Raw genomic sequence first — 576,716 nt, forward strand, 5'->3', positions numbered from 1 at the left:
TATGATGTTAGCTCGATGTTTTGCTCGTTAGTTGATGCAGTCTCTTCCTAGTCTCAATGGTCTTTACATTTCGGTATGATTTTGCAGTGGCTGGTACCGGTTGTGCCTTTCCATGTTTAGCGCTTCCTTCAAGAGCTCTTTTAGGGCAGGCCTGGTGGTGACAAAATCTCTCAGCATTTGCTTGTCTGTAAAGTATTTTATTTCTCCTTCACTTATGAAGCTTAGTTTGGCAGGATATGAAATTCTAGGTTGAAAATTCTTTTCTTTAAGAATGTTGAATATTGGCCCCCACTCTCTTCTGGCTTGTAGGGTTTCTGCCGAGAGATCCGCTGTTAGTCTGATGGGCTTCCCTTTGATGGTAACCCGTCCTTTCTCTCTGGCTGCCCTTAACATTTTTTCCTTCATTTCAACTTTGGTGAATCTGACAATTATGTGTCTTGGAGTTGCTCTTCTCGAAGAGTATCTTTGTGGCGTTCTCTGTATTTCCTGAATCTGAATGTTGGCCTGCCTTGCTAGATTGGGGAAGTTCTCCTGGATAATATCCTGCAGAGTGTTTTCCAACTTGTTTCCATTCTCCCCATCACTTTCAGGTACACCAATCAGACGTAGATTTGGTCTTTTCACATAGTCCCACATTTCTTGGAGGCTTTGCTCGTTTCTTTTTATTCTTTTTTCTCTAAACTTCCCTTCTCGCTTCATTTCATTCATTTCATCTTCCAGGGCTGATACCCTTTCTTCCATTTGATCGCATCGGCTCCTGAGGCTTCTGCATTCTTCACGTAGTTCTCGAGCCTTGGTTTTCAGCTCCATCAGCTCCTTTAAGCACTTCTCTGTATTGGTTATTCTAGTTATACATTCTTCTAAATTTTTTTCAAAGTTTTCAACTTCTTTGCCTTTGGATTGAATATCCTCCCGTAGCTCGGAGTAATTTGATCGTCTGAAGCCTTCTTCTCTCAGCTCGTCAAAGTCATTCTCCGTCCAGCTTTGTTCCATTGCTGGTGAGGAACTGCGTTCCTTTGGAGGAGGAGAGGTACTCTGGTTTTTAGAGTTTCCAGTTTTTCTGCTCTGTTTTTTCCCCATCTTTGTGGTTTTATCTACTTTTGGTCTTTGATGATGGTGATGTACAGATGGGTTTTTGGTGTGGATGTCCTTTCTGTTAGTTTTCCTTCTAACAGACAGAACCCTCAGCTGCAGGTCTGTTGGAGTACCTGGCCGGCCGTGTGAGGTGTCAGTCTGCCCCTGCTGGGGGGTGCCTCCCAGTTAGGCTGCTCGGGGGTCAGGGGTCAGGGACCCACTTGAGGAGGCAGTCAGCCCGTTCTCAGATCTCCAGCTGCGTGCTGGGAGAACCACTGCTCTCCTCACAGCTGTCAGACAGGGACATTTAAGTCTGCAGAGGTTACTGCTGTCTTTTTGTTTGTCTGTGCCCTGCCCCCAGAGGTGGAGCCTACAGAGGCAGGCAGGCAGGCCTCCTTGAGCTGTGGTGGGCTCCACCCAGTTCAAGCTTCCAGGCTGCTTTGTTTACCTAAGCGAGCCTGGGCAATGGCGGGCGCCCCTCCCCCAGCCTCGCTGCCGACTTGCTGCTTGATCTCAGACTGCTGTGCTAGCAATCAGCGAGACTCCGTGGGCGTAGGACCCTCTGAGCCAGGTGCGGGCTATACTCTCCTGGGGCACCGTTTCCTAAGCCCGTCGGAAAAGCACAGTATTCGGGTGGGAGTGGCCCGATTTTCCAGGTGCCGTCTGTCACCTCTGGAAGGGGAACTCCCTGACCCCTTGCGCTTCCCGAGTGAGGCAATGCCTCGCCCCTGCTTCGGCTGGCGCACGGTGCGCTCACCCACTGACCTGCGCCCACTGTCTGGCACTCCCTAGTGAGATGAACATGGTACCTCAGATGGAAATGCAGAAATCACCCGTCTTCTGCGTGGCTCGCGCTGGGAGCTGTAGACCGGAGCTGTTCCTATTCGGCCATCTTGGCTCCTCCCCCCCTGAAATGAGTCTTAAGGGGCTAAAATAAAGGTGGCACCAGGCATCAGGGTTATGTTCCTTCTGGAGGCTCTAGGGGAGAACACTTGGTTTTCTAAAAGCCACCTTCATTCTTTGTCTCATGGCCCGTTCTCCCATTTTCAAGGCACATTTCTCTAGTCTCTCCTGTCATCGCATCTCCTCTGACTTGGACCCTCCTGTCTCCCTCTTACGAGAATCCTTGTGATGACGTTGGGTCCGCCCAGACCATCAGAGCCTCTTTCCATCTCAGGATCCTTGGCTTCATCACACCTGCAGAGTCTCTTTTGCCATGTTAGGGAACATATCCCAGGTTTGGGGGTTGGAATGTGGCCATCTTCAGGGGTCATTCTTCTGCCTCCCGCATAATGACAGTGCCTACCTCAGGGGACATTTGTGAAGCTGAACTGCAAAACCATAGTATTCACAGGACAGAAGAAGAGTATTCCATGATGGAAAAGCTGCAGGTGGGGCTGGGAGAAGGCTGAAAATGCAGCCCCCACATCTATTCCCAGAGGTACTTCATTCATAGCTGCACACCTGGGACCACACTCAGGAATAACAGAAGTAATCCATCCATTTGTGTGGCGCTTTACTGCTTCATCAACAACATCACATTATTGTGTTTCATCTGCATAACCAGCTTGTTCTGGAGGAGTATATTCTTTGGCTTTAAACATGAGGATGCTGAAGCTCACAGAAGCCCAGAGACCTGCTTGAGGCCCATAGCTGGTGGGATCTGAGCAGAGATTTGAACCCCCATCTCCTGACTGCCAGGGATCGGGGGCTTTCCCACAGACCCCCGTAGACTCAGAGATGACTTGTCTGCAGCAGGGAGGTGTTCTTCAACTAAGCGTTGGTGAGGCTGAGATTTAGCTTTGCTTTCAGGCCAGTGCACAGGGCTGGGTGCAGAGCCTTCCTTGGGAATCCAGGAAACGGATGGGAAGCTCTATGGGGCCCAGGGTATCTTTGGAGGCTGGGTTGTACAGGGATGGGGATTCCAACTTTAGATCTAAGAACTTTTCCTTTTTCAGAGGAAAAGAAAGTCCCACATTTCTCACTTAGATGTCTCATCAAAGATACACCCACTGGGCCCTGACAGTGAGAACTGATTTAGAAACCTCAGATGGGATCTCAAGGCAGGGTCCTCAACAGGGCTGGCCTCCAGACTTTCAGAATCTCATAGCAACTAGCATGTAGGTGGCACCTACTATGTGCCAGGCTCTGTTCTCAGAAATTTACGTGGAACAGCTTGTTGAATCCTCACAGCAGCCTTGGGAGGAAGGCACCAACTTACAGATGCGGAAATTGAAGCCCCAATTCCAATCCCTGGAATTGGGATTCTAGCCTGGATGGAGTTCACGCTATTAACCACCATGATACTGCCTGTCTGTGACAAGACGGGAGGGTGGACCCTAGACCTGAGGTCTCAGGTGTACTAGTTGCTGGACCCCCTGCTTCCCTCCAAGGTGATGGGGGTGGAGAGGTAGGAGACAGGACCACCCCAGCTCACATGTTCCTTGCCTTGGTTGGCCCCATCTTGCACTTTTGCTCCCACAAGGCAATGGGGGTCATAGGAGGCTGGGCCAGCATTGGGCTGAGCTGCTACTCCCTCTGGCACGCATGACAGTGGGGTGAAGCCAGGGAGGGTGGGGTGAACCACGCAGCCATTTTACTCAGACATGTCTGGGTACAAATCCCAGCTCTGTGAGACCACTTGGCATGCAGTATCTCATTCAACCTTCACAGCAGCCCTGCAAAGATGTCATGGTCCCCTCTATGGACGAAGACACTGAGGTCCAGACAGGCAGAGTAACTTTTCCTAAGGTCACTCAGCTTATATGTCGAAGAGTGAGGCCTGGACCCCAGGGTGTGTGACATGAAGCCAGAGCTACTTCATGGCACTGGGCTCTTACCAGTGACCTGGGTGTCTTGCCGGGCACATGGTGGCCACTCAGCCCTCGGGCCCTTCCCTTTCCTTTGGCTCAACCTTCCTTTGGGAGAGGATTTTGCCTCCTCGGAGTCTTTCCTACCAGGAGTCACAGGCCTTCTGTTATAAGTTAAAGGAGGTCTGAAGATGGGACGAGAGGGAGAACGACCCCGTGACCTCCCCTCCACTGTTCTGCAGCCCAGCCTGGGGGCCTCCCCATCCCCATCAGCATCTTTGCCAGCTTCCAATGAATTCAGAGCACTCTGCAGCGGGGGATCTAAATTTAGACCCTGTGCTCTGTTAACTCGGTGAATAATGCTAATTAGCATAACAATTCTTCCTGCAATTAAGTTGGGGAGGGGGATGAGGTGGTGGTACTTGGTCCAAGACGAAATTACACAGGGAGGCTTCCTATTGCTGGTTTTCAGAGGCCTCACTTGAGGTGTCTACTTGGTTTAGCTCTCTTCTTGGATGGCTGGATCCAGAAAGTGCCTATTTGGAATGGAGGGAGTGCCTGTCTCTAACCTTATTGTGATATGTTATTGGTGCATGTATTAAAGTGCAGCTCCAAGCCCTGCATGGGAATAAATCAGGTTTTGTAAGCAAGCTGTCACCTGCTCTGAAAGGTGTGAAAAAATTATGAACTGCATTGTCCTGGAAACCACAAAATAGCACTTCCTCCCTGAAGTAAACACAAAAGTTTGGGATATGAAGTTGAAATGAAGTTATATTCGGAATTTAGATATATTTGTTTAGGGAGATTTGCCAATTCTATTGTTTGACCCAGCAATGTGAAGTTACTTCCCTGTGCCGTTTGGATAACCCTTCAAGCCAGAAGCCATCAGTTTGGGCCCTAAGATGCCACCTGTGGCTTTTAGCCTTCCCTGCGGCAGGTCAGGAAGTCTGACATCTCCACTGGATGGGGTGTGATGGGGCGGCCATAATGCCGTGGGCTGGGGAAGGTGGAGGTGTGAAAGGGGCCCAGAGAAAGGCTGCCCTAGGCTCCCCTCCATTACCTCTGATGACCCTCAGGTCATTAACAGACAGCTCCTGCGCTCTGAGGCTCCTCTCCCGGGTTTTCTTGAATACTTTCATGGCACACATCTTTCAGGCTCTACCTCCATTCAGGCCACTCCTTTCGGGGCATTCTTTCTGAGTCGTACAGAACAGAGAGGGACTCTCTCCTCCATTTATCTGGTCATAATACCTCTATTGATGCAGCCTAACTAGGTCACTTTTCTGTAAGTGGCCATATAACTCTGTTAGCTCATGTGGAGCTTCTGGGCAGCCAAAATGGTAATGAGTGATTGAGTTCGTTTATTCATTTATTCCCTATCTATCTGTGTTAGGCATTATGCTAGTCTCTGGGGATGTGTGTGAGAGATGAGTCAAATGTAGTCTCAGCCCCAGGGAAGGCACAGTCTACCTGGCGAGAGAGAGGGAGAATGGGAATAGGATCCAGTATGAGAGGCACTAGGATGAAAGCATGTATAAAAGGGGAGTCTCGGAAAGGCTTCACCTAGGAGGGAAGAGATCATCTGGTCCTTGAAGGATGTATAGGAGTTTGTCAACTTGTGTTCACAAGAACTTCTGCCAATTCAGTTCCCTTCATCTTTTGTGCTTGAGTCTCTGGCATTTGAAAGTAGGGAAAGGATGTTAGATTTATGTTAGATATAATCTCTAAACTTGGTGCTGGCCTGTCAGTGGTGAGCCTGAGATATGCCATTCAAATAAATGAGCTCCCTTTTCTTGTCTTGAGTCATTCACAGAATTGATCCAGGTGCTTTACTGTGTTCTCACTTGTGTCACTCAAGAACATGGTACAGAGGAGAGGGTCAAACTCTGAGACTCTGTAGCAAGTTATTTCAGCAGCTGAGTTGCACAGGCTGACTTCTATGCCCCATCCTGGTGCCCACATGACCTCCTATCTGTCCTCTCACCAGGGACTACCAGAGCCCCCCTTTGCCTGCTGTCCTGACCCACTGTCCCCCAAGATGCATATTTATCTAGCTGGCCCCTGTGCTCAGGGACTCAACAATGCCATGTGTTACTCTGTCTAGGCCCTCCACCCAGTGCCTGGTTGACGCAAATCCCCTAGAGGCAGGTATCATTCTTTCCATTTTTCAGCAAAGGAAACAAACTGAAGTTCAACCATTAGCCCAGGGTTCCACAGTTGGGAAGTGGGAGAGCTGAGATTTGGTACCACAGACCCCGAGGATGGAGATTTCATGTTACCTAATCAGTTCCATGGCTTTAATTGCTGGACATCAAGCGGGGACTCGTGTCCTGACAGGTGGTCTGAGCCATATCCTCGTGTGTGGCCCGATGGGTGGTCTGACCTGTGTTCTGACCCACATGGCCTGCCAAGAAGCCTGGTGCCTGGCCTGCCATTAGGTTGACACTCTGTCTGACCTGCTTGCCACACGGCCTAACATGTGGATAAATGGACACAGTGGCTAAAGTTCTGCCCACCCCAGGAGCCATGAGCTGTCTGGTCATCTCTCCTTCCTGGAACTAAAGCCTAGGCTGAGGCAGGCAGGCTGAGAGGCAAGACCATGTCCCTCCTTGTGAGACGAGGCCCATCAAGGCCCACCAGGCAGATGGGATGGTGCTATGGGCACACACACACACACCACACACACACACATATGCGCACACACACGGCGAGGGCTGGCATCCTCCGCAAGCACTCTCCTGGTCCCTCCATCGCTGTGTGGAGCAAGCTGCCGGCTCTCTGTGATGATGGATGTGCCTCCTTGTGTTGCCCAGCTCTGCCTCCCCCAACATTCTGCGCGCAGGACTCGCTGAGTAAACGACTCCGCCTGGCTGCCTGGGGAGAGTGGTTGATGGAGGGGTCGGGGGAGGGACGGAGGAGCAGAGCCATTTGTCTGGAGCACCAGAAGGGGAGTTGGCCACTTACGGCTGTGATGGATGGCGATTTGGCTCTGCCATCTGTTGGAGCTGGCAGGCTGCTTAGCACAGCACTGCACACCTGGCTGGGGCATCCCTGTGGAGTGGGACCCGCCCATGTGGGGGCCAAGGGACCCGTCTCCCAACACACTAGGGCAGGAGGCTGGCAGGGAGGTGAAGGAAAGATTGTACATACGCCCCAAAGACAGTCTGGTGGGCCTCTCACCTGTTTTCCTTACTCATCAGCCCAGGACCTCTGTGAAGGGATGCTGGGACATGCCTGGGCATTGCTGAGCCAGGAAGAGCCCATTACAACTTAGCCACCCAACTTTTTTGGCAAAGAATATGTGCAAAGCCCTTGGCACAATATCTGGCACACTCGTGCTCAATAAAAGCAAAGCAAGTTGGACCATACTTCTCTGTCATCCTGGCTGGCTCCTGGGGGCGTGGGGGCATGAAGACGCTCTCAAGGTCACCTAGCTGCTTGGGTGGGGGCCGGGAGGGAGTGACACTTTCTTAGGTGTTTTGGCCCTGCTAGCCACACCTTCATCTGTGCTGTGCCCACCCTCCCTGTACGATCCTAGAATGTCAGCATTGCAAGGATCCCTGAGAGCCACATACTCAGAACTGTCTAATTCACAGATGAACATTGAGGTCCAGAGAGGAGAGAGGCCAAGCTCAATGGCTTGCAGCACTCTGTCCTTCTTCCCAAACCCTCTCTTCCCTCCCCAGAGGGGTCTCTCTTGGGCTTGGGACTGCACCAGGCCCTACCCTAGTACTTGGGCTTAAATGGATGCCCCCTCATCAGGGCTCTGCTGCTCTATCCCATAACTTCATCTCTTGGGCTTACCCCGTCCTCTTTTGCATGCTCTTCTGCATGGGTCCTAGTCTCTTTCTGGGAGCTTCCTCAGTGTCCAGGTCACAAAGCCCAAACTTCATGCTCTGGGGCCTCCTTCTCCAGGACAAATTTTCTCCAGGGAGGCACCTTGGGGCCTATGGCATCAGCTGCTCTCAACTGTTCCAAGATGTGCTGATTTCCACATCAGCCCCTCTGCCTCAGCTTGCAGTCAAGTTTAGATTGGGCCAAAGAAAAACACAAAGTGGGGCATCATCCACACACCTGAATCTGCAGCTGCAAAGCCATAGCTGATCTGGGTAGGGGAGCTTATCCATTTTAAAGTGGAGTTGGGGGTGCTCCGACGAGAAGAAACAGCGTGAGTAAAGGCCCGGAGGAAAGTCAGCTAAAATCACAACGAATTCTGTTTGGCTGAAATAGAAATTGCAAAGAAGCATCACGATTTTTCCCTGCTGTCATGGTATTTTGTTATTTTGGAGAGGGAAAATGTGGGCATACGTTACTGTAATAGGGAGTAAAGTTCCCATAATTCACAGGGAATTAAGAAGAGGTGATGGTATAGCTGCAATCTGGCAGGGCTTCTTGGAGGAGGTGACATTTTAACTTCCAAATCTTGCTGGAACTCCTTTTTCCATCCTATGACTCCAGGGGAATGAGACAAAAGGAGGAGAAGTGCCATCAGGGCTCTGGCAGGAAACAGATGGTCTTCCGTGTTAGGATAATTGGAGAACGGCTTGGTAATGGGACCATTTATAAAGGTGTGGGCAGGGGATGGGAACCACATAGCATGCAGCATCCTGGGGCTGGTGACAGCTGAGCTGAAGCTGAGCCTGACATCCCTAGGCCTAAAGGGATAAGGAAAGGGAGCAGTTGCCAGGTCTGGATGAGAGTTTAGGGTAGCCCACTGAAGGTGCTGAACTTCAGTGAAAGGACTCAGTCAGCATGAGGCCACCCCACAGGGAGGGGGTGATACATACATGACCTCACACTCCACCCTCCCGCTGAGTTCATCCGGGGGCTCCCTGTAGTCAAACTCAAGGGAACCAGAGGTCACGGGAATTCTCGGAGGTGCCTCATGGGAGTGACTCAGCCTCTCAGGGAAGAGGGCAGGGGAGGAGGAGTGGAGCTGGATCTGCAGGATAAAGCGAACAGTCCTAGCACCCCCTCCCCAAGATGGCCCAGAACATTTTCTGGGCCCCAGAGGGCGTGAACACAGGAAGGTAAACCCTGCTGGCTGAACCCACAGTGTGCTGAGCCGGTGGGGGTGCGTTCTAGACTGATCACATCTTCACATTCTCAGGACAACCTTGGGAGAGGTGCTATTGTTTCCACTTGGCAGCTGAAGAATTGAGGCTCAGAGAGGTGAAGTGATATGGCCAAGGCCACACAGCAAGGAGACGGCAGAGTGGGGACTGCATGGCTGGGGGTCTGTCTGACTCTAAAGACAGTGTGTATTTTTCTGGCACTATTAACACGCCATGGGGGACCCAGCTCCTAGCAGGTACGTGGAGCTGCCTGTGGAGAGGTTGGTGCAGCGGGTGGCATTGGCTGCGGGAGGTGAGTGTTGAAATGCCAAACCTACTTCTAGATGTGACAGCTGCTCTTTGTTTGCCAGGCAGCTGTGGGCTGTAGCTTTCTGTGAGCTGGGGAAGACTGGCTCCCCGAAAAAAGCAGGAGCATAATTTGGCTCCTCTTAATTGATTTACAAATGTACTGAAGAATTGTGGTAATTCCTTTAAATTTTACTCCCATTCAAATTTTGGAGGTAAACATAATGAGAAAGGAAAGTCAGCTCCATGTAATGCAGCAAGAAAAAGGTCTAGCATTTTATTTTATTTTTACCCTGGGCATAAGGAAAGCAAACTCACTATGAATACCTCATTATTTGAATTTCAAATATTTCTCTCGAGTTGAACACAAAAGGAAACTTAAAAAAATATTAACACTCACTCACACATACATACCCTGAACCATTTCTGCTTTTGAATATGTGACTCAGAATGTCCTAGTTTAGGTTGTAATAGCACAATTGCAAGAATCAATCAGCCTTAGATAGATGTGTTTACTCAGAAGTGCTTAGAAAGGAGACCAGTCAAAAGAACATTAATATCTTAAAACATTGAAATTATCTTTACCAAAGAACATTAGCTATGAGCATTAATATTTGGGAATTCTTTTTTGCTTGCAAAGCGTCTACATTCAGCTGAGCCCTGAGGTCAGGTTGTGGAGGAAAGTGAGTAGGTAGTTACTCAGATAAAAGCAAAGCATGCTGGAAAGAGCTCAAGAACTGAAGTCCTTCATTTATTCACTCACTTATTCACACAGCAGTTATTAAGCAATAAAGAGTATGGGCTTTGCAGTCAACAGACATAGGTGAAAGTCTCTGCTCTATCATTTTTATTAATTGTGCCACCTGAGCGAGTTATTTAACTGCTCAGAGCATCTGCTTTTACATCTGTAAAATGGGATTGATTATAGTGTAGTACTATCAAGCGTTGAGGCAAAGAATGACGTTTAAATGAACTCAGCCCAGTACTAGTACAAGGTAAAGTCCTCAACCAATGATACTGATTTCATGACCTTTTCCATTGAGTGTTCCTATGTCCCAGACATTGCCAAGTATGCGGACAAAGAGGTAAACCAAACGGACATGCTACCTCTCTTCACTGAGCCTACAATCAAGGAGGGGGACTGGGGCAATTACAATGTCATGTTGCACCAAAGATGAGGTTTGGATGCTGGTTGAACTCACTTCTTAGCTGTGTGACCTGAGCAAGTCACTTCACCATGCTCATTCTGATTCCTCATCTGGGAAATGGTGATGAAACTTTCTGCCTTTCAGGGAGGTTGTGAAAACCAAGGAGATAAAGCACAAGAAAAACTTTTGGAAAGGCTGAAGAGTCTTGTTATCGCACTGTGAGATAATTGCAAGGGAGGGTTTTGTTCTGGTGTGTTTAGCCCTTCCAGGTTTAGAACCCTGGTAGAATCAGGAATGAACACTAAAAGGTTCTGCTACGGCTTGAATGTTTGTGCCCTCCAAAACTCATGTTGAGACAATCTCCAATGTGGCAGCATACAGAGGTGAAGGCTTTAAGAGGTGATTGGATCATAAGGACTCTGCCCTCATGAGTGGATTAATCTATTTATGGATTCACTGGTTATCTTGGGTGTGGGACTGGTGGCTTTACAGGAAGAGGAAGAGAGACCTGCACTAGCACCCTCAGTCCCCTGTTCATGTGATGTCCTGTGCCCCCTTAGGACTGCAGAGAGTTCCCACCAGTAGGAAGGGCCTCACCAGATGCAGTCCCTCGATCTTGGACTTCTCAGCCTCCATAACTATAAGAAATAAATTCCTTTTCTTTATAAATTACTCAGTTTTGGATTATAAGCAACAGAAAACGAACTAAGACAAGTTTTTCTCCTTCTGGATCAGGTTTCCCAGGATTCTCTGGCTATGATTGAATGGCCTTTGTGGCCCATCCACGTAGGAGTGTGTACATTATCCTGAGGACAATGCGAGGGCCAGTGCAGGGTGTCAAGTGGGAAAGCAATAACATCAGTACTGAGTTTTGGGCAAATTTTGACTGTGTATGAGCCTGGACCAGAGGAGTGAGCCTGGAGGCAGAGGACCCAGATACGACTGACAGGGACTCCCTCCTTGACCAAACTTTAGTGAGGCTCCTTTAAGCCTTCTTCTCAATTAGGCTTCATCCTTAACCTGCAGAACCTAGTTTTAGCAAGAATCCCACCAAGCCATGTTAGCAAGAATCCCTCCCGGGTCCTTGCTCTGAACCAAGTTCCTCTTAGTAATTTCCTATTCATTCACTCTCTCACCCTCCCCTTTAGCTATAAATCCCCAGTTGCCCCTACTGTGTTTGGAGATGAGTTCAATCCTGCATGAAGTGTCTCTCCCCCAGTGCAGTAGCCCAAATAAAATCTGTGTTGCCATTAAAAAAAAAAAAAAAAAAAACATGTCTGGTGCAATTTTACCTTGACATGGGGAAATTGCCAAGCATAAGCCAATGAGGACTAGAAGGATGGGAAAGAGAGGACATGCTTTGAAGGTAGAGACAAATGGTTGATTCTGGGGTGCAGAGAGCAGGGAGTGGAGGAGCCATCCCAGGCTTCCAGGTGGAGCAACAGAGATGTGGGAGAATCCAGGAGGGACTGTGGCTTTCGAGAAGAGGACACCAAATTTGATTTGGGACTATTGGACTCAGCCCAGTTTGCCTTTGATGCAATCCCTTTGGTGTTTTCCTTCCCAATGCCACCCCTTCGGGCTTCCCCATCCCATTCTCAAGACAACAACTGAGTTCCCTGTGGCCCTGCTGTTTCTTGGCAGTTCCCCTTCCCCTTATCAAAACTGACGTTACTCATTCCTTGAAGAATCTGCTTTCCCTGGTGTCAGGTGCCTCATTTAAACAGCAAATCTGGGCTAAGGGATGCCTTTGCTCCTCCACTCTGCAGATATATTTGCATTTTAATGAGGACATTTCAGAGGTAACCCCTTTACCCCAAAGACAAGGAAATCAGGTTTCAGAGGCCACAGACTAATGGTGAAGGAGAGCTTTTGAGAGTGCAAAGAATATGGGCTCTGGAATCAGACAAAGTTGAGTTCAAATCCAGCCTCAGAGGAGTCTTTACTTGTAGCTTGGCTGCTTCTAAGAGGGAACTGTTACCTCCTTTTAGGAGCTAACCTGATATAACTTGAGCATGCTTGATCCTTCAGTTTCCTCACCATTTGAGGCCTCAGTTTCATCATGTGTTGGGGGATGATCGTGCCTCCCTCACGAGCAGGTGCACAGAGCTTCGCATCCCAGTGAGTGCTCCCTCATTCCCACCCTCCAGCACAAACACTCTGGTGCTTTCCTTTGTGAGTTTGAAGTCTCCCCGCCCCCACTCCCACCTTCCTCTCCCTTGACCTTTGTGTGTGCTGGGTGTGTGGTCTGAATCCCCAGTGCAGGAGAATTCCAGCTGGAAAGGTTGTTGTTTCTAAAAATGGGTGGAGAGGCCCACCCTTGTTGCATCATGAGCCAGGAGCAGCGGAAGCCAGGCCTCGCAGAAGGCGGCCCTATAATTAATCCCCCAGCATTCTCGCCACCATTGTCTCTTCCCTGTTGAGATCAGCCAATTAGCAGTTCCACACTCCTCTGCGTGGCAGCCACTTGTTAGCGAAGACAAAGGCAGCATTGATTCCAATTTGTCCTGCATTTGGCTGTCTCTGAAGTTAAAGATTGCATTTGGGTAGCGGTGCTGGGGAAGAAACACAGGGGCAATGTAGAAAGAGCTCCTAAAATTAGTTGAAATAATTTTAGCTCTATTGTGAATGGCTAAACCAAATATAAACAGAAGAGAGAAGAAAAATCTTCGTAATGTTAATTACCATAAGCATTAAGTACCCCAAAATGAGGCTTACAATTTGTTCGGTGACACTCCGATAATTAAATCATTTTCTCCCATTGAGGCTCCTGGCAAGTTTGTGAGGAGCCTGGCTCTTCCTAAGTGGTTTTCTCTGGCCCCAAGGGATCCTCAAAATTCTACACCCCAGGTTTCTGAGTCCACAGTTTCTTTCCAGTCCGGGTGAGCTGTGCTATGTTACTGTTCACTTGAGTGATTGCCTGGGTTTTGTGCCAGCCTGAGATACTCGGGGAGGAGCTAGGTTGAAGTCTGGGCTGAAGTGGACAGGAAGATTGCCCACTGCCCATCCATCTGTTCGTCTGTCCATCCGTATTCATGTACTTTTGCATTGATGCATTCACCGTGTATCTTCTGAACACTTCTTTTGTGCAAGGCATTGAGGGTACAGAGATAAATAAGATACAGTTCTTGCCCTCAAAGAATCTAGCCCAGGGGTGAGGCAGTGTATGTATAAAGAATTACTTATAATACAATGTCAAAATGGCTTATGATGGAGGTATAAGCAAAGTGCTTTGAGAGCAATAAAACACCTAGGGAGTCAGGGAACACATTTCCGAGGAGGTGACATTAGAATCAAGACTAAAAAGGAGCAGGAAATTGGGAGGAGGGACAACCCCACCAAAGAGGACCAAGCAGAGACATAGGCACAGCATTTCCAAGAGCCCTGGCAGGCTTGGGTGAGGGTGAGAAGGCCAATTTAGGGGAAGCCAAGGGTGAATAGAAGGAATGACTGAAGAGGCAGAACACTCAAATGTATTTATTAAGCACTTACTATGTACCTGCACTGTGCCCAGTGTCTTATCCAAGCTACCTGATTTGATCCTCACTCTACCTCCACCCTGAGATGATTATCCCCACCTTGTGCAGATAGGGATTCTGGGGCCCAGAAACTTGACATAGCTGGGAAATCATGGCTGATGACTCAGAGCTGCTCTTAGTCATGATGCAATTTTGCAAGGCTGTGGGCCAGACTGGAGAGAGCTTAGATGCTGGGATGAGGAGCTGGGCTTGATCCTACAGTCAGTGTGGATGTATATCCAGGGGAAGGCCCTGACCTTGAGTGACTCGCCTGATCTAGTTAAGAAGACTTCATCTTCTGTGGGGATGGGAAGGTGGGTTTTGTTGCCTGTTCACTCCTCCTCTTGGCTCTAGGGTGTCTTGTGTGCCATGCACTTGCCCTTTATATCCATAGCCCCAACAAAGGCATTGATACTGCCAGGGTGATATTGTCAGGGTGAGGGGCATGTATTGTTATTGTACACTTAGCTATGTGTCCCTCACACATATAGGAGCCCTTTCTCTATGCGATCTCTTCTTGCAAAATGTCTGTTATTGTCCTATTAATACCGAGAAGCACAAGTCTCAGATGTGGTGTGCAGCTTGCTCAAGGTCATCTGGCCAGTGTGTCGTGGTCCCGGACTTCTATTTGGCTCTAAGGCAAAAGTGACACACTCTTCCAATATTATCTTTTCTCCACTGTAAAACCTACCTATCCTATGTCCTTAGGGAGATGACATGGTTTGTAAAAGAGTTGTTTTAATGATTCTTCCCAATTTCTCCTGTCTCTATAGGATGTGGGGCCTGAAAATGAAAGAAGAATGATCTCAAAGGGGCCTGATTGGGACTGAGCCAAGTGGGGAATGGTCAGTTACTGCTTCCCAAGTGGCACCATTCTTGTTCCAGCACCCACTCCATTTACTTTGTTCCTTCGCAAGACCAAACCTTCTCAAAAGACTGTCTTTGGTTGCTGACTCCAATTCTTCACCTTCCATCGTCTTTTTAATGCGCTCCACCCAAACTTTGTTCTCAATCACTCCGGGTCATCATTTTCATCCGTCTCATTCATGACCTCCGTGTTCATCCCTCACTCTCATGTTACCCCTTTTGGGAGCCTCTGCTGTGCAGAACCCTTTCTTCCCTGGCTTCCACGATTTTATGCTCATCTGCCTTTTCCCTCCCTTCTGCCGCTCTGGTCACTTCTTTTGGTCTGGATCTTTTTCTCCTGCAGAATTCTCAATGCCATGATTCTCCCCATAGTTTACTGTATTCCAGAGACCAGCTTTTCCCTGTTCTTCTCTTACAGTGGATTTCTTTTTTTTAAAACCACAATTCACAGTAAGAAATGCATTTTACATTCTACCTAGTTAACTACCCCTATATGCAACTCAAATAAAAGTGTCACAAAATAATATTAATCTTTACTGGACACAATGTACCTTGTTCTGTTCTATTTTATTTCATTTTTTAAAAATGCTGTTCTTACCTGTGGACCCTTCCTCCATAGACCCCAGCACCAGGCCTGTACCCATGGACCCCAGCTCCAGGCTGGTGCCTGTGGCCCTAAGCACCAGGCCAGCCTCATGGATACAGGCCCCAGGCACACCCAATGCTAGGCCAGTCCCTGCAGCCCTATAATCCAGGAGCCCCAGGGTCCAAGCGTACTGCAGTAGACTATGATGTTGAACTGGTCCCTATGCATCCAGCCTCCAGTCCTGCCAAAGTGTTAGGCTGGCCACTGTGGTCCCGAGCTCTAGGACAGGCCCTGAAGACACATCCTCAAGGCAAGACCCTGCAGGCCAGGAGCCAGGCTAGCATCCATGGATCCAGACTCCAGGCCTTCTTTAGCTCCAGGCCAGATACAGGCCCCAGGCTGGTCCCCAAGGCCCTAGGTTCCAGTGAACCCAGGGTCCAGGCCTGCTATTTTGGACTCAGGGTCCAGAGCTGTTTCAGTCCCCATGGACCCAGATTCTAGGCCAGTCCCACTCTAAGCCTGCTCCAGCACCCTGCTGGGCCCGGCAGACTCAAGTTTAAAGCCTATTCCAATGGACCTGCACACCAGGCCTATCCTGGTGTCAGGTCAGCCCCCAAAGATCCAGTTTGCAGGTCCTCCTTAGTGGATCCTGGAGCCAGACTGTCCTCTGTGGATCCAGGCTCCAGGTCAGCTTCTGAGGATCCAGGTTCTTGGCCCGTGCACTTGCTGACTCAGGTACCAGGCCAGTCTTCTCAAGGGCTCCAGCAGCAAACCTGCCTGCAGACACTACCAGACAGCCAACCTAAAATCTCTGGACCAGTAGACCAGTGAAGGGCTTTCCCTACCAAACCCAGTCTATAAAGACTGTCATAGGTACCCGCTTTTCAAATGCACAGAAACCAATACATGACCACAAGGATTACAAATAATCCAAGAAATATGACACCGTCAAAGAAATAAAATAAGAGACCATAAAGAAATGAAAAGTTATGAGCTCCCTGACAAAGAATTCAAAATAATCGTCCTAATGAAGCTTAGTCAGCTCAAGAGAACATAGATAGACAACTAAGCGAAATCAGGAAAACAATACATGAACAAAATTAGAAATTTAAGAAAGGTATAGAAGTTATAAAAAAGAACTGAACAACTATATGAAAAAGAAATCAAGAAAACAATTCCATTTATAATAGCTACAAAAGTAAATACAATACTTAGGAATAAGTTTAACCAAGGAAGTGAAAAATCTGTACATTGAAAACTATAAAACATAGATGAAAGAAATTAAGGAAGGTACAAATAAATGAAAAGATATCCCATGTTCGTGGATTGGAAGAATTAATATTGTTAAAATGTCCATACTATTCAAAGTGATCTACAGATTCAATGCAATCCCCATCAAAATCCAGTGACATTTTTCACAGAAATAGAAAAAATCCTGAAATTTATATAAAACCACAAAGACACTGAATAGCTAAAACAATTGTGAGAAAAAAGAACAAAACTGGAGGTATCACACTACCTAGTTTCAAATTACACTACAAAGTTATAGTAATTCAAACAGCATAGTATTGGCATAAAAATGAACATATAGACCAATGGAACAGAGTAAATAGCCCAGAAATAAATTCATTCATTTAGTCAGTTGATCTTCAACAAAAGTGCCAGGAACACATGATGGGAAAACGACAGTTTCTTCAATAAATGGTGTTGGGAAAACTAGATAACCAAATGCAGAAGAATGAATTGGACTTTTATCTCACATCATACACAAAAACCAACTCAAATGGATTAAGGACTTAAATATAAGACCTAAAAGGTAAAACTACTAGAAGAAAACATAGAGAAAAAGCTTTATGACATTGGTCTGGGCAATTATTATTATTATTATTTGACCCTAAAAGCACAGGCAACAAAAGCAAACATAGACAAACGGGATTGCATCAAAATAAAATCCTTATGTGCAGCAAAGGAAACAATCAGTAGAGTGAAGATACAACCTAAGGAATGACAGACTATATACGCAAATCATATATCTGATATACATGTATCCAGATATATATCTTATAACAAAATATATAAGGAAATTATACAACTCAATAGCAAAAAAAAAACCTAATTTAAAAATGGGCAAAAGACTTAAATAGATATTTCTCAAAAGAAGACATGCAAATGGCCAACAGGTAATATGAAAAAATATCAACATTGCTAATCATCATGGAAATGCAAATCAAAATCACAATAAATATCACCTCACACATGTTATAATGACTATTACAAAAAAGACAATAATAAGTGTTGGAGAGTATGTAGAGAAAAGGGAACCCTTGCACAATGTTGGTGGGAATGTAAATTAGTACAGCCATTATGGAAAACAGTATGGAGGTTCCTAAAAAATTAAAAAAATAGAACTACAGCAATCCCACTTCTGGGTATCTACCCAAAGGAAATGGAATGAGTATATCAAAGAGATATCTGCATTTCCATGTTCACTGCAGCATTATTCACAGTAGCCAAGATATAAAAATAACCTAAATGTCCATCAATGAGTGAATGGATTAAAAATGTGGCGTGTGCATGCATGTGCATACACACAGACACAACACAACTCAGTTTTACAAAAGAAGGAAATTCTGTCATTTGTGACAACATGGCTGAACCTGGAAGAATATGCTGTTAAATAAGCCAGGCACAGAAAGACAAATACTGCATGATCTCACTTATATGTCAAAGCTAAAAATGTCAATCTCATAGAAGCAGACAGTACACTGGTGGTTGCCAGGGGCTGGGGTTGGGGGATGGAGAGATATTGGTCAAAGAGTGCAAAGTTTCAGTTGGACAGGATAAAATAAGTTCTGGAGATCTGTTGTATAGCATGGTGACTGATATAGTTTGGCTGTGTCCCCACCCAAATCTCATCTTGAATTGTACTCCCACAATTCCCACGTGTTGTGGCAAGGGCCCTGTGGGAGATCATTTGAATCATGGGGGCGGTTCCCCCATACTGTCCTCGTGGTAGTGAATAAGTCTCATGAGATCTGATGGTTTTATCAGGTGTTTCGCTTTTGCATCTTCCTCATTTTCTCTTGCCGCAGCCACATAAGAAGTGCCTTTTGCCTCCTGCCATGATTCTGAGGCCTCTCCAGCCATATGGAACTGTAAGTCCAATTAAACCCAACCTCTTTTGCTTCCCAGTCTCGGGTATGTCTTTATCAGCAGCGTGAAAATGGACTAATACAGTGACTATAGTTAATGTATTGTATACTTGAAAATCGCTAAGGGAGTAGATCTTGAATGTCCTCATCACAAAAAATAAGCATATAGGGTGATGGATATGTTAACTTGCTTGATGTAATAATTTAACATGTTTATATGCATCAAAAACATCATATTGTATACCACAAATGTATACAATTTTTGTCCATTGAAAACACTTTTAAAAAAGAAAAAACCTAACATCCTTAAAAAATGCTGATCTTGACCCATTACATCAATTTTGCAAACCACCAGTGGGCTTTGGACCATTATTTGAAAAACACTGTTCTAATGTGTCAAATTACTTCCCACTGAGGGGCCTTTGCACTTGCTGTTCCTATTACATGGAATTTTCTTTCTCTAGGGAGTCTCATAGTTTTTTCCTTTTTTCTTTCATGTTTCAGTTCAGACATCTTTTCCTCAAAAGGTACTTCCTTGACTACCCTGTCTAAAATAACTCTATTAGTCCATCTTTCTCTCTCCCTTTACCCTGCTCGTCTTCTTTGCACCTTTTATTATTTGAAATTATATTGTTTATTGTTATATGTTTATTATCTATCTCTAAAGGAGATAATTTATCTAATTTGTTCATGGATGTGGCCTCAGTGCCCAGAATAGGCCTGGCAAACAGTGGGTACTTAATAAATGAGTGACAGCTTCATTTGGGTAGCTGTTGGCCATACTAGCTCTTTCAGCAGTTGGATCAGGGCGTTGATTCACATCCATGGAACACCCAGGTCTTCTGCTGTTAATCAATCTGCCTGTTTGTATATATATCTTTTTCCTTTTAGTCTCATTCAACATAAGATTTTTAGTGACCTGCAAAAATACTTAAAATTCAGAATTATAGAACATTAGCTTGAGAGATGAAGTTCAAAGACAAAAAGAGGTGGATAAATAATAAAGCCAGCATGTGTCAGTCAGGCTGGTTCTAGCTGTAAGTGTTAAACAATTAGCTCATTTATTATCTTTTATTGTCTTACGTAACAGGATGTCTTAGTCTGTTTTCTGTTGCTATAACTGAATACCTGAAACTGGGTAATTTATAAACAAAAGAAGTTTATTTTGGTTTATGGTTCTGGCAGCTGGAAATTCGAAGACTGGGCAGTGGCATCTGGTGAGGGTCTTGCTAGTGGGCAGAGTCCCAAGGTGACCCAGGGCATCACATAGCAAAGGGGTTCACAAAAGAGCTAACCAGGCTTTTATAACAGACCCATTCTCAAGATCCCTTCTGTGACAACCCATTCATAATAACTCCCATGATAACTCATTACTCCATTAACCAATTAGTGCATTAAAGCACACCAACTCCAGGGGGATGGCTCAGGAACCCAGGTTTCTTCTATCTCTGCTCTGTCATTTTTTTCTTTATCCTCAGGCTGGCAGCATTTCTAGGGATCATATGCCAGCATCATGATGCCTAAAGGAAGGAAAAAGACCACCTTTTCTCAGGAAAAAGAAACTTCCCAGATGCCCCAAGCAGACTTTCCTTCACTAATTCTTATTGGCCAGGAATGGGCCCCTTTTCCACTCCCAAACCTAATATGGACAAGGGGAATGGACTTCCCATGGCTGGCTTAGATTAATCATGGGGGCTGAAATGAATAATGGAGCATCTACTATAATGCCTGTGACACCTGGGGCAAAGTGACTTATATACCGTGAAATACCCAGAAATACAGAGACCACGTGGTCTAGTAGAGTTGCTAGAGGTGGGCTGCAAATTTAGCTCTGAGTTTCCCATAATCCAAAGCAAAAAAGGGAAACCAAATGTTAAAAATGTACAGTGCTCATCCATTTTTAAATAAATCAATTGTTTAGGATCATCCCAGCATATTCTGATACTGAGATCTGAAAATTTCTCCCATTGGTCTTCATCAGTAAGACACTGTGGCGCACGGCTTCCATGCCATACCTCCATGTTCAGTGTAGTAGCAGGTATCATACAGCTGTTTCTTATAATGTCCCAATGCAAGCCAAAGAGAAAATCCCAAAGCCCTAGCACCAATGCACAATTTAAAAAGTGGTTTGGCACTTTGGGAGGCCGAGGCAGGCAGATTACGAAGTTAGGAGATGGAGACCATCCTAGCCAACATGGTGAAACCCTGTCTCTACTAAAAATACAAAAATTAGTGGGGTGTGGTGGTGTGCGCCTGTAATCCCAGCTATTCAGGAGGCTGAGGCAGGATAATCGCTTGAACCAGGGAGTTGGAGGTTGCAGTAAGCTGAGATCATGCCACTGCATTCCAGCCTGGTGACAGAGCAAGACTCCATTTCAAAAAAAAAAAAAAAAAAAAAAAAGGTGATTTGGGGTAAGAGAAGGAGATGATGGGAGAGGGGGCTGGAACAAACAGTGCAAGTTCCATACTGGCTTTCTGATAAACTGCACTGAATTTTATCCAAGAGGAGAATTTAGACTATCTAAAAGAATGGATGGATTATTCATCCTTCAGGCAGCCCATCATGAATATCATTTCTTTCAGTAAAGTTTTTGATAAAGAAGGGCAGCAGAGAGTTTGAGGTTGTGTTTTCTGGAAAGAACCTGCTGCGCAGATTTTCTCAAATATTCATATATTTTGACAGTTGGCAGAGTAGATGAGACATTTTTTAAATAAAAATTGAGGCTCTCAACCAGAACATGTACCTGAATGGATGTCACAGTTGTGGGTGCTGTTACACTCAGCTTCTCCATGCTCATGAAATTGATATTTTAAACCCATATTCAAGGCTTTATACCTATCAAGGGTGACCATGTTCCAGACATTTCATTTTTAGTTGTGCCCTTTTTATTCTTAAATGTGACCCATTTTGTAAATAAATTATATGGCCACTCTGTACTCATCTCAACTGGAGTTCATCTTTTTGGCCATCCAACCCAGCAGAACCTTGAAATCTTGAGTCTGTTGCAAAATGCATTTGCTCTTCCACCCACAAACTGATCATATACTGTGTCATCCCTGTCTTATTTCAAGGGCCACATTTGAGAAGTTGGATAAGGATGTATAGAACATAGGCTGTTGGTGTGTGTGTCTATGAGTGCATGGGCACTGTCAGTGTGAAGTTGAGGGCATGTGCAAATTGTGTGTGTGTGTGAAGGTGAATATCTTAGCATTTATGTGTCCCAGTTGTGTGGGTCTATGTGTTTGATGGCATGGCATTCACGTTTGAGTATTTGTGCGAATCCTGCCTTTTTAGATAATCTGCAATTTTCCAAGGCCAAGTGATGTTAGAATAGCTAGCAAACTGAGGTTCAAAGGGGCTACACAACCTAGTGAGCAATTTGCAGCATCACTGTCATTTTAGAATGACAAGGCATCCTCAGAGAACTGTATTTCAACTTCCTCTCTGTACACATAGGGAAATCAAGGGCCAGAAAGTTTAAGTGTGTACTCAAGGTTACACAGTGGGTTAAGCAATGGAAATAAACCCCTTTGAATCCATCTCTTTAGTTTTCGACACTTATCTGGCATAACTCAAATGAAACTTGATTAATACACCCTGAATTTCAAAACTTAGGACAAAACTCTCCCTATCCTCGTATGTTGACAGTTTGTGCCCAAACTCTTGTAGACCGTTTGGGTGTGAGCACCGATCTTCTTTAATTCCCCATTCTTCTTCATCTCACCTCCCCCATGTGTCTTTTTGATTTTAGCTGAAGGGGGGAAGTTCGACTAGGACTTGTCACAGCTCCTACTTGGTTAGAAGTTTCCAGGCCTGATCCTTGGTATCCCCTAGGGTCCCCTCACTTACTGAAGGAAAGCAGAACAAAGCCCAGCTAGGTAGCAGTGTAAATGGCTAACTGGCTGTGGGCACCCTCTCCTAACCTGACAGTCTTTCCCCAAGCCCCAGATTCCCTGCTGGGCAGCTACTGTGCCTTTGAAGCTAGAGCCTGTGTTACTGCTCATTTGAAAAATGACAAATCTTAAAGCAATAAAATTTACACTTCGTCCTGGCTACTCTAGCTATGGCTTCCACAACCTTCCAGCTTGCTTGCAAGTCACCTTTTTAAGGGGAGCTTCCATTTTCTCCAAGCTCAGTGGAACATTGCCTCTAAAACACATTTGCAAGGAATATATTGTGGGTTGGAAGGAAATGCAAAGCAATACTCTACTAAATAACCTTCAGGTCAAAGAGGTAATCACAATGGAAATAAGAAAATATTTTGAACTGAACAAAAATGAGAATAGGAACACATTAAAAACTTGTGGGATGCAGCTAAAACAGTCCTCAGCCCTAGCGTTCTTAACCTCAGGTAAGAATCCAGAGATCTTGTGAACTTGGCTGGGAAAAAGATACAAATCTGTTTTAAGTAACCTGGAGCAGAAATTTAGCATTTCCTTCAATTAGAAATATAAGTAGCAGACCACAATTTTATTAGTGGTATGGGTTACTTTGTTGCCAATAGATGACACATATATTGAATTGACACTGCCCATCAATTTCAAGATTGAGGCAATTTATTTTCTCTGCCTTGGTCTCACAATGTGCACTCAGGCTTGCATACATACAGGGGCAGAAATGACAACAGTTTATGTTTTTTTATTGCTTTATGAGCTATGTCAGCATAAGCTCCAAGGAAAGATGCCCATAATTTTGCCAAAGAGATGGCATGGGCAAGATTTTCAGGTTACCACTACAAGGAAACATCTGTTGGTGTATCTTGTGAAGAGGCCAATTCACCAGACATATACAGCAGTCTGAAAAGGTCTCAGATACACTATCCGAATTATTTATTTTTCTAAAAACCTTTTAAAATATTGAAATATAGATTTGCAGGATGTTGCAAAGATAAAAGAGAGAGGTCTAGGGGACCCTTCACCCAGTTTTTCCCATTGGTTGCATCTTATGTAACTATGGTACAATATCAAAACCAGGATATAGCCGTCGATCTATTAATATATACAATTTTATGTATTTACTTTATCACACGTGTAGCTCTGTGTAACCACCACCACCATCAAGATACATAACCATCACTACAAAGGTCTCCTTCATGCTACCCCTTTATGATTACTCCCCTCAACCCTGCCCATGACCCTTCCTAACCTCTGGCAACCACTGATCCATTCTCTGTCTTTATAATTTTGTTTTTGCAAGAATACCATACAAGTGGAATCATCTGTTCTGAGACTTTTGAGATTAGCGTCTTTTTTCATGCAGATAGTGTCCTTGAGATCCACCCAAGTTGTAGTGTGTATTAATATTTAGTTCCTTTTTATTGCTGCATGGGATTTCAAGGTATGAATGTACTAACTTGACCATTCACTGATTGCAGAACATTTCAGTTGTTTCTAATTTTTGACTATGAACAATTGTGTACATGTTTTTGTGTGGATATGCTTCATTTCTCTGGGATAAATGCCCAGTAGTATGAATGCTGAATTGTATGGTTTAAATGTACGTTTAGTTTTTAAAGAATCTTCCAAACCATTTTCCAGAGTACTATACCATCTTACATCCCCATCAGCAATGTATGACAAGTCAGATTTATCTGCATCTTCAGCATTTGGCATTGTCACTCTTTTAATTTTAACTATTAGATGTGTAGTGATATTTCCTTCTGGTTTAATTTGCATTCCCCAATGGCTTGTGATGTTGAAGTTTCATGTGCTTATTTGTTACCTTATGGTCTCTTGGGTGAAATGTCTCCTCATATATTTTTTTAAAATCTATTTTCTGCTTGGCTTGTTTGTTTGTGATACTGTTGAGTTTTTTAAACATTATGGTAAACGACACATTACATAAAATTTACCATCTTAATCAGTTTTAGGTGTATAATTCATTAGTGTTAAGTATATTCACATTGTTGTGCAACCAATCTCCAGAATTTTTTTATCTTGCAAAACAGAAACTCCATACCCATTAAACCAGGGTTTCCCAACCCCTAGGCCATGGACCAGTACCAGTCTGTGGCCTATCAAGAACTGGGGCTGCACAGCAGGAGGTGAGCAGCGGGCAAGCAAGGATTACCGCCAGAGTTCTGCCTCCTGTCAGATCAGGGGCAGCATTAGATTCTCATAGGAGTGTGAACCTTATTGCGAACTGTGCATGTGAGGGATCTAGGTTATGTGCTCCTTAAATTATGAGAATCTAATTTCTGATGATCTGAGGTGCAACAGTTTCATGGCAAAACCATGCCCCTGCCCAGGTCCTTGGAAAAATTGTCTTCCATGAAACTGGTCCCTGGTGCCAAAAATGTTGGGGACTGCTGCATTAAACAACCATTACCCATTTTTCCCTACACTTGTCCCTGATAACCACCACTCTACTATTTGTTTCTATGAATTTGACTACTCTAGATACTTCATATAAGTAGAATCATACAGTATTTTTCTTTTTGTGACTGGATTATTTCACTTAGCATAATGTCCTTAAGGTTCATCCATGTTGTGGTATGTGGTATGTGTCAGAATTTCCTTCTTTTTTAAGGCTGAAGAATATTCCACTGTGTGGGTATTATACATACTGAGTGTGTATAATATGTTTTGTTTATCCATTCATCCATTGATGAACACTTGGGTTCCTTCCACCTCTTGGCTATTTTGAATAATGTTGCCATAACATGCATGGGTTTACAAATATTTGTTCAAGATTCTGCTTTCAGTTTTTTCTGGGATATATAACCAGAAGTAGAATTTCTGCATCATCTGATAATTCTATTTTTATTTTTTTGATGCAATGTATGTTTGCTCCATACTGTTTTCCATACAGGCTGCACCACATTACCACCACTAATAATATATAAGGGCTCCAAATTCTCTACATCCTTGACAACACTTATTTTATGTTTTTTGTTTGTCTGTTGGTTGGTTGGTTGGTTGGTTTGTTTAAATAGTAGCTATCCTAATGAGTATGAGGTGATACACTGTTGAGTTTTGAGAGTTTTGAAATATGTCCTAGATACTAGTCCTTTATCAGGTAGTTTGAAAATATTTTCTCTCAGTCTGTAGCTTGCCTTTTTATCCTGTAAATATGGTCATTTTCAGAGAAAATTTTATATTTTTGATAAAGTTCAATTTATTACATTTTTCCTGTATAGATTGTGCTTTTGGTATCATATTAAATTTGATGAGTTCTTCATCAAGCCCTAGGTCCAGAACATTTTCTCCTGTTTTCCTCTAAAAGTGTTTATAGTTTTATGTTTTACATTTAAGTCTAGGATATATTTGAGTCAATTTTTATACGCTAGGTTTAGGTCAAGTTTCCTTTTTTAAGCCTATGAATATCCTATTACTCCAACATCATTTGTTGAAAATAATATTGTATTTATTTATTTAGCCTGTTAATATGGTGAATTACGTTGATTGATTTGCAAATATTGAATCAGTCCAACATCCTGAAATAAATTCCATTTGATTGTGATATATGATTCCTTTTATATATTGCATCACATATTTTGCAGTTTTTTTGTTTGGTGCATATACGTTCAGAATTCCTATGTCTTCTTGGTGGATTGATCCTTTTATTATTATATAATGTCTATTCCCATTTTTGGTAATTTTCTTTGTTCTGATTGTGTTTTATCTGATATTTGTATAGCCATTCCTTTCCTTTGATTAATGTTTGCATGATATCTCTTTTTCCATCTTTTCACTTTCAACTTGCTTATATTGTTATTGTTGAAGTGAGTTCCTCATAGACATTACATAGTCGGGTCACTAAAAAAAGTCATTTTGCCAATCTCCATCCATTTTGCCAATCTCCATCTCTTACTTGGTGTATTTAGATCACTTACATTTAATGTAATTATTAATATGTTAGGACTAAAGTCTGCCATTTTAGTTTTGTGTTCTTTTTGTTTTGTTTTCTTTTTCTTACCTTTCTGTAGTTTACTTTAACATTTTTAATAATTCATTTTTTTTTTTTAGATGGAGTCTCGCTCTGTTGCCAGGCTGGAGTGCAGTCGCATGATCTCGGCTCACTGCAACCTCCACCTCCTGGGTTTGAGCGATTCTCCTGCCTTAGCCTCCCGAGTAGCTGGGACTACAGGCACGGGCCACCATGCCTAGCTAATTTTTGTATTTTTAGTAGAGATGGGGTTTCACCATGTTGGCCACAGTCTTGATCTCCTGGCTTTGTGATCTGCCCACCTCAGCCTCCCAAAATGCCAGGATTACAGGTGTGAGCCACCACGCCCGGTCAAGAATTCATTTTGAATTATTGTAGTATTTTGAGTATATCTCCTTGTGTAGGTTTTTAAAAAAGTGGTTGTTCTAGGTATTACATTATACATACATAACATCATAATCTATTGGTACCAACATTTGTCAATTTGAGTGGTAAGAAACCTTATCTCCCTTCATATTCCTGTATCTTCCACAGTTTATAATTTGTAATATAATTGTCTTAAATATTTCCTGTACATACAGTGAGAACCACAAGAGAGAGGGTTATAATTCTTCCTTCAACCACCAAACATAATTTAGAAAACTCAAGAGGAGAAAGTCTATTTGGTTTGCCCATATTTTTACTCTTTTCATTGTTCTTTCTGCTTTCCTGATATCCCAAGATTCCTTATTGCACAATTTCCTTTCTACATTTCCTTATTATTCTATCTTCAAGTTTAAGTTCATTTAACAATTTTTTTAGGGTAGGCCAATTGGCTGTCGATTGGCTACAATTTGTCTTAGTTTTTAAAATCTGAGAATATCTTGATTTCCTCTTTCTTTCTTTCTTTTTTTTTTTTTTTTGTGACAGGGTCTGGCTCTGTGGCTCAGGCTGGAGTGCAGTGGTGTGATCTCGGTTCACTGTAATCTCTGCCTCCTGGGCTTAAGCCATCCTCCCATCTCAGCCTCCTGAGCAGCTGGGACTACAGGTATATGCCACTACACCTGGCTAATTTTTGTAATTTTTGTAGAGACAAAGTTTGGCCATGTTTCCCAGGCTGGTCTCAAACTTTTGAGCTCAAGTGATCTGCCCACCGCAGCCTACAAAAGTGTTGGGATTACAGGCGTGAGCCACTGTGCCCGGCCTCCTCTTTATTCCTGATGAATGTTTTTGGTGGATATAGATTTCTTGTTTGACAGCTGTTTTCTTTCAGCACTTGAAAAATATTGTGCCACTTTCTTCTGGCATTCATGGTTTCTGATGAGAAATCACTATCATTTGAATTGTTTTACTCCTGCAGGTAAGGTATCTCTCTGCTTAAAGTATTTTCTTTGTCTTCAGTTTATGGAATTTGGACTATAATTTGTTTTGGTGTGGGTTTCTTTGAGTTTATCCCATTTGGGATTCACTGGGTTTCTTAAATTCATAATTTTGTGTCTTTTGCAAAATTCAAGATATTTTCAGCCATTACTTGTTTGAATACTTTTTCAGCCCATCCTCTTTTTCCTCTCCTTCTATGACTCTGATGGCATGAATGTTAGATCTTTTATTAAAATTCCACACTCTCCTGAGATCCTGTTCATTTTTTTTCCAGTCAATTTTCTCTCTGGTGTTTAGATCTAGTTATTTTCTATTGTTCAGCAAGTTCACTGGCTCTTTTATCTGTGTTCTCCTTTTTCTATTGATATAGTCCTTTGAGTTTTAAATTTTTGGTTATCATATTTTTCAGTTTTAAAATTTCCATTTAGTTCTCCTTCACATCTTCTATTTTGTCAATTTTTTGGCAGAATTTGTTTCAAATGTGTTCATAATTGTTTGACAAAGCATTTTTATGATGGTTGCTTTAAAATCCTTGTCAGGTAATTCTAACATCTAATGTCATCTCAGTGCTGGCAGCTGTTGATGTTTTTTTCTCATTCAAGTTGAAATTTCCCTGGTTCTTGGTATGGTGAGTGATTTTAGACTGAAACCTGGACATTTTAGGTATACTGTTATAAGACTCTGTATTTTCTTTTCCTTTTATTTATTTTTTTTTCTTTTTTCTGAGGCAGAGTCTCACTCTGTCACCCAGGCTGGAGTGCAATGGCACAATCTTGGCTCACTGCAACTTCTGCCTCCTGGGTTTAAGTGATTCTCCTGCCTCAGCCTCCTGAGTAGCTGGGAGTACAGGTGCCTTCCACCATGCCTGGCTAATTTTGGTATTTTTAGTAGAGATGGGGTTTCACCATGCTGTCCAGGCTGGTCTCAAACTCGTGACCTCAAGTCAAGTGGTCCATCCACCTTGGCCTCCCAAGTGCTGGGGTTACAGGTGTGAGCCACCACACCCAGCCTGTATCTTATTTCAGTCAACTGTTTTAATAAGCTTCTTCTGGCATTGTTCTGGTGGAGAAAAGAGAATGGCGTATCATTCCTGTAAGGTGGGAATGAAAGTCCAGTTTCCCATCAGTCTCAGCAAACTATCACAAGGACAAAAAACCAAACACTGCATGTTGTCACTCATAGGTGGGAATTGAACAATGAGAACACTTGGACACAGGAAGGGGAACATCACACACTGGGGCCTGTTGTGGGGTGGGGTGAGGGGGGAGGGATAGCATTAGGAGATATACCCAATGTAAATGACGAGTTAATGGGTGCTGCACACCAACATGGCACATGTATACATATGTAACAAACAGGCACGTTGTGCACATGTACCCTAGAACTTAAAGTATAATAAAAAATACATACATAAATAAAATTTAAAAAAAAAGAAAGTCCAGTTTCCTTATTCAGCCGTAATTGACATTGTAGTGGGGCAAGAACTGCTTGTTACTGCTCTGTTGGAGTAGGAGTTCGGGTTCTACACTAGGCCTCTACTGATACCATCTGAGCGGGAAGAGGGAGAAATACTTTGTTTCCAGATGGCCTCCACTAACCTAACAAGGGTAATGATAGTGGAGTGGCCTCATTAACTGGGTGGTGGTGAAAATCCTGACTCTCCACTAGGCCTCCTCTGATATCACTTAAGTGGGAAGGGGGAGGAGCACCTTGATACCACTGGGCAGGGATGGACGTCCAGGCTTCCCATGTTATCTCTACTGACACCACACAGAGAAGTCTCATTAACAGTTGGCAGAGATAGAAGTCCCAGATCTCTACTTGGCCTTTTCTGACACCACACTAGTGGAGGATAGGACACCTCATTACAGTCTGGTGAAAATGGAAGTCTAGGCTCCCCACACAGTCTTAGTGCTGGTAGGGGTGGAAGTGGGACCACAGTTTTTCTGTGATATGCGACTGGAATACAGAGAAGTTATTTTCTAGAGTTTTCTGTTTTGCTAAGCTGCTCCTTTGTCTAGAGGGAGCAGGCTTTGACTTAGAGATTTTTTTTTTTCTCTCTACGTTCATCGACATTTCCAGGTTGTTGGCTTCTCCAGCACACAGTGGGACATATGAGGCAAAGAGAAAATTCAAAGAGCTCCCTGCTGAGTCATTCCTTGGGTCCTGAAGTCTCCAGCCAGTTTGTCTTCTTCTCACCACCTTTCAGAGACTTATGTTTGTTTTATAAATAATTTTCAGGGTTTGTAGCTATACTTAGCAGGAAGACTAGTGTAAAGCACACCTACTCTATCTTTCTGGAAGCAGAAGTCCAGTCTTATGTACTAAGACAATGGAAGAAAGAACAACAACAACAAAATCAAGCTTTTTGTAGATGTTGGAGCACTTTGATTATTTTGTCTGAAGGCAATGTCAGCAAATTGAAGAGTCAGTTTGCCTGAACTCTTGGGCATCACCATAATTAATATCAGGCCTTGGTGTGGTTATTAATAATATATCTCAACTGTTTTATTTTACAGATTTTGATTGAGTGTATTCAACCTTGAAAGAAGAAACTTGCTAAATAAGCTGGTTTTGTGAGTCACTTCATCGTTAAGGTGAACAACAAATTTATTCAGCTCATTGATGTTTTTACACTTAGTTTTGATGTCTCAAAACCACTGGCTAACATCTCTCCTTGCAAAACCAGTGTATGTTAGTGAGATAGAACCAGCTTTTCAAGGCACTTTCCATAGGATAACAATTCAAAACACATCTTATTACAAAATTTACCCACTTTAGTTCCCTATTGAAAACACTAACAAAATCAGGAGGCAGACACTTTCAGGTGAAGCATTCTAGGGTAAGTGAGGCAATGATTCCAGCTATATCCAGTGTGTGCCCGAGGCCAGCTACTGCCATTCCTGCAGTTGTGCCTGTCAGAATTCTAGCTCCATCTGCTCACTTTCTCCAATTGATACCATGGTTTTCCCTGGAACTCATATTATCTCGTTGAAATTTCCTTAACCACTTATTTTACTATCAAGAAATTTGCATTTAATGTCTTATAGGCATCATCATTATAAACATAGTAAACATAGATCCATAAAATGCCCTCCACATCAACATCTGTTCAGTCACATGACTGTAAGGTAAAGAATCCACTTAACCTAGGTCTCCCAACTGGTTGCTCAAATATGCTTTTCAAACACATTAAAATGCATTATTTTATAGTTGAGTCTGGAAGAGCAACTTTTCTAGCATGGCTGCTTCTTTTTGCTCCAAAACATTCTGCCATATCTACACCCTGGTTCCTCAACTTCTCTCTCCCGACTTGGAAGGGCTTTTCTTTCCAAGGTGATTTTTTGAAAAATTGTGATAAAATATACATAACATAAAATTTATCATTTTGACCATTCTGAAGTGTACGGTTTAGTGGCATTAAGTACATTCACATTGTTATGGAACTATCACCACCATCCCTCTCCAAAACTGTTTCATCTTTGCTAACTGAAACTTTATGCTCATTAAACAATAATTCTCCATTCCTCCCTCCCCTCCAGCCACTGGCAACTACCACTCTACTTTCTGTTTCTCTGAATTTGACTGCTGTGGGTATTGCCTATAAGTGAAATTATACAGTATTTGTACTTTTGTGACTGGCTTACATAACTTAGCATAATGCCCTCAAAGTTTATTGATGTTATAGAATGTGTCAAAATGTCCTTATTTTTAAATTGAAGTTCCTTATTAAAATTTTAAAACATTTTAAATTGTTTTTAATTGAAAAATAATTTTGTGTGTTTATTGGGTTACAATGTGATTTTTATTTTTTTGGAGACTGAATATCAAGGTTTCACTATGTTGCCCAGGCTAGTAATGAATTCCTGGGCTCAAATGATCCTCTCATCTTAGCCTCCTGAGTAGCTGGGATTAAAGTGGGCACCACCATGCCTGCCTACAATGTGATGTTTTGATCTATGTATACATTATAGAGCGATCCAATCAAGCTAATTAACATATCCATCGCCTTATCAACATTTCTTTTTGTGCGGAGAACATTAGAAATCTATTATTTTTTGCAATTTTGAAATATATGATACATTTATTAACTGTGATCACTATGCAGTACAATAGATTACTAAAATTTATTCCTGTCTAACTGAAACTTTGTACCATTTGATCAACATCTTTCCTTTTCCCATCCCTTCCACCCGCCGACAGCCTCTGGTAACAACCTTTTAACTCTCTGCTTTTATAAGATCAACTTTTTAAGATTCCACCAACAGGTGAAACCATACAATATTTTTCTTCTTTGCCTGGCTTATTTCACTTAGCATAATGTCCTGCAGGTCCATTCATGTTGTCATGAATGACACAATTTTCTTCTTTTTAAAGGCTGTGTAGTATTCCATTGTGTATATATATACACCACATATTCTTTATCCATTTATCTGTTTATGGACCCTTAAGTTGCTTCCCTAGCTTGGTTATCTTGAATAATGCTGAAATAAACATGAGAGTGCAGACATCTCTTCAACATACTGATTTCAATTTCTTTGGACATATAACCAGAAGTTGGATTACTGGATCATATGGTAATTCTATTTTTAGTTTTTTAAGGAACCTCCATACCACTTCCCCAAGTTGCTGTACTAATTTACATTCCCACCAATAGTGTGCAAGTGTTCTCTTTTCTCCATATTCTCTCCAAAACTTGTTGTCACTCATCTTTTTCATAATTGCCATTCTAACAGATGTAAGGTGACATCTCATTGTAGTTTTTTTTTCTCTTTTTAAATTTTATTTTATTATTATTATACTTTAAGTTTTAGTGTACATGTGCACAATGTGCAGGTTAGTTACATATGTATACATGTGCCATGCTGGTGTGCTGCACCCATTAACTCATCCATTTAGCATTAGGTATATCTCCTAATGCTATCCCTCCCCCACCCCCCACCCCACAACAGTCCCCAGAGTGTGATGTTCCCCTTCCTGTGTCCATGTGTTCTCACTGTTCAATTCCCACCTATGAGTGAGAACATGTGGTGTTTGGTTTCTTGTCCTTGCGATAGTTTACTGAGAATGATAATTTCCAGTTTCATCCATGTCCCTACAGAGGACATGAACTCATCATTTTTTATGGCTGCATAGTATTCCATGGTGTATATGTGCCACATTTTCTTAATCCAGTCTATCGTTGTTGGACATTTGGGTTGGTTCCAAGTCTTTGCTATTGTGAATAGTGCCGCAATAAACATACGTGTGCATGTGTCTTTATAGCAGCGTGATTTATAATCCTTTGGGTACATACCCAGTAATGGGATGGCTGGGTCAAATGGTATTTCTAGCTCTAGATCCCTGAGGAATCACCACACTGACTTCCACAATGGTTGAACTAGTTTACAGTCCCACCAACAGTGTAAAAGTGTTCCTATTTCTCCACATCCTCTCCAGCACCTGTTGTTTCCTGACTTTTCAATGATTGCCATTCTAACTGGTGTGAGATGGTATCTCATTGTGGTTTTGATTTGCATTTCTCTGATGGCCAGTGATGGTGAGCATTTTTTCATGTGTTTTTTGGCTGCATAAATGTCTTCTTTTGAGAAGTGTCTGTTTATGCCCTTCACCCACTTTTTGATGGGGTTTTTTGTTTTTTTCTTGTAAATTTGTTTGAGTTCACTGTAGATTCTGGATATTAGCCCTTTGTCAGATGAGTAGGTTGCAAAAATTTTCTCCCATTCTGTAGGTTGCCTGTTCACTCTGATGGTAGTTTCTTTTGCTGTGCAGAAACTCTTTAGTTTAATTAGATCCCATTTGTCAATTTTGGCTTTTGTTGCCATTGCTTTTGGTGTTTTAGACATGAAGTCCTTGCCCATGCCTATGTCCTGAATGGTAATGCCTAGGTTTGCTTCTAGGGTTTTTATGGTTTTAGGTCTAATGTTTAAGTCTTTAATCCATCTTGAATTAATTTTTGTATAAGGTGTAAGGAAGGGATCCAGTTTCAGCTTTCTACATATGGCTAGCCAGTTTTCCCAGCACCATTTATTAAATAGGGAATCCTTTCCCCATTGCTTGTTTTTCTCAGGTTTGTCAAAGATCAGATAGTTGTAGATATGCGACCTTATTTCTGAGGGCTCTGTTCTGTTCCATTGATCTATATCTCTGTTTTGGTACCAGTAGCATGCTGTTTTGGTGACTGTAGCCTTGTAGTATAGTTTGAAGTCAGGTAGCGTGATGTCTCCAGCTTTGTTCTTTTGGCTTAGGATTGACTTGGCGATGCGGGCTCTTTTTTGGTTCCATATGAACTTTAAAGTAGTTTTTTCCAGTTCTGTGAAGAAAGTCATTGGTAGCTTGATGAGGATGGCATTATATCTATAAATTACCTTGGGCAGTATGGCCATTTTCACGATATTGATTCTTCCTACCTATGCGTGTGGAATGTTCTTCCATTTGTTTGTATCCTCTTTTATTTCATTGAGCAGTGGTTTGTAGTTCTCCTTGAAGAGGTCCTTCACGTCTCTTGTAAGTTGGATTCCTAGGTATTTTATTCTCTTTGAAGCAATTGTGAATGGGAGTTCACTCATGATTTGGCTCTCTGTTTGTCTGTTATTGGTGTATAAGAATGCTTGTGATTTTTGTACATTGATTTTGTATCCTGAGACTTTACTGAAGTTGCTTATCAGCTTAAGGAGATTTTGGGCTGAGACAATGGGGTTTTCTAGATATACAATCATGTCATCTGCAAACAGGGACAATTTGACTTCCTCTTTTCCTAATTGAATACTCTTTATTTCCTTCTCCTGCCTAATTGCCCTGGCCAGAACTTCCAACACTATGTTGAATAGGAGTGGTGAGAGAGGGCATCCCTGTCTTGTGCCAGTTTTCAAAGGGAATGCTTCCAGTTTTTGCCCATTCAGTATGATATTGGCTGTGGGGTTGTCATAGATAGCTCTTATTATTTTGAGATATGTCCCATCAATACCCAATTTATTGAGAGTTTTTAGCATGAAGGTTGTTGAATTTTGTCAAAGGCCTTTTCTGCATCTATTGAGATAATCATGTGGTTTTTGTCTTTGGTTCTGTTTATATGCTGGATTACATTTATTGATTTTCATATATTGAACCACCCTTGCATCCCAGGGATGAAGCCCACTTGATCATGGTGGATAAGCTTTTTGATGTGCTGCTGAATTTGGTTTGCCAGTATTTTATTGAGGATTTTTGCATCAATGTTCATCAAGGAGATTGGTCTAAAATTCTCTTTTTTGGTTGTGTCTCTGCCCGGCTTTGGTATCAGGATGATGCTGGCCTTATAAAATGAGTTAGGGAGTATTCCCTCTTTTTCTATTGATTGGAATAGTTTCAGAAGGAATGGTACCAATTCCTCCTTGTACCTTTGGTAGAATTCGGCTGTGAATCCATCTGGTCCTGGACACTTTTTGGTTGGTAAGCTATTGATTATTGCCACAATTTCAGAGCCTGTTATTGGTCTATTCAGAGATTCAACTTCTTCCTGGTTTAGTCTTGGGAGGATGTATGTGTTGAGGAATTTATCCATTTCTTTCAGATTTTCTAGTTTATTTGCGTAGAGGTGTTTGTAGTATTCTCTGATTGTAGTTTGTATTTCTGTGGAATTGGTGGTGATATCCCCTTTATCATTTTTCATTGCATCTATTTGATTCTTCTCTCTTTTCTTCTTTATTAGTCTTGCTAGAGGTCTATCGATTTTGTTGATCCTTTCAAAAAACCAGCTCCTGTATTCATTAATTTTTTTGAAGGGTTTTTTGTGTCTCTATTTCCTTCAGTTCTGCTCTGATTTTAGTTATTTCTTGCCTTCTGCTAGCTTTTGAATGTGTTTGCTCTTGCTTTTCTAGTTCTTTTAATTGTGATGTTAGGGTGTCAATTTTGGATCTTTCCTGCTTTCTCTTGTGGGCATTTAGTGTTACAAATTTCCCTCTACACACTGCTTTGAATGTGTCGCAGAGATGCTGGTATGATGTGTCTTTGTTCTCATTGGTTTCAAAGAACATCTTTATTTCTGCCTTCATTTCATTATGTATCCAGTAGTCATTCAGGAGCAGCTTGTTCAGTTTCCATGTAGTTGAGCGGTTTTGAGTGAGTTTCTTAATCCTGAGTTCTAGTTTGATTGCACTGTGGTCTGAGAGACAGTTTGTTACAATTTCTGTTCTTTTACATTTGCTGAGGAGAGCTTTACTTCCAACTATGTGGTCAGTTTTGGAATAGGTGTGGTGTGGTGCTGAGAAGAATGTATATTCTGTTGATTTGGAGAGTTCTGTAGATGTCTATTAGGTCCGCTTGGTGCAGAGCTGCATTCAATTCCTGGGTATCCTTGTTAACTTTCTGTCTTGTTGATCTGTCTAATGTTGACAGTGGGGTGTTAAAGTCTCCCATTATTATTGTGTGGGAGTCTAAGTCTCTTTGTAGGTCACTCAGGACTTGCTTTATGAATCTGGGTGCTCCTGTATTGGGTGCATATATATTTAGGATAGTTAGCTCTTCTTGTTGAATTGATCCCTTTACCATTATGTAATGGCCTTCTTTGTCTCTTTTGATCTTTGTTGGTTTAAAGTCTGTTTTATCAGAGACTAGGATTGCAACCTCTGCCTTTTTTTGTTTTCCATTTGCTTGGTAGATCTTCCTCCATCCTTTTATTTTGAGCCTATGTGTGTCTCTGCATGTGAGATGGGTTTCCTGGATACAGCACACTGATGGGTCTTGAATCTTTATCCAATTTGCCAGTCTTTGGCTTTTAGTTGGAGCATTTAGTCCATTTACACTTAAAGTTAATATTGTTATGTGTGAATTTGATTCTGTCACTGTGATGTTAGCTGGTCATTTTGCTCGTTAGTTGATGCAGTTTCTTCCTAGCCTCGATGGTCTTTACAATTTGGCATGATTTTGTAGTGGCTGGTACCGGTTGTTCCTTTCCATGTTTAGTGCTTCCTTCAGGAGCTCTTTTAGGGCAGGCCTGGTGGTGACAAAATCTCTCAGCATTTGCTTGTCTGTAAAGGATTTTATTTCTCCTGCACTTATGAAGCTTAGTTTGGCTGGATATGAAATTCTGGGTTGAAAATTGTTTTCTTTAAGAATGTTGAATATTGGCCCCACTCTCTTCTGGCTTGTAGAGTTTCTGCCAAGAGATCCGCTGTTAGTCTGATGGGCTTCCCTTTGTGGGTAACCCGACCTTTCTCTCTGGCTGCCCTTAACATTTTTTCCTTCACTTCAACTTTGGTGAATCTGACAATTATGTATCTTGGAGTTGCTCTTCTCAAGGAGTATCTTTGTGGCGTTCTCTGTATTTCCTGAATCTGAATGTTGGCCTGCCTTGCTAGATTGGGGAAGTTCTGCTGGATAATATCCTGCAGAGTGTTTTCCAACTTGGTTCCATTCTCCCCATCACTTTCAGGTACACCAATCAGACGTAGATTTGGTCTTTTCACATAGTCCCATATTTCTTGGAGGCTTTGCTCATTTCTTTTTATTCTTTTTTCTCTAAACTTCCCTTCTCGCTTCATTTCATTCATTTCATCTTCCATCACGATACCCTTTCTTCCAGTTGATCGCATTGGCTCCTGAGGCTTCTGCATTCTTCACGTAGTTCTTGAGCCTTGGCTTTCAGCTCCATCAGCTCCTTTAAGCACTTCTCTGTATTGGTTATTCTAGTTATACATTTGTCTAAATTTTTTTCAAAGTTTTTAACTTCTTTGCCTTTGGTTTGAATTTCCTCCTGTAGCTCGGATTAGTTTGATCATCTGAAGCCTTCTTCTCTCAACTCGTCAAAGTCATTCTCCATCCAGCTTTGTTCCGTTGCTGGTGAGGAACTGCGTTCCCTTGGAGGAGGAGAGGTGCTCTGCTTTTTAGAGTTTCCAATTTTTCTGCTCTGTTTTTTCCCCATCTTTGTGGTTTTATCTACTTTTGGTCTTTGATGATGGTAATGTACAGATGGATTTTTGGTGTGGATGTCCTTTCTGTTTGTTAGTTTTCCTTCTAACAGACAGGACTCTCAGCTGCAGATCTGTTGGAGTTTGCTAGAGGTCCAATCCAGACCCTGTTTGCCTGGGTATCAGCAGCGGTGGCTGCAGAACAGCGGATTTTCGTGAACCACAAATGCTGCTGTCTGATCGTTCCTCTGGAAGTTTTGTCTCAGAGGAGTACCCGGCCGTGTGAGGTGTCAGTCTGCCCCTACTGGGGGGTGCCTCCCAGTTAGGCTGCTCAGGGGTCGGGGGTCAGGGACCCACTTGAGGAGGCAGTCTGCCCATTCTCAGATCTCCAGCTGTGTGCTGGGAGAACCACTGCTCTCTTCAAAGCTGTCAGACAGGGACATTTAAGTCTGCAGAGGTTACTGCTGTCTTTTTGTTTGTCTGTGCCCTGCCCCCAGAGGTGGAGCCTACAGAGGCAGGCAGGCCTCCTTGAACTGTGGTGGGGTCCATCCAGTTCGAGCTTCCTGGCTGCTTTGTTTACCTAAGCGAGCCTGGGCAATGGTGGGCACCCCTCCCCCAGCCTCACTGCCGCCTTGCAGTTTGATCTCAGACTGCTGTGCTAGCAATCAGCGAGACTGCATGGGTTCAGTACCCTCCAAGCCAGGTGCAGGATATAATCTCCTGGTGTGCCGTTTTTTAAGCCCGTCGGAAAAGCGCAGTATTAGGGAGGGAGTGACCCGATTTTCCAGGTGCCGTCTGTCACCCCTTTCTTTGACTAGGAAAGGGAACTCCCTGACCCCTTGTGCTCCCCGAGTGAGGCAATGCCTCGCCCTGCTTCGGCTTGCACACGGTGCCCTGTACCCACTGTCCTGCGCCCACTGTCTGGAACTCCCTAGTGAGATGAACCTGGTATCTCAGATGGAAATGCAGAAATTACCCATCTTCTGCGTCGCTCACACTGGGAGCTGTAGACCAGAGCTGTTCCTATTCGGCCATCTTGGCTGCCAGATCTCATTGTAGTTTTAATTTTCATTTCTGTGATGTTTAGAGATGTTGGTATTTTTCATATGTCTCTTGGCCATTCATATGTCTTCTTTTGAGAAGTGTCTGTTCCTATACTTTGCCCATTTTAAAATCAGGTTATTTGTTTTCTTACTATGGAGTTGTTTGAATTTCTTATATATTTTGGATATTAGCCACTTATAAGATGTGTGGTTTGCAAATATTTTCTCCCAATTCGTGGGTTGTCTCTCCACTCTGTGAATTGCTTCCCTTGCTGTGCAGAAGCTTTTTAGTTTGATGCAATCCCATTTGTCTATTTTTGCTTTTGTTGCCTGTGCTTTTGGAATCCTGTCCAAGACATCATTGCCCAGACAAATGTCATGAAGTTTTTCCGCTATGTTTTCTTTTAGTAGTCTTACAGTTTCAGGTCTTACTTTTAAGTCTTTAATCCATTTTTTTTTTTGAGATGGAGTCTTGCTCTGTTGCCCATGCTGTAGTGCAGTGGCATGATCTCAGCTCACTGCAACCTCTGCCTCCAGGGTTTAAACGATTCTCCTGCCTCAGCCTCTCCAGTAGCTGGGATTACAGGCAACTGCCACCATGCCCAGCTAATTTTAGTATAATTCATTTTGAATTGATTCTTGTATAAAGGGTGAGATATGAGTTCATTTTCATTCTTCTGCATGTGTATATTCAGTTTTTCCAGCACCATTTATTGAAGATACTGTCCTTTCTCCAATTTTGTTCTTGGCACCTTTGTCAAAAGCCAATTGACTGAAAATACTTGGGACTACTTCTGTGCTTTCTATCCTGTTTAATTGGTCAATGTGTCAGTTTTTATTATTTTTAAATTATGCTGTTTTGATTACAATAGCTTTTTAATATATTTTGAAATTAGGGAGTGTGATGCCTCCAGCTTTGTTCTTTTTGCTCAATATTGCTTTGGTTATTCATGGTCTTTTCTGGTTCCATACAAATTTAAGATTATTTTTTCTATTTCTGTAAAAAATGACATTGAAATTTTGATATAAATTGTATTGAAACTGTAGATCATTTGGAGCAGTATGGATGTTTTAACAATATTAATTGCTCCAATCCATGGATATAGGTATCTTTCCATTTATGTGTGTCTTCTTTAATTTCTGTCGATTATTATTATTATTTAAAAAAATTTTTTAGAGGCAGAGTCTTATTCTGTCACCCTGGCTGGAGTGCAGTGGTAAGATCATAGCTCACTGCAGCCTTGACCTCCTGGGCTCAAGTGATCCTCCCACCTCAGCCTCTCAAGTAGCTAGGACTACAGGCATGCACCACCATATCCAGCTAATTTTAAAAATGTAAAGATGAGGTCTCACTTTGTTGCCCAGGCTGGTCTCAAACTCCTGGCCTCAAGAGATCCTCCCATCTTGGTCTCCTAAAGAGCTGTGATTACAGGCATGAGCCATCACACCTGGGCTTTTCATCAGGTTTTAGGTGTTTTTTTTTTTTTAAATAGTTTTCAGCATGCAGGTCTTTTAACTCCTTGGTTAAATTTACTCCTAAGTATTTTATTTTTTTGATGCTATTATGTGTGAGACTGTTTTCTTAATTTTTTTGAATAGTTCCTTGACAGTGTATAGAAATTCTATGAATTTTTGTGTATTGATTTTGTAACCTGCAACTTGATTGAATTTGTTTATCAATTCTAACAGATTTTTGGTGAAGTCTTCAGGATTTTCTATATATAAGAGATCATGTCATCAGCAAACAGATAATTTCATTTTTTTCCTTTCCTATATAGATGCATTTTATTTATTTTTCTTGCCTTATTGTTTTGGCTAGGACTTCCAGCACTATGTTAAATAGAATAGTGAGAGTAAGCATTCTTGTCTTCCTCCTTATCTTAGAGGAACAGCTTTCAACTTTTCACAGTTGAGTATGATGTTAGCTGTGGGCTTGTCATATATGACCTTTATTATGTTGAGGTACATTCCTTGTATATCTGTTTTTTTTTTCTTTTTTAGAGTTTTTAACATGAACAGATGTTAATTTTGTCAAATGCTTTCTTGCATCTCTTGAGATAATCATGTAGTTTTTGTCCTTCATTTGTTAATATGGTGTATTATATTTATTGATTTACATATATAGAACCATCCTTTCATTCCTGAGATAAATCACTTGATCATGGTGAATAATTTGTTTTATTATTGAATTTGGTTTGCTAGTATTTTGTTGAGGACTTTTGCATCTGTGTTCATCAGGGATATTGGCCTGTACTTTTCTTTTCTTATAGTGTCCTTGTCTGGCTTTGATATCAGGGCAATACTGACCCTATAAAATGAGCTTGGCAGTATTCCCACCTCTTTAATTTTTTGGGAAGAGTTTGAGAATAATTGATATTACTTCTCCTTTAAATATTTGGCAGAATTTATCAGTGAAGCCATCAGGTTCCGGGCTTTGCTTTGATAAAAGACTTTTACTAGTCAATCTTTCTCGATTGGTCTGTTCGGATTTCCTATTTCTTCTTGATTTAGCCTTGGTAGGTTGCATGCTTCTAGGAATTACTCCATTTCTTTTAGGTTATACAATTTTTTAGGTTTAGTTGTTCATAGTAGTTTTTTATGATCTTTTGTATTTCTGTGGTATCTGCTGTAATTTTCCCTCTTTCATATCTGATTTTATTTGTATGTCTTCTCTTTTTTATTTAGTCTAGCTAAACATTTGTCAGTTTTGTTTATCTCTTAAGAAAACTACTTGGTTTTATTGATTTTTAAAATATTTCTTTTCTAGTCTCTACTTTGTCATTTCTAGTTTGATCTTTGTTATCTTCTTCCTTCTGCTATGTTTGGGCTTACCTTGTCCTTCTTGTTCTTCCTCTTGTATTACACCTTGAGGTGTAATATTATGCTGTTTATTTGAGATCTTTATTCTTTTTTGATACAGGCATTTTTTTTTGCTATAAACTTTCCTCTAAAGACTGCTTTTGCTGCATCCCGTAAGTTTTGATAAGTTATGTTTTCATTTTTGTTTGTCTTGAAATATTTTAAATTTTCCTTTTAATTTCTTCTTTGACTCATTGTTTGCTCAGGAGAATGTTGTTTAATTTTCACATATTGGTGATTTTTCCAAGATTCCTCCTATTATTGATATCTAATTTCATGACACTGTTTTCCAAAAGGATACTTAGTATGATTTCAATCTTTTAAAATTTGTTAAGACTTGTTTTGTAGCCTAACATATGATCTATCCTGGAGAATGTTCTGTGTGAACTTGAAAAGAATGTGTGTTCTGTTGTTATTAGCTAGATTTTTCTATAAATATCTATTAGATCCATTTGGTCTAAAGTGTTCAAGTCCAATGTTTCCATGTTGATTTTCTGCTAGATGATCCATCCAATGTTGAAGTGAAGTATTGCAGTCTCCTACTATTAATTGCATTGCAGTCTATCTGTCCCTTCAGATTTATTATTTGCTTTACATATTTAGGTGACCCAATGTTCGTTGCATATATATTTACAATTGTTATATCTTCTTAATAAATTTGCCCCTTCATTATAATAGAATAAACTTCTCTGTCTCTTTTAGAGTTTTGACTTCAAGTCTTTTTTTTTTTTTTCTGGTATAAGTATAGCTACTCCCACTCGCTTTTTTTTCTTTCTGTTTGCAGGACATCTTTTTGCACCCCTTAACTTTCAGTCGACATGTGTTCTTAGTGGTGAGATCCATCTCTTGTAGGCAGCACACCGTTGGGTCTTTTTTCTTTTTTAAAATCCATTTAGCCACTTGTTATCTTTTGATTAAAGAATTTTACCCACTTACATTTAAATTAGTTATAAATAGGCAAGGACTTACTATTGACATTTTGTTAATTGTTTTCTGGTTACTCTGTAGATTGGTTGTTTTTATCTTCCTCTATTACTGTCTTCCTTTATGGTTTGATGATTTTCTGTAGTGGTATGCTTTGAATTCTTTCTTTTTATTTTTTTGTATATCTACTAAGGATTTTTTATTTGTACTTACCATGAGGCTTACATAAAATATTTTATACTGATAACAACTTAATTTTGGTCACTTGTACAAATTCTACACTTTTACTCTCCCATCCAATTTGTTTTTGTTGACATGTCTTTTATCTTTTGTAATTTGTTTTCCTTAACAAAGTATTGTAGCTACAGTTGTTTTTAATAGTTTTGCCTTTAACCTTCATACTAAAGATATAATTGATTTTCACACCACCGCTGCAATATAAGAATGTTCTGAATTTGACTGTATGCTTATATTTACTAGTGAGTTTTATATTTTCATGTTGCCACTTAACAATCTCCCTGCAGCTTGAAGGACTACTTTTAACATTTCTTGTAAGGCAGGTGTAGTGGTGATAAATTTCCTCAGGTTTTGTTTGTCTTAGAAAGTTTTTATCATCCCTTCATTTGGAAGAACAGAATTGCTGTTACAGTATTTTTGGCTGGCAGATTTTAATTTTTTTCCAGCTTAAAAATATATAATTTCATTTTCTTGTTGCCTGCAAGGGTTTCTTTTGAAAAATTTGCTAATAGTCTTATGAAAGGTTTTCTTGTATTTAACAAGTTGCTTATCCATGGCAGTTTTCAATATTTTCTCTTTGTTTTTAACTTTTGACAATTTGATTTTAATATGTCTTGGGGTTGATCTCTTTGGATTTGTTCTGCTAGGTATCTATTGAGCCTCCTGGGTGTACAAATGTCTCTTGGAGACCCTTCTTTCAACCCTTATGTGTATATTCCCAGAAGTAGAATTGCTAGATCACAAGGTAATTCTATTTTTTTTTTTTTTTTGGAGAAACTGCCATGCTATTTTCCATAGCAGATATACCAGAAATATGAAACATTTAATGAATTTTTGGGTTATCCTTGAGCAGGAGCCATGCTTATCTTCTCTATGGTTTTTCAATTTTAGTATATGTGCTGCCAAAGCAAGCACCCAAGGTGATTTTAAACCAACATTAAAGGAGGCTTTAGACACTTCTTTACAGATTTATTTAGGTATAATTTACAAATAAAAATTTTATATATTTGAAGTGTACAACTTGATGTTTTAGTATATGTATACATTGTGAAATGACCACCACAATCAAGTTAATTAACATGCATCACCTCACCTACTTACCATTTTCATTTCTTTCTTTCTCTCTTTTTCATTTCTATTTTTCTTTCTTTTCCTTCCTTCCTTCTTTCCTTTTTTTCTTTCTCTCTAATTTCTGTTTTCCCTTTCTTTCTCTCTGTTTTTTTCTTCTTTTTTGTGAGTGCACTTAAGATCTACCATTTTAGCAATTTCAAATATATCATGTAGACATTGTAGACATTCCCTGACTTATGATTGTTTAACTTATAATTTTTCAAGTTTATGATGGTGCAGAAACAATATGCATTCCAATATAAATCATGCTTTGGATTCTGAATTTTGATCTTTTCCTGGGCTAGCAAAATGTGCTATGATATTCTCTTGTGATGCTGGGTAGTGACAGCAAGCTGCACCTCCCAGCCAACCACCCAATAACAAGGGGAAACAACCAATACACTACAGTGTACTTTTGCCAGCATTTTTGAATATTATGTTTTGTATCAAATTAGGTCTACAAAACACTCATTTTTGACATACAATATTTTAAACTTATGATGGGTTTATTGAGACATAACCCCATCATAAGTTGAGAAGCATTTTTACACTTTTTTTTAACTTTAGTCACAATGTTGTACATTAGATCTCCAGAACTTATTTATCTTGCATAACTGAAACTTTGTACTCATTGACCAACATCTTCCCATTTCTCTGTTCCTCAGGCCCTGGCAACCACCATTCTACTCTCTGCTTCTATGAGTTTGACTATTTTAGATTCAGTACATGAGAGATCATGTATTATTTGTCTTTCTGTGACTGGCTTATTTCACCTAGTGTAATGTCGTTTGGGTTTATCCTTGTTGTAAATAGCAGGATTTCCTTATTTTTATACACCACATTTTATTTATCCATTCATTTGTTGAGGAACATTTAGGTTATTTTAATATCTTGGCTATTGTGGATAATGCTACAGTGAACACGGGAGTGCAGATACCTCTTTGAGATACTTACTCCATTTCCTTTGGATATATATATCCAGGAATGTGATTGCTGGATCATATTTAATTTTTAAAGAAAACTCCATACTGTTTTCCATAATGGCTGTACCAATTTACATTCTTACCAAGAGTGTGCAAGGATTACCTCTTCTCTATATCCTTGTCAAAGCCTATCTTTTGTCTTTGATAATAGCCGTTCTAACAAGTGAAGTGATATCTGATTGTGGTTTTGATTTGCATTTACATGATGAGTAGTGATGTTTAGCATCTTTTCATATATCTATTAATCATTTTTATATCTTCTTTTGAGAAATATCTATTTAGGTCCTTTGCCCATTTTCAAATTGGGTTGTTTGCTTTTTTGCTCTTGAGTTGTATGGGTTCCTTATAACCCTTTATCAGACACATGGTTTGCAAATATTGTCTCCCATTCATAGGTCGTGTCTTCTCTCTATTGTTCCCTTTGTTGTGCAGATGTATTTAGTTTGATGCAATCCCACTTGTCAAGTTTTGCTTTTATTGCCTGTGCTTTTGGAGTGAAATCCAAAAAATCATTGCTCAGAACAACGTCAGTAAGCATTTTCTCTATGTTTTCTTTCAGTAGTTTTATAGTTTCAGGTCTTACACATAAGTCTTTAATCCATTTCAAGTTGATTTATTTATTTTTGGCACGTGGTATGAGATAAGGTCCAATTTTATTCTTCTGCACATGTATATCCAATTTTCCCAACCCCATTTATTTGAGATACTTTTTTATTGTGTCATTGGCACTCTGTAAATGCATGGATTTATTTCTGGGCTTTCTATTCTATTTCATATTGGTCTATGTTTGTTTATATTCCAGTACTATATTGTTTTTATTACTGTTGCTTTGTAATATATTTTGCAATTAGGGAGTGTGATGTTCCAGCTTTGTTCTTCTTGCTCTAAATATTGCTGTGACTATTTAGACTATTTTGTGGTTCCACGTGAATTTTAGGATTTTTCCCCATTTCTGTGAAGAATGCCATTGCAATTTTGATAAGGATTGCATTGAATCTATAGGTCACTTTGGGTAGCATGGATATTTAACAATGCTAATCTTTCTAATCCATGAATATGGGCTGTCTTTCTATTTATCTGTGTGCTTAAAATTTTTTCATAATTAATGTTTTATAATTTTCAGTGTACAAGTCTTTCACCTCTTTTTTTAAATTTTATTTTTCCATAAGTTATTGGGGTACAGGTGGTATGTGGTTACATGAGTAAGTTCTTTAGTGGAGATTTGTGAGAAGTGCACCCATCACCTGAGCAGTATACACTGCACCATATTTGTTGGCTTTTATCCCTTGCCCCCTCCCACTCTTCCCCCCCAAGTCCCCAAAGTCCATTGTATAATTCTTATCCCTTTGCATCCTCATAGCTTAGCTCCCACGTATCAGTGAGAACATATGATGTTTGGTTTTCCATTCCTGAGTTACTTCACTTAGAATAATAGTCTCTAATCTAATCCAGGTCATTGCAAGTGCTGTTAATTCATTCCTTGTATGGCTTCATAGTATTCCATCATACATATATATATATGCCATAGTATTCCATCATATACATATATATGTATATATATACATATATATGTATATGTATATATATACATATATGCCAGAATTTCTTTAACCACTCTTTGATTGATGGGCATTTGGGTTGGTTCCACAATTTTGCTATTGTGAATTGTGCTGCTATAAACATGTGTGTGCAAGTATCTTTTTTGAACAATGACTTCTTGCTTAAGTTTATTTCTAAGTATTTTATTTTTTTGATGCTGTTGTAAATGAGATTATTTTCTTAATTTCCTCTTTAGGTAGTTTATTGTTAGTTTGTAGAAACACCACCAATTTTCATATGTTGAATTTGTATCCTGCAACTTTATTGAATTTATTAGGCCTAACAGTTTTTTCATTGAGTCTTTAGGATTTTCTACATATCTAATCATATCCTTTGTGAACAGAAACAATTTTACTTCTCCCTTTCTGGTTTAGATGCCTTGTGTTTACTTTTCTCCTCCTAATGCTCTGGCTAGGACTTATAGTACTATGTTGAATAGTAGTGGTGAGATGGCATCCTTGCATTATACTAGACATTAGAGGAAAATCTTTCAGTTTCCTCCCATTGACTATGATGTTAGCTGTGGGCTTGTCATGTTTGGCCTTTATTATGTTGAGGTACATTCATTATATTGTTGAAAGTTTTTTTGTTTGTTTTGTGATAGAATCTCACCTTGTCATCAAGGCTGGAGTGCAGTGGCACAGTTGTAGCTCACTGCAGCCTTGAACTCCTGGGCTCAAATGATCCTCCTGCCTCAACCTCCTGAGTAGCTAAGGCTATAGGCGTGCACCACCACGCCTGGCCAATTTTTAATTTTTTTTTTTTTGTGGAGACAAAGTCTTGTGGTATTTCCCAGGCTGCTCTTCAGCTCCTGGCTTCAAATGATCCTCCCACCTTGGCCTCCTAAAGTGCTGGGATTACAGGCATAAGCCACTGCACCTGTCTGAGTTTTTCTTTTAAATCAGAAATGAATATTGAATTTTGTCAAATGTTTTTCTGATCTATTGAGGTAGTCATATGTTTTGTCCTTTATTCCATTAATATGGTATTATCACATTTATAGATTTGCATATGTTGAACCATCCTTGCATCCTTGGGATAAATCCCACTTGGTCATGGGCTATAATCCTTTTAATGTGCTATTGAATATGGTTTGCTAGTATTTTATTGAAGATTTTTGCATCTATAATAATCAATTAGGAATATTGGCCTGTAATTTTCTTTTCTTGTGGTGTCTTGTGGTGTCTGTCTGGATTTGGTATTGGGTAATGTTGGTTTCATAAAATGAGTAAGGAAGTCTTCCTTTATTTATTTATTTATTTGAGAAGAGTTTAAGAAGGAATGGTATAATATTTGATAGAATTCAGCAGTGAAGCCATCTGGTCTTTGGCTTTTCTTTGTTGCCAAGCTTTTGGTTACTTATTTATTTATTTATTTATTTATCTATTTATTTTTCTCTTTTTATATATTTGTTTATTTTATAGTCATGGAAGGAGCATTTCTTGAACAAAAGTAGTTATTCATTATGATAAAAGGGGCAATATTATTCTAAAAAGAACTGTGTTGGCAATATTGAGGCAGCGTGAAACAATATTGGAATTATTTAAAATATTAAAAAATACAAAGGAGATGATATTCAAGAAACTCTAACGTCACAAAATTGGGTAAGGAATTAAAGGAAGATTGCCTGGAACTTGATAAATTAAATTAAAAAGTTGTTATTTATGTTGTTCCTTTTTCCTACTATAATTTCACTGGTTACTTATTTAATCTCTTAACTTGTTATTAATCTTTTCAGGCTTTCTATTTCCTGTTGATTCAGTGTTGGCAGGTTGTATATTTCTAGGAATTTATCTACTTCTAGGTTATCCAATTTGTTGGTGCATACATGTTCATAATAGTCCCTTATGATTTTTTAAAAATTTCTGAAGTATTCATTGTAATGTCTCTTCTTTCATTTCTGAGTTTATTTGAGCCTTCTTTCTTTTTTTCTTATTCTGTCTAGCTAAGGGCTTGCCAATTCTGTCTAGGTTTTCAATAAACCAAATCTTAGTTTTGAGAATTTGTTTCTATTGTTTTTCTATTCTCGATTTGATTTATTTCTGCTCTAATCTTTATTATTTCCTTCCTTATGCTAACTTTGGACTTAATTTATTCTTGTTTTTCTAGTTCCCCGATGTTTAAATTTAGGTTGTTTGTTTGAGATCCTTATATTTTTTAATGTAGGCAATTTATCTATTATATAGAACCAAAGGTGTGTATCCAGTTCGTGGCAATTTTATCACATGTATTGATTCATATAACCACAATTGTAATCATGATGCAGACCTGTTCCATCAACACAAAGATTACTTGTGCTACCCTTTTAAAGTCACACCCACCTTCCTGCCTACACCTTTTCCCCTCTCTAACCCCTGGCATCCACAAATATGTTCTTCACCTATATAATTTTGTTACTTTTAGAATTTTGTACAAATAGAATCATACAGTACGTGACCTTTGGGGATTTTTTTTTTCCACTCAGCATAATTTTTTGAGAACCATCCAGGTTGTTGTGTGTATTGACAGTTTTAACCATTCACAGATTGTAGGACATTTTGGTTGTGTCCAGTTTCTGGCTATTACAAATAATCCTGCTATGAAAAACCAGGTACAAGTTTTTGTGTGGACATAAGTTTCATTTATCTGAGATAAATGCCTAGGAATGTGATTGCTGCTATCAACGGTCAGTAAATGCTTAATGTTTTAAGAAGTTGATAAACTATTTTTCAGAGTGGCTGTGCCATTTGCTTTCCTACCAGTAATGTAAGAGAAATCCAGTTTCAGTGCTGAATTTGGTTGTTGGTATTGATACCATTTTTTTGGCATTGTCTCTATTGGTTTTTCATATTATTACTATTTTATAATTTAACTCCCCTAATAGATTGTATATTAGGTTTAAAATATCCCTTCAAGAATGATAGTTTCACACAGCTATTGCTCCAGGTTTTTCTGAAATGGAGATGCTAGTTTAGGCTCAGTTGTAGTCCACAACAATAAAACTTGTATTTTAAATAAGCTTTTGGCCATCCTGCCCTTCTGCCAATTGCTGCTACATTGTGGTAGTATCTTCATTCTCAAATCTTTGTGGGAAACTTCAGTGACTAGGATAAGGATATGACGCCCTTGATACTTTAGAGTTCTGAGTTTTGATCATTATGTGGGTGGCATTTTCCTACTAATTTCAAATTTTACTTCAGATTTCCTATTTTAACTACTGATCCATGGTCCTATTTGAACATGCAATTTAAAAATGATTGCATTATGAAATGATATAAGAATAATGAAACTCAGACCACAAGATGCCAGGAATCCATTGTGGCCAGATGTTGAAATAAGTGTATTTCCACATTTTGTAAATAAAATACGTAATGAAGTGCATTTTTGTTAGGATTTTGAATGATTTGTACAAAAAACTTTTTTTGTGTCAAAAGTTAAAAGAAAAGATGATACATTTACTTTGAAAAATCTAGGTCTGCATTTTTGTGTGACCTCTGTGGAAATTCCACCCTACCCCGTTTTTAGTCTGGTGGCCTGGCCTAGCTGTGTGGGCAGCAATATCACTGTCATTTGTGCTTTCTGCAGTCTTGGCACGTTCTCTGATCATTGGCTCTAATCCTAGTTCTAACTATACTGTTAATACAACTGAGCTCCGGGAAACACGAAAGTACTTGTTTTTTCAATCACTGTCTGCATATAGAAAAGGTTTTAGAAAACTCCAGTTAAAATAATGGATTGACCATGCACATTTTTTTCTTCTCATTTAAAAATGACTAATAAAATTTGAAAAATGAATAAAATAGTCATGAACTCACAAGGACAAAACAAAAATGGGAGAGGGGGCATCAGTGGATGAGAAATTTCAATAAATCTTCAGAAGACACAAATTGATGGAAGAAGGGCAACTGATCCATCATGACACAAAAGGCCCCTGTATTCAGTATGTGCAGAGTAGGATGTGGATGAGAAGTGAGCTGATCCATCCCCACAGGACTTTAGAAAGACCTAGGAGGCAGAGATACTGGTTACTGAGCAGGCTTTGGGTGATGGGTAGAGCTACAAACTGGTGGATTTGTTGGAAGACTCTGTAGTGGAAGAGTTGAACCCCTCTCCAAACCCTATTTCCCAGTTCTGTGTACTCAATGCCAGAAGACAGACATCCTTCTTATATGATCCTCTAACCCCAAGAAGGAAACTGAAAGTTTATTCTCTGTACAAGTTCAGCCCAAGAAGTTTGGAAATGAGATTGGGCATGGAGATGGAGACAATAAATCTACAGATGAAATAATTATACCAGGGGTGTCCAGTCTTTTGGCTTCCCTGGGCCACATTGGAAGAAAAAGAATTGTCTTGGGCCACACATAAAATATACTAACACTAACAATAGCTGATGAGCTAAAAAAATTGCAAAAAAATCTCATAATGTTTTAAGAAAGTTTATGAATGTGTATTGGGGTGCATTTAAAGCCATCCTGGGATGCATGCAGTCTGCAGGTTGCAGGTTGGACACGCTTGAGTTGTACTGTCAGCCTCCCTTCCCTCTGCTTTCCCCACCCTTAACAAAGTAGAAAGACAGAATGTTTTTCTCTGCAGAAACTGAGTTACCCCAGAAAAAGACCTCCACACAATGATTTATTTTATTCTATTTTTCGTTAAAAATACTTATATATATTTATGGGGTACAATGTGATGTTTTAATACATGTATACTTTGTGGAATGATCATATCAAGCTAACCAACACATCCATCACCTAAAATAGTTATCATTTCTTTTTGGTAAAAGCATTCAAAGTCCACTCTTTTAGTTATATGAACTATGTGGTACATAATTATGAACTATAGTCACCATGATGTGCAATAGAGCATCAGAACCTACTCCCCCTCTCAAACTGGAACTTCGTACCCTTTGACCAATATCTCCTCTTTACCTGCCCACCACCTCTTTCTTCTAGGCCCTGGCAACCACCATGCTACTCTTTTCTTCTATGAGTTCAATTTCTTCAGATTCCACATATAACTGAGATCATGCAGTATTTGTCTTTCTGTGCCTGGCTGGCTTATTTCATTTAGCATAATGTCCTCTAGGTTCATCCTTGTTGTCACAAATGACAGAATTTCCTGCTTTTTAAAGGTTGAATAATATTTCATAGTGTATGCATACCACATTTTGAAAATGTATTCATCCATTGATGAGCACTTTAGTTGTTTCCGTGTCTTGGCTATTGCTGCAATGAATACAGGAGTGCAGATATCTTTTCAACATACTGATTTCATTCCCTTTGGGTGTATAACCAGAAGTGAGATTGTTGGATTTTCTTACTCCACTTGTGTTGCTATAAAGGAGTACCTAGGCTGAGTAATTTATAAAGAAAAGAGATTTATTTGGCTTACAGTTTTGCAGGTTGTACACAAAGCATGGCTCCAGCACCTGCTTCTGACAGGGCCTCAGGAAGCCTCCATTCATGGTAGAAGGCAAAGAGGAGCCAGTGTGTGCAGATCACATGGTGAGAGAGAATGAAAGAGAGAGGGGAAAGTGGGAGGCTCTTTTTAAGAACCAGCTCTTTAAGGCCGGGCGTGGTAGCTCACACCTGTAATCCCGGCACTTTGGGAGGCCAAGGTAGGAGGCTCACTTAAGCCCAGGAGTTTCAAGATCCTCTTGGACAACATAGTGAGACCTCATCTCTACTAAAAATAAAAAATTAGGTAGGCATGGTGGCACACACCTGTGGTCCCAGCTACTCAGGAGGCTGAGGTAAGAGGATCACTTGAGGCTGGGAAGCAGATGTTGCCACTGCACTGCAGCCTGGGCAACAAAGCAAGACCACAAGAACCAGCTCTTGGGGCCTCTTGTGGGAACTAAGAGAGTGAGAACTTTCTTGTTACCAGTAAGAGGGCACCAAACCATTCATGAAGGATCCACCCCCAAGACTCAAACATCCCCCATTAGGCCTTACCTCCAACATTGGGGATCAAATTTTAGCATGAGGTTTGGAGGGTCCAATATCTATACTATAGCATGGATCACATGGTAATTCTATTTTTAGCTTTTTGAGGAACCCCCCCATACTTTTTCCCAAAATTGCTGTACTAATTTACAACACCACTAACAGTGTACAAGTGTTCTCTTTTCTCCACATCCTTGCCAATACTTGTTATCATTCATCTTTATGATAATAGTCATTCTAACAGGTGTGAGTTGCTATCTCATTGTGATTTTAATTTGCATTTCCCTGAGGATTAGAGATGTTGGGCATTTTTTTCATTTACTTGTTGGCCATTTGTATGTCTTCTTTTGAGAAATGTCTGTTTAGGTACTTTGCCCATTTTAAAAATTGGGTTATTTGTTTTTTGTTGTTGTTGTTGTTGTTGAGTAATTTTAGTTCCTTGCACATTTTGGATATGAGCCCCTTATCCAACGTATGATTTATAAATATTTTCTTCCAGTTAGTGGTTGTCTCTTCACTATGTTAATTGTTTCTTTTGCTATGCAGAAGCTTCTTCATTTGATGCAATCCCATTTGTCTGTTTTTGCTTTTGTTTCCTGTGCTTTTTGGGTCACATTCACAAAGTCATTGCCCAGGCCAGTGTCATGGAGCTTTCTTTCTATGTCTTCTTATGTTTAAGTTTTTAATCCATTTTGAATTGATTCTTGTGTAAAGATGAGATATGAGTCCATTTTCATTCCTCTGCATGCGGATATTCAGTTTTCCCAACACCATTTATTGAAGACTGTCCTTTCCCTATTGTGTGTTCTTGACACCTTTGTCAAAAATCAGTTGATTGAGGACAGGTGCGGTGGCTCATGCCTGTAATCCTAGCACTTTGGGAGGTCAAGGTGAGAGGATCGCTTGAGCTCAGGAGTTCGAAACCAGCCTGGGCAACATAGTGGGACCTCATCTCTATTTAAAGAAAAACGATCAATTGATTGTAGAAGTGTGGGTTTATTTCTGGGCTCTCTGTCCTATTCCATTGATAGATTTGTCTGTTTTTATGCCAGCACCATGCTGTTTGATTACTATAGCTTTGTAATATATTTCGAAATCCTGTAGTCACTCACTGATATTTTGTGCATCCACCAATGAGATGGCTGTCATCATTCCTTACCACCCTAACATAAGTCCAGCTTACATGAACCTTGCCCAGGCCTCTGAGTTTTCGGCTATTTCTTAGATGCAGGCAGATGGTCAAAAGTCACAAGACAATTGATAAAAGTCTTTGATAAAAGAAAATGAAAAAAAAAACCAAAAACCCACAGAGATAATATAGGGAAAAGAAAAAACTTCCAAAATAACTACCACCTCAATTCTAATAAATATTCTCAGAGGACTGTAATAAAGTATTGCATCTATAAAACAAGAACAAGATACCACAATGAGCTTGTGGAAATAAAAATAATAGCTAAATTTTAAAAATGGAAGACAAAATCAAGGAAATATAAGGCAGAAAAAAAGATAAAGAGTTGAAAAATATAAGAATGATGAGGAGAGACATGAAGAATAAAGCCTAGAAATTCCACATCTGGATAATAAGATTCCAGACAGAAGATAATAAAGAAAGAAGAAAAAAAAAGAAAGAAGACTGGAAACATAGGGACAGAAACAGATGAAATAATCTAAGAACATTTTTTTTTTCCAAAATGAAGAACACCAACCAGGCTATGTATTGAAAGGCCCATAGTGGACACATCCCAGTGAGAATTAAAAAATGCCACATTGAGGTATATCATAGAGAGGATTTAAAGCCAAGAACTAGGTCCCTAAAAGCTCCCAAAGAGCAAAATAATGCAAAAGATGTCACATATAAAAGAATATAATTAGAAAGACACCAGACTTCTCAGTAGCAACACTGAATACCAGAAAGCAATTGAACAATAGCATCAAAAATCTTACAGAATATAATTCTCAACTGGGAATTTTACACCCTGCCAGGCTAACAGTCAAGTGTGAGGTCAAAGTTAAGACATCTTCATTCATTCATAGACAATTTGGCACTTTTTCATAGGAAGCTTTGAGAAAACGTTCCAGTAAATCCTGAGTAATCTAAAAAATAAGTCATGGGATCCAGGAATAGGTGGATTTAACTCAGGAGAGTGGTGAAGAGAAGGCTCAGGCTGACAGCTCAGAGGCCACTAGTGGAGCATGAAGAAGGAGGTTGGAGATGAGTATGGGGAAACAATTAAGGATATGCATATGGAAAATTTTGCAAGTAAAAATAATGATTAGTTTTTTAAGACCATCAGAATGCTGCACATGAAAGGAATTGTAATCATACACCAATTAACTCCACAATGAAATAATAAATAATTTGTTGTGTATCATATTGTTATAAACCCTTATGTTGGTAAGGAATATTTTCCTTGCAAGTAACTAAAAACTCAAAGTGGCTTAAACCATAAAGGAAATTACAGTATTTCTGTTGCATACTTGACAGAAGGCAGTTTAGCCTACAGAAGAGGTGTGATTCAGGGGCTCTCTGAAATCTTTTAATTTCTCCTCTTGGCCTTCTGCAGTATCTATTTAAAGTAAGACTGGCTTTCCCCAGGGTTGCAAGGTGGTTTCCAGCACTTAGGGACCTTAATTTTCCTCATTCATGTCCATCAGGGAAAGAATATTTCTCCAGTTCTGCAGAAAAACAAGGAAATGCATGCTCTCACTTTCCTCCAGCAGACCCGTCATTGGTTGATGTTGGGTAACCTGCCTTTTCTTGAACCAGTCACTATAGCTTGAGGGATGGGGTTCAGCCAATCAGAACCCACCCTTGTGGATGGAGACGGGGTCAGCTCTTCAAGAAAGTTTCCACTGACTAGGGAAATGGGTGGGTTTCCATTCCAAATGGGAATCAAGGTACAGTTCCAAGAGGAAAGAAAATGGATGTTAGGTGGCTACCAGTCAATGTCTATTTTACAGCATAAATTATTTAACAAAAAATAGTAGTGAAATTGCTGTAAGAGGGAATGCAGATTGGGAGAATGAAAGAGCCAAACCCATATCCATCATAATTCAAAATAAATAGAGAAGGTCAAATGCATGGATCAATAAACAGCAGTTTAAGCATATTATTTGGAAACATAGAGCTAACTAGTAGAAAAGTTATAAAGAATGATAAATAATTACCTCAGGGGAAGGGAGGCTGGGGGATGGGTGGGTTGGGGGACATGATGATTTCTCATGAGAAGTTTTTTATATGATTATATTTTAAAACTGTTCATGAATTACTTTGATGAAAACTTCAAAAGTAAACTTCAGTCTTTCATAAAAAAGGAAACATGAAATTAGATGAAAAGGAAAAGCAGAAGGCTGATGACTTTTCCTTGTGACAAAGTTGTGTAAAAAAGTCCAAAATGGCACACACTCTGCCCCCAGGCCATTGTTTTAATTAAATCCACATGCCATGAATATGTGGTATTCTGTGGCTTCATGTACACTCTAGCACACAGCTCCATTCCCCTGGCGAGTAGGAAAATGTGTCCCAGTTTGAGAAGCATAGATTAAGACACATCCGGGCAAGGAGCTTGAAATATTTTCAAAAGAGAAAACTCAAAACATTTCCCAGAGACACCAAAGCCAAGGCTTCCTGTGAACAAAACACAATGCAATGATACAAAGATGAGTTTCAGAAGTTGCTGGCTTTGGGGTGCTGTCAAGAGGTCTGCCCTGGCTCTCCTCTTTCCACATGAGCTAAACCATACTGATTGTCTTTCCTTTTGTCACAGTCTCACTGCCAATGTTGTTGCTCCTTTTCTCTCCTTGGACCACAAATGCTGCCTCCAGCAGCACTCAAAGGCTTTTCCTCTAGTTTACCTATCCAACCTGATGCAAAACTCCCCATTCCTCCAGGCATCCTGTACCTCGCAGGGAATTACTGCGCACGAAGGCATTTTTGGGGCACAGGGCAAAAACATAGGATGTCCCCCTTGGGGAAACAGGTACAAAAGGACAGACCATAAAGAGAATGTGGCTTAGGCACCGCAGGTCCTTCTCAGCTTCTGGGCCTGGAGATAACTTCCAAATCATAAAGGCAGACCTTAATGTTGATGGCTAGAAGTGGCAGGAGAAGGAGCTGTTTTCAAAACTGATGACTTCCTGTTTCTCCAAGCGGGGAGATTTGTATCTTACTTATGGGAAAATTATATCTTAAGACAAATAGTTTAATGAGACTTTGGTTTAACAACTGTAAGCCAAAAACGTTCTTTTCTGAAATGGAATTTGCAGGGCAGTGAAGAATGAAACCTCTCTTCATCGTGATGTTAACAGTGTGTCTCCACTTTGGGCTGAATTAGCTGTTTGCAGTTCATGGGAAGCAGAGACTGGAACTTTTTCTCTGTTGCTGGACCCCACAGAAGACTGGGATGGGGAGGAGGATCTACACTCATGTTGGGAAGATAGAGACAAAGCAATTCTATGTGCACAGTGTCAGGCTGGAGCCCAGAGAGAGAGAGAGAGAGAGACGGAGAGATAGAGAGAGTGAGAGAGAGAGCCAGCACTCCACACTGCAATCCTGGTCTGTTCCCCATGCACCTTCAGTAAAATTGTGCTAAATGTTACAACCTGGTTTTCACTGTTCTCTGGAGGAATTTAGGATGGGACTTTTAAGAGAGCACAAATAATCCAGAGAAATGCAACACAGGGATGAAGGTATAGGTTGTCCAAAAGCCAGGCAGCTCCTTGATGTTGAAGTGATGATCAGGGCTGCTTTGTGAGACACAGAAGCGTTCCTTGGGGGATTTCCAGAGATCTCAGGGGGAGACAAACCTGATAAACAGCCAGGCTTTCTTTCAGGTAAGCCGTCTGGGGACTTGGACTATCACTATCTAGCTTCTAAGGAGAAGGTTGATTTTGGAAGGCTGTAGAACCCGGGGTCATGGGGAGATATTTTAGGGCAGTGAGTAAAGTTCTAGTGCTAATTCTATTGTTTCAGCCATTTATTACTGTAGTTTTGGTGTTTCTTCAAACTCTTATCAGAGAAACATAGCCAATGAAGGATCTCAACCAAAACAAATGCCCGCTAACTGAAATCCACATTGCACTAGGACACATTCACTCAGACAGTTCAAACTGGACAATTCCCATGAGCTCATGCCTCATTCCTAATATTTCAGCTGAAATCCCACACCTGTTAGAGCTTCCAATTCCTCATTCATGTTACATTCACTAACTTCCATCTTAAATTACTACAAACAATTTTCATGAATTCCTGAGGAAATCTTGGAGTCCTTTTTTAAGAAAAAAAAATACAGAAACAGGAAACACAGGGAATTATAGACTAGCAATCCTTTCTTATTTCTAACCTCCATCCTAAATTACTACAAGCAATTCTCATAAATTCCTGGGGAAATCTCGGAGTTCTTTTTTAAGGAAAACAAAAAACAAACAGAAAACAGAGAATTGTAGACTAGCAGCCCTTCCTTATTTCTCCATAAATTTTGCTTCAGTTGGAATATCAGATTCTTTGCATGAGCCACACGTTCAATGCCTACATTGGAACTTTGCATTCTGTGTTGACAGCACACCCCTATCACAGCACATTGGGTAAAATATTTAGTTACTGATAACAATTTAAATCCTACAGAAATAACCAAACTCACACAAAAATTTTGACTCAAATTATTACCATAAAACAAGAAAATCCCTAAACAAAGGATTATGCCCAATTAGAATTATATTCATGGAGCCTCAAATTTGTGTTCCCATTTTCACTTATTGAAACCCTCAGTTTTCAGCCATTAGCTGACAAACAGAGTGCTGGCCCCAAAGTGGGCTAAGTTTTCAGGGAAGTGGTCCCAGCCACCTGGAGTGCTCCCAGCCAGGAGCCCTCTCCTGGAGGCTTCTGAGCAGCTGCTCTGAGCTCTCCAGGAAGCAGTTCCTCTCCATGGGCTGGGAGCCCCTTGCAGATGGTGTTTTCTCTTTCCCTCTCTTGGTTAGAGCAGTGAGTTTCCCAGAGGTTACCAGCTCTCTAGCAGCTGTCCTTTGGAACTTGGTCTCCGTTTTTTCTCTCTGGCCCTCCAGGCCACAAACTCCCAGCTCTTCCCTGTGGCCCCCAAATGTATAAATCCTTTGTCCAGGTGTTTGGTGAGAAGCGAGAGGTGAGAGAGTACAATGCTTGAGCAGTGCCTTTGGTGTTACAGAGCTTGACGTCAGATCCTAACTCAAGTGCTTACCCTCTGTGTGGGCTTGTACAAGTGATTCCAACTGGGATCTGAAATATGGGGGTAATACAGCCCTAGCTCATGGGGTTGTTGTGACGATTAATGAGACGATGCATGTGCAGTACTTGGCACAGTGCCTGGCACGTGGTAGACATCCAATAAATGGCAGCTATTAATATCCCTTTCTACTTGAAAGTAAGGAAAAGATAAATTGCTTATTTGAGTCTAAAATAGAAAGTCAGTACTTTTTTTTTTTTTTTTTTTTTTTTACAGAGTCTCGCTCTGTCGCCCAGGCTGGAGGGCAGTGGCACAATTTCAGCTCACTGTAACCTCTGCCTCCCAGGTTCAAAGTGATCCCCCTGCCTCAGCCTCCCTAGTAGCTTAAATTACAGGCACATGCCACCATGCCCAGCTAATTTTAGTAGAGACTGGGTTTCGCTATGTTGGCCAGGCTAGTCTTGAACTCCTGACCTCAATGGATCTGCTTGCCTCGGCCTCTCAAAGTGCTGGGATTACAGGCATGAGCCACCACACCCAGCCAGAAAGTTGGGACTTTCATATAAAAGTCAATTCATAGCAGCAATTGTTAGACCAAGGCCCTCATAGTTCTTATTTTTTGGTTTGTCCTAGAGCAGCAACAGAATAAATAAACAAGGCTGAATTGTTTAAGAACATATCAACTCCTAGTTAGTCAATGATAACTAAGGTATTCTTTGAAGTAGGACTGAAGGGCAAAGTAGACATTTGTCTGGCAGGTGAGGGACCAGTCAGGATGGCAAATGTATGGCTGGTGTCCTGTCACTCCCTCCACCTCCACCCCAACTGCCTCTCCCCTGCCTGTGGTAGATATTATTTCTCAATCTGAGCATCTCATCTTGTTGAGCCTGGATTCTGCTTTATGATAGTTTTTCTTTCCTTTTTGTTTTTCTGTACTAAAGTGTTTGAAAACAAATTTCAGATATTGTGTACTGACACTCTAGCAGCATATATCTCTAAAAAATATGGATGTTTTCTTACACAACGACAGTGATATTATCACACCTAACAAAATTAACAATAAATCCTTTCTATTTTCTAATAACCCAGTCCCTAATCAAATTTCCCTGACTGTCTCAAAATATTTAAGTTATGTTCAACACAGCTGTGGAGACCCTCTACCCATGGTCAGAGGTTTAAGCAGGAGAAATGATGTTTTCAGACGTATGAGTCAGAAGCGTCTGCGGGCTGTCTTTTGGGGAATGGAATAAAAGCGTGTCTCCTACCTCAGCATGACTTGGTAATTTCAAGGGCTTTTTCTTAGATAGGGCATCCATTGTCTACCTTCCTTTCTCAGAGTTCTAGTCCCCTGAATCTTTGTCCTTCCTGGAAGCAAAGGGACCCTCCTGCAAACAGGACTCTGGAACTCAGGGTCATAGGGATGTGACCTGGGATGTTTCCTGGGATGACCCCAGCAATAGGGCCCTGTCCTGCCCTGCACAGCAGTGAGTGGGTGGGTGATATAAGTAGAGTGGTTAAGGGGGCCCTCAGACCCCAGGGAGATGCTAATCCTCCTACCCTGGAGAACTGGTCATGGGAGCTAGACCTCTCCCAGGCTGGCCCAGGTCATCTGTCCCCTCTCCCCCCGGGGAGTAGGCACCCAGTGTGCTTTGGAATCAATTGTCAATGTGCCTCCGGGAACTGGCATAGATTTTCCATTTCCTGTGCATGTCTACAAGGAAATTGGAAGCTCAATTTCAGGATGCCTGGGCCTGCACAAAGGCAGTGATGATGGCTATTGTCTGGAAAATGGCTCATTGTGGAGATGGGGTTGGGGGTGGGGGTAGCAAATTAAGGTAAGAGCCTTTGATCAATGACTGTGCATTCCTTTCTCAGGCAGCTGAGACTGTGCTCTGGCAGACAAAAGTCTGATTTAGTGCAGGACACACTGAAGTCTAGAGAGAGGAGGTTGTCCTTACAGGAAGCAGAAGAGGATTTTGACCGAGATCTCATGGTCCTCAGAGGGTTCTGCTGCTCAGCTACTGGGCTTGATAGAGAGGTCAGGAGCTCAGGTGGCAGGGAAGAAATAGGGCTAGGGCAGCCTAGCAAGGGGTTTCAGGAGTTATTAGGAAATTTTGGGATGGCAAAAGAGACCCGAGGGTTTGTATTTTTGACCTCATGCTCTTTATGACATTGCCTTAGCTCTTCTAGGGAAAGTAGAAAATGTATCCCTCCCTCCTTTCTTCCATTCCTTTCTATTCTTCCCTCATTCATTCGTTTATTTGCTCCTTTATCCAATGACCAACTACAAGGGCACTCCGACATGTCAGCCACTGTATCCAAGGCTTAGGATAAGATGATGAAAAACACAGACATGGTTTCTTTCATGCGTGTCCATGTGAAGAGACCACCAAACAGGCTCTGTGAGAGCAGCATGGCTGTTTATTTCACCTGGGTGCAGGCGGGCTGAGTCCGAAAAGAAAGTCAGCAAAGGGCGATAAGGGTGGGGCCGTTTTGCAGGATTTGGGTAGGTAAAGGAAAATTACAGTCAAAGGGGGTTTGTTCTCTGGCGGGCAGGAGTGGGGGTCGCAAGGTACTCAGTGGGGGAGATTTTTGAGCCAGGATGAGCCAGGAAAAGGACTTTCACAAGGTAATGTCATCACTTAAGGCAAGGACCAGCCATTTACACTTCTTTTGTGGTGGAACGTCATCAGTTAAGGTGGGGCAGGGCATATTCACTTCTTTTGTGATTCTTCAGTTGCTTCAGACCATGTAGGCATATACGAGCAAGTCACAGGGGATGCGATGGCTTGGCTTGGGCTCAGAGGCCTGACATTCCTGCTTTCTTATATTAATAAGAAAAATAAAACAAAATAGTGTTGAAGTGTTGGGGCAGTGAAAATTTTTGGGGGGTGGTATGGAGAGAGAATGGGCGATGTTTCTCAGGGCTGCTTCAAGCGGGATTAGGGGCGGCGTGGGAACCTAAAGTGGGAGAGATTAAACTGAAGGAAGATTTTGTGGTAAGGGGTGATATTGTAGGGTTGTTAGAAGAAACATTTTTTGTACAGAATGATTGGTGGTGGCCTGGATATGGTTTTGGATGAATTGAGAAACTAAATGGAATAACAGAAGGAGAAAAACAGGTATAAAAGGTCTAAGAATTGGGATGACTCAGGATATCTGATTAGAGAGTGCCTAAGGAGATTCAGCATAGTCCTGCCAGCAAAGATTATTTATTTACTTCAAGAGTTAAGAGTGGCAGTTTGGGGATAGCATGAGGAGATATCAGCTGTGATGGCTTGGAAAAACAGTGTAAACCAGCAGTGTAAACAAGAGCAGGGCATGTATGAGTAGTTGAGAATGGTGAATAGGAGTATGACTAGGCAGAAGATAGTAGGGATGACCAGTTTTTTTGGGGCACAGTCTAAGTTGGGCTGGTGTCTGGAATGAGACTGGGGTGTAATAAAAAGGAGCATCTATACAGGAGCTTAAATGGGCTGTACCTTGTAGCATTCTGAGGACAGGTCTGACTTCTGAGAAGGGAAAGTGGTAAAAGTATTGTCCAGTCCTTTTTAAGTTGGTGGCTGAGCTTGGTGAGGTGTGTTTTTAATAAACCATTAGTCTGTCACTGAACACTAAGAGCCTGAAAAAATGCTTGGCTGATTTGACTAATAAAGGCTGGTCTGTTATCAGACTGTATAGAGGTGGGAAGGCTAAACTGAGGAATTATGTCTGACAGAAGGGAAGAAATGACTGCGTGGCCTTCTCAGACCCTGTAGGAAAGGCCTCTACTTATCTAGTGAAAGTGTCTACTTAGACTAAGAGGTATTTTAGTTTCCTGACTTGGGGCATGTTGAGTAAAGCTAATTTGCCAGTCCTGGGTGGGGGCAAATCTTCAAGCTTGATGTGTAGGGAAGGGAGGGAGCCTGAATAATCCTTGAGGAGTAGTAGAATAGCAGATGGAACACTGAGAAGTTATTTCCTTGAGGATAGATTTCCATGATGGAAAGGAAGTGAGAGGTTCTGAGAGGTGGGCTAGTGGCTTGTACTATAGGATAGCCTGCCTTTGCTGGTGTGTGGCGATTAGGCCTGGTGGAACTTCCATCAATAAATCAAGCGTGATCAGGGTGAGGAACAGGAAAGAAGGAAATATGGGGAAATGGGGTGAATATCAGATGGATCAGAGAGATACAGTCATGGGGGTCAGGTGTGGTATCAGGAATAATGTGAGAGGCCAGACTGAAGTCCGGGCCAGGAACAATGGTAATTGTGGGACTTAATAAAGTGAGTACAGCTGAAGGAGCCGGGGAGCACAAAGTATATGCATCAGGTATGAGGAAGAAAATAGATTTTGGAAGTTATGAGAAATGTAGAGAGCGAGTTGAGCATAATTTGTGATTTTTAGGGCCTCTAAAAGTATTAAAGCAGCGGCAGCCACTGCACGCAGACATGAGGGCTAGGCTAAAACAGTAAGGTCAAGTTGTTTGCACAGAAAGGCTACAGGGTGCGGTCCTGGCTCTTGTGTAAGAATTCTGACCACACTAACTATGCCTAGGAAGGAAAGGAGTTGTTTTGTAAGGGATTGAGGTTTGGGAGATTAATCAGACACGATCAGCAGGGAAAGCACGTGTGTTTTTATGAGAATTATGCTGAGATAGGTAACAGATGAGGATGAAATTTGGGCTTGACTGAAGTAATGGGGGCTGTCTGTGAAGCCTTGCGGCAATACAGCCTAGGTAATTTGCTGAGCTTGATGGGTGTCAGGGTCAGTCCAAGTGAAAGCGAAGAGAGGCTGGGATTAAGGGTGCAAAGGAATAGTAAAGAAAGCATGTTTGAGATCTAGAACAGAATAATGGGTTGCAGAGGCAGGTATTGAGGATAGGAGAGTATATGGGTTTGGCACCACGGGGTGGATAGGCAAAACAATTTGGTTGATAAGGCGCAGATCCTGAACTAACTTGTAAGGCTTGTCTGGTTTTAGGACAGGTAAAATGGGGGAATTGTAAGGAGAGTTTATAGGCTTTAAAAGGCCATGCTGTAGCAGGCGAGTGATAACAGGCTTTAATCTTTTTAAAGCGTGCTGCGGGATGGGATATTGACGTTGAGTGGGGTAAGGGTGATTAGGTTTTAATGAGATGGTAAGGGGTGCACGATCGGTCGCCAAGGAGGGAGTAGAGGTATCTTATACTTGTGGGTTAAGGTGGGGGGATACAAGAGGAGGATGCAAAGGAGGCTTTGGATTGGGAAGAAGGGTGGCAATGAGATATAGCTGTAGTCCAGGAATAGTCAGGGAAGCAGATAATTTAGTTAAAGTGTCTCAGCCTAATAAGGGAACTGGGCAGGTGGGTATAACTAAAAAGGAGTGCTTAAAAGGGTATTCTCCAAATTGGCACCAGAGTTGGGGAGTTTTAAGAGGTTTAGAAGCCTGGCCGTCAATACCTACAGCAGTTATGGAGGCAAGGGAAACAGGCCCTTGAAAAGAAGGTAATGTGGAGTGGGTAGCCTCCATATTGACTAAGAAGGGGACAGACTTACCCTCCACTGTGAGAGTTACCTGAAGCTCGGCATCCGTGATGGTCTAGGGGGCTTCCAAGGTGATTGGGCAGCATCAGTCTTCAGCTGCTAAGCCGAGAAGATCTGGGAAGGAGTCAGAGAGCCTTGGGCCAGAGTTCCAGGGGCTCTGGAAGTGGCTACCAGGTGAGTTGAACAGTCTGATTTTCCATGGGGTCCCACACAGATGGGACACAGCTTAGGAGGAATCCCGGGCTGCAGGCATTCCTTGGTTCAGTGGCCAGATTTTTGGCACTTGCAGCAATCTCCTGGGAGGAGGTTCTGGAGGAATGCCTGGCCACTGCAGTTCAGGCATTTGGAATTTCTTGTGTGCTGGAGATGTGGCTGGGGCTTGTCTCACAGTGGAGGCAAGGAATTGCCACTCAGAAATACATTGCTACTTGGCTGCTTCTACTGTATTATTGTACACCTTGAAGGCAAGGTTAACTAAGTCCTGTTGTGGGGTTTGAGGGCCAGATTCTAATTTTTGGAGTTTTATTTAATGTCGGGAGCAGATTGGGTAATAAAATGTATATTGAGAATAAGATGGCCTTTTGACCTTTTAGGGTCTAGGGCTGTAAAGCGTCTCAGGATTGCTGCCGAATGAGCCATGAACTGGGCTGGGTTTTTATATTTGATGAAAAAGAGCCTAAACACTTCTGATTTGGGATAAAGAAAAAGGAGCATTAACCTTGACTATGCCTTTGGCTCCAGCCACCTTTTTAAGAGTAAATTGCTGGGCAGGTGGGGGAGGGCTAGTCACGGAACGAAACTGTAAGCCGGACCAGGTGTGAGGAGGGGAGGTGATAAAAGGATTATAGGGTGGAGGAGCGGAGGCTGAGGAAGAATTGGGACTTAGCTCGGCCTGGCGAGGAGCAGCCTGGGGAGGAAGGGAGAGGTCAGATGGGTCTGTAGAAAAGGAAGATTAGAAAGACTCAGCGACTCTTGGGGTTGGGACTGAGGGGACAGGCGGGAGGGAAAGAAGGAAGATTTGGGATGAGTTGCACTGGGCACAGAGACTAGGAAGGGACTGATGTGTAAAACAATGCCTGGACGTCAGGCACCTCAGACCGTTTGCCTATTTTATGACAAGAATTATTTAGATCTTGCAGGATGGAAAAATTCAAAGTGCCATTTTCTGGCTATTTGGAACTACTGTCGAGTTTGTATTGGGGTCAAGCGGCATTGCAGAAGAAAATAAGGCATTTAGGTTTTAGGTCAGGTGTGGGTTGAAGAGGTTTTAAGTTTTTGAGAACACAGGCCAAGGCAGTAGAAGGAGGAATGGAGGGTGGAAGGTTGCCCATAGTGAAGGAAGCGAGCCTAGAGAAGAGAGTAGAGAAACGGAGGGAAGGGGTTTGGGGGTTCTTACCTTCCAGAAAAGTGGGAAAAGGGGTTGGGGTACAGAGATAAGAGGTTGGGGTGCAGAAATAAGGGATGGGGCACAGAAATTAGGGGTCGGGGCATGGAAATAAGGGGTCGGGGCATGGAAATAAGGGGTCAGGGCATGGAAATAAGGGATTGGGGTGCAGAGATAAGAGGTCGGGGCATGGAAATAAGGGATTAGGGTGCAGAGATATAAGAGGTTGGGGTATTGCCCCTCTAGAAAAGTGGGACTTGCTGCTAAGAGTGAAGGAGAAGCGGTTGAGGGATACTTGCCCCTCCCCCAGAAAAGCAGGACTTGCCACTAAGGGTGAAGGAGAAGGGGTTGAGGGGTACTTGCCCCCTCCCAGAAAAGCAGAGAAGGGGTAGAGACAAGGAGAGAAGGGGTTGGGGTACTTGCCCTGTCCCCAGAAAAGCAGAGAAGGGGTAGAGACAAGGAGAGAAGGGGTTGGGGTACTTGCCCTGTCCCCAGAAAAGCAGAGAAGGGATAGAGACAAGGAGAGAAGGGGTTGGGGTACTTGCCCCTTCCCCAGAAAAGCAGGACTTGCCACTAAGGGTGAAGGACCAAGGCAGGCGTCCCTGCGTGGTCTGACACCTTTGAAACGTGGGTGAATAATCAGAGAGGCGTCCCTGCAATGATTCAACACCAAGGGAAGGCTGCCTTCCCAGTCCGTGACCGGCGCCGGAGTTTTGGGTCCACAGATAAAACGTGTCTCCTTTGTCTCTCCCAGAAAATGAAAGGAATTGAAATTAAGAGAAGGGAGAGATTGAAGAGCGGAAAGGAGAAAGCTGTTGAGGGACAGTGAGAGAGGTTGGAGAAGAGAGTAAGAAGAAGCCGCTTACCTGATTTAAAATTGGTGAGATGTTCCTTGGGCTGGTCGGTCTGAGGACCTGAGGTCATAGGTGGATCTTTCTCATGGAGCAAAGAACAGGAGGACAGGGGATGGATCTCCCAAGGGAGGTCCCCTGATCCGAGTCATGGCACCAAATTTCATGTGCGTCCATGTGAAGAGACCACCAAACAGGCTTTGTGTGAGCAACATGGCTGTTTATTTCACCTGGGTGCAGGCAGGCTGAGTCTGAAAAGAGAGTCAGTGAAGGGAGATAAGGGTGGGGCTGTTTTATAGGATTTGTGTAGGTAAAGGAAAATTACAATCAAAGGGGGTTTGTTCTCTGGTGGGCAGGAGTGGGGGTTGCAAGGTGCTCAGTGGGGGTGCTTTTTGAGCCAGGATGAGTCAGGAAAAGGACTTTCACAAGCTAATGTCATCACTTAAGGCAAGGACCGGCCATTTACACTTCTTTTGTGGTGGAATGTCATCAGTTAAGGTGGGGCAGGGCATATTCACTTCTTTTGTGATTCTTCAGTTGCTTCAGGCCATGTGGGCATATACGAGCAAGTCACAGGGGATGCGATGGCTTGGCTTGGGCTCAGAGGCCTGACAGTTTCTGCCCTCATGGGATTTATAGACCCAGGGTGAGACAGACACTAAATCATGAACACATGGATAGATGCAATGATTACAAACTGTAGTTAACTATTATGAAGAAAACAAAAATGCTGAAACAGGAAATTAGATAATCTATTCTTTGCTCCCTCCCACATGTTATCTACCAGCCTATGGAGGGGGTTGAGCACTGTCTGGCACCCTGCCCTGCTTATCTCTCACCTGTGACTATTCGCTCTGTCCTGACCCAGCTGCCAGCTCTCCCTGGTATCAGGCAGGAGTCATTTGAGAGCTCTGGCCCAACCCTCTGAGACTGTGTCAAGATGGTGGCTGATTAGGCCTTGACCTTAAGCCCTAGACCTATTCCTGAGACAGAGAGCCTGTCTTTTTTTTTTTTTTAAACTTCTACAAATATATACTTTATTTTTTATTAAGATATAAATTACATGAAGTGAAGCACACAGGTCTTCTGTCAGTTTTTCTTCATCATTTTGAAACTCTGTTATTAGATACATCCACATTTAGGATTGTTCTGTCTTCTTGCTTAATTGACTCTTTTCTCATATGAAATGTCCCTTCTTGTTTTCTTTTATTATATGTTAAGTTTTAGGGTACATGTGCACAACGTGCAGGTTAGTTACATATGTATACATGTGCCATGTTGGTGTGCTGCACCTATTAACTCATCATTTAACATTAGGTATATCTCCAGTGCTATCCCTCCCCCCTCCCCCCACCCCACAACAGGCCCCAGTGTGTGATGTTCCCCTTCCTGTGTCCATGTGTTCTCATTGTTCAATTCCCACCTATGAGTGAGAACATGCGGTGTTTGGTTTTTTTGTTCTTGTGATAGTTTGCTGAGAATGATGGTTTCCAGCTTCATCCATGTCCCTACAAAGGACATGAACTCATCATTTTTTATGGCTGCATAGTATTCCATGGTATATATGTGCCACATTTTCTTAATCCAGTCTATCATTGTTGGACATTTGGGTTGGTTCCAAGTCTTTGCTATTGTGAATAGGGCCGCAATAAACATACGTGTGCATGTGTCTTTATAGCAGCATGATTTATAATCCTTTGGATATATACCCAGTAATGGGATGGCTGGGTCAAATGGTATTTCTAGCTCTAGATCCCTGAGGAATCGCCACACTGACTTCCACAATGGTTGAACTAGTTTACAGTCCTACCAACAGTGTAAAAGTGTTCCTATTTCTCCACATCCTCTCCAGCACCTGTTGTTTCCTGACTTTTTAATGATTGCCATTCTAATCATTAAAATGTGAGATAGTATCTCATTATGGTTTTGATTTGCATTGCTCTGATTGCCAGTGATGATGAGCATTTTTTCGTGTGTCTTTTGGCTGCATAAATGTTTTCTTTTGAGAAGTGTCTGTTCATATCCTTCGCCCACTTTTTGATGGGGTTATTTGCTTTTTTCCTGTAAATTCGTTTGAGTTCATTGTAGATTCTGGATATCAGCCCTTTGTCAGATGAGTAGATTGCAAAAATTTTCTCCCTTCTTATCTCTAGTAATAGTTCTTGTGTTGAATCTACTTTGTCTTTCACCACATATCTTCTATTTATCCTTTTACTTTTAACCTCTCTGTATTTTTACATTTAAAGTGGGTATCTTATAAATAGGATAAAATTGAGTGTTATTTCTTTAAGAGATCAATTTTTGCCTTTTAATTGGAGTGTTTAGTCCACTTACATTTAATGTAATTATTGATTTTGTTGGGTTGAAATGTACCATTTTGCAATTTGATATCTATTTTTCCCCTTTTATTTATTTTTCTTTTCTTCTTTTCTGCCTTCTTTAAATTCATGGGAATTTCTAACATTATATTTTTTATCTCATCTACTAGCATTTTATGTACATCTCTTTTTAGATGGTTACTCTAGGAATTGCAATATGCACTCTTAAATTAACAAAGCCTACCTTGAATTAATATTATTCCACTTTACATACAATGTAATAATCTTACAACAGTATACTTCCATTTCCTCCCTCCTTTGCTCTATTTTTGACATTTATTTTATTTTTACATATGTTAACTCCCACAGTGCAATGCTATTATTTTTGCTCTAAACAGTCATTTTTCTTTTAAATAAATTAAAAATTAAGGAAAAAGTATTTTACATTTACTCATATATACTACCATTTTTGGTGTTGTTTATTCCTTGATGAGGATCTTATCTTCCATCTGGTACCATTCTTCTTTAGCTTGGTGATGAATTCTCTCAGCTTTTATTTATTTCAAAATTTCTCTATTTCACCTTCATTTTTGAATGATTTCTGAATACCGACTTAGGGTGATGGGTTGTTTTTCTTTTAGCACTTTAAGGTCTCCATTGCCTTCTGGCTTGCATTGTATTTAGTGGTAAATCAGTGATCATTCTTATCCTTTTATTTTAATTCCCCTACCTATATGCATCTTTTTTTGGTCATTTTGGGATTTTCTCTTTGTTTTCCAAAAATTTTATTATTATGTGTTTTGGTGATGGTGGTAAAGGCAGAGGTGTGTGTGTGTGTGTGTGTGTGTATTTGTGTTTATATTGCTTGGGATTTGCTAAGCTTCTGGATTTGTGGGTTGACATTGTCATCACATTTGAAACATTTTAAGTCTTTTAGAAAATCAATAGACTTTACTTTTTAGGGAAGTTATAGGTTCACAGCAAAATTTAGTAGAAAGTACAGACTTCTGATATACCCCTTTACCTCTCACACATATAGCCTCCTCCACCATCAACATCCCACATCAGTGTGGTACATGTATTATAACCACTGAACTAACATCAACACATTATTATCAACCAAAGTCCATAGTTTACAATAGAGTTCACTCTTGTTGTTATACATTCTATGGATTTTGACAACTGTGTAGTGACATGTGCCCATCATTCCGGCATCATACAAAATTATTTTCCTGCTCAAAACATCTTCTGTGTTCCACATTAATTCCTCTTTCTTTTTCCCTTGAATTCCTGGCAACCACTGGTCTTTTAACTGTCTTCATATTTTATCTTCTCTAGAATGTCATATAATTGAAATCATATACAATTTTCAGGTTGTTTTCTTTTACTTAGCAATATGCCTTTAAGGTTCCCCCATGTCTTCTCAGGGCTTAATAGCTCATTTCCTTTTAGTGATGAATAATATCCTATTGTATGGATGGTGCCACAGTATGTTTATTTATTCATTTATTAAAGGACATCTCACTTGCTTCCAAGTTTTGGCAATTATAAATGAAATTGCTATAAACATTCCTGTGCAGGTTTTTGAGTGGAAATAAATTTTCAACTCATTTGGGTAAATACTAAGGGGAGTGATTGCTGGATTGTATAGTAAGGGTATATTTAGTTTTATAAAAGAACGAAAGAAACTGCCAAACTGTCTTCCAAAGTGACTGCACCATTTGCATACCCACCAATAATAGATGAGGCATTCCTGTTGTTTGCATTTGGTGTTGTCAGTGTTTTAAATTTTGGCCATTCTAATAGGTGTGTAGTGGTATCTCATTTTTTTCATTCATAATTCCCTAATGATGTATGATATTGAGCATTTTTTCATATGCTTTTTTTTCATATGCTTATTTGCCATCTTTCATTTATGAAAGCCCATCTTTCATATGGTTGTTTTCCATCTGTATTAAGTATCTGTTCATATACTTGGTTCACTTTAAATTGGGTTGCTTATTTTCGGAATTGTTGAGTTTCAAGAATTCTTTGTATATTTTGAATAAGAGTCCCATATCAGATATGTCTTTTGCAACTATTTTTTCCAGTCTGTGGCTTGTCTTTTCATTCTCTTGACTATCATTATTTCTTTCAAATTTTTTTCTGCCCCAATCTCTCTCCTTTTTTGTTTGAGCTCTAATTTTATTTATGTTACAATCCTTGGTATTGTCCCACAGGTCACTGATATTCTGTTCCTTTTTCTCCGTGTACTTTAGCTTTCATGGTTTCATGGGTTGTTTTCAAATTCATTGCTCTTTTCTTTTTAGTTTCCAATCTATTGTTAAGCTCATCTAGTTAATTTTTCATTCCAAGTATTGCATTTTTCAGTTCTATAATTTTTACTTGATTCTTTTCATAGTTTCCATTTTTCTGTTGAGGTTCCCCTTTGTTTCACTCATTTCATACATATTCTCCTTTACATCCTTAAACTTTATTTATAATAGATGTTTTAAAGTTTTGTACTGCTAATTCCAGCACACACATCACCTCTAGGTAAATTTTTCTCCTGGTTATAGGTTATATTTTCCTGCTTTGCATTTTTGGCATTTTAAAAATTGTATGCTAGACAATGTGAATGTTGTGTTATGGAGATATTAATTTTTATTGTCCTCTTTGAAAGAGTATTGTGTTTTTGTTGCGGTAAGCAGTTAATTTGCTGGTGAGTCAGCTTGACTGTGTCATGAATTAATTTTAGGCTTTCTTAGGGTGAGTGTAGAGTAGTCCCTAATGCATAGCCTTCTTGGAGTCTACCAAATGCCAAGGGCATTCAGCAAGATCTCCACTCTGGCTGGTCATAACTCTACTATCTCCCAGCACTGTGTGATCTCTAACAAAGTAGTTTGGCTTGCTGCAGGCTAGGAGCTGTTTTCTGCCAGGCAGCACAGTCTCACCCTGTCCATGCATGGCTTACTATCAGGGCAAATACTATATATATTCCTGGTGCTCCTTCTCTATGCATCTTTCAACTGTCCTGCAACCTGCTTCACAAATTCCAGCTGCCTCACACTTCAGTCTCTGATTCCTTCAAGCAGTAAGACCTCTTTTCTCTCTTTCCAAATCTGTGCTCCAGGTTTGGAAAGGGCCCACTGGCAGGAAGCTGGGGTGAATGTCAAACTCACCTGCTGTGTTTCCCTTTCTCAAGGATCACAGCCAGTTAGGAATTAGAATCTTGCGGACCTACGAGCCAGAATAAACCATGAAATCTTGTTGCAGCTCCACCTCCCTTTTCCATCCACCCTGCTGCCCTTGGCTGTCCTGTGGCCATTCTCCTGGGGGGTGGGGAGGTAGGAGAGGAGCAGCGGCTCAATAGGGGAGCCCAGAGAAGGCAGTCAGGGCATTGCCTGATACATTTTGTTTATAACTCCCTGGGGGAGCCCCAAAGAGGGAGGCAGCTGTGTCCTATTGAGCTTGTTGAAGAGGCAGGGAGGGAGGGGCTGCTGGGGAGTGCAATTAGCCGACGGTTTGAGACTGATGAAGTGGATAATGAGAGGTGCTAGGAGAGATTTTTGTGCTAAAAAGAAAAAAAGAGGGAGAGAGACTTTGCACATTAATGTGCTCAGGCCTGACTCATCAGCAACCTACTCCCTGCTGAGAGGCCAGGGATTGGAGGGCACCTCCTTCCCAGGCAGCCTCCTTGGGGATTGTCATCACCATCCTCACCATCACTAACATTCACCAAGCTCACGTGGGCCAAGCCCTATGCTAACCATGTTTTTGTACTTTCCCTCATTCAGTCCCTAAAACAACTCTATAAAATCAGTTTTATTATCACCCATTTTACAGCTGAACAAACTGAGGTGCAAGATGATGGAACATTCCTCTGTTACATTGTTAGTAGGTTGTGGAGCTGAGTTTCTTGCCATGGTTGGACACCAGAGCCTAAGAGATGCAGTCTCAGTCTTGGTCTCATGATGCAGGTTTATTTGGCTTTGGTGATTGTCCTTAAAAATATAGGAGCCTGGCCAATATGGTGAAACCCTGTCTCTACTAAAAATACAAAAATTAGCTGGGCGTGGTGGTGGGTGTCTGTAATCCCAGCTACTTGGGAGGTTGAGACAGGAGAATCGCTTGAACCAGGGAGGTGGAGGTTGCAGTGGGCTGAGATCGCACCACTGCACTCCAGCCTGGGTGACAGAGCAAGACTCTTTCAAAAAAAAAAAAAAAAAAAGGGAACAATGCATCTCCCAGAACCTACCCTGTGAGAGGCTCTGTGCTAAACTCTGAACCAGGCATGTTACATTTCTTCATTTTAGCTTTGCTTTGTTTTTCAATCATTCCAGATAATATGTATTGGGGAAAGTACTGCTATTTAACTATTTTACCCCCATTTAACATATGAAGATACAGTTTTAGAGCAATAAAATAGCTTGTCCAAAGAACCACAACTTACCAGTTGTGGAACAGTGTTAGAATTTATTAAACTTCTATACATTTGCCAAGCTCATGTGGGCTAATATATATTGTTATATATATGCCAGGACTTATTCTAGGTACTCAAGATTTAGCAGTAAATAAAACAGATAAGATCCCTGCCCTGGTGGAGCTTACATTCTAGTGGAGAGCCAATGAGCAATAAACAAACAGACTGAGGGAGGTGAATAATAGAGGAAAATAATGCAGCGGACTGGGAAGGCAGAGGGTGATGTGGAGGTTGGAATTTTGCATAAACTGGCAGGAAGGGCTCACTGAGAATGACTTCTGAGCGAAATTGTGAAGGGGCCGAGGGATCCAGCTCACAGATATCTTGTGGAAGGGCATCTAAGGAGAAGGGAACAGCTAGTACAAGCATCCAGAGGCACGGAGTTGCCGGGCTGTGCAACTCATGGACAGCATTCATGAAGGCAGCAAGGAGAGGGTTTATCCTGGGGGTTTGCGGCAAGGTGGGAGGCGGGCACTGTGTGGGCAGGGGGTGATGTGGCTGAGCAGAGTGATGGAGGGGAGAAGAGAGGCCTTGAGTCAGAGGGTAACTGCAGCCTGAGTGTGCGAGGCCTTTCTGGTCATTATGTGGATGTGGGCTTTAGGCTAGTGAAAATGAGGAATTGGAGGGTTTTGAGCCAAGAAGCTGCCTGTTAAGTGGACCTCTCTGGCTGAGTAGGACAGCAGGGCCAAGGTGGGCAGACCAGTTGGTGCAAGAGATAATGGTGGTCTTCGGCCCAGTCGGTAGCAGCAGAAGTGGGGAGAATTGATAAGATACTATTTATATTTTGAAAGAAAAGCCAACAGTGTTTACTAGTGGATTGGATATTGAGTGTGAGAAAAATAAGTGAGGGATGGCTTAAGTTTTCTTTCTGAGCATCTGGGGGCCTGGGGCTGTATTTTACTAACGTGAGGAACAGGCTTTGGGGGGAAGATGAGGACTGTGCCATACTGGAGATGCTAGGGCCGTCTGTGAGAAGTCACAGTGGAGAAGTGGAGCAGACTGGGGGTCAGGCAAGAGGCATGGGTGTGTCCAGGTCCCCAGCTCTTTCTATTGCAGGGGAGAAGCACCCTTTTTCAGACACAAAGTCTTCCCTGATTTGAACACAGAAGAGGTCCGAGAGATGATTCCCAGACAGGTGCACTCAGCCACCTTAACAACCTCCAACTGGCTTCTGAGTTTTGCCTTCCCCTTGGGTTCTGCCACTCTGATGCCACCTGCCCCATGGCTGAAGTGATCTTACTTTTTTTTTTTTTTAATCCCTAAATTGTCCCACTAGCTCGCTCTCTTACTCCAGGTGAGACTGCCTGATATGGTGCAAAGAACTTGCCAAAACCACATAAGTGAAGAAGAAATACTACTTACCTACTGTGTGACTTTGGGCTGGCGGTTACCTCTCTGGGCTTCTTTCCTCCATCTGTTGAGTGGAGACTGTAGAAGTACCCACCTTAGAGTTCATCTGTAAGCCTTAAATGAGGCCATGCCCATCATGGCAGCCGCAGGTGGAAGTCATTCTCTCACTGCTACACCAGAGCCCAGCCCTGTGATGCATAACAGTCCCCTCCTCTTCTCCTGGGCTCCCACTGCTGGGAGTTCCTCCCCCTTTCTCTCCACACTTCCACATCTTAAGTGCCAAATTTGAGGTCCCCTAAGAAGTTTCCTCATGTCTCCCCCATTCTCACTAATTAACATCTCCATGGTACCCTGGCCATTTCCTGGAAAGGAAAGAAGGGATTTTGGCACTGGACAGGCCTGAATTCCTAGCTTGACTCTGCCTCTGCCTCTTGGTGATTTTAGAAGAGTCACTGGATCACTTAAAGCCTCAGTTTCCTCATTTGTAGAATAGAACCAGAATTAAATAAGATGATGCAAGAAAAGCCTTTAGCACAATGGACTCAAATCAATGTTATAAGCACTTCAGCACAGATCCCACAACTTGGCTGCAAATTGTGGGATCTGTGTCCACCTGAAGTTTATTTAGACCAGAGGCCAGCAAACTTCTTCTGTAGAGAGCCAGAGAGTAAACATTTCAGGCTGTGCAGGCTAGAAGGTCTCTGTTGCAGCTATTCAGCTCTGCCATTGTGCAAAATCAGCTATAGACAATACACAAATGGGAGAGGCTATGTTCCAATAAAACCTCATTTAATAAAACAGGTGATGGGCTTGTTTTTATCCTTCAGCCATAGTTTTCCAACCCCTAATCTAGGCCAATCTTTTCACTTAACAAAAAGAGGAGAAAGAATCTCAGAGCTAGCAGGCTACCTACCTCAGGCGCTTGAGCCGCCTACTGAGAGGGGGCAGGCAGGAAGGAAGCCCAGTTCTGAGGACTCTGTGCTGAATTCTTCTCTTCTTGTTCCAAGTGGGTTAACGTTCTTTCCTTCATTGATTTGTCAGTTGCACACATGCTAGTTACTCATTAAATATTAATTTTATTGGTTTAATATCACAATACATCTTTGATCCCATCTTGGAAGCTTCTGGATTTGTTCTTTGGAAAGAGCTCTGAAATAAGAGGCAAAGAAGGGATCATGAGCTGGCCCAAAGTCCCTGGTGAGTCAGGAGTTCCCAGTTCCCAGTCCTGGAGGATATTGTCAGCATGACTAGGACAGTCTTACAGCACCAGCCACTAGTGTGGCCACGCTCTGCAGCCATGAAATTCTTCCTTTGGTTTCTCCAAGAAAAGAATCCTCTAAAAAGAATCTCATCTATTAATGTGATTATTAATCTGGAAAAAAAAGCCCACTTCTCAGTAAAATGAATCTATGACAAGACAGATGTAATAAACCTGGTTAGGATTTATGATGTGCCCAGGCAGCGTTTTGCAAAAGATAATGTTCCCCTGTAATGTTGATTTGCTGGATCAGAACCATGTAATTTATTCTATCAATGTACATAAGAAATATTATCTGTGTGGGGAATGACTGATGGCCTCATGAAAGCTGGCAGGGAAACAAATAAAACAATTTGGGCCTTAAAAATATAATCACCTAATGATCACATCCCCCTGTTGGTGACGTGGAGTGCAGGGCTGGGAGCTGTGGCTGTTGTGAATTTGTCACCCAGAAAAGGAGCCATTTACCCTTGAGCCTGGCACCAGAGGGCAGCAGGGAGCCCCAAGAGTCTCTTATGAAGGTGCAAGTTCTTCCCTCTGGGCCTTTTCTCAGGCTGTTCCCTCCTCCTGGATGTTCTTCCAGGCCTGGCTCACAGGTCTCTCCTCCACGGCAAGCTTCTGTGTCTGCAGCTTTCCAAGCCCAAACTATGGCGACAGCAGGGTTTTTGCCTCCTGAGGACATTTGCAGCCACTCTCTGGCTCCTTTTTATGCCACTTGGTACTTGCTCCCATGGATTCAGTGATTGATGTAATTTTCTCTTTGAGACTAGACCTCATCTTGTTTCAGCATCTTCTGTAGAAAGGATCATTTCATGCGTGCACCTGAGTGTTCTCTGAGTGAATGAATTCTCAGAGGCGTAGCTACTATCTGTTGAGCTTGTCAAATGTGGCATGCACTGTGCTAGGTGCTTTACAACATGGTCACGTGAATACAACCACCCCAAAAGGCACCACTGTTGTTTGCTTTTACGTAGTAGAAACTGAGGCTCCCACTTGAACTGCCGTCCAAGGTTATCTACGCGGCAAGTGGAGGAGCCAGGATCCAAATCTTGCCTGCAAAGGCCATTGTGATTCCATATTGCACAAGCCCTCTGTGCCAGTCACCCTCCCATGCTGACTGCCCCCCTCCTGAGACCCTTCTTCCCTTGGTTTCCATGCAGCAACCTCTCCTGTTTTCCCTCTCACTTCTCTTACCACCCCTTCTAATTCTTTCCAAAACCTTCTTTCTTAAATGTTGGTGTCCATCAGCTCTGTGCTCAGCCTTTCTTCCTCTCTCAGCAGCACTTCTTATTCCCCGCTTTGGCTTTCACATGGAGGTTTTGACTCCCAGCTCTCTCCCTGTGTCCCAAGTCCCTCCAGGAACATTCCCAAGGCACTTCAGAACTGAGTTCACCATTGCTGCGCCCACCCCTAGCTGCTCCCACCCCTAGCTGCTCCCCACATCCACTCCTTCTGTGTTCCTATTCTCAGAGGCTGGCACCTCTCCCATCCACCCACCTAAATGACCTGACAGCCACCTTGATTAGCTCGCCTACCCTGCCCTCAAGGGCAGACATGTCACCAATAGCCTCTTGTTAGCCACTTCTGGAGCATTTCATCTGCCACCTACAACTGTGCCCATTCTAGTCCAGGCCACTCTTATCCACCAGATCTTTGAGCCTCAGCAGAGACATCACCTCCCTAAGGAAGCTTTCTGTAAACTTTCCAGACAAGCCTTAGCACTCTCCAGCCTGCTCCCATTGGACCTTAGTGTGCTTGTCATTCTCCAAGGTAATGATGTGCCTTTAGACCTTTCCCCTCTAGATTGTGAGCTTTCTGAGGGCAGGGGACCTGGTCTGATGGACTTAGGAACCCTGTGTGCCACATAAGGCTGGGCCTGGTACACAGGAAATGCTCAGAGACTCTCTGCTGAGTGAGTGAGTCAGGGAGTGACACAGGCTGGGGGAAGCCTAGCCAGAGCCCTGCCCCAGAGTGTGCTGAAGAGATAAGAAAGACCTCAGGCAGATGCACCTCTGGTCACTGAGCATGGCCCAGAATCCTTGGGAAGGGCAGAAAGCCAAGATAGCTAGAGGGAATACCTTGGACATGCCCTGGGGCACTGGTTGAAGAGTCCATGGGCAGGGCCATCAAAGGGTATGGAAAGTACACAAGAGGGAGTATGTCTGAGCCAAGGCCAGCATGGAGGCCAGATCACAAGGACATGAGGCTGGCTCTGGCCTTGACAACATGAGGAGAGGCCAAAGTACAGGCTGGGGACCAGGCAAAGCCTCTCATCAGGACAAGGCCAGGGCTGGGAAGTGACAGGGCTAGCAGAGACAGGGCAGGGGAGCCTATATGTCAAACATACGCAGGCCCAAGGTCCTGTAGAGAATCTTATCTCTGGAAGTGCAGCATGAGGCTTAGACACACAGCTTAAGGTAAGCCACCATGGCTGGGACATTGAACCTTGAGTCTGAGGAAGGTGATTGTATCATTCAATGCCTGGCAAGAAACAGAATACCCACCAGATGATTCAAATGAAGAAAGGTAAATGGAGGGACTGCTTATAGAGGTGTAGGCAGAATAACGGGAATCAACAAATGATCACCCAGAGAGTCACAGCAGCAGAGAGCTGCTAGTCCTCTGAGGATCAAAGAGAAAAAGGGCCCAGTAAGAGCTGGAGCCAGGAAGGAGGTCTGGGGAGAGCTGTTAGCCACAGAGGGGTATAGCTACTGCCAGAAACATGGTGCCAAAGCAAGAAGGGGGCGGAGAAGAAATGACCCAACCTCTCCTTCTGCCCTGCTGGTGACTCCCATTGGCTGAACCCAGCAGTGAGGTCAAATTCCCGGGTCATGGAGCAGATTAGAAAAGGAAACAGAGTTGGTCTGGGGGGAAGTGAGGATGAACTGGCATGGTGACTCATTGTTAAGTCTCCCAGCTGATATGCTAAGGCTGAATCCGGAATCTCACTGCAGAATTGACCTGTCTGCTAGCTGGTCTACAGGCAGGGCCATGAGGGAATCTAGCTTCGGGATTTGGGGAGGCAGAGGCAGAAAGAATGTGAGCAGCTCTGCATGAAAATGGAGGCCTCCCTAGTTGGTCCTTTGTTCTTATCATGTGCGAACCTTGAGCCAGGTTTAAACATGGGGTCTAGACTGTGCTAAGGCTGAGACCATGACTGTAGGACTTAGTTTCCCTAAGGGTAGAGTGACAACATTAGATCAAAGCAACAATTCTCAAATGGTGTTCCAAGGAGCTCTAGAGCTTGGTGGAGATGCCTCAGGGGTTAGTAGGTATATGGAGGAGGAGGCCAAGAGAGTTGGGGAGGGGGCCTAATAAATGCTAATCAGGCCAGCTAGTTAATGAAAAAAGCCTTTCTTGCACTTGGCTTCGAGATAGCAGCTCAAATGAGTTGGACTTGGAGCATTTCAGCCTGGATGTGGGTGCTGCCAGAGAAGGAGGGATGGTAACTGCCAATGCTTTTGGCAGTCCTAGGGTCTGGTCCATGGTCCAAGAGGCAAGATATTGGAAGGCAGTTAGGGTGGGTCCCAGGCATGTCCTGAGAGATGCTATGGACCAAACTGGGGAGCCAGAGGGAGAGAGAAGATAAAATCCAAGCATCATTCAATGGGGAGAGAAGATCAAAACACGTCTGACCAAGTGAATGTCTTTGGGGATCTTCTGGATGATTCCCAAGTCTGCTTGTCAGATATGATTGTTTCTTCAGATACAGAGGGAAAAACCTTCCAGGTGGGTAGACGAGGAAAAGTTCTGATGAAATTCTTTGATGCGTAGAAATACTACTCTCAGAGGGCCCCCCTGCCAGCCAGTCCCCAGCCTCCCAGGCCCCTTGGCACACACCCTGGTCCAGAATAAGGCCCTGTTTAGATTTCCCACTAATGGCTAGAATCTTCTGGTCTCTACTTGTTTGTGCTAGAGTCCTGAGAAGCCCAACTCAGCAATTGTGGCTTCTGCCAGCCTGTCTCTGGCCTCCCTCTCTTGAGTTCTTCCTTCTGCCTTATTCTGTAATCTCTCCCAAGGCTGACACCTTCCCTGGGATTCTGCCCTGAGGGATACTGGCCCCAGTTTATAAGATCTCATCTCTGGCCCCAGGTGTTAGGCCCTCCCCATACCCTACCTAAGTCTGCTCCACCTACCAGGACTCATCTAGTTCTTAGCACAGGCTCCCGGTCACAGTCGCAAAGGGATCTGATCTGCTCTTGCTGCAATGTGCATGGAAAGAAAGTTGCAAGAAAATGTCATCAACACTTTTATAAAACAAGGTAGTTTAATCTGAATACATGTAGCTTACAGTCATAACAAATGGCTAACATTTATTGAACAATTCCAAAGTTCCAATTCCACTGTGCTAAGTTCTTCACACACATGATTTCAATTAAGCCACACCGCAGCTCTCTGATAGTGTGCTTTTGTTATCCTCAATATATACAGATGAAGAAACTGAGGCTCACAGAAGAAATGCCTTCCCCAAGCTCCCACAGCTAAGAAGAGATGGAGCCTGTGTGTGTAACAACTCCACTCACCATCATTTTGGGGTTGGGAAGAGAAATGAAGTCTTCTACAAACCTCTGAAAGGGCCATTCTCAGCCACAAATTGAGGAAACAGCACAAAAATACAGACAAACAACACAAAAAGGCTGAACAATAAGCACCATCTCCAAGAAGCAGAGCAATTAGGGGAGAAAATGAAATAGCTTTCCTGTCTCTAAAATAATAGGCTTCTATTAATTCTAAAATATTTTGACTTTGTTGTTTATGATAAGAAATCCAAGTTTGATTCCTTCTGCTTGAATCATCTCTCCTCACTTTATTGTGTAGTCGGCCTTTTCCCATCCTTCAGGTCTCAGTTTTTATATCACCTCCTCAGAGAAGCCTTCTGTGACCGTACAAACATAAATTGGCCCTGTGATTTTCTGCTGGACCCCTCACCTATTTCTTCACAGCGCTGATCTGCTCAGCACCATTTGCAATTGTGTGTATGTGCACGTATGCTGTGTGTGCATGTGAGCTTTTTCTTCTGTCCCCTCACCCCTAGACTATAAGCTTGGTGAGGCTAGAGACCACCTCCTATGCATTCATCCCTCTAGAACCCACACCCAGCCTAAGGCATATCAGATGCCCACCCAGTAAGCTGGTGTATAAAAGACAAATGAATAAATGTGGTGTACTTTTATTTATCATCCTGCAGAAATCCATTTTTATATTCTCTGATCTTATTTAATAACATATCACTTAAGAACAATTTGATATCCGTTGCAGTATGTAGACTGGGAAATCATGTAAATGTGGTTTTTACTTTCTGGCTATCAGCGATGCTTTTGTATTGTTGGAAGGAAGAGAAACAGGATAACAGAAACAGCATGCATGGGCAGTTGTGAAATCTGGGTATGAGCCTTGGCTTTGCTGCTTACCAGCTGTGTGAGCTTGGGCATGACCTTTTCCCTCTCTGGTCCTGAGTTTTCTCAGCTATAAAATGAGCTTAGACCAGGGACTCTCTGGGGCTCTTTCAGCTGTAAGAGCTGAGACTCTGAGAATTATATAAACTGAACTTGTATGTGGTTAAAACGATTGGATTTGGGGTATCAAAGCCTGTTTTGAGCTGCACTAGAACTAGAATGGCATTTTGTTGAGATGCAGTCCTGCCCTAAAGTCCGGACGACTTCTCATGTCACCTGTGTTGTTGCAGAACCTCCCCATTATCCATGTGTGCTGCTGGGAGTGCTGGTGGAAGGCAGAGCTACACCTTTTCCTCTCTTATAGGCCTGTTCTTTGTCTTTCTCATCCTGAGAAGCTCTGGAAACTGAAGCCTGGTAAGAAAGAAGCTGCAAAAAGAAAAAAAAAACAAACACCTTTTTTATCTCCCACTTCTATCTTCTCATCCTCAGACCATAAAGCATCCAATCACTACTCAGCGACTGGGCTGGAATGAAAGTCAGAGGAGATGTGACTGAGTTCCAGGCGCTGCAGCCTGAACAGCCAGGAGGAGCCCAGGGGGTCACAGGGTCTGCCAGGGCCAGTGTCGCAGTGCGTATTAATCGGTGTTTAAGTGCGTTCATCAGCGCGGAGCGGCTGCCGCCACTGCTGAGCTCAGCCCGGGCCCAAGGAGCTGGGAGCTGGGTTAATAACACCTTATTTAGCAGAAAATTCCACTCCACTGGAGCATGTTTCAGAAGGAGTTTGATTTGAATGAGGATTGATGTCAATCCTGCAAGGCAAAAGCGCCTGAAGCTGCTGCCGCAGCCATGGCTATAAAACAGGCCATTTGTGGTGCCCGCAGGAAGGCATGGAGAGTGCAGGAGCACCCATGTCTCTATACCCCACACCCCCGTGGGATGGGCAATCCTGAGGGGACTGGCTAGTGGGAGCCCTGGTGCCCTGAACATTCTTGGGCATCTTTTAGCTTTGGACCCAATAGACCAGGGCTTAAATGGGCCCCACATATTTATTCAACAGACCAGGGCTCAAATTTGGAACTGCCAGTTCTCAAATGTGTGATCTCAGGCAACTTGTGTAACCTCTCAAAGTCTTGGTTAACTCTTCTCCACAGTAGAGATATTAAAACCTGCCTTGGAGAGTTGATGTGAGGCTTAAGGGAGCTTGTGTACAGTGGGTTACAGAACAACCATAATTTCTGGCATGGAGGTGGCCCTAAATCAGTTTGAAATCCCATTTCACTTCTGTCCCAGGTCAAGGCGAGGATGTGTGGGGTGGGAAAAGGAGTGTGGGTTAGAAAAGGTTCTTACACCTCCCCCACATGGGGTGCCATTTGAGTGTGACTTGTCTCCAAGATTTTTGCCCTGCCTGTGGTTTATTTGGACAGCTTGGACTGAAAATCTAGTGAAAAATCAGACCCTGTCTGCCTTCAACTTCTGTCTATCTTTTACCCAAAAGTGTGGCTGGCAGGCCCTAATGGCTCCTGGTCCAGGGGAGGCCTCAGAGTTCCAGATTAGAGATAATATGGTCAGGTTGGTTCATCTCCACAGATCTGTCTGGTAACAGCAATAAGGAATGAAATCTCTTTTTCTTTAGTTTCTTTCTTTTCCTTCTGCTGGTGCTGTGACTCTCCATTCCCATTTGGCAGCCCCTGTGTATGCAGTGTGCACTGGGAGGAAGAGATGGAGATGGGAAGCAGGAGGCCTGCATCCTAACCTTTCCTATACCTGTCTCACCATGACTAAGTACTCCCCATGCTGGCCTCAGGAACACTGCCAGGGACCTGAAGCTTTGGTTTCGAACAGCTGTAATGTTCCTAGATATTAAGTCTGAGCAGAAGAAGCTCTGAGTCACTGTCCTCACAGCTCTGGCAGGAGACATGGTTCCCTCTTCAAGGAGGAGTCAAGAGCCACAGCCACATGTTTTCCAGTTGCAGAGGATGAGGCAGTGAGAATGGGTGCACCCAGCACTATTGTGTCTCCACTGAAGGGCTTTGCGAGTGCCTCGGAACAGGGCCTAAAGCAGCTTTCATGTTTATTTTTAAATCTTTTTGGGCTCGCTGTTCTTGGCGATGCTGATTTTAATTCTTCTCTTTCTCCAGCCCTTTCAGACGAGAGCTGGTTGACAAGGCATAGGCACGATTGTGTTTGCCCAAGTGCAGATAATATCAGATGTGGCAGATCCGCTGAGCCCCAGCTTCCAAAGAGAAATAGAACATAATAAACAGGTACCAGAGGGAGGATAAATAGGGAGGATTAAATCTGAACAAAGGCGGGAACATCTGGGACATACAAAAGCTTGTTTGGAGAATTGCTTGGGAGAGAAAGGAATGAAGAAGAAAGCAGACCACTTCACCCCGCACCCGGCTCTGCTTCTGGGCTCTAGCAGGCACACAGTGAACACAGGGCAGCCTCTGGAGAGGGGTGGACGAGGCTGGAGCAGAGTGGAGTCTGTGTTTCTGGAGGATCCCAAAAGGCAAAGCTCTGGTTGCCCCCCTAGCTGTCCCTGAGGCAGAGGCCAGGGAACACACAGGCCCTCATCCCCTTGTGTCAGCCCTTGTTGTCCCTCCCTTAGCCTACTTTACCCTCCATTGAGGTCCTGAATCTCCTCTCTCATAAAGTCATCTTTGGCTTCCCTGAGATAAGCAGGCAACCTCTGCTCTTCCTTGCATTGTGTCTGGGCTCTTTCCCTCTGGACCAGCTTGTATGATGGAGCGTGGGCCTTATTTCAGCGACTGGTTGAAGTGCTTAAGTGGTTGGGGGAAAGAATTTAGTTTTCAAAAGTGCCTTAGATGAGTCTCCTGCACAATCCTCTTTTCTGAAGCCCTGGTGACCACCACTTCTCCCCAGCATGGTTCTCTTAACTGTCTTCTTGCCTCTTGCCTCATCCTTCTACTCTGTTCTCAATGCTGTGACTGGACCAATCCTAACAAAAAGGGCCCCAGTTAAAATCCTGCATGGAAGGGAAGCACTTCCAGAATGGCAGAGGAACAATCTTCAACAATCTACTCCTGCGTGAAAGCAATGAGAACACTGGAAACACTGTCGGAATCAACATTTTTAGAACTCTGGAAATTAATCAAAGGCTCACAACAATCAAAAGAGTGTTTATTCAAGAAAAATGGCTTGGTTTCATCAAGTGCAGTGAGCTTTGTGGCATTTAAACTTGTCTTATTCTCATGCCTCTGTCCCTAGCGCTGTGTTAGCCTTGAAAACCAGCAGCCTCACAATCACAACAGCTGTGGAAACCAGTAGCCCAACAATCATGGGATGGGGAAGAACAGGTTTAGAGCCTCAAACAAAAGTTTTATTTCAAGAGAAATGTAACTATTTGATCTGTCTGGCAGTTCCCTGGAAAAACCCCATCACAGGCCTTGCCTTCATTTGACCTAACTAGAAGCTTGTTTAGTGAGACACTCTGTCTGCAGATCATTTGTTCAAAACAATCACAGGCAATTATTTAATATCACACAGTTAACTGTGTTGAGGATACCTGCTGGGGTGAACAAGAGGCTGGCCAAAAAACTTAAATCTGGTGAATGAGTATTGAAGGGAGCTTTGAAGTGCTCTGAAATATTCCTGTGAATCTAGAAGGCCCATATGTGTAGGGCTGTACACATGCTCAAGAAAGACCTGAGAATGCCCTAATCTCTCACCTCTGACCCTGGAACTCTGCACAAGCAGGAGATGAGGGCTTGGGCAGCATCATTAATTTTCAGAGCCCTGAAGGTGTGTCTTAACCACACATGGATCCCCCCTCAGCAAAGGATGGGAGGCTTATTGGTACTGGTTGAAGTTATTTAAGGAAATCTCTGTTCAATCATTAGATAATCACTAAGGTAACTGAGCAGAGACCTCAATGGCTGCACATAAAAAGGAATACAGACTTTACAGAATTAGATCAGAAAAATCACTAAATAAAGAGCAATAACAACAACAAATCCAGAGGAGGGGGGAAATCTGATTTTCAGAGTTGCCACAATATATTATTTAAAATGTTTAGTTTCCAACCAAAAATTATGAAACATGTAAAGAAACAGGAAAATATGGCTCATACATAAAGGAAAAAAGTAGTCATAAGAAACTACACCAAGTTTCTTAAGAGGAAGCTGAGATGTTGGGCTTACTAGAAAGACTTCAGATTAACTATGACAAATGTTTTTAGAACTGAAAGAAAGGACATCCAAATAATTAAATTAAAGTATAACAGCAATGTCTCACTAAATAGAGACTATCACTGAAGAGATAAATATTTTATATATATATATGAACCAAATAGAAAATATGGAGTTTTAAAGTATGATAACTGAAGTGAAAATTTTGCTAGATAATCTCAACAGCAGGTTTGAACTGGCAGAAAAAGGACTAGCAAACTTGAAAATAAGTCAATTGAGGTTACCCAGTCTGAGAAACAGAAAAAAAGGAAAAATTGAGCAGAGCCTCAGAGACCAATTGGATGTCATGAAGCATACTAAGATATGCATAATGGAAGTCTGAGAAAGACAGAAGAGAGAGAAAGATGCAAAAAGAATATTTGAAGAAATAATGGCCTAAAATGTCCTAAATTTGATGAAAAACTTTACATATTCAAGAAGCTCAATAAATTTCATGTAGAATAAAGTCAAAGAGATCCACACTTAAATGTTTCATAGTCAAATGGTCAAAAGCCGAAGACAAAAAGATAATCCTAAAATCAACAAGAGGAAAATTACTCATCACATACAAGAGATCCTCAAAAAGATTAAGAGCTGACACTTCATCAGAAACCAGGGAAGCCAGAGGCTGTGTAATGACATATCCAAGATGCTGAAAGAAAAAGAAGGTTAACCAAAACACTCCAGCTCATCATCACTGATCATTAGAGAAATGCAAATCAAAACCACAATGAGATACTATCTCCTGCCAGTTAGAATGGTGATTAAAAAGGCCGGAAACAACAGATGCTGGCAATGATGTGGAGAAATAGGAACACTTTTACACTGTTGGTGGGAATGTAAATTAATTCAACCATTGTGGAAGACAGTGTGGCAATTCCTCAAGGATCTAGAACCAGAAATACCATCTGACTCAGCAATCCCATTACTGGGTATATACTCAAAGGATTATAAATCATTCTGCTATAAAGACACATGCACATGTATGTTTATTTCAGCACTATTTACAATAGCAAAGACTTGGAACCAACCCAAATGCCCATCTGGATAAAGAAACTGTGGCACACATACACCATGGAATACTATGCAGTCATAAAAAAGAATGAGTTCATGTCCTTTGCAGCCCATAGATGAAACTGGAAACCATCATCCTCAACGAACTAACACAGGAACAGAAAACCAAACACTGCATCTTCTCACTCATAAGTGGGAGTTGAATAATGAGAACACATGGACAAAGGGAAGGGAACATCACACGCTGGGACCTGGCAGGGGGTGGGCAAAAAAGGGGACGGAGAGCATTAGGACAAATACCTAATGCACGTGGGGATTAGAACCTAGATGACGGGTTGATAGGTGCAGCAAACCACCATGACACATATATATCTATGTAACAAACCTGCACGTTCAGCACATGTATCCCAGAAGTTAAAGTTAAAAAACAAAAATAAAAGCCTCAAAAACAAAGGAGGTATTAACACATTTTCAGATAAACAAAAACCAAGAATTTGTTGGTAACAGGTTTGCCCTACAAAAGATGGAGTCTTTTGCCCTACGAAAGATGGGAGTCTCTCAAGTTTAAATGAAAGGACAAAGCAGTCATTTGAATCCACACAAAGAAATAAAAAGCACAAGTCACAGTAACATAGGTAAATATAAAAAAATAGTATAAGTACATTTTTGTTTGTAATGATTTTCTTTTCCTATTTCACTTAAAACACAATTGCATAAAGCAATAATTACAAAATTGTGTTGAGGAGCTGATAATGTATAAAGACCTAATTTGTATAAAAATCAACAAAGGAGGAGGAAACAAAGATATATTAGAACAAAGTTTTTTGCATATTATTGAAATTATGTTGGCATTATCCAAACTAAATTAAGAAATTAATTATAACTCCCAGAGAAACCACTAAGACAAGAACTAAAAAACAAACCATGGTAATGAAACAACAGAGAATTAAAATAATACACTAGAAAGTATCTAGCATATACAAATGAAGGCAGTAATGGAAGGGTAGAGGAAGAACAACAACAACAATAACAACAATAAAAACCCATGCCATATAGAAAACAAATACCAAATATCAGATATAATTTCTACCTTATCAGCAATTACATTAAATGTGAATGAACTAAACATTCCAATCAAAAGGCTGAGATTGGCAAAATAGAAAAAAACCCATAATCCAACTATATGCTATCTACAAGAGGCACACATTAGATTCAAAGACACAAATAGAGTAAAAGTAAAAGGATAAAGAAAAATATACTGTGCAAAGAGTAAACAAATAAGAGCTGGAGAGGCTACACTAATCAGACAAGTAGACTTTAAGATTAAAAACTGTCACTAGAGACAAAGAACATTTTATAATGATGAAAAATCTATTGGAAATGCATAGCAATTAAATATATACATTCACTTAGCAAGGCCCCAACATCTATGAAGCAAAAGCTGATAGAACTGAGAGAGACATAGAATATCCAATAATAATAGTTGAAGACTTCTACTCCAGTTTCAATAATGAATGGAACAACAAGGTTGAAGATCAACAAGGAAATAGAAGACTTGAACAACATTATAAAGCAGACATTATGCAGAATATTTCACCTAATAATGCGGAATACACATTTTTCTCAAGTGCACATAAAACATTCTCCAGGATAGACCATGTTAGACCATAAGACAAGCCTCAATAAATCTAAAAGAACTAAAATTATGCAAAGTATGCTCTTTGACTGCTATGGAATAAAATTAGAAATCAATAACAGAAGAAAAAGTGAGAAATTCACAAATATGTGCAAATTAAACAGTACATTCCTAAATAAAAAATGGATGAAAAGAAAAAAATCACGAGGTAATTAGAAAATACTCTGAGATAAATGAAAATGAAAATGTAAACACAATATACCAAAATGTATGGGACACAGCAAAAGCAGTACTGAGAGAACTTTATAGCTATCAGCACCTATGTTAAATAAAAAGGCAGATCTCAAATCAATGACCTACACTTCCACCTTACAAAACTAGTAAAAGAAGAGAAAAGTAAACCAAAATCAAGCATAAGGTAGAAAATAATAAAGATTAGAGTAGAAATAAATAAAATAGAGAATAAAAAAAGAGAAATTTAATGAAAACCAAAAGTCAGTTTTTGTTTTGTTTTGTTTTGTTTTTGAGATGGAGTCTCGCTCTATCACCCAGGCTGGAGTGCAGTGGCATGATCTCAGCTCACTGCAAGCTCCGCCTCCTGGGTTCATGCCATTCTCCTGCCTCAGCCTTCCGAGTAGCTGGAAGTACAGGCGTCTGCCACCATGCCAGGCTAATTTTTTGTATTTTTAGTAGAGACGGGGTTTCACCGTGTTAGCCAGGATGGTCTGGATCTCCTGACCTTGTGATCTGCCTGACTCGGCCTCCCAAAGTGCTGGGATTACAGGCGTGAGCCACTGCACCCGGCCAAAAGTCAGTTTTTTAAAATATCAACAAATTGACAAATCCTTTAGGAATACTGTCCAAGAAAAAGAGAGAAGACTCAAACTATTAAAATCAGCAATGAAAGAGGTGACATCACTACAGATCTTATAGAAATAAAAAGGATTATCTGCTAATACTATGAATAACTGTATGCCAACAAATTAGGTAATATAGATGAAAGGAACAAATTCCTAGACAGATGTAAACTACTGAAACTGGCTCAAGAAGAAATATAGAAATCTGAATATATCCATTACAAGAGATTGAATTAATAAAAACCAAAACAACAACAATAAAAGATTTCCAACAAAGAAAAGCCCAGGCACAGATGTCTTTACTGGTGAATTCTACCCAACATGTAAAGAATTTATACCAATTTTTCATGACTCCTTCAAAGAAATAGAAGAGGAAGAAACGCTTCTCAGTGAATTCTACAAGCCCAGTATTACCTTAATACCAAAACCAGATAAAAATAACAAGAAAATAAATCTATAGTCCTTATTAATATAGACACAAAATTCTCAACAAAATACTGGTGAAATGAATCAAGGAAATATAAAAATAATTGTACGCCATTACCAAGTAGAATTTATTCCAGGAATGTAAAGTTCTTTTAACATCTGTAGAAACAACTAATATGATATACCATACTAATAGAAAAAGGAACAAAATCTACATGATAATTTCAATAGATGCAGAAAAAGTATTTGACAAAATCCAACTCCCTCTCAAGATAAAAGCACTCAATAAAATAAAAATAGAAGGTATTTTCCTCAGCTTAATAAAACTCATCTATGAAAAAACCCACAGCTAATACACTGGTGAAAGACTGATTGCTTTTCCTCAAAGATTAGGAGCAAGACAAATATATTCAGTCTCACTACTTATATTTGACATTGTAATGGAGTTTCTAGTCAGGGCAATTGGGCAAGTAAGGGAAATAAAAGACACCCAGACTAGAAAGGAAGAAGTAAAATTATGTCTATTTGCAGATGACATGATCTTATGTATAGTAAATACTAAAGAATACACACAAACACACATACATGCACACACACACAAACTATTAGAACAAGTCCAGTATGGTTGCAGAATATAAGATTAATATACAGAAGTAAATTATATTTCTATATAGTATCAATAAAAAATCCAAACATGAAATTAAGAAAACTATTCTATTTACAATAGCATAAATCATATAAAATTATCAGGAATACATTTAACAGGAGTGCAAGACTTGTATAACCAAAAATACAGTTGAAAAATATTGTTGAAAAAGTTAAAGAAGACCTAGATAAATGGAAAGACATTTCATATTCATGATCAGAAGCTTTGTTAAGCTGGAAATACTCCCTAAATTGATCCACAGATTAAATGCAATCCCTGTTAGAATCCAAGCTGACTTCTTTGTAGAAATTCACAAGCTAATTCTAAAGTTCATATGAAATGTAAAGGGACTCAGAATGACCAAAATAATCTTGAAAGGCAATAACAAAGTATGAGTACTCTTACTTCTTGGTATCAAAACTTACTACAAAAAAAAAAAAAAAAAACACCCGGTAATCAAGACAGTACAGGGCTGGCATAAGGATAGACATGTATATCAATGGAATGGAATTGAGTTGATACATAAACCCATACATCTATGGTCAATTGATTATTAACAAGGTTGCCAAGACAATTCAATGAAGGAAAGAACAGTCTTCAACAAATGGTGCTGGACACTGGATAGCCACTTGCCAAAAGAAAGAAGTAGAACCCTACCTCACATCATATACAAAAATCAGCTAAAAATGGATCAAAGACCTAAACATAGGAACTAAAACTATAACACTTCTAGAAGAAAATGCAGGAGAAATCTTTATAACCTTGGATTGGACAATGGATTCTTAGATTTGACGCTAAAACACAAGTGACAAAACAAACAAAAAATAGATAAACTGGACTTCATCAAAATTAAAACTTTCATGCTTCAAACAACACCATCAAGAAAGTGAAAAGACAAACCCACAAAATGGGATAAAATATATGCAAATTATATATCTGATAAGGGTATTGTTTTCAGGATATATAAAGAACTCTTACAACTCAATAATAAAAGAAAAGTAACTCAATTTTTAAAATGGGCAAATAATTTGAACAGAAATTTCTCCAAAGAAGATACACAATTGTCCAATAAGCACAGGAAAAGATGCTTAATATCATCAGTCATTAGAGAAATGCAAATTAAAACCACTATGAGATACCACTTTACATACACTGGAATAGCTAAAATAAAAGACACACAATAACAAAGATTGACAGGTACATGCAGAAATTGTAACCCTGATACATTGCTAATCAAATTGTAAAATGGTACAGCCACTTTTGAATAATTTGGTAGTTCCTCAAAAAGTTAAACATAGAGTTAACTATAATATAATAGAACATTTCCACTCCTAGATATATATCCAAGAGAAATGAAGACATATCTTCACCTAAATGCTTGTACATAAGTGTTCATGGCAGCGTTATTCATGATAGCCAAAAAGTGGAAACAACACCAATGACCATCAACTGATCAATGGATAAATAAAATGTGGTATATCAATACAATGGAATATTACGTGACTATAAAAAGGAGTGAAGTACACACTACGACATGGATGAACCTTGAAAACATTATGCTAAGGGAAAGAAGCCAGTCACAAAAGATCACACATTGTATGACTGCATTTATATGAAACGTCATGCATAGGCAAATCCACTGAGAAAGAAAGTGCATTAGTGGTTGCCAGGGACTGTCAAACAAGGGGGAATGAGGAATGACTGCTAATTAGTATGCGATTTATTTTGGAAGTGATGATGAAATGTTCTAAAATTAGATAGGCTACACAACTCTGTGGCTATACTGAAGAATCACTGAATGTTATACTTTAAAAGGGTACATTTTATGGTGTGTGGACCACAGCTCAATAAAAATGTTATTTGAAAAGACTTCATGGCTTCCCCATTGCTCTCAGGATGAATTTTCACCTCCTGTAGGATGAGACTCCTGCTGATCCCTCCAGGCTCATCTTTTGTTCCCCCAACACCCAAGCATTCAGTGCTCCAGCCTCATGACAGATCCCTCAACATGCTCCCAAGTCCTTATCTCTGCACCTTCAAGCTTGCTGTATATACAATGTAGAGGGTATGACCAAGGGCTTGGGAGTCACATCCTAGCATCGCGGACTACTGCTTCCAGCATAATGCTGCCTCTTTGCCCTAAAAATGGCCAGTCCAATACTGACTCCACCTCTGAACACTGAAGGATGCTCTATAAAATTCAATGACCTCTTACATTAGATGGCTCCATGGCCCACCTTTCCCACAGGCTTTCCTGGAGATTCCAGTTTTTCTAGTTACTGGGAACTTAATCTAGTAGACACAGAAACTGCTCTCCTAGTTGGTGGTAGGCTCTCAAGTTGAAAAGCCAGGTGAGATCAGGGGTAGGGGCACTGGACTACACCAGATATTGGGTGAGCATATGGAAGCAGCTGACCAGGAGAAAGGGAGAACATGCAAGAATGTCAGTGAGAGAGAGAGAAAAGAGTCTACACAGCCCTGGGGGATAAACAGAGAAGGCCCAGGTTCAGCTGCACTTCTGAGCTTTTGTTCTGTGAGATGCCTGTATCTTTTTCGTAATGTGCCCTCTTTATGTGAGCTAACTTGAATGGTTTTCTGTTTCTTGCAAATCAAGCATGTCACCCTCCTTTAATGCCGAAAATGTCCCTTTCTGCCCTTTAAGACCCCAATAGGTCTCTTCCATCCAGGTGTGTATTTAGCCTTTCCTGCCTGGACCAATGACAGGTTCTGTGGCTTGGTCCCAGCATGCAGCAATGCACATCCTGTTATTATTCATTACACTTTCTCTTTGAGCTTATAAGATCTGGGGTTGGACAGACAATTTTTAAGTTTCAGCTTTTCTGCTGGAGAACTCTCCTAGATGACAGTCTGAAGCTTTAAATCCTGTATGTCCCACAATGAACTTCTCATCTTTCTCTTACAGATTTCTCTAAACCAGCCGCCTGCTATCATGCTGTACTTTGGGGTTGTCACCACTGGCCTGACAATACCCAGGCAAGAAGAGTCAGCCTGACTCTGTTCTGTCACTCAGCTCCTAGTAGCTCATCCACAGGTCTCTCCTGCCTGGCTGCCTCTTCACTGGACTCCCTGCCTCCAGCCTCTCTCTTCTTCCTATTTCTCTGCATACATTTGCTGTATGATGCTCCCCAAAATACTGCCATGACATCAGCTAAGACAACTAACACGTGTCACATATCTACTGCAGATTTGTATACTGTGCCAAGAACTTTAAATTTTAATTTATTCTACAATTAATCTCAAGAGGGAGCTTTTAGTTTCTCCATTTTATAAATGAGAAATTTGAAGCACAAAGAGGTTCAGCAACTTTCCACTCTATGCCTAACTCCATACAACAAGTCGTGATTTAAAGTCAGGTCTGTCTGACTCTTGCTCTTTCAAGTAAACTGGATTGGGTCAGGTTATTCCCCCATTCAGAGACCTTCCGCATGACTATTTCCCAGAGACAAAGTCCAAAGTCTTTTTTTTTTTTTTTTTGACATTCAAGGCCCTCCATGAGCTGGCCCCAACCTGGACCTCCAAGTGTATTAGTCTGTTCTCACACTGCTAATAAAGACACACACAAGACTGGTAATTGACAAAGGAAAGACGTTTAATTGACTCACAGTTCAACATGGCTGGGGAGGCCTCAGGAAATTTACAATCGTGGCAGAAGGCGAAAGGGAAGCAAGGCACCTTCTTCACAAGATGGCAGGAAGGAGAAGTGCAAGCAGGGGAAATGCCAGATGCTTATAAAACCATCAGATCTCTTGAGACTCACTTATTATCACAAGACTAGCATGGGGGAAACTGCCCTCATGATTCAATTTGATTCAATTACCTCCACCTGGTCCCTCTCTTGAGATGTGGGGATTATGGGGATTGCAATTCAAGATGAGATTTGGGTGGGGACACAGAGCCAAGCCATATCACCAAGTAAACTGACCAGCTGAACGTTCTTATAGTCATCTTTTTATTTGTTCCTCTGAATTTTCATTTGGATTGTTCACCTCACATGGAAAAGTCCTTCTTCTTCTAGGAGGAACATGTAATCCTCTGATGTATTGTCATTGTGGGCTTTCCCTGAAAACACAGAGAATAGCCTCCCTTTTGCTCTGCAATAGAAGGGTTTTAGCAAATTCAGTATGTGCTGCTTGGGTAGGAGGAGCAGAAAATAAGAAAAGGAGAGAAAACAGGACATATGAGCCCCAAAATTATTATTGAGAATTATTAAGGTGTCTCTATAATTGATGATCTAAACCAAAATAAGTTTGAGAGTAAAAAGGGTGCTATTCATCATTATATGGAACAACAGACAAAATCTGAGACTCTCCTAAGACACCAGGATGGATGGCTGCCTTGGTAATTACCCCATTATGAATCTCATCTCCCCAAGACAGGAGTCAGAACTCACTGTCCCAGCCTCCCTTGCAGCTACTGGTAGGCATGTGACCTGGGCTCCTCCAATCAGCTGCATCTATGAGAGCCTTCCAGTCAGAAGAGAACACCTTGAGGCAGAAGGCTCTGTGTGGATGCTGAGCTGTTGGCAAAGGGGTGGAGGGTGGTAGAGAGCCATCAAGCTTTTGGAGGCAGCAGTGATGTCCTGGGAAGGGTATTCCATGCTCCAGGCCCACAAAGCAGTATCTCTCACCTGCAATAGTGACTAAAGTCAAGACTCTCTGCTGGCTATTTCATTTCTACTGAACTAGGTATTGTATTTGCTCTGTTATTACCTTGCTGCCCTGACAATCCTACAATCTACACAGCAGCCAAAGCGATCTTTTGAAAAGAATGCAAAATCAAATCAGATCATGTCACTCTCTTGCTTAAAGCCGGCCGATTCACCGTCCCTGCAAACCATGATACTCAGAATCAAATGCAGATTCCTTGCTATGGCTTAAATATTCTCTGCTTCTCTAACCTCATCTCCTATGGTGCTGCAGCTACATTTGTTCCTACTTCAGTCTTTGTACCTGGCTGTTCCCTCTGCCTGGTTTGCTCTTCTTCCCTCTTGTTATTTAGAGCTCAGCTTAAATGTCAACTCAAAGGTATCTTCCCTGACCATTGAAACTAAAATGCCCCTCACCCACACATGTGTCATTCCATTGTACCACTCTGATTAATGTCTTTATAACACTGATCAACATCTGAAAGTATTTTGCTTAATTACTTATTTACTCATTTTTTTCTCCTTTTTCCCCACTAGAATATAAATTTGAGGAGGACATGGACCTTTTCTATCTTGCCTACCCTCATATCCCAGTAACAAGTGCCTAGCAGAGTACCTGACACATCATGGATGCTCAAAAAATATTTCTTGACTGACTGGATGAATAAATGAGAGAATCATCATCAGGATTGCTGCTGGTGAACCCCTCCTCTTGCAGCTACCTGCCTTTGAATTTGCCCTCAGACTTCCCAGCTAGTTTCTTCTTTAGCCTTTCTGACCCATCGTTCCTTCCATAGAGTTCAAGGCAACCTTGCTCCTCCTGTGAACCAAAAGAAAGTGCCAGCAGCTGTTGGTGACAAAGCTCTTCTTTTCTAGGCAATAAAGCCCCATCTAGTTGTAGCAGTTTTCTCTGGAATGGTAAGTCCCTGAGATCTGGGAGTTAATTGTTACTGTGGCAGAGCCCAGGCCACCCTGACTGATAGAAGACCTTTTGGGAGATTCTCCTTTCCCTGGATGAGGTTGTACCCTGTTTATGACGGATAAACAACTCAAAACCAGTAGCATAGAATGTTAGTGCCAGAGGGGAACTGAGAGACTAACAGGTTTTCCTTTTGCAAATGAGGAAACTGAGGCAGAGAGCAGGGAGGGAAATTGATTAAGGCCTTTGGCTTATTGGTTCATTCCTTTGATCGCTGTGATGGATGTTTCCCTGTCTTTTTAACCCCCCTGGCTTGTGTACCCTGTTCCAAGGAATTTTCCAACTCATGACTCTCCAACTTATGATGGGAAACAGAGCCCACCTCCCACTCAAGAAAAAAACAATGCTTGCAGCAGTATTCACAATAGCAAAGACATGGAATCAACCCAAATGCCCATCAGTGATAGGCTGGATAAAGAAAATGTGGTACTTATACACCATGGAATAATATGCAGTCATAAAAAGGAGGAATGGGATCATGTCCTTTACAGGGACATGGATGAAGCTGGAAGCCATTATCCTCAGCAAACTAATGCAGGAACAGAAAACCAAACATCACACGTTCTCACTTATAAGTCGGAGCTGAGCAATGAGAACACATGGACACAGGGAGGAGACCAACACACTCTGGGGTCTGTTGGGGGACAGGGAGAAAGCATCAGGAAAAATAGCTAATGCATGCTATGCTTATTACCTAGGTGATGGGTTGATAGGTGCAGCAAACCACCATGGCACACGTTTACCTATGTAACAAACCTGTGTATATTGTACATGTACCCCAGAACTTAAAATAAAAAAAAAAGGCAATGCTGAGTACTCCCTTTCCAAGGCTCCCTTGCAGCTAGGATGTGGGTGTGTGAGCAGGAGGGTGTGCAAGGCTGGCAGCTCTCCCTAACAGTCAGGGTTTGAGTTTGGGGGTGGGGCAGCACTGCTGTGGGAGGGTCAAGGGTCAGTGCTTGGTGATGGTGGTGGTCTCAGCCGCAGGGGCTTGCAGCTAGCTGGGAATGGTAGTGGTGTCCTCCCCAAATAAGTCTGGCTGTGTGGCTTAGGCCACTGTTCTGCTGTGGGGTCCTGGTGCCCTAGAACTTGCTCTGATTCAGTGTGCTGTTCAGTAACCCTCTAAGAAATTGCTTTTTCCCTTGAACCAGGCATGGCTAGTTTCTCTTGCTTGCAACTAAGAATCCTGACTGATTTGTTTCTTCATTCACTTATGCAGCATATTCTTTTAAAACACCGACAGTGTGTCAAGCACTATGTTAAGTGCTAGAGAAACAATGGTGAGCAGGACAGATGAGTGCAGCCCTCATGAAGCTCACATTGGAGATTGTTAGATGATTGGACAGGAAAAGCACATTAAATTGTAACACACACTCCACTAGGAAACACCCACAGTGACATGGGAGCATTTTAGCAACCTGACCTCATCTAGGGGTGATGACAATAGAATACTTCCTGGAGGAGGTGACATTTAGGCTGAAGGAGGAGAAAGGTTTTCTGGGCAAAGAGGGAGGAAAAAGACAGCTTTAGGCTGAGGGAATGACATTGAAGAGGGCCAGAGGCAGGAGAGAGAACATGACCTTCAGAGGAACAAGCAGAAGTTGTGGCTGGAGCAGAGCTTTCAAGAGAACAGTGATACATGACAAGGTGGGAGAAGTGGCCTAGGCCTGATGGTGCAGGATCTTGTCCCCCATCTTACAGCATTTGGAAATGTTCTTAGGGGCACAGGAGCCACTGAAGGTTTTCAAACAGGTTTGTGACAAAGCTGGGAGTGGGACCCAGTATCCTTCCTCCTAGTCAGTTATTTTCCCTGCATCACCTGCCTTCAACTCTTCTGCAAAATGGAGTCTCAGGTCTGCAAGACCCAGCGAAAGCAATCCAGCAAAAAATTGGTGAGTCACACACATAGCTCTTCACAATAGTCTCAGAGGAAATGCAATTTCTCTGCCTCTTTTTCCCAGTGACCCTAAGACTGCTTGTGCCTTTGCAATCCAAGGGGACTCTGCCTGTGCTGAGGGTGTGGTGACATCTGAGGGATGAGGTGGCTTAGCTTGGAGGGAGGGAGACTGAGGGGCACTGTGGCTGCCTCTGAAGGATTGTCTAGGCAGTGACTGGGAGCTGCCATCCTCCCTGCCCACTCAGGGACCCAGAGAACAAGGTGGGTGGGGCCCTGCAGAGGACATGGGGGCGGGTGGGGCCCTGCGGAGGACATGCGGGCAGGTGAAATATCCCCAGCCTTGGGCCAGAGACTCACCAGGACCTCTTTCACAGAGCTGGGGGATGCTGGGGGAGTGGGGGCCTGAGAAAAGTGGGCCCTGAAGGGGCAATCGCGCCACCGAAGACCTTGAATCTTCATGCTGTGTGGCAAGTTTGAACTTAGTTCTGGGAATATCAGTGTAAAACAAAGGCTTTGGAGTCAATCTACCCTATGTTCAAATTCCAGCACAGCTACGACTTACTGTGTGACTTTGGGCAAATCATGTAGCCCCTCTTTTCTTCACTTTCCTCATCTATAAAATGGGTATAATAATAATAACACCCACTTCAAAGGGTTGTGGTGCAGTTTAAATGAAATCTGTCCATGAAGTACTTAGCTTTTTGCTGTTGTGACCTAGAGGGTGAGGCAAGGCAGCAAGAGTCCAGGGACCCAGGTGTCTAGCCCTCCAGAGTTCAAGGCAGGGAGCATCAGTATCTTGGCTGTGGTCAAGCCCAGTCCATGTGCAACCAGCACTTGGCCCTGTGGGTACCAGGACTCAGATGTCCCCTCTGCCAGAGGAAAGGGGACAGAAAAGGGATGGGTAGGTACCAGAGCCAAAGTTGGGAAGGGCAGAATTTGGGGCAGGCAGCCTCCTGGTCTAATTATAGACACTGAAGTAGAGACTGAGCAAGCATTGCGGTAGGTGCGGAGGACTGAACCGCATGCTAGGCCTGGGCTGACGAACCACAGCCAGTCATTTCTTCATTCCTTCATTCACTCAGAACCAGTGGATTCAGCCCGTGCTCTGTACCAGTGTCTGGGCCGGGCATTGGAGGGATGGCAGTGAGAGACATGGCTCTTGCCCTTGTGTAACTTCCAGTCCAGCAGAGAAGACAGACTTACAGAGTCATTCCAATGACACTCAATGACAGGTGTGTCAAGGGAAGTAAAAGGTGCTGCAGACCACACGACAGGGGACCCGATAGGATGAGAGGTAAGGGAAGGCTTCCTGGAGGAAGCAATGTATTAGCTGAGTGTTGAAGGAGGAGTAGAGTTTACCAAGGTGGGAAGGGAGGAATGAAGGGAGGAGGGAAGGGAGGAGAGTGCTCCAGGTAGAGAGCATGGCATGGGGGAAGACGTGGTCAGAGAGAACACACTTCTGTGGAAAAAGAATATGAGTTCAGTGGGTCCAGAGCTAGACATAAGGGGATAAAGCTTGAGGTGGCTGGAGATGAATGCTAGGCTGGGCCCTGGAAGGTGCCTGGAGGAACTTGGACTTCACTTGCCGGCAATGGGGAGTTGTCAGGAACTTACTTTAAATAGCAGGTGAGCAGCACCGATGGGACGGATTCCCCAGCATTGTGCAGTGAGGAACCAGAACAACTGGACATGGTGGTCCTAAGTGACCCAATGGGGCAGAGGCTCAGAGTGTCCCTCCTGCCTGGGACAGGATGTGCTCAGGGCATGGGAGTGGCTGGAAGGGCAGTGAAAAATCTCCTTGGACCCTCACAGAGGAGGGTCTGAGGGAGCCAAACAAGACAGAGGATGGTCCTCAGGGGCCCTTTTGAAAAGATCTGGAAGGTCCCTCTCCTTGAGACCATCACTGCTGGGTTGGGGGTGGGGCAGAAGCCAGGAGAGGGGAGGCTGTGAGTCCCCTGTCTGCCTGGTGATGTGGCCTGGGGAGGAAGGGGAAGGTAGCTGCTCTGAGTGGGACATCAGCCCCGCTTGCACAGAGCCCCTTGTCAGCCGTACAGTGGTGCCAGTGGAAGTTACTATGACGTCCCAGGTGATTGACTTCTGGGATCAAGACATTTCTCAGTTTGAAACCCAGTTTAAAAAAAATCAATGTTTCGTATTCAGTGGTGTTTGGTTAAAAAAAGAAAAATAGCTGCAGCTTGTGCTTTAACGGCAGAAAAGACGGAGCCCCATCAATTATGATGGGGAAAACAACAGTGTCTTGTTGCGGTTTTGTTCCTTCTACTCCAAAAATATTAAGTCATTTAGCCCTACAAGCCATCCACTTGGCAAGTGGCAATGTCTTCATTTGAAAAGCAGGGTCCCTGGAGCCTTAAGGGGTAGTGTGATTTCTCCCAAACCAGGACTGCCGGGGAGCCCGGGAGTCTCACTGCTGGGGATCTGCCGATTGCTTGACCCGTGAGCCCCTCTGAGGGAACTCTGCAGCATCCTACAAGGCCTGCCCTCATGCCCCTCATCTGAGAGGCCTCCCAGGCTATTTGACCCCAGACCCTGAGAGGCACCCCCCTCTGTGTCCCACAGCATTGAGTGCCAACTTCAAGCAGAGCCCTTATGAAATGGCAAGTTCCTCTGTTTCTTCAAGCTCAGCCTGGGTTCATCCATGGCTCACATCTGCATTTTCAGCCCCAGCCGCACATTGGAATCACGTGAGCTGTTTAAAGCTGCAATACTCAGAGCATACCCCAGGCCAATTAAATCAGAATATCTGAGGCCAACACCCCCGTATCAGTGTTTTTTAAAAAGCTTTTCAGGTGAGTCCAATATGTAGTAAGGTCAAGAACCACACAACAATGTGGAAAGCTCTCAAAGGGCCTGTTCTGAGTCAAGTTCCCTCGTTTTATATGCTCCAGTTGTTCCTTCTCCCAAACCCTGTTTGCCCTGTTAAAGTTGAAAATGTGATATGAGAGTCAATGGCGAGAAGTGACTATTCTGGATGGGTCTCAATAGGGGCCACACTTCAACAGGGATACCGGGGTTCAGCCCTGCAGGTCCATATACTCAAGATGCCTGCAGAGAATGAGATGTAGGAAACTGACTCAAACTGACTAGACTCACAGAAGCCTGATGTACAAGCCAATTGCCACCTATTTCAGGTGAGACTGTTTATTTCTACGACCAAATTTAATTTCACCATTTGGAGAAAATTCTTTCTTGGGGAAAAAAAAATCCCTGAAAAACAAAAACAAATTTCTATGTGTTTTCTTATCTTTATATTTCCCATATATGTACATTTTTTAAAGTGCAGTGAAACCATTCTCATGATTTATTCATTCTTGTGATTTATTCAATCTTAAGTGATCTTCTGTGTAACTGTATCATATTCATAATCATCTTGCAAAAAGACCCATCAAGGAATGATGCCACAGTTTACTGAGCCGTTTCCTTTTGTTAAACTTCCAGCTATTTTATGATTTTCACTATTTTAAATCGTGTAACATCGTCATCCACATCACCATTTCCACATTAAGCACTCCTTTCTTAGGCCGATCCCCCGAGGTGGGATGCCTGAGTCACAGATGTGAGCATCTCTGGGACAGCTCAGCCTCTCAATCCTCCACCATTGTGCTGTGCGTGGGATCTATTTGACTAGATCAATAATTTCCTAATGCTCCAGAAGGTGTAAATGGAACAAGGGAAGTTCCACGGTCCAAGTTGGATTAAACAACATTAAACCACATTTTTTAAAAAGCAGGACTGAGGTGAAAATAAAAGTCGAGTCAAACGATGTAAAGGTAGAAACTCCTTTTACATCAGGACCTCTGTGAGCCTTTATTAAGCTGGGAGGGCTTCAGCACTGGGAGGGTTTCAGCACACCACATTTACAAAGCTAACTTGACCTTAGATGCTTTGCTAATAGAGCCTCTTATGGGGCCAGTTTTCCAGGGAAGGCATTTTGGGAGAAGCTGGACTAGGAGATCTTGAAGATTTCTTTACGCTCTGAGGTTCCGAGGTTTTCGATCTAAGTAACAAAGCCAGCTGCTGCTGCCGCTTTGAAACTCCAGGGCTCATTCTTCCAGTTCATTTCCTCTGACATTGGCCTATGCCAGGCCTTCGTTTTCTCACTTGAATGACTCCAGCAACCTTCCACCAGGCCTCCTGCCTGCCACCTCTTCCCCACTGCTCCACATTCTGCAGCCTGTCAGACCCACTTCTTCAAACTCTGGTGCTGTCACTCTCTGCTCCCGGGATCGTGTCCCACCTCCTCCTCCAGCCTTCCTCAATGTGCCTGCTCTGACCAAGTCTGCCTTGTTCCCATGACACACTCAATCAACACATGAGCCTGTGTGCTGCAGCAGGACCTCTATGCAAAGGGGACCTGGGTTTTGGCTACCCAGAGAAATCCTTGAGGTAAGCAGAGGGCAGTGAGTTGGCATTGGGAAACAGGATGGGAGAAGTGCAAAGTCCTCACCTCCATGTCTTCTTCAATTGAATAAAATCAAGAGGTGCACCATGTTGGCCAGGATGGTCTTGATCTCCTGACCTCGTGATCCACCCGCCTAAAATACAAAAATTAGCTGGGTGTGGTGGTGCGTGCCTGTAATCCCAGCTACTGGGGAGGCTGAAGCAGGAGAATCTCTTGAACCAGGGAGTTGGAGGTTGAAGTGAGCCGAGATGGTGCCACTGCACTCCAGCCTGGAGGCAGAGCGAGACTCCATCTCAAAAAAAATAAATAAAAAATAAAAAATCAAGAGGTGCAGATGCTGCCTCTAGTGGAGAGACCAATGCCTTGAGCCCAGGCTCCCTTGTCTCCATGGCAACAAATGATGGAATTGCCAGCCAGGGGTCTGGGGTCTACACCCCTCTTCTCCCAGAAACTTGAGTGCCTGAGGGCTTCTAGGGCCTGACTGGCATTTATGCCTCCCTCCTTCCCCTATCTCCCTGTTCTCTCTCTCTTTCTTTCTACATGTATCCACTTATGTAATTATCGAGCCTCTTTGAGTGTGGTTCTCAGACTTGAAGATCAGAAAATGGTGTAGGCCTTATATCCAAATTTCAGCTCAGCATTTATCAGGGGCTGTCATCACACATGTAAGGCACAGCAGTAATCATGAAGTCTGTTTATTGCATCCCTACCATGGCCCAAGCCCCTTTCGTATACATTGTTTCATTTACTCATAAATCATGAAATGTCAGAGCTGGAAGGGGCATCAAGGACGATTACTCCATTTAGCGATCAACTTTTTTTTTCTACGTGAAAATTTTCTGCAGAAGCTCTACATACAAGCAGATAGAATTGGTGCTAGTTTGGTTGAAGTGGGGCTGGCTCAACTGCTTTAGCCTCACCCCTTGTTTCGTGAGAAATGAGGTTCAGAGAAGGGAGGTCACTTCTAAACTCACAGTGAGTTAAGGGTGCCTGGACTTGGCCCTGCAACTCCTGGCCCACAGTGCTGTGCATTTGGTGCTTTTCCACCCTGACTGGGGATGTGTGCTAACGTGGATGGAGCTCTGGCAGCCTCTGACTGGCTGCAGAGGAAGAGGCCATGCCTTCTGTTTACACTGTGGCCCAGTCATATGCAAGATGGAGAGATTCCCATTGAGCAGGTGGTGTGGGGAGCCCCTGCAGATGCCATTGGGTGTGATTGGATATGTGGGCACCAGATGCCCTCACAGGACAGGCTCTTGTACTATTGAGAGCCACACAATCTAAGGCTATAGCACCTCTGAACATTTCTAGCACCTCTGGAGGCAAACAAGCATTCCTCATTTCCCTAGCATAAGCAGGCTTGCTTTATGTAAGAACAGGAAGTAGCAGCTCTATTTTCTGGAAGTGGCTGATCCTGGAGGACCTGCAGACTATTGGGAAATCCAGGTTTGCCAGCACCCAACCCTGGGGGAAGCCTGCACAGCAGGAGCCTCCCTTGCCTGTCTGAGCCAACACACTCACCAGGTCTCCTGCAGAAAAACATCAGCTGGCCATGCATGTTGAGAGCAGAGTGCCTGGAAGTGTCAGAGTAGGAGGGAGGTGGATCCTTTGCTCATCTTGAGGCAACAGCTTTCTTCTCAGGCTCTTCCAAAGGGTGCCCATGCCATGTATGTGGGAGCAGGGAGGGCGGCCAGACCTGATTCTGCTACAAGGCTGACACCTGTTTGCATTAAATAAGATTTGACTTGGCTATAGAGATGGGATGATTGTGGCTGAAAGGGTGGAGAGGTGATGACGACAGTGCTGGAGATGTGAGGAGAAGCATTCCTTAGTCACTCCAAAAGCATTACTAGACAAGCTTCTGTGTGCCAGACACTGCAAGGACTAGGAAAAAAGATAGACATAGACACCCCCTCAAGGGGCTTCCTTGAAGATGTCCCTGGCCCCCAGGTCAGGTCAAGACCAGTGTTATTTGCTTCCTGGGGCCCCTGTGGTTTTCTTTCATAGCACTTGTCATAGTGTGCAATAGGTGTTTCTGTGATTATTTGATTTCTGCCTGTGTCTACCTCTAAACTATATGCTTTGCCCACTCTGTATACTTAGGCCAAGGACAGAGTCCAGTAGGTACTCATAAAATATTTACCAGATGAATAAAAAAGAGTCACTTTTGGCAATCTCAGTAGACTTCCTTCAAAGTCCAAGAATTTACCCTTCAGCACAGGAAGGGTTCTATGCCAACAGATTAGGCACTGTACATGGCAGATCAGTGGCAAGGAAGTGAAGACATTTTTGGCTTAGTCTTAAAGGAAATAAAATGCTTGAATGTTGCTGGGTGGGGTGGGCCAGGCTGGCATTGATGGCAGAGTGGAGTGGGAGGTAAACAGGATGGGAGGAGAAGGCTCTGGGCTTTATTCTAATGGAATCCCCAGCTTATCTTCTGTCCCCAGTTAGAGCCTCAGTGAGTGGATCAGGGCAGGAATAGGATGTGCCCATGTCAGGAAATCATGGAAAGCCACCCTGCTCATTTGGACTCGAAGGGACAGTTGGAGAGACTGAGGTCTTAACCCAGCAGATCATGCCCATTGGTGTCCAGATTCCGGGGGGTGAGTGGGTATAGAGTTGGCACCAATAGGCAGCATCATAACCACCACAGCAGGGAGCAAGAACTCCTCCCATGCATGGAGGAGAGGCTAGAGGCCAGATGCCTTCAGTGTCCCCTGCTGTGCCTGGCTCCAGAACCTTCCTCCTCAGGCAGCTCCATGGGCTGGGGAACCTCTCACCACTGGAACCTGCAGAGAAGACCACTGTGAGGATGGGTGGAGGAGTTCTCCTCAGGTGGTTCTTGGCAGCGACTTCCTAACCCCGGCAGCTCAAGGAAGCATTGAGACAGACACTTTGAGAGGAAGTGTGACACCTGGATATTGCACAATGTGATGGAACCAGCCAAGTGGTAAATGTAGCTTTTAAATAGGTTTTGTATTCCCCATTAACTGCCCTGATGTTGATTAGCCCTGACAGCCAAGGAGAAGGGGCTGGTCAGCAACTTTCCCCTGACAAGGCCTCCCTGCTCCCCAGGGTGATGAGAGCTCAGACTATAGTTCAGTCGTGTTCTGAAGCTGCATGGAGGGGAGTGGGTTGTGGTGGGGTGCCTCGAGGACGGCCAGCTCCCTGGAAGGGCTCTGGTGGGTGGCCTCAGCCCTAGGCTTCCATTCTGTCTCCACTCCATGCTCTACCCCCTCCATCCCAAGTAGAGTTGCCCATGGCGGCTTGGAGGTAGGTCAGATGAAGATCTCCCTTACCATGAAGGTATGGACAAGGGGCCACACTAATGAAGGATTGCTCCATCTGCAGGTCCCCTGAGAACAGAATTACCCACTGGAGTTGGAAACACTCGGATGGTCAACTGGTTCTGATCTGCTTATCAGCCTTCTCTAGATGCATCTTCAAACTGAACATGTAGGCTTACATAGGTCTTGCAGTCAGATGGACATGGATCAGAATCCAAGGTCTAGTATTATTAGCTGAATGAACCTGGGCTCAGCCCAGATCAAGCAAGAGTCAAAGAGAATGCATGGAGATTGTCTAAGAGCCCAGGTGGTCCTCTCATCAGGATGCCAGAAGGAAGGATAATGACTGAAACCATGGAAGATTCTAGAAATTTGGTAATTCTCGGCTTATCTACCCTCATGGAGCAGCATAAAAGATGACCATAAAGGGACCTGTGGGCTTGTCCTTGGGGAGAAAGAGGCAGGAGGAGCTGGGGATATTGAATCCTGACTGTTAGCTATGATCAGTGTTCATAGGAGTGCTGGTAGCTCCAGAAGATGGAGGCAGCAGGATGTGCCCTTGGGCTTTCAGGAAGGAAGAACAAGCCCAGAGAAAGTTGTCTGGGACAGAGAAGTGACTCCAGGGTTTTAAGCCTCAAGGTGTTGAGTCCAGAGGAATGGGGATGAGGTGTTTCTCTGCCTCCTACTCTCATCATACCTCATTGAAGAAGACTTCTGGCAGCTGATCTCCTATTTATATTGCCCATCTCAGGCCCTGGGTCCAAAGTTTTTGCCAAAGGAGAAACATCCCCTTTGTGTGCCTTCCTTCCTCTGGGTAAAATGCTTTTGTTCAGCTCTGGGCTTGAGGAGGCAAAGTTGTAAAGTCACAGTTTGTAATCAGTAGCTCCACCTGCCTTTTGCATCTCTCTCTGTAGGTTGCCTGATTTAGCCTCACCCTTACCCCTCTGTTCTGGCAGTGTCCACTTTCCCTGGCCCCCTCCCCAAGACAAAACCTCTGAGAAGTCATTCAACACACTCAAGTTACACTGTTGAGTGGTTTTAGCTCTCTTCTGTCTGACTCCAAAGCTCATGCTCTTTCAATCACCCCATGTGGTTTTCACATAAAAATTCTCATCACAGCACAAATCTCTGAAATAAAAAAACTGGAAATAACCTAAATGTTCAACAATTAGGGGGTTGTTTAGTAAATCACGATGTATCCATTTGTTAGAACATTATACAGACATTAAAAGTGAGCATTACAGAGACTGTATAGCAACTTGGGGAAAGGTTTATGATAAGACACTAAGTGAAAATACAATGAAAATACTACAATTGCTTTGATTGCAATGATGGAAAATATGTCAGTGTGTCAACAAGGGCTGAAAGATAATACGCAGAGGTGAAAAATAGCTGTGTTTTGGGTGATGTTTTTTCTTTCCTTCTAAAATGATGTGCTTCTTTTAAATTCTTCTTGTGTAGTCGTTTTCCTTCCTGTGAGATAATTTTTCAGGGTTGGTGTAGAACACACAAGAATATATGGTGAGACAAGGTCAAAATCAGAAATTTCCACAATGGGGACCCCCAAGTCTAGTGATGCTGACTCCTTCATGTTAAGGGGCTCCAGCTCAGACATAGAACCTCCATATTGTGGTTAAGAGCATAGGTTTTGTAGTCAGATGGACATGGATCAGAATCCAAGGTCTAGTATTAGTAGCTGTGTGAACCTGGGCTCAGTACAGAGCAAGCACTCCTGTGCAATCAACACAACCAGATACAGGAGATAAACTTCTCAATACATTTTGAATAGAGAATGTCCTACAATCCCCTTCCTCCCCTTCCTCCATAATTCATCAGCAGTATTGGGTGTTTCGATTCTCCAACTCTCTAGTAAAGCAAGGCTTCAATGATTTTATTTTTTGGCGAGGGGGTTGCGGGTGAGGGTTGGTGGGGCGTGTGTTGTCTGTCACTGTCCATGGTTCTGAACCGGCACTACAAACAAGTATATGGTTGTTTCTCTGGGAAATTGCAGGGCTGGCATATCCTCTGCCCCACCCTATTTTTCCATAGAAGTACATTTATGCTAACCACTTCAATGTGGTCTTCATCAGTGTGAGGTTAAAAAACTTTGGATTCTTGGAGCTTGGCAGGAAAGGGAATTAGAAAAAATCGCAAGTTGTGGGGGCAGAAGTGGTAGATGATATGTCAGCTCTTACTGAGTTATGACCCTGATTAATGGCTGCAAGACATATCATATGTTGGGTAGAAAGTTTTGAGTCATGACAGCCTTTGTGAGCATTGAAACTAGGAGAGAAAAACTATAAGACCAACAGTTGGTACTGGTACTACTTCTTTATTCTGCAGTTGTCACAGAGTCTTGGTGTATTTTATAAAGTGTAAAAAAGTGGCTTTGATGATCTGTTCCATAGACTATCTCCAAAATGACAGCAACCAGCAAAGACAACTTCAATAGGAAGTAATCTGTGACCACTCTCTGTCTCTGTCATCTCCTTTCTCTATTTATCTCTGTCTTTCTCTGTGCTCATGTAGTCTCTCTGCCCCTCCTCTCTCCTCTTCTTCCCATCCCTCCCCGCTCTCCCTTCAATCTACTTTTGCTTGTAAGAAAAACACTATGTAATTTTCTTTAAAAATTAATTCTACCCTACAAAATATGTCTAAAATATTCAAGAGGGGAAAAAGTTTCTTTATTAGAACTGTTTCTTCCAGCATAATCGAGTTAATGAGTACCTCCTTATAATTTAATGCAAAGTAATTTTCACACTGGTGGTAAGCTTCAAAGATAGGTGAATAGATAATTAATAGCATGATTCCCCCTGGTAACCAAGGTAAACTTCAGTCCTGATTGGGCAAAAACAGTCAAGAAGAGGGTGGAATTAACTGCAAACAGCCACATTTGTCACCAGTGCTCTTTGGAGCAACAAGAAGAGAAAAAAAGGCAATAATGAGTGTTGAAAGAGGATGGGATGGGTTGTGAACCTAAAGTTAGTTGCAGAAGGTTTTTCTGTTCATTTGTTTGTTTGACTGTGAAATTTGGTCTGAACTGAGCTGGAAAAGCTAGAAGGCAGGAGGGACATCCAATTTTAATAAAATCAATGGCAAGCAAAAATCATTTTCAATGTGTTTGAAGAGAGAGTCTGCTCAATTCATGGGCTGCTGGAGCAAGCCATCACATGGAGGTGAGTCTACTCCTGCTCATTAGCCGTGAAAGCCAGAGACCAAGACAAGAGCAAACCCAAACCAGGAAGGCTGCTGACATAGGATATAGTCAAAGAAATCTGCAACCTAGTCAGTCTTTAAAGCCTGTGGACACTTTCTACTTAATGCCATTTTAATTTCTCCATTTTCTCCATTCCCATTACCTTCATCCAAACCTTTATCATGTCTCACCTGAACTATTACAATATCTGCCTATCTTGTTTCCACATTGGCCAGAAGTGCTCTACCTACCACCCAAATCTAGTCATGCCGTTCCCTGCTTAAATCTCTTCAAAGGGATAGGAATACTTATCATAACATAAGGATACATGATACAAACTCTCTGCTATTGAATACAAGGCCCTTCATGGTCTCACTCTGCTTCCCCTCACCAGCCAGCCACATCGCTCCCCTCTTCCCTCCCTTACCCCACTGGGCATCCTATTATTAGATTTTCTGAACAACCTGCCATTCCACTAATTTGTCATGCTCTCCCCCTTTTCTAGGTCAATCGTTTGCCTGGAAAGTCTCTTTTCCTCTCCAATCCTCTTCTGACTGACACATCCCCTTCCAGATCCTGGCAAGGCACTATCCCTGCCTTCCCTGACCACTGTCAACATCAAAGTCTTGGCCAATCACTCTTTTTTTTTTTTTTTTTTTTTTTTGAGATGGAGTCTCACTCTTTTGCCCAGGCTGGAGTGCAGTGGTGTGATCTCGGCTCACAGCAAGCTCCGCCTCTTGGGTTCACGCCATTCCCCTGCCTCACCTCCAGAGTAGCTGGGACTACAGGCACCCGCCACCGTGCCTGGCTAATTTTTTGTATTTTTTTGCAGAGACTGGGTTTCACCGTGTTAGCCAGGATGGTCTCGATCTCTTGACCTCATGATCCACCCGCCTCGGCCTCCCAAAGTGCTGGGATTACAGGCATGAGCCACTGCGCCTGGCCAATAACTCTTACTATATATTTCCCAAATACTCAACACACATCTCTATTTTAGTGCCTGTTACCTTGCTTGACAATGGTTTACTCCCCTATCTCTCTGTCTTTGCCATAGGCTCCTAGAGGACAGAGACTGTGTCTTGGTTCTTGTGGCACCCAAGCTCTTAGCATGGGGCCCGGCACATGATAGGCACTCAGTAAATGTTTGTTAATAAATAAATGAAATGAGATTGCTAAGTAAAAATTAATTATAGACAAGGTTGAAAGTAAGAAGGGAATAGACCTACCCCTAGACAATGCATTTATATAAGTCTTTCTTCAAATAGAATTTTCTCCTAATTTTAATATGCAACTGGGGAGTTAATGTCATCATTATTTGTGAAATTTCATACTTTCAATAGGAGAAAAATAGCACATGTGCACAAACAGCAGCTATAAGTGAAACATGAATGGTGATAACATGAAGTGCTTTGGGAGAACAGAGAGATGGGGTGAGATATTGCTATTGTGCATGATGGTAGGGAGGCATGAGGCCTCATGTAGCAGTTAGGAATTATCTGCCCTGACTTTCTGCCTTTATCTCACATGGTGCCCATCCTGCACCATGACTGGTGGCTAAAACACTGAGTTTCTGGAGACACAGCCCTGGCCATAAAGGTAGAAAAGGATCTTATTTTGTCCACTACTGTTCACACTCTTTGTTTGCCCCAGTGCCTAGTTTCCGACCATGACAGTTTGGGCTTTTCTTCCTGGCTCCATACTAGCCTGGAAGAGACACTCTGTGCTTGTTTTCTTGGAATCTTCTAGGATTTAGGTTTACCAAGCTCTCCCTACTGGATGTTTTATGGGACCCCTGAGATCCTACATGTGCATCAAATTGGCTCTCTGAAGCAGGGAATAGGGAAGAAAGTGGGCCTTAAAGGACAGTGGGAACTGAATAGGCAGAAGTGGAGGATGGGGCATAAACCATTTAAGGAGTGGGGCAGGATGAGTAACACGTGAGTGGGAGATCGCAGCAGAGTCCTTGGCAAGGAGGGCAGGGCTGGGAGCAGGAGAAGATGCCTGGGTGGATGCCCATGCCGAAGACATTGGATGGGGGAAGTAGGAGTCAGCACACAAGAGAGGGAAGCTACAGGAGAACCTGAAAGAACATCATAATGGGGGTCAAACAAGAAACCAAACCAAGGCCAACCCAACTGAGGGTCAGAGCCCAAGAAGGGGTTACAGACAGACTTCAAACCAAGTTCTTCCTGCAGGTTCAGAGCTTGGTGCATGGCAGGGTCATGGACCAGGGGCCATAATATGCAAATCTCCATAGGTTATTTTAGGGCTCTGACAGGGACAATGAAGAGACAAACACCGAGGGATGAGTGGTTGCCCACAGGTTGGGTTGTTGTTCCGGGAGTCCTGAGACTGCCTCTACAGGTGCATAGACAAACCTGCATGCACACTCAAGTCTTCTGGACCTGAGTCTAACATCTGAAAACAGAGTGGGAGGGCAGTGGCTACGATGCTAAATGCTAAATAGCTTGAGCTGGAAAAAGCTATTGGCTTGGGCAATCTGGAAGACAATGAATAAAAGAGTAATGAGCCATGTTATGGAGGTCAGAAGAAAAGAACCATACTCCCTTGGCAAGTGTGGCTGTGGAGGAAGACAAGAACTAGGACATAGTGAGAGAGATAAGCTGAGGTTTTATACTGTTATTTTAATAGATATAGTTTGTTTGTAAAAAGGCTACTTAGGATAGATGATGTGTGTCTATTTCTGGCCATATACTCCCAAGAAAGGAGCCAGGCCTTCCCAGGATCTCAGCCCACATCGTGCAGCGCAATGCCAGCAGGATGAAGGGACTTCCTGGGACTATCATCTGGAAACTGGGCCCTTGGATCTGCAGGAGTCTTCAAAGACAGCAGGGTCTCTCTTTGTATCCTTTGAACTATTGTCAACATCTCCCAAAACTTAACAGAAATGTGATTTGGTTGTGCAAGGGCTGACGACTCAATGGCAGATTTCTTTGCTTTTGGCTGGAAGTACAGCAACTCAGTGTGGCAACATGAGCTATCTCCCGCTGATCTGAAGCTCTGATTGCCAGTTATAGATGTCTTTGATGAATAAAAAATGGGAAAGTGAATTAATTATTACTTATGAAATGCAGACTGTTTGGTAGACAAATATCTTTCAAACCTTGAGGCCCATCAGGGAGGATAATGAAAGTAACCCTTGGCAATGAGAGGGTTGAAGTTCATGGATCTAGGGGAGGCCTGGAAAACCCAACTCCATAATCAGTGGTAACAACAGTCTCTTTGTTTCTCTGTCCTACTGTTTCCCTGTCTCCATGCTTGTCTGTCTGTCTGTCTCTCTCTCTCTCTGGGTTTCTTCCAGTCTTTCTGCCTTCCTGACTCAGGTCTCTAGCTTTCTCTGCTTGTGCCTTTCTCATTTTGTTCCCATCTTTGGCCTCTGTGATTCTAGGCAGGTCTCTTTCTTTGGTTTTTGTCTCCTCTCTAACTCTGTCTAGGTTTCTCAGGATTCCTGACTATTGGCATCTCTCATGGCCCCATATCTTCTGGTTTCCCTGGTGTCATTTCTCCTATGGCTTCTCTCTCTCTCTCTCTCTCTCTCTCTCTGTCTCTTCTCTCTTCTTGGCCTGCTAGTGGTTCCTGTGACATTTCCTGCCTCTTTTCTGCCATCAAAGCCTCCCTGGTTCAGTGTCTTGCTGTCTAAAGGTGTCATCATGGTGTCTGGGGAGATTCTTATGAGTGGGGTATCTTCCCTCCTGCCGCTTACTTCACTAGGCAGGAAGCTGCATGAAGCAGAGGCGTTGTCTTGCTCACTTCTGTCTCCTCAGTGCCTAGAACAGTGCCTGCCACATAGAGGGGCGGGATAAAGCCCTGCTAACTGTCAGGTTCCATGTCTCTCGGGGCCTCTGCTCTTGTTTTTATTTGCCTGCTAGGTCTCCATGACTCTCAAGCCTCTCTTGTGGCCTCTGTCTCTGTCTTGTCTGTTCTGGCCTTTTTGTCTGTCTCTTATGGTATCTCCTTCTGCCTGACTCTTGACTGTGTCTCTGTCTCATTGGCATCTCCCTCGTGGTCTCCATGTCTCTTCTGCCTCAGCAGCATGGACAGGCCAGAGCCAGGGCAGAAACCAGGCCACTCCTGCCAGGCCTCGTGGCATGCACAGCATCCTGCTGGGCCTCTCTCCAGGATCTTCTAATGGAAACAACTAAAGGAGAAGACGTGTTTGCTTGGAAGCAAACAGCATCGCCCTCCAGGCAGCAAAGGCTGCCTCCAAGTTGATTCGGCCCCTTTTCTCTGGCCCAGTTGCTTTGACCAGTCAAGGGCTTTGAAGAGCCTCTCGGGGCAGTAATTGCAGTGGACTCATCCCTGGCTGCACGGAGGTGTGGGGGCCACTTTCTCAGCAGGTTCTCACCCTGAGTGCCCTGGATCACAGACAGATGGAGCTGCTCCTGGAACTAGCAGCCGTCTCTCCTGACTGATGACTGCCTTGGCTTCAGTTAAGCATATTGCAGGGGTCCAAGCCCGGAGGAGGGTCAGCCCTGGAGGAATAAAATTGTTGGGTCTGAGTGTCTATGCCGTCAAGGCTAAGAGTGCAAGATTTAGACTCACAAAAACTGGGTTAAAGTCCTAATCCAACCACTGACTTTATGCCTCAGTTTTCACATCCGTAAAGTGGGAATAGTAGCCTTTATCTTGTAGGGTGGATAGTGGATTCAATGTGATAATATATGAAAAGCACAATGTCCGAACTATGGAACACTCAGTAAATGGCAGCTATTGGAAATGGAAGGCAATGGGTATACACAGGAGCTCTTCTGCTGAAGAAGGAAGGCATGGGTGCTAACTCTGTGACATCTGTTGAGTATTTTGAGCAGCAATGCATCTAGAGTTAAAGGGTTCCAGAAGAGACAAGAGCTCCGTTTGGCCATCTGGTCCAGCCCCTTGCCTTCAGTAGATGACTTTGCAAACCACCCAGGGCAGATGGTGGGTGTTCTCTTCTGGAAGTTCTCCAGGGGCAGACACCCCCAGCTCCCCTCCCTCACTCGTTTCTAGCTTTTCTTCCTTCACAGTCAAGATGGGCTCCCTTATGTTCCATCTCAAAGCTTCTTGTCTTCACACAGGCCTGTTGGCTACAGCACATGCTTCACAGGCCGGGAGAAGAGCCCCTGTGGGTCAGCCTTTAAGGGAGGCCATGCAAAGTGTATGTTCCCCAGGCTGCAGCTGCAATTTCTGAGGGGAGCCTTCACAGCCTCCCATTTCAGCAAATTGCAGGAAGTCAAAGATGACACGTAGTCTGCAGTACAGTGCAGAGCAAATACTCACTTGAAAATATCTCTGCCTTTTCCAATTTCCTGGAAATTGACAAGTGTTTCCAGGACTCAGCCTTTGCAGCCAGGCCTGGCTGGGCCCTATCTTTCTCTCCACGACCCCTGCTAAACCTGTGAAGTCCCCACCTCCACCCTCTGAGCCAGCTTACACGGTGGTTCTTCACCACCCCTGGGTCCACTTCTCTTGCCTCTTTGCTGTGGTCCTATGCATCTTGGCACCTGCAGATGCTGGCAGAATGGGAAGAGGGGTTTGGGTGTGACTTGCTTCCCCTCTTTGCTCCAGATGACTCACCACCTGCCTTAGCTTTTCTCTTCCCATCGTTACATAATCCTGACTCCAGGATTAAAAATACTCCACTGAATACCCCGTCCATCTGTCATATTCTCTCTCTCTCTCTTCATATATATATGTATATATGATCTTATTTTAAAAATACTCTGGAAAGAGCACTTCTATCGTTCATTTACATCATATTAGAAATGGATTTCCAAGTCAGCACTGGCTTCCTCCAGAATAGCAGTCCTGGAGGAGCGAGATCTCCCCAAACCTCCAGGATTGCAGTCTGTTTGTGCCTTCACTCCCTAATAGGTTTGCCTTATTTAAAGGACCCATCTTCAGAGCTGCCAAGGACTTTCTCAGAGCAGCTCCTTGGTCCCTCCGACAGCCTGGGCTGGCATTTATTCTGGGGGCTGGGTGTGGGGAGGTCCTCACCAGCCTGGGAGTAAGAGGAGGTGGTGAACTGGGTCCTCTGGCCTAATTCAGGGCCCCGAGTCTAATCTCCAGGATGGGGACCCCTGAGTTCTGCTCTGCCCCCACCTCTCATGACTCTGCCTACCTTGTCTCCATGTATTAGGAATCATCCCTCGATTGATGGAGGGAAAGTGAAAGGGCTTATATCTGTTTTCCTTTTTGTGATACAACCTGAGTGACACCGAGAGCTAGAAGTGACCAACACCCAAGATCCAGCCTCACTCATTCATACACTCCCTCATTCATACACTCTCTCATTCATTCTACACATACTTGTTGGGGGTTTACTGTGTGCTTGGTGTATCAGACAGAGAGTGCCTTCCAAGAGGGTGCAGCTGAGGTAGGGAAGAAAGATCATGTAGACCAGATAATTTAGAGTCATGGGACATGGGTTCGAGTCCAGTCTCTGCCAGATGCCAGTTACGTGTTAGTCATCGGAGCTCAGAACCTCAGTGGTCTCATCTGTGCAATGGGCACTCCTGGAGCTGGTACAGCACTAGTGGGAGTGAAAGTGCAGTGACACTGGGCAGAAATGTATCATTTGGTGTGTAAATGCTTTCAAAGCCTGAGTTTGCTGTTGAAAAAAAGGAAATCAGCATATCAAAGAGATATCTGCACCTTCATGTTTATTGCAGCACTATTCACAATAGCCAAGATATGGAATCAACCCAAGTGCCCAACAACAGATGGGTGGGTAAAGAAAGTGTGGTACATATACACAATGGAATATTATTCAGCCATAAAAAAGAAGGAAATCCTTCCATATGCAGCAACATGGGTGGAACTGGAGGACATTATGTTAGATAAGATAAGCTAGGAACAGAAAGTTAAACACTGCATGTTCTCACTCATATGCGGAAGCTAAAAGAAAGTTGATCTCATAGAAGTAAAAAGCAGAACAGAGGTTATTGGAGGCTGGGAAGAGGAGTGGGGAGGAAGGATAGGGAGAGATTTTTTCAAGGACACAAAATTACAGCTAGGCGGTAGAGTAAGTTCTAGTGCTCTATAGCACTGTAGGATGACTATAGTTAACAATAACGTATAGTTTCCAATAGCTAGAAGGAGGATATGGAATGTTCCCAACACAAAGAGATAATACATGTTTGAGATAATGAATATGCTAATTACCCTGATCTGATTACTATACATTGTGTGTATCAAAATATCACTATGTACCCCATAAGTACAATTGTTATGCATCAGTTAGAAAAATAAATTTAAAAAGTTGGAAAAAAAAAATGCCTGTGGAAGCTGCCTCCCTCATGATCCCTGCCTCCAGCCTCGACTCTTCTTCTATCCACCTTTTGCAGAAATCACCAGAGTGTTCGATTCAGAGCTTAGACTGATCTCTCTCCACTGGCCACAGCATCCATTTTAAACTTCTCCAAACAATGCCTGAGGCCTTCCTTCCCTGCACCTTCTCCCACCAGTCCAGCTGGACCAAAGGCCTGGCTGAATAGACAGTGCCTTTTGACTCTGTGTGCCCAGGGTCCAGTGACATTCACTCTCTGGGTCTCAGTTTCCACATCTGTAAAATGAGATAAGCGACAACATATACTCAAAGGGTACAAATGAGTGAATTCATGAAAACACTTAGAGCAACACCCAGCACACAAGGGACAGTCAGCTGGGTTTGTTATTAGTCGAGCTGTGCAGTTTGCCCTCGGTGCCTTTGACAATGCTGCTTTCCATGCCTGGAACTCTGTTCCCACTCCCTCTCCCTCCTCCCAGCAAACTCCCATTCCCTTCAACATGCTTTCTAAAAGGTAACTCCTGCGTGAAACTTGCCCCTGTTCTTGGTCTTTTGCGGCGGACATTCTGGCTTCTGATTCCCAGGGCTGTCCCCTTCTCCAGGCCCCGCTTCCTCTAGAATGTGTGCACGCCTCAGGCTCTCAGCATCTTGTCCTCCATAGCTACTCACTGAGCCCTTGTCGGGTACCAGGCACCACCCCTCCTCCCACACCTTCTCAATACTCTAGTGCTTACTAAGGTAGAGTCTGTGAGCCAATAGTCATGTACTTTTTGGCAAGCCTGAGTTGAGCTGTGTTTTCTTCACTTCTAATGCACACCACTGGGTTCTGTGAGCACCTGCTATGGACTAGGTGATGGATCCCAATTATCCCAAGAGAGATCATGCCCATTGCACGGGTGAGGAAAGTGAAGGCAGAGTGAACTGATTAGTCTCCTGCTCCCCACCCCTCCAAGGAGCTGACATTGGCTTACGTTGGCTTCAGAATAAGGTATGGGCCTCCTGCCTGCCTGATCCTGGCCTCCCATCCTTTGTGTGCCCAGACTTGCCTCCTACATCCCTGTCCCAAACTGGAAGGCTGGCAGGACCTCTGTTCAGCTCAATAGCCTGGGCCGGGCAGGTAGGAGAGGGCTGGCCTGGCCCCTGTCACTTCCTCTTGAACTAAGCCACACATCTGTCTCTCCAATAATGTGCCCCACAGTAGGACCTAGCAGGCAGGTAAATCTGAGGAGGTCACTGAGCACGGGCACTCCTGTTGTACTGATGTGACCTGAACGCACCCCAGCTGCCATGCAGGGCTGGCCTCAGCTCAGCAGAGAGATCTGGCAGGAAAGCAGAAGGAGGGGAGGAAAATTGCTTTTTTGCTGCCCCAACTACAAATTGCCTCCAGGCTGCTATAAAATCAATAAAATATCAGTGCCTGTGAGCAGGAGCCGGGCCTTGTGCCCCTGGGAAACACCCCGGCTCTGGTTTTGGGGACTGTTCTGTGATTGTCATTCTGTTGGATGGAACGGCTTTTAGGACAGTTTGGCAGTGGAAGGCGTCCAACATGCCCACTCCCCAGTGCATGAGCTTGCTGCCTTTTCTTCTCCTTCCAGCGGCCTCCCTCCTCCTCTCCCTCCTCCTGTCCTCTCTGCTACCAAAGTCATCAGAAGGCCTGTTTGAAGCTTAGCCTTGTTTATGCCATTTATCCTGGGGTGGAACGATCATTGCTGATGGTCCAATGTGCTCACAGATGCACACTTACAAACTCACCACTCAAACATGCAGGGGCACACACACACACTCCCCTGTGCACACACAGTGACACTCACACAAGGAGGCGGCCCGCCTTCTGCTCACCTTCTGGAACTCACAGTTTCTCTCACACCCTTGCTCACACAGACCACTCCCAACCTACCATGGAGTTTCAGACTCTCTCTCTCTCTCTCTGCTGGAGATGAAAGGGATTTGGCAGCAACATCTCTTTGTCTCTGACTTTTCCTCCATCGGCCTCTCTGGCTTGCTCCCTGTTGCTCGCAGCATCTGCACACACAGACACACAGAACATGAGGGCTGACACCGCACTCCCTCTCTCTCACAGATGCATGAGCCTCAGCTGCAGGGTTCTAACTTGCAGGGTGGGCTGGAGTGTTAGGGGTGGGGTGGGGCAGTGAGGGATTCCAGGAGGTGGTCCAAACCAGAAGCCTGGCAGAGTGCCTTGGTGTTAGGACATCTAACAACACACATATAGAAAAAAGAACTAAAATGGAAACAACAGCTTCCACATACAGTGGAGACACAGTGTGGTTCTGAGCATAGACTCTCAAGCAGCCTCCCTTGGTTTGGATATGTGGCTCTGCCTCTTATCAGCCATGTAGCTTTGGGCAAGTTATGTAACCTCCTGTGCCTGGTTTCACTGTCTATGAAATGGGAGAATATCTGCACCCATCTCATAGGATGGTTATGAATTAAACAAGTTACCAAATGTAAAATGCTTAGAATACTAGATGTGTTCCCTACCGTGATGGTACTATGTGCCAGACACTGGGATAAGCACTATATATGTATCAACCAATTTAATGTTCCCATTGACCCTGTAAACAGTGATTTCCCATAGAAATGACCTGCTGGAGGCCACGTGGTTAATCAGAGTGGGGCTGGAGTTGGAATTTAAGTCATTGATTCATAAGCTGCAAATTATATTGCTCCCCCATCCATGACAGCGCTCCTTTCCAGAGGCAGAGTCTGGGGTAAGGGGACAGGACAGCCACAGAAGCCTGGTAGGAGCTAAGACCCCTCCAGGAATCAAGGTGGGAATCATAGGCAGATGTAAGGCTGGGAACCAAGGCGGATGCCCAACAGCATTGACTGTCCAATAGCAGAGTAGAAAGAAGGCTTGGGTCACCTGGGGTGGGGGCAATGGAAGGGCTCTGGTCCAGTGATGGCCAATGGGGATGGGATAGGAGGATTCTAGGTCAGTGATGGTGAAGGCCCCTGGGGCCAGCTGTGGGCTGCCAGGCTGGGTCAGGATGGCATGGAGAGAGACTTGAGGCTGCCCACAGAAGTCCCAGGCATGGCATAGTCCTGCTACTCCTTCTTCTGGGGACAAGGTTGGGACCTGGGTGGGCATGAACCTGCAGGGGCAGAATGAAACACTCGCACAGCCAGATGAGGGACAAGGGACCCAGATGCACACTGGTATTTCCTGAGCCTATACAAATGTAATCCCACTGAATGCCCACCAGAACCCACCTGGTGGAAAATCTCATTTCTGTTTACAGAAGCAGAAACTGAGGCTTTGGGGCCAGGCAAGGTGGCTCAGGCCTGTAATCACAGCACTTTGGGAGGCCGAGGTGGTTGGATCACCTGAGGTCAGGAGTTCGAGACAAGCCTGACCAACATGGTGAGACCCTGTCTCTACTAAAAACACAAAAATTATCTGGGCGTGGTGGCTCACACCTGTAGTCCCAGCTACTTGGGGGGCTGAGGCACGAGAATTGCTTGAAACCGGGAGACAGAGGTTGTAGTGAGCCAAGATCGCGCCACTGCGTTCCAGCCTAGGCGACAGGGCGAAAGTTCGTCTCAAAAAGAGACAGAGAGAGAGAAAGAGAGAGAGAGAGAGAAAGAAAGAGGAAAGAAAGAAGGAAGGAAGGAAAGAAGGGAGGGAGGGAGGGAGGAAGGAAAGAAGGAAGGAAAGAAGGAAGGAAGGAAGGAAGTGGGGAAGGAAGGAAGGGGGGAAGGAAGGAAGGCACTGAGGCTTTGGGAGTTTATGTTTGACTACAAGTGCCCAATGGCTATACTTGGGTTCCTAGAACCTTCACCTAGGGCAGGACTGGGGGCAAGACTTGATAGCAGGTGGGTGTGGGGCAGCAATGGCTGAGAAGTTTCCAAGTAGGAGAAACAGGCACAGGGTAGGCAGCAGGCGCAGCAGTTCATAAGTGGAGGTCGAGAAGTCACAAAGTCCACTTTTGGCACAGCACACCCTTGTCCCGTGATGTGGAATTTGAAATGTGGGGCTGAAATAGAATAAAGGCTCATTTGTGTTTGGCAAATGAGCACACATTTCCTCTCCTGGGATGTGCACATTTTTTCTTTTGTTCTCTTTCAACAGTGGGCACTGAACCCATCCCTTCCCCAAGTTGCAGGAAAAGCCAAGTTCCACGGGGCATGGGAGGGGGAAGGAAGTGGGTGAGGGAGAGGCAGGAGGGCTGTGTGTCACCTGTTTCAGCTGCTGGGCATAGAATGTAAGTTTGGGTGGATTAACATTTGTGCTAATTAGCATTTTTTCCAATTAACATTTTTGCATGGAAAAGTAGGACTTACAGGGTGGCAGTGCTCCATGCTAGCCAGGGAGGGAAGTGGATCTCTTGGGTCTTCGGCTCTGCATAAGCAAGTGGTGGGAATGGGGGCTGCTGGGATGCAAGGGTGGTGCTAGTGTCCAGGGTGATGAGGTCTGGGCAGAAGATATGACACTGGGGGATCTGTGATGCTGGCAGAATGATCCCTACAGAGCCATGCTGCATAGATGTCCTCTAACTGTACAGGAAAGGGACTGTTTGTCAGTTCTGTATATGTGGCACATTGGGGACCTGATAAATGCCAAGTACTGTACTAGGTGCTTCAACCCCTGTCCTGTGGGACTCGCAGACTAGGAGGGGAGAGAGCTCACAGTACCAATAACCTATAATTTCCATCAAGCAGAAAGATGGGAACCGTGGCAGCATTGGGCGGGTGTATAGCTCCACACCCAGGGTTCAGGCTGTAAGTTCCATGGGGACAGGATCGAAACCACGCCCTTCTTGCTCCCACTGGACCCTAGCACCTATCATAATGCTTTGCACATTGTAAAGGTTAGTAAATATGTATTGAATTAATGAAGGAATGAATGAGTAGCATTAAACTGAGACCTAAAATACGAGGAGCTAGCCAGGTAAGGGGAATAGAAACAGTGCTCCAGGCAGAGGAAACTGGGTGTGCAAAGGCTGGGAGGCTGGGAACAGAACATTAGTTCAAAGAACTCAGTGTTATTTTGGCATCTTAGAGAAGTGGATGTGGGTGTGGGGTGGGACAGGAGGGGAGGAGGAGCAGGAGGCTCCAGAGGTAGACAAGGGTTGGGTGATGATGGGTCTTGTGACCTTGTTCAGGCAATGAGAAACGAGAGAAGTGTGAGGGATGCACTTGAGTCCCCCTGATGTGGGAGTGGATTGTAGTGGGGCAGCCTGAGGACAGGGAGACTCCTCACGGTGGTGGAGGGGCTGTGGCAGTACCCGAGAAGGGAGAGAATGGTGGTCTGCCTGGGGTGGGGGCAGGGGGATGGAGAGAAAGAATGAAAGAGATGGGAGGTAGACTGGATGTGGGGATGAGAGAGGAGGTCGAGTCATGGGGACTCCACGTTTCTGATCTGGACCATTGGACAGAATGTGGTGTCTTTTCCTGAAACAGAAAAATGAAAGCAAAGTGAGAGGTGAGGAGGAGGCATGTGGAGTATGTTTGCTGAGTGAATCAGACACAAATTTATCTGGACCGAGGATCCGACAAAGATGTGGCTGTACTCTGGTCTCCTCACAGCCCCTCTCCCCAGTTTCTTCTTCATCTGCCAGAGGGATCTCTCTAAAGCACAGATCTGACCATGTCATCCCTTGTCAAAACCCATCAGTGACTCCCTAGTGTTTCTACCATGAAATCTAAAACCTTCACCATGGTCTCTAAGATCTTGCATGATGTGGCCAAGCTCCCCACTCAAGCCCTCATCTTAGGCCGTTTCCCCGTGCTTAGTACATGGCAGCCACGTGGGCCTGATTCCATTGCCCCTTACCCCAACCCCCTCCCTGCCTCAGAGCCCTAGCAGGTGCTGTTCCCTCTGCTTTTCCTGCTTCCCCTTCCCCCTTCCTTACCTGGCCAACTCAAGCTTATTCTTTAGGTCTTGACTTTAAAGTCACATCATTAGGGAAGCCTTCCTTCACTCCCAGACCAGGTTAGGTCCCTCCAGTAGAGCTCCATGTCCTTCCTCTCCTCCTCAATCTTGAAAATTGTGGTTAACCCAGTATTTGCAGAACTTCACATCCCTGCACCCCCCAACCCCCACCACAGACTCCAGCTCCAGAGGGCAGCAACTGCATCTGTTTTATTCACCCCTGTAGCTTCAGGGCCTCATGCAGGGCCTGGCACCTAGTAAGTGCTCAACGAGTATTGGTTCATGAATGAATGTAACATGAAGCATATTTTGGATTATTTGTATCACAATGACTGTTTAGCAACAGCTAATTTCCAACATTAGTGAAGTCACCTGAGACCAAAATAGCAGAAGCATTCCACTTTAAATATAACCCTCTTTGGAGATGACTCCCGAGCCTGCGCCCCCAGCTGAGAATCCTTCCCAACTTCTAATCCGTATCTTCCACTGGCCCCTGGACATCTGTGCCTGGATGTCTGTGTTGAAAAATGCAGCAAAACACTTTTCTGGCTTTCATATTTTGTCTTTCAAGCCCAAACCTGGGCTGAGCCTGGTCTCCTTGGGTCCCCTGACCCCTCCCAGGAATGGCAAATTAGTGACCTTGCACCAACAGATCCTCCTTCCAGTCTATTCCATGGACTCTCATTTGGAAGGCGGGATGCTCTGCGGAAGACGCAGATATGCCAAGGGGCAGGGAGTATCCACGAGCCCTATGGACTCCTTGTGGAATTCGTTGGCGTTCCATGAAAGGGTTTGAGGTCTGGGCCATCAGGCCAAAGCAGGGGAATGTGCAGAGGCTGCAGCTGAGGGGACAAATGGGTCAGCGGTCAGAGGCAGACACCGAGCAGAAATGCGAAGGCATGGGCTGAGAGTACATTCATTTATTTCTTTATTATTTATGATCCTGCCTTCATCCAAGAGAGATGGGAGGTCACTTCCCACAAAAACACTAATAAAAGTCCACAGGGAGATTCAAGTAGATAGTAGGGAGATCAGCAACGGGAGAGATGAAGGGGGAGAAGATGGCATTGGGCATAGAAGTGACATCTCTTGTTTGAACTGTGCCTTGTGGTTGGCCAGGCTCAGTTATGACAACCGTGGCCTCATTTGATCCCTGTCGGCTCCTCTTTCTACAGATGGCCAGAAAGCCACAGTCAGTTGCTCAAAGCCACGCTGCTGGCCAGTGGCAGGGAGTGGTAACTGTAGCCCGTGGAGTGGCAGGGGGTGGTAACTGTAGCCCGCGGAGTGGCGAGGGGTGGTAACTGTAGCCCGTGGAGTGGCGGGGGGTGGGAACTGTAGCCCGTGGAGTGGCGGGGGGTGGGAACTGTAGCCCGTGGAGTGGCGGGGGGTGGGAACTGTAGCCCGTGGAGTGGCGGGGGGTGGGAACTGTAGCCCGTGGAGTGGCGGGGGTGGTAATTGTAGCCCGTGGAGCAGGGTAGGATGGGGCTTTCCCAGGAGTGCCCTCTCCTCTCCACTTTGTTGATATTCCCCCAACCCCAAGCCCTGGCTGCAGGCCCTTAACCCTACCTTTGTCTTGCAGAAATATCCTGCGTCTTTGTCCACCCCAAACACCCCATACAGTAGGACCAGATTCATCTCTCCCGAGCATAGGACTGTGACCCCACAGGCTGGTTCAGAAACCCGCAATAGCTCTCTACCACTGGCAGAAGAACACACACTCCCTACACCAGCACACAAGGCTCTCTCTGCTCAGGCCTGACCTGGAGGAACAGCTCAGGTCCTGTTCCTCTTCCTTTTCCAACAGATAGCAGCCACAGTGGGATCTCACCCCATTGCAAATCCATGCTGTACTTACTCACCTCTTGTACCTTTTCACTTGGACAGGAAATATAGCAAAGTGATCAGGCACATGGAACCTGCAGCCAGACTCCCTGGGTTCAAGTTCCAGCTTGCTACTTTAGCCGTGCAGCCTTGGACAAATTCCTTCCCCTTGCTACTCCTTGGCTTCCTCATCTGTCAAATGGCCTGCCTTGTAGCTGCCTCTCTCATAGGATAGTGGTGAGGATTAAATGAGGAGGTAACATATGGGAAGAGCCTAGGGCAGTGCCTGGCCCCAGTAAGTTCTGTATGTGTGAACTTTTCTTGTTCCTCACTCCACATTCCAGGTTTGGGAGCCTGCAACTGCCACCCCACACAACAAACATTGAACATTCCAGTCGGGACCTCCTCCTGCTTCCGTGGCCTCCTCTGCTTGCAGCAATGGTTCCAGCTGCGTCCTTCCCACAGTCTGAGTGTTCTTTTGAGTCACAGGACATGGCCTTTGATCACGAGGGCATTTCTCTTTCTTTCTGAGAATGTCTTGGATCCCTAGAAAGATGCTGAACTCCTAGGGCAGGGACTCTCTTATCTCTCTCTGAGAGAGGCATAGCAGGTGCTTTGTAAACACTTATTATTTTTATGTTTTGTATCATTTGCCCCTTCTGCCCTGGTAAATCACTCTGCTCCTCTTAAAAGGGAGACTCTCCAGCCTGCGGGTTGAGACATCAGACAATCTTTTAAAGGCACTGTCATATATACACTTGTATGAGCCAGATGCTACCGTAGAGGAAGGTGAAAGCCGAATGACAGCAGGCTGCCAGCAAGGAGTCAGATGGCAGGAGAGCAGGCTCCCAAACCCAAAGCTGGGGTAGGTCATCTCAGCCAAAGGTGAGAGTGGACATGGGAATGGCAGTCTGGAAGCCGGACCCAGAGGAAGGCGCAGACCCATGGCTGGGGAAGGAGGACGTGAGGTGGCTATCTTTTATTGTTCCCATCTTTTTTCTTGCTTCTCTCATACTGGGCATCCCAGTCTCTTAAAGATCTCTCTCCCTCTGTCTTGCATCAAGTAGACCTCAATTGCAGTCCCAGGCCTGCCATTCACTAGTTGCTGACCTTGGAAAAGCATCTAACATCTCCAGCGTCACCTGTAGAGGGACTAAGATGCGCTTTTCATGTTATTCTGGTGGAAAATATGATATAAAGCATGGGTTCCTGAACCTATCCGGGCAGGGAAATATCCCAGGGATCACCTCTGAAGGCAGGTGCTCGGCCGCACTTAGTCCAACAAAACCAAATTTCCATGGCAAGGAGCTCAAGAATCTGTAGTTAAAAAAAAAACAACAAACAAATCCACAGGTATTCTAATGCCACTGGCCCAAAGACAATGTTTGAAAACCACTGGGCACGGTGGCTCACACCTGTAATCCCAGCACTTTGGGAGGCTGAGGCTGGAGGATTACTTGAGCCCAGGAGTTTGAGACCAGCCTGGGTAATGTGATGAAACCCCATCTCTACAAAAAATACAAAAATTAGCCGGGTATGGTGGCACGTGCTTGTAGTACCAGCTACTTGGGAGGCTGAGGTGGGAGGATCACTTGAGCCTGGGCAGTTCAAGGCTGCAGTGAGCGAAGATCATGCCACTGCACTCCAGCCTGGATGACAGAGGGACACCCTGAAAAAAAGAAAAGAAAATCACTTAGGAAATATGTCAGAGTAAGCTCTTAACCAAGGTTGATATCATTTTTTCTTTCCTTTTTTCCTTCCTCTTAACTCATTAATTAATAGACAGGGTCACCATGCTTAATTAATGAAAAGTTCCCAATTATTTAATGGTTTGGAAGAATTACTGTATGGCTGCCATTAAGGGCACCTGCTCCACTGGGGCAGGAGAACAGTGACACCTGGAAAGGCCCTCCAAAGACTCTTCTCCACACAAGGGGTGAGCATCCAGGTGTCTGGGGGTTTAGGAAACAAGAGCATCTTGAAACAATGTTTTCCTCTTTTCAGGAATTTAAGCCTTCTTGCCACAATTTGTTTTGACATTATGTATTTGTTCAACAAACTCATTCATTCTACAAGCACCGAGCATCCCTTATGCACCAGGCTGAGTGAGGCACTGGGGACTCAGAGATTACAAACCAGACAACACACACTCAGTCCTGGCCTCACAGTCTAGCGGGGAGGCAGAACCCTGTGAAGGATTCATTGAAGTGAAAGTACATGATCCTTCTGGAACAGGGGAGAAGCCAGGCCTGGTGGGATTCCAGAGGAGGGGAGTTTAGACTGGGCCTGGAGCCCCTTTGTAAAGTCTCACAGAGAGGGTGATGTTTGAGTAGACGCATAGCACAGTGGTGGCAAGCAGGACCACTGGAGCCAGGGTGACTGGCTTCAAATCCCAGCATCTCCATTCACTGGCTGTGCATCATAAAGCAAGTCTCTCAACCTCTCTGTTCCTGCATTTCCTCCTCTGTAAAATAGCGATAAAATTGTCATGATTATTAGATGAACTTACATATATAAAACACTTAGAGCAGTGTCTAGAACATAGAAAAAAATTTAAAGCATATACGTATATATATAAAGTATATATATTAAAAAGCATATATGTATGTATACATACACATATATGCTATTATTATTTTTATTTTGAGAAGGCATGAAAGCCTGCCACGCAGGGAAAAGAAAGGCATTCTGGGCAGTAGAAAATCAGGTGGAAAGGGACTGAGGTGGGAAAGAACAAGAGGCGGTGAGTTCGGTGTGACTGATGGCAGGCTACATCCAGGGACAAGGACAAAGGCGTCTTCATGGACGGTACTAAAAGGTTTTCCCTCCTAGTTCTTGTCCATGTTGTCACTTACTGTGAGCCACTTGAGCACAAATTAACCTGATGTGATAGCGATCTGAATGCAAATCGCTCCATTTGGTAAGACTGTGGTCACTTACTGACCACTAACCTGAGTCTCTCCATTAGCTCCCACCACAGTGAAGCACCCCCCACCCCCAGCCCCCAGAAGGACTTTATATTGGACAGAGCTTTTTCACACCATCATCTCATCTAAGCCAGTCAAGTAGGCTCTAGGTCAGCCCGCCTGGTGTGAATCCCAGTGGGAAGTGGGCGTTTGCTCTGCTTTTGGCTGTATAGACCTTCTGGCCACCCTCCTATCTTTGGACGTCTTCCAGGCCCATGTGTTCTGTGTCCTCAGGGAGAACCCAGAACTCTCACGGTCCCAGCCACCTTTGCAGCCCAATTGTCGGAGATGACCTAGGTTTCACCAGGCAGGCTCACTTATTGGGACTGTCTCTAGGAGTGGGAAAATTGGGAAAGAAGGTTGCCTTGGAATGTGTTTTGCTTTTGAATGGGACAGTCAAGCCTGCTGGCTCTGGTGGGTGGCAAGTCTACAAGGTGGAATTCCTAAGGGAGAAGTGGCATCAGGGCTGGAGCCAAGAGCAGTGGCACAAAAGACCAGCTCCCAGTGGAGAGGTGGCTTCTTCACCAGGCCCACTCTGTGCTATGGTTTTGGAAGCTCAGAATCAAGCTGGGTCCCCTGACCACTCATCAGTCTCTCAATGACTTTTTTTTTTCCGCTTAAACATCTATAGTCAGCTTCTGTTGATTGTAACTAAAGGCCCTCTTGAAATGAAGCTCTGCCACTTACCAGCTGTGTGTCCTTGGGCAAGTTACTCAACCCTCCTGTGCCTCAGACCTCTCCTTTTTAAATGAGACAATAACATTAACTACCTTATAGGCTTGTTATAAAGATTCAATGAGACACTTCACACATTCCCTAGCACTTATATTAAGCCGCAAGAAATATTAGGTATTTTCACTAAATCTGAGAAGAATAAGGAAAATACTCTTAGCTAAAGAGGCACAGAGAAGTGAAGTGACTTACTTGAAAGCCGTAAAGTGAGCAAGAGGAAGGTCTTTGGCCTCCAAATCCCAGATTCTTTCCACTCTCCTGCAGCTGCCTCGTCATGTGCATATATGTGTGTGTGCATGCACGTCCTTTATTGCATAAAGCCACTGTATTATGTGTGCTGTCAGATATTCTATTAAAAAGCAAAGTGGAAAAAACAGTGAGCAGCAGTCTTCCACTGCCTGTGCTTCTACTGATTACAAAATTAAATTAAGCTTTGTGGCTTGCTGCTGCTGTTTGATGGTGAATACAATGAATTGCTCTTTGCCTCCCTGCAAGAAGTCCCAGAGAACAGTGCTGGGGAGCTCAGCCCAAGACAGTATTTCTTCCTCCCAATGCCCGGGGGGCAGAGCCTTCCTCTCTCCAGAAATGTTAAGCCCCTGAATCGGGCTGCCTTTTTATTAGGTTAATAAAACACCAGGCCCATCAAGTCTCAGGATCGTAAAGGTCAGTGAGTCACGTATGAGTGCAGGGGAGAAGTAGTGGGGCAGCGGCCTGCTCCCTAGAGTCTGTGGGAGGGAAGAAGCTCTCCCTCCAGGCCAGCACTGACTCTGGGATTAAGACCAAAGATGCATTCAGGGTGGTGAGAGCAAGATGGACAGGAATCCCCATATGCCCCTCTGACCTCATAGGCGTCAGCCACGCAGGGTTCCCAGGGAAGGGTCAGGACAGGAGACAGCTGAGGGAAGTCAGAGCTGGCAGGAGAATAGGTCCTGCATCTGAAAGGCAGTAAGCAGGCAGGCAGATGAGCAGGAGAGTTAAACCAGAGCATCAGCAATCAGAGAGAATTTGGTGTTACAGAGCATGGTGGATAGGGGCAGGGTCTTGGAGTCACTGAGTTTTAGGTTCAAAGCCTATCTCAGCATCTGCTTTTGCCCTCCTTTGATTTGTTCTTGCTGATTTGGTTACTCATGGCTATGTAACAAACCACCTCAAAACACAGTGGTTTAAAACAACAGTAGTTTTTCTCTCAAGAGTCTGTGGGTTGACTGGGCTCAGTTGGTTCTTCTGCTCCATGTAGTGTTGACTGGGCTGGAGTCATCTGATGCTACTAGCTGGCCACTGGTGCTGGCTGGAAGTTGGAAACTCAGTTGGAGCTGTTGCCAGGACAGCCTCAGTTCTCTACATGCTTCTCCATGTAGCTTTGGCCTTCTTGCAGCTGGGCAGCCGGGTGTCAATGGGAGGCATTCCAAACTTTGGGCACTATGGTCCAAAGTGGTGAACGTGGAAGCTGCAGATCTCTGAAGGTCAAGTTGTGAAAATTGCACAGCATCACCTCTGCAGCATTGTATTGGTCAAAACAGATCAAGAGAGATTCCAGGGGAAAGGAACTAGATTCTGCATATTGATAGGGGGATCAGCCAAATACTATTCTCCATCTTTAATTGCTTCCCCCTCCCCAGCCCACATAATGATCTCCTTAGCATGTAGATAGGATCGTGTCACTGTGCTCTTCTCCCTCATTGGCTTCCCTTTGCCCTTGTGCTAAATTCCAACTCCTTTGCCCCAGTGGCCTCCAGGGCTCTGACCCCTGCCTGACTCTCTAGACCTCATCGCATGCTACTCACCACTTTGTTTGCTGTACCCCAGGCCCACTGGCCTCCCTGCAGTTACTCCGTCATGCCAAACTCTCCCCACCTCAGAGCCTTTGCATTTTCTGTTCACTGTACCTGGAGTGGCCACTTCATGCTTGAATAGCTCTTTCTCATTCTTCAGGTGTCAGAAATGATACCATGTGACCTCCTTTTTCATTTAGTTATTCAGCAAATATTTACTGTGTGCCTTCTATGTGCTAAGCACCAATCCATGTCCCATTAAAAGCAGACCTCTTATTGTTCTACTTTAGCATCCTCCCTCATTTTTGCTTTAATTAAAGCATGCCGTGATCTTGTTTTATTTATTTTCCTGTTCAGTGTCTATATTCCCCACCAGAATGAAGGCAAAATCTGTGGGGCTCACCATGGTTTCCCTAAGCACAGAGTGCAACACAGAAGATGTGCTTGACATGTGAGGGTTGAATGAGTGAATGCCTCTTATCTAGTCTTGTGACCCTGGCCAGGTGACTTGACCTCTCTCAGCCTCATTTCTCCATTTATAATGTGGAGTCCTAGAGTCTGTACCTCATAGGACTATTGTGAGGATGAAGATAAGAGAATGCAAATAAAATATCATTTGGCATATAGCAAGTCCTCAACAAAACGTTCCCGAATACTGTTACAATTATCATGACTATTTTATTAAAGCAAGATTTGGTGTCTGTTGTGGGAAATGCTAGACTGTGTGTTCCATGAGAGTGGGAAACCATGCTAGTTGCTTCTCAGACATGTCTTAACCACCTAACAGTGTGTGGTGCTCAGTTAATATTTATTAAACAAATGAATACCGAATGGTCTGTGTTGGCTCTATCTTCGGTCCTACAGCATGAAGTACTTCTGGCCAACGTCTTACATCATTCCCTCACATTGGTTAATGTCTAAAGTAGTTCAAACTGTAGAAAAGTCCTCCAGCAGACAGATGCTGTCTCTCCTGTGTGGTTGTCAGGTTGCTATGTGGCTTAGTCAATGCATCATTGAACCTTCAGAAGGAGGGGTTGGGAAGGGGCTTTGTGTGTTTTATCTTGTTCACAGTTGTCAGAAAAAGGACAATAATCATCATTTACAGGGTGCTTACTGTGTGCCAAGCACTGTCACTGCTTTTTTTTTTAATTTTATTTTTAGATGGGGTCTCAGTCTGCCCTCCAGGCTGGAGGGCAGTGGCACAATCTTGGCTCACTGCAGCCTTGAACTCCTGGGCTCAAGCAATCTTCCTGCCTCAGCCTCCTGAGGAGCTGGGACTACAGGCATGAGTCACTGTGCCCAGCCTTGTCACTGTTTTGTGTATATCATTTAATTAGGCCCATAAGCTATTGTCCTGATTGAGGCTCAGAGAGGTTAAGTTACTTGCCCGAGGTCCAACAGTTAGGATCTGCTCAATCATCTCTTCTGCTATATTATACCACATTCCTAGTCCCTGGTCTGGACCTCCTGAAACACTCCCACAGTCTCTGTAAACACCTCTGTCATCACCCTTTGCCTGTTGCCATAGGGTAGGGTCAGCTTGTGGGCCTATAATCTGTGTAATCACACTCAGAGTCCCACACTCAGAAGGTCCCCATGCATGGTTTAATGCTCTGCTCTCACCATCATGAAATTCTGAAATATTTTTGAATAAGGGACCCCACAGTTTCATTTTGCACTGTGCCAACTCTTCCTCCATGAGGACTGGTCCTCTGGGTGAAATGGCCCAGGCAGGTACTCCTGGCCAGAGTACCTGCCCGCCTCCCCAGGCCCACCTGGTTTGCTGCTGGTCCTCGGAGGTGACAGAGATGTTTGCCCACCCAGAGAGAAGGAGATGCTGAACCTGAAAACCCTCATACATTCCTCTGACCTGGCCCAGCCAGAGGCTTGCTCTCCTCCTTAGCTGGTATGCCAGTCTCGGGCTCTAAGACTGCTACCTCCTCCTCCACGGCGTGTGTAAATGTTAAGGGCTGCAGAGGGCAAACACATTCAGGAAGCCTGGGCTGCCTTTCCATTTACCTTCTCCTCCGGTCAGAGATCAGCGAGCCTAGGAGACTAGATGCAAATCTCAGCCACACCAAGGAGGGATGCCTGGGTGCCCCAGAGGCTTTGGCAGCAGGGAGGAGGATCAGGAGACAGACTTCATCCTTTTGGAAGCAGAAGGGAACCCTGCTAGGGCTGAATCTGTGAGAGGATGAGGTTTGGGGCAAGCTCTTCAATCCAGGGACCCTTTACCAAATTCTACAGAGCACCTACAAATGAGGTGTCCTTTTACTGGGGGCCATGACAATTTCTCCCATATGCACAGGGCTTATGCTTTCACTTGGGTGAACTCAGCTGGGCTTCACCAGCATCCTTCAGGGTTGTCACATTCCCCTGGACAGAGGGAGAAACTGAGGCTCCAAGGGTTGGAAGTGGCTCCTTCTTCAATGCTCTTTGTACCTTACCATGGGCATCCATCCATGGATGACAATACGGCTGACAATAGCACTGGGGAGAAAGAATTTAGATAAATGCCTGATAATTGATGATTTGGGTTAATCAAGTGGCCTGACTCAGTACCAACCTGTGCTTTTAGGGCATAAATATTCTGGAATGCTCCTCTAGAGTTGGGGAGGCTGTTGAGGGGGCTGGAGGAGAGAACATAATGGATGGGTAAGTGCCTGGTGGACTGTAAGTGCTTTACGCATAGGAGGATGTGTTATTCTTGAGAACAGCCAGTTCCCAGCAAACAACATTTCAAAGGTCAGTGTGCAAGGCAAGTCTTTCTTTCTGAATCTTCACCTCCTGTGCCCTCCCCGAGTGTCTCCCTCTGTCCACCTCTGGGTGTGTATCTTTTTCACGTTTGGTGCCTTCCTCTCCAGCAGCATCTTTTGGTCTTTCCTCCTATCTTTTCTACCTGTCTCTCTCGTCTCTTCTTGGGTTCTGCCTCTTCCCTGGCTGTCTCGGATCAGTCCCGTCTGCTTCTCTGTCTGTCTGCCCTCAGGCCCCTCACAATCCTTCCCCTCATTTTCCCTGCCAGGTGCTGTTTCCAAGGCCACACATCAGTGTTTCCCATCCCTGAGTGATTTATACACCTGGCTCAGCCCAGGCAGTGCTGAGTGGAGCCTGTGCTGTTTTGGGAGCTGGTTCCTGCAAGGCGAGCTCCACCCTTCATCCCCAGGCAACAATCTCTGGGCATGTCCAGTTGTTTCTATTTTCTTCTGCTGGTTTGGGCCCCACTCTGGTGCCACCTGCACCCCTGCCCCGTGGTCTTCCTGTACTCACAGACAGGTCCCTGAGCAGGCTCTGATCTGCCCCTCTCCCTCTTGTCCCTTCTTCCCCTGGTCTGTCTCTCCAGGCCTCTGATGCCACTCCTGGCTCTGCCTCCACATGACTCTCTTTTAACTAAGTTTCTCTCTCTCCCCCGTCCCTCTCCCTCTCTTGTATGCCACTGTCTCTCTCTAGCTGTGCCTCTATCTCAGTCTGTGCCTCTTTGTATTTGTTTCTGTCCCTCACCCATTTAGCATACAGCATTTCAGTGATGCCAGAGGCTGCAAGCTGGTGAATGTGGAAGCTGCAGATCTCTGAGGATCCAGTTGTGAAAATTACACAGCATCACCTCTGCTGCATTCCATTGGTCAAAATAGATCAAGAGTCAGATTCCATGGGAAAGGAAATAGATTCTGCCTATTGATGGGAGGAGCAGCTAAAAAGTGGTGTCCATCTTTAATTTAACAACCCTCCAGCCTGTTCCCCAAGCCAGATTACCCTCAGACATCTGGGGCCTGACCTGGGACCCTGGGCCACAGTGTCTCCACGCTGGCCTCCCCTTGTCTTTCATGTCACGTTGAGGAAGTTTCCTGAACTCCTAGTGACACTGTTGTCAGGGCCTGACTTACCAGGAGAGCATGAATAATTAAAAGCTGTATCTGAGGCTTGTTCCGATTTAAGCTGTATTAGTGTTGCCAACTGTCCTGACCCATTTAATATTCATGCCATTCTTGGCTCTTTTAAAAAGAGGGAAGTTTGCTACCTGATTTAAATTGCACCTGTCAGTTTCGATTAAAGATCGGGTTGACCACAGTTGCAGGGAAATTAAATGAACATTCTCTTAAGCAATATCATAGAATTTAATGTAGCAATTAATATCTATTGCAATGTGCTGCCGTCACAAGCTGCTTGAAATGTAATGTAAGGCTCATGGGGGATAAGGCCGGCAGCAGCGCCTCAGAGTCTTGAGTCTTCAGAAATGGGTCCCTAAACGGGCCTGGTATTTAACTGACTTCTTTCTCCAACAGGAGAAGAAAACACGGATAACAACTGTTGTTCCTTAAGGCTTGGGGTAGATCATGCAGCCTTTCATCCAGTTCACATTTGGGGAAACTGAGGCATGGGGCATCAGAGACTTGTTCAAGGCCAGTTTTGGTTTATTATAGAAGTGGAGCATGAAACAGTGGGAGGACCAGCCCCACAGGGTCAGGAATACCCAGGTGACGGTGCAGACACTGCAGTGGAGGAAGACACGGGGAGATGGTCTGAGCTCTCTTCAGGTAATAGTGCTGGGAGTGTCTCTGAGGACCTGCCGGAGTGGAGGTCATTTAGGGTGAAGAAGTGGCAAATAGGTTTCAAGGTGTGGGCTGACACTGATGGATTAATAGCAACCATCCTGGAGAAGGGCCTCAGTGGGTGCCCTGATCAGATAGCTGGGTCTGCCATGGGTGAGGAGAGGGAAGTGGTATGTGAACGTGTTCCCCGCCTGCTGGAGGCAGAGGGCCACATAGAACAGGCATGTAACTATAAGCCCTGGTTTCCTTATCTGGAAGACAGGATAATAACCTACTCCTGAGAGGGTTAGTGTGAGAACTAAACAGGCACATCAAGGCAAACTATGGACTCACAAAAGGCTGTGGTGCCCAAGGGCTAGGAACGGAGGCTCAAGAGTAGAGCAGGTTGGCTTTGAGTCCTGTGTGGAGGTGTGTCCTCAGGCAAAGTAACCTCTCTGACTCAATTTCCTCATCTGCAAAATGTAGATAATAATTGTAACTTACCTAATAGATTTTCATGGAGGTTAAATATGTTAATACATGCAGCATGTTCAGAACAGGACCTGGTCCAAAAAATTCTATGAATATTTGCCATTTCTAATGTGGTGGTAAGAACTCAACACAAACAGGGTGGGAACTGGTTGTTACTATCATATGAAATTGCTTGTCTAATGCTATATAAGAATAAGGCAAGCTGGGCGTGGACACTCACCCCTGTAATCCCAGCACTTTGGGAGGCCAAGGCGGGCGGATCACCTGAGGTCAGAGTTCAAGACCAGCCTGGACAACATAGCGAAACCCCATCTCTACTAAAAGTACAAAAATTAGCTGGGCGTGGTGGCTGGTGCCTTTAGTCCCAGCTACTTGGGAGGCTGAGACAGGAGAATCACCTGAACCCAGGAGGCGCAGGCTGCAGTGAGCTGAGATGGCACCACTGCACCCCAGCCTGGCCAACATAGTGAGACTCCATCTCAAAAAAAATCAAAAAAAGAATAAGAAATTCATTTATTTTATTCTGTTCATTTAATCTGATTTATATAAAAGCTATATATATATAGTATATATATAAATAATACATATATTATGAAGACAACAAAACAAACACCAATGTTTCCACCCCAACTGATATGGTTTGGATTTGTGTCCCCACCCAAATCTCATGTCGAATTGGAGGAGGAGCCTGGCAGGAGGTGATTGAATCATGGGGGCAGATTTCCCCCTTGTTGTTCTCATGATAGTGAGTGAATTCTCATGAGATCAATGGTTTAAAAGTGTGTGGTGGCTGGGTGCGGTGGCTCACACCTGTAATCCCAGCACTTTGGGAGGCTGAGGTGGACAGATCACTTGAAGTCAAGAGTTCGAGACAAGCCTGGCCAACATAATGAAACCCCATCTCTACTAAAGATAGAAAAATTAGCTGGTCATGGTGGTGAATGCCTGTAATCCCAGCTACTTGGGAGGCTGAGGCAGGATAATTGCTTGAACCCAAGAGGCACAGGTTGCAGTGAGCTGAGATGGTGCCACTGCATTCCAGCCTGGGTGACAGAGTGAGACTCCATCTCAAAGGAAAAAAGAAAGAAAAAGAAAAAGTGTGTGGCACTTCCTGCTTTGCTCTCTCTCCCTCTCCCTCCTGTTCCATCATGGTAGGTCAAGCTTCCTTCCCCTTGGTCTTCCACCATGATTGTAAGTTTCCTGAGGTCTCCCAGTCAGCTTCCTGTTAAGCCTGCAGAACTGTGAGTCAAATAAACCTCTTTTCTTTGTAAATTATCCAGTCTCAGGTAGCTCTTTACAGCAGTGTGAAAACGGACTAATACATCAACCTAAAAGCCAGAACACTCTGAAGCCACTGAAACTCTGGGGTGCTCCTCTCTAACTGGGCCCCCCTGTTCCCTGCCACAGGTGACTCTCTGAATTTTAGATTTATCATGCCCTTGTTTTCTTTAAAAACGTAGAGTCAGTGGCTTCTTGTAAACCAAAAAGAAAGTGTATGTATTTAGCAACTTTTCCATCAACTTTGTTTCTAAGATTCCTGCAGGATATTCATATGGCTGTAAGTGTAGTAGTCCACAGACTGGCTCTGATCCACCCTGCTCACCCAGTTTGGGGTTTTATGATCACCACTGCTGTGAAGATTTCTGCTGGTGTCTCCAGGTGCTCATGGCAAGCATTTCTCTAAGGTGAGTGCTTAAGAGGGAATCACTGGGTAGCAGGGTATGACAGCCTTACTTTTTATGAGTTTACCAGGTCCCTGGATGTAGTCTGCAAATCACAAGGAAATCACACCAGGTCAGTCCTGGTCCTGCCAGAGCTCAAGGATAGGGAGTGGACATACTGACCTCTCAAGGCTCCAGGGCTGTGGGATTCTGCAGAACTGACACCAACCTTGTGTCTTCTGCTCGTCTACTCCCACTTTTCACACCCAAAACCTACATGGAGCTCCCCAGGACATAAGGTTCCTGGGGGATGAACAAGGTGAGCCCTGGGCTTCTGCTGAGCTAGCAGGGTCCCCTCCACCAAGGGCTAGGGGCTGCATCTACTCTTCCCACCTCTTGGCACCAGAGCGGGGAAAGCAGTGTTGGAGGAGAAATGGAAGGATTATGGATACCTTCAGTGAGGTCAACATAAGTAAACTCTACAGCTCAACTTCCACATCTGTTAAATGAGAGACTGTCTGCCTCAGATTGTTGTGAGAATTCAAGTGAGTTAAGCACAGTGCTTAGAAGAATGCCTGCCATGTAGGAAGCACCCAAGAAATGTTAACGATATTATCACACACACAAATACACAAACACAACATCTATTCACCAGGATACACACACGTACACATACACAGTAATGGCTTCCATTCACTTAGCTTATTTAATCTTTACAAGAATCCTGTGATGAAGGGATTCCCATTCCCATTTTATAGCTATGGAAATTGAGGCCACACAGTTAGTACTTGACTGTTCAAACTGAGGCCTTTCTAACCTGAAAATGCAGACTCTTAATCTCCATGCTGTCCATCTCCTCTGCCTCTCCCACCACAAACATCACACATGTCACACAGTCCATTCGGTGTTTTATTGAACGTCCTATATGTAGGCTGAGGCTTGGGGCTGTCAAAAAATATGTATCTCATGCAACCATCACAACTGTGAAAGGTGGCTATTATTTGATCCTTATTTGACAGGCAAAGAAACTGCAGTTTGGAGAGATGAAGTGGCTTGCTCCAATTTTCCCACTCAGTATGTGGCAGAGCTGTGACTCAAATCCATGGGCCCTGGAGCCCATGGTCAGCAGACTTGGGGAGCAGGTAGCCTTATGCCTTAGGTGGAGGCCAGGTGAGACTCAGTCTATACAGCAGGTGCAGGTATGTGCATCCCTCCCTGCTGAGCCCCATGCTGAAGATGCATGGTAAGGAGATACCTGGGCACTGTGTGAAATCTCTAGGGGTGGCCTCATGGGCATTCCCTAATTCATTATGTTGGCCCGTGTCTGAGGAATGGCTGGGGAGGCAGAAGGGGTGGTCTTTAAGGTGTAAAGAGAATGGGTCCAGAAGCCCAGCATTGTCTCGATGCTTCCAGCATTGTCTTGGGAAGAAGGTGCCCTATTTGGTCTGCACAGGACATCACCCCAGAATGAGTGTGCAGTGATGGTTGGTGGAGAGAAGAGGGTCTCAGACCACCATGGCTCATGCTCATATCCTTTAAGATCTCCTTTATCAACTTTCTGGATCTAATTCTAGACCCCCAAGTTGGCTTCAGATGGGAATTCCATTTCTTTCCATTTACATGTGTCCATGGGAAAAGATAGCACTGGCCAGCTGACCCCAGGTTCTGCTCTGCTTGACAATTCTATTTTTCATCATAAAGTGATAAATTGGCTTCTATGAGGGTGGCTGAGCAACAAGTGGTTCTGAAACTTCAGGGAGGATAAGAATGACTAGGCTACTTGCTAAAATTTTAAATTCCTGGGCCCTCCCAGCATGGATGCTTCCAGGTCCTCTGAAGTGGAGCCAAGAATATGCAGGTCTAACAGGCTTCTTGGGTGTTTCTAATGCTGGTGATCCCAGTCCACATTGGAGAAACACACACATAGTTGTGTTAATGTGCTGTAGTCAGGCTAGGCTGGGCTCTGCCACATTAATAAATATACTCTGACATCTTGGTAGCTTAACACAACAAAGGTTACTTTTCGCTCACATCCCAGTCTGATGTGGTTTGGGTAGTAACCCTTGGAGCGTTCCTCTTTGGTGACTCAGGGATTCAGCCTCCTTTCATCTTGCCTAGCGGATATCCTCAGTACATGACCTCCAAGGTCATTGATGAAGGAGAAGAAAAGGCATGGATAATCACTCTCCCAGGCGGGTTTTATGATCTGGCTTAGAAGTGATATCTACCAATTCTGCTCACACCCAATGGGCAGAACCCATTCACATGGCCACAACTTAATTGTGAGGAAGGCTGGGAAAAGTAGTCTTCTTGTGTGCCCAGGAAGAAGAAAATAAAATGGGACTTGGTGAACATACAGCATTGTCTCTGTCACAGAGTTGGATCCATTCTGGGTGCATTAACAATACGAAGTTTCTGTACCTGTGAGGCAAAGAACAAGCGGCTGGGCTGTGTCTGCCTCCGGGAGGCTCTGCCAGCCTCTCTCTTATGTTTCTCAGCCCACTTTAGAAGAAGTTCCATCTCTTCTTGGTTGGCTACAATTCACAGCACAGTCACCACTTGCCCATCCTGTCCATGTGGGATTGACATACCTATAGGATTTATCTTTGATTGAGTGCAATATTGGTTGAAGGGGATGTTTTAGAAATCACATTTGGGATCAGTGAGATCAGTTTTTCTAATTTACTAGTGATGTCTGCCAAGGGATGGGAGGGGCTGGTAATGGCATGAGTGCCCCACATTTGTCATTCTTGTCATGCCATTGTTAAAACCAAGTCTGATTCTACATAGCCCATCCCCACTTCTGCAAGTCCAAGTCTATCCTGCTGGGGAAAGAGTTAAGAATGTGTTTTGAATGACTTCTGGCACATGTTAAAAGAACCATAGATATTAGTTGTTATCTTAGTTCTCTCCCAATATTTGTTGGCTTTTCTGAACTCAAGGTAGTATAGCTGTATCCTCTCATGATAAGGATTTCACAGGTTAAATCTTGTAGATGTGGGCTGTCAACACAGAGTAGAACAGCACTGTTACCTCCCTCTTTCTATACACTCTGACTGTATTAATACAGCCAAAGACTCTATTTGTTTTTAGTGACACATCATCCTAGTGATACATGTTGGTCAATTGTCTAAACCCTGCAAATCTGTCTCACGTAATTACAACCAAACTCTGTGTCTCAGCCTCTCTGCCTTTGTTCAGATTTTCTTTACTCGAGATTAGGACTTTGCATTTACCCCTGCAAGTTCCTGCATGTGTTTCATCTTGTTCAATCCACCTTCTAGATTGTCAAGGTCCCCTTTTTTGCCATGAATATTCTTTTGTCTACTCTTAAATTGACTTTTCATAGCCAATGTGAAGCCTGGGTTGGCTCACAAAGAAACTTAGGCTGTAAGAATAATAATCTTCCTCCTGTATCCAGCACTTGCTATATGTCAGTAGTATGTTCTTTACATACATGATCTCATTTGAACTTTATAATACCATGAGGTACATATTATAATCACCATTTTACAGGAGGAGAAGTCAACCTCAGTCCCAAGGTCTCACAGAAAATGATAGGGCTGGGATTTGAACCAAGGTCTATTGGATACCAAGAGTTAATGCTCCTGGCCACTGTATCACAATGCCAGAATGGAAGGAAGACCACAGCAGAACCTAGTGCAATACTTGGAGTTGTTCTTGCAGACAGAACCTTCTCCAGCTAGTTTAAATAGAAAGGGGTTTATTATAGGGATCAGGTAGCTCATAGAAATGCTAGGAGGATCAGGAAATAATGACAGGAGAAATATTCTGCAAACACTAGAGCTTTTCTAGAGAAACCCCATGGCCACCACCTCCCATTGCTCAGCACCTAAGACCTGGGGATTGACTGTAGCCCTAGTGGGAGCTTCTCTAGGAGACCCCACTGCTACCACTGCCTGTGGCTCACTTCTGCCTTCTACGTCTCATCTGGTCTGTCTACTTGGAGAAACCTAGATCACACATGCAAACCTACTTATCAGAAGGTGTCAGAGAAATGCAGCTCTAGCTCTCTAGTCTCTACTGTATAGGAAGATACGTTGGAAGGATGAGAGCATAGAACTTACCATACTTGGGAAGCTCTGGAAATTTCAGGAAAATCCTGGCATTCTGTCTTCTAAATGAGCCCTTATTCAGTTCACATGTCACTTCTCTTTTTTTTTTTTTTGCTTGAGACAGGGTCTCACTCTATTTCCCAGGTTGGAGAGCAGTGGCACAATCTCGGCTCACTGCAACCTCTGCCTTCCAGGTTCAAGTGATTCTCCTGCTTCAGCCTCCTGAGTAGCTGGGACTACAGGCACACACCACCATGCCCGGCTAATTTGTATTTGTAGTAGAGACAGGGTTTCACCATGTTGGCCAGGCTGGTCTCGAACTCCTTACCTCAGGTGATCCACCAGACTCAGCCCCCCAAAGTGCTGGGATTACGCGAGTGAGCCACCATCCCAGTCCACATGTCACTACTTCTTTTTTTTTTTTTTGAGACAGAGTCTTGCTCTGTCGCCCAGGCTGGAGTGCAGTGACGCAATCTTGGCTCACTGCAAGCTCCGCCTCCTGGGTTCACAGGTCACTTCTTTAGTGACGCCTGCTCTGATCCCTCAGGCTGACTTGCCATGTCCCTCTATGCCCTTTAGAATCCTTTACACCCCCATCTGATGAAAATGACTGCACTGTATTCTATTATGTGCCTCTGTGCCCCACTAGCCTGAGCCTTCCTCAAGGTCTGAACCACGTACCTGAGGTGCCCATCTCCTGATCTAGCAGACAGTAGGTGCCAACAGACCTGTGCTGAAAGCATGGATGATTATGTGAGTGTTGTGGAAGACTCTGTACTGCCCTAGCTATTTTAAGAAGTGTGTGTCCTGCAGGGAAGAGTGTGAAATGCTGCCGCTCTAGGCATGAGGCCAATGCTGAGATTTGGCCGGTATTACCAGGAATGTATGCATTCCTTACTGTACCCAGCATATTATCCCACTCCATGGGAACCCTGGAGCAAAGTAGAGAACACAGAGATCAACCTGCCTCACCGAATCTTAGAACAATCTGTTGACCTCATGATACACAAGAGGACCATGGGTTTAGGCAGCATGGCATCCCAGGACCAGCCCACAGAAGTGAACTTCATAAAAAGTGGGATGGTCCAGATCCCTTCAATATTTGTGGTTGCCAGCGAAGTCAGTCTCCTCTGAGGGCCATGACTATCTGCATCCCATGGTAGAGAGATTATCCTAGGGAGCTGCTGAGGCTTGCCTCCAGGAGTCTTGCTGAGGAGTCTTATCTTCTTCCTGTGGGTCTTTGCTATGCACTGGTATATGTCCAGGTTCTTAGTTTCAAGTGTCAGAAACCCAGCTTCAAGAAAGTAGCCCCAAAGGGAAATTTATTAGAAGACTCATGTGAGTGTTGAAGAGGGATAGCCTGGTCTGGGGGAAAAGTGGAACCAGGTTCTGTCTCTCTCTCCCTCTTATCTCTATCTTTATCTTTCTTATCCTCTACCTCTCTTGTTCCATTTTGCTCATTTATGTGTTCACAATATCCCCTCTGACCAACTTCTTCTGTTGTCAAGAAATGTCCACTGGCATTTTCTTTGCATTATACTCCACAGTTTAACCTCCAAAGAGGGCCAGCCCCTCTTCTCTTAGTTCTGGGTCCAAAACTCTCAAGGAATGCCTTTGTCTGTCTCTGCACAGGTCTCTGGTTCATGATTTGTCTACATCTGAACAGGTCAATGTAGCCATAGGGTAGGTTTTATGACTGGCAGCCCCATCAAAACCACAATCATTGTTGGAGAGTGGAGAGGAGTTATATCAAAGAAGGGGCAGCTGCTTGCAGAATACAGGTGGCATGCTGGGCAGACAAAATATTAAATGCAGCCTATCTAATCAGCACTTGATAAGGTCCCACATGGGTCAGGCACTCCCAGCCTTCTGGCACCAAGCATGCTGCTTGAAACCACAGTGTCCTCCATAGTGCCCTGCACTAGCCCATGAAAGGCAAAGCAAATGCCAAGATGGCCCTTCATAGCCAGTAGTGGGAAGGTCAATAATTCCTATTCTGACACAACTTAACCATAAAAAGATGATAAAGCAAGACAACTGACTAAGTTTTATCACGTGTTCAATTGATAGTGCCTGGCTGGAGCTCTGGATTGAGGCAATCTACATGCAGCCTGGGCAATAAAGAATGCCCTGATCAACTAGCAATGCCTGCCATAGGCAGAGGATGGGGGATGCTGGAGTGTGCCACCTCTGCCCTAAAACCCTCTATAACAAGAGGGAGTGTAGGGTGGAGCTCCGAAAGCTGACTAGAGTGGAGAAGCATGTTGGAGTGTTCATTGCTAACTATTGTCCTCCCAGGCCAGTCTCTGGGTGTACAGTTGGCCTCAGTCCCCTTCAAGCATTCATTTTTTTCAGCCTCCCTTATGCTCTCAGTGGCTGTTTCCCAGGCAGAGCCGCAGCTTTGGATCTGTACATGGATCTGGAGGCTCCTCAATATTTAAAGTCAGCAATCATATCCCGACTGCATTGCCATGGGGACCTCCTGTCCCGTAAGAGATACTGAGAACATTTGGCTAATCACGCAGGCTCAGGCTCTAAGGACATGCTTAGCAGATGATTGTCCCTCCTGCTGCCCTAATTCATCCTAATGGCCAAGTATAGAGGGGCTAACAACAATAAAACGGGAGCTCTTGTCAGGCCAGCAGAAGCTCAGATGACACTTGCTCTGAGTGTTCGAGAATAATTGCAGTTGTTTGTAGTAGCACCTTGTCGGCAGCGCAGCTGCTAAAACAGAAATCCTGATTCCAGGCTCCCCTCTTAATCAGTTAAAAATAGTCCTGAGTCTTTGATTAGATTATTTCAGGAAAGTAAGAGGCCAGACACTGAGTGGAGCTGGCACCATGGCCTTGGTCATTCAGTTTCCCAAGCATTGATTGCAGCTGTTGTGTGCTGGGCCCTAAGCCCACATAGACAAGATACAGAACACTGGCCAGAGTGGAGAATACAGGTGGCATGCTGGTCTCTGCCACGTCCTGTTCTCTGTGGGCTCAGGGCTCAATCACTGGCCACTTGTGACCAATGCCAGGAGAAAGGAAGACAAGAAGTCTGTCCCAAATGCACCAAATGACCTAATTGTCTCCTGAGCCAATGAGTTGTCAAAGTGGTTTTAAGGTTCTGTTAGAGATTTGCCCTTGACCTTCAGGGTCAAGTTCAGTCTGGTCTTTCAAGCTGTCCACAATGTTTCTGTTGCTAGAGGCTTATCCACTGGGGCTGAATGCCCTCAGGGTATGTGGTGTTGTTTAAAACCACCATCCAGCCTTGTCAAGAAAGAGTGCCATGATTGATTGGTGATGTCTGCTGTAGGCCGAGTATGAAGGGTTGGTAAATGTGCCATCCACTGGGCTCCGTATCTTCACTTGTTTGCCTCCTCCTGCTGATAGCTTCGGGGTCCCCATAATCAGGGGGTCTCTAACTTTTTGCTGTTCTAGGTGGAGGAAAAAACTGACATCTTCTTGGGCTCCATAGGACAGTCCATTCAGGAGAACCTGTTGGATTTCAGCCCCCTCTCCCCTCTCCCACCTCTTATCTCTCTATGTTTCTCTATCTCACTCCAGCCCAGCCCAGTCCCTTTCCAACCACAAATGGCCCCAGAGTAACAGGCTCTTCCTTCCACAGGCTGAGACCTCTTGGTGGGCAGACCACAGAAGCTGCCCTCCCCAACCTGTAGCACCTGGCTTTCAAAGCTCTTCTCTGGGGCAGAGAGCATGAGGGGAGTCATGATGTCATATTTGAAGCATCTTACAGAAAGCCTGGTCCAAGAGGTGGGAAGGCCCATCAGGAGATTTCCAAGTCCTGTGTACCATGGCTATGGAGTCAAATTCATCTACCTGTGTGAACCTGGTGTTACCATGCACTAGTTGTAGAGCCTCATAATTATGGGCCTGAGCTCTCTGTCATTGGAAGTTTGCAAGAAGCTCTCGCAAATGCTTTCTTGGGGCGTTCTCTTCAGGCATAGAGCCAAGTGACCTTATTGCCTTGTGTGTATGAGGGGCATAATCACATTGGCCTCACAAGTTTGTGTGTGAATTAAATGAACTATGCTCTGTGCACATTAGGTCCCTTTGGTCTTTGCAGTAGCTGGTGGCCTCCTCTGGCCATACAGTCCCCACCATGGTGCTAAGTGGTCACCTCAGCTTGTCAGGATTCTCCAGGGCTCTTCTGGTTCTCACACTTGCAGAGCTTTTGCTGAACTGGCAGCGGGGCTTCTCCCAACCTCATCTCCTGCAGTCGGGAACTCAGGCCTGGCTCTGGCTCCTTTCTGACTCTGCCTTCTCTCTTGCTCATCACTTGCTTCCCACCTCCAGGCCTTCACCCACTGTTTTGCTTCCTCCCAGTCAATCTCCAGCCCACTCCCAATTTGCATTTACAATCAACTTCATCTCCATAGAACACCTATCTGATGGCTCCTGGATAATGGGAACAGGTGCATGCTACCACACAGGCCTCCAGAAAGGAGCTTTGCACTTCCCTCTTTCCCAGCCTGGGTGTACTCACTTTCTTTAAGGTAAAGTTCAATTAGCTTGTTGATATTTATGTTAAAATGACCTGGGAGGTGGAGGGGACCAGAAGCTTTATGTGAACCAAAGGAGGGATGTGGCTGTGAGATTGTATCAATAGAGGTCTGGTGTCTAGAATGAGGGGAGGAGATGGCCTTCTCTGGTCCTGCCCTCACCTGGGGTTTTGATGCCATATTCTGGGGCATGTTGAGAAGAGGAGGATGAGGCTCAGCACGGCAAAGGCTATTGCATAGATCCTGGGAGAGAAACACTATCACAGCCCCATTTTACAGATGGAGAGATAGAGACTTAGGAAGCATTGTGTGCCATGTCCAAGATCACTTATGTAGTAAATGGCTGAGACAGGATTGAACCCAGACAGTCTGACCCTGAATGGATTGGTTGGGGAGAGAGCTGGACAGGGTTGGGCACTTAAGGCCCTTAGTGATTCATTTCTGGAAAACCCTAACAGGAGAAGTGCTGAGAAGGACTCTAGAGGCCCCAGGCTGCTAGTGGAGCACTCTCTGGGCCATTTGGGGTCCTGGGCAGATGTAGGAGGTTTATAAATAAAGAAATGGCCTCAGCAAAGAGCAGAATGGCAGATGTCTCAGTAGAAGGACCTAGATTCAAATCCTCTCTCTCATTTCCCAGATGGGTGGCCTTGAGCAAGTAACTTCTCTGAGCCTCAGGGCCATCCTTTGTAAAGTGTGGGTGATGTTAGAACCAACTTGCGGCCATCATGAGCTTTAAATGAGCTACCGGGTGCAGAGCAGATGGCACACAGCCTAGCTCCCTAAACAAGTTGCTCTTGCTGAAGTTGGAGGTTTGTCCCCACATTGTCCCATCCCACTGTTGCAAGCGGGAGCCGGAGTCAGGGAGGGAGGAAGAGACCCGACTTGACAGCGGCTTCTCCTCTTCCATCATGCAGGCACCTGAAGACACGGGAAGCCTTTCTGCCTTCCTCCGAGATGTGTGACAAGTGTAATCACACAGTTTGGCAGTAACACCAAAGAGTCTCTGGGTACAAGATCTGTCGCTGGCTGTGAGCAGGCCTGGCTGCAGGCACTGCCGCCAGAAGACACCTGCAGAATTCTTGTGATTCTCAGCCACTTCCTCCACCACTGCCACTCATTCACTTGCCAGAGCTGGGACTAGCCAAAGCCTGTGGGGAGGGCTGGATAGGGGGACAGGGCTGGCTGGGCACTCTTTGCCCTAAGGGCCTATTTCTGGACAACAGGAAAAGTGATGAGTGGCCTGGGCTGCTAGTGGAGCACTCTATGTGCCCTCTAGGGTGCTGGGCAGGTTTGGGAGAGTCCGACAGCTCAGGGCAGAAGCACCTGTCTCCTTTCTTCTTACCCCCAGTAAGTCAGGACAGATGCAGTGAGGTTCAGCCCACAGGCTGCCCCCGAGGGAAAAATAACCTCAGGGAGAAATCACCTCCAGCCCCTCTTCCCCACTCCTCATGGTCAGCTGATTACCTTGCTTTTTATTTCCCTGAGAAAACAGAAGCAATCAGAAGTGAACTTCCCAAACTCCCGCCCCCACCTCTATAGACCTCCTTGCATCTGTGCCCACTCGGTGGTGGTTGTCCTCTCTCTGGTGACAGTGGAGGAAGCACCCCAGCTCCTGTGCAAGGCTGGCCAGCACTTGCCAATTTCATCCCCTTGAACCTCCTCAAGGACAGCACCCTGGAGATGTCCTCTGCTTTGTCACCTTCTCCCATCATGGCTGGATTATTTCCATGATAAACGCAATGCTTAATAATATATCTAATCTTAAAAGAACCCTCTCTTGGATCTCACTTGCCCTGACAGCTCCATGCCCATTTCTCTGCTTCCCTCTGAAGGAAAACTCCCAGAGAGAGTAGTCATTGCTGGTCTCCGTGACCTCTCCTCCCATTCTCTCTTGAGCACATTGCCGTCAGGCTTCAAGCCCTGACTCCACCAGCATGCCTCCTCTGCCCCCACAATGTCAAATCCAATGGTCAGTCCTCCACCCTCAGTAGCAGCAAGTGGCAGGTGGCTGTGCCTTCCTCCTTGAAGCTCCTGCTCCACTTGGTTTCATCCTCTGATTGTTCCTCAGTCCCCTTTGCACGTCCCTACTATCTCCCAACCCCTGAGCATCAAAGGGACCCGAGGTTCAGGCTTCAGACAGCTACCCATCTATACCCAGCCCCAATGTGACTTCTTCCAGTCTGTTCAGTCTATCTTTCCTCCTCTCCAGTGGCTTCCCAATATCACTCAGAATTAAATCCTAAGTGCCCGCCATGGCCCACAGACCACATGTGATCAAGCCCCTTTGATCTCATCTCTAAACACAAATCATTGTTAGATGAACACACAGGTGTGCAACAGGAGGCAGCTGTACTCAGGACCAAGCCAGGATTGTCTCCCTCCCTTCCTCCCCAAGCCTATAGCTGTCCTACCTCTGTACTCTCTACCCACAAAGAACTTCTTAGCTTCCTTCCATTGTCCTCCTTGGGATCCACTTGACAATAGCCAGTCCGAGGCCCCCCCCCAGCCTGGGGCCTGCTGGCCTCCCTAGCTACTTGGCTACTCTTTTTTTCTATCTTTCAATGGCAGCCATGGGGAACCGCTTATCGTTTCTTGAGCAAGTCAGGCTTTTTCATCTTCCTACACCTTGCACATGTAGGTCTCTCTGGAGCTTCCTTTCTACCCTTCGCCCTGCATACACAAACTTATTCTTCCTTTGAAACTCAACACAGCTGTCATCTCCTTTAGGGATACTTCCCTGCTGCACCAGATTAGGGAGTGACCCAGCCAAGCTGCTGCCCGGGACACCTCCTTATAAAAAGCTTTACATCTTTCACTGGAAATGTATAGACATGGAGGAAATTTTGTTTAGCAGAACTCCCTCAGGTCCTGGAAGGAATCCTTTGAGAAACAGCTGGAAGTATATGTGTGTGTTTGTTGGCAGGGAATAAGACCCTCAAGGGAAAAGGAGAATGGGAAGTTCTGTTTTAGACTTTTGCTTTGGGAGAGAAGATGCAAATGTGAGGGCAGAGCTGAGTTGCTTAGGACCTAGAGAACAGGCTGAGACTCTCACCAAAACGGATAGACCATATTGGTTTGAATAGGCAACAGGGAATGAGTCTTCCAAAAGGCTCCTGGGCTTCTGTTTGGCTCTGCTTGCCTGATCGCTCCAGTCTGGGTTAGAAGCCTCCAATTCTCCATGAACTTAGCATTTTCTATCTTGGCAAGTACTGCCCTACACTGAGAACTTCTTTTCTTTTTTTATAGATGGAGTTTCACTCTTGTCGCCCAGGCTGGAGTGCAATGGCAGGATCTCAGCTCACTGCAACCTCTGCCTTCCAGGTTCAAGTGATTCTCCTGCCTCAGCCTCCCGAGTACCTGGGACTAAAGATATGCACCACTACACTTGGCTAATTTTGTATTTTTAGTAGAGACAGGGGTTCGCCATGTTGGCCAGGCTGGTCTCGAACTGCTGACCTTGAGTTATTCACCCACTTTGGCCTCCCAAACTGCTAGGATTACAGGCATGAGCCACCATGCCCAGCCTACACTGAGAACTTCTGTTCACACATCTGTCTCCCCCTAGACTGTGGCCCCTTGGAGGGTAGGGTCTGCATCTTATCTATGTTTATGACCCTAGCTATTAGCATAGAACACTGGCTTGCTGTGGGAGCTTAACAAATGCTTGTGGATTGGGTGGCTGGATTTTTTCATTTTTCCTCTTCATCCAGATATTTTGATCTCACATGTACACAGGCTGCTTTCTTCCCATGCCTGTGACTTGAGTGCTGGAATTTCTTCTACTTTCTTCTTCTTCTTTGTTTTTCTTTCTTCTTCTTCTTTCTCTTTCCTCCTCCTCCTCTTCCTTCTTCTTCTTCTCCTCCTAATCCTCTCTTTTTCTTTCTCTTCTCCTTTCTCTTCTCTTTCTCTCCTCCTCCTCCTTCTCCTTCTCTCCTCCTCCTCCTTCTTCTCCCCTCTTCCTCCTTCTTGTCTTTCTCTCCTCCTCCTTCTTCTCATCCTCCTCCTCCTGCTTCTCCTTCTTCTTTTCTTCTCCTTCCTTTCCTTCTCCTCCTAATCCTCTCCTTTTCTTTCTGTTCTTCTTTCTCTTCTCCTTTTCTCCTCTCCTCCTCCTCTTCCTCTTCTTCTTCCTCCTCTTCCTCCTCCTCCTCCTCTTCCTCCTCCTCCTCCTCTTCCTCCTCGTCTTCCTCCTCCTCCTCCTCTTCCTCCTCCTCCTCTTCCTCTTCCTCCTTCTCTTCCTCCTCCTCCTCCTCTTCCTCCTCCTCCTCCTGCTCCTCTTCCTCTTCCTTCTCTTCCTCCTCCTCTTCCTCCTCCTCCTCCTGCTCCTCTTCCTCTTCCTTCTCTTCCTCCTCCTCTTCCTCCTCCTCCTCCTGCTCCTCTTCCTCTTCCTCCTCCTTCTCTTCCTCCTCCTTCTCCTCTTCCTCCTCCTCCTCTTCCTCCTCCTCCTCTTCCTCCTCCTTGTCTTCCTCCTCCTCCTCATCTTCCTCCTCCTCCTTCTCCTCCTCCTCCTTCTTCTTCTTCTCCTCCTCCTTCTTTTCTTCCTCTTCTTTTCTTCTCCTCCTCCTTCTCCTGCTCCTTCTCCTCCTGCTGTTCCTTCTTGTTCTTACTGTGAAGGCTTTTTTTATTGTTTTAATTTGGTATTGATCTATCATCACTGTACTGGAATTCTTTCTTACCTGTATGTGTCTCCAGCTTGCAGGTACATGGATTAGATCATGCCTGTGTCACAGGATGTTCAGGGGACCTGGGAGGATGCACTGAGCTCAGGTTCAATAAACACAGGGTCCTCCTCACTGATCTTGAGATGGTTATTTTTCTTCTCAGATTTATCTTCCCATGACAAAGAAGTTGGAGTAGAGGATCTCAGAAGTCCTCCTCACTCTGAGAGAAGCTATGGGACTCATAGAGAGCTCCTGGGATTTGGAGTCAAAAGAGCCAACTCATCCTCTGCCACCCTTAGTTAAACCATCTCTGAAATGTGGACAGTAGTGAGGATTTAACCAACAGCGGATGTGAACATGCTTGGGAAGCCACAGAAGCCATGTCCATGGAAGGGTCTTTACACACCATCGCCACTCGTGACATCTAGCAGCCACCACCCGTCTTGTAATCTAACCCTGATCCATGCCCCTAAAGACCTTGGGGATCTTCACTCATACTCATTCTTCCCTCTCTATCCTCATTCATTAATTTATTCATTTATTACTTGTATTGAATGCATACTATGTGTCAAGCCCTGGGGCACAAAATTGAACAAAGCTAGCTACTACAGCTCTAGCCCTTAGGAGCTAGTCATCTAAAGTGGTAGGAATAGCACTTACCATTCATTGTGGCTTCTATGCCAGGCACTGAGTTAGGGCCTGTCATAGCAGTGATCTCATTTCATCCTCACAAAACTCCTGTAGAGTAGGCACTCTTGCAGTTTCCATTTTGTAGATGTGTAAACTGAGCCACAGAGAAGCTAGGAATGGTGGAGATATGATTGGAATCCAGGTCGTTTGGTTTAAGAGCCGGGGCACCACCCTCACTCCCACCTCCAACCCAGTGAGCTATACCCCTTTACTGAGCCCTTGTTCATAGCAAGCCACCAATGTCCAAGACACATATGACATCTGCCCAGAGCCCATGTCACGCCACTTCACAGGGAGGCTGAGGCAAGTTTTCTGTGAGGAAGGCCCAGCTCAGTCCAGGGACAGACATGGCAGTGGGCGCTTCTGTGGGGCCAGCCTCACTGAGGCTCGGACACCTGCTCACCTAGATGAATTGTCCACGGTGCGGAGGGAGAGGACCCAGCGCCCGTGCCCTTCAGATGCCCCCAGAGCTGGAGCAGCTCCACCCTGCCCCACCCACGCCACTTCTGCAGTTCCTTTTGTTCTTGCTCCCAAGTCACAAGGTGACAGCCTGTTCCTCCTTTCTGAAGGAGCTGTGATCTGAATCAACCCTGGAGCCCTCTGTCAGAGCTGCTCAGAGGAGGCTCCAGAAAATCCTGCCACTCTGGGGCCAGAGGCTGCTGGACGTGAAGTCTATTAAAGAATTTTGGGGCAAATATCTCACATTCACCTCTCTGCTGGCAGCAAGAGAGAGTCTCCTGGAAATGAAGGCGGGATAAGAAAGGGCTTAATTCTCACTGTTGTCTCCTATAAGCCCTTATCCACGTGGGTAACCTGGTGTTTGTGTTTGGAAATGTGTGTGTGCAGGAGAGCGCGTGTGCACATGCAGGTATATGCATGTGTGTATATGGGGGCTATTTGGATGCATGTACAATAGGTGCTCTGTATCTGTGGGTTCCACATTCTTGAATTCAGCCAAGGATCAAAAATATTTTTTAAAAAATAACAATGCAACAATAAAAAATAATACAAATTTTAAAAACAATCCAGTATAACAACTATTTACATTGGATTAAGTATTGTAAGTAATCTAGGTTATACAAAAACACTACCCCATTCTATATAAGGGACTTAAGCATCATCAGATTTTGGTACCTGGGGGGATCCTGGAACCTGTCCCTCCTGGGTAACAAAGGATTCCTCTCTACATGTCTCTGTGTGCATGTGTCTCTCTGGGTGTGTATTGGTTAACTCTTGCTGTGTAACAGACCACACCATTTATTATTGCCACACATCTGTGCGTTGGCTGGGCTGGGCTGATCTAGGCTGGGCTTTGCTGGAGCATCTCTGCTTCACGTGTCTCATCTTCCTGCTGGGACCAAGGGCTAGCCCAGGCATATTCTTTTCATAGTATTGACATAAAGGCGAGAGGTCTCTTAAGGCCTAGCCTTGGAACTGCCACTCCATCATATCTGCCTTATTCTATTGGCTAAAGCAAGTCACATGACCAAACACAAAGTCAAGGGGCAGGGAAATGTATTCTGCCCCCTCAGTGGAAATATAGGCAGAGGTGGTGAATTGGGGTCAATATTGTGTTCTACCAAATTGTGCATGCATATATGTTTGTGTATGCCCATGTGTGCTTGCATATGTGCATGAGAGTATATGTGTGCATAGATGGCCTTCCACATATATGCAAATGTATGCACAGCTGTGTATATGCATGATCATGTCAAGCTGTAAATGTACCTGTGTTTCTGTGTGTGTCTGCTTAGGAGCATTCCTCAGACACACACGTGCAGTGCCCAGCCAGGCCATGCCAGAGGAGTGAATGGGCTGATCCTGTGAAGTGGATATATCACCAAACCTCACAAAGATACCTGTGGGACTGCCAATGAGTTTCTTGCCATCTGCATGTGCTGAGGTAGATCTTGCTCCATTAGTGGCCCTGAGAAAATTCGCTGGTCAGTTGTCTTGTAGTCTATTATTACCCAGATGTCTGTGTGTTCCAAACGATTGTTTTTAAATTGCTTCATTAGTCTGCCTCAGCAGACCCAATCCTGCTACACTTGACTGGCTCAGATTCTTTAGGACAGAGCTGGTGGGAGCTGAGCTGGCGGCTCACTTGCTGATATACCTGCTGGTGCAGAAGGAGGTGCCCCCAGAGAGAGACAAGGAGGAGATGCCCCCACCCACCCCGCAGAAGAGGCAGCATTGTGGAGCAGGAAAGACAAGGACTTCGGAATTAGAGAGAGCTAGTTTCAACTCCAGAACCTGCCATTTACAGTCTGCATGACTTCGTATTAGTTCCTGGGGCCTCAATTTTCCTCCTGCAAAATGGGGTAAGTTTCCCGATATTACGGGTGGTTGTGAGGATGGAAGGAGATGATGTAGTATGTGGGGCATCCAGCATGGCCCACCTAGCCAGTGACCAGAGTGTGGGTGTTCCCTTCCCTCTTGCCACAAAGGGCCTCTGATCTCTCTGCAGAAGCCGGGCCTCACAGTCAGACCTGACCAGCTGAGTGGGTGGCACCAGTGGCCCCCAGGGGTCCACTTAGATAAGTCATTGATGTTCCAAGAGGAACCTGGAGACCCACATCTAACCGACCCTCCCCTACCCAAGAACAACCCTGCAGGCAAAGCTCAGGACACAGAACCTAGGGTCATGCTGCCTGGGCTCAAATCCCTGCTCTTCGCTCACAGTGGTGTGACCTTGACCTAACTTTCTCTCTCTAAGTGTGCACTTCCCAAAGCAGAGATGATAACAGTACCCAACTCACAGGATACATTTTCTGCATAATTGAAGCTCTTCCCTTCAACCCCAAAACTCCATCTTACTCTCTGGGATGGAAATCATCCCAGATGTCTTACTCACATCTCTGCCTCCCTCACTAGAGGATCTCGAAGATAATGCTTCTCTTCCTGCCTTGGAAGCATGAGCGTTCGCACCCGCTATACGGTGCAGAAAGACAGTTCTGTGCTTCTGCCTTGTGGCGTTTCCCCTTCTCATGAGCTGTCACTCTGCCGCCATCAGAGTATTATGGGGGTGCTCCTGCACTCTGCTCCTAAGCCACTACTGGATAGAGAAGGAGTCCGCAAACATTTTCTGCAAAATGCCATGTGTGTTTGTGTATATGCAAGCACATATGCAATATTAGACTTGAAGTCCGATATTTTAGACTTCGAGGGCCACATATAGTCTCTACCACATACTCTTTTCTGTTTGTTTGTTTTGACCCTTTAAAAACATAAGGACCATTCCTAGCCCCACAGCCACAGGAAAACAGGCTGTGCGCTGAACATGGCTATGGGATTTAGTTTGCCAGCCCCTGGAGAAGTGCACTAGTTAAAAATGCATGTTAACTTACATTTATGGAGGTTGTGAGTGACACAGGTGCTTCCAGGCAGTGTTCCTGCCTACCAGGGACGGGCTGTGTTCCCCAGGCTTCTGCACCTCTGGCCTTTGCATTCCTGTGGTGTGCTTGCCACCAACCAGGAGATGCACTCAACACCAAGTGTGGAGTGGGTGGAGGACAGCTCAGAGCCTCCACCTAATTTATCTTACTTAGTTCTTAAACAACCTCATGGGAAATTCTCATGCCCATTTTCTACAGAGCTGACATTGCAACCTGAGTCACCTGACTCCAAAGCCTTGGCCCCAGGGCAGGCCCCTGCACGTGTCTTCGGAGGAGATCAGAGGAAGGATTAGGGGAGAGAGGCAGGAGGGAAGAGAGAGGCAGAGAAGGCAACAAGACACTCCTTCAGCCCATGTCCTGTATTATAACATTGACTAAATAGCATAGTGAAGTTTTTTTCTGGAAAAGTGTTGTGTTTCTTTAAAGTATAATATAGGTTTATTATTATAAAAATTCAGTCACAGAAATAAACCAAGAAGAAAATAAGAAATCAACCCCAAATCCTACCCCCTAGAAACAACCCTGGTTCTATTGTGGTGAACACTCTCCAGACATCCCTGTCTGAATGTAAACACATATGTACATGGTTTTGAGTGAACAGGAGGAGACTCCACATGCTGTTGTGTAAATGATTTTTTCTCCCGACAATATGTTGCGGACATTTTTCCATGTCAATAAATACGGATTGACAGCTTCATGTTAAATAGCTGCATAATATTCTATTGCATGTACAAATGGGACTTTTAAATGCAAAACAGGCCTCCGTGCTTCCTGGCTCCCCAGGTGGGTGGGTGTGGGGCTGTACCCAGAGGGAAGCTCTGGTGCCAGTGCCGGTGCCGCAGCCATTACGGCTGCCAGGGCCAGGGTCTCGGGCTTAGCCCACGAGAGACCAAGTCACTCCAGGTAGGTTCCGGCAGCCTTAGACTCCAGGCAGCAGCCTCGAGATGGGCTGTGGAAGAGGATGGGTGGCCCCACCCCCTCCATTCTGCAGCCATCCTATGGACTCTCCCGGGGTTTCTTTCTGAGGTGTCCTCACAAGGCATGGCAGACTCCCTGGTGGGCCCTGACACCTCCGGGCAGGGCCTGGGCCATTTGCCCACTGCAGGAAGTGGCCTCTGGTTCTGCTGTCTCCCTTTTCTGGGTCCTATTCTGCATCTCTTGAGCTTCTGATCTTGATTTATGGAATGAAGCTCCTTTGGACCCATTGTTTCTCCATTTGCCCTGCCATGCTCAGCAGAGCCCAACCTCAAACATGTCCCCACCATTCTGTCTCCTTCCAACCCAAACTCCACCTCCTCAAGGGTCCGCAGCCTGAGAAGCCCTGGCCAGTGTTGAGGGTCCAGCCCCAGCAGCCCTCTCACGTCACCCCAGGGTGGGTTGATAATGCTTCCTTCCGTGTTTTCAGGCCTTGTACCTCCCTTGGTTTTCCTCCCACCTCACAGGTTACACTTTGGTCTCCCAGCCTGGGTTCCTTCTCCTTTCTCCTAATGCTGCTGTCCTGAGCATGCAAGGCTCTCTACCAACCACATTCTATCTGTTTTCCCTGGCGGGGGGGGTGTCCTCTATGCCCAGTGTATTAGTCAGGTTTCTGTTGCAATAACGCTGCATGACAACCATCCCAAAACCTAAACATTCTACAACCACAAATATTTATTTCATATTCAAGAGTCTGCAGATTGGCTGTGACTTGGCTGGTCTTGATTGGCCTCAAATGGACTAGGCTGGCCTCCAGGCTCCAGGTGAGGCTTCAGTGCACTCCATTCACTGCAAGCCCCAGGGCAGTCTGGGCTCATGGGGAGGGCGGACCCTCAACAGAAGAGAGTGAGCAGGCAATGCCTCCTGGAGGTTTCTTTCAGAACTGCAATGCTGTTACTTCCATCCATTTGCCACTCATTACAGCAAGTTACACGGCCCTGCCCAAAGGTCAACAAAGGGGAGGAGAGCAGGGATATAAACTCCACCTACTCCAGAGGAAGATTTAGCAATAGGTACATGGTGCAAGTCAAGGATGCATAACAAGGATATAAAATTCTACCCCAGGGAGGGCGTGCAGAGTTAGGAATGACAGCCCAGTAGGCATGCTGTGATGATGCACCTGAGACCTCTCTGCCGAGGGTCGCTCCTATAATACATCTTCTGACAGAACTGTCCTCCAATATGTCCCACAGGCACCTTGAAACCACCCACCCTACCTGGTACTCACCTCATGCCCCTCACCACCCCGTTAGCCAATTCCACCAAATCTGTGTCCTGGCTTCCCAACCTGGGTCCTTGGTGCCCTGAGCTCAGCATCCCTGTTGAGAGCCACTGTCTGCTGCTGCTGTCTTGGCCTCTGCCCTGTGACCGATGGGCCCTTCCCGCACACAGCCAGCCTCCCAGCCACACCAGTTGGGAAGCACAGACCTCCTGGCTCTGCTATGTTTGCTCTCAGGCCTGTCACATTGTCACACCTTCTTCCTACCTTTCCTTGGCCTCCCCCTGAATGACTTTCATTCCCTCTCAGACTTGAGTGTCGTGTGTTTCAGGAGGCTCTCCTGGACTCCCCTGGCTGAGGTAGGCCTCCATGTCTCAGCTCCCATAGCCACTGTTTACCTGTGTGAGCTAGTCTGCCTCCCGAGCCAGGGTCTGGATGCCTATGGGGTAGGGGCAGTGTTGAGACCTGCTCTGTGTCCTCCACACAGAGATAGGGTCAGGCATGCTGTCAGAGCTCAGGCAGTATTTGCACAGGGACTGGCTGCCCTCCTGATGCGTTGGGCTCTTCCTTGGCCCTTGGCCACCCCCTCTGTCCTCAGCACATTTTTGGAGAAAAGAGTTGCCCCTGTGATATGGAAATTGGGCACACTTTCCCATATCTGTGGTGTCACCCCTCTCCTGAAGGGTCCCTGACATGCCCCCAGGGACCACAGCCACCATCACATCCTAGACTTTGAGATTGGAGCAGGAGTATAGGGGACCCCTGCCTAACTTTGCACAGTTAATAAGGGACAGACCCAAGACTTGAACCCAGCTCTCTGCCATCAAAGCCGATGTGCTCACACAAGCCCTGCATCACACTGATTTGTGTGGCATAGCAGGAGGCATCCTCCTCCACCCTCTCCTGTAAAGTCTGTGATGCCGTCTGGCTGGCTTTGGTCACGGGAAGTCTGGCTCCCTTACCTTTCTGCCTCTTGCTCTACCCCAAATATGAGGTGGGCTCCCTTTTATGCAGAGGCTACAACAATCCAAAATGATGAATCAGAAAAATGAAAAGGATGATTCCTTGGGAAAATACGGTTAGTGATTAAAAGCAACTCACTACTTTTGTGATCCGGGACAGGTTGTTGAAATGCCTATGATGCTGTTTCCTCACCTGTAAACTGGGAATTGTAGTCCCTAAATCATAGAGCTGTTGTGAGGATTAAATGAGATAGTGGAAACAAACCCCGAATACATGATCTGGCATAGAGCAAGTGCTCAGTCAATGTCAGTTACCCTGCCCCAAACCATTTCCTCCTCTTCCTCTTCTCTCTGGAGACTTTTCCCCAACACCGACTGAGATAAATAAGGGGCGCGCAGAGAGCCTCTCTATGCAGAGACAGGGTCCCCCGAGGAATGGCTGAGGGTCCTGGGGGTCAGACAGAAGAAAAGAAGACTGTGGTGTGGGGAGGGCACGATCTTGGCTTTCCCATCCCTGCAGAGTCATGCCGGAGCACAGGGAGCTAATGAGCTGGGGAGGGATACAGGGTGCAGGACAGAATCCATCAATGGGGGAAGTTGCTGGAAATGCCTGTGTTGGGTCAATAAGGGGAGAAGTTTCCAGTAGGAGAGCTGTATGGGCTGCCTTGAGAGGTAATAAGCTCTCCATCACTGCAGGGCAGTGAGCATAGGTGAGGATGGCCCGACAGACAATTTCCAGGTCAGAGTCTGTGGGAACAGGGATCGGCCTGTGGATGCTCTTGCAGGCTCCATGGGAGGCAGAGGGTACATGGGGCAAAGGTGCTGCTTCTCACCTGTTCCCTGGGGGCGGGTGGGGCCCAGCTGCTGCCTCTGTGATTTGCATTCAGCCTTCGTCTGTGACAAACTCTGCATGCAGCAGCCTGCTTCCAGAGATGTGCTATTTTAAGTGCTTCCCCTCCGCCCCTAAGGGTGCCATGTGTTTATCTTGCTTTCGAGTTAAAAACGAAAATCGATTTCACTCTTACCTTAGGAAGGTTTCAGGGTGGAGGCTGTGGGGTGGTTTCATTTCATTAAAATGAAAGTGGGAGTGGGGGCAGTAAGAGCTTCAGATTCCCACCCACCTTTGCTAGTTGTGAATAAACAGTAGCCTGCATCCCTCCTCCTTTAGCCTAGACTATGGGGGTTCCAGGAGGTCTGGAGTTTGCCAGGAATGGGCACCTGAACTGTGGGTTGCAACACTCATCCCAGAGAGTGGGACAGAGAGAGAGGAACTAAGCTCATCCTTGGTGTGCATGCATGTGTGTGAGCGTGTGTGTGTGTCTGTGTGCGGAGCTAGTCCACGGACTCTGCACTTCTCAGTAGTCTGGTCAACACTGGATTTCTTGACTACTTGAGCCAATCCAGGCTCTGAGCACTGGACACAATCCTCTTGGGTGTATGTGGGTTCCAGCCTAGGTACCCAGTCTGGGCTGGGAGATTTTGGGCTCAGCTGAGCTAGACAGTCTGGCTGTCTTCCTTGCCCTCTCCTTTTATAGGCCTCCTTGGTGGTCTGCGTTTTTGCCCTCCACCTTCCCAGAAGCCAACAGGGAATCCCAGACCCAGGCTAAGTAGCTACTCAGGCTGCCTCTTTCTCTGAGATCTGGGCCCAGGAGGCTGGGTTGCTCCACAGAGAGGCTGAGGCAGCCAAGCAGGGCTTTTGCCTACAGGACAGGAGGTGCCTGACCAAAGGAGGTCAGCTGGAGGCCTCTCCTTCCTGTCTCTGGATTGTTCAGTGAGAAGGACATTTGGGGTTGAAGATTCAGAGCAGAGAGCTCCTTGGGGAAGTTCTGGAGATGGAAGATTGGAGATGGAGCTACAACCTCCCTTTACAGCCATCCTTCCCCAGAGGCCATCAGCCCTGGGGCTTCAGTGAAAGCAGGCAGCGCTGCTGCGGGGAGACCCCGGGTTTCACTGGCTGTACTTCTTTCCCATACGTCTACTTATATAACTGACATTTATTGAGGATCTTTCATTTCCAAGCTATTTTAACATTTTCTTAGGCCCATGTATTTACCTTCCAGTTCAAGGATACCTTGCATACACTGGGCTGATGGACCAGGCGAGGTTCCTGTCCTCAAGGAGCTTATGATCTAAAGAGAACCAGACATAGAACAAACTAGGTAGTGGAGGTGCTCTGATGCAGATTCAACCAAAATGCTGTGGGAGTGAATGTGTTGGGACAATTGGTTCTGATGGAGATCTACAGGAAAAAGGCTCACGGAAGGAGTGAGGTTGGAACTCCCCCTAGAAGGATGAGCAGGGTTTTAAAAGGTGCCAAATCTGGTGAGGAGTAACCCAGCCCACAGGGATGGCCTTGACAGATGTTCAGTGACATGATGTGTGTGCCGTACTGGGGGACAGACAGTGGGCTGCAGTATGGCAGGTGGGTGGGAGATGATGCTGGGAGTGTGCACTGGGACATGGTGCCCCGAGGCCACCGTGCTTTCAGCACCTGCTAGAGACTTCACAACTCTCCATTTATCCCCATGGCTATATTTTGAGGTCAGCATGATCATCCTCAATATGCAAATGAGGAAACTGAGTTTCAAAAAGTACAAATGATTTGCTCAAGGTCAGTCCATCAGTGGCAGAGTCAGGATTCAAACTTGACTTTATCTGATCCCAGAGTTCATGCAGCCAGGAACTACCAACTTAGGTATTTGGAGTTTATGATGGAAGCAATGGGGTGGAGACTGGGGGTCTCAAAGGTTTTTGAAGAGAGGAATGAAAGGGTCTCAGCTATTGACTTAAGAAGCTCATTTTGTAAGTGTGGTGGAGGATGGATTGGACTGGGAGGAGGAGACAGGCTCCAGGGATGTCCATAGGCTAACAAAACAGCGCAGGCTGCAGAGAGGGAGTGATGGCTGTGGGAATGAAGGGAATGGGAAGGAGGTAAGATGCGGGGTTCCCATCTGACAGTGAGAGGTGACAGCGTGCTGGCAGTCCTCACAGCCCTCGCTCGCTCTCAGCGCCTCCTCTGCCTGGGCTCCCACTTTGGCGGCACTTGAGGAGCCCTTCAGCCCACCGCTGACTGTGGGAGCCCGTTTCTGGGCTGACCAAGGCCGGAGCCCACTCCCTCAGCTTGCAGGGAGGTGTGGAGGGAGAGGCGCCAGCGGGAACCGGGGCTGCGTGCGGCGCTTGCGGGCCAGCTGGAGTTCCGGGTGGGCGTGGGCTTGGCGGGCCCGCACTTGGAGCAGCCGGCCGGCCCTGCCGGCCCCGGGCAATGAGGGACTTAGCACCCGGGCCAGCGGCTGCGAAGGGTGTGCTGGGTCCCCCAGCAGTGCCAGCCCACCAGCGCTGCGCTCGATTTCTCGCCAGGCCTTAGCTGCCTTCCCGTGGGGCAGGCCTCGGGACTGCAGCCCCCCATGCCTGAGCCTTCCCCCGCCTCCGTGGGCTCCTGTGCAGCCCGAGCCTCCCCGAGGAGTGCCGGCCCCCGCTCCACGGTGCCCAGTCCAATCGACCACCAAGGGCTGAGGAGTGCGAGCGCATGGCGTGGGACTGGCAGGCAGCTCCACCTGCAGCCCCGGTGTGGGATCCACTGGGTGAAGCCAGCTGGGCTCCTGAGTCTGGTGGGGATGTGGAGAACCTTTATGTCTAGCTCAGGGATTGTATATACACCAATCGGCACTCTGTATCTAGCTCAAGGTTTGTAAACACACCAATCAGCACCCTGTGTCTAGCTCAGAGTTTGTGAGTGCACCAGTTGACACTCTGTATCTAGCTACTCTGGTGGGGCCTTGCAGAACCTTTATGTCGATACTCTGTATCTAACTAATCTGGTGGGGACGTGGAGAACCTTTGTGTCTAGCTCGGGGATTGTAAACGCACCAATCAGCGCCCTGTCAAAACAGACCACTTGGCTCTACCAATCAGCAGGACGTGGGTGGGGCCAGATAAGACAATACAAGCAGGCTGCCCGAGCCAGCAGTGGCAACCCGCTCGGGTCCCCTTCCACATTGTGCAAGCTTTGTTCTTTTGCTCTTTGCAATAAATCTTGCTGCTGCTCACTCTTTGGGTCCACACTGCTTTTATGAGCTGTGACATTCACCGCGAAGGTCTGCAGCTTCACTCCTGAAGCCAGCGAGACCACGAGTCCACCGGGAGGAACGAACAACTCCAGAAGCGCTGCCTTAAGAGCTGTAACACTCACCGCGAAGGTCTGCAGCTTCGTTCCTGAGCCAGCGAGACCACGAACCCACCAGAAGGAAGAAACTCCGAACACATCTGAACATCAGAAGGATCAGATTCCAGACACGCCGCCTTTAAGAACTGTAACACTCACCGCGAGGGTCCGCGGCTTCATTCTTGAAGTCCGTGAGGCCAAGAACCCACCAATTCCAGACACATTAGATGGGAGCAGTGGGGCCTTTAGAGCTGGCACTGGGCAGGGTTCTCACCACCATCACAAGATCCTGTGGGTTGGGAGGTGCCCATTAGGTTCATGTGGTCCACACCCCTGCCCTGACCGCAGATGCTTGAACCCTTTTAAAAAACTATGTGGGCTTTGGGAATTCAGTGAATGACTCAACCAGGATTCAAGAATATCTTGGCTTCTGATTGCGCTCCTTCATCGAAGGGGGTGTGCACTCCCTTCTGGTTTTCAGATGCCTCCATCTGTTAGACATGTCTCCTCTCAATTAAATGAAACTTGCCCCTCCGCAGCCTCCAGCCATTGGTCCAATTATGTCTCTTGGGACAAGACAGAAGGATCTGATGCAAATTTCATATTCCCGATCACCAGACACTTGATGATAATTCTCATGTCCTCACAAACTCTTCTCATCTCCAGGCTCTATAGTAACGATGGTAATAATATGAACACTTATTGTACTTTTCATGTTTCAGACACTGTGCTGAGAGCTTTACATGTGCTGTCTCAGGAGCTGGATCATGAGTAACTTTGAAATATTTTCATTAGGCATTCCATTGTAATCCCAAAAGCAAGAGGGCTTATTGCCAAATTTTAAGTAGGAGAGGGAATACTTTAGGAAGTCTAGTCAGGTGGCCAGTGTGAAGGGTGCCCTGGCAGGAGAGAGAATGAGTTGGGCGGGGGGCGGGGGGCGGGCTGTTGAAATAATCCAGGTGAGAAATGACTAAGACCTGGACATCAGTGATGGTAAAGGGTATGGCGAACAAGGGACAACTGGAAGACTTTCGAAGGTAAAATCAACAGAAACTGGGGAGTAGCTGGATGTAGGAGGTGAAGGAGAAAGGAGAAGCAGGTATCTTCAGATTTTTATCCTAGGCTAAATTCTATGAGACAAAAAATCTGAGAAGAGTATCTGTATCATTTGGGAGATGATGGGAGGGAGGGATTAGAAGGAGAGATTATATTTAGCTTTAAAACATATGGAGTTGCAAATATCAGTGGCATGCTATTTATTCACTTGTTCGTTTGTTCATTTATTCATTTAAGAAGGCTTTATTGAGAATCAACTGTGTACCAGGCACTCTACTAGGTGCTGGGGTTAGGAAGACAACCACATTCCTCCTGATAAGTGTGAAAATTAGTATTACAAATATCCTTCAGTAGACTAATGGATAAAAAAACTACAGCATATCCATATCATGGAATATTATTCAGCACTAAAAGGAAATGAGCTATCGAGCATAAAAGACATGGAGGAAACTTAAATGTATATTACTAAGTGAAAGAAGCCAATCTGAAAAGGATACACCCTGCATGATTCCAACTATATGATGCTCTGGAAAAGGCAACATAGTGAAAAGATTAGTGGTTGCCAGGAATTAGGAGGAAAGGAGGGATGAATAGGCAGACACAGAGGATTTTTAGGGCAGTGAAACTACTCTGTATGACACTCTAATGGTGGGTACACATCAATATAAATTTGTCAAAACCCATAGAATCACCAAGAGCAATTCCTAATGTAAACCTAATGGACTTTGGGTGATAATGATGTGTCACCAATTTATAGATTACAACAAATGTAGTTCCCTGGTGGGGGATGTTGATAATGAGGAAGGCTGTGTGTGTGTGGGAGCCAAGGGTATGTGGAAATTATCTTAACTTTCTGCTCAGTTTAGCAGTCAACCTAAAATTGCTCTAAAAAAAGTCTAATAAAAATTAATGTTATAAGATGCCAAGATTGAAATCTGTACAGGGAATAGAATGCCGAAGGCAGCAGAGTGGTCAGGAAGGGTTTCACCATGATGGGGACCCTAGACTTGTGATGGAGATTAAATGGAGATATTGGATCTACCACTCTGTAGCTCAGGACAGGGTTCTACGTGGGCAATAATTATTTGGAATTCACCAGGTTGTCAGTGCACGCGTGGCAGCCAAGGGAATCCAGGGAAGTGTGTATGGAGTTCAGAAGAAAAGAGACTTGGAGGTGGCACCTACAACGCTCAATGCCTAAGGGGAGGGAAGACCTCAGAGGAAGTGAGAAGGCAAGGTCTGAAAGGCAGGAGGAAAGTGAGAAAAGAGAGACACTGAAAGAAAGGAGAATGCTGGAAAATAGAAACCGCAGCTCATTCTTTATGAGAGCGGCACTGGAGAATCTGGAAACAAGGGAAATCAATAAGCTTCTGAGAGTCCATCTGAATCAGTGGATCAGAGCAGAGAGATGCTAGGTCATCGAAAGATGAAAAATAGCTTTGGGGCTAGGACTATTGGACTGTAGCCTATTTTGTATGTCTAGGAAATATAAAATAAGAATGTGTTGGTCAAAGGGGAGTTGGTCACAGGAGAAGGAAGTGAGAGTCCCGGATAAAAGATGGTCAGTGCCCCTCCCAGGGCTATCCAGAAGTGAGAAAACCTTAGCCTGCGAGACAAAGCTTCAGAAAATTCTGTCCCCATGACAGATACAGAGGGCGCTAGCCATAAATCTTTGGAGTTTCAGGTCCCGATGGCCAGACCATCTCAAGGGCAAGGTGGATGGAAGTGACAGGATGAGGCAGCTCTAGTCCCTTTGTTCAGCCAGCCTCCTTTGTTCTGAGTGTTCACCAAGCAGCCTCCTGGAACCCATGTAGATGTGCTCCTAAGATGCAGGTCTTGGGCCTGGCCTTCCCCACGGAAGACTAAGAAATTGCTCATCAAATCCCCCATATGCCCTTTTTTCTTCTCACCTGACCTCATATTTCATTGGCAAGATGAAACTTCCTCATCTTTTCCCAACCAAGCCTACTGGTATCTGGTTACATGGATGAGTGCCTAACAGGTCCAAACCCTTTACACATGCCCTGGACTCCACCCTAGCTAGGTTTCTCAAGGACTTTCCTCCTTCCAGCCCCTCTTCCCCTCTGCTAGAACTTCCTCATCTGCGGATGCATGTGCTCTGGAATAACCCGTCTCCATTGATTAGACATCTTCCTGCAGATATCGTCTAACTTCCCTGCTATGCACAACAAGACATTTTAAATTAAGTAACAGTCTACAGTCACTACAATCACCTCTACGGCTCGGCTTCTCCCCTTGACCTTCTCTACTCAGGTTTCTGTTCCCACTGCTCCCCGCAAACCGCTCATATCAGGATTTCCCTCAATCTCCATCTTGCCAAATCTAATGGTTGCTTCTCATTGGCACTCAATCTGATGACTCCTCCCTCTTCCTGATTAACAGTCCCTCTCTTAGCTTCTGGGTCACTCTCTGTCCTTGATTCCCTCCTGCTTCATGGCCTCTCTTCTGTGTCTTTTGTAGACATCTCATCTTTGGTTGGAGAACTGAGAGGTCCCCAAACTGTGTCTTTAGCCTTGACCTTCTACTGAGCCCCAGACTCACCTGGTGCACTGCAGAGGTGACAGAGCCCCGTGGCTGTCTATTGGCCTCTTAGCACATGGTCAAAACCAAGCTCTTAATTACCTCACAAAAACCTGTTTTTCCCCACCTGAGCTACTTCATCTCAAGAAATGTCACCACCATCCAGCCAGACACCCTTAGTCATCTTGGATTCTTCTCATGTTCTCCTCTTCCACAACCAGGCCAGCTCTGAGTTCCATGAGTTCTACCTAGGGATTCTATTCTGGCTGCTCAGTTCTCTGGGTTTCTACAGCTACCTCCTACAGGGGATGCTGTGATGTGCCCAGACACTCCATCTTCAGCTGCTGCATCCTTCTCCAGGAATTCCCCTCAGCTGAAGAGAACCCCCTTGCCTGAGGCTGTGCCCCCTCCCTAGGTCTACACTCTAGACACACTGGCTGGTTGATTCTGAGCTCTGAAAGCCTGGCCCTCTTGCCTCTGTTCAGGACAGCTCTGAGGGACTCTTCCAGCTCTGGAGCTTCCCTTGGGGTGGTTGACCGCTCTGTTGCAACTTCATGCCAGTTTAATTTTTCTCTCCACGCATTGTTTTGTCCCCCCACCCAACTCCTACCCCACAGGTGTTATTCCTGAGTACACTCTCCACCAAATTACCTGCATGCAAATCACTGAATTCCAAAGTCTGTGTCCTGGGAAACCCGACCTAAATCCCTAGTCAAAGCCACCCTGATTTCTCCCTTGCACCACACAATTGTCATCCACCTAGTCTCTCTGCTTTTGCCCCTGCAAAATAATCTATTCTTCATGAAGCTACCAATGTGATCTTTGTAAAACAAAGATCAGTTCAATGACTTTCCTGCTTTAAACCTATAATGTTTCACTGTTACCCTTGGAATAAAACCCAAACTCCCCTCTGCAGTTGACAGGGCCCTGAGTGATCTGGCCCGGCTGATGTCTCTGATCTCATCTTCTACCCTTCGCTTGCTTGCTCAATTCTACTGCAGCCACAGTGACCTTCTTTCTGTTCTTTGGACACCCCAGAATTTTTCCCACTTGACAGCCCTTGTATTTGCTGTATCCCAGTCTAGGATGCTGTTCCCCCAGATCTTCCCATGGCTGGTTTCTTATTTTCATTCAGACCTCAGCTTGAATGCCTCCCCTCTAGAAAAGCCTATTCCAACCACTCAGTCTAAGGTAGCTCCTCTATGTTGCATTGTCTGTCACTTCACTCTGTCTTACTGCCATCATCATACTTACCACTCTCTGAAATCTTTTTGCTTAATTGTTGACTTATTTTAATCTCTCCCTGTGCCTAATGTGTGATCTCCCTTGAGGACAGGGACTGTGCCTATACTATTGAGTGCTTTAATGCTGCAGCTGCAGTATCCAGAAAATGTGCAAGGGTGTGAATGGATGAATGAATGAATGAATGAATGCTACCAGGAGTCAGCCTAGCAGGGTCTGATCACTCTTGGGTCTTCCTGAAAGGCTTAGATTCAGTGGATATCTCCTTTGGACAAAGCTCTAAAGCTCTTCAGTCACCGACACCAAAGGCCACAGAGAAGTCAAATACAGGAGGGACCCAAAACATCCATCAGATTTAGTAACCAGGAGATGATTGGTGACCTTCAGGAGCATCAAAGGACTGAAGGAGACAGAGGAAGTAAATTGCAGCAAAATAGGAGTGAATGGAAGAGCAAGAAATAAATACAGAAAACACTCAGAAGAAATTTGTCAGGGGTGAAAAGTGAAGAAGGTTTGCTTGTTTCTGTCAATTTGTTTTTTAGATGAGCTTTGCTTGGTTATAATCCAAGGGAATGGGCTGATGTGCTACCACCATTAAAACCGACCAACAGTCATAGACTACTGGCTGTGCCAGCTTCTTTTCTAAGTCCTTTATGTGTGCATTTATTTTCCATTGCTGTGTACTGTTACCACAAATTTAGCAGCATGAAACAATACACATTTATTGTCTCAAAGTTTCTGTGGGTTCTAACATGGATTGCTGGGCCCTCTGCTTAGGGCCTTACAGGGTACATTGGAGGTATTGGATCTCCATTTTACAATCAAGGCATTAGCTGGGCTGCATTCTCATCTGGAGGCTTGAAGAGGGAAGAATCCTCTTCTAAGCTCACTCAGATTGTTGGAAGAACTCATGTCTTTTTGGTTGTAGCACTGAGGATCTTGGCTTCTTGAGGGCTATTGGCCAGGGATTCCCTTGGGCCCTAGAGGCTACCTACAGTTCCCGGAAGCTGCTTGCAGTTGCACAGGCCACCAGCAGTCCCTGGAGGATGCCACAGTTCCTTGCCATGTGCACTTCTCCAACAGGGTCATTTCCTTCATCAAGCCAGCACGGAGAGGCTCTATCTCTAGTCTGCTGAGATAGAGTCTTACATAATGTAGCATAATAATGGGAGGGGCATCCCATTACTTTTGACATATTCGTTTAGTTAGAAGCAAGACACATGTCTCACCCACACTCAAAGGGCCTGAACAGCCAGAGGCAGGGATCATGGGGCCAACTTAGACTCTGTCCCTAACATGTATTACTCATTTAATCCTCACAAAAACACATTGAGGTATGTCTTAATATTACCCTCATTTTTATGGAGGAAAATGCTGGTATGAGAGAGAGAAGGAATGACTGATGGAACAAGACCTCCAGGGCAACAGGAAAAGAGAGAATTCAGAGCCCAGATGAAGAATTCTCCTCTAATTTGAGGAGAGCTATCTTAGTTATTGACACTGGGGAGAAAGGAGGGGAGGAGAGAGATTAGCCTCCAAGACTGAGGTAATATGCTAGGTATCTACCCATATGTCCACATAAAAACACATGTCCACATAAAGACTTATACATTAATGCTCACAGCAATATTATTCATAATAGCCAAAAAGTGGAAACAACCCACAGGTCCATCAGCTGGTGAATAGATAAACAAAATGTGTTCTATCCATACAATGGAATACTATGCCACAATAAAAAGGAGTCCACTACTGATACATACTACAACATGGATGAATTGCAAAAACATTAGGCTGAACTAAAGAAGTCAGATGCAAAGCACTGCATACTGCATGATTCCATTGATCTGAAATGTCCAGAAAAGGTAAACCTATAGAGACAGAAAGCAGATTAGTGGTTGACCAGGGCTGGGGGTGCAGTTGCAGAGTGACCACACATGGGCCTAAGATTTTTTTTTTTTAGGTGGTGGAAATGTTCAGAGATTAAATGTGATGATGGTTGCACAACTCTGTCAATGCACTAAAAATCATTGAATTGTACACTTCAAATGAGTAAATTTTATGGTATGTAACTTATGGTATGTAAAAAACTGCTTAGAAAAATTTTGAGGCAATGAGTTGATAGAGTGCCTCCTACTCCCCACAAATTGGCCTTTTTCTCTCCAGCAGAGGTGAGATCCTATGCTCAGAGTAAGTCATGTGGTAGCAGAGGGAAGGGGCTAGCCAACAAGGGTCGAGGCCTGAAAAGGTCAGTAGGGGGACTTCAGACCAAGTTGATGTGTGGAAGGTCATTGCTAGAAGGGCTGCAGGCCCAACCCACAATGAACACCATGACCCACCTGCAATATTATATTGTCTAGTCCCACTCCCCTCAGAAACCCAAGTGCCTAGACAAAAAAAAAAACAAAAACAAAAAACAGTTGGATTAAACCAGACTTGACATTTTTCTGGGTGAAATGGAAAAAGGAGACAAGGAGGTTGAGGGTGTTGCAAGAATGGGGTCAATGTGATGGCAGTGGCAACTCAACGAATGCAGAAGGGAGCAATGCTGAGTGCTGGAAAGGAGCCTATGGACTGAACCCCCGGAGGAGAGTCCAGAGAGAAGAGGTCTGCAGGAGGTCTAGGCCAGGCATGGTGGGGGCAAGGGTCTGGAAGGACAGGCAGAGGGAGATGTTGCATATGCTGGTTCCTTTACCCTTTGTGTCCTTCTGGAAGCATGGTGCTGAGGCCTGAGCATCCTATCCCACTGTGCCGTGGCCTGAGCCACAGAACAGATGGTCACTTCTTTTGGGATAAGTGTTCTGCTGAAGCAGCCACATTAGAATAGCCTGTTTGGCAGCTTGGGCAGCAGTTAAGAACAGGGCCTTGCAGCCAGCGATCCTGCTTCCATCACTCCACTTTCAGTGTGGACCTTGGAAAAGTCGCTTCATTAATCTCAGCATTTGTGTGTTTGTTTACAAACTAGGGATAACAATAGTATGGACCTCTTAGGACTGTTGTGAGGATCCAGTGGAACATTGCTATAAGCCCTGAGTGTGGTGCCTGGCCTGAAGAATGTTCTCCCGTGTGTCAGCTGATACTGAGCTCACTGTTAACTCACAACTCTAGAGCTATGCAGCAGGGTAGCTGAAGGCCCGTAGGTGGGTTTGGGACCCAAGGGCAAATTGCACATATATACTTATGACATTTTATCCTGCATTCTCAGCCTCTTGGTCCAGCCTGAGGATGTCTGTTTGATTCCAAAGACTCCACAGTCTCCTGCGGCTGGGTACTGTGTACCTGTCGGTAAGCAGATGCCTTTTGCCCATCCTGAAGTCACTGGCAGAAATACCAGCTCCTGGCCACCCAGAGCTCCTCACACTGCAGAGAGTGGCTGCCCGCTGCCTGTGGCTGGGGCCCTCGGATCATTCATCCAAGGAACGAAAATACAAAAAAAAATACAATCCCGTTGGTCTTCAAACACTTGGCTGGAGGCAGAGGGAACCCACCCTCTTCTATTCTGAGCCTTTCCTGGGGCTCAGAACCTTCTCTCCTCAGGCACCAGGGCCCCTGGGAGGCTAAGGCGATGTACCCCCAGCCTCCCCCGTGGGGAGCCTTCGATTCATGCTCTGAGTTCCACAGGAGGGAGGATCGATGCTTTCTGTGTCTCCCGGAGACAGCCCCGCACATTCCTGCAGAACTATTGACAGCTTCGCCTCTCTTTCTATCTTCCATACTTCATTTGTGAAAAGAACTGTAATTACCCTCGAGGAGTCATTGGAGAAAAAGTGTACAAATTGAAAAGGACTGGAAATGGGCACCTCTGGCTGCGGAGAAAACACTTTCAATATCGAACCGTTCTCTCCCGGGCCTGTGCATTCCCATTTGCCTGGCCCTTAGCATTTCTGCCGCAAACTGTGGCAGCCTTTGTGCCCACCCTGACAATGGGCGTTTGACATGGAGGGCAGCGAGATTAATGAGGGACCAGAGTTTTCCATTTCTTCCTCCAACAGCTAACTACTTTCTTTTCAACTCCTCCTGCTAAATAGCCTGGACAATGAATAAAGCTTCGGTTGTACTTGGTTTTTCCTCTCTTTTCTTCTTTGCTTCCCACACAGTTGGTTGTTGATGCTGCCTTAACCTAACCGGCCAGTGGCCTTGTTAACTGGTCCGGAGACATAGATCTTGCCAAGTGTGGAGAGTTCTGGGATTTGGGGAAGAAAAGGTCCCTGTTACTGGGGAGTTATCTGAGGACAAGATGCTGAAAGCTTTGCCCCAGACCCTCAAAGGTGACCATGGACCAGAGCCAAGCTCTGAGCTTCCTGCCCAGCTTCCTTATCCGATGGTGCCTTTCAGCCTTGAGGTCTCTCTGTTATGGGGACTATGTTAGGTTCCTGGGGCTGCTGTAACAAATGACCACAATCCTGGTGGTTTCAGCAACAGAAATGTATTCTTTCCCAGTTCCGGAGAGCAGAACTCCAAGATCAAGGTGTCAGCAGGGTGTGCTCCTTCTGGAGGTGCTGAGGGAGAGTCTGTTCCCCTCCCCTCTCCTGGCCCCTGGCTGCTTCCGGCAGTCCTTGGCGCTCCTTGGCTTGTAGCTGCATTGCTCTAATCCTGCTTCCATCCCCACTTTCCCTCCCCCTCTTTGTGTCTCTGTCTTCCCCTTTTCTGCCTCTTATAAGAACACCCATTGTTAGGTTTGTCCCCTGCCCCCCAATTTAGGCTGATGATCTCATCTCGAGATCATTACCTTAATTACATCTGCAAAGACTCTTATTCCAAATAAAGTCACATTCTGAGGTTCTTTCTGGGTAGACGTATCTTCTGGAGACACAATTCAAACCAGTACAAGACTCAGCAGAACTTTTGTACCATCCGGAACTCAGAGCTTGGGCTACTTCCAGTTCCCATTCTCTGCCCAGTTTTAGGGACCAAAGACCATTCTCCTGTGCCCACAGCAGCTTCGTTACGTGGAGAGTGAGGGTAGCCATGGGGCAGGTGGGGAAGGAAGCCTCCCGTGAGCTTGGAGAATGAGTGTGAGCATAAGTCATGACACAATGGACTGAGGTTACCACTCATCTACTCCCTGGCTGTTGGCGCTGCGTAGATAGAACCCTCAGATACCAGCCAGGGCTTGGGGAAGTTGCTCAGGTCCCCTTTGCCCTCCGTCTCCTCTTCATCTGGCCTGCTGGGCTCTGTACTGTCCATTCGGGCACACGGAATTCTATCCAGGCCTTGGCCCGTGTCACCATTTCTGACATTGGACCTCTAGTCTCCCACACACTCTGCTGAGCTCCTTCCTGAGCTCTGGCTTCTTCTGTCTCGGATGACAATCATAGCATTGAGACTGCGTATTTGCAGGGTTTATTCTGTGGCAGGCACTGTTCTAGATACTCGGTATGAAAGAATCCATTTAATCTTCACAACAGCCCCTGGAGGTGGGTTCTATTAGTACCATGTCTATTTTATAGATGAGGAAACTGAGGCACAGAAATGTTCAGTAATTTTCTTAGAGCAGGGTTTCTCAGCCTCATCCCTATTGACATTTTGGTCTGATAATTCTTTCTGAAGGGGGACTGTTCTGTGCACGGAAGAAGGCTAAGCAGCATCCCGGGCCTCCACTCGCTGGATGCCAGTAGTGAGTGGAGCTCTTTGCAACCCTCTCTTTTGACAACCAAAAATGTCTCCAGGTATTTCCAATTGTCCCTGGGGGGCAAAGTCACCCCCTTTTGAGAGCCACTGGCCTAAGGTCATACAGTAGTGAGTGGCACAGCCAAGATTGGAGCCCAGGAAGTCCACACTTGTCTGCTTCCTTTTATGTGGTGCCTCCTCTGGGCTTGAACCTGTGCCGGCACTGGAGTTCAAAGTGAGAGCTAACACTTTAGCCTTTAGACCCCAGGAGTCTCGTGTCCACCTGGCTTTTCACTTAACCATCAAGCCAGGCCACCTGGGCCACAGGAGGAGGGGTGCACACTTTCTTGGACAGGACAGGGCGCCTCCAACCCTGCAGTTCCTTTCTAGGAACAGGAGAAACCAGTGGCTCTAAAATGGGGGTGATTTTGCCCCCCAGGGGACACTTGGCAGTACCTGGAGACATGTTTGGTTGTCACAGCTGAGGGTTGCAAAGGGCTCCACCCACTACTGGCATCCAGTGAGTGAGGCCAGGGAGGCTGCTTAGCATCTCACCATGCACAGAAAAGATGCAAAGCCCCAGCTCCCAGGCTAGGCATTGGGACCTGATGACCATGGCTCCATGTGCAATTTCCCTGGATTCACAAGCCAACCCCAGGACGTTCCCTCGTCTCCTCACCTCCTGATCTCAGGATGGGGGAAGGGGAATTGCCCCCATAACCCTCTCCCAGGGAAAGTGAAAGGACTCCAGGCTGTCTCCTTCAGAACACGAGACTTCCATTTGTGCTCACTGGGTGGAGGAGGGGATGGTCTCTCAAGCCTCTCCGACTCTGGCTTTTGCTGATTCTAGAAATGGAGAGGGTTTTTGGTGTCTATGGAGAATAAATAGTCATTAAAATGCCGAATTAATTGCCCTTAGTGGTCATGGCTTACTGCCTCTGGCTCTCGTCCATCCCTTCTTCAACAAAGAAGAAAGGAAGGTATTAAACTAGTGGAGCCAGAGAGCGTTATTCATGTCTCTCTCTCTCTTTCTCCCCCTCTCTCTCTTTCACACACACACACACACACACGTGTGTGTGCAGCGATTGTGAAAAGCTCTGCATTTCTCTAACGACAGCTCTTCTCTGCCTGATTCCATAATGAACGAGAAGGGACCTGATCATGTCATTCTCGTGGGAAAGATATCTGCTCTTTCTAAACATACAGTGTCTCCGAGGTGCTAGCTGCTTTTCATCGTCTGCTATAATCGGTCGTTTTTTATTGGCACATAAAAGGGCTTCCTGTAAAACATACTAAAGCTTCCAATTCTGAATGAAAAGCACTTGAAGTAAAATCTCTTCATGAACAGGAGCCACAATCCAGGTGGGGTTGATGGCCCTGTCACTGTACAGAAGAGACAGAGCATCCTCGTGCATAGTCCGGCACTACCCTTTCAAGGAGCCAGGGCTGAGCAAAGCATCTTGGGGAGGGACACAGCCTGGCCAGAACATCCAGTAATCTGGGTCTTTGCTCTGACACCTACAACTGAGCCACCCACAGATGTGCTCGGATACAACGAGGGGGATTCGAAGCCCCAGGCAAACATGTTACATGGATCCCAGATGCCTATTTTATTAGAAGAGTCAGAAAAAAAATGTTATCTTCACGTGCAAACAAACATGGCAATATTAGGGAGTAGAATACAACATATATATGCATTTTTAAGATTAAAACACAGGATTTCAGAGAAACTGCCTGGCTTTGCAAAATGCTGTCTTCTAGTAGGGTTTCTTTAACAGAAAAGTTTGAGTTTCATCGATGTTTGAGTCCAAGCTATAGTTCCTTAGCATGGTATTCAGACTCCTTTATGATCTGGCTCCATTGCTGGGGTGAGAAAGTCACCTGCCTAGAACATAAGCTCCCCAAGTGCAGGGACTGAGGGTGTCGAGCATACCACTGTACCCCTCACACCCAGTCCCTCCAGGGGCTGTGAAGCAGGCATTTAATAAATATCAATGAAATAAATGGAAGGAATGACAATGTGCAAGCCCCAGAGTTCCCATGAACATATGTGCTCCAGCCATCAGCTGCTTCCCTACCTAGAATGCCCTTTACATCTTCCTCATCTTAGGAAACTTCAGTTCACCCTTTAACCCAAGAGCCAGTGACATCTCCTCTCTGGAGCCTCTCTAACTTCTCCAACACAATTAATCACACCCTCCTCATGCCTCTACCACAATCTGATTACTCCTCAGTAAGGATGTAATTTGCTGTCTAGATGTCTGTCTCCTGCATTAGGTAAGAACATCTCTGAAGCAGGGGGGACCAGGTCGATGTATCTTTGCATCATTGGCACCTAGCACTTGATAGTTGATCAATACCTTCAGTTATAGATGTGAAATCAAGATGGTAGGCTTGAGACAAAGTGAGCAAGTAAGAGGGTGAGAAAAGTTTAACTACTGGAGATTCTGGCCTCAATTCATTGGTGGTGCAGGGCCTGATGATCCAGTGGGGCCTGGGAACTCAGACCTGATGTGGGAATCATTAACCCAGAGCCAGAGGAGGCCAGGGGCAGCTGCCTGAGACCCCTGCTGCTCTTTCAACTCCAGCCTTCTCAGCAAGAAAGTGCTAGTCAAACTTTTGGTTAAAGGGCACCTCCTAGAAGAAAGCAGAGCTCAAAGTCAGGCAGGCTTTTTTATTTTGAAACCCCACCTTTTAATCTTAAAAATGTACGTGTATTTTTTATTCTATCCCCTAATTTTGCCACTCTCTAATTTTGTCTTACCCCCATTTGTACATGAAGATAATGATTTTTTTTTTCTGGATCTTCTAATAAAATAGGCATCTGGAGCCACATGTCTCATCCAGGCATAAGGCACCATCTCTGGTTTCTGGCCTTACTCCCTGTCAGTCCACAGGCTCCGAGAACCTACTCCCTACGGATCCTTCCTGATCATTTTGGGCCCCAGGCGCCAGCTTCATCCTCCTCTGGATGATGGTTGCGGAGCCTGGGAAACAGACTGCAAGAATGGAGAAGCAGGCCTATGAGCTTTGCAAAGGGCAGACTTTGTGACTTGCTTGTCTCTGTGTCCCTGACCCTGTGTGAGGCCCGCCAGGGATCACAGGTGCAATAATTAAAAGAGTATATATGGCTTGGGGCAGGTGGAGGGGGGCAGTTGAGCAACTATGTTGGAAGCATCATTACCCTGACAAAGAGGGCAGGAGGAGGCTGCTGTCTTGGTCTAATTCCTCTACTTGCAACAGAGACCAACCCAGGTTTCCTTAGGAAAGACCGGAATTTATCCCAGCCATGCATGTGGCCTGGACCCGGAAGCATTTCAGGGCCCCAGAGCTGCTGGAGTTAGCTTTTTCCTGTGCTTGGCATGGTCTGGGTCCCCTTTTCTCTGAGCTTCTGCGCTGTCCTCTTCCCTTTACCAGCCAGCTTCTTCACACCCTACTCTGTATCTTACAACTCAAAGTGTGGTCCCTGGACCAGCAGCAGAAGCTGCCGCAGTAACTGGGTTCCACCTCAGACCTATTTATTTTAATGAGATCGCAGGGTGATTCAGATGCACATTCAAGTCTGAGAAGCGCTGCTTGGAACCATCTCTGCTCTTCAAGCCTCAGCTTGTATGTGGCTTTTATGTGCCGTGGTTCTCTGCTTTGTGGCATCCTTTCACCTCCAGCAATGCTGCCAGCAGACTTGATCTTTCAGCGTTCCTTGTTCAGCTCCTGAGAGAGGAGTCTGATTGGCCTAGCTCATGTTTTGACCCCAGGTCATAGGTCAGAGGCTGTAAGTATTGGCTACTCGAGGATCAGCAGTGTCCAAGAGAGTCACACAGCACACAAAGTGGCCTCCCAGGCAGGGAGAGCTGGGGAAGGCTGTTGCCCTCAGAAGCAGTGTGGGCACCAGGCACCAGGGTGGCACAGGCAGTTCTTGAAACTTAATTCTTGTTCCCTGTGGTCTCACACCTTCCCCTCTCGTTTTGGCCCTGCTCAGACAGGCACAATAAACATGCCGAGACTACTCCCTGTCCATCCTCACCACTCCCAATAATAGAGCTAGCTCATAGAGACCCTTCACAGTTTATGGGGCATTTTAACACACTGCATCTCTTCCTGTCCTGACCGTCTGCGAGGTAGGTGGGGTAGGCCCTGTTGTTTCCAGGTAAGAGAACTGAGTCTCAGAGGGGAACACCGGATCCCACAGGGAGCAGAAGCAGCACCCGAACTGTGGCCTGGAGCTCCTGACTCCAAGACCAGTGCCCCTGCCTCTCCCCATGCTGCCTCTGAAGGTTGCTACCCTTGCTGACAACCCTATAGGGTCACCAGCCCCAGCTCACGAGACAGTGTCATGGTTAGAGCTCTGAGACAAGAGAGGAGGTGTTATGGAGGCACCATGGGTCAGTTGCATCAGTTGGCTTAGGGCTGCAGGAGCTGGATGTAGCTTCCACTTAGTACCTGTGTGAACATGGGCTATTAAAATCATGCTAGCTCACGTTTACCAAGTGTCTGCCATGTGCCAAGCACTCTTCTAAGAGCTGTGCAGTGTGTTAGTTTATTTGATCCTGGTGAGAGCCTTATGAGCTAGTTACTATTATTATGCCCGTTTGGAGAGACACAGAGAGGTTAAGCGACTTGCCCAAGGTCACATAGCCGGGAAGTAGAGGAATCCAGGATCTGAACTCAGGCAATCAGGCTGCAGAATGCAGCTGCCTTTGAAGCTTCTTGGTACCTACTTTTCTTTAGACCAGTGCTCTCCAAGAGTGGTCTCCAGACCAGAAGCCTCATGATTACTGGGGAACTGGTTAGAAATGCCCATTCTCAGACCCTACGTTCTGCATCAGAAACTCTGGAGCTGGGATGCAGCAATCTGTGACTTAGAAAACCCTCCAGGTGATTCTGATTTGGGCTGAAGTTCGAACCACTGCTCTAGAGGCTCAGGTTGAAATCATGTTTGTAAAACTCTTAGCAGCATTCAAATATTGTTAGCTATTATCATGACCAGCTTTATTTGATAAGAGTGAAAACACTGTTGTGTTGAATATAAAAAACACCTGCCTCCTTGGTAAAGTGCCATATAAAGCAACTTAAACTGGCCAGAAAGAAAAAAAGTATTCAAGTAAAGACTCAGAGGAGAGATATTGACAAAACCATCCGGGCACACCTGATGCTTGTCCACCTAACACCTGGCACCTGGTCCTGCCAAAATGAATGCAGCCACCCAAAAGGGAAGAGTCCATTTTATCATTTGAAGGATGCGGTTGCCTCCTCCATGAGCCCAGCATAGTTCGGTTAGTACGTCAGCCAGCTGATTCACTGCCTGGCTTCAGAGCTACACCCAACTGCAAGATGCTCCCGTGATGACTGTCCACGTGGCCTCCTTGCCTAAGAAGAAGGATGCCCCAGCCCCTGCCTCCGTGCGCTTGCTCAGGTATCACAAAGATGCTTCCCCTCAGGCATGACCTATCCCCCTTGTCACTGCATGTCACCATCAGTGGGGACATGCCTTCCCTTCCTTGGGCTGGGTGTGTAATTGGCCTGGCATTACCCAGCAGTCCCTGGGGAATTGCTTCTGTCAGGAGCGTAACAGGCTTATCTCTTTAGCCTGAGTTATGTCACCATGTGCTCAATGTAAATCTGACTGCCTTCCCGACACGCTGGGCCTGGATGGATTTGTGAATAATTTCACCACCACAATTATTTTACAATTTTGAATCTTCGCTGGCAACTTAATGCATAGTTTGCAGTGAGAAGCTGCATAAATCAGGACTCCAGACAAAGGCTCTCTAACCAGGCCTGGGCTCCCAGTCACGCCTGAGAGAGGCTGGTGAGCCCCTTACACAGGGGATGAGGAGCTGGGCTTCCATCCCCCAGCTTGTCCAGGTTGCGCCCCAGCTTGGAGTGCCTTTGCCCAGGGCCCCGTGCAGTGTTCTTCAGGGTAGCTTTTTATTATCTTTGTGGTTTTAGTTGATTTCCACCTTTATAAGTGGGGACAGGGGATGACGGTAGTTATACTGCCTCTCCTCCATCTTCTAGAGTTACTCTCCATAATCTCTCCACCCTCCAGCACATCCACAAGTGTTAATTAAGTAGAATCCCAGGACATTAGAGCTGGCAAAGCCCTTAGAGATCATCGTTTCTGGAGTTATTCGAAGTCTGTTCCCAGGGGTGCCTCAGGGGCTGCCTTGGGGGCAGTAAATGGGTGGGAGAGAGGATCATGTGTTAATCAGAGCAGCTCCCTTTTTATTTATTTCACACATTGGGCTTCTGTTTAAATAAAAGGGTTGAGCCACTGAAAAACTTCTGAAAATGTCTGGTCTAACCTGACTCTTTTGTTTCACAGAACGGGATCTTGAGACTCAGAAAAAAGTTGCATTGTTAAGTAATTTTGCTGTAAAGCACACGTTAGAAACTCAGGCTCTGGAATTGGTCCCCAAACCTGGCTTCTTTTATTCACCAGCTTGTGTGACCTGGAGCTGAGTCTACTTAACCCCTCTGAGCCTCAGTTTCCCCATCTGTTAAATGGGACTAATAATAGATTTGTTCTGCAGATTGATCAAGGAGATGTGTAAAGTTCTCAGCCCAGCATCTGGCACATACTTACTCAATGAATCAATAAGCAGTAGCTAATACTATTAATTTGGGTCTGCTAAACCCCAAGCCACAAGAACGCACATCACAAACCATTTTGCAGTAGAAAGTCTGTCTGCAAGGGAAGAAGAAGCCAGTGTGGACAGATCACCTGATACCTTCCAGGCTCATGTCATTTCATCTTCATAAAAAGCATGTGTGTGCAGGGGGTGTGGATCTTCTGATCTGCGTTTTGCAGGGAAGGAGCTGCAGCTCCAGGCAGCAGAATGCCCCAGGCAGCCTCCCTGATGTGGTTCCACCTCTCTTAGATTGGATGCTGGCTGGGCAGGGGGTTGGGGGTCTAGAGTCATTTCAGCCAGAAGGATTTCGCTGATATTCAGGCTGCGCTATTAACAGTTCTTTAAACCAGGTTAGCTGTTTTTCCCCAAGTATGTCTCATTAGCAGACTTTATTTAGTCCTTATATTGCCTTTGACCGTGTTTGCTTTTAGAGCATTCTATTCCTGCAGGCTGTTGTTCTATTAGCCACTCCTTTTCCTAGTTTTGTTTTATTTTTACACTCTCTCCACTTTTGTAGGTAAAGAGACTTACAGGGGCCTCATGTTTGTGAGGGTGAGATAATACATGGGAGAGGGGATGGCGAAGCTCTCAGCAAGTTTTTAGGCAGTAGGCAAATGGAGTTGTTCTTTCTCTGTTCATATGGGGGAGAGATTGGGCAGTCATTCATTTATTCATTCATTTATTCTCATTTAACTGATATTCACCAAGCACCTCCAGGCACTGAGGACACAATGGTGAACAAGACGGGCCCCTGATCTCTGCCCTTATGGAGCTCAGAGTCCAGCTGGGAGGGCAGCCAGATAAGTCAGCTGCAGGCAGCCTGGCTGCTGGTGCCACGATAAGTAAAGTCCTTGTTGTCGCTCATGTGACTGCTTTGCTGAGGCCCCATCCCAGAGCCCAGCTCAGGACATGGCCTGGAGGAGGTCCTTGTGACGTTTGCTGAATGAGTGAGTAGTTATGAGCAAATAACAGTGCCCGACCCAAGTGGGGACATAGCTCATTTTTTACATGCCCCGTCCGTTCTCAAGGGCCCACAACTGGAGTCTGCTTGGCCCTGCAGTCACCCCTAGGATGATTTCCACAGTCGGGGTGCCCACAGCTGCCACTGTCCCCACTTCGTGGCTGGTTTGCAGGTGCTGCCCTTTGGGGAATTTGCTCTGTTCGCCTTTGGGACAGGGTCCTGTTTCCAGGCCATTCTAGAAATTCCCCAGTTTTTCTTTCTTGGATTCCATCCAGGACCTAAGACACCCCAGCTGAGGCAGGGATGAGCTGAAGAAATAAAAGTCCTGTCATTTTTAATACATGCAGTTGCGCACATGCACATACATGTACAGGTTCTTACTACACACACACCTACACACAGACATGTGCACACAGATAGAGAGATAGGCATGGGCATCCAGACAGACATGTTTGGCTAACTCAGAGGTAAGTGCTAAACCCACACACATGCACACACATGCAGAAAGTCATAAATACTAGTGGAAAACTGACTATATAGCAGACACTGTGCAAGGCACAGAGGACAGCAGCATTACAAAGAGATGCGGTCCCTAAGTCATGGAGCTTACTGTCTGTGGGGCGGGGGGAGGTGGGGAGAGAAAGAATAGACAACACATACACAAAAGATAGACTAACAAATGGAAATAAGTGCATGAAGAAAAATAACAGGACACTATGAGAAAAGTAGCAGGGAATATGCACTTGGATGAGGAATACAGTTGGATGAGGAGGTAGATAGCAGGGGAGAGAGGGTTTCAGGCATGGGGAATGCACGCACGTGCAGAGGCCTTGAGGAAGAAAAGAGCTTGATACATTCAAGGAATCAAAAGATGGAAGTTAATGTCATAGGAACACAGACCGCACATTCTACATACAGTGAAGCCTGCACACAGACAAGCATGCATGCCAAGCACATAGACTACATATGCGTAGGCAGAGGCATATAGTGCACTGAGGCATATAGGCCTGTGTGGACAAGCACATGCATGCAGTACACAGAGCAATGTGCATGAATGTAGACTTAGCAAAGACAAATACAAATGAACAGGAGAGTGCACCAAAGGGCACCTGGCACTTACACTTAGCTGCACAGATGGGCATTTACATACACACACACACACACATTCCTGTAAGCACACAGACACAAGATGTGTCTATAGCATGCACCATTTCTACACAGATCTGTCCACATACACCCTCTGCACACAGTATGCTCATCCATAGTATACGTATCCATGTACACATGGTGTGTGCAAGGAGACAGCATGTGCTCCCGGCTTCAGAAAACTCAGTGATTCTGAGCCCGGGATCATTAAAGTCAATGGCCATTAAGTAGCTAATCCCTCATTCAATTCTCTGAACATTTTGGGCCATAATCCGTGGCCTCCTCCATTTCTACACAGCTTTCAAAGGATTCTGGAGGGTGAGGACAAGGGAAGGGAGATTGGGGTCTTAGAGTCCCTGATGCTGTTAAGCCTTTTCCCGGCAGTGGCTTCTCCTCCCCTGGGCTGTGGGCAACTGTTGATCTCACGATGCAGAGGGGGCTTTGCTCCGTAATCCATTTTTCTCTGCCTTTCTTTGGAGATTAGACAAGTGCCCCGCTGGCCATCAAAGCCAGCTAAAGCTCTCCAGGGCCTGGAGCCTCTCTGTTTCCAGTCAGGGAAGGATTCTTGAGGGTCTGGACAGCCACCTCTACTGCTGGATGAAAAACGCAGGGGCTAGGGACCCTGCTCTCTAGGGCCATGGGGCCCAGCCAAAGGAGCCAAGATAATCAAACAAGGCCTGTTTGGGAGTGATGTGAGTTAAGTGTTGGTTGAGCCACCCAGACAGAGTTGCTTAATGTTTCTGAGCCTCTGTTTTGCCATCTGTAAAAGGGGCATAAAGATACCTCAGCCCCCACCTCCCCAGGCAGTTTGGAGGCCCTTAGACGCCCCTGTGTGACCTGAGCCTTCTTATTTCCCTCCTTAATCTCATTGTCAGCCTCACCACCTCCCTGCCCCTCCTGCACTACAGGCCGGTCATACTGCACAATGTCAAGTTCTGCAAATGCACCCTGCTCTTCCTTGCTGCTGCACCTTTGCAAGGCTGTTTTCTCTCCTGGGAATGCCCTCCCATCACTCGCTTGCTGAGCAAATTCCTTCTGAGGTATGAGGACCCACCTGAGGTGTGGCCCCTGCCCTGGAACCTGCCATGATCCACCCAAGCAGCATTAGGTGTTTCTTCCCCTGTGATCCCACAGCTCCTTGCTCCTGCCCCTGGCCAGATGGTTTCCCCTACCTTGTAAGTTACCTCATTCCCCTGACCCATTTGGAACTCTGTGAGGACAGGGACACGTCCTGGCCATCCTCACATCCCCAGCTGTTCAGCGAGAGCTTGTCAGATGCTGAATGGGAATGACAAAGCACAATAAAAATGTAAGGCCATGATATTTTTTAAAGACAACCTATTTTAAAAGCCAGATGCAGAATTCTTCTTGGGAGAAAAACTGCCTTTGTCAAGGTAAGTGCCATGGATCTCTCTGGTGAGTAAAGGTGAAGTCCATTGTAGCCCTCCCCACCTCAGGGCATGGCCAGAATAAGTTGGAAAGCAAAAGTAAAAAAGGAGAAAAGAGAGGTGAATTGCTCTGCAAAATCAAACTGAAGAATGTGCACTATCAGGGGCAGCTAGGAGAGGAAAGCCAGTACCCTGGAGTAAGGAGAGATAACGCATGGGCAAGAAAGGACCTAGCAATACAGTGGGACCCTGGGGCTCTGAGGAGGAGTACCCACAGGACTTTAAAGCGCAGATTTGCACTCTGTGCCCTGTGCTGGGCAAGACGTCATGCTTCCCACTCCCACACGCCAATAAAGTTGGCAAAGCACAAATTCTTTGGGTTGATGATGTTTAAAGGAAACAACAACAAAAGCTACAGTGCTCACTGCCAGAGGGAGAGGCAAACAATCTGGAAAATAAATGCGATGTGGAACCGGAGCTCAGCAGGAAGTGAGAGGGGAGGTGACTGCAAAAACCCAAGTCTCCATGTATTGGTAGGAATCCAGGAGCAGACCCCAGACCTCCATAGTAAATGGATGGACTTAAGTCCGGCCACCAGCCTGGGGGCCATGGGGAGTCTGGGCAGCCGTGAGGCCTACTGGGGGAATAATCAGAATCCCTGGTCTGAAGCAGCCCTGAGGCCTGGAGTATGGGAGTGAGGTGGGAGCGGTGAGCAGGGAGATTTCCTGAGGGTGAAGGGGCTTGGAGTCCCCGTCAAAGATATGGAGGGTTTGGAGGGTTTGGAGGGCCTCTAGAGTGCCCAGAGACCTGGAGGAAAGATAGGCCAAGGTGAGGCTAAAACCAGTGGGGCTTCTCAGGGAACAAGAGGGACTTGGGTCATCCTTGGCAAATCCCAAGGAAAGAGCAGCTGCCAGGGACCAGTCCACACCTGTCCCCTGGCCAAAGTGGGCTGAGACTCCGTTGAGGCAGTTCTAACCCCTGCAGGGGCCACTGCTACAGCCCATCTGCCCCTGCCCCCCTCCTGACTCCTGGGGGCCCACACAGTGAGTAGGAGGCTCAAAACATGCCCATCACGCGTGCCCCTGGGGAGGCTGAGCCGAGTTCACTCTACTCACAGCCTTTCTGCAAGTCTATTAAATTAGATTGAGCAATTACGCTTGGCTTAGAGGCGGAGTGATGGAGCGAGAGGAAGGCATGTCAGGGAAGGGAGATGCAAATGCATCGAGTCACACGCGCTGGTCCTTACTTACTCACCTGACTGCCTGACAAAAAAGCCTGGCTCAACCACTGATCATCCTGCCTCCCCGAGGGCTGAGCTGGGTAGACTGAATATGATCTGGAGTCTATGGTCCCAGGGCAACTCAGGAGGAGCTGGGAGAGGACGTTTTGACAAAGGAGAGTAAGAAAACATGAGCAAGCAACCAAGGGAGACAGCTGGCGGATTTGAGGCTGGTTGATCTGAGAGAAAGGGGCGAGGAGTGGACATAACATATGGAGCAGCTTAGGAGAAACTCCTTAGGGACTGCATTCCCAGGAAAGGGGGGGAAAAGCATAGTGTTCATTCATTCGTTCAACAAATTTATTGGGCACCTGCTAGGCACCAATTCTTGGCATTTGCGGGAGTTCAGAAGAACAATTAAGTTGGAATTTAAATGCCTGGACAAAGAGAGGAGCCCTGAATCTGAATAGTGAACGTGGAGCCCCAAGTTCAAGTACTCTTATTTCCTCTTGATCAAGAGAACTTTGGAGAAAGCACGCTTGATTTGACAGGGAGGTGGGGACAGGGAGAGAAGCCAAAGGTGGAAGTAGGAAATGAACTTGGAGATGTCTGGCAGCCTGACTAATGAGCCTTCGGTGCCAACCAAGCAGAAGCGCCCATGCCCGTGGCTGGCGCCAGCTACCTCTGCAGACAGTGATGGAGGCCTTTTGTGTTCTGACCAGCTGAGCGGCAGTGTGCTGAAGATGGTACAGAGAAGTGGCCTGGAGGGAAGAAAGAGGACAGAGTGGGGCTTAAGACTCACCTTGGGTGGTGGCAGCAAATGAAGTCAGGGCGTGCATGCATTTGGGGGGCTTTGTGCAGCATCCAGGAGGAGCATCAGCCTGGTGGGAGACTTGGGGTAGGGGAACGACTTGGCGACTGCTGCCAGCTGTGCTACTCCAGAACATTTGGAAAGCGTCACAACCAGCAGCCAGAGGGAAAGGTGGGGGCCCAGGACAGGCCAGAGGCACTCACTCCCCTGGCCTGGATGCGGCTCCTGGTGTCCCTCCCTCCATGGCAGCCCTGGTCAGGAGGGGTCAAGAGCAGGTGAGTATGAGGGTTGAAGAGGCCGAGGAAGGCCTGGCAGAGTGGGGGAAGAAATGTGGGAAAAAACAGGACAAAAGTAATCTTTCCCCACATGAAGCCTTTGAGAAGGCCTGTGGGTGAGGTGCCTTTCTCTCCCTCTGTCTTGAATGGGCTTTGGCCCATTTTCATGAAAATATTGGTTTGGGTTGAGGAAGGTGTGACAGTGGCCTGGGGAGAATGACTATTATGGCTCCAAGAAAGGAGAAGAGGAGGAGAAAAAAGAGAGGCCTCCCCATAGAGCCAGAGGTGGAAAGGGCTTCTCTAGGCAGCCTGCTCTAGGGTTGTGGGACCCTGGGCCCATTCTGGGTCAAGGATTCCAAGCTGAGCTTGGCAGTTCTTGCTTAGATATTAGAAAAACTAACTTGGATGCTCCACCCCCTAGCCAGTGTCAGGACTGTGAAGGTGGAAAGAATTGTGGAGAGTTTGGGGAAAGACCACAATGTCTTCCCACTTATGCCCATTGAATTGGTAAGAATACAGAAATCTAAGACACCGCATGTGGAAGAGGATGTGGATGGGCACAACTTGGAACGCAGCTAGATGTACAAATTGGCCCAACTATCATGATACCCAATTTGACCTTGTCTTGTAAAGTTGAACAAGTCAAAAACTCTATGCCCTAGCAATTCCACTCCTAGGTATATATGCACAGAAACCCTTGCACCTGTGCCCCAGGAGGAACATACATGAAGGCTCACAGCAGCAGTGTTCATAAAAATAAACATAAAAACACTGAAGCCTGGAAACAACCCACAAGTCCAATGCTGGAAGAGTGGCTAAATAAACTGGTAAAATTCACACAATAGAACAATATAGAGCAATGAAAAATGAATGAGCTGCAGTGACACACAATAACTTGGATAAATTCTAGTAACATAATGTAGACTGAAAAAGCAAGTCTCAGGAAACTACACAGTATTTGATGCCTTGTTTATAAAGATCAAAAAGAAGCCCAGCTAAAAGATAATTGTTTAGGCATGGATGTATGTGTTTGTATGTCAAAGCAAAGGGAGGAAGGGATGAAGGTGGGGAAGGAGGGAGGGAGGAAGGAAAGAAGGGAATGAGGGAGGAAGGAAAGAAGGGAATGAGAGAGGAAGGGAGAAAAGAAGGAAGAAAGGAAGAAGAAAGAAAATGAGAACCACAAACTCAGTGTAGTAATTATATGTAGGGGAGGATGGGATAATAAGAGCTCCGTGCCCCTTCCTGACCTCCCTTGCTATACTTTCTGCCCATGATGGGGAGGGAGATATTTTCTGTTAAAGATCTACTGGCTCAGAAATCATGGAATTGCCCCCACCCTGCCCTTTCTGGTCACCATCCTGGCCAGACCAACAGCTCCTCCTGTTCATTCATCCATTCATTCAAACGTATGTACTGAGGCCCTACTACATGCCAGGCACTGTCCTAGACACTGAAGACACAGCTCCTCCATGAACAAAAGGAGCAGATGTCCTTGCCCCCGTGGAGCTTACATTCTTGGTGGGGCAGAGGGAGGCCAGGGAGATGGGCAATAAACCAGATAAATATGAAAAATACCCAGTGTGCCCAGTGTGGTAGGAAGGTGGGGACAAGCGTTACGGAGAAAAGGGAGGAGGGCGAATATTGGGGTCATGGTAAGGAGGGGCTGCCATGTTAAACAGGGAGGCTGACATTGAGTAAAGACCTGGAGGAAGGGACAGTAAACTATGAGAACATGGGAAGAGCATTTGGGGTGGAGGAAACAACCACTGCAACAGCCGGAGTGTGGAGTGCCTGGTGGGTTCTAAGAACAGCAAGGTATGCCTGGGTGGGGGCACTGGGAGAGGAGGAGGAGGCCATGTCCGAGGGGCACTGGTGAGGGTTTTGGCTTTGGCTCTGAGTGAGACAGGAGTCACTGTAGGGTTTTGGGCAGAAGGCTGACCTCATTTGGTGTCCCAGGATCTCTCCGGCTGCTGCACAAACAGGGGCTGGGAAGAAGGCTAAGGTGCCACCTCAGAGGGAATCGATGGCAGCCTAGACTGGGCTGGGGTGGTGGAGGTAGTGAGAAGTGGTCAGATTCTGGGTGCATTCAGTGCTAGAGCCGACAGGGCTGCTGGCAGATTAGATGTGGGGTGGGTGTGAGGGAAGAAGGATGATGCCAAGGTTTTTCTGGAGAACCTGGAAGATAGTGTTGTCATACACCGACATGGCAGAGTTGGGTGGCACAGGTCTGGGAAGAGTGAGAGTTCTGTTCTGGCTGCCTTAGGTTGCTGTCCAGGCAGATGGCCAGTGGGCAGTTAAAGGGACGAGTTGGGAGTCAGCAGAGAGCCCTGGACTGGAGACAGAAAGCAGAGTTGCCTCTGACTGTGGTTTCCTTGACTGGTCATGTCCCACCAGGCCAGCAGGAGGGCAGGGATGATTTCCCCAGTATCTCAATTTCTCAAAGCCTGCTACAGGGCCTGACCCACAGGCAGCCTTGAATAAACAAATGAATGAATGAATGAATGAACAAATGAAAGAATACACAAAGAACAAGAGCATGTCAGCGCAATTGATCTGGTACAAGATGCCTATGTGTGACCAAAGAGGAGAATCTAAAGAAACGTGTCAATAACTCCAGGTCCATTTTCAGAGGGGCCTTCTAGAGACAGCAACCCCATCCTGTTGCTGCCTACCCCAGGCAGCCAGCTATCCTGGTGGAAATTGACTGAGGGGGTATCCAGGAACGGAGGCAAGGGCAGCGTTCTGGGCATTCAGGGCACTGGTGCTGTCACTGCTCTCCCCTGCACCTGCTCGCCAGGCTCAGGGAGGGGAGTAGGAGGTCTGCAGAACCCTGGCTTCTGGGCAGAGGCAGAGCCACATTCCCCAGAGGCCTCCTGGAGCCTCTCTGCCTTCTCTTTCAGGTGGTTTGATCTAGCCTAGTGGTTTTCAAACATTCCTTTTTAAGAAAAAAAAAAAAAGTCATGGAGCCCCATGACAAAATCTCCCATGGAGTGAGGATGGGGGGAATCCCCAGAGTGCTGCACCCATGAGGACGTCCCTGTGCTGGGTCAGGGACCGGCTGCACTCAGCAACACAGGTTCCCAGGCCCCAGTCCAGAGCCTCCAAGGCAGTGGGTCTTGTTTGCCTAGTGGGTAAGTCCTTGACCTCTGGTTTCTAATCTTGTTTCCTAACATCTGCGATTTGGAACAAAGCCTCACCCTCTCTGCCTCAGTTTCTCTCCTGTAAAAATGAGGTTCCTAGGGTATCTTGTTTGTCGATGAGAATTTGGCAAGACAATGTGTTAAAGCCATGCTTCTTCTCTATTATGATTGTCAAGACTCCTCCAGGTGCTTTTGAAGCAGAGCCAGGTTTGGGGACAGGTAGTTGGGAGGTCACTACCACCCTGAGGATACCATTGTTGCAGGATCCCAATCAGCTCTTCCACCACACTGTCTGTGCTCAAGCACCTTCCACACAGCTGCAACTGCCTGCCTCTCTCATCACCCTTCTCTCTTTCCCTCCCTCCTGCCTCTCACCTGCCTCCTCTCAGCCTCCCCATCCCCCAGGCCCTAGAGAGAGAGGGATGCAGCCATTCTGCACAGCATCACCTGTGAGACTAGCAGGTGCGATGGGGACAATGGATCCACATGACTCCCCTCCCTTCCGGCAGCCTCTCAGAAATTGGGGGCAGCTCTGAAGACACTGTTTTTGGCCCAGGCACCATCAGCCCAAACAAAGGCATTTTCTGTGGCTGCTGGGAAGGAGACAATTGTTTCCATTCTGCAAACATTTGCTGCCAACACCAGTGTTTTCTCTTGGAAGCCAACGTTTGGTTGAGAAGACAATGCCAAGCTAAATATTTTCTCTGCATAAAAATCCCTTCAATTTTTTAATCATTTGGCAACACCTCCTTCCTCCTCCCCTCGCCCTTCTGCTCCTCTCCTCCCTGTCACTCTCTGTCGCTGGCTGGGTCTCTGCAACACCCAACATCTGGGCAAGAGGGAAAGTTTTGTTGGGCCACACAGATGTTTCCAAACCTACAGATGGTGGGCTTTGTGCAGGCGCACATCTGGTTGATGTGTTAACCTTGTGTTCTTAGATGTTTTATCTGGATATTTTAATGGATGCAGATATAGCCTTTTCTAGTCTCCACCCTTTTTTTGGTCCATTCTAGATATCTACACTAAACGCTGGTTAAGAGAAGCCAACTAGTTGCAGTGAACTGAGATCGCGCCACTGCACTCCAGCCTGGTGACAGAGCGAGACTCTGTCTCAAAAAAAAGAGAGAGAGAGAAGCCAACCAGTAACAAAGGCCCTGAGGCTGCCAACCAGGGCCAGGAGGTAATCATAGTTCTCCATCACTCTGTGGCTGGTGGCTGAAGCATATTTATGTTCCCTCTTGCTTCCTGAGTCCCCACAAGGAGGAAGTCACCTATCTCACTCCCTGTGCCAAGGTCTAAAGGTACTCAGAATTTCTGACCCCCAAATTCCCTGGCTCTAGGGAGATGTCTCCTTCCTGACAGCACTGCAGCTTGGGGGCTGGACCACTCTCTCCCGCCTCCACGGTGCTGCCTGTCCTTCTGAAGCTGCCTTCCCAGCATCCCACCGGGGGAGGTGGGGCAGGCCTCCTCCCCAGCCACTTTGGATGCTCATTCATACCTGGAAAGAGCTTGTTTTTCCAAACCCTCAACTGAATTTCATTCTGAAATCTCACTCCCTGGGGAAGAAGAATTTCCACCTCACAACCCAGAGTGTGAAGCATATCTGGTCAGGACTTACAGAATGAACGGATAAACGGTTACGTACATCATTGAATGAATGGGTGGAGGGATTAGTGAGTATGTGAAGAAGTGAATGAGTGACCAAATGTATGAGAGATCAATAAATGAACTCATCCCTGTGCCTGTGCCCAAGGACACAGCATGTGCAGTGACACTGGAGGTGAGAGGGAGGAAGGTGAAATGATGTGAAACAAGTCTCCATGGAGCACCTTGCTGGCACAGGGCAATTGTGTTTCTTCCTCCTCAGTGATAAAAGCCTTGCCACTGCAGAAAGAGTGTCAGTTTGGAGATGAGAGCTGGCTATCTGGGTTTGATTCCTGACTTTGTCACTTCTTGGCTTGTGATCTTGAGCAAGTTGCTTCACTCCTCTGAGCCTCAATTTTCTCATCTGTAAAATGAGGTATGCCTACCTTGTAAGTCTGTTTGGAGAATTTAAGGATTTGGGCATCCGGCACTTGCTAAGTATTAGCTCTTTTCTCCCTAAAGGAGGGTGAAGTTTTTAGGTCAATAAGCTTTGGGGAGAGATGAGAGTGGTTGAACATTGCCTGGCAGCACTGTGGTGAAAACTACCTTTGGGCAAAGGCCACCTTTGAGCGAAGGACACCTTTGGGTGAAGGCCTTCTTTAGGTGAAGGCCACCTTTGGGTGAAGGCCATCTTTGGGCGAAGGCCACCTTTGGGCAAAGGCCACCTTTGTGCTCCTAGGGAACATCTAGGGAGCACGTGGGTGTGAGGATCTCTGCAGGAATGCAGATATACCCAGAGGGCCATCAGACATCTGTCCTTCCCATGCCCCCTAGCTCCTGGTGAGTGTTTGACATCACATGAACCAGGCTAGGGTGGGTGGATCTAGAAAAAAATCCTTCTTTATATAAAGGAGGATGCTTCCTAAAAAGAATCACTACTTGAATACCTGCCAAAGGCACCCCAGAGAAAGTATTTCATGGGGTTCAGGCATATTAACCATGGTGACCTATCAATCACTGTGAACCAGAGATCAGGCAATGATGCAGGGCCAGGACAATGATGATGAGCCACCTCCTGGCTGTGGCCTTGGCCATGTAATTTAACCTGTGTGCCTCTGTTTCCTCATCTGGGTAATAGCGATGATTGCATCCCCCTCAATGCTTGGAATAGTGCCTGACACATAGTGAGCAATACACAAATGTTAGCTATTACAGTAGATTGGATTTTTGTCCCCAACTCTTCACCCCCTCATCTTGCAAGAGGATTTTACCACCTCTCCCCATCGACTTTGAGCTTGTCCATGTAACTTGCTTTGATCAATGGAATATAGGTGGCTGGGACAGTGTCCTAGTTCCTGGAAGAGGCTTTTAAGAGCATCTTCTGCTTGTGTGCTTCCTCCAGCCTCCACCAAGAGAATGGAGAATGGTGTATCTTAGATAATCATTATTTCTTCAGCCTAGGACCCGGAGCAAAAAGACATGTGAAATCCAGCCAAGTGCAGGCAAGCTGCAGCCCTTATATAATGAGAGCAAGAAAGAAATGTTTGTTGTTATAAGCGACAAGATATTGGCATTGTTCTCACTGTAGCAATAGCTGATGAATACAGCTATTATTACTGTTACTTCTCCATCTTATAGATGAGGAAACTGAGGCTCCTTGAGGTTAAGTTACTTGTTCATGGCTACACAGTAATTAACTGGTGGAGATGGGATTCGAACTCAGATTCATTCATTCATTCATTTATTCATTCAGCAATTACTTAGTGAGTACCTACCCTGTGGCAGCCACTGGAAAGGCAGAGAAAGCCCCTGCTCTCATGCAGCTTATAACTGCATGGAGAGAAACAAAGAAATACAAGCCAACCAGTAAACAGGTGAAAAAAATTCCAGACAGTCATAAATGATTTAAAGGATATAAAACAGGGCAATGTGATCATGACTGGGGAAGTGGGGAGGGACAGTTTAGAAAGGATAGCCAGAGAAGACCCCTGCCCACCACGCAGGAAGTGACATGGTAGACAGAGGAAACAGCAAGGGTAAAGGCCTGGAGGCTACAACAAACATGGCATGTTTCAGGAGCAGAGAGAGCCCAGGGTGGCAGGAGGGAAATGAGAGGCAGAGTGGAAGATGAGGGTACAGACAAAGATGAAGTAACATATGGCTTTGTCATCTATGCTGTGGTAAGGAGTTTGCAATTTATTCTAAGTACAGGGAGGGTTTTAAGCAGAGGAGAAATGCGAATGTATTTGGGTTGATATGTTTAAATTATCATGATTTTGTATGGGGAATGATTGCAGGAGGCCTGCTAGGAGACCAGTGCAGTAGTGCAGGAGGGAGATGGTGGCTAGGCCCCAGGGTGATCAGGGTGGAAACAAGCAAAATAAACTGTCTCGAGATATACTTTAGTGGCAGAGGCTGTATGTTCATGGAAGTTTGGAGGTGGAGATGAGATAAAGAGATGACTCAAGGAAGGATGACCTTTATGTGACCTTGGGTGAGGATGGTGTCATATACTGAGCTGGGGAAAGCTGGAGTCAGGATGATCTGGGCGAGTGGAGAAAAGCAAGAGTTCTGCCTTGGATAGGCTTGCCTTGAGAGGCCTGCATCAAGGGGTGCTGTGAGCAGGCAATGGGCTGCACTAGTCCAAGTTCAGTGGAGAGATGAGGGCTGGAGGGGTAAAAGGGGCATCCTTGGCACATAAGTATGATTTCAAGGGACAGAAAGCAGTCACCTGGGCACTCTGGCATTTGGAAGTCAGTTGGAGTTATAGGATCTAATAAAACTACCAGAGGAAGAGGAGCCAGCGAGGTACCGCTGTCCAGTTTCAGAGGTGAAGTCCATGGTGAAAGAAGCTCTGTGACCCTTGAAGTCTGAGACTTTGCTGTCTGCTACGGTCATCACCTGCCAAGCGCTTGAAATGTGGCCGCTCCACATTGAGATGCACGACAATTACAAAACACACACCAGATGCCAACGACTTTGTATGAAAAACGGAATGTAACAGCTCATTCACCCATCAAATACATTGATTACATGTTGGAATAATAATATTTCAAATATATTGGGTTAAATAAAATATAGGGATAAAATCAATTTTACCTGTTTCTTTCATTTCTTTTACTACTAAAAATGTCAGAAATGTAGAACATTTAAAATTACCATGAGGTTGGCATTTGATGCTTGCATCATTGTATTTTTACTGGGCAGCCCTACCTTGGAAGGACCACAGTAGGGTGTCACCCCACACAATGATGTAGTTGCAGAAGCACTGTCCAGACTTGTCCCCAAGAGTCTCGCTTTCCTGTCCTCTAGGGTCCCTGGGCTTTCCCTACCAAGAGTAGGTGTCAAATTTCTCAGTAAAGATTCTACTGACGACTTCTCATGGGAGTTGAACAATAAGAACACATGGACACAGGGAGGGGAACATCATACACTGGGGCCTGTCACGGGGGTTGAGGGAAAGTGGAGAGGGAGCTTTAGGACACATACCTAATGCATGCGGGGCTTAAAACCTAGATGACGGGTTGATAGGTGCAGCAAACCACCATGGCACATGTATACCTATGCAACAAACCTGCATGTATCCTAGAACTTAAAGTTAAAAAAAAAAAAAGACTTTGCTGACGACTTCTCACTCCAGCCCATACGGACCTGTTTTCGCCTAGAAAAATCACATGCAGCTTTCGTGAGAAAAAAAAAAAAAAAATACACACAACACAAAACTAAAGAAAGGAGCAAGATTTCCCTGATGCACTGCCAAGTGACTGTTCTATTTCCCACAACTCCCTGTAGTTTCTTCAAACACAAAGACGTTTGCCACATGGTCAACGAAATCATTTGGGGAAGTGTCAGAAGACCATACGTGGGGCGGAGGAGTTTGGCAGCCAATGAGATTTTCCCATTTCCCACAATGGTCTCTGGCCAGGGCCTACATTCGGAGTGTTCATCTATCTCTCCTGCTCAGAGCTCCCCTGTAAATCCACCACCCCATCAAACCTCAAACTCACAAGGATTGCCATTTAGGGTCTGTGTGGGCCCTGGGGGCACCTTGGGGCTCTGAGCAATGATCATCTCTGCCTTCAGGGAGGAAACCTGAACACAGTAGGGTCAGGCCTTTTTTGGGATAGTGTCATTGTCCTCTGCCTGCTCCCAGCCCAGACTGGGAATGTCACCCTGTCCTGGGGCCATGAAACAGGACGGACCCTCAGTCCAGCAAGACAGGGACCTTAGAGATACAGAAAGAGGAAGAGCCCAAAGAGACCACATGAAGAATTGGTGAGATGGAGAGAACAAAGAACTCAGAGCAAGAAGAAGACCGCTGGGACAGTGGGGAGTGGGAGGCAGGCCTGAAGAACTCAGAGGAAGGGAGAGATGAAAGGAAGTGCATTCATTCAGTCGTTCATCCATTCATTCGTGAAAGCATTACTGAGTACCTTCTATTTGTGGACACTGAACTAGGAGCAAAGATGCCTAGTGAGTGAAATAGGCCAGGTTTCTCCCCTCAGGGGCTTGCAGGCCTATTAGGAAGATATTAAACAAATAAACACGTGGATCGATTTAAAATGAAAACTGACAAGTTCTCTGAAGAATAGGACATGAGGCTACAACATCACCAACAGAAGCATTCCCTTGAACCTGAGAAACCAGAAAATGTTTCCCTGAGGAAATGATATTTGAGCTGAGATCTGAATCTCAGTTAATTGCACAAAAGGGATATTGGGTATGACAGGCACAGGAAACACACGTGCAAAGACCCTGTGGCCAGCATGGTCTGCATTTGAGGGATGGAAGGCACTATGACCAGAGCAGCTGCCAAGATCTGTATCACAGGACCACAGACAGTGGGACTGTGATGGACAGGGTTTGGAGCGCTTGAGGCTTCTTAAAGATCTCAAACTTTGAATTTGCCTTTAAAACTTTTTTTTTCCATTTCGAAGTTTAGGGGTTGTTTTTTAAATGCTGCTTATGTCTGAAGAAATCTGAAAACAAGAAGTTGGGGAGTTTCAGAGGCAATTAGTATACATGTAATAGTTATTGTTGTTTTTTTTCTTAATTATAAAGTAACATAATACTCAACCTGGGAACTTGTCAAACACAGAAAAAGACAAATTCTAAAATGGACCTAAACCCACTCTCCACCCATTCTCACTGTTAAGAGTATTGATGTAGCATCTGTAAGGTTTTGAGCTTATATTATAATATATACCAGCCATTGGACTGGAGCTTTTCATATGTGGTCGTCTTTTGTTCTCATAGCAACCCCATAAGGTGGTACTGTTATTATTCCCATTGTACAGGTTAGGAAAGTGAAGCTTTGAGATTCACTGGGCCTTTCTCTAGACTCGTCTTCTACCACGCTTTTTCTAGCTGTTTCTGCTCCAGTCACACTGCTGCTCCCCATTCCTCTAATCCAGTCTACTCCTGGCCACAAGGCCTTTGTACACACTGTTTCCTCTGCTTGTCATACAGTTTGTTCAATGTCATTTGAACGAGGTGAGAAGTAGCTGGGCTGGAGTCCAGATCCAAATCTGTCTGACCCTGAGCCCGCACAGATCACTACATTCTGCTTCCTCTGTGGGTCATATCCTCATCGTTCTCCTTTCTGTGCATACGTATGCATATATATTTATATTTGTACTCATACTGACGGCATTACCCAGACTGTTTTGCAGCCTGTCCTTTTCACTTTGCAACAGATCATGTAACATTTTCTCAAATCAACATCTATTCTTCTACAACACTATTTTTAATGTCTGCATAGTATTCTGCAGTTCAGACTGGTGATCTGCAAACATTAGCTCACGTGGGAACTCGTTGGAAATGCAAATTTGCAAGCCACACCCCAGACCTACTGCATTAGAAACTGTGGATGGAGGCCAGGAATCTGTATTCTAACAAGCCCTCTGGGTGATTCTAATACAAGTTGAAGAATGGGTCCTTTAGATGTTCTGTATCCTTCTTAACTCATCTCCTATCATTGGCACATTTAAATCATTTCCAGGTTGACCATCAAAAAACAAGGCAATTTGGGAGGCCGAGGTGGGCAGATCATCTGAGGTCAAGAGTTTGAGACCAGCCTGGTCAACATGGTGAAACCCTGTCTCTACTAAAAATACAAAAATTAGCCGGGCATGCGCCTGTAATCCCAGTTAATAGGGAGGCTGAAGCAGGAGAATCGCTCAAACCCAGGAGGTAGAGGTTGCAGTGAGCCAAGATCCCACCACTGTACTCCAGCCTGGGCAACAGAGCAAGACTCCGTCTCAAAAAACAAAACAAAACCAAAAAACAAAAAAACAAGGCAAAACAAGCATCCTCATATCTGTGAAGATCAAGAAAGTGGTTTTAAAATAAAGCAGGTGTCAAAATCCAAGCCTACATAAACAAAAAAATACATTAATAAATGTCATATTTGAAAAGAAAACTAAAGAAACACAGAAGAGATTTTAGTTCAGATCTCAGGAAATGTTCTATTTTTTTTCCTGGCAGGACCACCTGGCAGGAGGAATGTCACCTGGAGCCCTTCGTGTCACCTGGGGGGATAGTTCGCTTCTGCGGGCAGCCTAGGAGTTGCCCTGCTGCCGTGCTCCTGAGCACTGTCCACGAACTCCAGGCCTTCTCTAGTAGCTTCCAGGCTTTTGGGTATAATGGCTGAGATGTTTGTTAAAGAGACAGCTGCTGTCTGGGCCCACCCAGCAGGGGGAGGGCAGAAGCGCTCGGTAGCTGTGGAGATGGAGCTGGAGGGCAAGCTGCCTCCTCACCTCTCAGCTGGCGATTTCATTAAGCGAGGGCCTGCCAAGAGGGCTCTGCCCCACTCCTCACTGCTGCCCTGCCAGGCTGCCTCTGCCCTCATTAGCTTGAGGCTGAGTCCAGACTTCTGAAATAAACTCCAGGCCCTTCCCTGGGGTCTTGGAAGACACTGTCCATCTGATGGTGAGTGGAGATCTGTCAACAGGGCATTTTGCTGCCTGTTCCAGAGCCCAGACTACCACTGATGGCTTCCAGTTCTCATTTCCCATCCAGGGAGCGAGCCTGCCTGTTGGCAGAAAGTTTCCTGGAATCAAATGGGCCTGAGATATGGCTTAACCAAAAACTAAGAAAAGCAGTGTTAATGTTCTGGGGTGTGTCTGTTTCCTTGCCTGTAAAATGGGAGTAATAATCCCTTTCTGGTGATTATTACAGAACATGGAACAGAACATGGGCTGCAAATGGTAAGGGTAACGTATGAGATGGCTTTTTTTATGTCATTGCTGTGCTTTTTTGCACAGGTCTTTGGGGATATACTGATCTGGGTTCAAATCACAGCTTTTCTGCTTACTGACCGTGTGACCGTGGATGCATTATTTCTCCTTTCTGAGCTTGTATTTCCCCATCAGTAAAGCAGCAGTAATGACACCTGCTTTGCCAAGCAAACGTGAGGACCACATGGGCTACCGGGGAAGAGAGCAGCCAGCAGGGTGTTCAGAGCACAGTAGGCTACCCAGCAGGTGTTTGTTGGCTGGATCTCAATCCTTCCTGAGTTGGAGACTTCTCCTGCTGTGCAGGAGGCGGTACCATGTAGCAGTTTACCTTTCAACATCTGATACCTGCAAATGTGGATCTTGGCTTCACACAGGGACCTTGAACACATTACTTCACCTCTCTCTGCCTCTGTTTCCTCATCCACACAATGGGAGAAAAAATAATACCTACTTTATAGGGCTCTTGTGAGAATAAGATAAAATCATGTTATTAAAATGTGAAGGCTGGGCATGGTTGCCTGTAATACCAGCACTTTGGGAGACTGAGGCAGGAGGACTGATTGAGGTTGGGAGTTTGAGACCAGCCTGGGCAACAAAGCAGACCCTTTCTCTACAAAAAGTAGAAAAAAAATTAGCCAGGCATGGCAGTGTGCACCTGTGGTCCCAGCTACTCAGGAGGCTGAGGCAGAAGGATCCCTTGGGCCCAGTAGTTCCAGGCAGCAGTGACTTACCATCATGTCATTGCACTTCAGCCTGGGCGATAGAGCAAGACCTTGTCTCAAAAAAAAAAAGTAATTGTTATTAGGTGTCATTATTACCATTTTTTCAGATGTGACAAAGGCTGAGTGTTCGTATCATCAAACATCGAAAATGTGGCAATGTCTGGAGAGTTGACTGATCTTTAGCTTTGATTGGGCATTCAGTTGACAGATATTTATTGAGTGCCAATCATGTGACTGGCTGTTTACTGGCCTTCCAGTCCTTTGAATTTGGGGTTTGTGGAGGATTTTATGCACAGCAGAGAGGCCTCATACCAGGGACATAGGAGGGCAGAGGGGTCATGGTGAGGGTCAGAGGAGGTGGGCCACCCTTGCCACCTTCCAGTGAGGAAGCCACTTACTCAGCTTGTGTAGCTGTATCTCAGGACAATAGCCATCTTTGACAGCCGTTCTCCCACAACCTCCAGAAAAGCAAGACCTTGAGAAATTTCAGGTTAAAAAGCAGCTCTCAAATTCCACTGTAGGTTATTCAAAGGAGAAAAAGAATAAAAATCAATGCCAACTCAGTCTCTGGTTCTGAGGAGCAGTCGCAGCTTGTTTGTAACCCGAAGGGATCAATAAGAGATACTTCTTCTGGTCCATTTTTTAAGCTCGATACCATGGATGCAATTTGGTTGACAATTATGAACAATCAGTTATCTTGTACGGTGTTGCTCCAGCCGCCGGCTGCCCAATCAGAGTAATCATGAGCTATTACTGAGGGGGTGGTGTTGTGGAGGGGCTGGTTCCTACCCGCTCACCAATGATCACTCAGAAGGAAACAGAATTTACCGATCAATTTAGTCATTGGGATGGAGAAGTTATGAATACTCTGACACAGAATCCTGGCTTCTTGGGTTTTCAGACCCATTAGCCAGGGCATAGATTCCTATTGATGAAAGCATCCATCTCCCTGGCTTGGGCAGTTTCAAGGGGCCAAGAGTCTAGATTAGGACTTGCTAGAGTTCAGAATTTCAAGTGCTCATTGCTTCCCTCAAGAATGCAGAGGGACAACTGTCTTCATGACACCAACATCTGAACTGAGTGGATAAAAAGCTTCAGGGCACTCCTGGGTGTTAAATGCCCCAGAGACAGACCTGAGCTTGGGCCTGGCAATTCCCTTGTGGGGAACCTTCCTCCAAGATGCTTAGCATCTTGCCCACTTTGCCCAGAACCCACAGGGCCAGCCCTGTATGGCATGGCTGAGCACCAGAGACCTCAACCTCTTTTGGATTGTGGGCATCTTTGAAAAACTGGTGAAGGCTCTGCATCCTATCTAAAAAAGTACCCAGATACCCAAAAATATGCATTAATTTTAGTAGGGGCCTATGAAAACTAGGATAAGAATGTCAAGGCCAGGGTTTGGGAATCAGATAAATCTTAATCCCCATCTAGGCTCCACCATTTGCATGCCATGTGATTCTGGGTAAGTAACCTTAGCTCTCAGAGCCTCAGTTTCCTCCCTGTGCTGGGAATGGTAATAGTATCTACTTAACAGCATCACAAGATAATCCATGAGAAACACTAATCCATGTGTGCAGCATGTAGTAAGTGATTAATAAACATTAACTGGTATCATTATGAACACGAATAATAATTAATTGGAAATAGCTAAAGTCATAGAGGTGATCTCTCTATGCTGCATCTATAAAATCGGACATACTAGGACCCACCACTTTTGGGATGCTTTTTAGGAAGTTTTATTTAAAAGGATTTGTGTGACACATTTGGCTCAGACCTGGACACATTTATTCAGACCTGTAGGTGCTCAATTCAGACCTGTAGTAGCTCTTTGTTATGATTATGTATGTTATGATTATGATTGTTAATATTTGTCACTAATGAATGTTACCCGTTGTGTCCTGGGCACCTTCCATCTTCCCAGGACTGGGCTGTGGCTAAGGGTGAGCCAGTGACCCAGATAATGGTGCTTATAACAGACTGTGGCAGGGTGGTGGGGGGTGGGGAGGCAAAACACAATTGCATGATGCAAGATCTGTCATGGACATGCTGTATGACCTTGGCTAAGCCTCCTTCCCTCTCTGAGTAGCACTTCCCCTGAACATACAACTGGAGGTTGAACTCGACGATCTCCAGCGGTCTAGACTCTAGTTGACTCAACCTATCTAATGAACTGCTGAGGAAATTTCCTGTAGCTGACACTGGGTCTTGCCAGGTGTGGCTTGATGGAGAGGGTGGACCAGGAGGAAGAAACAGCACAGGCAAAGGCAGAGTGTCCTCCTCTGCCTCCTCCTTTCCCTTGGAAATGTAGGGCTCATTGTCTGTAAGGACTTCCTGGAACCTCCTGGCCACTGGGGATCATCCCTTCCATTGCTGCTCATTGGCCCTGCTGGGCCACCCAAGTGTTGTCTTCAGTTCAAATCCCCGATATCACTCCCAGAGAACTGGGTGACCTTTCTTTAGAGCACACTTCTCACTGTTTGTTCTTACCCATTTAGTTATATGACTCTTTGATTCAAGTCTAACTTCCTCACCAGACTGCATGCTCCATGAGGCCAGGGGCCATAGAACTGGCTTAATTCACCCTTGCATTTCCAGCTCCTTCCCAAGTGCCTCCCCACATATTAGGTACTTGATATATACTTATTGAATGGATGAATGGACAAAAGAATGGATGGATGGATGGATGGATGGATGGATAGGTTAAGAGGAGAGTAAAAAACTTTCTGTAGAGCCAGCCCCTTATAGGTGTGAGTTCAATGGAAGGCGGAAGGGGATGGAGCCCTATGTATCCAGAGGTCAGTGTTCTGAGGGTGTCTGGGAGGCATCACATATCTGAACCAAAATCCAGGTCTCCTTCCAGCTCGTAGCATTGCCACTAGCAACAGGATGGAGCCATGGAGTCCTGGATATGCCCCTATCCTTTTCTGAGTCTTTGCAACCCTGCCCCAACACTTCTTCCCACTGAATAGCAATCTCATGCTCTTGTCTTCCTCACCCCAAACCATCCTGCATTCAGGAAATGATCTGACTCATTCAGGAGTCCCTGAGACTTAACTGGATTCCATTCTTGGGGTTATTTACATTTTAATGACTAGGGCTTTAAAAATTAAGTCCAAGGGGTGAGGCAGAGATGTTGAGACAGCAAGCCCTTGTGTGGAGGCTCTTCCTGGTGTTCAGAGAGAAGGTCTCTGGGTGTCAAGGGCTCGGGCCCTGCTGGTTGATGTCCTCTGGGCAGGTTTGTAGGTCATGCGCCTTTTCTTCCCAATCCCCATCCCCTGAAAATGTTCTTTATTTCCAGAATCAGGCTGGGATCTCTGTTTTGGATATCATGGAGCCTTTCAGAACCCAGCTGCAGGCTCTCCTTAATCCTTCATCTCCTCCCTGCCCCAGACTTAGGTTCCTCTACCTGCCCAAGCCACCCAACCTGATTGGGAGCCCGTGATTCATTATCTCCCAAAGATGTGGCTCCTGCACAGGGAAGCAGAGGTGGGACTGGAACAGCCAAGCTGCTACAAAGCCAGAACCAGGTTTGTAGGCAGCCCCCAGCCACTCCCTGTAACTAGGCAGAAGCTGATGGGGAGGAGGAAGGGAGCGAGAGCAGGCAGGCAGCACCGGAAAAACAGCCCGGTGAAGTGCCTGCAAATCCTCCTTTTAAACCATCTCCCAGAAGGCCCATATGACGATTAGCAGCCCCAGAGAGAGCCCTGGGTAGGGAGGTGGTGGAGGTAGATGGGTTAAAAGGGAAGGGGCCTTTTCCCAGCCTCCCCAGGGTGGAGAATTGGTCTCCCAGTGAAAAGCAGGCCCACTTTAGCCTAAGTGACTGGTCTGTGCAGCACATTCATCTGGTATACATGAGTCTGGCATTAACTCTAATGGTAAGGCTCCGCAGGTTCTGGCCTGGATACTCAGCATGGCCTTGCTGCTCCCTTCCTGGGCCACTATGTGATTTCCCATTAGTGAAATGAACACACAGAATGCAGAAGGACAGTAGCCTGGCCTGCTGGGTGGGGCACACACACATGCACACACGACTGCACATGCCCACAGAGGCAGGCACATTGGGCTGGGTTCCGACCCAATGCCTGGGTGAGGGTGGCAGGAAAAGCACCTCCAAACCCAGCTAAAGACCCTCAGGGAGTTGTTTGGGGGCTGCTACACCACAAGGCGCTAGAGAGTTACAGAGGAAGATCACTGACCCAAAGTTAGGAGACCTGGGATCAAGTCCCAGCAAACAGCTAAGATTTGCTGGGTATCATTGTACCCCTGATGCTGTCCCATGTACGTAAGCTGCCTTATCCCCTCAAATCCTCACCACAAACACTCAAGTGGGTATTATTATCCCATTCCATAGAACAGGAAATGGAGATCAGGTAACTTCTTGACATTGTACAACAAAAGGGCAAAGCCAGGATTGAAACCAGGTCTGTCAGATTCCAGCCCAAACACAAGCCAGCACTGTCACTCTGCTACTTACGAAACCCATGGCCTTCTCAGGGCCTCAGTTTCTTCATCTGCAAAATGGAAGCTTACACCTCTTCTTCCTCAGGCATAAAATTATTGTGAGGATGGCAGGTTAGAGCTGTAGAGGCAGACAGACAAATAGATCTACTCCCTGAGAGTTTTAAGCCTCTTTGTCCATGTTAAATTCTAGGCTCGAGATGCAGACTGAAAAAGCAGAAAGCATTATAGATATTCTTACCATGAAAATCCTACTCTAATAACTTGAGACATTTTCTCTTCCTTGTGAAAAAGAGTGCAACTGACACATTGTGGGAGAAACACCCCTAGCCAGATTTGGCAATGTCTGGGAAGACTCAAGGTGGTGAATTTCTGAGAACTCATTGCCTTGAGGGCAGAGGGGAGAGTCAACAATAGGGTACCTAAGATATCTGACCCTTCTGCCGGGCTCCGGCCCACCCAGAAAGCAAGGGAAGCAGTCCAACTCCTTCTTGCATCTAACCACCCTTTGTCTTGTTGACTCTTTCTCAGGTCAGTTCTCCCAGGGACTAGGCTAAAGGACATTTACTTCATTTGTACCTGAGTCAGAGATCATTGAGAAAACATGAACAGGTTTTCTGAGTAGAGGACCAGGTAGCCAGAAGGCTGATCTTCCTATGTCTCAAGGGCCTGGGTACTTCAGGGTGAAGCCACCAGGTGCAGGCTGGCCTGGGAAGACTGAGGCAGCAGAATGCCCACTCCAAATCACAACTCTCTCCTCCCCTATCCTAGCCATGAACAAAGCTGCAGCCTCCTCTATAGGGGCTGGGGAGGGGTGCCCAGCTTGCCAGTCTGTCATTTCCATACTGAAATGTCCCAGCTACAGGCACATGGAGATGTGTGCATTCCAAGTGAGAAAAGGGCATGAAGATGGTCTGCTGATCATTTATCCTAGAACTGGAGGAGGCCACAGGAGAGAGGAAGGCACGGCACTGGAGGGGAGCTGGTCAGGTTGCTGAAGATGAGCTTGCTGGAAGCCACCATGAGGGGAAGCTTCACACTCCCTTTTGTCTGCTCAGCCCCCAGGGGCAGAGCAGCCAAGCTCCTTCTCTCACTTGCCCTGCAAGTCTTTCTTACCATGTTTTGTGAGAGATTCTGCCCCAAGCACCCATGGGTGTGTGTGTATGCACATACTGCATATACACATATGTATGTATGTGTATTTGTGTATGTGTGCATATGCATACACAAATGTGAGCATGTTGATGTGTGTGACATGTATGTGTGCATGCACATGAGTGTTTAACACACACATAGGCCCACATGCTTGTATGTTGTGTGTGTATTCCTAACCTACCCTCCTACAAACTCCTTTTCCTCCCTAGGTAACTGGGCTTCCAGAGTCTATTCTTGGCTTCTTTTCTACTGGGTCTACACTTTATAGAAGATCTCATTTTTGACCATTGCTTCCTTCCTTCTCCATGAAGATAAAACTGCCAAATCTATTTGGCCAATCTCTGCCCTCTTTTCCGAGCTCTCAAGCCTTACTTCCAATGGATGATCTACATACATCTCAAGCCCTGTGGTCCCATTGTCCCTTATCACCCTCTTCCCTAAACCAGTGTTTCCTCCAGACCTAAGTATTCCTGGGATTGCATTCATCACCATCGCAGCCTCCTTCATCTCTCACCTCTTGTCTGTTGGAGGCCTGTGGCTCCTCCCTGTGAAATATTCCCTTTTCTGTTTTCACCGCCGTCATCCTGGGCCAGGCACAAACTTGTTTTTTCAAAGTTTTATCAGCACAAACTTGTTCTACTCAATAGGCCCCAGCTCATCTTCCAGCCTCCAGGCCCTCTGGTCCCAATCCACGCAGTTCAGGGAAAGTGGAGCCATTTATAAAAGCACAATCTGGATCTCACTTCCCATTCCAAACCTTTTGCTGGGTTCCTGTGGCCTTTGAAGCCAGCTACACCTGGACCCAAATCTCCCCTCTAGCACTTGCTACCTGTGGTAACCTGGCCATGTTATGGGGCTTCTCAGAGCCACACCACGGTTTTCACAGAGTTATTATGAAAGCCAAGCAACACAACATGTGAAAGTACTGCAGAGTGTCTTTTATGTAATATGTATGTTACATTAATATGTTTTGATATATTTTGTAAATATGCATATGTATTATATAAAATATATATTTTCTTAATTTCACTTCTTTGGGAGAGAAAGAGTGATGTGTGCGTGTATTACAAATATGTTGGATAATGAGTATTGTTACAAATATATTGGATAATGAGTATTGTATATGACTGCATGCACAGAAATACTTTTATTTATCTATCTCATATTCTGTCTTTTTTTTTTTTTTTTTTGGATGGAATCTCACTCTGTCACCCAGGCTGGAGTGCAGTGGCTCAATCTCAGCTCACTGCAAGCTCCGCCTCCCTGGTTTATGCCATTCTCCTTGCTCAGCCTCCCGAGTAGCTGGGACTACAGGCACCCACCACCACGCCCAGCTAATTTTTTTGTATTTTTAGTAGAGACGGGGTTTCACCATGTTAGCCAGGATGGGCTAGATCTCCTGACCTCGTGATCCGCCTGCCTTGGCCTCCCAAAGTGCTGGGATTACAGATCTATCTTATATTCATTTTTTTATTGATTCAGCAAGCATCTGTTGACACCTATTATGTGCTATGCATTGGCTCAAATATATGGAAAGATACGAGTTCTAGACTTTACGAATTTGGCACTATATATGAACTTCCTCTCAAATCATAAGCCCTGAGAAAAATCCAGGTTTATCCATCAAGTCCTAACTCCCTATCTCAGTCAGGGTTCGTGGGGGTGCCATGGTGTTTTCATGGAGGCCTGGCTGGAGTTATTTGCCTTGGAAATCACCAGGCTCCACAAGGAATCCTTTTGCAGCATGGAAATCCTGTCCCCTGCCCTGTTTTTGCACTGCAGAGCATGAGGCCCCGTCAGTGCAGATGGTGGGCCTAGGCAGAGGGGCAGAGGTGGGGCGAGAGCCCTGCACACAGAACCTGGAAAAGTCATGCTTGCATTTGAGCGGGGGGGAGGTGGAGGTCGACAAGGCTCCGTCAAACTGAAGTCTTTCCAATTTGCTTTCAGGAAGGAGCGCCATTAACGTGAGCGTTCGGGGAAAAAAACAAAAACACTAATCACCATCCGAAATGTACATGCTATTTCCCATCTGGTGTGTGGAATTGGATCGTCTCGGGAGTCTCAGGAAAATGCAGCAGATGGGCTGGGTTTGGAGCTCGTCTCCCCACAGGCAGTGGGGAGAAGAGGAAGCGACTTGGCACGGGAAGCCAGCGTGTGTAAGAGATGGGGGGACCCGCCGGGTCCCCATCAACTGGGTCCTGGAGGAACCCTCCCCACCCTTAGATGCCTGATGCAGCCAGAGCAGCTGTGTTGGCTGCCCCTGTGGCTTCTGGTCCATTACGGGAAACAGCAGCTCATGCTCTCAGTTTGCAGAAGCTCTACCCAGGCAGCATCAGTGCCAGGGAAAGATTTGAGGGGATCAAACACTTGCCGAGTAGCTGTGCTACTCAGGCCAGTCACTCACCGTGGGTCATTGACAGTGCCTCCCAGAGTCATCAAGAGGCTCAAATGAGGTCAATGGGAAGCGCCTAGCACTGTGTCTGCATGGGTTATTATCTGGTTTGGATGCCCACAAGAAGGGACTTGGAAGTGCTCCATAGGGGATGGATGTTGGGGAGAAGACCTTGCCCTCAAGCTTATGGCCTGTTGGGCTGAAGAAGAGGTGCCCAGGGTTCCCCAGTTGCACCACTGCAAAGGGGCTTCTGTGTTACAGACAGTTCATCCTGTGACCTTTGCCTGGAGTCAGAAAGGAGAGGGGTGCCTGCTCAGCAGGGAGGAGGCTGGAACCGCTCGTGGCTGGTGCAAAGAGAGAAACTGGGGGGAAAACAAGAGGGAAAACAGGGCCCCTGGAGAAAAGAACCATGAGGAAGGATGCTCTCAGAATTCTCCACGCTCAGGGTCCCTTCTAGAGAGGAGATGGCCCCCTGCCCCTCCTCCTTCTGACCCCCCACGGATGACTGCTGTCCTATCAGATGGCAGAATGCCACCAATGCCTTTGTTCTCTGCTGTAACTTTCAGTCCCCCTCCCTGGAGCACCCCCTCCCCAAAACATCTAATTAAAGAGAGGAAAGTAATTAAGGAAGGGCATATAACATTCCCAGTTAACACTGAACTTAATAACACCCCCAACCCCTCCCCCGAGTTTCGATCCATAAATATGGCATGCAGAACAACTCACTGCAACACCAAATTGTTTATTGCTTGCTAAGCTGGAAAGCACTTGAATTAACCTCCTGCATAAGTGGAGTTAGGAAAGATCCAGGCGTCTTTAAGTGGAAAGAGGACATGAGCCAGACAGAGTCCTTGTCAGGGAACCTGGAGGATGGGGCCTCCTCGTTCACTCCCTCACTCACACACCCATTCATAGGAGCATTTACTGAGTGCCCACTCTGTAATAGACCATGTGGTAGTGCTTGGGAAATAGAGGAGAATAAACCAATATTGCCTCTGCAGTTGGAGACACGTTGTCCTTTGCAGTTTTAAAAATGGCAGCTGTGGCCCCGTGAAGGGAGGGCCTGCTATACTTGACAGAAGACCGGGCTGGAGACTGAAAATAGATGGCAGGACCCTCCCACCCTACCCCACCTTTCTGGCTGGACCATTGCAATTTAACAAGCCTATGATGTATTTCAGGCACTGTGAGGTTTATAGAGACAAGGCAAACACTGCCCCTGACCCAGAGAAGCTCATAGACTGGGAAGACAGACTGGAATACAGCACTAATTACAGCCTTCAGAGACCCACTTCTTAACTGAGATGTGTGCAAAGTCCAGGGAAAACACAGGGACTGGAACAGTTAACTCTGAGAAAGTTGTAGAAAGGATCACAAAAGAACTGACATTGAAGTTGGATTTTGAAGCATAAGCAGAAATTCCCAGTGGAGAAAAGGGTGCAGGAAGATCTAGGTGTAATACCTAGAGAGACTGTATAAACGTGCAAAGGCATGAAAGTAGATGGGCTGTTTGGGTTGAAGTGGAAATGGATGGGAGAGGTGGAGAGGGTAGGGAAGTCACAGGTCAGGTAACATTAGAGAAGAAATAATGAGCTAGGCACGGTAACTCAGGCCTGTAATCCCAGCACTTTGGGAGGCAGAGGCAGGTGGATCACTTGAGGTCAGGAGTTTAAGACTGGCCTGGCCAACATGGCGAAACCCCATCTCTACTAAAAATACAAAAATTAGCCAGGCGTGGTGGTGCACGCCTGTAATCCCAGCTACTTGGGAGGCTGAGGCAGGAGAATTGCTTGAACCCAGGAGGCAGAGGTTGCCGTGAGCCGAGATCGTGCCACTGCACTCCAGCCTGGGTGACAGAGTGAGACTCCATCTCAAAAAAAAAAAAAAAAAAGAGAGAGAGAGAGAGAGAGAAGAGATCATGGTCAGCCCACATAGTGTGCTATGGCCTAGAGGGTGAGAGAATGGGAGCCTGGCTGCTTGGATGCTAAACCTGGTTCCACCACTTACTAGCTGTCTCTCCATTTCCTCATCAGCAAAGTAGCAATAATAACAATAGCAATAATAACAGTGCCTACCTCAAAGGGCAGTTGTGTGGATTAAAAGAATTAATACATGTGAAGTGCCTAGAATGCTGCCTAGCATGTAGCAAGCCTTCATTTGTGTTTTTTCTCTCCTTCAATGCTGGGAGGGGCTTATAGGAGAGATTCCCCTTCCGTGTCCCCCAAGTCCCCAAGTGCCTCTGCTTATGATTTACTTCTTATGGCTATCCCACCCTGAGACACTTGTCCAGGAGCCATTAGAGGGTTTTGAGCAGAAGAACAGCCCCCGCTTCCTTTGCATTTTGCATTTTGGAAAGGTCCCTCCAACAGTGGCTGAGATACAGCGTTTTGTACTATTATAACAGAATACCGGAACCTTGGTAATTTATGAAGAGCAGAGATTTCTTTCTTTCGCTTCTGGAGGCTGGGAAATTCAGGATTGAGGGGCCCACCATATCTGGCAAGGGCCTTCATGCCACGTCATCCCACAGAGGAAGAAGGAAGAGCAGGAGAGTGCAGAGCGCAAGAGAGAGCGGAATTTGCTTTTACAGCAGCCCACTGTCACGATAACAAGCCCATTCCCAAGATAGTGACAAGGATCCATTCCTAATCACCTCCTTAGGTGCCACCTCATTCACCTTTATATTTTCATTTAAAAATTAAAATTTTCTAAAACTGGATGGCTGTGATGGGTGCATAAGTCTGCAAATTTACTTAAAAATCAGTAAATTGTACAGTTTAAATGGATGAAATTTATGGTATGTAAATGATACTGCAATAACGCCTTCTTTAAAAAAGTCCCCCAGGTGATCCTAGTGAGACAACTCAGCCTTGGAGGTGGAGTGGGGCTGGAGAGGGGAACTCAGAGCCTGACTTCAGGGCTGGTGGTGCTGTGAGGAAAGGACAGAGACAGTAAATCCTGCAGGAGCTTGTTCAGTGCTTGCCTGGACTTGAGGCTGCTACCCTGGGCTTAAACTCCTCTCTCATCTTGATCAAGGAAGCCACTGGATTTTGTTGAGGGCTCTCCCTCATCTGGGCTCCCACAGTGCCCATGTCTGCCTGCCAGTACAATGCTTGTCCCAATATGTGGAATGCTCTGTTTCCAGGCCTGGCTCTTCTGGTGTCCCGCAAGCTCCTCAAAAGCGAGGACACAGAGCTGGGCAGAGTAAGTGGCCCCTGAGCACATGCTGGGTACTCTGGGAATGCACCATCCCTGGCTTACTGGGTAGTATGTGGATGATGCTTCAGGACCTAGGTGGGGCCTCAAGGATCTGGCTCTGCAAATGTCCTCTCAAGAGCATATGCTAAACTTGGCCTTCAACTCTTGGTTGCTTGAGCAGCTATTCTTGGCAAGATATTTCATCTTTTCCTCCTCCTCCTCTTCCTCTTCCATCCACCATCAGCCTTCATTTGTGCTTTTTCTTTCTTCAAGGCTGGGAGCTGCTTATAGAGCTCTTTTCCTTGTCCCCCAAGTCCCCAACTTTGTCCCTTCTGCTCTTCTCTAGGTCATTATAACTCCTACCCATCTTCCTCCAACTTCAGTCTGGGTCGAAAGCTCCTACTTTGGGTATGACCTTTAGTTTGTCCTTTGTCCCCTGTGTGGGTTCTCAAGTTCTCATCCATCCCCTCAAACCCTATACATATTCCCTTTATCTTTCTCTGAGTCTCCATGATCTCTACCCGCATCCCCTCTCTTCCTGCCTGTGCCCCTCAGCATCTCCCATTTGTCCCCTTGGATTTCAACTATGACCCTACAGCCCTCCTGTGCCATCTCGGCCCCTCCTAATCCCCCTGTGACAGTGGGTCGCCAGGAATGCTTGAAAAAAAATCATAAAGACATGGTTGAGGGAAGCAGCTGGGTAGAGTTTTGGGACTAACTTGAAATGTGATTGGTGTAAGAGTGTTCCTTTGCATTATCTAGAAAATTGTCTCTATGTTTCACTCAATGGTATGTGTGCTGTGTGGACACAGGACCAGCCCCAAACTTCCCACCACAGGCTGTGGAATTCTAGTCCATACCCCTGCCTTTACGTCCTGGCTTCTGGCCACAGAGCATAAATTAGCAAGATAATGACCACCTAACTGGGGACTCCCTGGAGCATGTCCTGCCCAGTGGGCTCTCTGGAGTGGGGGTGGGGGTATGCCCAGAAGAAGAGTCCTGTAAAAAGCCATCAGTGGCCCCATCCCAGCTGCTCCTTCATGCTCCTCTCTTCCCTGGGGCAGTGAGGCCACCATCAATGGCCCAAGTGCCCTGACCTGAAGCATAGGGAGCCTCCTGTCCTTTTGGCAGGGAGTGTCCCTGGGCTATGTTGGATTTCCTCCTATCCCTGAAGACTGGCTAATCAGATGCTTATTCTCCATCCCCATCGCCTGGTTCCCGTCTGTCCTGAGTCTCTGAGCTTCTCTGAGTGTCCCGGTGCTTGGAAGAGACGTGTGTGTAAGCTTGAGAGCAAAGGGACTTGGCTGGCTGAGTGAATAGAATGAAATGAAGCCAACTCAGAGAAAGGAGGCTGTGGCCATTGGCACCTGTCCCCGGTTCGTTTACTCAACCCAACCAAACTGAGGTAGAAGGCTGGAGCCTGGGATTAACTGATTGGCAGAACTGGGATCCCTGCCGCACAGTCCCCCTGCTGCCTCAGAGATAACACAGAGCTGGGGCTGGTTCCTACAGCTAAGCCTCTTCCATCCCCTGCCCAGGCTCCAGCCCAAGCCTCTCCCGACTGCCTGCCTCCACAGCTGCATTCCTTCTGGCCCCTGGGAGACACAGCAACACTCAGCACCCAGGCCTCGGAGCTGCCTCTTGAGTCCTCGGGGTCCCAGCCCCCTACCGCCTGCCCCGAGGCTTACGAAGGGTCCCAGTTCTGGGTAGCTCTGGGAGGGGAGTGTCCTTCTTTTTAAATGGATCCTCCTGAGTTGTTCCCTCAGGTCAGATACTGGGCAGGTTCTCTGGGGATGGGTAGATCTTGGACAGAGATGCAGGGAGAAGCAGGGAATATCACCAAGGTCAGGACCAAGAGGAAGCCAAGGTGGGTAGGGGTGAGGGCTTGCTAGGGAGGAGGGATCCTGGAGAAATGTCAAAATCTGACAGCAGGTTTGGGGTGCAAGCCATAGGATTTCCTTCCCTCCAGGCAGCCAGCCAGCCTGCCGGATGAACACAAAGACCCTCGACTCAGCAACCCCACAGCTTCTGCAGACCCGCTCCATGTGGTCGGGGATGGGGGAGAGTAGAGGAGCAGCCTGACGTGTGTCAGTCTTTCTGCGCTTTCTCTACCCCACTCACATGCAACCTGGTGAACCTGGAAGCCAGGGATCCATCTGAGTGTGTGTGTGTGTGTGTGTGTGTGTGTGCGCGCGTGCATGCGCAAACACACTGTTCTTCCTGCTGGAGGCTTGGAGAGAGTTCCCCCAAGGCTCTACTCAGGAGTCTGACACTTCCAAGCAGCAGAGACAGTTGATCGCTAAGTGTGACATGCCCTTACAATGTGCCAGGCACAGTTCTAAGCACATCACATGTATTACCTCATTTAATCCTCACAACAGCCCTGCAGGGCAGATACTATTATTATTCCTATTTTATAGACAGGAAATAGAGGCACAGAAAATTAGGTAAATTGCCCAGGGATGCTCAGCTGGTAAGAGGCACAGCTGATTTGAAGCCAGGCTGTCTGGCTGTGAGTTCATGCTTTCCCAAGTCATGAGTGGATGTTGGTAGTTGTGTGTGTGTGTGTGTGTGTGTGTGTGTGTGTGTGTGTGTGTGTGTGCGCGTGCGCGCAGTAGTATGGGCATGTACCTGTACTGGTGTGCTTGTGTGTGTACAGGCACAGCACCAGGGACAGGTATTCATTCATGCCCGGTTTCCTTCAATGAAACCTAATGGAATTTCCTCCTCTTCTTTCCCCCAAGGAGCCTGTAGCTCTCCCCTGCCTAGGCTGCCTTTGCCTCTAATCAGTTCATGAAGCTGGTGCTCAGCCTGTCTGCCCTGTTGCCAGGAGGAAGAACAGCAACAAAGCAAGGCACATCTGGACACAGAAGTGCTTAGGTGTGGGGTGGGCTTGAGTCCTAGCACCTGCTGCAGCCAGCATTCTAACCACCCCCAGCCCCATTACGGGCTAAACACCAAGTACTTCCTCCAACATTTGGTGGTTGCTGGAAAATCTTATCTCCCTGGAGCAAGGCAGGACAGAGGCTGTATCATTAGGGATCTGCTGTCCCTCAAGGTTGGGATTAGAAATGTCCTGACTAAGGCCCATGTCTGGCATCACAGGGAGGGAGGAACCCAGTGCCCACTCCCCTCTGGACCTGGGGCAGGGAGGCAGCATCTCTTCCCATTGCCTCTGTCTCCATCTCCCCCTGGCTCCTCCTCCCGAGTGTCCGGGACACGTGCTCATCTCCACTTCAAGCCTGGCTGTCTGGCGCCTTGCCTGTCTTGCAGGCAGAGAAGCTCCATACCTGTGTGCCAGAGAGGCACAGGTGTGCCAGTGCCGCTCACACAGTGTACCACCTACTGGAATCTTGGCCGAGGGCGGACTTGGGATGGGATCCACAGGAGAGACAGTCTGTGGCATAATTAAGAGTGAGCAAAACACAAAACAAAACAATGTTTTTTTTCCTCTCTTTTCTGCCACTTGCCCTAATTATTTTCCCACTTTAAAATTCTACATCAACTTTAATTAAGCTGGCCTCGGGCAGGGAAGTCTGGCAAACTTGGAGAAGTTCACTTGTTTATTTTCTTATCACTGAGTGATTGGATTTTCAAGGATCACTCTGTGTGTGTGTCTCTCTCTGCCTCTCTAAGGAGGGATGATGGCAGCCTCCTGCCCATGAGGGGACAGGTGCAGCCAAGAACTGGCTCACCACAGCCTCTGAGGGAGGCACTTCTCTACAAAAATCTATTGTTGGCTAATTCATGCTCTAGTTTTGTCTCCCCTCCTCCCACTGATTCCTGCAAGGTCAGGGATCCAGGGCAGCAATTGTTAAGCAGTGGAGAGAGTGCTGGACTGGGAGTTCAGTCACTTGGGTCAGAAGCTGTTTGCCACTTACTTTTTGGGCAGGAGTCATTCATCTAGTCATTCATTCATCCACTTTTTAATTCATTTGCTCATTCTTTCATGTTACCTCATTTATTCATTCTCACATTCGTTCATGTATTTGTTCTCTCCCCCATCATCTGAACAATAATACGGGCCTACTTCTGCCCTCCCCAGCAACATTTGACTCCTCTGAGCCCATTTCTTCCCTCCTGCATCCCCGGGTTGTTCCAAAGACAACAAGAGATGATGTAAGTGGAAGCCAGGATGGCTCTTGGCTCAGTGAGGTGGCACCGTGGGACACCTCGGATGTTATGCCCATCACCAGATGTGGAATCTGGGTCTTTCTGGGCCTTGGTCCCTGCTAGTAGGACAAATGCCCAGACCGTCTCCAGGGTCAGGGATGTTGGCAGAATCTTGAAGTTTGCTGAATTTCATCATAAAGTGGAGGATATGAGAGTGGGGCTCTGAAGAAGCCAGGACACCTGGTGGCTGGCGGGAGCAGCAGTGTCTGAGACTCAGACCCCAAAGTGACTGAGGACAGGAAGAGCAGGCAGATGTCTTTGCTGGGTGTGGTGAGGAGGCAGTGCATGAGGGACAGAGTGACTGAGCAAGTGAATGGATGAGTGTGTGAGTAAATGAGTGAGTGGGTGACCAAGCAGAGGACTGTAAGTAAATGAATGAATGAACAACTGGGTGACTGAAGAAAGAATAGATGGCTAAGTCAATGAATGAATGGATGAGTGACTAATAAGTAAGCAGATGAATGTAAGTAAGAAAATGCATGAGGGGGCAAGTGAGCAAATAATTAAGCAAAATTAATGGATGAATAAGTGAATGAGTGGGTCATTGAGGGACTGGAAGAATTAATCAGAGAATGACTGATTGAATGGTGAGTAGATGAATGGGTAAGGGACTGAGTAAATGAACAAGTGAGTGATTGAGTGGATGAAAATAAATGGATGATCCTATAAACAAATGAATGAGTGAATGGATGTGATGGAATGAATGAGTACATGAACAAATTAATTAGGAAATGGATGAATGAGCGAGGGAGTGAGCAAGCAACTTTGGTCCCCACCCATGGTGCTGAAGAAAGGGAGCCTGTTGCCAGAACCTGGGAGGCCAGGAGGTGCTGGTTCCCTGTGCATAATTCTCCCCACCGTGTTCCTCACGTGGCAGCAGAACCCACTCTGCTCCAGCCCATCAGCTTCTGTTCCATTATGTATAGATACAAATGGGGTTGCTGTGCATCCTTTCTTCCTCCACCAGAACCACACCTGAACTATTGAAACGCAGATGTCAGTAAAATAACATATCTCCGGTGGCTTGTCTACCTGTATCCCTCACTGCTGAGAAATAACTCACAGCAGTGGGTTAAGCTGACAATAAACACAGGAATTGACTTCAGTGGGAATGAGCTTGCCTGACTGTCGACAAAAATCTAAGGTGACGCAACCTTCGCTGGGCTTATTGCTTGCTTGGGTGGCAGCCTGGCTGTGCTGTTCCCTTGGGACTGGGATGAGGGACAAAAGCCCTAGGGTGATGAAAGTGTCCCTGTCCCTCAGCCAAAAGGCAGGTCGTGGTGTCCTGCAAAGGGCTGAGGCATGGCTTCTGTGGGGAGCACGCACTTTGCCATTGAGAGAACACTGCAATAGAGTAGGCCACGGGGAAGGCCTCTTCTCTTCCCTCCCTGCTCAGGCAGTTGGCAAAGATCAGGCAAGGGCTGGCGGTTGCCTTCCTCTCATCACGGCCCCATGCTGGGGTGAGATGGGGCAAGGAAGCCCCTCCCCCATTCTCACCAAGGCACCCCAGATGCAGGCTTGTAGAGCAGCCTGGCCTCATGGTAGGACATTTAAGGGAGTGGCTGAAGCCCCAGGGCTTCAGCGTCCAGCCACCACCAGCAGCCTGCCTACTGGGTAGCAGGAAGGGAGCTGAAGGTAGGCAGGCCTCGGCAGAGGGCACTCAAGTCCTAGGAATCTGCACTCAGCCACTGCACACGTCTACTCCATGGTTTCCCAGGGAAGCAGAGATCATGCATCTCGGTAACTCGAGCCCAGGGCATCATCACTCACTGCAATTGTGGGGGGATTGAGAGCCAGCGTGGATCAATCTAAACAAAACACGCGCGCAGGGGACTCCTCCAAAGAGCACGATCGGCCACCACTGGGTGCCCCGTCCCTCACCTGAAGTAGCTGGGTGGGTGGGGAGGAGGCCAGGGAGGGGGCTGGGAGTCTCGGGTTTCTTCCTGGAAATCCTACCCTCACCCCCCACCTGTGAGCCCGTGGGAGACATGAATCTCGCTGGCAGGAACTCGGGCCAGCTCAGCCGTTTTCAGGGATGTTAATGAAATGCGGGAGCACTTGTCCTTTCAGACAGCGGCCCCTTTTATTTGGGAATGAAAAGCTGCATTAGTCTGAATGAGGTTTGGAGGCCTCATAAATCCGGCACTGGCTGCCTCGTGGGGGAGCAGGGAGCCTAGGCCTGGCTGGTGGGTAGACTTGTTTACCAACAATGCGAAAAGCCAGGATTGGCGGCTCCCAATGCCCGGAGGAGTTGCGGCTGGAGATAGTGCCAGCCCTGGTGCCTGCTGGTGGCGGGGCAGCCTGGAGAGGCATGTCATGCCACCGGCAGAGAGGGCTGCAGGTCTCTCTTCATGAGTTAGGGATGACTGGGCTCCCCGATATGCCCTGATAGAGAGTCTGAGTATTCTGCTCTTAGCCTTCCACCGCAGGCAGCAGCCCCAGTGGGGCTCCGCAGGAGTGATGAGAATTGGCCCCTACAGCTTGTCCCCTACTCAGCCCAGATGGTAGAGGACAGGGTTAATTCTATGAGCTCAGGAGTCGGTTGAGCCTATAAGTGAACCTTGACATCTCACCCAAAGTGCCTGGCAAATGGTGATGCCCAATATGTTTTAGAAGAAAGTAGGAAGGAAGGGAGGGAAGGAGGGAGGGGAGGGGAGGAAGGGACGGAGGGAGAGAGGGAAGGAGGAAGGGAGGGAAGGAGGGAGGGAAGGAGGGAGAGAGGGAGGGAGAGAGGGAGGCAAGGGGACTGGAGCGAAGAAAGAAAGTTCACATACCAGCGGTGTGACTTTGGACCTCTTACTTAACCCCTCTGAGGCTCAGTCTTCATCTGTAAAATGGATGTTATTTTAAACAAAGATCCTATCGCAGTGGGTGTGGAGAGGAAGAGGTGAAGTGATGCGTGTAAGGTAGTGAGTATATTGTCTGGAACATAACAACATGTAATAAACACTAGGGGTCATCATGGGGATCGTTGCTGCTGTTTCTGTTCTTGCAATGCATCCCACCCTCCCCTAGACCCGGGAGGGTACACGCTGCTGTTAGTTTTGGGGAAACCTCTGTGTTACAAAATGGCTCGCAGCCAGGTCAAGAAAAAGGCCCAGTCCCAGGCTGGGGATGGCAGCTTCCCTCTGGCCCCAGGGTTCCAGCTGCCTTCCAAGTCCAGTGACTGGGCCCCACAGCCTCTGCAGCTGGGAGGCTCTTTCCCACCGCAGCCCTACGTGGCAGCAGAAAAAAGCCTCGATCCGCAGCGCGCTGGGTAACTCCCGCCCACTCTGGAATGCAGGAGGAGCAGGCCCAGCCTGTGCTGCTTCCCTGGGGCGCCGAGGGGGCTCGCAGGTGACAGAGCCACACTCTCACCTTCTGGGGGCCTCAGCATCCCTCTCTGCCTTCCTCCCTTCGCATTTCTAGCACCACTTTCATGCTAGCTTTTTTGGAGGCTGCTGCTTCTCCTCCTGCTCCCCTCCCCTTATCCCTCCCTTCCACTGGCCTTGGATCTGCTCCCTCCTGGGAGCCCCACCTCTACCTTTCTGCTTCTTCTGATTCTCTGCCAAGCCACTTGCAGGCTGCCTGCAGGACAACCCAGGCAGAATTAGCATCCAGGCACTCCCCTTGCCTGTCCCCAAACCAGCCTTGGGCAATGCCGTTTTAGCCTTGCGTCCTTTGCCTCAAGTTCAGGTCCCTTTCCGTTTGTCTATCAGCGCACCGGAATTTTCTTCCTTAGAGAACAGCTAGGCCTTTTGGTTCCTTGGGGCAACCAAACCAGTTGCGGAAGCTGATAGGCAGGCGATGGGGAGGGGTGTGCGCCCCCAAGGAAGGGGCTCCCCCAGCTATATCCCGGAGGCCGCGCCCTCTGCTGCCCTCTCCTGTGCTTCCTCCTTACTGGTGCCCACTGCAGCCCTTACTTTTTATCAAGAGGTGGCAGCTGCTGCTTCCCCAGCTTTGGTCTGCGTGTCCTTCCCTCCGATCCCTCGGGCAACATTTTCCAGTGGCTGCTTGGGAAACCAGCCGCTCCTGCTCCAGGGCGAGGGAGGCCCAACTTTGGCAGAGACAGACACTCAGTAACCTCCGTATGTTTGCTGGATTTTCGAGGATGTCCTCAGGACGGGCGCACCCCTCTGTGTTCTTTTGTGAGGAGCCCAGGGAGTCTCTCCTCCTCCCACAGCCACAGTGGCCTCCACCTCAGGTGGGAGGGCGTCCCTTCCTAATTGGCAGGATTGGCCACACTGCGATATTCACATCCCCACACAATGCCACGGGCCCCTGCACCCAGACGGGGCCTGGGGGCGGGGGGGGGGGGAAGAGGGAAATTAACAGGCGGGTGAGAGCTCGGCTCATAGTATATTTGTAAGAAAATTAAAGATTTGCTCTTCAGATGTTGGGGGCCATGCTCTTACCAGACAGCTGGCAAATGGGAAAGATTGGAAATGATAGAATAGATCGAATTATTTAAATGAGAAAAATAAATTCACACACAGCCTAGCCGCTGCCCGGTGACAGATCCGTTTATTTATCTACTGTATCGGCACCGCTTTGTCTCTGTCAAAAAGGTCATTAAACTCGCCTAACTGCGTAATTCGCAGCCTCCTGCTCCAGCCTCGCTCCACAGCCCTTCCCTTCCCTCGACACCCAGCGCCACTTGAAAAAAAAATTATTATTGCTAATAAACAATGTTGTTTTTCTTTTTAACCCCTTTAGCTTGCTCCCCCACGGATCCTACTCCAACCCACGACAAATTACAGTTTCTCTTTATTCTTTCTCAGGAGAATGAGGGAGGGGGCACCAGCCCCTCCTGCACAGTTACGGGAGAGGGCTGAGAGGGAGCGGGCCCGGCGCACACGCCCCCCTACATCTAACGCGTGAGCGGTCTTCCTCCTCCGCAGCCCCAGGACCTGTACGCGGTCAAGTCCAGCTTCCCACAGCAGGGGGTCTGACTTGGGCTCTCCCACCTCTACCAACTCCCGCAGCTCCCCTGGCCCAGCGTAGACAATTCTCTTTGAATTCTGCCTCTCCGAACCCCCAGCCCCAACTCTGCTGCCAGGAGGAATGGGGTTGGGGAGGGAAGCCGGTTCCCGGGTCAGTCTCCCGCCACCAAGGCCGTCCAGCCAGCGCCCGCCGCGTGGGAGCCGCGAGGCCAGACTCCGCAGACGGCGGGCTCCCGGTCTCGCTGCTCCCGGCGGGCGCGTCTCCTCTAGCTGGTACGGCCGCTGGGCTGCCGCCGTCTCCCAGCTCGCGGTGCCAGCTCTCGCGCTCCACGCCTGGCTCCCGGGCTCCGTGCCCTCGCAGTAGAAGGGACTGGGGCCTGCGGGGCGGGTGGGGACGTCTGGGAAGCGAGGAGAGTCCTCGTTCTCCGGGCGTCCCCCTACACTCGGGCCAGGGTCCCCTTCCCCGCCCCCCGCGCAGGTGTGAGCGCGCGAGTGTGCGCCTCGGCGGGTGTGAGTGTGAAGTGTGTGTGCGCGGGGGAGTGCGCGGAGGGAGCGCGGGCGGCGGGCGGCGCGGGAGGCGGGAGGCAGGGCGCAGGGGAGGGGGCTGGGAGGGAGAGTGTGCGCGCGTGCAACTCCACTCCGGGGCTTTGTGCGAGCCCGGGCGATAGCATCGGCGGCGGCTGGAGGAGGAGCGGCCGGAGACGCGTGCAGCCCGCCCGCCAGCGCCCGGCAGCCGGGGCAGGTGGGAGCCCGCGCGGGAGCCGAGCCGACGCGAGTCGGAGCCGGAGCCGAGTCCAAGCAGAGCCCGGGCGGAGCCCAGGAGCCTCGCTCCCGGGCAGCCCGTGGGCGGCAGCCAGGCGGGGCGGGCGCCGGCTGGGCGGCCCCCCAGTAAGATGTGCGCGGCGCCGCGGGGCGCCCCCCACTCGCAGCGGCGCTCCGGAGCCGGGCGGCTGGGCCAGGCGGCGCCTTCGGGGCTGCTGCGCGCCCGCGCCTAGAGCTGCCGCCCCAGGGAGCCCGCCACGGCCGCGCCCCGGGCACGCTCGGCGGCGCCCAACGATGACCGCTCCCTGGCGGCGCCTCCGGAGTCTGGTTTGGGAATACTGGGCCGGGCTCCTCGTGTGCGCCTTCTGGATCCCGGACTCGCGCGGGATGCCCCACGTCATCCGGATCGGTAAGCGCTCCCTGGATCCGGGGGTCTCCGTGCGCCCGGGCGGGGGCGGGAATGGGGGGGCCTCCGAACGCGTTCCGGAGAGATTTTCCTAACCTCTCTCCGAGCTGCTGAGCTGATCGGTGACCACCAGGAGCTCGTCCCTGTGAGGACAAAGTTCCAGAGTCGGGGTCACGGGCCTTACTTATTGGGGAGGAGGCCGCCGGGCCGCAGTGGGCGAGGGGCCCTTGGCGCGCTCCTGGGAGGTCAGACCTGGCAGAGTGTGGCGAAGGTTTCCAGTGCGATCCCGAGTCGCGGGCGCATTTCGCGGTGACTGCCAGCATGAACCGCAGCCGACCGAGTTCTGCGATCGGGCTTCTCCGCAGAGTGGGGACCCTGGGGAAGGCGCCAACTTATCTTCTCTGCCCACCTCACTCCCCGCGGGCCTCTCGTCCCCACCTCTGGCATAGCTCGAGCGGCCGCAGCGAGGTCGCAGGGCACAGATTCGCATGACGAGGGCAGCCGGTCTTCTCTCCTGGTGGTCGCCCTTGGCCTCGGTGGTACCGGTTCAGCCCCGTGCCGTGGGGCGGGGGTGGGGGGGAGCAGGCCCCCGCTGCCCGCTGCAACTGGTCCCTCGGGGCCAAGGCCTCTCTCCCTGCCGGGGCAGCGCAGGTAGAGGGAAGGGACGATGGAGGCCGCCCAGCGCGGCCCGGGCAGGCAGCCCAGGGACGCCAGCGGTTTTTAAAGTTAGCCCAAATTCCTCCGCAGCTGGCGGCGGCTGGCGGGGCTGCGCGCGGCTTTCCAAGGCTCCGGCTTCTCCGCGTCTGTTCTCGCCCGAGACTCTTACTCCGGGCTTTAACTTTGTTGTGGCCGCCCAAGGCACCCTGCAGGCCTGAGCGCCGCGCGTGTCCCGGGCCGACGACCGGCAGGGCTGGGCCTGGCCAGGCTAAGACGGAGCCTCCATCACCGCGGGCCCTGCGCCCGCCGCCTGGCCGGACACCTGGGCCGCCTGGGTTCACTCGGCGCCAGCACCAGCGCCTGGCACCTGGCGAGCCGGACTCCGCCGAGCTAGAGCCACCTTCCTTCTCTACAGCTCTTCTTCAGGGCGGACCTTGGGCTGCCAGCGGCGTGAAAAAGGTGCCGGAACCGGTGTCGGGCTTGGTTTCCGTACTTGAGATTTTCCTAGGAGGCTGTCAGAAACCCAGCGGGTAGGTCTCCTCCTGGGTGGCCGCCTGGGAGCCGGACCCTCTTGAACACCATCTGGATGGGGCAGAGCACAGTCCTCAGCTCTGCCCACGCTGAGATCTTTCGGTCCATGCCCAGGACCCTGGCAGGCAAACACCAGCACCGAAGGCAGAGGAGGCCAGGCACGGGAGGGGACTCTGGGGACAGCCCTTATGGTCAGGCTTAACCCTTTCCAGCCCAGCCTGGTTGCTCCTGACAACCGAAATGTCTTCTATCTCTGTGCCTTTGCCTGCCCCAAGCCCAGCTTGGCACCATTCCAGGGGCAGGAAGCCCCCCCTCCCCCCCAGCAATGGACCAGCACTTCCTTTATTCCCTGTCTCCTCCCCTCTGCTTTTTTGGGGGCCTGCGTCGTAGGGTGTCCTTGGGGAAAAAGGTGGGGGGACTGAGAGGGTGCTATTTGCCCATCGCACGGATTGCAGTTCCCTCTTCCTTGGTTCTTCCTCCACAGGGGTGGGATGGGTGTGCTCCCAGCCCAGCCTCAGGGATAGAAGTCTTTGGCGGCCCAGAAAGACAGGCTACCTTAAGGGCAGCCTCAGAGGGATAAGCTGGGAAGGCGCAGGATGGTGTATCCTTACTGTGAAATTGAATGGGTTAGGGAGTTCCTCCCAGCCCTTAGGAAAAGCATCCCCAAGTCTGCCCGCCCTTTCTTGGGTTCAGCGTGTAATAATGCAATTAAAGGATGGCAGAGCCCTCCTCTCTTCTAATCTTCTTCGTATTAAGCCCCAGAATTAATTAGCGTGTCAGCCCAGGTCATTTATATCCAAGAGCCCTGCCCCATTTGATTCTCAGCCCATGGACTGGGGTGTTGTGCCTGCGCCAAACGTGACCGCCAGAGCTGTGCCAGTTTGGGTGGAGGATGGGAGGTCTCTGAGGCTTCTGGGCTTCTCTGGAGCCTCCTGGGGAACTGAGTTTCTGTTCTTCTGAGCCCCTGCTTGAACCCCAGCTGGAGCCAGGGAGCTACAGTGGCCATGGACAGAAAGAGCGAGCGAGAGAGAGAGAATCTCATGCTAAAATCCAAGCACACAACCTTGGCTGGGCCCGGTGCCATCTCCCTTTTCCCATCTCCTCCATCCCTGGGCTCTCAGGGTTCTGGCTGGGGCTATAAGAATTGAGGCCCTCTGGAGTGTGCTAGGTGCTTCTGGTTCTCAAGACTGGCACCTGAGCCAGCTGAGCTTGGAGCTGAATGCTTCTCCAGCGGCCAGGCATCGCGAGCACCAGCCCGGAGAGGGCTTTCTTGCAGGTGCGAGAGGGGCTCTCTGGGCTGAGGAGCATCGTACCCGCCCCCTCTCTTTGTGCCTCTTTTGGGGGCTGAAATTTCCTCTTAGACAAGGAGATGGATAGCTCAGCAGTGTGACAGAGTGTTCAAACAATCCGTCTTGAATAGATGAATTGCATTGCTCTGCCTTTTTGTAATTGTGTCTATCAGGAGAGGTCAAGGCATTGATTGCTTGGATGGTTTGCAAGTAACAAAAGAGAGTGACGGAGAGAGCAAGGGAGATAGAATAATTGGATTGTAGTCTGTGGGAAAAAATGATCATTGATTATTTTATGTGAATATGTGGAAGATGTATTCTGTGTATGATTATCAAATGTTGTTCATTGAAGGTTTTCAAGGCATATTGTTTGGCATTTTATTATTATCATTGTTATTATTGTTTGGATGAATCCCAGTCTTAACTTATGGAGGGCAGTTTAATGCATAGATTCTCTCAGCCAAACGGGCTTCAGTGACCTCCCGTGGGGACCTGAATTTCCAGGTTGCCTGACCCCAAAGCTGTAGTGGAGGGGTTGCTGGACTTGGAGCCAGGAAGTCTGGGTGTTCTGCTGCATCTGCCACCAGTTTGTTGGGCCATTTTCATCAAATCACACCTCTCCCTGGCACCCCAGGCCTCAGTTTCTCCATCTGTAAACTGTTTGGTTGGCCTTAATGGTTGGTATGTTCTGTGGTTTCAAAGTTCCCTTTAGTGCAGGCTGGCGGGCACTGTTATGCCATTGTAGGTTTCATGGTTAGTTCTCCCCTCATGTTATGGGCATATATAAGATTGAGGGCCAGCCTGGAATTTGAAAAGGGAATTAGACAGTGGTGGCAGTAGCTAGGGAAGCCTGGCCAGCTCTTCTGTGTGTTGAGGAGCTCAAGTGGATGGTGGCGATCTCCAGCCAGCCAGTGGGGAGGTTTGAAGCCAAATGACTGCAGAGACATAAAGTAGGTGTGTGTGTGTCAGGGGGTGGGCGGAGAAAAAGAAGGTTGGCCCAGCTCTGGACTCTGAGCATCTACAAATAGAGCAGAACTGAGCTGCAAGGTCCTGAGTTTCCTGACTGTACAGGGGCCCAGCAGGCAACAGCAGCCAATCCCTGGGGAGAGACGCCCCCTCCCTCAGAGTTCCCAAACTGGCCTCATCTGTAACTCCTATGACTGGTTCACCCAAATTATCCTAAACATTCATCTCTTGAGTTTGGGAGCCGCTGTGTGTAAAACAATGAGAAATTTCTTGCAGTGACTGGTGATACGCTGAAACATCGCTGCCTTGTAGGAGCAGACAGCAGCTGAATGAAGATCAATAGGGTTTTCCCCCCTGGAAGTAAATAGCTTCAGACAAGACCTGGGAGTGGCCCGCAGGGCCTTAGAGAGCATTAACTTGAAGAATTTCTACCTCCACTTTTCAGCCCAGTTGCTGCTGTCAGCCCCAGCTTTCCTCCTTCTCAACTAGAGTTTAATTTTTTTCCTGATGCCTGCCTTGCACTGCGCTAAACAGTCTTTTGACGTCAGAATGACCTAGGGTCTTTAGAGGTGGTTTATGCAAGGTGAGCCAGGCACCCCGGCCTCACTAGGCTCTTCCAAGGTCACCTGCATCCTCCTGTAGCCGGCAGGATGGCTGATCTCAGAAGTCCAGCTCATGTGCTATTTTGAAAGGGCTTTGCGGGGTAGCTCTTTATCCCCAACCCCTCCAGAAATGCAAGCTGCCTAGTGGCTTTTAGGATCCTTTGTGGGGCCTGTAAGCCTTCCTGAATCCCCACGTTCCCACAGGCTGTCTGTGCCTGCCCCAGGAAACAGTCTCCTCCATGGGGGAGGAAGCACAGATGCCCCCGTGAGCTGTGGAACTACCCCTCCTCTTGAGAGAAGTATAAGGCCATATGCAGGACAGACTGCAGGCCTGCTTGGTGAAGGGAGTTCTTTTAGCAGGAGACCTGTTTGATCTCAGTGACTGGGACTGTGTTTCTGGTCTGCTGAGGTGGCGCCTCCTCTACTTGCCACAGCAGCTGCCCCTGTCTCTTCCTCGCAGCTGCAGCCTGGCTTGCCTTGCTTGCTCGGGACCTTCCAGAGGGAACTGAAAAAGCGGATGCTTCACTCCACTGGGCAGCACGGAGAGGAACTGGGGGGCTCTGCACACCCCGCCTGGCAACAGAGAGGACCAGTGTTGCAGGAGCAGGGCCCTCGTTGAGGCTAGCACCCAGCAGGCACTCGCTTGTCCTCCAGAGGCCAGTGTGGTAGGGCTGCAGCTCTGGGAAGACAGATGCACTAAGGGCCTGCCTGGTATGGAAATGGAGCTGATGCGGATGGGGCTGGCGCCTTGGCTGTGGGCTTGATTCCTGGAGTCGCTCTTCTCCCAGGTGCTGATTCTCCAGCAGCAGCACCAGAGGGCAGTGTGCCTGTGCTGAGAAGGCCACCGCAGTGTCTTCTGCCTGGGGCCCCACCTGGGTCTGGAGCAAAATCAAAATAATGAAACAACAATGACAACAACCATACGATGGCTCCAATTTATTGTGCAATTATTAGCCACTAAGCACTGTGCCAAATGCTTTTCAAACAATGACTCATAGTGTGGGTAAATAGTAAGTGCTCAATAAATGGAGCCATAGGGCTTTTCTCTTCATCTTAGGTAGCCTTCACAACCTACAGGCATTATCCCATTTTACAGGTGAGGGAACTAAGCTTGGTGGTGTCACTTGCCCAAGATCACACAGCCAGTGAACAGTAGAAGTGGGATAAGAAGTATGGTGTGCCTGCCTCTAGATCCCATGCTTTTAGCTGGTTGTGCCATCTGGAGATGGCAATAAACAGTTTTTAAAGGGGCTGAATGTGGCGCCCCTACCCCCACTCCCCGTTCTGGTTGCTGAGTGAGGTCTCACTGGCTGGGCTGTGTTGGTCCTGCTCTGGGAGGATGGCCATCTGGGCTCTACCACGCTGAATTCCACCAGTGCTAGTTTTCAGTGTCAGACTGGCCTTGCTGATGAGCTGTGTGGCAGATTTGCCTCCTCCAGGGCACAGGTGTGGATGGTCTTTCCCAGCCTTCCTACCAACACATATCCTTCCACGTACTACATCCCACATTGTCCTGGCTTCTGGACTCTGCTTGAGGCTCTAATCTAAGCCCTAAATAATGGATGGATTCACCCTTGAGTGAGGCCAGTTCACCTACAGGGATCCCACTGTTCTGGGTTCTCTAGTCTACATGTCCCCATTGGAACCACCAGGCTGTCCTCAAAGACATTGTCAAACCCTTGAGAAAACCCAAGGGCCTCGTGTCTGTGTCTCTTTCACTTCCATCCTCCTCACCCAGTGACCTGGAAAGAGAAGGTGGTTGGAGAATTAGCTGTCTTTGTTATTCCTTCCTTCCCTCACTTCCCTTTTTCCTTCCTCAGTCCTATTCCTTCTTGCCAACATCCCTTCAAGGCTAATAGGCTTTTATGGTCGTTTTATTTTTAAGCAAGAGTCACATCCTGACCTTCTAAATTGGGCCTGCTGCTTCTGGGTCCTGGAATATGTGTTGCTGTGTCACAGACACCATGGGTTGGGCATGGGGACCTGGATGCAAGAGTCTTCCTAATCCACCATTCTGTCTACAAGAGCAAAGGCAAACCCAGACTTACTCTTCGCTGTCTGCGGTATTCCTTCTGCCAGGGGGCCAGGGGAGCCTGGGATAATGGTGGCTGCCAGGGACTGAGGTGTTCTGGAAGTGAGGGGAAGCTGCACTGCCCAAAGTCACTACAAAGGTGACAGATTTGAGACAGGCATGGTCAGAAGGGTTATGTTACTTTCCAGGGCCTCCATTTCCCCATCTGTAAAATGGGGATGATACTGCCCATTGGGTTAAATATGTGTGATGTCTTTTCAAAAAAGCTTACATGCTGTCCACAGTTGAGTGTTTCTTTTTGCCCTTGGAGGAGTCTGTGCACAGGGCTGGGTGTAGGGTGATGCTAGGGAGACCTCCAGGGAGCCGACTCTAAGGAGGCCCTCAAATGAGGACCCTTTGCTTGCATGACTGACCATGAGAGGGGGCGCCTCCTTAACTCCTGGCCCTGGCCCAGCATCTGAATTTGCTTCTGGAGTATGCTTTTCCTCCCACTTATCTTTGTGCTCCAGAGACAAATCCTAATTGAGTATGATTTGGAGAGATGAGACCAAATTGAGGGCCAGGGGAGTGGGTTTGAGGACAACAGGTTGTTCAGATTTTCTTTTGTTTCTCATAGCCACGTTTCATAACAGCCATGCCCCTAGAGCCGTCTGCCCTTCCTTCCTTTGTTTTATTTCCTTTGGAAATCACCTCCAGGATCCACACTGCCTCTCCCTAGTCACAGCTCAGCTGCCCAGGTCCTTCTCCTTGCTTCCTTTGACCTTTATGCCTTGTTTACTAATAGTATTGACCTTGGCCATGGTTTTCTGGGGGTGAGTCGGTGTCTAGGCTTTCTCTAATGCATGTGCATCGTGCCTCCCCCACTAGACAAGGAGCTACCCAAGGGTGTCTCAGGCCATCTCTCCCCCATCACTTCCAAGAAGCAGAATGATTTTTTTTGGAGTCAATAATATATTTCATTGATTCTAAGATGGGATTTTTTTTTCACGTTTTCATATCTCTGACATCAGCTCGTGTCTCACATGTCATGTCTAAGTTTACTTGCAGAATTTTTTCTTTCTTGGCACTCCAAGAAAGAATGGCATGTCTTGGGTCTGATGAAATGTGGTGGATCTATTTTTGAACGTGAGTCCAATGTGTACTTGCTGTGTGACCTTGGGGAAGTCACCGCACCTCTGAGCTTCCATTTCCTCATCTATAAAATAGAAGTATTAACGTTAGGTTGAACCATGTGCAGCTATTGTTGACCTACAAAAATCTTGTGGTTGACCCTTACAGTATTGTCTGCATAGGGTTGTTGTGAGGATTAAAGGAGATAAAGTATGTAAAGCTCTTTGCATAGTGCCTGATGCTTAATAAATTTTAGGAGAAAAAAGAGGGTTCCCCAAGGGTGGGGCTACATCTCCACCGACTCTGAGCTCTGAGGCTGTCTGCATCTCATGTGCCCTTGGCTTTGTGCTAACCCCTAGTGCCCCATACTCCATGCAGCCTCGTATGTGGCATAAGCCCATTGCTCACATACCCATGGGCCCTGCACTGGAGTTGGTGGGCCTAGCAGTCTGTACCAATTATTCACTGTGCTAGGGAGCAACAGAGGTACCCTTTCTTGGGTGCTCATAATGTCAGCTCCCAGACACCGCCTGGCCCATTATTTATGGGGTGCTTATTCTTCCCTGATTTTGCAGCATTTTGATTAAAATGCATTTTGCATATGTTCAGAGCTGGGAAGACCCTGGTTATGGGATGTTCTTAAGGGGCTGGTCCAGAGAGTCTTGATCAGCCCTTCTCAGATGGGGAGTACAATCACCTCCTGGGCAGGCCACTGGAGACTAGAGAGGGTCTGAGGCTAGAGGCCCTAGGGGATAGACACTTTAGCTCTCCTAGAAGACAGCAGGTAATGAGGACAGAGGCAAAAGGCAGGGAGGAGAGAGTCCCCATGGTGATCATCCAGATCGGAGATAATGAAATGGAGTGAGATCCTGGGGGAGTGGTGGTTTCAACTCCAAATTCTTTGGTGCCATGCTGAATGGTAGTTAAGGATAGCAGAGGGGGGAAAAACAGCAAGAAGGAACTAAGATTCTGGTTTGTATTAAGAGGGTTCCAATCCATAGGAGACAATTAAGTCTTGCGCTATTAAAGGGACTGATGCAGACAGGCTGCCGATAGAAGGGGGTTTAGAGAGTTCTCAGAACAACTGCAGGGATGAGCTCTTTAAATATGGGAATGAGGGAGACTTCTGCAAAGCCTTTCTGCATCTGCTTTGCAGAACTGAAATATGCTATTCCAAAAAGCTGCCCAATTGGGCGGAAAAGCAGGAGCGGGGAGCCAAGGACTTTCCAGGGCTCCAGGCATCACATTTCCTGTCTATGGTGAAGAATCAAATAATCTAGGCTGAAAAGAACCCCGGGGGTCATTCTAGGCCTCTGGTTCTCAAATATTAGCATGTGCCAGAATCACTCAAAGCATTCGTTAAGATGCAGATTGCTGGGCCCCATCCGCAGAGCTTCTGATTCTGTGGGTGTGGGGTGAGGCCTGAGTGCTTGCCTTTTTAACAGTTTCCCCGATCATGATGATGCCGCTCATCTGGGAGCCACCCTTTGAGAACTGCTGTTCTAGGTCAGTGGAGGACCCCACTACATACAGGTGGATAGCCAGTCTCTGATTGAATGCCGCCTGTAATGGGAAGCTCACCAATTTTAGGCCCCACCCATTCTTTACTGCAGATGTTTTGCCCATGCTAATCTTTGTTGCAGATTTTCCTCTAAAAAGCTAACATGTGTCTCCCTGCAGTTCTAGGAGGGCAATATAACTGGGGTCTGAGTGTGGGTTTGAAATTCCTCTGTCTGAGTTTCAACTCTTGATCCCTTCCCTCCTGGCTGTGTGACTTTGGGTAAGTCACTTACTTTCTCTAAGTCTAGATTTCCTTACCTGTAAAATGAGGATAATAGCAGCTTTCACCTCATGAGATTATTGTGAGAATTATCATGCCTGGCAAAAACGAAGCTCTCAATGCATTTAGCTTTCAATCTAATCTTGAGGATAAGCTCATAGATTCCAAGATCTAACAGCCTGAGATTGAAGGCTGCCTCCCTCACTTCCCACCTGTGTAATCTTGAGCAAACTCTTTTTTTTTTTTTTGAGATGGAGTCTTGCTCTGTTGCCCAGGCTGGAGTGCAGTGGCACAATCTCGCCTCACTGCAACGTCCACCTCCCGGGTTCAAGCAATTCTCCTGCCTCAGCCTCCTGAGGAGCTGGCACTACAGGCGCCCGCCACCACGCCTGGCTAATTGTTCTATTTTTAGTAGAGATGGGGTTTCACCATATTGGCCAGGCTGGTCGAACTCCTGACCTTGTGATCTTCCCGCTTCAGCCTCCCAAGAGCAAAGTATTTAATATCTCAAAATAATAATAATAATAATAATAATAATAATAATAATAATAATAGTTGTACCTGCCTCACGGGGTTTTTGTAAGGATTGAATGAGTTAATGCATATGAAGTGCTTAGAACACAGCCATGGTAAGCACTCAATAAATGTTATCTATTACTCCTACTATTATGATCACCGTGCCCACTGACTCTGGCTTGAATTTTTTCCCTGTCCTACACTAGAGCTCTTCAGAAACACAAAGGCATTTATTTCTTCAGACTAAAGAGGCTTAATTCCTCCAGCATTGTGTCAAGAGATGACCACAGTGCTACTTATTTATTGAAACCAGTAAGATCATCACCTCCTCAGATCTCAGCTTTGGTGTCTAGTTATACAACCCCAGATTGTTTCAGGCTTTTTAGCAACCATTTCACTCTGTTGATTTATCCTAAGCTGGTGTTCTCATGAGATCATGAGGTCTTTTCCACAAGTATTGCTGCTGATCTATAACTTTTCTCATCCTCCCTTTAGTAGTTGATCTTTTGAGCCTAAAGGCAGAACTTATCATTTATCTCCCGGTAAGTTCTATCATTGAACCTTAAGGCAGTTATTCTTACTCATTGTTTCTGGACCACCAGAGCCTATTACCATGTCTCCATCCTTGGAAAGCAGGTATGGATTACACCCTCTTCTAACCCCTGCTTCCCTACTGGGGTCTGTGGTAGAGAGGTTAAGTGGTTATTAGCCTATAGCATGGTTGGGGTTGGGAATCACTGTTCTGAATAGTGAAGCTTTTGGGGATTCCCATTCTGATGTCTCGCATGCTTCATGCCATCTGAGCCTGGGATAAACATATCCTCCCTCCCTTCAGCCAGGTCTGCCATAAACACATTAAGCAGGAAATGAGCAATGTCAGAGTCTGATGGCTTTATTCAAATTGTCTTGGATCCACTGTCCTACACTTTAAAGAGCTTCAGAATTCCACTGGCTTCCTTATGCCCTCAGGCCCTTTATGATCTGCCATGGTTGGCATCTCTGGACTCATGGACTGTCCCTCCTTGCTTCACTCTCTCTGATCCACTGCATTGAACATCTAAGTCCCCAGAAGGCACTGTGCTTTCCCCCACACTCTGGGACTCTGCACTGCATTTCCTTTTTTCTTTTTTCTTTCCTTTTTCTTTTCTTTTCTTTTTTTTTTTTTTTTTTTTTTTTTTTGAGACAGAGTCTCACTCTGTTGCTTAGGCTGGAGTGCAGTGGCATGATCTTAGCTCACCACAACCTCTGCCTCCTGGGTTCAAGCGATTCTCCTGCCTCAGCCTCCCAAGTAGCTGGAACTACAGGTGCATGCCACTACGCCTGGCTAATTTTTGTATTTTTAGTAGAGATGGGGTTTCACCATGTTGGCCAGGCTGGTCTCGAACTCCTGACCTCGTGATCCACCCACCATGGCCTCCCAAAGTGCTGGGATTACAGGCATGAGCCACTGCGCCCAACCTGCACTCTATTTCTTTCTGGCCAACTTCTACTCATACTAAGATTTCAATGAACATGTCTTTTCCTCCAGGAAGCATTTCTCAACCTCCATCCCCTTCTGAGTCCCACAGCACCCTCTACTTTTCCTGTTGTAGCACTTGCTGTATTATAATTCTTAGTTACTTTAGAGATAAGTGCTGTACCGGCATGGGCCATAGCCAGGTTGTTCACCATTTTATCCAGTGCTTCTAGCGCAGTGCGGGACTCCTAGTAGATAATTAATAAATATTTGTTGAATAAATGAATGCAATGGTGAATATGGTCATTTGAATATAAGTCCACCTAACTGCCCTGGCATGCAGCTCAGCACTTTTTCTATTTTGTCAGTGAGGATATTATGAAGGATGTCGTTAGATTCTTCCATGAAGTCAAGGTGCTCATGCTGTCTATGGTGGTCTTCTGACACACCAGTTCTGCAACTTTTTCTGTGCCAGGACCTCTTAGATTTAGTCTTTTGGGCAGAGCTGGAATATTTGTGGGAGTGAGCCCTTCTTTCTCAAGCCTAGGATTGGACTTTACATTCATTGTCTTGTTCCTATCATGATGAATTTCTTGAGAGAGACAAACAGTCTTCTTAAAGAAGAGACTGGAGGAGAGATCACAGTCCTCCTGCCTTTTCTGACCTCACCCCTCTCTCCTACCCACTTGCCCGTCAGCAACTCGGCTGCTCTTTCTGGGAGCTGAACCAAGGAAGAGAACCTCTGCTGTGCTGTCGTTAATAGGCTGAGCACTCAGGACAGCTGTCAGGCAGAACTGTGGCTGGGCCATTGCTCTGCTGCCCATCATAGGTCAGGTCTCTCCTTTTTCTGTCTTTACCACATCACTGGCTCCTGCAAGGATGTGTAGACAACTGGTCAACATGACAGCTTGGTGTAAAGCAGAGGTGTTGACAGTTAACCTGGAGATTCAGGCTGTACAGACAGTCAACGGAGGCCATTTAGCCCTGGGAATATATGCATCCTCCACACCAGGTTCTAGGGAAAGTGAGTGTGTGCACATGTTTTTGTGTCCTTGCAGGAGATGACCATATGGAATTTTGCTTCTCTAGCACAGACTTCTCAAATTGGGGCTCAACAGTCTTTCTTTTATCCCAAGCCTGATGTGTGAGTAGTGACTTTCCTTTGTATCAGTGGGGAAACTGAGGACTTAAAGGCTGGTCCCAATTCCTGACTGACTGGGCTGATCTGTCTACTGTACCAATGTGACTGAGAGTGAGGATGGGACAGGTTTGCAATGGAGCCCTGAGCTTCCCCTCCTGAACACAACAGAACTGAGCTCTCCCCTGAGGCCAGGCCCCCCCTTTTCTTGCTTCCCTCCCTGGGGAAACATGACACATCATGAGCAGAAAGAGCCTGTTGCCTACATGACCATTCTTCCTGCCCAGTTTAATAGAGGTGACAGCCGTCTATTTTACTTGTCTCGTAACATTGAATCAGTAAATAAAATATGGGTGAACTCTCAGGTTTAGCTGAATTATGGCTGGTCCATGGGGACTGTGGGCTGGGGGAGAGTTGAGCAAAGAAATTGAATCCTTGTCTTCTTGCAAGAGAAGCAGAGCCTTGCATCTTCCTTCTGGATCCAGGAAATCTTTCAGCACTTGAGGAAGCCAGGCCAGCAAGGTAATCTTGTTTGGTGGTCTCCGAGCCCATGGAAGAACCAGAACACAAATGGAGGCACCCCAAATGCTAGGGCTACAGGAGCACTACCTGTCCCCATTTTTTTTCTCTCACGGGTTGGGATGCTAAAGACAGAAAAGAGAAAATGACTTGTGCCATGTCCCTTGATGAGCCATGGGAAAAAAACGGACAAATGTATGGGTCCTCTGACCCTCATCCTATTAAGAAAACCTGATCTACGCTCCTATTCTCTCTCTCTGACACACACACACACACACACACACACACACACTTGCAAATTTGAAGTTTTACATTTGCAGTCTTAAGAGAGCAAAAGAGCCTAGACTTTTCCAATGTGGAAAAACCAACCTGTGAAACACTTTTCCACACTGTGAGAGAAATACAAATTGGATTCATATGTGTTTAGAAAAAGTCATAAATAACAGATGCACCGTGTGGTTCAGCAAGAGCCAGGGAGATTGAGGGTCACCCTAACCTCTGTGTTTAGCACCACGGAGAGCAGCCAGGGCCGGGGGTAGCGGGTGGTGCCATCTGTATGCTGGCTCTTCTAGTATGGGTGGTGTGGTTATTGTAAGGTCTTGCTAAACAGGCATTCTTTTTTTCAAATGCTATTCCTTTAGAACTCTGGTAAGCTAGTAAGAACTGTTATTTGTGGTTGTTCAAATAGAATAACGCATGGTAAAAGAAAATCAAGGTAATAGATGGAATTTTCTCCTTTTTTTTTTTCCTTTCCACATAAATTGTTCTTAAACCTTTGGTGCCTTGTACGGCTTGTCTGCTAGGGAGCAGCAGCAGATGACAAAACGAGTGAGCATTCCATTGTCAAATGTCACACCTGATACCAAGCATCTTGGCTCAGCTTGTCAGCCTCATCTTTCACATCACATTTTGTAAGTAGGATTGTGTTCTGTATTTTTATCCTGCTAAATGTGATTTCCTAACAGTATTTTGTGTGTTATTATTTCCTGAGTTGTGGAGACCTGCATACCTATAATAGAGCCATATTTTCTGCTAGTAAATAAAATTATTCCTCATTCAGGTGATGGGAATTAAATGTGTCACAGCTTGGTGGCATTCCCCAAACAACCCCAGAGGTTCCAGGTGCTCTACCACCTGGATGTGTCTGGGAAGGCTTGTGGTGGGGGTGGGCATTGACAAAGCCTCTCCCAGACAGAAAAGTCGTGCCAGGAGTGACCTCAGTGTTTCTCAGAGAAATGGTGCACTTTTATCCATCACTGGGGTATGGAGAGTTGGCTGGGAAAACCTGGACTAGAGCTCAAAGGACCAGAGAAGGTGAAGAGTGTTAGAATGATAGAGTCAGAGGAATTGTTTCACTTGCCTCTGAGGAATTTGCCTCTGAACAAGAAGTGAGGTTTAGGCAAATGAACCCCAAGGAATTAAGAGGTAAGATGGCATCTTGGACATCACACAGCAAATAGAAAAATCCAGGATGGTCAGGGAGGAAGTGAGCTATGGTAGCAACAAAGTGAGGGCTACTTCAGGGGCTCCGGCTGAAGATATCTCAGTATGAGGGGATTTGGGGCTTTTTGATGCTCCTGCTTGGATTCGCAGAATCAGAAAAATCTGCTTTGGAAATTGTGGTTATTTTTATGCTGTTTGTAATTTTGTGTTTATTTCCTGTCTTTTTCACATGGGTTCTGGGCTGACTCATTGATTCACCAAACATTTATGGAGCACCCACTCTGAGTACTGCAGAGTACATAGGGTCAGGGGGTTTGCGGGGGCTCCAGGATGTGGGGGCAATGAAACAGCACTCCTGGGCTTGTGATATTTGAATGTCCTCATGGTAGGTCCAATTAGGTGACCTTTAGAAATAGCCGTGGTTCCTTGAACATTTTGGTATGTACAGTTTAGACCAGAGCCTTGCACTTGGATCTTCCTCATTCCCCGGAGTCCTGGGGAGGAGTAATGAGGCTCAGAGAGATGAAGAGACAAACTGAAAGTCGCACAGTTGAGTTGGCAGGGAGGCTGCATCTCCATTTCACCCTTCACTCCTGCCCTCCTTCTTGACCTTGCCCCTTCTAAATCCGTTCATCACTTACGTTGTTCTGAGAGTGTTCTTTCACCCCTGAGCTGTCACATTTATCCCCCTCCAGGGTTCACTTTGGCCAGTTCCCTGTCTTTTAGCAGAACTGAACCTTAACTTTTCTAGATGGATGGATGCATATGTAAGTAGGGGGGTGAAAGGTAAAGGAAGGGGTTAGTACCCAATTTGTAAGTCTCCAAGGGACACAGTCTGTCTCCTCTGGTAAGGAAATTCTTCTTTCTGGCTAACCCAGATCATTCCTGATGCAGTGTAAATCCATCTCGTCCGTGGATTTTCCTGGACATGGCTGTTCTTGGAGGGTGGGAGGGAACATCTAGCTTGGAAGTCAGTCGCTTCAGGGGCTTTTCTTTCTGGGGTTGCAGCAAAGAGGCTCTCAGGCAATTAAATTGAAATGGCTGTACTTTTGCTCATGGGGGCCTGGGTAGATTTATAATATTTTCTTTTTTAAAAAATTGGAGTTTTTTTTTCCATGGAGACAATGATTTGTGGAATAATCAATTTCTTTATCTACCTAATACATTGGAGTGATCCATCAATGCAGGCATCAATCTCCCCCTGGGGCTGTGTGAGGGCAGACAGCCTTTGAGCCTGACTCATCTGGCAAAAGGTGGCTTTTTCTACGAGTGACTTTGCTCCCCGATCCTGGATCTGAGGCCTGCGGTTAAGGAGGGTCAGGGGCTCTTCAGCAAAAATATTAATGCTTTCTCCTTATTAGTCTCTGCTCTGCCAGAGAGAAATAAGGTGCAGTAAGCTCTGTCCCCATTGTACAGTTTATAGAGACAAAGGACCAGAAAGAGTGCTCAGAGACCAGAATTGGGAGGCATGCAGGTGGGAGTGGCCATCTCTAAATCTCTAAGGGTTGCGGTGTATGAGAAGGAGCAGATCTGGTGTTACAGGTCCCAGTAGAATCGGGGCCAGTGAGTGATGGTCCAAGAAGGCAGATTTTGATTCAATACCAGCTATCCATATTCAGTGCTTTTTAAAGATTCAGTAAGATGCCTTGGGGCCTAGTGGGCTTCCTATTATGGGTCAGATTCTGGTGTTACCGAGCCAGGCCTGTTTTGCCCACCGTGCAGTATGCCAATCACTGAGACGATGAGTTTTGCAGCAGAGAAAGGGTTTATTCATGTGGCAGCCAAGCGAGGAGACAGGAAAACAGGTTTCAAATCCACCTTTCCAAAGGTGAGGTTTAGGGTTGTTTATGGGATAGAGGAGCAGAGTGGTCTGAGGCATGGGGAAAGGTGATTGGGGGTAAGGAGAAGTGAGGCAATCAGTTTCTGCACAAGCGTAGTCAAGCTTCATGGCCCTTCATAGGACGAAGTCTGAAAAAAATGGCAGCATCAGCATGACCTGAGGGTGGAGCTCTTGGCCTGTGACGTCAAAAGAGGACTCAATACACATCCATCATTTGTGTAGGTCCAGTTGAAGGGTCAGTGGTCTCACTCAGTTTGAACTGGACAGGAGCAGACTCTAAATTTCTGAAAAACAACTTAGGCAACTGTTAGCATTGTGATCCATACGTCAGAGGTGTTATCTCTAGTGAGGTTGGAGAGAGTCTTTTTTGAAAAACAGCTAAAAGCAAGCAAAGCTGGCTAAGGTTTGACAAGCCTATTCAGGTTTGCCCTCGGCTTCTCAAGCACAGATTGGCCAGGGGTATTATCAAGGGGCCCTGGATTCCTTTCACTGTGAAATTCTAGGCATGCCCAACTGTGTGGCAAGAGATGCCATAAAAATCCAGGTTTTCCAGCTCCCTGAAAAGGCCAGTGCCTGCTCCTGGCTATGCAAACTCCAGGAAGGTCAAGCCCGGTAGTGGTTGTGAAGAATACTCTTAAGCTTCTTTTGTATGGTTTTTAGAAATCTTTTTAAAGAAAACAGCTCAACACCTTTTTTTCTTCTTCTTCTTTTTTTTTTTTTTTAAGAGACGGGGTCTCCCTATGTTGCCCAGGCTGGTCTCAAACTCCTGGGCTCAAGTTATCCTCCTGCCTCGGCCTCCCAGAGTGCTGGAATTACAGGTGTGAGCCACCACGCCCAGCCTAGCTCAACATCTTTCTTTTTTTCCTTTTTTTTTTTTTTTGAGACAAAGTCTCACTCTGTGTCCCAAGCTGGAATGCAGTGGTGCAATCTCGGCTCACTGCAACCCCTACCTCTAGGTTCAAGCGGTCCTCCCCCCTCAGCTCTCCCAAGTAGCTGGGACTACAGGTGTGTGCCATCATACCCAGCTAATTTTTGTACTTTTATTAGAGACAGGCTTTCACCATGTTGGCTAGGTTGGTCTTAAACTCCTGACCTCAGGTGATCCACCCGCCTCGGTCTTCCAAAGTGCTGGGATTACAGGCTTGAGCCACCGCACCCGGCCCTCAACATCTTTTGATGTCTCACTCTTCTGAAGACTAACGTCTTTGCTTGGAATTCAAGAAATTCTCTTTCTAAACTCTATTTCTGGGTTATGACCCCTTCCACGCCCTCATGATTTTAATTTTAATTGGTTTTTTAAGTTGAATCAGCCAACATTCAAAAATTGGGACATTTCATATGAAATTTTGAGTTTCCAGCTTCTCTTCCCACATTCACATATGCCTCAGTCCCCACCCCTCCTTATGGTCATTTCCTGTTCCAGGGCCAGTCACTGTCCTGCTGCTGCTGTTTTTCTTTCAATAAAGTTAAGAAGGAAAAGTAAAATGTTTTTATTTTCAGGAGTAAACAAAAGACAGACTAGGAGGGCCAATTTTTTCAAATTTGTTTCTGTCACCAGCCCTGTTTCACTCTAGGTTTCTGTTGGCCCTGCAGGCATTGAGCCACTGACCTACCACATGGGCAAAGAGCATCTCAGAGGCAGGGATCTTGTCCCATTCCTGTTTATTGTGACGATAACAGCAATTGTTTATTGAGCCCTTTTCTGAGCTCATTTAACCCTAAGGTGAGTCTAATTATTCCCACTTTCCAGATAAGGAATCTGAGCCTTAATGAGGTGAAGGTACCCAGTGGAGTGAGTAAGTGATGGGTGTCACTAAGACTTGAACTCCTGTCTGCCTGACTCCATTGTAATCCCCTGTGTATTCCTAGCAGCTGTCCCTAGCAATGCCCACAATTGGCAATTAATAAGTGCCAGACAAGTCAACTTGAATTCCAGAGTCACAGATGGGATGGGGCCAGGTGGGAAACTTCCAACCTTAAGGTGGACAGTGCCACATTTAGGATGCTCCTGATTCTTCCTTCCTTCCTTTGGTGCCTGGCTGGACACAAGCTGCTGCTGTGTGTCTCTTGGGTGGCGTTACCTAGAGTTCAGTTAATATGTGCTGGGCAGGAAATCTGCTGTGAGTCCCTTTTGCATTACCATGTCTTTGAGGTGCGTGGACATGGTGCAGGCGCCAGAGCTTGGCAGGAGCATTTTAACAATCTCTGTCCTTGTTCGCTCCCTATAGTCCTTGCAGTGGCCGCAGGCCCATCTCTCCAACACATACCCAGCAACTAATTGGGCCTGGATAACAAACCACACAGACAAAAACCCCTTCGCATTCCCCTCCTGGACTGCAATGTGGGAGGCTTTGCAAAGCTGCCACCTTCTGCTGGGGCGGGAGTTGGAGGACAATGGGGAGAGGCTGACCTGCTCACCCTAGACAGGAACAGGGTGCTTGGCACCCTCTCCCTGGCTAGGCTATGGACCTGGGGGCCCCTGTGGCAAGAGTGTGGGCTCTTTGGTGTCAAGAGTCCCCTGTGGACATTGTCAGGAGGTGGCTACAGAAGGGAGATTTAGTAATGAACAAAGCACTGGCTCCCCAGCCCAGAACAGTGTCTGCAAATCCCACCTTGCTGAAATCCTGAGATTTTATTATTCCGCCAGCCCTTTGGAGCCAGGTGGCAATGGGAAGCTTCAGATTAATTTGGGAGATATTTTCTTTGCGGAACCTCCCGGCTTTCTAGGCAAGTGGATTAAGTTCTGGATAAAATAAGGGCTCTTACTTTCTTGACATTTGGGGCTGGCTTTGCTTTCCCGCCTGCTGGGGTTTACTTTGGGTGTGTGAGTTATCCCCACATGCTCCCTTTGCTGTCTGCCCCTTGGGGTCTCTGCTTTAGCACATGGTCTCCAGGGAGATGTGGCTTTTCCTTTCTCTCCTACCCAAGGCGGACAGAAATATCTTTCCCCGTTGCACCAACCAGATAGAATCTGGGCAGAAGTTTCCTAGGCTTCAGAATCTCTTGATGCAGAGATGGGACCAAGATATTCTGACCCTGCTATTTTAACCCCTGAATGAACCAATGTAGGTGAATTCTTATTGAGAGATGAAGCATGAGTCAGAAAGTGAAAGCCAGTGATTGAGACAGAGATACAGAGAGAGAGAGAGAGAGAGACAAAAATAGAGACAGAGAGAGAGAAGAGAAGAGATGAGAAAAGAAAAGAAAAGAAAAGAAAAGAAAAGAGGCTAAATGGCTAAATGTGTTCTGTTACTGGGATGACCAAGTTCTCAAATGCCCAGTGGAGTCAAAGCATCCTCACAGTCAAAATGGCAGGTGTGAATGTCCTAGGAACCCAATTGGGATAACTGTTCTCTAATCCCAACCTGTGTTTCTGGCCTCTGCTTATCTCTAGCTTCCCGGCAGAGGCCACTGGGTGTGGTTTATCTTCTATTGGATAAGTACCGTAAAATGCTTAAGATTGTGCCTGCCTGGCACAGAGTGGGGCTCAACAGGTTACCTGTTGGAGTTTTCCTGGAGAAACCAGATGGGGCACACGTGGTAAGACCTGATTACTCCATTCAGGTATGAAAAGATGTCCAAGAATCTGCCAGAAAAGGAACTCTATAGATGGAATACATCTGTCTTTGCTGGCTCTCAGAAGCTGGTCTGCGGTTCACCTTGCCTGGCTTCTTTCCCCCTCCCTATCCCTCCCTTCCTCCTTTCTTTCCTCCTCCCTTCTTTCTTTCCTTCAATAAATGTTGGTTGAGCACCTACTATGTGCCAGGCACATTCCTAGGTGCTGGATATAGATTGATGATCAAAGAGGTGAGATTTCCATCTTCATGGGAACTCATCTACTCTACTTAGGGCAACAACAATTAACAAATAATGCGTAGTTCTGAATTACAGCCAGTGTTATGCATGGAAACAACTGGAAGGCCATGCTATGGTTTGGGAGTAGGAAGGGCCTCTCTGGAGAGGTGGCATTTAGGCTGAGGCCTGAATAATGAGAGAAGCCTGCCTTGTGAAGAATGCAGGAGCACTCCAGGCAGAGGGAACAGAGTGTATGAGGCCTTGAGGTGGGAAGAGCTTGGCAAGGTCAAAGAACAGAAAGAAGGCCCATGTGGCTAGGGCTTGGGGTGCAAGGCACTGGGGCAAGGCATTTGATGAGGTTGGGCATGTGATGAGGTGGATTTCCAAAGCCCTGCTCCAACTTTGTCTTGGGGCTCTCCCCAGCTGGCCCAGGTTCTGGTCTGAGGCACAGGCCAGCCTCACACTGTAGACCCTTGATATCTTTGGCCCTTTCAGGCTTCAGGGTTCAGCCTCATTCTCCCTCCTCTGCATCCTTCCCTGGAGCCGCTCTTGGTGAGTGACACCCCTTCCAGCTAGGGACCTCACCAAAGCCTGGTCCAAACATGAGCTTGATACGGCAATGGAGCATCCAGCATTGCACGGCTGAGAAGCAGAGCTCTCGGCAGTTGAGGGGCCTTCTCTACCAGGGTCTTTTGGCCAGTCCTCAATCCAGGTGAGGGAACTGTAGAGCCCTAAGGGAGCCTACTTATTCTGAAGACAAGTGGGAAGTTTAGTGGCAAAGGTTCTGGCTGGCTCCTTCCATGAAGTGCATGCCAGAGGAGTAGCCCAGGCATCTGAAGGAAGGGCACACACACACTCATCCAAGCATCCAGATGTTTGGAGGACAAGATGCCAGGCCGTCCGGCTCAATCCACTGCTGAATCATTTAGCACATATTTGTGTCTGGGGCTGATATGGTTTGGCTGTGTCTCCACCCAGATCTCATCTTGTAGCTCCCATAATTCCTGCATGTTGTGGGAGGGAACCAATGGGAGATCATTGAATCATGAGAGCACTTTCCCCCATACTGTTCTCGTGGTAGTAAATAAGTCTCACAAGATCTGATGGTTTTATAAGGGGTTTCCTCTTTTGCTTGGCTCTCATTCTCTCTTGCCTGTCACCATGTAAGACGTGCCTTTTACCTTCTGCCATGATTGTGAGGCCTCCCCAGCCATGTGGAACTGTGTGTCCATTAAACCTCTTTTTCTTTATAAATTACCCAGTCTCGGGTATGTGTTTATCAGCAGTGTGAAAACAGACTAGTACAGGGGCCAGGCAAGGTGCTTTGGGGTACCCCAGGAAGAGAAACCACCGTCTGCAGTAGTGGAATTCTCTTTGACTTGCCAAGTGTGTTCACATGAGTGTCTTGTTTGATCCTCCCAACAGTGAGCAGGGTAGGCAGAGCAGGACTGAGGAGCCCCAGTTTGCACGTGAAGAAACTGAGGGTCAGCAAGGTCATATCACTTATTCCAGGTCAAACTAGTAAAAGCTGCATTAGGAAAGTCTTGAAGTCACGTCTGGAGGTGGATCATTCCTTTAGCGTTTAGTTGCTCTGTGACCTTGGGAACACAGTACCAACCTCGTTTTCTCATCTGAAAACACAGAGAAATGTGGTGTCAAAACGCTTAGCTCAGGGCCTGGTAAACAGTAGGTGCTTATTAAATGTAAAACTCCCTTCCGCTCTGGCCTTCTGACTCTGGGCCAGCATGTTTCTTAACACGTCACCCTCTTCCTGGCCTCGTGGTTTGCAATTGTGACCTTGCACAGGAAACGTCTTGATATTTGCTGCCAGGTAGACAAAACATCTGGAAGACTGGCCCATCGTTTTTCCTCTTCAGCCAAATGTTTTGGTGTCATGAAGATAAAGCCACAGAGACGTAGCTGCCAGGGCCCAGTTCCCAGAGGGCCATAAAATACAGCGATCCTGCCTGGCCCTGCTCGTCGCAATCCAGCAAAGTGCTTCTCGCATCCAACACATGGTTATTTTTTACAAAATTGCTGAACTAGCCATGTTAGCTGTATTGATCAATAAATTACTTCGATGAAAACTCAATAGGCAATGGCCCCCTGGCACTCGTTCCCACACAAAGGAAGGGCTTTTATACTTTTTCCATTTCAAAAACCTTGGTGCCATTTCCCGTCCCATTTTTCTCCTCTGTGTATCACTCCCAGGGGTTGCTGCCTCGGCCAACACCTGCCCAGACAGGACTTGGAGATTTCTGGGGCCATAGACAGAGATTATTCTGGCCCAAGGCATGGCGGGGGGGTGGTGGTGCATGGAAGGTGGAGTTAATCCATCTGCCCACGTCCCCCCAAAAAGATTTGCTTTCCAGGGCACTCTGGATGCCCTGGCATCATTGTTGCTTGGCGTCCTCCTTGGGCCTGCAAGACCCATCATTCGTAGCCCTGCTGGGAGAAATGCGTCTCTGCACGGAAGAGCTAGGAGTCATAACAGGCCCATGGTCTTCCCCGAAATTCACTCATTTGTTCACTCATGTTACATTTTTTGAGCCCTTCTACTGTGCTGGGAGTTTACCATGTGTATATAATCTTAATGGATCCTTACCAAAGGGCAAATATTTGAAGTTAACTTTTACCCCCTTAGACTTAACACCAGCCTCCATTGCATGCTAATAAAAGGCAGGAGTTGGGCTGAGCATACTTGCTTCGGATGAAGCCACTGCCCACCTTTGAATCCTGACTCCTGACTTCAGGCGAGTTCTTAACCTCTCTGTGCTTGAGTTTCTCCACCTGTAAAATGACTAGAAAAGCGTTTACCCCATAGGGTTGTGGAAGAGATGAATTGAGTGACTGTGGGAAGCACTGTATGCTGGCTTATGTTAGCTGCCTTTCGCTGCTGAGGACAAAATTAACTAATAGTGTGAAGTGTTCAGAGCAGTGTCTGCTACATAGAGCTCAGGGCATGTAAGCTAGTATCATCATTGTCTCATTTCACTGTCACAACAATGCTACAAGACAAGAACTGTTAGTCTCCCCATTTTACAGATGAGAAAACTGAGACTTCTTGAGGTCTAGCATCTTACGCAGGATTTCAGAGCAGAGATTTAAACATGGCCACCCTGACTCCAGCTCGGAGAATTTTTCCATAGTGCTGGACTTCCTGGTGCAATCATAGTGCTCTGGAGTTGGAAAGCACATGGAAGACACTTGGACTGACCGGACAAAAGTGGTACAGGTGAGAAAACTGACACCTGCGATGGCACAGTGACTCGCTGGAGCGCACACAGACGGGAAGGTCGGGTGACTCCTGGGTGCTTTCTACAAACATTACAGCCGGACACTGCACACTGGAGACTGCTGGGGTAATCCTGGCTCTGTCTGTTGCCTTGTGTAGTTATGAATAGCACCCCCTTCACTCCAGGAACATCTTTAACCTCATTGTAGCACAGCTGTTACCAGAATAGGTTCACGAATCAAACTCACTGGGTTTGAATCCCAGCTCCACCACTTCCTGACTGTGCCTCGGTTTCCCCAGGATTGTAGAAAGGATCTTGTGGGATAAGAGGCCTGGTGAACAGAAAGCACTCAGTAGACATTACCCCTTATTTATTTTTCTCAAGAATAAATGTAAAAAGTAAAAAGAGTAAGTGTCCATTTCTATGGCTCTTAACATATTTACAACTCATTCTGACCCTCAGGCAACTCTGGGAGATTGAAGCCTTGAGTTTGTCTTTCTTAATTTGCAGCTGAGCAAAGAGTGGCCCGGCTTGGGTGACATGTCCAAGGTCACACAGCTGGCTAGAAGAGAGGCACAACTCAAATTCACATCTGCGGATCTTTTTCTCCTGCACTAGTTGCCCTCCTGTTCGAAGCCCTGTGCTCTAAAGGAAACCCAGCCACCCCCAAAGACGTCGGTAAATACAGCAGAGCTGGCCTCTCTGAAGACTCTGCTCCTCCCTCTTTCTAGGTGTGTATGTTGGTGCCGAGGCCTCCCCTACTCAGCTGGCCCAGTACTTGCCTCCTCTTCTCCCATTAACAGGGCATAGGCCACCCCCTCCAAGCTCCCTCCAACAGTCCCCACCCCTGCTTCCTCCCACAGCATCCTCAGGACTGTGGCTGTCAGCCAGGGGCCATTTTTCCTCATTACCACAATTGCCCAAGTCCCTACTTCAGTCCAACCCAGCCCAGCCCCATTTGCATACCATTAGCTATGATGCCATGCATTATGGATTCATATTTAATTTTAGTACTTTTTGGAGGCAACTCTAGCCTAATTAAAATCTCCTTCTCCAAGAGTCTGACATTTCCCTGAACTCTGGTAACATGGGCTCCCCACAAATGGACCACACACACACATACACACAACCCCTCCAGCCATAGAAACACACTGCCATTTCAGCCCCAGTGCTGTGGATTCTTTTTTTAAATGAAAAGGGAGAAAATGAAGAAGTATTTTTCCTCCAAGGCGATTTATATGCAGACTTCGCTTCGGCGAGCCCCCTGGGGGTTGAGCCTGGAGAGGCTGCCAGAGCCTAGCTCCACAGAGAATCTGGGGCTGGGGGTATGAGGGGGCCCAGGCTCTGGCCTGGCCTTGACCTGCCCCTCCTCTTTCAGTCACTGAGCTTGCCCAGGCCTCAGTTTCCTCTTCCTCTTGAGATCATCAGAAGAGAAAAATCACAAGTCCTACATCATACCATAATCCTCGCCTTGTTCCCACTCATTCTGAAATTAAGTCCTTGGAAATTTTCTTCCTTAATCAAGTCAAATAAAGTAGCTTAACATTTCCTGAGTGCTCACCATCTGTCAAGCATTTCACATGCACTAACTAGTTAATTCTCATGACAACAGTTCGAGGTTGATATTATTATTATTATTACTATTATTACATCTCCATTTGACAGATGAGAAAATTGAGGCTCAGAGGGGTAAGTAGCTTTCTCAAGGTCACACAGCAAGTAAATGGTGGAGATTGGATTTGACTGCGGACAGTCTGGCTTCAGAGTCCATGGTCTTAACGATATCACAGCTGCCTCTTCCTTTTTAGCAAGAAAAGAATCAGGGAGATGGGCTGGAATTATTCCATTGTTGTAATTCTATGATAATGACTTAATTCTCTCCTGACTCAGGGCAAGGTATTGGCTACCATTCATCTCCCTGACATTTCTCAGAAATCAGTATGTCAGAATTTTCTGACCTCGCTGTCCTGGAGGTGGTGGAGCTCAGACCAAACCAGGCAAGCAGGGCCATCCCTGTCTGGGAGCAGGGGCGGTGAGCGCATGGAACTCTCCAGGGAGACAGGACACTGGCCTGGCACTGCCCAGGCCCTCCCTGTGACCTGCCCACCCTCCTGTGTCCCCGTCTCTTCATGTGGAACAGCCAGGAAGATGTGGCAAAGTAGATTGCTTTGTCTGGGCCAATGTCAGGGAGGGAAAATGTGGTATTTATTTTTTCTCCATCATTTAATTATGAAAAATTTTGAACACACAGTAAAGTTGAAAGACTTTTACAGTGAATGCCCCTGTGCCCACATGGTGTTTGTTCGCTCACCATCTGCTCCTTGTGAAGGCACTGTCCTGGGCGATTTCTTTATGCAATCATTTCAGTCCTCACACAAACCCAATGGAAGGAGGCTTCTTGCTCCCATTTTATAGATGAGGATGCTGAGGCTCAGCAGATGAAGAAATTTGCCCAGGGGAACCCCACTCAGTAAGGGTAGAGCCAGCCTTTGCACCCAGAGCCCTCTGAGCCCCAAGTCTGGCTCTTCCTTTCTACCCCAGCCTCTGCTTTTCCTGCGAGACCCCATAAGTCCACTTGGCAGTGGCAGGCAAAGCCTCTCACCCAGGCCCCTCCGGGTGCTGGGAGGGGACATATGTGGTGCTCAGAGAAGAAGAAGTGGAGGTGAGACACAAGGTGTTTCTCTCGGGGGTTTGTGCTGGGCACATTCACCTTTGCAGCAATGACTGTACTCCTGGGGCTTCTGGGAATGCAGGACTCAGGGCATTGAAGAGCGCTCGAGCCCTCAGCACAGGCGGTGGCTTCTGGGCTCATGATGCTCCCTGCATTAGGGCCCCCACTTCCACCTCCCACTGCTGCTGCTTGGTTTTCCACAGTGAAGGCTGTGTCCCATCACTGCCCTCCTCGTAACCCTTCTATGGCTTCCACTGTGCCCAGCCGTCCTCAGACAAGTCACTTCACTGCTTTCACGGGATCACCATTCTTCAGCCATGGAGTGAAGAAGTCATTATTGAACCAGTTGTATGTGGCTGATAGTGCTGGGAAAACGCCTCAAAAGTGCCTAGCCCAAGGCCTGGCGCATAGTAGGCACATAGTGCGAGAGCGTTTGTGTGTCCTCATCTGGAACTTCCCAAGGAGCTTGGTACCCCTATCCCCAGCCAGGCCCGGTGGCTCCCGAATGCCACCGTGCATCAGTTCTCCTGAGCTTTGTTCATTTCGTCCTCTGTCTCTGGAGGGCCCTTCCCAACACCCATCAAGATCAGATCCCACCTCCTCTAGCAGTTTTTCTAAGATGCTCCCAGAAGGAATGGACTCTTCCCTCTTCTCCCACTCCCCAGCACCTGAACTCAGTGTTAGAAGAAAAGAGTCAGGTGCCAGCCATCTTGTTTGACTCCCAGCTCTGTTACTTACTGGCTACCTGACCTTGGGTAAGTTACTTTTCTTCTCTGTGCCTCAGTTTCCTCACCTGCAAAATGGGCGTGATAACAGCACCAACCTCATTGGGAGACCTAAATGAGTTAGGATGTGGGGAGCATCTGCTCAGTGCCTGCATGTAGTGGTACCCTATGCCGTGTTCCCTTTCTTTTGTCTAGGCTACAGCCTCTGCTAGCTGTGCCCCCTAGGAGTGGCCTCAGGAAGGCAGGGATGTGGGCCTGTCCTCTTTGACTACCTGCCTCCATTCCCATCTAAGAGCCTTGCACAGCAGAGGGAAGACGGCTGCTGGACTCGGGCCATGGAGCAGCATCTGGGTCATAGGAAGTGAGTCTGGTGAGAGGCAGACCTGAGTTCCAGTCCTGGTTGCACCACTAGCTTGCTCCCTGGCCTTTGGAAATTTCCTTAACCCCTCCCAGGCCTCAATTTTCTCACCTGTGAAGTGAAGACAATAATCGTACCCCGCTCCTAAGGTGCTGAGCACAGCCAAGCTCCAGCCCCTCCAGGATCCATCCCATAGCTGCCAACAGTTCATTGTAGGCTGGTCTTGATTGCCCCACCTCCCTCACTCCGCCGCACCCGCAGGTGACTCAGAACAGAGCTCCTGCTCTGATGTCTAGCCCACGTGCCTGGTTTGCATGGAGATTGCCCTTTGTCCAGAGGGATTTACATTTTTAAAGAGTAAGTTCACCTGAGTCCTGTGGGGCATTGACTCAAACCTCCCGTTAGCTGCCTCCTCCTCTCATGCTGAGGCTTTTGCAGAAAATCATTTAATGTTTTCTCTGTGTTTAAAGAAAGCTCCAAGGGCCCATCAGGCTCAGCCTGGCCGGCATGACTTTGAAACAAAGTGCAGTCCCCAGTGGAACATGGCAACCTCTGTTCTTTAGTAAAATCAGGAGAGCATTTCTGCACGTGGCCTGCCTGGCTATATTTAGGCCTTGCCAGGCCTTTGAATTCCTCCCTCGTTGCGTTATTAAGGTCACTGTGGGTGCCGGAGGGCTAAGGCCTGGAGGGCAGGAGGAGAAGCCCTGCCCCAGTCAACACCGCTGGAGTCTGCCCTCCAAGGTCTGGGATTCATACATGGCTCTGAAAATTGTGCATTTAGCAGGAGACCCCAGGGAGCCACAGTCCCCAAGGATGCAGACAGCCTTCAAAGGGAGGAGGCTTCCCAGCACCAGGCCTCCTTGAGTCAGTATCATCTCACTCCCACAGACTCAAATGCACCCCCTTCTCCCGGTGGCTACAGCAGCCTCCTTAACTCCGGGCCTTATCCCCTTTCATGCTAGCGATTCTGGCAGTCTCCAGTATGTCTCTGCAGGTCGCCTCACCCTCCCTGAGAAACCCTCAAGGGCTCCCCACTGCCTATAAGATGAAGTCCAGCCTTCTCAGCATTCAAGGCCTTCCACAATCTGGCCCCCATCTACCTCTGTGTCCCCAGAAGCAGCCCTAAATCCCCTTGAGAGTTAACTCCACGGGGACAGAGGATTTTGTCAGCTTTATTTATTCCAGGTTGCCCAGTGCCTTGAAGAGTAACTAGAACATTGTAGGTGCTCAATTAATATTTGCTGAGCAAATGAATGACTGAACAAGTGAACAAACGATGCCATGATCTGCAGTTTCCCCACTGTCACGTCTTTGCTCTGACAGCCACTTGAAGCCAGGCCAGACTTCCTGTCTTCTTTGTGCACCATCGTTCTGCCCTTTAAGGCTTGGCCCACTTCCCCCTGGCTGGCCCAGCCCCTGGTGATCCCTCCTGCTAACTCTAGCACTGTTGTTAGGGACCCAGTGCCTTCGTTGTTCTCTGACTTTCTGGGGATTGTGTCCGCTTTTGGACTTGGCTACACACCCCTTGAGATCTAGGACATGAGCATGCCTTAACCTCCTTGGCCTCCCAGCACCGCCCAGCATTCCTCTGTGGCTTTCAGTGGATGTGATGGGAAACATGGGACTGGAGCTGCCCAGGAGGCCAGAGTCAGCCCTAGTGGGCTGCAAGGTGGGGACAGAGATGCAGCCACAGGTAAGGCATGGGGCCTGGTCCTTTCAGGACAGATTATGATGTCCAAAGAGGCTGGCATCTGGCATCAGGTGGGGACCCAGGCAAGCAGGGCCATCAGGGAGGCAAAGCATGGGGCACACAATGGCCAGAAAGTAACAGAGCCCAGAGTGGGAGTCGCAGGAGTGGGTTAAGTTCAGAGGCAAGGCAGCAGGTGATAATAGAATTGAGGGTTCTCTCATTAGAGAAACTGTCTTTAGAGGGAAGAAGCTGTTAGATAGGTGTCTGAGACAGGCGCTTAAGCCCAGGAAACAAGGGAGGAACCCTGCATCACACCCAGGGGTTCTAGATAGGGCTCCAGCTGGCCAACTGGGGCCGTTGACGGTGCTGACTTCCTGCAGTGCTGGGCCTGCGGGTGGGAACACAGCGGTCTTAAGTGTGGGAAGAGGGATGAGGAAGCTCAAGTTATACATAACAGGTGTATTTTCAGTGTGGGCTGCAGGCACTGCAGTTAATCGCTGTCCCCATTGTTGTCACCCTGCCTAAGTCACACATGTGCCATCTCTTCCATTGGAAAGCTTTTGAGGACACACATACGCAAACACACAGAGTTCAGCTATGACCATAGCGTGCCGGGCATGAAGCTTGGGGAGGGACCTGATGTCCCTCCCTGCCATGGTCCCCGTAAGACCTGCTGTGAAGACTTAAAGCCTGTTGATTCAAGAGCACAAATGAAAACCAAGTGAGTGGTGATTCCATTTGGGCAAGGGGCAGGAAAGTGGGGGCTGGGAGTCTCCTGATCAGACCCCAGACCCCCCACTGCCCTCCACAACCCAAAGCTCAATTTCTCCCTGGTTCTTCTGGGGTCACTTAGCTCTCAGAGGGAACAATTGCAGTAACAATTCCCTACCTCTTTGTGTGATTCTTTATCCTTTTCAAAGCCCTTTTGTGCACAGTTTTCCATTTGATACACCCTCCTGTGAGATAGGCTGGTATTATTATCTCTGCTTTATAGATAAGGACATTGAGGCTCAGAGAAGGTGCTGTGGCTTGTCCGAGCCCCCTCGGAGGGTGGGCTCTGGAGCAAGGATTAGATCGAACCAGAAGCATGTGACTTCCTGCCCTGTTGCATTTTCTTCTGCCCTCTGATGTCTGGGGTTTTTTTTTAGAGGGTGGCTTCCTTTGTCTACGAGGCCCTGATGTTTTCTGGGGTCCGTGTGTCTAAGAGGGGTGCCAAGGCAGAGATTGGGCCGAGTGCTGCCTCGAGTATTTCATCTTCCTCCCCACTCCCTCAAGTTCGTTTTGGGGCTCCTAACAGGTGGCAGGCACCATTCCCAGCCCCCTCCCTCCTCTCCCTTCTTTCTGCAGAGGGACAGCATCCAGCAGAAGAGTGTGGGAGCTGGGGAGCTCGTGGGGTGACGAGGGGGACACAGGAGGTGGGAGATGGCCCCTTCAGCCCAGCAGGGTGGCAGGTTATGGAGCTGGACTCAGACTTTGTAAATATGGAGACAGCAGAGAGGAAGGACAGCCTGGCTCTCTAGTACTCACCCAAGGGGCTGTCTTGGGGACCAAAGGAAAAGTTGCAGGAAAAGTTAAGGAGAGGTCAAGATAAGTTTGGGGAGAGACATGGGTTTGTAGCCAGTGCTCAGAAAAGCCAGAAGCTGACTTAAGGGTACAGATGAAAACAAAGTGAGTGGCAGTGCCATCTGGGCCAGGGGCAAGAAGGAGAGGCTGGGAGCTACTTGGCCAGACAGACCCCCACCACCTCCAGATCCAGAAGCTCAGACATCTTCACTTTTTGAGGCTGATACCATGGAGGTTGAAGAAAAACATGCATGTCCAAGGCCAGCTGAGCTGAAATATGGGATTGACCTGGGAGGGCATTGATAATGTTTCATAGTTGTGTCTGAAAGTACAATTTGGGCCATTGGCTGGGCTTAAATTTTAATGAATGAAATAGTAACTATTCCATTTCATTTCACCAAAGTAATTTAAAGTTGTTTACAGGAGTTACATTTAATATGATAGCTCACTTTTCATTCAAATAATTCAATACTAGGAAAAATATAAACTAGAAAGTTTATATTTCTTAGGAGCAAAACTAAAATGCTAGAGTTAAGTCATGATGTCCAATAGTTGCTATAATCGGGCCAAACATTTGACTCTACGCTCCCTGGTGGCCAAAGGGAAAAGGGAAGCTCTATCTTTCCTATGGGGAAAAAGTCACCCTAGTACCTCTGGGACAAAAAAAAAAAAAAAAAAAACACAGCTTTTATTAACCCTTTATTTTAAAATATGTTTTCTTATCTGGAGCTTTATGTGAAAGGCTGTAAGAAATGCAACGTTGGCCATGCAGTGGCTCACACCTGTAATCCTAGCACTTTGGGAGGCCAAGGTGGGTGGATCACTTGAGGCCAGGAGTTTGAGACCAGCCTGGGCAACATGGCAAAATCTCATCTCTACTAAAAATACCAACATTAGCTGGGCATGGTGGCACACACTTACTTGAACCCAGGAGGCAGAGGCTGCAGTGAGCCAAGATCGTGTCCCTGCACTCCAGCCTGAGTGACAGAGTAAGTCTCTGTCTCAAAATCTCAAAAAAAAAAAAAAAAAGAAAGAAAGAAAATAAATGCAACATCTGTCTAACCAGTGGCTAGTGGATTTCATAGACCATGTCTGGTACTGTCTATTTCTCCATGTCACCTGAAGACATGATGACGAAACACAGTTTAGGGAGTGAAACTACGCAAGGAGCTGAGGGATGCAGTTCAAGTGCACAGCTTGATCCAAGGATAAATCCTAGACTATCTGGAGAAAGCGGTGGCTGGCCTGCTTCTCAACCCACTCTCCGAAATGCCGTTTTTCTCTCCATTGCACCTTTACTTCATGTTGGGCAGTAGGTGGTTAAGGCAGCCATCCCCAGCAAGGTCTGACTCAGCTGGTTGTTGGGTTGGAGGAAACTCTCGTTTAATTTAGAGCAGCCATCACCAGGCTTCTTTGACTATGTGCCCAACCAGTGACAAGGTTTAGTATGCCCCCAGTAAATGTAATTTTTTCTTTATGTTATATGCAACTAGTTTAATCTACTATGTATTTTGTAAATCATACCCCAAAATAAGTAATTGAAAGGGATGAGATTCAAATCAACATTGGTAGAAGCTAGTATTTTCTTTCTCTTCTGCAGGGGATTGTCTTTCACAGTCCTGAGGCTGGGTACACTCCCCTTTGGATACTTGTTGCTCTCTGAGAGCATTTTTCTGGCTTTAGGAACATCCTGCTGGAAGGGGCAGAGTTGGTGCCTCATCCAATGATAGATGGACTTAGTGTATCACAACCCCAGCTTCCTCTCTCCCTAGTTGTGAGGTCTCTGAGGCAGTTCCACATTGTCTCCTAGAGGTCCCCAGTGGTAAGACTGAGCTCCGGTCGCCCACAGTGGTAATTTGCTTGACAACACACCTGTTATGCACAGCCATCCTTCACCTGTCTCACTTCCTTCTCCCCTACCTGTGTATCCTGAGATCACCTCCCAAATAAACTACTTCCACTCCAATCTTTATCTCAGGTTTTCCTCTGGGAAAATCCAGACTAAGAGTTTTCTTTTGAGGAAATTGAGGAACCTCTCAAGGATCTGGTTTTCTCACTTTGGTAAGGAGAAGGATCCACGTTTTTTTTCTTTAAGACAATAACTCAGTCTATTCCCACAAATGAGCAAATGGCCAGGTCTCTGCTTGGTGTGATGATTCTAGCCTGGAAGGTTTCCTTACCAGACATTCCAGGCCCCCACCATGAGCAGGGAGAAATTCCATCATGCACCTGGGGAAGGCCAGGACTGGTACAGTGTGGTTTCCTGCCAGGGGAATTGTCTGCAGAACATCCTGCAAGTAACTAAGTTAAGTTCCCTGATGTATGGAGTTATTGAATATAAACTTGTTAAATTTGAGAGGACAACTGCCAAATACAATTGATTTTTGCTTTAGAACAATTGATCTCAGACTATTCTTTCTGACAATAGGCAGATGAAGGACCACTTGTCTATCACAGCCATTCCTGCTTTGTGACAATGAAAAGAAGCCATTGGCTCATGGGAGCTCGTCTTTCTGAGTGCTATGGACAGTGAGGATGGGGACATGGAGCACACATTTGCAGCATCTAAAAGCATTTGATTCTTTAAGTTCTGAATGAAAATTGCTGGTTGATAATCCCAGGAATCTCTCTGGACAGTTATTGACGGGAACTGAAGCAGGGACTGCTTAAATCTTATACCTTTTACATCCTAACCTCTGTAGCCAGGTACCACTGGCCACCTTCCTGGCAGAGGATTAAGTGGAATCAGGTGCCCAGTGCAATGCTTCGGTATTTGCCAGTGGATATTTGTTGAATGTGGATCTCGGAGATGAAAGACTCCCTTGGGCTTTCTGACCCGAGAAAGGAATTTGGATCTGTGCTGCTGTTTTCAAAGCTCACCTTTTCTCCCACTGTGATTTCCAGTCCCTCTGAATGCCCTTTCTGATGGGATGCTTACTGCCTAAGGGAAAGGAGACTGAATTTGGATTCAGACAGCCATGGAGTTGAAGCTTGGTTCTGCACCCTGCCAGCTGTGTGACTTTTAACAAGTCACTGCAACTCCCTGGACCTCAGTTTCTTTTTCTGTAAAATAGAGTTTATTGCCTTGTAAAATTGTTGTAGGCATTGAGTGATATAATTGTCCACATAAAGTGCTCAGCCTGGTGCCTAGCACGTGGCTGTGTGACCTTGGGCAAGTTATTTTACCTCTCTGAACTTCATTTTCCCCACCTGTCAAATTGGGTTAATAGTACTTACCACATAGAATTGTTATTAAGACTGAATTAATTGGAGGATATGCATGAAACATTTTTCACAGGACATGGCACATAGTAAATGCTCAATAAAAGTAGCCATTATTACTGTAATTATTATTCACTCATGTATGTGATGAAAGTAATAAAAATAACACCTGTCTTGTCAACCTTAACTGTAGGAGGGCTGAAATGAGACAGTGGATTTCTGAAGGTCATCCATTCAACACCTATTTCTTGAGTGCTTCCTGTGAACCAGTACTTTCTAGGCACTAGGGAGGGAACAGAAAGCAAAAGAGTAAAACTCCTTGGCCTCAGAGAGCCTGCATCCTATGGGGACATTCACCAGAAGCATGATAATTAAAGTAAAATGTAGAATGTGCTCAGTAATATTAAGTTCTCTTTTTTTTTTTCTGAGATAGAGTCTCGCTCTGTCGCCCAGGCTGGAGTGCAATGGTGTGATCTCGGCTCACTACAACCTCTGCCTCCTGGGTTCAAGCGATTCTCCTGCCTCAGCCTCCCAAGTAGCTGGGATTACAGGTGCCCGCCACCATGCCCAGCTAATTTAGTAAGTTCTAACGGGACAAAGTAAGTAGGGATAAGAAATAGAAGGTGGGGTCAGGATTGCCAGGGCCTCATTGAGAAGACTGTTTAAGCAAAGACCTGAAACAGCTGGGACGTGTCACCCCCACAAGGGGCACTGTGATTGGTGCCTGCCCTGCAGGTGCTTTCTGTAGGAGTGGGCTCAGTGTTCCCTGAGAGGCCCTGTGTTAGACCCAAGATAGATCAATGCTTCCAGGGGAGGGGGCTGAAGGCTCTGGTCTGAGGTGGGGCAGATTAAAATGGTCATTACCTTAAGGCCCCTTTCCAGCTGCCTCAGGCCTCTGTGGGTGGTGAGTAGGGGAGATGGAATTAGGACCTCAGGGTCCTTTCCAGAAAGGACCTTTTCAGAAGGCAAGCGGAAAGGTCGGATGCTGTGTCCTGTGCTGTCTACCTGCCCTAGTGCTCACCTGGCTCCCCAACCTGGCTCCTGACTTGCAGTTCACTTCGTTTTGAGAAAGCAGCGTCTTCTCTCGGACAGGGATTCTCTGCTCCTCTACCTGCCCCTGCAGCTTCCTCTCCCACCTCGGTGAACCTGGGCCCCTTTCCCAGACCATGCCCCTCAGGCCCCCAACTCTGTGCTCCTGAACATCCCTCCCTGATTCCTGGGGTTCCCTCCATGTGCAACTGACTCACCCCACCCTCTACTTTATGTACTTGAGCTCCAACCTTGGGCGCTTGAACCTTCCACTCTACTCCATGCCCCATCTGTTCCCCTGAGCCACCCTCCCAGGTCTGTTCATGGTGGGGGGGGCCCATCCCTGCTCCTTCCCTCCCCACCCCCAACACACACGCACACACGCACACTCACACACACACACACTTCCAAAGTTCTGCAGAGTAGGGCAGGGCAGAGGTTAGAGAGGCTGTTATGGAAGCTGCAAACCCTGCTAGATGGACATTCAATTACCGTGGCAGGAGCCTCAGAAGCCCCTTGGGCTTTAGCCATTGGAGGGGCCCTTCAGTGGTTCTGGGGACCTGGAGGCTTGCTATGCTCCTCCTTACTGCCTCAAACTGAAATTCAAATTGTCATTGGAGAGGGTCTCCCTTTGACACTATGGGGCCCTGGGAAGAGCAATAGAGTGAAGTAAAGGGGGCTTCTCTGAGCATTTGTAGAAGTTCCCCTTCTATAAAATGGAGATGATAACCCCATGGCACAAACCCATCGGGAGGCTCAGGTGAGATGATGCGCTGAACGCAGTGCTTGGCACATGGTGGGGAATCCAATCAGTGACGGCCACATGAAGAAGACGCTGCTGTCACATGCATGTCAATCACCCATTCATGCATGAACCTCTCCAGCAGACATTCATTAAGCATCCTCTGTGTCTATACCCTTGGCTGATGCTAGAGACACAGAGTCAACTAGACATGGGGCTGGCTCTTGTGGAGTCCACAGTCTTATTGGAGAGGCAACGCTAAGTTACAAGCCCTGTGGTCAGGCCCTAACAGACATGAGACAGGGTGTTGGGGAGTCCAGCAGTAGAACACAGTCAGGGAAGATTCCCATTTTAACCTGATGGGAAGAGCCACTGATGTTGGAGTGCTAGGCCTCTTCACTAGTAGAAGCCAGCTGCATTTTAGCCAGGGCTTTCTGTCCCCAAATATGGATCAGGTTAATGGCTACCTATTTTGCTGGTGTCCCAGTGTCTTCCAGTCAGGGACTTGGACTAGAGGCCCAACTTTGGCCCCTATAAGATGAGCCTGGACAACACTGCCCCCTCCCATTCATTCATTCATTCAGTCAGTCAGTCAGCTATGCCTACTGCTATGTGCCAGGCGTTGTTCTATACTCTGAAGTCACAGCAGGAAACAAAGCAGACCCTGGACACTGGATTAATAGGGCTTAAATTCTAGTTGAGGGAGAGATAGAGATGGCCAGGAAAATGGGCCTGGTCACCTCTAGCTCTCCCTAGGCCTGGTATGGCCACTCCTGGCTCTTCCTAGACTGGGTTGGTCAGCTCCAACCCTCCCAGGCTGGATCTGGTCACCCTTGGTCCTTTCCAGGATGTGGGCTAGGCTTGACCACCCTGGGCACCACTCAGTTTTAAGCCTGGTGATTCCTGGTCCCTCTTAGGACCCAGACTGGGCCTGACCACCATGGCGCTCCTCAGACTGAGTGTGGTCACCCCTGGCCCCTACCAAGGTGGGCCTGGCTACCCTCAGTTTCCCCAGAAGCTGGCAACAGCTTTGGACTAAGTCCCTCTGCCTGGGGGCACCTACACCGCTCCAGATGTGGTTGCAACCTAACCCACCTGGGTCTATCTTTCTAGACCTCACGTGCCCCCCTGCCCAGTGCCATGGAGTGTAGGGGGGGCCAGCTCCCTCTCTCTGTGTTTGTCATTGAGCTCTGGAATTATATTTCTTGATTTAACAACTGCGAGTGTTTGCTGCAGCTTTACTGCCTTAAAAATGTTTTCTAATAATCCTCAGGTGTTTCTCTTGCATACAATAGCCTGGCTTGTTACAGCCCAGTTAAATCCTGATTTGAGACGCCTAATTAAAACTCTGAACAGAACGCGCCATAAACCTTGCTCCTTGCCAGCCTCACGCCCAAAGTGCCTGCCCCTACCCTCTGCCTCCTGCTTCCAGGGCCTGCCGCTGACATTTGTCTACTTTTGGTTGGGTGGAGGCCCAATCTCTAAGTCCTTGGAGGTAGAGCTCAGTGACCTAGAGATAGAGGAATGGGCTCCCTGAACCCTTGGGGTCCCAATTCCCTACATGGAATTGGCTTCTTCTGGCTGTCCCTAGAACCAGCCTTCTCAGCCTCAGCACTCTTGGCATTTGGGGCCAGGTATAATTCTTTGTTGTGGGAGCTATCCTGTGCATTGTAGAATGCTTAGCAGCATCCCTGGCCAGTAGCACCCTCCCCCACAACTGTGACAACCAAAAATGTCTTCCTTCATGGCCAAATATCCTCTGGGGGATGAAATCACCCCTAATTGATAGCCACTGTCCTACAGGGAGGTGCCAGCCCAACACCCTTGGATATGCGGAGCTGGGGAGAGCTGGACAGCCTCTGGAAGCTCATTCTTATCCCCCCACACTTGACCAAGTTCCAGCAGAATGAGAGCTACAGACAGAGACACCGCTGTTCCCCACCAGGAATGAGGAAAGCGCCCGGTGGGGAAGCTGACAGGTAGAGGCCACAGAAACACATGTCTGTGTGAAGATCCAACTTTTTTCTCACATCTTTTTGGTCTTCACCTCTTCTCCCACCTCCTTCTCAGCTTAGGATGACATGAAGTCAAGTCTCTTTGAGTAGCCCTGTCCTCTGGGTAGGACCTGCAGGTCAGCTGCCCCGCGTGTCTTGGCTTGTCCGGGTTTTGGCAGTGAGAATCCAGGTCTTGGGAATGCCATTTGTCCTGAACAGAGTGGGTCAACAGGGAAGGCCTGTCCATTGCTCAGTTCACCAAGTGGTCCCAGAGGGAGTAAGAGTCTTAGAATGAGCTGCTACCCATAAGCCTTGTGTTCAGTGTGCATCATCTCATTTCAGCCTCCAGCCCGGTGGATTAGGCGTGATTAGCTAGGTATGATTTTATGGGTGAAGAAGTCAAGGCTTAGAGAGACTTGCCTGTGGCAACACAGGCCATCTCTTCCCACTTGTTGTCAGAAGCCTTTTTCCATAAGATCCTGGAAGCGGGGCCTTGGACACTTTGGATCTGGTCCATGAAGGTGTTCTCTCTGACCTTGGCCTGACCATGGAAGAAGTGGATGGTGCTGACCACAGGCTAACACAGAGGCAGGTGATGGAGGATCTTGGGCCACCAGACATTAGCTACAAGTATCCTCAGCCCAGCACAGAGCCTCTGATCAATTCTTGACTCACCTGATCACAGCCCAGCTCCCAGCACAAAGAGAATGTGACCAAAAGAGCTACCTAGGATCTAATTCTGGCCAAGAAGGCGGCTGGTGAAGCGGCATGATGAGAACTTGGGAGGAAGTGCCTTGCCAGCTCTGTTTGTGAGGTCCGGGGAGGATGCAGCCTGAACTTTTGAAGCTCAGAGGACACGGGAGCGGGGTTCCATGGCCTGAGACAGGGATCTCAGAGAACTGGGAAAACTGCAGGCCCCTATGTGATTCCTGGAAGACATCATTCCCCAGGAGTTTCGAATGCTGAGACATTGAACCAATATACAGAACAGGCTTAGAGAAATAGCCAGAAGTAATCATAATGGCTGTTACCTAGTACTTTTCACGTGGAGGCCATGTTTGTGGGCCCTGGCCATCCCGTGGATGAGCCCCCAGGCTTAGTCAATCATTTGAAGCTGAGAGCAGGGGTCTCAAAATGCAAAACAAAGGTGCCCAAGGGCTGCTCCTTTGACAGATGTGGTGGACTGACCATGATCAATCCGTGGTGACTGAACATGATCACCATGAACAATAATGATGATGATTATTATTGATGGGGTGGCAGGTATACGTCTGCTTATTAAATTCATGTGTAGTGTCAAATTGTGGGAAATTGCAATTACATCGGATGACAGCAGCAACATTTGCAAGGATCTAGATGGCTCTGTAGGTTTCATGAAACCACTCCCTCCCTCTGGTGGGCATCTGTGAAGCTCCAGGCTTCCGCAGCTTGCTCTCAGGCCCGTTGCTCTGCAAAGGTCACCGGCAGCGTCTGTCCGTCTCATGTGTGAGCTCTCTTTGGTCTGCTGTTTGTGAAGGTCTCTCACCAGGCTGAATGAAATTGAGCAAGGAGAACTGTCACAGAGAGAAAGGTGTGATTCCCAATGCGGGTTCAGAATCTAACCTGAGTCAAAAAAGGAACACGTACCCTGGAAGTATGTGTTAAAAAATTTAGAGTTCTTTCATTTTTATTACTGTTATTTTTTTGCCAGGAAGTTTAGAATGATGCCCAGTGTGGTGTGACAGCTGAAAAGAATCACTCTCCAAAAATTCTGGGTGGCATTATTAAAAATAAAGGTGCTACAATAGAGGAGGAGATAGTACCACATTGCTCTGCATGGGATAGGCCACAGCCAAGAGTATTGCATTAAGTTCTTGGTACCAACTCACAAAAGGAGAGTTCTGAAGGTAACAGCTGACATTTATGGAGAATCACTGTGTGTAAGATACTGCTCTATCAGAGTTCCACAGATGAACTTGCTTATCCTCACAACAACCCTATGAGATTGATGCCATTTCATAGGTAATAAAACTGAAGAACAGGGAGGTTAAGTAACTTGCTTAAGGTTACTCAGCTTAAATAACTTGAAACTTGGACATTTGTAAATTGTTTGATAAATGGGAATAAGAAAATTTAATGGTTAAATGGTTGAAGGCAGAGCCCATATTACCTAACAGGCAGTGTGTGAAGATCTTTAGAAGTGTTTCCTGGTTTAACGCAATTGTGTGAGGTAGGGGTTATTATCCCCATTTGACAGATGGGGATACCAAGGCTCAGAGAGGTGAGGTAATGTATTTTAGGTTACTGAACTGAGAATGGAAAAGGGGGTAACCGTGATCTATGTTGACCCCACAGCTGGACCATGTGTGGAATCCTCAGAGAGGTCATTGTAGCAGCCCGTTGGGCCAGCACTGTTCATGCATGGGCTGGGCCACCTAGACAGATGGAGTCTTTTGGTCTGGATGGTGAAGTGTGGTTGTGGTGGGCTCCTGGCAGGGTATGTATTAGGACTATGCTTGCGATCCTCCCCTGGGGAGGAAGGGAGGGGAAGCAGGATTAGGCTGAGATAAATTGAGCTGCAGTGCAGTCATAAAAAAGGCCTCTGTCAGCCCCAGTGGGGCTCTGCAGCTGTATGGCCCTGCAGAGGTGAGTTCTACTGGGGTAAGAGGGCCAGGTCTGTAGCCCCTGTGTTGGTCAGTTATTCTATATGGGCCACCCCTGGAAGGAGGCATGACCTTGGGCAAGTTTTCTTTAGCCGAGGCAATCCTAAAAGCAGGTGCTGGCTGAGGGCACTCCTGGCTCTAGGGGACTAACCCAGGAGCACATCACAGTGCCCACCACACCCCCTCTCTGCCTCACACTTGTCACCTGCATATACCTTGCCAGCCTCACATCACTTCACCTTGAGGATGCATATTAATGTCCATCAGAGCTCCTGTTAACAAGTCTTTTGGATGTTGTGTTTTATCCTCCCAAATGCCCTATGCACTGAGTATTATTAATGTCCTGCTTGATTGAAAATGGGCACAAGTGCTCAGAGAGTTGAGAGATTGGTTCAAGGATGCACATCCAGGCGGGGTGGGGTGGCGTGTGCCTGTAGTCCCAGCAACTCAGGAGGCTGAGGCGGAGAATCACTTGAGCCCAGTTCTAAGCTGCAATAAGCTGTTATAGCACCACTGCACTCCAGCCTGGGTGACAGAACAGTACTGCATATCTAAATAAAAATAAAAAAGTATGTACATCCAACAAGAGGCAAAGTAGAGACTCTCAGGCCCAGCTTCCTGACTCCAGCTGGAGTGCTTCTTGCATCAGGTCCCAGCGCTCTCCCATGCTACCTATTCACATGGCACCCTAGATTTGCCATGTGTGGTCACCTCTCTGGCTCTTCTTCCATGGCTGATCCATTGAACATGCCCCTCCCATTGCCCCCTTTACCCCCACCCTAAGACTTCATCTGCCATGTTGGCACTGATGTTTCTAAAACTTCCATTTTCTCCTGGTTATCCAACCCAGATGTCCAAGGGACACCTTGGAGTCCCCACATCCAGCACTGACTTCCCATCCCATCTCAGGGCTGCAGGGCAGTAAAGTGACAAGAGTTCAGGCCCTGGGATCAGACTGTCCAGTTCCATTCCTGGTTCAGTAGCCTCTTTGTGCTTCGGCTTTCCCATCTGTAAAATGTGGGTAATGATGGTGTACTCACCTCACAGATTTGTGAGGACCTGCTGAGCTGATGCATGAAAGCCACTTAGGATGCTCAGTCAGCACTCCATAAATGTGACCTATTCTGATTCTTGCTCATGACGATGTTTATAAGTACCGCCCTCCCCTGAGCCTAGGTAGGAGCACTCAACAGGTGTCCCCTCACCCTTTACATCCATCAGCCATCATGTCTCCTCCTCTTCACCTCCCCACATCTTAGCCGCGCATCCCTCCTTGCCTTCCCCATTAACAACATCTCAGCTGTGGCTGGCCCCATCTTTCACTGGACTCAGTATTTTTTAGGAAGCCCACCCCATCCAGCCTCTGTCATTCAACCACCAGAATTTGACTTTGTAACGTGAACATTTCATTACGGCCCTCTTCTGCTTCCAGTCCTGCCATGCCTCCCTATTGCCCTCAGGCTGTCTGATTTCCCAAGGTGGGCATCTATGACTCCACCATCCCACCCACACCCCCCTCTCCAGCCTCTCCCTGCCTGCAGGCCCCCAGGGTCTTGCCTCACTACACTCCTGGTTTTTCCCTTGCACATCCTACCTCAGGACCTCTCTCATCTGGGCACTTTTGTCTTTGAAGTCAACCTCCATTGCTTTCCCAAACTTGGGAAGGGCGGAAGATGGCATCGTGTTCATCTATACGCCCAGGGTCCAAATCCTTAGAGATATGAGTAAATTTGAGCACAAGGAGAAGCAGACAATGGAAGGGTGTCAGCTCCACTGGAGACCAGGAGTTGGGCTTTCTCCTGGGGACCACCCCCCAGGTCCTCTTTTACTGCCAGGCTTGGCCTGCCCAGATTCCCAGGCCCCTTCCCAGCCCCATGTACTGCTGGGAACAGCTGAGGGCTGGCCACACCAGCTCTCCCCAGGACACTGCCCCAAGCCAAGTCTTGTCCATCAGTCACAGCCTCTTGGGACATGCCAGGATACAGAGCACTTCTGTGCAGAAGCAGTCACTAGTCCTGGGCCCTCTTCACCACCTGGCTGAGAACCTTTGCTGTTACAATCACTCTTTGTTCCCTGGACCTTGGCCGAACCCTCAGCAGATGCCAGGGAAAGCAAATGACCTGAAACAGGGCTACAGCCCTCAGGGATCTTGGAGTTCAACTGGGAAATGTCAGGTTCCTGGGAAGAGCTCCCTTTGGAGTCAGCGAGACATGGGTTGGCATTCCAGCCTCTCCCTGGCTGGTGGTGTGGCCAGTGATGGGCACGTTGCTTTTCACACCCGAGCCTGATTTCATCTGTAAAATGAAGGTTGTAGACAGGAAGTTCATCCAGCAGCCTCCCGTGGAGGTGACCCTCTGGAACAGCTGGGGTGCTAGGGAGGCTGAACTGAGGCTTGAGCCCAGCCTCTGCTGTTGGCCTACTCTGTGGTTGAGGCTGCTTACTGCCTCACTCTGGGCCTGTGAAATGCAGAAGTTAAGGAAGATGGTGTCTGTGGCCCCTTTAGGGTCATACCTGTGATCATCTAGGACTCCTGTGAAAGGAAGTCCAGAAAAGGGAAGAAGAAAGAGCAAAGGGAACTGCATTTGTGATGCACCTATGATATACCTACACCGTTCTAGATGCCTCATGCACACGAGCCTGTTGAATCCTGGGTGAGCTGCGGGTTACTTTTCCTGGTTTACAGATGAGAAGACAGGCTCAGAGAGGTGAAGTGATTTGCCTGAGGTCACACAGCAAGGAAGTGGTGATACAGACTCTAGGGCTCATGTGCTTTCCTTAGGCACCTCAGGGTAATCAATTTATACCCTCTGCCCCCTGCCAAGGAAGGAGCAGTTGGGGGGAAGGGAGGATGGACAGGTGGGGTGGGGCCCTGAAGCCAGTCTCCAGACCCACACTGACTGTGGAGGTAAAAGTATTGCCTCTTTCCAGGAGGCTCATGGCCCCAGCAAGGTCGAGACTTGAGTCTGCAGCAAAGCCAGTTGCCTTCTCATCTGACCCCAGCTGTCCTATCTCCAGGGGCCACCCTTTCCACTCCCTGGAACTCTGGCTGCCAACCCCCAGGGCCCTGGGCTCAGTAATTTGCAGCTGCCCAGTGGCTCTAGACTTCAGACCAGCCCCTTGTGATTGCATCCATAGTCACCCTCCCATCCCTTTATCTCAAGCTCCTATAAATGCCTTCATTTGTCATCAGAGATGGAATAAGTTTTATTTTTCTCCTTTGCAAGTTGGGTCCCAGCCCAGGCAGCTCCCTGGAATTTAAATATTATAAACAGCAAATTAATGAGAGCTTGTCTGGGGTGGAGCCCTTTAGGAGCCCAAATGCTTCTCCAGAACTTCTTGCCAGTCCTCCAGCAGCCTCAGAGACTGCCTGAAGCCAGCTCCTCCTGGGAGTTCTCCCAGCCCCAGGGAACATTGCTGGCCCTGGTGCAAGGGTACTGGCCCTTCCAAGTTGGGAAGAGAAGCAGGATCTTGTGATGGGAGACCCAGATGGTGGCCTAGGAGTGGCAGACATGTCTATGCAGGGAGAGCCTAGCTCAGCGGATACAGCAGGATGGTGTCAGGACAGGTGGTGCCCAGTCGGGTGGATGGGGCATCGTGACTGTCAAAGCTGGCTCATGTTTCAGAAACAGGATCCTAAGCCTAAGGGAGGCACTGGGAGGGCTGGGCAGGGGCTCAGGGCTCAACCAGGCAGGTCTGGGTTTCTGGAAGGCTGTGGTCAGGACGGCCTGCTTCAGGGGCATGAAGCAGGAGGTCCTTGTCCAGTGCAGTGTTGAAGGGTCCACTCGGAAGCTACACCGCCCGACTTGATCTCTGCTGCCCTATCTTATGCAAGGTACCTTAGCCTCCCTGTGCTTCCATTCTCCCATCCGAATCAAGTGTAAAAATAATAGTATTTGCTTCATAGGATTTTAATGAGCCTCAAAAGGAGTAATGTCCGGGAGGGGCTTAGCATGGTGCCTGGGATGAAGTGATTGCTCAGTAAAAGTGGGGTATGGTTATCACTGTGTTGTGGGTATAGGATGGGAGAGGCTATGGGTTAGGGCTACTTCGGGCTGAGATTGTGGTTGGGACAAGCTCTGGTCCCCGCAGGAGATGCAGGAAGAAGACCCCATGGACCCAGCTTTTCTGAGCCAGTCTGGGACCTGGCCTGTGTCCACTCTGCCACGGGAGAGACTGGGCAGGGAAGTGGTGGGGGCCCAGCCTTAGTCCCCCAGGAGGATCCCAGAGATCCAAGCATGTGATTCAGAGGAGCCATTTTGCTGACAGCTCCCTCTGCCATGCCAGACTCCAAGCAATTAACCAGCCAGGCCCCCGGGAGGAGCGCTTGGCGGCAATCAGGGTAACCTTGACCTCCTTTGCACACTGCTGCAGCCGCCTCCTAACTCTCATCTCCAAGATGCTCGTGTGTTGTTGAAGGGCAACTCCTCCCCAGCACAGACAGAACTCCTCCTCCTCCTCCTCCTCCTCTGCCAGCTGGAGCTGTGCAGGCGAGGGCTCCTGGGCCTGGCCACAAGCGCTGGCACTCGGGTCTCCCACTCAAAACAACTGACCTCATTTGGCCTTTACACGCTGGAATATTTCTCATGACCCCAGCCACCTTTCTTGGAGATGCACAACCTCTTCAGTTGTGTGCTTGTGTGTGTATGCGGAGAGAGGATGCGTGTACTTGGTTGCAGGACCATGGAGCATGTGTACGGGAATGTGAGGGGGGAGTGAGGGTGTGTCTGTGGGGAGTGGAGTAGGGCATGAGCCTGTGTTTGTGCAGGGAGGGGGTGTGTCTGAGCATCACGTGAGTGTGAGGCTGGGGAGGTGGTGGGTTGAAGGGTGTGTAGGGCTTCAGTTTTAGGATGTAGTGACAGTCCTTTCCCCGCCGCCCCCTCTCCACCAGCTCGGGCCTGTACGTTTCAAATACTTCATTGTCAGCCCTGCTAAAGCCTTTATTTATAAAGCGCGGGTGTTTCATTCAGCTTAACTGAAAAGGCCTTTAAATCACCGCAGCTGGGAAGGGCTAATTGCAGTTAGAGTTGTCAAGGACTCTCTTGTCTGCTTTTGCCATCTGTGACATAGTGAATGCAAAGATCATTTTAAACATAGGCAGTTAATGTAGAGAATAATTTGAGAGCTTTAGATATTTATGGTAAATTATTTAACTTTATAGTTGAGTTTTATTGCCTCATTATTCTATGTGTGAAGAATCTTGGCGTTTTCTGTGACTCGGCACTTTGTGGAGTTTCACTTTGCAACACTCAGGAGTAAAGTTATTCTTCACTTACAGGAACTCTGGGCACATCCCAAGTCCTCCCACAGAAAGGGCTCTCAGGTCGCTGCCCATCTGGCCGCGGCCATGGTTGCTTCTTGCCCTGCCAGCAGGGCCTCTGGGCGGGCTTGGGTGCTCTCAACACCTGCAGGTGCTTCTTCCTGCTGCCCCAGAGGTGGGAGGGCAAGTGCTGGCTGCAGCATTGCTCCTGCCCCACTGGGTCAGCAAACCCTGGAGCCGGAGCCGGGACTCTGGAAGGATGGGCCCAGGCTCAGGTTTTCTTTTCTTTTCTTCTTTGAGACAGAGTCTGGCTCTGTGGCCCAGGCTGGGATGCAGTGGTATGACCTCGGCTCACTGCAACCTCCGCCTCCTGAGTTCAAGCTATTCTCAGGTCTCAGCTTCTGGAGTAGCTGGGATCCCAGGCACGTGCCACCACACCCAGCTGATTTTTGTGTTTATAGTAGAAACAGGGTTTCACCATGTTGGCCAGGCTGGTCTTGAACTCCCGACCTCAAGTGATCCACCCACCTCGGCCTCCCAAAGTGCTGGGATTACAGGCATGAGCCACCATACTCGGCCTCAGGCTCAGGTTTTCGTTTGCATGAAAGCTCTTGGCTCCTCTGACCTGGTGCCTTTTCGTGCCCTGCCTGAGTTCTATTAAAGCAGGCGCTTGCCATCTGGATGACATTTATCTGCTTGGGTAGTCCCTGATCATTGTGCAAAGTTGGGTCTTCCTAGGTACAGTACTTAGATTTCTTTTGAGTGTCTGGAACTTAAGACTTGCCTCATCTCAGAAGACAGCCCATCTGTCACTGTCGTGCCCTTCCTGCTATTGTCAGCGGAGGTCCTGGCCTGGGCTGTACCCATATACCCATGCACCCGCCATTCCAGTCATGCCAGCAGGATTTTGCTGCAAGCACCCAAGAGTCCATGGAGACATTCTCCAGGCCAGGGAAGCTGGGGTGCTGAAGCCTTAGGAGCAGCCTTGGTGAATAATGGATGGGGATTGGAGGATGAATACCCCGGCTTCTTTGCTCCTCTGGCGGGATCATCCTGGAAGGTAGTCTATATGTCTCCCAGCACCTCCCCATGGGATTGAGCCGAAGTTGCCCTTGGTGATTATCTGCTCAGCAACACTCCCCTTCTTGGCTCCATTCCCTTCCCTGCCTCACCTCCCCTCTCTTCACCAGTGTTTCCTAGGAGCAAGTCCCAAATAAAGCACTTGAACTCAGATCCTTGCCTCAGGGTCTGCTGCTAGGGGGAGCTCTGCTGAGCAGACGTGGAATCAAAGCTCAGTGCTGCCCACCTGATGGACATGGAGCTGTGACCTTAACTCTGCCTCCCCAACCCACTGGCTTGACTTTGGACATGGTGTGTCCATTGCTTTGGGCTCTGCTTCTGATAATTCAACCTTGATCAGAATTTCTGTGAGTGGGCAGAGGAGTGCCCAGCCAGCCAGGGCTGCAGCATAGTCACCTAAATGGATGTGCTAGGATTTCTAAGGGAAGGTTGTATCCTTGGGAGGGGTGGGTGACTATTTTTTTCTGTGAGGCTGCAATTCCTAGACCGAGATCTAAAATGACTGCATTCGTTTTGAGCTCAGTGGCTGGGGAGAATTTAGTTTGACCCCAAAGTTATTAATTGTGGAGCTAAAACTGTCACAAGACACCTCTAAGGTAAGTCAGAATGTGTTCTCCCCCACATCTCTGGCTGGAAGACTGCCACTTATTCTTTAAGACTCAGCTTAAATGTCACCTCCTCTGCCAGGCCTTCCTCAGCTCCTCTAGGCTTTGGCAGATGTGCTTCAGCAGCTCCCTGTTCAGGGCTTGGTAACTGCACTTATCACGCTGCCTTGTCACTTCTCTTCCTTCACATCTTCTCTCTGGTCAGGCTGGGAGCTCCTTGAGGGTAGGGATTGTTTCTATTCATCTCTTTGTCCCTAGAACCCGGGGCTTGGCATAGACAGAGCTCAGGGAACATGACCTTAATTAATGGATGGATGGATGGATGGATGGATGGATGGATGGATGGATGGATGGATGAATGAATGGATGGGTGGGCTGATGGATGGATGGATGGACAGAGAGATGGGGACAGGATGGATGGGTGGATGGATGGGTGGACTGACGGATGGATGGATGGATGGATGGACAGAGAGATGAGGACAGGATGGATGGATGGATGGATTGATGGATGGACAAACGGATGGATGGATGGATGGACAGACAGATGGATGAACAGACTGATGTATGGGTGGACTGGTGGGGTGAGTGGGTGGATGGATGCATTGGTTAGATGTTGAGGAATCATGGCATTCTGTGTTGAAGCCAGGCCTTAGAACTAAGACTCATCAGCTTTCTACAGTGGCTGTCTTCTTGGGCATCCAGCTCCTTAGGATTCCCTCTGGAAGCTCAGAGAGGAGGAGATAGTGAGTCTGGGTCCCTGGGGTAGGGTGAGGGCTCCTCTAGGCTGAAGGGTGGGGTCCCTTCTTCTTGGGCTGAGTGAGGAATAGCTGGGGGGAGCTGTGCTCCAGGGAGACTTCGTCTCTACCTTCTCCTGGAGCGGGCATGTCTCTCCACCATCCCTGCCTCTACACTCCTTACAAGGACACCACAGTGAGGAGGAAGGGGAGGGAACTCAGCCGGAAGGGGCCACACTCACCCTTCATTGCTGGGTCCTACTCTGTGGGAGATCGGACAGAGAAGGGCCCCAAGTGTGATGTGCACAGCAGGGAGACGGGGAGCCCACACACAACTTTGTGGCAGGAGTTCTGGGGAGTGGCAGGAAGCATGAGTGCCTTTGAGGTCAAATGACAGCAGCTTAGGGCACGGCCTCTGAAGAGTTGCCCTCTGCCATTCAGCAGTCACTGTTGTGTAGGAGGAAGGTTGGGATCCCTGGGCCTTTCCTCTGCCCCTCAATGCCCCAGCAGGAAAGATCATCCCACTGCCACACCTGAGACCCATCCAAGGCACCTTGGGGATGGACCAGTGCCCACACCTTTTGCCCAGCAGGACAAGGACCTGAGGCAGGTATGCAGGTGGGCATGAACCTACACTGCCTGCTCTTGCAGCCCCCACTCCAGAGATCAAGGAAAGCTCCATGAAGATCATGCTGTGAGGCCCGTGTCCCCGAATGATGGCAGCTCTGGGAGGTAATTTGACACAAGAGGGCTTGGGGCTGGTAGGGAGGGTGCTCCAAGTACAGGGAAAGACCAGGCTTTTAGCACTTTGGACAGCTTTGTTAGGGACACCCAAGACCACCCTGCTCTGCTTTGGAGCCAGAGGAGGGAGCAAGGCAGGGTCAAAGTAGCACCCCCAGCCCCATCTCGGTCTCTTCCTGGAGAGCTCTAACGAGAAAGGGTCTGCAACCACCACCTAAGAACCTGTGTTTTTTCCTCTCCCATCCCCTCTTCTTTGGCCCCTCTGGCCTGCCCCAGAACTGAGAGCCCTCCCCCGCATGCCTGGACTCCCATCGTAGGGATGATCCTGTTTTAGGGTGCTCTGAATGCCAATGCCCAGAATCATCTTTCTGTTCCTGCCCCGATTTCACGGAGCCCTTGACCACTGTGCTGGTCCCTACCCAGGCTTCAAGCCACATCCCAGCCTGAGCTGGGACCTTTCTCCCTGCTGTCCAGCCTGGCCCCGCCACCCCCTCAGCTGCCCACCGTGCATGTGCCAGGCTCTGCCTGAGACACCCCTGAGGCCTGGAATGTCCTGGCTAACTTTCAACCTTGCTGTCATTCACTGCGGCCCTTCTGGCCTGGGCTTTGCACCTCACAGCCCACGTGGTCAGATGATCCCAGCGTGGGGGCACCCCTTCAGCCATGCAGGCGAAGCGCCATGAAAGAGGGGATTGGAACAGTTTCCGACAGGAATTTACCACCTTCTTTCTTCTCTCCCAAGGATTTGTAGCCACCGTGCACTCTTCCATCCACGCCCCACTCCTCCCTGCTAGACCCAGAAGGCATTTAATACCCCAAAGGCACCTCACTGTCTACACTAACTCAGGGTTCATGGTGCCCAGAGCTCATAAGTTCTGGAGTTTGGGTAAGCACGAAGGAGCCATTTGCGGATTTGGAGGATCTCTGGCTGCCTAAGATGGTCACTTTCTGGGGCCAGGTGCCCTGAGTGACAGCTTTCCTCTTTACACTAGCCCTGTCTCCCATTGGAGCTCCCGACTCAGGCCTCTGTCCTCACCAGTGTGGGATGAGGGATGTGAATGTGGTAGGAGATAGTGTGCATGTGTGAGGATGGGTAGCTTTGAGTATGGTGTGAGCATTAGATTGGAGCAAGTGTGCACGTGTGTGGGTGTGAGTGTGCCTGGGTGTGATGTCATGAGAGAGAGTGAATGTGTGTGCAAACATGTGAGCATGTTAGAGCATGAGCATGTGTGTGGCCCATGAGTGGTGGTGTGTGGGTGCCAAGGCTGAGTGGGACATTGCAGGCATGCAAGGTTTGGATCCCAAGGCTCTTTGCCTGTGTGCACGAGTGTGGAAGAACATGCTGTTGCAGTCTAGTCTGTCTTATGAACGCCCTCACTAGTTCACTCTTTGGATTCTTATTGAGTGCTGCTGTGTGTCAAAGTCACCCCGCTGGGTACTATAGGCAGGATCCCCACCCCCATGGGTGGGCAGCAGTGGGGGAGACAGAGATTAGAACAGGCCTCAGTGCCCGGAACACTGACAGGCACCTCGTGGATGCCCAATAAGCATTTGTAGAAAGAATGAGTGAAAATCTAAAATTTCATAAATATATTATTAACTGTGATAATTCACATCAAGGAAAATCCTAGAGGCACTCCAAGACCATGTAACAGGGGAACTTAATTTAAACTGGGGGGTCAAGGAGGGCCTGTTTTGAAGGTTTCCTCCCATGAGCATCGTGGGATAGAGTAGTGGTCAAGAGCATGGGTTCAAGGCCTAGCTCTGCTGCTACTTATTGGCTGCGTGACCTTGAGCAAATGCCTTGACCTCTCTGTGCCTCCATATCTGTGAAATGAGAATGATGATGGCCCCTACCTCCTAGGGTTGCAGTGAGGAATAAAGACATGGAGAGCACCTAGGACAGTCCCTGGCACACAGGAAGCTCTCATGAGTGTTCCCTGGAGTTATCACCCCTCCTACACCTGATGCCAGACGGGGTATGCATGCATGTGGGAGTGTGCCGTTGTGCAGTGTGTACCTGCAGGTATGTGAGTAGAACATGTGTGTGGGAGTGTGTGCATGGGGCAGAGTAGATGTAGCCCTACATCCCAGAGTGTGTGTGTGAATGCTTTCATACGTGTTACAATGTGAGTATCCCCTGTTTGTGGGAAGGGTGTGTTTGTGTGTGCACCGTGCCCCAGAGAGGCAGAGATTCCAACAGCACAGGCAGTCCTTGGTGTCCGTGTCGGGGAGACTCCGCATGCTGCTCGGGTGTGCACATGCATAGCTGCACACTGATGTGTGGTGTGAGGATTGTAGGGAATGTGCGATTGTGTGGCTGTGCGAGAGAGCCCATGTGTGTGCAATAAGAAGAGGGCTGGAGCCAGAGCCGCTGCTGCAGCAGGTGGGCTGGGCTCGGCCAGGGCTCGCTCGAGACAGCCGGGTTTTAATTGTCCGTGGAGATGATCGGGCTCTGGGGAGTTGTCAGTGGCCCTCTGAGAGCTGGAGTCGGCTCCTTGCCCTACTTGTTGGCCAACAGCCTTCAGCCAGCCTGGCAGCCGCTCCCCCTCCTTCCCCCACCACCCCCACTTCCTGCTCACTTCCCTCCCTCTCCCGGCCTCAGCTCTGTTCCTGACCCCTCCACTTTCCTGCCTGCTTAAAGACCCGGGTCGCTGGGCTGCCCCTTCCACCCTTCTTTCCTGACCAGTGAGTTGACTGGAAAGGCCAGTGACTTGACCATCCCTTAGAAGGCTTGGCCTGGCTGAGGGCGGGGACTTTCCCCTTCCCTGCAGACCCATGGGATTTTTCCCTTAAGTAAGTCACCTAAGGTGCTTCTTCTCCAGCTTGAATCCACGAATTGTTCATATGCACATCTATTCTTTTGGCCCTGGACTCTGTGTTCCTAACCGGCCTCCTAGTGATGGTGCAGATGCTGCAGTCCATATGCCATACATTAAGTAGCAAGGACTCGAGGCTTTCAGCTGCTGGCAGAGTGGCCTTCTCCAAGGACTCGTGTCCTCCCAGCTCCTCTGGATGGTGCGCCAAGCAGGGCCGCCTCCTCCAGAAGCTGTGGGAGTAGTAGCCTCATGTGAGACCCTGCCCCTGAGGACCACAGCCACAGCACCTTTGGCTGCCAGCCCGGGGCCCTGACCATCAGAGTCCTGTCCCAGGTATTCACCTTTCACCAGCACCATGCACTCACTCCTCCCTCCCACCCAGTTTAGCTGTAACAAATTGGCACATTCCTGAGAGTTTATAGGAGACATGCCACGTGGGACGTCCTAACCTGTCCTGGCTGAGTAGGCTGAACTGTGGCAGCAAGAGTGGGATTCAGGAGCTGGAGGGAGTAGGGAGGAACTGGGAGCAGCGCTGGGTGCCTGGGGAGGACTCAGTTCCACCTGCAGCACCTCCTCCACGCTCCCGCTCCCCGTTTGCTTATTAGCTCATGTTCCTTTGCACACGTGCTCTGAGACGCGCACATGACTCCTCTGCAGCTCAGCTGGGGCGCTGCTCCTTGGCATTGCCTTCTGCCTTTATTGGGTTATAGTGACTCCTTTGACCAAGCTCCAGGCTGTCCAATCTGCGATGCCCAGAACAGTGCCTGGTACACAGTAGGTGCTCAAAAACATTAACAGCAGGAATGCTGTAGGCAGCCTATATAGCCTCCTGGGACGGATACACAAGAGTAATAAAGAGACGCATGACTCAGCCCCCTCCCCCGACCCTGGCCCTCCTGGAGGAACGTCTAGGCTGGATTCTAGGTGAAGTGGAACAGACTGCAATCAGACAGGCCTGGCTGCATTCCCTAGTTTGGTCACTTACAGGCTATGTGCTGTAGATAAATTCTTCTCTCCAGGACTCAGTTTTCTCAACTGTGAAATGGGAACAAGGATCTCCATCTTATTGTGTGGCTGTGAGGAGTCTCAAAGCATCCACTGAATAGAGCTCTCATGGTGGCAGTTTCCCTTTACCTGTTCCTCCATCATCCCTGACCTTGGCTGGCTGGCTGGCTCACTGCCCCCTCTCTCTGGTCAGCAGGCAGGCAACTAAAGGGGCATGGTGATGGGTGACCCACTCACCTTCCCAGAGGCCCAGCCCAGCCCTGTGGCAATGGCGGGTGGGCACTGCAGACCCCTCTGTTCACCTGCCCTCCAGCCACTTGCTTCCATGGAGAAACCCCAGATAACCCGAGCTGACCAAGACAACTCAGGGTAGCAGAGAAGGCATTAGCCCTGGAACAAGACTGCCTGGGTTTAAATCCCAGTGTCTCCGTGTAATGAGTGTGAGACACTTAACACTTCCCTGAGCCTCAGTTTCTCCATCTGTTTAATGTTTTGTAAGGATAAAATAAAATAACCCACGTAAAACAGTGCTGGTATACATCCAGCAATCAGTATGTTTCAGCTATGGTCATCGTTTTTTGAGGATATAGTCATCCACTCATTGTTTCTTGGCCAAGCTGATGGGACAGGAAGGGGGCAAAGGGATGGACAGATACTGGGAGCTTTAGTTTCCTCATCTATAAATAAAAGGGCAAGGCAGTTCTCTCACAGTTTCCAGGCTGGGATTTTGTGATGGTCCATCTGCCGAGTGGACATATTCCATCAGGGTCCTCGGGAAGGGATTCTCTGCCACTGTGGAGCCTAAACTTACCCTTCTTATTCGTTGCTTTGGTTATGCTCTGTTCCCCATGTGTGGGACTGGGTAGGGAAGAAGATACCGACTGAGGGAAGCCAGACCTTGCAGGACCCTGGGGATGGGCAGAGCTGACTGCCCAGGCCTGCAACATCCCAGGTGCCTGTTAGTCACACCTGTCAATCTGGGTGCGGGGGTGGGTCCCTGAGTCCAGGTGGGAAGGGTTCAGGGGTGAGGAAATCCAGGCATCCAGAGTCCAAACCACACAAACTGGATCCCAGTAGCCAAGGAGGCAAGTGGCACCACAAAAGGAGGAGGGAGACTGTCCCAAGCAGAGGAAGGAGCAAAGAGAAGACCTGTGTGAGAAGCAGCATGGCACCTTCATGCTGCAGGGGGCTGGGTGCCCACGTGGAACACGGTGTGCAGGGCAGGGACAGAGCATGGGAAGTGGGGCTGGAGGGCTGGGCAGAGGCTGGATCACATGGCGCTCTGTAGACTTTGGGAGGATTTAAGTTTGATCTTAAGAGCAATGAGAAGTATCTGAAGGCATTAAGCAGGGTTATGGCCTGATCAGCTTTGTATTTTTAAAATATCCCTCTGATTACTGTGTAGAGAACAAGTTGGGGGTTCATGGTTTGGTTCTGCTGGTTCCACTCAATAAAGTCAGATTCTCAGAGGGAGCTTTACTAGGAAAAGACACAGGGGAACACGGAGATCCAGACACTCGGGAATACGTGAGCGTGTGGTGTTGTGGTCAGGTTTATTGAGTTGCCACTCAAGAGGGCATCCTCTCAAGATGCATGTGGATTGCAGCTATACCTGGAGAGCCTTCTGAAATCCAGGGGACTCTGGGGAGCATTCTCTCTCTCTTCTCTTGCCGACCCCTCCTTACCCTCATCTCAGGGGCAGTGTGGTTTCAACCCTGTGAAACTTGAGCCAACCTTGTTCTCCCTCCATCCACATCCTCTGCAATGTGTGGCTTCTGTGCCCCACAGCCCATCATGACCTCTCTGGCCTGACTCCACCTCATGGCCTTTCAACTGCAGCTCCTGCCACCACTGACCAGCAAGGCTTTTCTGTGTTTCTTAGTTGAGATTCCCAAGAGAAGAACTCTGGATCAACTCTTCTTTATGAGCCAGGTCATAGGTTGTTTGTCTTTGAGTCAAGTGCCTCTCCCTTCATCCAATCATCTGTGTCTAAGGAGCATGTGATACAAAACCTGATCTCCAGGGAAGCAAAGGCTATGAATAGGGCAGTTCCCTTGGAAAGGGTGCAGATAGGGCAGGCACAGTATGAGCTCATTCCAAATCGAGAGCATTCCTGCACCTGAGCTTCAAGCCCCGAGCCTTCTAGATCTGACTGCTCAATTGGTTGTGTCAAGAGACCAAAACCAGCCTTTGAGTTATGGATGGACCAGAACTGGACACCAATCCCCAGCCACAGGTAAGATCTGGCCTGTTGGTTCACTGGCACATGTCATTGGTCCAAACAAGGAGTGTGAATGGTTCCTTGCAGGCCAATCCTTCAGGTAGAGTGTGTGTCATAGCGAGGGCTGGTGGATCTGAAGCCCTCTTCTAATGCAATGACTGCTCTATTAAATTGGAGGTGGATACCATACCTAGGGGGGCAATTCAGTTTATAGAAGTCACCATAATCAGTAGCAACCCTGATCTACTTAGCAAGCTGTACTGCTCCAACATTGTAAGGTAGCAACTGAGCATGGTCAAGGCCAGCCTACCTTGGTCTTCCAATATGTATAATTCAGACAGCTCTCCAGTAGTAGATTGATGGTAAATGGCTGCAGTTCTTCATTCCTCCATGTATCAGTGATCTATACAACATGACGACCATCTCCTATCAAGAGGTGGAGTTTGTTTCCCTACCCCTCAAATCTAGCTGGCTGTGTGACTTACTTTGGCCAATAGAATGTGACAGGAGGGACATCGTGCCAGTTCTAAGCCTAGACCTCTGCAAAGGCTCCTTGCATGCTTTTACTCTCTCTCAGAATCCTGCTACTGTCATATGGACTAGCCTGGTGTGCCTGTTAGATGATGAGAGATGAGTGGCCAAGTAACCCTCCTTGCCCCAGTTGATAGCCAGCCAACTGTCAGTCATGAAACGAGGCCATCCTAGACCAGTTAACCCCCACAGACCACAGATACAGTAGTGAGCCCACCCTAGGTCTGCCTAGCTTGCCCAGATCTGTAGATTCATCTAGTTGATCCATAGACTCCTGAGCAATAGCAAATGCTTATTGCTTTAAGCCACTGAATTTTGTGAAGATTTGTTATGCAGCAGTAGCTAACTGATACACCTCCCTGCGGGGAGACCTTTAAGGATGTGTTGATGTTTGCTTTCTAGCTGAGTCCATAAACCTGTGGAGGTCTGCTCCTCGAAGGCAAGACTCAAAATATGGTTGGACTCAAGTTGCAGTGATGGCTCAGTATATTGATAGATGCTCCGTAATCTGGGTGCGGTGCGTGCCAGGCAGCTGCACTTCCTGCCACTTACAGAGAATTTGCTGTAATGCATTGTGATGCATTAGCATAATAATTGCTAAGCATTCGCAAATGAATAGCTCACTGACTGATGGATTTTGTACAGAATCTGTGAAGGTTACATCGAGGGTGAAAACATTTCACTGTGTCAATGAACATACTTAATTTTTCTGGAAGTGCTATTTAAATTGCGTTGTGCTATGACATTAGCATAACAAAGACATAATGCATTCGTTTATGCTGTAGTAGGGAACACTGCCATAATCAGCGGACACAGTGTAGGGGGGGTGATGTGCAGAGAGCAGCCCCGTTGGGTCCCTGTGGCTGTGCAGGGGAGGTCTTGCCCTGCAGGGCCTGCCCCCAGAGTTGGCTCCACATGGAGTTCTAGGGCCTCTGGCAGTGGGTGGACTCTGTTTATTGGCTTGTTTCCTTTTCACTGATTTTCTCTTCTCAATGCTCTGGCCACTGAGTCCTGCTAATGGGTGGGTGGGTCTTGGCTGACAGAAGAGAAACCCTCAGGAGAATTAGGAAGCATTCAAATCTGTCAGGATTCACCCACCCTCTTCAGCAAGGCAGGGCAGCCTCCCCAGAATCAACCAGCTGGCCCCAGAAAACTGTTGCCTTGGGTCCTCAGTCTCTCCAGCCCCCTCCCCTAAGACCACCTTCAGAGCTGTCACAGGAAGCATCGCAGGGGAATGGCTTTATTCTCTTAATTTTCTACATTTTTTGCACATCTGGCTCTGCAAAGGGGAAGACAGAGCCTGTTAATTGAGCATCTACTGCCTGCCAGGCTCAAGCTGCTGCTTTTACATATACCAGCTCTGCTTCTCAGCCGGCTGTGCACACAATGGTAAGGGTGCTCTCATATTAGAATTTCATGGTCCAGCTCTGGGTTTCTTTTATCCAGAACTTCTCAGAACCTTTAGTATAATAGTGCATCTTATACATCTCCAAGAGGGAGTTATGAGTCTCAAATCTTTAAGACAATGGGACCTGGTTTGGGAGAGGCAGGCATGATTTCATTTGTTACCCTATAAGGATTCAATGAAGTAAGGATTACTAACCCATTTCAGAGCTAAAGAAATGGAGGATTCTCAAGGAAGTAATTTGCACCAAGCTGCCAAATGGTCCATGCTGGATTTGAATCCACATCTACCTGACTCCAACACCAGAGGGATGTTGTGGACTGGCTTCCTGCGGGAAGGGGAGGGGACTGACAGCCAGCCTCTGGAGGGAGAGACTGAGCGGGACTGCCCATGATTGCTGCTGGTCACACCCGCTTGGACTCTTAGATTATGATTGGCTGTTCTGTGCCAGATGCTGGGTCAGGACAGAGAAATGAGGGACTCTCATCTGTCCTGTGTCCAGAAGCCTTTTTGGCAGAGGGATGTGTTTCAGAAGTGTGGGTGACTGGGGAGGGAATCGATCAGCCCACCCTAACCCCTGAAGTGGGGCTCATAAGGGAGGTCACCTGAGAGTTCTGGTGCTTTGGGACTGTGCTGGTATAGAATTGAAGGGGCTATAACTCAGATGATGACTCAGAGCCCCAGGAAGGATGGAGAGATCCAAGAACCATGGGGAGGGGGTCAAGATCAGCACCGATGATCCCTTCAACCAATAGCATACCTTGAGATGCAGTCGATTTCATGCCTCCTGGGTCCCAATCCTCAATCTGGGCAGTTGTGAAGCTGGATAGTGGCTGAGATCACTGGGTAGACCTTGTCCACCTTGGCATTCTTGTCTGCTGAGGTCCATGGCCCATGGGGATGGGGACAATTTGAGTGGGACCCTGCCCAACTGGCTTTTTCCCCAGAGCCAGGAGCATCTTACTGCTTAAGAGGTCACAAAGGTTTTTTAGACCTGATGAAAATGATAAACCCTTTTCCCCTGGAAAAAAAATGCACATTCATATAATAAGTTGCATAGAATGTAAGAAGTCATAGATGCCCTGAAGACCATCCCCAGGTAGGACCTCCTGTCTTGGGGGGAGAGTAGCTGAGATTTAAAACTCTGGCAAAAGGGAAGGAGTCCAGAGCCTCCCCCGTCACTGTCCTGTTGGCTTACAAGGATTCACTCAAATGCCTGAGGTTGGCATTCAAGGGCCCATCTCACATCCAGCTTCCTCTCTGACTACCCCACTATGCACACCCTTCCATGTGTCCCGTCCCCTGCTGTAGCCAAGCAGGAGAACCCAGTGCTTCCAGAACACATCACAGGTCTTCCTACTTTGGGTTGCTCCTTGGGATGCTCTTCTGCTTCTTTTGCTTCTTTGCTGTTAAAGCAAATCCTGTTCACTTTTGGAGACTCCCCTTTTTCAGGAGGCCTTCCTGCTCAGATAGAATTTCACGTCATTCAATTTAGCACTTGTTTATTAACACCTCCCACCTGCTACATGCTGGGATACAGAAAGGAATGGGGCAGACGGCTTACTGCTGTCATGCGACCTCTCATGTGACCTACAGGCCAGTGGGGAAACAGACAAGGAAATAAGAATTTGCAGCTGTAATGAGCGGCACCAAAAGGAGAAAGTGGAGGGTGCCTCAGGAGCACGCAGCAGTGGGGATATCATCTCCTTTAGGGCAGGGCTTCCCAAAACCGATCGTTTAAATTCCACCTTCACAGTTTTTGCCCTATCAGCATACCAATCTCCATGATCATTTACTTCTCACTGTTTTGCTTTTTAAAAGCTTTAGGCTGGGCACAGTGGCTCATGCCTGTAATCTTGGCACTTTGGGAGGCCAAGGCAGGAGATCACGAGGTCAGGAGATGGAGACCATCCTGGCTAATACAGTGAAACCCTGTCTCTACTAAAAATACAAAAAATCAGCCGGGCATGGTGGCATGCGCCCGTAGTCTCAGCTACTCAAGAAGCTGAGGCAGGAGAATCACTTAAGCCCAGGAGGTGGAGGCTGCAGTGAGCTGAGATCGTGCCGCTGCACTCACTCGAGCCTGGGTGACAGAGCAAGACTCCCTCTCAAAAAAAAAAAAAAAAAAAACAACCAACTTTAGATAAGCTCATTGATTTTTTAGCCTTGTCCTGGGTGATGTTATCTGTGAAAGCCTGAGACCCAATGTGCTATTTACGTATATTTAAAGTTTTTTAAAATGTTTTATTATGATACCTATATAGAACATAAAAATTACCATTTTAACAGTTTTAAGTATCTGATTCCGTAACATTAAGTAGATTCACAATCTTGTACAACTATCACGACTGTCCATTTCCAGAACTGTTTTATCATCTCAAACAGAAACTCTGTACCCATTAAACAGTAGTTCCCCATTACCCCTCCTCCCAGCCCCGGTAACCTCTGTCTCTATAATGTGCCTATTCTAGGTACCTCATATAGGTGGAATAAACACAATATTTGTCTTTTCGTGTCTTGCCTATTTCACTTAGCATGCCTTAGGGGTTAATCGATGTTGTAGCATGTATCAGAATGGCATTCTTTTTTTTTTTTTTTTTTTTTTTTTTTTTTTTTTTTGAGGTAGAGTCTCGCTCTGTCACCCAGGCCGGAGAGCAGTGGAGCGATCTTAGCTCACTGCAAGCTCCACCTCCTGGGTCCACACCATTCTCTGGCCTCAGCCTCCCGATTGGCTCCAACTGCGGGCGCCCACCACCACGCCCGGCTAATTTTTTTTGTATTTTTAGTAGAGATGGGGTTTCACCGTGTTAGCCAGGATAGTCTCGATCTCCTGAGCTCGTGATCCACCTGCCTCAGCCTCCCAAAATGCTGGGATTACAGGTGTGAGCCACCACTCCCGGCTGGCATTCCTTTTTAAGGCTGAATAATAATTCATTCGCATTTATACCACATTGTTTACCCATTCATCAGGGATGGACCTTTGGGTTGTTTCCACCTTTGGGCTATTATCTGTGCTGTTCATATTTTAATATATGCATATGTTAAACATATATATGTTAACATATTTTAACACATAGGTACATAACTAATAAAGGATTAAGTTGGTGCAAAAGTAATTGCGGTTTCTGTCATTGAAAGTAATGGCCAAAAATGCAATGACTTTTGCACCAACCTAATAAAAAGAGTTTTCTGTGATCACCTGCCCTGAAAGCACAGCCTACAATAAGGACGTGAGGGCAGGTAGTTTACTTGGGAGGAAGCAGGAGTGCAGGTGTGGAGAAACTGAGGCAGGGAAGGGATAAAAGCCAATGAAATGCTGAGCTGGCTGCTGCTCAGTATTTCCTGGGTTTGCTGGAGCCTCAATCCCATGAAGGCCTGAAGAACCGAGCAAAACACACCACAGAGTCATCTCACTGGAGGACAGAGAAGCTGGGCACATGTCTGTAATTTCCAACACCCATTACGTTACTTCCCCCTCACACTTCCTGGTTTCTCATGAGGGGCTGAGTGACCTTCCCAAAATTCAGGTGAGACAAGGGCAGGGTACTGTCCACGACAGCTCTTCTGAAATCAGGTGAGCTGAGAGGACGTGGCACGCAGCATCATAAATGTCTCCTATGTCATCTGAAATCATTTTCATGCCTCATTTCATGCTTTGAGAGAGTTTTTCCCTAGAGAAGTGATGTCTAGGCCCAGCGCGATGGCTCATGCCTATAATCTCAGCACTTTGGGAGGCCAAGGTAGATGGATCACCTGAGGTCAGGAGTTCAAGACCAGCCTGACCAATACGGTGAAACCCCATCTCTATTAAAAATACAAAAAAAAAAAAAAAAAATTAGCCAGGCGCGGTGGCGCATGCCTGTAGTCCCAGACACTAGGGAGGCTGAGACAGGAGAATTGCTTGAACGGGAGGTGGAGGTTGCAGTGAGCCAAGATTGTGCCACTGCACTCCAGCCTGGGCGACAGAGCGAGATTCTGTCTCAAAAAAAAAAAAAAAAAAGGAAAAAGAAGTGACGTCTAAGCTGACACTCAAAGGAGTAGGTAGCCAGGCAAAGAGTGTGGGAAGGGTGTTTTTCGTGGAAGAAACAGCTCAAGGAAAGGCCTGGTGTGCAGACATAGCAAGCACTTTCCCAGGCCAGAGAAGTCCAGCGCTGCTAACGCAGGGAGGAGGGGTGGAGTGATGGTTCTAAGGAGGCAGGCAGGGAAGAGGCTTTGCAGGGCCCTGGTGGCCTCTGTATGCTATCCTAAGGGCTGGGGGTAGCTTTGGAAGTATCTGAACAAGGGAGGGATAGGTGCATGAAGGGCTGCCTGGAGATTTGCTCTTCTTCTGTTGTCCTGGGGCAGATACCAGATTGGCATGGGTCACTAATACCTGACTTCCTTCCCAAGGGACTACAGTGGGAACTTCTCAGGTCTTTGTACTTTCAAGGCCAGTGGGCACCTGATACATGCCCAGAACTGATGGTGATGATGATGGAGACCCTGGGCCCCCATGTGCTTTCCGTGAGTGTCAACAAATCCTCCTCTGGACACAGATGTTCCGCCTCATCCTTTGGCCCCTAGTCTAGTAGAGAGAAAAGGGTCACATGGAACTGGGCCGACTTCTGCTCCCAGCTTGCTGAGGGACATTGGGCGAGTCACTTTTCCTCTCTGAGCCTCAGTTTTCTAGTCTGTTAAATGAGAATAATGCCTGTCTTGCATGGTTGTTGGGCAGATTCCATGAGAAAACAGCAAAGCGATTGGACCCTTGAAAGTGCTCAAGACATGGGGATTTTCTTTCCTAGCGCTCTACACTCATTTTGACTCCCTGAATGTAACCTGGCTCAGCCTACCTGAGGGAAAGGGGAATAAGAGTGGCAATGGGAAGTCCTGGAGGTTGTGGGAGCCCTTGTTAGGATAAGACCCACCTCCCGTTTCTCAAGACCCTGCTCCTACCCCTTCCACTCTCTCTGTGGTGTAATTCAGGGACAAGATCATATTACATCATTGTATTTCCTCATCCAGGAGCTGGCTGGGGTGCCGCGAGCCTGTTACTTTGCTTCCAAGATGCTGGAGTCAGTACGGAAGGCCTGGTCCATTCCATCAGGATCTGTCCACTTTCAGCCCTTGCTGACTCTTTGGACCTAGGCAGAGTGGGGTCCTTAGGGGCTCCAAGGAGGTTCCAGACCACTGAAGTTCTGCAGGAAATTCCCAGGCCTCCCAGGCCCTGTGGATTCTCCTTCAGAAATAACAGCCTCGTTGGGATGCGGAGCACGTGGCGGAGCCCATGCCAAAGATGGATCAGGAGCCTCCGCGTGTGGCCTGGCTGGGATGATTACTGCCTCTAAGTAAATTGCCAGTGCCTCCTCAAGCCCCCTCCTGCCTGGCTCCATGATTCATTTCCGTTCAGAGAAGTTTAATAATTAGCAAAGGGGATTTCTAACAACAGATGGTGCCAGGCCCTGGGGAGTGGTTCTGCCACAGAAGCACTTCGCAGAGAGGTAAGCTGGAGAAGTTTCCCCATTCCCTCCAAAAGGGTGTCTCCAGGCCTCTGTGACTATGGGCGGGCCTGTTTGTATAATGTGGCTGCAAGAAGAGCAGAAGAAAAGGAGGGTGTCAGGTCGGGGAATGTGGATGCTGATGACTGTGCTGGAGAGGAGATGGCAGGCAGCAGTCTCCTTCACTCTGTTATCCACCTAGAAGTCTTTGAGCATTGAGGATCAGAGCTGCCGAAGGCCACCCAGAAGCCTCCCTGGGATTGGGGCAAGGTTCTAGGAGCTGCCAAGAACTTCTAAGAGGCTTCTCATATCCAAGTATAACCTTTCCCCGCTGTCCCTCTCTGGAAGTGGAGCAATTTGCACATCTCTCATCCTTCTTAAGGCACAGAGGGGAGGACTTAGACTCTGGATTCTCTTGATTTTAGAGGCCCAACTCTAAGTGTGTTAAGTAAAAAGGGAATTAGCAGGCCCTTAGAACTGGGCAGTCTAGGGGTAGACTGGTTTAGATGTGGCTAGACCTGGGTGATCAAGCCATGCCATCCCTTGACTTTGCTTCTGGGAGGCCTAGCTGCAGCCTCATTCAATTCTATGGCAAAGGCAGCCTTCCATTTGTATGGGAAGGATGTTTCCCCTCTAAGCTCTTGAATAAAGCCCTCCCAGTTGGCCTGGACTTGGACATGTGGCTATCCTGGAGTCAGAAGGATGATGAGGCTGATTTGCCATTTTAGCCACTTGCCCATCTCTATGTCTTGGAGAAGGTGCTCTATGACTGACAGCCCTACCAGAACCAGGTGGTGAAGGAGGTTCTCCAAGGGAAGGGCCACAGAAGAGCCAGACTAAGCATGTCCTGGAGGTCCAGAGGCAAGTGGTCAGCCAAGGTCCCACAGCAGCAGAGCCAGAGAGAGGCCAATTTTGCTTTGCCTGGCTGGTGGTGTCTCACAGCTTTGCATGGCTCCCCAACAAGGGTTTGTTATGAGCACATCATCACCTAGTCAGTTCCTACTGGACTGGCCCAGTGGTCCAGGACTGTCTTGGAATAAAATATAGGGTCATTCTTCTTGTGGTAGTGAAAGGCTATTGGGGGAACAAAGTCATGAAGAAACAATTACAAAACCAAGAGGAATATAAGAGACATTGCAGGGCAATCTGTGGAATCAAAGCATAATTGATTTCCCAGTGAGCATGGCAGACCCATGATCAGCAATGAAGAGGAACAAGTAATCTATGTACAATGGAGTGGGCTGGGGAAGAGGAACCCTAGAGAAGTGTTTGGAGCCAGTTCTCCACGACAAGCTGGATCTGGGGAGACTTATTCCAATCAGAGAAAATGGCATAGTGGTAGGATTCACTGACCTGTCCAACCATTCATCCACCCATCCATCCTTTTATTCATTCATAAAATATTTACTGAGTACAATTTTTGTGCCAGGAATTGAGCTTCCAATGGTGGGCAAAAGAGTAGAGGATGTGAGGTGAATGGTGTGTAGAATGACCCAGCTAGATTAGAGGATTGGAATGACAGAAAGGCTAGAAATGTCATTTGAGTCAGTGTATGTGGACCTCTGATATCAGACTCCGGTGTTTAAGGAATTTCCTGAGGGCAATGAGGCCTGATATGGTACGGTGGCCCCACTCATCGCCTGTGGAAGACATACGGATGACCTCCTAGTTCACATTAAGGGAGTTTCAGGAGCAGAGAGACCCATTCCAACTCCTATCAGAGAGTGGTCTTTTCACAAATTGCAGAAACTGTGTAGTTGGTTGATAAAATGTTCCCAGTCAATTCTGCCTCTATATGTGTTTATTAAACCTTTGGTGCCTGCTAACACAGGTCTCCAGAAAGCAGAAGCAGCTGACGTGATGAATGACTGTTCAGTTTTTGGATATCACACCTGGCATCAAACATCCTTACCCTACCTGTCAACCTTGCCCTTCACACTGCCATTGGAGATAACACTGATGTTATATATTTTTTCCCCTGCCAAATTTTTTAACAGTATTTAATATTGCCATTTTTCATATGGTCATAGTTTTGATTAGCTGAATTGTTCTTAGCTCACATGATAGAGTTCTGTCCATTCACATCCTCATGGGGTTTCATGGAAAGCTCTGTGATTTCTGGGTGTGTCGTGCCCAGCTGGATTTGAGAAGATGTGTGTTACAGCCTGAAGCCAGGACCCAAGACTTCATTGAACTCTGTGAGTTCCGTGTCTTCCGCTGGTGAATTTCACTTATCCTGTTGCTTATGCCAGTGTCCTCTCTACAATGAAGCCCTTTCAAATACCGTCAGAAAATAGTGACTCTTTCCTCATCGTGCACACCCAGGGTACTTTATGCAGGTCTCTACTCCAATACTTATTCCATCATTAGGATTTTCATTCTGCACCTCCAGGGCCTAGCAACAGGCTTGGCACATGGTTAGTGCCAACAAATGTTGAATGAATGGATAAATAAATCTATCTGTCAATGATTATGTGTGTGTTGGGAGGCGGTTAATCTGTCAAGATCAAACTTGCTTCCAAAAACCAAACAAAACCAAAACCCAAATCTAACTCTGCTCCCAGGTGGCAGATTTGAACATGGGCCCCGTCTCCTTATTAACCATTCACTGTTCTCACAGGATGGAGAGAGGATGACCAGACACAGCCCCTTGCTGGTTTCTGAGGGGCAGGTGTGACCTCCCTGAGCTGTTTAGGTCTATTTCTCCCCCTGGCTGTCTTGACTGGCTTCTGCCATTGGTGGGGCCCTGCTCAGCCCCTGTTGACACTCTTGGCATGGTAACCTTCAGGTTTTGACTTGGGGGATGAGCTGGAGGATGCTGGTTTGGTTTTCTGGAAGGGTTGCTTTGTCTTGGGAGCCAGTGTAATTTGGGGGAAGAGAGGGTGGCATATGGTATCGATTTCATTAATCTGGCTTCTTCGTGGGGAGTAGAGAGAGTAGGGAGTGGGCACTTTGACAAGGCCCCCAAATTAGTTCGCCTCCCTTGGGAGAGGGTTGGAAAGGCTGCCTGCCTTGGCTTTGTCTCTGGATGAGTCATTCTGTTTGCTCAAATTGTCGATTGTCAAACAACAGTAGAGAGTGCTTCCCAGGTGGGGGTGTCAGTGCTGTCCTGACAGGCACATCTGCTCCTGAGACACCCACTGCTGGGGAAATGGGGGCCACATTGCTACCCAGTTGCCAGCCTGAATGTCATGGCAAAGACCACAGAAAGTCCTGGCCTTGCCCCACATGGAGCTGTAGCAGGTGGGGCCAGCAGCTGTGGAGGCTCCAGACTGTAAAGAGGGGTAGCTACTGTGACCATGTTCCTGTGCTGGTGACCAGTGGGCTGACTAGGTGCATGTGAGAGAGGCGGAGGAGCTACTAGCAAGGGGCCTTTGAAAGGGCAGGTGGAGGTATCTTCAGAGCTGCCCAAAGCTTGTTTGGAAAGAGGTTAAAACGTTCCCTGATCTTGGGGGAGTATCAACACCTGTGGGTAGGACACTCAGTCAACCCCCTTAACAATGTGCTTCTGACCTGCCTTATTATAGGAATGTGTGTCACTCCCAATGGCCACCAGTTATCCTGCCCTGCGGGGTAGTGGTAGTGATGGTGGAAGGAGATGGTAGTAGGAGAGGCAAAGACAGGAAGGGTGGAGACAAAAATAAATCTATGGAGGGAGCATGAACAGAGGGAAACAAAGCAGACACACACACACACACACACACACACACACACACACACAGAGGGAGAGGGAGAGAGTGAAAGAGAGAGAGAAGAGCAGGTGAAACTGAGGAAGTGAATAATAGTGCTCCCATCGCTCATGGTTAAAGCTTCCAGGGATGTTGCTACCTGCGAGAGATGGGGGTAGCTGGGGCAGGGTTGGGGCAGGGAGTCTGCCACCATCACAGAACCCTAGTGCTCTGCCAGCTCAGTTTCTCAGTAGGACAGAGGGCCTAGTGGAAAACACACCAGAGGGCCTGGCACTGAATCTAGGCCTCTGTTCCCAGGTACCTGGGGCCAGGTCCTTCAGGACAGGCTCACTGGGCAAAGTATAAGTCATTATTATCCCATTATTACTATCATTTATTGAGTGCTTACTATTTATCATAGATCTGTTATCTCAATTGTCAAAACAGGTTGTGCTTTTGCTATTATTAGCCCCATGTTATAGATGGAAAAACAGAGCCTTAGAGAGTTTAAGTAACCTGTCTATAGGTGGTAAAGTTTGGCTTCTGACTCAGTGTGTCTGGCACCCAAGTGCATTATCTTAACCCTCTGCCCTTCACCTCTTGTCGTTTACCTTCTAGGAGCATTGCCGATGGGCCCCACCCTTTGTCCACACCACTCTGTGTCTGTCAAGCTGGATTTCCTACCTGGTTTTCCATCTTACTTCCTCTTTACCTCCTACCTGTCACCTACCTCCTCCTTTCCAGACCATAGGCTGTGGTTCTGCTTCCTGGTGTCAGTGTTTCCATAGAGACACAGATGACCCATAAGTCTCTGCTCCCTCATTTCCCATGCTCCCTCAGGGCCATGAGATATATGCTGTAGAGTGATCCCTGAGCAGAAGGTAGTCAGGCCCTGCTGGGCATGGAGGTTGGAGCAGAAATCCAGGACAAGGCAGAGAAAAGCATCAGAGTGAGAAGCACTTCAGAGATTTGTGGGTCCCAGTAGAAAGGGCACAGGTGCACATACCCCCTGGTCTCAGCTTTCAGTGAAGAAGGGAGGACCAGGAGCTGGGGAAGAGAAGTGAAGACCAGAAAGGCTCTTGCACTCTATCACAGCACTGATGAAGCTATATTGTCATTGTCTAGTGGTTAAAAGGGAAGGCCCTAGAGTCAGGATGTCTGACTTCAAATTTTAGCCCCTCCTCTTGCTAACTGTGTGATTAGCTGATACTATCATCTACTGCATGGAGTGTCTTAGAAGATTAAGTGAGATGTTGTCTCTAAAGGGGCCCAACACAAGACCTGATACTTAGTAATAATTCAACAAATATTCATGATTGTTAACATTAACTTAATTGTCCTTCTCACCTATTAAGAGGGCAAGGGTTCCATACATTTTTTTTTCAACCATTGTTTCCCTCAAAACAAGCACATTGTCTGGCAAATAGTGGGTCTTATTATATACTTGGTGAATAAATGAATGAGGGGCTCACCATGCCTGGATCTATTATTATTTTCTTCTCAGGATCTAAGCCTGAAGATCAGAATCCGTATGAATGTGAGAATGCCAAGGTGTTGAGGGGGGGTGGTCTGTACCCTGGAAGAGGATTCTGATGAGAAGGATCTTGGAAATAAGCTATGATTAAATCCATCAAGGATTCAGTGGTATTCAGAGTGATCTCTGGGTGTCCAGAGACACCCGGCTTCTTGAGGAAGAAAAGAGGGCTCTTACATGGATCCACAAAGATTAGGATCTGCCTTCTCAGTCCAGCCTTTTCAAGCTAGAAATTTTTCTCACCTTCACTCCCCTGCTAACTTCAACTGTGGGAAGTCAAAAGACCATGGTCATCCTCAGCCTTAGCCAAGCAGAGCCTTGCTGGAGCTGTCCCTGGTGCTGACCTCCCAGCCATCTCTGTCCTGGTGAAGAGGCTCTGATCCAGACCCACCCAGTCCAAGCTTGACGGCTCTGATGAACGTCCGAGGCCCCTGTTGGCTTGGCAAACTCTTTAGCTGCAGTCCAGGCCAAACCATGGCCTTTCTGTCTAACACTTTCCTGATAGCCTGTCTGGTCCCATGTCCAGCTTGAGACATCACAAATCTGCCACAAGCTGCCCCAGCTGATGCAGAACTGGGCCTGTGGAGAAGTGATTGGGGTGAGCCCTCAGGACAACAGATAAGGTGCACATCAGTGCACAGATGGCTGGACCTGCACCCTTGGCTGGCACCCTTTCCTGGCTAGCATGTCCTATACCCCTCCCTCTTGGGACCATGGGGCATATTTCTCTTCTGGAGCAAAACAGGTGTCATGGGTGGGGCTAAGAAGTGCCGTCTCAGCACCATGCTTCCTTGGCTAATATAGCACTGTGCTGGCTTATCCCTCAAAGGCAGATTAATCATTTCCGCCCCAAGTCACCATCCAGGCCAGATTTATTGTGGCAGGAGCATGGGAGCCCCCAACTTTATGGTCTTGTAAATTACGGAGCTGCTTGTGCAAGAGGCAAGCTGGGCTGTAAATCATGTGTAATTGCTTGTAAATTGGGAAACAAATAGTATTTTTGCTTAAATTACCCTCTTTGCAAATGTTTCTAAGGGAATTGAGGTTCCACAGCGAACCTTTAACCTCCCTGGGAACAAAATTCCCATTGGGACTCAATCTAAACTATCTCAGAATCTTTCAGAGCCACATCTCAGCAAGTCTGGAGGCCTGTGGGTCAAATGGAGAAGAAATGACTGCAGTTGTCGTAAATTCCCCTTTTAGGTTGGCTTAAATCACATTCCCCTGGGACCTTTCTCCCCCCATTTCTAGTTAACCCCAAGAGTCTCATCTATCCCCTGGCTATAGCAAGCCCTCTCCAAGGCTCTGGGAAAACAAGTCCATGTGAGCTCCAGAGAATCCAATTTCATTCCTTTTTCTCCCCCACGCAAAGGCAGTGACTCACTGTTCGCTGGCAAGTGTGGCCTCTGTGTTAAGATGTTATTTGCTTGCTTATTCTCATCTTTTCCCATTTCAGTGAAATTACATTTATAATCTTTTTTGCCTGCCTTGGTCAACTTGGAAGAGTCATTAAATTTTCTGATAGACAGCCTGGTAAACTTTAATTGAATCACGAATCACCGTCTTCTGGAAAGTTCAGCCCGCGAGGACCTTGGGGACCATATAATTCAACTCCTTCATTTGACAGGCGAGGAAATAGAAGTCTAGGATGGTTAAGTGACTCGCCCAAGGTCATACTCTGAGTGAGGACAGCTCTGGGATCAGATTTGAGCCTGCTTTTTCAGGTACCGCACACCTTCCACTCCATGGCACTGGGCCCCTTGGATTTAGCTGTTACTCAGGCAGCACTGCTGTGTGATAAACCTTAACAGGATCAACAAACATTTGTCTTATAATTGGGGGAATTAATAGCATTTCAAAACCTTTCCTAGGAAACTGACTCAGCTAATGGGCTTGGGCTGTGATGGTGGCAGCTGGCAGCTATGGGGGTCTTCCTATGTGCTCTCTCCCCCACAGGATGTTTGTCAGATGCCTTGGAGATTCCTCTTTTCAATGTAGCACTTGAGGTTTGAGTTTGATGCTATTAGTGATGGCTGCGCTGGTCATATCATGTGGGGTATCTTGGCAGGGGTGTGGGTAGTGGAAAGGACATGAATGGTCTTGAAATCAGGCACTGTTACTCACTGTGGGCACGGTCTTAGGCAAGTCACTTCACTGAGCCTCCATTTTCTTATCTATCCAATGGGCATCAGGAGCTGACCCTTTCAGCGTAACTGAAAACTATAAAAGATGAACATGAGAAAGTATCCAAGTCAGAGCCCCACATACAGGGAGCCCCGGTCCATGCTGATTATATCATAAGGGCAGTGATGTGGGGATCCGGTTTCCAGTGGCCGGACTTGTTTATGGATGCTGCATGTGTGAGGAGGGGAGAGGGGTCACTGTGTGGAGGCCACCCCTGAGTCATGGAGCCTCGTGGTCTGATTTCCTCCCCTCGGAGAGTTTGCCAGCTGCAGTAGATGAAGCTCCCAGGCTGGGGCTCAGGGGCCCCCTCTACAGGGAGGTCACCTGAGCTCTGAGAAATCCTGAACGCTCAGCTGGTGCCTATCTCCGGGCAAGACCTGGAGGAGGACTCCGGTGCTGTCCAGAGGAGTACAGCAGCCCGACACAGTTGGTCCATCTGTGCCAGACCTCGCCCAGCTGTGTAAGCAGCCTGGTGTCCTCATACTAATGAGTGACTCTTCTTGCCCAGGCCAGGCCCACAGCTTCTTAGCACCTCCTGCCTCTGCATGCATTTGTCCATGGGGTCTTCATGACCACGGTGGTACACAGAATCCCCAGCCGGCCTCCCAGGCCTTTGCCTGTCCTTAGGAGAAGGCTCTGGCTTTAAACCCTGTCTCTTCATCCTCACCAGCTACTTCTTTGTCCCTGGGGGTGATGGACAAATGGATACAATCTGAGGCTCAGGTCACCAGAGACTCAGTTCCGTGCATTGCCTGCTTTGGGAGGCCCTTGTCCATACAGCCATTCAATGCAGAGGTGCCTCTGAGGTCACAGCAACCTGGAAAGAATTCAGGAGGCTGCTGGGGGTTGAGGGGGACATCTCACTGGGGATTATTTCCTAAAGGAAGCTGGGCCTTCAGAGGTGGGGAACTCTCACAGAGAGGCCAGCACGCTCTCACTCCTCTTTATAGATCACAAGGAATAGAAGTTAAAAGCAGGGGTTCAAATCCCAGTTCCACCACTTCCCAGCTGTGCAACTTTGGGCGAGATCTTGAACCTCTCTGAGCCTCAGATGTTCAAAGGGAGCGAGTAATGGCGTGCGGCTCAGAGTGGTTGTGAGGACTCAGTGAGATAATGCATAGAAGGAGCTCAGCAAGTGTGTGCCACACAGAAGGCGTTCCTCTCCATCGCAGTTATTAATGCAACTCCCAAGCCTCCTCCCAGGCACGCAGGAAACCATTGGGAAGCATTGGTGTGACTCTCACGTTCTGCCTGGCGTCTCGAGTGTCCTGGTCTCAGGAGGCTGAGTGGGGGGTTTGTTTATTCCCAGAGCTGTTTTCTCTATTGCCTGCCACCGCCGCTTTCCTCCCCCAGACATACTTATGGAGCCAAGTGGGCAGGAGGCAAGGGAGAGAGTCCTGCCAGCCTGATGGAGTGGAAGACCAAGGATTAGCTCCTGTGGACAGGCAGATGGGAAGAGGACACTGGGCATGCAGCCGACCCCTCCCCTGGGCTCCCTGCCTCGGTCCCTGACCTCGGGGTTGGCTAATGTCTCTCCTTCCTTCTCCTCCCACTTCCAAGTTCCTCTCTCCTCCTGGAATAGAAGCTCTCTGACTCTGTCTCCCTTCACCCTTTCTGTCCTTTGCATTGCCCCTGGCCACCTCTACCCACCCCAGGTCATCTCTCTCCTCATCATTTTTATTTAGATGTCCATCTAGATTTTTCTCTTTTCTTCCTTCCTTCTTTTGTTTTTTGTTTGTTTGTTTGTTTGTTTGTTTTTTGAGAGGGAGTCTCGCTCTGTTGCCCAGGCTGGAGTGCAGTGGCACGATCTCGGCTCACTGCAACCTCCGCCTCCCAGGTTCAAGCTATCCTCCTGCCTCAGCCTCCCTCCTTCCTTCATTTTTCATCCCTTTGTATTGGTCTTTATCCACCTGGCTTGGTCCCTCTCTTTGCCTCTCCATATCTCCTTCTCCCTCTGACTTTTTGTTCACTTCTGTTCTCTCTCTCTCTCTCTTCCTCTCCCTCTCTCTCACTTTCCTCCACCACTAACCACTTCAGCCACCATCTGCTTGCTTGCCTCAGGCCCCACTGCACACAAACCCAGGGCCCTGGCTTAGCAGTCTCCAGGTCTTCTGGGTTTCTTGGCCCTCAGTCCCTTTTCTGTCTCTTTCCCCTGAATCTAGACGCATCCCTTTAGTTCTTTCTTGAAAAGCGGCGTGGGACTGAGATTAACCCCTGGGGCATGCATGTACCTAGGGGAGACCGGAGAGAGCCCTAGGGACCTGAGGCTAGGATCTTCCATCTGTGGCTTGTTTCTGGGAATGGACCGAACCTGCATTCAGTGAGAATGTATTAAGCCTGTTGTGTGCCCAGGACTGTGACAGAGATAAGAGGAATGGGGAGTGCCTCTTTGCAAGGATCTTTCCATCTAGTAGAAGAGGAGAAGCTGATACATGTGAACCTGTTCAGAAGCAGGTACTGGGTGGCCAGGGGGCAGAAGCCATGCCTCGTGATATCTGGAATTATCTGTGCAGGGCTGGTGCTCCTCCCCACCTGGCCAGCAATTGCCCCTCACTCAGTCCTTCTGTGAGCCTACCTTCCTTTTGAATTTTTCTATGTCTTCCCACCAGCATGTCTGGATCAGGGGTCCTTCATCTGCATCCCCAGAGCACCCTGGACTCTGGCTCTCAGACTGGTTCTCACCACGTATGGAATCATCTGGCTGGGTTTCTCTGTCCCCTTCCACCAGGCTGTGAGCTCGAGAGCAAGGGTGGTCAGTTGTCCTGATTACTGCTGAGTCCCCCGCACCTAGGACAGTGCCATTGCAGAGCAGGGGCACTCACGTTCTGGGCTCTTGATAAGGGGGGCTGGAGAACAAAGAGATGTGACTTGAATGAAAAAAGGACAACCTTCATTCAAGGGTCTTTGCATCCTTCGGCAAAATGATTTCATCGAACACATCCCAGCTCTGCCATCTAGAGACATTCAGGTCGGAGCCAGCAGGACTTTGGAGATCACTTTGTTGAGCCCTCCCGTCTCACAGATGGGCCCTGAAGCCCACAGCAAGCCTGGCCTGTCAGAGGGAAGGGGCTCCCCCAGGGCTGTGCCTGGGGCCCGGTGGGCATCTGTGCTTTCTTATAGGCTGTGGCCTCCTGAGAGCCACCCCTCTCAGTGCCTGCTGCTTTCTTTGTCTCTGCCCGTGGCTGTCTCTCTTTCTACCACTGTCCTCGTCCTCTCTCTTCTGTTTTTTTTTCCTCTGATGGGATAATTATGCCTATCAGCCTGTCAGAACAAAGATAATTTGTGGTGGGCTATTTCAGACTTTGGAATTCAGGCCAAGGCCCCTTTCCTGCTTGCCTCCGTATGCCCCTTCACCCCCAGCCTGGGCCTGAGCCAGGCAGGATTGTGGAGGGAGGGATGGTGGGTGCTTGAGGGCAGGCGGCTGAGTGAGGATGTGGGTGTGTGCACAGGTGGGCAAGTGTGTGCACACAATGTGTTGCATGGAGCCTACCTCCATGTGCAGGGGAGAAGAGGCATCACTGAATGTCTGCAGAAACCAGCGAAACAGGGACAGGATAACAAGAGAGCTGCTGTCCCTGGGATATGAGAGTTGAGGACATGTCGTCTCCGTGTATATGGCTTTAGCAGTGGAATGACCACTGACCCACCCCAAAGCTGTTTTGGTGGTGACCTATGTGTTGTGCTTCCCTGATAAATCCCAAATCAACACTCTTTCCTCTCTGAGGGATTGCGCTTTGTCCCCCACCCCATCTCCCCAGCTTGTCCGAGGCTAGAAGGAACCTTGAGATACTTACTCCCTCAGCCTGGTTGGTCATCGCAAGGTGGGAGAAGGAGGGATGCTGGTATACCAGGCAACAGAGCTGACCAAATAGGCCCAGAGGGGCAGTTCTGTGTCCATGGGGTGAATGGAGCAGCCTCTAAGGAGCCAGGCTTAGCAGCGGAAGTCTGGGAGGTGCCGATTGGACTGGCCTTGAGGCTGGGTACAGGGCTGTGCTCTGCTCCTCTGTTTCTCAGAGACTCTGAAGTGGGCCAGAAGAGCATGGGCCCAGCCCAGGAGTGGACCCCATGCCTAGAGACGGTTGCTAAGCCATCCCAGGTCCCTTCACAGACCTCACTCTGTTCCCAGTGTCCCCTGCCTTCTCCAGGGGCTCCCAGTACCCTACTGGCCTCTAACTTCCATTCACCCAGTGATGTTTATTAAGCATGTACAGGTGCCAAGCACTGCGTTAAATACCAGAGCTGCAATTGCAGACCACACAGGCTTACAGGGCACACAAGCTCATGGGGCAAACAGGTTCACGGGTCACACAGGCTCACGGGGCACGGAGTCAGGGGGCACACAGACTCACGGGTCACAGGCTTATGGGGCACACAGGCTCATGGGTCACAGAGGCTCGGGGGCACAGACTCACAGGGCACACAGGCTCACAGGGCACACAGGCTCAAGGGGCACAGGCTCACAGGGCACAGACTCACAGAGCATACAGGCTCATGGGGCACAGAGTCATGGGGCATACAGCTCACGGGGCACACAGGCTCACAGGGCACACAGACTCGCGGGGCACACAGACCCATGGGGCACACAGACTCACAGGGCACACAGGCTCAAGGGGCACAGAGTCATGGGGTACACAGGCTCACAGGGCACACAGGCTCATGGGACACACAGACTCACAGGGCACAGACTCACAGAGCACACAGGCTCACGGGGCACAGAGTCACAGGGCACACAGACTCACAGGGCATACAGGCTTATGGGACACATAGGCTCACAGGGCACAGAGTCACAGGGCACACAGGCTCATGGAGCACACAGTCATGGGACACCCAGGCTCACAGGGCACACAGGCTCACAGGGCACACAGGCTCACAGGGCACAGAGTCAGGGGCCACACAGGCTCATGGGGCACAGAGTCATGGGGCACACAGACTCACAGGGCACACAGGCTCACGGGACACACAGGCTCACAGGGCACACACAGTCATGGGGCACAGAGGCTCACAGGGCACAGGCTCACAGGGCACAGACTTACGGGACACAGAGTCATGGGGCACACAGGTTCACAGGGCACACAGGCTCACGGAGCACAGAGTCACAGAGCACAGACTCACAGGGCACACAGGCTCACGGGGCACACAGGCTTATGGGGCACAGACTTACAGAGCACAGACTCACAGAGCACACAGACTCAGGGGGCACAGACTCACAGGGCACACAGACTCGGGGCACAGACTCACAGGGCACACAGGCTCACAGGGCACAGATTCAAAGAGCACACAAGCTCACGGGGCACAGACTCACAGGGCACAGAGTCATGGGACACACAGGCTTACGGGACACATAGGTTCATTGGGCACAGAGTCACGGGGCACAGACTCACAGGACACACATGCTCACGGGACACACAGGCTCATGGGGCACAGAGTCACGGGGCACAGACTCACAGAGCACACAGGCTCACGGAGCACACAGACTCATGGGGCACAGAGACATGGGGCACACAGGCTTATGGGGCACAGAGTCATGGGGCACACAGGCTCACGGGACACACAGGCTCATGGGCCACAGAGTCACGGGGCACAGACTCACAGATCACAGATGCTCATGGGGCACAGGCTTACGGGGCACAGTCACAGGGCACACAGGCTCATGGGGCACAGAGACTCACAGGGCACAGACTCATGGAGCACACAGGCTCACGGGGCACAGACTAACAGGGCACACAGGCTCATGGGGCACAGAGTCACGGGGCACACAGGCTCACGGGGCATAGACTCACAGGGCACACAGGCTCACGGGGCACAGAGTCATGGGGCACATGGCTCACGGGACACACAGGCTCACAGGGCACACAGGCTGACGGGGCACAGACTCACGGAGCACACAGGCTCATGGGGCACAGACTCACGGGCACACAGACTTAAGGGGCACAGACTCACAGGCACACAGACTCAAGGGGCACAGAGTCATGGGGCACACAGGCTCACAGGGCACAGAGTCACAGAGCACACAGGCTCATGGGGCACACAGGCTCACGGGGCACAGATTCACAGAGCACACAGGCTCATGGGGCACACAGGCTCATGGGGCACAGATTCACAGAGCACACAGGCTCACAGGGCACAGACTCACGGGGCATAGGCTCACTGGGTACACAGGCTCACGGGGCACAGAGTCATGAGGCACACGGGCTTGTGGGGCACACAGGCTCATGGGGCACACAGACTCACAGAACAGGTAGGCTCACAGAGCACAGAAGCTCATGGAAGCTTCTCAGGATCACACTCCCACCTGCTGTGGAAAGTTCCCTGCAGTAAACACATGTCCCTGTCTCTCTATTGATAAGAGCACAGGCCCCCAATCAGCCAATCTGATGAGGGTTCAGGACTCAGCCCAGCCTTATTCTAGAGCCTGTTTGTCAGAGCCTCCGTTTCCATAGCTGTGTGGCATCTGCCGAAGCCTCCTGCTCTGTGGCCTGCTCTAGCAGAGGGGGTCTTGCTTCTGGTCTGCCTTGGGTGCTGGGCATCGCCCAGAGTGATGCGGGTGGAGACAGCGTGCTTTACTCACAGGACAGTGAATGAATGCATGGGTAAGTGAACGAACAATGAATGACTGCTCTCTCTAAAAGAGAGGACGCAAAGCTTTTTAAAAAATGTTTTATTTCAGAAAAATTTTCAAATTTTCAAAATATGCCAAAGTCGAGACAATAGAGCAGTAAGTACCATGTGTTCACATGGTCAATTGTTGGCCCGGGGCCGGTCTGGCTTCATACTTCCCCACCGACTTTGTCTCATTTCACCTGAAATGTTTCCTGTGCACCTCGGGGGCCTTTGTTCTGTGCTCCCCTCACCTTCCCAAGGATGCTGGGCTCAGGGTCCGCCTCTCTCAGTTCTTTGGAAGCCTTGCAAGGATTCAGCTTGGCCATGGCATGTGATGGTCGAGAGTGGTGTGGGGTGGACGTGGCCCTGGGCAGCTGTTTTCCTGGGAGCTGGGAAGCCTGTCTGCCCACACATCAGCGTGAGAGGAGCTAGCGGGTTTCTCCCTCTCCGGTGTGCATGTGGAATGCTGCCGTCTGGGTAAATTGTGGCAGTTTCACAATGAGGCTTTGAGTCATTTAAATGGCTGCTGGTGAGATGCTGCCCTGACTCATTTCATCTTCCTAAGTAACTTTCTCTTCTGGGCTTCTGCCTATACAGCACCTTGGCCCAGTCCCCAGCCAAGGCGGCCACCCCTTCCTACCAATCACGCTGCCTGCTTCCCACCCTCAGCCCTGTCTTCCAAGGGCCTCTTCCCCTCTCTGCTTCTCTGGCTCAGCCATTTGCTGGCTTAGTCTGAGAAGGGGAGAGGATGATGTTGAAAAGGGCGGGGAGCAGAGTTCTAGGGCCTGCCGTCCCCCAGGCCGAGCACCCCATGGCTCAGGACTCCTCCCCAACTGAGCCACTGAAGACCCCACAGGCCCCGCTCTGGCTGTTGATGGAGCCTGGAGGCCTGCAGGAGGAGGTATCACCAAGACCCTTGTCTTCCTCACCATCACCTACCAGTTCTGAGGATCTGGTCTGATGCCGAGCCTTTGTTAAGAAGGCCTTGGCCGCAGGCCATGGCTGGCCAGCCAAAACACCAGACCCTGGCCCTGGTGGCCGGGGGGGATCCTTACTGACAGGGATGAGGTTGTGAGTCAGAAAGGCCGCAGACACTCTGGATGTGTGCGTGAGCACTTGTGTGAATGTGTGCAAGTGTGTCTGGTCCTGAACGCCTTGGTGCGCTGGATGTGTCTTTGTCTACACAGCATGTGCCAGGGTGTGTCTGAGCCTTCTGTTGTTGTATTCACATGTGTGCGTGCTTGAGGTAGCCTGTTCAGTATGCTTGGCTGCAGCTGTCCAGATATGCTTGTGTGTGAATGTATGTGCATGTGCCCTGTGTTTGTATGGAGCAGAGCAGCCTGTGTGTGCATGCGTGTTCTCTGGGGGCGGGGGTATGTCTGTGTGTGCTGTGTCTGTGGTTCTGGGTTTGAGTGATGTGCGGGGCCTCCCAGAGAGGGCCCGTGACTCAGTGCCTGTGTTCTGCTGTATGTTGGGTGCTGTGAGTATGCTCATGCCTGTCAGCCTCTGTGTATCCATCCACGTGTTTGTGTGCACGTGTGCGCTGCTCGGGGTGTGGACGGGGAAGCACAGTTGGGGTGGTGTTTGGTCAGGCCCAGCCCCTGTACCCCACTGCCCCACACCTGCCCCTTCCTGTCCTGCTGGCAGGGTTGATGACAGCCATACCAGGCCCTACCCTTAGCCAGGTGGGCTGTCACTTATTTAGGGCTGCTATTTCAGGAGGAGAAGCAGCTGGCTGACGGGCTGCTCATCTGAGCCTCAGCAAATCAGTGAGCTCAGGACCCACTATGGGGTGGCCCCTCACTGCTGAAGGCTGCTTGGGGTTGGAGGCCCATGTGGCTGAGGCCTCTGTCTACCACCCTGACACCACTTGTAGCACCACAATCCAATGTAGAGCTGGCTTGGGCTTCCTGCCTGTTCTCAAAGGAATAGGCCCTTACCCAGGGCTCCTATGGACCTGTGTGTGTGTGTTCGTGTGTGTGAACATGCATGTGCACAGGTGGGTACACATAGGCATGTGTCCCTGGGTCCACACCTGCAGGCACTTGCCCACTAGGCACTTATACTTGTGTGAGGAAGGGCACCTTTCTGTGGCCTGAACTCGTGTGTCTGTAGCTGGTTTTTTTCTGTGATTTGTCTATGCATGTGTGTGTCCTTGTGCATGTGCAGGTGTGTACACATGTGCTTCTCTGCGTGTGTGTGGACCTGTGTATGCATATGTATGTGCGTGCACACTCTTTCCCCAGCATCCTTACAGTAATCAGGGGAACCTCAGGGACCTGTCCTTTGCAACACAGACGTGTGCTACCTGTGCTCCTGCCGCTGGCCTCAGCCCCCGTCCCCACCCCCAGAGTCCTGGAGACCCACACATGCCACGCAATGCTGCCCTGCCCAGAACCCTGGAGTGGCTCCCCACATGCTTTCTGATGGCCTTCAGGGTCAGGGGCCTGCTCCAGGCCACTCTCACTGCTCCTGCAGGTGACCTTTCTGGCTGCTCTGATTGGCATGTGGCTTCCTCTACTGAAAGGCATTCCGTGACTCTTCACTGAGCAAGTCCTCTGGTGCTGAGGCTGTGTGCTGGGCTCCAGGAGAGGCAGCAGGGGTAATCACGGGCCAGCATTCCAAGACATCTTAGGCTAGTGCAGTGGCAAGATCCTAGAGCTCAGATGTAAGGTATGCTAGAGAGAGATGAGCTTGGTGAGGGGCAAGAGCTTCCCAACAGGAATGCCCTCCTCCATCTCACCCTGAGAAGCACTCTTGTCTTTGAGAGTCCCTGGCACAGCCCCTCATCTGGTTCCCCAGCGGAAAGGATGCCCTTCGTCCCCCTTGACCCCTTGCACCTAGTAGATCCCTTTCCTCTTAGGACTAACGGTTTCCCGTCATCAGAGCTTGGCTCAGCCGGCACAGAGGAAGCAGGCCAAGGGAAGTCTGACTGCAGGGGCAGTACCCTGGGGAGACAGGGGCTGGGGGTCCTCTGCCCTCTAATTGTTCTTTCCCGGCAGCTTCCCTCAATCAAGCCATTGATTTGAGGGCCCCCTCTGTGCTTCCCCTCCAGGGGAGCTTCTTCAGGGCCAGGCTTTGATTGCTGCAGAGCCAGTGAAGCCTGTGTGAGCATCCCCTCTGAGCATCTCTCACCACCTGCCCTGCATCTTTGCTTGGACATCTCGAAGGCACTCAGCCCCAGCTGGCACCTTCGGGTGCCACTTCCATGAGCTGGAAACCTGTGGGGTCCCTACCGACTCCTTCCTAGCCACCTTTCCTTTCCCCTGCCTGGTCCATGGCCCCATTGTGCAGATTCACCACCTAAGCATACCCAAGCCCTCTTCTCTCTGCCAGCAGCCTGCCCTAGGCCATTGTCATCACCACCTAAGCTCTTCTCCTTACATATGCCCTAGCCCTCACCCTTCAATCTGTTCCACATGTGAGATCTACAAGTTTGATCATGGCACTCTCCCGCTTAAAGCCGTCGATAGCTCACCATTGCTCTTAGGATAAGACTCCTGCCTTTCACTTGGCACACTACCCCTCTATCCTGCAGGTCTCAGCTCGACAGCATATCCACAGGGAGGCCCCCTTGGACCTCACTCCCTTTGCCCTCTACCTGTGCCAGGCCAGGTCCTCTTGCCATCTGTTCTGCTCAAGCTGGGAACCCTCCGCACTTGCCAGAGCCCAAGGGCAGCTCCTCCTGACTAAGTGCTATGAGACAGGGGCAGGGGGAGGGGCAAGGACAGGGCTGTCCACACGTTGTCCTCAGTGTTAGCAGTGAAGTGTTGTGTCTGCACAGACATGGAGCCCAACAGACGTGTGCTGAATGAATGCATGAGTAAAGGGCACTTGGGCACAGTCTCTTCCTCCTCCTCCCACTCCTCCTCACCCAAGTAGTCCTGGGTCAGCCTGCAGAGCCTTCAGAGGACACAACGTGGACACCCTGATGGTGATGCTAATTCTCCCTGTCAGCTGCCTTGTACAGTGTTGCACGTGCTGTTCCCTCTACCTGGAGCATTTCTCTCAGGCACATCACTGGTTCCCTCTCCTCCAGATTTGACTTCAAGAGTTCTCACCTTGAAGAACCCTTCCCTGAACACCATGTATAAATTAGACCCCCCAACACCCAGTATTCCCTATCATCTCCTTTTGGCTTTTCCTTCCTGGCACTTATCACAATGGAATAGTCATTCATTCATTCATTCATTCATTCATTCATTCATATGCTTTCTCATTATCTGTTTGCCCCACCAAACTCTAAGCTCCCTGGAGGCAAGTTCCTCCCCACTGTTGACCCGGCACCCATCACAGCCTGCTGGCACACAGTGGGTGTTCATTACGTGTGTAAACGAAGGATTGCATTATGTAACTTATTTTCCAACCCTGTCAGGGATCCACTTTAGAGATGAGAAAACTGAGGACCAGAGAAGTGAAGAAACTCACCAGTGGTCACAAAACTGATGAGAGAGGTGGTGTGGAGGTTCACATCCAGATTTGACTGATCCTATTTACTCTCATTCATTCATTCATTCATTCAGCACCTGCTCTGTGCAGGGGCCCTGTGCTGGCAACAGAGGCACAGAGATGGGATCATCACAGCTGCTGCCTGGACAACAGCTCGGTCCAGAGGGGAGGGGACTGCAGACAGTGGTCAGGAGGAGGCCCTAATGGACATCGTGGGCCCTGAGGAGACACCATGGAGGAAGGGCTCTTTGAGTAGAGTTTTGAGGGTTGAGTAGGCTCTTGTGGCTGAGTGGTATGTATTGTACAGCAGAAAGAGCACTAGACAGGGAGTCAGGAGGCCTGTGTCCTAGTCATCCCCACTCCCTGTCACTTTGGGAAAATCACATTCCCTTGCTGACCCTGTTTCTGCATCTGCAAAGCCGGGCGGTCTCTGCACTGACAGTCTGTGGGTTGAGGTGGCTGACTGACAGGAACATTCATTTCCCTTCAATGCTCCTCCCCACAAGACAGAACCCACCTGGCAGAGGCCCTGGCTGTTTGGCAGAGTGGGCAGAGCATGGGGCAGCTGCCTTCTACCTGCCCTGCCTCCTGTGATCCTCCCGCCCCTCCGCCCTCCACCCTCCTGCTCTCTGATTCTTCCCTGTTCCCCCCTATTTCTGCCCCTCCTCTCCCTCCTCTTCCTCTTCTTCAGCCCCTTTCATCCTCTTCTCCTCCTTCTCCCTCCCCCTTTTATTCCTCCTCTTCCTCACCTTCTCTTCTTTCTCCCCCATTATTTTCCTCCTGCCCTGCCCAAGGGGGAGAGCACAAAGGGTAGTCAAAGTTAATTTAGGCTCAAGTACCTGGTCACCTAGAAACAAGGCCAGTCCCCCAACGCAGGGCCTCAGCCGTGGCCTCATTAATCTGCATGCGACCAGCATTGCCAGTTCGACTTAAGTAGGACAGAAGCCATGCTGCCAAGGAGAGGGGGCCTTGGGTTCTGGCCACTTGGTCCCCCAGCAGTCATGTGGCCACCCCCAAGTGTGCAGTGGGAAGAAGACAAAGGAGAAGGAAGGAGAAACAAAAGACCACAGGGCATCTGCTGTCCCTTCTTCCACATGTCCTTGCTTTCGGCCCAAGGACCCTTAAGTATTTGCTGTCCCTTGCTGGTATTGTCCTTGATCGTGATCACTTCACCCTGAGTCCGGGTTTCTGTTGGTCCTTCCCTTCAAGGGTGCTGCCAGACTTGGAGTCACTAGTCTCAGTCTCTGCTCACATGTCCTGACCCTCAGAGGACTCTAGTGTCCAGCCCCCTGCTGTGAGCTTCTGCAGCAGGTGACACGGAACAGCTTGGCCTCCTGGCCCAGCCAGCTCCTCTACAAAGCCAGAAAGACAAAGGTCATTTGCATGCTCCAGACCTTCTCCTTTCCTGGGCCCTGCTCTGGGAAAATTTCCCTTTGGGTCTGAGCACATTTGTTCCACCCTACCTCTGCTAATATTTAGAAAAACCTCGGGCCCCAGTCTGCAGCAGAGGCTGCATCATGCCCCACCCCAAACCCTCCTGCTCCACTCCAGACCCTCCACTCCCCATTGCTGTAACTTCAGAGGCTTCTGTCATCCCAGGGGAGTGAGTGTAGAATTGGTAGGGTGACAGCATGTGATCACTCACAAGATCAGCTCCCGCGCAAATCATGAACCTCCAAAGCCACAGTTCTGCTCAGCTGCACAGAAAACATCAAGTTCTCATCAAGACAGTTTCTAAGAATAAACAAACAGATAAATCGCATGTAGCCTCTTGCCTTTACCAAAGCAAGTTGTGCAGCAGGATATGGGTACCAATTGGGCCACAGTCTCTGTGCCTCTGCTGTGTCACCCCACCATCTGCACAGCCAAAGTCTGGCTTAGCCAAGCCCAGAGCAGGTTGTCCAAAGGCCATTCCAGCTTCATCTTCCTGAAATCTGATTTGTCTGGGAGTGTGGAAAGATGGGCTTAAACATTGGCCACAACCTAACTGCCAATCTGTTAGGATTTGTCAAATAAATTATGGAGCATCCACATTTTATTGGAAAAATATTATTTTATAAATGGAGAAAAGCCTGGAAAGACCTCTACCAAAATACTAAAGGTGCTTTTTCTGGATGGTGCATTTATAAATGTTCTTAACTTCTTTATGTTATTCAATGGACATGCATTTTGTGGCAGGAATGATTATATTTAAAAATCTGAGTTTGAATGCCAATTTGATCGTTTCTCAGCTGTGCTATCTTTGGCAAGCCACTTCTTTTCCAGAGTTCCAATTTCTACACTTCTAGGACTGGGGTAATAAAGTCATTTTCATAGCATTGTTCTGAGAAAGAAAATGAGATCATGTGTATGTGTATTGTGTGTGTGTTGTGTATGTGTGTGCCCTGAAGCTAGATCTGGCACACTTTTAGAGCAACTCCAGTATGATGGCCACACACAGACACTCTAGAGCCAGGTGGCCTGGATTCAAATCCTGGCTCTGATGCTTACCAGCTGTGTGATTTTGGGAAGGTTGCTTGACCACTCTGTGCCTCTGTTTCTTCTCTCTAAAGTGGGGTTGTGATATGAATTAAAGGAATTAGGGCCAGGCGTGGTGGCTCATGCCTGTAATCCCAGCAATTTGGGAGGCCGAGGTGGGCAGATCACCTGAGGTCAGGAGTTCGAAACCAGCCTGGCCAACATGGTGACCCCCTGTCTCTACTAAATATACAAAAAATATTAGCCGGACATGGTGGTGCGCACCTGTAATCCCAGCTACTCAGAAGGCTGAGACAGGAGAATCGCCTGAACCCTGGGAGGCGGAGGTTGCAGTGAGCCCAGGTTGCACTACTGCACTCCAGCCTGGGGCAACAAGGCGAGACTCAAAAAAAAAAAAAAAAAAAAGGGAAAGAAAGAGAGAGGCGAGACTCAAAAAAAAAAAAAAAGGGAAAGAAAGAAAGAGAGAGAGGAGAGAGAGAGAAAGAGAAAAAAAGAAAAGAAAGACATGCAAAGTACACAATAAGAGCGCAATAAACATGGTATTATTGCTCTTAATACTTTATTATTGAGTACATGTTCTTTTGCTTTCTTTCCAGGCTGTTGGAATTGAAAGCCCTCTGTGAGCTGTGGGTCTGCCTTCTTGGGGAGAGCCCTGTCCACACTTGGCTGTTCCAGAGTTGAAAGAGACGGAGTGAGGGCCCTCTAGTAGCTTCAGTAGGGGGACTGGAGGCCACCATGAAAACTAGGGTTCAGTGTAGAGATAGGATCAGAGATCAGAATAGAGTTTAAGGTCAAGGTTCAATCTGGATTCAAGATCAAGATGAAGTTGAGAAAGGAACCACGTCTGTGTCTGAGGCCAGGGCCCAAGTTTGTCTCTTGCTTTCTCGTGGAGCCAGGCAGGTCCTGGGGCCTGTTCCACAGTGCAGGGCTGGGCTTTCCCTAGGTCCCACCTTCACCCTGGGGCCTGTTTCAGCCTCCCCATAGGCTGCGTGCTGCCCTTCTTCCCAGGCAGTCTGAGCCACCCAGCAGTGCCCTTGACCCCTGCTCAGGGAGTCCCCAGGAGCTGCGCCGGGTGCCCTGGTCCCTGAGCGTCTTCTAGCTTGAGGAGCAGCCAGCTCAGACCTGGCAGGAGGGGGCACCCTCCACAGCACCTGTGCCAAACCTTAGCTGTATTTTTAGAATAGCTCCTACCTGTCCACCTGGCGGGCAGTGGGCTAGAGGGCTGGAGACAAGGAGGCCAGGCGCTCCTTCCCCCAGGCATTGACAAGCTGTTGGAAGGCCCAACTGAGCTGACCTAAGTTCCTGCACTGGGCCTTGCTGGTGAGGAGCCGGCATGGGGCTGTGTGCACAGACGGCCCTACATGCACTTGTAATTTGCCAGAAGAAGTAGTTATTATTAATCTCCCCTGTGCTCTCTTTCTTCCCCTTCCTCTCCCTTTTTCTGATTTTCCCGGGTTGATTGTGAGGTGCATGGAGGCAGGGGTTGCCTCTTTCTTTGATGCTCAGTGCCTTGTTCAGGACCTAGCACACAGTAGGTGCACTGTCAGCAGGAAGCCAGGCACATAGGTTCCCCCTCCATCTTAGAAGCTCATCCAAACAAGATCTATACACAGTAGGGCTTCAGCCAACTCAGATCAGCACACAGGAGGTGCTTTCTCAGCATGGAGCCTGGCATATAGTAGGCCTCTCCCAGTACAGGATCTGGCACGCAGTAGAAATTCCTCCAGCATTGGCACATAGCAGGGCCTCAGCCTTCCTAGAGTGTGCTTCAGAACAGGCAAGTTTCAGAAAATGTCTCCTGGGTCAAGTTTTCCTTCTCTCTTCACTGTGCTCAAGAAATATGTACTGAGTACCTAGTGCTGCCCCAGTTTGATACCAGGTGTTGCATGGGGGAGCAGAGTAAGGGAGACACAAGCCTTTTATTCTTATTTAAACAACCGACAGCCAAGTGATGAAATACCAGCCGTTTACAAATAACCTATGACTGAGGCAGGGGTAGGGAGTGAGGCTGCCTGGAGGAGGTGGTCCTGGAGATGAGTCAAGTTTCTCAAGTCAGCAAAAGTGCAAAGTCAAGTGTAGAGAGTGAGGGTGACCCATGGGGATGGCCATGAACCACCGCTGATCACTGCAGCAAAGTATCGTACTGTGGAGGGGGCGGGGTATCATTCTCTCATTCAACAAGTATCAGGAGCTGTGAGGGGCTGGCATGGCTCTAAGCTGTGATGCTACAGCTCTGGATAAAACTATCCTGCTTCATGGGGGGGGGGCAGGAGGATAGAAAATAGCAGCATATTAGATGTCAGCTGCTGATAGTGCTTTGAAGAAAAATAAAGGAGGGGAAGGGTGAGGAGCTCACTGGAGGGGGTGAGCTCTTTCCACATGTTCTCTGATAAGATGACATGTAAGCTGAAATCTGACTCCAGGAAGGGAGAGGGCATGGTCACGGGGAGAGGAGAACCTGACAGGCAGAGGGAAGGGAGGGCAGGAAGGTGGGGGCCAATTGCCAAGAGCTTTGAATTCCAGGGCAAAGAATTTGGATTGGATTTTGTAGCAGTGGCCAGGCTCTGAAGGCTTTTGAGCAGAGGAGGGACGGGATGAGAGCTGCAGGAAGGAGAAGATGGCAGAATTGTGGGCAGCTGACAGCAGCGTGGAGGGGTGGCAGTGGCCCAGGTGGGAGATGCCGGGACTGGGTGCAGGTAGTGATGAGGGCAGGGCAAGAGGAGGGGCAGATGCCAGGGCTGTGTGAAGGTGGCATTTTATGGTGTGAGGTTGAAGGAGGATGAAACAAAGGCATGTGAGGGTGAGTTGGGTACCACGATCGGAAATGCAAACACCAGGCCCAGGAGTGGGCCAGGAGCAGATGGTCCATCCCTTCTGAAGCTGTTGTTTTCCTCCTGCTTGTCCGTCTCCTCCCCTTGAGCCTCCTCTCTCCCTTCCCCCATGTCCTCTTTTCCCTTCTCCTCCTCTAGCGCCTCCCGCTACAATCTTAGAAACTCCATGGTCCAAATCCCAAGTATCTGGGCTTCTCCTCTGCTTTCATCTCACATATTTTTGTTTCTTTCTCCTTCTCTGTCCTTTCTTACCCCTTCTGAGCCAGTGATCCGTAGAGGGTATAATACAAATCAAATTGTCCAGGTCTTCCTGGGGTACCTGACAGCCTGTTGGGGCAGGGACAGTGTCTGGGTAGTTGGATGCCCTGGTTTTTGTGTCTCACGGAATAAGGTTTGCATCTCAACCCTGCCGTGTATGAGCAGCACCGTGATGGGTGAGTTATTGGATGCACCTGCGCCTCCGATCCCTCATCTGTGAAATGAGAAGGTGCATGGGCTAGCACGGGGCCTGGCACAACATAAGGGTTGTGTGGGTGGCGGCTGCCGCTATGATTATTACTGTTTGTGGTATTGCTACTTATTCGCCAAATGTGAGGCTATCCACCCAGATAGATCCTTCCCATGCCAGAGCCACCTTCAGAGGGGAGTGTGTCTTCCAGGATCAGGCTAGACTACCCAAGTCCTTCCTGATAATGGGCGTGCCCGAGTGTCCATAGCCCCACTCCAGAAGGGCTGTCCAGCAGCCCCTCAGAGCATCCTTCCTGCAGCCTGAAGCAGCCACTGGATGCTCAGTGTCCCTGTGGAAGGTCCAGTGGTCACTTGCAGACTCCTGCTGGAGCCAGGACCCCCTGGGTTGCCCAAAGGCCAGGACCCCAGTCTGCACTGCAGGACCTGTGTTCACATAGACCAAGGGCCAGTGTCCCAGGTGTCCCATCTGCTCTGTCCCGGTGCAGTCCTGCCTCCAGCCCCAGGCTCCAGGTGTCAGGGCTTGCCCAGGAGGCTCTGGATACCCATCCCTCTCCTGTCCCTGGCCTGGGCCTCAACTTTAATGGAGAAACTTCAGGCACCTGGCTTTGCACTGATCACAGGCCTGGCCCCTATCCTGGCTGCATATCCTCGGGCTGCCTCTTGCAGTTCTGCCTTCCCTCTCACTTTCTGTCAGTCATTCTCATGGGTGTCCCCTGACTCTTCACCTTGGACAGAGATTTCGTGGGGGGCCAGGAGTTTGTCATCCTAGGGAAATCAGGATGCTCCAGAAGGTAGATTCCCCCTTGGAGCGCAACAGGGCTTCATCTGCAGGGATCCATGGGAATGAAAGACCCTTCCCTGTCCAGCATGGGTGGTAGGAAGAGCAGAACATCCAGAGTCCACATTCATCAGCTGTGTGACCTTGGGCAAGTCACGTAATCTCTCTGAGCTTCTGTTTCCTCAACTCTGAAGTAAGACTAGCAATTCCATCCTCTCAGGGACAGTGTGCTGATCGTATGAAATTACACACACCAAAAGAAACTTTGAAGCCTCCAGGTGCTGGAGAATATTGGTTACCTTTTCCTACCTGAGTCAGGAGGCTCAGATTGTGCCCCTAAATTGAGAGACACTCTGAACTATCTGTATTCTCTTGTACATCTCCGGTGTCTTCCCATCTGTTGCAGGAAGGATCAGTCTAAATGATGTTGCAGGATCAGTCTAAATGATGTCTCAAGTCTCTGCCAGGTCTGAAAGCCTATGATTGACACTTGGGTTTTTCCATTCCCTGGCAGAAACCCAGAGGCCTGAGAGCCCATCCTTGACCAGGCAGAGGCCCCAGGCCTGGTCTTTGAGACTGGCTCAGGCCCCGTCTAGCTGCCCAGTCCCATTTCACTCCCCACAACCTCCACTTCACTGCTTCTTCTACCCTAAACTGGTGCTTTGTCCAGAAACTAATTGCTGTGGCTCCACTGCTTATCTGGAGACAATACAAGTCGATTGAAACTGCCGCATCAGGAGAAATATGTTCCACTTAGATCATTAAATTAGCTCGATGCCGGCCTTTGATGAGGCCTGCTTGAGAAAGGCATCCGCCCTTGTGCTCCAGTGATCATTGGCCACTGTGGGCCATTTGCTTAATGAACAGTGTGGCCGATGGCCAGGGGGTGGAGCCAGCTGGGCACACCTGCTGCCCACAGGCCAGCATGGCTGGGGCAGCCTCTCTAGGTCTCGCCTTGCTACCACCAGGCTCGGCAGCCAGCCCTTCTGAGAGGGCACCAGGGTCAGCTCAGCCACTGCTAGAGACCATAATATAAAGATGGCACCAGCCACTGTTCGCTAGACTCTTCTTGTGTCCTCTGCCAGGCGTGGACTGAGAGCTCTGCAGACATTACCTCGCTGAAAATACCAGCAGCCTTGAGATGTCAAGGTGGTTGTTCTCCCATTTTAAAGATGAGGAAATTGACATAGACCGACATCTCTCTGACCCCAAAGCACAAACCCCTAACCACCACACTCAGTGGCCTTGGGAGATCACAGGGAAGGGGGTGCGGTGGAGGACTGAGGTGCAATATGAGGGGAGACTCTGCAAGAAATGGAAAACTCCAGCAACCCCTACCCCAAGTGTCCAAGGCCCCATTTCTCTTCCCTTCTGATCTGGCTCTGGCCTCTCTTGTGGCTTTAGTCCTCCAGAGAACTGAGAACACTCTCTTCCCTCTCCTCCTCCCTTCTCTTTTCTTCTTCCCTCCCCTCTTCTCTGGTATCTTGCAACTCTCAATTTCCTGCTTCCTCTCAAATTCCAACACTTGGGGGACTGCAGAGATGAGTGGGAAGCCTGCAGCCCCTTCGGCCTGAGGGGATGTCCGTCCCTGTGCCATCTCTGATATTTATCTCCAGGGCACAACGTTCTTCAACTAAGTTCAGCCCACTTTCCCAAGGCTTGCTCTGCTAGTAAAAAAACACCTTCTGCTATTTCTTTACTAGCAGAGGAAGCCCTGGGAAAGTTGTTCTCCTCTCTCCTGTCCTCCCTCCACCCCTTTTTCATTTCCCCTCTTCCTCTTGGGGAATAGGATTTATAAGACAGGTTGCAGCTTTTTGAAGAACACTCAGTTTGAGCTGTACGTAGGTGGAAGGCTGAGTGACAGCTTCAGGTTTCCTCAGATGCCCTGTGTGAGATGCCATGTCCTGAGCTGGTCAAGAGCTTGGTAAGAAGCTACCAAGGGCCAGGGGTATCTTTCTGCCAAGCTAAAGTCCCTGTCTGGAATGAAGCTCTCACCCACATGGAGATACATGGCAGGTACCTGCAGGACCAGGAAAAACAGGGTGAGGCCAATGCTTGCAGCAGACCAGCTCATGGTTGGGCAGCACGGGGCAGAGATGGGTCTCCCTGGCTTTCCAGGGCTTCTCCCTAAAGAGTAAGCTGGGAGAGCAAGCACATGTGCCTTGCCCATCCTAGAGCCCAGTGACTGCTCTGCCCACAGGATAAGAGTAGACCATAAATTAATGAATGAGTGGTAGCTGACTATCATTAATTCTGCTACTATTCGTTCATTTTCTTTTATTTATTTGTTCATTTATTGTCTACTCTTGTCAGGAGTTTTCTGGTTCAGATCTTAACATATAATTATCTCCAGGTCCAGGACTAGGGAGAGACTAATGAGATGCCTCAGGCACAAAATTTAAGGAGACATTGTTCTCAGGGTCATGCTAGTGCCTGATTAGCTCAGCTCCTGAAAATAACCTTCCTAGTCGGTATTGTAATTTCCATTGTGTAGAGGTGGAAATGGAGTCAGAGGAAGGCTACTTTACATCCTCTAGTCACCTGGCTGGTAATATTTGTTCCCATATCTATGTAGCTTCAATGCCTTCCTTCTTTCCTTGGTCTCAGTTTCTCTGCCTTGCTTGACCTCTCAACCAGGGCCCTGGGATAGGGGAGGGAGGATGAGTTGCAGCCACATGCTTCTTTTCATGTTTTATGCGCCGCCCCAGCCCCCCCACCCCCAACAACCACCCTCATCTCCTGCACCCTGCGCAGAGGCTACCAGGTGTCTAGGTCTAGTCCAGTCTCCTCTGTTTAGATGAGTGTGACCATGGGCAAGTTACTTAAACTCCTCATGCCTCAGTGTCCTTAGCTCTAAAAAGGGACACCATAGTCATCCCTATGTCATGGGGTGCAGGAGGGATGCTGGTGAGTGGGAATGTGTAGTGGGTACAGCACTTAGAACAGCACCTGCCACATAGCTTCATGTAGTTGTTATTGTTTTTCATAGCCTTGTAATCTGAAGGTGGGGGGAGGCTGCAATGAGCCCCAAACCCTCAGTCCACTGAGCTGCTCTATCAGGAGAGTGGTCCTCTGCTTCCCCAGGGTTAGCAGTTCCCTGGGCTGCCAGCTTCACCTCAGTTCTCCTGGGATGGTTAGTGCCCGGGAGCCACTGGGAGGTGGAACCATGGGGGCAGGGTTTGGCTCCTGACTTCCTAGTTCCCCTCCAGATACAAGCAAGGCATGGGGGTGGGTTTTGGCCCCTGACTTCCCAGTTCTCCTCCAGCTGCAGGCAAGGGTTGGGGATGGGGTTTGGCCCTTGACTTCCCAGTTCCCCTCCAGTCAAGGGATGAGGTGGAGTTTGACCTCCACCTGCGGTCAAGGGATGGAGGTGGGGTTTGGCCCTTGACTTCCCAGTTCCCCTCCAGCTGCAGGCAAGGGAACAGCCTCCCTGGCTCCTTCCAGCTTGAGCTCTCCTGGAATTCACAGGAGGTTTGGAGAGAGAGAATTCACACTTCAATGAAAATGTGTTTCAAGCAATTAGCAGGTCTTTACCAGAGGAGCCTTTGAAGTCCAAGCCCAGACCCATCTCTATGAAGGGTTTCCCCAGAACTGACAGGCTGGCAGACGCTGCCATCAGCTCAGCCCTTTCCTAAATGCCAGGGGCTCCTGGCTCTGGACTGGCACCACAGGACTCATGTGAGTCCCCTCACAGTGGCAGCACCAGCACCCTTGCCAGCACAGAGACCTGCTCGACGGAGAATTCAATGTGTGCTGCTGCAACTGCAGGTAGTGCCGTGGAGTTGGGCTTCCAGTGGGGTTCTGTGTCAAGTCCATGGGATTTTCCTGTCCTCCAGGTCTCCCAACCCCAGGCTGGCAAGCGGAAGCCTGGACTGAACTTGGAGCTCCTGCATCCTCGAAGAGTGCTTGGCCCTGTAGATTATTATTCATTGAATAAACAGATGAATTCCTCTAACGATGGTGCCGTGGCCTGGAGTTAGCCTCTATTCCTGCATCTGCAAGTTGGAAACAGGCAGGGTGAGGGAGGGATAAGCTACCTAGTCTCCAGGATTCTGAGCTTGAACTCGCTTTCCTTGGAAGGGCTCATATTGCAGTGGAATGAAGATTAGGTCATAATTCTGCTCCCCTTTAAAAGCTGCATGATCTTGAGCAAATCAATGGATGCATCTCAGTTTCTCCATCTGTGAAATGGGTAAAATAAGCTTGATTTTGCAGGGCAGTTGTGAAGATAAAACGAGGTAATGCCTAGAAAGTGCCCAGCACAGCAGGTGCTTGTGGTCTATTGAATACAAGCCACGCCTCTTACTGTGTCTTTTCTGACTGCCTCTCACAGAGTCAAAGTAGACCATAGCCATGGTGGGAGGGGCCCCTTTATACAGCACCGCCCCCCCCACCGCACTGAAGATGGAGAGAAAGAGAGCCAGCCAGCATGGGAGCCAAAGGCAGCTGTCGCCACTCTCCTGTCCCGTGAAGCCACCCCTAGCCCAGGCCTCTGGGCTTCTGTTTGATTCCCTTTCCCTGACATTCCATCAATCATCATAATTGCTTCTCCCGAAAAATGAATTTGTAGTTGATTTCTTCAAAAGAGGGAATCAGCCAACAGGTAAAAAGGTTGTTTTATTTAATTTGCATGAAGAGGCTCCCTGCTGCTGCCCAGCTGTGTGTCTGGCGCTTGGAGTGAGTGTGCACAGGTAGATGCAGGCTATGTCCTGGCTCAGGGATCATCTTGCCAGGCTGCCTGGATTTTTGGTCCCAGAGACTGGGTCATGAGAGTCCATCCTGATCTGAACTCATTCTATCATGGGGAGACCTGCACCTGCACCATACTTGTCATTTTTGGGATAGAGAAGGGCTTCTAGCCCAGGAGACTGAGACCCAAGAAGCCACTTATGGGGGCAGAAACTCAGGAGGTCAGGGGGTCTAATAGGCCAGGTGCCCAATACACATGGCAAACATCATCACATTTTCTTGGGAAGGGAGGTGGACATTTAAAATGCATGTGTGTTTGGGTCAGATTGGGAACCACAGGCTCCTCTCTGAGATATATTTCCCTGAAGAATGTTGTGTGTCCACTCCAAGTCAGCAATCAGTGGTGCTCCCTTGTGCTGGGGATGTGGCTGGTTATCTCCAGGAGCTTCTAGTGCCATGAGTGTGAGCTCTGTTTTCAGGAGAAATCCTTTGCAAGGGGCGAAGATTAACTAGCAAGGCAGAGCCACAGCTTGGGGTATCAGAAGTGGGATCAGCCAGGGAGAAGCATGTAAGGGGATACCTTCTCCTCTACCAGGCCCCTCAGATGCTGGGCAGTGCCCGGGGAGGCAGGCCCCAAGGTTTTCGGAGGCACAATGCAGGAAGACTCCTAGTGTTATGCAATATCTCAAGAATATACCAAACACTTCATTCTGGCATCAAGATGCTCCAGAGACCCAAGTCCCCCATGAATATTTACCACCCAAACCTGGGGTAAAGTGGGTAAATGAAAGTGGGTTGTATTAGTAATTACTTCTAAGAACAGGTATCAACTAGGACTGTCCCTAAGACAGCAAGACATATGATTACTCTGATCATGTATCAGATGCAATAGAGACAAAGGCAGATAGAATATCCTTCCAGAAGTTGCCCAAAAGAGCATTGGACCTCTCTGGATAGAGCCATAGGGCCTCTCTGGGGCTACCAGGGCCACAGGATGGAGGTGGAGACACAGTTGGGTTGTACCAGTTGGGGGCTGGGCTTCTTCTGCTCAGGCAAGTCCTGTCCCATCTCTGGGTCTCCATTTCCTCTCCATGAGATGCCAAGTGTCACAGTATCTTGTATAATTATTACATTCTGTAATTGCCTCGCTCCTTTATTTGTTTACTTGCTTATTGCTTGTGTTCCCACCTGTCATGGAAGTCCCTGAGGACAGAGGAACTGTGTTGTCTTATTCACAGCTATGTACCCAGCTCCGAGAATAGTGCCTAGGACCAGTAGATCCTTGATAAATGGGATGTGAATTTGAGGGGTCACCGAGGGACCTCATTTGCAGACACTTTTCAGATATGATAGAGATGACTGTGTCAGGAGGGCCCAGGGACAACGGTAGCGGTAGTGGACCAGGCCTCATCTGGCAGCCCTTCCTAAACAAGGGCCTGCCTCTGATTCACATGGAATCCTTCTACCCACATTCTCTGAGAAATTGCAACACTCAGACTTGGGCACACTATCTTGGTTACAATTATTAAGGGAGGTTTGGAGTGGGGTTTGGAGGGGCTTCCACAACTTAAAACTTTATGAAGGTGACAACAGGATTATTGACAATGATTAAATACTGTTTGTAATTTTCTACCAGTTAAATCAAAAAGCATTATCCTTGTAATACACATTTCTGCTTTTTCTTCCTTAGGGGCTGATGACAGCCCTGGCCTCACATGCTGTGTTGTGCCATCTCATTTGCTCTTCTTCCCAAATGATCCCTCCTAGGAGGCTCCCATCTGCCTTCTGCATGCAGTTCTAGTCCCACCTCTTCTAAGCGGGGATTGCTGGTGCCAGCTTGTGTCAACATAGCTCTCCTTACTATTTGCAGAAGGGGTTGGTTCTTTGCTTGCGAGTATGCAAAGCCAAGTCCAGGGTCTTTCTCTGTTGCTTTGTTTGAGAGAGTTTCTTCCTCCAGCACCCTTGCAGCACCCTGCAGGAGAAAGGCTGCTGTTCTGACTGTGGGATGTTGCTACTCCCCTTGGGGGCTGCACCTCTCTGCCCCGCTCCCTCTGGGGGCACATGATCAGCTTTTCTTGTTTCACTTCCATGTGTCGTGTGGTGGAAGGATATTAGGCTTTGATTGCCAGTAATAGAAGCCTCGTATCAAGTAGCTGATGTGTCAGTAGTGGTATTTACTGACTCATACAGCCAAATGCGGGAAGGGCAGTGTTGGCTTAGCCTTAGGGACAGCCAGAGCCAAGGACTCAAAGAGACGAGACTCAAAACTCTCTCTCTCTCTTTCCATCTTGTGCTGGCTCATTTGTCCCCTGCTTTTCCCTGTGAATCATCTTCAGTCTCTCAAGTTGGCTTCCCCACAAGGCCAGAATCATAGCCTCTGGGAGCTCCAGGCTTTCATTTGTTGTAGTTTTATGTCAAGAGAGAAAATGTCTTCTCCCTCCCCTCTCTTGTTTGAAAGGACTCCATTGGCTAAGCTTGGGTCAGCTGTCAACCCCCCAACAGTCACTGTGGTCAGGGAGTTGGGCTCAGGTACGAGAAGAGCAGCTCCCATTCAGAACACAGGTTGAGAGTGGGAGGACGAGAGTCACTGTCCTAAAAGAGGTGGGGCTGGGGGGTGACACAAACACTGCTGCTGGGGGATGGTTTGAGCTGGGAAAAGTCACTCCGGGTTGTGACTGACATAAGTGGGGGCTTTTCATCTCCTGGCCTTTCAGCAGGGAGATCTTTTAGAGTCAGTCCAGGCTGAAAACACATTTCTCCAATGAACAACAGAGATGCAGCATCACGGCATTTCTGACTGACACTACTGGTTCCGTCCCCGGCAGTAGCAGGTCAAGGTTTTACTGTTTAATCATTGCAAATCCCTGCTATGTGGTCATTCAACTCTGGGCTTCAGAGGTGCTGGATTTCGCTGAAAGCACCCTCATGCTTTTTATGGGAATGTACCTCCATTGCCTGACCTGGAATGGGTCCTGCCTCCTCCCTCCTCTCTCTCCGCCTGGTCTGGGTTGGAGTCACCTGCAGTGGACCCAGGGTATGGTGCCATCATTTTCTACTTCAGGGAGGCCATCCACCACTTCCTGCCCCTGCCCTTCAGACTCAGCACTTGCCCTTGATCTCCATGCTGACTTTACTGCAGGTGCAGATTGAACTGAAATTGCGTATGTCTTTCTCTCTTACCAGTGCATGACTGCCTGAAGGGCATGGACTAGGTCTTATGCATGGGTCTGTTTCTAACACAGGACACAGGGCTGGACACCTAGTATATCTTTAAGGGAATGCTTATTGATTAACCAAAAGAATGTATAAAGGCTTGGCATGTACACTAGCAGATTAGGTTAGCAGAAGGCTGGGCTGTCCAGCAGAGACCACTCCATGCAGTTTGGCCATTATTTATGTGAGAGCCCTCCAGGTTGACTACATAAGGGTAGTTTCCTCCAACTGGCTTAATTCATGGATGTAGTGGTCCCTGTACTATTATGAATTGATGGGAAACTTGATTATTCATTATAAACCTGAAGCAATCGCAATTGGAATGGCTGTTTCCAAAGAGTTTGTTTATTTTCTTTTTTTTCTTTTGAGTCTTACTTATTTCCTCAACTAGATTGTCAATTCCACAAGGGCAGGAACTAAACCTTAGTCACCTCTGCTCCACCACTGTACCTCCCTCCCTGTAATCATTTAGGCATGTGAGGCACGGGACTTTATCCCTGGGGTTGTTTCTCTCCACCGAAATTTCTGTTTCACTGAATCACAATAAACTCAGGTTGAAAATCTGTGATGTCTTAGATAGTCATCCTGTAATGAGAAATAGCTCACAGGCTGATTATAGCTTCCATCATCAAATTTTAGACCGCAGAACTGAGTCCAGTTCCATCCTTGCATGCAGAGTACAGCAAGAGATTGCCTTCTCCCTTCTCAACTTTCCCACTTCCATGAACGCAATGGCTATCCTTAGCCATCTAGGAAGCCGATTCACACCGGGCTTGTTGTTCACTCGAGGGGTTGGCACCATGCTATGTCTCCCCATCCCACTCTGTGCTCCAAGGATAGGACTTCCGTTTACTCCAAGGACAGCTCATCTTTTCGGAGTTAGCCCATTGTTCCTGCTCGCCGAGGGTCTTCCGTCCTGCTCCACAGTGCCATCCTTCTGGTTGTGTCACACACTACAATTTGAAGGACCCTGTCTTCTGAATCTTCAGCTAAGCCAACATGAAATCTGGTAGAGAGGACAGCCCGATATCCTCCACTGCGTGTCCATTGACCACCCGGGTGTGATCATTCACTCTGTGGGTGGCAGGGATCCTACCCCCTGCACCTGTTCTTGTATCCAGCTACCAATTCTTCATCTTTTCTACAATAACATCATGAGATAGTTAAATGCTCTTATAAAATCCCAGATCTACTGAATTTACCTCACCTTCTCATCCCAATATTCTGTCAGAAAAAAAAAAAATGAGGTTAAAGTCTGACATTCCATTTGTTTGCACATTCACTTAACAGCCCCTAGCATGCCAGGCTCACTTGGCAGAGGACAGAATAGACAAAGTCCCTGACCTCATGAAGCTTACATCCCTGTGGGAGGAGAAGAAAGTAAACAAGTACGAAACAAGTACGTGTGTGAGTGCTGGATGGTGTTAACTGCTCTAATAAAGCCAGGGAGTAAATAAAGCTGGAGAATGGGAATGGGGTGGGTTAGAGGCAGGATGGACAGGGCTATTTTCTGTAGCAAGATCAGGACAGCATTCATCAGCCGAGGTGCCCTTTCAGCAAATATCTAGCCTCTGTTGAACTCATGCTGGCTCTATCTCATCACTCCTTGCTTTCCTAAGATCTTGCAAACTATAACCTTTGAAGAATTGAACCTGAGAATTTTCTTTGATTATCATCAAATGCTTTGGGATTTCTAGACTCCATCTTTGGAAAACTGTGCCATCTTCTGTTTTCCATCCCTTCCTAGTGACTCTTCCATCTCATGAAACCCATTGGTAAGCCCCCTTGCCATCCCCTGATTTGCCCTGGGTTGGGATTCCTCCAGGATGGGGGGATGATTCTAGCTTGGACCAGCAAAGCATATTTTTGTATTTTCCTCACCCATCTCAGGCTTCAGTTTCCTCCCATCAAGGCTCACTTTATTCTTCAGTCTAAGGATGATGCTGTTTGACAAAGAAGGGGTGGGAAGTTCCTCTTTGCGTTATTTATCTCCCCCTGTGGCCAAAATAGCCCCATTCCCTGTTTCTGGGATTTGTTTGTAGTTTTCTGTTTTCCCTGAGACTCGAGTATCTAGGACAGCATGTTTAGGAAGGGGAGACAAGAAAAGTGTATGGCAACAGCATCTTCTTTTCAAATTTTCAGAAAGCAATCTGAGGGAGTCAGGGCGGCGAGTCTTCAAGCGCACCATCAATTTGTGATTAATTGGTTTAGAATCCATTAACCACATTTTCCTGCCTGCCTCTGCCTGTCTCTGGAACGGTGCTTGAGTTTTCCGATTCTTTGAGTTGCCAAACTAATAATTCACCTACTTTATTTCCTGACTTGCAGTTAGTTTGTTTTAGTCTAAATAATGCATATTCAGCTTCATTAGCATATATTTGGATCATTTCCGACTTGAATGTATTCAATCCCATCAATTTACCATTAGTGAGATCATTCAGGAGGGAAGTTTCCATATCTTTAATGCTTGTGTCAGTCATTCTCATCTTTGCTGGGTGTGGGGGCAGGGTGGGGAGAAGAGATGGGGGAGGGGAGGAGAAGGGAAGGCTGTTTTCCCCAGATACAGAGCCGTCATAGGACCCCAGTTATCCTAGATTCAGAGGACTCCCTGCCTGAATAGGACAATCGTAATCCAAATGTGGTGGAGAATTCTGGATGCTAATGCATGTATTTGGATATTAAGAAGGCCAGGCAATGTGTTCACAGTCTATGGTGACCTTCTACCTGGGTATATGGGCACCCAGGATTGCATATCCAGGGACCCAGATGTTTAAATTGAAATTAAAAAATGAGTTGCCTTAGAGAACCATGATATGCATTTATTCTGCCAATATTTATTGAGCCCCTACTATGTGTCAGGCACCATGCTGGGTGCTGGGTGTACAGTGGTGAATAAAACATTCATGAGGCCATGTGAGTGTAATGAAACTTACAAATGGTAGGGGCAACAGTTGCTGAACAAATATACCTAAGTGCGTGTAACAGAATAGAGTTATTAACTACTCTCCTACTCCTTTTACATCCTTTGATTGGCTGGTGGGCAATGGGGAGGAAGGGATTGGAAGAACTAAGAAAGAGCTAAATTACTCCAAATACGACAGGGAAATGGAAATCAAGGCCTGGAAGGAAAGGTGCCAGATATGGAGAAGAAAAGTAGATGTAGGTGCCAGAGAGGGGAGCCAGGAGGGAGGCTAAAGAGATGAAAGAAGAGAAGAGAACTGGCAGTTGCCTTTGGGTTGGAACTTCGGGGAAAGAGATGTCAAAGAGATATTTAGCATGATCTTGCTGGGTGACGTATGCTGAACTCCCCTGCTCCATCTTCCCACATTAAATGTGTTTCCATTGTGTCTGGCAGGTGTGTGCACCTTAGTACAGGGATAAGTGAGGCCCCAGCAACGTGGCACTGGGAGAGATCTGTCTGCTTTGCAGTTTTCACATCTAATTACTATTTGTAATAAGAGCCATGAAGGAAAATACTGAGGACTAGGAGGTCGGGAAAGGCTTATCTGAAGATGTGACATTTGAGTTGAGACCTGAGAGATAAGAGTCAGCTGAGAAGAGTGGATGAGAGAGCATCCCACCAGAGGGGACAGCCTTGTGGACCCCTGAGCTGGTGAAGAGTTCTTTGTTTAAGGAAATGAAACAAGATCACCATGACTAGGGCAGAAAGAACTGTGGGTTTAGCATCAGGAAGAAGATGAGATTCAGAAAAGTGCCTGGTGACCAGGAAGAGAGAGCAATGTCATGGGAGTCTGCACGCAGGAGAGTAGGCAGGCAGAAAGGTCTGGGCATCTGTTTGGGCTGCATGCCATCCAGAGGGAGGGAGGCCCAGGAGATCGGGTCAGCTGTACGGACTGGATACAGACTCTCACCCAGAAAATCCAGGGTGAAAGAGCCTTGTGTCCTTACCACCCTGTGCCATCCAATGCTACCAAGACCTCAGGGAAGACTTGTCCCACCTACTCACTCACCCTCAGACAGAAGAGACACTGGAAGAGAGAGTAGAGGGCAGCCCCTGGTGACCTTACTGCTCAGGCCCTGGCCTCTAAGACACAGTATCCCTGCCCACTTAAGTGTGGTCCAGTGGTCTCTGACCATGCAAATTCACAATTCCTTATCCCACAGTGGGGCATAAAGATGAGGTGGTGGAGGGCGAGATGCTCAAGTGGAAGTTCTCCTTCCTCTGGGGAAAAGCAGAAGGTCGAAGAGAGGGCAGTGAGGTTCCTGCCATACACCCAGGACTTACCTGGTCTACCCAGCTGAAGAAACAGAGAAGGGACATGACCTCCGTCACACAGCAGCATCTGACTTTCAGCCCTGTGTGCCTTCTGTCATACCTTGCTGCTGTCCTTGAACTTGGAAGTAATGTTGGAAAAAAGTATGTAAGACACATGAATGGCTTCCGCTGCCTCAAGCTAACCAAACCAACTAGAGATAGTGTACCTTTGATTATGATCTAGTCACTCAGTTGTCAGTGAGTGGATTAACAGGCTGGCAGGTAAACCATAGGAAAACAAATAATTCTAAGGAAAGTAATAGGAAAAGCAGATGTGGTGGTGGAGGGGGGAATCAAATTGATTACCAATCAGAGCTAACATCTTTATTTTAAAAGATGCCAACTGTTTGAAACTACATAGTTACCATTAGGTCCACTTTGTATCTCTGGCAGCATGAAAACATCCCTCCCCATCAGCAGTCAGTTCAGGCAGCACATGGAGTGGTGAGCACCTTGATGAAAACACCTTCACGAGTGACTCTGCTGTAATGCATGTGAACTGAGGTTTGACACCTTGAGCAAAGTGAATTCACTTGGCAGAGAGAAGGGGAATGGTAGAGGTGGGGAATGGTAGGGGTTGGAGGCACAGAATCAAGGCTCTGAAGCTGCTGGGCTTAGTCACCTGGCCCGTGCAGGCTGCCAGACTGTTTAGAAAGCAGAGAGTTCAGCTTGCTCATTGACAAGCCGCGTTAGTGTAGGCTTTGTTCTCTATTCACAAAAAAAAAGATAGCTCAGATAGAAACAGACAATGTAACAGACTGCAGAATGAATGGTAAATGTGGTTCTACATATTGGGCAATTGTAACAGAATCAGTTCACATTAAATCTGTTATTCGGCATGTTTTGGTTATTAGCGTTAGCAGTGATTTGGGGTTCTCCATGACCTCTTCCCCCCTCCTTTATTCCAGTACGTGCATTTGAAATAGATTTACGTGCCAGGCCCTGGGCTGGAGATACTACAGCAAGCAAACAGACGCAGTACCTGGCCTCAGGGTGTTTCCAGGGGTGAACTCACTGTAGATACACTTGTGACAGCAACCAGGTGTAACTGCCTCTCTATCCTCTTCAAAAATGTACAGAATGAAAGAAGAAGAAAATCAGATTCATTTAGGAGGTAGAGTGGACAGATTCCAAGTGGCAGTTTGGAAAATAATAGCAATCTTATTTTAGCCAAGAAGCTTCTTAATAGAAGATGTGCCACTGGCTGTAAAAGTGGTCATCTTGGCTGTGGAATCTTCATTGGAAATGGAAGGCCCTGGGAGTGTTGCCTCTGTGGTCTCTGACTTCTGAACCCAGAAGGGGAAGGATGCAGAACTCCCAGTGTCCCTGGTAGCAATGAACAAAGAAAAGAAGGATGACCTTGGAAGTGCTCGGTGTTTCCTACACCTCCTACTCTAGTACAAGAGGGGACTGTGGCACATCCAAGTCCCACGGGGCCAGAGCAGACTATGGCTGTTGCATGCTTGGGAGGGGCATTCACCAGGTTTCTACCGATTGGGCACTAACCAAAACCAAGGGCCAGCTTTCTACACCTGGAAGCTCTACAGCATGATAAGAATTAAAACAAGCATCGGATGAAGTCATGTGACAACTAAGATCAGTCAAATTGGAGTTACGATCAATCAGCAGGAAATTGTCAACATCGGAATTCACAGCCTTGCCCTAGAGAAGGAAGGAGGAACAAGCCGAGAGGCAGCAGATCTGTGGGATGTTGCCCCTCAAGGAAGCCACAACAATAGAACAAGTTTACCCAGGAAGGGGAGAGGGTAATGAATCCAGGCCGTCACAGCGAGCTTCAGGTCAGACAGGGGGCAGGACAAGATAAGGAGGACGGAATGGCTTGGCTAAAGAGTTGATGCAGAGCTGGGTCCTCTGGAAGATCCAGCCAGGATCAGAAAGGAGAAAAATGTGATGGACAGTTTCCTCTGGAGAAACAGAGGCTGACAAGAGAGGGGTCACAAAGTCAGCCCCAGCCAGGCAGCTGGGGAGCAGACAGAACTCCTCGCCAGATGCCAGAGACACAGCATTGAGACCCAGACAGAAGGGGCTGCACAAGCCGCTCTGTGGGAGTGGGTTGGAGAAGCTCTCATCTGGTCCTGATGCCAAATTAGGAAGATGGACTCTCCTCCAGATGTCTCCACTCTCAGGCATATGGCAAAGAAAAACACTCTTCTACTTAGGCGAGAACAATCATTTATTGAATGCCAGCATTGTGCTGGGCGCTCAATACAGACTGGGGAAATAAAAGAGTCATTGTCCATATCCTCATGAAACTTGCAGTCTTTTAGGGGATATAAACAACAAACAAGTAAATAAATACATGTATAATTACAAAATGTGTTAAGGATGAGGAGGGAAACAAACAGGATTCACAATGAAGAATAAATAACAAAGTGAGGAAACCTCAGAAAAGGTGATCAGAGAAGGCTCTTTGAGGAGGCAGGGTTTAGGCTGAGACCTGTGGAGTGATGAGGACCCGTTTGTGCCTCTCTCCAGGGGAGGCTGGGCTGAGAGGGAGCTGATGTCAGCAGGAAGGGCAGGCAGATGTTTCTACTTCTATTCAGTCATGTTCCTTATTGAATTTCCCTGTTTATCCTGCTTTTATTAAGAGTCATCTCAGGTCTCCCATAATAGTTTGACAAATTTACTTTACAGAGAAAGAACTTGCTGGTATGAAGACTTGTGATAAATACTTTCTAGTTCCAACTGACTGAGTGAAGGGGAGACTCTGCTGAGCTTGACTCCATCAGCCACTGCAATGGTGACCAGAAAGGCAGGCCCTGCACCTAGGACATAGTCCCTGAGACTATGCTGTGCACCTCCAAGCTATGCCAGAGATATAGAGTCAGCAGGTATCTCAGGAGCATACACTCAGCTTTCCTACCTAAAAGGGTAGCTAGTTCCACTGCCTGTTTCGTTGGCTGAGCTCATGCTGGCAGAGAAGGGTAGGTCTGAAGATACAGGTTTTGAAGGAGACAACTCCTTGTTCCTATTGTTCCCTTGGATAGTGGTGACAAAGTCACTCAGGGAAATGGTACTATTCCAAATGGGGCTATAAGGAGCCCATTCCGTAATATTTCCCCCATACCCCACTCCAAAGGCACCACTCACACCATCCCTGGCCTGGAGTCCACCCACTTTGGCCCATTGTGGTCAGGCCTGTGGACAGTTCAAGGCTTTGGGTAGGGATGTGATGCCCTATGTGGAATTTCAGGCTAGTAGACTTACATTCATGTCTCATCAGGCATGTGTGATGGACCAGAGCACAAGAATTAAGGCATGGTGATGCTGGACAATTCCTTTGCCTGTATTGGCCTTCATTTTCTCATCTATAAAATTAGAGTTTGGGCTGGGTGGTTTCCAGCTCTGACACTTAGGATTTATGATTCCACAAGGTCAAGGGATTGAAGAGGTCAAGAGAGGCAGCTGATGAGAACAGAATATAAAGTCCAAATCACCACTGGGGAAATATGGTGGCTGAGGTCATTCAACATGAAGTTTGTGTGCACCTGCAGGTCTGAAGAGGGTGCACACACCTATCACCAAGTTCCAGAAGCTTAAACCAGAAGGCCAATCTCAAAAGCCAGCCTCCAAGAAGGCCCACATTGATCCTTCCCCCTGGTATTCGTGTCCTTATAATTCCTCTTCCACATGGTATTAGGGTCATCCTGTGTGACCAAGAAAATATGGTGGGACTGACAGGCTGTGACTCCTAATGCCAGGTCATAAAATACATTGCCACCTCCACCTTGCTCTCCTGGATCACTCATTCTCGGGAAGCATGTCATGAAGACACTTAAACAACTCTATGGACCGTCAGGAATGGAGGCCTCCTGCCAGCAGCGAGCGCCACTGTGCCAGCCACATGAGTTATCCATCCTGGAAGTGGATGCTCCAGCTCCAGCCAAGCTTTCAAAAGCCTGCAGCCTAGGCTGACATCTTGATTGCAGCTCCTGCAAGACCTTAAGCCAGAACCATCCAACGAAGTTGCTTCTGAATTTCTGATTTTATAAAGAAACTGTGTGAGATAATATTTATTGTTGTTTTAGGTCACCAAGTTTTGGAACAATTTGTTACACAACAATAAATAGCTAATACACCATCCCTGAAATTCCAAAGGCAGGGACTCGAATATAGTGCTTCCCAAACTTTATTTGCTGGGTCTCTGGCCCCAGGAGATATTCACTGAGGAAAAAAACTTGAAAATCCCTGAAATAAAGAAAGCTATTTAGTTTTGTTTAACCCAGGGTTTCTCAAACCCACATGATGATGGACACCCTTTGTGCCTAACATTTCCAGGAATTCATGTCCTATGGAATGTGGTTTGGGAATTACTGTTCTAGGATAAATAGCACATTTGATTTTTACCAATGTACTATAATCTTATGTGCTTGTTAACCCCAGGATCTATTGGGGTTGAAAATATATCTAAAATATATCTAAATTTATTCATGCATCCATCAGTACCTTCACCCATTTATTCTACAGTGTTCACAGATGCCTCTCTGCTGGAGTATAGATTCACTCCTATACTCCTGGTGCTCACAATGAGCACCTTCGAAGATGGAGATAGAGTCTCCATCTTCAAAGGCTCAAAGCTGAATGGGGTTTAGCAGAGTGGTTAGAGTGTGGCCCTGGATGTTGTAATGCCTGACTCTGAAGCCCAGCTTCATCCCTTATAAGGTAGGTGACCTTGGGCAAGTTTCTTCACCGCTCTATGACTCAGTTTCCCCATCTGTAAATTGAAACTAAGAATAATTGTACCTATCCCATAGGAAAGATTTTATGATTCCACAAGGTCAAGGGATTGAAGTAACAGAGGTAAAGTGCTAATTATGTGCCTGGAACATAATAAATGTTCAATAAACATGAGTCATTCTCATTATGTGTATTACCCATTCTTTAGGGTTCAGCACAGGTGCTATCTCCTCCAGGACATGTTCCTTGACACCTGTACCCCAAGGCTGACTAAGGTGCCCCTAGTTCTCCTTCCTTGAGAACATCCTGATCTTACCTCCATCTGAGCATTTTCCTACTGCATAATTGGGGACAAAGAGGGGCCTAATATGACTAAAGCAGAGAATACAAAAGAATGAGGATGAAGAAGTTTGGGGGGATTTTTTTTTCTTTTGCCACGCTGAAGTCTAGACTGGATTCTTGGATTGTGGGAAACCAGGGAGGGTTGCAAGGAAAGGTGTGGCCATTTGGCCCTTTATTGCCAGGCCTGGCTCAGCCTACTGTTGGAATGACATACCATTAAGCTGAAGCTACATGCGTGCAAGCAGAATGCTGTTCTAAACCCTGTGTTGGCAGACAGTGGTTTTGCATGGCAGGGAATAACTCCAAAGCTAAGGACATCATAATTTCCACCCCCACCCCAAACCCTTGCCACTGCCACTTTGATTCAGACATCTGGTATACCAGGTCATACCATCCTTTGTTCACCTGGGCAGCCACGATGAAAGGTGAAAGTGGTAATATGGCGTCCTCAGGCCTGGAAATCTGGGGTGGAGGTAGCTGTGGGCTAAAGCACAGCTGTAGGAGTTCCTTTTCTTGCTACAGCTACCTCGCACACTCAGAGAGATTTTGCAGAATAGAGCTGGTAAATTTAATTCAGTGTCTACCTCTCCAGGCCCTGCCTCCAGTCACCTCTTCCCTTCCTCACCCCATTTCCAAGTTAGTGGCTACCTCAAAGGAGCCTCAGAGATGATCCAAGGGCCTTCCCAGCTCTCCAGAGGCAGTTCCCAGCCAGCAGGCCTGGCTCAGAGTCTTCCTAACCTCCCTCCCAGCCCACTCTCTTTGAGCAGGACAAGTGGTCACGTGACAGCAGCTCCAGGGAGGGCCAGTCAAGGCCTGGTACCCCCCACCTCTGCTCTCCTTCCCTCTCATACACAATTCCGGAGGCGGAATTCTAGACAATCTCTTTTTCTTCTTAAATCTGTGAAATCAGGAACCACAGGGCAAGCCAGGGCTCCGGGTCTCCAATTATCTCTCTCCCCCTGCCTCTCAGGGAGCCTCACACTCTCCCACTCAGCTCCAAGCAGTCAACAGCCTCTCGGAACCTGTTGAAATCTATTACCGACCTTTGGTCTCCTCCACCACAAAGGAGCTTTCTGCAGCATGGAGATGGATTAAACAGAAATGAATTGGCCAACAGAGGCTTTTCGACCCTTTCGTTCTTGCCTCCCTTTTCCCTCTTTTTTCCCTCTATCTTACTTTTATATTTTTTTCTAGAAAGCCAGCTGGGCAGAGCCAAGATAAGGCGACATGGAGTGTGGCCTGAATGAACGGAGGTCACAAACACCTGAACGAAATTCACTTTGTTCGTTTTGCAAACTAGGACACTGGCAGTTCCTCGACACGGGGCCTGTTAGTGCTAAATTCATCACATCCGGCAAAAAAGAAAATAAAACAAAATGAAAAGCCCATAAAGTCGAACAGTTAAATATTTAGGGCTCGTGATGAACAGCATGTCATAATATATGTTGAATTGCATTTGCTATTCAATGCATCTTTTCCACTTAAGGCCCCAGTTTCTGGAGGTAGATGGAGAAAACGAGAAGAATTAGGTTGCATCAAAAATGAAACGTGGGCTTTAATTTAACCTCAGAAGACAAATCTCGCTGTCTCCACACCCTGGGCTGCATGGCTGTTAGAGCTCTTGAACGAGGGTCTCTGTCTCCCCTGGAGCCTCCCTCTTAGTGTTCACACTTAGCTCCATGTGTAATTAAGCAGATGCTCTTTGACGCTCAATTTAAATTATCAAATGTCAGGACATGACAGTTTATTTGTGTATGTTTTCCTTGCTTAGCAATTCAGGCAGTACCTGGGGAAGGGAGATGTGTCTGTTCAGCTTTAGAAAGGAGCTTCACCTTGTAGCTCTATGATGTCTGAAATTCTAGTATTAGAGGGTCACTTCTTTGGCATGTTACTTCTTTTCATGCAAATTCCCCAGGAGAACTCTACAGACTCAATTACTTACCTGATCAGAGGTTGAGCTAATAATATCTTTTCTTGAGATCAAAAAGTGGGAGTGATTATAAGAACGTGGGTTGCCTAAGAGGCAGGATGTTTCTGGTCCTGCTGCTGGAGACAATAGCAGATTCCTTTTCAACAGTCCTGGGAGATCCTGCTTAAAAAGTGGGGAGTAGGGCCGGGCATGGTGGCTCATGCCTGTAATCCCAGCACTTTGGGAGGCCAAGGCGGACAGATCACAAGGTCAGGAGTTCAAGACCAGCCTGGCCAATACGGTGAAAGCCCATCTCTACTAAAAACACAAAAATTAGCCAGGCATAGTGGTGTGTGCCTGTAGTCCCAGCTACTTAGGAGGCTGAGGCAGAAGAATCGCTTGAACCTGGGAGGCAGAGGTGGCAGTGAGCCAAGATCATGCTGTTGCACTCCAGCCTGGGTGACAGGGCGAGATTCTGTCTCAAAAAAACAACAAAAAAAGTGGGGCGTAGAGGCAGGGGAGATGAAGGGAGAGGAAAGGAGGGAGGAACCTCAAGTACATGCATTGTTCGTGAACTGTGAAGTTCACCTGAAGCCTTGGACTTCACCTCGCCAATTGCCTTTCCCCTGTCTGCCCTTCCATCTGCTTTGTGGTGCTAACCACTGCTCAGGGAGCTCCTAACTTTTTGTCAGGACCACAAACAGTGAGGGCAGAGGGCAAAGGGTAGGGCCAAGCCTTCCTAAAGTAGAAGCAGGGCCCTAGAAATTCTTGGGACTGGCCTGAGGAATCACTGTAATCTCAGGTATCATAAGAAAATGGTCCTGATGACCACTGGCCAAGGACTACCAAAATCATCATGCAGTGACCTTGGGAGTTAGTGAACAATGACCTTGAAAATTAGTGAGGCGTTGATCTAGAGCATCAACCTTGGAAATCAGTGAGTAGAAATCTGGTGAATTAGTGAGTGATGACTTTCAGGGAAGAGCACTCAGGCTTGGGGCCTACAGGTCAGGCCCAGGTCCCCAAGTGGACCAGGCCAGTGGGGACCAAGATAATTGGTAATGTTCAAGGTTCCTTAGCCACACTCCCACTACACCAGCACTGAGCACCCTTGCCTCCCCGAGGTGTAGGGACCCAGACATTCCAAATGGCCTTTTGCTGCCCAGAGCTCTGGAGAAATCTGGACCTCAGAGCTGAGCTTTCTTTTTCTGTTGCCAGGCTCTTGCGCCATGCTCGGCCTGTGGCAGTGGCCACTCTGGCTGCACTACCAGCAGAGCCCCAGGCTCTGGGAGGGCCACACTGCAAGGCCAGCCCACAGCCAAGTTCTTGGTTTCAGCAGGCTTGTCTGTTTCTACACAACATCTGGGGCTTACCGCCACCATCTGGACTTGCTCCTGATCAAAGCTCACTCTCTCCTGGGGGCTGCCAATGCTGTTATCGACATCAACCAGGCAGCCTGACCAGAAGCTGGGCAGCTTTCAGGGGAAAGGCTCCGAGGGCATGAACCGGCTCACTGGGGCAGTGTGTCTAGGCCCCTGGGGGCTGGGACAGAGTACTTCTGCCAAGAGGGATGTGCATGGAGTACGCTGTTGTGGGTTTGGTTGTGCAATGTGTGTGTGCCATGTGTGTGTCTGCACATGTGTGTATTCTGGTGTGTTTCTGTGAATATTCGCATGTGTGAGTTCAAGTTTCCCTCTGTGTGCTAGCATGTCCATGTTTGTGCGTGTGTATCTAAGTGTACTGCCTTTGGGTGGGTAAATGTATGTCAGGGTAGTGAATGGTAAGAGCTCTAGCTGTGGAAGCTTCCTGCTGGAGTTTCATTTGTTGTCATCTGAATAATGGGTGCATGACACTGCCTACCATTTTGGGTTGTCAGGAGCATTAGATTTAATAATGCATATTCACCATTTGTAAATACTGCCTTTCACATAGTAGACGCCTGATACATATCACATGATTCCATTATCTTGAGAGTGTGGGTTTTCATGTGCATGTCTGTGTGTGTCTGGGTCTCTGTGGGTGTTGAGAGTAAGTCTGTGCAGATGTTTGTATCCACGTGTTCGCATGCTGTGCCCCCTGCGAGTAGGTGTGTGCACGTGTGCTCAAGAGCCAGGCGTTTGCTAAATATTTGCTTTGCTGGGCCCTGGGGAGCACAGTTGGCAGAGCTGCCAGCACTGCCGTGCAGTGTTTCTGACAGCTTGAGCACGGCCTCTGGAAGTGTGAACTTTCCCAGGGTAAACAGCTAATGATACTGCAAGGCCAGCGCTGACCCCTTCACGGCCCTCCTCACAGGCTGGGAGGCATTGGGAGGCTCTGGCTGTGCCTCCCTCCTACTCCCCCAACAGGGTACCCAGCAGCAACAGCGACTGTGTGTGTGATAGGGGCTCAGCACCCAACCCACTCTCCCTCCCCTCCCCACAGCCAGCCTGCAAGCAGCGGAGAAAAACAACTTCTCTTAGCTAATCTCTCCCTACCTTCAGCCATCAGCACCTTGGAGAGCTCCCAATGCATCACTGGGGAGGCTGGGCGGAGGATGCCAAAATTGCACAGTACCAGCCCTTGCTTTCGTCCAGTTGCACCCGATGAAGCCATGACTGGGGTTGTGGGACTCCAGCCACTCCAGGGCTCTGCATCAAGGGAAACCCTAGTGGAAATGCGATTACCTGGTTAATTTATGCAAAACTTCAGTCTTGCTTGAATTGGGTCATAGCCTCTGGGAGTTCTGAAACCCTGGCACAAAACCGATTTTGTGGATTAAAAAACTGGCCCTTGATCCTCTGCCCTGGCAGTGCCCTCCCTGCCCCTTAGCCCCACCGCTGTCTCTGAAATGTGTCTGACATCCTCCTGCCCTTGCACAACAGGACTTCACTTTCTATGCAGCTGTGTGTACACATGTGTGCACTCATGTGTAGAGCTCTGGGATGTATGTGTCTTGGTGCAGGCTTGCTTGTATGTGTGGGCCCTTGAATGCAGATGTGTGCGTGTGTGGGTCAGCCAGTGCATGTGTGTGTGCATGCATGTGTTTACAGCCAACTAGATAGACACATAGGAGAGTGCCTTTGGGGCTTGAGTTAGAACAGGCGTTTTCCAAAATCCATGCAATGGAGATGATCTCTGGATACACCCCCGATGGGGCTCAGCTTCTCACTAGGTTATGGGATGAGGAAAAGGACAGGGTAAACACTAAAATTTATCCTAGAAGCCTATGATGTGAGACAAGGAGTTGGGAGAGAGCACTGAAGAGTGTTTCATTCACCTCTCCAATTTACTAGTGAGGAAACTGAGACCCTGCCAGGAAGTCAGCTTGCATAAAGTCTGCAAGGATAGAGCTAGGGCCAGCATTCCATGATCCTCATTCCCATGCAATGGTGTCCACCTCACCCACCCACCCCATTTGTGGCCTGCTGCTTCTGCCTTAAGCCCACCCTGCAAAATTTGCCTCCAGCAAATTAGGGGTCAAAATGCCAGATTTCTAGGGTCTCCAGTCAGACCTGGGGATGCCCCCTTGGGTCTCTCTTCCCTGCCCTTTCCCTGTTCCAATCAGTAGAGGTCCCTTTAACAGATGGATTATGCCTCCCACCGCCCCCCCACCCCCTGCTGCTGCCTCTGAAGAGAGCAAACCTTTCCAGACAGCCTCTGTCTGTGTTTCATTACAAAGACACAGCCATATTCCATTAATTCCTCATTTGCTGTGGGCAAAGCGCTGATACGTGCATTTTTACCTGGGGTGGTTTTAATCAGTTAATTTAACCAGAAACATTAATAATGTATTTCTTTGCCACTCTACTGCCCATCTGTTGAACAACTTACCTGTTGGAGAGCAGTGTCACCTCCTGTGACTCAGAGCCCTCGGCTTCCCAGGAACAAGATGAGATTCTGCATATTTAATGGCTTTGCAGACCAAGGATGAGCACTGGGGATGCCGCTGGCTGGCCTGGTGTGGGCTCCCAGGCTGCAACCCTGCAGTACAGCCTTCCTTTACCCTGGGCTCCAGACAAGGGCCATCTCCTGCCTTTGCCTTTGATCATTGCTTTTATTGTTGGATTCTGGGTTGCAGGAGAGGCTGGATCCCTGCTTAGGGGTTTAGGGAGTGGAGGGAGCTGTGAGAGAAGGGAGCCTCAGCAGACACATCTGAGCCCTGAGCAAGCAGCTGCACCTCCCAGAACCTGTTTCCTCACCCTCCTTTTGGATATTTTGAGGATTCAGGGAGAAAGTCTATGTGAAGTCCAAGCACAGGCATAGAGTGGATACTTAACATAGGAAGGTTTTCTTCCTTGATAAATAAGCTCATGGCCCCCTGTCTTGGGGATCAATCCCAGTGTTTCCTGGTGAACACCTGGATCACCTTGGGGGAGTGAAGGGTGATATTCTGCATATGTAACCACCAGTCCTGAGGGGAAGGGTGCAGCCAGTAAAGCTCCCTGTATGGCCAGGCATTAACCATTTAGATGCTGGCTCATGGGGACTTCAGGGAGGGGGTTCCCCAGGGAGGGAGTTGAAGCAGCTGAGGCAGCAGCAGAACTTCTAGGAGCTTGGGGATGCTGCTTAAGGGGGCGGGTGGTACCTGCCACAGGGCAGAACCCACCACCGCCTGACCTCCCGTACATTGTGGCTTTCCTGGGTTTATCATTGTTCTCCTCCTTCCTCAGGAACCACGAGGCACCCAGAGCTCAGAGTAGCCTCTCGCACTGCTGAGCCTGAACCTCTGGGACTGATGTCCAACCACTCAGCTCTGTGTCCCGTTTTCCCATAGCTCTGGAGGTCACTGGTGCAAAGCCACTGTGCCCCCTCCTAGTGGCATGACAGGAACTGGATCCCAGTGTGCACTCTGCCCAACACCCACCTCTCAGCCTGGTGCTGTGGTCATAGGGGCCTACCCCTCTGTGGGGCCCTGGTGAGCAGCATAAAACAAATGCCTTTCTGAGGGCTCCCAGCATTCCTGTCTGGGAGAACATTTAGAGCTCACTCCTGGGGAAAGGAGAGGGGTGGGAGGGAAGGAGCCACTGGACCCCAGGTGACCTGAGAGATTTGTCCTACAATAGGAGCAGGGCAGGTGAGACACCCTCAGGACAAAGCAGGGCCAGGTCCTCAGTGGAAACTCCTTCTCCTGCCTTGGTCTGCTTTGATTTCGTAAAATCTAAGACACATCGACAGTAATATACATAATTTTATGTACTTCCCTAAGAAAGAAAAAAAATGCCACCAATTAAACTATGACACGGTGCTTTCTTATCATCTACTGCAAGACCCATCTCAATTTCAGGGATGTTAAAATCTGAAAAAAAAAAAGTGTGATTTGAAATCAATGAAATATGGTAATAAAAATAGCACTAGCTGCCATTTATCAAGAGCTCTTTACGCAACCCGCTATCTGCTGAGGGCTGTGTGTGCAGCATCTCACCCGATCCTCATGGAACCCTGTGAATCGAGATATCGTTCAGAGAGGTTAAGCAGTGTTAAAGGTCATGCAGACCATCATAATCATCCTTCAGTAGTATTTGAGTACAAGATCATCCCCCAGATCTGTAGTAAGGACATGAAGTAAGGCACATGGAGCTTGTATGTCTGAGGTCAAATGCGGCTGGTAGGTGGTAGAGGAGCTGGGATCTAAACCACTGCAGAGCCTATTTGTCATCAGCTATTTGACACCATCCTGTCATCAGCTAGCAGGGCCAGAGCTGTGCTTCAAACCCCGTTTCATCTAACTCCAAGCCGTGTTCCTAACCACTAGGCTTTATTGCCTCTTTTTAAAAGCAAAGGACAGCAGAGGAGGTGATTTCTGCATCCGTGTCCACCCACAGGACTTGCCCTCTCTCTGGCCCTCCCAGAGCTCTGGAGGCTGCCCCGCCATGCCCACTCTCCACCTCCAGATGGGCACTTGCTTTCCATGCTGGCTTCCTGGCAGAGGGTGATTCCCACCTCTCCCGCGTCCTCCAGAATCCTAACAGCCAGTATGCATGGAGGGGGAGGGCAGCAGGCGTGCAGGGATGAGGCAGAAACTGAGAGTGAGAGCTGCTGCCGAAAACTCACAAATTGGTCCCAGAGAGAAATGGAGCCTCTTTTTGCCCATCAGCTCACTCCCCCAACCATTACCAGGAAAGCAGCATGAGGGCCTTGGCTGGAGTGAAACTCAGGTGTGGGTGTGGGGAATGGCACTGGGGCCTCCACAGCTCCCTTCTGGAGGGACACGGAGGCCTTGGAGGCCAGCCTGGGCTCATCCTCCTCAGAGAACAGGGCTGGAGCACAAGAGCTGGTACATGGGGGAGGTGACCAACAGTAACCGCAGGGGACTTCAGGTGGACATGAGAGGCCAGAGCCCATGGGATATGGGGCATGGGGGGCAGGTGTTGAACAGACAGACCCAGGGCTTGGTGGGAGGTGCAAAATCCACCCCAAACAGCAGATGGTGGCTTCTGGGGGGTCCCGGGATGGTAAATTCTGGATCAGGCTTTACCCTGGGCCTCAGGCAGAGAGCAGCAGGGAGGGAGGATCTGGAGCAGGTAAGGCACATCCAGGCCCTAGGCCAAAGGATTCATGTGCATCAGCCTCTAACCTGTCCAGCAGCCCTGGGAGGCAAAATTCTCATTTCACAGATGGAAAAACTGACAGGCAGAGGGGGTGAGTAACAGCTAGTTAGTTTCTGAGCTGGCACATGAACTGCACCACTATAGTCTGGCTCCAGGTCACTAGACTCTGGTCCCTCTAGAGAAACTGAGGCATTAGATAAGTGAGCCAGACAGGGCAAGATGAGCTCACAGAACCAAGGCCGACCAGCTTCAGGACAGACCAGTTTCAGGGGTCAGTCTGCTACAGCTCCTTAATTCCATGCCATTTCTTCTCAGCCGTGGTCCTTGGCCCTTGGCAGAGCTGAGGTGGGACATACACTTTGCTTTTGGCAACCGGGAGCCATACTGCATCCAGTGAGCATCCACAGCTGCAGCTTGCATGTATCTGCTGATGGCAGGGATGGAGCTGGCTCTCCAGGCAGGAGGAGCTTCTTCCTCTTCCCCCACACCATGCACCTCTCTCCTGAAGATGAGGATATGCACCCGCCATGGGTAGGGCCCAGGGACCATGGGCACTGAGCTCTCCTACAAAACTCTCCAGTCCTCCACTGCAGGGCTCGCTGGCAGAGCCAGCACTGTGGGAGACACAGTGGAGATGCCATCACCATGTGTCCGCTAACAGCCGGGCCTAACAGTGCTGGAGATGGGAGCAGCAGTTCCTCGAGGCAGCATTTCTGTTCTGAGACAGAGAGTGAGAAAAACTGATACCTGGGAGGAGATGGCTGGTAGGGTGTGACTTAGCCAGGCATGACCATGCCTGATGCCTGCCTGTTGCCAAAACCAGTAGGCTCGTTCCTGCTGCTCCAGCTGCTCCCTCTGCATGTCAGGTGTTTTTACTCTTCGTCTGCTCACTCTTTAAAGCCCAGCCCAAATATCACTTCCTCTGAGAGGCCTTCTGGGATTCTTCCAGGCCATTTTCTTCCCCTTGAACACTGCATTTATCACAATAGAGCACTTATCACCCTGATTGTTGGTTATTTCTCCATTTGACGCTTTCCCTCTTCAGCTTGTGAACAAACCAAGCAAGGACTGGCCCTTACCCATTTTTCTACCCCAGCACTGAGAAGGCGCCAGTGGACATTGGCTGCATTGAACCTCCCTTGGGAGAGCCATAGAAACAGTCTCCTCTACGGGCTCCTCATCATCTCACCCTTCATAGATCTCTTCATAGCTTTTATCAAAGCAAGATTGGTGCCCTAAAGGCAGGGAGCATGTTTGCTTAGTTCAGCTCTGTATCTCCAGTGCCTGGAACAGTCCTTGGCCTGTCATTGGTGTTCGATGAATAGTAATTGAATGAATGAATGAGTGAATGAATGAATGAATGAGAGAAGGGCTGCTCAGAGAGGTCAGAGGGCTGCTCACCCAGGGCCAAGAATGTGGGGTTTATTCCCACTGGCTCAGTTTCCAGGCACTGTGCAAGACTAGGCAGCACATCCCTTGAAGGTCACACAATCTAAGTGGGAGACAGACGTGGAAACAGGGCAAATGCTGAACGAAAGATGAAACCAACCGGCATTGTCAGGGGGGAGGACACAGCTGGACACACCTGGCTGCAAGGTGTGAACCATAGGGAGGTTAAGACTCTGTCTGAACCTCAGTTTCTTCATCTGTCATACAGTGGGAATCTAATATTAATATTTAGGGGTGTGTCAGAGATTAAACAAGATGACGCACATAAAGCATTTGGCACACTACCTGATGCATGAGAAGAGATCAGATACTTTGTTGCCATTAATAATAAATGTAATGTCATGAGCAAAGACATGCGCAAAGATGTGGCAGTTTATTGGCTTGCTGAGGGGCTGTCTGATACAGCGAAAATGCACACTGCATAAGAAGGTTAAAGGGACATAGGGCAGAAAGGTAGGTGGGGTCCTGATATGAAAAAGGAGAATAATATCAGAATCTACCTGCTAGGGTTGCTGTGAGGATTAAATGAGATAATGAGGGGAAAGGCTTGGAACATAGGTTCTATAGGTGTTAGTGATACTTCTTGTTTTTATGACTTCAGAGCTGCTTTGGGTTCCCCTGCTAACTAATACCAGAAGGTTACACAGAAAGTCCTCTCTTTGCATTGTTCAAAATGCAGGGTTTAGAGGAGTACAGTGTCTTTAAACCTATATTTTTAAAATTCAAGCTACTTCTTTTCTCCATGGCTGCTGACAGCCCATGCAAATTTTGAGATTGCAGCTTTGCTCCAGTTCTGCAAATGCAGCTGCTGGCCTCCCGTTATAAACCTCCTTGGAGTTTCTGAGTGGCTGTGACTGGGGGTGGGGGTACGAGTCCTTCTGGCTTTTGACAAGAGCAGCTCAGCTTTCTGCTCTGGATGCTCCTATAAGGAATCTCCCCCCACTGCTTAAAAGGCCTGAATGACATTTTCCTGTGGTGTCCTCTTCAACTTCCCTGTATTAGTCCATTTTCAAGCTGCTGATAAAAACATACCTGAGACTGGGCAATTTGCAAAAGAAAGAGGTTTAATGGACTTACACTTCCATGTGGCTGGAAGGCTTCACAATCTTGGCAGAAGTTGAAAGGCACATCTCACGTGGTGGCAGACAGGAGAAGAGAGCTTGTGCAGGGAAACCCCTCCTTATTAAAACCATCAGGTCTCATGAGACTTATTCACTATCATGAGAACAGCACAAGAAAGACCTGCCCCATGATTCAATTACCTCCCAGTGGGTCCCTCCCACAACACGTGGGAATTCAAGATGAGATTTGGATGGGGACATGGCCAAACCATATCATGCCACCCCTGGCCCCTCCCAAATCTCATGTCCTCACATTTCAAAACCAATGCCTTCCCAACAGTCCCCCAAAGTCTTAACTGATTTCAGCATTAGCTCAAAAGTCCACAGTTCAAAGTCCCATCTGAGACAAGGCAAGTCCCTTCCACCTATGAGCCAGTAAAATTAAGAACAAGTTAGTTACTTCCTAGATAAAATGGTGTTACAGGCATTGGATAAATACAGCCATTTCAAATCGGAGAAATTGGCCAAAAAAAGGGGGCTACAGGCCCCATGCAAGTCTGAAATCCAGGAGGGCACTCAAATCCTAAAGCTCCAAAATGATCTCCTTTGACTCCATGTCTCACTGGACAGATCACACTGATGCAAGAGGTGAGTTCCCATCGTCGTTGGCAGCTCCACCCCTGAGGCTTTGCAGGGAATAGTCCCTATCTTGGCTGCTTTCATGGGCCAGCATTGAGTGTCTGTGGTTTTTCCAGATGCACAGTGCAGGCTGTCAGTGGATCTACCATTCTGGGGTCTGGAGGATGGTGGCCCTCTTCTCACAGCTCCACTAGGTGGTGCCCCAATAGACACTCTGCATTGGGGCTCCAACTCCACATTTCCCTTCTGCACTGCCCTAGCAGAGGTTCTCCATAAGGGCCCCACCCCTGCAGCAAACTTTTATCTGGGCATCCAGGTGTTTCCGTACATCCTCTGAAATCTAGGCAGAGGTTCCCAAACCTCAATTCTTGACTTTTGTGCACCTGCAGGCTCAACACCACATGGAAGCTGCTGAGGCTTGGGGCTTCCACCCTTTGAAGCAACAGCTCGAGGTGTAACTTGTCTCCTTTTAGCCACTGCTGGAGTGGCTGGGACACAGGACACCAAGTCCCTAGACTGCACACAGCACTGGAACCCTGAGCCCGGCCCACAAAACCATTTTTCTCCTAGGTCTCCATGTCTGTGATGTGAGGGGCTGCCATGAAGACCTCTGATATTCCCTGGAGACATTTTCCCCATTGTCTTGGGGATTAACATTAGGCTCCTCATTACTTATGCAAATTTCTGCAGCTGGCTTGAAATTCTCCTCAGAAAATGAGTTTTTCTTTTCCATCACATTGTCAGGCTGCAAATTTTCCAAACTTTTATGCTCTGTTTCCTTTTTAAAACTCAGTGCCTTTAACAGCACCCAAGTCACCTTTTGAATGCTTTGCTGCTTAGAAATTTTTTCCACCAGATACCCTAAATCATCTCTCTCAAGTTTAAAGTTCCACAAATCTGTAGGGCAGGGGCAAAATGCCGCCAGTCTCTTTGCTAACACATAGCATGAGTCACCTTTGCTCCAGTTTCCAACAAGTTCCTCATATCCATCTGAGACCACGTCAGCCTGAATTTCATTGACCATATAATTATCAGCACTTTGGTCAAAGCCATTCAACAAGTCTCTAGGGAGTTCCAAACTTTCCCACATTTTCCTGTCTTCTTCTGAGCCCTCCAAATTTTTCCAACCTCTGCCTGTTACCCAGTTCCAAAGTCACTTCCACATTTTCAGGTATCTTTTCAGCAATGCACCACTCCCAGTACCAATTTACTGTATTAGCCCATTTTTATGTTGCTGATAAAGACATACCCAAGACTGGGCAATTTACAGAAGAAAGATATTTAATGCACTTACAGTTCCATGTGGCTGGGAGGCCTCACAATCATGATGGAAAGTGAAAGGCATGTCTCACATGGTGGCAAACAAGAGAAGAGAGCTTGTTCAGGGAAACTCCCCTTTATTAAAACCATCAGATCTCGTGAGACTTATTCACTATCATTAGAACAGCATGGGAAAGAACTGCCCCCATGATTCAATTACCTCCCACCAGGTCCCTCCCACAACACATGGAGATTCAAGATGAGATTTGGGTGGGGACATATCCAAACCATATCCCTCCCCTAGGCAGCAGCTTTGGTTAAAAACCACTTTCCACTTGTTCCCTCCCTGGAGTTTTGCTGTTTAGCCATTTCATGCTTGTTTATACTTGTATGTTTGTGCATATTTATTTATATTTGAGAAATGTTTATTGAATGCCAATTATGTGCCAGGCCTTGTTCTAGGCACTGGAGAGAAAGAAATGAACAAGCTGATAAGATCTGCAGGCCCAAGGAACTTCTAAGTGCTGAGGGTGGGGAGCAGAGGTGGACTGTACACTAGACAGCAAATAGATATTTAAGGTCATTTCAGCTGCATGAAGAACTTTGAGAAAGCAAGCAAGGTGTCACAGTGGCAGAGGTCTCCCCTACTGTTTATCTGCTGTATGCCAGTACTTGACACATGGTGGGTGCTCCTTGAGTGTTTGTTGAGTGAAGGAAGGGCTGAATGGAGGAACATCTTTTTCTGGGGTGTTGATAAAGGACAAGGTCGCTCAGAATTCCTTTGCACGAACTTATGAAGATCCAAGCAGCCTCATGTGCTAATGATCATAATTAAGTCAGAATCCCTTATTTGAACCAACTACCTCAGGGAGAGGCACAAAGCACCAGGCTGATGAATTGGTTCCCCAGGCTTCCCTCCTGTTGTGCCCTGCCCAGGTGAGATGTGTGCTCACACCTGCCCAGGTGCATACACATGCACGAATGAGAGTCTAGTGGAGTAATCACACCTCCAAGGCTGTGTTAAAACAACCAGTCACTGATGCCTCAGAATCAATCTTTAAAAAGCAAAATCCATCATTTGGTGGGGCCCGTTGGGCTGAATAGATCAAATACTTTCACTGTTGCACTTTCTTATTCTTCTTGTGTGTCTCTAGTGCACAGGGCTGGGGAGCCCGGTGTGTGGGGCTGACTGAGATGTGGAGGATCTAGCCCTGGACCTCAAATAGCTCATACCTCAGAAGCAGGATAAACAACTTTTGCCCAGGTCATTGTAACACAGTGATTCCCAGAAGCGTGTTTCCAGTAAGATGCTCTGCCAGAAAAGGTTTTCCTAGTTGTCAAGTAAGTTTGGGAAATGTTGCTACCCACCTCTCAGAGGCTGTCTGTGCATGTGAGCAGAGCAAATGCCCAGAGAAGTCCTGCAGAAAAGAAACTGGCTCAACCTTGCTCAACTTCTAGTTTACTTAACTTAAATAAGACTTTAGCTTCTCTGCACATTGACTGCAGTTTTCCAGGGTCACTGAAATAGCAATGACACAATTTTCCTTCCAGTCAAGCCAGAGGTGTCCATTCTCCATTCTACCCCAGGCAGGATAGTAAGTGGAATCAAAAGCTGAGCTGAGGGGAGAAGAGGAAGCAAGAGGACACATCTTCCCAAGCGGGAGGGAGAAAGGATTCAGCCCCATTCTACTATTGCTAGATGAGAAAGCTGAGGCTCCCATACCTGCCCCGGCACCATGGGGCTGCAATGTAGGACCTCCCTGGTAGACAGGGAGCTAGGGACAGGGACCAGAGCTGTGCCAAGAACAGAGCTGAGCTGTGCCTTTAATTCCAGGTGGCCAGTGAAAAGTCAGGAGCTGAGACCCCAGAGGAGGTCAGAATATGTGAGCAGGAGTAGCTTTGGCAGCATTTGTGTTTGTTTTGGGAGAATTGTGGGGATTTGGGAGAGGAAGGTAGAACCTGCAGGATGGGTGGGCTGAAGGCAAGTGACTTCAGTGGATTCTGGCCGATGGTGGACGGCACTGATATTTTCAGCATCTTAGAGTCGTGCCTCTGGGAGAGGTTTGCCTGGGAGAGCTCCTCCCAGAAGGTCAAAGGCCCTGCCATGACTGGGGGCCGGGCTGTGGGGCGTGGTGTTGCTGCCTGATGAAAATGATGTGTGCTTTGTGTGTTTGCTCCACCAGGCCCCTTTCTGTCACTCCAGCAGTATTGTTAGAGAAGAAACAAAACAAAATCGAGAGTGGAAGTTGATTCTATAGTTAGTGCAATTTCTTCACTGTTCATTCAGGATCTCCAGAGATCAATTAGCTTGCTTTTAAGCTAAAAGACATCTGAATAAGTGTTTAACCTGCATAGCAATTGATATTTAAAACAGACGAGGATGGAAGTAATAACGCAGAACAGGGGGCTCTGTTCTCCTCCACTAATTTTCCCAGTCTTGCTCCCCTGACCGTCGCCTCTGCCCACTCTCATTTCTGGAGTGACCTTACATTGGGCCTTCTGGCGTTCTCAGGGCAGGTCTGTGGGTGGGCAGGCTGGCACAGAGGGGCTGCTGGTGGCAGGGTTCTCTCCCTGATCCTGGCATTGCTATGCAGCAGGTGCCCGGGTTTGGAGATGAGCCCTAGTTAGGATGGTGGTGGGACATGCCCCCATCCAGGGAGAGCCAGGCCCTCTCTGTGCAGCTGCCTACTCATGCCAGGCACATGGCCCCTATCCATTCTTGTAAGGGACAGGGTGTCTACTGAGGTCCCTCAGCCTCCGTCTCCCTATCTACTAATAGCGGATCCCTGCTGGAGCTGGGGTAGCGGAGGGCTTGAGAACAGCAGGAGCTAGTGTCCTCCTGGCTGTGCATAATCATTACAGATGGTCTGAGAGCTATTTGTGTGTTCTTTGATTTGTCACGTAAATATCAAAGTCCTGAACTCAAATTAGCTTCTTAAAACAAGCAGCATATGTGTTTTAAGCACACATACATATACATTTATTTAACAAACATGTTGACATCCTATCTGTGCTAGATAGTGTGTCAGGCACTGGGGGAGGGAAGGAGATGCCAGGATGACAAAGGTGTGTCCTCACCCTCTAGATGACCTCAGCCTAATGGAGAGGGGGGAGAGTGGGGCCCAGGACTCAGCACAGCACAACGCAGCCCCCTACCATGTGTGAGGATACGGAGGAGGACGCATAGGGAGCTCAGGAAAGCTCTTAGTCAAGGACCCCCAAATGCAGGCCCTGCGAGGAGGGCTGGGGTGTGAGTAGTTTATCTGGGAGGCGGCTCCAGGGATCAGGACCACGAAGGAGCAGGGAAGCAAGACCGGGAAGCAGGGGAGACAAGCAAGGGTGTGCAGGCAGGTGGGTTACACTGTGGGCAGCGGAGGTGGGAGGAGGGGGTTCTGTTCTGCTGGGGCCTATTGAGAAACTGCATAGAATGTGCCTCCCAACGGTGCCTGTGAGGGGCGAGGAAGCTGTGCGTTTATCCACCAGCTCCCAGGCCTCCCTAGCCTGTCCCATGTGCTGGCCAAACCCGCGCCTTTGCCAGAGAATATTAGAGATCGTGGAAGCTGAGGGCATGCAGAGGAAGTGTCTGCAGTGACCTCTGGGGTTGGGATCAGGGGACGAGGATCATGTCTGTTGCACAAGGCTCAGAAGAGAAAAGCGTGACCCAGCATTGGAAGGACGAAACCCAGAGAAAGAAGGAAAAGCGAGACGCAGAGGAAGGCATGCATGAAGGGAGTGGTGAGAAACAGCATGCGGCGAGGACACCCTGCCTGGAAGAGTGGACACTGAAGAGAGGCTGGGCTGGATGGGGAAGGGCCCCAAACACCAGGCTGAGGGACTTGGCCTTTCTGCTGCCAGTGGGTGTGCATGAAGAGGGGGCTGTGGAATTGCTCTGCTGACTGACCACGGAGGTGGGACAGCCCACCAGTGTCTGGCGGAGGCCCGCATGGTGGCTCTAGATCTCCATTCCTTTGTCCCCTCCAGCAAGGACAGGCACTGCTCACAGGGCCCCCCACAGCCCCCCACTCAGCCCTCTGCCCACGGCCCTGACTCCTGCTCCTCCTGCCTGATGACAGCCCATCCCTCATCAGGGTCTCTGGGCAGCACAAGAGCCTCCAGCCACCCTCCCAACACGGTCGATTCTGCAATATTTGACTTGCATGTCCCTGAGTTGTACAGACAAAGCTCCTTATAGCACTAGATCAATTAAAACAACTGCCACCAGGCCCCGGAACTCAATCAGGAGCCCCCCCGGGACCCCAGAGAAGAGCACATCCTCTGCTCAGATCTGCCTCTTCTCTGGATGCCTGCCCACAGCTCCGTTGAAGGCCCTCCAGCCTTCCTGTCACCTCATAATTTCTTATTCTTATCAAAGGCGTACAATGTGCTTTAGGTGATTTATGCCATTTAAGCCTCAGAATATCCCTATGTTGTAAACCCTATTAATATCCCTGTTTCAGATGATGAAACAGAGACACAGAGCAGTAAAGGGACTTGCCCAAGGTCACACAGCTGGGAAGTGGTGCCGTCTGGCTGCAGAGCCCACATGCTTAGCTGAACCTCATCCTCATTCAAACACTGGGGTCATGTTAGATGCACCCTCTCCCAGACCCCTATCTCCCTCCCTCAGCTTATTATTGACCAATCCTAGAAAAGCCAACCACGCAGCTCCCCTCCGGCCACCCCCTCCCTCCCTCTCTCCCCAGTGGGTCTGTACAGGTCCTCCTTACCATGATAACCTATCTAAGGCCAGTGCCCCTGCTGGTTGCTGTGTTCCTTCCACAGCTCAGCTCTGAGCAGGTCAGATGCTGCCTCCCCCATGAAGACGTCCACAAGATGCCCTCTCCTCTGAGTCTCCCCAGTGTTTAGTCCGTGGTTATCACATGGAGCGTTCTCACCTTGACAGCATTTTGAGTTATGCCCCTCCACTCACCTCCTGTTCTGAGCTAGAAGCTCCTGAAGGACGGGGCTGAATCTCTCACTGACTCACCTAGTGCCCAGCATAGTGCCTTGTTCCAGATTGTAGCCAATTACCTGCTTATGGAATGAATGAGTTAATGAGTATATGAATGAATGAAGAACTGAATGAACAAGAAGGGGGACACACATCCCTCGTCTCCCTTGCCTCTCCCAGGACATGAGAAAGCCCATCCTTGGACCGTTTCACTGGGTGCTGCTCCGCCTCTGTAAACCACGTGCTGTGTCCAGCAGGGGAAGCAACTGACTTGTCCCTGCCCCCGCCCCCTCAACACTGCTGGTGAGAGAGGGCACAGAGGTGCCTGAGAAGCAGGTTCAGAGACACCACCAGGGCCCCCAAAGGTCTGGCTAAGGCGCAACAGAGAGCAGAGCCTAAATCTTCCAGCCCACGGCTGCACTGAACTGCGGGGGCCCTGGCAGGAAGCAAAGAGAACCCTGATCAGAACAGACAAGGAGGCGGGCCCTGAGAAGAGGCTGTTAGCAACAATCTTGCTGATCCACGTCTCAATTAATCTCCACAACACCTTGGAAACTTCAGAAAAAGTACAAAGCAGTCTAGAAAAGAAAGAGTGGGCTCAGGCCCCTGAGGACAAATGGAGCCTGGGCCTGGTGCTGGGAGCGTGAATGTCTTCTGGGACTCTTCATAGTGGCTCGAGTCCTGCCTGAGTCTCCCAGGCTCACTGCACTCTGGGCCAGGCCGGCTGGGCTGCTTGGCTAAATTTAAGAGCACACAGTTATCGAAGAGAAAGGAAATCCTCAACGGATTCCAGAGGACACCTAAACAGTCATGAGGTCAGACGGCCAAGCTTAAGCAAGAAGCTTGACTCCTCTGCTCCTATCTGCCCAGCACTTGTGCCTGGGGAGTCTCTAGGATCATCTTGCCCAGACAGAGTCTGGGGGCTGGGGCAGTGGGCCGCCTCCAGGACCCTTGTCCTTGACGGTGAAGTGTGGCAGGACCATGGTGACAATGCTTCCCCCTGGTTTTGGAGGTCACATTCAGCTTGACACAGGCCACCATAGCATCCTCACCTGGGAGGCAGAGGAATTCCACCATTGGGCACATTTCTAGAGGTATAAAAAGCAATTTTAAAAATATAGGCACTAATGCTTAGGGTATTCAGTATGTTTCCTGAAACATATAACAACATATCACAGTAGAAGGAGCAAGAAAGAAGTTGGTTGCAGATGACACAGCCAGTTCTACCCCTCCTCTCCAACCCTGGCTCTCAGTTAGGGGTTAGATTTGAGCAGTGGTTTTCTTGCCACACTCAGAGCCCAGGAAGCTACAGAGCCTTCTCAGAAGCTATGGCATCAAGTTCTGAAAGCCCAGTGATGCAAATGGGTTTGGGCAGGGCCATGCCGATAAAAAAGAAAAAAAGGCCAGGAGCGGTGGCTCACGCCTGTAATCCTAGCACTTTGGGAGGCCAAGGCAGGCGAATCACTTGAGGTCAAGAGTTCGAAACCAGCCTGGTCAAAGTGGTGAAACCCCGTCTCTACCAAAAATACAAAAAAATTAGCCAGGCATGGTGGCATGCACCTGTAGTCCCAGCTATTCGGGAGGCTGAGGCAGGAGAATTGCTTGAACCCAGGAGGTGGAGGTTGCAGTGAACCGAGATTGTGCCACTGCACTGCAGCCTGGGTGACACAGCAAGACTCCATCTCAGGAAGGAAAAAAAAAAAAGCCCTGATTTGTAGCATCTGCTTATTTCTGTGGTGTAAATACTCTCACTATGGCCGATTTCAGGCTGCCAATGGTTTAATAACTGGTTTTCAGAATTCCTGAAAATTTAACAATTGGCTCCTGAAAGCTGGTACCAGCTGGCTCCAGCACACCACTGGCTTTGGTTGCAAAGAGAATTTGCCACTTCGTAGTTTTAACAACATCCTTAACTTCCCTGGACTTCCATTTTCTCCTGTGTAAATTGAGGCAATGTTACTTCCTCTCTAATGGGGTTGTAGAGGTTCTCATGAGTGTTAAATGTAGTGAATGGAAGGCATGCAGCATCATCCCTGGAACACAGTCAGTTGTTATTTGTTTTACCCATTGGGCTTCCACACAAGGTTTTGTTTGAAGAAAATATTCCAGTTGCACCCTGTTCCACCCCTGCTCAGGTCTTCTGGGACTCATCTTACACACCCCTCCCTACACACACGCATGCACACACACACACACGCACACACCCTATCCCATTTCTTAGCGGCCTTAGTGTCTCTGCTCCATTTTATTAAAGCAGAAAGCAGTGACAATTATTTTCATAATAAACTGGCTCTTCAAATTAATGCCAATTATACTATGCAATCATGATTACGATTATGCATTAATCAACGGTGCCAACCTACTTATTAGCCTCTTTAAATAACGATCATGAGATATGTATGGGAAGGCAGAGAATGGAGAGGAGCCAGTGGAAAGGGGGGCAGCCTCCAGTGGGGCAGGGAACTCTCTCCAGAAGCTGAGACCCAAAGCAGCCCTTCTTGCATGGGCGGAGCTTGGATCAGAACCCAGGACAATCAGATGCCTGAGCTCCCAAAGCTGCAGGCTCTCTAGAAGGGAGAGGGAGCAGGAGGACCCAGGAGGGAGAAGGTAGTGGAGAACCTTGGCCATTTAGCCGTTAATGAGGTCCAGCGTCCCCTTCCCTCTCTCCAACAACACTAAAGTAAGTGCAGTTGACACTGCCCCCTAGTAATGTCACCCCTGTCTTAGGTCAGGTCCCCTAGAAGCAGAGCCTGAGGCAGGGATTTGGATGCATGGGGTTTATAGAGGGGAAGAGTGCTCTTCAGGAAAACCCTGTAGGGGAATGAATAAGGCAGGGTTGGGAAGGGGACAGAGTTGGGCAGAGATGTGCCTCTGCCAAGATCTAGCCTTTGCCTGATGCAAGGTGGGGAGTGTGGGGAGGGGCTCCAAAGAATATGTCATACTGCAGATTGTCCCTACCCTGAGGCAAGAGACCGCCCGGCCTTTTGAGCCCCATTATTAGTCAGTTATTGATAGCAGGCTGCTTCCAGGGGCCCAGATGAGTGACCCATCCTCCTGGGCAAAGGGGCCTCTCTCACTGAGAACAATTCCCTAGAGAAAGGGATAGCCTGTGAGTGGAACCAAAATTCAAATCGAGGTCTGCCTGTGCCTAGAACCCACTCTCTGAACCTCTGTGGTGCCCCTCAATATTTGCTGCCTGGATGTCCCAAGACATTCAGCCTTTGCAGCCACCTTGCCCTTACATGCTCATTAGAACACCTCCCACCCTTGTACTGAGTTTGGGGGTGTAGGGTTAGCCTCTCACCCACCATGTCTCTGAGGATGCTCTAGGGCTTCCTGTTTCTCCTGATGACCTCATGCTCCAGTGTCTTCTGCTGAGTCTTCTGTCTCCTCTCATCTTGCCTCTTGTGCCTCTTGTCCTTTCTCTGCCCCAATTCACTCTGTTTTGGACCATGCCCATCTTCTGTCACTTTCCTCCAAACAGCAGGAGCTGGTGTCAGTTTTCTGTGGCTGACTTTTCTAACGATGGGGCTCCTGGAAGGAAGGGAGGCTCAACTTAAAACCCAGCATCGGACATCACTGTATGAAAAATGCATGGCCCCTTCCTGCAGTGGTGAATTTCTTACTTGACTCGCCCACCTTTGGGCCTGGGTTCTGTCCTTTGGGTTCCACTTCATCTCTGTTCCCTTTCTCTTAAGCCTTCCTCCTTCTCTCACATCTTCTCCACTCAAAACTCCAGCATCCTGTCTTTGTTTCTTTTGCATCATGATTTGGTTCTGTCATAGTGTTAATTCTTTACCCAGGCCCTGAGGTGCTTTTCCTAAGGAAACACTCACTCACCTCTGAAATAAACGCTGCCCACCCCCATAACAAGTACAGACTACAGCCCAATAGCCAAATCCAGCCACCCACCACCTGTTTTTTGAATTCATTTTATGTTTTTATTGATACATAATAGATGTACAGAGTTTTGGGGTACATATGATAATGTAATACATTCATATAATTTGTAAAGATCAAGTCAGCATACTTAGGATATTCATCATCTTACGTAGTTATCTTTTCTTTATGCTGAAAACCTTCAAATTATTCTCCTCTAGCTATTTTGAAATAAACAATAGGTTATTGTAAACTTACATTAATAGTCACCCCACTGATCTGTCAAACACTAGGTCTTATTTCTTCTACCAAGCTATATATTTGTACCCATGAAACATCTCTTCATTCTGTATTTTTGCAAATAAAGTTTTATTGAAACACAACTGTGCCTACTGTGACACATTGTCTGTAGCTGCCAGCGTGCTACAGTGGCAGAAGTGAGTCCTTGCAACAACAACCATCTGGTCCACAGAGCTAAAAATATTTATCATCTAAAACATTTACCCTCTGATCCTTTGCAGACAAAGTTTGTCAACCCTGCCCTAGAAAATGTGGAAGCTCACAATTCACTTTGTTTTTCTAAATGGTATGGTAGCATTTATTTGCTGTTTTCTAAATAGTATAGTAGCATTCATTGTTTCTCTCTTTCTTTGATAGCTACTGTGTATTAAGTCCTCGCCATGTGCCATGCAGTAGCTCCATTGTTTTATGTCTTCCTCACAATAATCAGCCCTCTGAGATGTGTACCCCATTTTGCAGGTGGAGAAACTGAGTCTCAGAGAGACTGAGTAACTTCCTCCAGTGGATAGAGCTAGGTTTGGGACTGAAGCATGGCTGTCACTGAAACCTGAATTGGGAACCTCCCCGATATTGCACCTGAGTGGAGCGCCACACATGTGCTAGTTGTCTGTTCTTCTCGGCTGCCCTGAGAGGTTGAGTACTCCTTGAAAGCAGGAGCCTGGTGCTGACTTCTTTTGGTATCCCAGGGCCCAGTGACAGGGTGGCACAGGGCAGAGATTAGTGGGTATTAATGGAGCTGTTTTATATAGGATAAGACTGAGGCTCCATCCCTTGGGCTTAGGTCTTAATGGCTGAGACATGTTACCATCCTTGTTGAGATGATGGCCCCTCTCTTTCCCCTCCTCCCCACCTGCCAAGGTCTGAGAGGCCAGGAAGAGGGTGTGAAGCCCTATGGAGATGGCTTTGTCCCCTGACTTTTTATCCCCATTTGGGATAGGTAGAGGTATCTTTCTTCAGATCTGTAATAACCAGACCTCTTTCCAGGCTTTTTTTGTTTTTTGTGTGTTTGTTTTCACATTTGGAAGTAATAATACATACTTGTTGCAAATAATTTTGGAAAAATCAAGAAAACACAAAGAACAAGATAAAAATTATCCATAAACTTCTATCCAGAGATATTCACTGGTAACATTTTGGTACAAATCCTTCCAGTCTTTCTTCTGTAAATATGCTTTTTGTTTGATAAATAATTATCATACTGTAATATTATTTTGTAGCATTGGGGAGCAGGGAGAGGATGAAAATTTTCTCTGCCATTAAGTATTCTGTAAGAACATTTCGCTAAAGCTTTGTTTTTTTTTTCTTATTGCCAAAGCTCTATCTCAATGCAGAGGGCTTGGAAAACAAAAAAAAAAGCACCAAGCAAAAGCAATCCATTATCTTTTTACTTTCTAGAAAGAACCTCTGTTAACATTTTAGTGTGTGTCCTTCTGGTGTGTCCTTTTTTATTTTATTTGGAATTGCATTAAATTTATAAATTAATTTGAGGAGAAATGACATCTTTACAATATTGAGCCACCCCTTCCAAGGAGTAAGTTATGTCTCTCCGTTTATTCAAGTCTTCTTTTATGTCCTCTAGTAAAGTTTTGTAGTTTTCTTGATATAGGAATTGCACATTTATGGTAAGGTATTTTATTTTTTTGTTGTTGCTTTTGTGAGTAGGGTCTCTTTTTTTCCCCTATAATTCCTTGCTGTTTATTGCTGCTATGTGGGGAGGCTATATGTTTTTCTATATTTGTATGATGGCCTCTTGATGAGCTCTCTGTTTGCTTTCTGCTAGGTTTTCCCCTGATTCTCTTGTGTTTTTAAGAGAACCATAATAATCATCTGCAAGTAGTATTAATTGTGTCTCTTTTCTGATTGCAACATCATGATTTGTTATTTTCGTCTTATTCATATCATGATTTTAAGGAATATTTTATTACGGAGAATGTCTGCCATACACACATAGAGTAGCATGTGCCCCTCATCTGGCCCCAGCAAAACCCATGGCCTCTTCTGCCCCATCTGTACTCACTTTGCATCATGTGAGTAAAATTCTTCCCACGTTTTGAATCCAATTTCAGTCACTGTACCGTATCATCCTATGCTTTGATTGATAATGCCTACAAGTTGTTCTGCCATATGGGTGGGTTTTAATATATTGAGTAATCTCTTGCTTTTGGACATTAAGCTGTTTCTATTTTTTTCAATATTATGTAAAAAAACCTTATCCATAACTGTGTTTATATATCTCCAACTTTCTCTAAATTTATATTCCTAGAAATGGAATTACTGGGTCATATGGTATTTTGATCATTTATTTCCCTTTAAACACATACACACAATCACGATGGCTTTTCTGATGAGAAATGTAACACATGTTCACTGCAGAACTTTTTAAAAATACAGAAAAACACAAAGAAGGAAATTAAATTTACCCATGAGCCTACCACTCAGAGAAAACCACCCTTAACTTTTGGTACGAATTCTTCTTGTCTTGTTTTATGCACGTGCTCGGCATGTCGATGCACACCTGTGTGGATGCACATGCATACACACTTAAGTGTTACAAACTGTAAGCATGCTGGAGTACTCTGGAAGGGACACAGTTATGTGTTCACGTGTTAAAACGTTACGCTTTTTTCTTTTTAATAGATTTTATTTTTTGGAGCAGTTTTACGTTCACAGCAAAAACTGAGTGGAAGGCGCAGAGATTTCCCATATACCCCCTGCCCACACACATGCATAGCCTCCTCCATTATCAACATCTGCCACCAGAGAGGTACATTTGTTACAATGAATGGACTTATACTGACACACCATCATCATCCAAAGTCCATAGTTTACATTAAGGTTCACTCTTGGTGGTGTACATTCTGTGGGTTTCGACTAATGTATAATGACATGTATTCACCATAATAGTATCATACAGAATCATTTGACTACCCTAAAAATCCTCTGTGTTTTTACCAATGCATCTCTCCCTCCTCCACCTGCTGGAAGCCACTGCTTTTTTCACTACCTCCATAGTTATGCCTTTTCCAGAATGTCAGTAGTTGAAATCATATAGTCTGTAGCCTTTTCACATTGGCTTCATTCGCTTAGTGATAGGCACTTAAGTTTTATCCTTATCTTTTCATGGCTTGATAGCTCATTTCTTTTACGTGCTGAGTAATATTCCATTGTCTGGATGTAGCCAGTTTGTGTATCCACTCACCTACTGAAGGATATCTTGGTTTCCCCCATGTTTGGGCAATCATGAATAAAGCTGCTGTACACATCCGTGTGCAGGCTTTTGTGTGGACATATTTTCAACTCCTTTGTGTAAATATGAAGGAGTGCCATTGCTGGCTTGCGTGGTAAGAGTATGCTTAATTTCATAAGCAATTGAAAAACTTGTCTTTCAAAGTGGCTGTACCATTTTGCATTCTCACCAGCAATGAATGAGGGCTCCTGTTGCCCTGCATCCTTGCCAGCCTTTGGTGTTGCTAGTGTTCTGAATTTTGGCCATTCTAACAGATGTGTAGTGGTATCTTGTTGTTGTTTTAATTTACATTTCCCCAATGACATATAATATGGAGTATCTTCATATGCTTATTTTCCGTCTGTATATCTTCTGTTAAGGTCTTTGGCCCACTTTTTAATAAGGTTGTTTGTTTTCTTATTGTTGAATTTTAAAAGTGGTTTGCATATGTTGGATAATAGTCCATCATCAGGCCGGGCGTGTGGCTCACGGTAATCCCAGCACTTTGGGAGGCCGAGGCAGACAGATCACTTGAGGTCAGGAGTTCAAGACCAGCCTGGCCAAGATGGTGAAACCCTGTCTCTACTAAAAATACAAAAATTAGCCGGATGTGGTGGTGGACGCCTGTAATCCCAGCTACTCAGGAGGCTGAGAGAGGAGAATCACTCGAACCCAGGAGGCAAGGGTTGCAGTGAGCCGAGGTTGTACCACTGCACACCAGCCTGGGCAACAGAGCAAGACCCTGTTTCAAAAAAAAAAAAAAAAGTAGTCCATCATCAGATATGTCCCAGTCAGTGGCTTCGTTTTTCATTCTCTTTACTGTGTCTTGTGCAGAGCAGAAAAGTTTAATTTTAATGTAGTCCAGCTTATCAATTATTTCTTTCATGGATCATGCCTTTGGTATTATATCTAAAAAGCCATTGCCAAACCCAAGTTTGGCAATTTATAGTTTTGCATTGTACATTTAGGTCTCTGATACATTTTGAGTTCATTTTTGTGAAGGGTGTAAGGTCTGTGTCTAGATGCTTTTTTGCATGTGGATGTCCAGTTGTTCCAGCCCTTTTGTTGAAAAGTCTATCTTTTCTCCACTGTATTGCCTTTGCTCCCTTGTCAAAGATCAGTCGACTTTATTTATGTGGGTCTGTATCTGAATTCTCCATTCTGTTCCAATGATCTATTTGTCTGTCTATATGCCAACGTCACGCTGTCTTGATTACTATAGCTTTATAGCAAGTCTTGAAGTTGAGCCGTGTCGATCTCCCAATGTTGTTCTTCTCCTTCAATATTGTGTTGATTATTCTGGTCTTTTGCCTCTCTATGTACACTTTAGAATCAGTTTGTCTATAGCCACAGAATAACTTGCTGAGATTTTGATTGGGATTGCACTGTATCTATAAATCAATTTGGGAAAAACTCATATCTTGAAAATAATCGACTTTTCTTATCCATGAACATTGAAGGTCTCTCGATTTATTTAGTTATTCTTTGATTTCTTTCATTAGAGTTGTGAGTTTTACCTCAAATATATCTTGTACATATTTTGTTAGATTTATAACCCAAGTGTTTCTTTTCTTTGCATGCTAATGTAAGTAGTCTTGTTTCTATTTCAAATTCCATTTGTTCATTGCTGGTATATAGAAAAGCAATTGACTTTTGCGTATTAACTGTATATTCTGCCACCTTTCTATAATTGCTTATTAGTTCCAAGAGGTAGTTTTCTCTTTTGTTCCTGATTCATGTGGATTTTCTACATAGGGGATCGTGTCACCTGTAAACAAAGACAGTTTTATTTCTTCCTCCCCAATCTGAATTTCTTTCATTTCCTTTTCTTGTCTTATTGCATTTGCTAGGACTTCCAGTGTGATGTTGAAAAGCAGTGGGAGAGGGGACATCCTTCCCTTGTACCTGATTTTAGCGGGAAAGCTTCAAGTTTCTCACTATTATGTATGATGTCAACTGTAGGGTTTTTGTAGATGTGCTTGAGAAGAATGTGTATTCTGCTATTAATATTCTTATGAAGTTGAGGACATTCCCCTTTATTCTTACTTTACTGAGAGTTTTTATTATTAATGGGGTGTTGAATTTTGTCAAATGCATTTTCTGCATCTGTTGATATGATCACGTGATTTTTCTTCTTTGGCCTGTTGATATTGATATAATAGATTACATTAATTGATTTTTAAATCTTGAAACAGCCTTGCATACCTGGGGTAAATCCCACTTGTTTGTGTTATGTAGTTCTTTTAATGCATTTTTGGATTCAATTTGCTAACATTTTGTTGAGAATTTCTGCATCTGTATCAAGAGATATTGATCTGCAGTTTTATTTCTTGTGATGTCTTCGTCTGGTTTTGGTATTAGAGTAATGCAGGCCTTGTAAAATGAAACAAGGCCGCTTCTGTTTTCTGAAATAGAGTGTAGAGAATTTGTATTATTTCTTTCTTAAATGTTTAGTAGAATTTACCAGTGAACCCATCTGGGCCTGATGCTTTCTGCTTTGTAAGGTTTATTATTAATTCAATTTCTTTAATAGAGAGAGTCCTATTCAAATGGTCTCTTTCTTCTTGCGTTAATTTTGACAAATTGTGTTTCGTTCATTTCATCTAGGTTAGCAAATTAGTGGACATAGAGTTATTAATATTCCTCGATAATCTTTTTAATGGCCATGAGATCTGTAGAGATGTCCCCTCTTTCACTTCTGATACTAACAATTTGTATCCTCTCTTTTTTATTCTTAATTGGCCAGATTAGAGGCCTATCAATTTTGTCTGTCTTTTCACATGACCAGCTTTTGGTTTCATTGATATTTTTCTATTGATTTCTTGTTTTCAATTTCATTGATTTCAGATCTAATTTTTATTATTTCTTTTCCTCTGCTTACTTTGGATTTAATTTGCTCCTCTTTTTCTAGTTTCCTGAGGTAGAAACTTGGATTATTAATTTTAGATCTTTCTTCTTTTCTATTTTATGCATTCAGTGCTATAAATTTCTCTCTATGTGCTGCTTTCACTGCATCCCACAAATTTTGATAAGTTATGCTTTCATTTTTATTTAGTTTGAAATATTTTTAAATTTCTTTTCTGACCCATGTGTTATTTGGAAGTATATGGTTTAAGCTGGGCACAGTGGTATGTGGCTGTAGTCCCAGCTACTCTGGAAGCTGAGGTGGGAGGATCACTTGAGCAGAGGAGTTTGAGTCCACATAGCAAGACAAGGAGGAGGAGGAGGGGGAGGAGGAGGAGAAGGAGGAAGAGGAGGAGGAGGAGCAGGAGGGGGAGGAGGAGCATTGCCTAATCTTCAAGTATTTGGGGATTTCCCTGATCTCATTCTGTTATTGATTTCTAGTTCAATTCCATGGTGGTCTAAGAGTAGACATTATATGATTTCCAGTCTTTTAAATTTGTTAAGATGTGCTTTATGGACAGAATGTGGTCTATATTGCTGAATGTTCCATGTGAGCTTGAGAAGAATGTGTATTCTGTTGTTGTTGACTGAAGTAGTCTATAGACATACATTACATCTGATTCACTGAGGCTGTTGTTGAGTTTAACTATAACCTTACTGATTTTCTGTCAACTGGATCAGTCCATTTCGGATAAAAGGGTGTTGAAGTCTCCTAGTAGAATAGTAAATTCATCCCTTTTTCCTTGCCTCATGTATTCTGATGCTCTCTTTTGAGCACATACACATTAATGATTGTTACGTCTTTTTGGATAATTGACCCCTTTATCATTATGTAATGCTTCTCTTTCTCTCTGATAAAGTTCCTTGACCCAAAGTCTTCTCTGTCTGAATACAGCTACTTTCACTTTCTTTTGATTGATATTAGGATGGCATGTCTTCATTCATTTACTTTTTTATTGTGGTAAAATACAAATAACATAAAATTTGCCATCTTAGCCATTTTTAAGTGTACTGTTCAGTGGTACTAAATACATTCATAATGTTGTGCAACCATCAGCACCACTCATCTCCATAACTTTTTTCATCTTGTAAAACTGAAACTCTATAACTCTATACCCATAAAGAATAACTTCACTTTCCCCCCTTCCTGTAGGCCCTGAAAACCACCGTTCTATTTTTTGATTCTCTGATTTTGGCTACTTTAAGTACCTCATATAAGTGGAATCATACAGTATTCGTCTTTTTGTGACTGGCTTATTTCACTTAGCAAGTGAATAAAAAAGTGAATTTTTTAAGTGGAATCATACAGTATTCAATGTTTATTCATGATGTAACATATGTCCGAATTTCCTTCTTTTTTGAGACTGAATAATATTTCATTGTGTGTCTATGCCACATTTTGCTTATTCATCTGTCTGTGCTACATTTTCTTATTCATCCATCTATCAATGGACACTTGTGTTGCTTCCATGTTTTAGCTATTGTAATATTGCTATGAACATGGATGTACAAATATCTGTTTGAGTCTTTGCTTTGAATTCCTTTGGGTATATACCCAGAAGAATTGCTAGATATATAGTAATTCTAGTTTTAATCTTTTGAGGAACCACTATACTGTTTTCCACAGTGGCTTACCATTTTACACTTCCACCAACGGTGCACAAAGGTTCCAATTTCTCCACATCCTCCCCAACACTTATTTTCTTTTTTTATATAGTAGTTATCCTAATGGATAGTACAGTGAGGTAGTATCTCACTGTAGTTTTGATTTGAATTTTTCTAATTATTAGTGATATTGAGCATCTTTTTATATGTTTATTGGCCATTTGTAAATCTTCTTTAGAGAAATGTCAAGTCCTTTATATATTTTTAAACCGGGTTGTTTATTTTTTGTTTTTTTTTTTTTGAGTTTTAAAAGTTCTCTATCTGTTCTGGATATTAATTCCTTATCAGGTGTATGATTTGCAAATATCTTCTCCCATTCTATAGGTTGCATTTTACTCTGTTGATAGTGTCTTTTGATACACAATTTTTTGGAAATTTTTTATTAAGCTCAATTTGTTTTTCTTGTCTTGTCTGTGCCTTTGGTGTCATATCCAAGAGATTATTGCCAAATTCAATGTCATGAAGCCTTTGTTCTATGTTTTCTTCTAAGAGTTTTATAGTTTTAGGACTTACATTTAAGTCTCTGATCCATTTTGAGTTAGTTTTTATATATGGTGTTAAATAAGGATCCAAATTCATTCTTTTACATGTGGATATTCAGTTATCCCAGCATTATTTGTTGAAAAGACTATCCTTTCCCCATCAGTAGTCTTAGCACCTTTGTCAAAAATCATTTAACCATACATGTGAGGTTTTATTTCTGGACTCTATATATAGTTTGTCTTTATGCCAGTATCACACTGTTTTGATTACTCTAGCTTTGTAGTAAGTTTTGAAATCAGGAAATGTCTTCCAACTTTGTTCTTCTTTTTCAAGACTGTTTTTGGCTATTTGGATTCTTTTGCAATTCCGTATGAATTTTAGGATTGGTTTTCCTATTTCTGCAAAAAAATGTCATTGGGATTTTCATTGACATTGAAATGTCATAAGGATTTCATTGAATCTGCAGATCACTTTGGGCAGTATTGACACCTTAACAATATTAAGTCTTCCAGTCCATGAACATGGGATGTATTTACATTTATTGATGTCTTATTTAATTTCCTTCAACAATGTTTTGAAGGGTTTTTTACACTTTAAATTTTATTTTTTGTGGGCACATAATAGGTGTATATATTTATGAGGTTCATGAGATGTTTACCTGTATTATTTTCCTTCTCTCTAAAGAACATCTTTTAATATTTCTTGTAAGGCATACAGGCATGCAATATGCAATAATCACATCATGGGAAATGAAGTAGCCATCCCCTCAAGTATTTATCCTTGTGTTACAAACAATCCAATTACACTCTTTTAGTTTTTAAATGTACAATTAAATTATTCTTGATTATAGTCACCCTATTGTACTATCAAATACTAGTTCTTATTAATTCTTTCTAGTTATCTATTTTGTACCTATTAAGCACCCCTACCTCCCCCCACCCAGCCTACCACTACCTTTCCCAGCCTCTAGTTACCATCCTTCTACTCTCTATCTCCATAATTTCAATTGTTTTGGTTTGAGAGCGTGTGATGTTTATCCTTCTGTGCCTGGCTTATTTCATTTAGTATAATGACCTCCATTTCCATCTATGTTGTTGAAAATGAGAGGATCTCATTCTTTTTATGGCTGAATAGTACTCCATTGTGTATAAGCACCACATTTTCTTTATCCATTCATCTGTTGATGGACACTTAGGTTGCTCCCAAATTTTGGTTATTGCGAACAGTGCTGCAACAAACATAGGTGTGCAGATATCTATTCAATATACTGATTTCCTTTCTTTGGAGTATATATCTAGCAGTGAGATTGCTGGATCATATGGTAGCTCTATTTTCTGTTTTTTGAGGAACCTCCAAACTGTTCTCCAAAGTGGTTGTACTAATTTACATTCCCACCAACGTGGTATGAGGGTTCCCTTTTCTCCACATCCTCAGCAGCATTTATTATTGCCTGTCTTTTGGATATAAGCCATTTTAACTGAGGTGAGACGATGTCTCATTGTAGTTTGGATTTGCATTTTTCTGATGATCAATGATGTGAGCATCTTTTCATATGCCTGCTTGCCATTTATATGTCTTCTTTTGAGGAATGTCTATTTAAATCATTTCCCCATTTTATTTTGTAGTTTTCATTGTACAGGTACAAGTCTTTCATCTCCTTGGTTAACTCCTAAGTAGTTTGTCCTTTGTGAGATTATTAGAAATGGAATTATTTTGTGATTTCCTTTTCAGATTGTTAATTGTTAGGTATAGAAATGCAACTGATTTTGTGTATTGACTTTGTATTCTGTCATTTTGCCAAATTTTATTAGCTCTAACTGATTTTTTGTAAAATATTTGGGGTTTTCTACATATAAGACCATATTATCTGCAGACAGATAATTTTACTTCTTCCTTTCCAACTTGGATGCCTTCTTTTTAATTTTCTTGCCTAACTGCTCTGGATAGAACTTCCAGTAGAATGTTTAATAGAAGTGGTGAACGTGAACATCCTAGCCTTGTCACTGATCTTAGAGGAAAAGCTTTCGTCTCTTACCATTGAGTATGACATTTGCTGTGGGCTATTCATAAATGGCTTTTATTACGTTGAGATAGTTCCCTTCTGTTCCTAGTTGTTGAGTGTCTTTTATCATGAATAGTTGTTGAATTTTGTCAAATGCTGCTTCTGCATTGATTCAGATGATCACATTTTTTTCCTTTATTCTGTTAATATGATGTATTACATTGATCAGTTGTTTTGAACCATCCTTGCATTCCAGGAATAAATTTTTCATCTGTTCATTTACTTTTATTTTATGTGCACCTGTATATCTAAAATAGGTTTATTGTAGACAACATATAGTTGGATCTTGTTTTTTGATCCACTTTGACAATCTCTTTTACTTGATGCATTTAGACCTTTGATGTTTAAAATGAGAATTGATATAATTGGATTAATATCTACCTTATTTGTCACTGTTTTCTATTTGTTGCCCTTGTTCTTTGTTTCTATTTTTGCCTTCCAACCCTTTTCTGCCTTTCATGATTTTAATTGAGCATATTTTATCATTTCATTTCCTCTCCTCACTTAGCATGTCAATTGTACTTTTTTTTAGTAGTTGCCCTAGAGTTTGCAATATACATATGCAACTAATCCAAGTTCATTCTCAAATAATGTTATACTGCTTCACAGGTAGTGTTAGCATTTTATAGTAACAAAATAATCCTAATTCCTCCCTCCCATCCTTATATCATTGCTGTCATTCATTTTGCTCATATGTAAGCCCATATAAGTGAATATTTATGAATACATTGTTGCTATTATTATTTTGAACAAACTATTGTCAATTAAGAATAAGAAAAATACATTTTTTAAAATTTTACCTTCACTTATTCTTTCTTCAGTGTTCTTCTTGTATGTAGATTGAAGTTTTTGACCTATATTATTTTCCTTCTCTCTAAAGAACATCTTTTAATATTTCTTGTAAGGCAGATCTACTGGCAACAAATTTCATTGATTTTTGTTTGTCAGAGAAAGTCTTTATTTCTCTCCACTTTTGAAGGATAATTTCTCAAGATACAGAATTATAGGTTGGTTTTTATTTTCTCTCAATACTTTATATATTTCACTTCACCCTCTTCTTGCTTGCATGGTTTCTGAAGAGAAGTCAGATGTAATTCTTATCTTTTTTCCTCCATAGATAAGACGTATTTTTCTTCGGGCTTGTTGGGATTTTTTTCTTGATCTTTGATTTTCTATTGTTTGAAAATGATATGTCTCAGTGTCATTTTGGGGACATATTTCCTGCTTTGTGCTTGGTGTTCTCTAAGGATCCTAGATCTGTGGTTTGGTGTCTGACATTAATTTGAGGAAAGTCGTTATTGTTTCAAATATTTCTCCTGATCATTTCTCTCTTCCTTCTCCTTCTTGCATTTCCATTAGGCATTTTTACATCCACAGTTTTTGGATATTCTGTTTTCTTCTTCCAGTCTTTCTGCTCTTTGCTTTTCAGTTTTGGAAGTTTCTATTGAGATATCCTCAAGCTCAGAGACCCACTTCTCAGCTGTGTTCAGTCTACTTATAAGCACATCAAAGGCACTCTTCATTTCTGTTACAGTGTTTTGTTTTGTTTTGCTTTTTATCTCTAACATTTCTTTTTTTTTTTCTTAGAATTCCCATCTCTTTGCCTATCTGTTCTTGCATGCTCTCCTCTTTATCCATTAGAGCCCTTAGCATATTAATCATAGTTGTTTTGAATTTCTGGTCTGATAATTCCAAAATCCATGCCATATCTGAATCTGGTTCTGATGCTTGCTCTGTCTCTTCAAACTACGGTTTTTATGCCTTTTAGTATGCCCTGTAATTTTTTCTTGATAGCTGGACATGATGCACTGGGTAAAAGGAACTGCTGAAAATAAGGCCTTTAGTGATTTAGTGGTAAGGGGTGGGGAGAGGGGGACGCATTCTACAGTGCTATGATTACGTCTCAGTCTTTTGGTGAGCCTGTGCCCCTGGGCTGTGAACTTCACAGGTGCTTCTCCCCCACCTCCCCCGCAACACACACGTGTAGATGGAATAGGATGGCTAAGGTGGGCTGGAGTTGAGTATTTCCCTTCCACCAGGTCAATTAGTCTCTCATGAAACCCCAGCAGGTTGGGCTCTGGCTAACTAGTTTCCCCCGAGGACAAACCTTGTTAAAAAGAACAGAATGCTCTGGCATATTTTGAAATGATTCCTTTTCCCCTTCCACTACCAGAAGCACATGGGGATTTTTCTCCAATATTCACTTAAGAACCTGGTAGAATTCCAGGAGTAAAACTCACAAAAGCGTGGGGGCCCAGTGAAGGCCTCCCCTGAGGTTTTTGTCTCTCAGACTTATCCACACTGAGCCTCCAGCAACTAGTCAATTACACTTTCGGTTTTCCTGCCTGCACACCAATTCCCATGGAGGTTTCTGCTCCAATAATTTGTAATTCTCTCTATTTACCTATCTCTCCAATTCTGGGGGCAGTGGTTTGCACTGTGACCTCACTTCTCTTACAGATCTAAGAAGAGTTCTTGATTTTTCAGTTTGTTCAGCTTTCACTGGTTGTTAGGACAGAGTGGCCACTTTCAAGCTTGTCATATGCCAGACGAGAGACTGGGAACCACTACTTTTTAGAATTTTCAAAACAATTAAAACAATCCAAATACCCATCAACTGGTGGATAGAAAAATAAAATGTGGTACATCTATACAAAGTAATATTATTTAGCAATAAAGAGGAATAAAGTACTGATACGTAACACTAATATGGATGAACCGCAAAAGCACATGAAATGCAAAAAGCCAGATGCAAAAGACCACCTATTGCATGATTCCATTTATATGAATGTTCAGAAAAGACAAAAAGTAAATTAGTGGTTGCCTGGGAGTGGGATGAAAACTATAATTGACTGTAAATGGGCACGGGGGTTCCTATTGGGTGATGGGAAGGTTCTAAAACAGGATTGTGCTTACGGTCATAGAACTCAGTAAATTTACTAAAAATCATTGTACACTTTAAAACAGGTGAATCCTGTAGAATGTAATAATACCTCAACCAAATCAATTATTAAAAATAATAAAGGTTTAATTGGAAAAAATATAGAAAGGCATTAAGAACAAAACAAGAAATGTCTTCTTATGTTAAAGACATAAGTTCCTCTTCTTCTTCCTCTTCTAAAGGGAATTGTACTGCACCTCTGCCAGAAACCCTCACTGTTCACTTAAAAATATATCATGGGTATTTCCTGTGTCATTAAATTTTTGTGATTATATGTAAATACATAGACAATAGTTTACTATTTCTCTGGTTGAACGTCCCTAGATCTCCTTCCCCATACATGATCCATATGCCCACTGTTGTTGTTGGAGTCCATTTCTAGATATCAAAGTCCCGAGTCACAGGTGTGGACGTTTTTAGGGCTTTTGGTAAGTTTCTAATGTCGATCTCAACAGGCTGGGTATACATTTCCCCCTCCACCCACAGTTAAACAGGTGTCTCTTTCTAAACAACTATTCCCGCACCAAAGCTGGAGCCATGGTTTATTTTGTATCTTCACCAACTGGATGAGCAAAAAATGGTATCTCATTGTTGGTTTAAATTGAATTTATTTTAATTATTAGGGACGTTGCACACTTCTTCATACGTTAATAGCTCCTTTGTATTATTTTCTTTTCTTTTGTTAAATGTTCATACTTGTCCTTTGCACATTTTTCTATGGGAGTATTTTTCCTTTTTGTAGAATTTAAGTGCTTTTTATAAAATAAGAGCACCCATCTTTATGCTCCCACATATGTTACAAATATTTATTTCAAGTTTGTGTTTGTAATTTAATTTTGTTTATAGTTTTTAATGGGTAGAAGTTTTATGTTATTTTTGTGGAGCTATCAATCTTTCTTTTATGGTTTCTGAAGTTTTTGAAAGGCTTAGAAAGACCTCCTCTACCCAATATTGTATAATATTCACCTATATTTTCTTTTTTGGTACTTTTATAGTATTTTATCTGCTCCTCCCCTTACCCATTTGCCATTAATCTTTAATTTATCTGGAATTTATTTTAGATTAAGATTGAATTCTAACTTAAATTTCTTCCAAGTAATTGAATAATTGTCACAGCACAGTTAATGAATAATTCATTTACTTACTGATTGGAACTAGCCATCTTTCTCATGTTTTAAATACTTATCTCTACTTGAGTCTCTTTATGGGAGCTTTTATCCTGTTCCTTTGATCTATCTGTGTTTTCATATGCTACTACAACATGAATTTAATTATTTGGCTTAATGATATATTTTAAAATCTGGCAGTACGAGTCACCTCTCATTCTTTCTAAAACATGTTTTGGTCATTAGTTCATGTTTAGTCTTCCAGATACATTTTAGAGTCATTTTATCAGGAAAAGAAAAATCCTTTCATGATTCTGATTGGAATTAAACTGAAAAATTAATTTGGAAAAACTGACACCTCTACACATGAACTTTACTATTCAGAAACACACCATGCCTCTTCACTTAAGGCTATGTTTATATCTCTCATTAAAGGTGTTTTTTTATTTGTTTTGGTCATTTTTTATTTTTTTTTTCTTTTTATTTTTGTAAAGACAAAGTGTCACTATGTTGCTCAAGTTGATCTTGAACTCTTGGCTTCAATCTTCATCTTCCTGCCTCGGCCTCCGGAAGCGTTGGGATTACAGGCATAAGCTACTGCTCCCAGCCTGTTTTTGTCATGTTTTAAAACTGGAATTGCAGCCCGGTGCAATGGCTCACACCTGTAATCCGAGCACTTTGGGAGGGAGGCCAAGGCAGGTGGCTCACCTGAGGTCAAGGGTTCCAGACCAGCCTGGCCAACATGGTGAAACCCCATCTCTACTAAAAATACAAAAATTATCCGGGTGTAGTGGCATGTGCCTGTAGTCCCAGCAACTTGAGAGACTGAGGTTGGAGAACCGCTTGAACCTGGGAAGCGGAGGCTGCAGTGAGCAGAGATTGTGCCATTGCACTCCAGCCTGAGCAACAAGAGTGAAACTCCATCTCAAATGAATAAATAAATAAAACGGGAATTGCACACTTCTTATTTGGTTTATTATTAGTTATTTAATGTTTTTGCTGATATTGTAAAAGGAATTCATTTGCTATTAAGTTTTTTTACTGATTGTCACTGATATGAAGAAACACTATTAATTTGTGCTCACTGGTCATTTAACTTAACTCTCCTACTAGCTCTTACTTGTTTTCATGTTTAGGAATTATTTTAAGGGTTTTTATATCATTTGCAAATAAGAGTTTATTTCTTTACAAATGTTGTGCCTCTAAATTATTTTTCTTTCTTATTTCATTGGTTAATGGTGTGGTGCGAATCCTCCCCCATGCCTCTTATTTTTCTTTAATGAGAATGCCTCTAGTTTTTCACCATTAGTATGATATTAAAGGCTGATTTAAGCTAAAAAAGCTTCAAGGAAGTATTTCTTCTGGTGCTATTTTATTAAGCATTCTTAACAGCAATAGATACTGGATTTTATTAAATGCCATCTTGCATTTTATGGGTTGATTATATTTTTTTTTCTTATTTGAACTATTGATGTGGTGGAATGATATTCATAGATTTATTTATATTGAACCAGTCTTAGATTCCTAGAACAAAACTCTGCATAGTCATGGTATGTTATCCTGGTAATATCCTGGTAGATTCTGCTTGCCAGAATTCTATTGAGAATTTTCACAGCAATATTAATAAGTTGGTAATCTTATTTTGGCCCTGTCAGGCTCTGTTATCAGGAATTTGCTGGTTGAGTGAAATGAATGAGGAGGATTTTCGTATTTCTTGTGCTCCTGCACACTTTCTAGGTATGGCAGTTACCTAGGATATTATTGAACATTTCAGGGAGCAGGCAGCTTGTCTATAAAACCTTTTGAGCCAAGCATGCTTGCTAGAGCTCCATCCCTCCTCCCAACCACACACAATTTTACTCATCCTTCACAGGAGGAATCTTCGAGTATGCGGACGGCCCCAACGCCCAGGTCATGAATGCTGAGGAGCACGCCTTTCGATTTTCTGCCAACATCATCAACAGGAACAGGACTCTGCTGCCCAACACAACCTTGACCTATGACATACAGAGGATTCACTTCCATGACAGCTTCGAGGCGACCAAAAAGGGTGAGTGTGCAGCTCCTGCCTCTGTTCTCTTCCCGGCCTGGTGAGGGGAAGTGCTGCATTTGCTGTCCGAGATCCTGGGAACGGGCCAGAGCTCCAAGCCTTTTCTACCTGGTTTGGGCTTGGAGCCAGACTGCCTGGACTTGCATCCTAGCAACTCCAATATTAGTTGTGTGACCTTGGACAAAATACCCTGTGCCTCAGTTTTCTCATCTGCACAATGGATGCATTCCTATAAAGTGCTTAGAATAGTAAGCACTGGCATGTTGGAAGTACCATGTAGGACTTTACTCTTATTGCACTTGGCTTCTTTGCCCTCCACATACTGAGCCACCAGGTCAGACCCAATTTCTGTGTCCCACCCACCTGCTTCTCCTTGCCTTGTATTCTGGCAGAGTCCCTGATATCGAGCGCAGTTACCGCTGACTTTTTTTTTTTATTTTTTAGACAGAGTCTCATTCTGTTGCCCAGGCTGGAGTACAGTGGCGCGATCTCTGCTCACTGCAACCTCCGCCTCCCAGGTTCAAGCAATTCTCCTCTCTCCACCTCCTGAGTAGCTGGGACTACAGCACATGCCACCACACCCAGCTAATTTTTTGTATTTTTAGTAGAGCTAGGGTTTCACCATGTTGGCCAGCCTGGTCTTGAACTCCTGACCTTAGGTGATCTGCCCACCTCGGCCTCCCAAAGTACTGGGATTACAGGTGTGAGCCACTGCGCCCAGCCATTCTGACATTTTTGAGGCCACTCTGCTGAATCTCAGAGCTGATCTGCAGACAGTCAAGAGGTGCCCCACCCTGGTTTAGCCTGGATCATCCGAAGAGTGATCCTTCACCCGTGACCCCTCTCTCTGCTGTTGTGCCCGCTCCCTGCCTGTGTCCTCCCACTCTTTTCCCAGCATGCCCTGCAGCCTACCTTGTGCAGTGAAGTGTCCATCTCCCTGCTGAGAGTCTATGCTGACACCCTCTGCCCGGCCTTGTCCAGCTAGAAAATGACTGAACTCAACCAAAACTACTCAATAAAAAGGTCAGAACACAGAACAAACGCCTGGAATCAGAGTGCAGAGACCCTCGTGGGTACAACCACCCACAAAAAGCTAGACTGGGTTTTCTGTCTATGTTTTCTAAAAATTACTAAAATAATACAATGACTCCCTAGCGGTACCCCTGTGATTCAGCACAGGGACCTTCCCCAGCCAGGCAGGGAACCCCGGGGCAGAGTTTCTGAGCCCTCCCAGAGTTATTTCCTCCAGGAAATTATAGTCCCGCCCTATGTGAAACTGCCAAGTTGTTGGTGAGCAGGCCCAAAACAGAAACGTCCTAGCTCCTGAAAATCTAGCCCTGGGCTTCCAAGTGACCAAAGCCACAAACCCTCCACTCCCCGCCTCCCCCCAACCGGATGACATGACTTGCTTTCTTAAATTCTTGGATGGAACATCTCATGGGCTTTCCCCAAATCATCATCAGAGCCCATGAGGGCCTTTCCAGTCTAACCCCAACCTGACCTTCCAGCCACATCCATACCATCTGCTCCCTTAGGCCCTGGGTTCTAGCCACACCTGCCCTCCTCAGGGTGCCATGCTTCCTCCCACCTCTGGGCTTCCGTACATGCTGCCCCCTCTGCTTGTAATTCCCTTTCTCCAGCCCACCTTCTCCTGTCCTTTGCCTGGCCAACTCATCCTTCTCTTCTCAAACTTCCAGTCCTCAGGGAGACCCTCCCCGAACCCCTAGACAAGGTCAGGTCTCCTTGCTTTCATCTTATAACACTCTGAACTTTTCTTTCACAAGCCTGACCTGTGTCTATGAAAGAGAGGTCATGTGATTATTGTTAATTTCTTCCACATGTCTGCAAGCCCCCGTGTCTTTTTACTGCTCCACTGTAGAACCTGGCATGGGCCTGGCATGCAGGAGGCACAAAATCAGTCCTGGTAGTTTGATCGGATGCACAAATGAAAGTGTGTCAAACCCACTTAACGAACATTGTTCCTTACGATCCCTGCAGGAAAAAAGGCCCTGCCCTTTATAGGTCATGCCCAAGGAAGCTAGGTCATAGGACCAATAACTATAACAACTAGAAAATGAGAGAGAGCTACAGAAGTGTTGTGGTACAAGCAGGAAGGCTTCCTGGAGGAGGAGAGGTTTGAGATGAGCTTTGAAGGATGGTGGGAAAGAGTGAGGAGTGGGATAAGGCAGAAGGTGGAGTGGAAAATGCAAGTTGTTTGAAGGAGCCAGTTTATGCACTTGAGAAGTCTGTTGAGCACCCACTGTGTGCCAGGTGCTGGGGATCCCAAAGTGTTTAAGACAGAGGTGGCTGGTTCCTGCGACCATGGAGCTTATAATCTAGAGGATAAAGCAACAGGTGCCATACTGAGAGTTGCAGGAGAGAGTTCAGGAAAGGGAGGGTGAAGCGTTAGCTTGGTCAAGGAACATGATATAAGAAACAGACACCTACTCAAGCTAGATCAAGAAAAAAGGAACTGCCACCCAAATCAAGATATAGACCATGTGAGCCCTCCAGAAGCCCCCGTGGCCCTCCCAGTCATTCCTCTCCCAAGGTCACCACCATTCTGACTGCTGGTGCCCCACACTGGGTTTTGCTGTTTTTGAACTTTACATAAATGAAATCATTCAGTGTCTACTCTTTTAAGCCTTGCTCTTTGCTTTGTCTTGTATCCGTGAGATTGTCTACATGGTTGAATATACTGGTCTTCATTGATGTACAGTGTTCTGTTACATGAATATGCCCCATTTTAAATCCATTTCACTTTTGTTGCACTTACGTGTTGGTTTCTGCTTGGGGCTATTACCTGCATTGCTGCTGTGAGCATTCGTGTAGGTGTCTTGTGATGCACATGTATACTCATTTTTGTTGGGTATATACTTAGGAGTGGAAGTGTGCGGGTCACAGAATGTGCATGTGTTCAGCCAAACAGTTTTCCAAAAGCTGCTGCACAGTCTGCACTCCCCACAGCTATGTTTGAGAGTGGCACTTGCCCTACATCTTCACTAGCACTTGGTAAAGTCAGTTTTATTTTTAAATTTTGGCCATTCTGGTGGTTTCTGTAGTGAGTGTCATTATATATATGTAGCGAGCCTCTGTCTCTCTCTCTCACTCTCTCTCTCTCACTATATATATATATTTTTTTTTTTTTTGAGGTGGAATTTCACTCTCGTTGCCCAGGCTGGAGTGCAGTGGTGCCACCTCAGCTCATTGCAACCTCCGCCTCTTGGGTTCAAGCAATTCTCCTGCCTCAGCCTCCCAAGTAGCTGGGATTACAGGCATCCACCACCACACCCAAATAATTTTTGTATTTTTAGTAGAGGTAGGGTTTCATCATGTTGGCCAGGCTGGTCTCGAACTCCTGACCTCGTGATCCACCCGCGTCAGCCTCCCAAAGTGCTAGGATTACAAGTATGAGCCACCACACCCGGCCTATATTCTTGATTTATATATTCTTGCGTCCTTTGTTGGAGAGATATCTCTATTGCATATATGCATTACATGTGGGCTTCCCTTTACATTCTCTTAACAGTTTCTTTTGAGGAGCAAAGTTCTTAATTTAAAGAAGTCCAATTTATCAATATTTTCCATTATGGTTAATGTATTTTGTGTTGTTTGAGAAGTCTTTGTCTAACCTAAGGTTATGAAGATAGTCTCTCATTTTTCTCCTAGAAGTGCTGTTGTTTTATCTTTCATAGTTAGCTCTGTGATCTATCTCGCATTGATTTTCTGTGTACGGTGGGAGGTAGAGGTTTGGGCTTATTTTTTCTATACAATGCTGATGGGAGTAAAACCTTCCATTTCTTAGGAGAACTATTTAGCAGTATCTACTAAAGCTTGTGCCTACAAGGATGTTTCTAGCCACTTTAATGATAATAATCAAAAGTTAGAAGTAAATTAAAGGTCCATCAGTAGGAGAATGGATAGATTAGGATATAATTATACAATGGAATTTTAATCAGCAATAAAAAAAAGAATAAACTTTCTCCACTCAATATCATAGATGAAGCTCACAGATATAGTATTGAGTGAAAGAAAAGAGATTTCCTCTGGGAGAGGGAGTAGTGTGCAGTGAGTGGATATTGACTGGGAAGGAGCAAGAGAGACCCTTCTTAGGTGTTGGAAATGCTCTGTAGCTTGCCTGAGATAGTGTAGCATACATGAGTGCATGACGTATGAATGAAATTATATGTGAAAATTCATAACAGTCATGTGCTTAACATTAATGCACTTTACTATATTTTATATCTCAATAAAAAAATTAAGTGCCATCTTTCTGCAACGCTCAATGTCCCTGTGATGACATGCCTAAGACAGATACCATCCCTCTGCTGTGACTGGCAACACCACTGTCACACCTTGGCACATTCCTGCTGTTGGATCACACTCCCCTTTGGGCACCCTCCATCCCTCAGGGAGCCCCATGTTCCCATGATCTTTATTTTTTCTTTTCATCTTTGGTTTTTTAAACAGCATTCTCCTGAGGCATCTTTAGGACTCCTCCAAGGAACTTGGGGCTTGGGGCAAGTTCTAATTAATCCAGCGATAATTCATTTTCCCTAGACAGAAGTCCTCGTCATTGCTTTCTTCCCCTCCAGCTGGATCCAGCCACCTCAGGCCCTGTGGGGGGAGGGGATGCAGAGGCACAAAGCCTGGCACCACCTGCCCTGCCAGCTCTGCTTGAATTAGTCCTTCCCTCCACGTGAGGTCCGGTGGCCTTTCCCTGTTAAAATGGACTTTCACTTATTGTCTTTATCTTTACATGTTTTGTGGAAATTAAAAGATGAGTGACTTCCAGGCAGTGCCAGAGGCAGCAGCAGTGCAGAGAGTGTCTGTGTTTTCTTCCAAGGCTGACCGGAGTGGGCCTGGAATCGACCCAGGGCTCCCCAGGCTCCTCCGCCTTCACTTATTCTCTGGGCTGCTCAATTCCTTTTAAGACACAAATTGATTGGGATAATTTTTGCCATAACTACAATTGCCATGGAAAGGGAGTGGGGGGACGGCATTCAGGCTGCGGACTCCTGCAATGACTGTGAACCACTGAGTTACTGTAAAATGACCAGAAAATGGATTCAAAATTGAAGCCACAAATAATGTAATTACTGCAGTGTGATCAGGGCTGCCAGAACAAGAGTTGGCTGCTGCCCTGGAAACATCTGGAAGAAAAGCTGCTGCTGCTGCTGCTGTAAGCCCTGCCCTGGTCCCTGTGGGGGCAGCAGTGTTCTTCCCAGCTGGGAAGTCCTCAGAGGGTGGAAGGAACATGGAGGAGACAGGAAAGGGGAGGTGGAGAGAGGCCAGGGAAAAGCAATAGGTGAAGGCCAGGACTGATGCTTCCTGTTATGCAAGAGTAAAGTCTAATCACCGCATCTCTTGCAGAATGAAACCCAGTGTGGTCGTCATCATCATCACCACCATTGACTCTACTATCAACACCAGTACACCAGCACCACAATTACTGTTTTCACCAGCAACAATGGTATCATCTCCACTCTTAATATCAGCACCACCAACACCACCCCTACTGTCATCACCTCCATCACTGCCATGACAGCAACATCTTCATCATCACCAGTCTCATCAGCACCAACATCTCTGCCACCATCCCACTGATACTGTCAGTACCATCAACGTTGTTATCACCTCCTCTCTCATCAGTGCTGACATCCCGTCATCCCCTGTCATTATCACCATTACAGTGAAGGCACCGACACCTTTATCATTGTCAGTCTCATCAACACCAACATCAACATCACCATCCCGCCATTACTATCACAACATCAACATGATTAATTTCACCCTCAGCAATGCCGTCACCATTATCTTCATTGGCAGCCTCACAATATGGTCTTTAGTATCACAACGATTTCAGTTGCCTTTGTCATAATCCTCACAGTCTGTGTCAAAATAAAAGTCACTTCTTTGAAGAACACTCTTACAATCCTCTGCATCATCAGACTTTGTGTTGGTCCACTCTCCCTTGCCTTGATCAAACAACATGCCCAGACCTTGGACATGACCTAAGATGCCAGGCCGTGTAAGGGTAGCGGTGGCAGGGAAGCCTGGACCTGACTGCTTCAAGGCATCAATCAATGAAGGAAATCTAAGAGGCAGATTCTTAGAGGTGGTGGTGGGAGGGAATGAGACATTCAAATCATTCAACCAAGTCTTCAAACTGAAGGTGTCCCGGGAAAAAGAATAGACAGATAATATAGTGGGACAGAAACCAGAGGCATCAGGGGACAGCTAGAAGGATCAAAACAAAGGTAGGAGAGAGTATGAGGGAAACCTACAGGGTTTACAGGGTGCCCACGGCCTCAGGCTTGGGCAAGCCCTGGACTGCTGTCACTCACTGTTACCATCTCTTCCATGTTGGTACCCAGCTCCCATGGTTGCAGAGTGACTCACACATGGCCTCCTTCCTCAGGAAGCGCCTAATCTGAAGGAGACAAGGTGGTGGGGGAAGATATGCAACACCCCCAGACGGCAGAAGAATAGCACGAATGGGCAGTGAGGGTGCAGGTCTGAGCATGGCCTCCTTGGGGAGAGGGAACTGAGAAAAGAGCTAGTCCTAAATTTGACAATTCACCAGCAAACCCAGAGTTCCTGTTTTTAAAGCATTTATTATCACGTGGTTTGTCTCACACACCTACTCACACCAAGGGCTACCCAAGGCATGTTGACTCAAAGGTGACAAGAGCAGGAACAAGATGGTGCTTCCCCGACTTGGCTCCCAGTCCCAGAACTACAGAAGCACCGGGAGGATGCCATGCCTCCGTTGTATGTGCTCTCCTGCACCTGGCCTTGGCCACAACGAATCCTGGGTTGCCCAGGAGATACCCTCTGTGCTGGCACTGCTGCTGTTCTGCCCCGTGTTCCAGGGGGCTCCAGCAGACCCCTAACAAAAACTAGCCAGCTCATCACATTGCTATATCTTTCACCTTGCCCGTAAGTGGCAATCTCTGGTGTTCCCAGTAGAAGTACAGATTTCAGGAAAAATAACTTCTTTATATAAAATCTCCCATTTCCAGGAGGCAGTGGGAGTGGTGGATGTGAGTCAACAGGAAAAACACCCCAAGACCACATATTCTGATGGATTCAAAACTACCGTGTATCCCTGGATCAATCTGGACTATCCTTAAGCCCAGGCAAGAGGGACCCTTTCCCAGGGCCTGTGCTTTGATGTCTTGCCCTCTGCCTCCTCTGGTTGGCCTCTCCTCCCGGGACAAGGAGTCAGTGGGACCAGGGGACATACCCACTAGGAGCCTGTGCCCTGCCCTTCCAGACTTTCCTCTAAGGATCTAGAACCCTGAATTTCCTGCCCACTTGCCCCTGAGCCCACTTCTAGGACATGCATGGGCCTCTTCCTTGGGTCTGTCTTCCAGAGGGAAAGCCATACTTCCAGGAGATGCACTTTTAGGCCCTAGGGGTGACCAAGGGGCAGCTGTTTGCAGTGGGTGTAGACAGTGTTTGGACATAAGGGCTGGGGTTTCCACAGAGAATGCAAGGCCCCTTGTGGTTCAGGATGGAGCCAGTGGTAAAAGAGAAAGGGGTAGAATGGGGTCCTGGTGCTACCTCCCCCCATGTCACTGTGTAGGAGAAGTCTCCATTCTCACCTGACTTTCCAGATTGTGATGAAGGTACATTTGTCAAGGTAAGAGAAAAGGACATGTTTCATTTAACAGTTTTTTAACTTGACTAACAGCATGTAACTATTTAGCCATATGGTATGTGGGCTTCCACTTATACTCTGGCCCTGGGCCCTGCAAATCTTAGGGGTAGGCCTGTGCCCAGTGGGTCATTCCCAGAGGCCCTTGAGGCAGCCAGGCCTCAATGCACTGAATCCAGTGTATTCATTCCTGCTTCGGTGCTCTGTCCTTCCTCCTCCTGTGTGCATCAGATGTCATATGTGTGCACATAGTGTCATTCCCCTGTCCACAGGTAGGTGAGCTTGCTCATGCTCTGTTGGTGGATCTCCGATGGTTGCAACTGGCGGAAAACCAAAACCTAAATGGCGTAAGTCTTGGTTCATGCAAATTCTAAGTCCAGGGTTTTGCCTGGTCGGCGACTCCTGTGTTTTCTCTCTCTTGGCTCTGCTCAACCCACACTGACTATGTTCACAAACAGGCACCCCTCTTTATGAGCACAAGATGGCTACTGCAGCTCCAGCTGTCACTTCCTTGAAGGTTCACTTAAAGAGGGAGGTGCCCCTTTCTCAGTCCAGTGGATCTCATGGCATCCCACTGGCTCTAACTGGCCCACAAATGTCCTCTAAACTCATGGCTGTGAACTAGGAAGACCAGTGAGTGGTTTCCTGGGTGAGAGCCGCATTCTCTGCACCAATGGGTTGACAGTGGAAAAGAGGGGTGAAGCCCCAAGGAAAATTAGAGACAGTTGAGAAAAGAAGAGAGAATGGCTCCTGGGGAGCTCTGCCACCTACCCCAGAATGACTCTGAGAGATCCCCTTTCTATGGATCTTTTAGGCAGAATCCCCCACTTTGAGCCCCAGCTGCCCTGGGTCTGTTCATTTGATGCTGTGTTGTGCCCACTGATGTTCTACCATCCCAGGCCGGTGGAAAGCATCTGCTGCCTCACCTGCCTGAGTTTTTGGACCTCCGCAAGAATGTGAACTGTTTGAAGGCTGGGATTCGGCATTCATTCAACATTCAGATGATGATTTGGCACTGTCGATACAGCAGTAAACCACATAGATCAAGGCCCTGCCTCTTTGGAACTTATATTCTACTGGGAGGAGGAAGTCAACCAATGGACAAGACTTCCAGTGATCGTTTAATAAAGAAGGAAATAAACAGGGCATGGGGAGACAGGGATTGCGATTATAAATTGTGCGGTGAAGGCCTTCCTAGTAAGACACAGACACAGAGGCCTCAAGGAGGAGGGGGAGGGAGTCTTGAGGCTCTATGAGGGAAGAGCATTCCAGCCAGAGAGGACAGCACATGCAAATAGGCAGAAGTGCACTTAGCATGTTCAAAGAGCATCATGGAAGCCAGAGGAGCTTGAATGCTTTCAGGGAGGGAAAGAAGGATGGGAGATGAAGTCAGAAAAGTGGTGGCAGGGACAGGGAAGGGAGGAGCTGCAACAAGCAGGATCTCTGGCCACTGTTATGACTTTGGCTTTTGCACTGAGGAGCCCTTGAAGCAAAGGAGTGATGTAATCTACCTTGTACTGTGGAAGTCTCACCCTGGCTGCTGAGTGCAGAATAGACAGGAGGGAGGATGACTGAGGAAGCTTCTGCAATAATCCAAGCCAAAGATAATGGCAGCCTGGACCAGGATGGGAGTCGGGGCTGGGAGTGGCGGGAAGTGGTCAGGTTGTGATGTATTTTGCAGGTGAAGCCACAGGAGTTGTTGATGAATTGGGGTGTGGGATATTAGTGAATGAGAAGAATCAAGACAGAACCATGGTTTTTGGCATATGGGTCCAGGGACAGTGGAGCTGCTGTTTATTGAGGTGAGGGAGGCCCTGTGCTGGGTGTGTCAGATCTGATGGGCGTGTCAGATCTGACGTGCATGTCAGATATCCAACTGGTGATGGTGAGTAAGAGGTGAGATGCACAGGTCAGCGGTAGGGAACAGGCCGGGCTAGAGGTTGAAGTTGAAGCATCATCAGCCAGTTTGATTCTATTTGTTTCTCAAGTCCCCCCAAGAACAGAACCTGGCACAGAGCTGGTGATGCTAATCCCAGGATGATAACATCAAAGGTGGTGATCGCTTTTGTCATGGGCACTTCCTAAGGAAAAGGGACGTACCCTGGCACTGTGCTTCAGTCTCCCACAACCATGTCTTTCCATTTTCATGTGATCTTGCAAGGCAGGGACTGTTAGAACCCCTGTTTTCAGATGAGGAAACTGAGGTTCAGATTGCTCATCCATTGTGCACCCACCGAGGGTTCCAGTTGCTGTTTTTCCCACATGTTTACAGGATCATCAGCATCACTGTCCCCATACCCACAGCCCCCATGCTGACCCCTGTGCTGCCCTACCCTCTGTTGCAGCCTGTGACCAGCTGGCACTGGGCGTGGTGGCGATCTTCGGCCCATCGCAAGGCTCCTGCACCAACGCCGTCCAGTCCATCTGCAATGCCCTGGAGGTGCCACACATCCAGCTGCGTTGGAAGCACCACCCGCTGGACAACAAGGATACCTTCTACGTGAACCTCTACCCTGACTACGCCTCGCTCAGCCATGCCATCCTCGACCTGGTCCAGTACCTCAAGTGGCGGTCAGCCACCGTGGTCTATGATGACAGTACAGGTGGGTGGCCAGGCCTGGCTAGGCTGAGGGCAACGGGTGACGGGGGCAGAGGCCCAGGATCAGGCTCTTGTCTGTTTGTTCGGCACAGCTGCCCCGGGGGAAGAGGCTTTGTTCCATACCCCAGTTCCACTCGGTTATGCTGATGTTCACCCCTGCACCCACTCACACCCCGTGTACCCCAGCCGCACTCATATCTCACTCAGCGCCAGCGCACCTCACCCCTGCCTCACACTCACCTCCTCGAGCAGCACAAGTGTTCAAATCTGCGCTGAACACCCACCCTAGCAGCAGCACACAAATCTGCAAGCCACGCCCCCACCTGCCCACGCCCTTATGCTCACACATTTCCATCTGCTGCAAACACATCCACCCTCACACTTGCACACTCACACACATAGGTTATGGCGTGGCCTAGTGTTAAGTGTGTACACACTGGAGCCAAACCACCTGGGTGTAAATCCCAGCTCTATCACCTGCTGGCTGAGTAGCCTCTTTGTGCCTCAGTTTCCTATATAATGTAAATCTGTAAAATGTGGGATTACAAGATGACAGTGACAAGCACTGACATGCAGTGAGCACTGAAGGTTGGTTCTTCTCATCCTCCTCACACCTGCTCCCACCACATACACACTCTTCTCTACCCACACTCACACACAGAGACACCTGCACATGCCCAGCTCTGCTCACACACACACCAGCCCCTGCCATACCCACTTGACCGCTGACCGCAGCCAGGGCCAAGCTTGCGGACGTCAGCACTAGGCTCTTGTCTCATCCAGCCAGGACAGAGGGAGGAGATGGGCTCTGGGGCCTGTGGCTATGAGCTGCGGGCCCAAAGCTGGGCTCCCTGATGTGGCTGCACCTGTCCCACATGCTCTGCCAGCTGGAGCTAATGCTGCCCACATTTTTCTGGGTAGGACCCACCTGACCCACTCCTGCCCTGCCTTCCAAGTCCAGCCTGGGCCCTGCCTTCCAGAAAACCCTTGCTCCAATGTGATACCCCCTGCCTCTCAAGTCCCAGGCCCTTAGAGAGGGCCCAGAGCACATGCCTGGTAGACAACCACCAACAAACCCAGCAAACGCACTCTGGCTTTTCCTTTGGATCTCATTCATTGCTGGGAGCTGGAGATACTTGGATAAACAAAACCCACTCTTTCTGTCACCCAGGCTAGAGTGCAGTGGTGCCATCACAGCTCACTGTCACCTCAACCTCTGGGATCAAGAGATCCTCCCACCTCAGTCTCCCAAATAGCTGTAACTATAGGCATGCAGCACCACACCTGGCTAATTTTGTATTTTTTTGTAGAGCCAAGGTCTGGCTACATTGCCCAGGCTGGTCTCTAACTCCTGGATTCAAGCAATCCTCCCACCTCGGCCTCCCAAAGTGCTGGGATTACAGTTGTGAGTCACCAAAACACACCAAAACTCAATTCTTGGTCTTGGCAAGCACTACATTGTAGGGAAACACAAACAGGGGACAACATAGCCATCTGCATGAACAGAGCCATCTCCATGTAGCTCTATGTACAGAGAACTAATGGTCTGCCATAAGTCACAAAAAGAGCAAGCGGGAAAGGGAGAAGGGAGAGAAGAGCCACTGAGGGCACTGACTGCTGCCCGGTCCCTGCCTTCATCCTTAAGTCATCCTTGTGAGGATGTGTGGGGCAAGGACAGACCTGGAGAGTCCCCTAGAGATGGAATTCATACATGCTTCTGGATTCATCTGCTAAAGAAGGCTACTGTTTACCTGCTGCGAACCAAGTGGGGCAAGTGTGATCTTATTTCATTTCATGTAAATCTCATAATAACTCCCTGGAGCGATGAATTAGAAATGAGGAAACTGAGTCCCAAAGAGGTGACATGCCCTGTGCACTGTCACCCCAGCTAGTGAGTGCCAGAGCCAGCATGCACCTACAGGCCTGTTTGAGCCTAAAGTCCGTGCTGCTAGCCAGCATGGAGCTGTTTCTTCTCCTCTTTCTTTCCAAAGACTTGAGTCCCAAGACATTTCTTAGCCTGGCCTCTTAAGAGAGAGTGACCTTGGCAAGTCACTTAACCCATCTGGCCTTGCTCTGCCCACGTGTCAAGAGCTACTGCATCCAGCCTTGAAAGAGCCCTCCAGCTCTCAGCTGCCTGTGATTCAATGTCAGCTTTTGATTACCTCCTAATGGGGACTGGAAATAGTAGGGAGAGACTCCCTCAGAAAAGACAATTGGAAAGCTGTTTATTTAACTCAGGCTTCTACAAGCATCTATTGAGTTCCTGCTATTTCCAAAGCACCCGACAGAAGATCCTTGAGAGCAGGGATCCCCAGCCCGGCTTATTCACCCCAGCATGAAGACCTTGCCATTGAGGGGCGCCCCTGCCCACCTCTCAGCCACTCCAGTGTTTCTGCTGCATTGTGGAGTTGTTTCTTAATGTACCACTGTGAATCATTATCTGTCTGTGAGTCTGTGTCTGCTTCCAGGCCAGGAGCTTTCAGCGCCTCCAGGATGTAACACAGGGTCTGGTACAGTGTAGATGTTTTTCATTGTTTGTTGCACTGAGTTGGATTGGATTGGATTGGATTAGTTTGGATTGAATTGGAAATCAAGTTGAATTAAACCCTAATTAAATATTGAAGGAAAGAGTATACGGGTGAAGAAACGAAGATGTTGTCATCCTGTCTTCTTTTGAAAAGTTAATCTTAGTATAGAAGAATGGGTGCTTGCCCAGAGGTTGCACATAATTCTAGGCCATCAGAGCTAAGAATGAAATGGCATATGCATTTAGTCAGAGCCAGACCACTTGGGGAGTGGAAGCTCTATGGCCTTGGCTGGTCTGAGCTGACTTACCAGAGGAGGAGAGATTGGAGCAGGATAGGTGAATGAGGAGAGGATAGATGAATGAGGAGAGGAATCATGAGGGAATTACAGGTGGAGGGAACAGCATGAGCAAAAACTAGGTTGGACTGTGCCTAGCAGCTTAACCAAGAGGACAGCCTGGTTAGGGGAGAGGATTCAGGTATGGAAGGTGGGAAGAAAAAGTTAGATTAACAGAGTGTAGCTGGCTATGCAAGGTCTCTGATGTCCAGCCTCAGAGTTCAGGTTTTATCTTTAAAGCAGCCAAGGATCATTGAGTATTGCTGAGCAAAGGAGTAGAATAATCAAAGCAGAGTTTTAGAAGGTGGTTCTAAGAGCAATGCACAGGGAGGGTTGGAAGGAGAGCCTAGAGCAAGGAGACTAGGGCACAGCAGACTGCACTGGTCCAGGCAGGAGCAAAGGAGGCCAGAATTCAAGGAGTGCTTGGAAGAGAACATGGGGCCAGAATGGAAGGGAAAAAAGGGATGTGAACAGGGTAATGTTGAAGACATGTAACTGGAACGTCATTGGTACGGAGTGGTCAGAGCAGACACTGACATAGTCTAGATGGAGGGTGGAGGAAGTGGCTTTGCAGAGGAAAAGGTGCTTTATCATGATGATGGATACCGTGCTAGCAAAACTGGCCAGAGCTGATGCTCAGGTCTGCAGCTCTTACCCACAAGTGCTTTTAGCTCTGACTATAAGTACATGTCACTTCATTCTCAGCTGTGATGGCCTGGAATTACCTGTGATCACTGGGCAGGTACCCACTCCTCTGGAATACAATTAACTTCTCAAAAGGAGATAGGATAGCAACATCTTCATTTTTTCATCCTTATACTCTTTCCTTCAATATTTAGTTAGAGTTTAATTCAACTTCATTTTCCATTTGATTCAGTTAAATTCAACTCAGTTCAGTTCAACAAATATTTAAAACATAGGGGAGTCAATGGGTCAGTGAGTTTGATCAAGAAAACTAGGGGCTCAGGGTTGGCGTCAGCCAAATAATATAACTTTGATGATGTATAGTGGGTAGAAAGAAGTGTGCTCCCAGCATCCGGATATGTCAAAGGGCAGGACAATGTATGGGTCATCAAACCCATGGAGTGGGAAGTACTCCACAGTGGGCTTTGTCTGTGTTTGCTTTGGAGATCGTGTCCATTAGGATGTTTTGGCTGCTAGTAACAGACAGCCCAACTCACACTGACTCAAGCAATAAACTGTTATCTCACTGACAAGAATTCTGGAGATGGGCCTTTCCTGGGATGATTTAGCAGCTTGACAAAGTCAGGGTGCTGGGTCAGTATTGCCACAGCTCTCTTGGCCTTCAGCTCATAGTCACAATAGGGCTGCTGAAGCTCGGAGCATGCAGTAGGTGGCATACAGGAGGTAGAGGCCAACGGGATTTTCTTCTTCATTATTTTTTTATTTTAGAGACAGGGTCTCACTCTGTCACCCAGGCTGGAATGCAGCAGCACAATCATGGCTCCTGGCAACCTTGAACTCCAGGGCTCAAACGGTCCTCCCACCTCAGCCTCCCAAGTAGCTGGAACCCAGGCACATACCACCATGCCCTGCTAAGTTTTATATTTTTTTATAGAGTCAGAGTCATGCTGTATTGCCAAGGCTGGTCTCAAACTCCTGCTTTAGCCTCTCAAAGCACTGAGATTATAGGTATGAGCCACCACAACCTGCCCAGTGAGATTTTTCTTAATGTGACTCATGCCTCTTATCAAAGAGGAAGATCTGTCTCAGAACCTTCTAGAAGACAATCCTGTGTAGCTCACTGGTCCATGCCTGTTATTCTAGACATTGTCAGATGGAAATGGGATTGCCACTGATTGGCTCCTGCCAGTCACGAGTCATCTCATGGGACTGGTGCATTTTCACCCAAACACAATCACAGTTCATTTAGAATGCTGGAAGGGAGTGCAGTTGTTATCTCTTTCTATAATAATGCTGTGTAACTAACCACCTCAAAAACTCAGTGGCTTAAAATAATAAGCATTTGTTTAACTCACAAGTCCTCAGGGTCAGTGATTTCTTGAACTTGGCTAGGTCATTTTTCTGGGCTCACCTGGATCACTCACCTGCTTGGGGGTCAGCTGGCTGTTGGTTGATCTAGGCTGGCCTTGACTGAGATGCAGGTGTATTCAGCTCTCCACCTGTCTCTCATCCTCCAGCAGGATAGCCCAGCCACATTGTCATGACAATTGCAGAGGGGCAAGAGAGCAAACCCAACGTACAATTCCATTTCAACTGTTTGCCTGCATGGTACCTGCCAACATCCCACTGGCCAAAACAATTCACATGGGTGAGCCCAATTGGAGGGCCCTGCAAAGTTACATGGCAAAGGGTGTGGTTATAAGGAGAGGTGAAGAATTGGGGTCATGGCTGCAATCTCCCCCAAGGGGAATGGCTATTGAGAAGGCAGCCAGTGTTTGCCCCACGAGCTTTGTGCCCTATCTATTCTATGCATAAAGACAAACTCATCTTGAGGGTGAAAGGATGGGATTAAACAAACAAACAAACAAAAACCTGGGATGAAGAAAAGGGCTACAGCCTAGAAGCCAAAATGTTGTTGGGTCTCTAATTATGATTCCATAATCACTTAACCTCTGTGGTGTTACTTAACCTCTGTGGTCCTTGGGATTTTTATCTGTAACATTGGAATGAAAATCCTTGTTCTATATGCCTTCTAGGATTGGGAGATGGTTAAATAGGGTAATGAATGCAGAAGCGCTTTGTGAGTGAAAAGCATGATTCCAACAACCATGATTCACTGCAGATATTTTAAGAGAGATTGATTAGGGGAGCAGCCAGAAAGGAAAGCTCATCTCAGGCAAACAAAGAGAGCCTAGTCCTCTGTTGGAGTGGGCTGAGAGGAGCCTCTGGTCTCCTTTGGGAATACACTGATGGGAAGGAGGGCTGACATTTGCTGCTGGAGAATGTGGGTCACCATGCATTACACAGGGCGATGTGCTTGGCTGACAAGAAGGCCCTGGTGGCCTCTGCTCCAGCATCCAGCCTGTCCCAGTCCTCATAGCCTGAGTCCCCAAAGCCCACGTGCCTGCTGATGCTGCACATAAGTCTGAAAACCAAACAGGGAGGAGCAAACTGTGTACCCTGGACCTCACAGGGTAACAGATATGAAAGGGAAGCATCATTCAACCTAATCAAGAATTTCTGGGATACGTTGGGAGGGGGATAGCCTGTGTGTGTGTCTTGGGATAGCTTGTGGCCTCTCCCTTCTATGTGAAGGTCAACTGATAGCCTCTTCCTCCTCCCCATCAAGTCTGGTATTAGGAAGCACAGGGCGCCTGTTTGATCCGGACCACTCCGGGACTACATAGCCGTCTCCCAACTCCAGCACATGGGTTTGAGTCTTCAGTGGGCTGGGGGTTCCTGATGCCCAGTCATGGCAAAGGTTGTGTGGAAGCTCTTTAGGTGGCTTAGGCTGCAAGCATACATTTCTGTCCCCAAAGCAAAGTGAGATGATGGACACCAATCAGATTGCTTTCCTGATGTCCAGCCCTCAGGAATGGGAATAACTGCTGAACAGACTCAGGGGTGTGTACCAGAGATTGTTTTGGAAACTGGGACTCTCTGCCGGAAGGCTTTTGGAGAGGGCTATCTGAGTGGGGTCAGGGGGACTCTTTCCAGATAGAGTAACAGTTGATTGCAAACTTTAATCCAGTGCAAACTGGCTTAAGCAAAAAAAGTTGAGGGGCAGCAATTTGGTTTCCTTTACTGGAAAGTTTGGAGCTAATTTTAGCTTCAGGCACCATTTGATCCACAGGCTGAAGTGAAGATCATTAGGACTTCTTTGCTACTTGTTCTCTCTGACATCTGTCCTGGTGGAATCCTTCTCAAGGTCTACGTGGGGACCCTGGACTTACAACCTCCCTATTTGAAGTTGAGTGAAAAAGGGAGTGTTTCTCACCCTCTTTTTGCGCCAGTTGTTCTAACACAGTTTCTGGGAGTCGATGGTATTGTACCTATCTCTGAGTCAATACCTATTCCCAGGCTGGGGCCATGCGCTTTGCCCCTAGAGCTGACGATGGACCCCTCCTGAGTCACAGAAACTAAGAGTGGGGGAGGAGTTTTTCCCCAAAGGAAAATCGAAGTGCCATTAGTGGTGGGGGGCAGGGGTGGGACATGCTGTGTGAACTGTGTGGCCAGGACCAGACACTGAGTCCTGGGGATGACTAGGGACCAAGCAGGCAGGAGGGGATGGCCGTCTTGGGACCTGGCCGTGTGCTGGCTCAGCTTCTTCTTTGGAGGGGAGGAAGGGGCGGGAGGGGAGGGAAGTATATGGAGAGGCTTGCTCCCAGGCTATGTAGAAAGAAGTCAGCAAAAATGGACCTTGAAATAGGGACAGAAACGAACTTAATTAGACCTAAGTAAGCCATTTGTCTCCAGGAAATGACATTCAGTTTTCCCTGGAAGTCCCCAGATTAAGTGGTTTTACAAAAATGCCAACCAAGGTAGAGGATAGATTTTTCAGTGTGGGGGGAAAAAAAAAAACAACACAGTAAGTCAATCCAACTATGGAAACTTTTGTTGAGTACCACCTGAGTGCCAGGCCCTGTGCTGGGGGTGGTGGGAACCCAGCCCCAGATATCAACGTGCTGGTGGCAGGATGAGGGGAATGAGGTGGGGCCAGAGGAGGCCATTGCTGAGGGAGGAGGCCACTGAGTTGGAGGAGAGGGTGATCTTTTCTGGACAGAGCAAAAGAGGAAGTCTTCATGGAGGAGGTGGTTGCACTAAACCTGAAAAAGTGGGTAAGGTTTACCAAGGTAGCCTGCCCTTAGTGGGGATGAGGGGGGAGACACAAATACCTCCTGGCCTTACCCAGCCCAGTGGTTGGTACAGGTTAATACCACTGAGGCTGGAGCTGCCTTTTGTGCCCATATCCTGGAAGCAGCTTGCTGGAGATGTTGAGGGAAATCATGTCCCATGTCTCACAATGTTGGGGGTGGGTACAGAAGAAGAAGGGTGAACTCTGATTTAGGCCCTGAAGGCTTTACACCCATTCTGGGTTAGAGAGAAGCAGATGGGTGTGGTCAGTGGGAATTTGCTCTCTGTGCCTACTTTTGAATCTACATATGTGTGTACATGCACCACTGTGTGCACAGGCCTTAATCTACACACACACGTGTTGATAAGCCCAAGTGTATTCCTGCCCATATCGACAGGCACGTGTGTGTAGCCATGTGTTTGTATGTGCACACCCACCTGCTCTCCAGTGTTGTCCATGCATGTGCACAAGTCTCTGTGGGCCACGTATCTGTCCGTGTGTGTCTGCAGACCTGTGGCCATGGGCACGTGTGTGCACCTAAGTCCAAGTGGATGCCTGGAGCTGTGGATACATGCGGTACACGTGTGTCTTTTGTGCTCCATGGCCCCTCAGGGCTCATCCGGCTGCAGGAGCTCATCATGGCCCCATCGAGATACAACATCCGCCTGAAGATCCGTCAGCTCCCCATCGACTCTGACGACTCGCGCCCCTTGCTCAAGGAGATGAAGCGAGGCCGGGAATTCCGCATTATCTTTGACTGCAGCCACACTATGGCAGCCCAGATCCTCAAGCAGGTGCGTGAGTGCTGGCCACCGGGAGGGATGATTGGGGTCTGCTGGCCACTTCTCCCACGTCTCCTTCCCAAATGCGGGTGTGATGCTGCCAGATCTAAGTTTGACTCCTAGCTCTGCCACTTTCCCGCTGTGTGACCTTGGGTGGTCACTTTGCCTCTCTGAGCCTCATTTTCACCAGTAGCAAAACGGACACTGCAGTCTTTACTCTGTGAGTTGGCGTGAGGACGGATGATCTGCCCAGCCCGGCCTGACGCAGGGAGAGTGCTGAGTAGACACGAGTTTCCATCCCACCTCTGTGCTGGTTGGAGGCAGAGGCTGCCGGGAGGTGCCCACAGCCACACAGGAGCAGAGCACTCCAGGAAGCAGAAAGGCCTCAGATTCTCAGGAACAGCCCCCAGAATGCCTCACCGCCTCTTCCAGTGACTAATTCCCCGTAGCCCACGGCACTTGGTGTTACTCTCCTATTGCTGGGAGGTTTATCGAGGCTCTCGTACCATCTGCTCAGCTCTGCAGCGACAGAGGGGGTGGAGAATGGCTCTCAGTCCTGGATGGGCCTTCGTTCCCAAACACAGCTCAGCATGGCCTGCTGGGGACGAGAGCCAAGCTCCGCCAGTCACCTAAGAAAATAAACAGTGAAATCGCCTACCACCCCCTCCAAGGGTGCCACAGCTGAAACCAAAAACACTGATTTGAGCTGGTGCTTTGTGTAAAAGGCAATTATGTCATCCCAGAAAGCATTTCTAGTGACTGGAGGAGGCATTCTGTGGGGCTTTGACACATGACCCCTCAGGGCCCAGGTGATTTAAGGGGTGCAGGAGGAGACACGCTGAGCCGGGGTGTTCTCGAGGCCTTGAGGGGCTCAAGTCCCATCCTCCAGTTGGGCCCCATTGGGGGTGCCAGGCCTGAATGGCAGCCTCTATCCCTGGCTCCTCACAAAGGAAGCTCCTTTACACCGCACTTAAAAGGCTCATTTGAGGGTTTGAGTTCTGCTTCTGCCCTTTCACGTTGTGTGCCCTGGAGCAAGAGGCCCAGGAGTCATTCCCCTCCTCTGTAGATGAGGTTCATAATCCCCATCTCGTACCGTTATGGAGGCTTCAGTGCAACGAGGAAAACATCAGGAGTTTGTTCTGACACCCAGCAGGCAGTTGACACCCGGCGTTGGGCATCTTTAAAGCTGCTGTCGAGGAAACACACACACCCCAGAAAGCCCATAACCCTCAGCCTCCCGATCAGCTGTGCCCAGTGCCTCTCCTCCCCCCTATCCCCACCCCTACCACCCAGACAGCATGTGTAACAGAAGAATGGTGACAATGACGGCGTTGGTTTACTCAGCAGTTGCTCTCTGCCTGATCCATGTAGCTCCTCATTTATCACCACACTGGGAAACAGGGACAATTCTCGTACCCAATTTATAGGTAAGGAAACTGAGGCTCGAGGGGAAAGTAATGGACCCAAGATCATTCAGGCAGGAAGCCAGAATGGACTCCCAGGTCTGTCTGATTTTAAAACTTCTGGAATTAGAAAATGAATACTCTGAGCTCAGCCAAAGCCAGATTTAAACGAAGTTAAGCCAATCAGCTTCTTGCAGGACTTCTCTGAGCCTTTAAGGTGCTGAGGTGGGCTGTGACTCTTCAAAGGTGGGAGAGAATGGGTAGCATTTGCAAAGTGTACTTGAACAGGTGACATTTTCCCCAGAGCCCTCTGTGGGCCCAGCATTCTGAGGAACTCTGTAGAAAATGCATTATAGTCATTAGTATAATAGATTATAGGCTTCTAATAAAATACATAAACCATAGATAATGTAGACTTCATGATGGCGAACAGTAAGAATTCCACAGTGGCCATGTGGCCTGCTTTGCGGTCAGCCAGGACTAAGGGAGCAGGGATGTCTCAGCCCTTCTTGGGGAGGCTGAAGACAGACCTCCCAGCTCAGGCCTGGCTGGGCCAGGGGGTTAGCAGGGTTGGGGGAAAACGTACTGCCTCTGGATCCGGGACAGGGAGCTCAGCTGAGTGGAGTCCAGGGTACTTGAGAAGGCAGCCTCAGACTGACGCCATCAGCATTTCTCTAAGCGTGGCAGGCCGAGAGACGCTTCCTCAAAAGAGGCAGCTAGACCCCACGGGCCCTGCGGAATTTGGAATCTTTGAAGAATGTGACCCAAAAATCTGCATTTTAATCTGTCCCAGGTGACTTTACAGCACACTCCAGTGTGAAATCCACTGCTGTCTGCCAGGCAGTCATTGTCACTGTTCAGAGGTGGTCTCAGAGGACACCTTACTCCAAGCAGCCAGCCTTCCCCAACCCACTGCCATTCCCGTTCTTAACCCTGGGTGGGGATGCGGGGAGGGCTGCTCAGGGGTTCCCTGCTGATCACTAATGCTCTGCTTTTCTGCAGGCCATGGCCATGGGCATGATGACTGAGTACTACCACTTCATCTTCACCACTCTGGTAATGTACCTCTGGGTCCTGGCACGGGAAAGGGGTGGGACTCTCTTGGATCAAGGTCATTGTGGCTTAGCCTGGGCCAGCCCACTGAAGACAATTGCGGCAGCTTCCTCAGGCTGTAGGGGTGGCCCCAGGTAAGGGCACAAATATGTCTTTGTGACCTGCCCACTTTTGAGAGGCAGCATCATGTTATAATTGAGGATGTGAACTCTGGAGCCAATGTAAACACGAGCTCCTCTGCTCACCACTGTGGTTCCTTGGCTAAGTCACTTAACCTCCCTGCCTCAGTTTCTTCCTCTGCAAAATGGGCTTCTGCCTCCTAGGATTACTGTGAGCACCAAAGGAGTTAATAAGGTAACACGCAGTGCCTGGTACATGAGGAGCTCTGGAAGTATTCACTATTATGATTATCATGGCCCTCGGTTCCTAGCCCACACTTCCCCACGCATATCTCAGGCCTCACGGGAAATGTCGCTTTGGATTCCGTCCACATTCATACTGAAGTCTGCCCACTCACTGTCAGCTAGCCCAGCCCACCTACAGGCTCCAGATGGGTCCTGTCCAAACTCTGAGAACATTTAGGGCCATTTAAACCCATTAGGATAATTAGCTGTGGCCTGAGTTCAGCAGAATAAAGAGATTCCTGTGCCAAAAGGGTACCCACCCTGAGCCTCACTGCCTTGCAGATAGACATCTTCAGACTCTGCTGGGGCCCTGGGCAGACTATTCCACCCATCCCAGGTCTGGGGCGAGTGACAGCCTCACTGACCATCCTGTTGCTTTTCAAAAAGCCTCCTGCAGCATGTGTCCGCCCAGCCACTGCAGCCCTGTAGGCCTCTAACCATATTCATTCATTTATCCAGCACCCAGCTAGCTCTCCCTACCCGGCACCTAGGACCCCCTGGGTTCTGAAGGTCTGGTGGAAGGCGGGAAGTTCGAGGCAGTCTTACAGAAAACCAGATACTTGAACTAGGCCTCGAAAGATCCATAGGAGTTCACCAAGAGAGAAAGAGGAAGGACATTGTATGCAGAAGGAACAGCGTAAGCAAAGGCCAAGAGGCAAGTTAGCTCTTCACGGTATGCAGGAGCTGGCTTGATCCAGCGGGCGAGAGCCAATTGCATTATCTCCTCCTAATTCCATGTCATGTTGGTAGCTTGAAATCACTGTGACAGGAGCGCTTACACAATGGAAGTGAGCAAATGCTACAAATAAGAGCCGCCTTCCCCAGAGAGCTGGTTATTAAGCACTTATCCTCCCTACAGTCCCTCCCTCTGCACTCTGTGCCCACAGCAGAGCTCAGGGGCCACCCTGCGATTCTCCTGATCCAGGGCTCAGACCTGGGGACCTGCCAGGAGCCATGCTGGGAGAAAGGGATCCTGGAAGCTGGCAAATGAGATCAGGCAGGGTGAAGCCAGCTCCCCTGAATCCCTTCTGGATTTCTGCCCACCTAAGCTGGCTTCTTCCTGCCATGCTGTCTCCTGGAAAGTCAATGGAGGCTTAGCATGAGGCTACCAGACCCCTGAAACTCTACCTCTGTCTAGGGCTGAGAGCAGGGCAGAGGAGCAAGACTGGGAAGGTGGGGTGGGGCACATTCCAGGGGTCCACAACTTTCTCCCCACTCATCCTGAGATCTCAGGGTGCTGAGAACAACTCCTGGACCCGGGGACACTAGGATCCTCTCTCTAAGACCTTCGATCTTGACCCCAGTGGCCAATGGCATTAATGTGGAAGGTACTGGGGTCACTGGGGTGGTGCCTTCCCCAGAGTCTTGTCCTGGAAGGTCAGCCAGGCTGCAGGCATGAGGGGCCAAAGCTTCAGGCCCTGCCATTTTACCACCTCAAGGACCACCCCCCGGCCTTGGAATGAGGCTTGAGCCAAGCAGAGATGCTTTTAATAGGATATTTATAGCTGGGACTTGGAGCAAGGCCCAGAGGGGGTTTAATCACAAGCCCTATGCGGACAGAGTGGGTGGCGAGGGCAGTACTCAGGGTGGGTGAAGGAGATAGGAAGATTTTATTCCTGCTGTGACCACACCCAATTCTACTGGAACCTCCCAATGTCCCAAGGCTTTCTGCTTGGTGGCTCCATCTTATATTCTGTATTGGATCCATCTCTGTACACCCCTCCCACCCAAGTGCCTAGCTCAGTGCCCAGAACCTTAGAGAGCATTCTTTCTCTCTTCCCATGGGCAGACCTTAGCTGATTGGCCAAGAAGTAGTCGTCTGTCCCAAGGGTGGTTTCTGCAATCTTGCTGGTGACATAACCCCCACCCTGGGAGCATTTAGCATGTGGGAGCTAGTCATTTATTTGTCACCAAGACTGGAAATTAGTGAGTGGGGATCAGGGATGCTAGACATTCTATGATGGGCAAGATTCTGGAGATGAGTCGTCCAGCCCCAGATGGCTATGATGCCGCATTGAGAAACACTGACTGATGCTCAGCCAGTCCACAATTGGACCTGGGAAAGTGGGTGATCATCAGAGAAAGAGCTGGTGAGAAGAGACAGAGGAGGAATGGACGGTCAATTGGGATATGATGTACCCAGGGCAGCTGTGGTGTGCTAAAGTCTCTAGGGAACAGAGACTAGCCCCGGCCAGTGTCCATTTTTCTTCATTTTCTTAATCATTCATTGATTCATTTATCCAGCAGCTATACACAAATGCTCTCCAAGGTCCTGGGCACTGCACTAGGCACTTGGGTGGGAGGGGTGTACATACATGGATTCAACACAAAGCTCACAAGCTGGTGGCTTCCTTCGTGTATATAAGAAACAAGAACTGTGCCCAGTTAACCTCTCTGTCCCCAGCACCCAAATAGAAGCTGGCACATGGTAGATGCTCATTAATGTCTGGATGGATGGACGGATGGACGGACGGACGGCTGGATGGATGGATGGATGGATGGATGGATGGATGGATGACTGCAATGCAATGTGGAAAGTAATCCGTGAAATTGTCAACACATCATCATAGCAGCAGTCAGTTAAAACCACTCTGATCCCAGTTGGCCTGAGTTAGAATTGAGACTCTTCCACTCCCTTGGGAAAGTTACTTAACCTCTCTGTGCCTCATTTTCTCATCTATACAATGGTGACAATAATATTACTACCTCACAGGATTGTTATGCTGAGTGCATTGACGTCATAAAATGCTTAAAAATGCTTAGAACAATGCTTGGCACTTATTACTGTGTAAGTGTGACATAAACTAAATATCCTGCTTTTGTTTTCTGTGTGCTCAACATACCCCATCCCATCCAAAATTCAGAACAACTTTCCAAGGGACATAGACTCTCCCAGTTTTATAGAAACGTGGAAACTGAGGCTCAAAGTCACTCTGCAGGAAAAGAGCAGAGCAAGGATTTTTTCGCAGCAGGGAGCTGTCCAGCTCCACAGCCCTCTGCTGAAACCTATCATGCTGAAAGTCCACACCAAGTGTTCCCTGGCCTCCTCTGGCTGGCTCAGATTCCACACAATGCCTAACCATGTTGGTTCGGGTGTGGTAATTGAGGTCAATGGGGAAATGGAGCCTCCTGAAATCCCAGCAGGTCCCATGCTTCACCAGTTCCAAATCCCTCTGATTTTAAGGCTGGACATTGTGGCTCACACCAGTTATCCCAACTCTTTGGGAGGCCAAGGCAAGGGGATTGCTTGGGGCCAGCACAAGACCAGCCTAGGCAACACAGTGAGACCCTATCTCTACAAAAATAAAAATGTTAGCTAGGCATAGTTGGGCAGGCCTGTAGTCCCAGCTACTTGGAAGGCAAACTGAGGCAGAAGGATTGCCTGAGCCCAGGAGTTAGAGGCTACCGTGAGCTATGATTGCGCTACTGCACTCCAGCCTAGGGGACAGAGCCAGACCCTGTCACTTTAAAAAAGAAAGCAAGAAGAAAGCCCTCTGATTTTCCTCTTTACACATTTGAGGCCAGCAACAGGGCAGTTTGCACTCCCCATTGACTGGTGGGGAAACATGGCATCAGGCACTTCCCAAAGTTTCATAGCAGATCAGTGACAAGAGGCCTTGGCTCCTGACTCCTGGTCCTGTCCGTGGCTGTTCCAGCTGACTGTCCTTCCTCCCCACACAATCTGAGGGTCAGGAAAAATGGACTCTTCCAGGGAGGCACAGCCCTTGCAATACACACAGTTCTGCAGTGGAGTATGGGGTGGGGTCTACCAGAGTATCTCCCAGCAGAACCCCATTGGTCGGAGCACCGGCTGTGTCCCCCTGGTCCTCTCCCTCAGTCATATCCTGCTTCCGGTCTTCAGGATCCTCTTCCAGCCCTGTTGCTGAGGGCTCTACCTCGTGATCCTCCCTCTTTGTGCCCATTGGTCAGTTGTGGCTTATTTGGGAGGACAGTGGCATCTGGCATTTATCTCCTTCCCTTTAGGAAACCCACATCACCAACTCTTCGCCTCTAAAAAAAATTCTCCAAATTTGCTTCTTCCATGCAGAAGACATTTTAATTACCCCAGCTGCCATTATCTGTTCCAACCAGCTTTGAGCCATTCCCAGATAACCTCGCATTAATCAGCCCCAGCTGAGCCCCTGGTACATGTCATGTGTAGGTAAAAGCCTGGAGGTGAAAAAAGAATTATAATAAATTAATAGATAAGCAATCATAATTAATGCCACTTCCTGGCAATAACAGTTATATCATGGGGAAGATATTTTCATCTGTCATTCCTTAAGGCGATGTTTTCCAAGCTTCAGCTCCTACCCATTCAGACCCATGGGGTGCTAATGAATTAGTCTATTATGTTATGCTGAATGTTTCTAAAAGGTCCCTCGTCGATACTGAATTCAGTGTGTCAACATTTGGCATCGAGAACACAACTTTTTGCCAAGCAGCAAGGTTGCACACAGTTCACAGTGTACAGCACGTGGGGTCTTGGCCCTGGGCAGTCTGAACAACAACAACAAAAAAATTGGAGCTGGACAAAAGAGCCTCTTCACCAGCTCCCGATTGTCATTGTCCTCGTGTCACGGGGATGGAGGCATTCTGTGCCACAGGCCCTACAACACTTTGCAGCTAAGCCCAGGCTCAGGGGTGACAGGGAGGAAGGTCATCCCAATCACTGCCACCCCAATCTGCCCCCTCCCGGGCTGTGATCAGCTGCAGCCTCTGTGTCAGTCTCAACAGACCAAATGCTGCCTCTGGAGACCAGAAGGGCTGGTTCCACCAGCACCCAAGCCCCCACCAAGGCCAGAGATGCTGCCCTTCACACTGAGTCAGGTTGGCCTCTGGTTACCTAGATGAGGGTAAATCGAGTTATGGAGGCCCTGGGCAGTCTAAAACTTTGGCATCTTTCAAGCCTTAGATATCAGGTTAACACTAAATTGGAGAAGAGGCTGAACGCCATGCAAGGAAAGGTGAGGAGGGCGCCCCCTGTAGGCAGAGCTCAGCTTCTCTTCCATGGCCGCAGCAGGTCAGCCCTGGCCCCAAACTTGCATAACACCACTGTCCAAAACGAAATCCTTCCAGCTCCCCAGACCCTCCTGGTTGAAAGGCAATTTGGGGAAGATCTCATCCTCCACCCCAGGCAATTTATCAACCCTCTCCTAAACTTCCAGTCTGTAGGTAACCCCGAGTTAATTAGCCCCAGCTGAGCCCCTGCTACATGTCACGTGTAGGTAAAAGCCTGGAGGTGAAAAAAGAATTATAATAAGTTAATAGATAAACAATCACAATTAATGCCACTTCCCGGCAATAACACTTATACCATGTGGAGGGTATTGGGTTGGCGACATTAAAATAATAACAAAAACCACAATGACTTTTGCACCAACCTAGTATTTTCATCTGCCCTTCCTTGAAGCTGCCCCTGAGAGGAGGATGTGAAACACTTGTCGCTACATTCCAGGCTCTTCTCAGTGATGTTTAAGTGCCCCAGGAGCCACTCAGTTGGCTGATCCTTCTTTCCACTTTGGGTAACAGGAATATTCAGCCCATATCTCACAGGGGAGACAGACCCAGACACAAGCAGTTGTTACCAGTGGCATGAAAGCCCAGAAGTCTCAGGATAAGAGCAGAATCGCCTCTGACCCACTCTGTTGTGCATGTGTACAGGAGCAATCAGGAGGGGCTTCCTGGAAGAGGTGACACTTGAGCTGATTCTTGGAGAATAGCTCACCCAAGAGAGGTCAAGAAGACAAGCATTCTTGACTGGAAATAGAAGGCATACAAAGGTGCTGGACAGAAGGATGAGAAGCAGGACAAAGGAGACAGGGGCCAGTAAGACTGGGAAAATTAAGGCCTGAACTTGCATCCTGGGACAAAAAATTTGAGAGGGTAGGAAGGAAAGTGAGGCTGGAGGGGTAGAGAGCTTTGGAAAACTGTACTAAGGAATTTGTACTGTATTCTGGAAAGACTACAAGGAGTCATGGAAGTATTTGAAGTGTGGAAATGACAGGCTTGGATTTATACTTTAGAAAGATCCCTCTAGTCCCTGTCTGGAGGGTGACTGCCCTGGCAGTGGGCATGAGTTGGGGTCCAGGCAGTCAGAGCCTCTGGGTAGGAGGAGATGCGTCATTATAGGGGAGAGGGAGGGCTCTGGAGCTGGGTAGCCTGGTGTTGACTCTGTCACTCCCCAGTTACGAAACCTTGAGCAAAAGGCCTAATATCTGTGTGGTTCAGTTCTTTCCTCTAAAATGGGGTGATAATAACACCATCCTAGTAGTGTGCCCATGTGAATCAATGAGTTAATACAAGTAAGGTACTTTGAACAATGCCTGCCATTCTGAGATTTGTAGGTGCTCAGTAAATGTGAGCTGACTGTGCTTGTTCTGATATTGCCAAGATGAGTAAGGTAGGAAGATCCCAACCTATGTCTGCCCTGGGGGCTGTACCCAGTAGCTGTCACAACCTGCTGCCAGACGAGGCAGAACATAAACGTGTCAAACACATACGTGATGTTTGATATGTCCCAGACATGTTCTAAGGACATCTACAAACTCACTTCTTTTCCCTGACAACTCTATATGGTAGGTGGCATTATCAACCCCATTTTGCAGATGAGGCAACTGAGATGAGGAGAGAGGGTGAAACTCGAGCCCAGGTGGTCTGGCCCATGTCTGGCCGCCTCAGGGAGCCGCCCTGGAGGAGCCGAGGGAGGGAGACCTCTTCTGGGATGTTTATTCTCTCCCCTCTTTGCTGCCCTTCTCTGATTCGAGAGGCATCCTGATCTAAACCCAGACCCATCTGTGTGTGTTTCTCAGTCACCAGTAATCACTTAGATTAGTGGCTTCTCAAAACACAGACTCCCCAGGCTCCACCACAGACTATGCATCAGAGTATCTAGGTGTGGTTCATACTCTACAAAAATAAAATCCCCAGAGACAGCTCTGATGCATGTCTTGTCCTGGACACCCACCGGGGACATAGAACATAGAGGGTTTGGAGTAAGACAATCAATGATGCATCAGTCAATGTTTAACAACCAGCTCTCTGAAAGGGAGAAAAAAGACAAAACACAGAAATCCTGATTTGTAATGCTTGCAAATTTCCATGGTACAAATACTCCTCCCATGGCCAGCACCAAGCTAGCCATGTAATGTCACTGAAGGCGGAGTCGGGAAGAAATGCTAACATTCAGCTCCCACTAGCCAGTGTGAGCCAGTGGCAGCACACCATTGAAATAGACCTGGGTACAAATTCAGCTCTGACTTGTATGAGCTGTGTGACCTTAGGTAAGTCACCTCACCTCTCCAACTCTCTTTTCTCATCTATAAAAATAGAATAGAGTGCTATTCAATACCTCCTTCACAGGGGGCTGTGAAGATGAAGCCATGGAGTCATTGTGCAGGGCTGAGCACTGCCACCCCCCACTCCCTACTGACACTGGGACCACAGAGACACCCTCTGGCCATCTCAGAGGGAAGCCCCCATCTGCTGAGGCCCCTCCCTCCTCTGTCACCCACCCTCTTCCCCGTCCCAGATCCTGACCTAGAATCAAGGCCATATTTATTTGGGCAAGCTTGGGACCAGACTTTCTTTCCTGGGCTTAAGTCTGCTCCAAACCCCTTCCCTACTCCCCAAATCATTGAAAGGAAACCAACACAGTGCATTCCAGAAGGAGGTCACTTTGGGGGTGCAGGAGGAACGGGATAAGTTTAGTGCCCATTAGAGACATCTCAGAGACCAGAGGAAGCCAGTCCAGCGTGAAAGGTCTCTAGGCTTTATCACTCATCATCCTTCCATGAGTCATTGTTGATTTCACCAAAGCTGCAGCTGTGATGGGGCTGGATGCTCCCCATGATGGTGGCAGTCACAGAGAGTCAAGCACAGCTCAAGTGTGTCCCCAGCCTCTCCCTCCCAGCACCAGATGGAGTGACTAAGTGGGGAGCCCAGGGGAGAAGACAGGCTGGGGGCCAGAAGGAGGGCAGCTTAGTGAGGGGAGAGTGTGGGAGAGTATAGACAGTAGATGAGGAGGAGCTCAGACAGTGACCTCAAGACTCAGTTTCCCCACTAGTGGGATAGGGCCAATCTAGACTGTGCAAGTATATATTTCAAAAAATCAAAACCATGAGTCTTATGCAAATATAGAAGGAACATGCGTCAGAGATGGATTCAACTCACTAACGAGGGAACCAGTAGGATGGAAAAGCTGACTCAAGGAGCATTTGAGGAATTGTGTATTTATAGGTATTTCAGGTGTGGTTGTGGGGAGCATAGACTAAGACTTCTAGGTTGGAGAGAAAATGGATTAATGTCCTGTAAGGCAATAAAACCACAACCTTGGGGAGTATCTCATCTATTTGACAAAATTCTGCAAATTAACCCAGAGTCTGAGCTTTTAACAAGTAGCTGACAATGAAGTCAAACCCAGGTGCATTCTCCAGAAGAATGAAGTAATCCTGGTGAGCCTGGTAAACCGTGTTTCATTGTCATGTTGCAAAAACACACCGCTCCCCTTCTGCCTGATTTCCAGGTTTGGGGTGGTTTTCAACAGGACAGAGCTCAGCTTTGTTCCTCACTCCCACCTGCCACGTCCTCTGCTGCCATCTCTCCTAGCTTAGGGACACCTGGCTTCTCCCTCCACCCCCTTCCCCTCTCTGCCTCCTTCCTTCACCAGCCCACCCTGCCCCCAGAGCCAGAGCTGCAGGGCAGGGCTACAGCCAGCCTCGCCTGCATTGAGACCCTGTTCTCCTGGACCCTTGGCAGGACCTGCCTGGCCCACGACAGACAGGCTGACCGCTGCTCAGCTGCTCCTAGGAGGCAGCGGATGAGGAAGTCCTGGCTGGGATCGGGGGAAAAGGGGGAGAGAAGAGGGCCGTACTTTTTGAGTTCTAGGCAGAAAAGACTATTTTTAAATATCCTCTTCTAGGGGATAAAATGCTCCCTTCAGCCTCCCTCTGTGTAACAAGATGCCAGAACTAGTAGGTCTCCCCTTTTGAAAGGAAGCAGCATCATTAAGCTTCCTCTGTGTGTGAGGCTGGGTATTTTATGTGAACTATTTCACTGGGTCCTAGAAAGGGGAGTGGACCCCATTTGTGGATGAAGAAACAGGCTGAGATCCCCTGGTTAGCATGGGGGATCAGTTGCCCAAGTTCTGAGTCAGACTCCAGGCGCAGTGGTCCTATGGGTGCCCATGTGACTACCCCGATATCCCGCACCCCTTCTACAGGGCTTTGCAGGGAGCTGCAACCTCAGGCCCTGGGGCGGCCCTGATTAGGGAGCGGGTAGGAGGTGGGGCTGGAGTTCTCAGCAGTGAGCATGCCTTGGTTTACACAAACCTCTCTCTATCCAGGATCTCTACGCTTTAGACCTGGAACCCTACCGCTACTCAGGTGTGAACCTGACAGGATTCCGGATTCTCAATGTGGACAACCCACACGTCTCGGCCATTGTGGAGAAGTGGTCCATGGAGCGGCTGCAGGCAGCTCCCCGGGCCGAGTCTGGCCTACTGGACGGAGTGATGATGGTATGGCAGCTGGGTGGGGCGAATTCCAGGGGCTTCCCACCTGCCTCCCTTCTTTTCTTCTCTCCTTCTTCTTGTTTCTTTCTTCCCTCCACCACTTCTCTTCTTGAGACCTTCCATGTGTCAGCCAGACCCCAGGCTAGGGACTGGGGACACAAACGTGAAACAGACAGTCCCTCCCCAAGGGACCCATCTGATGGGGATCCAGACATGTAAGCAAAAGGTCACAGAGAACAGGAATAAGGCCCAGAGATGCTGGTCACAGAGGACCTCAGGCTGTGACACACAGGTGTGAAGGCCAAGAAGGCAGAAAGAAGTAGTTGTGGTCAGGGCCTAGGTGGCAGGGGTGGGGTGGGTGCACAGGAGAAGGTCTGGGCTGCAGAGGGGGGTGCTCAGGATGTTTGTAGAGCAGGAGAGTCAGCCAAGCCTGGCCACTCCTCAGAGGCATAGACAGAGTCACCTCCAGGGCCTCTGGGCCTGTTCGCTCACCAGGACATCATGCACCTGTGGCAGGGGAGGAGAAGGGAGACAGGGCAGGGTGGGCTGAGGACTGGAGGGCCTTGGGAGCGGCTCTCAGGCAGGCCCTTCCCTGCAGACTGACGCAGCCTTACTGTACGACGCCGTCCACATCGTGTCCGTGTGCTACCAGCGGGCGCCACAGATGACCGTGAACTCCCTGCAGTGCCATCGGCACAAGGCCTGGCGCTTTGGCGGCCGCTTCATGAACTTCATCAAGGAGGTGAGTGCCCCACAGCCCCCACCAGGGTTGTCTCCCCGGGGCTGTGGGCCCTGCAGAGCAGCAGAGTTGTCTGGGAGTCAGGCAGGACTGATTCTCATCCATGTGACCTCGGGCAAGTTGCCTCATGTCTCTGAGCCTCAGTTTCCTGTGTGAAAATGCACTCCATAGCACCAAGCTTATGGCATGATTGAGGGGCACACATCTTGGGCACGTGGTAAGTGCTCAGCAGCTGGTCAGCATTACCAGCGAGATGCAGCATGGGCTTGAAAGTACAACAGATGAGGGTGTTTGCTTCCTCGCTGTATGACCTTGGGCGAGCTGGAGAGCCTTGCTGAGCCTCAGTCACCTCATCTGTGAAATGGGTATATGAAGTATAACCTACCTCGTGGGCATGTGAGATGAAGTTAGACATTGCGTGGAAAGTGCTTAGTGCAGGAGGAGGGTCAATACATAATTATCAGCCCCACAAACTCATCTTCACATCATGGGCCCACTGACCAACTTCCCAGCCAGCACCCCCACTGGGACCCACCTCCCCTGGTGCCAGCTCTCCTGTGGAAAACCCCATCAATGGAGCTGATTCTAGAGAAACCAGAGAATATGGAACCTGTCCTGCTGCCAAGACCATGGAACACACAGTGCCTACTTTTATTTCAAAGGCTTCTCCATCTGCCACTGTCCTTGTAAGCTTTGGGTGGCAGGGCTTATTGTCCCCATTTTATGGATGGGGAAAATTATGGCCTGAACTTGCATCCTGGCTCTATTACAACTAGCTGTGTGACTTTGGGTGAGCTGATTAACTCTTTGATCTTCAGTAGGGTATAGTGAGTGCCTGCCTCAAGGCGGTGTTGGGAAGACAGTGAAAAACTACGTGCAAAGCACCTAACCCACGACCTGGCCAGAGTCAAATCCCAGCAGATGATAGACAAAGACAGTTCGGGAGTATGAGATCTAGGCAGAGTTATCCTCGGCCAGAGGGAGTGACCAGGTCCAAGGCAACACCAAGGGCAGTGGGGGAAGCCCTCTAGAAGGACTCCGGATAGAAAGGACAGATGAGCTCTCCGTAACAATCACAGCGGGCCGGAAATGAAGCCGGCTGCCTTCTTAGGAGCGCACTCATTTATTCAATCCCACTTTGTGACTGGCAGCTGGGTTCCGGGCTCCTAGCTATGCCCTGGGGGCCCAACAGAGCTAAAACAGACTCGCCTGTGCACATGCAGATCCTAGAGAGGGAGGCATCAGGTCACAGCACTAAAGGAGAGAATCCCATATGCAAATAAAGGCAGCTCTATGAGAGCAAACAGCAGAGTAACTCCCCACGTTGGATGGGGGTTGAGGGAGGGCAGCTTCCCCTGACGTTCCAAGTTCACCATTGCTGCTTCCAGATGAGACCAAGTACAGCTCCTCTCACATAGTAGAACAATAAATGTGGATAAGATACAGGCTTTAGGGCACCACACATGTGCCTTTGGATCTCATCTCTACCTCTTCCCAGCTGTGTGGCTTCAGACAAGTTACGGGACATCTCTGAGTCAGTTTCCACACTTGGCAAACTCCACCTCACAGTTATTGTGAGGGATCAATTCAGTGCCTGGCTGTAGTTCCTTCACCCCTAGAAGGGACTCCAGTCCCAGATGTTTCGGTATAGGAGGGCCTGATGATCCCTTCTCATCCAGCTTCCCATCCCTCAAAACTGCACAGGACATCCCATTGTCCAATGCCCTGAGCAGTGCCCTGGCTGGGCGATCATCAGCTTGCTCTCAGGGAACTCTGAGACCTGACTTTCGGCCCCCTGTACCCCCTTCCTCAGCAGTCCTCCTGCTGAGCAGCCGCTGTGTGAGGCCACGGTGAGGGTGTCCCAGGCCACACCTTGGTCCTATTGCTCCTCTGGCTCAATCGGGAAATTTGGGAGCCTTAGGAGTCAGACAAAAGTGACTTGGAAGCTTCACCACTTTTTAACTGCATGACCTCGGACAAGCTACTGAAGCTTTCTGTGCCTCAGTGTCCTCCTCTGTCCAGTGGAGATAACAATAGCACCTTATCATCGGGTTGTACTGAGGATTGGTGAGTTTTGGCACATGTGTCGCACAAGGACAGCGCCTGGCTCGTAGCAGGTGCTGAACAGGTTGGCTGCCATCACTGTTACTTCCACTATCGCTACTGTTATCACTGTGCCTTCCTGTTTGCTAATGGGGTTCCACTACCGGGTCTCCAGGCCACATTGTTTCAGGGACATCCACCCCGTTTACACTTCACCCCTCAACCCTTGGAAATTTTGAGGCTCAGCCGTGAGTCCCTGAGGGGAGCAGATTCACCACTGCCCACCATAGAAAGAGGAACTCTATTCTCCTTCCCAGGCCCAACGAGTGACCCTCACTGCTCACACTCCCTTACAGAACCCTTTCAGAAACATTTATCCTATCTCCATTTTAGGTCCATGGATATGGCTAAGGCCCAGAATAGCCCCGTGGTGGCTGTGGTCCCACAGCTGGCCACAACCGAAGCTCAGATGCCTGCCCGAGCCCAGCACAGTCTTCTGTCAGACCATTTCCAACTTGCCCGTCTCCCCATCTGATTGCATGACACTAAATCATTTTAAAGACTTGGCATTTCCGAGAGGAGCTGGAAAATACCAGGCCAGAGTTCAGAGCGTGTGAAGCATCTTTCATTTAGCAAGTCCTGAGCGGTGGCTAGAGGGGGCGGGCAGCGCAGGAAATGTCACGGGGAGGAGCTGCCTGCACTCCCTGGCCTGCCCTGCCCACCCGCCCACAGACAGGCCTTGCACCTGCTGGCATTTAATACCTCTGTAGCTGACAGGCTGGAAGGCTTCCCTCACAGTGCAGGTTTGAAGGCACCTGCTGTGATTTCCCCTGGGGGCCAAGAGATAGCCTGAGGGCGTGAGGCCCACAGAGGAGAGAAGGCGGAGGGACTGGGGAGCCAGCCTGAGGGAAGCTGAGCTTCCCTGTGAAGTCATAAACAGTGGCTTTTACCTTCTCTGATGCATCTTTTAATCTCTGTTCCCGACCCCTCAGTCCCCAGCTCCCTAGGCACCATGTAAGCTTCCCCGACTCCACCTTAGGTGCCTCGACCCCAGGACTTTCAGTGCTGCTACTGCAGCGAATCTGTCTTGTCCCACCCAATACTTGAGACCTGCATCATTCAGTCCCTCTTTGAGCCTCAGTGTCCACATCTGTAAAATGGGGGCAACGCTGATGCCCACCTGGCAGGGTCACAGTGAGAACTGAATGCGCTCATGTGGGGAAGGATAATAGCCCTCTGTGACCAGCTTTCTACTGGAGCCTTGGGCCGGGGCCCAAGTGACTGGTCCTCCCTTCCCAGCCAAGGGCCAGCCCTAATCTAAGGGAGCTGCACAGATGGAAGCCACAAAGGAGAAATAATAACCTCTGTCACATCCTTGTGATTGTGTATGTAGGCACTGTGCTCAGCACTCTATATGCCTTTTTATACCTGTGAAGTAGGTAATTTCTCTCTTCCTGAAGCTCAGAGTGGTTGCTTTGTTTGTGCAGAGCCCACTTTCTAACCACTTTGGTTTTATAGCCTCCCTCTCCTCCAAAGCACGGCCCCACTGCCTGAGTTTGCATATGCACATTTACCCACTTACCCATTTACCTGTAAAAGTACCTTAGAGCTGCCCATGTGCTTGGAGATGTCTAAGGGTTTTCGTTTGGGATTTGTCAATAAAACTCCAGGGAACTGTGGACCCATGACCTTGTGGGTTGAACTGTGAGTGTATGCATGGGTGCTGGGGGCATTCCGCAGGGAGAGGCTGTGGAGCCCGATTCAGAATCTGCAAGGGAGCATGGCTCGGAGTGGTTAGGAACCCAGTGCGGCAAAGCAAGGACTGGGAGCCAGGCTCCCACTACGCAGACCTTCCATTGCCCCGTGCTTCTTCTCTGGATACCCTCCCTCCCTCCCCTCCCCTCTCTCTGGCCCAATCTGGCTGTGTGAGCTCCCAGATTTTCTCCCCTCCTCTTGCTCCCAAGTGCACGTTTGTTCCCAAGGACTCCAGGATGTGTGGGCCTTGTTCTTGCCCCGACACAGAAAGCTCGGGTATTTAACTGCACCAGCTGCCGTCCTAAGTTCTTGGAGGAGGGAAACAGGTCCAGACTGAGGGGCCCTGGGATCCCGGGTTCTAGTTTGGCTCTGCCTCTTGTTCACTCTGTGAGCTTGGGCGACCCATGGCCCCCCTTGAGGTCTGCTTCCTCGTCTGTAAAGTGGGAACCGTGATCCTTGCGTGGCCACCTCCCACGGCTGCTGTGGAGGTTGCATGGCATGAACAGTGTGAAAGGGCCATGTAGACTCAATGCTCTCAGACCGCAGGAAAGATGTTATCTAGAATCAAGTTAGCATGCTTTCTCTGTAAAGGGGCACATAGAAAATAGTTTAGATTTTACAGGCCACACAGTCTCTGCTGCAACTAGTCAACTCCACAGTTGCAGCACACAAAAGTAATATATAAACACGGGGGCATGGCTGTGAGTTAATAAACCATTTACAGAAGCAGCCAGGGGCCAGGTTGACCCACTAGCCATAGTACGCCAACCCCTGATGTAGAAGATGGAGCTTTTCCCACTTTAGGTCTGCCCCAACCTCTGCCTGCCTCTCTCTGTGTTAATGATGCTAATGATGATACAAGAATAACAAAAAAGCTACCATTTATTCAGGGTTCATCTTGTGCCGGGACCGTTCTCAGTATTTTATATGACTTATCTCATTTCACCCTTATAGCGTTTGGTAAGATGGACACAATGATTAGTTCCATTGTGCAGATGAGGAAACTGGGGCAGAGGGGTAAAATGAAATACCCAAGGTCACACGGCTAATTGTAGTTGGACCCAGCATTCAGACTCCAGAGTTCTTAACCACAACACACATGGGGCTGGAGCTGGGAGGTAGGGGAGTGATTTCGGTCTCCCCTGCCTTTCGGGGGGCTACGCCAAACGTCTGGTTCTACAGCCAAGGCCAGCTTGGCCCTTTGGCTTTTCTGCTTCTTGGCAGGCCTTGCCTGCCCTACCTCTGCCTGCCTGCCTCCCTGCCCGTCTCCCAGGATTTGACATGGGCTCCCCCTTCCCATGACTTCAGGGCGGGGGCTCATTTGAGCGCATCCATGATCGATGTTGTACACGAGAAGGTGCAAATGTAAAGCTGGCTAAAGAGCATAATAGAATTTATGGAAATCGCTGGCTCGCACCGCAGCCTGAGCAATGATGGAGGTGATTATTAATTAATCATGGTCTTGGGGGAACAGTATCAGTGCAAGGAGTAATTAAAATGAAGCATTGTACAGTTGTACCGAATGATGATTTATGAGCCCGAGGAATTGCTGCTCTGCCCTCTCCCCTCCGCAGGCTCAATGGGAAGGATTAACTGGACGAATTGTTTTCAACAAAACTAGTGGCTTGCGGACGGATTTTGACCTGGACATCATCAGCCTGAAAGAGGATGGCCTGGAGAAGGTGTGTGGTCTCAGGAGAGGGAGGGCAGGCGGAGGAGCAGGGGTTTCTCAAATCTCCTAGGGCAGACCTCAGTCAGAGGCCCAGAGGCAAGGGGCAAGACACAGTCCAGCTGCCCCTCAGGGATTGACTTGGTCCAGTGTAGCCTGTAGCTGTTGGGGGCCCATCAGAGAACAAGAAGGCCTGGTTGGACTGGAGGGTTCAGAAGCCAGTGGCCTGGCTGCGGCAGACACCCACACTGTCACTCTGTGAGTAAGGGTCATTGGGGATGCCTAACCTGGGAAGCATAACAAAGGCCCATGGGGTGGATGGACTGTCTCTGAGTCCCTGCAGGGCTGTCATGGAGCAGAAGGACAGACATGTTCTTGGGTAAAAATTTAAGAATACAAAAAACATAAAACCTTTCTAACCAGAGAATGTCTCCCCTGTGAGTAGTGAGCTCACTGCCACTGGAGACATTTAAGCAAAGATAGAGCAGTTGCTTGTCTGGGAGACTGAAGGTGATTCTTTCCCTTGGAAAGAGGTTGAAGCACATGGATTCTGAGCTCCTTCGCTCTGGGCTTCTAAGGCCTCTGTGATTCCAGAGAGTCTGGACCAGGAAGGCGGGCCTGCCTGGGGCTGGGGCCTCCCATCTGGCTAACATAGAGATGTTTTAATGAGGCCAATCCCAGTCCCTGGGAACCTTCAGCATATTCTGTCAATGTCAGGCTGCTGGGCCAAGAAGGGAGATTTAATACAAGCCCTCAATTCACAGCATCCCCTGGGACTTGGTTTCTGGGGGCTCAGCCACACTCTGTCCCCAGCAAGTGGGTCCCTGGGAGCCACAAGGGCACCTCCCCAACACTGCAAGTTGCTGTGTATGAAATGTAGTAAGCAGAAGCCAGCAGAGTGGAGGGGCCACTTCAGATGCCTCTGGGCCTCAAGACTCTGATTTCTGTCCTCTCCACCCCAGCAGTGCCCTGGTTCAAGCCTTTTATGTGGATTATTTTAATATGCCGCCCTGGTTCTTGAGCCCTCCGGCCATCCAGAGTGTACACACAGATGAGGCTTCCCCAAGCACAGCTCTGCCCTGCTCTGAAACTGCCCATGGCTCCCTAGTACCAAGTCATTAAACTTCAGCTCTCCAAGAAATGCACGAACTGGCCTCTCTGGGCCTCGTTTCCACATTTCCCAGAAACCTACCCCATGGCCCCACCATGCTCCCTCCCTCCTGGACCTCCAGGCCATTGCCCACACAATTGCCCTGGTTGCAGGATGTGACCTCTGTCCTTCAGGCAAAGGCTGGCTCTGCCTAGCTCAATGCTGTCCTCCTTGTACCTGTGGCCACAGTTATTCCAGTCTCTCCCGACTTTCCCACCTACTCATGGGAGCCACTGTGCAGGGGAGGAGGTGGCTGGGGAAGCCTCCCTATTACTCTGTAATTATTTCACACCATATATAGCATCAGTCCCTTAATAACAGGGGCTGTGACCTCCCCTCCTAAGATCATAAGGGCCAGTTTGCTCAACCCTACACAAACTCTGTGAGTTCTCATCAAGCGATCTTCCAGCTCCTATTTAAGCTCCTGCAGTGATGGAGAGCACCCTTCCTCCTCTGGCAGTGCTAGAGTGAATGCAGTATTCACTCAAGTAGCTGTCCCACTTTTGCTCTCTCAGCTACCCATCTCTAGGGATAACCTAAAATTCCAGGGAGGGCAATTAGGTGGCACATATGCCACTACTTCCCGCCCCGTGCCATAAAAGGCATCAATAATCCATCATTTGAGTACTCTTTCCATCTGAGCCCACCTGCAACATCCTTCTCCAAACAGCCCTCCAGGCAGCTGGTTCAAACTGGCCATAGCTAATACTCAAGAAAAACTCTATTATCCCTGGGCAGAGGTTAGCCTGCCAGAGGCACTCACCAGAGGCACCGGGTCACAGCCACCCGGATTGTGAGCACAGAGCCTCCACAGGCTGGGTCCTCCTCAGTCCTAACTGGCCTCACATCTCCATAGCACCTGGTATCTAACAGGGCATGCAGTTGGAGCTCAAGTGAGGGTTTGTGCTCTTCATGTGGCCTCTGAACAGATGTTTGCCAAGCACCTCCTGCACCCAGGTGCTCTGCTAGGCACGCTCAAACTGAGCTTGGCTCTGAGCTCAGCCCACTTAAGAGAAGAGCCTCTTTGATGCCGTCTGCCACTTTCCTCTCCTCAAGGCCCTGGGTGGTCTATGTAGGCAGGGATCCCACCCTGAGAGGATGCTGAGCTCCCAAACACAGCCACTCTGCCTCTCATATTATCACTTCTGTTTGCTAAGCCGGGTCATAGCTGATCCAGCCAGCTCCAACCGGTGGCTTTGGGAGGATTAAGGCAGAATTACCCAAGCATAATTACATGTCTCTCTGCTATCTGCTCCGCACAGCTCTCTTAATGGGATGTTTGCATTCAGCCTCTCTGTTTAATTGATTAAGTGTCCTGAGTACCCCCCAACTGGGCCAAGGACAGAGTGGGCATGCAGAAGTCTTCCTTGAGTGAGGGGAGCTGAGACCAGGCAGAGCTGGCCAGAGTTGGGTCAAAAAGGATCTTCAAGAGGCCCAGGGCTTTAGGATGATTTCTAAACTTGACCTTTCCTTCTCTACCTCTAGCCTCAGGCCCGATATCCACAAGGACGCTGTAGGGAGAGAGATTATTCCACCTCGGTCTGTGTGTCTGCCAGTTTTAAATGTAAAATCACAAAGCAAACTGCCTTCAAACCCAGCAGCATTTCCCAGTGAGGTCCATCCCCTCCTTGTGCTGCCACCCCAAAACAGCCACAAAGACTGCGTCCCAGGGCAAGACCTGGCACTGACCATAGACCCCTGATTCCCTCCAGCCCCTGATTGGCATCTGCTCAGCCCTGAGGCCCCTGGGGCTGCCTTCGCATTTGCTGTCTTTCTCTGCATTTTCCCCTTTAGCTGTGATGGGCTTGCCAGCAAGGGAGGTGGCAGAATTCAGGGATTCGACACCTTGGGACCCTCGTCAGGAGAGGAGGGAGAGCTGCAGGGCTGTTGTCCAGAACGGTTATAACTGGAAACACAATGGCAGTGGTGATGATGATGATTATCATGACAATGAGGCTCATGATGAATGGGAATGAGATGAAGGTCTTGTCGATATGGAGGAAGATGGGTAGACCAAGGACTCGGCTCCCTGTTTTCTGTCTGTCTGTCCATCCAGGTTGGGGTGTGGAGTCCTGCCGACGGGCTCAACATCACGGAGGTTGCCAAAGGCCGAGGCCCTAATGTCACCGACTCTCTGACAAACAGATCACTCATTGTCACCACAGTGCTGGTAAGAGCCTGCAGCCCCTGCAGGAAGGACTGTCCGACCTGGGGGTGGGGTGGCAGTTTGGGCTGCAGAGTCCCCTCTATTCCCTCCACCCAGAAGATGGAGGCTGCAGGTAGGTGGAGACATTTAGAGTCAGCAGCAAGCTCTCAGAGAGCAGCTGGAGCGCAGCAGCGCTGCTCACTGTCATGGGCGGAAGCCGCTGCGTTTTTGCGTCTCACTCCCACTCACTCCCCAAGTCCTTGATGTCTGAGTAGGAACCATGCTGGATGGTGGAATTAAGGGGGTTTGACTGCCCATTGCAACCTGAGCGAGGATCCACCTCTCCCACCCCGGTTCCCAGGCAAAAGCATTTCCCAGCTGTGGTGGGAAAGTCACCCCAGCTGTGGTAGGTGCTGTGGCCACACCTTGAGAGCCCAGCAGGTGCTGGGAGCCTATACACATGCCGCATTCTATAGTGGCCCTTCCGAGAGCCATCAGCCACTGCCACACCCCCTGCCCGGAATCACACCCCATCTTCTCTCTATTCCCCAGCTAAATAGCACCGCCTTCTCCTGACCCGTTTCAAACCAAGAAGCAACTCTGGGGGCCTCTCTGCACCTTTGAGCTCACACGTGGGCAGGAGGACAGACCCAGGCTGCTGGCCTCCTTGTGCTGCCAGTGCTGTGCCCCCGCTCCACCTGTGCCTGTCCCTCCTGGAAGGCCTCAGAGGTGTCCAGAGACTCAGGACAGATCCTCTCAGGGACACAGCCCTGCTTCTGGGGGCTCAAGCCAAGCCATCTTGGGGAGAGGCAGCCCAGTCACAGCCTGGTGAATTATGACTGAAGACCCTTTGAGGACAATGCTAGCTCTAGTCAGCTCCAACTTATAATAAAGCAAATATATTTATAAGTACCATATGCTGGGGTCATTCCTCTACACAAAAGGAAGTTCAACCTGTTTTGGATATAGTGAGGCTGCCTTGGAGCAGAACCCAGGACAGGCTGGTCACCCTATACCTGGCCCCTTCCACGGTGCTCAGACAGGGCTTGTTCTCACCCACGTGCCCTCAGAGGCAGCCAAACCAGGCCCTACTGGGTGGTCTTAGGTCCTCCTCCCTGGGATGATTCACCGTATATGTGCTTGGTGGCTGGGTGGCAGATGTCATGGAACAGGAAGGGAAGCAATGGGGAAAAAAACCATTCTTCCAGGTAGCCCAGTGAGTGGCAGATACCAGGCATCCTGTTGGCATCCAGAGATAAATGTTAGTCTGTGAGTCTCACCATCAGCCCTCGGGGTTAGGATGATTGAGAGGATCTGAGCTAAAGCTGATGGAGATCTCACGGTGGCTCCAGACAAGCTGCCGACAGAGCCTGAAGAGGTGGTCTCGGGGGACACCTGTCCCCCTCTTTGGGGCAAGACCCCTACTAGCATCTTCCCTAAAACCACACATCCTGCTGGCCTTTATTGATCAACTTTTTGTTAACTAAACAAATATAAAAATCAGTCTGCTAAAACCAATAAGCAAAAATATCTCAAGAGGAACAGGGTAAAAAAAAAAGAAAAACCTGTGATGTCAAAATATAAAGGATGAAAGTAAACAAATAACAAGAGCAAAGGGATTAGGGTGAAGGCTAATGTGCAATTAAAGGGATATTGATGTGGATAAAAATAGAAAAGGTAAAGGAGGGTTAAAAAGAGACAAAATAAAAAGGTTAAAAGGAAAATAATAAAGAGAAAATGAAGATAAGGAATGAGATAAAAAGGAAAGATAGTAAGAAAGATGAAAAATTAAATAATTTATAGCTCTGACTAGACAAGGTAAAAAATGTAACACCCAAATGTCAAAAAGCGAAAGGATAAAAGTGTGACAAAGCTAAAATATAAAAGGGTAAAAATAAAATAATAAAAAGGTGCTAAAAGATTAAAAGCAGAGCTGCATAAAATGTGAGATATAAATAAAACACTTTTCACAAGGCAAGATTAAAAAAAGGTAAAACTAGGATGATTTAAGAGATTAGGAAGAGAGATGATTAAATAGCTAAGGTGAGTCAGTCACAAAACAATACTCTGAACAGTAAGAGGCAAGCTAAAGATAATATACCAAAAGGATACAAAATATAAGCACCTTGAAAGACCATGGGGCTAAATTTTATTAAAATGGTAGCAGCCTGATTTCAAGGGCATAAAACCCTTCTGCAGAGGCACAGGGGATTTTCGCTACATAAGCAGAGGCAGAATCCAGGAGACACCCCATGCTCTTGACCTGTGAGTGCTTACAGCTTCTCTGTCAATACTTGCAGCTTCTTGCAAAGATCCCTGACCTGCTGTGCTCACTGAATCCCCAGAGGTTTCATTCCCAGTATCCTACTGGTTCCTAGGCACCCCAGGGCTAGGAAAGGAGAGAACCCCTCTTGGCCCATAGCCTGGTCACAGCTCCATCTGTCCCACAGCCTCTCAGCTGCAAGGCATCTGGGCAGATACAACCCCAGAGCTCTTAGGGACATGCAGTGCCACCAGGACACGAGGAGAGAACAGTTTGATGATCAAAAGCACAGACCTTTGGGGTGGAGTCCTGGCTTTGATGTTGATTTGCCATATGACCCTGAGAAACTGCTTACCCGCCCTGTGCCTCAGTTTCTCCACCTGAAAAAGGGAGGTGGTAATAATTGTACCTACTTCATAGAGTTCAGAGGATGAATGATTAATTAAGTGGCATAGAGTGCTGTCTAAGTGACAGCTGCTATTGTTATTCATTATTATTGATTACAAATCCAGTCCCCAGTGAGCTCAGCTTGAATACAGCATGCTGAGTGAGAGATCTTGAGAAAACCTCCACTCTGTCCACAGGCAGAGCCCTGAACTTCACCAAAGACCACTGCCCATGGCCACAGAGGTGATCTCTAGTACAGGCGTTCCGTTACAAACTTAATTTGCATTTGAGTACTTTCCAGGTTCATGGCCATCACCATAGTCCCCCACTCTGCCCCCTAGCCCTCCCTATTTGTTTACACTGGGCTGCTTCTTATAGTTATGTTTCTCAGCTGGCAATTGGAGGCATTAGGGTTTGCAGCCTCATAGGTCCCTCATAGTCCTAGTCTCCTACTGAGATATAGAACTCCAGATCAACCACCACCTCACCTTCTATCTTGGCCACGGTCTCAGCTCCTGAAGCAGATATCCTGCCACCTATGGATGGGGCCACTGACAATCTTAACCCCATCATGTAGTATCAAATACTCACATGGCCTGGGGTGACTAATGATTCAGCTGTCTCCATCCCCACTGCCCAGAGATCACTGGAGGGTGAGGTGTGCTTCTCCCTATGGGGCAGTGAGAGAAGCCTACTCTTTCCTGGAGGCAGGAGAATGGAGGGAATGACCTCTGGAGTATCCCTAACGGGGACAGAGGGTGTGACACAGTCTTTACATGGGCCTCCAAGAAAGTCTATGTAACCGGAAGTGTCCTCGGAGTCTCCTGAAAGAGATGCTCACTCCCATGCAAGGACTGGCCTACGGCCCCCTGAAACTAGAGCTGCTCCAGATGCTCCAGAGAATGTTCTCAAAAGGCTCAGCATGGTCTGCCTGTCTTGGAGCCCTAAGGGATGCTCTCAGGCTTGGGCTCTTTGGGACAGCTAAAAGGTGACAGGGAGTGGCCCAGCCCCAGCTGCTGTGGCTAAAAATCCAGCCCCATGCTTGGCAACCTGAATGTAGGGCCAGCACCTCCTGCTGAGAGCACAGCCCCAGCCTGTCTAGGAGGATGCAGGGCAACAGCACTTTCCAAGGTACCAGTACACAACATCAAACTGCTCTGCCTCTAGGGAACAGGGCCTGGATCCAAGACCCCTGATGAGGGGGAGTTTCTCCTCCCCTTTTTTTCCCAGGAATCTGGTGTGGCAGAAAGCAGCAGCTCTGTGTGAGCTGCCCCCAAACCTACCTCTTATTCTCCCCTCTCCTGAATCCCCAGCGTTAGGTGCTAAAGGTGCCTTACCCTGGACAGACAGATGGACAGAGCCCTGGCACTGCCCTTTCTGGCCCCTCAGAGCCATTGGCAGCCTTCTCCATTCCTGAGATCGAGACAGCAGCAGCAGGAGCCTGGATGCCTGCCCTCCCCCGCCCTCTCACCGCCAGGCCCCAGCCTCTGTTCTGGTTCCACTCTTCCACGAGCTCATGAAAAATTCATCTGCCCAAACCTCAGCTCAAACACTGAGAAAACACACCCGGCCCACTCTTGGGAGCCCAGCTTTTGAAGGTTCAAGGCTCACATCGTTTGGCTGCCAATGTGAGCCACGATGTGGGCATGCGTGCGGGTGTGTGGGTGGGTGTAGGACCAGCTACACATGGGTATCTGGATACTCACTGATGGGTGAATTTGTGCCGTGTGCACATCGTGACCCACATAGGCTCAACTGCCTGCCAGGCAAGCCCGACACTCAGCACCCAGCAGCAAGGGAGGGGAAAAAGCCGGGGCTAGAGTGTTGGCTGGGAGAACTATCCCAGGCTGGGAACCATTCTAGGCCCCTCCTGCTGGGAGAACAGGACTCCTGATACTGTGTGCTGGTTCTAACTGGTTAAAGCCAAGGCCTCAGGTCCAAGGTCCTTGGCCTCTGTGTCTGAGAAGGGCTAGGCAGACAAGACATCTGAAAATGTGGTGCATTTGTGCCAAGGACATTGTATATACTTGTGCATGCATGTGTGGCTGTGGGCTGATAATACCTGTCAGAAGGGAGCTTCAGAACCCAGATATCAGGTAGCCAATCCCTGGATCCTTCCCGAATTGGGGATAACCCCCAAGACTCCCTCTTCCAACTCCATGGACCCTGTCACTAGGAGAGGCTTAGCGCTAGGCCTGGCTTGCACGCTGGGATAAGTGATCGGAGAGAAACCGGACCAAGAGCCCTGACAACGGAAAGTCAGAAACGGTTATTTTTCTGGACCCCTGTTTTCCGTGACTTGTTGAAGAGAAATATTACCCCTGTTCCTGTCGCTGTTCTCCCAGAGCAATAGGAGAACGTGAAGTTATGAAATTGAGGGCACCTTCACTGAGCAATCGATTAGCAGCCGAGAGAGCTTGTGAATTGGCTGTCTGGACATTTCCAGTAATAAATTGTGAAATAGTCCGTGAATAAGTAGTTGGCGGAGTTCAGAATTACCCCCTAGGAAATGTTGCAGGTCTAGAGACACATTACCAAGGCGAGCACCATTTTAATGCTCTGGGCTTTGGCTGTTAAATATGTATGCCATCCGCAAAGCACTTCCCGAAATTAATGGCATTTTACAGCTGCTCTGAAGGCAGCATATTTATATGGAGATGTATAGATTCTGGGGCTGTGGTGGCTTCACAAATGAAGTGCTAATTTTAGAGGATCAGGCCAGGGAGGGGCGTGAAGACAGGGTCAGGAAGTGAGCTATATCAGGGACCTTTCCTGAAATGGTTTTCCACTATCAGCCATGAGTTTTAACCTTTGATGACATTGGGCGTGGCCTCTAGGCTGCAAAGGTCACTGCAGTAACTGGCCAAATAGCATACAAGAAAAAGATAAGGATGATAATGATTAATAATAATAATAATAATAATATTGGCAGCTAACAGTTGCCAGGCACTATTCTGAGTGCTTTTCATAGACTGACTCATTTTATCCTCACAACAACCTTGTAAAGCAGGTTCTATTATTTTCCCCATTTTACAGAAGGAGGTAAATTTTGCCTAGGATTCTATGTGTGGTTGGTGGATCCTCTGGGAAAGATGGTACCTTCTCTCCAATTCTTTCCATCAGCTAAAGTCAGGGCCACCAGGTGCAGTGGTACAACTTGTCCATCGCACAAAAGCATCAACCGAAAGACCCTGCTCGCCAGGCCCCATGCCAGGGTGCGGGAGCATTGCCCAGAGATGAAATTGCATGAAGGCAGTGCGTGGACTAGCCAATCAGTGCGTGAACCAGCCAATGTCCTCCTTCCTCCAGCCTCAGCACTTTTCCCAGGCCCCACGTGGACTCTTCTCCAACCTTGTTGAGCTGCCTACTTGGTTGGAAGGCGAGTGAGAGAGGCACTGAGATTAAGCATGGCGCCTAGCCAAGGGTCCAGCTTCCTACCAAGTTAGACTCGGAATCCCTGGATAGTCAGGAATCCCTTGGGGATTCAGAGACCGCCCCACCCCCACCAGTTCTTTCTCTGAAGTATCCCTAAGGACTGTTGAAAAGCTCCAGTGGATCAATCATGGGGCAGGATGGAATCTAGAAAAGTAGCACTGCTGGGAGAGAGAGCCAAAGACTCAAGCCTGCCGCCACAGCGGGAGCCCAGCAGGAGGCTGCTGGTGAGCATCTGCTCCTAGGACCTCTGACGAGGGTCTTCACCGGGTCTTCCACTGCCCATCCCACCCAGGGGCTCATGAGGTCAAGGGAATGGCCCCGCCAGTTGAGTGAAGGATGAGGCGCCTCCATAGTTAAGCATGTGCCTTAATCTGGGCATGCGGACATGAGCTTCCTGGTTTCCTGCATTCTGTCAGCTAACCATGGTCACACAGCCACTGAAGGCTTGAGACATTCTGTCACGTCGGGGTGCTGAGGCAGGTCTGGAGACGTTTGGCTGACAGAAAGAGGTCTAGGAGCTATAGGCAGGAACAGGGCAGGGGGCGAAGGAAGGAGGCTCAGGTGAGTCAGAAGAAGACCAGAGTTGTCCAGGAACAGGCTCTGGGATGGCAGCCCTTTACCTGATTTGGGGATCTGGAAAAGCAGATTAACTCCAGAAGGTCTGACCCCAGGGAACAGACAGGAGAGCCAAGCCAGACAGAGGTGCAGCTGACTGGGAAGGATTGGAACTGGATCCCATCACTGTAGTTCAGCTCCTGTGTGATTCTGGGCAACTTACTGACCTTCTCTGAACCTGAATTTCCTCATCTGTCACGTAGGGACAGTGTTACTATCTTGCCAGCTAGTGAGGCTTAAATCAAACAGTCTGTGACAAAGAGTTTAAATCAGTGCCTGGTGCAGGGTAGGAACTCAATCGTGTTGAATTTTCTGGGAGTTCAGCGCATCCATCACGGACACGGGATGGGGCTTTGTGAGTGAAGCCAGATAGACAGTGCCGGCAGAAGCTTGGACTTGCGGGTTGACCTGGATTCGGACTTGCTGCATCAGAGCCCACAGTTCCTCACACTGCATATCTCAACTGGATGAAGTGGATCGCCTCTCTCCACTGGCTCTTCTGCCTCTTCTCCCAGTTATTCTTTGCAGGGTTGCCAGGGGTTTGTTTCTAAATGAGAAATCAGACAAAGTCATGCTCTGTTCAAATCCGGTCCCAGGCTCCCCATCACCCAGAAAGAAAGAAGCCTGTGGCAGGTGGAGGGGGTGGATGGTGGGGGGTCTGGCATGGGACAGGCATCTCTGACCCACAAGCACCTTCCTGGGGATCACCTGCCCCTGAGGGAGGAGCACCATGGGCCTCAGGCACAGAACTCGCACTCTGGGATCACACTAACCAGAATTCAGATCTTCTCTCCCTGCCAGCTAGGGGGGCTTGCACAAGTCACATATCCTCATGAACTTCACTTTCTGCATCTATAAAATGGGATTATTCATACCCACCCCAGAGGGCTGACATTAAGGTGAAATGAGGCAATACCAGCTCCTGTCTGCTGAGCTCTGCTGGGCTCTGTGCTAGGCCCCCCATGGGCATAAACTCATTTGCTAATTGACCAGTGCCCAACACAGTCACACACCGATGAGCTGTCCCTGTTACCAGTAATCACTCCCCTGGGATCCTAACATAGGGGACTGAGGAGGTTCTTGGAAAGAGAGAACGGCATCCGGGAGCGTGTAAATCTAATCTTTTAAATTGGAGTTGGAAGAGAAGTTAGAGCAGACGGCTTTCTGAAGGGCTTTCTACAGCAGTGTCCTCAGACTTGAGTGGACATCAGAATTCCCTGGAGGGCTTCTGAAAACACAGATCACTGGGCTCTCCCCAGAGTTTCCGGTTCAGTTAGGTCTGGGGTGGGGCCTGAGAATGTGCATTTCTAACAAGTTCCCAGGCGATGCTGATGCTGCGGGTGCAGGGACCACACGCTGAGCCTCTATTACTAGTGCAGCAAAGAGACCATGGGCCTTGGGATCAGTCTCCAGTTCAAAGCCCTGCTCCACCGCTCACTAGCTCTGTAACCACTGGGCAGTTAAATCAGTAGTGCCTACTGAGCTCCCGCCCTGTACCAGGTAGCCATTCATGAGGCCCCCAGCTGGCTCTCAGGACATGTGCTTTCCCGCTCCTGACTTCACGGGCCCTTTGTCTAAGCCACCGCAAGTGGTTTATAAAAACATGAGCAGAGGTCCTAGCCCTGACTCTCCAGTGCAAGCCTGCCTCCGCCCTAGCTGCTCAGTCTTCGTCACTCCCTGCCCATCTATCTCTGCAGGAGGAGCCCTTTGTCATGTTTCGGAAGTCAGACAGGACGCTATACGGGAATGACCGGTTCGAGGGCTACTGCATCGACCTGCTGAAGGAGCTGGCCCACATCCTCGGTTTCTCCTATGAGATCCGGCTGGTGGAGGATGGCAAGTACGGGGCACAGGATGACAAGGGCCAGTGGAACGGCATGGTCAAGGAGCTCATCGACCACGTAAGCATGGATGGGAGCACGGGAGGGCTCAGGACCCTGGGGAGGCTTGGCCAAGCGCTGTCTGCACCACAGGGCTGGGCAGCCTGGCAGAGGAAGGCCCTGGGGACAGGAGTGATGGAGATGAATGCTGTGACCTTGAGGACTGGGGGGCTTCAGCCGAAGAAGTGCACCCCAGCTCTCATGGGCTGCCTTGCTCATACTCCCAACGCCATTCCCCTTCGTACACACACAGATGCACTGGCCTCCATCTGATTCAGAGCCGGCCCCACTGGCATCTTTGATGAACTTGCTCTGGAGGAGGCCTGCGGCTTCTTGGTATCTTCTGCTCCTTTAAAAACCACCAGAGGATGCCCCAGCTATGGGGCAAGGCACCCACATGAGACACTTCACCAAATTCTTGGACACAGAGAGAAACCTGTCACTGCATTGAGTAACTCTGGGTCTAGTGGGAGTCCAGGAAGCTGAGAGCTGGGAAGAAGGGATGAGCAGGGCCTGGCTGGAAGCACCAAGGAGTCAGCCTCTTCCTCTGCCTGGGATTAGGAGAGGACTGAGGACAGCTGGGAGCCCAAGCAGGCAGGTGAGGGGGGTTAGGGGTGTACCTGGGCTTCTTGAGACATTGGGAGGAAGAGGGAGAAGCCACAGGCTGGGGACACCACCACAAGGGAGGAATCAGGAGGCCCTGGGCTCGAGTCCAAGTTCTTCCTCATTAGCTTTGTGAACAGGGGCAAGTCACTCGACCTCTCTGAGCAGTTTCCCCATCTGTAAATTGGGCATGTTGATACCCCTTCCTCACGCGATTGTTGTCATAGTGGCACAAGACTGGGCCTAGAGTAAGTTCAGTAAGAGGGTCCCTGGTAAGATGCTGTGAGCAAACACATCATAGTTCTCAGATGCCCAGGCTGTGGCCCAGCAGGTCTGGGTTCAAGCCTCAGTTTTGTTGTGTGACCGGGTAAGTTCATCAATCTCACTAAGGCTCAATTTCTTTATTTCTAAAATAGGAGTAATTGTTGCTATTGTTAGAGACAGAATCACCCAAGCTGGAGTGCAGTGGTGCCATCACAGCTCACTGCAGCCTCAAACTCCTGGGCTCAAGTGAGCCTCCTGCTTCAGCCTCCTGAGTAGCTGGGACTACAGGCACAAGGCACTGCACCTGGCTAATTTTGTGTGTGTGTGTGTGTGTGTGTGTGTGTGTGTGGAGAACAGGGTCTCACTTTGTTGTCCAGACTGTTCTCAAACTCCTGGATTCAAGTAACCCTCCTGCCTTGGCCTCCCAAAGTGCTGAGATTACAGGCATGAGCCACCATGCCCTGCCTAAAATAGGAGTAATTAGCAACTACCATAGCTCCTGTGGTTGTTGGGGGAATTAAATAAGGCACGATTTCCACAGGCTTACCTGGCACACAATAAACGTGACTTGCCTTCCAGCTCAGGGCCCTCAACTTGACTGAAGCATTTTCTATCAAGGAGCTGCTGCTGAATTCAAGGACCTGATCCATACTGGACCCCTTAGATTCCTTCTCTCATTTATCCTTATAACAGCCCGGTGAGGTAGGTACTGTTATTAACACCCATTTTACAGATGGGGAGACTAAGGCAGAGAGAGATGAAGTGGTGGAGCCAGAATTTGGAGCCTCCCTGCCTTGTAGGCCTGTGTTCCAGCTTCTACAAAGAACCATCCTGACCCCAGGGGCCAGGACAGAGGGAGGTTCATGCAGAGATCTTTGCAACCCACAGAGTACCAGCCAAAGGTTTTTATGACTTCACCTCTCCAGGATGGGAGCAGGCAGCATCGGGGCCTTCGGTTAAGCCCCCTTGCCTCTGTCTGAGGGGAGCTGCCTACAGAGACCTTGGAGGTCGCAAGTTGGGAGGGAGGCTGGAGCTCAAGGCATGAAGGCTGGAGCCTGGCCCAGTGGAGTCACTTCCTAGTCCCCAGCAAATTGGGCTCCTATGGAAGTCTAATAGGAGACTCAAATGATCAAGAGCATGAACTCAAGCCGGGTTTGATTCAAACTCTTCCACTTGCTAGCTGTGCATTCCTGGACAAGTTTCTTAACCTCTCTGTGCCTCAGTTTCTGCATCTGTAAAAGGGAAATGATATTAATAGGACCTACCTCATAAGATTGTTAGGAGGATTAAGTTAACATAGTGTATTACGTAGTCATCACCATGTCAGTATTTACTATTATTATTTTTATTTTTATCCTTACAACTATTCCTTGGAGGCTGGGGAGGGGGCTTTAGGAAGTCCCCTTATCTCTCTGAGCTGCACTTTCCTAACCTGACAGTGAGAATAACAATACCTGCTCCACGTTTTTCACAGCTTGTTGTGAGCCTCAGAGGAGACAACTGGTGGGGAAGCAGCTTCTAGATTGTAGAATTCAACATAAATGGAAGGGAGTGGTGTTGTCACCGTTATTAGTAATAACTATAATTATTATGGAAATTAGTCAGCAGGCCCCAGAGGCATCTCCATCTTATCCACTCCCCTGCGTTTATGAGTGGGGCTTGGAGTCTGGGGCTCCGGGTAGGCTCTGCGGCTGTCATTTGCAGAGGCAAGCTGGGCAGGGGAGAGGGAAGATCACGTGGAAGGTGGAGGCTGTGTGCGGAGTGAGTGGGGCTGGGCCACCCTCACCACTCACAACATCTCCAGTGGCCCCACAGCTTTGAAGAGCTGTTTGCAAGGGAATGTGATCAGAGAAGCCCAGCATCAGCCTGACCTCCCTAAGCTGACCCCCACTCAGCTGGGAAAAGGAGGGAGTGTCGTCACGGCCTCCGAGCAGCCAGGCGGTGCTTTGGGAAGCGCAGTATTCATCAGGGTTACAGGCCTGACGGGACATGCAGGGGACCTTGTTAAGCCCGATTCCCTACAATTGATGAGCCTATTAATCCTAGCTTGGTGCCATTTTTAATAACATCATAACCGTTTATTAGTGTCGTCAGATAATCAGTCTTCTCACTAGCCCATAGAAAGCATGGTAAAGGCTTGGCAATATTATTACTTCCTTATTAGGGATCTGAATGTAGGTATAAAGATGATGAATGCCCACCTTTGTAAGTATCTGCCCCCCGGGGCCCATTTGGAGGCCCTGGGTGGAGGCTCTGACCAGCAGGACTTAAAAAGCCCTTCCCGGATACTCCCTGCTCGCCTCTGTCCCATGCCACATGGTCTTCCAAGGGTTGCAGAGGAAGATGGGGTGGCTAGAGGACGCATCGCCTCCTGCTGACACACTTGCCTGCCCCAAGTCGCCTTGAACTATAGGGACAACAACAGACACGATCAGACAGAGCAGTGATTATTCCCTCCATCCCCCATCTCTCTTCCAAATTTTGCTCTCTCTATATTTACTGCCTGCTTGTCTGTTTCCTCTTTCAAAAATCTTCTACTCACATCTGTGCCTTAAATTATTCCCACGTGTTTTGATGACTCTGGAATCTAACCGAAATGGGTTCAAATTCTGGGTCTAGCACATTTCAGCTGACAGCAGGAAAGTTATTCCATTTCTCCGGCCTCCATTTCTGTGTCTACAAAATGGGGATAATAAAAGAGCCTCCTGCCTGGCATTGGTAGGAAGGTTTAATGAGATATGGCACCAAAATGCTTCGCCAAGTTCCCGGTGCTCAGTAAACACTCAGTACACAGAAGCCGTCCCTCTCATCACTGTTCCTTCCAGGGACAGCCTCCCTGTCTAAAGTATGTCCATGATTGAATGTGATGGTGGTGGGAGGGTGGCCCCGCAGCCGTGGTCATCCTGCCAGGCCACAGTAGTCCAGGACCTAGACCTTACCCCCACTGGATCCAAACAGGGAGCCTCGAGGAGCTGACTCACATTGATCAGACTCACAGGGAACTGAGGCACAAGCAAGGTGCCACCTTCTTACTTTACTTGGAGCATTGGCTTTTTCTGACACTGGGAGTCCCCATCTTCCATCCAGAGCTTCTGTGTCCTGGCACCAGGTGCCCAGGAGCCCACTTGGGGTGTGCAGGGGCAGAACCCCAAGAGTGGACAGCCTGGAGCCAAGAGGAGGGCTGCTGCTGGAGAAGGGGGAAAGAGGTAGGCCTTGAAGTGTCTCAGGTGCTGAACCAAGGAACTGGATTTTAATCCCGAGGGCTATGGAGAATTTGAACCCACTGAAGTGGAGCCAGGGGGTGACATCGACTTGACACTTGAGGAAGGTCACTCTGCTGCTATGCCAAACCTGAGCCAGTATGGAGGCCATCGCTGGGACCCAAGCAGGGCGAGTGCTGCTCTAGGAAAGGAGGGAAGTAGATGCACAGCCAGCAGACAAGCAGGTAGAACTGATGAGGCTGGTGATTGGTTGGATGGATGAGGTGGGGGAAAGGGAGGAGTTACGGACAGGGCATGGAATTCTACTCTGGACAGTTAAGGAGGTGATGGTGTCCTGCTCACATCAAAGGCCCCCTGGAGAAATTGAGGATTTGGGAAACGTAGTGAGGTCCATTTGGGATGTGTTGGGATTAGGGTCCCCGTAGATGGCTGGCCCTGTGGCTGGGCACTTGGAGGAAGGAGCAGGGCTGGAGGCTGAGGTCTAGGAGTCATCAGCACATCCTGCAGGGAGCCTGGGAGGTGGAGACGACAGCTGCTCAGGGAGAGCAGAGATGAGGACCTGGGGTGGGACCCTGAATGGCACAGATGAAAGGGTGGAAGCCACAAGATGCCTGGGCTGGCAAGGCTGGAGGGGAATGAAGAGAATCAGGAGAGCATGGGGTGAAGGAGGCCCAAGGAGGAGAGGCTACTAGAAAGGGGGGAGGGTCAGTGGCCGCAAGGAAGTCAAAGGAGATGAGGAATGAGCATCCACGAGTTGGCACAAGCATGACCTCCTCAGGGTACAAGGTCAGCCCCAGCAGGGTCCTTGAGTACTGCTGTTCTCAAATTTCACCCTCGGAGACCCAGGATTCTGTCCTGGCTGCTCTCCCAGCCCCCTGCATCAGAGCAAGAGGGAGGCTAACGGGGATGCATAAAAGCTCTGCAGGCCACGGGAAATTGATTCTTTTCTCTCTAAGTTGTTACATATCACTGCAGTATGGATGGCCAGATAAGAAGTTTTCCCTGCCTCATAGATGGGGCTGGACCAAGATGAAGTATGGAACACAATGGAGACAAAGAGTCATCACTGGTAGGCTTAGCATATTGTATACTTTCCTGTGGAGAAGTTGTACCACCCACACATCCGCTCTGCTTCTCAGTAACACTGAGTGCAGACCAGGGAGGGTGGCACAGCTAGAAGTGCCAATTTACCTGTGTGACTCTTCTTACCGATGGGGAGCACCTGATGGGCTAAACTTCGCTGCTGCCCCAACACCTGGCATGGGCTGGACACACACAGAGCAGCCTCGCTGAATGAGGGACATGTGGGTGAACACATGGACTTGCATGCTTTGCCCAGAGGCATGGTTGTTGTGGGGTCATGACTAGCTGGATTCCCAGCCATGGTGTGTGAGAGGAGGGCCTCATGTCAAGGCCATGATCCCATTGCCCACCGTGTCCACCATCGTCCAACTGGAAGCAGATCTGAGTTCTGGCCCTCATGCATGGGTGTCGGGAGGAGCCTCACACCCTTGTTTGTATGGCCAGGAAATGCTCTCCCCAAGCTACCTCCTTTGGGCTGGGCCAGCACACTTGCAAGTGAAGCATGCTGGGAGCTCCCCTAGGGCAAGTCAGAATCCTGGAGGGGACAGGGCAGTTGAGGGCAGGGGAAACTGCAAAGCTGGACTCTTGTTGGAGCAGCCAGGTTGCCCAGAGCAATGACTGTGGAGCCCTGGGGGAGCTCGGGATGTCTCCAGGGTCTGTCTGGGGAGACCAGGGAAGCAAGTGAGGGGTGCAGGAGGGACTTGGGGCCCCATCGAGAGTCACTGCAGAACTGTCAGTTCCAGAATTCAGTGAGCAGAGACCAGCCTGGGAAAAGGCTTGGAAAGAGCCTGGCAGGGGTCCAGGTCCGGACAAACAGGTGTAAGAGAGCAAGAGGGCTTGAGGGATGAAGGGAGTATTGGGGAAAACCGAGGTCAGAAGGAGCAGCTGAAACATGCAAGCTCCCCTGCTGAGGATCATTCCTTCCTTCATCAATTCCACGAAAGTTTATTGAGCAATGTCTCAGCCTGGGAGCCTGCAGAGCAGAGCCTGAGGCAGGGGATTATGTCATTACTCAATTAGGGGTTGTTGTGCCAGGAAGAGAATGAGGGGCAGGGGCAAGGGACGTGGAGCAGGAAGGAGGAAGGCAACACAAGGATGTGTTATTGAGCTGGTTGCCATAGAGGGTGACTAATGTCTCAGTCTGTGAGTCTGCACCCTGGAAAAACTTTACAAAGTGTGTCTCAGGACCATCTCTTGGGGTAAGCAGAGGAAGGGAAAACAGGTTTATCCACCGGCTCCTGACTCCCATGCATTCTGGGTTTGGCATGGTGGCCATGGGAACCAACTGGGATCTTGCAGCAGGGTCTATGAGAAACCACAGGGCTGGAGGCCAGAGGTGGCCAGTTGGGCAGGCATTGAGATGCTGTCAGATTGGACCTGCATGAGGTTGGCCAGTGCCAGAGGACCTGAAAGGCTGCCTGAGAGGGGTCTCAGCCCAGCCCCAACTGATAATGTGCCAGACCTGGGGCAGTGACTAGGGAGTGAGGGTGACCCAGGCAGACATGGTCCTTACCCCCCAGGGGCAAACAATGAATCAGACAAGTGAGATTTCATTAAGATTTTGATCAGTGCTGCAACAGGAAAGATAGAGGGCTTTGGGAGTGTACCCCAAGGAAAAGGCCTCAAGCCTCCCTGAGGAAGTGACTATTAGGCTGTGACCTGAAGAATGAGGAAGAGATGTCCCAGGCAGGTCTAAGACACATGTCTGGGTGGATGGCGGAGGCTGCTGAAGTCTCCACCTGGTCAGGGCCTGGCTGGGGCTGCAGCTGAGTGCGTGGAGTCCCGGAGCACTGGCAGGACTGTGCTACGGCTAGCCCTGGACAGACAGCACCCTTGTGGACATGCAGGGGGTGGGGATGGGATTCTTTCAGAGATGGCGATAGAGATTGTGATGCATCCTTTGGAGTGGGCCCTGAAGCAGGGAAATCCCACTGAGCCTTCCTAAGAACTAGGCACGGGCTGGTCCCCGTGGGGACTCAGGAACCAGGCAGTTCTCCCAGGCTTGGGAGAGGCACACCCATCCTTTCTCACTGTCAGACATCCATCAGCTCAGGAGGCCTATGTGCCAACCACAGGGACATGACCCACTGGTTGATACTTACGAATTTTCTAGCACCTGTTCCCCATCTATTTAAATATATGTGGGCTTTTCACGGTGCCGTTTTCCAAGGTTATTGATGGCCACAGTGCTAATTGTTGAGATTGAAAGCTAGCTGGCAGGTCATCCACAGATATTCTCTCTGACTTGTTATCCCCCCGCCCCTGCTCCCCTTTCCCTGCCCCCACCAACTGCAGGATGGCACTCCTGAGACAGCGCCTGCTGGGGGATCTCTTTTAAACCTCCAGTGCTCCCAGTGACTGATTTATTCATTTCTTCAATAAATCTATCAAGTCAGGCCCCATGCTAGCAGCTGTGGATACAGCAGTGAACAAAACAGGCGGGATCCCTTCCCTGATCCTCAAGATCCTACATTCTAGTGGAAGAAACGGGCAATTATCTGTGAACATAGGAATAGATATAAATATTCAATGAGAGCAAGTGTTCCGGGCAAGGAATGTGGCTGGGTGGAAGAGCTCCCATACTGGGGCCTGGGCTGACAGGTCCTATAGATCAGAGAGCAGTGGGGAGTCACTGTGACCCATCCCAGGAAACTTTGGGGGAAGATCTTGGAGACTCGAGAGTTCGGGGCTAGCCATGCCCTGTCCCCTTCACCAGCAGCAGTCAGGGGAAGCCAGGAAGGGCATCTGGTTATGCAGCAGAAGCTGGTGGTGAGGGCTAGGTGAAGGAGGACATGGATTTGGGAAGCTGTCCGCCAACCCCAGTTATGGCCATGGCACTGTGAACTCTGGTTTCCCAGCCTCCAGGTGGGTTGGCAGGTGTGACAGGAAGATCTGTTATCAAAGACACACTACCATTGCCCCTGCTGTGTCTCATCTTCCTCCCAACTGGGAACTAGACCTTAGTTCTGGCCTGCATGTGTTGGCCCCAACCTCTGTCTGCAACGCCAGGGATGGTTCCACCCAAGCCCACTGCCCCAGCCTGGAGCAGGGCTCTTTGGAGCTGGACATGCTGGGAGCTCACCTGGGGGCAGGGGAAAGAGATGGACTCCAAAGGCGGACCCTCCCCAGACCAGCCAGGTTGCCCAGGGCAGTGACTGGAGAGCTCCGTGGAGCTGAGGATTCACCAGGACCTCTCTGAGGTGGGAATGAAGGCAGGTGAGGGCTATCGTTGCTAGGGTCCACTGATAGGTCAGAAGGAAGAAGGGTGGCAACATTCAGGTGGATTCATCAGGAGCCACAGCACAAGCAGCAGGCTCTAAACTCTGGAGAGAGGTGTGTAGGGGGCAGGATCAGGTGAACTGGTGGGAGTTAGTGCAGGGGACCCGATGCCAGAGCTCAGCTCATTTGGCTGGGGTAAGGGGAGAGCAGGACCCTTGGGGGTATTTTGATGCTCATTCTTACAGCAAAATTTGATTGAGCCCCTACTTTGTGCCAGGCTTTGTGTTACTCCCTAGAGACACATCAGTGAGTGAAACAAGCTCATTCCCCATGCTCCTGGACTGTATATCCTGGCAGAGGTCCTGGGCATCCCACAGTGACTTACAAATAAAAATTCCGTAGTGATAAAGTCACAGAGGAGCAGTGTGGGGGCTATGGGAGTGTGTAACCAGGATCTAGCCTGGGAGCAGGGGGACTCACTGCCTTCAGCTCCATTGGGCTGTGCTAGGGCAGGCCCTGCCCTGTCTGGGCTAGTATGACTGTCAGGGTATGAGGTGTGGGGAGATAACTTGCACTGAAGGGACACAGAGCCCACGGTGCATCCAACCTGGGGACCCCTATGGGGTCTATGAAGCAGGGAAGACCTGCCCATCCTTCCCGAAGGACAGAGGCATAGGGATGGAACTTGCTGGGCCTCAGAAATTGGGCTATCCTCTCAGACCCAGGAAGGGTACACACATCTTTCCTCACTATTAGGCAGTGAGGCTGCTGTCAGCTCAGGAAGCTGGTGAATGAATCACAAGTACTAGTAGTTGACCTATCGGTTGACACTCATGAATGGGCTAGCACTTGTTTCCCCTCTGTTCAAATGTGTGGACCGTTCAGGGTGTTGGTTTGTCAGGTTCATGTCCAGGGCCCTTCAGGGACACAGTGTTTTCTTAAGCTTGGAGGCTGTGGCTCAGCAGCAGACACCGTCTGTGACTTGCTTTATCCTCTTGTAAATGGCCATGTGCTCTGCCAGCTCACCCAGAGGACACGCTCGCTGGGTGCCTCATCTAAACCAGCAACATCCTACTCATTCATTCCCAGAGTCTCTATGAAAGGCCTACTATGTGCCAGACACTGTGCCAGCCATGGGGCACACAACAGTGAAAAGGTGACAGGCTCTGGCCTCACTCTCCTGAGCTCAGGGTCTGGGGGGTGGAAACACCCAGAGAATCAGCCAATGCTTCTAAAATCACAACTGTGATCAGTGCTGGGAGCGACAAGTGCCTGGTGCGATGAGAACAGTCGCCAGGGAGTTCTAATTTCCTCTGAGGCTTGTGTCTGTGGAAGTGATGATTGGGCTGAGATCTGAAGCAGAAGTCGGCATTCACTAGACAAAGAGTTTGGGGAGGAAGAGGTTCCAGGTGGAGAATAGTTCATGTGCAGCATCCGGAGGTAAGAGGAGGGGCTGGATGAACATGGATCGGAGGGGCTGCAGGAAGCCTGGGAGGAAGAGAAGAGGGGAGGACAGTGTAAGAAATGTTGGAGAGCCTTTCAATGCAGCAGCCACCAGCCACACGGCGTTATTTAATTTTAAGCTTTAATTAATTAAAATTCAATTAAAGTATAAATTCAGTTCCTCAGTCTTACAAGCCACATTTCAAATGCTTGACAGCCATGTGTGGCCCACAGTTGCCATATTGGGCAGTGCAAACAGAGAACGTTTTCATCGTTGCAGGAAGCTCTGTTGGACAGCACTGGACTAGATCACGCATGACTGTAAGCAACTCTAGTAAGAATTTTTTATCCTAAGGGCATTAGGAAGTCCTGACCTACTTTAATTAGCACCATGGATAGGGATAGATTCAAAGTGGCGATTCCCACCACTTTGGGGAAAGAGCAGAAGGTGAATTCCATGATGCCACATACCAGAGATGTGGGCAGGATGCCAGCAGAGTCCCCGGGGAATAGTCCCGTATGCATGGCAGGAGTGAGGCTGGTTTACTTAGGCAGCTGTGGAAGCAGCAGAGGGACCTGGAGGTGGCAAGGGTGTACCAGCAGCTTTCTGCAGCTGCAGGGCTCCCAAGCCGGGCAACATGAAGTATATGCTGGGAAGCCCCATGGTCAGGGGCCAGAGTCAAGTTCAGGTCTCTGGGAATGCAACACTGGGCTCAGGACAAGGCAGGGTGGGTCCAGCCATGACGCTTGCTCTTCAGAGTGAGACAGGTGCTGGGGTGGTGACAGCAGCAGGCTGTGAAAGGAGTCCCATGTGTCCTGCACAGGGTGTAAGTGGCAGGTGTGTTAGTTCCCTAGAGCTGCCACACCAACTGGCCATGAACTGCCAGTGCTGGAGGTCAGAAATGAGAAATGAAGGTGTCAGCAGGGCTGGTTCCTTTTGGAGGCTCTGAAGGAGAACCTGTTCCATGCTTCTCTGCAGTCTTCTGGTGTGGCCAGCAGTCTCTGGTGCTTCTGACTTGTATCTGCTATTCCAGTCTCTGCCTCCAGCATCACACGACCTTCTCTGTGTGTATCTGTGCATCCTCTTTTCCTCTTCTTTTTTTTTTTTTTTTTTTTTGAGACAGAGTCTCGCTGTGTCACCCAGGCTGGAGTGCAGTGATGTGATCTCGGCTCACTGCAATCCCCGCCTCCCAGGTCCAAGCAATTCTCCCTGCCTCAGCCTCCCAAGTAGGTGGGATTACAGGTGCATGCCACCATGCCCAGCTAATTTTTGTATTTTTAGTAGAGACGGGGTTTCACCATGTTGGCCAGGCTGGTCTCGAACTCCTGCCTTCAGGCGATCCACCCACCTTGGCCTCCCAAAGTGCTAGGATTACAGGCATGAGCCACTGCGCCCGGTCTCCTCTTTTCCTCTTCTTAAATGGACACCAGTCGTTGGATTTGGGGCCCACCCTCATTCAGTATAACTTCATTTTAACTCGATTTCATCTGCAAAAACCTTATTTCCAAATAAGATCACACTCATAGGTACCAGGGGTTAGGATTTGAACATAATTGGGGGTGGGGGGGGCATAATTCAATCCACTACATGTGGCTTGCATGGTAGAGTGGTAAAATGTTGGGCTTTGAGATCACAATGAACTGGGTCCAAGTACGGCTCAGCCACTTACCAGTTTAAACAAGCCTCCTAGCCTGATTAAGCCACCCTGTCCCCATCTGGAATGTGACGAGGATGTTGACCACCTGGCGGGGATACTGGGAAGATGGCATAGGCATAGGCAGCATACGCAGTACACTGAGTCATGCTTGGCTTGTCTGATGGGGATCCCAACTAAGAGGCAGAGAACGGAGATGAGGAAGCTGGTGGGAACTATACTTGGGAATTCAAGCAGGCAGCTTCCAGCAGGGACACCAGATGCAGGCAGCAAGCTGGGAGTCAGAGGCCAGATCTCAGACCCTTGGGAGGACCCCTGTCATAAGAGAAGGCTGATCAGTGACAAGTTGTTAGAGCTGGGGCCACAGTCCCAACCCCATTCCTGGTAGGAAGATGTCCAGGTTTTAGTCTGGAGTACAAGGCAAGATTCAACCAGCAGCCAGGGCATCTGGAGACTGAGGAACAAAGGATGGAGCTATTGCAGGTTAAATTGTTCTTACCTTCAGTTTGGGGAGCTGGGGGTGTGCTAGAATGGGTGAGGCCAGGTGACCTCATGCAAGGTTAGAGGACACTGGGAGAAGGAGGAGCCAGGAGGGCCCCAACAGATTCTTGGTAAGTGGAAAGCTGCTTATGGGGATGAAGTAATGTCCTGGGAAGACGTCCTGCCTGCTCCAGAGGTTTAGAAATAGTACAGAAAGGTCCTTGGTGAGGCAGGAGGGCTGACAAAACACTTGTTAGACCAACGAAAGTGTTGCACAAGTCAGGGGTTTGATGTCGTTCAAGGACATGATTACTATAAATATTATAGCAAAGACCAAGGAGCTTCTCTCCGAGCCTCAGTTTCCTTCTGTTAAAAAAAAAAAAAAAAAAAAAACCATGGGGTTGGAATAGATGTATTCCTCGAATAGACTTGATGTTCTCTCATCCAGCCCTGACAGCCTATGATTTTATGAATCATCCTCAAAGAAAACTTGCACAAGTGGGAAGAGCCTGCCAAGATTGGGCCTTTCATTCTGAGTAATGAACCGAAACAGCAAAGGCTTGACATCTGTTCCCATCTTTCAAGGGAAGTTGGACAAAATAATGCCTTTTGCAGGGAAATCGTAACTAACGGTGAAATGTAGTATTTTCTGCCTTAACCAGAAACGCAGTGGAGAACTCCAGCCTTCCTGAAGCCCAAGGGAGAACACAGATCCAAACTCCCAGTGAAGGTCATGTTGGCCAGTTGTCTTGCCGCCGTAGGTATAGAATGCTGCAAATGCCTTGGTCTCCTGACCCCATTACAACCAAAGAGCAGGAAGAATGGCAGGGAGGTTTCGAAGGCTCTGAGAGGATCTGGGGGAAGGGCTGGCCAGAAGGCCAATCACCTGTGGCCATGTGATTAGCTTTCTCACCAGCCCTTGGAATAATCATTGGCTACAAACAGCTCAGTCCCCCAGCCATAACTCTCTTATCCAACTTGCCATCAAAAGTTGAAGGAAGATTCATCACCGCCATTGACTTTGAGGTTCTTCCCAAGAATCCACTCCATTTCCAGAGACCAGTTCCAAAGGCATTTTGAGCAATGATAACGACTTTGGAATGAGAACAGAACCTCCCAAAGCAATGTAGAGTAAAACGTCACTTAACAACAGGAATACATTCTGAGAAATGTCATTAGGCATTTTCATCGTAGTTGGAACATCATAGGCTATACTTCCACACACCTAGATGGTAGTGCCTACTACACGCCTCAGCTATATGGTATGGCCTATTGCTCCTAGGTACAAACTTGTACAGCATGCTACTCTACTGAATACTGTAGGCATTTGTGTATGCAAAGTTATCTAAACATAGAAAAGGTGCACAGCAAAAACAGTATTATAATCTTATGGGACCACCATTGAATACACAGTCCACTGTTGACCAAGAGAGTTAGGCAGCACATGACTGGACTTCGAAGGGGCGGGACTTGGGGATGCCAAGTTCTGGAATCAAAGACCTTCTACATCTCTCTCATGTCAACATTACAGGGAATCCTAGAACTTGAGGACTGAAAGGAACCTTTCAGGGTATCTCACTCAGGCTCCCACCCCACCGAGGGATCCTATCTACAGCCCCATGAGGGGCTCACTCAACTGGAAGCTCCATGACACCAGGGACTCGGTCTCTTGCTCACCACTCTACACCCTCTCTGATAGTTCTTTTTTTTTTTTCTGCTTTCTTTTGTATGTACCCTGAACTGAAAGGACTCCAGGAGCTGGGGTGGCGGCAGCTTGCCCCGTTCCTCCTTCTTCTGCCTTCAGCCAGGCAAATTCCAACTCACACATTCAGACATTTACAAAAGAAAAAGCCTTTATAATAGGCTCCTCCTCCCTATCTTTCCCAGGTTCTGAAGGTCATCAAATCCTTGGACTCCAAGTGTCAGTGATGGGCTGTGGGGGCTGCCTTTAGAAGGAGAAACATTGGGTGGCAGTGTCAAAATTGTATTTCCCAGCTGCTCCCATCCGGGAGCACCTGCAGAGCTGTCCAGAAGCTGTGATTCCATCCATACTAGCCCTTCCCTCCTTGACATCTGATTTTGACTGGATTGCTAGTTCCTGTTCTAAGATGAGTGAAGTCAGAGCTAGTGTTAGCAGGTACCCTTTAGTAAACAGTTTGATTAATGTCCATCTCCCCTACTAGACTGTAAGCTCCGTGAGGGCAGAAGTCATGTCTGTTTGGGTCAGCTCTGTATCCCTGGTGTCTGTTGGAGTTCATGACGCAATGAGTGGATGAATGGAGTTGGACCAAGTTAATGGATGGACACCTAGAGGCATTGCCTTGGAAAGGGGTTTCAGAGGGAGGTCCCCCCTTGCCAAAAAGGTCTTTAATGCTGGTTGTTAGGCCCCAGCCTCCCTTTCTGTCCTGTCCTACTTGAGGAAGGGAAGTGATAACTTAGTTCACATTCTGAGATGTAAATATCCACAGAAGCCCCAGGGGCAGCCTCTCAGAGGGGAAGGTTATTAATTAACAAATATTCCAGAGGCTGAGATGGGGCTTGGGGATGGAGAAAAGAAGCAGAGACTCCGCCCCAGCTCCAGCCGCACTCAGGAACTCACAGGCAAATAAGCAGATCAGACGCAAGGTCACATGGAGCACAGACCGCCATTCAAGCAGAGCAGAGCTGGCTTCATGGAAGTTTAGAGATGGAAGCTGTGAGGGAGGGTTTCTGGAAGAGGCAAGATGTGCAGAGGAAGGCAGACAGTGGTGGGAATGAGAGTACAAGAAGAGGACATCCTAAACAGCGTGGGATGTGCAGAACATGGGGCTGAAGGAGGGACTGTGGTAAGCAGGAAGTGGTTTCACTGGGGCCTCATGGGGGAGGATGCCAGTGGGGTCCTGGAAAGATGGGATGGGAATGAGGGAATCTGGATTTTTAATCAAGAAAAGCTCAGACCAAAAAATTGAACTTTAATTCTTCCCCTTATTAAAATTGTGATGGGCTAAAATTTACTAACACAGCATTCCTAGCATTACCCCACCCCCTTCTTTCCCACTCCGCACCACCTCCTATTAATAAGCGCCCTGGATTTGCTTCTTCTGTTTCTTTTCTTTTTTTTTTTTTATTTTTTGAAACAAGATCTCAGTCTGTTGCCCAGGCTGGAGTGCAGTGGCACGATCACGGCTCACTGCAGCCTCTACCTCCCAGCCTCAAGAGATCTTCCCACCTCAGCCTCCCAAGTAGCTGGGACTACAGGCACGTGCCACTGTACCCAGCTAACTTTTTAATTTTTTGTAGAGATGGAGTCTCACCATGTTATGTAGGCTATTCTCAAACCCCTGGGCTCAAACGATCCTCCTGCCTCAGCCTCCCAAAGTGCTGGGATTGCAGGCATGAGCCACAACGCCCAGCCTGCCTGTCTAGTTTCTCCCAAGGAGGGTGTTATCTTTGCCCAACTTGCATTTGGAGGGCTTTTAGGATATATAGAAAATCCAGAATGTGGTGAAGCAGTCAAGAAGTAGATGGGAGAGGAAAGCAGAATTAAATAAGCATTGTGGTGCATTCTGTGTCCTCTTTGTGGTTTTGAAAGACACAAATAAAAAGCACGAGCTATTTTTGAATGTTCGTAGGTTACTGAACTGTATTTATTTGACAAAGCACCATTTTGAGAAGGGAGCACATGGGTTACAGCTTTAATAGAGTTCCATTCTCTGCATGTTTGTTCCACCACCCTCTTCTTCAAGACCATGAGCTCTTAGAGAGCAGAGGTTAAGTTGAATTCATCATTGTCTCCCCAGCACCCTGAGCTGGCCCTGAAGGAGGGTTAGTAAATGTGGAAACAGAAGAGCGGTTAGTGACCCGGGGCTGGGACAACTGACTTCACCCTCATCTCTTCTCCAGCAAGGGTGTTCTGTCTCCCGCTATTCTGAAACTTTGCTCATAGTCTGTCTTTCTCTCTCTGTCTGGTTGCAGAAGGCAGATCTGGCCGTGGCCCCCCTGACCATCACCCATGTTCGAGAGAAGGCCATCGACTTCTCCAAGCCCTTCATGACACTTGGTGTGAGCATCCTGTATCGAAAGCCCAATGGCACCAACCCCAGCGTCTTCTCCTTCCTCAATCCCCTGTCCCCAGACATCTGGATGTATGTGCTCCTTGCCTACCTGGGGGTCAGCTGTGTCCTCTTTGTCATCGCCAGGTAAGGCAATTCCTTGGCCAGATGTCGGGCTCAAGGTTGAAGGTCTAGGGGCTAGGCAGGTCCTCATCTCCTCAGCCCCTGGCACAGGAAGCCCAAGGCTCAGGCCACTGCTGTGCCAACTCCTCTTCCACTCCCTATGGCTCAGATTCCTTTGTATCCCTCAAGGAACATTCCTTGTCCTGGCCCTCCCCACCCCCACACTTGAATCACCTGGTCCTCACCCTCGTCTGTGTCTATAACTCTGAGATGAAGCAGTTGCACCTCAGGTCCCATTAGCAGGCTCGAAGAGGTCAAGTGGATGCCCAAAGCGGCACCACATGAGCTAGGCACCTGGTGCAGCAGACTCAGGAATTGGGTGGCCCAGTGGGTGGCTTAGAACTTGGAAAACAGGGTGTGTCTATCCAAGTCACAACAGCAGGGGGAACAGTGCCCAGTAAACTCATACCCATCCCCACATGCAGAAATGCAGCACACATACACACATCCCTGTCTGGGCTCCATGCTGGCAACATGCTTGCACATTTGGTTGTTCACAAAAAGTAGACATAGCAAACCCTTGCTGGTGGGTGGTAGGAGGAGGTTACTAGGGGACAGGTTTCGCCCAGTGTTTGGCGAACACCTAGTGCTCGCCAAGCACTGTGCTCTGCACTTTACAGCCGTTATCTTATTTAGTTCTTCCAGCCTCCCTTAAAGAGGAGACACCTGAGGCTCAGAAAGTCTCACCACTTGCCAAGGTCATACAAGCAATAGGTGACCTTACAGCATTTGACCATGGGGGTCACCAAGCCTTTTATCTGTGACCCACATCTCTGTCCGGTGGTCCGCCCCTGCCCCGGGTTGGTGGCTGCTGGGGCCCGCTCCCCACCCCTTTCCAGCAGAGCCCTCTGCCTTCTCCCTCTGGGCTCCAGCCCCAGCCCCTGATCTGGTCCTTTTTTTTCTCTAAATCCTAACAAATGCAAAGAGAGACTTCTCTGGAGAGGCAATTTGAGATCCAACGACTTGGCGTTTTCAGCCTTTTTTTTCTCCAGAGCCTTCTTTAAAAGCCGCCCTCCCCCCACTTCACTCCCTTCCGCTCCTTCCTCCCACGCTGTGAGAGACCAAAGGGAAGGCTGTGAGTGATGAAATGTCCCACTCCCCAGGCCCTGCGCTGCTAGAGGCCTGGAGCTGCCGTGGCCGCCCTGCCTGGTGGGCGCAGCAGCAGCCGAGCCTGCCACAGAGAGGCCTTCATTTATGCCTCTTGTCTCTAATGGTCTAACAAGCCTTTGAAAGCCAGGAGCCACTCTCCAGAGCTTGCACCATGATTTTAGCGGCTCCAGTGGTCTCTCAGCTCCCACCCTCTCGGGCTTTTCCGGCATCCGCTCTGCCCTTTTGATGTGTGTCCCATCCCCCTCTCATTCCTGGCCCTTCACCAGCACACCTGCTTCCCACCCTGCCTCCAGGCTTGGAAGGTGGGAGCCTTCTTCCCAAGGTTAGGCTGGGAGACTTTCTAGAAGAGATGGATTTCCTAGAGCTGCTGTAATGATAGAAGACTCCTGAGAAGAGAGGAGAGGGACAAGAGTTTTGGCCGCCAAGCTAGGAAGAGTGTCAGAGTGCACTTGTCACCTCGCCCAACATCCACACAACACCACTCACACCTCTCTTGAGGTGGGTATAATTATCCCCAGTTTATAGAAGCAGAAACTGAGGTTTGGAGAGTTAAGTCATTGCCCAGAATCAGAAAGCTTTTATTTGACAGAGTTGGGCTTCAAACCCAGACCAGATATAAAGTTCAAATTGGGCTTCAAACCCAGACCAGAAATAAAGTTCAAATCCAACTTTATATCAAGGGTGACAAACCCAAGTACCTGCCAGGGCCAAAGGGAGTGAAGCAGGCATAGTGATAGGCAGCGGAGAGTGGTAGGGACTAAGGCACCCTGGAGAGCTCACCTGGCTGAAGGGGGCAGCCGCTGCTCAGCTCCAACAGGTTGTACCAGGCAGAGATGCAGGGCCAGTGTTGCAGAGCTCATGATTTTGAGAGAGATATTTGGATTTTTATATGACGTCTCATGGTTTTTCTGTGTGGCCACTGGTTTAATTTTTTTTTTTTTTTTTTTTTTTTTTTTTTTGAGACAGAGTCTCGCTCTGTCACCCAGGCTGGAGTGCAGTGGCATGATCTCAGCTCACTGCAAGCTCCGCCTCCCGGGTTCATGCCATTCTCCTGCCTCAGCCTCCCAAGTAGCTGGGACTACAGGTGCCCACCACCACGCCCGGCTAATTGTTTTGTATTGTTAGTAGAGACGGGGTTTCACTGTGTTAGCCAGGATGGTCTCGCTCTCCTGACCTCGTGATCCGCCTGTCTCGGCCTCCCAAAGTGCTGGGATTACAGGCGTGAGCCATCACGCCTGGCCGTTTAATTTTGTATAACACTGGCAGGGTCAAGCACAACGTATCTGTAGGGTGAATGCAGCCATCTCCCCTTCACTCCCGGTGACCATGCTGGCTGCTGGAGATCTGGGCACAGCTGCCCACAGTTCCAAGAGATGGGGCCTGGGAAGGGTGGGCAGGTCCCCAGGTCCACTCTGGGGCAACTCCAGGTTGGCACAGGAGTGTCCATCTTGCACACTGGCCTGGCCTGGCCTGTTTGGCCCATACCAGGGGACCAGGCATTGCGCAAGGCCTTTCACTGCCACCAAGATATTCTGCTTCATGCCTGGTGAGGTGGGAAGAAACAGGAAGGGAGCAGGGGGTGCTTTCTCACCACAGAGATCAGGACAGTTGGCACTCGTGGCAGAGGATGATCCTAAGTGCCTGACCCAGGAGGCAGGGCTGAGGGTGAGCAGCCCATCTACCTCCTGGGAGCCACATTGCAGCCAAATCTGAGTTGAGTATCCCAAGGGAGCAAGAGCTTTGGCCATAGTGGATGCCCTGTCTCCACCTCCACACTCCAGCTGGGGATGGAGTGTAGCCTTCTCTGTGGAGACAGAGTGTCTCCAGGTCAACTTCTAACTCCTATTTACTCTCAAGACTGGAGAAGCCCTTGCAACCACAAGCTACAAATCCAAGATCCGCCATTAACTCCAGGTGACACCTTCCCTCCTTGTCCTGTGACCATCCCACTCCTCTCCTCTCCTATGGCCGAGGAGGGTTAGAGCCTGGACGCTCTGTCCCACTGACTGCAGGATCCTCGTGGCCTCCACATCTGTAAAATGGGCACCCCGCATGCTTTCACCTCTCAGGAGGTGGTGAGGACCCCAGCCTGTAACAGCATTTGATAGCCAAGAAGCCCATTCTAGAACCGGTTATTTTTATCATGATAAGCAGCAGTTCCGCCCCTGGAATTTCATCCTGTTGAAACATCACCATTGAGCCACACTTTAGCATTCTCCCAAATCTAGAAAGGCTTTGCAGCCAAGCCCCAGAAGACAAGGCCACCCTTGGGCATCAAGGCCGACAGAGTTGTGTCCAAGGATGCTTTTCCAGCAGAGTGCACCACAGTTGGAAAGAGAGGACAGCTTAAGTGCCCATCAGTCAAGGCATGGTTAGAAACACCTGCGGAGTGGTTACAGAGCATGAGGTAGATCCGGAAGAACTGACCTGAAAAGAGTAACATTACATGAAAAACCAAGTTCTCGGACAGTATGGTGGTATTATAGGGGATTTTTTGGGGGTTAAAAATATCATATATGTTATACATTTGTGTATGTGTGCCTGGTACATGTAAAGAGCAGGACTCGGGAGATCTCACCAGAAATCAGCTTTATGTTGTCTCCGTCCCACCTTCCAGGTTGTTCAGAGGTGGGTGCTCTTCCAGTGGCCCCCTCCGGCAGGGCCTCCCTTCATGGCCCACTCCCCTCTCAGCCCCTGGTCCTCCAGCAGCCTGTGCCCCATGGCCTCTCCCTGTTGGAATCCCATTGCCTTCTAGGATGAGAGTCAAAGTCGGCCTGGGCTGGATCTGTCTTCTGCATGGGTCCATCTGGTCCAGGGGAAGCACTGTGGACCCAGTGTCCTGAGACCTGGTGGTGTCTGGGCCTGCAGGCCAATGTTGTGTAGCAGGGACTCTCCTGGTTCCACCGACAGAGCACCTGTCAGCCTGACCCCTACCCTTCACACTTCCCAGGTCCATCCGCTCAGTTACAGAGCCAGGCACTAAGCTGCCTCACCCCCTGGGAAGCCCCTCTCCCTCGATGTGGTAGAGGAAGTGGGGGCTGTGGACACCCAGCCCTCCAAAGGCTCTCTCCAAAAACCCTTCTCACAATAGCCTCTAATCTCTGCTTTCTCCATTCTAGATCTCTTCCCTGTGGATTTTAGAGCCTCTAACCAGTTTGTGGTCATTTCCTTTGAAGATCCCTGTCTTGGTTTGAAACCTTTCTTTAGAATTTCCTATTTGAGGGATCTTCCCGCTTCATGAAAATAAAATTCTTTGCACATGACCACCGGTAATCAATGTATAATATATTCCATTTTAGAAGGGAGACAGAAAAGAGAGGTCACAACATCACACTTAAAGGGCATTGCACTTTAAAAAATGAAACAAAATTCCACTGGACTTGTCTCTCCTTCCAGATGTGTCCTCTCAGCATCCTAAAACCTCCCCCACAAATCTAGAGAAAATGTCCACCAGCCTGGGACTTTTTCCAGGGTCCCCCCAACCTCTTGAGCTTCTTTAAACATACATATCCTCAACTGGAACTCACGCAGTGAACAAAAACTCCCTTCAATTCAGTAATCAGGACTCCTCTTCCTTAGAAGGCAGTAGGGGGCTTTAAGTAATCATTTTTTGCCTGTCATATATATATTTGTATATTCAAAGACAAAAATCTAAAAAATTATATAACGCATTGTTCTCTCCGGGGGATAGGATGCTGGAGTACATTCACCTTCAGATTGTATTCATCTGTACTGTCTGAATATTTTATAAAGTGTGTCTTCTGCTTTTTTTTCCGTTTTAAGGTTTTTTATTATACCCAAAATTCAAAAGCATGTTCTCACTTTTAAAAATTTATATAATGCAGATAGAGCAATAGGCTCCTGAAATTCCTTCTGCTATTTTGATGCCCTTCCCCAGAAGTAAACACTGATTATTTTTTATCTAGAGACCCTTTCAGACCCTTTAGTATGCATTTGCATATGAGTATACATAAAGCACTGAATAGTTATGTCTTTAGGAGTCTGTTTATATAAGTGTGGTCATATTGTTCTTATTTTCTATTGCTTTTAATACATTGCTTTTAATATTTTTATTGCTTAGATATTCAACAATATGTGTTGAAGACCTTTCCCCTCCAGCACATCTCAAGTATCTCATTCTCTTTTAGCAGCTGCGTAATATTTCACAGTATAGTTGTGGCATAGTTTATTTAATCATTCCTTTATTGAAGGACATTTTGGTGGTTTCCAGTTTTTTTGCGATGACAAACAATGCTTTGATAAACACCCTTGTGTGCTTATCTTGATGCTCCTGTAAGAGTGCTTTTTCTGGGATGGATAATGAGTTGCAGAACTGGGAGGCTGAAGGGCATGGGCACTTTTAATTTTACGAGATGCTGGTGAATTACCTTTATAACCAGAAAAGGGCACTAACAATAAAGAACGAGAAGAAATTCCCCTGCCCTGCCTCTCAGCAGAACCATGAGGATATTGATGCTGAGGCGGCTGGCACAGCAGTGTTTGTGAAACCACTGCCTGCTGGGGCATGGATGCCCCTTGCTTCCCAGGCTGACTGTCCCTCTCCTCTTGTGGCAGGTTCAGCCCTTATGAGTGGTACGATGCTCACCCCTGCAACCCTGGCTCCGAGGTGGTGGAAAATAACTTCACTCTGCTTAACAGCTTCTGGTTTGGAATGGGATCCCTGATGCAGCAAGGTATGCACCCTCTCCCAGGGCCTCCCCTTCCAGGGTCTTCAGCCTCTTTGGCATCAGCAAAGCCAGCCCACACCTCTCGGGGCAGCCTCAGACCCTGATGAGCCGGCAGAAGGTTGGAGACACCGAGATACCCAGATGCGTGCCCTTGCCCCAGACCCCTAACTTCCACCTCCACTCTGGCTGGAGCTGGCTCAGGGTCTGAAGCTAAGAAAACCACCCAGCCCAGGGCATGCGGGACGCATCCCCCACCTCCTGCTCCAGCTGAGGTGGACATAGAGCACCCTGCTGGCTGTGGCGGACCCCGCCCGTGTCCTCATCATCACAGAGTCCAGCTGAGCAAGTTAGGCTGTGGATGGAAGGAGACCGGAGGCAGGGAGTCTGGGTGGGAGGCCACTGCAGGAATGAGGTGATGAGACCTGACCCTGGTGGTGGCCCTGGGAGTGGAGGGCAGAAATGGACTAAGAGAGCTTCAGGATACACTGTGGATGGGACTCCATGGCCGCTTGGCTGTGAAGTGCCTGGGAGTAGGAAGGATCATGGCTGAGTTGGGGACTTCAGCCCAAGTTCTTCAAAGATGAGGTACACAAAAGGATGCAATTCTCTTACATCCTCTGGAGGGAGGGCCAATGTGCTTTGGAACTATCTGCAGCTACTCAAATATCTCAGAAAGCAGAGAACCTGCTCTAACTGCCAGGAGTCAGATGCGGAGACAGCAGGGAGCAGGAGGGCAGGCACAGGGAGAGGGGACCACCAGCCAGGAAAGGACACTGCCCCCTGGTCCTGCTGGCCACAAGCCATGTGCTCACTGCCTCTGCAGGTGGAGTCCCATGTCCAGAGTCTCTTATCTTAGGGAGTGCAGACAAGTTTCTGCTGTTAGAGTTTCACTGAGGGACCTGCCTAGGGGGCAGGCAGGGAAGGGGCTTCAAGGGACAGAGAAAATGTCCTTGTCCCTCAGTCATCTGTGTATAACCTTTACAAACCCTGGTCCTCAATAGACATCCATCAGTAAATGCCAAATGAATGAGCAAATGGCATTATCCCAATGTGTCCTGGGCACCCACTACATGCCAGGCTCTGTGCTGGGCACTTGAATGAAGGAGGAGAGGAAAAAAGCAAATCTGTCCCACATGCGAGAAACCTCTTGGCCATGGCAGAGGCCAGGGCAGGGACTTGGGCAGAGGTCTGGCAAGCCTGGCAGAACTCACCAATCAAGTGACTCAAATAAGCTGCTCTCCCTCTAAGAGCAGCCCAAAGCCTGGTTTGGAGCAACCTGGGGAGGCTGGGAGTGGCGAGTTGGGGAGGAGACACAGAGCCTCAGTGGTCTCTAGCAGCTAGGAAGTGACAGGCAGCTTTCAAGGGAAGTGCCTCAATCTGTCCTTGCTATTAATGAGTGTCCTGGAGCCTCACCTTGCTTTTTTGTCCATCATCTTTGTTCGCTGACAGTTGGGAAAGACCTGGAAGCCCCTCAATGCAGTAATCGCTTCTCCTCTTCCACCTCCCGCTGCTATTCAAAGCACTGACCCCTGATGTATTCTCTGTGTGGTTTTGATTAGGAGGGAGAAAAATAGTTATGTATTTGAAAAACTCTCCCTTGAGTGACTTCTTTGAGAAAAAAAAATCATCCATATCAAAGCAGATGCTTTTCAGATTGCAGGTCCAAATATTCTGGAAAGTTCAGGAGTTGCTTGCAATTTAAATCTCTTGAAAGCCACCTAGTTAATTACTTCAGTTAGAAGGTGTCATCTCTATTGTGCTGCACACCTAAGGTTGGAGAAGAAAAGTGATATATTTCGGCAAAGAGCTTCAAAAAGTGTTGATTTTTTTTCCCCTCCTGCAAAGCACTGCATAGCAATCTTATATTTGTATACCATTTGTATTTCCAATGCAATTTCTTCTCAAATTATATCGTTGCAGCACCACAGTATTTATGTGAGGCTGGGACAGAGGAAGGACAATTCTTCATGTTTTGCAGAATCCCAGAGAGGGGAAGTATCAGGCATAAGATCACACTGAGAGTTGGGAGCAGGATTCACTCGAGAACCCAGGGGTCCTGACTCCCAGGTGTTCTTAAGCTGGGACCACATAAGTGGTCCATGTTTAGGCATCTGAGGTTTTGATGAGCCTATGAAATGTGAATGTATATGTTATTATAGAAGAGCGATTCTTAAATTTCAGCCTGCGTCAGAATCATCTGGAGAGCTTACTCAAAACATATTGCTGGTTCCCACTCTCAGAAATTACTGATTCAGTAAGTGCTGGGGTAGGGCCCAAGAATGTGCATTTCTAACAAGTTCCAGGTGATGATGTTGCTGCTGGTCCAGGGACCACACTTTTGAGAACCACTGGTCTTGGGAAAGGGCCTTAGCTTTCATTAGAGTATCAGAGGAATCCATGACCCAGGGGACTTGAGCAGCGCTAGTCTGGATGTTGCAAGGGACTGCCTATCTCCTCTCTTTGCCCAGGGTCTGAGCTGATGCCCAAAGCCCTGTCCACACGCATCATTGGTGGCATCTGGTGGTTCTTCACGCTCATCATCATCTCTTCCTACACGGCCAACCTGGCTGCCTTTCTGACCGTGGAGCGCATGGAATCACCCATTGACTCTGCTGATGACCTGGCCAAGCAAACCAAAATTGAGTATGGGGCTGTCAAGGACGGGGCCACCATGACCTTCTTCAAGGTGAGGCCCTCTCCCTCCTATTGCAGCACCATGAGCTGATCCTCTCTGGACCCTTTACTGAGCAGAAGAGGAAAGGGGGTCTCTGTCCTTCCCTAACCACGCATGGCCAATGGGTCAGAAGCCCCCAAGCCTCAGCCCCACCTTGTTTGGACTAGTTGACTTTGGGGAGCTGTGGTGATGTGGGCCAACTGGGTTGGCCTCAACACAAATCCTAGAAGTTTCTGTGCCTGAGATGAATGTGAATGTGTTATGATTCCTTAAGTCATCAGAGGGAGACAGGTGGAGAGAGGGGCCTGGAGAAGGGGGGAGGAGGGAAGAGCCACCCAGACACACAGGCCCTGGGGGCTCCCTGCCCTTGGCTTCAGACCTCAATGCCATCCATCTTGAGGAAGCTAGCCTGAGGATGGGGAGACGGCAGCAGGGCCAAATCTTGAGAGGAAGGGAGGAGGCTTAGAACTTGAACAAGTGTTTACAGACATTACTGAGCATGTTACACTCTGGGAATGCTGGTGTCAGCAGATAAAGCTCCTGTCACCTGCTCAACTGACTGCTCTAATGGGTATCTGGCCATGATTTCATTGCTCCTCCTGCTCTGTGAAGTGTTGGCTCAGTGCCCTAATGTTTTTGACTTTCTACTGGAGTAGCTGAGGGCTTAGGAGACTCTGGCTGGCCCTGAGAACCAGAAGCTGCAAAGGTTCTCCCAGAAATTAAAGTAGTAATAGCAGTAGCTACTGCCACTGAGATCTCACGGTAGGCCAAGAACTGTGCTAAATGCTGGGCCTCATTTAATCTTCGTGACAAATCCTGGGAGGCTGGTACTTGAATTATTTCTACTTTACATGTGTGGAAACTGAGTCCCAGAGCAGCTAAGTGACTTGTCCAGGGACGCCCAGCTGGAGGAACCAGGTGCAACCCAGGCCTAGCTTCCTCACGGGCCCTGTTTTAAGCCAGTGGTTCTTAGATCTGGGTGTGCATTCAGATCATCTGGAGGACTTGTTGAAACACAACTTGCAGGCCGGGCGCGGTGGCTCACGACTGCAATCCCAACACCTTTGGAGGCCGAGGTGAGCAGATCACGAGGTCAGGAGTTCGAGACCAGCCTGGCCAATATGGTGACACCCCATCTCTACTAAAAATACAAATTACAGGTGACGTGCACCTGTAATCCCAGCTATTGGGGAGGCTGAGGCAGAAGAAAGGCTTGAACCCGGGAGGCAGAGGTTGCAGTGAGCCAAGATCGCGCCACTGCACTCCAGCCTCGGTGACAGAGTGAGACTCCATCTCAAAAAATAAAAAAAAAGAAAGAAAGAAACACAGCTTGCAGACCCCACCCTCAGAGTTTCTGACTCAGGAGGTCTAGATGGGGCCGAGAATGTGCATTTCTAAAAAGTTCCAAAGTGACGCTGCAGCTGCTGGTCCAGGTTCCGTGCTTGGAGAACCACTGCTCCAATTGTTTCCCAGAAATGATTAGGATTTAGGAACTCTGTGGCTGCAGGCCCACTTATTTATATGTTTATCTATTAATCAACTGCTCTTAATCAACCTGGAATGGAAGCCTGGGGTATTTTCCTTTCCTCTGGGCTCTGATTCCCCATCACCCAGCCCCTGCCTCCTCCTAGGCTAAGCCTCCAAATGAGAGGTGGAGCCTCCAGTGGGGCCTGAGTGAAGAGAGAAGGAAGGGGTTGGGTGGGAAAGCCTTCTACCTCCTGGGCACTGCAGCCCCACAGCACTTTCTCCCCTCCCCACTGCCCAGCCCCCGCCATGTCCCTCCTTGAAGTTGGAAACAGCTTTGTAGTGAAGAGACAGTGAGCGAGGAAAGGAGCTTCCCTCTTGGATGTTGCCAAGAGGGATGTTGGTTGACTTGCCTAAGAGGTCACTACCGTGTATTTAGAGTGAGGGGAAGCCAACGGCATTATCAAAGGCATGTTGGGAGCACTATGGGACTCTATGTGTTCCTGCCTATGAGTGAGTAGGTGAGGATGTGTATACATGCATGGCTTCACATGTGCATGTAGCAGTATATAATATGTGGGAATGTGCACGTGTGTGTATGTGCACACATGTGCCTGTGCACAACTCTGCCTGTGTGGGGACATGTGTGTATTTGTGCTTGGACACGTGTCTGCATCTATGTGTATGTGTGCTTGAACATATGTGTGATGCATCTCTGTGATCTGGGCATGTGGACACATGCCTGTGAATGTGTACAAGTGTGTACCAGAGGGTCTACCTGTATATGCGTACAGAGAAAATACATGTGTCTGTCTGCTTGGATATCCTCATGGGTATGTCTAGATAAGTGGAGGGCAGATGGGCCTGTGTGTGTGTAATGGCCTGTGCATGCATGTGTGTGTATACTAGCCTTTGTGTGTGTATGCCTGTGTAATGGCCTATGCGTGCATGAATCTGAGTGTGCATGTGTATAATGGCCTGTGCATACATATGTATCTGCATATGCATGTATAATGATCCATGCATGTATGTATGTCTGGATGTATGTGTGTATAATGGCCCATGCATGCATACGAATGTGTCTCTGGGTGTGTGTGTGTATAATGGACTGTACATGCATATGTGTCTGCATGTGTGTGTGTGTGTGTGCACACATGCCTGCCTGCTCCTGCCTATCCCCAGGCTGTGGCCTAGCCCTTTGTGCCAGAGCATCTCTCATGCATAACGCATGAGCCCATCTCTAAGCAGGGCTCCCGATCAAAGAGAAACGACATAAGTAAGCCTGGTGCAGGCTCATTGCCACCGATTGGATGTCCCTGCCTCCCTCCATGCTAAGATGCTCAGATTGGCTTCCAAGAACCTAGTCCCAGCTCCCCACCAAGCTGCTGCCCTCACCATCAAGCAGCACCTCCCACAGCCTCCTCTGCCCTCACCCACCTTCCGTGCAAATGGCACAGCGAGGAGGGCAGAGGAGAGGTACAAATGCTGTCACCTGTCTGGGATGCTGGGGCTTCATGGGCCCATGCTCATAGGAGTCTGTGGGTCAGAAACAACAACTCCACACCCCCTGCATAACTAACTCCACTTTCTTCCTGTCCCTATGGTCAATAAATTCCTCTTTATGCCTGGCCACATTGTCTCCTGCCTTAATTCAACTGAAGCTCTCCTTGCCCAGATTCCCTGTCATCATCAGCAGCAACGGGACTATTACATATGGGAGAAGAGCCTGAATGTAGATACATTAACCACCCCCCCACCTCAGATGATGAGCTAGAAGCACCACCCCCCGCCCCGCCCCCACTGAAGGTCCCTGGATGAACCAGTTCCCTGCCTTGCCACCCCTCTGCCCTCTGTAGTTGGACTTCCTAATTACACCTTCCCCCCCGGCCAGGTGATAGCCTTCTGGTTAGCACAGAATGTTTGCAGGTTAGAGCTGGAAGGAGACCTGAGATTAACCCAGAGAAACAGGCCCAGCCCATTATCACATAGCAGATCAGTGGTGCAGCGGGGTACAAGGTCAGACATGCTGTCTTCACGCACAGTGCCCTCTCCCACATCCGCTCTAGGGTCTTCTCCTGGAGAGGTGGTCTTCCCCTGCCCATGAGAGTATATGGCAAGGCTGCACTACTGTTGAACAGGAGGCAGCTCTAGGAGGAGCCATCAGATGTCTAGGAGACATTGGCAAAGTCAACAATAACAGTAACATTTAATGAACACTTACTTTGTGCCAGGCACCATTCCAAGCACTTTACCTGTATTTGTTTATAACATCCTCAATAACAGCCCTGGAAGGTAGATTATTATTATCATCTCCATTTGACACATGATGAAAGGAAGGCCCAGAGAGGCTAACTGACTTGCCTAATATCCTACAGCTAGTGAAATGCAGAGCTGGGATTTGAACCCAAGCAACCTGGCTCTAGTGCCTATGCTCTTAGTCACTGTGTTCATATGGCTTCTCTAAGGACCCAGCCGCAGTCCTCAGGAGGCAGTTGGGGAAGAGTGAAGCCACAGTCGGTTGACCACATACCCAGCCCTGCACAGTCCTGGCACGTCGTAGTTGCTCTAATAATACGTGTTGAGTGGATGCTGTTGTTGAGTGAAAGGATGGGATTTAAAGATGGCGGCAGCCAAGTGGCACAAGTGCAGGAGATAATATCGAGGACTAGGAACTGAGTGGGCAGCCTGTATTGAAGGTCCAAAGTGCAGGACAGATGAACTTGATTTCTGTGGTTAGCATGTTCCTGATTAGGCAGCACACAGTCTTAAAAAATGCCCTGACTGAGAGTAGAACTCACAAGGGAGGGAACCTTTTTCTGTCCAAAGACGACAACAGCAGGAAGCGGGACGCTGGGCTCTTGGGGGGCTCTCGATCCCTCGCCCCCACCCTGCAGCCCCATCATTCCAAAGGAAATTTCATTTGAAGAGTTGTCAGGGAGCAGCAGACATCACAAACAGCGTCTCCTGTGTTGTCCTCCCTCCGTCTTGGAAGATAAAAATTAATTAGGAGATGAAAAAGGAGGCCTTTGAAAGCACTGTTTGGCTGTAAAAATATGTAGGCAAAATGTAAAGGAGAACGTTGGGAAACCGTGTTCTTTGCAGGGAGGGCTGCGCAGCTTTGAAGAGAGAGGACGTCGGAAGACAGCTTCTCCAAGCGCTTAGACCTTTTTCAGTGCTGGTGATGGGAGAGCACATAACAGATGAGAGGGATAGTGGCTTAGGAAAGGAATGGGAGCTGGGGGCCTGAGAATGCCAGGTTCCCTGGGCCCCTGGCCATTGTCAGGCCATCCCCCTTGCACAGCCTCAGTTCCTAGCATCTGACCTGGGCACGCTGTCAGAGAGGTCACCCGGCCCACACCCTGCCTCCCAGCTGCATGATAGACCCTTCCCTGAGCTGGAGGGCCTAGGAAGATGCTTCCTAAACTCAGCTTCCAGCTTCTCCTGACCCATCTGCTGGCCTCTGTCACATACAGCCTTAGCCCTGCCTTCAAGCAGAAGCAGGTAGGGGGACCAAAATATAATGCCCAGACAGAATTCAGTGTGGTGCCACCTGTCATCATCAAGCTACACCAGTTTTAAAGTCAGACAGACCAGGATTTGAGTCTGGGGCGATGTCTCTGCTGGTGACCTTAGGCAAGTCACTTCACTTATCTGGGCTTCCATTTGCTCCCCTGTACAACACAGATACTTATTTTCACCATGCAGCAATTGGCAAGAGGGTTCAGTGAGCTCCTGTATGTACAGTGGTTAGCCCAGAGCCAGGCATACAGGAGGACTTAGGTCGAAGGCTTTCTCTTCTGCACAGCCCTCTAGTTGGCTGAACAGAAACCAGAGAAGCAGGCTGGACCCTTTCTTCTTGCCCTGAAATTCCTTCCTGGGGCAGATTACTTAACTGGAGCACACTGGAGACGACCAACTAATGGGCACCCACCTTAATGGAGCTATTGAGATGATTAAATGCGATAATTCATGTATTCACCTCACAGCATTACCTGGCACAAAGTAGGCATGCAGTGAATGCTAACTTTTTATTGTTTATTGTTGCAAACTGGTGATACACAGGCCTGTGCAGCCCATAAATGTGATTTGGAGGGGCCACACATCGCTTATTTATATATGTATATTTTTTTAAAACATCAATTACAGCAATTCTCAGCAGCTGAGAGGCAATGTTTATCTCCAGTTTACAGACTCCCACCCAGCCTTCTTTAGTTACTTCAATACCCTGCCTGGGCCCTGTCAGCATTTGAGTTTTTACCCCTTTAAGTGCCGTAGCAACTTAGCACTATAGAGATTTTTCTCCCCAGTTTCTAGATGAGAAAACTGGGCTTTACGGAGAATTAAGGAGCCTTAAAGGGAAAGAGTGACTCCTGCCACCTATGGAGCCTTAGGGACAGGCTCTGTGTTAAACACTTTACACACCTTGTCTTGTTGAATGTTCACGATAACCCTAAGTAGCAGGTACTTTTACAACACCTGTTTTACAGATATGGAAAGTGAAGCTCAGAGAGGTGATGTCGCTTGCTTGTGGTCACAGAAGGAGCTGGCATTTGAGTCCAAGCTGGTGTGACACCAGAGTGCAGTAGAGCTCACTCCTCTCACTACCTCCACCCCCAGCCTGCAGCCCCCCACAAGCAAGCCTCAGGCATGTGCTGCCGGGATGTGGGGGTGAACTAGGAGCTAGACTGTCCTTACCAGGGAGCCTGTAGCAGTGGGCAGAGGCCATGGACTCCAAAGAGGTCTCCTGTCCCCACAGAAATGACCCAAGAGAAATGATTAACTGCTCAAATCCATGGATCCAGTAAGGCCAAAGATTCCACACTCAGAGATAAGAAAGCCAATTAATATGGAAAAAGGTTTTCTTTCCAGTATGGAAAACAACAAAGGTCTTGTATGCAATCCCATTGCTACTGCATCTCTGCACACATTCTCTGAAATTCAGCTCCCTCTGGAATTGCTATATATATATATATAGACTTACATACATTCTCTCGTACAGAAATGTTAAATTCTCAAGATTAAGTATCTTCAGTCAGGGAAAATCAATTTGCTTCTTTGAGGAGGCTGGAATTGAAAGTCGTGAGCCTGAAATTTACTTTCTTGCCAATTTTGCTGATAAAAAAAGCATCTCTGTCCTGGCACACCACCGTGTATTGGTTGTTCCAGATGATTCCATTAGTTGATTTGGGTGACTAGCCCTGAAACAATCTTTATTAAGGATCCCACCAGGGCCGGGACAGGCAGGATGACACAGGAGCTGTAGGTATGTGAGACTTCGTTCCCTAGGGTGGTGATGATAGCTCTGGCCAGTGATGGGAACTCAGGCCTGTGATGGGAACTCTCCCAGAGATGGGAGAGAGGGACCTGAGAGTCCATGAAGGGCCCTGGATTTATCTATCCCTGCTTAGACATGCCACAAGGAAACTTTTCAGGGTTGTGCCCCAGAATCACTCAACTGCTCAAGGACAGAAGGACAGCACTTAAGGGGAAGCAGAGACCATGAGCAGATGGGGTTGAGAACGGGGGCCCAAGACAGAAGACAAGGACAGTGGGGAGCATTCTAGGAAAGCAGATTTCAGACACATCTACCTGAAGGTGATGGAGGTAATAATTTAGTTGGTGCTGGAGCCAGGAGGCTCCAGAGCCAGGAACCTCTTAAAATTAACATCACAGCCAGCTTCACGCCTTGTTTTCACCTCCCATCTTCACTGGTCCAAGCTCTCTGGTGTCCTTTCCCATCTTCCTCATTCAGTTCCTTTACCCACTGGTGCCTTTCTTGTGTCTTTCCTCAAAGCCCATCTGCCTCAACATTCCCTTCAGCCCCCAACTGAAATTTCTGTCTCTATCTATGGTGTTGTGTTACTGGAAAGAGCATATGGTTTGGTGTCAGGCAGGCCTGTATATAGGAGGAATCAAGTGTTGGGGTGTGGGGAGGATACAAGGAGGAGTTTAGAGAAAGAGAAGAAGTTCTTATCCCATTCTGAGACAGAAGGAGTAGGTGGGGCTTCCTGAGTGATTCATTGTCAAGTTACTTTTCTCAGGACCTGAGATTTATTGGATGGATGACTGAGAGGGTGGATGACATAGGAGAGTGGGTGGGTAAGATGGGTGAGGAGGAGCAAGGGATGGATGATTGGGGGATGGATAGGTGGGTAAGAGAACAGATGGATGGATGGATGGATAGATAGATGGTTGGATAGATGGATAAATGGATGGATAGATAAGTAATAGATAGGTGGATAGTCAGATTAGTTGAATTAACTAGTGTGTAGATGGTGTGTGGATGATAGCATGATCAGATACGATAGTGGATGGGTGGGTGAGTGGTTGGATGGATGGATGGATGGATGATGGGTGGATGGATGGGTGGGTGGGTGGATGGATGGATGGATGGATGGGTGAATGGATGGGTTGATGGGTGATTGGAAGGATAGATTAGATGGGCAGATGCATTAGGAGGTCTGATTGCTTCGTCTACCTTTGGTTCTCACCTCTAGTAGTAGAGGGAGAATTGGGAAAGCAGAAGAGACAAGGATGGAAAGGAGCTGAAGAGCAGCAATCACTGGAGGGAGAAAAGTATTTAGGTTCCAATAACCAGGATGGTAGAGTATCAGGAACATGTGTATCTGGCAAAGCAGAGATGACTGGACTAGGATACTTTGATTAGAGGAATAGTTGGAATTGATGATTATCTGAAAAAGCAACCATACTGGGAGCAGAAGTGGCTTATGTGACTATGTGGTTGAGAGGGTGTATAAGTTATCTATTGCTGCATACCAAATTACCCAAAACTTCATGTTTTAAAACAACATTTGCTATCTCACAGCTTGTGGGTCAGGAATCTAGGCAGTTTCACTGAGTCCTCTGGCTCAGGGTCCCTCATGGGGCTGCAGTCAAGGTGTTGGCTAATGCTACAGTCATTTCAAGGCATGTTTTCCAAGCTCACTGCATGCTTGTTGGCAGGACTCAGCTCCCCCCAGATGATTGAACTAAGGGCTTCAGTTTTTCACTGATAGGTGGCCAGAGGCTGCCTCTGTTTCTTGCCCTGGGAACCTCTCCATAGGGCAACTCACAACATGACAGCCAGCTTCCATCAGAGTAAGACGAGCCAGAGAGAGTACCAGTCACAGTCTCTTGTAACCTAATTTTGGACATGACATCCCATCACTTTTGTGGAGAGTTAAAAGCAAATCACTAGTTTCAGCTCACATTCAAGAAGAGGGGATTACACAAAGGTGTGAATACCAGAGATGGGGATCTGTAGGAGCCATCTAGAAGCTTTCTACAACAGGAGAATCTGGGGAGACAGCGTAGCAGAGTGAGAAAGGAACAGAGGGAGTAAAAGAGGTTGGAGGTGGGAGAATCTGCTTATCAGAAATTTTCTAGAAAATAAGAAACATCGGGGGAGGCAGAAGAGCTGAACTCCAGGAAGATTTTTAAGGGCAAGAATGTTGAGTGGGGCACAGCCTGGGCCACAGGAAGCACTGAGGTGGAATAATAGCTGAGGAAGAGGGAGAGCAGTGAGCACAAAAGGTTTGGAGGCAGGGATTGCAGAGGTAAGAGAGTCCTGCAGAGCTGGAGTAGCTGGAGAGTAGCAATGGCTGAAAGAAGGGCAGGCTGAGGACCAGGAGGGGCTGGGAGAGGCCAGTGAGAGCTGCAGGCATCTGGGCCCTTCCATGCCTTTGGCTTTGGGGCAGGTAAATTTGTAGGTTGGGGAGTGGCTGCTTATCTGTGAAGGTGCCCCCAGCCCTGTGCCCAAAGGAGGCATCACTGGCACTCAACTGATACGGTGCTCAGATGTAATTCCAAGGGGTCCTGCCTGTGGCTTTGGGGCTCCTTCCTGTCCCCATTGCTCTTCCTCAGGACATGTTTGGGTCTCTAGAAGCCAGTTTAGGAGGGGACAGCCCTTGCCAGATCTAGGAAGCACCCGGAGAATAGAAAGTACACTTTCCTCCCAGGCTCCTTAGCCCCCTCCCAGCAGGCATGGCTTCTTCCCCATCCCCCCACCCATGCCCCAGTCCTGCGCCAGCCTGTTCAATTGCACCCATGACATCAGGCATACTGGAGCTGGGCCGGGTGCCAGTCAGACAGGCTGACATCACAGACAGGCACAGCTAGACTTGGAACCAGCCGGGCTCAGTGGGGCCTGCAGAACCACCTGTTCCCCTGAGATCAGCCAGGACAGGGCTTATCCCTGCTGGGAGCAGGCAGTTGGCAAAGCACTAAGTTCCCAAGAAATCTCATGAATGCCGTGCACCCTGGTCTGCACAGTCTCCCCAGGCAGCAAGGGACACTCAGCCCTTGCCCTCCTCTCTCCTGGCCCCAGTGACCTCTCTGTGTCTCCCCAGCGTAGGCATAGCATCCTACCCACTGGACCTGGTCTGATGGATTCTGGTTCTGCTCAAGCAACAGTGTCCAGCCCAGGACCCTACAGCCCTGGGCTCTGGTGTAGCTGAAGGGGGCTTGCAGACCACCTCCCCTGACTGCCCTTACTTTTCTCCCCCTCTGCAATTCGCACCCTGCTCCTTCCTCACAGTAGTGAAGTAGAACATGTCTGAGGCAAAATCTTCCCCTGAAACAGGACATAAAAGTGGCCTCCATTGGTTGAAGTGAAAGGGGAGGCCCAGGACCCACTCAGCTTTGCCCCGATGAGCAGCCGTCTCTCCCCCTCCACCCTCACAGTGGTTTCTGTGAGGCAGGGCAGCTGAGGGGTTAGGGGTATGGACTCTGGAGCCAGATGGCCTGGATGAAGCCTGACTTTGCTACTTAGCACCTGGATAAACTTAGGCAAGTGACTTAGCTGTGCCTCAATCTTTTTATCTGTAAAATGGGGCTCATGATGGTGCCTGCCTCCTGTGATCGCTGTGAAGAATCAACTAGTTAATGCAGGTAGAGCACTTAGAACAAAGCCTGAACGTGCTAACTTTTAATAAATTTTAGAGAAAGAAAATCCATGTTTAAAAAGTCAACTTGAAGACCACTCATGCCATGGCCAGGGTTTCCAGGAAGCAGGCCTGAGTCTGCATTTCTGCTTTATCATTCGCCAGCTGTGTGTTTGGGGACCTTTGCTCCAGGGCCTCAATTTCTATATCTGAGCACCGTGTAGCACTCCCTTTCTCTGAAGATTGTAGACCGAGTTCAAGGCCCCAACCCCCGTTGAGCAGGGTACACGGTGCTTGGTCCCTGGTGTGCCTAGTAATGGTGTGTGCATCACCCCTTCCCTCGCGGCCCAGAAATCCAAGATCTCCACCTTCGAGAAGATGTGGGCCTTCATGAGCAGCAAGCCCTCGGCACTGGTGAAGAACAACGAGGAGGGCATCCAGAGGGCCCTGACGGCCGACTACGCGCTGCTCATGGAGTCCACCACCATCGAGTATGTCACGCAGAGGAACTGCAACCTCACCCAGATCGGGGGCCTCATTGACTCCAAGGGCTACGGCATCGGCACGCCCATGGGTGAGAGAGGGGCTGCATGTGGGAGGGGTGGGTGTGTGGGCAGAGGGAGGGCTCCACCCCCGCGTCCCCTCACGCTCCGTCTCGCAGCTCATTCCATGGGGCTGATAAAGGTGACGCTTTCTTTTTTTTTCTGTTCTTTTCTTTCCTTTTTTTCTTTTCTTTTTTTTTTTTTTTTTGAGGCGGAGTTTTGCTCTTGTTGCCCAGGCTGGAGTGCAGTGGCATGATCTCGGTTCACCGCAACCTCCACCTCCCGGGTTCAAGAGATTCTCCTGCCTCAGCCTCCCGAGTAGCTGGGATTACAGGCATGCGCCACCATGCCTGGCTAATTTTGTATTTTTAGTAGGGATGGGATTTCTCCATGTTGGTCAGGCTGGTCTCGAACTCCCGACCTCACGTGATCTCCCCACCTCAGCCTCCCAAAGTGCTGGGATTACAGGCATGTGCCACCATGCCTGGCTAATTTTGTATTTTTAGTAGGGATGGGATTTCTCCATGTTGGTCAGGCTGGTCTCGAACTCCCAACCTCACGTGATCTCCCCACCTCAGCCTCCCAAAGTGCTGGGATTACAGGCATGAGCCACCGCACCTGGACAAAAGTGACATTTTCTCAGCCCAGAAGCAGAGGGATGGAGCTGCATGCCTTGTGAGGGTGGCCCTGGCCTGAGCAATGAGAGCTGGGACAGACGCAAGGTTTGGGGACAGTTCCCAGAGGCGATTCCTGCCTTCCCTCTCCTGCCCCTGCTGATGCAGCTCAGGGGCACTGGGACTTCAGGGAGCCCACAGGGACTGATACACAATGGGCACAACCTCCCTGCTCAAACAGGACATTTCTACTCACCCAGATACCATGCGTCGATTTAAAGGGGACTCACAGGGATAGGGACCCCCTTTCATGAGCTGATCCAGAGGGCTAGTGGTGGTGGCCTGACCAGGGTGTTGGCAGAGCCAAACACAGAATGGGCCACACGCCACTGATGGCTAGGGGTCCCTTCTCCCTGCTCAGGCTCCCCATACCGGGACAAGATCACCATCGCCATCCTGCAGCTTCAGGAGGAGGACAAGCTGCATATCATGAAGGAGAAGTGGTGGCGGGGCAGCGGGTGTCCTGAGGAGGAAAACAAAGAGGCCAGTGCCCTGGGGATCCAGAAGATCGGGGGCATCTTCATTGTCCTGGCCGCCGGGCTGGTCCTCTCTGTGCTGGTGGCCGTGGGCGAGTTTGTGTACAAGCTCCGCAAAACAGCAGAGAGAGAGCAGGTAAGCCTTAGAGCTTGGAGCCAGCACAGGACGGGAAATGGAGATTCGTGCTGATTTCACTCCTCTATGTGCCAGGCACACAGTGGTGTCTCATCTCAGCCTCACAACAGCTCACCCTGCATCCAGTCAGCCAGCAAGCCCTGCCACTCTACCTCTGTCCTGACCTAGCACTTTTTTCCATCGCCGTTGCCGCACCCCAGGCCAAGCCCCATCACCTCCTGCCTGGATTATGCCGCAGCCTTCAAACTGGCCCTCCAGCCTCCACGCTTCCCCAACACCATCCACAATTCACACAGCAACTGGTGCCTTGTTTAAAACTTAATTCAAACCATATCATTTTCCTGCATAAAACCCTGCAGGGTAATTGTTGAAGGTGGGTGATGGTTGCATAGGGGTTCATTATACTGTTCTCTCTACCTTTGCATATATTTGGAAATTTCCATAATCAAAAGTTTAAAAAGGAAAAGTTAACAGGGTTGGCCCAAGCATATAGACAGTAGAACTAGGCTCAAGCCTTCTGATTAATTCAAGCATGGTTGGGCAGTAGTTCTGGGTCCCAGCAGCAAATTAGAATCACAGGGAGAAAGTTTTCAAGTGCTAACGCCCTGGACTCACTCCCAGAGACTCTCTGTTTTAATTGGTCTGTGGTGGAGCCAGCATTGTGCTTTTACAAAACCCTACAGGGTGATTTAAATGTGTGCCCAAGATGAGGGCCGCTGGGCTGGGGGAAGCACAACTCACAGAGAAGTTCAAGGATGTTGCAGTTAAATTATATATAGAAGGCCCCATTATAAACAAGCAACTTACATATCCGTAAAAAACAAAATGGAATCTTCTATAACCAGCAAGCCTTAGTCAACAAAGAGGAGGGGGAAAGATAATACTCAATGTTGGAATTTGCAAGGGTGTAACCGAAGGGACGCTGTACAGCATTGCTGAGGGAAGTCTATGCAGGTACTTTTCTGGAAGGCAACTTCACGGTATGTTCAGAGTCTTCCACAGTATCCATACATTTTGGCCTGTCAATTTCCACTTTTAGAAATGTACCCTGTGTAAGTGGTCAAAGATAGACACGGTTTTATTTACAAGGAAATTTGCTGAAGTGTAAATTATAACACGAAAAGATGGGAGGGAGGGGTAAACACATAATGTCTAACAACAGAGAATGGTTCTCTGTTGATACAGAATTGTGATACATCAAAAAAGAACAACAATCAAATTCTCTGAGAATTCCCATTGCAGTTAAAAGGAGCTCCCGGCCGGGTGCGGTGGCTCATGCCTGTAATCCCAGCACTTTGGGAGGCTGAGTCGGGTGGATCACAAAGTCAAGAGATCAAGATTACCCTGGCCAACACTGTGAAACCCCGTCTCTATTAAAAATACAAAAATTAGCTGGGCGTGGTGGCTTGCACCTGTAGTCCCAGCTACTCAGGAGGCTGAAGCAGGAGAATCACTCGAACCCAGGAGGCGGAGGTTGCAGTGAGCCAAGGTCGTGCCACTGCACTCCAGCATGGAGACAGAGACTTCATCTCAAAAAATAATAATAATAAAAAATAAAAAAGAGCTCCTCATTCCACCAAAAAGCCTAAAGGATCTATCTACTCCACTTCTCTGACCACCTCCTTCCCTCACTCTCCTCCCCTACTCTGCTCCACTCCTGTTCAGTCCTGAACACACCAAGCACATTTCTGCCTTAGGCCCTTTGCACATGCTGCCCCTAGAATGCTCCTCCCCCAGAGGGTGTGGTCTTGACATCTTCTGGTCATTCTTGTTTCAGTTCCAATGTTACCTCCTCAAGTAGCCTTCCTCATCTGCCACCATTCCCAGCTCCTCTCTATCCCATTTCACTGCTTGATTCTCTTCCTAATGGCTATCACTGTCTGAAATTATTTATTTGTTCACGTGTTCATTATCTATTCCATCTCATCGTTAGACCGCAATCTCCCTGAGTGGGCTGTGGCCTTATTGGTCTTCTTCACTGCTGCATGCCTAACACCTGGAACAGTGCCTGGCACATAGTAGGGTCGCATTAAGTATTTGTGGAATGAAGAAAAGGAGGCAAGGAGGGATGACATTCTGCTTGTAGTAGGTGAGGAAAGGGAAGCCTGGAGGGGTCACAGCTGGTAGGAGGCAAAGCAAGAATTCAAAGCCTAGTCCCCAGCCCCTGCACACAAGTGGTCCTGGTGCTAGTGCCCTGGCCTCACTAGGTAAGTTGAGATATCAGCATCCCCCACTGCCTTCCATGCAAGCTGCAGGACAACCTCTGGAAGCCACCATCATCAGATACCTGCGGGAAACGCTGCGCTCCTGATGTTCCTCTTGGCTATGTGCGGGGACCCAGGACAGAAGAAGGTCACTGCCACCTAACAGCCCTACGGGGACCTGCCTCCCAGTTTCCCACCTTGAGAAACATGTGCTGGACTTCCCTGAGTGGGAGGATACCAATTCTTCCCCTTAGTTGGAAGCCCTTCCAGGAGAAAGTTTATCCGTATATTCGTCAAATGTTTCTGCAGTCCTGACCCTGGGCCAAAGCTAGTGCTTTGGTCAGGGCTCGAGAGTTGGGCTCACGGGGATGAAACTGGCTGGTTCCTGCCCTCCGAGTCTAGTGAAGAAAAATGGCACAGGTAAACCAGAGATCCTCAGACGTTAATGTGCATGCCATTCAGAACCTCAGTTTGCTCACGTATAAATGAGGTTAAGATGATGCCCCACCTACCTTAGTCTCCAAACAAGAATGTCAGGTTTTGTAGACTGCTGCACAAACTAATCATCCTGCAGGTGGCAGAGGGATGGGTGGGGTGAAGGTGTGAGAAAGACAGGTAACCTTAGCACAGACTCTGGGAGGAAGGGGAGGAACTGGCTGGAGTTGCAGGACCGGACATCACTCTGTGTCCCTTTTCTGACCCCTCTCCTCCACCCTCCTGCAGCGTTCCTTCTGCAGCACCGTAGCCGATGAGATCCGTTTCTCCCTCACCTGCCAGCGTCGAGTCAAGCACAAGCCGCAGCCTCCCATGATGGTCAAGACTGACGCCGTCATCAACATGCACACATTCAATGACCGCCGGCTTCCCGGCAAGGACAGCATGGCCTGCAGCACATCCTTAGCCCCTGTGTTCCCCTAGGCACAGCTGGGGTGGGGACCACAGGCCTGGGGGCTGGGCAGAGGAAAGCAAAGGAGATTGGAAGGAACGTCCCCTGTCCCCACACTGGGCTGGGGGACCAGAGCTGCCACCTGACTGTTGGGCCAGGAGCCTCCTGCCCTTAACTGCCAGGAAGCCAGCAGGCTCTCAGGCCAGCTGCTTGGGCTTCATCCTCCTCAGATCTTCTGTGGGTTTCTAAAGCTGCCAGCCGAGATAGCCAAGGCCAAAGGAAGCACATGCCTCTCTCAGGCCAAACTCACCCGCCCCTCAACTCTCCTCCAGAGTCGGAAGTTTCTGCCACGGCCCTGCAGAGGCCACAGAAAATGGAAGACAGCTCTTATATTGCCATTTCTTCCGCAAGAGCCCAGGCCTCCTACAGCTTGACCATGAGGCCAGAGACACAAGCCTTCGGCGCCTTAAGGATGTTCTAGCATGGCTGCCAATGGGAGCTCACGGTGAGGGATACCCATCCTATATGCCTGGGCAGAAGGAAGACTTCATCCCTCTGGGGCTGTTCACGTGGTCCTAATCTTCTGAACTTGGTGCCGCCCCTGGCAGCCCCTGTTCTGGCAGAGTTGAAGACAGAGCCACACAGGGGAAAAGAGGAGTTTGGGGTATGGGAGAGAAGAGAATGCACAAACAGAGGCCGCCATTTTGGATTCTTATGGACAATGACCCAGTGGTTCGTAATCCTCTAGGATGTCTCTGAGAATATAAGTAGGGGAGTGGCCACAGAAAATTCTTCTCCACTTTCTAGCCAGAGGAGAGAGGACCCCCTGAATTTCTCACAAAGGATGCCCAAAGATGCAGCCAGTATTTGAAGCCCAGCAGAGGAAAAGCAGATTCCACGGAAGTCTCACCGGCTCTTGTGCCAATGGATCTCACTTTCCTGGTTAGCAAGCTATTGTCTAAACCCTGTTTGCATTTGGAAACCTGGGCTCTTTGCCATCTTCTCATCAACAACTCCCCATTTCTGGCTGGTTGACCTTGGCCTCCCTCTGTCTTTTCGAAAGGAGAAGAGTTGGTTGAAGTGAAAGTCAAGTTGTCCCTCCTCAAAAAAGGAGTCAGTGTCCTACTACACAGACTAACTTTGGGCTAGGTGAGGGAAACCAGAAGAGACCAGAAGAACTTCTGGTCTCCTAGACTTACCAAACCTAGAGATGCTGCCCAGAAAAAGAAAGTTTCCAGGGACATAATATCATAGCTGGCAGAGGCCCCAAGGGTGGGGAGGAAGAAGCTGCCTCCTGGAGAATTAACCAAAGACCCCACACAGAGACATGAGGCCATCCTGGCCCCTTGTCTGTTGTCCAGAGCAGCTGTGACCTTGTGGGGCTTGGGGAAGACAGCAGAGAAGTAGCAGCAGGTTGGGTACCAGCCAGGGGGTGGACCTATGAGTTCCAGCTTGCTGTGATGAGTGCTTAGAGGTCTGTGACTTTAAGAGTGTTGCAAAAGAATGAGACATGAAGGATTAGGAACAAAGTGTCCTTAAAGAGAACATGATGGGCCAGCAGGTTTGCCATGGCCAAGGATGGAGGGCAGGCTTTGAACAGGGGAGGGAGGTTCTGGGGATTCTGGATGAGAACTGGAGCATACTAGCCACTCCCCTCCCACCTCTGTCCCATGCTGCTTGGGAAGCCCGGTTAGGGAAGATCTTCATTTGGATCTCAAGGGCTTTCTCATCTGGGTGAAGGGTAATCTCTAGCAAAGCAGGAGACCACAGTGGGCTCATGTGATAAACAGTGTCCCTCCTCCAGACTGTGAGCTGCAGGACCAAACCAGCGGGTTCCCAGAATCCCAGCAGCTCTGACTGGCTATGTACATTGGACGAGGGAGAGGAGGGCTAGACATACACCAAAGCCCCATGCATGTAATGTTAGGAAAAGCCATGCTGTCATAAGCTTCAGGGTACAGAGGGCGTGTGCATGTGTGTCTGTGTCTTTGTGTTTGTATGTGTGAGCGTCGGGGGCTGGGGCACAGGACAGATCTGGACATATAACATAGTCCAGGGCATGCAATAATAGGTGAATCCTTGGGGATCTGATGTGTGCATATGCGTGCGTATGTGTATCTGAGTGAATTGGGGACGAGGCAGACAAATATGTGAAGCAGCAAGGCCCCATATATGTAAAAACAGGAGAAGCCATGTCATAATGGGGCCCTGGTGAGTATGCATATGTAAGCATGCATGCATAGGTGTGTGCATGCTGGTGTGTGTGCGTGCACATGTACACTGAATGGCATAGGATGGAGATCAGAATCTTACCTGCAGCTAGCCAAATATGCGAAAAAGGAGAAGCCATGTCACCAAGGGGTCCATGTGTGAGTGCGTGTGAACACATGTGTACAGGCATGTGTGCACAGTGGGGAGCGGGGGGAAGGCCAGGACCAGAGAGTTGTGTGACATGGGTCAATGCATGCAGTAGACAAGAAGCCATGTGGAGTTGAAGTTTCCGAGTGTGTGGGACACACACATATGTTCCAGGTCACAGTGGAAGCAGAGACAGACAATCAGGAAGGCCGGGCACCAGGGCCTGTTTGCAGTTCTGTCATGGGAGAGATCACTTGTCACAGAGAGTCACCAAGGTTGCATGGGCACACTTGCCAGGAGACAGGGGCACAACCCTTTGGGGGCTCATGCTGCTGATGCCTTTGCTGTGGACATCATGTCCTGTTTGAAGGGAAAACTCTTTTTTGTAATTTCCAGGCAACAGGATTCTAATGAAGGTATTTGCCAATTTGCTGTCAGCAAACACAATCATTAACCGCCGTCTTACTTTGTCCAGTATAGTTTCATAGCACGTGCCTCATTCTTGCTCTTGTCTCACACATGTGTTGTGTGTGTGATGATACATGAGCATGTTCTTCAGAGGCTATGCATATATGTGGATTGTGACAGGAGGAAGAAGTGGTGAGAATTTTTATAAAAGGAACAAAGAATAGTGGATAAGTAGAGGCAGAATTCAATTAGAGAAACCCCCCAAAAGGTACCAACTGGTCTTTAGACTCCTGTGTGGAAGCAGGAGGCCACACAGCCTCATCTCCTCTCCCATGCAAACCTTGCGTCCTGATGTTCAGGTGTTGTCGGTGTGGCTGATATTTGGCTTCTGGCCAACATCCTGCATTTGTCCTGGAGACCAGCCTAGTGTTCAAAGTGCAGTGGGGACCACTGCTGCCCAAGCATGAGCTCTGTCTCTCCCGGGGCACTGAAAATGATGCTACATCTGTGAGGTGGGACGGAGTGGGGAGGTGTTTCCAGTGAGGCAGATCTTGTGTTTTCTTAAGTTTAGCTCTGTCCTGCCAGTGGGCATGGAGCTGAGCTGGGGCAGGTGCATGTGTGTGTGTGTATGTGTGTGTATGCACGTGTAGTGCGTGTGCACACACGCAGGCACTGAGAGGTGATGGGAAGCATGAAAGCTTGTTTGGATGGAGCAGAAGATGGAACCTGCCTGAGCAGATGCTGGACTGTCCCCGTGTGGTGCCGCATGCCAGCCCTGAACAGAAGAATGTCCCCACTGCATCCCCAAATGCCAGTGCCTCCTCTCCACCTGCTCAAGCTGGCCAAGTTGAGGGGCAGTGGTAAGAAGACACCAACCCCACCACCCCTGCCAAGGCCCTGGGGCTTAAGGACAGTGAGCCCTCCCAATCACTCTCCCGTTGTCCTGCTGCTGGTTTCTCTGCTCTGAAGAGAAGAAAATCCTGAAAGCGTTGTCAATGTTCAGGTGGCCCCATGCTGCAAGAGTCTCTCGAGAGGGGTGCTGCCCCCTTGGCCAGTGTGCTGGACTTTGAGTGTCTGAGGGGTAAGAGGGCCACCTCCTCCTCACAGCCAAGACTCTATCTAAGCTGGAAGCACAATCTGGCTCCACCCCCAACCCCTGCCATGCCTTAGACCCTGGAAGATGGGAATCCTGGCCCAGGCCAGGGGAAAGGGCCAAACAGGTTAGAAGTTGCTCCCTCTCCACCAGGCGTGCACTCACCAAGAACAATCAAAAGCTCCCTTTCTGCCTACTTTTCCAGGGGTACTGGGTCTGGGGGGTGGGTCACAGCTCCTGCTTCGTCACTCAGCATGAAGTTGGTCCCTCCCTGAGCCACTCCCAGCTACATGCACAAACATCTGAAAGTAGGCTGGCCTCTCTGGCTGACATCTGGAATGGTCCTGTGTGGATACCCATCTGCAAAGGGGCTAGAGGTTTGGACAAACAGCTGCATGGACTTATCATCTGGGATGGGCCCAGCCTCATGGACAGATACAAGAAATGAGCCCAACTCTGTGGGCAGGTCTCTGGATTAGACACATCTGGAAGTTGCAGGTCAAGTGGACACATCTGGAAGTGGCCCGGCTGCTGGCTGCCATGGAAGGGCCGTGCCCTCTGTCCCCATGGCAGTTTAAATCAAGCCTTCCCTTCAGTCCTGGATTTGCCCTGGAGTTAAAATTTCAGAGCTGAGGTCGTACATGAGTCACAAAACTTTTAGGTAGAAGGTTAATGTTCTGTACAATATATATATGAATGTAAAATATATATATATACTGTATATATATATATATATGCACAGTGTATATATGACCTGTAGCCCATGTGTATACAACCCTTTCCTGCACGTCTGCACACGGAGTGTACATAACCCAGCCAGCATGGATGAGGACCAGATGAGAGATGGGGGCTGCAGCAGCAAAGTCTGGGATGGAGGTCTCAGAGAGCCCCTTGGGGTGGGGAAGGCCCTCCACACATCAGAGCTCCAGACCCTGAAGAAGAGGGCAGAGCTACATGGTGCTGCCAGGTGAGTCCTGCACTGCCAGGGCCTCCTGTGGGAGGGGCAGGAATGGCCAACGGACCTCATCTCCATTGGAGCCTGTCTGAGGCAGGACAGTTGGGCGCGTCTGAGAAGCAATGTCATGCTAGTACTCGGCCCCTGTGCCGATATTACATTCTAGTTCTGGGGCAATTCGTCAGGAGCAGAAGGGCTGGGAAAGAGCAGGCCACTCCCCAGGCTTGTTCTCACACCTGCCTGCAGAATCGCAGGTAGGTTTCAGGCTCCACCTGGGATACCCTAGAAGGCAGGGCTATTCTAGGTAGCAAAAGCCTCTGCCTTTGATTCTCACCCACATGCAGAAGCAGTCACAACTTGCACACAACACAGCTCACAACTAGGGAAAGCACTTGTTAAAGAGAATGCCCCCAGGGCATGGCCAGCATGCCGATACAGTGTTCCCATGCCCCTGTTACTGATCCTGTCCTCCTGCCTTCTAGAACAGTGGACCTCACATCACCTCCCAGATTGTCTCCATTTTATGGATCGAAACTCTGAGGCCTCCAGACATGAAGAAACAGCCATAGATTCAGTCAAATGCCAGCCAAGGGTTTGCCTCGCCTCAGACAACCTCCCCAGCCCCATTTGACCCAGAGACCAGCTGTCAGGGAGCGACCTCGGAGCCAGAGGGGTGAAAGATGAGAGGCAAGAAGGTAGCTCCTATCCTAGCACAGCCCAGGCTCCATCTATCAGCCCTTCTATCCCCTGCGGCATCCTGGCAGGGCAGTTGGCAGAGTGCCCCCTCCCCAGGAGGCTGCAGACCTCTGTCCCTGGCTCACCCAGATCGGTCTGTTCTCTGCAGTTCCATTCCTTTAGCCTCTTTCGCGGGTCTGAGCATCTCTGGAGCATGCAGAGGAGGAGATATCTGAGGTGGGCTTCCGTGCAGTCAGCAGCCTGACCCAGCTTCAGCCTCAGGCGTCAGGCTGGTCTGCACTGAACTCTGGGTCTGCCTCTGGGACCCTGACCAAGCACGCCTGACTCCAGCCCCATAAGAAGCATCCTGTCTTGGTTCCATAGGGATCATGGGCCCTCTTACCACTGTGCATCAAGCCCCCAGCCCACCTCTGCCTGGGCCGACTTCCTGGTTGGGCCTCCCATGGTAGGGGCCTCAGTTCCCAGGCTCTGGGCTGAGCCCCCAGGCAGCACCATGGGCCTCTGAGACCCTAGACCTGTCCCACCACCCAGACCAGAGTGCCTGGACGCCCCCCACTCCCACTCAACATGGTTCCCACACACTGGTCTCTGGGCCATTCAGGGGATGCCCTTTGTGGACATGCAGAATTTCTATGAATATAGTTTTTTGTAAACATTTTGTAACAATTTGGGTTTCATAGTAACTGTGTTACTTGCCAATCATTCTAGGCTGATGTAAATAAATTTCCAAACAAATCTGATTATTTTCCTTTTTAAGACACTGTGATATATCAAAGTGCACAGTTTGCTGTATGAAGTAATATGGTTTTAAATTTTAAATAAAATGTTTCTAGAAAACAGGGCTCCCTTGAGGGGTGTTTTCTGTTTCTCTTCTCTCCTTAGAACCAGAAGGTGCTGGGCGACAAAATTTTGTCATCTTCCCCCAGGGATGACTGTGTCCCAGGCAAAAGACCCTGGTGCCCAGCAGGCGGGTGGCTCCAGCCAGGCTCCTGGTTCAGACATTGAGGATGCAGGGTCTGTCCTTGAGACTGTCTGACCTCTGTCTTCCCTTCCCTTGGCAATACCCCTCCCTCATCTCCATCCACACACTCCCTTGGGAGTTGCCACATACTTACTCATGTGGCCCTGTCCCTTTGGTCACAGCTGGTGAGGTCAGGTAGACACTTTATCCCAGCTTGGCCAGAGTCTCACCTGAGCTTTTTCAAACTGGAAATGAGAAAGCTCTATGTCAACTGCCCTCTGGAGACAGAAACTGCTCATACAATCAGAGTTCAGGGCAGGACATTTCCAGCAGGAAGGGATTCAGTATGGAGGTTTATAAAACCAGTAGAAGAGATGAGGGAGCCTGGCCAACTTGGTCCTCCAGGAATGGCTCCCAGAATAACACAGAACTGACCCACCAGTGCATGACCACCTCTGAGCCTGGTGCCAGAGCTGGGAGGGAAAGACACACCCCAGAGCTGCAATCCAGGGTCCAGGAAGTCTCCATCAAGACACTGGGGCTGCCACCACCCCACATCATAGTGCTCCTCGGCTCCCGGGAAGTTGGAGAAGAGTAGTGGACTGAAGCTGCTGAAAAACCTCATGTTCCCGTGACAGAGACAGCCCAAAAGGGAGTGGGAAGGTGGCCTCTGCCTCACCTCTGCCTCCAACTCTCATGCAAACAGATTGAATTGGTAGAGACCCCTTTCCAACCAGAACCCTCCATGTTCTCCTATGACAGCATCTTAAAAATAGCTCATGGTTATTGAGCACTTTCCATGTGGCAGGTGCTAGGCTAAGCTCCTAACACATATGGTCTATTTTGAATGAGAGATGTCCCTCAGACCCTGACATATCTCAGACCCTGACTCTGCACGACTTTTCAGTCCAAATGTCCACCATCCTTGACACGGGCTTAAGTGTCCCAGGCCTAATTACCAGGAAAGTGGCTATGATTGCACTAGCTTGAGTCAAGTGGCCACTTGTGGTCCAATTAGCTGTGGCCTGAGGGAGAAAGGGATCACATAATACAATTATGAGACCCAGGATCCCTGCTTTAGGAGGGTTGAGAAAACTGGAGAAGTCAAAAAAAAAGGCAACATGGGTTGGCAGGTCTCCTAAAATATGCACCTCCCATTCCATCAGCTGACAAGTGCCAGGAAAGCCAAGCCACAGCCCCAGCAGTAATCTCTGCAGAATGGAGAGGAGGTCGGGACCCAGTAGGCCACAGTGCCTGGGAGCTCTGGTCTGACCTAGAGCCATAGCCCAGGAGGAGACTTTAGTCTGAGCCAGGTAGGAGGTGAAGAAAGGCCCTGGGTTGCAGGTGTCAGCCATTGAGGAGCATGGTCGGGACCATCCCTGGAGAGGAGCACCCTGGGGGTCAGTTTAGGCTCCAGGTCCAGCAAGGAGTTGGGGGATATGGACAAGAGACCTGGTAGAAATGAGGCCCACAGTGGGGGTGAAAGAATAGGTAGAGGAACCATTCATCCATTCATCCATCCATCCATCCACCCATTCATCCATCCACCCATCCATCCATCCACCCATCCATCCATCCACCCACCCATCCATCCATCCACCCATCCATCCATCCATCCTCCATCCACCCACCCACCCATCCATCCATCCACCCATCCATCCATCCACCCACCCACCCATCCATCCATCCACCCATCCATCCATCCACCCATCCACCCACCCACCCATCCATCCATCCATCCACCAATCCAACCATCCATCTATCCATCTGCCCACCCATCCTTCCATCCATACATCCATCCACCCATACATCCATCCATCCACCAACCCATCCATCCATCCACCCATCCATCCATCCATCCATCCATCCACCCATCCACCCATCCATCCAACCATCCATCTATCCATCCGCCCACCCATCCATCCATCCATACATCCATCCACCCATACATCCATCCATCCACCAACCCATCCATCCATCCACCCATCCATCCATCCATCCACCCATCCACCCATCCATCCATCCATCCATCCATCCACCCATCCATCCATCCACCCATCCATCCATCCATCCATCCACCCATCCATCCATCCATCCACGCACCCACCCATCCATCCACGCACCCACCCATCCATCCACCCATCCACCCATCCATCCAACCATCCATCTATCCATCCGCCCACCCATCCATCCATCCATACATCCATCCACCCATACATCCATCCATCCACCAACCCATCCATCCATCCACCCATCCATCCATCCATCCACCCATCCACCCATCCATCCATCCATCCACCCATCCATCCATCCATCCATCCACCCATCCATCCATCCATCCACGCACCCACCCATCCATCCACGCACCCACCCATCCATCCACCCATCCACCCATCCATCCAACCATCCATCTATCCATCTGCCCACCCATCCATCCATCCATACATCCATCCACCCATACATCCATCCATCCACCAACCCATCCATCCATCCACCCATCCATCCATCCATCCACCCATCCACCCATCCATCCAACCATCCATCTATCCATCCGCCCACCCATCCTTCCATCCATACATCCATCCACCCACACATCCATCCATCCACCAACCCATCCGTCCATCCATCCACCCATCCACCTGTCCATCCATCCATCCATCCATCCATCCACCCATCCATCCGTCCACCCATCCATCCATCCGTCCATCCACCCATCCATCCATCCATCCACTCATCCATCCATCCATCCATCCACCCATTCATCCATCCACCCATCCATCCATCCACCCATCCATCCATCCGTCCATCCATCCACCGATCCATCCATCCACCCAACCATCCACCCATCCATCCACCCAACCATCCACCCATCCATCCCTCCACCCATTTATCCATCCATCCACGCACCCACCCATCCATCCACCCATCCATCCATCCATCCACCCATCCATCCACCCATTCATCCGTTTATCCATCCACCCACCCACTGATCCACCCATCCATCCATCCACCCATCAATCCATCCGCTCATCCATCCATCCATTCATTCATTCACAGACTTAACTAAATATTTTATGTATGAGTCCCAGCTCTACCAGCTACTAGCTGTGTAACTTTGAAGAAGCAACTTCACATCCTTGAGCCTGTTTCCTCATCTGTAAAATGCATGAGTGTGAAAGCCGCCCCCTCACGGAGTGCTTGTGGGGATTAAATGAGAAAAAGCACACTGCATATTTAGCACAGGGCAGGCACATCATAAGCCAACAATAAATGACAGCTATTTTCATTAAGAAAAGGGAGAAAGATGGGGAGAAGAAAACTTAGGAGCTACTATGGGCTGAGTCCTCTCTGGATAGACAGGGGGACTCCTCCCTCCAGGACTAACCCTAACTCAGAAGCCTATCTGTGATACCCTCGGCTCTGGATGGGGGCCAGCCAGGCCTCTCAGATTACTGACTGCACAATAGGTGCCGAAGCAGTGATGTGGCTGTCCTGGCTCAGGCTCTTGTTTCTATAACCTCAGCCATTTCTGCCCCAGCCTCTCCTTGGCTAATGCCTTGTGCTCCTCTCGTCTCCAGGACATACATGGGCTCCTAGTTCTAGTGCACCAGTCCCCAGGAGCAAGACACTCAAGCAGACCCCTCAGTCAGGAATTGGAGCAAGACATTCAACGAGGCCCCTCAGTCCGGAATTGCTGTGGCAAGAAACAGACACCTACTCAAAATCACCCGGGCAAAAAGTGGGCTTCATGATAAGGGGTCTGACAGAAGACAGTCAAGTTTCTCTCCCTCTATCTTTCTCCCTCCCTCTCTTTCTATCTCTCATTCCCTTCCTCCCCCTTCCGCTTCCTTGCTCAAGGCAGGACATGGCCACCCCCATCTTGGTTCATGTCCCCCCAGCTTCAGGGCCCATGTCAGTGAAAATGTCCCAATTCCAAACCGTCCACCCACTCCTTCAGCAGAGAGAGCTGGATGGTGGAGTTCTCAGAGAACAGGTATATCTGACGAGTCACTGTAGACCCACACTTCTGAAAATGCCCTCAGGATCTTGTTCAAATGAAGGCTGGGGTCCACTCGTCTGGGACAGACTTGGGTGTCTGCACTGGCCACAGCTCGCAGGGGCTGCTGGGCTTTTGGCCTGCTGCCAGCACAGCAAGTGGCCCGGCTGTGGTAGGATGGTGGTGGGGGAGTGGTCACTGAATGCAGCACAGGCCTCGGAACCCTCCTGCTCCATGCTCTGAAGGCACAAGCCCCACTCACCCCATTCAACAGCATCATAGAAATGAATCCTCCCTTGAGTCCTTAGTTCCCTATCTGAAATGTTGATTAACTGAGCATCCCACTTCACTCCCATATTTTTCTGTCTTATCTAGCCCCAGAATATCTATGCTGGCAGGAATGCCCCAAGTCCCTCAGGATTCAAGTTCGCTCAGGACCCCTCTGCTAGGACTGATGGGCAAACCTCCCCAAGCAGTAAGATCAGGGACTCTGGAGTCCAGCTTCCTGGGTTTTGCTCCTTGCTCTGCGTCTTCTTTTCTCCCACACCTTTTTTGGAGATGGGGTCTCACTTTGTGGCCCAGGCTGGAGTGCAGTGGCACAATCATAGCTACCTGCAGCCTTGACCTCCTGGGCTCAGTGATCCTCCCACCTCAGACTCCCAAGTAACTGGGACCACAGGTGCTCACCACCACACCTCGCTGAGGAGGGCTATAGGGATTTGATGAGATTGTCCATGCCAGGCACGCAGTCTAGCCCAGCCAACGTTAGCTAATTCTGTGGAGGGAAAGTAAAGAATGACTTGACCCCTCCCCAGTATGCCAAGGGTGAAACTAGCCCAGGCACAGAGGAATCAGGAAACAAAGGTGGTCAAATACTCAGCTTTAAGTGCAAAGTTGTTGGTCCCAGTCTACGACCCAAAACATCTGGAAGTTTCCTCTCCACTACCTCTCAAATTAGACCAAAGATTCCACAGGCTTGGAGGGAACTGGGGAGGGACCACCAGACAGAGATGAAGCCCACTGCAGAGGCCTCCCAGGTTCTGCCAGAACATGCAGGTTCAGTTGCCAGCCCCAGGGAGCCCTGGGGAATGGACCCACCATCTCTACCTGCATGAGTCCAGTACAGAGCCTAGAGAGGTGCCTCTCTAGATGTCTTGCTTAGTGGCTTCAAAATGACACTTGCCTTAGCATCCAGGTGACTCCCACTGGCCATCTTGCATGAGTCAGGACCATCTGTGCCCTGAAAACTTGCTCAGTTCCCATTCTCCCCAACCCATGCAGCCAAGCCCTCATTCACTGAATCAGGAAATCAGGACTCTGCCCCAAACACTTAGAGGAAAGGAGGTGCTATGGCAGGGAACCCCTGACCCTAGCCAAGTGCAACTAGACTAGAGATTTTCCTCTGAACTGGGGAAACAGTGCCCATGCCATTATTTTATTCATTACTATTATTAGTGTCATTAGTTCTGCTTCCAAGGCAGTCATTGCAGAGCTCTGGTGGCTTGGAGGTGAGAGGACAAAATATTTCTGAAGCACATTCTGATATGGTTATTTTTTGTTCTCCAGGTCTGGGAGAGTCCCATCCCACAGTGGCCCCCTTTCTTTTGACCTTGGTCATCTCACCCTGCTCAAGGAACAGGGGTCTGAGACCTGTGGAGATGGCTCCCACCTCCCACAGTTCCCCCAACCCCTTCTAGGTCTGTGACCTGCCCTCTCCCCAGCCATCCCTAGTGACAAGGGCCTCCTGTCACTCACGGAGGTGCCCAGACAGGAGACAGGGACTAGGAATAGGGGGCAAATTCTAAGATCTCTCTACCATCTTAATTTAAGCAGATGGCCTTGGACAATTCACAAGCCTCAGTTTACTCTCCTGTGCATTGGGGGTGCCCATTTTGACTGCAAAAGGGAGCTCACGTGAGAATTTTTAAAATGACATGTGAAAGCATATGTTCAGTGTGAGGCATTGGGCTGTTTGTGAGGGTCCTTCACTCTTCAGTCAGTACTCCCCTCTCTCCCTTCCTACTGCCCTGCCACTCAGGTCCATCTGGAGCAAGCCAAGGAGCAGCAGGAGGTCAGGGCTGGAGCGCCCCAGGGGCTGCAGGCCCCTATTCCAAGAACCACGCTGGGCCAGGGTACATGGCTCCGTTGGAGCCTTGATGGCACTTCCTTGGGAAACAGAAGCTGAGTGTTTAAGAAGCATCTGTCATTATGGAAACAAAGTTGCCAGGCCATTTTTTCTTTTACTATTTTTACTGCGGTTTCATTATCTTATGCAAATGAGGCCGCTGATGAAGCCTTTCTGCAGGGTGGCCCGTGCTGGGACCAGCTCTACCAAGGGGATTTATTGCCTGCTTCGGCCTCCAGAAAGGATCCGAGATGAGGAGTCCCCACGGAGAGGACTTCCGGAGCAGCCACCACACCTGCAACACTCGGCTTCCCACCAGACAAGCCCCTAGCTCCTGCCTCCATCCCAGGAGTGCCCTGGCCCGTTATCTGCAAAGACCTGAATGTCAGCCCAGCTTGGCTCAGGCCTCTGTCCCTGATTCCCCAATAGCCGGAGCCCCTTGAAGACTAAGTTACCAGTACCCAACAGGATATAAGGGAAAAGATGGGAAGCGAAATATGTTAGCTACTTAATTCACATCATGTCCATAGTGCTAGGAGAAAAGCATGATATTATGCCCTTAGTTTGAGATCCCCTGGAAGAGGCCCCTGAGACAAGGGCTTGAATACAAGATGAAGGTAGGGGAATAGGGATGTGAGATGCCAAAGGGAAGCCAGCTTATAAGGGGTACAACATCAAGCCAGTCAACCCTGTGGGCAGCTGGATCTTAACTCCATGAAGAACTCTGGGAGCCAGCATAGAACATGCAACTCAAGAATCTCCCATTGAAGGAGCGAGGGAGCTGGGGTATGTATACACCAAGTCCTATCAATCTTTGGTTTAGGACTGGTCCCCCAGAGACAGCCAATCCCAGGTACTTCTGGCATGCCACAAGCGGGCAAGGTGGATTCTGGGCCAGGACAAAGCCTCAGGCAGAGCAGTGCCCATCTCGGCAGTGGGAAGTCAGGCAGCTTGCCCTGAAGGGGTAAGGGCAAGACACTGACAGCATCTGCTATGGCCCCATGTCACAGATGAAGAAACTGAGGCTCAGAGAGGCCAAATAACTTGCCCAAGATCCAGGGAGTATGTGGTAGGGCAGAGTCTAACTCAGGGCTGTCTGCCTCCCAGGCTCTAAAAGCCAATAGTGCCTCACTGGACCTTGGGCAAGCTCAGGCTCCCAGGCTCCCTGCCCAGACCCCCACCTGACCCCAGACCCCCACCTGACCCCAGATCCCCTACACCCCTTCCTGCAGCTCTGGCCTTGCTGACAGCCCCTACAATCTCTTCCTGCTCCAGACTACCTCCCAGATCATCTCCTCCCAGCACGAACTGTGTTGGCAAAGCACGCCCTCTTCCCGGTGAGTTCAGCAGCTCGCAGATGTGGAGAGGTTTTTCTTCAGGAGGGAGCAGGCCTCTGTTCTGTCTGTCTAGCCCAAAGACTTACTTGCAGTTTGCTGTGAGAACCAGCTTCCACTCCTTCCCCCTAATTCAGCCTCAGATCACTAAGAATTCTCTAAACTCCAATAACACATCCTCTGGGACAGAGCCAAGCATTGCATGAGAGCCTTCTAAGCACCGTGCCCTGTGCAGGCACTCTCCTCTCTGTAGGGAGATTTAATCCACTGCCATATTTCCCAGGAGCTCGGCAGTGGTAAAATTAAAGATGTGGAAAACCTGAAGCTTCCCAGCCCCACTTGCCTGCAGGTAACGATGAGGCCACAACAGTCACCAAAACCCAAATGTCACTGCTTCTGTGTCCTCTTGCACAATCCAGACCCCTCCAGCCCCACTGAAGTCAAAGGGACAGGCCTCTTCTGCACTCAGAATCATCCTCCCATCTGAGACCAAAGGCTTCAGAGATCTTAGTGCTCAGCTCTTTTCCAGGAGAAGTTGTTATCAATAATAATAAGAATATCAATAACGATAATGGGCTGGGTGCAGTGGCTCACGCCTCTAATCCTAACACTTTAGGAGGCCAAGGTGAGTGGATTGCTTGAGTCCAGGAGTTCGAGACCAGACTGGGCAACATGGTGAAACCCCATCTCTATAAAAATAAAATAATAATATTAATAATGCTAATAACAACAGGATGCAGCTAACTGAGTGACAATTCTAGACCCAGCACTGTGCTTGGCTCTGAGCATGCCCATCTCATGGGATTCTCAGCATAACCTTATACGCTAGAGATGTCATCTCCATATTACAGATGCGAAAAACCAAGGCTGAAAGAAGTGGAATTACTCTCCCACAATCACCCAGTAAGCAACAAAATGACGGCTCCAGTCTGGGACCTCTGTTTCATAGATTTGGGAAATGAACAAATGAATGAGCGAATCAGAAAACAGTCAATATCAATGCTGTTTACAGACACTGGGGAACGTCTGTGCTTATGGAAAACAAACATCCAAACTTGATTGGGCCAAAACCGAGAATTACTAATTATAGTCACTCACAGGAACGACCTACCATTTATGCCTAATTGCAGTGCAGTCCAATAACAATTATGCACATCAATAAATGTGTCGGATTAACTTGGTTGTGAGTTTTATTTGATCACAACCCTAAACTCTGCTTGTGGTTGCTCAGACTTGGGAGGCTACGGCCACACTGCCCGGACCCCCTGGTCACTTCCGGCTCAGTGCGGAGGACCATTGGTACCGGAAGGGAAGTGGAAGATGGGAGAGGAAGGAAATGTTTTCTCCTCCTTCCTCTGCCACAGCATGTCTGCACTGGCAGGCTCAGGGAAAGCAGTTTGGCAGGGGGTCTTTGCAGGGCGTGTGGAACATCACAAGCCTCCCCTCCCTTCCTCAATGCCAAAGGCAGCTTCCTAATTAGAACATCCATAACCCTCAGCATCTGCTCCAAGAGAATTCAGCTGCTCTAAGATGGAGAAGTCCATTAACTTTATTGCACAAAACGTCAGACGTGCTTTTAGACAGAGGATCACTGCCAAGTGAGATAAACTGCCTGGACCTGCCAGAGGGACGGGCCAGAACTTCCTGCAATCCCCAGCTGTGTTCCTGGGACTCTCTCCTCTCTCTGTCCAATGCCCTGGGTGGTACCGTATCACCCTGGGAGGCTGGAGCCAGGGAAACGGTATCTTTCAAATGCAGGTGCAGCCTGAGCACCCAGCCTTCATGGGGCAAACCGGCAGCCTGGTGGATGCCCAGCACCAGACAGGCATCATCTGACTCCCAGAATGCATCGGGACTCCCATCCCATAGCCAGGCAGCTCATTCCTACATCAACAGGAATTGGAAGAGCTGGTGTCTTTAGAAGCAGTAGAGCATGGTGGCTAAGATGGAATTTCATCTTTGTCGCTTAGGAATCACTGTCTGACCTTGCAAAAGTGCCTTAACATCCTGGGGCTACTCCATAACGGGGCTCCATAAAAGGGGCTGAGTACCCCCCACCTGTAGGAGGGTGAAATTAGACGATGCCTGGAACTTATAGCATAGTGCCTGATGCATAGTGAGGGCTCCATAAATGAGAGCACCCTGCCCAAGTCTCCAGTGTGGAAATGGAGAGGGAACAAAAATCCACCAGTGTGGGGGTAAGAGTAAACACCAGTTTGGATTCAAACAGCCCCAGGTTTTAACCTTAGCTCTACCATGTGACTTAACTCCCTAGCCCTTCAGTTTCCTCATCTGGAAAATGGGGTTGATATTTCCCGTCCTCTTTTCCTCATGGGAGAATCAAGAAGGTGTAAAAGGCTGTGGGGCCACTAAGGGATGTTCTGACATGCAGCGTTATGGCTCCCATTACTGCGGCAGTCAACCTTATGTCTAGTGTTCCCTGGACACACCAATCCCAAGGCTGGCTGCTGGCTGGGCCTCCCTCAACTCCTGATCCTGGAACTCATCTCTGCCCAAGCACCTCCACCACAGCCCTCCCACCTCCTCCCAGGTGGCCGATCTCCCCACAGAGAGCAGCCCCAGACCTCCCAGCCCTGATGGATGTCTCACCATGTGGGCCTCCCAGGCCTCTATTCTCAGATTCAGATCCCTTCTTAATATGAATAATTAGAAGAAACAATCAGAGGGGGAGGCAGCAGCCATAGCAGTTGACCCCAGTGATTTCCCAGCCTCGGGGAGAGCCCAATTCCGCTCCAATCCAGTTGCTGTAAATTCCCATCAAGCTAAGAAAATATAGTGCAATTTAGAAACACTGATACGGCAATAAAACACAGATCTCCAGCAAATGGAATTCGGCAACATCTAAAAATGGAGCCATACATTACTCAGCCTGAAAACTCCCTCCAGGGATGTGATGCTGGGAGAAGTTAGGGCAGCTTTATGTTCAAGATGATCTTTCCTTTCCAGATGAAGGCAGGGCCACCTACAGCAGGGCCTCTGGTAGCCCTCTCAGGCCTCCGTCCATGGCCCAGAGAAGGATCCGAGGAGGGCTCCCAAGTCAGAGAGGACCCATGGTCTGCCTTCCATCCTCCAGGGGCTGTTGGAGGTAGGGAGAGGATCTTCCTTTGTGCCATTTAGCCCTCATAAGTGGCCTTCGAGGGAAAGGTGGTTGTTTCCATTGATCAGATGAGAATACTGATAAACAGAATGAGATTTGTTCAAGGTCACTCATGGGGAAGTGGTAAAAGCTGGATTTGGAGTCATGCTTGTCTGCCTCTTTTGTAGTCTACATGCCGTCTTACGTCCAGCTTAGGACTCAGCCCTTGACTCTGCAAAAGCTAAAACTAAGCCAAACAAGGCTGCTCCCTGCCTTCTGGGCAGGCAGCCTGACCCCTGGAGTGGGGACAGGACCATAGTCCACGAAGGAGTTCATCACTCTGCTTCCTGGGACCATTCGCCTGTTCCTGTAGCTCCACTCTGTAACCCTGAAACAGGAAGAGGTCCCCTGATGCAGTCTCCTGCCTCCTCAACAGAAAGCAGGGGGTAGGGGGTCCTCTTGGGAAGGATGGAGCTGGAGAGCAGGAGGGCTTTGGATGAGTGGAGGGCAGACCCATGCGCCCATTCAACTTAACATCTCTACTTCTTCCTAGAGAGGATGGGGATGGGGCTCCATTCTCTCTCTGGCCTGGTACATACCCTCCTCCCTCCTCATCAGCATGCCAGGCTCCTTGCTAAACCCACCTGGCCAGTCTCCTTGCTGAACCCATTCTATCTAATTCTTGCGCATGCATGCACCCACATGGGGACACACACCCCACCCAATGCTCATTTCAACCTCTACATTTGCTTAGCCAGTCCCTCCTCCAGACTGTGAGCCCCACAGGAGCAGAAAGTGGTGTGCTCATGGCTCATGACTGACTCCCACACACTGGACTAAGCACAGCTCAGGGATTGACTCCACTGACATTTGGAACACACTGGGGATTGCTTTCACATGCTCCTGTGTGTCCTACCAAGCCCTGGCACCAGGAGCCCAATAAGGGCAGAAAACCCAAGGTGGCCTCTTTAGAGTTTGTGTGTTAAGAATTACGACTCAGGACCCAGGCCTGACTTCCAGCTCTGCCACTGCTAGTTATTTGACTTGTGGAAGCTACTTAATCCCTCTAAGCCTTAGTTTCCTCGTCTGTAAAATGCAGTTAATAGGAGGTCCTGCATGGAAGGCTGCTGCAAGGATCTAGTGAGATGATACATGGAAAGCACACAGCACTACACTTGGCACATAGTAAATGATCAATGAACGGCAATTGTATTAGTTAGCATAGAGCAGGCCGTGCTGTGACAATGAGCCCCAACGTCTTGGTGCTTTACACAGCGAACTTTATTTCTTCTGCACTTTGATTCTTCCATGGGTCAGCTGTCATCCATTGTGAAAATCAGTGATTTAGGCTACTTTGATCTTGTGATTCCATCATCTCAACACAAGGTCTTCTCATAATTGCCTCAGCTGAGGAATAAAAGGGCTGGAGAATCATATCAGTGCTTTTTGCTGCCTCAGCCTAGAATCAGTGCTTTTTGCTGCCTCAGCCTAGAAGCGACACACATTCCTTCCAGTCACATTTCAGAGGCCAGGGCTAGACATGTGACTCCACTTAGTTGCAAGTGGAAGTAGGCGTGCATCTTCCCCGTGCCCAGGAGGGAGAAGACAGCCAGATCCTGGTAAGCACTAGTGATGTCTTCCTCCATATGCGTGGTTACTGGCCCTTTTCTGCACCCATGTCCACTTTGTCTTCCTGGACCCAGAGCCAACTCACACCCTGCTGGCAATTTTCCTATTTCCTCCTTCATTTCTGTCATGTCTCCTCCCAAAGAGCGGCAAAGGAAATGCAGGCCCCCGCTGCCCTTCAGCTGAAGCCCAGCCGTAGCCCAAGGGAAATAGCTCCTTACAGAAGATGGACTATTTCTAAAGTCCTCCCCTACCCTCCTCCAGCCCCTTTCCTCTGACTGAAGGGCCGTCATCAACTCAGTGACAACCCAGAATTCAGGCCTCCAGCATCTGATTGCAATTGTGCCTCTGACTGTCAGGGATAAATATCTGTTGTCTTAAGGAGGATCTGCGCTGATGGAGGTGTCAGCACAGGCAGTGGTGGTGGAACCGGACTCCCTGTGAGATGTAATTTGTGGGCAAGTCATGTATGTCCAGCTCCTGCCAGAGCTCGGGCCCCTGAAGGTGGGGTAGGCAGGACCAGGGGGGTGGGGGACAGATAGGTGCAGCTGTGTGGGGGGAAGGGCAGAGAACCAGAAGCCAGAAATGAGTGACTTCCGCGGGTGAGGACAATATATCAAGTGGAACCATCAACCCAGAGGGGAAACTGTAGAGGATGCAGAGCAGTTGGGCAGGAGACAATGAGGGTCCCTGAAAGTGGAGTCTGGGAGGACTAACAGGCACAGGAACAAGAACATGGGGCCAGCAGGGGCTTTGGAAATTAGATTTGAACCCTGGCTCTGCCACTCAACAGCTGTGTGACCTTGGATTCATTGCTCAACCTCTCTGAGCTTCCTCAGTAAAGAAGCACTCAGAAGCCCTGCCCTGTGAGCTTATAAAAGTGCAGTGAGGTGGATCCGAAATGTTCATCCCCTTGGGGTTTGGCCCCCAGTGGGTAAGCCTGGTGGAGGAAGGCAGAGGCCCATTCTGGAGATCCTGGGACACTGTAGTGGACAAAAGAGATTCCCCACCCAGACCCCTTTGATTGCATGGTGCACTTGTCTTTCCACTTCTGGGAATGTTGGCTGTTCATGGCTCCCAGTTGTCCCCTTCTCAGGTGCCTTCTTACCCATGAGGTTAAGATTCTCATCTTCTACCACTCAGAGCAGGTCACAGCCAGTAACCTATGATGTGGTCAGAAAAAGGCCACCCCCTTTCCTTAAGATGGGACCAAGTCTGTGGTGCTTTGCCTGAAGCTACCACCTGCCCAGGTGAGACCTCATCCTTGCTCACTCAGCTCTCGCCCCAGCCTTATCCTGATCCCTCACTCTCCTGAAAGCAACACATTCCTTCAACACACTTTGGGCACCTAAGTCCCCTCCTCAGGCTCTGCTTCTAGAGAACCTAAGACAGACACCAAGCAGGGCTCCAAGAAATAGAGTCTAAGGTCTAGGGGTGGCCCTGGAACCAGGCCATGACCTGGGGCTGGCCCAGGCTGAGTAGGCAGACAGGCCTCACACCCAGACACTGAGCTTCTAGCCGTTGGGTGAACTTTGAACCCCTGCCTTGCAGGGAATGGCCCTGAGCTACTGTGAGTCAGGAGGGGCGTTTGGTACCAGCTTCAGGGAGAGAGGGACTGAGCAGAGAAGAGGAAATTCACAACTCTTTTTATTTCTGTTTATTGCTTTATTCATTGAAGTCTTATCCCCATGTACTTAAACAGGATTTGAGGAGCTTAAAACTAAATGCATTTAAAAGGGAATGATTGTAAAAGCAAAACAGTGCAAAAACCATGTCAAAGGAGTGAAACATTTTTATTTCCTCGGAGGCTAGCTGGGATAATAAAGGCAGAGCTTCTTACGTAGACCACCAGCTAAGAGGATTGTCAGAAACAGGGTCCCTGAAGAGTCAACAGATCCCCACAATTCACTGGGAGCATCTCCTGGAGTTAAAGGTCCCTCTAGGATATACTCCCTGTCTAACCCCAGAACTATGTCCCCTGCCAGAGAATATGGGTACTACCCCCTGGCACTTTGCAGGGCCTTGGGAAGTCCCTTCTCTTTCTGAGCACTCAGAGCACCCCCTCTGCTCAGCGAGAGGGCTAAGCCTGAAGACCCCTGGGGTACTTTCCACCTCATATGTTCAAGGACTGCCTAAGAAAATTGACACTCAGCAGCTCCCAGGGCCTCAGGCAGGTGGAATGTGAATCCACATTCCCAGGCCCCAGGTGGGAGATGCAGGTACTAGGAGAGTCGGGAACTGATGGGCAAGGGCAAGGAGTGTGGATGCAGGCTTGAGCTGGCCCAGGGATAAGGGAAGCAGAGGGGAGAGAGATCCAGGCAGGAGGACAGAGGGGCAGCCTGTAAGCTCAGAGAGGACTGGAATAACCAATGAGCCCATATCCAACCTGGAACGTTCACCCTGAGTTGGGTTTAGAGGTAAGAGAAAGGAGCAGGAGCAGAGAGACCACCCTGTCCTGGGCCGAGGGGGCCTGGGGCCAGGGAGTTTTGGGATCTGGAGCTTGGTGTCCTCAGGATCTCAGATGACTGTCTGTTATTGGTCCCTTACTAAGAGGCAGGCACTGTACTAAGCATTTGAGGTGCATTCTCCCATTTAATCCCCCCAACACCCTTTAAGATAGATTCCATCATTTGCTTCATTTTAAAATGAAGCAAGGGTTAAGATCCCAGCCCGAGGTCACCCAGCTGGTAGGAGGCAGATCAGGCTACACCCCGGGTTACCTCTGATTTCAAGCCAGCACTGCTAGGAACCCTGTTTCACCACCTCCCTCAGGGGGACTCATGGTGTTCCCAGTCCTGAGAGGTCCCTAAGGAAGCCAGCCCCTGCTTTACTAATGTCTCATTCATCTTAGATACCACATTTGTATTCTAATAAGGGCCTTCTGGAGCTAGGCCCTTTATCCTAAGGGCACTGATGGGGAAAAGTAAGCACCATGTCAGGACTGGGATAGGGGAGACTTTGGCGAGGTGTGCCCTTTCAGTATCCATGGATGCCACCTGTTGTCAGCAGGGACCCCTAGCTGCTCTAGAACCCAGACCCACCTCATCTCAAGATGCCCTAAGCATTTGCATCTCCCAGGACTCATGAGGCTGTCTCCAGGTCTGAGGGCGGCCGTCAGTGTTGGCAGCAAGCGCTCCTGTTGGCACAGGGGAAATATAAGCTGCATCTGCCACTTAAAAAGCATTTCTGAGAAGTGCAGAGGCGGCAAGAGTGTGCAGAATTGTCAGCGTGTGGGGATTAGCAGGCCAGTACGTTTCCTCCTGCAGGCAGCCCTGCTCCGCGGCGCATAAGGCATTTCAGGAGAAGCATCGTCCAGGCACGGAGCAGCCATTAAAAGGAAACCCAGGGGAGGCCATGGGAAAAGAGTGGCTGCTCTCTAGGAATGATAGGCTCCGCACAAAAGGAGCAGGGTGCTTGAGGACCCAGAGTGACCAGTGCCCAGCCCGGGCTGGGGCCTGCCATCAGGGGCCAACTGCTCTACTAGCATTTCAAGAGCCCCAGAGAAATTCTGCAGTTACCACCACACCAGTCTGTGAGGTTGATACTGCCATGATACCCCTTCTACAGCTGGGGAAACTGAGGCTTGAATGAAAAGAAATCATTAAGAGTGTGGTTAGAACTTGAGCGCTGGACCACACTGGTTCAAATCCCAGCTCTACCACCTTCTGGCTGTGTGTCCTTGGGTAATTCCCTTGGCCTCTCTGAACTTCAATTTTCTCACCCATAATATGAGAGAGATAATAGTACTTCTTCTCCCAGAGATAACTATGGGAATTAGAAGAAAAATGTAGCTAAAGTGCCAGACTCATAATAAATCCTCAATAAACAGTAGCTTTGATTATTATTAGATTATTCAGTTCAATTCAGTTCAATATTTATTGACTACTTGGTTGAATGTATTAAAGTATATTGTCAAAACAAGCCAGTTCTTTTCTCCTGGTTGATGATAATGTAGAACTCTGCCCTCTTCAGCCAGTTGCTCTGCCTTTGTGTGGTTGCAGCTACCGGACCATATAAAACATGGGGAATGACCCAGCAATGCCATTACAGGGTATATACCCAAAGGAATATAAATCATTCTACCAAAAGGACACAAAGACACACGCACGTGAATGTTCATTGCAGCACTATTCATAATAGCAAAGATATGGAATCAACCTAGGTAACCCATGGGGCTGAGTTCTTAATCAGCTAGGGGTTCCTGCTGACAGGTGGCATCCATGGATACCGAAAGGCCTCACCTTGCCAAAGTCTTAGGAGATGATGCTTCTCATGAAATGCCTTATGTCTCTGAGCGCTGAAGAGCAGGGCTGCCTGCAGAAGGAAACATGCCGGCCTGCTAATCCCCACACGCCGACAATTCTGCACACTCTTATCACCTCTGCACTTCTCAGAAATGCCCATCAGTGACACAATGGATAAAGAAAATGTGGTACATTTACACCATGGAATACTATGCAGCCATAAAAAGAGGAGCAAGATCATGTCCTCTGTAGGGACATGGATGGAGCTGGAGGCCATTATCCTCAGCAAACTAATACAGGAACAGAAAACCAAATACTACATGTTCTCACTTATAAGTGGTAGCTAAATGATGAGAACTCATGAACACAAAGAGGGAAACAACAGGCACTGGGGCCTACTTGAGGGTAAAGCGTGGGAGGAGGGAGAGGAAGAGAAACGATAACTATTGGGTACTAAGCTTAGTACCTGGGTGATGAAATGATCTGTACAACAAACCCCCCATGACACGAGTTTACCTATGTAACAAACCTACACATCTACCCTGACTATAAGTTAAAAATAAATAAATAAATATAAATAAACCCAGGCAAGCAGAGCCATCCCAAAGGCACCCGACCTCTCACTGCATCCTTGGAAAAGGAGTGAGAGCTGTCACACAGGAGGCTCTGCCAGTGCTGGGCTATAGGGGGCCCATCTGGAGATCTAAGTGGGAGAGGTCCCAAGGACTGAGGAAGCGGGAGGTTAGAAGACCAGATGTTGGAGGGGGAGTTTGAGGAGCGAGAAGCTGGAGGTGAGCAGTGCAGGTCGGAGTTTGGAAGTCAGCCTCAGGAGCTGAGAGATAGGAGGTGAGTATCAGGGATACAGCATCAGAGAGGAGACTCAAGGTGTCAAAGATTAGCATGAACCCTGAGAGGTCAGGACTGGAGGTGAGAGTTGGAAGTTAGAGCCTAGATGGGACTCCTGGAGGTCCGCTGTTGGAGGAGAGGCTTGGCAGGTCAGAGTCAGAGGGAACATGGTGGTGAGAAGCTGGGTGTGTATCTCAGGAGGTGTGTTAGTTTCCTATTGCCGTTGTAACAGATTATCACAAATTTAGTGGCTTTAAAATAACACACAATTTAATGACTTGGGATGTATTCCTTCCTCTAAAAAAATAAAACACAAATTGATCATCTTATCATTCCAGAGACCAAAAGTCCAAAATCAGCTTCATGGGGCTAAAGTCAAGGTGCTGGCATTCTGTATCTATTTCTGTCCCTCCTCTTGGCTTTTCTTCCCTTCCCCCTTCCCTTCCCTTCCCTCCTCTTTCCTTCCCCTCCCTTTCCCTCCCTCCCCTTCCCTTCTCCAGGATGACCCAGTAGTGTCCCTGGCGGATCCAGGCAGTGGCGGGGCTGAACTGTTTGGCTTTGAATCAATCCAGCCCCTGGAGAACACCATTGTAAAAGCACATTTCCTGCCACCTGTTATTCATAAACTCAAGAAATATTTATTGAGCGCTGAACACTGAGCTGGGTGAAAAGGATCCAGCAGTGAGCTAGACAGAGGTGGTCCTGCCTTGGGAGACTTTGCGATCTGGCGGGACACTCCCAGACCTGTGCCAGTGGTTGCAGATGCAGGCTCAAACTGGCTCGTAAGAGTCCGTCGTTAATTTTTCAAGAATGTGCAAGCCAGCTGTTAAACACAGCTAGACACAGCTATTATTAAAAATTAAATTATGTTAACTTACAGTTAAATAAATTGTATTGAAACAAAGGTAATGAATGCTCAAAACTCATCATGTCTTAATTATTGTGCTATATTTTGTGCTCGTCGATGCTCCTGTACGTTATTTATGTCTACTGAATCTGTATGGTGGAAATACCACAATGGTGCACTGCTGTGTATCTCTTCCCAGCTCCACTCAGTGGCGCCAACCTTGGTACTCTGAAATTGTTAGTATTTACACCACGGAGCCTAGCAAATGCTACACATCATGCTTTTTTTAAGAGAGATATATATTTTATTTTATTTTATTTTATTTTATTTTATTTTATTTATTTATTTTCAGACGGAGTCTCACTCTGTCGCCCAGGCCGGAGTGCAATGGCATGATTCGGCTTACTGCAACCTCTGCCTTCCAGGTTCAAACGACTCTCCTGCCTCAGCCTCCTGAGTAGCTGGGATTACAGGCGCCCACCACCACGCCTGGCTAATTTTTGTATTTTTAGTAGAGACGGTGTTTCACCATGTTGGCCAGGCTGGTCTCAAACTCCTGGCCTCAGGTGATCCACCCGCCTCAGCTTCCCAAAGTGCTGAGATTACAGGGGTGAGCCACTGTGCCCAGCCACATCATGCTTTTTTTATTTTTGAGAGCCAGTTACTAAACATGTGTAGCACACTACTGTCTGTTGCCCACTGCATAGTCCAGCTCATCCTGAATCTTGATTGTCTTAGCTTTCAGCTGGAAGTTGTTCTGATGGGGTTGGAGTGGAAGGTGGGTCCTTGTCGGGGAACATTCAGAACCTCTTGTTCCTCCTCAGTGGCCTCTGGGTGAGTTACAGACATGCAGGCCCTCAGTTCTCCTTCTCCCAGGCAGGGGCCACTTCTCTGAGGTTCTGGCCTTACCTCCTCCAAATAAAATATAAGCCTGGCTGCTCCATCAGAAAACAGCTGTTCCCACAAAGCTTGCAGGGCTTAATTCTGATTATAGACACAGCTGGACCACAGCCCACATGCCAACATGTAACTAACTTTCACTGTACTCACATTCTCAGGAAAATTGATGATTTTCTGCCATTTTATTATACTTGATGATAATTTAAAAGGCAGGTTTAGTGCATCCATAAAACTGACTTTGCAACAAGCTTGTGATGTTAGAAAAATATATTTGGCCGGGGCCTATTGTTTGGAGTTATAAAACAGAAGCCAGGAAGGGCTTTCCAAAGGGACTGTTCATACCAGCATCCTTTGCCTCCACAACCCCAGCCCATCATTGTCCCACTTCTGGGAGGTAGTGAGTTGGCCTGGGTCTTTTTCCTGCACATGCCCACCTCAGTCAGACTGAGTAGGATGATCTCTGCCTCCATCCCTGACAATGCTCATTGACCATTGACACTGGGAATCATCACCCAAGTTCTGGGGCAGGCATGCACCGAACACACTGCCGGGGCCCTCCAAGGGCAATGCTGGCTTCCGAAAGGGAATTTATAGCCGGCTAATCAAATCTTAATTACAGCAGCTCAGCAGGCTCCAGCAGGAACTCAGCTGAAATGGTTTTGCTAGGAAACTTTTTACGAGCTTAAGCAGAAGCAGCAAATTAGCAGGAATGAGAGGAAAATCATCCTGTCTTAACCATGTCCCTGAGCTGGGAATCTGCAGCCTCACCTTGCAGAGTGCAGCTCTGGGCGGCCCAAGAGGTGAAGATGGGGGTGTGGGAGCAGCCTAGGTGCAGTCCCCTGTAGTCCATGGGCTGGGGCTGCATGACTTATGCTCCCCGACCCCGCCTCCCAACCCCCGCCCGCCCGCACTGCAGTGAGGAACAGGAGGCAGCCTCACATCTCTTCTCACCTCTCACCTCTTCTCCATCTCCGCAGCCCCCCGCATGGCTAAAGGACATCACACAACCTCGTGCAACCATGTGGTCTGGAGAGTCTCCTCATTCTTAGACATCTCTTTCATCTGAACTCTCAACCCCTCCTAAGTGCATCTGATCCATAAACTCTTCCACCTCTCCTCTTCCATATTTTAAAATTTCTTTCCTCTTCACCAATCTGCATTCTGCCACTCAACTAACTCCTTATCTCTTGTTGAGCCAAGGACCTGCCTTCCAATTCCCCTCCCACCCCCCCGCAAAAAAACAGCCTCCAAGAATTATCAGGAATGTCTCCAAATCCCACATCTCTACACCTTTGCACCCACATTTTCCTGCATGCACATCCCACTTTCTTCCTCCCTCCCTTCTCTTAGGAAAAGCAACTTTGTAGCCATTAAGAGCCACACAAAACCTGGAATCTTGTCACTGCCACTAATTAAAATGTACTTTCTTAGGCAAATAATGTAGCCTCTGTGAGCCTCAGAGTCCTTATCTGTAAAATGGGAATAAGAAAATCAACAATATGAGGTGGCTGTAAGCCGTTCCATTAGCTAATCTACATGCAGTTAAACACCACACCTGCACATTGTAACACTCAAGAAATGATAGATATTCTATATTTAATTGTAAAATGGACAGCAGAAATCCATAGAGTTTACAGCTACCCCCAGAAAGAGAATCTGGTTTCTAGAAAAATGAATGAGAGTTTCCAGATCCCTATGTCTATTATCAGTGGTCACACCCAAAAGGGGCTGGCTCTGCAGCCAGACTGGGGAGAAGGTCCAAGGGAGAAATTGCATGAGACCAGCATGGAAAAAGAATAAACAGAAGCTGGGGCCTGGGGACAGCAGGGAGCCTAGGGCTGGCCAGGGCGAGAGCTTCCTGCAGAGACTGGAAGACAGAGCAGAACTCCCAGGGGTAGAGAGCAGGTGCGGGGGTGTACAGGGCTGATTTCAATTGTCAGTGAAAATAGGCTTCTGGAATTCATCATTTTATTCACAAATTAAGAAAGGACCGAAACATGCTTTGTGCTGTTCTAGCCCACGTAGATGCTTTCTTTCAACTTTATGAACTTCTCTAACAATGAATAAAACCACTCTGGCATGACAGGCACCTGTATTATTCTGTGTGGATTCCTTATTCCTAATGTCATCAATTACAATAATCAGATCACTGTAACACCAGGTTGGAGCAGGGCCGTTGCTGAGGGGCAGGCATGCGAGACCGCGGCTGTTCAGAACCTCTCGCTCATGTTTCTAAGGCACTGAAAGACAACTGGAAAATGTGATTGCCCTTAAGTTTTAAATTACCTGCAATCATTAAAATAATCTAGTTCATATTCATAAAGCTGTGATTATATTTTACATACCCAGTAAACACTTTATGAGAAAAACCCACAATTCTGCAGTGAAATAGAGAGGCTCAATCTGGTGGAGTCAAAATGCGAAGACGTGTTGGCGTGAAATCAGCCCAAAACACTGAGGTGGAGGTCGAACATTGACCATGGAACATGTTCTCTGCCTCTGTGGTAGGTGGTGGGGTGAGTTTTTGAAAGGTTATTAGACAGATGAGGAACAGAAGAGACAAGGGGGAAGGGAAAATAGCCCAATTCTAGCACTTCCAGAGTTTTCCGAGGCCCATAGTTATCTCTTGGTTATCTCCATCCGTCCCACCGTACACCAGCGGTGAAAGGTCATGGTGCCCTAAGCTCAGCACCATCATTTGCACCCTGGGACCCCTGGAGGAAGAATGCTTCTTACTCTCATTTGATAGATGGGGAAATTGAGTCTCAGAGAGGTTAAGTGATTTTCCTAAGATCGCACATTAAGTGGGGAAGTCAGACACCACCCCCAGGTCTGTGTGACTCCAAAGCCCACACCCCACATTTGTTGAGGCATCTTGTCCAAGGACACACGGTAGTGAATGGCAGACTGGTGCCCTCCTGGCGGGGTAACATGTGGGGCCTCACCACCCAGCCTCTTCCAGATCCAGGTACTTCCTATTGTGCCATTCAGTTACTTTTTACTGTGACATGATCTGGTCACCCTCAGCATTCAGTGGAGTGCCCCAGGGGAAGAACTGAGGGCAACGCCCACTGGACACTGCGTCTGAAGCCAAGCATTTTGCAAAAACCCTGACTTAAAAAAATATATATATCATCCATTTCCTTTTTTAGCAAGATACATTTTTGACACCAATGAGGCTTAAGAAAGCCCGATATAACATCCCTCACTTCCCACCAGAATCAGACAAATGGAGATCAAAACTCCAGCTTCAGTGCACAGGAGAACACAGAACCTCCTCCCCAGAACTGCAGATCTGCCTCGCCTAGGCAGAGCCCGCTCCGCTAGTGGAAAAAAGATGCAGGGAACCTTTCTGCAGGCAGGCAGAACCCAGAGAGAGGCAGGGCGGGAGCTGAGCATGTTCAGTGCCTTCACCCAAACCCACTAATCAGAGGAGCTCCTCCTCTTCCGAAGGGAAGGCGGGGGTGAGTGAGTGAAGAGCTAGGTCTGGAGGATGTTTCAGTGGAAATACTTCTCCCTGCAAACCGGAGCGGTGGTAAGTGATCACTCCTCCTGCCCCACAAACAATAAAGACTCTTTAGATAAAGAGAGAAAATCATTTCTGATCACTTGGCTCTTCACTCTTCCCTTTTGCGCGTTCTCTGGCTGCCCTGCACATTTCGTATGATTGCATCAGTCATTGGGCACTGACGCCATTCAGTGCCAGCTGTGGCGGGGGCCTCCCAGGGCTGCTCAGTAACCATCGTGGCCATATCCACTGGGTGGGAGAGGTTCCATGGAGCAGGATCCCATCATTGAAGCACCCTCCACTCCTTACTGATGGGCTGAGGGCTGCTTCCAGATGGGTCATCACGAATAATTCCACAGCCATCATGGTGGATATATAGCTTTTAGCCCGGCCTCAGCCATTCTTCCCCAGGTGTGCTATCTACCCGGACTCCCACTAAGTCCTAGGATGACTGTGGATGGGAAATATACAAAGAACCCAAGGAAATCCCATCCCCTGAAAGTTACAGAGACAGAGGTGACTTTTTCAGGTGTGCACTCTGAGGACCTTAGCAAATAGTAGGCATTCGTGGGAAAGGGCCAGGGGATCCGCTGGGCATAAAATGGCCAGCACTTTAAGTAGCTTCTGTTTGCCCCAGTGTGGTTCCAGAGCCACTCAGGGAAACTTCTCACTCATTAGGCATCACTCCACATACCTGGAGCCTGCTGTGAGATCCAGGGACCCTGGAGTTGGCATCCCACAGCCCCACAAGGTGGACAGGGCAAGTGATATCTGGTGCTATGGTTTGAATGATGATGTCCCCCCAGAATTCATGTGTTGAAACGTAATCACCAGTGTGATAGTGTTAAGACGTGGGGCCTTTAGAAAGATGATTAAGTACTGAGGGCAGAGCCCTCATTAAGCTCCTTACAGAAGAGGCGTCACCCAGCCTCTCTCGCCCTTCCGCCTTCCACAATGCGGACATGAGAGCACAGTGCCATCTCCAGAGCAGACAGCAGCCCTCCCCATTCAACAAGGCCAGCACCTCAGTGTCTCACTCTGGGACCCACCCAGACAGAGCACAGCCACCATCTGGATCGTTGCTGGTCCCTGTGGCAGAGGGAAGGAAAGCATGGTGAATTGCTCCCTGGCTCTTAAAGATTCACCTGCTACATCCACTTCTACTTCCCTAGCCAAAGCAAGTCATGTGATCACCCCCACCTTCCGGGACTGGGCAAGTTCAAGCCTACTCTGTGCCCAAGAGAACTGGAAAGATCTGGTGGGTAACACTGCCAGGCCACCCATCCAGCCCCACTTACCCACCCTGCACCTGGCCCTGTATTGGTACTGGGCAGAGACATGAAGCCCAGACTGCCTTCTGGAACTGTGCTGTCCAATGCGGTAGACAGCTGTGCCTGCTGAGCGCTTGAAATGTGGCTAGTGCAAATTTAAATGTGCTCTAAACATAAAAGCACACACCCAATTTCAAAGACTTGGCACAACAAAAAGAATGTAAAATATCTCATTTATGTCTTTTCATTTTGATTACATATTGAGATGACATTTGGGATCTATTGGATCAAGTAAAAGATGTTACTAAACTTGACTATATCTGTTTCTTTTTTCTTCTTTTTTTTTTTGAGACGGAGTTTCACTCTTGTGCAATGGCGTGGGGTGCAATGGCATGATCTCGGCTCACCACAACCTCCGCTACCTGGGTTCAAGCAATTCTTCTGCCTCAGCCACCCGAGTAGCTGGGACTGCAGGCGCCGGCCACCACGCCCAGCTAATCTTTGTATTTTTAGTAAAGACGGGGTTTCACCACATTGGCCAGACTGGTCTCAAACTCTTGACCTCAGGTGATCCACCCACCTCAGCCTCCCAAAGTGCTGGGATTACAGGCATGAGCCATCACGCCTGGCCCATTCCTTTTTTTGATGTGGCTACTAGAAAATTTTAAAATTGAATTTGGGGCTGACGTTAGATTTCTATTAGACAGCGCTGCTCCAACACCTCTCATCCCGGCCAATAGTGAGACACAGCTTGCAAATGAAAGCAAGTGGATCCAGCCGTGAGTCCAGCAGTCACTGGGGGAGGGGGTGGGGTCCTCTCAGACTCAGCATCTGCCCAGCCACAACTTTGACTCCTTGACAAAAACCTCATGAGCCCTCCCTGAAGATGGAGCCACTGCCTCCACCCTGGGCTGGGACCTCATTTTCTGTGCTCCCTGGGGGCCCCCTTGCTGTGTGACACAGGCAAGCTGTGGGGTATGGCAAGGAGCATCTCTGCCACAGTCTGATGCCCAAGGAGCTGCAGCCAAGAAGGTGCAATCACCTGCGGAGAAGTGTTAATAAATATTTACCGAGCCCTTTGACAGTGCCAAGAGAGAGTACAAATCAGTCCCAGCAGGCGCCGAAACGAGTCTCCTGAGGGCTGGCAGCCAGAGGCGTCACCACACAGGGCCGGAAGCCCACTGACCTCCGGCTGCTTGTACCTACCCTGAGTGGCCCAGACAGCCCCGTTTACAGAAGTCGTGAAAGAGGATAATCTCTCACTATTGATTTTGTGCCTCTCCCCACGACCGCCGCCCTGGATAACTCACAACGTATGGATTTTTCTATAAACCCCAAATTAATATCTGCAGCAGGTGGGAATATACTGCTGCCTGATGTAGTGAAGCCTCCTGGCCCCACTGGGCTGAGGATTGGAGGACACACAGCCTGTGACTGTCCCTCCCATGCCTGGGTCCACAGGCTGACCTCTGCTTTTAGCAGTCAGCAGGCTGGGGGTGTGGAGGCTGGCCTGCTGGGCTACGCATCCACCTCCCACCCCCCAGCTGGGATTCTTGGGTTCTCTGCGTTTGAATGAGGCTGTGCATACAGGAGTTGTGAATACAGGTCACCCCAGGACCCTCCATTCATTAAGGAGAGACTCCCTGCGATGGCAAGGAAAGAGCAGGGACTTTGCATTTACTGAACTTCAGTTTACTCCCAGCTCCACCCCCAGCCTGCAGTGTGGCTTCAGAAAGTTACTTCATAAACTCTCTGTGCCTGTTTCCCTATCAGTAAAATGGGGATAATATCATATTAACATGACAAGGCTGATGTCAGGATCATTTACTCGTACAGCAAATGCAAAACAAGATCATTTCACTTGGGTAAGAGCTACCAAAGAAATAAGCAAGGTGACTTTGGTAGGCCCCTTGAGGTAGGGTAGTCAGAGAGGGTGTCCCTAAAGAGGTGACATTTGGGCATAGAGCTGAAGGGTGGGAAGGCACCAGCCACACCAAGAGCTGGGGAGAGGGAACAGCAAGTGCAAAAGCCCAGAGGAGGGTAAACATAAAGGAAATTTGATTATGGAAATGTACACAGCATTTTCCCCTGCAGGGAGCAGAAGCCCAGGGGTGTGAAGTTCCCACTTTTGCTCTGAGGGGAGGGACCCCTGCTAGGTGGCGAGTAGGAGAGGGGGACGACAGAAGAGGGAGGGAGAGTCCAGTCTTACAGATCTCCAGCCCCCATCTTCTGGGTCCAGTCACAGACCTGCTGGGAGCCCTGTCTCCTGAGCAGGGAGACAGAGAAGCAAGGCGCAGCCCTGGGGATGGAGAGAGAGAGCTCAAGCCAAGTAAACGTTTGCTGTAAATGCTTCTAATCCTATTGTCTTTAATAAAACTGCTAATTGGGTTTGGAAGTCTCCTCAGGGCCTGGCTGAGCCAGTGGGTTTCTTAGCTCCTTTCCAATCGTTCCCCCCCAAGGTACCTCCTCTGCTTCCATGAATTAATTCAACCTGACATTTCAGGGTATACAGAGGGAGAAGACTGTGTTATGCGTATCTATCTATCATTCATTCACTCACATTTATATTTAGTGAGCATCTACTATGAACTAGATGTTGCCCGGGTTGCTGGGGATACAGCAGCAAACCAAAGAGACAAAACTCCCTGCCCTCGGGGAACTTCCGTGCTAGAGGGAGGAGCTAGGCCAAGAGTATATAAACGGGGCATGGTAAGTGCCTAGGGGGAAAACAACCAGGGCAGCAGGACGGGAAATAGAGAGGAGGGTTGTAATTTTGGATCAGGTGGCTGGGAAAGGCTTCATAGAGTTGGGAACATGTGGTGAAGAGCAGCATCCGCCGAAGGAGCCAAATGTGTAGACATCTGGGGAAGGGCCTTCCAGGTAGAGGGGACAGCCAGTGCAAAGGCCCTGACCTAAGAGTGAGCATGGCATGTTTGGGGAACAGCAAAGAGGCCATTGTGGCTGCAGCAGAGTGAGTCAGGAGAGAGAACTGAAAATGAAGCCAGAGAGGTGATGGACCTCACAAAAGCCCCTCTACCATACCACAAGGTACGTACCATCAGCCCCCTTTCACAGATGAGGCATAAGAGGGTTGGGGAAAAGAAGTGCTTAGCCCACGCTCAGGTTGCAGTATGCCTCAGGGTCCAGGTTTAAGCACTTAATGAGCACATGTTCTCTATGACATCACCGGATGTCATCAACAGGGAGGGACAAGAGCACAGATGCCTCCCTCACCATCCAGTGGCACCAAATATCAGCCAGGTGATATTGTTCTAGTATCATCCCACTTAATAGAGGCAGAAAATGGTGAAGTCAGTTGTCTGAGGCTATGCTGCTAGAGAGCTGGGCTTCAAACACAGGTCTGACTCCAGTGCCCACACTCACACCAGGCTCCCACACTGGTCGATCCCTGCATTTGGACAAGACAGGCACTGAGCCCAGGAAGAGGGGGCTAGTAGGAGCAGAGCAAGGCACAGATCCCAGCCTCCTGGGATGTGGCCTGGGATTCCATCCCTCCATCCATCCATATTTCTGTTCATCTGTTTATGTATTCACCAATCCATTCATCCATCTATACTTTTGTCCGTCCATCTATCCATCCATTCATCTATATTTTTATCCATTCATCTATATTTTTGTCCGTCCATCTATCCATCCATTCATCTATATATTTGTCCATCCATCTATCCATCCATTCATCTATATTTTTGTCCATCCGTCCATTCATCCAGCCAGTCAGCCTCCTATCCACCAACATGTTTGTCTGGCTGTGTACTGGGAACCTGTTCATGGGCCAGAAGCAAAAGTCTTCCCTGCAGCTCATGGGGCTGGCAATGGGGCTGACCCTTTGGCTCACCTCCCTGCCACACTCCACACTCCAGAGCCCACCAGGTAGCCTCACCCACCAGTTGCCCATTGGAACAACACATCCTGGGACTTCTTGTCATTTCCTATCCAAGATTCCATTATAAGGTGTGATTGCTGAAGTAATAGACAGATAACGGATCAGTCCGAGCCCCGCCTGGCACACCGGGCAGCTGCCAGGTTTTTCCCATTAGCCACAGGGCTTGACGGACAGTAATGGATTTCATACTGATGCTGGAGCCTGCGGTGGATAATTCCGTGATAATAGTTAATCACCCACTGACGGGAGGTAATGGGTAATCACCAGGAAGAAAGCAAACCCATCAGGGAGCCCTGGCCTCCACCCAGCCTGGCCCTACCTTTGTTGTGCCAACTGCCACTTTCCAACTCGAGGGCCAACTCCCATCTATGCCCTGAAGGATGGCAGAGCTGCCGGTCCACTGCGCATGTACGTGTCCAGGCCAAGCCTGGCTGGGGTGCCCAAGGACTGTTTGCAAAGACTCTCACAAGAGATTCTTTTTTCTCTTTCAGCAAGCCCCAGTCACCTTCCTTCCCACTGAGACTTGCAGCAAACTTGAGAGAAGAAAAAGTGGAGTTTCAAGGACAAAGCAACCCAATATATCCTCTAGTCCAGTCCTCCTATGCACAGCCCCAGGCTCCAGGCCAGGATATCAGAGGGAGACTTTGGCCACAGTGTATGTGCCCCGGCCATGTTCTCCGCATCCTAGAAACCACTCATTGGAGCCAGGTTGGTGATGACCCCTTGCCACCACCTTCCATTGCCTTGCAGGGGTCCCCTGCCCCCATCCTCACCTTTATAAACACTTGAGTATGCCATCTGTCCCTCACCAGGACTTCCCCCAATAGACACTGTCTCTTCCAAATCTGCAGGAAAAAAATAAAATAAAATGAGTGGATACAATTTTCTCCGATTTCAGGATTTTCCCCTTTTTAATTTTGTTTTAAACATTCAGGTCCTCCTTGTCTCTCACTACTCAGAGAGAATAAAACAAATGAATAAGCACCAAATGATGATTAGTGAGAATCTTACATCAAGCTCTTCTTGCTCAATTCTGCCTCGGTTTTCCTTGAACTTGTGTCCTTGAGCACGACTGGGATTTCCCAGTTTTTTAGAGGGTGTACATCTCATTAAATTGAACATTTCTAAGTCGCTTCAACTAAAAATTCCTGAATTATAACCCCAGTTTCCTTTGCAGAATTTGTATCATTGGAATCTTAGCAATTTCTGTGGGTTCCCAAGACCCTCCCCACAAAGAACCAGGTCTGGGATCTCAGATCTGGGCATGGGGGGCTGAAGTGCTGTAGTCACTGGCTGTAGACAAGAGGCTCCCTTCTAAAGACCAAAGGAGGGTCCAGGAAGAGCTGCCTATGTTCAGGGGATGTGAGGAGCCTGGGTCCAGGGGATGGGTGCTCACAGGCAGGTGCGGCTGCAGTGGCCTTGAAGGGTGGATAGAAAGGAAGCTTCTTTGTTGAGGGCACCACCAGGGCTTATTAAACATGGATTATGTGCCAAACACCTTTCCAAGTCCTCTACAAACAGTGCCTGATTTAATCCCGACACCATTCCAGGAAGGGAGTTATAATGATCAATATCACCCCTTTTTCACAAATGAGGAAACTGAGGCACAGTGATGTTAGCTAACTGCTCTCAGTCATACAGCTAATCAGCAGAGGAGCCAGGACTCAAAGCCAGGCAGTCTGGGTCCAGAGCCTGTGTCCTAACCATGACACTGTACTGCTTCTCCCAACCATCCGTGGCCGCCTGAGGCCCATCTGGGCCATTCACAGCCCTGACCAGACTGTGGGCCTGGCTTCCTCTAACAATAGAGTTTTTCAGGGAGTGCTGGCTGGAGCTGCCTTGTTCAGCTTCCAAGGGCTGACTGTGCACTTCCCCACCCAATTCTGTGTTCAGTGATGTCAGGTAAGTAGCTTCAAATCGGCCATGGTGAGCAGGCATGTTTACTTAGATGAGCAAATGCCACAAAGCAGGGCTTTTCCCCCTCTGGAGAGCCGGCTGTTACCTGTTTGCCAGCACAGCACCAGTTCCTGGGGCTGGGGAGATGACAGATTCTGTGCAGGTCAGTGAACACACAAAGGAAGGAGTGGGTAAATCTGTTGGCCCCAAGCTCAGCCAGGACTGTCTTTATTCATCACGGAGGTAACACTTGAGCCAAAACTTCATTCAGTTATACACTCATTCACTCACTCACTCACTCATTCAACGTGTTTCTTTAGCACCAAGGTGGGCACTAAAAAGACAGAGGTAGATGCAAGGGGAGCCTTAGACATGGGAACAGGCAGCCATGCTGCCTGCTCCGTGGGCTGTGGTGGGTAAGGACAGGGAGGTGCTCCCCCTGCGAGGTGCCCAGGAAGGCAAGGTGTCTGGGGCAGCATTCCAGGCAGAGAGGGGTTTGATCTCCACACTGCAGACAATGCAGTCTCTTTCCATGTAAATCTGACCATGCAGCCCTGCCTGGAGCCTGGAAGGGCTTCCCATTGTTCTTGGGTTCAAAGACTGAGATGGACTGGATGCTGAGGGAGCCCAGCCTCCTGCCTCCGCTTCCTCTTAGCCTCACCCCATTCCCCATTCCCAAACACAAAAGCCTTCTCCTGGGTGTGCAGGGGCACCAGCCTTCCTCACCTCAGGGCAAGTGCCCAGTGTTCCCTCTGCTTGGAATGTCATGTGTGCACACATGCACATGTACACATACACACGTGCGTGCACACACACACACACTCTCAGCTCATTCCCCCTCACCTGGCTGACTCCCTATCACCCTTCAAATCTCAGCTCAAATACCATTTCCTCTGGAGTCTCCTCTAACCCTTCTATGTCCCCCGCTATTGCCAGCCACACTGAGCCCCGACATTTCCCAACACTGTGCAGTTCCCTACGAACACATTTCAGAGTCTGGGACTGAACTTCCTTTTGTGTGATTATTTGTCCAATATCTGTCACCCATTCCTAAATCAAAAGCTCCAGAGGGCAGAGCCTTTGTCTCTTTTGTGCCTAGAACAGTGCCCAGCCAACAGAAAGTGCTCCATAATTATTAGACAGATGAATGAATGAATGCAGTGGCACACACAGGCACAGGTAAAAGCATGAGGTGTGTGAAGGAACTTCAGGTGGCTCCCTGAAGCTGGAGCCCACAGCACAGTGGGGAGAAGCAGAGGGGAGGCTGTGGAAGGAGGGGCTCAGATCTATCCTTCCTGGGGGACAGGCAGATTGAATCCTCACACCCGCTCCTGTTCTTTAACTCTTGAGGGCCCAGCACAGTAGGGAGGAGGATTGGGACAGACAGACAGACAAGGGCTAGCCCAACTGCCTTGGAGAGGCCAGTAGCTGAGCTGGAAGAAGGCCACCACCCCCTCTCCCAACCCGTCCCCACCCCTGCCGGGCTGAGCACCAAGACTAATTAAACTGGATTTGCTCAGCCAGGCCCTGGAGGGGACAGCTCCGAGCATTCCAGATGGGCTCTATTTGTCAATTTGAAAACTAATCTCTGACTATTTAAACAGAAGCTTATCTGGGTCCAGACCAGGATTAGCATTTGGCACCTTGGCTGAAGAGGGCGGGTGGCACTCCCCAGGTGTTAGGAAAGGATTTGAGGGTGAATTTCTTTCTAGAAAGAAGAAGAGCTCAGAGCTTCTGCTCCCAGCCCACCAGCCCCAAAGGCAACCCCTGGGACTGACCAGTAACTTGCTCAGCAGGGGCCTCTCCCCCAGCCTTCCTTATGTCCGGGGTACACCCCTGTCCTGGAGCCACCAGAAGCTGGAAAAAGCAAGAAAAGTTTCTTCCCTGGACCTTCTGGAAAGGACACAGCCCTGCAGACACCTTAATGTTGGAGCTGTCCCTTCCGGAACTATGAGAGAATAGATTTCTTTTTCTTAAGCCAGCAGTTTGGAGTAATTTGTGACACCAGCTGTAGGAAATGAACTCAAGCCCTCTACTAGTCCTGACCTCAGAACCAGCTAGGGGACAACCAGGTGAGAGTGACGTCCCAGAAGCAAGCAGAGATGTCTGGGGCTCAGGCCTTGGGCTTCTCTCTCCACCCTCTCTCCCTAGATGAGCTCATCAAGGACAAAGCAGTGCTAGATGCCTTCTGTAAACTGAGGATGCACAAATGTGGGTCTCCAGCCATAATCCTGTCTTCCAACATGAAATTCACACATACAACTGCCTGCTAGGCATTCCATTGGCCTGAGAGGCACCCCAAATTTTATACAACCTAAATGAAACTCAGCTTCCCTTGAAACCCATCTCCTCTCCCGCCTCGGCATCTCACTAAGCGGCACCCAGCAGCTCAGGCCAAAGCCATTGCCTGCTTTCTCTCATGCCCCATATCCAGGCAAATCCCACTGGTTTGACCTTGAAACTATATCCAAAAACCAACCCCTTCCCCATTATGACTGCTCCTGTGCCAGCCCTAGCAACCGTCATCTGCCTGGACGGCTGGCGTTGCTTCCGGCTTCCACATACCTCCACCCGCTGTCCACCACCCACGGCAGCCAGAGGGAGCCTGCTAAAGCGTGACTCAGACTGCGCCACCCCCTTCTTAAAAAGTCTTCAGTGCTGCAATGAACATACGCATGCACGTATCCTTATAATAGAATGATTTCTATTCCTTTGGGTATATACCCAGTAATGGGGTTGCTGGGTCAAATGGTATTTCTGCCTCTGGGTCTTTGAGGAATCGCCACACTGCCTTCCACAATGGTTGAACGAATTTACACTCTTACCCAATGTAATAGCGTTCTTATTCTCTGCAGCCCTTCTCTGCCAGTACCTGTTGTTTCTTGACTTTTTAATAATCTCCATTCTGACTGGCGTGAGATGGTATCTCATTGTGGGTGTGATTTGCATTTCTCTAATGATCAGTGATGTTGAGTTTTTTTCATATGTTTGTTGGTCACATGTATGTCTTCTTTTGAGAAGTGTCTGTTCATGTCCTTTGCACACTTTTTAATGGGGTTGTTTGTTTTCTTGTAGATTTGTTCAAGGTCCTTGTAGACTCACAATAGCAACGACATGGGATCACCCCAAATGCCCATCGATGATAGATTGGATAAAGAAAATGTGGTACATATACGCCAAGGAATACTATGCAGTCATTAAAAGGATCAAGATCATGTCCTTTGAACTGAAAGGCGTTATCCTCAGCAAACTAACACAGGAACAGAAAACCAAACAGTGCATGTTCTCACTTATAAGTGGGAGCTGAGTGATGAGGCCACATGGACACATGGCAGGGAACGACACACACTGGGGCCTGTTGCATGGTGGGGAGAGAGAGCATCAGGAAGAATAGCTAATGGATGGTGGGCTTTAATACCTAGGTGATGGGATGATCTGTGCAGCAAACCACCACATGTTCACCTATGTAACAAACCTGCACATCCTGCACATGCACCCCTGAACTTAAAATAAAAGTTGAAGAAAAAAAAAAGCCCTCAGTGGCTTCTCAAAATCCTGTATCATTCCCTGTCCTCACTGGGACCTGAAAAGCCAGGGCTCCTGACCTGTAGCTCTGCCTGCACCCAGGCCCTCCGCTCCTCCCCTCACTCACAGCCCCCACCCAGCCTGGTGGCTCACCCCATCCCCTCTTCTGTTCCCTCTGCCTAGAATGCCACATCCCTCTCCCAAAGTGTTCTTTCCACTCATTCAAGTTCTTTCTCAGATGTAGACTCCTCAGAGAGCCGTTTTCCAACCATGCGATTGGAAACTCTTTATCCCTTTCCACAGCGTCAGTTCCCCCACCTCTCTGTTTCGGTTTCCTGTGTGTCTGTTTCTGTCTATGTCTGCGTGTGTCTGGTCTGTGTCTGTGTGTATTTGTATTTGGGTGTCTATATCTGTGAGTGTGTGTGTGTATGTGTGTGTATGAGTGTCTGTGTTTCTCTGTGTCTGTGTAGGAGTGTGGGTGTGTGTGTGTTTGCGTGTCTCTGTGTGTCTGTGTTTGGGTGTCTATATCTGTCTGTGTGTGTATGAGTGTCTATGTTTGTCTGTATCTGTGTGTCTGGGAGTGTGTGTGTGTGTGTGTGTGTCTGGGTGTCCACATCTGTGTGTGTGTATGAGTGTTTGTGTTTGTGTCTGTGTGTCTGGGAGTGTCTGTGTATGTGTGTGTGTGTCTGTGTTTGGGTGTCTGTGTGTGTGTGTATATAAGTGTGTTTGGGTGGCTCTGTGTGTTGTGTATAAGTGCCTGTGTTTGTGTGTCTGGAAGTGTCTGTGTGTGTGTGTGTGTGTCTGTATCTGTGTGTCTGTGTGTGTTTGTGTCTGTATCTGTGTGTCTGTGTGTGTTTGTGTTTGGGTGTCTATGTCTGTGTATGTGCATCTATGTGTGTCTATATGAGTGTGTGTCTGGGAGTGTCTGTGTGTGTGTCTGCGTATGTGTGTGCTCTACCCACCTGCCTCCACCGCCCAGGGATAATATAATTTCATATTGGTCTTGTTCACCGCTGGTCTCTAGAAAAGTATGTGGCACATATTAGGAGCTCGATAAATATTTGTTCAATGATTGAAGGTAGATAAGAAAGGATGTCCCTAGGCTGGGCGCAGTGGCTCACGCCTGTAATCCCAGCACTTTGGGAGGCCGAGGTGGGCAAATCACGAGGTCGGGAGTTCGAGACCAGCCTGGCCAATATAGTGAAACCCTATCTGTAATAATAATACAAAAAATTAGCCAGGCATGGTGGCAGGTGCCTGTAATCCTAGTTACTCGAGAGGCTGAGGCAGGAGAATTGCTTGAACCCGGGAGGCAGAGGTTGCAGTGAGCTGAGATCGTGCCATTGCACTACAGCCTGGGTGACAGTGCAAGACTCCGTCTCAAAAAAAAAAAAAAAAAACTGAGAAGTGACATTTAAGCTGTGGCCTGGAAGATGAGGAGAGGATGGCAAGGCAGAGTGGGAGGGTGGAAGGAGTTTTCACACAGGTGGAACAGCATGTGCAAAGGCCCTGGTGCCAAAACTGCCAGGCACAGTTCAGAAAAGGGCAGGCCAGGGTGGCTGGAATCCAGTGAGCTGAGCAGGACAACATGGTGTCACCCCACTTAACTAGGCCTCAGTCTTGCAGCCCTTCAGCCTCCTGTGCTGGCCAGAGGTGGTACTGAGGCTGCCCCATCTGCCCTCACTCATGAGGCCCTACTGACCCTTGGGCCTGCAGTCTCTGTTTACTACTAAGACCAGGGCCCAGGGTTTGCCTGGTGGGTCTCAGCCACTCCTTAACCTGGGTCAGGTCCAACTACCATGGCTTCCCATGAGTCAGGTCTGGGCCTTCTTGTCCCTCCTCTGTGTGTAAACAGAGCCTCACACACTGTCCCACCATGCAGGGTGAGGTCAGCTGCCTCAGTAGAAAGCCCAGGTCCTCTCTGCTAAAGCATCTCCAGTGGCAGTCACTCCCTCCACATGTGACTTTGCCTCTCTGGGCCTCAGTTAACCCATCTAAACAGTGATGAGTTGGAGCCTTCCAGCCAAGACAGCCAAGTTCTAAGCATTTTCCCCAGAGTAGAAAGGTATTATCATTACCAAGACCTGAATACCCAGCCCAAGTTTCAGGACCCTCACCAACACTGGGGATCTTCTGTTACAAATGAGAGAAACCCCAACCCAAACTGGCTCAAACATATAGATTATACATTGCTTCATGTGACTGGAAAGTTGGGTATACCTAATCACATATGGCTTGATCCAGTCTCAAACAACTGTCCAGATTTTCTCTCTCTCTCTCTCTCTCTCTACCCCCCCTCCCCCCTTCCCCTCCCCCTCCCCCTCCCCCCCTCCCTCTCCCTCTCCCTCTCCCTCTCTCCCTTTCTCTCTCTCCTCTTCCCTCTCTCTCTTCCGTTTCTCTCCCTCTATCTCTCCTTCTCATTTCCACTTTCTCACTCCCCTCCCAGGCCTCTTATGGTTTCAAGATAGCTACAGCACTTCAACCTCCATGTCTTCCCAGATAAACAAAAGTGTGGCCAGAGAAGAAGGCTAGGAAGAAAAGCAGGAAATGCTGAGGGGTGAGGCTGCAGAGCAGGCAAGATCAGCTCCCGCAGAACTTCAGCCTGAGTGCAATGGGGAGCCATGGGAAGTTTTCAGCAGGGGCGTGATGGCCCAACCACATTGGAGTCTTCCCAGGCTGGCAAGACTGTGCTGCCTTAGAGCCCCCATCAGCACTGACCCAGGTGGACCCTAACTGCTGCCCACCTCCATTGCCAGCCTTCACTTGTGGGTTTCTCCTCTGAGCCACTGTGCTGCCCTGTGGATCGGCCTCATCGCCTGCCAGGACCCCCATGCCAATCCAGGGCAGAGCTGCCAGGCAGGCTGGAGGCTTGTAGCACAGGCATGGAAGGTGAGCAAAGAAGGGGAGAGAAGGAGGCTGCTAGGGAGAGGGGCACAGAGGGCCAGACAGTTCGACCCTGCTGGCCAAGCTCAGAGCTCCAAAGGCTGAGGAGCAGAGGAACGACTAGCCCCTGGGTTTTCTGAAGTGAAGAGGAATCACAGGGAAAAGAGAAAGCTCCTAAGGGAAGGTGGAGATGCATGTGGGGAGTGGGTTAAACACCAGGGCTTGGGAAGCAGACAGACTTGGTCTCTGTGGTAGATTTAAGACAGCAATAAATTATTTGACAAGCCTCTCACTGGGAGGTGAAGTCTGTTCCTCCTCCTTGCATTAGCATGGGCGCTGTCATGACTTTGAGCCACAGAACATGTTGGAAGTAATGCTGTGCCAGTTTCCAGGCTCAGGCCTTAAGGGACTAGCAGCTTTCACTTCCTCCCTCTAAGAACAGTCACTTAGATCCTGAGTGTCCGCATAAGACGTCCAATGACTCTGCTTGGAGAGACCACATGGGAATGCCCTGAGACTATAAGGAGAGGGAGAGAGAGACATAGCTGGGCTTACCAAGACACCAGCCACATGAGAAAAGTTGTCTTGGACCCTCCAGACCAGTCCAGCAATCAGCTGAGTACCACCGGGGACCCCAGTCAATGTAGCATGGAGCAGAAGAACCACTCAGTTGAGCCCTGCCTGAATTCCTCACCCACAGCATAGTGAGATATAATAAAATGGCCCTTGTTTGTTTTTTTTAAATTATACTTTAAGTTTTAGGGTACATGTGCACAATGTGCAGGTTTGTTACATATGTATACATGTGCCATGTTGATGTGCTGCACCCATTAACTCGTTGTTTAGCATTAGGTATATCTCCTAATGCTATCCCTCCCCCTTCCCCCCACCCCACAACAGGACCCATTGTGTGATGTTCCCCTTCCTGTGTCCATGTGTTCTCATTGTTCAATTCCCACCTATAAGTGAGAACATGCAGTGTTTGGTTTTTTGTCCTTGCAATAGTTTGCTGAGAATGATGGTTTCCAGCTTCATCCATGTCCCCACAAAGGACATGAACTCATCATTTTTTATGGCTGCATAGTATTCCATGGTGTATATGTGCCACATTTTCTTAATCCAGTCTATCCTTGTTGGACATTTGGCTTGGTTCCAAGTCTTTGCTATTGTGAATAGTGCCGCAATAAGCATACGCGTGCAAGTGTCTTTATAGCAGCATGATTTATAATCCTTTGGGTATATACCCAGTAATGGGATGGCTGGGTCAAATGGTATTTCTAGTTCTAGATCCCTGAGGGATCACCACACTGACTTCCACAATGGTTAAACTAGTTTACAGTCCCACCAACAGTGTAAAAGTGTTCCTATTTCTCCACATCCTCTCTAGCACCTGTTGTTTCCTAACTTTTTAATGATCGCCATTCTAACTGGTGTGAGATGGTATCTCATTATGGTTTTGATTTGCATTTCTCTGATGAAAATGGCCCTTGTTTTAAGTCAGTAAGTTTGTAGGAGTTTGTTACTCAGCAGTAAGTATCCAGAACAACCCCACCAGATTTGTGACCTTGGGTAAGTGACAATCATTTATAAAGTGAGGAGGCTACCTTGTAGGCTTATGATAATCATCAAAGAGGTGATGAAGGTAAAGCAGTCAGCACAGTGTCTGACACAGAGTTAAAACCTGGTAAGTTGTAACTCTCACCGTTTTTCTTGTTGTTATCACTGTGAAAGGATGCAGGGACAGAACCACCAGCAGGAACCAATTGCAAGTTTGGACTGAGTTGACAGTCTCAATCTAATGGTGTCATTTGCACCACGAGAAGAGCACAGGAAGCAAACTGCCTGGGTTTGTACCCTGGCTCTACCACCTCTTAGCTATGTAAACTTCATCCATTTATAACCATTTATAACCCTCTCTGGTCTTCAGTTCTTCATTGGTAAAATAAGGATAACTGTATCTACCTCATAGGACAGCTGGGAGGATAAAACGATGTATTACATGTAAAGCTTTTAGAACTGTGCCTGACATGAGTAAAGGCTCTATAAATGTCAGCTGTTATTATTTGTGTGATAAGTATTTTAATTATCTAGGATGAGGATAGCCTGAGTCTCCCAGACTAGAGGAAGTGAAAAATAATCACCAGGAAGGAAAGCAAAAAGCTCTCCTGCTGAAAAAATATAATGAGTTCCACTGCCCCATATTGGTGTTTCAAGAGACTATACCTGTAATGGGGGGCTCCTGGTGCCGTGGGGTGCAGATCCTATGTCTCTATGTTGCAGCAGAGGTGCAAGATCTTACCCTTTGAACAAGCCAAGATGAGAGTTTGGAGGAGACCTCCTTGAGCTCTTAAAATGTCACTAGTTGTGACACCTTTGGGAACTTCTCTTTATAACTACCCCGGCCTGCCTCACAGGAGATGGGGAGAGAATTTACATTTACCCAGCAACATAGGGGATGTTGTGGTACGCTGCCAGATCCCACCTTCAGAAACAAGACACTCATTCCCCCAACTGCCTGGAGTGTTGGCAACTGATGGCTCACAGCTGAGTCCCTCTCCAGGAATTGCCCTCAGCCAAAGAAAGTCACCCTGCCCAAGGTTAAGTTCCCTCCTTCAAGGCAGGTCACATCCACTGAGACATAAAGGTCCAGCCCCTTTGCCACAAGCAGGACATCTCTGCAGGGTAGGGTAACCAATTCATCCCAGTTTCCCTAGGACTTTTCCAGTCTTAGCACCAAAATCCTGCATCCCAGGAATCCCCTCAGTCCCGGGAAAACTGGGCCAGCTGGTCACTATTGCAGATGCATCCCAGCTCCAGAGTTCCTATAGGGCTAAGGCCTTTGTTGCAACTGAACCACCACTGAACTCCTTCCTCTTCCCAGTCCTACTTCCTTCCCTCCTCTATACACTGCAGTAAACTTCCTGGGACCCCCATCTCAAGAGTATGCCCCCCTGGGAATCTGACTTAAGCAAGTACCTCTTCTGTGCCAGGCACCATGCTGGCCCATGCCTTGCCCTGTTCAGTCCTCATCCACAACACTGGAGGTGGGCATTGCTGTTCCCTTGAGAAAACTGAGAATCATAGATGCCAAGTAACTTGTTCAAGTCCACATGGCAAGTTCAAATCCTTCCCATTGCCATAGAAAACCCAACGCCTTTGCAATCTTTGAAAATAAATCACGCTGCCTTGAGAATAAATTCTCTCTTTAGGCCCTTTGGCCCAAGACAGGCAAGCAAAGCAAGAATTTGCACCTGGCATGCAGAAAAGAGCAATGGCATGTGCCTAGTGTTGCTTGCAGGGGTGGGGCTGGCTGGGGAAAGCAGTGCAGGCTGGCAGCCAACTCTGCTTGCTTGCAAGGCTACTGCAAACTCAGATTCTTCTCCATGGCCTCCTGACTTATGTTTCTTTCTTCCTTTCTTTGAAGGGAAGATGATGCCCTCAGCCTTTGGCAGGAAATACACTCCCTGCTTTTCCATTTCTCTAAGGGGCAGCTGCCCTCACAGCTAGGAACAGTTATCATATTTGTCTAACTCTCATTTCCTCTGAAGATCTAAGGCCAGCTGCTCTCAGGGGGAGAGAGAAGTACCTCTCCCTCTCCTCGTCCCCCTTCCCCACCCACTCCCCCTTGCCCTTGCCTCACACTACCTTCCTCCCTTCTCTCCTTTCCCTCTCCTTCTCCCCTCCTTCCGGCCCCACTTCCAGTCCTTCCAGCTCCCCTCCACTGCTGCCACCCTTCTTTGCCCTTGCCTCTTTCCTCCTGTCCTCCTCTCTCCCCCGGTCTCTACCCTTCCTTCTCAGATCTGTATTACCAAAGGCCACAGCGCCCTGAGAAGACTTGAGGCTTACATGTCCAAGTTCAAACACCTTGGGTTCAAACCCCAGCCCTGATGCTGCTTCAGTTTTCTCGCCTATAAAATGGAGGCAAATGAGGCCTACTTCTCAGGGTTGCTGTGGAATCTGATGTGAGCATGCAGGTGGCAGGCTTGCCCTAGCGTGGGGCAAATGGGAGGTGCGCCATCTAATTTCATTCCGATTTCTCCAAGGGATGTATCACAGATTGGCATTTCCTCCGAGAGGGAGAAGGAGATGACCCAGAAAGCCCCCATCTTCTCATTAGCACTTTTCAATTTGCTGAAAGTGAAGCTGCCCCCAGGACTCAATCCCACCCCCTCCCAGCCTCTCCCAGCCCTTCTCCTGGGGTTGGGAGCGACGTCTGGCACCAGCTCCTCCAGCACGAGCCATCAAAGTGCCACCAGTACCATCTGGTCTGCCCACATCCTCATGCGGGATTTATTACCTATTCCCTTCCATTAGCATAAATAATATGGAGCTTGGGTTTCATGATGGTTTACATAATAAATAAAACAGGTCAACTGCCCACAAAACTAGTCTCTGTGAACAGTAACAGATTTAATTAGATTTATTTTATCTTGGGTTTTCTGGAGTGAGGCGGATGTCTCTCGTGCCAAGGATAAACTTCTCCATAAACTCCTATTTCTGGAAAGGCAGCTCTCTACCCTCCAAGGAGACAAAAGGGATGAGGAAATAAAGGGGAGGGAGAGAAGAAGGAAGACAGGCCGGAGAAATGAGAGGCAGGAGGGGGAGAAAGAGAGACAGCTATGGTCCCGTGTTACTCTTCATCTTCCACAGGTCACCTGGCCCCCTGGCTGCCTAGGTGCAGGCCCCCATGTGAACCACCCCCACTGTCCCAGACCACACACACCTGCATGAGCCACTCTTGCACTCACAACCCTTTACTGTCCTCCCATTGCCCAGGATCAAGCCCAAGCCCTTGGCAAGGACCTCCTTCCCCATTAGTTTTCTTTATCAAACCCTTGGGCCTCAGCAGACACCATTCCTCCCCAAGGCTCATCCCCACTTGGACCCTCCAGCCTCACGTGTCCATCAGAAGTTACGGAATGCCCTCTCTTCTCCTGGATCTCTGACCCTCACTGGGCTGTCTCCTCTCTCTGGAACATCCCACCCCCAGTCATCCTTCCAGTCTTACAGCCCAGCCTCATCTCCAGGCACCCTCATGCCCAGGCTCACCTCCACTCCCACCGGCCTAGGTGCCCAGCCACAGTGCTTTCGGAGCACCCTGTGACCTGACAACTCTGCTCATCCATTATCTCTGCACACACATTCTCCCACCCAGAATGAAAGCCCTCTGAGACAGTAACCAGCGGGTTCACTGTGTAACCCCCTGCGCCCAGGACAGTGCCTGACTATGTAGTCACTCTTCCTCCAGAGCTCCAAGCAGCTGCTGACATGCAGCAGCTTTCAATCCATAAAATAAATAAATCCAGCAAATAAATGACTCTCTCAAGGATTTCTAGCCTTCCTTGATCATCTGCTCCAACAGGTTTCTCCTGCCATTGAGTGATTGCTGAAGATAAAATCTGATGAAGTATCGAGAGAGTAAGGAATGGCCCTGCTGGTAGTGGACGTCTGTGGAGTTTGCTGTGCAACTTCTCTTGGTAGCAGGATCTTGGTTTTCCCTTGGCAAGTGCATCCACTGGTTTGGGCGGGCACTCCCTCCAGATTCCAGAAGTAGGTGCAGGACTCAAGACTCACCAATGGAGGCACTGCCTCTCCCAGCCGTGTGTCCAATGCAGGGACCCGAGCTGGTCCAGTGGGACTCAGCCCAGGTCTTGTGTAGACTGAATCAAAGAGAAAGATTCTCTTTTTGTGCAGATGGCTATGCTGGCAGGAGATAAGTCTGGAGCTTCCAGGGGTTCCAGCAGGGAGAAGAGCCTGCCTCAGAATAAGGAAATTAATTCCTTTCAGAGGAAAGCCGAGCAGAGAGATGAAGGGAGAGAGGATGAATCCCAGGGTGATGGATTGAGTCCTGAGTCCCACCTGACGGAATCCGTGTCTCTCCTCAGGACTTGCCCACGCCAAGTGAGCCAAAACAACCCCCACCCACACTTGTCTCATTTAGAGAAGTCAGCTTAGGGGGGCTTTTTGGCCACTACAGCAAAAGAATCCTGATGAATGCCCTATCCTGGGCACAGAAATTTCACTTCTAGGAATTTGTCCTAAAGAAATAGCCTGAGAAGCAGAGGAAAGTACATGGACTAAGACGATCGCTGTTGTGTCCTCTGAGAGCCACTCCAACAGCCCCTCTGGAAAGCTTTCTCCCCGCCCAAACTGAAGGACACGCTCCTCCCTTCCAAGGCGCTTCTGTGGCACCTCGTTCATGTCTCTTCCCCAGAGTTCGCGGAGAACTGGAATAACCCGTCACCAGAATGTCCCCACCTTCTAGGGTGGATACTGCAAAAGGAGGCTCCATTCCCAAGAAGTTTTTAATTAGAGTACACGAGACTGTCCAGCACCATCTACCCTCACAAGGAGGCCACCTGAGCAAGTGTCAGACAGCATGCTGGGGACATTTTGAGACCTAGGAGAAGGGCCTTTCCCAAGATCACACACAAGCCAGGACATGCTGGAAGCTTGATCCAGGAAAGTGAGTGGAGTTTAGGGGTGAGGGAGTCAAAGCTGCAAACCTTCCCCTAGAGCCCCTTCTGCACATGGCCACACCGCCTCATCTCCCCCCACCACCGTGAGTCACCAGCCTCCTTTCAGGCCCTTGCTGATATTCCAAGGGGGCCGCAGCAGAGCAGGGCCCACAGCCCCTTTATCACTCTGTCCCACAAGGGGAGGACAGCCTTTCATATGTCCCCCAGTGCATCTGCGTCTTGGCTGTGACATTTAACAAGGTTGCTGAAGGTTCGAGAATAACAGAAGAAAAGCTCAACATGGAATAACCTACAGGCAAAATTATCTGTGGCTTCTCTCTGAATCTACAGGCCCAGTACACGTGTGAGGTCCCTTGGTGAACATTGTCCTGCCTCGCAGAGGCCAGCTCAGCTCAGTCCAGGCCCAAGTGACACAAGCCCAGCAGCAAAAGGTGACTTTCCCTCCCTCAGTCCAAGACCCACCACCCATCACCCCAGTGCTTCCTTCTTCTCCCAGGATGAGTCACTTCCCTGAATAATTGAGAAGGGCCTCTCCCAAGATCACACACCAGCCAGGTCAAGCTGGAAGCTTGGTCCAGGAAAGTGAGTGGAGTTCAGGGGTGAGGGAGTGAAAGCTGCCCTGGAGGAAAGCCCTGCAGAGTGGGGGTGGGGTGGCAGCAGGCCCTGCTCTCACCCTGACTGGGCCCTCTGGCTGCCCCTGCCCCATGGCATTCCCCAGGCCAAGGGTCAGCCCAAGGAGACCAGCGGGCTTCCTGCATGCTCACAGCAGACCATGCAGTGGAAGGAAGTCACTGATTGCCCAGAGATGATTTCAGAAGCAAGAGGAGGTGGCCAGGAGCACCAGCCAAACCACCAGCTTCCTTTGGGAGATCATCTCTGCAGAATTAGGCAGACTTTTTAGCCATAAATCTACTAGTTATTAATGCACACTCTGCCTGCTGGGGGTGCTGAGCTGGGGCTGATGGAGGAGGGTAAGGAGGGTTTCAGTTAGAAAAGAAACTACGCAAACTGAGGAGCCCAAGGGCTGGCAAGCCTGGATAACACCTGGTTCCTCTGCCTTCACCACACTCCTGGCCTCTCTTTGGGGCAAGGCCAGGGGATGGAATATGTCCCCGTAACTTCTTCAGGCTCAGCTGTCACCTAGCCTAGCTAGCTAGAGGCCTGGGTCTCCTTTGTCCTGGGGCCACTTTCCTGGGCAGCCATCTCTAAAGGCATCACTAAAGGCATCACATGTCATCTCCTAAAACTGGATTCCCTAAGTCTAGGACATGCCCCCTGGCACTCCAGGTGATGCCCCTTGGACACTGTTTCTGGCGCCAGCATAACCTGCAGAGATGCTAGCTGGGCCAGGCCCAGCCATGAGTGACAAAAAAACCAGTGTAGAAACTGACCTTCTTGTCTGAAATCAGATAGAAAAATTACAACGAGGGAGAATGAGAAGAACCAAGGAGGAGTCACCTTCTCCAATTAGGGTTAAACACTAGATGTAGATAGAAATTTTTTTCATTCAAAACTAGAGAGGCGGTCAGGCACAATAGCCTGTAATCCCAGCACTTTGGGAAGCCGAGGCGGGCCGATCACTTGAGCTCAGGAATTTGAGACCAGCCTGGACAACATGGTGAAATCCCGTCTCTACAAAAAAATAAAAAATAAAAAATAATAATTAGCTACGTGTGGTAATACACACCTGTAGTCCCAGCTACCTGGGAGGCTGACATAGGAGGATCACCTGAGACTGAGAGGTCAAGGCTTGCACCACTGTACTCCATCCTAGGCAACAGAGTGAGACCCTGTCTTAAAACAAACAAACAAACAAACAAAATGACTAGAAAGGGGGAAAATCCAACAACACAGGCTGCGAAATATGCTGCAATATAAAACAGAGTTTATAGCACTGTATGCCAAGGAGAAGAGCCTTCTTATGAAAACAATTTACTAAAGGAAACAAAGGGCATTTTTAGAAAGGCCTCAGCTTTTGTTTGCATTCATTGTTTGAATTGACTCATCTGTTCTCTGTCACTATATAGTCTTTCCTTTGCTGGAATGACACAGTACGCAGCTTTTTGAATCTGGCTTCTTTCACTTAGTGTAAGTTTTCATCTCTTTTGAGTAAATACCTGGAGGTAGAATTGCTGGGTCACATAGTGGGTGTATATTTAGCTATAAACTCTGCTGTACTGTTTGCCAAAGGGCCTGTACCATTTTGCACTTCTACCAGCATTACAAGAGAGTTCCAGTTTCTCTGCATCCTCACGAGCAGCATGGTCAGTTTGCTACTTTAGCCATCTTAGTAAGTATGTAATAGTATATCATCATGGTTTTACAAATTGACTCTATTTTTTTTTTTTGAGATGGAGTCTCGCTGTGTCACCCAGGTTGGGGTGCAGTGGCGCAATCTCCGCTCACTGCAACCTCCTCCTCCTGAGTTCAAGCGATTCTCCTGCCTCAGCCTCCCGAGTTGCTGGGACTACAGGCACGTGCCACCATGCCCAGCTAATTTTTTGTATTTTTAGTAGAGATGGGGTTTCACCATGTTAGCCAGGATGGTCTCAATCTCCTGACCTCATGATCCACCCGCCTCAGCCTCCCAAAGTGCTGGGATTACAGGCAGAGCCACCACGCCTGGCCAGATTGACTCTTTAAAACAAGTGATAAAGGGTGAAGTGACAAAGCTCCACCCAATTGATTTTGAGTTTGGTCAGATGATTAGCTGTGGCCAATGGTATGTGAGCGGAAGTGATCCTGTGTGAGTTTTGAGCCTCACACTTAAGCATCATACAGTGTTTCTTCTTTGGCTCTCAGGGAGCTTTGAATTCCATTGTGAAAATAACATGTCTCAGGTGGACTGGCCCAGAGTGAGTCGTGGAGCAGAGCCAGCCCAGTCAACGTGCAGGCCACAGCCTCAGGCAGAACACTGCAAACAACACTCAGAATCTAAGTATTTATTGTTGTTTATCACAGTGTTTTGGGAGACTTGTTATATACCATGATTGTGGCAGTAGCTGACAAACACATTAGACAGTTTAAAGATAATATTTTAAGGTTTTTTACAGAGGGTTAAGTGAATAAACTTACTTTTATGTTGAATAAATTGAATTTAAAATGGGAAGAAAGTAATTGATAAGTCAAAAGGTTTATACGAAAAGAACTCATTGGCTGAGTGGCAGGAATAAAAAGAGGGCTATATAAGGAAATATGGTAAATAATACAATATCTTCATTAGAAGCCTATAAAGATTTTTTAAAATAGCATAAAAATGGAATTAGTAATGTGAAGAATAAGCTTTAAAAGTTTCTCCATAATGCAAAAGAAAAAGGGGTAAAAAACAGGTAAGATAAATAATTGAGACCCAATATACAAATAATTAGTGCTGCTAAAATACATATAGGAAGAGAACCAAAGCAATAATCAAGGATATAACAGAAGAAATGTGTTCTGTGTTAAAAAAACTGAGTCCACAGTTTGAAAGCAATCTCTAAATAGCAGACAAAAATATTGAAAAAAATTAAACATATTCTACTTAAATATATACTCGTTAAATTTAATTTTTTAACAGAAAAAAAAAGGACTTGGTTTCTGCAAAGAAAAAACAAAATTGGGCTTAGACTTATGCTCTAGAACTACACTGTCCAATACAGTGGCCACCATCCACATGGGATTATTCAGTACTTGCAATGTGGCTAGTCTGAACTGAAACACTGAAAGTGTAAAACACACACCAGATTGTGAATACATACTGAAAAATTAAAATTGTAAAATATCTCAATAATTTTCATGTTGATTATATGTTGAAATGATAATGTTTTGGATATGTTGAATCTAATAAAATATATTCATCTGTTTGTTTTTACTTTTTTAATGTGGATACTAGAAATTTTTACATTACATATGTGGCTTGCATTATATTTTTAATATAAAGTACTGCTCTAAAATAGGGGTTGGCAAACTATGGCCTACAGGCCAATTCAGGCCCACCACCTGCTTTTGTAAATAAAGTTCTTTTGGGACACAGCCACGCTCATTTGTTTACATATTGTCTATGGCTCTTCCATACCACAATGGCAGAATCGAGTGTCCAGCACAGCACAAACCATAAAGCAGAAAAAGCATTAAATATTTGTTATCTGACCATTTTCAGGAAGTTTGCCAACCTTTGCTTTAGACTCATAAGATGGTGTTGAAATTTCAAGCAAGTTTTGAGATTAAAAGGTAACGTAGCCGGGTGCAATGGCTCACGCCTGTAATCCCAGCGCTTTGGGAGGCCGAGGCAGGCAGATCACAAGGTCAGGAGTTCAAGACCAGCCTGGCCAGCATGGTGAAATCCCGTCTCTATTAAAAATACAAAAATTAGCCAGGTATGGTGGCGTGCACCTGTAATCCCAGCTACTCAGGAGCCTGAGATAGGAGAGTCACTTGACCCCAGAGGCAGAGGTTGCAGTGAGCTGAGATCACACCACTGCACTCCAGGCTGGGCAACAGAGTGAGACTCTGTCTCAAAAAAAAAAAAAAAAAGTAATGTAATGTCTAAATACAGCTAAATTCTCAATTATATGTGTTTCCCCTCCCCTTTCAGATTGGCAGAGATTTCTTTCCTTCCTTTCTTTTTTCTTTCTAACTTTCCTTTCCTTTCCCTCTTTTTAAATGATAAAATCTGATCTAGGTAACAACCTGAGGGAAATGGACACTTTTATAGCCTGTTGAGAGAGTGTAAATCAGTACTATCTTTCTAGATGGCAGTTTGTTAATAGGTATCAATACCGGATCTAAGGTTCATGGGTGGAGTTCAAGGGCAGTCTATGAACCTGAGCAGAAAATTTTTGCATATTCATTTCTACTAAACCCTAACTGAAATTTAGCATTTCTTTTAGTTATGAGTATAGGAGTGGTTGGCAGAAAATGGTCCCCAAAGGTATCCATGTCCCAATTCCTGGAATCTGTGACTGTGGGACCTAACAAGGCAAAAAGGACTTTGCAGACGGGATGAAATCAAGGATCCTGAGATCGGGAGATGATCCTGGATTATCCTAGTGGGCCCAATGTAATCACAAGGGTCCTTATGAGAGGGAGGCTGGAGAGTCAGAGTCTGAGAAGGAGACGTGACAGCAGAAGCAGAGGTCGGAATGATGCGGGTCCATGAGCCAAGGAATGCAAGAAGCTTCCAGAAGCTGGAAAAGACAAGGAAATGGAGTCTCCCTTCGGGCCTCCAAAGGAAACACAGCCCCCCGCACACCTTGCTTTTAGTCCATTGATACCGACTTCAGACTTCTAACCAGCAGAAATGTGACATAATAAAGTAAGTTTGTGGTAATAAACGAAGCAGCAATGGGAAATGAATACAGCTGGAGACAAACAACATTGGAATTAGCACCTTGTCACCAACAGAAATCACAGATATTTTTATTTCAGATTACAGTTATTGCAAGTATCTCAAAATATTATTTACATTCATCTTAACTTGAAATTTTTAGTAGTTAATAGAACTGCTGCTAAATCTTGATCTTAAAAGAATACATATATCACCATGTCTGAGTTTTATAATAGTTTGATAATTGCATTCCATATAATTAGCTTCTTTTGTAATCTTATGTATCTTATTTTATGCACTAAAAACATTATTCTGCGAGGGAATCTGTGGGCTTTACCAGACTACCAGTGGGGTTCATGGCACAAATATGTTAAAAACTCTTACTATGAATATTGCTCAGTTTATTTCATCATTCTTCCGTAAAAAGATAATGAAGATTTTTACAATTGTTTAACCTCACAAAGATGGAGAAACATCTTATATCTGCCTTTTTTTGCACATGTGAGAGTAATTCTTAGGGAGGGTAAATTCCAAGGAGTGAAATTGCTACATCAAAGGGCCTGTGTATTTTTTATTTTAATGGATTCTGCCCAACTGCCTTCTGTGATGCCAGTTACACTCACCTCTGCCGTGTATGATTGTAACCCTTCCCTATGTCCTAGCCAACCCACTGCTTGGTATTTTCTAACCAAATGAGTGAAGATTATTTCACTGCCATTTTAGTTTTTACAACCCTGATTATCAAAATATTTTAAACTTTTTTTGGCCATTTTTCCCCTCTGTGAATTGCCAATTCGTATCTTTTGCCCTATTTTGTACTACTTTTGCTTTATTTTTCTTTTGACTTGTGGAATCTCATTTATTCTGATTATTGTCTATTATACATATTGCAAGTATTTTCTCCTAGTCGATTGCTTTACCTGGCTTAGTTTATGACATCTTTGTCTTAGGGAAGTTTTAAACTTGGAGGTAGGCAGAATAATCCACCTTTCTTTGTCACTTCTGCATTTTTATCTTAAGAGACTCTTACCTACTCAACTGTTATAAACACATCCTCCAACATTTTCTAATATTTGTTTAGTTTATTTTGAAGATTGAATGTTTAATTTATCTGAAATTTGTTTTGTGCATGATATAAAGTAAGAATTTACATTTATTTATTTTCTGGATAACTAGCCAGAAACGTTACTTATCCTTCTCCACTTAAATGGCCACTTTAATCCTGTACTAAATTCACATATACCTTAATTTAATAAGCATTTATTGAGTTCCTGCTCTTTGCCAGGCATTATTCTAGGCAATGAAGATACAGCAGTGAACAAGACAGACACACACACAAAAGCATTAAAAAGAAAAAAAGCATTAAACTCAATGAGAATGCAAAATTATATAATCAATTTTGACAAGAAATACAACTGAATTAAATTTCCCAATGGAAAAAAAGGACTCATGGTTTGGGTTTTTTAATTTAATTACATTATTGTCCAAGAATGATCAAATAGACCGGAGGAACCTAACAGAAAGCTTAGAAACAGAGCCTAGCACTTAAAAAACCTCAGTAGGTGATAAGGTACTCTTCCAAATAAGTGGTAAAAGAATTGACTTTTTTTTATTTCAATAGATTTTGGGGTACAGGTGGTTTTTGGCTACATGGATAAGTTCTCTAGTGGTGATTTCAGAGATTTAGTGCACCTGTCACCCAAGCAGTGTACACCATACCCAATATGAAGTCTTTTATCCCTCACCCCTCTCCCCACAGTCCTTTTTTTTTTTTGAGACAGAGTCTCGCTCTGTCTCACAGGCTGGAGTGCAGTGGTGCGATCTTGGCTCACTACAACCTCCACCTCCTGGCTTCAGGCAATTCTCTTGCCTCAGCCTCCTGAGTACTTGGGATTACAGGCACACACCACCATGCCTGGCTAATTTTTTTTGGATTTTTGTAGAGACAGGGTTTCACTATGTTGGCCAGGCTGGTCTCGAACTCCTAACCTCAGGTGATCTGATTATAGACATGAGCCACTGCACCCGGCCCCCATAGTCCATTATATCACTCTTATGACTTTGTATCTTCATAGCTTAGCTCCCACTTATAAGTGAGAACATGTGACATTTGGTTTTCCATTTCTGAATTACTTCACTTAGAATAATGGTGTCCAGCTCCACCCAAGTTGCTGCAAAGGGTGTTGTTTCATACTTTTTAATGGCTAAGTAGCATTCTATCATATATTTATACCACATTTTCTTTATCCACTCATTGGCCGATGGGCACTTAGGTTGGTTCCATATCTTTGCAATTGCAAATTGTGCTGCTATAAATATGTGTGTGCATGTGTCTTTTTCAGATAATGACTTCTTATCCTTTGGGTAGATACCCAGTAGTGGAATTGCTGGAACAAATGGTAGATTTACTTTTAGTTCTGTAAGGAGTATCCCTCCTGGTCATATTAATTTACATTCCCACCAGCAGTGTAAACGTGTTCCCTTTCACCACATCCACGCCAATTTTTTTTTGACTTTTTAATTATGGCCAAGAATAGACTTTTTTTAACACATGGTGTTGGGACAAATTATTTACCATTTGGAGGGGGAAATAATCTGATCCTTACCTCACCTCCATCAGAATAAATTCTAGATGGATAAGGAAGTTTAATCTATTAGATTTTAGACGAACAGGAAGAAAACATGGGTGAATATTTACCTGACTTTGGAGTGAGGAAAGTATTTCAAAGCACTCTTTTCTTTGGAAAGAAAGCACAAAAAAAAGAATAACTAATCTAAAAATATAAAAATCAGCCGGGCACGGTGGCTCATGCCTGTAATCCCAGCACTTTGGGAGGCCGAGGTGGGCAGATCACAAGGTCAAGAGATCGAGACCATCCTGGTCAACATGGTGAAACCACGTCTCTACTAAAAAAATACAGGCACATGGTGGTGCGCGCCTGTAGTCCCAGCTGCTCAGGAGGCTGAGGCAGGAGAAACACTTGAACCTGAGAGGCAGACATTGCAGTGAGCAGAGATCACGCCACTGCACTCCAGCCTGGCAACAGAGCAAGACTCCATATAAAAAAAAAAAAAAAAAGAAAGAAAAAAAAATCAAACCATTACATATATCAAAATATCATAAACAAAATTAAAAATCAAACAACACACTAGGAAACTAGGAAATAATATTTGTAGCATACATCACAGACAAGGTGAATAACTCTTACAAATCAATAAGAAAATACAGAAACCCCATTAAAAAAAGGAGCAAAGGACATAAATAAGAAATGTACAATAAAAAACTACAAACAGCCAATAAATATATGAAAAATTTCCGTATCACTAGTAATAAAAGAAATCAAAATTAAAACAATGAGACATATATTTTGCCTGTCATCTTAACTAAGCTTTTAAAAAATCATAGTACTTAGGGCTGGCACTGGTTCAGAGGAAAGGAAACTGTTCTACCTTACGGTGGGAGTATGAATTGTCACAATCATTCTGTGAGGCAATTTATTTATATGGATCAAAGGCTTTAAAATGTCCATACTCTTTGATAAGGCAATTCCATTTATAACAATTTCTCCTAGGGAAATCATTAGAAGTGTACACAAAGATTTATTTCCAAGGAGGTTCCTGGCAGCATAGTATACAATAACAAAAAAAAAATTAAAGCAAACAAAAAATATGAAGACAATTGATTTACAATCTCCAACACTAGGGGATTTGTTAAGTAGATTATGTTAGATTCATATGATGGAATGCTATGTGGTCATTAAAAATCATGTTCTCAAATCATATTTAATTTTAAGGGAAAATGCCCTAGGTGTAAAGGCAAGTGGAAATAAAAAGAATACTAGACTGCATCGATTGTACGTATGTATGATAGATTTCACCAATAAGACTGCTCAATTCTGTGCCCACTTCCACCTGCCCCCAACTTCCTGCTGCTTCTGCTGGGTACTGCATCTTCCCCAGCACTGCCTTCTCTCCTGGGTGTCTCTGCCACTCCTATGAGATAATACCACCTTTGCTGGGCATGGCCATTCTCAGCAGGTGCCATTACCCCCAACCAGGCTCCCAATATGTTCAGCCAAACTACTAACAATGCACGTGGAATCACCTAGTACTACAGGACCTTCAAGTTCTGGAGTCCCAACTTGAGGTAGCCAGATGAAAAGAAGAGCATCTTGGGTGACATGTCCAAACCATGGGAAGTAACGGGGTGTAGTTGGAGTACAAGAATGACCACAACCAGGATTTGAATGCCCTCTAACAACCCCCACCACTCCATTTCTCACCTCCACTTCTCTTGATGGATTAGCTCTGCCTCCTGCTACTCAGATTGCTCTCTCCCACAAGGTGGGGGAGGTCCACGAACCCCACAATAATTTGGAGGATGACAGCTCATGCTGTTGCCTTCAAAGGATTGGCTTTCCTCTGCTCGTTCCAAATAAAAATTCTCAAGGAAAGTTCCTGATTGGCTGGACCTGGGTCATGTGATCACTTGTGTGACTATAAGGGTGAATGGCTTTTCTCTGTTTGTTCCAAATAAAAATTCTCAGGGAAAGTTCCTGATTGGCTGGACCTGGGTCATGTGATCACTTGTGTGACTATAAGGATAAATACCATGATTGGTAGCTCCCACTCAAACCACAGGGTGGCATGGGATAGGAGATGAAGCAGCTCCCAGAAGAAGGGAACAGGTGCAGGCAGGCAGGCTGTTTGTCTGTTCTTCTCTTGGGGAAAGGGGTATGCCAAGAGTTCTGTCAATGTCCCCAAGGACTTATAGAGCTTTTAGTCAAAGTGTTCTTTTCATTTTTGCTTAATTCCCCTCTATCTTCCCAAGGGCATACATAGGCATTCATAGGTCAGGCCCATGGGAAAACCTGAGTTATAATTCCCACTATATGCTCAGCCTCACCTCTCCCATCTGGCCCTACAGCCTTATAACCACTTCTATTCATTGTATACATTTTGTGTGCCAAACCCTCAAAGTACTTAACCTGCCTATTACCAGCAAGGTCCCAGCTCAGCAGGTGGGGGTAAAAATGCAGACACATCTGTTAGTAAGTTTCCAATTATTTAAGTGCCCACCAATATTAATCGCACAGTTCAGGGACTCCATCTTAAGGCCTCAATCCTCATCGCCTCTGTGTTATTCAAAAGCCCTAAGGAGTCAAACTTGCTTCCAAACACCAGTAGAGTGAGAAACAGAATGTTCCTGTTAAAGACTAGTCCTGCCTGCCCGGCGCAACCAGTCCATGCACAGGTGTAAATCCTGCCAGCACCACCTGAGCATCCAGGGTACCAGCTCTTTTATTATGCAACACACACACACACACACACACACACACACACAGACAAAAATGTCTTCCTACCTCAGTAAGTTTGCCTGCTGGCCTTATATTTGCATTACTCTGAGGAAGCCTCACATAGATTGCCCATACAGAGGAGCTCTACTCCATTTCTGTCTCTGGTCTATACAGAGAAATCGCTGATAGCTTCTAGATATGAAAATGCTGTCACTTGTGCCTTGTTACAGGTATTGTTATTTCATGCAACCATCTTAAACAGCTGGTGAATTGGGCTCCACTATTATCCCACATCTTATAGATTAGGAAGCAGGAAAATGGGCCCAAGTCCACCCACCCACCCCTGGTGGAGCCGATATTCAGACCCAGAGCTGGCCCTGCCTGGCTGCCTCTCACCGCAGGATGAGTTTTCTTCCAGGAGGCACTTCAGTCCCAGAAGAGATGGTGGTGGCCCTGTATCACCAGCTCATCAGCTATGCCAGAGCACGGCTGAATTCCAGAGCAGGACACACTCTGCACAGGCTGAGAAGCCCCCTGCACGCTGCATCGTGTCTAGGGAAAGAAGATGGGAAAACACGAGGCAATGTTGACCATACATGTTGCTAACTGGTGAGACTCTGGATCATTTTTATTTCCTTCATTATGTTCTTCTAAATTTTCCAGGCTTCCAAAAAAAACATGGATTGCTTTTATCATCCAAATAATGTGAAAGGGTATACACGTGTACCCTTTCATGTTAGATATGTATTTAAGTATTAAACTTTCTGCACCCTAATACTAATAAGAGCTAGTGCTTCTCCATCTCCTCCAAATCTCAGTGCTGTCCTTCAAAAAACCCTGTCTGTCTATCTGTCTGCCTGTGAACGCTGATTTAATCTCTGCTTTCTGTGTGTTGGGATGATTGTCTGAAGCCCTCCGCAAATATGAGCCATCCTCTCAACCATGCAGCACTTCACACCCATGGAATATTTTCACGGACCCTCTGAGGCAGGCATCAACATTCCCCTTTGACACATAAGAAAACTAGGGCTCAGGGACATTAAGCGCCTTCCACAAGTTCACCTTGTTAATGGGGCCTCTCTACTCCTTCCCACATCAAAGGCAGTCTGCCGTTAGTAGAAGTGGGATGGAGGGCAGCCTTGTGAGGAAGGGCCTCGGTTTTGGAGTCAGCAGAGCTGAGTTGAGATCCTGACTTGGTCCTCACAAGCTGTGTGTCCTGGACACATGAACTTCCCTTCTCCAGATCTCTATTTCTTCATCTGTAAAATGGGAGGAATTAAAAGTGCTTGCTTCATGAAGTTATTGTAAGAAAGAAAAACTACACCGTCCTTCATATCAAAATGGCTACTAAAAATACAAAAATTAGCCAGGCATGGTGGCACATGCTTTTAACCCCAGCTACTCAGGAGCTGAGGCAGGAGAATCACTTGAACCCGGGAAGCAGACGTTACAGTGAGCAGAGATCTCGCCATTGAACTCCAGCCTCGGCATCGCAGCGAAACCCTGTCTCAAAAAAAAAAATGTCTATAATAATTTTCTAAGCAGAAAATCACAGGTGTTGGCAAGAATATGGAGAAACTTGAGCCCTCATACATTGCTAGTGGGATTGTAAAGTCGTGCAGCTGTTATGGAAAACAGTTTGATGGTTCCTCAAAAAGTTAAACATAGAATAATCATAAGACCCAGCAATTCTACTCCTAGATATATAACCCAGACAATCAAAAACAAGTGCTCAAACAAAACTTTGTACATGAATGTTCATAGCAGCACTATTCATGATAGCCAAAAGGCATTAAAAAATATATGTCCATCAACTGATTAATGGATACACAGAATGTGGTATTTCCATACAATGGAATATAATTCAGCCATAAAAAAGGAAAGGCTGCTACATGCCACAACATGGATGATCCTCAAAGACAGTATGCTAAGTGGAAGAAACCGAACTCAAAAGGCCATATGTTACATGGTTCCTTTCACGTGAAATACCCAGAATAGGCAAATCCGTAGAGACATAAAGCATCCTAGTGGTTGCCAGGGGCTAGAGGGAAGAGGGAATGGGGAGGGATGGCTGAATGGGTATGGGTTGATGAAAACGTGGTAGAACTTGATATTAGTGATAGTTACACAATTATGTGACTGTATTTAATGCCACCAAATTGCACACTTAAAATGGTTACAAAGGCAAATTTTATATTATATGTATTTTACCATAATAAAAAATAAGAGACAATGTCAGTGGAACTCACAGTGCTGAACCTGGCCTATAGTAAGTGCAATAGGAGCTAATGTTTCAGGCAGATGGCAGACAGAACTTCTGAACTCCAAGCAGCCAGCTTCTCCCATGGGCTGGACAAGAGGGGATGATGAGGGACTTCCCGAGGCTGAGGCTTCAGCCCCAGACCCCAGCTGCTGTCTGAGGGCCTGAGCTGGATCAGGAGGAGCTCTGGAGCCTCAGTCTGCATCCTGGGTGGCTCTGAGCTGAAAACAGCAGACAGACCTGGCAGCTTCCTTGGCACCTTCCCCCACCTTTGCACCACAAATGCCTGCCCCTAAAGCTCAGGCAAGAACAGGAGACAAAGAAAGAAGTAGAAAAGAATGCTTGTCCCAACACCTGGTGCAGAACCAGCCTAACCATCTACCTCTTGCTCTCCAGGAGAGGGATAGCCCCTGACCAAGAGGGTCAGACCTGCCTCAACACATTGGATGCCCTAGAAATGCTCACTTGAGATGAACCCAACAGCTCTAGCCTCCCAAGAGCCTAAAGCCAGAGGTGAGCGGGGGGAGAGAGAGAGGCCTTGAGTGGAAGACTTGAACCTCTGTCTCTGGCAGGTGAAGCACAGTGGCCAGTAAGTGTCATTGCCCTCAATTCCAGCCCACCCTGGGAGCAGTGGGCAGAGGAAGCAATGCAGTAAGTCATACCACATGGGTCTTCGTTCATGCCAGCAGCACCAAGGACAGCATAGGAGAGGCCCTCCTGACAGTTCACCCCAGGAGATCCTCAGGGCCAGGACAGGACAGCCACTCCTCCTGAGACCTCCCAGGTTAAGCAGGCTGCCCAGGGCCCAGAGTTTGCCTGTTTTCTTCCTACCTTCCTTCCTTCAAGTACACTGCTCCTCCCCCAAAAGAGAGATTCAGGATGCTGAAGGGAGAATGAAATCATTGAGTCAGGAGCCCCCTTCCTCTCAGCCTGCAGAGCCCATAAGCAATTCCCATCTGAGTCCAGGGGGCGAGCAATCCTGCACTCAGAGAGCGAGGCTAATGCTCCGTATTCCATTAACCTGGTGCATGGCTGGCAGGAGGCTGGCAGGGTGTCCGGGGATGAGGTAGAGGAAAAAAAAACCTCCTGATTTTCTTCCTGGCTTCAAAATGAAGGAAAGTCTACAATTCTCCACCAGGAGCCAGAAGCCCTTTTCTTACCTGTGATAATGGTGAGGGTTTGTTTTCTTTCATTTAGACTCTCCCAAACTTAATTTAAAGTTTCTCTCTTTTAAATATGTCCTGGCTGCAGAGTGAATGGCAAGGAGCTGCCAAAGGAAAGTGGAGAGGGAGAGATGATTGTCGGAGCAGATATTGCAGCAGCTGAAATGAAAAACTGTCCCTGGGAGAGCTTGAGGTAGGGAGGAGAGCACTCAGGGACTGGGATGGGGAGTACAGGGTGGAGGGGGACCCCAGGGAACAGGGAAGGCCCAAAGAACCCCAGCCAGCCAGTATTTATTGGGTGTTGATTCCCCAAAGCCCATTTTCTAACTTCACCTGGATTAGAGGGGTGGGGGCAGGGAGTGACCTCTCCCACCTTGAGTATTGTCTCAGCAGGAAGAAGATTCCAGGTAATTACTTTCTGGTCTGAAAGCTGAGCTTTTCTTTCTCCTGACCCTAGCACAGCCAGGGATTGGACATGGGGCCTCAGCTCCCCTCCCAGGTGACTCTTGAGGGATGCTGGCAGAGCAGGAGGCTGAAGGTCAGCCTTGGCCACAGCTGCATACCCCCAGCCTGTGCCAGCCTCAAGACCACCTTCTGTTCCCTGGGCTCACCGTCATCATCTTAGTTCCTGCCTGTGCCTAAGGCCAGTCCTAATGTCTCCTCCTGGGTCTGGGATAATTTCAAAGACTTCCAGTCAATGCCCTTTTGCTTAAATTGACCACAGTTCATTTCTGTTACTTTCAAGCAAGAACCAGGTTGACCCGGACTCACCCAAGGACCAGATGTTCCATCTCCATTTGACAGTCTTTCATTCCAACAGTCTGTGCGTTGATGAGTGGAAGTCAACACGCAGAGAGCAGGGCCCTGGTGCTAGGATTGTTCTGAGAGCATTGATCTCCTTCCCCTGTTGCCACCCTGGAAACACTTCTCACCACCCCCAATTACAGCTCATCTCCTCCTTTCACAGAAGAAGTGGGGCCATGTGTGTCCTTGACTGCTCTGTTGTGGCTTCCCTTTGCAGTCACTCAAAGGCCCCTCTAGCTTTGCTTTGTCCTGCAGAGAACTCACTGGTCCCCACCGTCTCCCTCCAGCAGGTTCTGCTCACCTTCGGGTCCTCCTCGCTTCTCCTCTCCTCCTCCTGACCTGGATATGCCATGTAACAACCCAGCTCTGGAGATGCACATGGTGAGGAAAGCCCTCAGCTGGAGTCCAGGGGCCCCAGCTCTGGTCCTTGCTTGCTCTGTGACGTGGCAAACCTCAGTCTCCTTGGCCTCAATTTCCCTATCCGTAAAAAGATGGGGCTGATGTCCCACCCAGATCTCATCCCTAGTGAGGAGGGAGTGCTGCCGAGAAACAAACTACAATGAGATGGTCAGATTTTCCCCCTGAGCTGTTGACCATGGAGCCTCCTAACTGCCCCCCTTGCCTCCAGTCTCATCCCACCTGCTCCATCCTCTACAGTCTCCACATCAGGTTTTGCTACTCCTTTGCTACCACTCACCATGGCCCCATTCATCCAGACTGGCAGTGACATTCCAAATATTTAACACTCAGAGAAAGATGCCCTGGAGCAGATCCCGAGGCTCCCTGCTGTGACAGGGTGAACGCTCTAGTGACTGGATCATGGGGAGGACGGGTGGGGGAAGCACAGTTGGGACGGCGGCTCTTCACCAGCAGGAATATCTCAATACATCACCTACCGGAGCAGCCACACTGTTCAGCTCCTCCACCCTTCTGCCGTCAGCAACCAAAGCCCTGCATTCAATCCCTTCTGTCCTAAACGTTTTGAGGTTTCTGTTTTCCTGGCTGGATCCTGGCTGATACTACATCCAACACCAGATTTCCTCTTAGGGAAGCAAATGTCTTTGTATAAGAAAATACCTTGATAAGGCACTTGGGGGGAGGTAACATCCTAAGGGTATGATTTGACAAGAGACAAGGAACTGAAAGAGACAGGTAAAATGCTCTGCATGGGAAACAAGCGAGAATTGGGAGGGAGGGGATAGAGGGAAAGAGCAAAGGAGAAAATAATAAAACAATGTAACAGGAGGTGGAAGCTCAGGTGGTGGAAGCTGAGGGGCTTCTAGGAATGGAAATATCAAAGACGGACTTTTACACTGCTGGCGGTTTTGCAATCTATAAATCCCTTCTCCCATCCTTTGGAAATGTCTGCTACCCACAGAGACTTTGTGTGCCCAGCTATGCTTTGTTTTAGGGGTGAGGCTGATTTTTTTAATGAAATACAAAGGAAAGGATTGAGGTCCATGTCTGGGCTGACTCAGGGTGGAACCAACAACACCAGCAGGAGGTAAGAAGATGCATAAACTGCATTAATTCAATGCAAACAAGAGCTGAGAGCTAGAAATGACTGTGAGAATAAGAGCTAATCTTTCATAGTGCTTACCATGCACCAGGCTCCACTCTGAGCATTTGCACAGGAACTAACTCATTTAATTCTCACAACAACCCAATGAAATCAGTACTATTATTATCGGCCTTCTACAGATGTGGAAACAGAGCAATTGAGTAGCGTCAGTTGCTCTAGCAAGAGATAGAGCTAAGATTTGAACCCAGGCAGTCTGACTAGAGTCTGTGCTCTTAACCACCACCTGTGAGAAGCCCTCCAGGAATGCACAGGAACCTCAGGAGATTTTTGATGTACAGTCTGTTGTATGAGGGTTTGAATCGAGCTGACCTGGATCTTAAGGGCAAGAAGAGTCTAACTGGCACCTGGGTTTATCTATTCTACCATCAGTCTCTGGGACTAGCTCTGAGCTCCCCCAGGGCAGGGACCACATTTTAGTCCTCTGTGACCTCAGATCTTCCACAAGGCCTGGCACAGGGTAGGAAGTAGCTCCAGTTCATTTTGCTTGGATAATTAAGTGAAGAGGGGGAAGAAAGACCCAAAGGAAGCCAAAATGTTCATCTGGACCAAGCCAAGGCTGAAACCAAGGCAAGGGAGATATTTGTCACCTTGTCACCTCCCCTCCCTCAGGGCTAATTCCAGCGCTGCCACCTCCCATGCAGGCATGAAGCTGTGGATTTTTCCTAATTGAGAAGGAAAACATCTTCTGTCTAGTCAAGGCAGCAACATCAAGGCAGGGCTGTGAAGGCGGTGCCGCGCAGGCTGGCACCACACACTCGCCACATTTCAGAGCTGCTTTTCTTGCTGCTGTCGTGTGTTTAACTCTTCCTGTGTTTTAAAATGTTAGAGCCATGACACCCACTTTGAAAGCCCCAAGGAGAGGGAGTGATGGTATCTCAACAGGAACAGCTCTACTGGGAGGTGTGGAGGGGACGAGGGGTCTCTACAGCAAAGAAGTAGTCATCTCTTCAATCTTGCCTCTTCAGGATCTATTCTAGCGTTCTTTATTTCATTTTCATGTGATAAAAATTGAGATGTACAACTCTTGTCTCAGCTAACATGGGCGGCAGTCAGCCAGAAAGAGTTTTGTCCTCCCACGTGGGCGGACTGCGGGCAGGAGACAGGCTCTGAGGAAACATCTTTGGGGCCTGTGGGGATAGGAGTTCCTCCTTTTTTTTTTTTTTTTTTTTTTTTTGAGATGGAGTTTCACTCTTGTCACCCAGGCTGGAGTGCAATGGCGCGATCTCGGCTCACTGCAAATTCCACCTCCCGGATGCAAGCAATTCTCCTGTCTCAGCCTCCCAAGTAGCTAGGATTACATGTGCCTGCCACCACGCCCAGCTAATTTTCATATTCTTAGTAGAGATGGGGTTTCACCATGTTGGCCAGGCTGGTCTCAAACTCCTGACCTCAGGTGATCCACCTGCCTCAGCCTCTCAAAGTGCTGGGATTACAGACGTGAGCCACTGTGCCCAGCCAGGAGTTCCTCCTTGATCATCCCTCTTCTCCTGCACATACAAACACACACACACACTACCCACACAGTGCAAGCACACACACGCATACACAGTCGTACTCCTTACCACCAGGGCAGGCCCTGGTTCACAAGGAACCAGAACTCCAGATTTGCCCAGGTTCGGCCAAGATCCAAGGGATAGGAAGGCTAGAGGCCTGTCCCAGTGACCTCTCCAAACACCTCACCTCCTCCCTAGGACCAAGCACTGCTAGTGTTGCTGGGATCCGGGAGTAAATGAAAGCCGAGGCACCAGTAGGGGGCTGTGTCAGTATCCAGGCAAGGGATACTGCTGGCCTGGACCAGAGCAATAGTATTCATAAACAGAAAGGAAAGGGCAGAGTCAAGAGATATTTGAAAGTAGACCTGGAAGCACCTACTCATTGGAGGGAAGTAGAAGAGCAAGAGAAATGAAGGAGTCAATGGGGGACCACAGGCTTGGGTGATAGCTGATAGGGGTGACATTCCCTGACACAGAGAGCCCTGGGGAGGAAGACAATGAACTTTGTATTGGACATGGTGAGCTTGAAGGGCATCCAAATAGAGACATCCAGTGGGCAGTTGGATATGAGGTCTGGTGCTCAGGAGAAAGGTCCTGGCTGGAGATGGAGATTCAAGAGTCCTTGGCATTCAGATGCAATCATGGTCACCCACTGGATGGTCTCATCCACAGAGAGTGTGAGGAGCAGAAAGAGAAGACCAAGTGCATCAATATTTAAGATACTCAGCTATGAGAAAGACGAGCTGAGAAGCTAGGGCCAGATGTTGGGCAGAAATCTGGGCGACTGTGGTGTCTTCAAAGCCAAAGCCATGTCCAAAGAAAGTGAGTGTGATCGCCAGTCCCAAAGGCTGCAAAGATAAGGACCAGAAGGTGTACAATCAGGCCTAGCATCAAGGATGTCTCCTGGTGACCTTGGAAAGGTCTTGGTGGGAGCAGAAGACCAATTACACAGGCATGGGAGAAGAGAAGTGTGCACTGCTCAAGAAGCCTGGATTCAAGGCAAGGGAGAGACAGGGTCAGAGCCAAAGGAGCCACCAGGCCTAGGGAGGGAGGTTGTTGCATGTCTGTTTGCTGGCTTCTTTCTACAATGGAAGAGCCTTCAGGAGGTTTCTAGGCTAAAGGGGGCAAGGCAGTAAAGACAGAGAGATTGTGATACAGGAGAGAGGAGTTCCTCATGGAGAAAGGCCCATGAGAGAAGGTGGAGGCATGCAGGCCAGGGCACAGGGGCTGGGGGAGGAGTCAAGGGTGCAGGGAAGGTTGACCAAATAGTGAGAGGAAGAGCAGCTCGTCTGAGGAACAGTGTGAGGACAGAGACAGACATAGAGCAGTGTGGTGGGACAGGGAGCTGAGGGAGCCTCAGTCCCAGGAAGATCTCAACAAAAGGAAAGTAAGAGGCTGGGCCTCTGCCTGGAGAGACCGGGACAGGAGGGAGCTTGGGACAGTAGGGAGGGCTTTCAGCTATCCCTGAGAACAGGAAAGGTGTCTGAGCAGGGACAGGAGGGAGCTCGGGCCCTTCTTTCATTGCAGCTGTTCACTGCTCTGTTTTGTGATGTCCGTTTCCTGCAGCCTCAAGGCCAGAAGCTTCTTAAACCTTCTAAAGTCTGGAGTCAAGGAAGCTGAGGGGTCAGTGGGGAAAGGAAAACCCACTCTAGCATGAGGGAGAATTCCTATCAGCCCCTCTGGCAATGCCATGGCATACTGTGGGAAGTGGTGAGTTCCACCTCAGTCAGGAAGTTGAAGCCAAGAATCTCAGCTGGGGCCAGGCACCATGGCTCATGTCTGTAATCCCAGCACTTTGAGGCCAGGTGAACTCAGGAGTTTGAGACCAGCCTGAGCAACATAGTAAGACCTTGTCTCTACTAAAAATTAAGAAAAAAAATTAGCTGGGTATGGTGGTACACACTTGTAGTTCCAGCTACTTGAGAGGCTGAGGCAGGAGGATTGCTTGAGCCTGGGAGATTGAGGCTGCAGTGAGCTATGATTGCACCACTGCACTCCAGCTAGGGCAACAACACAAGATCCTGTCACAAAAAAAAAAAAAAAAAAAAAAAAATTCTCACCTGGGGTCTGTAGTGGGGAGTCCCACCTGCAATGGTGGGCCATTGGACTACTACCCTCAATGTCCTGTCCTGACCTGGGTTCTAAAGGCATGGGACAGGGCGGGACTGCTGCCTCCAGGTTGGGAGGGATAATGGTAGATCTGGCCAGGCCAGTGTCCTATTGACACCTTCCTCCATCCTCCATGGCTCCCCATGGCTCTTGGGAGCACCTATGACCCTACCCATCCTGGTATTCTGAGAAGCCCCACCCACTCAGGTTCATTTCCTGTTAAACTCAATCAATTAATGCCTCCTTTATCTTTAGAACATCTACCAGAAGGATTTGGTCATTTTTTTTCCTATTATCTTCAAATAGAGAAAGTAAGGGTCAGAGAAGTTAGGACTTTTCCCCAAAATCGCAAAGAGAGTGGGGGAGCAAAACTATACCCTATGGCTCTGGGCTTTGACCCATCTATTCCACTCTACAGCTGGGGCCACTGCCCCTACCATGAAGACCTCCTGCCCAGCCCTGAGCAGGTGCATCAATCCTCCAGCCACATCACTGAGTAGTTGCCATCTGCAGCCTGCCAGGATGGACCCTGGATGGCCAAGAACCTCAAGTATCTGCTTTCTTCTCCCTCTGCCTCAAGCACTGAGCCAGAGAACCCCAAACCCAGTGGAGTGTCCTGGCCCTTTCAGCCAAGGGACACTGCTCTTTCCAGCTCCCAATAATCCTCATGAAACCTCATAAGGGAGGTGTCCCTACATTACAGATGAAGAAACTGAGGCTCAGAGAGATGAAGTGACTTTGCACAGCCAGAAGTATCCAGGTTAGATCAAGACCTCAAATCTCCTAATTCCCAAACTTGCATTGGTTCCCTTCCACCCCACTCCCTCGCTGGCTCCCCAAGAAGCCAGGCATTATCCACTCTCTAGTTAGGTGGCAAATGTCCAGACATGAGGACAGTCCAAGGGGCTCAGCCCCCACTCAGGATGAGCATTCATCTGCAGATGCATGCTCTCTCCTTGCTTTCCTCTTGAGGTCTCTTGAGCAGCACCTTAACAAAGCTCTGGGCAAGAGCAGAAGGGCTTAGGTTGCTTGGTTTAGAGCTGGGAAGACAGAATCACTTGCTGGAGATCTCTGAGGGCTGTCAGGGGACACTAGAGTGGCCACATCGTAGGTGGTCCCTGGGGCCATAGCTAGGACCGCTGGGGGAGACCAATGAGGGTAGCAGTGGAGAGATTTTAGCTCAGTCTAAGGAAGAATTCCCCGGGGCAAGGATTGCTGTCCCATGATGGAAAGTCTCATTTTAGGATGGAGAGAGCCTGGTGAGGAGGGTGCCCACCCATCAGGAATGCCATAAAGAGATTCTTGCCACAGTTAAGAGTCAAACTAAATGATCCCAAGTACCCTTTTCCACGTTGAGATCCTGTGGTTCCACAAAACGCCGCATGTGGATCTCATCCCTCTCTCCCTCCCCTCCGCCCCAGCCCACCAGTCTCACACTTGCATCTGCATCCTCTTTTATGACATGAATATTTAAATGTCATCTGATTGCATTATGCATCATAAGTCAGGAAAAAAAAATGGGTCCTGAAAGCCTCCCCTCTGCCTGTCTTCCCCCGATCCCCACTGTCTTGCAGGAACCAGAAAAATAAACCCATTCGCAAGTCACAGGTCCTGGAGCTCTTCTCTCCTACCTGCACCCCACCTCCCCTCTCCTGGTGGCCACAAGTAGACCAGGAGCAGGCATCACCTGATCCTGAGCAGCAGGGGGCAGTTCACCAGTCACAGGCAGTACAGCCTGGCAACTCGAGGTTTTTGTCACACAGAAGGCCCCACATCAGGCTCATGCGCCTCCTTTTTATGATCCCTCCCCCACTACATGCCCCAAACATGGCCCCATAGCCATCCACCTGTGCCAGCCCTTCCTCTCTTCATGGCCATCTCAAGCTAGAAGCAGACAGTAGCATCCTGTCCCAAAGGCTTACCCCGTCTTTAGTGACGTCACCTCAGCATTTCAGTAAACAAGCCTGGCTGAGCCAGGAGGAAGGAGGCAGGACTGTGTGCATAACCATAGTCAAGGGGGTCTCCGTTGGGGGGCCTGTGGCCTGCAGCCAGGCAGGAAAGGAGGCAAGGAGTAAATTCCCCACCTCTCTCTCCTCCCACCCTCTGATCTCCTGTCAGTGCTGCCTATTGGCCAAACCCAACTGAAGGCCAGAGGCAGAGGAGTGCCCTGAGGTCAGAGGTGTTCACAGAGGTCAGGCCAGGGGCCCAGATCAGGGTGGCCAAGGGTGGGCACAGGACCTGGAGGGACGAATGGAGAAGACCCAGCACCCCAGTCTCCTACTCCTTTCTCGGCTCTCCCTTGACCTCCCCGCCCCCACCCCCAGCCTTTCTTCTCTCTCCCATTTTCTCTGCAGAAAAACCAGTTCCTCTCACCTTCTCATGCAGAACAGCTGAGCCAATTAGTTGTCCTTATTGCCTTGGCTCTTGTCAACATGCTGCCCTCAGGACCTCACCTTCTAGCCCAGGCAGCTTAGCAAGGTATTTCCCTAAACAAAGACCCTAAAAGGAATTGTGCTATCAAGCTGTTAAGTAATCTTTGTTTTTTCCACTTTAGCTACAAAAGAATGGAGAGAGGGAGGTGTTCCCAAAGGGAGGAATGACTGTGTTCTCCCAGAAACCTCTCTGCCTAGGTCTGGAAGCAAAGGGATGGGCCTCTGTGGCCCCTGCCAGGCCTCTGTAGTCCTAGGTGGCAACTGAATCCCTGCCTTGTCTCCTCCCACCTCCTCCCTGGAAAAAGTGGGGAGTTCCCTTAGGCCCCCCACCCCCAGGATCAGCACCTGTAGGGCTACCATTGCTTCCCATCTAGAGCCTTCTGTGATCCCAAATAGCCCCACTCCCGCCCTTGGGGGTGTGTCCCCCCAGCTCAAGGGGCAGCTCGACCCTGGAGGATGGAGCCTCCTGCTCTTCCCCACCTCTCGGACCCAGGAAAGCAAATGAAGGTGAAAATAAAGGCTTCCCGCTGGGGTCTGAGGTCTCTTCTCCAGAAGCTGCTTCACCAGCTAAATACCACCCTCTCAATGTTTGGTAATGACCTTTTTAAGTCTCCACTTTCCTGCCTTGGTATTTAGAGAGCAACTGGGTCTCTGGGGAGGAAAAGCAACTGAATTCTTATTCATGGCACTTCAGAAGGCTGGCCGCAAAAAGAGAAAAGAGAAAAGACTCACCTGTCCCCTCCGGAGGCTGACACAACCAGAGCCATCATTCTTCCTGCCCTGCAGCAGCGACTCCTGAAGGTGCCCACAAAGCTGCATTGTGACAGCTGTCACTCAGGCTTTCCAAACTAGCATGGAAAGGCGTGTGCCCGCACCAGCACATGACAATGTCTGTGAGTGTCCTTGCACATGTGTGTGTACCTGTGAGAAAATGGGCCTCACCTGTGTGGGCCAGGGCAGGTGGGGTTTCAAGTGCGGACACAGAGCCACAGGTATGTATGGGAGTTGCATGTATGTCCATCCATGTGCACGTATGTGGGGAACATGGATGTGCTTATGTGCACGCCTCTGGGGGAATCAGAAGTATCATAATGTATTTGTGCACAGTGGGCTCAGGTGTATTTGTGGGCACCTAGATAGGCACAGCCTGGCCCTTCTGAGGCATTGGGGACTACAGGTCAATTTCTGCAGCTGGGGAGCTGGCCGCAGCAGAGAAGTGCCTGTGGTTTTCCAGGGAGCCAGGCAGGGGTTGCGTAGGGTAGGAGGCACCCTGCTCCACTTCCCCCAAGCCCTGCACACATCTGACCTGTCGTCCAAGCCCCTGCCCCAGGCCCTCAGACTCACTCCTGCTACCACCCCTCTGGATCTTGCTTTCCCCCTCATCCCACTGCTTGGACACAAGGAGGTTTCAGAGCCAGTGAGCCCGGCCTTGCCCAGGTCCTGGTGGACTCTGCGCCACCCACCCTGCCTTCCATCAATCAAGAGCTGCCTACTCAGTGTCCCTGAATGAGACAGGTTGACTCTAGCCCAATAACTGAATTCCAGTCAGCCAGCCCCTGGCAAGTGCCCCAGGTCCTAGCACAGTGGCTGGCAGGGGCGCACTCCCTAAACACATGTAGAATGGATAAATATAGCATGTGAGTGCACATCCCAGGCAGCGGGGAGAGACTATGAGGAAGCCATGGTGTGAGCAGCAGGCTGCGATTGGGGAGCCATTGCAGGGCGGGGATTACATTCAGCAGAGGTGGATAGGTAAGCCTGGTGCTTGCTCAGAAAAAGGTCAGGACTATAAATTTAGACTTGGGATTGTGTTGTGGATCCTTTGGCTCTGCCCAGATCCCCCGATCAGGATGGAAACACTCATTTCCCCAGCTGCAGGCAACGTCGGCTGCTGTCAGTTATAGCTGGGCCAGTCTTAGGAATTCCTTTTGGTAAAAGGAAGCTGCCACACCCAAGGTGACGCCCCCTCCCTAGGGGCAGCTCACATCCAGTGACTGTCTGCTGCAGGGACACAATAGCTAAGTTCTGGCCTCAATTCAGGAGATCCCTGAAGGACCCCCCCAAGGTCCAGGGTCCCCCTGGCCTCGCCAAGGCCTTTCGTTGAATTACATCTCAGTGTAATCCCGCCCTTGCTGTCCTGGCCCTTCATCCCCCTCAGGTGTCGTTCCCATGAATGCTCCCCACTTAGCTTTCTGTCAGCAAATCTCCATCTCGGAGTCTGTTTCTGAAGAAGCTGATCTAAGTCAGGCATCACCGCTGCACGCATGTAAGATAAATGTAGGGAACTGGAGAGAGAGCCTGGGGACCGTGCACACAGTGAGATGAGAAAGGAAGGGAAGGAGAAAGGAGGAGAGGGAGGCAGGGAGAGGACCAAGATGAGGAACAAGGGCAGATGAGCTTGAGACCAAAGGACTGCCCTGAGATACAGAGGGAAAACCAAAAGACCCTACTGTCAGGAAGTCAGAAGAGCAGAATATTCAAGGAGGGAGTGGCAATAGCACCAAACTCCGCAGAGAGGTCCAATCACATTAAAAAACTAAAAAAAAAAAAAAAAAAAAAAAAAAATCTGTATTAGTCAGAGTTCTCTAGAGGAACAGAACTAACAGGATAGATGTATATATAAATCGGAGTTTATTAAAGAGTATTGACTCACATGATCACAAGGTGACATCCCACAACAGGCCATCTGCAAGCTGAAGAGAAAGAAAGCCAGTCCAAATTCCAAAACCTCAAAAGTAGGGAAGCCGAGAGTGCAGCCTTTGGTCCGTGGTCGAAGGTACAAGAGTCCCAAAGCTGAAGAACTTGGAGTCCGATGTTCAAGGGCAGGAACTATCCAGCACGGGAGAAAGATGGAGGCCAGAAGACTCAGCCAGTCTAGTCTTTCCACATTCTTCTGCCTGCTTTTATTCTGGCTGTGCTGGCAGCTGCTTAGATTGTTATTGGGTTAGCACCTAGAGGTGGGTGGTGACGTTGGCCAGAGTGGCCTGCAGGGAGTGGTGGGGGTGGAAGCAGATGCCACTTAGGTGAGGAGACCAAGGGAGGGGAGGTGATGGGGAGAAGGGGATGAGATCATTCTTGGGAGAAGAGAAGGCAAGAAGGAAGATGGTGTCATGGCTGGAAGCGACGTTAGTATCATCATCATTGGTTTTAAGACTGGAAAGACTTGAGCACAAACCTTGCGAATTTTCCAACCAGAAGACCGTCTTCATTCACAGCCCCCAGAGACATCTCAATATCTATCATGTGGGTTTTTTCTCTTTTTTTCCTTTTTGAGATGGAGTCTTACTCTGTCTCTCAGGCTTGAGTGCAGTGGCACAATCTTGGCTCACTGCAACATCTGCCACCTGTGTTCAAGCAATTCTCCTGCCTCAGCCTCCCAAGTAGCTGGGATTACAGGTGCCTGCCGCCACATCCGGCTAATTTTTGTATTTTTAGTAGAGATGGGGCTTCCCATGTTGGCCATGCTGGTCTCGAACTCCTAACCTCGTCATCTGCCTGCCTCTGCCCCCGTAAGTGCTGGGATTACAGGCGTGAGCCACAGGGCCCAGCCTCATGTGGGTTTTTCTTGTGCCAAAAGCAAAATTAATAATCCCAACCACTTAAGCAAGAGAGATCCATTACTTTGAACTGAAAGGACACTTGTCACTACAGGAATATACTACACATTAATAAAAATAAGGTAGCAGCTGGTGACAGCCTCGGCAGACTGTTGGGGTCTCCCTGAAGAACCCACTCCCTTTTGGTTATTGTTTATCTGTCATTTGGCCTTGGAGGGCAGCCCAGAACAGAAGCTCAGAGGCTATTGTTCTTATAGTGAGGTGACATATGGAACTGCAGTTCCCAACCAAGGAACTCCCAAACTGCCCTTGTTTGGGTCAGTTTTGTAGTTTCTGTAGAACAGGAAGACTGCCACTTGCCATTAGCCAGACCAAGCATGTGGTTCAATTGCTCCTCCAATGCCAGTAGGCAAAGAGGAGGGTGGTTAGGCTAGCTTCAGGCAATAGGGAATGTCTGCGATTGGCTATTACTGCAGTGCCTAAGAGTCCAGGCAATGGTGTCCGGCAGACTGAGTGTGAATCCTGGCCTTACCACTGTATTAGTTACAGTAAGCGAGACTTGACTTAAAACACACATGGTTTATTAGCTATCATGAAACACATAGGTCAAGACTGGTGTGGTGGATCCACGCATTCATCAGAAAATCCAATTCCTGTCTTTCTGCTCTGAAATTCACAGCGTCTATTCTCAGAGTCTCTTCATGACTCAATACAGCTGACAGGGCCCCAGCCATTAATTATATCAGCATTCCAGGCATGAGGAATGAGGACAAAAGGGGAAAGAATACATCTCCCTTCAACTTAAGATGCCTTTTTTTTTTTTTTTTTTTTTGAGATGGAGTCTCACTCTGTCGCCCAGGCTGGAGTACAGTGGTGCCATCTCAGCTCACCGCAACCTCCACCTCCCAGTTTCAAGCGATTCTCGTACCTCAGCCTCCTGAGTAGCTGGGATTACAGGCATCTGCCACCATGCCCAAGTAATTTTTTGTGTTTTTAGTAGAGATGGGGTTTCACCATATTGGCCAGGCTGGTCTTGAACTCCTGACCTCAAGTGATCTGCCCACCTTGGCCTCCCAAAGTGCTGGGATTACAGGTGTGAGCCATCACATTTGGCCAGGATGCTTTTTCAAATGGTCCTTATAATGCTACCTACATGTCATTGGCCAGAACTTAATCACCAGGCCACATTGGGTTGTGAGCTGGGCACTGTGGTGTGAACCTGTAGTCTCAGCTACGTGGGAGGCTGAGACAGGAGGATCGTTTGAACCCTGGAGCTCAAGGCCAGCCTGGGGAACACAGGAAGACAGGCTATGTCTCAAAAAGAAGAAGTCTAATAGAGTTCTGTTAGTAATGAGGAAGAGGAGGATGCATGATATGGTAGCCAACTAGTAGTTCCTCCCAGAGCCTGTGACCTCAGGCAGTTTACTTGAGCCCTCTAAGGCCTCAGTTTCCTTAGCCATAAAGCAGCAATAATGGGCCCTTCACTGTTTCTGTCCTCCATTGCTATCACTAGCAGAAATCAAACACTCAAATATCTACGGAGCTCAAGAAGATAATCTACATAGGAGATGACTGGGAGTGGTGGTGACTGGGGTTAACTGGAGTAGCAACCTCGGTATAGAGGGAGGTCCCTACTCAACTCCAGCCTCCTGTGAAGATCTTTCAATTTTTCAAAAGAAATGGAAAAATCAGGATTATGTGTAAAATCTTTCTCATTTTAAATTTTACAATAATTCATTTTTTTAACTTATAAAGGTCAAAAAACCACACGTGTACTCATGTACCTGTTGGTACATGACCCTAAATATGACCCTGGAGTGTCAGTGGTCCTGGCCTCAGGACAATAAGATCATCCTGTTCACCTTTTCTCAAGACATCTTGATGTCTTTTGGGTGTGCTATATACCTGTTCCCTGGTGACAAAGTCACTTGGGCAAAGGACAATGTGGATGTGCCATGCAAAGGTTTATAATGACAAAATCTGGGTCTTGTGGGCCTGTGTACACTGGTGCTTCCTAAGTGTTTGAAATAAGGCTTGCAGATCACTGCATTCCACCCCGGCTTTTTACAAACATCCAACACTGGGCACAACCAAATAAACATCGTAAGGAATAGCACAATTCTGCATTTTAATCTCTTAAGCAATTATTGGAACAAGTTGACAAAAATTTGGATCGGAGACCTAGGTGCTGGCCACATGTAGGTGTGAGCCTCTAGCCATGTGACTTAATCAATATCTCTCAGTAAACCATATGGAAAAACTGATGGTGTGCCTTCCAACTTTTTCTGGCACACTTCACATTAGCTTTCATTTTTCAACAGGCTTATGGACTCAGGCTGGTTTATAGACTTGGTTTGTGCCATTTGCCCGTAATTACTGACTTTTATGCTTAGATTGTCCCTGCTTGGGCATACTAACAGGGGGTAAGAAGGAGTCTGTTTGGGCTGGCTGCTCATTCTAATTTTCCTGTAGGCATCTTTAAAAGCATCACTGCCTTCTTTGTCCCAGCTACTTGTGAGGCTGAGACAGGAGAATGGCGTGAACCCGGGAGACAGAGCTTGCAGTGAGCCAAGATAGCACCACTGCACTCCATTCTGGGCGACAGAGCGAGACTATGTCTCAAAAAAAAAAAAAAAAAAAAAAAAGCATCACTGCCTTCCAAAACCAAGACATCTCCTCTCCAATATCCAGCACACCTTATCCTTCAGGAAGCCCTTGCTTCCTTGGGATACGAAGTGACTTAAAGGACTAATCCACAGTCAGTGGGACTACACAGTTATGTTATGACACCGGGACCCCATGCATCAGCCCAGAGGCAACCTGGGTTATTTGGGGGATTAAGCAGAATGCTAACATCCTAAATTCATGCTGTTCTTTCCAATTTAATTCCAGGACACTGAAATTCCTTCCTATCGTGCTCTAATACACATTTCTCAATTTTTAGTCTCCTTTTCCTTTCTAAGCTCTGGGCTAGCTCTTCTCTCTTTTATATATGACATGCTCATCTCAGATTCAGCATATCATACTGGGCGTTGTCACACCAAACCATGTGTTGAATTACGATGCTGCCCAAAGCTAGACAAACATCAACACTCAAATGCCAATCTGTTAATATCCCTTTGAGCCAATGGGCCCACGCTTCTAAGGCTCTTGCATTTAGCTTCCCTACTTTACTCAATTTATTAGGAGCAGTTTTTGTAACTGATGGACTCAGGATGGTTCGTAATGGTGCCAATTTCACTCAAGGCTCTGTATCTTGCTTGGATAAGATTGGTCCTTGTCCACATGTCTCACAAAGAAATACTCATGAGATATGTGTCTGTGTATAATGACATTATACAAAACTTTACGTATTTAAAATCGTTTTAGACACAGTGCATTCTATATGGTCAGAATGGCACCAGGACAAATAGCATTGGATATTCTAGGCAGGCTGTGTGTGTTGGCAGCTGGAGAACTCCAGCAAGTTTGAATTTTGCTAGTGGCATCTGCTCTAATGAAACCAGAGTGATCATTTCAAAACATAAATCAAATCTTGCCTCTCCCCTACTTTAAATCCCCAATAGCTGCCCATCCCCCAGTAGTCAGGATAAAACTCAAACTCCTCGTGCTGACTCAGGCCCTGTGAAGAAGTAGCCCTGGCATTCTATCCTGTGCCATGTCCCCAGCACCTGCTCCACTCTAGCCAAAATGCCTTTGCTCTCAAATTGGAAACCTCTGAGCTTATTCCTGCCTTCAGCCCTTTGCATCAACTGTTCCCTCTGCCTACTGGGCTTTTCCCCGAAACCACACATGGCTGGCACTGTGTTATCTTTCAGTGTCACTTCCTAAGAGACACCTTCCTGGTCACATAAAGTGGCTGCTTGGTCACTCTCTCTCACCACTCCGAATTCTCTGCATAGGCCTCGCAATTCCCTGAGGTGTCTCTCGTCTCTTAATGTGTTTGTTGTCTTCTGCCCCCATGTGACTCTAAGGATAGGGAGATTAGGTATCTTGCTCACAACTCTTTTCCCAGAACCTAGCACAGTGCCTGCAAAGGGTGCATGTTCCGTAAATATTTGTCACTGGATCACTGGAAGATCATTGGAAGAAAGCAAGAGAGCAAGAGAGAAAGGAAGCAAGAGTCGTGCCCTGCTGTTGTTTGCTGTGCAGGGACGGAGTGGAAGTTGTCAGGGGGCAGCCGGGAGCAGCAGACATCAAGCTCACAACCTTCAAGCCCCCTTCTTCCATCCTGGGCAAGGTCACTGCACTCACGCCCAGCCCTGCCCACAAAGAAAGTGGTCCCAAAGGTGTTCAGAGGCACATCCTGCCCTCTGCTTCACTCCCCACCCTGCTGAACTGGACTAATCTCCGACAGCAAGTGGTGGAGCCCAGGCTCAAGGAGCTAGATCCATCCATCACTCAGAGGGAAGAGCCACAAATTCTGAGGTCTCTATCTGCACCTGTCACACTCAAGGGTAAACTTGCCACGGCCACCATGTAGAGCCACTCCTCCCCATTGACAGCTGTGCTGGCTCAGGGACTTGCGCAGTGACAAATCTGTTGTCTGCTCAGCAGCATCCACTGGCCAAAGCTGGGGCCAGGGCCGGGTGGCTGCAGAGTTGGAAAAATTTACAGTCATGTACTCCTTGGATAAAATTCGATGGGGACAAGACAGGGAAATCCCATTGTGAATGCCCAACCAAGGGTAGGTGCTGCTAAGCAGACAGCACTGTCACCATCCCCCTAGAGTGCCATCCCTGTCCTTCAATGCCCTGTGGTCAGTCTGCCTCCCCCACCCCATCTCCCCCATATGGACTGGGATTCTCTGGGGCAGGGTCTGGTCCCAGGTCCCCTATTCTTCATCCAGCACAGACCTAGAATTCTAGGAACTCCTCATGTCATACTCCTCTGTCCACCTGAATTAAAGAGGTGACAATTTCGGTTCCATTTGACCTTGAGTGGCAGTCAAAAGCATCCACTTTGCAGTCAGGTCTGCATCTGGATTCCAGCTGTTCTCTGTACTCACCACATGCTCCTGGGCAAGTTGTACCTCCATCTCATGCTCCCTAAATTGGGGTGACAATAGGGTCCTTGTGAGCATTACATGAAACGCACGTGAACTGCTTACACAGCACCTGGTGGGAAGTAAACACTCAGCAATGGCATTTGACGAAGACATTGTCAAGATGTTGTCATTGTCATCACTATGTTTGTTGTCTATACTACAATGTATCTCCAGCCCCAAATGCACTAACTGGGAGGAGGTGGCATGGTCACCTTTGATGTTGCCAGTGCAGAAAAAGATAGGAGCCCTTTTCCTTGGTCACAAGCTCCTGAAGCCAAAGTCCGCTTTGAAAGAAGGTAATGGAGGAAGAGCCACAATCCTAGAGGACTCTCCCGTATGCCCCAAAGAGCAGCTCCATGGCAGCATCTAAACATCTCAGGGGCAGAAAGTTTTCTCAAAGTGTGTCAGTCATTCAGAAAACACCAGACAAAGAGGAGGCTTCAGACCCATCCCACGCCACCCTCCTCTGCCCCACACCCCTGTCCTTCAATGCCCTGTGGTCAGTCTGCCTCCCCCACCAGCCTCCCGACTTATTCCCCCCCAATTTGGGCCACCTCTGCCCCCAGCACATGCTGCCCACCATGATCAGGCCATGCCTTTTGCTCACACCAATCTCTCTTCTTCCATTCCCCCACTCACTCATCACAAGTTACCCCTCTCATGTCCCAGCCCCTCGGAACCCTGCAGTACGCAGTCTCTAAGTGGCAGCAGTTAATTTAATCGGCAACACAAAACAATGCCTGCCCTCTCTAAGTAATGTGGATACATTTTCACAGGGCTCTTCCAGAGTCACAGCTTTAATCAAAGTCCTGACCCCAATGGTAGAATTCCAGGTACGGTGGCAGGGCAGTGGAGTGAGATTTAGAGACAGGCAGATGGCCATTGCTGCTGCAATCATTGACACAGGCCACCCCCTTGAGCAATGTATATGGCCATGAGCTTCTTGAATAGGGGTTTTCTCTGCTTCCCCTCCTTCCTCGTGTGAGATACAAGTCAAAGAGCTCCCCAACTCACCGCGGGAGCTGAGGTCAAGGCCAAGTCACACCCTGGCTCAGACACATTAAGAAATCATGGCTCCCCCACTCCTTCACCCCAGAATCCAGGGCCATAGTCCATCCACTCAACCCTGCCTCCCTGGGGCCTTTCCCTGTTGAACATCAGAGGCAGGAGGCGTGGGTGGAGTGAGGGCTGGGCAGCTCCAGGCCTAGGGGAGCTACAGGCTGGATTCTTTCCTAGTCAGTGCTGTCTGTCCCCTGTGGGGCAGGCCTGAGGGCTTTAATGAGGATGCCATGCCTTCAGAGACTCGATGGTCACACAGGAGAAGGGAAATGACCAGCTTTTCATGCAATGGGAACAATTAATACCTCCGGAGCAGACAACCCTGTGACACTCCCCAGTTCCCACCCTCCCAGTCCCACAGCCTGTCCTCCTTCTTAGAGTGGGCACAGGGGTCCCCCTGGGCCAGGCATTGCCACAAGGAGCTGTGTCTGAGCTGTGTCCCTCACGAAGAAGCCCTCTGTCCAAATGACCCAGGAGAGGTCAATCAGTGCACCTGCCACCTCCAGGCAAGCACCACACCATACCCCAGCCCCAGGGGAAGCCTGAAGACAATCCCTGCTTTGTCATTCACAAATTTATTAAGAAGCCACTATACTTCCTGTGGCTAGGCAGACCCTTCCCTGACAATCAGACCTTGGTCTCTGCCTTGGTGCAATGGAGGGATGGTGCAGTTTGATAGTCTGAAGGCTTTGCAGCCCTGACCCTGGAGAGTCACTCCACAATCCCAGGTCCCCCTTGAATTTGTCTTAAACAACCCAGTTCCTTCCATCACTCCAGGGCATCCTCCTCCCACACCTCCACCACCATTCTAGTGTCTGAGATGTAATTGTTTGCTCCAGCTCACTCTAGCAAGCCTTATTCTGATTTCTGTAGCCATTGACACCATTTATTAAGATTTTTTTGTGACAATTCCATGCTTGGGTTGTGCATCTTATTTAGAATGGCAAAGGTAAAAAAAAAAATACTGCCAATTACCGAGTGCTAGACAGGATGTGGAACAACTAGAATTTTCATACGTTGCTGGTGGAAATGCAAAATGGTACAGTTATCCTAGAAAACAGCCTGTTAGTTTCTCAAAATGCTTGTGATATGACCCAGCAATCTCACTCCCAGGTATTTATTTCCCAGAGAAATGAAAACTTACATTCACACAAAAACCTGTGCACAGATGTTGATAGCAGCACATAATTACATAAATTACATAAATTTTCATAATTACAAAAAACTGGAAACACCCCAAATGTCCTTTTTTTTTAAATTTTATTTTTCCATAACCAAATGTCCTTTAAACGAGTGAATGGATAATCAAAATGTAGTACAGCCATACAATGGAATATTACTCAGCCATAAACAAGAACGACTTATTGATACACACAACACCATGGATGACTTTCAAATGCATTATGTCGAGTGAAAGAAGCCAGCCTCAAAAGATTCTAAGCTGTTGATTTTATTTGTACAACATTCTGAGAAAGGAAAAACTACAGGGGCAGAGAACAGATCAAGGGTTGGGGATGGGGAGAGGTTGATTACAAAGTCCCAGCACGAGGAAACTCTTCAGACAGGTGTGGGAATTGTTCTAGATCCTGTTTGTGGAGCTCCCCCATCTTATCCCTCTCCTCTGGGGTCAGCTCCCCACCCCACTGCTGCATTCTCAGGTTGCTATGGAGCTGCCATGCCGGGCCCCCAAGTAGGGGTGACTCTGCCAAGCCCACTTCCCCACGGGAGGAGAAGTGAGCTGTCATGCTGGGTAGGTGCTTCAGGGCTGGGTGGGACTGGCCACTGAACTGGGAAGGTCTGGATCATCCCCCTGGTAGAGGAGAAAGAGCCAGAGACTTGGAGTCAAACCCAGATCCTTCACTGGCAACCCCACATGGCTTAGAACAAGTTTCTGCTCCTCCGTGAACCTCAGTTTCCTTCTCTGTAAAGTAGAACTCACAATCCCAATCCTGTAAGACTGTCTTGGGACTTAATGGTATTTTCTGGGCACCTGCTGTGTGGCAGGTCCTGTGATGGGCATTGGAATGCAAACATGAACAAGCCATAGTCCCTTTCTTCTAGAGTGCCCAGTCTCTTGTGAGGGAATGTGGGGGAGGAGACGGGAAGTTCTACACTGCTCCCATGAGGACCTAGGCTCAGTAATAACTGTAACTAACATATATTAAGCACTTAGTACATACCAGGCACCATTTTAAGCCTTGCAACAACCTTATAGGTTAAGGTACTACAATTATCCCCACATTACAGATGAGGAAACTGAGGCCCAGAGAATTTAAGAACTAGGCAAGTGATAGTCCGGCTCTGAAGTCCCTCTGCAATTCTGCCTTCGTGACGGGGTCTGTGCCCCCTAAATATTTCAAATGTTTTCATTATTATTATATGTGTTATGGTGATCTGGGATTAGTCATTTTGATGTTACCATAGTAATTGTTTTGGGGTGCCAGAAGCCATACCCATAAAAAATGGCAAGCCTAATCGATAAATGTTGTGTGTGTTTTGACTGCTTCACTGACCAGATGTTCTCCCATCTCTCTCCCTCCTCTTGGGCCCTAACTCTCTTCAATTCTATGAGGGCTGAGAGAGGTGAAGCAGCTGCAGAAGAAAAGTTTGAAGCTCGGAGAGGTTGGTTCATGAAGCTTAATGAAAGAAGCCATGGCCATACATAAAAGCCAAGGTGAAGCAGCAAGTGCTGATGTAGAAGCTGCAGCAAGTTCTCCAGGAGCTCTGGCTAAGATCATTGGTGAAGGTGGCTACCAGATTTTCAAAGCAGTTGAAACAGCCTTCTGTTGGAAAAAGATGCAATCTAGCTTTTGTAGCTACGGAGAAGAAGTCCATGCCTGGCTTCCAAGCTTCAAAGGACAAGCTGGTTAGGGGCCAGTGCAGCTGGTGACTTTAAGTTGAAGCCAATGCTCATTTGCCATTCTGAAAATCCTAGGATTCTTAAGACTTGTGCTAAATCTCCTCTGCCTGTGCTCTATAAATGGAACAACAAAGCCTGAATGACAGCATATCTGCTTACAGCATGGTTTACTAGCTATTTTAAGGCCACTGTTAAGAACTACTGCTCTGGAAAAAAAAAAAAAGATTCAACATATTACTGCTTATTGACAGTGCACCTGGTCACTCAAAAGCTCTGATGGAGATGTACAAGAAGATTAATGTTTTCATGCCTGCTAACACAACATCCAATCTGCAGCCTATGGATCGAGGAATAATTTTGACTTTCAAGTCTTATAATTTAAGAAGTACATTTTGTAAGGCTAGAGCTACCATAGATAGTGACTCCTCTGGTGGATCTGGGCAAAGAAAATTGAAAACCTTCTGGAAAGGATTCACCATTCTAGATGCCATTCAGAACATTCATGATTCATGGGAGAAGGTCAAAATATCAACTTGCACAAGAATTTGGAAGAAGTTGGTTCCAATCCTCAGGGATGATTTTGAGGGGTTCAAGACTTGTGTACAGGAAGTAACTGCAGATGTGGTAGAAATAGCAAGAGAACTAGAATTAGAAGTGGAGCCTGAAGATGTGACTGAATTACTGCAATCTCATGATAAAACTTTAACGGATGAGGAGTTGCTTCTTATGGATGAGCAAAGAAAGTGGTTTCTTAAGATAGAATCTACTCCTGGTGAAGACGCTGTGAACATTGTTGAAATGACGACAGTGGATTTAGAATATCACATAAACTCAGTTGATAAAGCAGCAGCAGGGTTTGAGAGGACTGAGTCTAATTTTGAAAGAAATTCTACTGTGGGTAAAATGCTATCAAACAGCATCATATCCTACAGAGAAATCTTTCATGAAAGGAAGTGTCACTGGATGCAGCAAACTTTCCTGTTGTCTTACTTAAAGAAATTGCCACAGTAACCACAACCTTCAGCAACCACTACCCTGATGAGTCAGCAGCCATCAACATCAAGGCAAGACCCTCTACTCCACCAGCAAAAAGATTACAACTCACTGAAGGCTGAGGTGATTGCTAGCATTTTTTCAGCAATAAAGTTTTTTAAATTAAGGTATATCCATTGTTTTTAGACATAATACTATTGCACACTTGATAGACTACAGTATAGTGTAAACATAAGTTTTATGTGCACTGGAAAATCAAAAAATTCATGTGAATTGCTGTATTGCAATATTTGCTTTATTGCAGTAGTCTGGAATTGAACTCACAATATCTCCGAGGTATGTCTGTACATGTATCATTTCATTGGGTCTCCCAAAACCCAAAGAGGTAGGTTCTAGTTACTATCCCCATTTGATAGATGAAGAAACTGAGGTGCTTACTTTTCTTACATCCCACAGTAAGTCACAGAGGAAACTGAGGTCAAATCTCTTGCCACCTTGCTCCACCTGCCGATGCTATGCCATGATTTAAAGGATGTGAGCTTTGCTCTCATTTTAAGCTCACAGAATAGTTAAACATAACATTTCCTGGGAAGATTGGAGAACTCTCTTTAGAGACAGTGCCAAGGGATGGCTTTGACCCACCAAAATATTCACCAGTATCTCACCCTCCGAGCTACTGTAAAATAATAATAATAGAAATATTCTCCAACAGGGACAAGTGATGTTCTCCGCCTCGTGTGAATTATAAATAAAGTCATCTTTAATACAACCTAAGTTAAAATTGTGTGCTTTCCATAAAAATGTAGCTGCAACACAAATCCCCTAGCCCTACCCCAAACTGCTTCCAAACAAGTTGTTAACCCAGTCCTTTCCATGAGGAAACTTGGAGCCACCCTATGGGTTTTCTGCATGAGATGGAAGCCTCCTGAGGCAGAACCAGGCTAGAGTTGCAAATGTGTACTACCCTAGCCTTCTGAACATCTGAAGCCACCCCGTAGGGTTTTCTGTCTTACCCAAATGGGTAAGACTGATACATAAAGAACACTGGAGAAGGCCCTCACTGTGGGCAAAAGTAAGGCAGGGACAAGGTGCTGGGGAAGCCTCAGGCCAAGAGATGTCATAGCAACATTCAGAGGCGTCCCCAGCAATAACTGTGAGCTGGAAACTTCCCCTCCTTCTGCTAACTCAGAAATGTATTGCTGCTTTCTTTGCTTGACTTTGTTTCTTGGTAGTAGCTGGTATTTATGTGCCCTTAAGAAAACACCAAAGAGGGACACATTGTCTCCGGGAATGGTGTCTTAGGTCTTTGTGCTCTCGGGGACTTGCACAGGACTTGACACATTGTAGGTGCTCAGAATAAATGAGGATGGATTGAGTTGAGCAGGATGAGAGGAAAAGCTGGGATAATCCCCAAACCCACTCCAGTGGTTTGGAGAGGACAGAAATGAGGTTGGAGGGGGCAGTTCTCAACCGGGGCAGCACATCAGACACCTGAGCAGCCTTTACATTACCCTTGCACAAGTCCCAACCCCAGAAACTCAATTGTCTGACTGGAGCCTGGCTGTGGGCATTTTTTAAAACTCCCCTGGGTAATGCAAGTGAACAGCCAGGATTGAGAACCCCTGGGCTACAGGAAGGAAGTGGAGCTGCCAAGAAGAACAAGGGCCTGGTGAAGCTGGTCCCTGAATCCCCAGCAGGCGGAACCAATGGTGCTGCTAAGAAGAACAAGGGCCTGGTGAAGTTGGTCCCTGAATCTCCAGCAGGCAGGACCAACAGAGGATTAAGTTAGCAACTGTGTGGCTGGCTGGCCACCATGTGAAGGGCCAGGGATAAAATGGTGAGTAAGGCTTAGGGTCTGGTAGGAAATGAAGACATTAGTCAAATAATCTGTCTCTGTGTGTGTGCACGTTCACATAAACATGCTAATGGGGCAAATGTTCAGAGGGAAAGAACAAGGAGTGATGTGTTGACATGGTTTGGAAGGGCATGGAACGTTCCTTGAGAGATGGAGAGGGTGGAACAAGCGTGTTTCCAGCAGAGGGAACAGCCAGTGCAAAGGCGCAGAGGAGGGTGGGAAGCCTGGCACATTCCCTTCGTATTGAAGGAAAAAAGGCTGGAATCCAAAGGGAAGGGGCCAGTGGGCTGCAATGAGGCTGGGAGGTGGCAGGGAATAGCACAGGCAGGACTCAGAAGGGACAGGAAGCCAGTGACAGAGTTTCAGGCAGAGGACTGACACGATCAGGTCATTTTTCTTGTACTTTTCTTTTGCAATTTTTAAAATTGAGATAAAATCCACATAGCATAAAGTTTACCATTTTAACTGGTTTACCATTTACATAGCATAAAGTTTACCATTTTAACTGGTTTTTGGGGGGGTTGGCAACAGAGTCTTGCTCTATCACTCAGGCTGGAGTGCACAGTCACAGCTCACTGCAGCCTCAAACTCCTGGGCTCAAGTGATCCTCCTGCTTCAGCCTCCCAAATAGCTGGGACTATAGGCACACACCACCACACCCAGATAATTTTTTTTTAATTTTGTATAGAGATAAGGGTATCACTATGTTGCCCAGGCTGGTCTCAAACTCTGGGACTCAAGGAGTCCTCCCGCCTCAGCCCCCCAAAGTGCTGGGTTGCCATTTTAACCATTTTTAAATATATAATTCTGTGGGGGAGGGGGTTGTATATTCACAATGTTGTGTAACCATCCTCACTTTCTCATTCCAAAACATTTCCATCACTCCAAAAAGAAACCCCATATCTGTTAGCAGTGTCTCCCAACTCCTCAATCCCTCCAGCCCCTGGCAACCACTAATCTACTTTCTGTCTCTATGGGCTTGCCAATTCTGGGCATTTAATATAAATGGAAGCATATAGTAGGTAGTCTTTCATGTCTTGCTTCTCTCACTTAGCACAACGTTTCCAAGGTTAATCCATGTTGCAGCACGTATCAGTACTTCATTCTTTTTACTACTGATGAGTATCCCATTCTGTGGATAGACCACATTTTGTTTATCCATTCATCATTTGATGGACATTTGGATTGTTTCTACTTTTTGGCTATTATGGGTATTGCTGCTATGAATATTCGTGTACAAGTTTTTGTGGAAACATATGCTTTCAATTTTCTTGGATATATACCTTGGAGTGGAATTGTTGGATCATATGGTACCTCTATATGTTTAACTTTTTGAAGAACTGCCAAACTGTTTTCCACAATGACTACACCATTTCGCATTCCCACCAGCACTGTGTGAAGGTTCCAATTTCTCCACATCCTTGCCAGAACTTGCTATTTTCCACTTTGTTTTTTATGAAGCCATCCTAGTGGGTGTAAAGTGGTATCTCATGTGGTTTTGATTTTCATTTCTCTAATGACTAATGATGTTGATCATTTTCTCATGTGTGTATTGGCCATTTGTAAATCTTCTTTGGAAAGATGTCTATTCAAATCCTTCACCCATTTTTAAACTGGGTTGTTTGTCTTTTTGTTGTTGAGTTGTAAGAGTTCTTTGTGTATTCTGGATACTAGACTCTTGTCAGATATATAATTTGCAAATATATTCTCCCAATCTGTAAGTTGTTTATTTACTCTCTTGATAGTATCCCTTGATAGACAAACATTTTTAATTTGTTGAAGTCAGTTTATCTAGTTTTTCCTTTCCTGCTTGTGGTTTTGGTGTTATAATTAAGGAACTGTTGCCTAATCCAAGATACTAAGATTTATACTTTTGTTTCCTTCTAAGAGTTTTTATAGTTTTAGCTCTTACAGTTAGGTCTTTGCATTTTGAATTCACTTTTTTATATGGTGCGAGGTAAGGGTCCAAATTTGTTCTTTTGCACGTGGATAATCAATTGTCCAGCACTATTTATTAAAAAGACTATTCTTGGCAGGGCACAGTGTCTCACACCTGTAATCCCAACACTTTGGGAGGCTGAGGCCAGCAGATCACCTGAGGTTGGGAATTCGAGACCAGCCTGACAAACATGGAGAAACCCCGTCTCCACTAAAAATACAAAATTAGCCAGGCATGGTGGCACGTGCCTGTAATCCTAGCTACTTGGCAGGCTGAGGCAGGAGAATTGCTTGAACCCAGGAGGCAGAGGTTGTGGTGAGCCGAGATTGCACCATTGCACTCCAGCCTGGGCAACAAGAGGGAAACTCCCTCTCAAAAAAAAAAAAAAAAAAAAAAAAGACTATTCTTTCCCCCATTGAATGATGTTGTCATCCTTGTCAAAAATCACAGATGTATGGGGTTTCTTCTGGACTCTCAATCCTATTCTATTGATCTATGTGTCTGTCCTTGTGCTAGCACCACATCATTTTGATTATTGTGTCTTTGTAGTAAATTTTAAAATCAGGAACTGTGAGTTCTCCAGCTTTGTTGTTTCTTAAGATTGTTTTTGGCTACCTGGAGTCCCTTGCATTTCCATAGGAGTTTTAGGATCAGTTTGTCCATTATGCTGGAAGAACAAACTAAATCACCTTCAGAGAAAGACCCCAGAGTCCTCTTCTCTCAGACTTGAGCTCTGGCAGGAATTTTAGAGAAACGGTTGTGGTTATGTTTGGTTATGTTCTTTGATGTTGGATTTGAATTTGTCTTTCAAAATTGAAGCATCACGGCCCAACCAGTGCATGGCTAACTGATCAAGGTTACAGATGTTGGATCCAGACTGCCAGGGTTTGAATCCTAGTTCCATTACTTACTAACTATATGATCTTGAGCAAAATAGTTATTACTCTGTATTTCAGTTTCCTTGTGTGTAAAATGATGGTAAATATTGTACCTACCTCCTAAGATTCTGTGAGAACAAAATAAGAGAGCACCTGTGAAGTGCTTGCAACTGTGCCTGGCCTTAAGGTCACCCAACCTCAGATCCCAACAAGTCTGGATCCATTGCTCACCAGTGTCTCAGTGGGCAGTACCTTATCAATCCGGAGTGTTTGACCCTGTTCACTCTCCCCTATCACAACTCCTTCTACCCTAAGCTTTTCATCACACCACATGGTGAATCAGTGATCGATAAATGCTAACTACTACTTTCTTCTAGTTTCTTTTATAAATATCAAGAAGAAAGTACTGATATCGTGCTTATTCTATGCCAGGCATGGTTCTTAGAACTTTACAGTATTTACTTAATCTTTATAACAATGCTTTCAGAAGCTAATACTTTTATCATCCCATTTTACAGATGAAGTTACTGAGGCACACAAAGTTACACAGCTAAGAAGCAGCAGAGCCAGGATTCAAATCTATGCAGGCTGGCCCCAGAGCCTGTGTTATATTAGTAATAGCTGCACAGGCAGAACTCTAATCCAAGTTGGGGGCATGAAACCAGACCTGCCAGCCTGTCCTGTCGGTCTCAAATCAAACACGAGCTGCCTCCTCTACACTTCCCAGACTCTCTGTCCCTGGGCTTCATGCTCTGCAGTGGCCAGTGCCATGTTCCTCCTAAGCCTTCTTCCTCCCAAGCTGCTCCAAGCAAGCAGGACTCACCCCATAAAGTGTGGGGCCACCTTGCCCAACTGAGCTAAGCCCTAAAATTGTGTCCCTAAGAATCACAGAAGGAGGAAGGGGAGAAGGAGAAGAAAGAGGAGGAAGGGAAGGGAGAAGATGGCCATGTCATAGACATAGACACCCAGGACATAGTCACCCAAGACAGTAGTCATAGAGACCCAGGACAGACAACCAAATGGTGTGAAGTCCCTTGAAATAAAACCCCAGGATTTATCTCCCGGCTCATGGTTGACTTGAGATTGCTAGAGAGAATTTGGGCTCCTCTGACATTTATTCCAAGTTTAGGACAGAAATATTAGAAATTAAGAGGGACCGGAGAATACAGGATTAAAAACAGTCCCCAACCTTTGGGAGCAAGTGTTTCATCCCAAAAGAAGCAAAAATGCAAAAACAATTCCAAGCTCCTTCTCACAGCTTTCTGTTTCTCTCATTTCCATCTGGGCCCCGACTCCCTGCGCCCCACCCTGCCCCCAAATACTCCAGCTATGCCTCTCCTGGTAAACACAGTCAAGCAGACAATTGGGGCAGCTTCCTGCTGTGTGTCAATGACAGTTCCTTAACCCTGCATGATATGGTGACTAAAACCCCTGCCTCCAGTGGACTCCCAGTGAGCCGGGGAGAAGCTGTGGACCCGGTCACTTCCATTCTGCCCCATGACTCTGATTCACTTTCTCCTCTGTCTTCATTCACCAAAATCTGTAAACCACTTTTCTCTTTTTTCCTTTCTTTAAAAAAAAATAAAGAAAGAAAAAACACTTTGTCTATCATTTCAGCAGGCAATATGGGGGGACCTGCCAAGTTGATAGCAATTCTTGGTGCTAATAAAGTGTCAATTAAGATTGATTGTGCTGCCGAGAGCTCTGAGAGGCTGGTGGTTTATGCTAATGTTTTAAAAGTCTATTTCATACGCCTTTATGTTGAGTCGTTTCATTAGGTTTATTAAGAGCCCAATTGATACATTTCTTGTTGACTCCAAATATTCCTGAGGTGATTAATTCTGAACAATGGGGTTAATTAGTCTGCAGACTTTGGAACACTTCTTCAGGCAGGAGCTTAAGAAACCAGTTTCCAGGGAATGTAATCTCCAAAAGAATTACATTCCTTTCTTCTAAAGGAATGGGGAAAAAAATTCTCCCTAGGGAAGAAAGGATGGCTGTGATCTCACAGAGAGTTAAATGAGTGTTAAACTCCAACGAGTCTCTGTGAGTTGTTTTTTTTTTTTTTTTTTTTTTTTTTAGTGTCTCTTTTTTCTACTTTCTGACTAGTAGGTAAATAGCTTGAATTTGGCATGTGGGTGTATCTGGGGACAGGACACATGGTCCCATAAGAAGAGTCCAGTCTGGAAAGCAGAAAATGGGGATTCTTTTTCCTGCCCCCTAAATAAATGCGTGACCCCCTCCCCACAGCAGAGCCTTTATTCCTTCATCTTGGGGCCTCATTCCTTCATCTGTAAAATGGGGACAATGACACCTGCCCTCCCCCAGCACACCAAGCTTCTGTGAGGTTGAGACGAGATCACACGTGTGAAAGCCCTTTGAGAATAAAACCATTTTCTTTTCTTTTTTTAACCTTTGACAGGGTAAAAAAAAAAGGGGACCCATTTTAGAAGTGGGCTTTTTTAAACTCTTTTTTTATATTATTATTCCCTCATGAAAGGGTTTCTTCTTGTAGCTGGGATTTTTCATCTCGTGTTAAAGAGAGAGAGAGAGGGAGAGAGAGAGTTTTAAAAATAGCTATTTTAATGAAAAGAGCCGCTCCCCTGAAGAACTGGGCAGCCCTTTCTGCAGGCTTTGCTGCCGAAACTCACCGTCCAAATTGATTTTTTTTCCCCTCTTCTTTAAAGGTAAATGATGAAATACTGTGGGTTTGAAAGGGCTGACATTTGGGGTAGCAATTAAACTCAGCCCCATCTAGCTGCGTGGCAGCTGGTGGTGGGCCGGCTCGTTATGGCGGAGAGGCAGGCAGAGGATTACACGGTGGGCAGAGCCGGCTCTCAGAAGAGCTCGGGCCGGCTGTCTGGAGCCAGGTAATTAGATTTAACAAGCTGGCCTGTCCCCTTCCTTCCCCACCCACTCAGGGCAGGGCAGCCAGGCCCTGGGGATCCACCTCACACCCCCTCGCCAGTGAGGCACCTCGTAAGTCCAGGATCCTAATCACCGCAGTGATGGACATGGGCGATATTAATGTTGAGTTGCTAATGACTATAACAGAGGCAGCAATAGTTAGCAATTCATGGCAGATGGAAATGGCAGGGCCCGCTGTATCATTAGAATCCGCCAAAGGGTGAGGAGCCTCCGACAGGGCATGGGATGGGATTGGAAATGTGCAGCTCAGCGGGTCTGGCCTGGGGTGTTTGACACACGTGGCCCTTCCCTGCCCTCATCATGTGCTTCCTCAAATACAGCTATAACAAGTCACACTTCCAGCATGTTCTTCTCAGACTCCTCCTCCAGGAGCTTTGTGATCTCCTCATGGAACCCTGAGGATCAGGGTGGCCTGGAGGGAGTTGCCTGTAGAGAGTGGGTTTCACAGCCCTGAGCTGGGCTGGGCATCTTTCTTTTGTTCTGCTCTCCGGTGACTCTGACACGCAGCCAGGACTGGGGACCTCCAATCTAGAGGCAGGCCCACAGTTCAGCTCAGTATCCAGACTTGAGGGGGGCACAACACCGAGCAGACCCCAGGATGTCTGTGTCATGAGCCGAAAGGGCCCGTGCTCACCCAGAGGCAAAAAGACATGAGGCAAAGACAACCCATCTGTCCACTATTATCTCTCAGCAATGCCTCCTCACTCAGAAGGCATCCAATCCTTCCCAGGGGCAGCAGGATCAAATCCAGTGCTTTAGCTGGGCATTCGAGGCCTCTGGAATTGGAGGAATCGGGAGCCATGGATCCCAGTTCTGAGCTGTCCAATTCGCTGTGGAGCACTAATGCCCCTGCCCCTCTCTGAGTCTTGGTTTGTTCATCTGTGAAAACAATGAGTTGGCCACATTGAGCTCTCCAGCCTCCCCGGCCTGAGATGCCAGAATTTCTGCAAATCTGCTCTCCCAAGGAACCTCATACATCAACCCACACGCCTCAATGCCCACCTCTAGGTGGCGCCCCCTCAGCCCGCCAACCTCCACATGAGCCTTACCCCTGGCATGAAATGCCTCCGTCTCTGCTTGTTGAAATCCTGACCCTCCTCCGGGCCCAACCAGCGGGCAGGCTTCTTCCACAAAGTCCTCCAGGGTGCCCCAGATAGAAGCACTGTCCTTGCCCTGGGTACCTGACTCGGCTGTCTTCCAGAATGTCAGAGTTGATGACTGGTGAGAATTGCCAGTCCCCAGTGTCAATGGCAATTGCAGAGCATCTGACGCTCCAGGGCTCCTTTCAGCCATGCTGTCATCGGTGGACCCAGCAGGGAATCACTTGGGCCACAGGCACCCATTGCACAATGGGACAATGATACCCCACAAGGTGAATGGGCTTGCCCAAGGTCATACAGTTACTAACTGTCACAGTCAAAACATGGTCAGACATTTGACTCTAATACCCTAAGTCCAGGAATCCCCTCTCACTGCCCAGGTGGTTCTAGATAGTATTAACTGGTCAGCTTAGCGGTCTTCACAGACTGTGGCCCCACCCCCAACACACATGCCATCAACAAGTTCTGCTCAGGTCCTTCCTCCTCAGGAAGTTCCTCAGGAATTCGTTCATCGTTGGACTTTGTCCCAGGTCTCTGAATGGCAGTTAAGACCCCTTGTCACTGAGAGGCATGAGGGACAAAAGTGCCTGGCTGGCCAGGTGCAATGGCTCACACCTGTAATCCTAGCACCTTGGGAGGACCGAGGCAGGCGGATCGCTTGGGGTCAGGAGTTTAAGACCAGCCTGGCCAACATGGTGAAACCCTGTCTCTACTAAAAATACAAAAATTAGCCAGGCATGGTGGTGGGCACCTGTAATCCCAGCTACTCAGGAGGCTGAGGCAGGAGAATCGCTTGAACCCGGGAGGCTGAGGTTGCAGTGAGCTGAGATTGCACCATTGCACTCCAGCCTGGGAGACAGAGACTCTGTCTCAAAAAAAAAAAAAAAAAAAGCTTACCAAGCAGGTGATCACCGACCTCACCAGCACCAGCAGTTTTCCAGAGAACAGATCATTGTGAACATACCCAGATTCCAGCCAGGTCAAGAAGCCACGTGGGCATGTGATGTGGAGAGCTGAGAAGGTCAGGCGAGAATGAGAGAGTTGAGGCAGAGAGAGACAAAGGGGGCCCAGGCAGGAAGATGGGGGGCCAAAAACACAAGTTCAGCCCATCCCACATGCTGGGTCCCTCACAGATGTACCCCTAATGCTCTTCACAGAGGGGAAGAGAAGATGGGGGCGGGGCAGAAACTTGCCAGTCTCTTAGAATCTATTATCTTCCCCACACTCCCTGCCCTAGGAGACACAGCTGGTCCAGCGAGAATAGAGATCCCATTTCAGAGGACTCCAGGAGATGGGGTGGGAATAAATGAAGTGGTGTTGCAGAACAGCCCCTAAAATAAATAAATTAAAATCAGAGGAATTAAAGATGGCCAGTTTCAATTCTCCCCAAGCCACCAGCACGTGTTCAATGAGTTGAACTCTCACTTCAAGCCCTTTCAAAGGAGGCTATTTCTCATTTTCTTATTTCCTAGTCAGTGATGTGGGAGTCTAATCACTGTTCTCTCAACTTCTCTATATCATCTGGGCAGGGAGGAGGATACTAATACTTAGAAATCATTTATATTTTTACTTTACAGCCAGGTCTTGCTCAACCTTGTGGGGTCAGGAAATGCAATCCTACATGTGTCCAGGGGTATTGAAGTAGAAAGATCCCTAGTGACGCAATACATAATGATTCATCTGATGGGAGATTGGGGAGAAAGAACGTACGAGGTGGATTGGCCCCTGAGACTACCCCCTGGGAGAGACCTGCCGTTGTCCAGTTCTGCTTGTTTCCAGATGCTAAGTGTGGAGAAGGAGGTCTTGGAGGCCCAGTTATGACCACACTTCCAAGGCACATTCTCCGTGACTGTGGCCAGGAATCCCCTCTCACTGTACAGATGGTTCTAGGTAGTATTAACTGGTATTGATAGTATTAATGGTAAAGTTGATACTTTGAACTCCATCTGCCCCATTCCTGTGTAACTGTTTAACTAAACAGCTGGGGGAGGGGGAGGCGAGTCAGAGTATGATTAATTATCACCCCAAACACTAAAATAAATAAAATTCACTCTCTTGTTTCCTTGTCCACTCAAGGTAAGACAGTAACAAACAAAACTTGAAGAAATGTCCTGTACTGATAAACACGGGTGGGAGATAGGAAAGGGAGAGAGACAGGATGGGAATAGAAAGATGCAGACTGATGTTGGATGAGAAGGGATGGGGTGGGGGAATCAGGCCAAATGGCAGAGGCTCCTCCGTGCAAAGCTAGATTCTCATCTCAGAACACACCCTCACAGCCCATGTCGCTGGCCAGATTGGCTACAACCAGGCAGCCCCTTCCCCGATTGCTCGGCAGGTGCCAGAGCCAGGAGAGAGGGAAGGAAGTGGATGGCTCTTCAGGAGGCTGGCACAGGTCCCAAGCAATCTGTTCCCAACTTCCTCCTGCGTGGGTGGTGGCAGCACGTCCCCAGCCGGCCCCCGCGCCTCTCACCAGCCATCAACGCACCCTCACTCTCTCCTTGTGTGTGTTGTCAAATCTTCCCAATATAGCAGCCTGGAGTCTGTCAACAGTTCTGTTCCGTGCTCACTTTCCCTCATCAAAGGATGCCAAGTCTGCTGCCCCCTCCCCAGTGGGTGCATCTCTCCTCGTGCCTCAACCTCAGCACTGGCAAGTGGAGACCCCTGCCATCTCCTGGGAAGAAGTTTGCTTGGAGAAGCCCTTCCAGCTTCCACGGTCTGGCTTACCTGGCACAGGATGGGACCTGTGCCAGGGTGTATTTGACTGATACTAAGGAAGAGGAATCCAGGAGACTTAATGATTAACTGGATTTGGGGCAGATGGGGAGTGGAGCTTGAGGGCAATGCTCAGATTTCTGACTTGAATGATTTGGGGGAGATGCATTTCACAGAGAGGGCAGACCCCAGAGAAGGAGCAGTTTGGGGGAATGGAGGAAGAGTTGACAGGTTGAGAGGTAGGGAGTGTGAGCTGCCTGCGGGCTTTCTAATGGGGATGTTCCAGATGCAGGTGCAGATTGGTGCTCAGGAGATAGACCTGAGTGTGCAGAAGGTGTCAAAGGCAGGATGCAATCATCCGCAGGAAAAGTCAATACACACCCATTTGCTCCAAGGGCATTCAACAACGGGGAATTCTCAGTGTGGCAGCCCCAGGGACTCACTTTACAGAGCTCCCTTGTGCACCCGGCAGTGTGCTGCAAGGCCTGGACCCCGGTGCCGCCTGCTGGATGACCTCCATCCCCAGATGTCTATGCTTGTGTCCCAGCAGCTGCCTTCTTTTTTTTCCTGTTCCAGCTGCCTCTGTTCCACCCTTCAGAGAACAGAGAGTGACCTGGTTTGGGCACCAGGAAACCTGAGTCCCAGTCCCAACTCTGCTGACTGACTTTCGGATTTCTAAACAAGTCACTGTCTCTCTCTCTCTCTCTCTCTCTGTCTCCTCAACAGTAAAATGGAACCTAAGGCTGGTAGGGTCAAACAAGGTGGTGCATTTGAATGCTTTACACATGTAAGGAATCTGGGTAAAAGCTGCCCAAAGGTCTGGCCAGGTCCCTCAGTCCTGTCTCCCCACGCTTCCCCAACCACCAGACTCGTAACAGATCCTGCACCCAGATGTGTGTGGCACCACTCTCCCCACCCTTTGTTGCCTCCTCCTCTGGGGGCTCCAGGACACTACTCGGGTCTCCTAAAATCTCCACAGACCGCCCTGCCACCCCCCCTCCCCCCGTCATCTTTGACTCACCAGATAACCCGGCAGGTCAGAAGACACCACTAATAATGTTCAGGTGGTGACATTTATTGCAATGCTAAGCAGCCCCTGCTTAGCTTTCAGGGCTATCAGGAAATGTCAGGCACACAGTGAATCGCTCTATACAATGCATCTTGCAGAACATTTGCAACAATCTCTTATTTTGCTGATTCTAATTGAGGCCTCACTGAGGTGCTCAGACCCCTCCTCTCCTCTCCTGCCCTTCAGCTCAGGCACTCTGTCATGATGACCCCTTCCTTGAGGCCAATTTCACCAAGGCAACCGGCAGAGAGGTGAATTTAAGATGGAGAGGCACAGCCAGGCGCCCAAAATCCCAGCATTTTGGGAGGCCGAGACGGGCAGATCACCTGAGGTCAGGAGAAACGCCTGGCCAACATGGTGAAATCTCGTCTCCACTAAAAATCCAAAAATTAGCCGGGCGTGGAGGCGCGCGCCCGTCATCCCAGCTACTCAGGAGGCTGAGGCAGGAGAATCGCTTGAACCCGGGAGGCAGAAGTTGCAGTGAGCCGAGATGGCACCACTGCACTCCAGCCTGGGTGACAGAGAGAGACTCCGTCTCAAAAAACAAACAAACAAAAAAGAGGAGAGACACGCTGCGGTCCTCCTAGGACACTGTCCCTTCATTTCAGGAAGAGTAGGGGTGGGTGAAGTTGCCACCCTGATTTCTGAAAGTCAGTTCACAAATCAGAGACATAGGCTGGTGCCGTTGTGCCGAAGGGAAGGTGTTGGACACCACCGCAGGCTGTGTTGATGTGAATGGCGCCCATCTATTTCCCACAGAGAGAGCCCTTCACCTGGAGAGTGCTCCGGATGCAGCCCCGGCTGCCAGTCAGAGGACGCCACCCCCAGCCACAGCGGAGAGCATGACTGCACTACGCTGAGACTATGGAAGGTCCTCCCCTGAGGTTTGTCCCATCAGAACTGAGGGAAAACAACAAATCTCAGAACATCTGAGCCAAAAGTTGCTGGTGGCAGTGGTTTCGGTTCCTGGAAGGAACCAATCTGCAGGCGGAAGGGATAAATCCAACACAGAGAGAGGAGGGAGATGGTTCTGATAGGGTTGGAGTCCCTGGTTGCAACTGTTCCTGAAACCCGGGCTCCGTGAGCCATAGTCTTCTTTTTGCTTTGTCTGGTTCAAATTGAGTCTCTGTCACTTGGAACCACCATGTTGTCACACTGTTACCGACATGTTCTCTCCACCGGCCTTCTGGAAACAGTTCCCACGTCTTTGCTGTCTAATCCAGGCCAGTCCAGAAAGTGTGGCCTGGAGATCTGGGGCAGAGCAGACCCAGTGGCCACGCGCTTCCGCCCAGGGCCCCTCACTGCAGCTGCAGCACCACCCGCCCTCTCTGCCAGCCCCTCGTGATTCCTGCTCTGCTGCCCTCTGCTGCCCCCAACTGGCCACAGGCATCACTGCGCTCAACTCCTCCCGCCCAGCATGGGTTGGGGCCTTTATCACAGGGACTCGAATCAGGAAGCAGAAGAAGCCGCAGGTCCGAAGAGAAGCAGCCTCTCCCAACTCCAGTCCCAGGTAAAAAAAATGTATCTCTGGAAATGGGAACTCGAGAAAATCTTTACTATTACTTAAACACTCTTGTCTTCCCTGGGGGCGCGAATACTCATAATGTACAATGGGAGTTGCTGCTGCAGATATTTTCTTCCAAGTGTGGACTCTAGGCAGGGTTCCCAGGAGGCTGGAGCAGTGGGAGAGAAAGACGGAGCACGGAGGAGAGAGCCTAGAGAGTTTAATAGAGAAACTAAGTCAATAAAACAAGAGGATCTTTGGGGACAGCATAGTAATTCGGGATGTAAAAGAGCCGACGAAGAAGTAGGATTGAGCCCCAAAGAGCAGCGCAGCCTCTCTGGGCTCATATTTTCCATAAATACTATGCGAGGAAAGAACCATTTATGTGTTTATAGTTTCCAGGATACTTTAGCACATAATATTGCATTTGATTTCACACCACCTGAGATAGTCGAGATGTGTGTTCCCTCCAAATCTCATGTGCAAATGTGACTCCCAATGCTGGAGGTGGGGCCTAGTGGGAGATGTTTGAGTCACGGGGGTGGATTCCTCATGAGTGGCCTGGCGCCCGCCCACAGTAAGGAGTGAGTTCTCACTCTGTTAGTTATCGCGAGATCTGACTGTTAAGAAGAGCCTGGCACCTCCTCCTCTTTCTCTTGCTCCCTCCCTGTCCAGCCAACGGACTTGCTCCCCCTTCACCTTCTGCCATGAGTAAAAGCTTCCTGAGGCCTCACCAGAAGATGATGCGGGCGCCATGCTTGTACAGAGTGCAGAACCACAAGCCAAACAAACCTCTTTGCTCTATAAATTATCCCGTCTTGGGTATTCCTTTATAGTGACACAAAACGGACAAACGCACCTCCCAATATGGTAATACTGTAGTATTGACACTTTTTTTTCTCTCACAAGGAAATAGATATTGTGGGAGATTTAGTGGCTTGGCTGAGGCGTATTTTTTACAAACAGCGGAGCCTAAACTCAAGCCCAAGTCCAACTCCAAGTCAGGGGCTCTCTGCCTCCACGTGGGTGAGGCTGTATTGTACATTGATCTAGCCATGCAGGCTACAGTCACACCACCCTGAATGTGCCTGATCTCATCTGATCTAACCATACAAAGTGAAAGCACAGGCTTCTCCAGCGTCAGGGAACCAGGGTGCAAAATTTGGCCCTCCTATTTACAAGCTGTGTGCCTTTGGACAAGTTACTTAACTACTCTAAGTCTCCCACATGGGTGTGTCTCATGGGGTTGTTTTAAAAAGCAAACATTAGTATATGTGCATCACCTGAGCCAGGGCATGACACATAATAGGTACAATTATGATGGTCACAAGACTTACCACGTGCATATTTCCCAACGCAATTCTCCCATAATGTTTAGTCTGATTTTGTGTTTTCCTAGTAAATTCAAATTCAGCCCCATTTCATTATTTCAACTGTAGGAGGGAAGACCCCATGGACACCTCATCACCAAAGCAAGTTGGTTGCTTTAATCCTTATTCTACGAATGGGAAACTGAAGCTCAGAGAAGGTAAGTCAATTCTTCGTGGTCACACAGATAATACATGGTAGAACCAGGATATGAACCCAGTTTTTTCTGACTTTCAAGCCCCCACTCTTTCCAAATCCCTGTGGTCTGTGGCAATGGGAAGAATTACGGAGGAAAGTAAGGAAACAGGGACCAGTTTGGATGCTGTTGCAGTGGTCCAGATGAGAGATGACGGTGGCATGCTAGCAGAGATGGCCAGAAAGGGGTAGATTGAGGCTATGTTTAGGAATACAGCTTGCAGGCCTGACTGATGGATTAACCTGCTGAAGGGTTTTTGGCTTGAGTGACTAAGTGAGTAATGATGCTGTTTTCTGAAATGGAAAGACCAGAGAAGAAACACATTTCAGGGAGGGCATAATCAAAGACCTTGTTAAGTTCAGGTGCCTGTTAGTCACCCAAGTAGAGTTTTTGGATCGATAGCTGGGTAAATGCATCTGGATCTCAGTGGCGAGGGCAAGACAGGCAATATCTGCAGAGAGATGACACTTAAAGCCAGTGGATTCCATGAGATCACTTGAGAGGGAATGAATACAGAGAAGAGGTCAGGGACTGAGCCCCTGGGCCCTCCAACATTTGGAGATCCAAGGTCGGGGGGTACCAGTGAGCTGGAATGTGGTATCCTAGAGGCCCAGAGGAGTCAATATGTCAGGAAGGAAAGAGTGGACAGCTCTGTTCAATGTCCATTAGAGGCTGTGTGAGGGGAGGACCTAGAAGTGGCCAGTGGAGTCTGGCCTTATGACCTTCATTAAGGCAGATACTATGTGCAGCACCCACTGAGCCTCACCTCATCCCCATTTTCACCCCATTCTTTGACCTTTTATGTACTCTTTGAGGCTAGGCCATCCCTCTTGCTACTGTTTTTAAGACTGAAAAAACATTTCCATTTTAACTCTCCTTCATGCCGTTATTCAGCAAATAAACATTATGCAAATAAACATGTAGGTCCTATGTCGGTCACTGGGGACACGGCCATAAGATGTGGCCTTGACCTTGACACTGAGAACTTTAAAGGGAGAACAGATATGTCAGCAGTTCCTTACAGTAGATTCTGGTCATGTTCTGGTAGAAAAACATCCTGGCGACTCTGGGAACACAGAGGAAGGCCAGGGAGAGCTTCACAGAGGAGGTGATACTTGGTCTTGGCCTTGAGGGATGAATAGGAGTTCAGCCAGCGGGCAACAGGGTTCCCTTTGCCCTGACAGAGGGAATGGAGGCACAAGAGAGCAGTGATTGGGAAACTGTGCTTCATTGGGCAGCTGGAGCAAAGAGTAAATGTAAAGGGCATGGAAAGGCACAGGGCCCAAGTCTTTAGGGACCTTAAGCATGAGGCTAAAAAACTTGGACTTTGTAGGCCAACATTTCCTCCAAAATTACCTCTAACCTTAAATCCCAAGTTTGCTATGCAAAATCAATAAATCCCAGGGTGAAATACACAGGGCCTGCTGCAGAGGAGACCCTTCCTCCTGGAGATGCACTGTGTTCATTAGCATTTAAAAGGCCAGACAAACACTACAGGAGAAAGAAAAGAAAAGAAGAGAAGAGGAAAAGAAAAGAAAAGACAAGAAAAGAGACAAAGAGGGAAAGAAGGAAGGAAGGAAGGGAGAGAGGGAGGGAAGGAAGGAAAAAAGGAAGGAAAGAAGGAAAAAAGGAAGGAAGGGAGGGAGGGAAGGAAGGAAGGAAAGGAAGGAAAGAAGGAAAAAAGGAAGGAAGGGAGGGAGGGAGGGAAGGAAGAAAGGAAAAAGGAAGGAGGGAAGGAAGAAAGGACAGAAGGAAGGAAGGAAGGAAGGAAAGGAGGGAAGGAATTTACCTTCTGATTTTCCAAACGTACATCCCATGTGACCCTTGGTCATGGAATGCATACTGGCATCCCCACACAAGTAATATTGCCCAGTCACACAGTGGGAAAAGTTGTGCCAGGGCTGGGGATCATTCACAATTTAAGCAGGAGAGTGGCTCCCCTGGAGGCAGGACAGTGGCAAGATGGCCATTAAAGGGCCTCATTAGCCCTGGAACCCATAGATGGGGACCAAGTTCATCCCTTTACCCAGGGACTAAGAACACCTTCATTTATTTCTTCAGCAAATATCTAGTGAGCACCTTCTCTGGCCAGCTGTGCTGATGCCGGCAGTACAGTGCAGAAAAAACTCCGGCACAATCTCTGCCTCATGGTGCTTTCTGGCTTACAGACGCTATTACTATTCACATAATCGCAGAGATTGAGATTTGGAGGAAAATACACAGTTCTATAAGAAAGGAACCTGGCATCCAGGATGGTTTTCCTTAGTAAGCTATGCCTGGGCTAAGATCTGAAGGATGAGCAGGAGTAGGCAAAGAGGAGAGGTGTTGGGGGAATGACATTCTGAGCACCATGTGCAAGGGCCCTGAGGCAGAAAGGAAAATACTGCAGCTATAACACAAAAGGGAGAGCCAGAAATGGTTGCCTCCTGATCACTTAGCAACTTTGGTTCACAGTCTTATCTATGACTGTGTATGTCTGGCCACACATTAGAAATCAAGTGCCCCCAGTATCTGAGATTTGAATGTTCTAGAAAGAACATCCAGAAGGATAGCCAGAGGAACAGCAGTCTGCACTGGCATTTTCTGCTTAACAAAGGAGAGAGTGAGGAGTGGAGAGGGCTTCCAGAGACCTAGCAGATTAGCTCAGCTGCTTCAAATTCAGCTCTCCGAGGCCAAGCGTCCGTTCCCTTGTGAGTGCCTGGCTTTGCATAAAAAACCTCCTTTCTCGGAAGGGGCCTAGCCAAGCACTGTGCTAGGTGCCTCCCACACATAAACTCAAGTTGCCAGGCACCAGATGTCCCTACATGATCCGGTCCTAAGGCTCACCCTTCATGTAATATTTGAGTAAAACGGTCCCCGCAAGCATCCCACATATGGTGGGAAATCCGGGAGCCCCAACAAGCCCTGAAGAGACATGTTTCTCCTTAATATCATTCACATCCAGTTTCTCCTTTGGCTGAGTCTCTGTCTCACTGGGATCTTGCCTCCTGTCAGTAGAACCTTGATTAACTGTTACTTTCCTGGGGCGGAGGCCATGCCGTTCTTGTTAACCATTGTTGCTCTGGTCCACAGAAAAAAAAGCCCAGTGCATGGTAAAAATGGTGACAATAGCTCACATTTGTTTTACTTTTACAAATAAAAATCGCTGTTCTAAGGGCATTAGACACAGTAACTTATTTATTCCTAGTCTCATTCCTATGTGGAAGGGTTATTTTTAGTTCCATTATATGGATAAGTGTAACTGTGGCTCGGGGAGGGGATGTCACCTGCCCGGGTTCACACCGCTTGTAAATAGCAGGAGCAAGATTTAAACTCAGGTTTTTGGCTCCAAAGCTTGCATTCGTCGTCTCTATTGCCTCAATGAATACGTGTTCCGTAACTATTTGTTGAGTGAATGAACAATCCCTTCTTTGGGGTGGAAGCCTGGCCTTCCTCCCCTGGACACCTTAGGGCAGTCCCTTGGTCAGAGCTTGCTGCAAGAATCCATTTTGCACACAAGTATAGCAAGGATGGTGGTCTGGCTTTACAGCTCAGGACTGAGAAATCTGTCCAAGCTGGGGAGAGTTCTAAGAGGCAGTCATTCTGTGACAGTTGGCAGCTTGATGGGACATGGCTGGAAGGGTTGATGACTCTGGAAATCAGAGCAAGACTATGCAACCCCACCCCACCCTCACCCCCACCTCTGTGGGCTCCAGGGCAATTGCTAGGTTCTTCTCACTTTGGCGATGTGCATTTGTTGGTGGGCACCATGTCCAAGCCAAGTTAAATGAATTCTCGTCAGCATCCTGTGTGTGGGTGTATGTACAGGAGGAGGGGGGAGGTAAAGAGAGAGGGGAGAGATAGATGGGAGTATGATACATTTCAGATTTTTAAAAATCAAAATCAGTTAAAATCGAAATAATACTTTGGTGCCTAAAGGGGATAAACTTCAATTATCTTGAATCTTTCCTTCTGAGCAAAGCCCATTGCTGATAATGCTAAATAAATGAGGTGTTACCATATTAATGTTGTCAACAATAACAAACATTTGCATAGCATTGTTCAGGCTACAAGACATTCATTCATTCCTTCACTGGTCACTGTGTCAGATAGGAATGCTTACAGCTGCAAGCGTCTGCATAGGAACTAGAAGTGGCTCAAACTTAGTGGACATTTGTTGTTAATTAACTAAAAATTTCATGGTAGGAGTTCCCAGGGCTGATTTGGCAGCCCAGTGTATTACAGTATCATTGAGGATCCATGCTCTTCTCTTTCTCTCCTGCCATCCTCAGATGATGGTGTTCTTTCCACTTGTGGTTGCCAGTTGGTTACTTCGTCACCAAACCCCTCACTCTCCTTAACAATCTTGACAGCAGGAAGGAAGCTTCAAGAGCAAGCGTGCTCTCCTCACACACCTCCTTTCTTTGATCAGGGATGGAAATCTGTCCCAGAATGCCCAGTAGACTTTTCCTTATATTCCATTGGCTAGAACTGGGTCACACACCCACCCACCCCACCCATACCAGTCACCACAAAGGGACACAGGGTTGCCATGACTTTTCCAGAGCCATCAGGCACAATTGTCATCTGGCCTGAATTGGGGCGCTGCTAGCAAGAATGAAGGCAGAATGGCCATCGGATTGGTTGCATTCATTCATTCCACAAACATCTTTCCCATGCCCTATTCTTTTATTTTTTTTTTTTATTTTTTTTTTTTTTTGAGACGGAGTCTCACTCTATCGCCCAGTCTGGAGTGCAGTGGCGCAATCTCAGCTTACTGCAAGCTCCGCCTGCCGGGTTCATGCCATTCTCCTGCCTCAGCCTCCCAAGTAGCTGGGACTACAGGCACCGGCCACCACACCCAGCTAATTTTATGTATTTTTAGTACAGACGGGGTTTCACTGTGTTAGCCAGGATGGTCTCGATCTCCTGACCTCGTGATCTGCCAGCCTCGCCTCCCAAAGTGCTGGGATTACAGGCGTGAGCCACCGCACCTGGCCCTCCCATGCCCTATTCTAGGTGTAAAGGATATGCAAATGATTAAGATGGAGTTCCAGTGACATCTGTGCTATATTATCTCCATCTTACGGATAAAGAAACTGGCTCAGATCGCTGAATCCGCTTGCCTGAAGCCCCTTCCAATGAAGGATTCCATTCCAAAGCCCTTGCTCCTTCCACCATGAGTTGCCTTTTTGATTGCACAAATCTACCTAGAGTTACCCTGAGTGGCATGGCCTGTGTCCTCCCTAGAAAGATGCTAACAGGATTGTGTTTTATGCCTTGGCCCTTTGCTGGCAGGTGCTGTTCTGCCCAACCTGAGATTTATGGAGTTCTAGGATGCTCCCACAGGATGCAGATGGAAGATGTCCCCTCTCTAACAACCAGGCAGGCTCCCTGCAGATGGGCCCCAGATGGTGGCATTATCTGAGCAGTGGGATGGAGCCAGGAGAGGGGTGCTGAGAGAGGTGGGCCAGGCTTGGTCAGCCAAGTGTTCAGTGGAGAGTGTGGCTCAGGCTGGAGGGATGGTGCCTGGTAGGTTCAGAGCTGCTGGCCTGTGACAGGTTTGGCTGAGGTTGGCACTGTTGCCCCAATCCTGGCACTTATTACTTCACATGGATCGGTGCCTAGTAGGGAGTGGTGCAGACCCTGAGCTCACTGGAGCCTCTGATTGATGCTGAGCCCAGAGTCAGGAATATGAGGGCTCCTGGCTGGGTTATCACCGTTGTGCTGTGACCATGCCTGCAGACCTGAGATGAGGCAGGCTCAGGGGGCACTCTCCTGGAAGCCCATTGTGGCTCTCTCCCATTGGTTCTCCTCACGAAGTAATAGGAGTAATGGCTAAAAATATGGACTCTGGAGCTGGACTTTCTGGGTCTGCCTCCTGGCCTCACCAGTGGTTAACTGTGTAACCTTAGGCAGGTTGCTTAACCTCTCTGGTTTCAATCTGTAAAACAAGACTAATAACGGTGCCAACCTCATTGGATTGTTTTGAAGCTTAAATAAGAAAGATCACATGTGTAAAATGCTTTGAACAATACAGGCATGTAATGAGTATCAGCCGAGATGATTATTACACCAATGCCTTGACACTGTACAAACCTCACTAGCTTGTATAACCCAAATGCCAGCTGGGTGCCTCCATGTTCTTGCATTTGAGTTACGACTTGGGGGAACTTTCCAATCTCTATGACTTGGAGGAGACCCATCCCCTCCCTGGGATTGCTATGAGATCTGGGAGACTTGAGGTCTCTGGTTCGCATCCCTTTACTCTGAGTCCACCTGGGTTAAGAATTCAGCTGCTACTTCATTGGTTTTTACAACAAATCCGGTCTCACCAAGCATTCAGGATGTGCCCACACTTGAGTGGTGGTGGGAGTGGGGTGTCGTGGGAGGGTCCCTCAGTGCACGGTGCTCTCTCACTGCTCCTTCCCCCATTGTTTCCCCTCCTGCTTTCCAACCCTTCCCCATCTGTCCCCCTCCTCCCTCCACTAAGCAGAGGAACGTCTCCCTGAGCCACACCAGTAGCTACCATTTATCAAGCACTTGTTATGGGCCAGGAGCTGTTCTAGGTACTTTATAGAATCACTGTGTTTAAACCTCATGAGACATCTGCAAGTATGAGCTTTTGCTATCCCCATTTTGGGGACCAGGGAAGAGGCCACACAGCCAGGAAGCAGCAGATACAGGGTTCAGTCCAGGCAGTGTGGTCTCCGAGCCTGGCATTCTACAATCTACTGCACTCTTTGGCTTCTTCTGTAACCTTAGCTTCAGGCACGGAGGCTAAACTTACATCTACATGAGTTTATGAAAAATCTTTTCCCAACAAACATGTAATCTCTGCTTAAGGGCAATTCCTGCTCTAATCTGTTCCTTCTGTGTTTGTCTCTCTGTGCACACAGGGAGACAGAAAAGTGTGGAAGAAAAAAGGTGGACTTTGATGCTGCTCAGGTTGGAATTTCAGGCTTGGCTCTTCACCTCTCTGAGGCTGTTTTCTCTCCTGTAAAATGGGTTAATAACAGTACACAAGGCATTGTGATGGTCAAAAGAGTTATGACATACATGCCTGGGTCAGTGGGTGGTCAGTAATGGGTGCCCATTATCATCAGTATCTCTCCCCCCAGCTCCCAGCATGGGGCCTTCCACAGGTAACATCAGAAAGACCTTGTTAGGTTGCATTTCTAAGTCTTCTGGGCTGGCTTCTGGTGCAGTTTTTCCGTGGTCCACCCTGTTCATCTTCCTGCCTCCAGCGGGATTCTCTCCCACCTCGAAGCCCCCTCTTCCCTTCTGTACCATCTCTAGCAGTAGAGGGTCCCCTCTTTCCAGTGTCTCATAACCCCCCGTAAAGCTGGTCCAAGAGCAGAATTCATCCAGGCTGGTAGGAGACAAGACTGAGTGACTGGGTGTGCCTCCCACTCACCTGCCTTGCTGGCAGTGACAGCCTCACCCAGCCTAGAGAGCACCTGGCCTGAGACAGGCCGAGAGAGGGCCAGGCTGCACTCTTCTCAGGGTGCAGTGGGTCCGGGCTCCACTTGGCTGGGACCTGTGCTGGGGGTTGGAAAAGAAGTTTCTCCTGGGAGGGGGGTGTGAGTAGCAGGAGACCTCCTGTGCCCACAGCCTGTCCAGTTCCCACTGCAATCCCTGAAGTCGCAGAGCCAGATGGGGGCAAGGATCAGGTGCCCCAGGCTCCAGGGCCAGCCCCGTGCAGCTGGGCTGAGGGATCCTGGGCAGGTCCCTTCACTATCTGTGCTTCCTTATCCTCTGCACAAAAGGGCTTGGGGACAGCTCCACCATGATGGTGCCTTGGACTCGGATCAGTGTGAAACTGTTTGGCTGGGGATACCCTGCATCCTGCGTGGACACACCCTCTAAAGCGGAGGTGGGAAGCTTGGTTGATCTGGCCTCTGTGACTTCTGTGTAGGAGAAGAGAACCCTCATTTCAGACCACAGACAGCTTTGAGCCTCCCTACAGTGGGGCCATCGAGCCACTCAGCCCCTGAAGAGCCCGTGTATCTGTGTTGATGTGTGTTTGCATGTGTGTATGTATGTGTCTGTGCTGTATGCATGTGTATGTGTCTATGTTTGCTTGTGTGCATGTGTATCTCTGGTTTTCTCTGTGTGTGTCTACGTTTGCATGCGTGTGTGTGCCTCTGTGTGTATATGTATATCTTTCTATGTGTGTGCGCATGCGTATGTATATGTATACCTCTCTCACTGTGTGCGTGCATGCGAGTGTATTTGTGCTGCTTGTGTGCTAAGCTATAAGTGCTCTTCCCGCTCCCCCACCTCCCTGGAAACCAGCCCCTCCTCTGGTGCACTGCAGGCCATGTCTTCCCTGTCTTCTCTGCATAGAGTGTAAAAACCCACGTTTTTTGTGTCTCAGTCACTTCTAATGGCAGGAATGGACTTCAGCAGATGAGTCGCCTTCAGGGTTGCAGCCTTCTTATGTTCCAGCCTTCCCCTTTCTCTGTGTCTCCCCCTCACCTGTCTTATCCTCTCCACTTCCCCTTCACGGGGCCTCTGACTCTCTCTCTTGCCCTTCTTTCCCAGCCCCTGTCTCTGCCTTCCTCCTTTTGTCTCTCCTCTCTCCGTCTCTCCCTTCCTTGCACTGCATCTCTCCCTGTCTCTGTCTCCCCCATCTCCAGCACCAGCTGACAGCTGATCCTCTGGGAGGCGTGAAGATGGAGTTGGCAGCTGAGGAGCTGTGAGGGTGCCGAGCCAGGCACGGAGTGGAGCTGCTCCACATTCAGGATGGGCGATGGCGGCTTCCAGGAAGGCAGAGGAGCCTCTCAGAGGGCAGGAAGAGGAAGAGGAGGCAGAGCTGCCAGGAAGAACTGTGGGGTCAGGGTCAGTTATCCCCAGGAGGGGACCAAGGTCTTCAGGGAGGTGGAGACGGGGTGGATGGGGGATGCGGTTCTGAGGGTGGCACGTGTATGTGTGCATGAAGCCTGGAAGCTCCTAGACAGGAGAAGCCTGCTATTCTGAGTCTTGTCCCTGACTCCCCCCAACCCAACATGTGCCTGGCACTGACACATGAAACCCTAGCCGATGGCATGGGAGCCCATTTCCTGGGAGCTCTGGGGCAGCAGACCGGGAGAGAGCTGCTAGTCTGGGAGCAGAAGATGCCCAGCATGCATCACTGCACCATCAATTATGCTGAGGGCTGCGGAGGAGAACCGGGAGGCAGAAAGCAGGAGTGAGATCTGAGGGCTTCTTGCTCTTCAGTGCCCTGACCATGCTGCACAGCAATAAAAGTGGCCTGAAGGACAAGGACTCAGAGTCACCTTGTGCTCTTCAGAGAGCTCACAGCTCACAGAAGCAGGCTATTTTGTTTTCAGAAACCAATTCTCCTAGAAAGAACACACAAAGTGAGAAACTCCTATTCATCCTTCAAAGCCCACCTCAGATGTTACCTTGTCACAGGAAGCCCTTCATGACTCTCCACCTACAGGGACTCTCTTCCACAGCATGTCTCTACCTCGGACCTGTTTTTTTCATGACACCGAGCCCACCACTTGGTAATATTTGTATATCTGCGTGTCTTCCTCATGAGACTTAGAGCTCCTTGAGGGTGGGGCAAATATCTGATCTATTTCTCTAATGTCTAACATGAGGCAGACCTAGAGTGGGTTTCTGAGTCAGACACACAGATCCTCAGATGACGGACTGGGCTAGAGAAATAGGGTTGGGCAGGAAAAGATGCTTCAAGTCCAGGGACCTATTCTGAATGTCCCAGGGAGGGGCAGGGTGATGGAGTAAGTGTAGCTGCCCCTCCTGAGAATCAGGACACCACATTTTAATGGGCCATTTGGTGAGCACTATGGACTGAGGCCATATGATACTGTTTTCCCTGGGACCCCAGGGCAGAGAACAATATGGAGGTGAGGGGAGGTGGTGGGAACTCCACTCTGAAGGAGAGACATGGCCTGGCCCTGACCCAGAGACCTTCAGTCTGAGGAGAATGAGCATGGCTCTATCCCTCGAATTGGAGGGAGCACGTGCCTGTAGAGACGGTGTCTCCTCACTCTATAGGCTGGTTTGTCACAATCCAGGTAACATCTGTCTGTCTGTCCTGTAGGTAACGTCTATCTGTCTATCCTGTCTCTCATTCAGTCTTAGAGCAATTCCTCCACTCCCCATCCTGTGTCTAATGAACCTGACATTCAGAGAAAATGTCTTTGGTAAAGGTTACAAGAGGGAGGTGGCATTCTTGCTGACAGCACCTGTCCTTCCTGCGCCAGCACTCCCTCCTTCAAGACAAAGTGCCAGGACTACGTCCCTCAGAACCCACACCTGCCCCACCAGTCACCACCTCCAAGCCTCCCAGTCTTCATAAACCCTCTCACCTGGAAAGACACCGTGCATGCTATTCATTCTCCCTGCTGGCCATGGAAGTTGCAGGGATGACTCAGATCCGGCCCTACCTGGAAGGGTGCTAGGGTAGGCATATCCTAGGAGCAGCCAAGCTGAAATCCTAGCTTCAGGGTATATCTGTAGCGGGAGGTAAGAGATAAGGCCAGCAAGAGAGGCAGAACCTAGGTGGTGAAAATCACATACTCCAGCCTCAGAAGCTTGGCCTTGATCCTGAGGACACTGGTGAGTCATGAAAGGGTGTGGGCAGGGAGATGTTCACATTTGTGCTTTGGGAAGATCCCTCTGGCCGCAGGATGAAGGATGGATGCAGATGGAGGCAAGAGATGACCGTGGCCTGGTCTAGGGTGGTGGATGGATTGGAGAGAGTTTTTTGGCCATGGGAGAGGAAGTGGTGGAAGATGGGGTGCAAGTTTTAGCCCTGGTGGCTCAGCGGAAGGTGATGGTGTTTACTGAGATGGGAGGAGCAGGTTGGAAAAAAGATGATGAGTTGATTTTGAATATGTTGAGTTTGCTTGGGAGACGGAGATGTCCAGTGGACAGTTGGAAAGAGGATCTGGAGCTCAAGATGGAAGTCTGTGCAGGGGAGGTGGACTTGGAAGGGCCTGTGCTGCAGTTGGTAATTGAAGCTGTGGTGCGGACGTGGTGTGGACACGGTTTCAGAGGGATGATAGGAGACCGAGCAGGGGGGAGGGCCCAGGACAGCGCCATCAGGGATGCCGGTATTGAGAGGCAGGGCATGAAGAGGAGGTCATGCTGGAGTCTGAAAGGGAGCGGTCAGAGAGGACTTCAAGGGGAGAGTGGTCACCAGAGCCACCTACTCGTCAACCCTCAAAGGAAGCCTTGCCATTCTTGTTTCACAGGTGTAACGGCAAAATAATTTGCAGTACAACTGGGAGTCAAATCTGGCTCTATCAGATTCCAAAGGCCAGACTCTTGGCTACGCTTACACTTCTACCTACAGAGGCTGGTCACCCACAGGACATCCATGTTCAGTTCTCAATCCAGGGGTGCCCTTGGGGAGGGAGGGCTTAAGGAGGCCTGTCCCACTAGGCATGAGCTCTGTGTTAGTTATACTGCTCTTAACCGTGTGCCTGGGGAGGTCCCAACCATTCTCCCCTCAACCTTACTCTCAAGTTAACTCCATATGACCTGTCTTCTACCTCAGATTCTCTGCTTAGCCCCCACGATTCCCAAAAGTTGAATACCAACTTAATAATTGCTAATATTTCCATGGCACAACCTACATTCTAGCTTCTCTCTATACATTAGTCTTCCGGCAACCCTTGAGATAGACAGCATTATCTCTGTTTTATAGATGGGGAAACTGAGGCATTGAGTATTTAAGTACTTTGCCCAAGCTCACACAGCTGGCAGATGGCAGAGCTGGGATTCAAACCTAGGCAGCTTGTGCTCTTCACTTCTCTAAGCCCTTCCTCTTGGCTCATGGCCATCTCTTCTTCAGATCCTATTTCCTACTGTGAATCTAGTGAGTACTCAACAACATAAGGCTAGGCAGTGCCTGCCACTCGTGGATGATGGGAATGAGGGTGGTGATGGTGGAGACACTTAGGATGGCACCCTGCCTGTTGTCTCTGAAGATCACGCCTCTCTCTGATTCCCCTTATGGTTCAGCTGCAGACTTTGATGGTAGGAATGAATTTGCCTGGAGCCATCAGCACTTGGAACCTTGTGTTTCAAGGATGTTAAAGGGGGCAGTTTCAACAACTTGTTGTCAGACAGACTTGGTTCAAGTCTATGGGAACTTGGACACATGACTTAAAACTATCCATGCCTCTAGTTACTCTTCAGTAAAATGGCCACAACAAGAGCAGCCCCATTCCCCCTGCACACAGGATGGGGGAGAAGGAGGTGATTATAAATGGCAAAGCTTTGTGCATTCGTACACTTAACCCAAGCCCTACTCCCAGGCCCCACGGAGCAGTTGGGAGTGTGTGGATATTCCATTAGGAAGACCAGAGTTTGAATCTTGGCTTTTGTTACTCCCTCTCTGCCTCCCTTGGCCTCAGTTACCTAATTTATAAAGTGGGAGTAATAATAGTGTCTACCTCATGGTATACAGAAGCAACTGCTTTTTTTCAAACCACAACTGTGTACACACCCTTTGTCTTTTGGGAAAGAGGCATAATTTTTCTCCAGGGTGGATTGTTCTTTGTTTAGCAACATGCCTTGATGGCTGTTTTTAGAGGGAAAATTGCCTCCCCTCCTCCAAAAGCATGGACTCAGCAGGCTTGGCAAGATAGCAACCCTGCCTGCTCCACTGGAACAGATGCTGCTGGTGCCCTTGTGCCCCTGCCCTCCATGCTCAGCCTCTGCGAGGTTCTGAACCCCTCCAAATGAGAGCTTTCTCAGGGCCTGCCTGAGATGCAGGTTGGACCTGCCAGGGAGTCACTGCCACTGGGAGCAGCCTTCAGCCAATAGCAGACGGAAGTTGGAGGCTAAACAGTTTCTTTGACCCTCAGGTGGGCCAACTCTGAGGTGTGTTCCACACCATCTCACATAGGTCCCAGTGAAATGGAGACCCTGTTGCCCACAGTGATGGCTCATCAGCACTCTGTATTGGCTCAATTCCCCTTCCCCTTCCCATACTCCTTCCCCTTCCCCTTTCCATACCCCTTCCCCTTCCCATACCCCTTCCCCTTCCCACACCCCTTCCCCTTCCCACACCCCTTCCCCTTCCCATACCCTTTCCCCTTCCCATACCCCTTCCCCTTCCCATATCCCTTCCCCTTCCCCTTCCCATACTCCTTCCCCTTCCCCTTCCCATACCCTTTCCCCTTCCCATACTCCTTCCCCTTCCCATACTCCTTCCCCTTCCCATACTCCTTCCCCTTCCCATACTCCTTCCCCTTCCCACACCCCTTCCCCTTCCCATACTCCTTCCCCTTCCCCTTCCCATACCCCTTTCCCTTCCCACATCCCTTCCCCTTCCCACACCCCTTCCCCTTCCCATACTCCTTCCCCTTCCCATACTCCTTCCCCTTCCCATACTCCTTCCCCTTCCCATACTCCTTCCCCTTCCCATACTCCTTCCCCTTCCCACATCCCTTCCCCTTCCCACACCCCTTCCCCTTCCCACACCCCTTCCCTTTCCCATACCCCTTCCCCTTCACACACCTCTTCCCCTTCCCACACCCCTTCCCCTTCCCACGCCCCTTCCCCTTCCCATACCCCTTCCTCTTCACACACCTCTTCCCCTTCCCACACCTCTTCCCCTTCCCACACCCCTTCCCTTCCCCATGCCCCTTTCCCTTCCCCTACTCCTTCCCCTTCCCATTTCCCTTCCCCTTCCCATACTCCTTCCCCTTCCCCTTTCCCTTCCCATACCCCTTCCACTTCCCACATCCCTTCCCCTTCCCACACCCCTTCCCCTTCCTATACTCCTTCCCCTTCCCATATCCTTTCCCGTTCCCATGCCCCTTCCCCTTCCCCTTCCCACACCCCTTCTCCTTCCCATGTCCTTTCCCCTTCCCATACTCCTTCCCCTTCCCCTTCCCATATCCCTTTCCACTTCCCACACCCTTTTCCCTTCCCACATCCCTTCCCCTTCCCACACCCCTTTCCCTTCCCACACCCCTTCCCCTTCCCATACCCCTTCCCCTTCCCACATCCTTTCCCCTTCCCATACCCCTTCCCACACCCCTTCCCCTTCCCATGTCCCTTCCCCTTCCCATACCCCTTCCCCTTCCCATACCCTTTCCCCTTCCCACACCCCTTCCCCTTCCCATACTCCTTCCACTTCTCCTTCCCATACTCCTTTCCTTTCCCCTTCCCATATCCTCTCCCCTTCCCATGCCCCTTCCCTTTCCCATATCCCTTTCCACTTCCCACACCCCTTCCCCTTCCCATATCCCTTCCCCTTCCCATACCCCTTCCCATACCCCTTCCCCTTCCCACACCCCTTCCCCTTCCCACATCCTTTCCCCTTCCCATACCCCTTCCCCTTCCCCTTCCCACACCCCTTCCCATATCCCTTCCCATATTTCCCACACCCCTTCCCCCTTTCCCTTTCCACACCCCTTCCCCCTCCCATACCCCTTCCCTAACCCCTTTCCCTTCCACTTCCCCTTCCCATATCCCTTCTCCTTCCCCTTCCCATACCCCTTCCCATATCCCTTCCCATACTCCTTTCCCTTCCCATATCCTTTCCCCTTCCCATACCCCTTCCCATATCCCTTCCTTTATGAAGAAACATAAGTCTCTTCAGGGCTTGTCGGGGCTCCTGCCCTCCCCTCCCCTCCCCTCCCCTCCTCCCTGTCCTCCCCTCCCCTCCCTTCCCCGCCCCTTTTTCTCCTTCCTTTTCCCTTTCTTTTCCCTCCCTTCCCCTCTCCTCCCCTTTTCTCTTCCTTTCCTTTCCCTCCCCTTCCCTTCTGTCTTCCCTGTTCCTTTACTCATGCTTCCTGGGAGCACCTCCAAAAAAATGACTTGCACTCATATCCTTACCTCAGGTCTCCTTCTTGGTGAACTCAGCTGAAGACATCCAAGATGATGAGAGTCTCCCCGAGATACAGGAGAAGAGATGCAAGAAGGGCTTTGAGAGACCAGGAGTCTGAGCAACATTGTGGAAACTGATAGGCTTGAAGATGAGACATGGCCAATGAACATTACCAGGAATGGCTGAGGCTCAAGAGTGTGGGTTTGATTTTAAGTCATGTGCTGGCCTGTGTAACCACTCTCATTATCCTCAAACCTCCAGTGAAACTCACTCATCTGGGACAGCGTTGTGCTCCTGGGAGCTTTGGGGAATCAGAGAGGCTGCAGAGTTTTTTGGGTTAGCTCAGGGTTAGCTCAGGATAGCTTATCTATCAAGAGAATCAGATAGATAGATGTATTTCTAACACATACGAATACGTTCTAACAGGAGAACTTATACCTTCTTCACCTGCCAGGGAGAAGCCCAGAGGAGTGGCTATACCCCAGACTAGAGAGGCCAGAGGTGGCTTCCCAGTGGTCCAAGCTGGGGCTAAAAATGTTAGTGTGTACTTTAATTTCCTGGGGCTGTCTTAATAAACTGCCCCAAACTGGGTGGCTTACAAGAGATATTTAGTCTGTTACCACTCTGGAAACCAGAAATCTGAAGTCAAGGTGTCAGCAGGACTGTGCTCCCCCGAAAGCTCTAGGAGATGAGAGGCCTCTCCCAGCCCCTGGTGGCTGTTGACCTTCTTTATGATTGCATCACCCCAATCTCCACCTTCGTCTTCATGTGGCCTTCTCCCCTCCTCTGTATGTCTGTGTCTTCTTCTGTCTCTTATAAAGACATTGATCAGATTTTAAGTCTGTCCAGGGCAATCCAATATGATCAATCTCATCTTAAGATCTGTAACTTAATGACATATAAAAAGACGTTTTCCAAATAAGGTCACGTTCACAAGTTCTGGGGGGCAGGATGTAGACATTTCTTTTTAGAGACCACCATTCAACCCACACAGTGGGGGTCTGCCAGGCAAAGAGAAGCAGGATGTGAGCTCCCATGATAGAACCCCCAGCAGACAATGAGAAGGGCCATGTGAGAGGGGATGCTGGGCAGAGAGGAGCTTGCCTGGCCTGGGCAGAGACAACATAGAGGCAACAACCTGAAGTGTCAGGACTCAGAGAAGACACTGGGTGTTGGCACCAAAGTCCACAGGGAACCCCGGACCAGACCAGTTATGAGAGGTAGGCACTGGGGAGGGCTGCAACTTAGTGGGCACATGAGTGCTCAGAGTATGTCTTTGGACACTAAGGTTGCCAGTTGAATTCTAGACTCCTCTCCTTCCCCAACACCTGGAATGGGATTGGACCTCTGCTTTTGTGACAGTCCTGCCTGTCTCCCTGGCACTGAGCCTTGATGTCTAACTAATACCATGGAAGCCTGGTGGCTCTGACCCGCCCTGCCCCAGGCAGCTCTCCAAGCGTCCACAGAGCTCTCCCCTCCTCAGCATCTACCAGGCACCAGCTCCACAGGTATCCACATCCCAAACAGTTTTTTCCAGCCACCCCTGCCAGTTCTTTTAAAATGGGTACATGCTTGCATTTGACATGTTTATTTATAAAGTATATTTCTGTATCACTGCACTAATGTTTTACATGTATTGTAAAACATGATTAAAATTAGATTTAAATTGATAAGATAAAGATAAAATATTTTAAATCATTTTATTGTACATAGTTATTAATATTAATGGTTCAAAGCATTTTTGTTCTCACTAAAAGATTAAATGAAGATCAGGCATGGTGACTCACGCCTATAATCTCAGTACTTTGGGAGGCCGAGGTGGGTGGATCACCTGAGGTCAGGAGTTCGACATCACCCTGGCCAACATGGTGAAACCCCACTTCTACTAAAAATACAAAAATTCCTGGGCATGGTGCTGGGTGCCTGTAACCTCAGCTACTCGGGAGGCAGAGGCAGGAGAGTTGCTTGAACCCGGGAGGCTGAGATTGCATTTAGCCGAGATTGCACCATTGCACTCCAGCCTGGCCGACAAGAGAAAAACTCCATCTCAAAATAAATAAATAAATAATAAAAATTTTAAAAAGATTACATGGGAACCATGTGATTGAAAATGTTTCATTTTTAAAAAGCAAAGCTGTGTGATACAGCAAGTCAAAGGCCTGGTTCTTAATTCAGATTATTTTGATACTTGGTTTTAATTACTGGAGGTGTCAGGGAGGAAGATTACTTGCAAAGATGCATTGTTCTAAATGGAAAAACAACAATGCTGGCTGTGCTTACTAAATACTCATAGTTATTTTTCATTCTCATCCACCAACTATGCAAAGTTTTTGTTGAAATTCAGCAAGCAAATTTCCATCTTCCCTGATGTCGATCAGTGGTTCTTGCAAACTAATCAAAAGGTGTTACATTTTTATATTTTTAGCAAATCAGTTCTGAAACACTTTGGAAGATTTTTTTAAACAGGTTAAAATATTGTTTCCAAGTTTCTAAAGTTTTCATATATAGGAGTTGTTATGGGTGATATATGTACAACATTTTCTATCACAAAAATCACCAAACAATGAAATTTCCAAATGTTTGTTTTAAAAAAAAAAATGCTCTCTCCATAGCACTAGTTACTTTCAGAAAGTAATTTCCCTTTCAGTCATTATTCACATGTCAAATGTACCATGGAGAGACAGAGAAAATGTGTGTGCTTTTTTTTTTTCTCTCTTTCAAGATCTCTGTCACCTAAATGCAATGTGGTATCCTGAATTGGATCCTGGAACAGAAAAAGGGCATTCGTGGCAAATCTGGTAAATCCAGGGTCTGGAGCTTTGTTAATAGCAATGTACAGTGTTAATTCTTAGTTTTCACAAATGTATCGTGGTTATGTAAGAAGTTCCATTATGGGAAACTGGGCACAGAGCATACAATTACTCTCTGTACTATCTCTTCAACTCTTGTGTAATATAAAATCATTTCAAAATTTAAAAATTCACTTAAAAAATGTTTGGGCCGGGTGTGGTGGCTCCCACCTGTAAATCCCAGCACTTTGGGAGGTCGAGGCAGGAGGATTACTTAAGCCCAGGAGTTTGAGACCAACCTGGCCAACTGGTGAAGCTCCGTCTGCACTAAAAATACAAAAATTAGCCAGGAGTCATGGCGCATGCCTGTAATCCCAGCTACTCAGGAGGCTGAGGCAGGAGAATCACTTGAACCCAGGAGGCAGAGGTTGCAGTGAGCCGAGATACACCACTGCACTCCAGCCTGGGCAACAGCGGGAGACTACATCTCAAAAAAAAAAAAATATATATATATATATATATTTATTTAATGTTTGGTTGTATAGCATACTTTTGACAGCCATTTATTTAAATGGTCAGCAAGTTTAAAACACTTCTTTTTTTGTAAAAGAAAAATGTATGGCCGGGCGCGGTGGCTCACGCCTGTAATCCCAGCACTTTGGAAGGCCAAGGCGGGTGGATCATGAGGTCAAGAGATCGAGATCATCCTGGCTAACACAGTGAAACCCCATCTCTACTAAAAATACAAAAAATTATCCGGGCATGGTGGCAGGCGCCTGCAGTCCTAGCTACTCGGGAGGCTGAGGCAGGAGAATGGCGTGAACCCGGGAGGCACAGAGCTTGCAGTGAGCGGAGATTGCCCCACTGCACTCCAGCCTGGGTGACAGAGCAAGACTCCGTCAAAAAAAAAAAAAAAAAAAAAAAAGAAGAAAAGAAAACAGGCAACCTACAGAACGGGAGAAAATTTTTGCAATCTACTCATGTGACAAAGGGCTAATATCCAGAATCTATAAAGAACTCAAACACATTTACATGAAAAAAAACAAACAACCCCATCAACAAGTGGGCAAAGGATATGAACAGACACTTCTCAAAAGAAGACATGTATGCAGCCAAAAGACACATGAAAAAATGCTCATCATCACTGGCCATCAGAGAAATGCAAATCAAAACCACAATGAGATACCATCTCACACCAGTTTGAATGGCGATCATTAAAAAGTCAGGAAACAACAGGTGCCGGAGAGGATGTGGAGAAAGAGAAACACTTTTGCACTGTTGGTGGGACTGTAAACTAGTTCAACCATTGTGGAAGTCAGTGTGGCGATCCCTCAGGGATCTAGAACTAGAAATACCACTTGACCCAGCCATCCCATTACTGGGTATATACCCAAAGGATTATAAATCATGCTGCTATAAAGAAACATGCACACGTATTTTTATTGTGGCACTATTCACAATAACAAAGACTTGGAACCAAGCCAAATGTCCAACAATGATGGACTGGATTAAGAAAATGTGGCACATATACACCATAGAATACTATGCAGCCATAAAAAATGATGAGTTCATGTCCTTTGTAGGGACATGGATGAAGCTGGAAACCATCATTCTCAGCAAACTATCACAGAGACAAAAAACCAAACACCACATGTTCTCACTTATAGGTGGGAATTGAACAATGAGAACACATGGACACAAGAAGGGGAACATCACACACCAAGGCCTGTTGTGGGGTGGGGGGAGGGGGGAGGGATAGCATTAGGAGATATACCTAATGTTAAATGGCGAGTTAAAGGGTGCAGCACGCCAACATGGCACATGTAAACATATGTAACAAACCTGCACATTGTGCACATGTACCCTAAAACTTAAAGTATAATTTTAAAAAAAGAAAAGAAAAAGAAAAATGTATAACGTCTTAAAATTCCACATTTCAGTATTTTGCCACAAGATAACCATCAAACTTCTATATCTCATTAAAAATAATCAAACCTCTATATCCTCAATATAAAATACTGTAAGGATTCTACTATATATTAAAGATCTTATTTTGATAATATAATCTCATCAATAACATCCTGCATTATTTTGTACACTTCTGGCCTCAATTTCTTTGCTTCAACAGTTAGTTTTTTGATGAATTTTACATTTGGAGTACTCTGGATAACTTTAATTCAGACTACTTCCTGTATTTCAGTTAAGCACCCACTCTCTCAGTGGCTATATTTATATTGTTTTTCATTTAAAAAAACTGTTTTCATTAAGTAAGTCATTGGTTATTAAAACTATATCTTCTTCAGTACATCTCATAAAAAAGTAATTCTTTGTGTATTTCATTATTGAAACCCAAATCCAGTGCATACCATAAGCTGAGACATGCTAGAAATATCAGTGCCTTCATTTGATTGTAGAGCAGATCTCCTACACTGCATAATTTGTTCTAGTACTTGTTTCTTCACATGTTTAGCAGTACTCACTTCGCATCTTCCAACTACATTTGCTGACAAGGGAATGCATTTTAGTTTGTCCATGGATTGTGTTCTGTGGATTATTTCATCCATTTTTTTCTGAGGCAGGAAGAACAAGCATTTTCTTGATGATATGTGGCTTTTTATCTTTCACTCTTTAAAAAAAAATCTCAAAAGAGGCATCTAAACATTTGCCACAAAGTATCAGAACTTATGTAAAGAACCAGCGGGAGCATCACATAACCTTAGATATCATTGGAAAACAATGTTAGAGGTTTGTCTTTGTGTTCTGGATGCTTCGTTTTAAAGGATATTATTATATTAGTTAGGAGAGACTTGGTTTTACTATGATAACAAATATCCCCGCTAACTGTGGCTTAAAACAATAGAAGCTTGTTGCATGCTACGTGCACATCACAGGTCAGCTGTAGCATACCCTCACTCTGGGACCCAGACTGACTGAGCTTCTTTCCAGAACATTGCCAGTCCTTGTGGCAAAGGGAAAAGAGAAGATGATAAATAGCACATTGGCTGTTAATGCTTCTGCCTGGAAGTGACATCCATCACTCCTTCTCATATTTCAATGACCAACACAAGTCACATGGCCACACTTAACTCCAAGCAGGCCAGGAAGTCAATCAATCCAAAAGAATCAGAGAAAATGTGGTATATATATTCCCTGGAGATAGATATAGATATAGATATAGATATAGATAATGGAATACTACTCAGCCATAAAAAGGAAGGAAATAATAACATTCGTAGCAAGCAAACTGGATGAAGTTTGAGACCATTATTCTTTTTTTTTTTTTTTTTTTTTGAGACAGAGTCTCACTCTATCACTCAGGCTGGAGTGCACTGGCTCAATCTTGGCTCACTGCAACCTCTGCCTCCCTGGTTCAAGCAATTCTCCCGCCTCAGCCTCCCGAGTAGCTGGGACTACAGGCGCCTGCCACCACGCCCAGCTAATTTTTTGTATTTTTAGAGAGACAGGGTTTCACCGTGTTAGCCAGGATGTCAAGACCATTATTCTAAGTGAACTAACTCAGGAATGGAAAGCCAAACATCGTATGTTCTCACTTATACATAGGAGCTAAGCTATGAGGATGCAAAGGCATAAGAATTATACAGTGGACTTTGGGGACTCAGGGGGGAAAAGTGGAAGGGGGGTAAGAGATAAAAGACTACACATTGGATACAGTGTACACTGCTCAGGTGATGGGTACACCAAAATCTCAGAAATCACCACTAAAGAACTTATTCATGTAACCAAACACCACCTGTTCCCCAAAACCTATTGAAATTTTTTAAAAAATACAACAATCTTTAAAAAAAGAATCAGAAACATCTGGTGCATAGAGCCAATGACATCCACACGTGCTAACTGCAGACACTTCACATTCTCATTAGCTAATTTCTCAAGGTTTATCATGAATGGTCACATGTACATAACAACGTCTTCTTAAATTTTTCCTCCTTTTTTTTGCTAATTTCTTGTTGGGTATGATTAAATAATCATCATTCGTCCAAAACTTTCTATTTGGAGTAGAAATATCATCCTTTCCATTTTCTGGCTGTTTGATGGGCTTGCATTTATTAGTATTATCTTCAACTCATGATATCTTTGCAGGAAGTTTTTAAGCCATCTTCCCATCTTGTGAGGATTATTTTAGTTAAAATTAAATTTTCTCATAGAAGGACAGGCATAAGAATGTTCTTAGTGGCACTATTTATAATATCCAGGACCTGGATGCACCAAAAGTGCTCATTAACAGGAGAATGGATGTGTGCATGCAGTGTAATGTTATGCAACAATGAGAATGAACAAACTACAAAACAATGTGATTGGATGAGCCTCACAAGTGTAATGTTGAATTTAAAAAGTCATTCAAACACATGATTTCATTTATCCAAAGTTCAAAAACATGTAAAACTCATAGATGGTGCTAGAAATCAGGATAAGGGTTACCGACGGGTAGGTAGTGATGGGAAGACGTCATAGAAGTGGCTTCAGGGTTGCTGGAAACTTTGTTTCTAATCTGGATTATATGGTTATAAGAGATGTGTTCACTTTGTGAAAATCTATTGACTTGTACCCTTAAAAGTTGTATACCTTTTTGTATATAAATTATCCTGCAATTAAAACTTTGTTTAAGGTCAAACTAAATTTCATAATCCATGAATCCCTTAATCAGCCCCATGTAAACTGAAATTCTATGGCTAGGAGTGGCATATGAAGGTAGATACCACCATTAATCTTATTGCTCTGTGAAACGCCACTCCTCCCTCAGCACACCTTGGCCCTTCCATGTACCATGACTACCCAACGTATACCAGGACACCAATATCAATCCACATATTAAATACTAGTAAAACTGAACTTGGGTCTTTTTAAATAGATAAATCACCATTTTAATATTTTCTTTGCATTTCCAAAGGATCATCTGGAGAACCCCACACTGAAGAGAGCTGCTCCTGCAGGGCTTGAGTCCACATCAGGACCACAGACACAGCCTGCAGTGTCAGGTGAGGAGAAGCACGCAACGTAGACCCTTCCCCAGTTAGCATATAACAGGGGTCCCATGCTACCCAACAAGCATCAGAAACCTGTGAACAGATACTCTGATAATTTTAAGTATATGGGAAACATGGGCTTCAATAATGCAAAACTAGAGGTCCTCATTAAACACCATGCACTGGGAAACCTCTGGTATCTCAGCAGATCATGAAATATATGTTCTGGTGAAGCACATATTCTGCACACTAGAATGTATATGCATGGATTATCTATTAGTTTTAAAGAGCAACACGAAATGCACTCTAATACCACACTAGTCAAGGAAAAAAAATGTTTTGGATGATGCAGAAGATACTTAAGAAACTTGTAGTGCTTTAAAAGACACAATTCATAAGAAATTGAGTTCGTATTTGAATCCATGTCTTTCTGGCTCCAAAGCTCATATTCTTTTCTATATTATGCTGTTTTTTTACATAAGTATTAAAAATAGAAAATTCAGAGGACTCCAGAGAAAGAAGGAAAGGAAAATATGCCGATAAGTCTAGGCTAATATGGTTCTTGTTTCAGTTCATGTTTCCTCCAAAACAGATTCTGAAACAACACTTTGGGTACAAATAATTTATCAGACGTGATCCCAAGGAGTGTGTGAGGAAGTAGGAACACAAGGAGGGAAGAGAACCAATAAAGATATGTTCATGAGTGGGTTATGCTGTGAGCAACTGGGATTCAATCCTGCCGGGGATCCTCTGTGAGGCTGTAGAACACACCTCAGAATTGTCCCATAAATGGGACAGGGGAGCTGAGATGTATATTGTGGCAGGCTGTATAATAGCCCCTCCCAATGGTGTCCACATCTTAATCCCCAGAACCTGTTATTAGGTTACCTTAGATGGCAAAAGGGACTTTGCAAATGGAATTAAGTTGATTTTATTTAGAAAGAATAGTCTCAGAATATCTCAGTAGGTTCAATATAATCATAACTGCTCTTAAAAGAAGGAGGCAAGAGGATCAGAGTCAGATATAGAAAGAGATTGAGGGATACTATACTGTTGGTTTGGAAGGCGTGAGAAGGAACCATGAGCCAAGGAAAGCAGGTAGCTTCTAGAAAAGGCAAGATAGCAGATTTTTCCCAAGGAGACTCCAGAAGGAATGCAGCTCTGCTAACCCCTTAATTTTAGCCCTTAAGATCAATTTTAGACTTCTGACCTCCAGAATTGTAAAATAATAAATGTGTGTTATTTTAAACCATTAAGTTTGTGATCGTTCGTTGCAACAATGGTAGCATATATATATGAAATCAATATCGGCATGTTTGGGAACTGTCAGCAAGTGATTGAATGGTAAATTTCGGTGTGAGCTTCCCCGTAACCATGAAAAACAAAATAGAAAGGATTGAGTTTCAGAGGCCTCTCTCTTATAAAATGTTCTTCATTACTTTTACCTATCACTGAATTCTTAAATTTATCACATAGGATCTCATGTAGAGGACAATGTTTTCAACAAGAGTGTAAAAGAAAGTGTAGAAATTCTTTTCAGGTGTCTGTTTCTCAACCAGCCCTATATAAAAGTAAAAGGCAGAACATTCACCCCTAGTTTAGGGAAAATCATCTTTGTGGTGGGTGAACTATGTGGCTCTCTCCCTAAGGTGGAGCTTCAGGGACATTCAGGAATGAATGTCAATGACTTTCTTTTGCAAATATCAAGTGTCTCTCTGATTTGGGGCAGAGGCTAGACATCGAAAGCTAATTATTTTGAGCCTGGGCTGTCAGCAAGACCCAAGAGAGAAAATGCTCTGAGATGTATGGGATGGACTCCAACAAGCTGGGGTCCCCCATGGAAGCTTTTCTGGCCTTCTCCCCTAAAAGGGATCCTTAATCAACAGTGTTCGGTTGCAAAGAATAGAGCCCCCATCAGGCTTTCTCAAGCAAAAGTGAGGGGCATATTATAAGGAAACAGAGCTTTCACTGAATTCAAGGACAGAAAACAAAGTTCAGGCAAATTTTCTGGAAACAGGAAAGCACCTGGGGCCAGTCCACTTCTCTCTTTGTCTCCTTTCTGTACTTACATGGTCTCTCTCTTCTGTATCTCTCTCTGAGAGTCTTCTCTGCTCTCTCATCATGATCTCTCAGTTTCCACCCACCACTGACTCTTCCATCACCTCTGGGCCCAGATTTCAAATTCCCAGTAGAGAAATGTGGTGGCCCACCTCATTGTTTGGAGAAATCCTGCAAGGCACAGATCACTAGAAGCCAGTGGATAAGCCCTTTTGGGTCAGATGTTCCAATCACCCAAGGAAAGGAGGGATTTATGAGGGTTTGAGACCAGAAAATGGGCCCCACTGCCCATGTGGAGCCAAGTCTCAGGTGTGCAGGATCAGAAATCAGCCCAAGATTCAGCTTTGGCTCTGCTAAGGGATCCAAAGAGGACTTGGCAGAGGCCCCAGCAACTCTCCCTGCAAAGCAGGCGTAGTTGTTCCCCAATCCTCCATTCTTGTCTGTACCAAAACCTTTGCAATTTGACTTTCCAGCTCCCTCCATCAGGAATTGGGGTCTATTTTCTCACCCCTTGAGTCTCGGCTGACTTCGTAACTTGTTTTGATCAATAGAATGCAGCCGGAGTGACAGTGCCCCAGTTGAAGCTATGGCCTCAACAGGCTTGCACACGCAGCTCCCTCCCTCCCTCTTTCTCTTTCTCTCAGAATCCTGATGCTGCCTTGTAAACAAGCCTGCTAGAGGGACGTGAGAGATACACGGACAGAACACCTATTTGAGCCAGTTCTCCCAGCCAGGGTCATCCTAGACCAGCCAGTTGACTGTAGAGGTATGAGTATGTCCAGCCAAAGCCAGCCAAGCCTCTCCCAGATCCGAAGAACCATCCACTTGACCCATAAATTCATGAGCGATAATAAATGTGTATTTTTTAAGCTCTGGTATATTTTGTTACACAGCAATAGCTAACTGATATAGCAAGTCCAGGGGAACGTAACTACAAAGAAGGTGGTCTGTCAGTTTGACTTTAGTGGACACCAGCTGCCCCTAAATAATTACTCGTCTTCCACTGCAGCCCCAAGCAGCACCAGCCAGGTTGCAACTGCCACCAACATCTCCATACAAAAGGACTGACCAGCCTATGCATAGGCTGTTTGGAACTGACTTTTTTGGGCTTTACAGGATATTGGTCAAAAAGGACTTTTGCTCAAAGATGATCTCCTCAGCAGAAGTTAGATTAGCCAGCAGGAGCAGCTGGACCTCAAAACCATGATCAAAAAGAGATGCCCTGTTTGCTCCAACAGTACGGAAGACTGGGTCACCTAAAAAATCAAATCAAATCAGAGTCCAGTAAGTGGGAATAGACTATGCCTGGATGTGGACAGAAGTCTGATCTCTTAAGAGATTATTTCTTCTTGCTCTGATTCTCAAGTATTTGAATCTGGGACATCTGAACACTAAATATCAGACCAGAGCTAGGGCTACACGGATACAGAATTTTGCCACTTATAAATGCATTTGGGAAGGTTTTTTTTTTTCTAAGAAGAGCATCCATAGCTTTCATAAGATTCTCAGAAAAACTATAACCTGAAAAAAGTAAGAACTCCAACTGTAGAGAGAATGCTGGAAGCAATATTGCCTGCTCTTTATCAATGTTCCTACAGGTCTGACTCTGTGCATTACTCTATCCACATGTTATTGGATGTACACATTATAATTCCTACAAGAAAATTTAACCATATTATAGGATCTATGTATTTCTGTAGTTATCTATATCTTATAGGGAATGTCACTCTACTTGTGACTTACCCTAAGTATTTTCACTCTAAGTTGATGCATCTATATATTACTGTAACATATATACATTACTATAGTTGTGTGATACTGTATATTGATACTGTAGCTGTTACTTTGTTATTTATCATCCTTAGTATAGCTAAAAGTTATTATATGCATATGTAACTGTGGCTATACATTATTGCAATTACACTACTACATGTGTATGTTACTGTTTCCAGGCAACGATTCTGTTATTGTGTGTAGGACTCTAATGGTATTACCGTAAATCTGTGTTACCGTATTTATGTTACTGTGTCAGGTGTTACAGCACTTATTACTGAAGTCAAGCTTAACTGCAACTAAACGTTACTGTGAATATGCATTTACTCCAATAATAAAACTGCAATAGCTACCATTCCTTAAGCACATTCTAGGTGTTGGACCCTCTTCTGCTGCATGGTTTACATACAATTGCCTTACTAATTATACAATATGACATTGTGCAGGTCTGTATTATTATACCCATTTTATAGGTGAGGAAACTCAGGTGCAAGTAGGCTAAGTTACTTGCCCAAGGTCATACCACCAGCATGCAGCAGTGGAGGGCCGGGGAAGAACTTTGAACCCAGGTCTATCTGACTAGCTATTTGTGACAGCAGCTGTGTAACTCTATAGACTGTTCTGTGTTTAGAGGCCAAGTACAGAAAATGGCTCATTGTTAACGATAGGGAAGGTACTTGCTGAATGTAGAATAAGGTTTTTTAAACTATCAACTTCATTTTCTGACATTTTTGTTGAGTTAGGAGTAATACAGAAACAATTAAGTTGCTAAAAGAACCTTGATTGAGTTAGCAGACAATAAATTTAAAGAAGAATAAAATTCATTCTCCTAAATTTCAATGAATTGACAAAGAGAGAAATGGTTACATGAGCTTAATTGTTGATGAGCTCTGTGCTTATGAACTTTATCGATTCTAAAACTGCCTGCAGGCTGGGAAACCCTCAGGCCTATGAATGCCCTCCAACAAAACCACCACCACCAGGAATGGAGCCCCTTACTCACACCTGGCTACTCACCTTCTCCCAACCTTGAACAATATAAGGACTCAGGTTTCCAAGGAGACTCAGAAAATCACCTTCCACTTTCGGAGCTTCCAATGCTTCTGATTCCAGCAATTCCTCTTGGCCTTTGCCTCCTGCCTGTTTTCTATGTCCAGTTCTACATTAGTTCTGTTAGGAGTGAGGCCAATATGGCCAGGGCCTTCAGCTGGAGTCTATAGGAAGTAGTAGTTCCTAGGGAAGAGGCTTCCTGTGCCCCAGCCCCAGCACTGATCCTACTCTGGGCAGAGCCTGCCCCAGGCACACTTGTAAGATTGTCTCCCTTGATCTCATTGACTACTCCCCCTCTGGCCTCAAAACTCACAGATGATCCACCCAGGCCTGGCTGCTCCACAGCATCTCATCATGCTTGCCACCCTTACCACCTCCCTGGCTAGGCATCACCCTCACATGCTTCCCAGTCCTCTTCCAGGTTCCACTTTCCAGAACCAACATCTCTCACCCCTTCATGGTGACCACCAGCTATATTTACAGGTATTTGCGACAGAGCTATAGAAGACCCCTCTCCTCCTCAAACCCAGGTAACACTGAAGCTCAATGAGCAGGGCTTCCTGGGACTAATGCCAAGATCTTGTCTGGATTGTTAATGAGTCTCATTCTGAACA

General features: G+C 47.7%; 1 protein-coding gene, 1 long non-coding RNA gene and 1 other non-coding gene across 5 annotated transcripts; 2 read left to right on the plus strand and 1 right to left on the minus strand.

Moving 5' to 3' along the window:
• Positions 1-43,520: 43,520 nt before the first annotated feature.
• On the minus strand, positions 43,521-43,627 carry LOC129023117 (U6 spliceosomal RNA). The gene has a single exon (XR_008496676.1). It is a non-coding gene; the product is annotated as a U6 spliceosomal RNA (small nuclear RNA).
• A 172,928-nt stretch (positions 43,628-216,555) lies between these two features.
• Positions 216,556-454,528, plus strand: GRIK3 (glutamate ionotropic receptor kainate type subunit 3). Of its 3 annotated transcripts, none has more exons than XM_054448627.2 (16): positions 216,559-217,083; positions 358,945-359,121; positions 369,130-369,387; positions 377,638-377,819; positions 380,213-380,266; positions 390,011-390,184; positions 390,777-390,920; positions 396,290-396,397; positions 399,591-399,704; positions 408,078-408,281; positions 424,183-424,406; positions 430,128-430,246; positions 432,709-432,926; positions 443,612-443,834; positions 444,838-445,088; positions 448,016-454,528. In XM_054448627.2, the coding sequence occupies exons 1-16, from the start codon at positions 216,969-216,971 to the stop codon at positions 448,208-448,210; spliced, it is 2,760 nt and encodes a 919-aa protein (XP_054304602.1). In that variant the 5' UTR covers positions 216,559-216,968; the 3' UTR covers positions 448,211-454,528. The 3 variants fall into 3 exon arrangements, with proteins under 3 accessions (XP_063513578.1, XP_054304602.1, XP_054304611.1); XM_054448636.2 differs by lacking the exon at positions 216,559-217,083 and adding an exon at positions 230,532-230,587; XM_063657508.1 differs by lacking the exons at positions 430,128-430,246; positions 432,709-432,926; positions 443,612-443,834; positions 444,838-445,088; positions 448,016-454,528 and adding an exon at positions 427,410-428,005 and having other exon boundaries at positions 216,556-217,083.
• A 101,178-nt stretch (positions 454,529-555,706) lies between these two features.
• On the plus strand, positions 555,707-565,144 carry LOC129007359 (uncharacterized). Its single transcript, XR_008492306.1, has 3 exons — positions 555,707-555,768; positions 557,266-557,467; positions 563,461-565,144. It is a non-coding gene; the product is annotated as an uncharacterized LOC129007359 (long non-coding RNA).
• The last annotated feature ends 11,572 nt before the right edge of the window (positions 565,145-576,716 follow it).

Source organism: Pongo pygmaeus, chromosome 1, assembly GCF_028885625.2.
Source record: "Pongo pygmaeus isolate AG05252 chromosome 1, NHGRI_mPonPyg2-v2.0_pri, whole genome shotgun sequence".
NCBI lineage: Eukaryota > Metazoa > Chordata > Mammalia > Primates > Hominidae > Pongo > Pongo pygmaeus.

Coding starts and splice junctions, on each gene's coding strand:
- GRIK3 (XM_054448627.2), top strand. CDS start 216,969: ATGACCGCTCCCTGGCGGCGCCTCCGGAGTCTGGTTTGGGAATACTGG. Junction 217,084..358,944: donor GCCCCACGTCATCCGGATCG/GTAAGCGCTCCC, acceptor CATCCTTCACAG/GAGGAATCTTCGAGTATGCG. Junction 380,267..390,010: donor ACTTCATCTTCACCACTCTG/GTAATGTACCTC, acceptor CTCTCTATCCAG/GATCTCTACGCTTTAGACCT.